At 42.5% G+C, this 518,834-nt stretch overlaps 7 protein-coding genes and 2 pseudogenes across 11 annotated transcripts; 4 read left to right on the forward strand and 5 right to left on the reverse strand.

Moving 5' to 3' along the window:
• Positions 1-509: 509 nt before the first annotated feature.
• On the forward strand, positions 510-40,037 carry TNKS2 (tankyrase 2). Of its 3 annotated transcripts, none has more exons than XM_066620256.1 (27): positions 510-845; positions 2,342-2,566; positions 3,882-3,977; positions 5,785-5,821; positions 6,912-6,987; positions 7,963-8,057; positions 9,321-9,387; positions 10,362-10,548; positions 11,764-11,885; positions 12,974-13,065; positions 13,156-13,234; positions 13,643-13,814; positions 14,535-14,614; positions 16,543-16,688; positions 17,523-17,688; positions 18,250-18,469; positions 19,046-19,155; positions 27,274-27,462; positions 28,878-29,121; positions 30,298-30,380; positions 31,544-31,664; positions 32,888-32,985; positions 33,426-33,500; positions 34,920-35,025; positions 39,062-39,248; positions 39,395-39,551; positions 39,817-40,037. In XM_066620256.1, exons 1-27 carry the CDS (start codon positions 614-616, stop codon positions 39,877-39,879), a joined length of 3,525 nt encoding a protein of 1,174 aa, XP_066476353.1. In that variant the 5' UTR covers positions 510-613; the 3' UTR covers positions 39,880-40,037. The 3 variants fall into 3 exon arrangements, with proteins under 3 accessions (XP_066476353.1, XP_066476354.1, XP_066476355.1); XM_066620257.1 differs by having other exon boundaries at positions 30,304-30,380; XM_066620258.1 differs by lacking the exons at positions 34,920-35,025; positions 39,395-39,551; positions 39,817-40,037 and having other exon boundaries at positions 39,062-39,151.
• Positions 40,038-56,152: 16,115 nt separating this feature from the next.
• FGFBP3 (fibroblast growth factor binding protein 3) lies at positions 56,153-56,935 on the reverse strand. Its single transcript, XM_066622661.1, has one exon. The coding sequence runs from the start codon at positions 56,933-56,935 to the stop codon at positions 56,153-56,155; it is 783 nt and encodes a 260-aa protein (XP_066478758.1).
• A 24,178-nt stretch (positions 56,936-81,113) lies between these two features.
• LOC136645184 (D(1) dopamine receptor-like) lies at positions 81,114-82,475 on the reverse strand. The gene has a single exon (XM_066621422.1). It carries the CDS (start codon positions 82,473-82,475, stop codon positions 81,114-81,116), a length of 1,362 nt encoding a protein of 453 aa, XP_066477519.1.
• A 26,845-nt stretch (positions 82,476-109,320) lies between these two features.
• Positions 109,321-170,433, forward strand: TBC1D12 (TBC1 domain family member 12). 2 transcript variants are annotated; one of them, XM_066619750.1, is made up of 14 exons: positions 109,321-110,136; positions 130,114-130,222; positions 139,973-140,029; positions 148,958-149,073; positions 150,769-150,851; positions 152,622-152,739; positions 154,889-154,995; positions 155,770-155,850; positions 162,503-162,597; positions 166,497-166,568; positions 167,684-167,812; positions 168,489-168,598; positions 169,165-169,423; positions 170,126-170,433. In XM_066619750.1, exons 1-14 carry the CDS (start codon positions 109,415-109,417, stop codon positions 170,192-170,194), a joined length of 2,127 nt encoding a protein of 708 aa, XP_066475847.1. In that variant the 5' UTR covers positions 109,321-109,414; the 3' UTR covers positions 170,195-170,433. The 2 variants fall into 2 exon arrangements, with proteins under 2 accessions (XP_066475847.1, XP_066475848.1); XM_066619751.1 differs by lacking the exon at positions 139,973-140,029.
• Positions 170,434-174,387: 3,954 nt separating this feature from the next.
• On the forward strand, positions 174,388-205,424 carry NOC3L (NOC3 like DNA replication regulator). 2 transcript variants are annotated; one of them, XM_066620493.1, is made up of 21 exons: positions 174,388-174,468; positions 176,037-176,244; positions 179,072-179,183; positions 180,521-180,678; positions 180,780-180,842; positions 181,378-181,508; positions 183,823-183,984; positions 184,602-184,695; positions 187,409-187,584; positions 188,563-188,691; positions 189,387-189,518; positions 191,049-191,129; positions 192,024-192,124; positions 193,076-193,148; positions 193,551-193,614; positions 193,836-193,907; positions 194,216-194,397; positions 196,024-196,152; positions 204,080-204,177; positions 204,728-204,812; positions 204,925-205,424. In XM_066620493.1, the coding sequence occupies exons 1-21, from the start codon at positions 174,460-174,462 to the stop codon at positions 205,054-205,056; spliced, it is 2,391 nt and encodes a 796-aa protein (XP_066476590.1). In that variant the 5' UTR covers positions 174,388-174,459; the 3' UTR covers positions 205,057-205,424. The 2 variants fall into 2 exon arrangements, with proteins under 2 accessions (XP_066476590.1, XP_066476591.1); XM_066620494.1 differs by having other exon boundaries at positions 181,381-181,508.
• A 2,693-nt stretch (positions 205,425-208,117) lies between these two features.
• On the reverse strand, positions 208,118-356,746 carry PLCE1 (phospholipase C epsilon 1). The gene is made up of 33 exons (XM_066619359.1): positions 355,799-356,746; positions 306,089-306,371; positions 286,367-286,683; positions 270,137-270,282; positions 266,872-267,130; positions 263,569-263,783; positions 254,391-255,084; positions 253,957-254,139; positions 252,129-252,246; positions 249,111-249,273; positions 245,982-246,104; positions 245,735-245,871; positions 244,884-245,122; positions 243,860-243,921; positions 243,599-243,764; positions 241,237-241,344; positions 240,351-240,467; positions 240,098-240,256; positions 236,656-236,785; positions 234,595-234,636; positions 233,692-233,816; positions 231,399-231,516; positions 230,001-230,132; positions 229,179-229,472; positions 224,880-225,043; positions 223,447-223,708; positions 221,990-222,108; positions 219,249-219,377; positions 215,770-215,979; positions 214,513-214,674; positions 213,964-214,182; positions 213,213-213,416; positions 208,118-209,457 (listed from the first exon to the last, which is right to left on the reverse strand). Exons 1-32 carry the CDS (start codon positions 356,744-356,746, stop codon positions 213,234-213,236), a joined length of 6,726 nt encoding a protein of 2,241 aa, XP_066475456.1. The 3' UTR covers positions 208,118-209,457; positions 213,213-213,233.
• Positions 220,242-220,358, forward strand: LOC136646715 (5S ribosomal RNA; annotated as a pseudogene).
• A 117,087-nt stretch (positions 356,747-473,833) lies between the features above and the next one.
• LGI1 (leucine rich glioma inactivated 1) lies at positions 473,834-488,561 on the reverse strand. Its single transcript, XM_066621120.1, has 8 exons — positions 488,374-488,561; positions 487,930-488,001; positions 480,790-480,861; positions 480,625-480,696; positions 478,183-478,254; positions 476,359-476,528; positions 474,739-474,903; positions 473,834-474,651 (listed from the first exon to the last, which is right to left on the reverse strand). The coding sequence occupies exons 1-8, from the start codon at positions 488,559-488,561 to the stop codon at positions 473,834-473,836; spliced, it is 1,629 nt and encodes a 542-aa protein (XP_066477217.1).
• A 7,889-nt stretch (positions 488,562-496,450) lies between these two features.
• On the reverse strand, positions 496,451-496,570 carry LOC136646568 (5S ribosomal RNA; annotated as a pseudogene).
• Positions 496,571-518,834: the final 22,264 nt, after the last annotated feature.

The raw sequence follows: 518,834 nt of genomic DNA on the forward strand, positions 1-518,834 counted from the left end.
GTGGCCACCGCGCTGTAGAGCACCCTGGTCTACCTGGCAGGTGGATCTGGGGTCCAGGTCCAGGTCTCCCTACCCAGCATACCTTGGCCCCAGTTCAACTGGAAGCCCAGATCTACCTGCCTGGAAGAGGCAGCTCCAGAGGGCAGTTGGAATGGGAGTCCAGGTCTACCTGGCAGGTAGCCCTGGGGCCCAAGTCAAGGCAGGAGCCCAGGTCTACTCCTGTGGTTGACCTGGGCTCTTCAGATAAGCCAGCGCTCCTCGCCCCTCCCAACGCAAACACTGGGCCCGCCCCTGACTGACGTCACCACCTGCAAGCGGAGTCGCCCAGCCCACTCGCCTGCCTCCCTCAGCCAGCTGATCTCAGAGCTGCCCAACAACCGCCAACCGCGAATGTCGAGCTGCGCGCCCGCTCCCCCCAGTGCGCATGCGCAGCGCTTCGCCTGCTTCCACTCTCACCAGTGCGCGCGCGCGCTGCGACCATTCAGAGCACCCTCCCTCCGTCGCTGGAGGGTTCGGCCAGAGCTGCCTCAGGAGGCGGCGGCCCTGCTGTGTCGCCTCCTTCCCTCCCCCTCCCGAGCCGACCAGGCCCAGCAGCCATGGCGGGCGTGGGGCTATGAGTGCAGGGGCTCCGGGCATGGCCGGGCGCCGGGGCGGCGGTGGGGAGGCGCTGCAGCCCTCGTCGTCGTCGTGCTGCGGCGGGGGAGGCGCGGCGGAGCCGGCCCGCGAGCTCTTCGAAGCCTGCAGGAACGGCGACGTGGAGCGCGTGAAGAGGCTGGTGCGGCCTGAGAACGTGAACGGCAGGGACACGGCCGGCAGGAAGTCCAGCCCCCTCCACTTCGCCGCAGGCAAGTCCCGAAGGCCGCTCCCCTCCACACTCCCCGGCCGGAGATGACGGGGGGGCGGAAGGGGGGGCTTTCCCGGAGGCCTCTGCGGTCTCAGGCTGCAGTCCCAGCCACACTTTCCTGGGAGTAAGCCCATTGACTCTCATGGAACTTCCTTCTGAGTAGACATGCATAGGATGGGCTCTCAGGCGGCAGATCTGACCACACTTGCCTGAGAGTAAGCCCCATTGATTCTAATGGGACTTTCTTCTGAGTAGACATGACTAGGATTGGGTTTCATTTGGGTTCATGCATGACTGGGTTAGCTGAACAGCTAATTCCCCCCCCCCCGTAGGAAAATAGGCTGTGTTTTTGTTTTAAATGGATGGACGGCCCACCATCACCAAGCAAAACAGGAACAAACAAGTGGTTCCAGGTTGGCTCTGGTATGGGCTGACACTCCTCTGAAAACCTTAAGTGCTCATCATGTGTGCGAAATATAGAGAATGCATCAGCGGTAAAAAATTTCAGCAATAAGCCACCATCAGTGGTAGACATATACTATACTTTTTTTTAAAAGGCAGAAAAGTGTTTGGTATTGAGGAGCTATAGGTTTTTAATATAGCAAATAATCTCTGGGTTTTTCACATTGTGTTTTATAGCAATTTTAAAAGTTGTACTATTTTGCAATATAATACAATACAAAAAATTCATAACACAATTTATTTTTGCTATACATGCACGTCTTTAATTTTTTGCACACACATTGGAAGTCTGTGACTGGTCACTTGGTTACATCGTATGTGTCATCGGTAGAATGCATACCTTTGCAATTATACAAAGGTTGTTTCCTATGCAGAAATAATGCAAATTCAAAATAATCTGTGGTGTTACTGCTTCATGTGAAAAGTGGGTGTAGGAGTTTAGAGTGCAGATTGGGAAACTTTCAGCACAAATTTCGATTGGTGATTTTAGGCACGCCAAAATCTCTCAGATTCTGTTCTTCTGTAAGGATTAACTTTTGTATAAGTCAAAAAAGTACAGTTCTTCAAGACATGTACCTGAGGCACTTCTGACAGCTAAAACGTTATAAATACTTAGAACTATTTCTCATCTATCTTGATTTACATTTTATTTTGATATGTAAGTTGTTTTGTTATAATTGCCCTAATTGTTGTAAGTCCCTTTGGTTTTCTCATGAAAAGCAGGATAAAATCTTGTACTATAAATAAGTAAATGGTTTGGTTTCACAATTTTTGTTTGTGATGATATTTATAAAGTGGCTAACATTTTTTAGACATAGTGCATAAATTAAAAAATGTTGCAGCCCCTTGCCACAGGTTTATTATCTAACAGACATTGGTCTTCATTTTGTTTGGTGAGCCAATAGCAGGCACCCGAGGCATCTTTAGTTACAGTGGTCTTGGCAATGCATCAGGAAGAGATAGCAAGTTGGATTTTGTCCACTGCTAGCCCCCTTCTTTTGATAACTGATGGATTATATAAAATGTTTGTTGCAGGGTTTGGTCGGAGGGATGTGGTTGAATATTTGCTTCAGAGTGGTGCTAATGTTCACGCACGAGATGATGGGGGCCTCATTCCACTTCATAATGCCTGTTCTTTTGGTCATGCTGAGGTTGTCAATCTTCTTTTGCGCCATGGTGCAGATCCTAATGCCCGAGATAATTGGAACTATACTCCTCTTCATGAAGCTGCCATTAAAGGCAAAATTGATGTCTGCATAGGTAAGAATCTAAAACTTTTTAATCCAGCAATTATTAAATTATTTTTTTCACTGTTCTACTTTTGTTTTTAGTTAGGAGGCAAGCTTTCAAACGAACCATGGTTTTTATGTAGAAATTACTTCTATAGTATTCTGTAGAAGCACAGTTTTCTTAATTGGAATGCATTCTGAAAGACAGAGTTCAAAATCCTGCACTCTATGTAAATGACAATTAATCCTCTTGTTTGGCTTCAATTAGTGGGATGTTACTTTGTGGTTGCTAATATGGACACTAATATAAAGCACTTTCGCGCCAACATAAAGGGAATTAGGCCAGCGCACTGACATGCACCAGCCTCCCCGGGCTGATGCAGGCCCCCAGGACAGGTGAGTTGTGTCAGCTGAACTCCGGCCAGTGCTGAGGTCTGGAGGGTGTGGAAAGGGTGGGGAAGAAGGGAGAAGGAGGCATTAGGGGGCAGAGGCTGCTTGAACTTGCGCCACCTCATCAGGTAGAGCAGATCAGAATAACTCCTTTGGGGCTGCTGTTGCTCTCCCCAAGGTAAGGGGAAAAGTTTCCCCTTGCCTCTGACTGACCCACAAACTGCCCAAAACTTGTGCTGGATACAGTGCAGGCCTGTTGGCCTGCCTATTCCAGTACAAGATAGGATTGAGCCCTAAAGGAAATCCACTTCTCTACATTATGCATACTGTAGTACATGAACCATCATCTAGGATGCTAGCGTACTTCTGGGTTTTCGTTCAGTTTTCTCTCTCTAATTCAGGATTCCTATCAGGAAGTAATTTTGAACTCAAATACATTCCTTACTAAAGTCCTGAATTTGAGAGGTATAGTTGGATTGGGGACCCAGGAAGCACACCTACCTCCTGTTCTAAGCATCTGTCAGTATTCTGCAGTGCATGTGCGCCTCAGAGCAAAAGAGGAGGCAGAGTGGCATTTAGCCTCATCTGTGTATTCGTGGGGACAGGTTTTATCTGTTATTGAGAAGCAGCACAAGGATTGTGGGCTCAACTGTTTCTCCTTAATAAAATGCTTTCCCATTCTGTTGTTTAAGTCTGTAGTTGTGTTTCTGGGATACTGCTCATCACAGCACTCCTTGTGAAAATGTGCCTATCAAGCAAATACTGACATCTTGCTCTGGTGTCTGATGTGGAAATAGTTATCAGGTTTCTTAGTGTTATGGTTATCAATGATAACTTTTGATTATGGAATTGTGACCTCCTCTTTTAAGATACTTTCTTGTCATCTGGACCTTTTCTACTGAAAGTCTAGATTTTGTCACAGGATTTGTAAAATGACCGTTCTTGTTCCTTTTTAGTCTTATTGCAACATGGTGCTGATCCTGCTATCCGTAATACAGATGGGAGAACAGCACTGGATTTAGCAGACCCATCTGCAAAAGCAGTCCTTTCAGGTAAGTGGTGTCTTTAGTAATGCAAATGATTTGAATTTACTGCTGTTTCCCTTCTGTCTTAGTGTAAGATTGACCATGTTGTAGCTGCAGGCATAGCTGCTAGAGGAGTCCCAAAATCTTTCTTATTAAAGACAGATACCCATGGTTGTGGCCGCGATTGATCGAAGACCACACGCTCCACAAATATGATCTTTATTCTGCTTCTGACAATAGCTAGGGGTGTTTGAAAACGGGTTTTTTCCTGCAGATTTATGATTTGAAAGACAGAATGTGGTGTATGTGTTTTTATTCCAAGTTCTCATTTTTATTAATTTTAAACACTTCAGAAGTGTACTAGGTAGGAGATACAGCATCAGCAGATGCAGCCTCAGTATTTCTAACTGGAAAAGTAATCTACTGTAATTTCTGGAAAATATTTTAAATGCCAAACTGTGGTGTTTTGTGTTTAACAGCAGCAGCAGCAGCAACAAAAACCCTCTAACAGTAGCAAACACTGATTGCCTGTGTGGATATTCCAGTTCTGTGTAACTAACACGACAGTTCGTGATACCATGGTGCATTATTGTTCTCTTGATGTTTGAAGAGAACAGTACTATTGTCCTTTGACTTGAGAGAGCATAGTGATTAAGAGGCTGAGCTATGAATCAAGAAATTCCTGGTTCAGATCTCATTTTTGCCATTGAATACCAAGGTGACTTGCCTAAATCCAACTAAGGCAGTGGTTTCCAACTTCTAAAGGGGAGTTGGGAACCTTGTAAGACTTGGTGGGGGAGTGGCAACAGCACTATGGTTATCATGCTACCTCTATGAAGAAGGAACTGTTTAATACCTGGGGATAGTGCCAGCCATCCAGAGGGTGTGGGGGGGCTTACAGCCCCCTTTATGGGCTTCTCCGCTGCTTAGAAAGGCTCTTATCTCCTATTGTGACACACTTCCAGGTGCAAACCCGCAAGTGGGTTGTGATAGGATATAAGAGCCTGTCTTAGCAGCAGGTAGGTCCTCAAGGGGGCAGCGAGCTCCCCAAGCTCTCTGGACGCCAGCGCTGCCCCCAGATACGTTAAGTCTCTTCATGGCAGAAGCATGTTTGCTGTGGTGCCGTTACTGCAGTTATTTCATGGCCATTTCCCTTAAGAGGGAATGACCTTCTTCTGGTTCCCCTGGTGGGTCCTGATCCACCAGTTTGGGAACCACTGACCTAAGGAGTTCATTTGAACTAGAAACTTAATGATAGGTAAGTTGGTCTCTTAGGTGCTTTGTCATACCAGGTCTTTAGTCTCAGCCCCCCCCCCCATCTTCAATATAGTTATAATAATAACTTTGAAGTTTATTTTTAAGATTACACCACAATAATTCATGTAAAGTGCTTTGAGCACTCTAATATTATATAAATACTAAAGTACTACTAAAGGAGATCTGTGAGAAAATGAAAATGTCTGCAACATTTCACAAAAAATACCTAAAATGCTGTGTTGTACTGGTCCAGAAAAAAACCCCATAATAATAATTAATTATCCTTGCCATAGTTATTTGTGCAAACACAGTAACTGCCTTTCAGAACTTTGCTTTTTTCATTTGAAGTTTAAGAAGTTTAAACTTTTAATGCCATCACTGCTGTTTTCACAGACATATTTGATGTCCAAGTAAGGAGTTTTTTATTCTCCATTTTTAATATGTAGCTATTTCTCACTTCATAAAATAGTATTCATGTTAGTTTTCTGACAATAAAATGAGTAAAAATATAAACTTCAGATATGTTTTACACATGAGTTTGACATAAGAAAACGTTAATCTTCACTTTAACTTTTAGGTGAATACAAGAAAGATGAACTCTTGGAAAGTGCCAGGTCTGTGTTATGTAACAGATGTACATTTCTATTATTGTACATATTCTCCTTTCTCTTTTGAAAATTCTGTACCTGAAACAGGGAAATGCAAAATAAGCAAGTTTGAGGTTATTCTTATGCAGTTCAGGGTTAGAAAGCTATTGTGATTCTGGAAGTAGGTGTTCTGTACAAGGTAGAAATGCATAGCAAAGAGAGGCCCAAGAATCATTTCCATGCCAGACTGTGATACATTTAATAAAACGTATATACTGTACTATATGAGTATAGTATACTATATGAGTATAGTATATACTGTAAAAGAGTATGTACTGCACGATATACTGTAGTATTTCCCTATAAATGTACTATGGAACTTCATTATGCATATAAGGCCCGAATCCTAACCCACTTTCCAGCACTGGCATAGGTGTGCCAATGGGACATGTGCTGCAGCCTGCAGTTGGGTGGCACTCACGGAGGCCTCCTCAAAGTAAGGGAATGTTTGTTCCCTTACCTTGGACCTGTATTGCCCTTACGTCAGTGCTAGAAAGTGGGTTAGATTGTGTCCTAAAATGCTACTCTGTAGTGTGTTCTGAACTTTTTTTAGTAAGTTGAACTTGAGAGGAAGATTCCATGCAGGGAATTCCACCTTGAGTTTTGTCCCATGATGAAGCCTGCCATTTTTGGTCAGAGCTTTGTAAGGCCTAGAATTGTTTGGTCGCTGCACGCAGCGATTATAGATGGCTTCAAGATTATAATTCTAGCATGAAAACTGCTTTGGAAATTTGATTTTTCAAATTAATTTAAATCAAGCAAAAGATATTTGAGACTAAAAATGAGAAGCTAAGTAGCCACTGGAAGCTAATTGTTTTTTAGGAATATTCTCACTCCTTCTGTAGTGAATCTAGCTTTTCTTACTATAAATTATGACTAGGCTGGTTGTTTGATACAGATTAGGCATGATAAATCATAACATGAAGTACAGTGAGTAGTTGATTAGTCTGATTACAAATTAAATCCAGCCTGAAGTTACGTTTTTAATAACTAAGCTTCATTTAGCCGTATTGGCATAGTGATATGCTTATAAATAAGAGTGTTAATTGCCTTTTAGGAGTGGGAATGAAGAAAAATTGATGGGTCTTCTCACGCCATTGAATGTCAACTGTCATGCAAGTGATGGCCGAAAGGTATCTTGGTTTGAAAATACAGATCTTTAATCAAACTTTTTGGCTGCTCCTTGAGATATGTTCGTGTAGGTAATGTATTTGAATTCACAGTGCAGTAATCTTTGTTCTTCTGTTTATGTATTGGTAGATGACATAGGGTTTTCATTCTTTCTCCAGTTCATAGTGCTGTCTTCAAATGTATCTTTTCATTTGATGGACCAAAATCCTTTATTCTGAACTAGTAATTCCTATTAAAATTTTGAGGAAAAAACATAACCATCAAAGGACTCAGCATCATCAGGAAGGAGGAGCAAAGTCCTCTAGAATTAAGACAGCTGTCCTGGGGCTGGGGCAAGCCCAGTGGAGGAGCCAAGAGACTGGTGGAGGAAGAGGATGAGTGAATCAATCCCCTCCTCACTGCTGAACTCTGAGGCCCTGTTGTTGGACCAGCAACCTTCAACAACCTAGGATTGCGGTGCTGCTGGGGAAAGGGGGAGAGTTCCTGACTTACCTGAAGCCAGCAACGGTGTTTGGGGGGGGGGTTGCAGGGAGACCCCCTGACACCTCCACAGGGCTCCCCAAGCCTTGAAAAAATTTTTTTAAAAAGCGATTGGAAGCCACTTCCAGTTTTGCAATTGGAAACTGGAAGTGGCTTCTGATTGAGTTTTTAAAAAAATTTTCAAGTGTTGGGGAGTCCTGCAAAGGTGTCCATGTGGCACCCCCAGACCCCATTGCTGGCTTCAGGTAAGCCAGAAACCCACCTCTTTCCCCAGCAGCAGTGCGATCCTGCATATTGCATTGGTGCAGTCCCCCTGCCCCTTAAGGGACTTAAGGAAGCACTTATGTGCTTTCCTGGCTGGTGGTTCATGACCCACCAGTTTGGGAACCACTGATATAGAGTGTTTTAATTGATTTTGTTAGTAAGATTTTAGCAGTTGCCTCCTAATTTTTCTTCATGTCATTAATTGTTAGATATAATGATTCTTCTCTTTGTAGTCTACTCCACTACACTTGGCAGCTGGCTATAACCGTGTTAAGATTGTTCAACTGTTGTTACAGCATGGAGCAGATGTACATGCTAAAGATAAGGGGTGAGTAGATAGGTGAAATGTTACAGAGTCTGTTAATGCAGTCTATATTTCATGTCAGAAATGGCATGTCTCCATTTGAAACATTACAAGAATAGGCATGTCTTCATAAACCTTGAATTCTTAACTGGATGACAAAGGGCCCACTCCTGTGCTCGGCGGCATGGCTCCATGCCACTGAGCACTGTCGCAAATGTGCCATAAGGCACGTTTGCCAGCCTCACTGCTAGGCTCCTGCAGGTGCTAACCCAGCGCTGGCCAGTGCTGGGCTAGCATGGGATGGTTGCCCAGTTTCTGCGGCTTGGCTGTCTCCCGAACTGCCGAGCTGCGGAACGGTAGGCGGGGATGGGGGATGGGGGGTGGGGAGGATGGGTTCCAGGGAGGGGGGAGGCTGGCAGGGATGAGGCGTGATGGGGATGAGGCGTGACAGGGAGGTGTGACGCGGGAAGGGGGCGGGTTGGAGGCTTGCCTGGGGGAGGGATGGGAGGCAGGCTCCGCGCCCTACACGAATGCCTTTACCTTACTGCCAACCTTTTGGTTGCCCCATTGAGTAGCCCCATTGAGGTGCTGCTTACCTTACTTGCAGGAAGGAGACAAAAGTCCCCTTATCCCGAGGTGCCTCCCGCGGCAGCCCTTCTTGGTGCCGCCGAGCCTGGGCACCCTGGGTAGCTCAGGATTGGGCTGCCCGTGAGGCACTCAGGTAAACAAAATGAAGGCATGTTTTAACATCAGTTTACATTACTGCTACTGAGATTCTTTCCTCAAACATATTGTCCTTTGTTTGATCAAAGGTTGTGGAACTGCTGCATTACAGCACCAATTTTACTCAGACTTCCATAGCTGATTCTGTGATGCTCTATTGCAAACTGATCTGTTGCTAATATTTAATTATTTTTACCATCTTCCAAAATGTTTACCGTACCATCTTTTAGTTTATTAACAGTTTCATTGATTAACTTTCCCAAGTCTAACTACTGAGCAACAGGTATCATTGATTGCTTAGTTGATCACCATATAAATGTGTTGCTGGCTTGATTCTAAATGTGAGTGTGTTTGACTCTAAAAATAAACGCCAATCTAGTTCTTATGCCCTGAGTGGTTATTGAGCCCTCAAGATGATGGAACTACCTGGAAAATGTTAGCATTTGGGTTTTCTGTTTGGTTCCAATTATGAATAATTACTGATCATTTTTAAATTTTATGAAAAAGTTTGTATCTGTTTGCAATGTATACCTGCTTGATTACTGTGATATTTTTATTTTTCAGAGACCTGGTGCCTCTTCATAATGCCTGTTCCTATGGTCACTATGAAGTAACAGAACTTCTAGTAAAGGTTAGTTGCTTAGTTGTGTTGCTGTTTTTTAGGGGCATTATTGTGGCTCTTGAAATGTTCTACTTGGTATTTTTTAAGGTGCTTAAAAGTTAGTTGCTATCTAGTCAAACATGTCTTTCAAAAATGTATGGAAGTATAAATTCTATTCAATATATGTTTCATTTCCAATTAGTATGATCATGCTTGGAGTAAAACAAATTTATTGAGGGAAATATTCAACAGATTTTGTTTAGGGCTTGTACGTGTGAAACTGCTAAAACAGGGTTGCATCCTAAAGGAATACATGTGGAAGAAACTTCACACAAGCAAAGTTCCTTACTCCTCTTGGCATAGAAGTCCTAAAGGGTTGGAAGGACTGCTCCTGAGGGTTGGAGGACTCTCTGGAACAGGTTTATATTGGGCATAAAGAACTCCAGGGGTAAGGGAAGTTGGGCAAAATTCCTTTCCCTGCACAAATGTACGTGCAGTACAGATAGTACAAGAGGTACTTGAGGAACAATCAATTGATCATGGGCTTCTGACCTTAGCAGTTCTAATATTACTTTTAAAAAGTTTCATGAGATCTGTTGCAAGCAGATATTGCAGTTGAAAGTGCAAAAGGCTTGATTTGATGTGGGATGCATTAGGAGATGGGTTTGGAGCGGTGATTGCAAAGAGTTCTGGTGTGATATTATGTCACAAGGTTCGTTGTAAGGATTCTCTGCCCCTATTTATTAGGTGGAGTGTTTGGTCTTGGTTGTTGTAACTTCCAGTTCAAAACTGCAGTGGGTGGCCTTGTGCAGATGTAAGCATCCCATGAAACTAAATTAGGCTATTCAAAGGAGAGGTGGAATACAAATATAATAATGAAAGGGGTTATTTGAGTGGATGTTCTGGAGGGATATAAAATGTATAATGCCCCTTCATCTGATTTTCATAGTAGTATTATCCTGGAGAAACTAAAAGAATGATGCATGATTCTTCCTCTTTCTTAGCATGGAGCGTCTGTAAATGCAATGGATCTGTGGCAGTTCACTCCTTTGCACGAAGCAGCTTCTAAGAACAGAGTGGAAGTGTGTTCTCTCTTGCTGAGCTATGGTGCTGATCCTACGTTGTTAAACTGCCATAATAAAAGTACAATTGACTTGGCTCCCACACCTCAGTTGAAAGAACGATTGGCATGTGAGTACACAGAAAATGACACTAAGTGGAAAAGATTGACTATTATTTTTTCATCTTTCATTGGGGGTATCAGAATTAATGTTGGTAGTCATAGTGGTGTTTGTAATTGCTACCAAGGATGTCCAACAATTGAAAGAAGCCATGCTTGACAGGGTAGCATGGAGAGCTCTTGCCTATAAAGTCTTCAGGAGCTGGACACAACTGAATGAATAAAACACACGTACCAGGGATGTGCGGTCAGGGAAAGTCAACACAATTACTGTGTTGATCCCTAACTTATACTGAGATCTTTCTAATTTTTTACGAACTTTATAAAGAGCAATGAGTTGGGCAGGGTTTGCTGCAGAATGTTTGTGCAATAATGATGACTAGAAATTCTGAATGCAATCCCGTACGTGTTTACCTGTGATGAAGTGGGACTTACTTTGAGCGGACACATGGAGTATTGTTCTGTATTATTTTAGCAAAGTTCATCTAAAGAAATAATAATTATTTTTACTTGTATAATTAACAGCTCAATCCTATTAAGATTGGGCTGTTGTGCGGAGCCATTATAACTGTAGAAGCAAGTTTCAATTTTGGAAAATGGCTCCAGCACTCCATCAGCAGCCATTTTGCACACAATGCTGGACCAGGTAAGATAGTGGTGTGGTGGGGGTGGGGAGGGAGTTGATCCAGCATCAGTGGTGCACGCTGGCTCCTATCCCTCCCATCTTCTCCTTGGATATGCGCCAGCTATAGAGCTAGTGCAGGTCTGAGGAGACCCTTTGGTAAATGGGAGGCTCATGGAGGGGTAAAAGGGAAACACCCCTTTTCCCCTTCCAGTCTGCCCCCTGCCCCCAATGCAGCATGTGCGTTTTTGGAATAGCAACATTGGCAGGGGGAAGGGGAGAATAGAATTGGAATTAAAGGCATAATGTTCATTTTTTGTTTTTATGTGTATGTGTGTGTTCTTGGAAAGAACAAAACTAGACATGCGACTGTCTGCCAAGAAGACTGACACTTTTGAAAATAGAAACGTCGTTAGATATATATTGTGTGACTTCTGAAATATAACTTCATGACTTCTGTAATATGTATGTTAATAGAAAACTGCACACAGGTTTGTTGGAGAGATTTTTATTGCCATTTGGAAGGAATGTTATCCAACAGAAGCAAAATGTTCTTGTGATAACACTTGCAAATTTATATGCCATAATCTGTTTTCTCTTCTAGATGAATTCAAAGGCCACTCACTGTTACAGGCTGCAAGGGAATCTGATGTAACTCGTGTGAAAAAGCACCTCTCTCTTGAGATTATAAACTTCAAACACCCCCAGACACATGAAACTGCCTTGGTAATAAATCAAACATGTATTTTCAGTCACTAACAGTTGTATTATGACTCAATAACGTACAAAGCTAGCTCAGCACTATATTGGAACAATAACTTATCTGAATCAGCAGGTGAATCACCTTATAGTCCCTTTCTATCTGAATTTTATTTGTTTAGAGAACATCTATGCCACCCTTCAGTGCAAGGCAGTCAGAGCAGCATACTTGACATTCAAAATTACTTATTAAACAGTTTAATACTGTCATGAAAATCTCAGTAGTCAATTGCATTGATGAAATTCAGCAAAATAAGCTTGAATAGTTGGTGTGAACTACCATGTGACCTTTCTTTATGCATAATGCATACAAGTGCATATGAGTGTTTCCTTCACTATTTCTCATGTGATAGATGATCCTCAAACTAATGACATTTGTTGTGATATGGTAAAGTTCTCATATAGTGACTTCTGTGCATTTTCCTTTAGCAAGATGCTTTACTGAAAAAAACACTTATGGGGGAAAGTATGAAGATTTCTGTGTTGTAGACATCACTTGAAATCAATCATTGGTAACCATTGGTCAATAAACATTGCTGCTTATTGGTCAGTCATCACTTGGTCAATATTAGAGACCTGTCCAAACAAAGAAGTCCTTGTTATCTTTCTGAATGTTGATAGAGAAGGGGCCAGAAAGGCCTCCCTGGGGAAATTCTTGACTATAGCTACCACTATTGCGAAGGCTCTGTCTCTCATAACCACCAGTGTAAATTCAGGAAGTGGGACTTGGCACAGAGAAATTTCTCTGACAATCTCAATAGCTGGTTAGGCTCATGTGGGAGTAAGTCTTTTAGACACCCTGTACCCAAAACATTATAGAACTATTATATTGTGTTTTTTTTCTTAATTTAACCAAGTATGTTTTATATGCTTTCTTTTCAAGTAATGTGTAGTGTTCAGTTTCTTGTGGCATTGCTGATCTATGCCCAAGTGTTGTGAATTTCACTAATGAACATACCTTGCAGTACAAAAGTCTGTTTTAATGTATCTTGAGATGGTTTGGTTTTCATTCTGAGCTGATCACTCAAGGTGAAATGATTTCATTATTTAAATAGCACTGTGCTGTTGCATCTCCATATCCAAAAAGAAAGCAAGTCTGTGAGCTGCTTCTAAGAAAAGGAGCCAACATCAATGAAAAGACAAAAGAGTGAGTTAACTCTTTTATGATCTAATTGTGGTTAACCTATCCAAGAACACTAAATGGAAACTGTATCATAATTTGCTTTTTTTTGTAAAGCTTCCTGACACCTCTCCATGTGGCATCAGAAAAAGCTCATAATGATATTGTTGAAGTGGTTGTGAAACATGAAGCAAAGGTATGTATTTGATTTTTCCATGCACAATAAAAAGGTGTATTTGATAATGTTCATAATAAAGTCTTCAAGTAAGCACTTTTGTGACTTTGACTCTCCCATGTTCTTGAAACTTTGTAAAGACCAAGATGAAGATTTTTGGCAACATTTAAATTATTCTGTGGAGTTTTGATAACTGGTGTGTTCTTCTAATGTTAATTGGAAGATAGATTATAGAAGCAGACATTCTGGAAACTAACGTTCTTCATCATAGTTCAGAAAGTTCCATAGTTTTGATAATTCCATTTTCTTGATTGCTACTGCATATTAATGATAGGTTATATTTTGGTTGAAGTTTCTTTTTTGGGGGGGGGGGTTGCTTGTTTGTCTGTTTTGGTGCACTGATTTCTCAAGGTTCTCTGCTTTCTTTAGGTTAATGCTTTGGATAATCTTGGCCAGACACCCCTACATAGAGCAGCACACTGTGGCCACCTGCAGACATGCAGGCTGTTGTTGAGCTCTGGCTGTGATCCATCAGTTGTGTCATTGCAAGGTTTTACAGCCTCTCAGATGGGAAATGAGAGTGTTCAGCAATTATTACAAGGTAATACCATTTTTATTCCAAGTCTTTCACTTTCTCTAGTATGGGCTGCATTGCCATTATTAAGGAATAACCCTTTTGGAGCTGCAAGAGAATTGGCTTGGATAATTTGCAACATCAGTGGCAGAACTGTAAAACAGTGCAAAACGGAAGGCTTAAAAACCTGATTGTGATTCATGAAGCCCACAAATTCTCCATCTGAAGAAAGTTCTGAAGTAACCTCAGAACAGAACAAAGACTTATAGTCAACTAATGTCAACCTTTCTTAGAATTAGTTGAGATTATTTCTGCTTTACTTCATCAGTCTGGGATTTTATCCTTTTAGCAGTGGTGTGTGCGACTTTCCTGTGCTCTCTTCTTTTCCCATTTGAGGGCTGAAACATAAAGGCCTGTCTGTCTCTTTTTTTCACCCTATCCTCTAAAATTATGTCTGTGCCATGAGTAGAGCATTTTAAGATACTGTATTAGTAATAGTTCTACAACTAATTGCTAGGCTCATATTTGCTAGTTTTAGCACATCTCACACATTGGTGTTTCAGATTGCTTTTGGATTTGGAATGTTTACTCCATTTGCAAGTATAACCATTTATTTAGGGTAGCTAAATCTTTTATGCTGTATGTAAACCTAAATTGGTGCTTATGGGTTAGGATTGCTAGCTCCTTCATTGCATGTTTTGCTCTATAAACTTGGTGAATTCGTTATTTTTGTCATTTCTTTTACAGAAGGTGTCCCTTTAGGCAATTCAGAAGCAGACCGACAGTTATTAGAAGCTGCAAAGGCAGGAGATGTAGACACAGTGAAAGTAAGTTATAAATTACTCGTGTGTTTACTGACTGACGAAAATAACACCTGTTCACTTTGTGGGCTCATTTCTGAAGAAGTGTATTCCAAAGTCTTTAGATAAGAAACTGTTGAAAACAGATGGTTTTGACAATTTCTGATTTGGGGGAAGTTTTAATTTTATAATTATTGAGGCTCTTGGCCAGCCCAGTTTCTTTATTACTTATCTGTTGGATGTGTCACTTTGACCAGCCAATAGAGACACACATTGGTGTGAAAATGCACATAAAATAGATACCATTTGTTAAGCAACTGTTTTACCATTAGGCAGAAATACAAGCTTACCATCTCTTTCCTGCCCTCCTCCACTTCCCAAATGGCTCTAAGTTTCACAATGGCAACTGGCCTCTTGAAAACATGCAGCTATGACACAGCAAAGTATAGTGTAGCTGTCTCTTCTGTACAGAACATTTACATTTGTGCACATGTGTAACTGCAAGAAATGGTGATATCATTTAGAGTATGTAACATGGAATAAAATGCTCAGTGTTTTATTATAACTTCTTTCCATTTACCATTGAAAAACGAGGTGGCACAATACAGTGGTTCCTAACCTTTATGTAAAGGTAAGAGGACCACTAAATGTGTGTAGGGAAGGTAAGGGGGTGGTGAGTCAGTGATGACGGCAGCATCACTTTCAGGATCACAATACTGCTGAGAAAAAGGGTTTTTTGTCACATACCTGTGGTCACTAGGCCCTTTGGAGGGTGTGGGGGGGCTGCAGGCCTCCTTGCACCTCAGAGCCATTCTGAGCCACAGAGGGTGGTGAAGGCCCCCTGCAGCCTCTAGAGCAGGAGTCTCCAAACCTTTTGGCTAGAGGGCCGCATCAAATATCTGGCATGGTGTTGAGGGCCGAAAAAAAATTAAATACAAAATTTATATAAATAAATTAGAGATGAAACTTAGATGAGTGAATAAATAAATGAATGGGCTCATTCATTCAATCTCTCTGGCCCTTAGAACACCCTCCAGACACAAGCAGAGCACAGCTCCAGTCATGTTCAGCCAAGTGGGCCAGTGGCTTTTGGGGGACAAGAGGCTGGTCACGGGCCAGATAGAGGCTCGCCTCGGGCCACATCTGGCCCCTGGGCTGGGGTTTGGAGACCCCTGCTCTAGAGGACATAGCGACCCCCAGGTATGTGACAAAAACACCTTTTGGTGGCCGCAGAATCTGGGAAGTGCCACCTCCATTGTGTCCCCGCCCATTACCATTCCCCTTAAGGGGGAAGTTAGTGTTTCCAGTAGCTGGGGGGGGGGGGTGTCATGAAAACGAAATTAGGATGTTTGGACAGGAAATAATACTAATGGAAAGTGGAAATTATGCTTTTTAATAAAATTAGTAAAGCAGTCCGTTTGCCACTTGTGGGCCCAGTACCCACTCTGAGTCGGACACAAATCATACTGATTTATAAATACGCTCAGCCATTTAGTATGTGACTAATTTCTGCAGAGGCCTTTGGTGAAGTAGGAGAGATTGGCAGCTCTTCATTGCATAATCTTCTGGAAAATGCAAAAAATTTCTGTATTCTTTTTCTCTTATTAGAAGATTACAAGAAAGCTATGTTGATAAAGAAGTGTAGTAACAACTTTATATATAGCCATAAGAGTAAAGCACTGAAACTTAGGAGTGAACTGATATTTTGGTAGTTGAGGTGAAAAAAACTGGTATCCTTCTTCCCCTCCCCAACTACATAAAGTTAAGGCCAATCCTTTAATGTCACCCAGAACCAGCTCTTTAGAGAAGATCTTAGTTGAAATGTCATATGCAAGTTAAACTGTGTTAAGAAAAACATTTTCCATATTCACCTTGTTTACACAGACAGTAATCATTGGTGGCCTTGCTCTTTGCTGCTTATACCTGTAATGTGTATATTTTCAACTGTTTCATAGAAGTTGTGTACCGTGCACAGTGTGAATTGCCGGGATATTGAAGGGCGTCAGTCCACACCACTCCATTTTGCAGCAGGATACAACAGAGTGTCTGTGGTTGAATATCTTCTGCAGCATGGTGCTGATGTTCATGCAAAAGACAAAGGGTAAATATATTCTTTTTAGGGACTTTAAGTTTTTTTTAACTGTATGGGATAGATATCTGAGTGTTGCTTAGTATAGTTTTATCTAAATATGTGTAGTGATCTCATGCAGTCTGGAGTGCTTGGGAGAAGAAGAATTTGTTTGATTCACATGTCTCCCAAGCATCTTCAGCTATTGAATGCTTCTATTGACTTCAGACACCATAGGGAGAACTGGAGAGCCATCTTACTCCCCACCCCTTCGGCAGATCTCTTCAAGCACTAAATGCAATCATTCTATATGTACTATATTAACTTGCTAACCGGGCAAAGAGATACATTTTCATGTGGTGCTCTATAGCAAGGGAAGAATAACTGTCCCTCTTCACCCCTGTACAGTGTCATTTCCTGTGGCCATTACTGGTGTTCTTCTGCATCTTTTTAGATTGTGAGCCTTTTGGGAACACGGTCCCTTTTAATTGGTTTTGTCTGTAAATTGTTTTGAACTTTTTTTGTTGAAAAGCAGTATAAATAGTAGTGTCACAGAAGAGTCGCAATAACCATATTTGCTTGACTGATATTTATTTAAATTACATAATATGACTAGAGGCTATTGTAATGCAAGTACCTGGAAGACCCGAGCATCAAATCCAGTCATGAACTAACATTTAATTCTTCATGCATTTAGCTAAGGTGTATTTTGTCACTTACTGTGTGACCAGGTCAGCTGTGTGTATATACAATATTTTTATTAAAAGTTTTTATTTTAAAAAGCTACAGAATTAAGATTTATTGTTGGCAGATGTTGCATGTATCAATTGTAGCTCTTATTGGTGGGTATTTTCTTAATATTTTCAGAGGCCTTGTCCCTTTACACAATGCTTGCTCTTATGGACACTATGAAGTGGCTGAACTACTTGTGAAGCATGGTGCAGTTGTCAATGTAGCTGATTTGTGGAAGTTCACTCCTTTACATGAAGCAGCTGCAAAGGGAAAATATGAGATTTGTAAACTTTTGCTTCAGGTACAGTGCATTTGAAGTTCATACTTCATCTGAAAGATTTTTAGTATGCATTTTTAAAACCTATTTTAATACTAGTCTTATTAAGTGTATCTTAAATATTTGTGAATTAAAAAGTAATCCTGTCATTAAGGAATGTGGCCTTTAAACAAAAAATGTATAAAAACTTCCCTTGGTGTGTGTCCCTAGCATGTGTCCTTGGTGTTTGGAGCCTTTATGGGCCTCAGAATGATTTGTCGAAGCCTCCAAAAACTAGTTCTGGTTTTTGGAAGCAAACAGGAAGTAGTTTTCCAAAAACCAGAAGTAGATTTGAAGGCTTTTGTGGATCATTCTGAGGCCCAAGGATGCCAACCAACAGATCACCAACACAAAGATAAGGTTTTCATCTACTGTACAGTAAACCAACAACGAACTGTCATATATTTGGTCTGTTGTTGGTTGGAATGTTGTTAAGCAACACACACTTGTAATCAGCAGGACAGTGATCCAGATGCCACATACATTTCTACCTTGTGTGTGTTTTGTGTGTTATGGAAGCTAGTGTGTGTATTTCTTTTAACACAGCATGGGGCTGACTCCACAAAGAAAAACAGAGATGGGAATACTCCGCTGGACCTTGTGAAAGATGGTGACACAGATATTCAGGATCTCCTTAGAGGAGATGCAGCTTTGCTAGATGCTGCAAAGAAGGGCTGTTTGGCTCGGGTAAAGAAATTGTGTTCTCCAGACAATGTAAATTGTCGTGATACACAAGGCCGACATTCAACTCCTCTGCACTTGGCAGGTTGGTATATTTAAACTTCTTGTTGATACATGATTATGGCAATTTTTTCTTTGAAAGTTATGGCCAGTTGTGATAGGTAATTGCTTCCAGCTAGAACTACAAGTTCTGTTGAGCACTTTGAAATGAAATTTAGTATACTTGTTGCTGAATTTGAGCACAATTACTCAAGTTCCATTTCTGATGTATCCCAGCCTTTTGTAAATGTCAAAAAACTTCATATTAGTATAGACCAGACAGTCAGATCTTCAGTCTATCTACCCAGTGCTCTCTATTCTGCACAAAGATATTTTCCCAGCCCTGTTTTCCCCTGAAGTTTTTTCTACTGTAAATGCTTGAAGTCAAACCTAGGACCTGCTCTGTACAATACATATGTGCTACTACTATGCTGTTGCTCCTCTGCCACAAAGCAGTCCTGGTTGCAGCTGTCCATACTCTGCACTTCATTTAAAATAGCGTGGAAGTGCATTGTTCAAGAACACTAGGAAGGCTGTGGGTAATAGCTTTTCTAGTATTTCTTTTTCAGATGCTTCCTGAAATTGAGTCTATTACAATTTTTGTTGTCTCATTATCTTCTAGCTGGTTACAATAATTTGGAAGTTGCTGAATACCTGCTACAGCATGGAGCTGATGTAAATGCTCAGGACAAGGGGGGTCTAATTCCTCTACACAATGCAGCATCCTATGGAGTAAGTAAAATCTTTGAGAATTATAGAGCTCTAATCCTATATATAGCTTGTTTAATATGATCCATGCAATGTTTTTAATGTTTATAAGAACATAAGAACAGCCCCGCTGGATCAGGCCATAGGCCCATCTGGTCCAGCTTCCTGTATCTTACAGCGGCCCACCAAATGCCCCAGGGAGCACACCAGACAACAAGAGACCTCATCCTGGTGCCCTTCCTTGCATCTGGCATTCTGACATAACCCATTTCTAAAATCAGGAGGTTGTGCATACACATCATGGCTTGTACCCTGTAATGGATTTTTCCTCCAGAAACTTGTCCAATCCCCTTTTAAAGGCGTCTAGGCTAGACGCCAGCACCACATCCTGTGGCAAGGAGTTCCACAGACCGACCACACACTGAGTAAAGAAATATTTCCTTTTGTCTGTCCTAACCCGCCCAACACTCAATTTGAGTGGATGTCCCCTGGTTCTGGTATTATGTGAGAGTGTAAGGAGCATCTCCCTATCCACTCTGTCCATCCCCTGCATAATTTTGTATGTCTCAATCATGTCCCCCCTCAGGCGTCTCTTTTCTAGGCTGAAGAGGCCCAAACGCCGTAGCCTTTCCTCATAAGGAAGGTGCCCCAGCCCCATAATCATCTTAGTCGCTCTCTTTTGCACCTTTTCCATTTCCACTATGTCTTTTTTGAGATGCGGCGACCAGAACTGGACACAATACTCCAGGTGTGGCCTTACCATAGATTTGTACAACGGCATTGTAATATTAGCCGTTTTGTTCTCAATACCCTTCCTAATGATCCCAAGCATAGAATTGGCCTTCTTCACTGCCGCCGCACATTGGGTCGACATTTTCATCGACCTGTCCACCACCACCCCAAGATCTCTCTCCTGATCTGTCACTGACAGCTCAGAACCCATCAGCCTATATCTAAAGTTTTGATTTTTTGCCCCAATGTGCATGACATTACACTTACTGGCACTGAAGCGCATCTGCCATTTTGCTGCCCATTCTGCCAGTCTGGAGAGATCCTTCTGGAGCTCCTCACAATCACTTCTGGTCTTCACCACTCGGAAAAGTTTGGTGTCGTCTGCAAACTTAGCCACCTCACTGCTCACCCCTGTCTCCAGGTCATTTATGAAGAGGTTGAAAAGCACCGGTCCCAGGAGAGATCCTTGGGGCACACACTTTTCACTTCTCTCCATTGTGAAAATTGCCCATTGACACCCACTCTCTGTTTCCTGGCCTCCAACCAGTTCTCAATCCATGAGAGGACCTGTCCTCTAATTCCCTGACTGTGGAGTTTTTTCAGTAGCCTTTGGTGAGGGGCCGTGTCGAATGCCTTCTGAAAGTCCAGATATATAATGTCCACGGGTTCTCCCACATCCACATGCCTGTTGACCTTTTCAAAAAATTCTATAAGGTTCGTGAGGCAAGACTTACCCTTACAGAAGCCATGCTGATTCTCCCTCAGCAAGGCCTGTTCATCTATGTGTTTTGAGATCCTATCTTTGATGATGCATTCCACCATCTTACCCGGTATGGATGTTAGGCTGACCGGCCTATAGTTAACCGGGTCCCTCCTCTTTCCCTTTTTAAAGATAGGCGTGACATTTGCTATCCTCCAATCTTCTGGCATCGTGGCCGTTTTGAGGGACAAGTTGCATACCTTAGTCAAGAGATCTGCAACTTCATTCTTCAATTCCTTAATAACTCTTGGGTGGATGCCATCAGGGCCCGGTGACTTATTGATCTTTAATTTATCAATGAGGTCTGAAACATCTTCTCTTTTAACCTCTATCTGACTTAACTCCTCGGACAGGAGGGGCCGTTCGGGCAGCGGTATCTGCCCAAGGTCTTCTGCTGTGAAGATAGATGCAAAGAACTCATTAAATTTCTCTGCCATCTCTAAGTCTCCTTTTATTTCCCCTTTTCCCTCCCTCTCCATCCAGTGGGCCAACCGCTTCTCTGGCGGGTTTCCTGCTTCTAACATATTTGAAGAAGCTTTTATTATTCCCCTTAATGTTGCTGGCCATGCGTTCTTCATAGTCTCGCTTGGCCTCCCATATCGCCTTCTTACATTTCTTTTGCCAAAGTTTATGTTCCTTTTTATTCTCTTCATTAGGGCAAGACTTCCATTTACGGAAGGAAGCTTCCTTGCCTTTCACAGCCTCTCTAACTTGGCTGGTTAGCCATGCGGGCACCCTCCTGGATTTAGTGGAACCCTTCTTCCTTTGCGGTATACACCTCTGCTGGGCCTCTATTACTGTTGTTTTAAGCAGCCTCCATGCACTCTGGAGAGATTGGAATCTTTTTACCCTCCCTTTCAACCTCCTTCTAACCAGCCTCCTCATTTGAGGGAAGGGAGACTACCTTTGAAACCCTTTTCATTTTTTTTTGGAATAAAAGTTTCATAACTTGCAGACTGAGGGCCCAATCCTATCCAATTTTCCAGTGCCAATGCGGTTCTTAGTGCTTCTGTGTCACAGAGGCCTCCTCAAGGTATGGGAACATTTGTTCCCTAATCTCGGGTCTGTATTGTGGCTGCACTGGTGCTGGAAAATTGAATAGGATTGTGCCGTGAGTTAGCTGCCAAATTAGGAGGTTAAATGCATGAAAACATAGAACTACTTTGTTGTGGTTCCTCACATGGTGTTGAGATTACAGGGTGGGGGTGTATTCGTAGATCTGAGATTTCAGGTATCTGTGGATCAAGTTCACTGGACTCCCTCTGCACCCATCTCTGGAGGCAAGGGGAGCTGGACTCCTCCAGAAAGTGTTCTGAGGCCCAGGCTGTGCGCGACCGCCCATAGCTGCTGCCAGCCTCAGAGTGACGGAAAATAGTGAAAAAATACTACTTCCCGTTTTCAATTGAAAATTTTCCTTCATTTTGAGGCCCATGGCAGTCATGTGCAGCCTCTGTGGGCCTCGCAACCCCTGTTGTCCGCAGTTTGATTTAACCACAAGGGGGTTCCAGAACGGAACCCTCATGAATACCAGGGCATGCCTGTACTTGAATGATGTCTCATGAAGTTTGTTTAGCCAATAACTTTTCTGGCACCAAAGGTTGAAGGTATTTGAGTCCTGATCAGGTGATACAAGTTCTCCCTTGGATTTTTTTTTGGGGTGGTGGTGAAACTCATGTGCCTTGCTTCATCCATTATGGAGGCTATTTCAGAATACCGGATGCAAGGGAGTGGCAACAGGATGCAGGAAACTTGTCTTGTATGCTCCTGAGGCATCTGATGGACCACTGTGAGATACAGGAAGCTGGACTAGATGGGCCTTTGACCTGAACCAGTGTAGCATTCTTATGTAGTGATGTGAATGACTTAACCAGGAGATCACACATTTATTTGAGCTCAGATCTTGTTAACAGTCCAGATAATTACAGTATTGGTGGTGATTCATTTTGCCTTGTTGTGAATGGAGAATTTGATGGATCTCATTTCTAGTCTTTTTCTGGGTACAGCTTGAGGAGGAGGACAGAAATGTTGTTTAAACAAGCTCTTGGATCTTCTATAATACACTTATGGAACAGAATTATTTTTCAGAGCTCAGCTTTGAATAAAAAGTTGGTAGAAAATGGCAAGCCTCCCTTGCTCCTACAAGTAATGTTGAATTACATGTTTGTTTTCAGTGAGTTCAAATTAGAAGACTTTTTATTGGTTTTCTCAATTATAAGAACATAACAGCATAAAAGCCTGGCTGGATCATGCCAAAAGCCTTATAGTTCAGTCTCCTGTGTCTCACAGTGGCCCACCAGATGCCTCAGGGAGCACACAAGGCAACAGGAGACCTGCATTCTGGTGCCCTCCCTTGCATCTGACATTCTGAGATAGCTTACTTCTAAAATCAGGAGATTGCACATACACATCATTGCTTGTAACCTGTGATGGACTTTTCCTCCAGAAATTTGTCCAAATCCCTTTTAAAGGCATCCAGGCCAGATGCCATCACCTCATCCTGTGCAAGGAGTTCCTCAGACTAATTACATGCTAGGTAAAGAAATATTTTCTTTCGTCTGTCCTAACTCTCCCAACTCTCAATTTTAGTGGATGTCCCCTGGTTCTGGTGTTGTGTGAAAGGGAAAAGAGCATCCTCTTATCCACTTTATCCATGCCCTGCATAATTGTATATGGCTCAGTTGTGTGTCCCCTCATGTGCCTTTTTTCTAGACTGAAGAGCCCCAAACACTGTAGCCTTTCCTCGTAATTAGTCTGAAACTATCGATTTATGCACTTATTCCAACCTTTGACCTTATAAACAGAATGTATTTTGTTGTCCTTGTGGGAACCTAGAGATTGTACTTCTTCAAGCAGTTGTCACTGTTTTGTTTTTATAAAGTATTCAATGAACTTTTGAGTAACGGCACAGTTGAACTCTAGTCAGAAAAGGTCTCAAAGCAGGAAATGTTGTGGAGAAGAAGAATTCAAAGACAAGATTAAAATCCATTTCTACCTAGCCCACAGGTGTATACATTTGATTCCTGTTGCTTATATACAATGTTAGGCAGAAATGTCTTAAACCCTTCACCTCTTTTCCTTCCGGTCCTCCTGCTCTCAGCTAGTTTGCTGCACTGCTAAGGGGACTTGGTTTAGGCTGATGGTATAGAGTGGGATATTATCTGTCAGAGAGATGTCCTTGTGTTTACAGTCTAGTCTAGAACTGAATTCTATGATTTTTGCAATTGTCTTGTTTTTAAAGGAGGTAGGTATAAGGTGCAGTTCAAACCTGTGACCCCAGCTTTTGGGTTGCTATTGGCTTCCAAAGGAATGACTCCAAAGGGTTTTTCATTGACACTTATATTACCCTAGAATGTCTTTCAACATATAAGCAGAATTACATTTTGATACACACTGTCTGCTTCAGTCAACTGGTAGACTGGTATACTCTGCTTGCAGAAGAGGTACTTCTTTGTTGCATGTTGGCTGTGTGTCATTAAACTCAGTAAAACCTGATTGGATAGTTGTTCTGGTACCATTATGCTAAGGAACCTTCTTAATCATCTTCTACTCAAGTGAAGCAAGCATGGCATTAATTATGTTGCTTGTTTTAAATCATGTGATATAAAGAATGCAAAGGATTTCATACAGGGGAAGCTAGGATTTAAAAGAATAAAGTGTGAGCTGGAAGTTTCTGGCTCAGTTCTGATCCTTGGGCAGAATGACTGTTAAATACTTAAAAGGCATTGAAAAAATTGAAACCTTATATAGCATTGAGCCACTCAAAAGTTAGGATATCTGAGAACATCTTGAGTCTCACTAGCTCTATAGTCTTTCACTCAGCTGTAAGGCCTAGTTTAATGGGACTTTAAAGGCTTACATAAATATTTACAGCCTTTGCTAAGATTTGAAAGAGCTACTTCAGGCAGAATTTTTGTGAGATTCTTACTCCCCTGTCCTGTCAGACACTTGAAGCAGCAAATAACAAACTGCTTTTGTAACTCCATTTGTAACTCCATTTTGTAAAAGCCACTTGTTATCTGGCTCAGGGTGTTACAGTTTTGAGGAATATAAGCCCAAGATGTTCTTAAATGCATAAAACCTGTTGCAAGTTCTTTGACTCCTAGTCATAATTACTGCTGAGCTGTCTAAAAAAAAACAACCCCTATATTTGCATGCTCTTCATGGAGAGAATCTGTTCTTTATCCTGTGTTCCTTATTTACATGTACAGGTGGGCCCACTTTATCCATGGATCTGGGCCCCATGGATTCCAATATCCGTGGGTCCCCAAACCCATGGGTCAGACCCACCTGGACCCTCTAGATGTGAGGGGACCTGTACTCACCTCTGGAAATTGTTCTGAGGGCCAGGGAAGCTGCACGCAGTCTCCCCGGCCCTCAGAATGCCTTCTAAGACCTCTGAGAAGCCTCCTCTGGGAGGCCTTAGAAGGTCACTTGTAAAAACCAGAAATACCTGGTTTTTAAGGCCTTCGGAAGACTGGGTGAGCTTTTGCAGCCCTCCGAAGGCTCTTTAAGGCCTTAAAAGGTCACTTCCGGTTTTTACAAAAAAAGGAAGTGACCTGCTAAGGTACTGGTTCCCAGTCTGTAGTCTGCGGACCACAGGTGCTTCGCAAGACCCTGAGAAGTGGTCCATGAAGTCCCAGGGGAAACAATCACCTTTGATCACTTCCAGTGTCTTACCAAGCAAGCACTCCCTCTTGGACCACCAGAGAGGGTGGAAAATGGACTGTTTGCAGCCTGCAAAGAAGTACCAGTTGCAGGCATTCCATTTTCCGCCCTCTCTGGTAGTCTGTGAAGGAGTGCTCGCTTGAAAGATGCTTCCCCATGGACACCCAGAGAGGGCGAAGACTGCCCACAGCTGGCATTGCATATGATCCACGACTATTCCAATTTTTCCTCAGTGGTTTGCGAGCTCCTAAAGGTTGGGAACCACTGTTCTAAGGCCTCTGGGAGAGCCATAGAAGGTCCTCAGAACATCCTCCAGGGGAGCTGTACTCCCCCTGCCTCCAGAAGATTACATGGCCCCAAAACCCGTGGATTTCATTATCAGCTAGTTTTCTTATTCACAGTCTGTTCTGGCATGCAACCCCCACAGATAATGACGCTAGCCCTGTACACTTATTTGTGTAAGTGATAAATTTAAAGTAATCCACTGAATTTGTCATTCCTTTGATCATAAGTAGGTCAAATGAGGCAGATTTCTATTTAAGGCACATTTGCTTCCTTATTTGCAAACTCTGACCACAGGATACCCTAGAAATAGCCAGGTGGCAGAGAAAGGCTTTGCTAGTTGTGTCATGTCATAACTCTAAGAAGCTCTGCTTATATGTGGTAATCAGAAAGTTTCACCTTCTAAATGATGGGAGGGAGGCTTTCCTAAAGTCTAGTGTAGCAGGAAAGCTGTGGACTGGGAAATGTAGAAGCATCCTTTGTTAATTGTTCTCCTAGCCCTTGTTCTCCAAACACTGGACAATAATTATGTAAATATTAACTATGTAAGATCAGTAATTGGCCCCTCTGAAAAGACTGCTACAGTTTGCTGAAGTCTCTTATACAAAGGCTAGTCTTGTCTTTCTGGGAAGAAATCTGTAGGCATCCACTTTTAAAGAGGCAACATGTGTGTGTGGTCATTGGTGTGCTCTGAAACAGCACCCGTGCATTTATTTCTACATGAACGTACATGACTGAACAGGGTAACTATTGCCCTAGGACAGTGATTCTCAAATTGGTGGGTTGCGACCCACCATTGGAACTTAAATGGATCACTTTCCTCTTAAGGGGAGTCACCCATAAATGGGTGCCCTGATTGCACTGAAGTGATTGCAGCGCCATGGACACCCAGGCACATTTACGCATACCTGAGGGGGCTGTGCAGCCTCCTGGAGGCTTGCAGCCCCCTCCACGAGCCTCACCTCCACTGCAGTGGGCCAATCTTCTGGTTTGCATTCGGAACTGTGCGTTGTGGAACTTCCAAAACTGGAAGTGGGCCCCAAATGCAGATTGGAGCCCACTGCAATGGAGGGGAGGGTCACAGAAAGGACTGCAAGCCTTCAGGACACTTCACAAAGTTGCACAGTCCCCCTAGGTATGTGTAAATGTACATGGGTGCCCACAGCCCCGTGATCACTGCTGCGCCGTTGAGACACCCCCCATCTCAGTTCCCAGCCCCGCAAATACTTACCCTGAGTTCTCAGACTCCCAGAGAGTTTGAGAACCACTGCCCTAGGAAGTTTGTTTACTCTTGCATATGACAGAGAATTAGAGTTCTTTCACTAATGATTTGCTTTCTCGACTTTGGTGGATGGGTAGATAATGTTTGCATTTTCTGCAATAATTCTTTATCCCTTGAGGATGGAAGAATAAACTTAGAAGGCAACAAGTGTTTGTAAGAATATTAAAGATAATGGTCTTTCTTTGTTCTTCTTCATGGGTTTTCCTTTTCGACAGGTTCAGCTGCTAGCCAGGATAATTCCTAGTGAAAAGTGTAATGTATAGCTAAAGACTGTCTACTACACTTTATTGCCCTGGGCTGCCTTGTTTGGTTTGATGAAGTGTATTTTGCAACATTCACTTCCTTAGGAAATCCAAAGAAAAATTATAGGTAGACCTTTTCTTCTGAGGGTTACACTACATAAATGTATTTTATTTTCCAGCATGTAGATGTAGCCGCTTTACTTATAAAGTATAATGCGTGTGTAAATGCTACGGACAAATGGGCTTTCACACCTTTGCATGAAGCAGCCCAGAAAGGAAGGACACAGCTTTGTGCCTTATTATTGGCACATGGAGCTGATCCTACTCTGAAAAACCAGGAAGGACAAACGCCATTAGACCTAGTTACCGTAAGTGATGGGATTTTTTGAGAAGTTTATATTAAGCTTTGGTTCCTAGCTGCTGGCTAGGAAATCAAATTGAAGAGTTTAAATCTTATGGTTAGTTTGGTGGGCTATAAGCATAAACCAAGTCAGCAGTTCTTCAAATCTTACTGAAGATTAACATAAGGAATTTAGTTTGAGTGTAGTTTTTAAAAACATGTTGTTCAGAGGGGGAACAAATAATTACCTGTGTTATGAAATCTGTGTTTATAAATGCAAGTTTATTTCCTAGGTTATAGAATGGCATCTCAAAATCTGATTAAAAATACTATTGAGAAAGTTTGATTTTTAAACCCTGGCCAACACGACTTGTGATCCAAAAAGTTCCCTTAAGCATACCAACTATATTTGATGGCCCACCAAGAATTAAGTGAAACATCCCATGCTTTCTTGCATGTGGTTGCAAAATCAGAGGCTTTCAAGCACTTGTCAGACTGGGTGGACTATATTTTGACTCTGTGGGTCATAAGTTATGTAAGCCTGATTGAAGTGAAATCAAACTTTTGGGTTTAATTTGACTGTTTAAAAATTTGGTTTAGATTGTGTGAGTACTATCAAATGCTGCATATTCTAAAGTAGAAATATCTTTTTAATTATTTCATACACTTGCATTTAATTTAAAATTTTTAAAAAATCTTTTCGTAGGCACTTCTGAAAGTATGAACCTGTTTCATCAAGTGCATATAATGCATTTGATCCAACAGGCTAACATGACTTTTCTGGAATGTGTTCGCAATAAATATAAATTACTGGTTGATAAAGTAAGTAGTTGGTCCAAAGTTCTAGAAACACTCCAACACAAACTTTCTTATTCAGAGTAATATTAAAGATTGTACAATTATGTGCTCTACACTGTCAAGGGAACTTGCAGATTAATGGCAGATAATTGCCAAAGTGAAAGAATTTGCAGCATACAAAATACTTTTTATCTTGTCTTTTCAACCAGAGGCAGTTTAGGCTGTAAGCAAGCAATTTTTGTGCAAGTCTGGCCCAAAGGTTCATTTGTAGACTGCTGTGTTTTTGTTTTGTTTCCAGCCTGGATTTCCCACTACCAAAAAAGTCAAAAGTCTAGCCACTATACTAAATTGCAACATGTAGCTATACAATGCAGAATGTAGCCAATCCTTGTGTTAGAATTATCATACTTGAGCAATCTCTGAATCAGGGCAATAATTATATTAGAAGATATTTTGTAAACAGCAAAATAAAATGTTGGCAGTATTTTACAATGTAAATTCTAGTTTCCATTTAGTACAAGTAGCTCAAGTAAAAGATTTGCTGACATCACCTTGTGTCCATATGTGTATCCATGTCAACTTATTTTTGGTGTGCTATGCTTGATGTGTGTGTGCTTTATCATGTAATTTGTTTCATATTTTCAGGCAGATGACGTTAGCGCGTTATTGACTGCTGCCATGCCTCCTTCTGCCTTGCCATCTTGTTACAAACCTCAGGTTATAAATGTATCTCAAAACACGGGATCTTCAGCCGATTCACTTTCTTCCGTTCCATCCAGCCCATCTAATCTATCTGCTGCTAGCAGTCTTGACAACTTGTCTGGTAGCTTTTCTGAACTTGCAGTTGTTGGAACAAATGCTGAGGGAGCTACTGGTTTGGAGAAGGAAGGTGAGGCCTATTTCAAATCATGAATCTCTTTTTTTGCAGATAGGTGGATAACTTACATAAGAACTTGAGAGATCACACTTCCATCAAGGTTACAAAATTCAGTCATTACATGCAAAAAATGGAATATCTGTCCATTTGCCTGTCCAAATGTGGGATGGTTCACACATTTAGCTGCAAGTCATTGAATAATGTAATGAATAATTCATAGGTGTATCCAAAAGTAATCTCTTCAGTACTGAATAACTTAAATTCAGGCCACTTGTATGATTTTTTCCTGGGTCATTTGATTGGCTGTATGATAGAAGGATGACTTGAAAATGAAGCGGACACAGCCATTCCCAGACTCTCATGTAGAGATACTTATTGTAGTAAGTGTGTGTGAGGGTGGGGGAATGGCAACAGAGCCATGATCCTGCTGCTGCTGGGGACAAAATGGCTTTAAAACCCCTGGGCCGCCAGAGGGTGTGGGGAGCCTGTGGACCCCTCTACAGGCCCCCCAAATTTCAGAAAAGCGAAAAAAGTGGTTGTGACTCACTTCTGGTTTGCTACCACAAAACCAGAAGTGCATCGTGACTGCTTTTTTTTGCTTTTCTGAGGCGCGGAGAGCCCTGCAGAGTGGTCTGTGGCCTCACCACACCCTCTGGCATGCTAACACTGCAAGTGGTAAGTTTAAAAAATCCCTTTTGTCTCTGGTGGTGGCACAATCCCGGCGATCACATCGCTGCCATACCCCTGCCCCGCCCCTTAAGGTGGCAGAGACCGGGGCCTCCCTGACTGGGAGTTTGCCCAGTTTGGGAACTTCTGGGCTGACATGTTAACCCAGACTGAAGGGTTTCTTCCACAGCACTCTATCCTTCCCTGCATCTTCTGCAAAGTGTGTAATTTTGGGGGGGGGGGGGGGTAGGCATTTCCTTGTTGGATTTATAGTCAGAGAAGTTTGATACAGACTAAAAATTCACGTTTATATATAAATTAACGTATTATATATAATTCAGTTTTGTTTATGTAGGAATTTAAGATCAACTTTGTATTTCAATCTTATTCTTGAAACATACTTTGTATGTTCTGGGTGTTGCTGGGCATACTTATTAGGGTGTTTCTAAGTTATTTGAAATTATGCTTACAACAAGGTAAAATACATGTTTCAGTTCAGGTGTGACTGTGTTTCATATTCAGTTTCAGGTGTAGATTTTAGCATAAATCAATTTGTGAGAAATCTTGGACTTGAACATTTGATTGACATATTTGAGAGAGAGCAGGTAAGTAACTGTATTGATTTGCAGTTTTTTGTTCTGGTTTTTTAAAGAAAACAAGTTGCAAACTTATAGAGAAAAGTTAGAATAAGTATATACAGCAAACTAATTAATTGCAGTCTTGTGTTCTTCTATTACTGTTGTAGTTAATGATACTACTATTATCTTGAGGACTTTGGCTTTATTCCTATACATGAATTTTATGGAAACCTTATTGTGAACAAAGTATACAGGTCCAGCCTATTTATACACGGATTTTTTATACACGAATTTGATTCAACGCAAATGGCCCCTGCAAATGAGAAGGAATGTGCTGATCCCTGGAGAAGGGGAAAAATGCATCCCTTTAAAATCAGTTTAAAAAACTGAACAGTCCTTTAACAATAGCCTGGCTGACAATCCATCAATCCTTCTCTTTCCAGGCAACCCCTCCTTTCCCCCTGAGCATGTGAAAGAAAGGTGATCACTTTGCATTGGTGAAGGGAGGGACTGAGTGAAGTGGAGGACTGATTGATTGTCTTCTTAATGACTCTTATCTTACATCACAAAGGTCAGCAAGGCTGTTTTTAAATCACCGGAGCAAAGAAACTTTGTTTTTTAAATTGATTAGCTATAGTGCGTTTTTTGCCATCCAAGTGAGCTCAACCTGTACTTCCATGCTGTAACTGTTTTACACCCTACAGAGTTCTAGAGAGAATTCAAAGACCCATGCAGAGATCTTCCACACTCTCACAAGCTTGACATGACATGTCAAACTGCTGCACAGCTTAATGTTTGATGTAATGAAAGACCTGCTTTTTCCCCCCATCAGGACTAGACATGCACATTTCTGAGTTATGCAACTTCTTAACTCTGAAACTTAGTGTGGTCTTTGTATTTTTGGGTGTGGGGAGAGGAGGGCCAATAAAGGCAAAATGGAGAGTTCTTGACAACTTAGCACTCCTGCACCTGTGCAGAAGCACCATTGAAAGGCATGCTGTGCTTATGCAAAACTAGTAACACCGCCTTCCGTAAGTCAAGACGTCTGTAAATCAGGAAGCTTGTGTGTGTGTTGATTCTCCAGGCTCAACCATAGCAGTTGTGGAGGCAAAACTGCAGGTTTAGAGGAAAGGATGGTGTGGTGAAGTAGTCTTGTGTAACACTGTATATATGTATTGGATTCTTTGTAGATAACGTTAGATGTATTGGTTGAAATGGGACACAGAGAGTTAAAGGAAATTGGAATTAATGCTTATGGACATAGACACAAAATAATTAAAGCAGTTGAAAGACTACTCTCAGGACAGCAAGGTATGTTGTAATAGCTCAAATTATTTAATTAATACAAAATTGCAGTTTTCCCCCTTACTATATCTTACTGTAGTTATTGCTTATATGTCTTGTCAGGTCTTTTTTGTCTTCCATCTCAAGTTTATCCAAGGGTAAATGAACTTAAATTACACATAGTAAAGTCTTTCATCCTGCCAATTTTTATCAGTTTGCTGGTTGATCAGAAAGGCATGTAAATCCTCTAAGTCAGTGTTTCCCAAACTATGGGTTGGGACAGAGAGAAAACAAGGAAAATTTATTGAGCCCTGTGGAAAGCAAAACAGAGCAGCATGTGTGCATTTATTTGCAAGTAGGCAACCATGCCTCAGTCCACTGCAAAGACCAGGCAGACAAGAATGCAGTACCACCAGAATAGTCCAGATTAAGTGAACACAGGCCCCAACAAACTCAAGGAGGAAGTCTGTCCCGCCCCGTCCCCCAGCTGACAAAGAAAATTTATTGAGACCTATTTTGTTCAGAATTTGAATTGTAACATGGTTGTCGTCACAGGAAGTGTTGTCTAATCACTTTCACAGAGATTGCAGTCAGCTGTTTATATGTGTGAGACGTTGCTCCTTGTCCTGTCAAGTAGCGCTTTCTAAGAGCATTGCAGATTTTATAAAACACTTTTTAATTTAACACGGATCAGAGGATCTTGTACTATACAGCCTATTTCTTCGCAGATTTTTCATCAGTGGATCTGTCTCAAAATTGCAGATTTGATTATCTGCGATTTTCAGTATCAGTGAGGGGTCAGAGAGCGAATGCCCCACGGATACTGAGGCCCCACCTGTATAGCATCATTGATAGGTTGCTTGATATTATCTGTTATGTTATTTTTATGAAACATGTTTCATTTTACATGAGCTCAGTAAAGTGTATTACTGAGTTACCTAAAGCAAAGAAAGCTTGAGATATGCAGATACTATTTTCTCTATAAGTGTGCTACTCAGACCTCTTGTGCTGGTTTTATAAGCTTATTCACTCTTATGTGAGAAATCTTTTTTTAGGAAGATTCTTTTATCTTCTAATTTAAACTTTTTATTTTGTTTATACTGTGTTTAGTTTTTAGATCATGGGGAAAAAAACTAAAAAGACATTGTTGCTTTTCTGTACTGAACTTAAATGTGCTTCTCATACTTGTGATATTTTTGGAATTTTGCTTGTAAGTTTTATATTAACTGACATGTTTTATTCTCTCATAGGTCTTAATCCCTATCTAACTTTGAATACATCTAGTAGTGGAACAATCCTCATAGATCTCTCTCCTGAAGATAAAGAGTTTCAGTCAGTGGAAGAAGAGGTATAGCTTTGATTTGCACTCCCTGAAAAATCAATTTTAGCTGCTTCTTTCACTCCTTTTCTGTGAAATGTAATATCCTTAGATCTTGTTTTGCTGCCTTGGTGGTTTCATGGTTAAACCTACCATGCTCTTCTGTCATTTGAATCTGTTTGTTTTGGGCAGAAGTAGTCTCCACCTAAAGAGACAGTGGCTCAGAACAGGGTAAGCAGTTTTTGTGATGCTTTCAAATTCAGTCAGTTCCCCATGTGGAGCAGTTTTTAAAAAGACATTGTTAGCTGCTTGCTGTTTGAATTTAGCTTATGATGCTGTGAGAAGAGAAAAATTATTGTGGGAGCATGGGTCAGATGAAGTTAATTACATTCAGAGATGCAAGTCTTATTTTTGTTCAGCAGAATGGAATCAAGTGTTGATGAGAGATCCTTTATGTGTGTTTCTTACAGATGCAGAGCACTGTTCGAGAACACAGAGATGGTGGGCATGCTGGTGGGGTTTTTAACAGATATAACATCTTAAAGGTAACACACAGATATCTCTGTTACTCAGGGTTCAGCGTTTGTGCTTCCAAGTAAAGCATTTGCCTTTGAATGTTCATACAGCCTTAAAATGAGAGGCATAGTCCATGGCTTTGCCTGTCGCATTCTGCCTGGGTTTTGGTGCAGTAACTCTTTTTTTAGTTATGGCTGCGCTGTCTAAGACTTTGTTCTCCCCCACACTTGCATGTAACCGTTTTCCAAAGCTTTTTGTGGCCATTGCTCACACATCTCTCCAGCCTTAGGTAACATATAGTGCATTAGAAAGCAAGTATAATGTCATGTGTAACAAAATAGTCATTACCCTGTCTACAGTACCTGTTAAGTACTGTGTATGTGCATTATATTTATATTTATCTGGAGATCTGCCTTGAAAGTCTCGCATCATTTAAAACACAAATATAATGGTGCAATTGTATTTAATACAGGGTTAATGTTGAGAAACATCACCATTGTACAATAATTCCAACCCCCCAAAAAACAAATCAAGAGACCAACTAAAAAGCTGGGAGACAAAAAAATTTGGGTATTTGTTGCAAGAGATGACATAAAAGTAGGAAATCTGTGCTGTAGTGTTTCTTGACAAGCTAGTATTGGATGAGATACCTTTTAATGTGTTTCTCTTTATACTAAATCAGAAGATTTGAAGGCTACTAGTGGTGTGATTCAGAGCATAGTCTAAATGCAGAGATGGTTTATGTTATGATGATGAAATGACAGTCTTAAATGTTATGTGACAATTGCAAAAGAAGTTGAAAGAATTGTATTGTACATTGTACATCAATTTTTTTATATAGCACTTGGTTGATCAGGAAGCTGACACTTTGGTCTTCAATTGCATCATTAAGAAAAGCTTGCTGAAGTAATTATTAGCATGATAGTTTCAAATGGAAAAGAACTAACAGTGTGACATTGTCACATTACATGAATAAGCTTATTACAGCATTGTGTAGTGTTAGTTGTTACGAAGCATGGTAAAAAAAAGTAATTTCTCTGGGAATGAAGAGGTGGCATTTCTACTACTGGGATACCCCTGCACCTGAGAGGCAGGATTGGAACCTCAAACAAATAGCCCTCCCTTGGTGGGGCGTTCCTTCTGTTCCCCAGTTTGGGTCCTGCCTTCCAGGAGATCGGACGGACCTCTGTCAAGCCCAGCACTCGCCTATGAATTGTTAGTTGTTACGAAGCATGGAAAAAAGTAATTTTTCCATCAGTTAGCCATCATTGTCCTTTCTGTTTTAATATGGCTGAGTGAATAACAGTTTTGGAATGTGTATATTAAAATGATTGCTGACTAGGCCTTTTAGTAGAATGTCGGTGTGGAATGTCAGCTGTACAATGCAGTTGTTGTCAGATAGTGAAGGACGACTGATTGTGAATTCTTGATGTTCCCCCACCTCCCAGATACAAAAAGTGTGTAACAAAAAACTCTGGGAAAGGTACGCTCACAGGCGGAAAGAAGTTTCTGAAGAGAATCATAATCATGCTAATGAAAGGATGTTGTTTCATGGTAGGCAATTCCAGTTTTCTTCTTGCTAATCCTGTTTTCCAAATTACTTGAATATTTCACTGTCATTTAGGAGTGATACACTCTTCATACACAGAGCAGCTTGTATTGACTCTTCATCAGAGCTGGTTTGTAGCTAACTCATAAAACCAGATCTTTGTGCAGGTCCATATGAGTTATATTGGTAGTCCCATATAGCTCTCTGCTCAAGTGTTCATTGATCGTCTGGTGTAACTATAATTAAATCCCTATGGGATGAGGATGGGGAGGTTAGAGAACAACAAGACAAAGGCAGAGTAGGAGAAGAAATTGGGAAAGGTAGGGTGATGGGATGTGATAGACGGTTTGGCACAATGAGAGGATGCGGGGACAAAGGAGCGAATAAGCAGCCCATCCTGGGGCATTCCGTGTATAAATGCTTTTATGCGAATGCCCGAAGTCTACGAGCAAAGGTGGGAGAACTGGAATGTCTGGTGACAAGGGAAAATATTGACATAGTGGGCGTAACGGAAACCTGGTGGAATGCGGAGAATCAGTGGGATACCGCAATCCCGGGCTATAAACTCTACAGGAGGGACAGGCAGGGGCGTGTTGGAGGTGGGGTGGCCCTCTATGTTAAGGAAGGGATAGAATCCAGCAAAGTAGAGATTGAAGGTGGGTCCGACTCCACCGTAGAATCTCTGTGGGTTAAATTACCAAGCTTGTGCAGCGATGTAATACTGGGGGCGTGCTATCGTCCTCCAGACCAGAAATCTGATGGGGACCTTGAAATGAGGAAACAGATCAGGGAGGTGACAAGGAAGGACAGGGTTGTAATCATGGGGGACTTCAATTATCCTCATATTGACTGGGTCAATTTGTGTTCTGGTCACGATAAGGAAACCGGATTTCTTGACGTGCTAAATGACTGTGGCTTAGATCAGCTAGTCACGGAGCCCACCAGAGGACAGGTGACTCTGGATTTAATTTTGTGCGGTACGCAGGACCTGGTTAGAGATGTAAACGTTACTGAGCCATTGGGGAACAGTGATCATGCTGCAATCCGTTTTGACGTGCACGTTGGGGGAAAAATACCAGGCAAATCTCTAACAAAAACCCTTGACTTCCGACGGGCGGACTTCCCTCAAATGAGGAGGCTGGTTAGAAGGAGGTTGAAAGGGAGGGTAAAAAGAGTCCAGTCTCTCCAGAGTGCATGGAGGCTGCTTAAAACAACAGTAATAGAGGCCCAGCAGAGGTGTATACCGCAAAGAAAGAAGGGTTCCACTAAATCCAGGAGAGTGCCCGCATGGCTAACCAGCCAAGTTAGAGAGGCTGTGAAGGGCAAGGAAGCTTCCTTCCGTAAATGGAAGTCTTGCCCTAATGAAGAGAATAAAAAGGAACATAAACTGTGGCAAAAGAAATGTAAGAAGGTGATAGGGGAGGCCAAGCGAGACTATGAGGAACACATGGCCAGCAACATTAAGGGGAATAATAAAAGCTTCTTCAAATATGTTAGAAGCAGGAAACCCACCAGAGAAGCGGTTGGCCCTCTGGATGGTGAGGGAGGGAAAGGGGAGATAAAAGGAGACTTAGAGATGGCAGAGAAATTAAATGAGTTCTTTGCATCTGTCTTCACGGCAGAAGACCTCGGGCAGATACCGCTGCCCAAACGGCCCCTCCTGACCGAGGAGTTAAGTCAGATAGAGGTTAAAAGAGAAGATGTTTCAGACCTCATTGATAAATTAAAGATCAATAAGTCACCGGGCCCTGATGGCATACACCCAAGGGTTATTAAGGAATTGAAGAATGAAGTTGCAGATCTCTTGACTAAGGTATGCAACTTGTCCCTCAAAACGGCCACGGTGCCAGTAGATTGGAGGATAGCAAATGTCACGCCTATTTTTAAAAAGGGAAAGAGGGGGGACCCGGGAAACTATAGGCCGGTCAGCCTAACATCCATACCGGGTAAGATGGTGGAATGCTTCATCAAAGATAGGATCTCAAAACACATAGACGAACAGGCCTTGCTGAGGGAGAGTCAGCATGGCTTCTGTAAGGGTAAGTCTTGCCTCACGAACCTTATAGAATTCTTTGAAAAGGTCAACAGGCATGTGGATGCGGGAGAACCCGTGGACATTATATATCTGGACTTTCAGAAGGCATTTGACACGGTCCCTCACCAAAGGCTACTGAAAAAACTCCACAGTCAGGGAATTAGAGGACAGGTCCTCTCGTGGATTGAGAACTGGTTGGAGGCCAGGAAGCAGAGAGTGGGTGTCAATGGGCAATTTTCACAATGGAGAGAGGTGAAAAGCGGTGTGCCCCAAGGATCTGTCCTGGGACCGGTGCTTTTCAACCTCTTCATAAATGACCTGGAGACAGGGTTGAGCAGTGAAGTGGCAAAGTTTGCAGACGACACCAAACTTTTCCGAGTGGTAAAGACCAGAAGTGATTGTGAGGAGCTCCAGAAGGATCTCTCCAGACTGGCAGAATGGGCAGCAAAATGGCAGATGCGCTTCAATGTCAGTAAGTGTAAAGTCATGCACATTGGGGCAAAAAATCAAAACTTTAGATATAGGCTGATGGGTTCTGAGCTGTCTGTGACAGATCAGGAGAGAGATCTTGGGGTGGTGGTGGACAGGTCGATGAAAGTGTCGACCCAATGTGCGGCGGCAGTGAAGAAGGCCAATTCTATGCTTGGGATCATTAGGAAGGGTATTGAGAACAAAACGGTTAGTATTATAATGCCGTTGTACAAATCTATGGTAAGGCCACACCTGGAGTATTGTGTCCAGTTCTGGTCGCCGCATCTCAAGAAAGACATAGTGGAAATGGAAAAGGTGCAAAAGAGAGCGACTAAGATGATTACGGGGCTGGGGCACCTTCCTTATGAGGAAAGGCTACGGCGTTTGGGCCTCTTCAGCCTAGAAAAGAGACGCTTGAGGGGGGACATGATTGAGACATACAAAATTATGCAGGGGATGGACAGAGTGGATAGGGAGATGCTCTTTACACTCTCACATAATACCAGAACCAGGGGACATCCACTAAAATTGAGTGTTGGGAGGGTTAGGACAGACAAAAGAAAATATTTCTTTACTCAGCGCGTGGTCGGTCTGTGGAACTCCTTGCCACAGGATGTGGTGCTGGCGTCTAGCCTAGATGCCTTTAAAAGGGGATTGGACGAGTTTCTGGAGGAAAAATCCATTATGGGGTACAAGCCATGATGTGTATGCGCAACCTCCTGATTTTAGAAATGGGTTAAGTCAGAATGCCAGATGTAGGGGAGGGCACCAGGATGAGGTCTCTTGTTATCTGGTGTGCTCCCTGGGGCATTTGGTGGGCCGCTGTGAGATACAGGAAGCTGGACTAGATGGGCCTATGGCCTGATCCAGTGGGGCTGTTCTTATGTTCTTATGTTCTTATGTTCTAAAACAAAATACAGATTCATGTTCAGCCCTAGCTCCGTCTGAGGTGAATAGGAATCCTTTACTTTTCTAGTAAACCCCTTGTCTGTGTTAAAATGGGGTTGGCCAGTATGGGAAGCTCCTTCATTCTGACCTTTGTAACCCTCTCATCCTCAGGAAGCTTCAACCCAGGATGTGTATGGTAAAACTAGTGTGGCTGTCACCTGTGAAACAGTAGGCCTGGAAGGATTCACTGGCATTCCACTGGGTTTGCATGTACCTGCCCATTGGTCAAGTCCATCCACCTAACCATGACTGGGGAGGGGAGTCCAAGGACTTGATCTAGTTAGTTACCCACCTTTACATTAGCCACTGGGAAAGACAGAATAATAACAAAAGTTGGTTGGTTTGAGAGGCTGCATGTTTTGTTCCAGCAGTTTCAAGGTTAATGGTGCTTGCTGATATTTCCTTCAGGGCCAGAAAGTGAACAAGTGAACCTTGTTCCTGCAGGTATTATAAGTGCATTCTGTACAAGGTCCTATTACAGACTTATGATACTGTGTGTTCTGGATGGGTAGTGAAGCTTTATTTACTCTAAAGTAAAATGTACAGTATTAAGAATGTCAATGCTTTCTATCTTAATGTACTTGCAGGCTCCCCTTTTGTGAATGCAATTATTCATAAAGGTTTTGATGAGAGACATGCCTATATAGGTGGAATGTTTGGAGCTGGAATTTATTTTGCTGAAAATTCTTCCAAAAGCAACCAGTATGTGTATGGGATTGGTGGTGGCACTGGTTGTCCAATTCACAAAGATAGGTCTTGTTATGTCTGCCATAGGTAAGTTGCAGTATTTGTATAAATTATACTAAAATTGGTAGAAACAACTTGATAAAATTAAAACTGCAGTTTCCTTTTTCATAGCTAAGAAGTTATTTTTTTTTACCTTCATACTTTTAGTAAAGGGTTTATTTTCTTTAATATAGGCAATTGCTGTTTTGCCGTGTTACATTGGGCAAGTCTTTTCTGCAGTTCAGTGCAATGAAAATGGCTCATTCTCCTCCAGGACACCATTCAGTCACTGGGCGGCCTAGTGTAAATGGACTAGCTTTAGCAGAATATGTCATTTACAGAGGAGAGCAGGTAGTATATTTTTGGTTTTACATTCCTGCACAATTTTTCTTTAAATTAGCAAGTTGCCATTCATAGCTCTCTTTGATTTTTATATATTGTCTTTCAAATTATATAATGAAGGAAATTTGTTTTTAAGGCTTCAGGATGATTCTTTACTTAAACTGGTATTCTGATACATTTTCTTTTATTAGAAGTAGGTACTTGCCATTCCATTCAAAAACCCAAAACATCTGTTTGGATATTGTATAGAATAATTAGCCGATTTATCTTTTAGGCCTATCCAGAGTATTTGATCACCTACCAGATTGTGAAACCTGAAGCTGCTGCAGAAGCTTGAAATTCCAAATGGATTTGCAGAGAGAGACTGAAGTGAAGAATACACTAAACTGCTGAAAAATTGTATCCTACCCCCACAGGCATTGTGGTAGAAAATGTGAACAAAATCAACATTTTGACTTGGTAAAGCTTTAATAAATGTATAGTAGGTTTTCTAAACATTTCAGAAACTTCCTTTTTCAGCACTTTAACAGATCTCATTCCAGGTGATACTGGGTTTGTCTGTACTAAATTATAAAGCAAATATTAACTTGAACTATGTTTTCTATAGGCCATTACAGTGAAATCTAGCAAACTGTTTTGCTGTACAGGAACTCATTTTACTAATGCTGTGTTCTTTAAAACACTACATTTACACAAAGTACAATGCATTTGTAAAACTGTAAATAAGAGCTTTTCTACTAGCCTTGTATTTATTTACATTGTTTTGTAATAAGTGTTTCAGAATTGCAACATACACAAACCTTCTTTGAAACATTGCATTACTCATCTGCAGTTCAGCACATGCAATAGTTTGGAGGATGCCATGTGATTCTTGTCATTCAAGGAGAAGCATATACTTGATTTTAGCCAAGTTAAAAATCATCCAACATTTGGAGGAAATATGTTCTAGTAAGTTGTTAATAAGTTGCACATTCCTGCCAAATCCAGCAGAACATTCCAGTTCCTCAACAAATTTTTAAGAAGTTAAATATCCACTGAAGGGGTTTAAATAGGTTGGATATGCACATAGTTCAGCTAAACTTTGGGCACACATTTTATACAAGGGCAAGAGATTTTGTAGTGAGCAAGTATATGCATCTCCGTCTTCTCTCTTTAGCACTGCAGAGCTTAAGCCATTTTTGCCCAACGTTGCATATCAACAGGGATCAAATGTGTACACCTGTGGGCTGGGCAGAAATGGGTTAAGCATAAAGAGGCTGAGAGATCAAAAATCAAATCTGTTTGCTACAGGGCTCTCTGAAGCCCATTTGAATTGCACCTTTCCACTTAGTTATGTACACATGTACTCAGCCTTCTGTGAATACTGTTCTACTTTATTGTGCATGGTGGTAGTGACTCCCCTATGAAAGTCAGTAGAGGGAAGAACAGAAAAGGAAGTAATTGCCACCTATTCAAGACATTGACAACTTTACCCCTTCTCCTAGTTCCTTATTTAGTTCCATCAAGGATAACATTATCACTTCATGTAAATATAAATCAAAGATTTTACTAGGTCAGTTTTAAATTAAAATTTTAATTGAGTTCAACATTTAGGACTATGACCCATACTATAATTTAATTGTGGCTCAGTAACACATTATGGTTTTAAAGAAAGATTGCCAAGACTGCTTGAACTGTCTGGCTCATATGGTGACTTCAGACTCGAGTGTTAAATATTTGCATTGCACGTGAAGTTGGTGCATGGATAATTATGAAATCATGTGGGAAATCTAGTAAGCATCATATTATGCTGTTATTGCTGCAAGCAATACAGGAAGTGCAGTGAATAAAAGGGGGTCAATTTGTATGGTACTTTATCACTGCATGTTTCCACTTACTAGTTTTGCTAAGTGCTGGAACTGGTGTTCTTGCAAACTCCAAGTATCATTTTCAGCATTATGGTTTTAGTTTCATTGCTGAAAATATTTCATTCTTTGTGAATGGTTATTTAATGTGGTGTAAATTATTGTGGCATGGTAGCATTTTAAATGGTACCACAAGGTTGGTTAGGATGTTGTTTTTTTGCATGACACATCTTGCTTTTTCAGAGGGCGGAAAACGTAATGGTTTTGATTGCATTGACTTGAGGTGAAATTCTAGCCTCCTGTGCAGTTAGTTCTTTTTTCATCTTGAAGTGTCTTACCTATATTGTACCACATTCCATATTGTTCAATCCTAAATAAACTCCTTTCACAGGCTTTTTTGGTAGCATGATGGCATTACTGCAAATTAATACAAGCATACTGACCAGTGTTGTAGGGAACAATAATTCACATAGTGCAGGGTAGTGTGTTTCTTACTCTACAGACAGTTGGGGCATTTCAGCAAAGCCAATTAGGTGATTGGCATTGCCCTGTTTTTCAGAAGTTCTTCTTAGTGAAGTTAAATTACAAGTGACTTCAGTTGAACCTACTCGCATGCCCTCAACATACTTGGAGTGAAATTGCTGTATCTTGGTGTGATAGTTATTGCTCTGCTTGTCACTTTCCTATTTAATGTGCTCTCCTAAAGAAAGAGGGTAGCATGATATCTTCATACATAAAACCACTTTTTAGTATTTCTGGGCAGGCATTTTTTTTTCTCCAACAAAGATTGAATCAAAGAACTGAGGGGACATTGAAATGCCATTTCTTAGCTGTGAAATGGCACAAGAATGGCATTTTTTGTGCCATTCTTAGTGGTGTCTCTTGCCATATTTAAATTCAAATATTGTGTTTGTACTGATGCTTCTAGGGCTAGAGAATTGGACTGTATCTCATGTCTAAATACTGATAATGGTGGATTGGTACTGCTGATGTCTTGGGGCATCTATGCACCCCCTGTCTTTTTCCTTCACAGTTATGAAAGAGATTTGGAAAAGTGCATTTCTGTTGGAGAAATTTCTGTGAGAAAACTGGCATGAACACTCACCATACCTAATAGTCTTTCATGAGCTGTAATTGTTATACTTACTCATTCCCAATGGAATTCCCAAGTACTCCTTTGCACCCAAAGCTTGAGTTTTTTCCCAGCTTCCATTGCACTAGGGGGCACTAGATATCAACATGTTAGCATCTGGGTGGTTCTTTGTGAAGAGATATTGCATTGGGTAGAGAAGTTGAACTTGTGTTGCCATTTTCAGTAAGCATGCATTCAAACCTCACCCACCTAAAAATGTATATAACTGAAGAATTATATCAGGAGGATCAGATCCTGCAGAAAGCATGGTTTTTAAAAAGTCACTATAATAGGGACTCTGATAAAACACACTGTGAATGTGAGAGAGCATACACATATCCAAAAAGATACCAATGTATTGTAATGTTTGGAGGCTATAAGCAAGGCAGCTTCCTTTAAGGAACTGGAAGTTTTGATCATTGGGTAAAGCACAAACTCTGGCAAAACAAATTATTTTCATTTAAAGTGATATTGCTAGCACTGGTGTTCAAGTGCTGCATTTGAAAGGACCTTAACCACGAAGAAGTGACATATTATGTTTGAGGTCTTAACAGATTCCCGTAATTCCCCAAGGATTGCCTGAGAGATGGTATGAAGCTATGTTATGTTAGTGCTACAATCCTGCACAACTATAGGAGTAAGTTCTACTGAATGGAATGTGATTGCTTCCAAGTAAGCAAGCAAGGCTAACACTCTACTGTGTCTCTTATTTATCTGGAGAAATTTTCATTCCACTTTTCAATTTTTATACATCTGTTTTAAACAATTGCAACTCCAAAAATTAGGTACTGGGCCCTGCATTGGATGGATACTGTCTGAAGCAAGGGAAGCGCTCCGGGCAGTGTTAAGGTCTGTTGGGGGAGGGGAGATGTGTCCCAGGGTGGGGCAGGGGGAGGGACTGGCCCAGTGGAGGGGGTGTGACCAGTGGAACCCTGCTTCACTTTAACCCAGTGGTTCTCAAACTGTCTGGGAGAGTTTGAGAGCCACTAAGTACTTGCGTGGGCGGGGGGGGAGGCGGTGGGGGGAAGGCAGCGGCGCGATCCCCAGGATTGCGCCGCCCAGGGGGGCTGCAGGGGTTTGGGTGCACTTACCCAAGCCTCCTGCACCCTCCCCAGGCTGCGGGGAGCCCGGCGCAACCTGCAGCAGGGCTCCCTGCAGCAGTGAAAGTAAATGTGGAGCGATTGCACCCTGCCTCCGCTAAAGCTATCCTCTGTGTCAGGATAGAAAGCAGCCAATGCAGACTTGAGTAGCCCCGTTGTGGAGTCTGGGACTTTCCCTGGGGGAAGGGGACAAAAGTTCCGTTCCCCGAGGAGACCTCCGGCAGTGCCACTGGGTGAAGCAGTAACTGTTTTGGCACTGCTACACCTGGCAGTGGTGCCGGGAATAGGATTGGGCTATAAATGAGCTAGATCTTTAAACTTTCAATAAGTTTCAAAGCAGGAAAAAATGGCAGGAGAACAAAGCACTCTAATGCAGAAATTTTGACTACCTGGCTTTGTATAGTTACTACAAGGGAGTCATGATGACCTCTTGCATTTCAAAATTTATTTCTACACTGCAGTTGGAGATTAAGAAATGACAAGAGTGTATCAGGCTTATGAAAAGTACCAGTAGCTATAGATGTGTGTGGTTGGTCATACTTCACAAAGTTGTTGAGCAAAGCGAATCCCCCCTGTGTACATGACAAGTTATAGACACTCATAAATCATATGAGTGCCAAGTAGTAAAATTGCATCATATTGCTCAATTAGTTAGGTTCTTCCTGATTGTACTCTTTAATTCCAGAGACTCGTTAATAGCTCAAAACCCAAACAAGACTTTGTATGAGGAAAATGCAATATCAAGTCCTTGTTTGAAAAGAGACGGGGCGCTCAAACACTGAGGCAGGAATAATTGAACTCATAACCTTACAGAAACAAGTTGCCTTGGGTTTAAATGTTAACATGAAGTGTTCAAGATCTACTTTCTGGCTGCTAGTGTTCTGTTCCAAAAGAGCATCAAAGGCCAAAGTAATCTTGTGTGGTGTTAACTGTTGAGAAGTAGACAAAATCATCTGCAGGCTAAATGAACAAGAAATACATAGCTCAGTATGCCAAAGGCAGCACAAGAGAGACCACCAGTTCTGACAATCAGTCATTCACGTTTCCCACTGTTCTGCTCTATTCAGGCAAAATGTGAGAAGCTGCTCCCCAGTCCACCCCACACAAAGCTCTTTATTAGTCTTTACTGAGGCGTGATCCAGGCAGCTCTGCTGATGTTGCCAGCCTGAAAGCAGCTCTCCTTGATGGCATTTGGCAGGCTGGCTTTGCAGTGGGGTAGATTTATGAGTTGTGAAGGATGGGCAAATTAACGTTCTGGGGATTCTTGTCAAGATTAGACTTTCTAGGGCATGTGGCTATTTGCATATGGCTCTGACTTACCACATAAGTATTGTCTTTCTGGTTCATTTTAATACGCTTCCCACCCTCGCTTCCCTGCCTGCTCACCCATTCCCCCACCCCTCCTCTTGTATCCTTCTGTCATTGGCCAAAACAGTAAATAACTGAGGGGCCACCTTAAAATCCCAAGCAAAAGTGTTTTGAGCCTGGCCTTTTCCAGTTTACATGGACCCTGAAATGCTAGTGCTGGCAGGAAGCCAATGTTCCAATAGTTTTCAGTCTTTTCAGGTGCAGGTCATGTTCCTACACCTCTTCATATTTTACAAATCTGTAATATAGGATAATTATCCTGGCCTACTTTGCAGGGTTGTTGTAAGGATTATGGAGACAATTTGTATGAAGTGCTGTGAACACACAGGGAAAAGCATCATATAAATGTTATTTAAAATGTATGTGGCTAGATCTCCTCTATGGAGAACTCGTGCAAGGAAAGCGCCCTACAGGTAGACCACAGCTGCGATACAAGGACATCTGCAAGAGGGATCTGAAGGCCTTAGGGATGGACCTCAACAAGTGGGAAACCCTGGCCTCTGAGCGGCCCGCTTGGAGGCAGGCTGTGCAGCATGGCCTTTCCCAGTTTGAAGAGACACTTGGCCAACAGTCTGAGGCTAAGAGGCAAAGAAGGAAGGCCCATAGCCAGGGAGACAGACCAGGGACAGACTGCACTTGCTCCCGGTGTGGAAGGGATTGTCACTCCCGGATTGGCCTTTTCAGCCACACTAGACGCTGTGCCAGAACCACCTTTCAGAGCGCGATACCATAGTCTTTCGAGACTGAAGGTTGCCAATACAATTCCAAGCTTGCTTCTTTGAAAATACCATATCTTCTCTGACCTGTCTTATATCAATAATGTCTCATTCAATTTTTTTGTCTCATTAATTTTAACTATGGTCCATCTCCATTCTCTGATTCAATGGTCTGTGGAACTCCATGCCACAGGAAATAGTGCTGGTATCTTGCCTAGATGCCTTTAAGAGGGAATTGGACAAATTTCTGGAGAAGAAGTTCATCGCAGATTACAAGTCATGGTAGGTATGTGCAAGCTACTGGTTTTAGAGGTAGGCTACCTCAGATTGCCAGATGCAGGAGAGGGCACCAGGATGCAGGTTGTATCTTGACTTGTATGCTCCCTGAAGCATTTGGTGGGCCACTGTGAGATACAGGAAGCTGGACTAGATGGGCCTTTGGCCTGATTCAGCAGGGTCTTCTAACTTCTAATACTGGAACTGAATACTGCAATATGTAAGGTACTGTAATGCATGTTTTCTAAGCATGTGGGCTTTTTCCGTCAGTGAGTGAGCAAGGCCATGTTCACACACAGATGCAGTTTGAGCAAAATGTCTAGGCTGAAGGTGAAATAATACTTAACGTTTGTATAGTTCATGTTGAGTGCTGAAAGCACTTCTGATAAATTAGCTTGAAATTGTCCTTGCAACAACTCTGTAAAAGTTTTGTGTGGTTCAAAGTTGGACTCTGCTGAAAGGGTATATGTTTGACATCTTGAGTCTAGAGGAGGGTGGAGTGGCCACCATTAGTAGAGTGATGGGTCATCCTGGAAGATATGGTGAAAGACGTTAGCCAGGCTGTTTCAGGAGAAAGATGGTCAGTTACAGACAGACTGTCCCTCTCTGGTCCCTCTCCCATCCCGCTGGCCACTGGCTCTCTTGGCAGTGATCATCTGGGTAGGAAGTGGCTGCTTTTGAATGCCAGGACAGTAAATCATAAAATCTGCTTAGTTCAGGATTTAATTCTGGATGAGGATGCTAACCAGGTATGTATCACAGAGACCTGGCTGGATGAATTGAGAGGTGTAAGTTGCTCCGAGATTTACCTGCCAGATTCCCAGGTATTGCAGCAACCACGACTACATGGGCTGAGTGATGCAGTTGCAATGGTCTATTGCAACTGTTGCCCTTGAACCCACAAAGGCAGCGTAAGGTTCTTTACCCGGAGTGCTAGATCCCAATTTAACACTCTGAGGAAAGGTATAGCAGAAAACAGCTTGTTTATTGCTGGTACCAAAGCAAGGCAGCAAGAAGGCCAGTTGCCTCAGATCATGCGCAAGTGTAGCAAGACGCAGCTAGCTTTTTATACTCATTTCAAACATAGACAAAGAGTCCAGTAAAATTCCATCCCTGGCACACTCAAACACCCCCTTTACCCTCCTATAAGTTGTTGCTTTGGCAAGGTAACACAGACCAGCTCTGTCTGGTCGTCAAGGACTGGGACACTAGACAGCCAGGCACTGGGTCAGGGGTGGCTCACAGCTTCTTGCTAACAATCATTTTAGGACCAGAGTCAGAACTGATGTTAAAATGGCGATACTTTGGTTTAGTGAGAGCTCTTCACTCATGGCATCACAAACGCTGGACTGCTATGCTAGAAAATACCCATCTCCATTATGAGTGGCACTTACTGTTCCGCCACACTGTGTCTTGCCAGCCAATCACAGCAGAAAGTTGATCTGAGCAGCTGCACCTGCCCAGGCGCAGAGTCTGCTAGGGCAATGGACAGTGGAAGTGGTTGCCCAGTGTGACTTTCTGTAGTGATCAGTTGGCAAGATAACATGCAGCATGATGGAATGATAAGTGCCACTCCCAGCAGGGACAGGTTTTTGCAGGGGTTCTAGGCACAATTCAAGGTGCTGGTTTTTACTTATAAAGCTCTTTACAGCTCAGGACAGGGATTTGAGAGACTGCCTCCTTTCATAAACTGACCCATCCTCTGAGGTTGACTACCGCAGACTGGGCCAGCTGTGCTGCCATTGATGGAGGTGAGGGGGATGGCAGTGGAACAAGATCTTCTCAGTGGTGGCACCCCAAAAATGGAATTTCCTCTCCTTGGAACAGCTCCTTCCTTGGAAACCTTTCGGTGGGGCCTTAGGGCCTTTTTTTAAGGATGGTATTTAACAGCTGGCATGGGCCAGCATTTTAATCAAATCTAATTTTATCTGTTTTATGTGAGTCATTGGGTTTTGACTTGTTCTTATTGTTTTAATTGTTTTTAATGTTCTATTATTGTTTTTAATTCTGTAAGCTGTCTTGATTGTCATTAATGGGAAAAGGGCAGGGTATACATTTTCTAAAATAAAGTACTATCCCCAAATACAAATGGAAAAGAGTGAGGAGTGGCTAAGACCATCTACAGTAAAACCTCACTATAGTGCACCTTGACATAACACAAGTTCAGATAAAATTCAATTGGTGATCAGCTCCCATCCATCACACCCATGTTCCTAACCCCTAACATAGTATTTAATACAATATTAACAAGAAAAATCTTAATATAGTACTGTACGTAACTGTGGACAGACTAGCAAAAGAAAGGCATTTAGTGTCCAAGAAAAAATTAAGTGCTCTGAATTAAAGAATGGAAAACAGATGGCCAGAGATCTCGGTGTTAATGAGTCTATTCTAAGAGAGCAGAAAAGATAAGAAAAGCTGTAAGGTTCACCTTGTGTTTTAGCTGAGGATAAATGAAAACATTTTCTCCAGTCCCTGGAAGATCAACTTTAAAAAGATTGCTTTTTATTAACCCCTCATTAAGCAACCCCTCATTTTATGCAATTGGATTTTTTGAACCCCACGTATTGTATTGTGGAAGGGTTTTATGGTATGTATTGTTCACAGATATTAATACTGAACAATATCAATATTGTTCACAGGTGGGCTTCCAGCTGAGCAAGCCCTGATTCACTGTTCCAGCTTTCAGCCATGACACTACTGCCACCTCTCAATCTTTCAGGCAGTGGGGAAAATATTTTCAGATTAGCAATATCATCCCATAGTTAGCTTTGTATGGTTAGTATTTCATTTAAAAAAAAAAAATTTAAAAGCTCTGATTCCTAAATTAGCCTGAATTGCAGAAGCAGCTGATTTAAATACCAATGTAGGCGAAACAGCTGCTGTCAATGTACACATCACTCTTTGTGAGGGGGCTGAAGCAGGGTCCTTATTGGTCTTTTTCTGGGTGGCATGACATCAGGTCTTATCTTCAATAGGTTCATCAGTTTGCCTAAATATCTGCCCATGGCTGCAGAAGAATAGAACCAAACAGGAAAAAAATGTTCCCACTGTGTGGTCTCAGATCCAATGAAAATGCAACCTGCCTCAGGATAAAAGCAATCCTTTTTCCTCTTAAAAAAAAAAGTTGCTTGTAGTCTTGGCACTACTGCTAATAAAAGGAGAGAATTGTAAGCTAGCATTTCAAGTCAAGGTACCTTAGAGAGAAGAATCACAAAGGGCTGTTAACCCTCAGTCAGAGCTGTCTAGGTGAAAGACCTTGGCTGTCAGGGCAGAATCCTGCATTGTTTTTTTAATTGATAATTTTTATACTGTTAATACTGTATAGAATAAATTTTATACTGTTAATTTGTTAATTTTTATACTGTTTATCCTTGGACAGGGACCAGTATACACTGCTAAATCCCTGACATCTTGACTCTACAAACATGAAGCAATATTCCTCTGTGTGGCTTCCTTGTTATCTTTTTCATTTCAGCAGAATGTAAATAGTAATTAAATTCATTAGTAGTTGTGGTATAAAATTATTAAATTTTTACATTATTACAAATATTTACAAAATTATTAAATGATTACAAGACCTTTCGTCTTAAAAATAAATGTGTAAACCAAAAGTCAGTTCTCATGTGTGCCACCGGATGCTCATCTATCTGTGCATACAGTATCTGTATCTATTCAAAGACATAAATAATTAAAGCATTCAGGGAGTCTTGTTGAAGCCTCCCCTTCCAAGGGCTGTCTAAGGGCTACTTCAAACAATACAATTTTCATGATTTTTCACATGTTTATACCGGCCTTCTTCCAAGGAGCTCAGGGTGGTGTACATAGTTACTTCCCTCTCTCACAGCAACCCTGTGAGAGGCAGTTTAAGCTGAGAGATGATGACTGGCCCAAGGTCACCCAGGAAGCTTTCATGGCTGAACAGGGATTTCAACCTGGATTTGAACCTGGATCTTCCAGGTCTAAGCCCAACTCCAGAACCACAACACCATCTTGGCTCGCAAGCATTGGACCAGTCAATGTCTCTCATACTCCCCAATCTCATTAAGAACCATATGTTCTTAATCTCTTAGAGTTTGGGGAGTTTGGAGAGTCTGAAAAGATACCCACCACCCCCATAATACATAATACTCTGTATTTGAACAACTGTCTGCTCTAGAAAAAAAGAACAGCCTGTAGCTTGCAAACTTTGCATTGCATTTCATGCACATAAGTAGAGGCACCTAGCCTTTTTTTCTGCCTGGGTGGCTACCTCCACATATTTTGCTCAGAAAAGTAGTCACCTAAATGCGTGTGCTTCATTTGCAACAGACACAAGGCAAATGTACAGTATTTTGTGCTCATGTAATGCACACCCAAGTACAGAATGTACAGTGAGAAATGTCCTTGAATAGAGCATTTACGTGAATAATGTTTATTTCTAGCTTCCAATGACTGCATGGCTTGCACTGCTGATGCAGCATTTGTGCTCTCCTCCAGGTTTCTAAAGCCCTGAGAATTCTCATGGCCTTTGTCAGCACTGAGAACTGTGTGCTGTGTGTCAAGTGGAATGTAATGTGACGGCAACAAGAGACTTGTTCTGTTTCAGAAGGGGAGGGTCCCCCTTTGTGGGAAGGCTGGCTCTTGTTGAGTAAAATCACGCCATTGGCATCAGACCACTTCCTCTATTCAGAAAGGTGGAAAGTGGGCTGAGTTAAGGATTGCCCAGCTTTCCCTCTCTTCCCCCCCCCCCTCCACCAAAGGTACATGCATAAGTAACCTTTTGAACACTTGACGCCAACAGAACAAAATCTTGGCCATGAACTGAAGGCAACTTGGGATGTACAGTGTTCAGTGTTAACCAAGTAAAGCACGTAAAGCGGTGGGTGGACCAGGAATGGCTAAGCTCTAAGACTCTTAAATTATTCCCAAAGCTGCTTAATAATGTATACAGGATATTGCTTTTAGAGATTCTTTTCTTTATTGAAATGATTGTGGGACAAGAGACTTAACTTGAAACCCTACACTTCCACTGAAAAGCCATATTTCAGACTTGCTGGTGTTGAAACATAAAAATCCTTAGAAATCTAAAATGAATGAAGTAACTTGTTCTATGTAACAGAGAAAGTTGGAAAGTCTACCCTAGAACATATTGCTTCCCCCCACCACCACACATATATGCACATCCCACCTTCCCATTCTATGTGTCTCAAAAGCAGTGACAGTGCAAGACAAAAGCAAATCAAAGGAGGAGCAATCCATTGCAAGTTTTACAATTCTGCCCTCTGGTTTGCTTTTGCAGTTGAATTTCCTCCATTCCTCTCTCCCTCCCTCATTTTCTTCAAGCATTTTAAGCATTTGATTCACCAAACTCACAGTTCTTTTCATGTTTATTGAAAAGATAAAATTCTGCCTCAGTAAATGTGTTAGGAGCCAATCCTATCTAACTTTCCAGCACCAATGCAGCTGCAATGCAGCCCCAAGGTAAGGGAACAAATGTTCCCATACCTCGAGGAAGCCTCTGTGACTGCCCTATGACAGGATGCAGCGCACACCCCATTGGAATGGCTATCCCAGCACTGGAAAATTGGATAGGATTGAACCTTTGGTCTTTAAGAAGCCACAAGAGTCCTTTTAATATTATTTCTGGTATTCGTTCCTGCTTTGGCTGGATTCTGGCATCCTTCCCTGATCCATTTTGGCTGCAATCCTAACCTCACTTTCCTGGGAGTAAATCCCATTGAACACAATAGGACTTATTCCTGAGTAGACCTGGTTAGGATTGTGCCCATATAGACTCCTTTCTTTACAGCATTCCTAGAGGCAACTGAGTTGCTGTCCTCAAACCATTTCACCCAAACAATTTTCAGAGTAAATTTGCAAGTTATACTTTTAGCTGGAAATACATGTGATAGCTGATGCATGTAGCAGACTTCATCTCTAAATCCTTTCTCCAGTCCCGTCCCCTCCCCCAAAGTTATCAATGGTAAGAAATCATTGTGCTATAACTTTATTTGCCTGTGGCAAGTGGCAACCAGTAAAGTGCAGCAGAGGTGGAGGAAGCATGTAGCAAAGTCACATTACACATTTTGCATTATAATTATAAAACTTTACAAGAGAAAGGGGGAAGGAGGAGATGTGATGGCACAAACTTGTGGGTTTTCCTGCCACCTGCAATAAAGTGCAGAGAGCATGTAATTGATGTCACAGCATGCGCTTCGCATAACAGAATGTTACAGGAGAGAGAGGGAGATGTGAGGCAACTGGTTTTGGCAATAGCCTTGCATCGGCTGTAACATCTTCCTCTGACACTAGGTGGGTGGCAGTTGGGGGGGGGGAACCTTTTTGGTGGTGACATCCCACCTATGGTATTACTTCCTCAGGCAGATTCACCTGGCACCCAATCTTGTATCATTCCAGTTCCAAGTACAAATATCCACCATATATAAAATGGAGCCTATTTTCCATTGGCTATTTACTTTTTATTTTCATCTTTTTAAGATTGTAAGCTCTCTGGGACAGGGAACCTTTCTTTTAATCTATTGCTATGAAAACTGATTTTAAAAGTGGTAAGTATGTATATACTAGGAAGCAGGCAAAAATCAGAATCGGAATACTTTCTTGTGGGTAAAAAAATGGAATTTGTTTCCATATAAATGCATTTAGAGGCAGGGCATCAGAAATAGATTTGTTAGCAGTGAGAAGCAGAAAGTCAAAAAGGTCCAACAGCCCAATACACTAAAACTGCTACTACATCTTTAGACTTATTTATTTATCCAGGTATTTATATCCCACCTCTCTATCTCTACCTTACAACATTTTAAAAAGTACCACACAGTTATAAAAGTCTGTAAGACTCTCACTCATCGTGAGAAAGGTGGTATAGAAATACTCAACAACTCCTCCTCCTCTCAGGTCAGTGTTGGTCAATATAGGCTGCAATCCTTACCACACTTTCCTGAGCGTAAGCTCCACTGAACAAAATAGGACTCACTTCTGAGTAGACCTGGTTAGGCTTGTGCCCGTAGAAGCTGGTGTTATAAGCTCCCTCTGGCCTGAGCATGTTGTCTTATGAATAATTTCCTGCTAAGGTCTCAAATTTGCTCACTAGTGTCATCCTAACAACTCTCTCACCACCAAAATTGTTATTCCTCCCTCTTTTGATTTTTTTCTAATTAGAACATTACAATGGTGGAGCCCTCAGTGTGGGGGCTTTGAAACCCATCTTTTCCATTGCGCTCTGTATGCGCAAGAACAAAGGATCAAATGGATTGAAGACTGGGGGACTGCTGCCCAAACTGTGATGTGATCATTTAGCTAGGGAGTTTGTAAGGGTCAAACTTGAAGCAGGCCAGAGTCTCCTTTGCTATTCATGTGGGGTTATGGGTTACCTAGCAACAGCTTTCAGCAGTCATTTACATTGTTTTATACATTTCATGGCCACTGCTGTTTCCTCCAGAGAGTTTCTGAATTTTGAGCTATTTCAGGCTTTTCTTTGGGTGCCTGCCTCCAGTGGCAGTCCTTTGAAGCAGCATAGTTTCCATTTTGTATCATCCTTCAAGGTTTCTGCATTCTTCATTCTTCAGCATTAACGGATCCCAGCACATAAGCACCCAGCACTTATAATCTGTACTGGTGTGAGTATACTGACATATTTGGAGCATGTTCCTTCATGCAGCAGGCAAATTGGGTGAAATGGTTACAGCATGTTATTCATGCTCGTGTTCCTATGAATGTCTGAAAAAATTAAGACTGATGGCCTTGTCCTGATTGTGAAGTTTTCCCCTTGTGTTTCCAAGGGGCAGCTACTCTACTATATCATTAAAAATGACTCAGGAAGTCCTCTTTGTGGTATCTAGGTCATTAAAAGCAATTCTGATTACTGGCTCATACTTTTATAAACAAAAAAACACTTCACATTTTGCCTCCCTTTAGATCATAAGCTCCTTAGAGATTTTTATTGAAATTCCACAAGCAGAATAAGGCAAATGTAGGTCTCCTTTATGACTTTCAACTCCCTATCTACAATAAAGATCAACTCCCTATCTACAAGATTTTTCAGACAATTGTTTACGGTAACTGTTCAATGTCCTTTCATAGTAACATTGGTTCTTCAGCATCCTCTTAGTTTAACATGCAAGCACTGGTACATATATGTGTGGACAGGCTAGGCTTACATCCTTCACCCTGACCTGCAAAAGAGCGTGGACTTTGAATGCAGATAGAGTGGGGAGCAGGCCTGTAGTTACTTAGTGTGGGCCCAATCCTATCCAACTTTCCAGCGCTGATGCAACCATACCAATGGGACACCCACTGCATCCTGCTGTGGACGGGGGGGGGGGGGGTCAGGGTCATGGAAGCCTCATAAATGTAAGGCAACATTGGTACCCTTACTTCGAGGCTGCATTGCAGCTGTATCAGTGCTGAAAAGTTGGATAGGATTGGGCCCTCTGTCTCCTTCACACATTCAGAGGAATGTCTGAACAAGCCTATCTGCATACAAACTGTTCATGCATATACACTCAATCCACAAGATTAGGGATGGTACATATTCAAGGGCTCCCAATTACACAGAACAGTCTACCCATGTAGTTAGTAGGCTGTTTCAAAATTCCTCCACATTTCTGTAAAGAGTAGATCTAGCAAGAGTGAATGGGTGTACCCCGCTCCTCATTCTATGTATATGCAGACAAATGGTCAGCACTAGGGAGTTGCTGAGATATTTAAACTTTCAAATATGTCCCCGACTGCATAGTCCCTGAAACTCTGTTTATTATTATTTATTTGCATCTGTCTATTATTCTTAAACCTTAACTCTGAAGGCAAATTCTGGGAGCAAAATCCCAAGACCCTTGGACTATGCTACAGTGTAAAAGCTTTTTGAAGAGAACATTTCAAATGTAGTTGTTGGCTTGCACATCAGCAAAACTAACACCGCTTGCACAAATTGAGTGAGGAATATGTGTTCTGTTCTTATGGTATGAGAAACAATAATAAATATGTGACATGTAGATGGTATGAAAACCTGGATGTGAAGTAGCAACAGAACTATAAGCCTAGATAAAAATTAGAATTGCCTGTAGATTAAAATATCATATGATATCCAGCAACAGTGAATCTTGTGCTTTGAGAACATTTTGTCTGGCTGTGTTTTTTTGGGGGGTGGGCAGGGAAGGAACATACTTAGTGAAAGAAGGGCTCCTTCATTAAGTATTTCTCAAAGGCTCCACAATGCAAGTGACATGGGACACAGAAAGCAATAGCTTATGGTGACACTTCTATTGGCCCATAAATACTGACTGTTACTTTTGTTGGCCAATAAATACGGACTCTTAAGTCTTTCAAGCATTAAACAATAGGCTGGCACATAAACTAAGTCAAGTCCATATCAATGCCTGGATTCATTAGCATGGAAGGCTACACAGTGAACTCAAACTGGAGGTTGGTGGGGAGAATTTTACTGTTGTCCCAGAAGTGGGTAGGCCCTGTGAGGATGTATGTGACCTAATCATGGTGCCTTTTACTGACATAATAGGAATAAAAATTGTGGTTTCATGTCATTGCCCTAGACAGACACAGAAACTATGACAGTTCAATGAAATGACATCACAGATTGTTGCAAAAGAGTTTCATTTATTATGCTGATGAGAAGTATGTCCAACAGCATCTATACTTGCTCATACTTTTACAAATACTGTATTAGATGTCTCCTATATATAGAAGGAATAAACTTATGAGTGTTTTAAACATAATCCCAAATATTTTTTAACACGGGTTTGCTACTTAATTACAGGTAGGGAAGAACCAGCTGGATGCAACAGAGCAGCTTACTCATAGCTGGAGCTTATCTAGCTTCAAAGAAAGGATATGTCATCCATGTGTTATCCAGAACCCCCAGTGCAAAGGAGATCTCTACTCTTGATTAGCATCTGCTGTAGGATTCTATGCTGTATGAATAAGTTATACACCCCATAAGGCCCCATTGTTGCCCCCCTTACTATCCCACTTCTTTGTCCACACTCTGTTGGCATTCAGTGTTTCCATTCCACCTGCCCTCTCCCTTCTTTCTTTTTGCCCTTACCCCAGACCCCAACATCTCCCATCCAACCTGCTAACTAGGCTCTCTGCTATACACTCCCTCCACCAGTCCTTCAGCCCCCACCCTGCTCCCCTTGCTTCCCCCAAGTCTCTATGTTCACCCATTCCAGAAATTCACAAAGAAGTTACACAGTGAATGCCACTTCTCTTCACAGTAGGCTTCAGCCACACTTGTGTTGAGCTCTGTGGGTGGTTCGTTGCCTTCCATGGCTGCTGTCGGCTGCTGACTGACTGGCTGTGCTGGAGCCACCGAGGAGCTGCTGGTGCCTTTCCTCTTCCCCGCTTTGCTCCTTTGTTTGTCTAGAGCACCTGCCTTTGCTGGGTTGCTTATCACCCTGTCCCTGGGTGCCTGAGGTGGTTTTTGCTGTTTGGGTGTATCCTTGATATGGCCCTTCCCTTTGGACCTGCCTTTAGCAGCGGTCTCAGTGGTCACCGGGGCTTCAGTGCTGGAAGCAGAGGGGACCAGGTGTAGCTGTGCTTCTAAGGCACCCTTCTTGCTACTACAAAGTCGGGATTGGAGTGGGCTTCTGTCCTGGCATGGGTGGCGCTTCCTGCGGAGCTTGCCCAGAATCTGCTTCCAAAATTGTCGGCCTTTGGAACCGTAGGCAGCACACAGCTCTGGCTGGCCCCGGTAGATACATTGCTGCTCCTTGTGGCGATCCCCTCCTGCCTGGTGACAACCGAGCTGCAGCAAAGTGGCGTCTTCCTCTGAGATCAGCTGCCAGCTGCACAAGTGTTTCTCACGGGTATAAAACTGTCCAGAGTGTGCCCAGGGGGAGGAGGGCTTCACTTGTTCCCTATTCTTGTCCTTCCTTCCAGTAGTACCTTCCAGGCAGCTTAGGAGCAGAAGAGTGAGTGGAAGTGTCTGGGGGAGCCTCATTTTCTGCAGTCAATAGGGCTGTTGCCTGATTTGGGTCATTCAAGAGCATCAGTGATAAAAGGCCAGGCAAGGGGCCCTGTGCTTCCCTGAGTCCTAAGGGGACAGATACTGATAAGCAGTGGACAGACGCACAGACATTCAGAAATAGCTACTTTCAGCCAATACGTTCTTCTTAACCAAATATTTGCTTCTCAGCAGAGGGCATTCCTTTCTCCTTGCAAAGGGAGCAATGTCCATGTCTAAAGGAAGCATCTATTCCTAACAAGATGCATGTTTATACTGACTTGGTGTTTGGAGTCATAACTACAGTCATTGATACCTGTTACTCTTCTACATTCACTTCAACAACATTTCATGGTTCTGTAGCTAATAAAATAACTCTCTGCTCCACAGAGAAGCTGTAATTTCTGCTTATGTGGCATTACCATTAGAGCCTACAACACAATTTCTGTTCACAAACATAGATACATTTGAGCTGTTGTTCTAGCACATTTGCTCTCAAAACACCAGAAAGGTTGCAGCAAAGTTTCTTGAAAATCTTTTTTACTACCACCACAGTTCCTTTCTCTTTCTCTCCTGCTGCCCAACCCCCTTCTTTTAACAAAGGCACTGCTAATTAGCAAATCTCTTCCCTGTTTTTCAAACTCTTCTTTCATTCATTTCCCAAATGCAAATCATCTCTCCAACTGGGTGCCACACTTAAAACATTTGCAAGCTGTTGGTATTCATGGTCACTGATGGTAACATGGGGTGTCAACATCAAAGAGACTGCATGACCAGAATTCCCAGTTTGTCCCCAGACCAAATTAAGCCTTCAGTGTTTAATTTTTTCCTCCCTCTTCCTTCCCTTTTTTCTGGATGCACTTACCGTTGACTGTGTGCAACAAGGAGCGCTGCAGGAAAATTGCAAGCCTGCATGTGGATTAGCCTCTGTTAGAGGGGTTTACTGAGCATGCATGTGTTATCAACAGCTCAGGAGGGGCCAGCCACAGTCTATGCCCCTCCCCACTCTTATGCCTGCAAACACACAAACACATATCCACCCACCCACCCACAGTGAGAGCAAGGGAAGAATCTTGGGGGGGAAAAAACCTCCTTTGAGGTTTGATACAGTGCTGTCTAGTTCTCCCTACGTTTCTCTGTATGTAACCATTATAGCAAGATATATCTTGCTATAGCTTATAGCTATAGTTAAGCTATAGCATGTTTAACAAGTGGTGGGATCACATTTGTTCAACTATTCAATATGTGGAACAAATGTGATGACACCACTTCTTAAGTATACTATACCTTATCTTGCTTCATTCATCTTGAAGATGCTAATCTTTGGTGTTATTCTCTTTTATTAAATTACATTAAATGACAAAAAGAATACCACATCACATTCGTTTCTTGCTCTTCTTCATGGAGTTTTCTCGCATACAAGAAATTGCCCTACGATATTCCTTTGTTTTGTTTTCCACATTTTTACACTGCCCTTCCTCCAAGTTGCTCAGGGTAGTGTCCAATATCCCACAATAACCCTGGTCGGCTGACTGATTTAATCTTCAGGGCTGAGTGAAGAGTTCAGCCCAAGTCTCCTCAGGTTAAATCCATTTCTGGATCCACCACACTGGTTTTCTTATGCAAATACTTCATACTAATGAGATGACTTTTGGGGTTACACTTTACTTTGCCATGGGTTTCTCTTGTTAAAGTACAGGTGTGCACCACTTGATGGAGATACATTTTCCTATACTTGTTGTTATGTGATAGGGTCATTAAGTGGACATTCAGTCCAATCTATTGCCTTTGTTGTGCAAACAGACACTTCCTGCCAGACACTAGCTGGCTGCAGTGGCTACTGGAGATAGACTGCCTCTTCTTTGCATTGAGAGCCTCTGTTGTGCAAACAGACACTCTGCTGCAGGCTATGGGAGATTGCCTCCTTAAGAGCATCTTAATTGTGCTTTGACCACCATCATATATGTGATCCATCATTAAGCAAATAGTTGTTAAGTGGCACACGCCTGTATTTGTTTGGTGCTGATGCCTCTTAACAGTTCATGAATATGAAGCCAGAATTTTAGAGAGTGATTTGGGTATGCACCTCCCTCCAGCCTGCCATGCATGCAGTCCACATTGATCTGCTTCCTGCTACTGGAGCAAGAAGTGGATCATCCTCCTCCTTACTGTTCTCTTCCTGTGGTTTTCTCAAACCCAGAAGTACAGGACTTCTGGTAAATAAAATGAAGAAGCTTCTTTGTTTGCAGAGTCCCTTTAAATAAAATTTTAAGCCTTGACCTCCTAGGTTTGAGAAAACCACATAAGGAGCATGGATGGTAAGAGAAATTTATTCCCCCTAGAGTGCCGCAGCAGAGGTGGGGTATTGGGGGGTACACCAGGTCATGCCAAACCTTACATGAAGCCAATATTTAGTTTTGGTTTCATGTAATGTCCCTTAGCTAGTATCCCAGTCTCAGATCATGGCTTGATTGCCAATTCTGTTTAGAAGAAGTCAGGATTTGCCTGGTTCATCATGACCATGGTCAATCCTTACTTGTTCTAAGCAAGGATATAAAGTATTTGTGTCTTTAAGAGATTTATTACCTGTTCTTCCGCCCAATAATGGGCACCAATGTAGGAATTATTATTATTATTATTTTATATTATATTATTATATTATTTTTATATTATTATATTATATAAAATATTATATTATTATATTATAATATTATATTATATTATATTATTATTAGGAATTATTATTATTATTATTATTATTAATAATAATAATAATAATAATAATAATTTGTATGAGCACGGGCTCACCTCTGGGCAAGTGAGAAAAGATCATTAGAATCTGCACATATACTCTGACGATATTTGTAACACAACATCATAAAGACTCGATAGGTGGATACAAACAAAATCCAGTCAAAAACAACATGACTGTGTGAACTAATAATAATAAATTAATTAATTAATTAATTAATTAATAAACCCTGGGAGCTGGGGGATAAGAATAGGCCCTCAGTTTGGCTGTACTTCTCGTAAGAGGCGACTAAACAGCCACCGGGTAGATGGGACTTGATAGCCTGGGAAGGCAGCTCATCTGAGAGAAGGAAAACTCTGATCCCAAACCTCCACTGCCTTGTAGCTACATTCAGTTATGGAAAAGGCTTCAGGAGTCAACCTCGAGGCAAAATCCGGAGCCGGAGTCCCTGAGGCAGTTCATGGCTGAACACAGTCACGTTCTGGCAATTCCTGCAACGCTGCTGGAACCAACCCTATTGGCTTCTGCCTTTCCATTGGACCATTTCAGCGACATGGAGGGGGGGATTTGCTGCATGGGTAACAGTCTGTCTTCCATATCTACTTTACCCAGGCTTCGCACACTGGAGAGGACACTCTGTTCCAGAACCACCATTCAGAGCATGATACCATAGTCTTCTGAGACCGAAGGATGCCAAGAAGTATTATTATTATTATTATTATTATTGTTGTTATTATTATTATTATTATTATTAGTTCACACAGTCATGTTGTTTTTGACTGGATTTTGTTTGTATCCACCTATCGAGTCTTTATGATGTTGTGTTACAAATATCCTCAGAGTATATGCGCAGATTCTAATGATCTTTTCTCACTTGCCCAGAGGTGAGCCCGTGCACGTTAATAAAAGCTTTGTCTGAAGTCCTCTGCTTCTCCTGTCTGTGTTGACTCTCCGAGAACCCAGGGGTACTCTGCTCCTTCGGGAACACCAGTTCAGTATCCCTAGAAGCTTCCATGAACTGTGAGATCCGAGAAGCGACTGATCAGTTTAGCTGAGCAATTCTACTTGCTTTTTGGTGAATGCAGTCTTGGCTGCCTTTTAGTGACAGAAAAAGGAGCTGTTTGTCAGTCAGCATGGGAGGCAACCACAGTCAGAATTTATAGTAGACTATGAAAGGTCCACCTGAAATGTCATTGTTCTTGAAAGATTAGAACTTCTCTATTATTGTAAAAAAAACCCTCGGGAGTTTAGAAAAAGCCTGCCTATGTGAACTGCCTTAAATTAAATCAAAAGTGTAATCCAAGGACCAAGAAAGGCGGTATATAAATACTGGCTGTTGTAGCACATGATCCAATCCTATGTCCCCTTTTGAGCCTGGACCTGCCCCCTCTCTGTCCTTGGACTTACACCAGCAAAAGAGCTGGTATAGGTCTAAGGAGACCCATTGATGACCATGCTGCCTATAGAAAGGTAAGTAAAAATATTTGTACGTACCTCTCCAGAGCTGTCTGGACACCCCTCAACACTGCAGGCAGCAGAAGCTCTGGCATCATGGGGCTGCATAACATAAACTGGTAAGAGGGTAGAATTGAGCCATTACTGTACATATTCCTCTCTAAATAACTTGAATTCAGGTCTCTGTGTACTTTCACCTATATTATTTGATTGAAACAAAATACCTGAGCAACAGTCTGTGTGGAACAGCTGAAGGCATAAGCCTGACTTTATCACACAACCTCCAATTAGAAAAGAAAGTAAAATACATGTACTGTATATAGTGGTCTCCTACCCTCTGAGTGCTTCTCTGAAGCCTCAAAATAGATAATCAACTCAAATGGTTGGCAACCTTCAGTCTCGAAAGACTATAGTATAAGCCTACAGCACCCGGTATTCCCGGAGCGATCTCCCATCCAAGTACTAACCAGGCCTGACCCAGCTTAGCTTCTGAGATCAGACGAGATCACAACTCAACTCAAATACTCCCTATGAAATGCACATTAGCCTTTTTCTACACTTTGGATTTTGTAAAATTCACATCTCAAATTGGTCCCTTTTACCGACTGATGTTTTTTTCCTATGTATCAGTTATATTGCATGGCTGAGCAAAAACTAAGTTTGTCTTTGTGGTGCCCTTGGAACCAAGTGTTCTATGCAAGGTGAATTAGTTCAAATGGTAATGTGTGCTTAGAACAACAGAATGGATGTCTGCATTCAGGGTCAGTGCCGGGATGGGCCATGCACATGGGCGTGCCCATGTTTGATGTCCATGTGTCCTTGAACACACTGCTTCACCCAGGCTTACTCCCCACTCCCACTGGCTTGTTCCCCTCCCCCCCCCAGCTTACCAGGTATCTGAGCAGACATCACAGAGGAGGCAGTAGCCCCATCATCTGTTGTCCAGCTAGCCCATGAATGAGAGAAGACAGCTGGGATGCTCCCAAGCAGTGTAGGTCCTGCCACTTGGGAAAATCTCAGTGTGGTCATTGGCATCTGGGGTGGCAGGAGAAAGTCTGTGCAAGCAATTTGTCCTCCCTTCTGTCTTCAGACATCAGCACTGCTGCTCCCAGGGTCCCTTTGCAGTCTTTGTTGAGAGCTGCCACATGACTCACAACAGCACTTAAAGGCTTCTCTGAAAAGCTCGACAGGCATTTTGACACTAGATTTTCATATGTCTATATGCAACCCACACCTACACTTACCAAGTCTTGTGTCAAACTTGACTAGCTGTTTAATGAGCTTTAGGCACTGCTGTATGTGTCAAAACAGCTCCCAAAGGGTGCAGATCTCCCAGAGTCAGGACCAGATTAAGCTAGTGCAGGGCCTGTAGCATATGCCATAAAGGAGCCCTAAATTTTAAAAAAATGCAAATAAATATTAAAACATAAATTATCTGCTTGCATAGCAAACTAATTCAATTTTTTTCATTTGCTATACATTTGCTAAATGGTAGACTTCAGAGTAGTTTGGTTGGCAACCTTCAGTCTCAAAAGACTACGGTATAAGCCTACAGCACCCGATATTCCCAGGCAGTCTCCCATCCAAGTACTAACCAGGCCTGACCCTGACATGAATAGGATTTCAGTAGATTTGCCTCACTCTACCTTAAGGGCAAAGCCCAGAAAAACAGACCAAAGAGGATGCATCTCATCATTTACTTGTAGAGAATTTGGACATTTCGGAGTGCAGGTATTGGTGCAAACGTCTCCATTTTAATAGGAAAAGGAATGGGGGTGTTAAGGGAGAAGAAAATGAGAAAAAGAATCTTGGGTAGCTTCTGCCTCTGGCAGCACCCTCTGTCATTTGCCCTGGGCCCCTGATGCCTGGAGTGGCAGTCCATCCCCTATTATTGATGCCACTGAGTGCAAGGCCTATGAAAATGTGGGGCATGTAGCATACTTTAGCTACTATGTAAATCCAGCCCTGCCCTGAGTGGGCCACCAGCCAGTGGCTTTTGCTCCCTGGATTAGAAAAGGAAGAGAGTGACAGAGCAAAAGAGGAAGCATGGCAGAGAGGAGTGTGGTGGGTTAGAACATCAGAGATGATTACATATCACTCAGGCGCCAATACGCTTTGGACCAGCACTGGTACTAAATATGAGAGCAGAACTCTATAACAAATAGCAGGACCATTCTAGCTGTAAAGATGATAGAATGACCTCCTGGAAGATGCATGCGTGCACATCCATCCTGGCTTTTGGAAGGAAATGTAAGGCCTACCCTTTTTCAGAAGGGCTGTCTTTTTGTAGACTTACTTTTTTTTACTCACTGTCTTTTTGCTACTTACTTTGATAACAAAGTAGAGTTTAAGTCATAACTTCCTCATCAGCTGTTGAAAGAGTCAACTAGGTTCTGAGGATCTTTTTTTCAGAACAAAGGAGACACCTAGTGGCAAGCTTGGGGCTTTGTTTTCACAGCAAGCACCCAAAGTCAAGGATATGCAGAGATACAGAAGAGTGGATTCTAATATTAATTTTACACATTACTATTATGCAGGGATGGGAAATTGACTTGTAAAGACTCAACTTGAGTTGCGAAAACACACATTTTCATGACTCATGTTAATTTGAGTCACAGATGTCACTGACTCAGACCAGTGACCACAGACTCAGACAGACTCACCAGTGGTAGACTTCCCCAGCCCCGTGCCTGGGGCAAAAGTTCATGATGGTGCCCCTGCAAGATGTTGCCCCCCACGCGTGAATCTGTCCCCCCACTCACCACCATGAAACGGAGCCTTCCATGGCTCCAGGCCAAACCAGGGAAGCCTAAGAAGGCTTCCCCGCAGTCTTAAACTGTGCTTCTGCAAACCGGAAGCACAGTTTCCAACTGCGTTGGGAGCCTCAGTAAGGCTTCCATATGGTCCTAGACATATGCGGGGCTTCATGCACGGGGCATTTGCCCCTTTCAGTTAATGGTAGGTCCGCTACTGCGACTCACAATGCAACAGACACAAAGAATGTGAGCAACAAGACAGAATGTCTAGACAGAATGCCTGATCAACAATGAGCTTCACTAAGGTTTAACAATAGATCTTTCATGTGGGGCAAACCCATACTGCAAGTGCAGTTGTGGCAGAGAGAAATGCAACTTGCTAAACTTGTAGCTGAGGTGACGTTAAAAGCAAGGCATCCTCAGCTTGCAGTCTGCCATTCTACACACACTTATTTGGGAGAAAATCCCTTTGAGATTCATGGAACTTTCTTTTGAGTAAGCATGTATAGCCTGGACTATATACCAGCTCTCTAGTTCATATGAAGTCACATGGGAGAAGCAGGTGCAACGACCAGAAGGCAGAACTAGAATCAATCCAAAATTTTGGACTGATTCAACATGGCAATTTCTATTCTGTTATGGAGACCAAACCTCTAGCCTGCCCTATGGGGCACCTCAGATCTGCACCAGCTATGTAGCTGGTGCAAATCTGTGCAGCCTGGTGTAACACCACAAGGCCCTGGAGGGAGGGTAGGAGACAGTGGAAGAAGTCTGCCATTCCTGCCCCCTCCTGGGCCTGTCCTACCCCCGTTGCACCCTCCCCACCCAAAAACACTCCTCCCCGCCTCTGAAATGACCTCCCATCATCCCTCCCACTGTGCTAATGCAAAACTCACCTCCACCAGTAACCTCGGGACCTGGTTGCAGTGCTGGTGGCTGGCACAGGCCATCCCACCAGCGCTGCTTGCTGTCAAGTGCTGTATGGCACTTTTACGGCAGCTTGCGCTAGTGTAGCGGCCACTGTACCAGCACTCCTGTGACACAGGATAGCACTCATAATGTGATTAGCTTAAATATTACTTAGAAGTTTTATTTTCATATGAAACCATGACTTTGAAAGAGCAAGCTTGTTCCTTTCCCCACTAGTTCCTTTAAAACAGAACAACCCAGTGGAGGAAGGCGAGGGAGCCAGTTTGCTGCGCTGTCAGGGACAGAATGCAGAGATCATATGCCTTCCTCCACATGGGCTCTTTACACAAAGCAGGCAATGCCTTAAGAGCAGATGGAGGAAGCAGATGCTTGGCTCATCCCCAAACTTCTCTTCCCCCCCCCCCGCCACCGCACAGGGTTAGATTTAGGGTTATGTGACCTAGACAGCCATCAGGATGCCAGGCTTCCAATAATGAAACTCTTAAAATGTCATTATTAAAAGTTAAAAGCTTGTGTAAAATTAGAGAAAATAAAATTGTTTTTGTTTGCTTATATATGGCATGAATAAAGACAAATGTACAGATCTAGGGGTGCACATTTATTGTCTTATAAGACAGGGAGAAACAAGGCATGCAGATCATGCATCAAAGGGACTACAAATGCAATCAAAAGAAGGTATTCATAATGTGAGCAAACTGAAGGGAGATCCAGAGACACTAATCTGGTCTATGGCTGGTCGTGACTACACGAACCATTCCAAATCCAGTTGGGGAAGTTGAACATGCATTCCTTGGAACTGCACTGTTCAGTTGTGTGTTTCCCAGTCCTGAATGGGTTCCAAGCCTGTTTCCAAGCAGGGATCACCATTGCTGTACAGCGCTCTTTACATTTGTCCATTAACCTATGAAGCACTACCCTGTCCCACTGGAAGTCCTGAACTAGTGATGTGGGATAAGCTTTGCATCACCACCCCAAGAAGGAACCTGCATTAGCAAGGATGCTGGTCTTTGTACTTAGAGACCAGAGTGAATCAGGTGGTACCACCTGACCTCTCCAAGCTGGCTTCAGGATCATGCTTGCTCCCTGATCTGAGCTGCTGAGAGGTTGTGCGGTTGCAGCTCCTTGTTTGTTAGAGATAGCTTTTGCCTTTATTCCCTCTGCCTCTGTGTTGCCCTCAACATAAAAGCAGCTGGCTCTGCCGTATTCCCGGATAGCATTTTTTATTTTTATTTTTTATAGCATTTCTGCTCTCTGCAGAGGCGAGTGTGGCCTCTGGGACACCAAGTGCCTCGGGAACAAAGTGCCAGGTAAGGCACCGCGAGTTTAGCCTCAGTGCAAAGAAAGGGAGAAGGCAAGTGGACCTCTGAGTTTTTGGAGAAGGAGAGGGAGGACTCTGAGTTGTGAAGAGGAGAGGAAGAGGAGGACGATGAGAAGGAGAAGGTAAGTGTACTCTTTCTAACTCTTTGTCTTTCTAACTCTTGTCTTCTAACCTTAAATCAACATTGAAATTTAGCTTACCTTTAGCTTAGCTTTACCTAAGCTTTACCTAAGTTAGCACCTAATCTAACCAGAGGGAGGGAGTTTAAGGTCCAGCAAGTTGGGGTATAGGAGCTAGGTGAGGGCAATAAAAATATATACGTGAGTGAGTACATAGGTCTATTCTGAGCAGGAGCAGAGTTCTACTGGTGAGTAAGGGTCCAAGGTACAGGTACTTGGAATAGTAAATAAAACATAGGAGGATAAAGTAGAAAGCAAGTTTTTCTACTTTGTTTAAATTAACCCAAGTTAAACTGAATTCAAGTTAGAACATAATCTAAAGGTTCAGTAAATTGGGACACAGGATCTAGGTAAGAGCAATAAATAAATAAATAAATAATTTAAATAAAGGTGCACACTTAATAAAAGCAGGAGGTATAATTTAGATAGGAAGCTAGAGCCCAAACTAAACAAAGAAGAGGGTAATAGGGGGAGAAAGTACACTTGGTGTCTATTTTATAAACAGGGCAAAATGGGATTTAAACCTTTAGTGTGTAAATTCTGCCAAGCCCAAAAAACTCTTAAACCAGTGCAGTTTAAACTCAAATAGAAAGCAGCTTGAGGTTAAAAAACAGTCCAGCCTAAGAGAACTGAATTAGGAGGGTAAGAACCTAGGAAGGGCCTGTTCCCAGCCAGCCAGGGCAATTTAGCTTAGCATAGTCATAAACTTAGCAATTTAGCAAATTAGCATAGTCATTGTCCTTTAGGAGGCGATAAGAGCCCCATTAGGCAAATCCAAGCACCCCATTCAGGAGCCTACAGAGTAGATTAGGCCCATCAGCAGCCTTTTCTCTTCCTAATCTTTTGTAATCTCACCTAGGAAGACTAGCCCCCTTTCAATCAGCAAGGAGGGAGGGAGGAGGAGCTAGCTAGGGGTATAAAGCTAGCGCCTGCCACCACATGAGCCTCTCTGCAGAAGCACTCGTGGCCTCTGGAAAACCCAGTGCCTTGGGAACAAAGTGCCAGGTAAGGCACCGCGAGTTTAGCCTCAGTGCGAGTTCAGCAGCAGGGCGAGGAGGCCAGGGCCCTAGACACTGTCCTCTTCCCTTGAGAAGAGGGCAGCAAACCAGTGAAGGGTTTTTAAGTACCCCTAAACAAACAAACAAACAAACTATGCAGTCAGACAGCCAGCAGCAGGGTGGGGGCTATCCAGTGTTTTGCATTGAGTGCAACATGTATGACTATATGCCTCTGGGGCATAAGTCATGGGTGTGTCCTCGGTGCAAGGAGCTCCAGGAACTCAGGGAACGTGACTGCTCCCTTGAAGCCTTGGTGACCTGGAGAAGCAGAGGCAGGCAGAGAAGGACCGTGGGGAGACTTCCGGGGACGATCAGGCTTCATCCCAATCTCAGGCGTGCAGCTCCTCAGCTGCCCAGGTGGGAAGTCTCGGGGCAGGAGGACATCATCCTGGAGAGGAGAGAAGCAATCCTCTAGGGGGGACCCCTTCTCCAGAGGACGGGCCCGTATCCAAATGCACTCAGGATACTCCTTGGCGGGAGGGGGGTCGGAAGCTTCTTGTAGTGGGGGATTTGATTATTAGAAACATAGAGAGGGGGGTTTGCGACGGAAGTGAGGACCGCATGGCGACTCGCCTGCCTGGTGTGAAGGTTGCGGACATCACTTCTTGTCTAGACAGGCTGGTAGACAGTGCTGGGGAGGAGGTAGCAGTTGTGGTGCATGTCGGCACCAATGATGTGGGCAAGTGTAGCCGGGAGGTCCTGGAGGCCAAATTTAGGCTATTAGGTAGGAAGCTGAAAGCCAGGACCTCAAAGGTAGCATTCTCAGAAGTGCAACCTGTTCCACATGCAGGGCCAGCTAGGCAGGCGGAGATCAGGGGTCTCAATGCATGGATGAGATGGTGGTGTAGGGAGGAGGGGTTTAGATTCGTTAGGCACTGGGGAACGTTTTGGGACAAGCGGGGCCTGCACAAGAGGGACGGCTTCATTTGAACCAGAAAGGAAGCAGACTGCAGGCGCATAACATTAAAAGGGTGGCAGAGCAGCTTTTAAACCAGTGATTTTCAAAATGGGCGCTAGCGCCCCCAGGGGGCGTTGGAAAGATCCAAGGGGGCATTGAAAGTAAAATGGGCGTTAGGGGGGCGATGGGGACAAAGTGGGCGATAGGGGGGCAGTGACAGGTCAGGCCAGGTGAAAAACGCTGGCTGCCACCAAAAAAAAGGGGTTCCAGGCGGCCAGCGTTTGAATTTGGCGCGCTTTGTCCTTGCGCGCCTCTGATTTGTTTTTCTCTGCCTGGAGTCAATGAGCGGGAGAAGGAGGCTCCTCCCCCCCTCACCGCTCAGTGCGCTCCAGACTTCTGAGGCAACAGCCTCGTGAGTGCTCTTCCCCTGCGCCGCTTTGCCGCCTGCCTCCCTGCTTGTGTGGCCACAGCCTCAACGATGGTTGTGGTGCCTGCCTGCTGCCTGTGTGGCCACAGCTGCTTGCCTGTGCCTTGTGTCTGCCATCGCCACCACAGCCTCTGCAGCGGCGTTGTGCTGCCTGCCTGGGACCAACACAGCTCAGCAGCAGCCTTCTCCATTGATATCCAGGTAAAAGAGAAGGAAGTATAAGTGTGCAATCCTGAGGCTGTCTACTCAGAAGTAAGTTCCATTATATTCAATGGGACTTACTCCCAAGAAAGTGTCTTAAGGATTGCAGCCTCAATACATTATGTTAAAAACATTACTCATCCTACTTGTGTCTACTCATAAGTAAGGTCCATTACTCAGTTGGGCTCATCCCCAGTCCAGCAATCTCCCCCTCCCAACCCCCCCTGCACCTGCAGCCTCTATCTCCCAGTCTGAGCCCCATCCCAGTTGTGTCTACTCAGAAGTAAGCCCCCTGAAATGAAGTGGCTTGGATTGCAGCTTAACTAGTCTTGCCCCCCCAACCCCTCTGGACCTGCCTGCACTGCCCCAAAGAAAATCCCGTCATGCATGCACCCCCCCCGCCCCAAGATAAAAAATATATGCAATATATTTATACATATTTATTTATACATTTATACATATACAAGATGGTTGATGCTGGATGCAAAAAGGTTGGTTGCAAAGTTTGCTGCAAGTAGTGGTGTGTGATTTGCACAGGTGTTTCTTGACTTGGCCTGCTGGAGACTTCTGCAGACTCTGCAGAAAAGGTTGGTTGCAAAGTTTGCTGCAAATAGTGAGTGCGTGCTTTGCAAAGAATTTGCATATTCTTCTTCCAGAATAAAATATGGCTCCAACACAGCAAACAAAAAAGAAGTGTAGGCAATACAGTGTGGAATATCTGAAATATGGATTTGTACCAGCACCAAATAACGAGCAGCAACCAATATGCCTACTGTGTGAGGGAGTTTTTTCAAATGAAGCCATGAAACCTTCCAGGCTCCTACAACATTTGAAGAAAATGCACTCTGATAAAGCAGACAAAAACTTAGCATATTTTCAGTCACTTCGGGAACAATTACAGAAAAGGAAAAATATTGTAAATATGTTTGCTAGCACTTCACAGCAATCCAGTGATGGTTTGCATGCATCATACAACATCTCATTGCTAATTGCTAGATCTGGTAAGCCTCATACAATTGGGGAACAGCTTATTCTGCCAGCAGTCAGTGAGGTTCTGCGCACAGTTCTACACAAGTCACCCAAACAAATTATTAAAGCTATTCCTCTCAGTGATAACTGTTCAAAGAAGAGTGGATGAAATGGCTGAAAATATTGAAGACACATTGTACAACAAGCTTAGAACAATAGAATTTGGTTTACAATTAGATGAGTCCATTCTTCCAGGCAATCAATCTTTGCTTCTTGCTTATGTTCGTTTTGTCAAAGATGAAAGTTTGGTTCAAGAGCTGTTATTTGCAAGACAACTAGAAACAGATACAAAAGGGGAGTCAGTATTTCGTGTTGTTGAGACTTTTTCAAGGAGAAAGATATCCCGCTTACCAACATTCTTGCTTGTGCAACAGATGGGGCACCTGTGATGACAGGTCGTTACCGTGGCTTCATCAGTTTCTTGAAAAAAGCTGTACCTGGTGTGTTGACGGTCCACTGTGTAATTCACAGGCAACATTTGGTCGCAAAAAACCTAAGCAGTCGACTTCACGAATTATTAAACACTATTATCAAAGCGATAAATAAAATCAAGGCACATGCTCTCAATTCTCGATTGTTTCGACAGCTCTGCATTGAGAACGATTAAGATTTTGAACATTTGTTGTTGCACACAGAAGTTAGATGGCTGTCAAAGGGAAACTGCCTGAGACATTTCTATTCAGTTTTTGGAACAGTTGTTGAATTCTTTCAAGACTCCAATCCTGTTCTCTCTGATGAACTAAGAAACATCAAGCATGATACTGCCTACTTGTCTGATGTATTCACAAAGTTTAACGAAGTTAATCTGCAACTGCAAGGAAATGAGATTAGCCTTATCAAAGTCAAATCTGTTCTCTCCATGTTTCGCTCGAAGTTACAGTTGTTCAGATGTAACATAGCCCGTTGTGAGCTCTTTCAGTTTCCGAGCCTCTCTGAATTGGAGAAGGAGAAGAGCATACCAGAGGATAACCTACAAGTGTATTGTGCACACCTGGATGAGTTGCACAGAGACATGTCTGATAGATTTCAGGATCTTTTTTTGCTTCAGATACCAGACTGGGTGATAAATCCATTCCTAGATATCGGCAATGATGAAACAGGAATGGTAGAGGAAGAACTTATTTCACTCCAAAATGACATTGAGCTCAGGCCAAACAGTCATATCAAGACTTTTGGTTACAAAAAAAATTTTTTGACCGATACCCTGCACTGTGGAACAAAGTTAAGATGTACTTCATTGCTTTCCCTACATCATATTTAGTGGAGCGAGGCTTCAGTGCAGTCGCCTACCTACTTTCCAAGCAAAGAAACAGACTGAACATTATTGAACATGGGGATCTAAGACTTTTCCTTAGTTCCTTCCAGCCAGATGTTGATAAGCTGATATCCCTACACCAGATACATCCATCCCATTAAACTTCTGAAGACAACGTAGTTGCAGAAGAGATGCAAATTTAGCTTTTTAAAAATGTTATTTATTAAAAATGTTAAATGTTATATATTTAACTTTAAATACTGTTTACTAGATTTATTTGTCAAATACATACACTTTTTTTTATAGTGTTGTATTACTTGTTTTGAATTTGCAGTAGACTATTAAGCAAAGAGGTGGGGGGCGTTAGGAATTTTTCCTGGGCCTCAAGGGGGTGTTAGCCCGAAAAGGTTTGGGAACCACTGTTTTAAACTGATCCCTGGGGGAAAGCCGACAGGAGCCAAGGGGTATCTGGTTCGGAACTCCTCATCCCTATGGGATGAGGATAGGGAGCTTAGAGAACAACAAGGTAAAAGCAGAGTAGGAGAAGAAATTGGGAATGGTAGCATGATGGGATGTGATAGACAGTTTGGCACAGTGAGAGGATGTGGGGATAAAGGAGCTAATAAGCAGCCCATCCTGGGGCATTCCATGTATAAATGCTTTTTGCAAATGCCTGAAGTCTCCGAGCAAATATGGGAGAACTGGAATGTCTGGTGACAAGGGAAAACATTGACATAGTGGGCATAACGGAAACCTGGTAGAATGCGGAAAATCAGTGGGATACCGCAATCCCGGGCTATAAACTCTACAGGAGGGACAGGCAGGGGCGTGTTGGAAGTGGGGTGGCCGGTCACGTTAAGGAAGGGATAGAATCCAGCAAAGTAGAGATTGAAGGCGGGTCTGACTCCACCATAGAATCTCTGTGGGTTAAATTACCAGGCCTCAGGAGCGATGTAATACTGGGGGCGTACTATCGTCCTCCAGACCAGAAACCGGAAGGGGACCTTGAAATGAGGAAACAGATCAGGGAGGTGACAAGGAGGGACAGGGTTGTAATCATGGGGGGACTTCAATTATCCTCATATAGACTGGGTCAATTTGTGTTCTGGTCACGAAAAGGAGACCGGATTACTTGAAATGTTAAATGACTGTGCCTTAGAGCAGCTAGTCATGGAGCCCACCAGAGGACAGGTGACTCTGGATTTAATATTGTGCGGTACTCAGGACCTGGTTAGAGATGTCAATGTTACGGAGCCATTGGGGAACAGTGATCATGCTGTGATCTGTTTCAACATGCACGTCGGGGGAAGAATATTGGGAAAATCTCTAACAAAAACCCTTGTCTTCCAACGAGCGGACTTCCCTCAAATGAGGAGGCTGGTTAGAAGGAGGTTGAAAGGGAGGTCTCTCCAGAGTGCATGGAGGCTGCTTAAAACAACAGTAATAGAGGCCCAGCGGAAGTGTATACCACAAAGGAAGAAGGGCTCCATTAAGTCCAGGAGGATACCCGCATGGCTAACAAGCCAAGTTAGAGAGGTCGTAAAGGGCAAGGAAGCTTCCTTCCATAAATGGAAGTCTTGCCCTAATGAAGAGAATAAAAAGGAACATAAATGGTGGCAAAAGAAATGTAAGAAGGTGATACAGGAGGCCAAGAGAGACTATGAGGAACGCATGGCCAGCAACATTAAAGGGAATAATAAAAGCTTCTTCAAATATGTTAGAAGCAGGAAACCCGCCAGAGAAGCGGTTGGCCCTCTGGATGGTGAGGAAGGGAAAGGGGAGATAAAAGGAGACTTAAAGACTTAGACCCTGCTCTTTAAACAAGCCTTCTGATTCCATGGCCTTTTTAACACTTTTATACATCTTTTAGTTTCTTTTGGACAGGCTGGATTCCTCTATGATTTGCTTTTTTATGCTCTTTTTATTCTGATTTTATTCTGACTACTGTTTTTATGGCTTCTGTTAATGTGTTTTTAATATGTTTTTATCTGTCTTAAATCATGCTTTTTAAAATTGTTTTTACATGTTGTAAGCCGCCCTGGGTCCCTTTCAGGGAGAAGGGCGGGATACAAATAAAGTTTATTATTATTATTATTAGAGATGGCAGAGAAATTAAATGAGTTCTTTGCATCTGTCTTCACGGCAGAAGACCTCAGGCAGATACTGCTGTCCGAACGGCCCCTCCTGACCAAGGAATTAAGTCAGATAGAGGTTGAAAGAGAAGATGTTTCAGACCTCATTGATAAATTAATGATCAATAAGTCACCGGGCCCGAATGGCATCCACCCAAGAGTTATTAAGGAATTGAAGAGTGAAGTTGCTGATCTCTTGACTAAAATATGCAACTTGTCCCTCAAAACGGCCACGGTGTCAGAGGATTGGAGGATAGCAAATGTCATACCTGTTGCAGTTTGGCACTGTTTGGGAAGTACACAAGGCTTGGACCTTGTGGCTTGATGGGAGAGTGCAAAAAGCAGAAGCACCCTGAGGGTTGAGAGTGGAGCTGAAACTGCGAGGGGCAGAGCAAATGAATGAGAGCCAGCAGACATTCAGAGGGTTGATGCAGGGAGGCTTGAAGCTGGAACACAGCCTTCTGCAAAGCCTTCTGCAAGCTTTATTCATATAAAGATACACTGCCAGGGAACCGGCTGTAACTTGCCGGCTCTCTAGCTTCACCGCAATACACATTCTTAGATAAGGCCACTTCTCTATAACATTCTGTTGTTTTCCAGCACTGGGCCCAAAGAGAGTGTCCGCATATTTCAAGGCTGAGAGTTTGCTCTCTGCGCAGGCGTGACTGTTGTTGCCAAATATGCCAAGGCATCTCAAAACCCAGTGCCTATGCATATATTTACCACAATACCAATCTTTAAAAAGGGAAAGAGGGGGGACCCAGGAAACTATAGGCCGGTCAGCCTAACATCTATACCAGGTTAGATGGTGGAATGCCTCATCAAAAATAGAAACTCAAAACACATAGACGAACAAGCCTTGCGGAGGAAGAATCAGCACGCCTTCTGTATGGGTAAGTCTCGCCTCACAAACCTATTAGAATTCTTTGAAAAGGTCAACAGGCATGTGGATGCGGGAGAACCCATGGTCATTATATATCTGAACTTTCAGAAGGCGTTCGACACGGTCCCTCACCAAAGGCTACTGAAAAAACTCCACAGTCAGGGAATTAGAGGGCAGGTCCTCTCCTGGATTGAGAACTGGTTGAAGGCCAGGAAACAGAGAGTGGGTGTCAATGGGCAGTTTTCACAATGGAGAGAGGTGAAAAGCGGTGTGCCCCAAGGATCTGTCCTGGGTGCTTTTCAACCTCTTCATAAATGACCTGGAGACAGGGGTGAGCAGTGAGGTGGCAAAGTTTGCACATGACACCAAACTTTTCCGAGTGGTGAAGACCAGAAGTGATTGTGAGGAGCTCCAGAAGGATCTCTCCAAACTGGCAGAATGGGCAGCAAAATGGCAGATGCATTTCAATGTCAGTAAGTGTAAAGTCATGCACACTGGGGCAAAAAATCAAAACTTCACATATAGGCTAATGGGTTCTGAGCTGTCTGTGACAGATCAGGAGAGAGATCTTGGGATGGTGGTGGACAGGTTGATGAAAGTGTCGACCCAATGTGCGGCAGCAGTAAAGAAGGCCAATTCTATGCTTGGGATCATTAGAAAAGGTATTGAGAACAAAACGGCTAATGTTATAATGCCATTGTACAAATCGATGGTAAGGCCACACCTGAAGTATTGTGTCCAGTTCTGGCTGCCACATCTCAAAAAGGACATAGTGGAAATGGAAAAGGTGCAAAAGAGAGCAACTAAGATGATTACTGGGCTGGGGCACCTTCCTTTTGAGGAAAGGCTACGGCAGAAAAGAGATGCCTGAGGGCAGAGATGATTAAGACATACAAAATTATGCATGGGAAAGTTAAAGTGGATAGAGAGATGCTCTTTACACTCTCACATAACACCAGAACCAGGGGACATCCACTAAAATTGAGTGTTGGGAGAGTTAGAACAGACAAGAGAAAATATTTCTTTACTCAGCATGTGGTTGGTCTGTGGAACTCCTTGCCGCAGGATGTGGTAACAGCATCTGGCCTGGACGCCTTTAAAAGGGGGTTGGACAAGTTTCCAGAGGAAAAATCCATTATGGGTTACAAGCCATGATGTGTATGCGCAACCTCCTGATTTTAGAAATGGCCTTTGTCAGAATGCCAATGCACTAGGATGCAGGTCTCTTGTTATCAGTTCAGATCAGTAAGACCTTTATTGGCATAAAATACAGAGAAAGAACAGAACAAGACAGGAATGTACAAAGACAACACAACATAAGCAAAAACATCAGTCACTGCCCAGAGTCCCAGGGCTCTGCCTGGCTATTACCCCAGATAAAAAGGAAGCAACATTATCCAGAATCTCAGGATCAGGAGTGGAAAGGAGAGACTGAAGCATGGTTGAATCCTCCCAGCCCTGCATCCTAGCTAGCAATGGACCTAGATATTTCTTGCGTGACACAACATGTAGCGGGCAATAAAAAAAGGTATGCATTAAAGTCTCAACGCAATCCCTACCACACTTGCATTTCCTCTCTAAGTAGGGGATACCGCTGAAGTCTCTTGTTATCTGGTGTGCTCCCTGGGGCATTTGGTGGGCCACTGTGAGATACAGGAAGCTGGACTAGATGGGCCTATGGCCTGCTCCAGTGGGGCTGTTCTTATGTTCTTATTGCATTGCCTTATGAATTCATTTCTGTTATCTTTTGAATCAGTTCTATGAAATTAGAGTTAACTCAGATGAGAAAATTATCCCTTGCTATTCATAAGGATGGCTGAGGTGAAAGGAGAAAAACAGTGTGCCCACTATACGTGGGCATATAATTATTCTGGATTCAAATGGAAAGAGGCTTAATTTAGGGAAAATCATACTGAGCTTTTAAAGATTTCCTTTTTAATAGCCAGCTCCATTTTTCCCCTGATGGAAATTCATATTTGCTAGAAGGGTTCATTTTCCAAGAAGCTAAACAGTCTCAGAAGAAAGTTGAAACAAAACATTTATATTTCCTGTATAATCATATCTTTGTGAGCACTAGTGTAGCCCCACTGACTTTACATTTCTTTGGACCAAAAGAATCACAATGCACAACTGTGGCTTATACAAGCTTCCATGCCAGTGCAACATATAATCATTTAAACACATACCATCCTTTGCTGATTACAAACACTGTGGCAAGGTGCTCATGTCCACATGATGCATTTTACGTGGCAAACAGTTATTTAATGCAGGTCTTGGAGTGCTTTACATATCAGAAAACAGGAGCAGGAAATATGAAGGCAAAAATAAATGGCACTTCCACTGTTCATATGAATATATTCAACAACTTTCAAAATTAAAGAGAGTTCAATTTTAGAAACGGATACATTGGAGAGCTCTGTCAACTTTTGTGCAGCATTGCAAGACATAAATCATTACTGTGCAATACCAGGACATCTGTATACAGGCTTATAACTGAAATAGTCACATTGGGTCCCTTTAGGGAGAAAAGCAGGATAAAAGTAGTGTAAATAAAATTAAATAAATACCAAAACCTCAAAACCCATACATATAGGGAAAAGAATATGATTGACTGACCTGGGTACCACCTAATGAAGAGGAGAGAGGCGTGAAATAAATATTTTAACTAACTGACAGCCCAATCCTATCCACACTTTCCTGGGAGTAAGCCCCATTGAATCTAATTGGACTTACTTCTGAGTAGACATGCATACTTTTAGCTTTTCAGCTGAAACCTTTCAGCACCGGTGCAGCCCCAAGGTAAGGCAACAAACATTCCCTTATCTTGAGGAGGCCTCTGTGACTGCCTTCCCACCAAAGGATGCAGTGCACACCCCACTGGCACAGCTGCACCGGCACTGGAAAATTGGATAGGATTGGTCTCTAAAGGCCCAATCCTATTAAGCCACTGTGTTGACAGAACTTAGATGACCTATCTATATAGCCAGGAGCCAATCACATGGGACATGTGTAAAACAACACACCTACTGTAGATACTCAAATTCGTCCCAACCGATAACTCCTGAATCTACCCTTCGCCTTATCTGCGGGGCCACTCGGGGTCAGGGCTGTTTCAGGCACACTGCAGAGCAGCTGTGGTGCTGCTGGGGAGGGTGTCGCACCACCTGCTCCCCCACCAAGTTTGGGGAACCTGACGGAGCTGCTCTGCTCGCCTGCTTCCCTCCCTCCTTGTTGCTGCTCCTGGGCATTGCAGTCCTGCCCGCTCAGGCTCCCCAGCCTGGTCTCCTTGCCTCTGACTTCCTCCTCCTCCACCCTGTTAGTCTTCCCAAGGACAGGAAAGGGGAGCAGGAGCCTGGATCGTGCCCCATTCGTGTTGTCAGTGGGGCTTACTCCCAGAAAAGTGCACATAGGATAGCAGCCTTTGAGCCCAAGCCTGTGCATGCCTACTCAGAAGTAAATTCCATTATTGTGAATGGGACATACTCCCAGGAAAGTGCACATAGGATGGCAGCCTTTGAGCCCAAGCCAGTGCATGCCTACTCAGAAGTAAGTTCCATTATTGTCAATGGGGCTTACTCCCAAGAAAATATTGTAGCTTGAAGATGGGGAGAGAAATGGGAGGGCTGCTTCTTCATGCAGTATACGGCTCTGCATCTGCTTCTTCCAAGCAAGAGGGAGGAGGGGAGCCTCCCACTCCTGCACTTCCTGCTTCTCTCTGCCCTTCAGCCCCTCTCTTCACCAGCCTTCACTCTGTTGTATTGTTTTCTCCCCCTTCTCTTCTCCCTTCCCCACTGTCTCTCTTTCTCTGCCCCCTATTTACAAGCCATGCAATCAGGGAAACTGACCAGGAAACCCCCTGACAGCCTTGATCCTGGTGTAAATCAAAAGGAGGAAACAGCCCTCAGACCAGGTGAGGGTGGGCTTGTTGCAGCTGCAGGATGCACCTCCCCTGAAAGTGGAAACACTCCCATCAAATGTCTCACAAACTACAATTCAGAACACCATTACTTAGGAATAACACCCAGGGAAAGCAATGGGTCTGCTTCTGAGTAAATAGGGTTTCAGCTATGTGCAGCTGCATTTGGTCACAGCCATTTGCTGTTGCTTGTCTCTGCTGTGAATTGAATTGCACACTCCCAGTTGTGTTCTCAGTTGTATGTTATATGTAGAGCTTCTGGTTTAAGAGCACAAGACTCTGCCTTTGCACTGTTTTGCATCAGAAGTGTCCTGAGAAATTCTGAGTGATAGATCACTTTTTTATGTTTTCGTTTTTTTCCTGTGCTGGTCTTCAATCACTGGTTCATACATTAATTGATCACCAAAAATTAGCTATCAGTGGGGCTTTCACAGTCAACTAGATACTTCCCTTCCTGCCTTGCTGGTCCTGCAAGGCATTCTGGATCACTGCCATTATTCCATTCTCTTTCAAGTACCCCTAAAGGTCCTGTTGAGTGCCCCTGGGGGTACATGAACTCCAGGTTGGGAACCACTGTTCTTTTAGTATGTTGTTTACAGTGCAGTTACTCTTTGATAGTGTTTACAAAAAGATGGTGAAGACCAGAATTTAAAAGTTTATGAATAAAAATGAATCTTATGATCTTTTACTATATTTTTAATAAATTAGAGACTGTCAGTTCTTCGGTAATAATTACTGGTAGGTTATTTTTCAGGATCTGGCCTAGGATAAAATCAGACAAAACTATAATCAGACACCCCCCCCCCCAGTTTATGACCCCGACTTATCCAAGGGTCATAGAAAATTCTGTGATTCTTGCCTCAAAACCTGCCCTCGGCTTATCTGTGAGATCGACTTATAGACGAGTGTCTGCGGTATATAGTTGGGCTGAAGGGTAGGACAACCCAGAATGCTGCTTGATACATCCTTTGCCTCTAAACTATTAAAAAGGAAAATATAGGTCGGGCCTCTGTACCCACAGAGCTGTGCTTCGGTCACCTCCAGCAGGCTTTCTGAAGCCTGCAGAGGCAACGCACATCTGCCCACTGCCTCTGCAGGCTGCAGAAGGGTCATTTTGGCAAAACAAAACGAAAGCTACTTTTTCAGTCGAAAGAACGCTGACATTTTTATGCCATATTAGGCATTATGAGGCCCGGGGCAGCCCCTGAAGGGAAACCAGAAGTTGCATTTTTTCATCTGAAATGACCGTTCTGAAGCCCCCAGAGGCACTGGGTGGAAACTTCTGCAGGTTTCAGAAAGCCTTCCGGAGGTGACTGGAGCACAGCTCTGGTCGCCTCTAGAGGACACTGGTGGGGCCAAGAGTGGCTCAACACGGGTCCAGGGGACCTGCGTTAAACCAGATCTGCAGATATACAATACAAGGATATGGAGGCCCCACCAGGTACTTTCAGTTGCAAAAATTCAGGACTTCCACTTTGATTTAAACTAGGACCACATGAATGAAGGAGCTCCTTCATTTGCTAAGTCCCTGTAAATCAAACCAGAAGTTTGGCATTTCCACATTTGAAGAAATTGCACCAGGATCAAGATAAGGGGGCAGATTATTCACTTCCTGCTTGCTTGCAGCAGGTGGAAATTGGATCAGTGTGGGTTGCAACTGCAGCAGGTTAGAGGGACATGGCAGTGGTGGCACACTCAGGATAAAGGTGTACCCAGAATCCACCATCTTCTTGCCACTTCTTGTAATATTTTAGGGGCCCCATGACAATGGCACAGAATACTGAGATTCCCCTTTCCTGATTGCATTAAAAAAAGAACAAGCTTCTGTCTCTTACCCTTGAAGAAGGTGTAAGAACAGTCCCTGTAAAAGACTACAGGACATGAGGTTTCAGCGTCCCTCTTTCATGGCCACTGGCCATAACCTATGGCCAATTGCTATAACCTTACTGTTAATTGCTTTCCCGTATATACCTGTGCCCATTCCACAAAGTTGCTCTTTGCCAAAATTTAAAATCCTAATTCTACAAAAGCTAAATAGTATTTTCAGTATAAAGTATTCCGCTGAAAGCATTTGCCAAATGTACATATTTATGCATGTTTGATTCAGATATTCCATGTAAATCTGTGCTGCTTAACTAGCACCGTTGTTTATGTCAATAAGCAGGCTCATCCACCTTGGTTGAAAAGAGTCTCTTAACTTTGGGCTGCTACCTAAAGAGCTGAATGCACATGTATAATGCATATTAAAGTCATGCACAACCAGGAAGGTTAGAAACAGAATATGCAGAATGTAATACTACTTTGCATTAATGTGGCTTATCAATGTAATTTCTGATGTGGAAATTCCTTGGACTGGTGCAGAATTTGGGGGTCTTCATACAACATACTGCTTGTCCTGTCAAAGGCCTAGTTTTCCCTAAAGTAGGTAGATCTGTGTCTGGGCTGTACCACTTCGGATTGCAATTGAGAGATCACATGACAGAGTGACAATGTTTTTCCTACCATATACAAAAGGGTCAGCAACTGTTACCCTGCACATGCCCAATCTCATCTGATGTCAGAAGCTAAGCAGGGTCAGGCCTGGTTAGTACTTGGATGGGAGAGCGCCTGGGAATACCGGGTGCTGTAGGCTTATACCATAGTCTTTCGAGACTGAAGGTTGCCAACCAACAAAAGGGTCATGCCAAAGAAAAAGCCACCTCAGAATCCTTTTCCTGACATCTAGTTCTCTCCATGGAAGGAAATGTTATAGGAAAGGGTATTCAGTCAGGTGAGCCCCATCCTGCAATCTGAAGTGGCACAGCCCAGACAAAACTTTACCATATCAGTAGGCCTGCAAAAGAACAGGACATATATAAATTGCCAGCTAATGGCAAGCATAATTTGGTAAGAGAAAAATGATTGGATTCCCAAGTGGCTGTCAGCCATTTTATGGACTCATCTGCATATGTGGATAGTGTACCTCTGAGATAGGGCTGTAGAGATTCTAAGGTGCTGTAATCCCTGTAAAAGGAGTGATCGTGTCCAAAGATATCTCTGCCTCACATTCAAAGGGGATAGAATGTGGCAGGTTAAGATTTTTGATGTTGCTTCTATGAGCAACTTGACCTGAGGAGGATGTCCCTTTCTCAAACAAGGGTTCCCCATGGCTCTCTTCCTCTCCTTGGGAGTGTACTGCATGGGACAGTGATGGACTCCAGGCAGTAATAACAGGTGGAGGCACCCGAACTGGGATGCCTCCATCCTTGTGGCGGGAGGAGTCGTGAGGATAGGAGATGAGGTCATTGCTCAAGTCGACCCTCTCCACGGCAGAACTGCTGGCAGCCCAGCATGGGAGGTGGTGGCAGCTTAGCAGGCTGCCGAATGCCTGCCTGAAGTCAGCATTGAAAGCATAGATCAGGGGATTGATGGAGGAGTTGGCCCAGCCAAGCCACATGAAGAAATTGAAAGTTGTTTGGCTGATGCAGAGGGGCTGCCCAGGAATGCTGCTGTTGGACCTCCATTCACAAAAGGGCAAAAGACAGTTGAGCAAGAAAAATGGCAGCCAGCAGCAGACGAAGACCCCCATTATGATGGACAATGTCTGAAGCACCTTGGTCTCCTTGCGCAGTGAGCTCCGCAGGAAAGAGGTGGGCTCTTTGCCTTGCACTGAGCACAGCCCCCCTGCTCTTTCCAGAGATGAGATACGGCGGATCTGAACTTGAGCAATATGGTAAATCCGTGTGTAGGTAACAATCATGATGGCCACAGGGATGTAGAAGCTGATCAGGGAGGAGGTGATGGCATATGCACGGTTGAGCCTAGTGTCACAGTGGGGCAGCTGCAGCTCAGGTACCCCCCATTCCTTGACTTTGTGCCAGTGCAGCTGGACAGGGATGAAAGAAATAAGAACAGAGAGAGTCCAGGCCACGGCAATCATGGTAGAGGCCAAACACCGGGTCATCCGCCGCTCGTAGCGGAAGGGGCTGGCGATGGCCCAGTAGCGATCCAGACTGATGATGCACAGGTGAAGGATGGAGGCTGTGGAGCACATGATGTCGAAGGCCACCCACAACTCACAGAAGTGGCTACCAAAGAGCCACAAGCCGCCTGTCACCTCAGTGACTGCCTTCCAGGGCATGACCAGCAACGCCACACACAGGTCAGACACGGCCAACGACAGCACAAACCAGTTGGTGACTTTGGAGTGCAGGTGATGAAACCGGATGACAGCCAGGCACACCAGGCTGTTGCCCATCAGGGTGCTCAGCACCAGCAAGGTGAGCGAGCAGCCTGCAAGCACCCTGAAGCCACGTCCAGTGTCACGGTGTTCCAAAGATCCCTGGCTGTTAGTGGAGCCGTTCTCCATGAGAGGGCGTCCAGGGATTCAAGGAGACGCACCTACCTCCCCATGCCCGCAGCTCGTTGCAGCCTCTCTGCGTTCATCAAGCTTGCCCAGGGCTGCCTCCTGCGTCCTTTGGAAGCTGCGGCTTGGATGCACCGGGCACTTCAGATGGATTTTGGTGCCTGGAGGCTGGCTGGGCCTCCACTTCTGCCTCCACTGCAAAAGTTTCCCAGGCGACTTGCCGACTCCCTTCCTCGAGCCAACTGGTGGCCAGCCCCTCCCTGGGCAGCGCGCTCTTCTGGGCTGGGAAAACTCAGGGCGTCTCCACGCCCTTTGCCTTGCAGTTGCTGGGGCAGATTCGCGCACAGCATCGCACGCGTGGACACTCCTGGGGAACAGCCGCGGGAGGCGGTGAGAGGAAAGCACGGGGGGAGGAAGCCAGCCAGCCCCTCCTCGCTGTGGTTATCCTGCAGGTGAGTTCTCTCTCCCCCCCCCCGCTTGGGGGCGATGAGATCTGCGCTCTCGTCTTGCGCTGCCCACTCTCAGAGCAGCTGTGTACGCGTCTACTCGAAAGTAACCCTATTGAGTTCAATGGGACTGATTCCCAAGAAAACCTGCGTAGTATTGTAGGCTTGGATCTGCTTAGCAAGGCTTAATTGGCGAAATAACTCAGAGCCCAATCCTATGCATGCCTACTCAGAAGTAAGTCTTATTATCGTCAGTGGGGCTTACTCCCAAGTAAGTGTGGATAGGATTGGGCCCTAATAGCGCACGCCTATCCGTGTTTACTCGAAAGTAAGTCCAGTTTCCTCAGTAGCCGTGAGACCCAGGTATGTGCGCTGCAAGAGGTTTGTGCTGCAAGAGGTTTTGTAGCTCAGGTGTAACTGCTCGTTTGCACAGTATACAGAGCCCCCCCCCACACACACACACCAGATGTCATAATCACAAAGGACGACCAGGCACTCCAAAATGTAGGACATCCAAGGAAAATGTAGGACATAAGTTGAAACACTCATTCACTGATTTCATATGGTTAATTTAAACATTGTATTACTTATTATTTAATTTAAAATTATATTACATGTAATTTATTACATATAATTTATTAATTATGAGAAGGCTGAGCCCTGCCTGCAGGGGCCCACTGACAGGGGAAAGGAGGACATTTACGTTCTTTTCCAGGACAGGAGGCTAAAAAAGAGGACATGTCCTGGTCACCCTACTTCCCTCCCACAACTGACAGTGCTCTGTCCCCTGCCTCACCCTCACTCTGCAACAGGATCACCTGCACCGCTATGGCCTGCAGCTCAGGTGCAGCTGTCCGCACCTGTCAATAGGGTAGCCACAATTTTTTCTGCTTCTCCATCTTCTGTAATAAAGAGGCAGGTAGAAATTCTGTGGATGCAGTTTTCCTAAGCATGGAAAAACTATGAGCAAGAAAGCTGTATCAGTTGAATTTTTGCCTGTTAGACCATTGGTTCCCTAACTTTTTAGCACCAGGACTCACTTTTTAAAACAACACTCTATTGGGACCCACCCAGGTTTTTCCAGACTTTCTAAAAAGATATAGAAAGAAATAATATTTTATTTTTTTATAAGTAATAATAACCAGAAAAAACCCTCAAACTTTATTTACACATGCTTGCAAACTATAGGAGCTCAGCTCCTTGCAGGGCAGTTAGCAGCTATCTTGCAAACTGCAGGAGCGGAGCTCTTTGCAGGGTAATTAACAGCTACAGTATCTGATTTTTCAATAGTCTCAGGGCTTGAGGCAATTAGATATCTGATCTTTCCATCACCCTTTGGTGACCCACCAAAAATCAGGTCGCAACCCATCAGTGGGTCCCAACCCACAGTTTTGGGACTCACTGGGTTAGACACATCTGTTAAATAAAGGGGCTGTCCTATCTGAAAGCCACTTTTAGCCCTAATTCAAGATACCTGAGGGTTGGTTGTTGTTACTCAATAGCAGAGAAAGAAAGACACTCTGTGTTCAGAGACAAAAGCAGATCATTGGTTTTTACACATTGCATGGCTATGTAACCATGTATTTTTCATGGTTTTATATTGTTACTGCCTTGAGCCTTGGAACTGGATCAGGTTATAAACTGAATGAACAAATAATAAACAAATGCCCCCTCCCTGTGTGTGATTGTGGGTGTACTGAAAGCATTCTGATGATTTTAAAGGATGCCGTGGTCATCTTTGAACCAAGGGGCACTAGTAATTTGGGGTTAGTGTGGCAAAACACATTGTATGATGTATGTATTATCACCAGAAGCATATGTCGTATATACCTGTGGAGGTGGGAGTAGAATCATGTGCACATGAAATAGACTGAAATATCAGAGGAGCAAAGTGCATTACTGGGGGAGGGGAGTAAAATTTGTCCCACTTATTAGATTTCTCAAAGAAAAATATGCTATGTTGGCAACCTTCAGTCTTGGAAGACTATGGTATCGCGCTCTGGATGGTGGTTCTGGCACAGCGTCTAGTGTGGCTGAAAAGGCCAATCCGGGAGTGACAATCCCTTCCACACTGGGAGCAAGTGCAGTCTGTCCCTGGTCTGTCTCCCTGGCTATGGGCCTTCCTTCTTTGCCTCTTTGCCTCAGACTGTTGGCCAAGTGTCTCTTCAAACTGGGAAAGGCCATGCTGCACAGCCTGCCTCCAAGCGGGCCGCTCAGAGGCCAGGGTTTCCCACTTTTTGAGGTCCACTCCTAAGGCCTTCAGATCCCTCTTGCAGATGTCCATGTATCGCAGCTGTGGTCTACCTGTAGGGCGCTTTCCTTGCACGAGTTCTCCATAGAGGAGATCCTTTGGGATCCGGCCATCATCCATTCTCACGACATGACCGAGCCAACGCAGGCGTCTCTGTTTCAGCAATGCATACATGCTAGGGATTCCAGCTCGTTCCAGGACTGTGTTGTTTGGAACTTTGTCCTGCCAGGTGATGCCGAGGATGCGTCAGAGGCAGCGCATGTGGAATGCGTTCAGTTTCCTCTCCTGTTGTGAGCGAAGAGTCCATGACTCGCTGCAGTACAGAAGTGTACTCAGGACGCAAGCTCTGTAGACCTGGATCTTGGTATGTTCCGTCAGCTTCTTGTTGGACCAGACTCTCTTTGTGAGTCTGGAAAACGTGGTAGCTGCTTTACCGATGCGTTTGTTTAGCTTGGTATCGAGAGAAAGAGTGTTGGAGATCGTTGAGCCAAGGAACACAAAGTCATGGACAACCTCCAGTTCATGTGCAGAGATTGTAATGCAGGGAGGTGAGTCCACATCCTGAACCATGACCTGTGTTTTCTTCAGGCTGATTGTCAGTCCAAAATCTTGGCAGGCCTTGCTAAAACGATCCATGAGCTGCTGGAGATCTTTGGCAGAGTGGGTAGTGACAGCTCCATCGTCGGCAAAGAGGAAGTCACGCAGCCATTTCAGCTGAACTTTGGACTTTGCTCTCAGTCTGGAGAGGTTGAAGAGCTTTCTGTCTGATCCGGTCCGGAGATAGATGCCTTCTGTTGCAGTTCCAAAGGCATGCTTCAGCAGGACAGCGAAGAAAATCCCAAACAAGGTTGGTGCAAGAACACAGCCCTGCTTCACTCCGTTTCGGATGTCAAAGGGGTCTGATGTGGAGCCATCGAAGACAGCAGTGCCTTTCACGTCCTTGTGGAAAGATCTGATGATGCTGAGGAGCCTGGGTGGACATCCGATCTTGGGGAGAATCTTGAAGAGGCCGTCTCTGCTGACCAGGTCGAAGGCCTTCGTGAGATCTATGAAGGCTATAAAGAGTAGCTGTCGTTGTTCCCTGCATTTCTCCTGCAGTTGTCTAAGGGAGAATACCATATCAGTGGTGGACCTGTTGGCTCGGAATCCGCACTGCGATTCTGGATAGATGCTCTCTGCAAGTACCTGGAGCCTCAAAGAAAAATAATGGTGTATTTTCATATTAGTGTTCTGGTCCTAAACATAAGAATAGAAGTGGGCACATAGGGAGCTGCCGTTTAGATAGATGGACATGTATTGGATGGATACCACACTTCCTCCCTTTCTCTCCTCTGGTGTTGTCTGTTATGTGAAAAGCTCCCATGTGCACTGTATCTATGGTAGCCCTTTCAGACCTTCTAATGAATGTATAGAGGTTGGATAAATGCAGTTCTGCTTCCTTTTTTACATGTTCGTATAACATCTGAAAGGAGGTTTAAAAGAGGTAGAGAAAAGCTAAGCAGCTTTCTGACCTCTCCCTCCATCCGTGGATGTGCTACATTAATAATTCTCACTGGTCTTTAACCTCAGGAGAAATCAGAAACATCTGCAAGAGGGATCTGAAGGCCTTAGGGATGGACCTCAACAAGTGGGAAACCCTGGCCTCTGAGCGGCCCACTTAGAGGCAGGCTGTGCAGCATGGCCTTTCCCAGTTTGAAGAGACACTTGGCCAACAGTCTGAGGCAAAGAGGCAAAGAAGGAAGGCCCATAGCCAGGGAGACAGACCAGGGACAGACTGCACTTGCTCCCGGTGTGGAAGGGATTGTCACTCCCGGATTGGCCTTTTCAGCCACACTAGACGCTGTGCCAGAACCACCTTTCAGAGCGCGATACCATAGTCTTTCGAGACTGAAGGTTGCCAATACAAAAATATGGCCAGAGAGGTCTTCCTGCACCCAGGGGCTACATGCATGTTGCTGTGTGGGAGAATTCTCCATGGATCAGGTGGGCAGAGCTAATCAGCTCTGGAGGAAGGGGGTGCTTGTAATCAGTCCCCCCCCTCCCATTTTTAAACAAGTTCTTGGTGTTAACAAAGCTGATAGCCAGACCTTCCATTAAGTGTTTATCAAGGCCATTCCTTAAGCCAGCAATTTTCAACCAGTGTGCCATGGCACATTAGTGTGCCGCAAAAGGTCCGCAGGTGTGCTGTGGAAGTTTGGGTGAAGGTCATTTATTACTAGGGCCATTGGGGGATGTGAGCACAAGCGGCATTGTGTGCCTCGTCATTTGTCAAAAAAAAACGGATGATGTGCCTTGACAATGCATCAAATATAACGCTTTTGTAAAAAAAAAAAAAAGCAACTTTTCTTAGAGAATCCCAGAGCACAATAACCAGCAAAGCTCTGTAAGGTAATCCTTTCATGAATAGTGGCTAAATTAAACAAATGGGAATAGAAAGAGGTAGTGCAAATGGTTGTCAAATCCAAATCTTGTTAGTGAAGGGGAAGGCAGTCTGAAGTTAGCAAGAATGCCTGACCTGAAAACATCTATAGAGTTAGGGAATAGCACCTACCGTTACAAGCCTATTGCGCCTATTGTTACAAGCAGACTCCCTAAGGCTGCAGTCCTATACTACGCACTTACCTGGGAGATCTATGGAACTCAATGGGGTTTACTTCTGAGTAGACATGCATGGTATTGTGCTGTTCATTCCTTAATTCTTCCCTCTGACTGGCACTGGATAGTGGTACGTAGGCTGAATCCTTGACTAAAAGAGGTTGGCAGCTCTTAAGAACATAAGAACAGCCCCACTGGATCAGGCCATAGGCCCATCTAGTCCAGCTTCCTGTATCTCACAGTGGCCCACCAAATGCCCCAGGGAGCACACCAAATAACGAGAGACCTCATTCTGGTTCCCTCCCTTGCATCTGGCATTCTGACATAGCCCATTTCTAAAATCAGGAGGTTGCGCATACACATCATGGCTTGTACCCCGTAATGGATTTTTCTTCCAGAAACGTGTCCAATCCCCTTTTACAGGCGTCTAGGCTAGACGCCAGCACCACATCCTGTGGCAAGGAGTTCCACAGACCGACCACACGCTGAGTAAAGAAATATTTTCTTTTGTCTGTCCTAACCCGCCCAACACTCAATTTTAGTGGATGTCCCCTGGTTCTGGTATTATGTGAGAGTGTAAAGAACCACTATCCCCTGGGGGCTGGGGATTAGAATAGGCCCTCAGTTTGGCTGTACTTGTCGTAAGAGGCGACTAAACAGCCACCGGGTAGATGGGACTCGTCAGCCTGGGAAGGCAGCTCATCTGAGAGAAGGAAAACTCTGATCCCAAACCTCCACTGCCTTGTGGCTACATCCAGTTATGGAAAAGGCTTCAGGAGTCAACCTCGAGGCAAAATCCGGAGCCGGAGTCCCTGAGGCAGTTCGTGGCTGAACACAATCACGTTCTGGCAACTCCTGCGACGCTGCTGGAACCAACCGTATTGGCCTCTGCCTTTCCATTGGACCATTTCAGTGATGTGGAGAGGGGGGATTTGCTGCATGGATAACAGCCTATCCTCCATACCTACTTTACCCAGGCTTCACGCACTGGAGAGGACACTCTGTTCTAGAACCACCATTCAGAGCGTGACACCATAGTCTTCCGAGACTGAAGGATGCCAACAAGAAAGAACCACTTTACACTTTCCAGCTCTTGAACCACTGCAGTCTTAATGCTGGGAACATGGATGCAGAAAACAGTGATAGTTAGAATAGTAAAAGATGGAAGACTTATCTCCTGCCATTTTTTTTTTTTTGCTGTAGCTCAGTTTTCCATCTGTGCCACAACAGATAGTGCTGATCTGTACCACCCACTGTCTGCTTTCTCTCACTTCCCAGGGCAACCCTTTTGATGGCTAAAACAGACAGCCACAGTCTATTTTTTGTGTTAGAGCTGTGAAACTGACATGTTGTTTTGTGAAAAGCATTGGCTTCAAAACAAGTCGCCAGGTGGCTTTCACTACCATGAAAGAGTTGTCAACATGAGTCCTTTTTTTTAAACTAGCAGTTTTGTGCTCTAATGGTAATGAACCTATACCTTGGTTCTAGAATGCAAAATACACTTGGAAGATCTGCCAAGTGGAAGCTCTGTTGAACCTCAGTGCTGCAAAATTCATTGTGATCTTGATATCTTTTGTCTTTCCTATGCCACAAAAACAATACTTCTGTTTCTCTCTCCTTCCCCCCCCTGCTAAATTTCTGATTTAATTTTTTTGAAAATAAAATGTATTTTTGACAGCAAAATATATTTCATTCAGGCCATTTTGGATAAATTTGTGCTTTGGAAAACTGCCCTTCAAACAATATTCCAAAACTTTGCAAAGTGGTGATTTCCGTACAACCTGGAAGCTGTCAGATAGAAAATAAATACTGTATCTAAAAAGCTATCTATTAAAGACTTCTGCAGAGTTGAAATATAAATCAGTCAACCTTGCTGTCATCCACGGTACTATCCATCTCTCTTCCTCACTTTGCCCATCTTGCCTACGTTCTTACTTGGGTAGAACTACTTGTACTTTTCTCATTGGATTTCTCATCCCTGCCTCAGGTTCTTTTCTAGAAATGATCATCTTCCCAGCAGGGCTAATCCATGAGGTCCATCCATGAGGCCAACTAAAGCAGTTGCTTCAAGCAACAGTTTGGAGGGGTGGGGCTCATCTCTGTCCATCTACTTGCCTCCACTGCTATTCCTCCTCCTTCCATTCTTTGGAGTTGAAAAAGAAGAGGGGGGACAGAGAGGAAGAGGAAACATGGAAGGAAGGAGCTGGGTTGAGTAAGAATACTGGAGAGTGGAAGGAGCAGAGACTGGCGCATCATCAAGAAAGCAGGACAGCATTTGGCATGTTGCCTCAAGTATTGGGAGGTCTTGGGCTTGCCTTGTCTCCTAGGATCTTTGGGCTAATTTTGTCCAATTAAAGACAATTGCATTGACATATTGGGTTTAGTTAAATATTTCTGCTCCTTTGGAAGTAAATTATTGTCCAGCTGCTGCAGTTGTTGTGGATACATTACAGAATTGAAATCCAATATATAATTTATCACAGCAGAGTCTAGACACATTTAGAAAAGGATGAGTCAGGGGTATAATGTATCTGCTAGCATGTAGAGATAGTAATCTGCACACCAAGATTCCCTTTGTGGGAGTTTATATTTTCAAATAATTTCATTTGAATATGACTCTTAGGGCACAATCCTAAGACTCCTGTGCTGGAATCAGGCAAGCCAAGAGGCTTGTGCTGTATCCAGCGCAGGATAGGGGCCATAACTGGCTCAACCAGAGGCAAGGGGAAACATTTCCCCTTACCTCCAGGTAAGGGCCACTGGCCCCTATGGGTCTCCTCAGACTTGCACCACCTCTTGAGGTGGCACAAGTTTGAGGAGAGCAGAGCGACTTGAAGCTGCTCCGTTCTCCCTGCCTCCCGCCCGCCCAGGAACACCTCCCCACCTCCCCCCACCTACCTTCTTGCATTGGCCCAGCCAGGCTGACGCAACCCGCGCAGAGGAAGCCAGCACGGAGGCTTTTGTTGGGCTCCACAGGCCAGCGCTTCTCTCCGTGCTGGCCTGGCTTCCTCCTGAGGAAGGGACTGGGCCGGCGCAAGGGACTTAAGGGCTGGATTGCACCTTTAAGCACTTACTAGTCACTCAGATCTTGAGACTTGAAAAATCTGATTAGCAGACAAGAAAAAGATGTAACACATGTTTGCTATAATTTCTGGGCAAAATTCCTAGCTTTTCTTCCAATTTCCTAAGCTAACAGTATCACACTAATTGAAGTGGCAAGGGGCATTAGAATGTCATTAGAATGAGTCAGGGTTTTCTATGTCTTTCACTGAGGTTTACATTCTGTTTGGGTAGAAATCAAGATTTTATAAAGTGGCATTGCTAAGGAAGGATTGGGCTGCATAGGATTGGGCTGCCAGAGTGAGTGTGAAATGGGAGAATGACAGCACAATCTTATGCAAACAAAACCCCTGAGACACCCCCCCCCCCGATGCAGCACAAGCTGTTTTTGGCATGCCTGCATGGGGGGGGGGGTTGGAAGCAGAGAATTGGGCGGAAAGACGATGATTTAGATCAGGGGTGCTCACACCTTTTTGGCTCAAGAGCTACTTTGAAACCCAGCAAGGCCCGGAGATCTACCAGGGGGGAAGGAAGCATCTGACAGACACCCCCTTTAATGTATGGAGCCCCTGCTGGAGTCTAGTCAGTTTCGTCAGTTTTGTTGCTGCATGCCTGAAGAGCAGCTAAAGTGTCAGTTTCAGTGTCAGTTTAGTGTCAGCTAAATATGTCAGTATTAAATATGTTAATATGACATATTAACAGTTTGGAGAGACAGGGCTCCGCGATCTACTCATTTTGCCTCGCGATCTACCGGTAGATCACGATCCACCTATTGAGCACCCCTGATTCAGATAATATTTTCAGCAAATGTTAACTTTCTGAAATATCAACCTAATGTATGATCACTGAATAAAATCAAGTGATTAGGTAGGTTCTGTTGTCTCATTCCATTCCTTCTCATGGAGTTCATGATAGGTTCATGATAGGAATACTAAAGTTTGTTTAAAAACAAGATAGCAAAAAATGAAGACTATACCATCTGCAGTGTTTCTTTCATGGTAAAAACAGAAGTTGACTTTTCTTCTAGAATATTAATTCCAGTTAAAAAAATTTCCTTCTTGAATATAACCTTCCCTTCACCTCTTGAACAAAGTGAAAGAGTAGGATCAAGATATTTGCTGACAGATCTTTGGCACAGTAAACGCTTTTCATGTTTACAGTTCCTATGCAAACTGAAAGCTGGCCCATTCGCGTGGGGTTTCAGCTTTCAAAATGCTGCATCCAAGTTAAGTATTTTTAAGTCTCATTTGTTGCAATGGAAGAGATATAAACTTACACTTAACTCTCTCATTAAATCAATGGAATTTAACTTTAGTAGGATTGGGCTCTGCATTTCTAAGGTGATAGCTTAGGAGTTCACTGAGAGAAACACAGTTGATCAAGTTTGCTAATTTATCATATTGTTTATGCATTCTTGTTCAAATCCTCCTCCTTAGTTTTGTATATTGAAGACTACTTACAGGCCAGTGGGCAGGTAGGACTGGAGAAAAATAACTGTGCAGGGACAGGAGATGGGCAGCCCAATCCTGAGCTTCTCAGCGCAGCAGTGCCAAAGCAGCTACTGCTGTATTCAGCGGGCACTGGGAAGCCACCAGGAGTCTCCTTGGGGGAAGACTGGAGAAAGCCCCAAGCCCTGCAATGGGGCTTCTTAAGCCTGCGCTGGCTGTTTTGCCAGCCCAGACTTGAGAGACTCCTTGTCAGGCCAGATGGCCTGACATAGAGTTCAGGATTCAGCAGAGCAGAGCTCCACCGGATCCACTCCTCCTGCCCTGGTTCCTCCCCTGCCCCCCCTCCCCTCGCCCTGTTCCACCCACTCCCCGCCTCTCCCCACCCCCAAAACTACTTACCGCTGGCTGGTGCTGCTGGAGCATCGGCTGGCCCTCCATGTGGCACTGAGTGCTAGCCCAGCATCAGCAGCCCCTCCTCTCCGGGTGCTGTAGATGTGCCTTACGGCACATTTGCAACACCCAGCACCAGTGCTGAAAGTGTTTAGGATTCGGCCCTTAGTGGAGGAGTGGGAAGTCATGGGCATTGTTGTCCAGTAATGCAAAGATGGGGGAAGTAAGGGAGGTGGTGCTTATTAAACCTTGGTTGGTAACCTTCAGTCTCGAAAGACTATGGTATAAGCCTACAGCACCTGGTATTCCTATTAAACCTTAGAATGATTTTAAATAGCCAGGCAAATAACTGATCATCATCACATTCTGCTTATGCTAATACTAAGTGCCTAGGGGCCCAATCCTATCCAATTTTCTAGTGCCAGTGCAGCCATGCCAGTGAGGTGTGCTCTGCATCCTGTGGTGGGGGGACAGTCACAGAGGCCTCCTCAAGGTATGGGAACATTTGTTCCCTTACCTCAGGGCTACATTGCAGTTACACCATTGCTAGAAAGTTGGACAGGATTGGGCCCTAGGTTGGAAGCGAAATGGGGCCACCCAAAAATGAACTATTGGTTTTTACATACTTGAGGGACTCCTTGTGTACACAGAAGTATACAAGTTTATAGATTAACAAAATAAAATTTTTTAAAACAACCTGACAGAGACCTGTGACTTCCAGGTCCTAGAGGATGTTGATGGCAGTTGAGCCACATAATATAGGAGAAATAACCTGGTGGAGGGATGTATGCCGTTCAGTTAAAAAAAATTCTCCTCCCTTCACTATATGAAGGAGAGGGGAAAAAAGATCCCCTTTCCTCCTTCTACCTTTCAGAAACTTCCTCCACTCCACTATATGGCAATAAAGAATTTAGATTTGGGACTAGCAACTAGCTCTTTAGTGCTATCTAGTATAGTGCGGGTTGGATTCAGGAGAGTGGGAAAGAATGTTCCTTTTTTGTCCCTTCATCTGAAGCTCCAAACAGTGCTACAAGGGTTTTAAGGTGGACCACGTACAACAGGGGTGTCCAACTCATTACATATATTGGGCCCAATAGCTTTCATGGAGCATGCTGAGGGACAGAAGTGACATTATTAAGCAGGAAGCGATGTCACTAAGCAGATGGTGGCCAGAAATAAGCACTTTGTTCTCACATAGAAACTCAGCTGCAGACGACAGAAGAAAAAAAATGTGCAAATCTTGATCATATTTTCTAGATATGGGAGAGCCTAATTATCCCGTGAGCCGCCCTTTCAGCAGCACCTGAGAGATGGTGTGTGAAGTATGATCCAGCAGAGGCAGTACCACTGAAAGGGCGGCCTATGTGATAAGCAGTTTGGCAGCATCTCCTCTCAGCCTTCTTGGTCCCTCCCTTCCCCCATAGTGTTCCTTGCCTTCTGAGGAACTCTTCTTCTGCCTCTCCCTCCCAGAGCCTCAGCAGAAGTTGCTGAAAGGGTGGCACTGGGAGAGCCCAATTATCTCAGGGGCAGGATAAAGAGCTTCTGGGGTCCGCATCCAGCCTGCAGGCCTCATGTAGGACACCCCTGGATTAGAATCCTAACCCCAAACTTTTCTTGCAGGTTTCCACTTGTCTTTAATAATTCCTTTACTTTGTATTTTAGTATTTTTTTTACATTCGTATTTTTGTTTTTATTTTAGCTGTTCTCAGGGTTAGCCCCTTCATGAGGCCAACTTAAGCCAACTTCAGGGAGGTGATGGGTGGGTGGCACCCATCTTTATTTCACCTTCTTGCCTCCAGTCCTCCTCCTCCTCCTCCTCCTACTTGCTGTAAGGCCCCAAGACTCCATGGATTCAAAAAGGAAGAGGGGGACAAAAAGGAAGAAGTTTGGAGGGGAAGAGAGTGCTAAGCTAGAACATTGGAGGATGGAAGGAGCAGAGACTGGCATCTCATCGGGTACAGAGGGCAGCATTTGGCATGCAGTCTTAGACATCAAGAGGTCTTGCGCCAGCCCTGGCTGTTGAAATCTCCTGTTCTGAACAGTATAAAAAGTGGTGATGAAATATTTTTGTAATATTGCAGCAAACAAATTTTAAAAAATTTAAGTGGTTCTTAAAATAGTCTGTTGTTGGGCAAGATTTATGTGTACTTGCCAACACATAAATGAAGCAAATTAACTTTACAGTAAAGAAGGTCTTACTGATAACAGCAATGTGTAACATGCGCTGCCACGCAGCCATGGGAAAATTTAATCACAACAAATTTATGTGCAAAGCGACTGTTTTTTGTAAAGGCCCAATTAAGCTTGTCTCCTAATTTTAGATTTAGGCTCTGCTATTTTAGTACCAACAAATGCAGGGAAAGCATTTTGGAAAAGTCCTGAGCATTCTTCTTCTCTGCAACAAGGTCATTTGCAAAGTGAACAGCTCAATAAAACTGAACAAATGACTAACTCAAAGAGGATGTAAGGTACAAAAAACATTGTGCTCAGATTCCATAGGTCTAAACTGGTGCAGGAAGAAGTTATTTTGATTGTTTTTACTGTTATTTATCAAGAGTAGGAATTTACCTTCAGTGATAAGTGAGTGTTTTGTTGAGTTTTTCTCCCATTTGTAGACTTTGAACATCCTTTAGTCATTGTGCCTCACAGTTTTTTGAGTAATGGTGTATTTGAGACAGAAGAATGTTAATATCCCAGTCATGAACATATCCCAGATTGTTCATGAACAGTCATGAACATATTCATTTACAAGTTCATCACACGTTCAGTAGAATTAACTTCCAAGTAGGAATTTTTAAGAGCCAAATTAAATAGAAGGTGTCAGAAATCTGTTCCTTTCTACAATTCCACCCTATTTACATATAAAACAGGGGTGAAATGGGGGTGGGGGTGTCTTACCTTAAAAGGTGTGCACAGGAGAAGGGTGCTGGGATTCTCACCTACTTTAAAAATCAGTTGTTACAGCCACTTTCTCCATTCCCAGTTCAATTCCAATATTGGAGCAGAAAATGGAGAAACGTGGCAGAAACAACAGATCATGAAGTGGAAAGATGCACAAGGAGTGAAGATTCAACATTCCTCTCCCATGCACGTCTTACTGTTCAAGAAAGAGAATCCCCACATGCTTATCATATGAATGATGACCTCTCTACATCTAGTTTGGCCCTACATTGCATGACACTGGCCTAATTCTCATTGAGGTGGTAAACATGTGTCTGGGCTGCACCACTCCAGATTAGACATGGGGCCTCACATGACTGAGTGCACCTCTATACAAAACCATTCCATGCACATGAAAAACATGCAGGGGGAATGCTGCATTATGAGTCTAATATTGAAATTTACATACAGGGCATTTTTTTTTTGTTTCTGTATGAGAGGGCATTCAAACATATGAGACTCTACCCACATCTGACCTGGTACACTCAAAGCCCAGAAACATGTTTGCCATTTCCATGAGAATTAGGTCACTGTCTCCACCTTTCTCTGTAACTACTTACCTTGTTCACCATCACTATCGGGTGATGCCTCTTCCATCAGTAATTGCAGTGCCTTCCATCAAGAAGTGAGCAGGGAGGAAGCTAAACTAGAAGGACATGTTGGGACATGGAGACAGGACTGTCACACCCACCCAGCAAATGGCCTGATTCTAACACTTGTAGATTGATCCAGCCAATACTTGCTTGGGACTGACTGAGTGTGGTGATTGCTACATCAGCCAACATCACAAATCATTATGTTAGGCCAACATTCCAAAGTAGCTGCACCAAAGCAAGTGTTCTAGTACAGATGTAGCAGAGTGCTATTATTCCAGATCAGTTTTACTGGGGCCCCAATCACTTGTGAAATTTGCACAATTTCGCCCTCCTAATCCTAACCCCCTTTCCCATACCTGATCCACCTTCACTGGTCAATGCAACATTACTGGCGCAGGTGTGAGATGCCCTATGGCAGCTGCAGGGGCTTACCCAGGGGGAAGGGAACACTACCTACCTTGAGGAGGCCTCAAGGTGCTGAAACTCCCCCAAGGGATACAATGGGCACACATTGGTGCCACTGAAACGCTGCGCAGGGAGTTATGGTGGATTGGACTGTTAATTAGTTTGTGGATCTTGCTGTAAGAGCCCCAAGACTGGAGAACTCTGCATTGCAGCTATTCTGAACAGCTATGCACAGCTGGTATATGCTGAGTAATTTTCACTGACTCATCCTGTATCATTTTGTTTAACTTTAGAGACATCTAGAACTCACAAGGAACAAATATACCTCATGGTACTTAGCTGATGTAGTAATCAATGTCATTATTACTAACGTGCTTATCTTTTTTGTACTAAATAAGAGCCTTGAGAGCACTGAGCTGCATGAGGATCATGGTGGGGACAAAGGGTTAAACCCCCTTTCCCATGCTGAAGTCCTGATCCAGTCTGGGCTCTCCTGCAGCTCTTTACAGCCTAATCTGATAGGGCCTATCTGCTGGCGGAACAAGCATTCCACCAGCAGAGACTACCTTTCGACAGTTGTAAAAGCTATGATGCACTAGCAGGGAGGCCACAGAGGCCTGTCGCCTGCTGGAGGACAATGGAGCATCCACCAGCACAGGTCCAAGGAGACCCATTGACGAGTGGAAGGCTTATAGGAAGGTTAGGGAATATGTTTCCTTCCCTTACCCAAGCCTCCTGATCTGCTCCCTCCCAGTAGGATGCAGCTTAAGTCTTTTTGGTGCGGCTGCATACATTGGGGGAGGTGCGTAGGATTAGGCTGATAGTCCCTAAAGTTGAGCACCTCAGCTCTAATGACATGTAGCATGCATTTGGCCCTTACTTTCAAATGAATTTCAGAATGACAGGCACCACCTTTATATTGTAATCAGATCAGTTGTTTTACTGGCAAATCTCTCTCATTTACTTTGGGTTTGTGCTTCTCTGGGAGCAACATTGTTGCAATGTGTCTAATTCTCAAACAAGTGTGATAATGATTACTGCCCATATCTATACGAGGAAATTAAACATACAGAATTTGAAAAGGTTACATATCTTTATTTCCACTAGTTGGGTAATGTTCCCAGCTAAATTCCAAAATAAGAGGCGAATGCAGAGCTGTGTTTTGTGGAACTGCGATACTAGTCTTCAAAAATACAGGAAAGCCTTTGAAACACAAAACTTCTTCAAAGAATGTCATCTGTAAATCAAGAGATAATGTTTGTGATCGAGAGGCAGATCAAGGAGATGACCATTCTGTTCAAACCAAACAATGATGGGAAAATGGGCGACAAGATATGGCTAATCACGAACACCTTCAAATTTAGTTGCCTTCTAGTTAGTGGTTTATTTATTCCTCTTTACAAAACTGAAGACCATTGAAAAGCCCTCAAACTCAAATGCTACCACTAGATGGCGCACACAGTTTATGGAAGATTGACACTGACCAGATGTTTTGAGTCCCTTGAAAACTACCTGCTTTCATACACCCTTTGTCCAGTTGTTCATATTATTGGTTATAGAGGTGGGATGGTGGTGGGGGGAGAGTTATCCTCCTGGTTTTAAGTGTCATAAGACAAATTGACAGCCCAATCCTACCTAAGTTTCCCCATGCTGGCATTGCTTCCTCTGCATCCCATGGGGGAGTTTTGATGCTGATGGTCTCCTCAAGGTAAGGGGACTTTTTTCATTGCCCCAGGGTAAGCCCCAGCAGGCATAGCAGGTTAACTCAGATCCGAGTCAGCTAAATAGTCTGTGTTGATCAGTGTTGGTGGATCAGTCCAGGAAGGGGGAAAAGTATTTTCCTGAGAGAACATAAGAACAGCCCCACTGGATCAGGCCATAGGCCCATCTAGTCCAGCTTCCTGTATCTCACAGCAGCCCACCAAATGCCCCAGGGAGCACACCAGATAACAAGAGACCTCATCCTGGTGCCCTCCCTTGCATCTGGCCTTCTGACATAGCCCATTTCTAAAATCAGGAGGTTGCGCATACACATCATGGCTTGTACCCCGTAATGGATTTTTCCTCCAGAAACTTGTCCAATCCCCTTTTAAAGGCGTCCAGGCCAGATGCCGTCACCACATCCTGTGGCAAGGAGTTCCACAGACCAACCACATGCTGAGTAAAGAAATATTTTCTCTTGTCTGTTCTAACTCTCCCAACACTCAATTTTAGTGGATGTCCCCTGGTTCTGGTGTTATGTGAGAGTGTAAAGAGCATCTCCCTATCCACTCTGTCCATCCCCTGCATAATTTTGTATGTCTCAATCATGTCCCCCCTCAGGCGTCTCTTTTCTAGACTGAAGAGGCCCAAACGCCGTAGCCTTTCCTTGTAAGGAAGGTGCCCCAGCCCCGTAATCATCTTAGTCACTCTCTTTTGCACCTTTTCCATTTCCACTATGTCTTTTATAGGCCTTTATAACAGCTAAAACTTTTATAGGCCTTTATAACAGCTAAAACTTTCCTTTTAGAGAGGAAGGGTGAAAGAAAATTATCCTAGAATGCCATCTGTATATCACTTTTCCTAAGTGTTCAAAGCAAACACATATTCTCTCAGTAATTCTTACTATAGTCATGGTAATTATTTAAATAAAACAAAAACAAAAAACCTATGGGAAACACAGAAAGAGAAAAAGTGCATTAGAAGGATGCACTTTATCCTACACATTAGGTTTCTGAAAAAGAAGTCGCAGTGGTTCCCAAATTATGATGGTCATGGCACCCTTCTTTCTTTCTTGCCTCAGGTCACCCACTGAAGCCATGACCAATCTTTGAAGCAGGATTGTACAATTCGCATGAGCTGCTCTCAGTCGCAGTGTTGCAAAGGAATCTTTCACATTCTCAGAGCCTTGAGCAGGCCTGTTTTCCAGCTGAGCTGTCCAGCTGTGTTTGGGAGTGGTTTGAATGGTCTGGACATGCACCCCACCCCCAGTTCTGCACAGCCAGGCAACTGCAGCTCCAGTTTCTCTACGACTGAAGTCTTCCATTGTGGAATAGTTCACTCTGTGCTAAGATACTTTGTGACTCCAGTCTGCAATTTTCTTTTTATTACTTGGCACAGGCAACAGAGCTGATATGAAAAAGGCTATATTCAACCAAAAGATAAAGGGAAAGGGATTGGCAAAGTGTAGTGAAAAATATTTCGCCAAATTATTGCTTGTCAAATATATATATGTCAAAGATGTATTGTTTGGTATATATGTTAATAACATATTTTCCTGATCTGAAGTTAAAACACACACACACCACTGAAGTGTATTCATCTGTCTCGGCACATTAAGAAGGCGTTTTATTATGCTTTGTAATGGAAAACTCCTGCAAAGACTGTTTGAGGGAAGCAGGCTGCAGACAAACAAATGGCCTTGACAGACAATAAATTTGAAAAATGAAGTTCTTATTTTCCTGTAACCCTTTGATTTCCAGGGATATACTAGATGCTGTCCCTCCAGGTAACATTTAATCTGCAGGAAATCATTCCTCATTGCCTTAGGATTGCTCATGCAGCGCAGTTCTTCCCTTGGTGGATGCCTTCATTTCCCTTGATGTGTACTGCAACATGGTTGTGTGCAGGTCACAGGGACTTTGACAGAGCCTGTGAGTCGCTGTTCACTGCCCTAATGCATGGGCACATCTGTAGCCCTTTCAAAGAAAAAAAGATATATCCACCCAGATCCAGCTAAAGGTAATTGTGACTTGGATGTGATGCTTGTTGGATCTGTTCTTTCTTCTGCCCCATGGTGAACAAGCATGGGAAAAGCAATGGTGGGAGGGGCTGCTTAATCCTTTCCCTTCCTGCCATTTGTCACCTCAAAATATACCTCTCCAGCTGCTTTCCCATGAGTGGCCTAAAGATAGAAGAATTGCACAACTGAGCATCATACCTAGTTTAGACCTAAATTCCATTGAAATTAGTGGGATGTCCTATGCAGTCCTATGCAGGACTGGGCTGCCAACTGGAGTGCTTTGTGACAGGACTCCAGCAACTTGGCACTGAAATTACTTGTGGTCTGTTTAAACAAAGACCAGAAAAGGAATGGTTTTGATGAATATTGGACAGTTTTCTGTGACTAACTGATTAACTATCAGTGATATGTGTAATTTCCTTTGCTGTATTGCAACGTTAAATTTCTGTATTGTCTGTTATTTCAATTAGAATCTTGCAAACTGAGTTCCTTCTTTAAAAAACAATAAAAGTTTATTAAGTGTATATTTCTACTAAGATTACAAAATAATCAAGCAAATGAAGAATTCTATTTCACAAGCTCAAAGAAGAAATCAAATGTAAATGCACCTTGAATTTCTGCGCCTTACTGACTTCCCTAGATGTTTCATTTCAGAACATTTCTCTTGTGATTGTTTAGGATATGAGTCTTAGCCAGCCTCAGTGTACCTGGATGTTCTTGGACATTCCTGGTAGAATCTCAGATAGGTGTGGGGTATAGCTTCTGTCCTGGAGGGTGTGCCTCCATTAGAATGAAGAATGGAAACAAAGTGGAATCCCAAAGAAACGCTTCCGTTCCATTGACCAGGAATGCACAGGAACACTCTTCCTCTTTCCCTCTGGCAAATTCTAAACTGGAAATTTCTGAAATTTCTCTCAGACAGCCTTTGAGAGAGGCAATGGCCATGATATCAACATATCAAGATTGTATCATTAGCCTTCTGTCATCACAGAGGCCTCTGGGGTCAAATTCCCATTTATGGATGAGGCAGACTGGAGAGGGGATGTGGTTCCAGTGTAGTGTGTAGGCTTGTGGGCATTTTCACAGGTGGTTAGGGAACAGCAGGGGGCTGTGCTAATGGCCTTGGCCCTCAATAGTTGCTGACCTCTAGTTGGAAGATGCTGACCTCTGACACCATCTCTGTTTCTTCATTCTCAAACTTGCAAGACCCCTCTGGTGATGGGTTGTGTGTGTATATCTTAAAACAGGTCTTCCAGTAGACAGTCTCTGGCATCTGTCTTCTGTCTCATATATGCCTGGCCCTTCAATAAGGCTGGAGGATGGTTACTCCATGGATTCTCATACATGCATATTTCTGCTGCTGCTGTAAAACATTTAAGCTTCCCTTCTTTTCTGCATGGACAGTTGCTCATTTAGGAAGTTGTGGAAACAGCTTTAATATAAATAGCAGCTGCAGCTATCCAGATATCACAGGCTTCCTTCTCAATCATTTTAAAAGGTGGATAAAGAGCTGGAAACCCTGTAGGAGAGCATTTGATGAGACAAGAAGAGAACAGAGTATTAAAATTCAAATGGGAACTTAATACTGTTTGCTGTACAAACCTTGAAATAAGAACTGTATGTGTTGTGATAGCATAGCACAGTATGAACTGGATCCTAGTTAGAGGCACTATTGTAATTAACACAATTAATAAGAAATGAATCAGTATCAGTGGTTGAAGTCTGACATCTAGAAACATCTCTGTGACTTTGCTGGAATGGTGTTCTGTAAATATTTAAAGGAACATGTCCAGTTTTACATATAAGTTGCTTTGGATAGAAAGAAGGTAAGAGCTTAGTGGAGGAATATTTGAGTGACAGAGCATGCAGCCCTTGGTTCAATTCTAGTTGTGGATAATCATGGGAAACAACTTGTGACTTGCCGCATATTTGATGTGGCATCAAAAGACATATCCTATCAGCTCTGTGGGGTTTGAATGACAATTATAATTTGGAAGAGCATCCATATCTGGGTCATCTGCATGAGAGGACTTCTACACATAGCTCTCCATGCTGAACTGGTATATGAGGGCGAGGGTGTTAAAGAGGGAGGGACAAAGAGTATGGACTTTTCTAGGTTGTATTTTTCTTGCACATGTGGAGTTATAACTGATTTGCTGCATCGCAGCCAGACATCTATTATAGGACTTATGCATTTTTCTAACACTTATAATATGCTGTCACTGGACAATATTATTTTTTAACCTCCCAGCTGGCAAGGCCATAGTGACCGTAAATGCTATAGAGTAGCCCATGGTGACACCACCATACTCTTCATTATGTTACAGAATATTATAGAAGATAGGAACACTCTTGTGTGCTTTTGGCATTCTCACACCAGTATTTGGCCTGAGTATTCCACTGCACCCACAGACGTTGCCTGCTATATACAGTGGTCACTTACTTTGCAATAGCTTCTCCTGCTTCTGAAGTATTGGGGATACAGAAGAACAAGTCTCACGGAGGAAGAATCTGTATGGCTGTTCCCAAAGGCAATTCATTCTCACCAAACAAAGAAACTGGAATTCTTTAAGAGTGTCAACAGGGATGCAAATAGGATGATCTCATAGATATTTTATACTTGTACTTCCAGGAAAAAAAAACCCTTGACAAAGGGCACAAGCCTAACCCTCTTTCCAGTACTGACATAAGGGCAATGCAGCTCCTGCGTAAGGGAACAAACATTCCCTTGCTTTGAGGAGACTTCCGTGAGTGCCACCCAACTGCAGGATGCAGCACACATCCCATTGGCACAGCTATGCCAGTGCTGGAAAGTGGGTTAGGATTTGGGCCAAAGTCTCTCACCAAGGACAATTGAGTGAACTTAGGAGTTAGGGAATATCACGATGGGTATATTCTTTTCTCATGTACTTTTCTGTTAGTGGCCCAGCCATGAGATCAACTGAACACTTTGGTAACAGCCCGTGGGCTGTGGGAAGTGACAACCTGGTAGGGGATGCCCTGCATCCACTACTTCTTGCGAGAACTGTGCATATATTCCTATCCTCTGTCCCGTTTTTAGTAAACCACCAGTCCATGAGGACCCATCGTGATATTCCCTAACTCCTATCACGATGGGTCCTCAATGGTACCACTGTACCAAAGTGTTCAGTTGGTCTCGTGGCTGGGCCACTAACAGAAAAGTACATGAGAAAAGAATGGCAAATAAAATATGTAAACTTGCAACAGATCTGGTTGTGCTAATTTCAAAAGTGCTGCCACACAAGCACAGGAAAAGACAGGCATTCTCTGGTAAGCAGCTGTGGACTGAGGGGAGAACATGGATGCTTGTACTTACGCGCACACATTATCATCAGTCTCTAATCTTAACTTCCTAGTCATCTTCACTAGGGGCTCAGGTCTTGGGCCTCACACTGGGCAGCCTGCCAGTCAGCCTAGGTGTGGCTGCCTTAGGTTTTATCTGGGGCATTGGAAGCGCCAGTCTGGGCATGCCTAGCCTGACAGCCAATGAGAGCCCTTGCCCATAGTTTCCCATAGTTAATGGGGAATTCCCCTGCACTATCCAGCTCCACCATCTTCCTTCCTGCCCTCTTTTCTAGCCTCTTGAATCTGTTTCTGTCCTGGCTTTGTTATTTACTAGTACCTTCCTTCTGTGTGACCCTTATGTCTTTGCCCCCATTGTTCCCCTTTCTATCCTGCTTCTTTCCTCCCCTCCCCCGTTCGGCTCTCCCATTTTTCATCATGCTATAACTTGCTGCAGCCTGCTCATAGTCTCTTCCTTTTCTCTTTATCTGCTTCTGCACATCTTTCCATTGTTGCCCTCTTCTTCCTCCTCACTCCCTTGGTCTCCTCCTCCAATTTCCACTCTCCTGCTTCCACCTTCCCCACTTCTGAGGCTTCTGATGCCCCCTCCTAATTTGCTAGCTAGGCCTGTTCTTCTCAGCCTCTGTCAGCTCCACAACGCCCCGCAATGACATCATTGCCAGTTATGTTGATCAGATGGATAAAACAGCCCCTCATGAGTCTTCAGCAATGTGGAGTGGAGTTGATTATCATAGCCCCTCCATGTTTAATATCTTCTAATTTTTAATTTAAAAATCCCACACCAAGTTATACAATTTCCACATTGCACTAAATTCCATATTTGAAAAAAGAATCAATTTAAGCACATATGTTTTATTTAATGAACCTGCCTTATGATTCTGTTCAGGCTTATGTACTCACGGAAAGCAGCAGAAGACATACTAAAATTTAATTTGCACTGAATTTGCAACATAAAAGATTTCATTCATTTGTCCAACAAATGCCCATTATGGAGAATACCCATGATGCACAGCTATTGCTAACAGGCGCTGACATTTCATACGGCACACTCTTGTACAGCTTTGAAACAGAGTTGGCGCCAAATTTTTTTGAACAGTAACTTTTGCCAGCAATTTTCACATGAATGTTCAGTTGTGACTAGCAAGGATAGCACTTTTTTGTTTTGAATAGCACTTTTGAATACAACAATCCCTGAAGGACATTTGTTTGACATTCCCCACTGCCAAGAGGTGACTGGCGCTGTGAGATGAGGGCTTCAGAGTCAAATTCTGAAATGGAGGAATTATTTCAGTGCGGATCAGCTGTGAAGAAGAGAAAGGGTCTCGTGCTCTTCCTTTGGACGGAGTGTGGATAGGATTTATCAGTGATTGTCCTTTGCCCAACAGCCCATTAAAAAGTGGCTTCCAGAGCTAAAAGGATTAGACAAATACATAGCAGAGAGTCCTTCAATGGCTTTTAGCTGAAATTGCAACATGAAATCTCCAAATCCAGATTTCAGTTCCTCCGAAACCAGATGGTGGACATAAACAATGGACATAAACAACTATTGCCTTTAAGTTCTCCTTGTGGGTTTCCCAGAGGTAACTACTACACAGAGAATGCCACTGTACCCTTAATTTGAACCAGCAGATTACTTTCTTTTTACTGTCTTTTACTTTTTACTTTCTAAACTTGCAGCCAGGACTGAAGAAGAGTTTGCAGAAGGAAGTGGATTGGTTTGAATAGTTTTTCCTCCTCCACCCGCTCATTTGATTAATTCAGCACTTGTGTTGACATTCCTTTTCTGCCTTTGACCACATATCTAAGCTCCCAGGTGTGATGTTGAACTTTGTTGGGTTCAGGCTTCCTCCAGGCAATGGTAACATAGGCTTATTGAATAGGATTAAATATAGCTCCCTGGCAGGATTCTAAACACAAGCCTGCTGAAGGGTTTCTCCTAGAGAAGAGAGGATAGTCAGGGGGTTGAACTGTAGCAAATCTGGGAGTCAGATAATTGGATTGGAGACAGCACATAATCAATTCACTGTGCCTAAATCCAACCTATCCAGCAGAGATAACAGCAGCAGAGGGGCATAGAAAAGTCCTTGTTCTCATTCCCTACCTGTTCTCTTCTTCACCAACCCCTAGACCAGGGATGTCAAACATAAGACCCATGGTCCAAATGCAGCCCTTGTAAACTCTTTACCTGGCCCCCCGGCTCTCCCAGCACCACTGTCAGCTGCTCTCAGCTGCTGAGGTATGTTAAAGTGTTATTACTGAACAGGGCAGTCTGCATGATAATTGGGCTCTCCCATATCTTGAAAAAAGAATCAAGATTTGTGTATTTTCTCTTCTGTCATTTGCAGCTAATGAGTTCCTAAGTGAGAAAAAAGTATTTATTTCTGGCCGCGACAACACTTCCTGCTTTATGACATCATTTCCGGCCCACAGTAGGCATCATGAATGCGATTTGGCCTGATGTATGAAATGAGTTTGACACTACTGCCTAGACTCTTTAAGTGGGATTGCCATCCCAAGAACTAGCCCAGTATGGATATGCTAGGGCCATATGCCAGAGAAGGTCTGAGTGGCCCTTACCAATCTAATCTTTTTGCCAGCCATTCTTGGATCTTTGAGTGTCTGGATCAAAGACTGCCTTTGAATGCTGGACAAAGCTCTTTAATTTCTGAACTTTCTGGTGAAAAATGGACAGATGGCAACCTTAGAACTGTGGGCTAGCTGGCCACATGAAAACCAGATGTGGAGAAAGCATCTTACAGACCAAGATCTCCAAAGTCACCTGAGTTTCCTAGGAAAATACTTTCTAGGCATTCGGAAGCAAGGGAGTCCTGCCTCTTTATATTCACTCCTGACCTTGAGTGAATTCCGAAATGGCATATTGTGTCCCAATTCCAGAAGTTGGTTGCACATCCCTTTTTTGCCTGCAGAGGGCTCTGGGGCCTCTGGACCTAAGCAGCTTGTTAGTCTACATCAGACCCCAAGTTTCCCAGGCCAACCTGGAATTTCCTAAGAGGAAAATGTGTCCAGGTGAACATTTATTCCTAAGCTTTCTTGAAAAACAAAAACTGAATGCTTCCACATGTTCCATGAAATAGTTAAGTTCCAGATGGAGATATTTTATGCCAAGTTTCACTCGGGAATGTACTTTTATGGTTCAGTTATAAACCTGTGGAAACATAACTTTGTAATATTGAAACCAAAGTGATCCAAATTGCAAAGTAAAAGATCCAATTCATGATAATAAAAAGCCCTTAGATGAAGTTTAAACAAAACAATAAGGGTGACATTGAGTTTGTCACACAAGATTGACTTAGGACAGGATAAACTTGTTTTGGGCTGTGCAATAGGATACTTCCTGCAGTGTAAAATTGGTTGGGGAATAGTTTCCCTTGGTCTGTGATCTTGAATAAAATATGCCTTTCTTCAAAGTACTTGGATTGATTTTATATACATATAAAAGCAATAAGTATAAGCAGTCTTTCAGAGAGCCATGTTTGGAAGGCCTAGAGTACATAAAGAATTCCTCTGGCAAATGAGTATTTTGTATTTCAAATTATTTTTAAGGAGGAACACTACACAGAAAATTGGGTTGGTTATATCAATATGTGAAACGCAGACCTCTTCTTCCCCTCCCTAAATTACAGCCCCATGCCTGTATAGGATTCTCTGCCAATCAACAGCACAAAGCCTGTCCTGTGTAGGATTGTTTACCCAGCCTTCCCTTTCTCATTGGTCCCTTCTGAACTGTTTCCCCACACCCCCCAGTGACTGTTGTCGCCTCAATTTATCTTTTCCTTGAGTCATTCCTGCTCAGCTGGCTACCTGCTCTTTCCTTCCATCACCCCACTGCCTTGGCCTCACTATCCCTCAGCAACCTTACCTCCTGCATCCTCTTTGCACTCAACATTCTTTCCTTAGCAGCATCCCTAAGGACAAAACTAGACATGATGCTGAGCGACATTTCTGTGGAGGAAATAAAGGCTGTGTTCATTTTTCAGATAGAAAATAGCCGGAAGTGACTAGCTTGCCTCTAGCATGCTAGAAGAGCACTTAATTAAAAAACGGAAGGAAAATGTTTTCAAACCTACTTCAGGGTGTTTTCACAACTTTAATCAAAGTCTTGTAGTTATTAATGCTACCCAATCGACATCAAAGGGACTGGAGGGCCAACATCCTTGAAGGGGGTTTATTTGTTTATTTATTTGAGATGATACAGAGTATACAGCTCTTTTCTGTCTCTATGGGATGGTGCCCAAATGCCTAGAGTCTGATCTTTTATTGACCTGCTCTTTCCACATGTAGTTTTTTTCAACTGGACTTTCTGTTTAAAAGGACCTTGCAAGGAAGGAGCAAGGTGAGTGGGCCTGCTCCTCCCCTCCCCCACCCTCCCCTTGCCCAGTACTGCCCCCTCCCTGCTCTCCTCCCTGCTAGGAGGGCCTGTACCAACTGGTGCTGGGCCCAGTGCCAGTGGTGCGCCAGCACCTCTGGCGCTAAAGTGCCTTATGGCACTTTTTGCAACCGTTGGCCAGTAGAGCTCTTGTGCTGGGCCCACCTAAGTCACCCTGAGCTCCTTGGAAAAGCAGCAGTGATAAATGTAATAAAGAAATAAAATAGATTTCCATAGGAAATGCATTGAATCTGGAGTCAAGGTGTGAGGCAGGTAGGAGGGGGTAGAACTGATACACCACTTCAGGAGGGGGAATCACTTTTTTAATGATCCCAAAAACAATTATCTGCAAGCAGAGAACTAGAATTTAGGAAGAGGGCTGCAGTAGAAGCTTTCTCCTGTCTATGCTAGTTTGTTGTTGTTAATAGGAGTAGTAGTAGTAGTAGTACTCCTACCAACAACAACAAACTAGCATACAAGTTTACTAGTAGTAGTTACTAGTACTACTTACTACTACTACTAGTAGTAAGGGATTTATTTGTTTGCTTAAGCATGGGAGGAGCATTCAAACATGGCAACCCCTCCATGTACTCCGAAGTGGTACAGTCCTCTGTGCCATCTCAGAGCCCAATCCTAGGCGGGTCTACTCAGAAGTCCCATTAGAGTCAATGGGGCTTACTCCCAGGAAAGTGTGGTGAGCAGGCATCCTCTGGGGGTGCAGCCTTCAGCATGTATCCCAATGGCACAGAATAATATGTGGTTCCTGCCATCAAACCAGTGGGGCTGGATCGAGGCACGTGCCAATTCTCAAAGCCGAAGAGGAAGCGGCTGGCCTGCAAAGCATGTCCTTCACTGCAACACACCTGTCGCCCGTAGCATCTGAGTGGTGAGAAGGAGAGTTCTTTTCTATGTGCGCGCATATCAGACGGAATTCGGGAACTGGGCGGGGCTGCGTCGCCAGGCGAAGCCGGAAGCACTGCGTGTGACGAGCGTTGTTAACGGCACAGTTCTCACGCGGGAGTCTTAGGTGGACTGCGGTAGAAGAGACTTCCGCCGCCCACCTCCGTGCCTCGGCGCACCGGATGTTTACAGGGACACACTTCCGCAGCAGTTCCGTCACCTCTATGGTCCGCGCCGCTGGGCCTCGCTGCGCGTGCGCGAGCCGGGCCCCCTTAGGCCGCTCCTGCCGCCTCTATCCCCGTCGTCAGATGCGCTGAGCGGAACCGGCTGGCGGAGCCAAGGAGCGCGGCAGTCGCGGGCGCCTCGCCCCCTTCGGTGGGCCCTGCCGCGCCGCCGTGAGGGGCCGCTGCGCAGCCGCCTCCTCCCCCGGCCCCGCCCCCGCCCGTGCCGCTGGCTCCCCCGGGGCTCCGCGTCGGCAAATGGTTGGGCCGGAGGATGCCGGAGCTCCGGGCGGCGCAGCCCTGCTTCCCTCGGGCCGGGAGGAGGAGGCGGCGCCGGCGGCGGAGGAGGAGGAGAGCGGCGCCGAAGCGGGCGGCGAGCGGGACGCGTCCCGGCTGCAGCGCTACCTGGCCGGCAAGAGACCCCCAAACGGCCACGCCTGCGGCGGAGGGAGGATGACCAACGGCGACGCCGGCTTCCTTCTACCGCCGCCCCAGCAGGGCCCGCCGGGCTCCGAGGAGCCGCCTCGGCCGCTGGCTCCGGAGCGCGGCGAAGAGAAGCTGCACAACGGCGGCTGCGCCTTCTTCCTGGCGGGGCCCGCCCGCGGCGGCGTGGCCCTCGAGGAACCGCTGAGGAGCTGCAGCCTGGCGGGCGCGTCCGCGGCTCCGGCCGCGTCGCCCTCCTCCTCGTCCCCGTCCTCCTCAGGGAGCCCCTCCCCGGGTTCGGAGGAGGCGGAGAGCCCTGCCGCCCTGGCCAGGACCCTGCCTTGTCTGGCTCCCCCGCTGGCCTTCATGGACATCAGCCTCCACTCCCGCAACACCTTCGAGGTCAGCCGCCGCCGCAGCGCCCCGGAGCACCTGCAGCCGCCGCCGCAGGCCCCGCAGCCGCCCGCCGCCGTAGCACCCGCCGGCCCGGAGCAGGGGGACCGTGCCAAGCGCCTGGGCGGTCTCGCCGGCTCCGGCTTCGCCGAGTTCTTCACCAGGTAAGTGACTCATCGTGCCGCTTCCCGACACTCCCAGGGAAGAAGCACTGGCGCTCCAGCGACGTCCTGGTCTGAACAAGCCGCTGATACGGAATAGAGGCGCGCCCCCCCCCCCGCATGTCTACTCTGAACTATTCCCTTTGTTTTCATGGGTCTTACTCCAGGGAAACTGTAGCAGTGTTTCTCAAACTTCTTCGCCCAGCACCCACTTCTTAGAGTGATAATCTGTCTGGACCCACCAGAAGTGATGTCATTAACATGCAAGTGATGTCATGGCTGGAAGTGACATTATCAAGCAGGAAAATTTTTTGACCATCCTAGGCTGCAATCCTATCCATGCTTGCCCAGGAGTAAGCCCCATTGGCTGTCATTGTTAAAAGCGTATGCTTTGTAGCCTGTTAAAAATACAGGGCTCCCCAAATGCAGTCGCATGCCACGGTGGCATCAAGTCGAATATACTAACAATAAAGTATTGAAATGAATGGGGGCCCAGCTGAAATTGGCTCGCGACCCACCTGGTGCGTCCTGACCCACAGTTTGAGAGACAGTGGTGTGTAGGATTGCAGCTCAAGGGTCACATGTGGCTGCAAACCTGAGTTTGCTGCAGAGAGTACACTCAACAGGAAGCCACAGCTAACCCTTATTAACTCTATGCCATTTACCATGTTATCTTGTAATGGTATGCTGTTTACCATGTTAGGTAATACAGACAATATCATGGTTCCCAGATGGTAGTACCTGGAGGTACTGAGTACTGAGGTACTGAGGAATCATGCATGTATGAGGCATGATTCCAAATCTGCATTTGCCTTATTTACGTACTATGCTTATAAGACTGCAACGCTATACGCACTTTCCGGAGAGTGAGCAGGCAGACCCTTTTTTTAAATCATTAAGGCCCTTACATGTGATCACTACCTCAGTGGTGCTATTGGTGATCTTGACAATGCATCCTGTGAAGATCCTTACCTGTATTGTGCTGTGTAGGTTTTGTTCTGAATAGCAGCAGCATTACTGTTTAGTATATCCTAGTCAAATTCTGTGGTAGTCTGGACTTTTTTTAAAAGGACTGTCATTCCAGTCCAGAAGAATTCTTTGTGGCAGAGAGGAAATAACTTGGTTGTTGCCATTATACTCCATTATGGCTCACTAATTTGTTGAGAAGGTTTTTTTAAGATGGTGATTCTTGCTTTTAAATATGGATGTGTAAATAACTTTCAGAGAGCTTTGAGTTTGTAAGTATCCTTAGGTGGAGGTAGCTTGTTTGTTGTAAACTACTGTAGTACTTCTCTTGTATTAGTAATATTTCTAGAGCAGTGATCTTCAACCCTTTTTGTCTCATGACACACTGACAAGGCACTAAAATTGTCAAGGTACACCATCAGTTTTTTGGCAATTGACAAGGCACACCATGCTGCTGGAGGAGGGCTCACATCCCTCAGTGGCCCTACTAATAAATTACCCTCTCCCAAACTCCTGAAGCATACCTTCTCCCGCACCAACACGGAAAAATCACTATGACAAAAGAAGAGAAACTCCTGAAGCATACCTGCAGACCATTTGTGGCACGCCAGTGTGCCTTGGCTCACTGGTTGAAAATCACTGCTCTGGAGTGATGTTTTCTCAGGTGATTTTGCTTTGGTCTTAGCTGACAGTTAGAGATATCTCTGCTTTGGGATGCAGACCTGAGGCTGCAGTAGACTTTCATACGTCAGACCTGCAATTTGTTTTCTGAAGGCTGCCATGAGAAAGGAAACTTAGCTGATCATCCTTTACAAAGCCCTAACTTCGTAACTTCAAGCACTACGTGTTTCACTGCTACACAAGCATCTTGAGAACCAAAGGGACAAATATATGAGACCAAGACCTATCAGGCTAAAAGATTCAGGCAAACATTTCATTAGCAGAGTACAGTAATGTGAAAGTTGTTATGCTGCTTTGTTCTTTCAGGAAAATAAAAATTTCAGATGTCACAAAACAGGCATGTGTTATCTCCTTGCTAAACATGGGGCTGCTCCTGGACAGTTTTGCGACGTCTGAAAAAGCACACCTTTTAATACATAAGTAGCTATTGTTTGAGCCTATCCAGTCACTCTGCATTTTTGTAGAGTTAATGTTCAAGGGCAGTTGAGGAGTCACTGGGAATGTAACTAGTTAAAATGCCACAATACTCTAATAGTATCCGGTGCTTTGATTGCTGCAGATTCTTTTTCTTTAATAATCTTTAGGTTCAGATTCTGAGCTTTAATAAGAATTTTTAGAATGAGGGGAAAGAAAATACTCCCATTGTTGTCAGTGTTGTACTTTTATGCTGTCTGGAGGTGGAGGTGTTTCACATTGGAATCAGCAGCATCTTATTTCTGTTTGGCTTCTCTGGTCATCGTTTTGGAAGACTTGATGAATAGTGGAGTGGAATGCAAATAATGTACCTTTTCCAATTATTAATTTTGCCCAAAGGGATTGTAGTTCCCTAACCAGCTAACATTCAAAAAAAGCATGATTTGCTTTATTTGAGCTACTGCTAGCTAACATGGCTAACCCTCTGGGAACTTGTTTCCCTGGTTATTGAAACTATATAATATCTTACTGCTGATTGAGAGTGAAGAAAATGCAGGATTTAGCACACATTATTTCACAGTGTAAAAATGCTGAGTCAGCCTCCCCCCCCCCCCCCCCCCCGGGAAAGAATATTGTGCATGTAGCATACCTGATGGGATGCACAACTTTTAACTGCCTCTGCTCCCAGTCCCAGCATGTTGGAATGAAGGAAGGGTGGGAAAGGAAGAGTGAATGGCAAAACCTGATAGAAATATTTGCAACAATCTTGCAAAAGTTAATTGTTCTCCTTGGGGAGGTTTTCTCATTCTGTGACTTTGTCTTGACTGATTCTAATAGGAAAGCATCATTTACCAGCATTCTTATATCTAGTATTTGTACTGTGGTTTTTTCTCCAAGGGGATTCAGGTGGCTAACAACACAATTTAAAAATACAAGGGGCATTCTTATTATAACTATAGATCAGGGCTGATCAGGGTCTGGGGTTCCGACAAATCCATCCACCTGGTGAGTGGGCCTTACTGTTCCGCCCGGGCACTGCATGTTCATGCATGTCCATGATCAGGGGGCAGAGTTGCTCTGGGCAGTCACGTCTGTCTGGATGTCCTCTTGTGTGGCCTTCTGGGATGCTGGGCAGCAGACACGACTTTCCAGAGTGTCCCTGTCCCCTGATCATGGAGAACTACATGCTGCACCTGGGCGGAACAGAAAGATGAGGTCTGAATAGGGACTGCTTTTCTGTTGAGCAGCTGCGGTGAGTTTGTCTACTGCTGTTATAGGTGATAATGTCAAATCAAAATAGTTTCAAGTCTTGTTTATAAGGCAGGAGGAGATACTGTCTTAGGTTCCTTATACATTTTCTTTTGATTCTGAGAGGAGATATATATAGTACTTTTGTGTAAGGAAACCATAGGGATTGTTCTACTTGGTGTGTAAATATGTGAACACTTAGGTCATGACTTGTTCCCCTATATTGATGATTATTCCAATTAGTTGTATTAGGCTGACAAGCAACAGGTGGAAGATTACTATGGGGTAAGGGTTCATGTGTCTACTGACAGCTGATACAGTGTCTCCTGAGAAACAACCATAAGCTTCTGTGCTCCTTATTGTAATAGGTGAATGGTGTAACTTTTCATTAGAAAAATCACATTCCCTATGGAGATTTTTAGTAATGTGAGAGCTCTGAGTTTGCCTTACAACTTATAGATAGTTGAATATGTAAACTAGACATGTTCTGCCCAGCCTAGTGAAGGATTAATTTGATTCATGGTTTACCTGCTGGGGATAAGTGGAGAATCCAAAATACTTGCTCTATTTATCACTTGCTAAAAATTTTGATGTTTTTTTATAGTGGTCTGTTGAAATCTAAAGGACAAATTACTTTTCCTAAGATGGTTTGTGTGGTGAAGTTATTTTCGCACCTAAGAATAACTTCAGTGCTTAACTTGTAGAAATCAGTCAAGAGAGCTGCGACATCCTCATTAAAAACCAGTTGCCCTATACAATGTATAGAATTGTAGCCCTAATGGGGAACTTCAGCCAGTGGCCCCTAGTACAGCAGAGGAGTTGTCAGTTGAAAAAGTTCGGGAACCACTGCCTTAGGCTGTTAAACTAGAGCTCAAGGAAACAATGCAAGTTTTATGAAATAACTACTATAGCTACTCACTGTTTCCTATTTGCCTTTTTATATAATACTCTTTGAAATCAAGTATTCTAATACATAACTGCATATACCTGTTGTATTTCTCACTTTAATTATCACACATTTTCTGTTTAATCTGTTTCTAAATTTGTTTGTCCATCACTGTCATACTGGTAGTACTATGTGAGGAAAATTTATAGAAATATATGCTAAAGAATATAACCAATGTAGGGCTGCTTTCCTGTTCAATTACAAATGCGTGGGGACAGTGGTGTAGCTAATGAAAATGTAGTCCAGTGCTGAGTACAAAATGATGCCCCAGAAGTGACGTCGATTTCAGAAGTGACATCACATCTAGCCTTTTATAAAAGTGAAAAATGCAGCAGTGGCATAGTTAAGGCATCTGCTTACCCAATTTTGTAGCCCCCCTCCATGACAGAATCAAATTTAATTTATTAAGTAAATAAATAAAACGTTTTCTGGTTAATTGACCATAATTTTTGATAGAATACAGATATTCCAGTGTGATTTGTTTCATTGCATTAAGCATTAAATTACATTTCCAATGATATATAATATGATGGTATTATTCATCCAGACCAAGGTTTTCCCAATTTTGGCCACTAGTGTCAAGCTCAGGTTGTTGCTTGGTGCAATTGCCACCCACTGCACCCCTTAACTATGCCACTGTGTGGGGATAATGCATAACATACCTCAGTTTTCTTGAAATAGTTTAATTGTGCAGTAACATGTCTTTCTGTGCTGTAGCTTGCAGTTGTCTGTGGTTTTTGAGAATTTAATTTTGTCCCACTTTAAACAAATTAAGCTAGCACAAATTATATACTAAGAGCAGTGATTTATCATCTTGGTGGTCTTGTGCCATTAGTGTAATTGTACTGGTAGTGCAGTTGAAGCCTAATATTTTAAAGATACAATTCATGCAGATTATAGCTTAAAGATGTTCTTCCTGGTGTTCCTCCATCTGGCCTGGATGCCTTTAAAAGGGGATTGGACAGGTTTTTGGAGGAAAAATCCATTATGGGTTATAAGCCATGATGTGTATGTGCAACCTCCTGTTGGGCTAATGGGCTATGTCAGAATGCCAGTGCATGGGAGGGCACCAGGATGTAGGTCTCTTGTTATCTGGTTTGCTCCCTGGGGCATTTGCTGTGAGATATAGGAAGCTGGACTAGATGGGCCTATGGCCTGATCCAGTGGGGCTGTTCTTATGTTCTTATGGTGTTAATGTTTCTGCCTGATATTTGTGTAGGCAGTTCTTATCTGTGTACTGAATGACTTTCACAGGTATCAGTTTCACCTTTGTCTCAGCTTGTTCCAGTGTGTTGGAAAATGCCCTGGCCTGTCAGAGTTCCATTTTGTGCATGTGACTGAGTAGGAACCCTGAATGTTTGGTTTCTCCCTCAAGTAAAATGCTAGTTTCTAGTTTACCTGTGTGTGCATACAACTCAGTCCTTGATAAACTTGGTTTTATTCTTTTTTTATCTTTAAAATCTTGTAATGGTAGGATTGTTTTGCTAGTTACAGAGCTGAAAGTTAGTTGCAGATATATACAGTTGTCAGATTGCAAACTTAAGTGGATCATAAGTGTTTTGGGTGAAGTATAAAATCTACTTCTGTTTACAGTTCAGTACAAAGGAGTGAATAACACTGTGCAGGACTGTAGCCAATGGCTGTGTTGTAGCCCATTGTTTGTCTATTAGATTCTTTCATCATTGTTTACAGTGCCTTAAATTAGCAAAGAAAAAGGTTCAAAGAAAATGGCACTAGGGTGGCATACTCTATTTTTCTTCTTGTTTGTAGTAATGCAGATCAGTGCTTACACTGCTTCCACAACTTGTGCAACTTGTAATTGAGAAATATTTTTACAAGGACTGGGCTGGTAGAAAAGAGTTTACTGTATTATATAAATATTTTAAATAAATATTTTTCAACTGAGTTTTTCGCCTACACAGCAAAAGGAATAAGGTCATGGTTCTTTGTCCTAAGGGGTTCAAGCACCAAAAGAAGAATGAGAGCGGCAGCAAAGGGAGAGATGTTGGACTGTGTTAAATAAGGATAGTTACTTTTCCCTGCTAAATATGAGAGTGCCACCACTTTTTAAAGGAGATGGTGGTCCTGTTTGTTTGGTAACAGGACACATTAGCTGTGGGGAAAATGTAGGAACCTTCAGCAGCTGTCAGAACCTCTGGCTAACTGGGAACCAGTCTTTCAAAATAGCAGGTTGTGGATTATTTTTGAGAGCTGGACTGGGCTCTACTGATGTTCAGTACTTGCTAACAGCAGGGATTGTGTTGTAGCTTTGCAGGTCAAGATGTGATTAGAAAATTATTCCACCTTTTACACACTGGGGAATGAAGCCCATTTCATGATGTAGTGCCTCCCTGATGATCTGGAATCCCTAAACACTGAAATGCAGTTTTTCAAATATGGTTGTCTCCGACCAGGCCCTTAATAGATGGAATATCCTGTGAAATGCTCTCGCTTTCCTAGGAACCAGGATCACTATTGTCATGGTCAAGCTCTGTACTAAATGGGTTGGTTCAGAGATCACATGGAACCATGATTTGCTTAATTTAAATATGGTTGATATGATCCTCTGACCTGGAACATTTATTTAACCATGATTTATTTTGGGTGAACAAACCAGGATTAACTTTTGGCTGAAGTCAAGATTTATTGTATCAGTCCTATATTAGGGTCAAATGTACCCCAAGAAAGCTGTAACAGTAATCCATGCTTCTCTGGATCAATCTCCCTAGCATTTGATTTTTTTTTCAAAGATCGCGCACTTCTGTGATAGGATCATGCGATTTTTGTTGTATTTGTGTTGGCCTTCGGTACTCCTGGTTCTTGAGCGATAGGTGGTAGTTATATTTTGTAAAGCAGCTCTCGTGATAAGGTCACATTTGTTTATCCATTCAATAACATGTAGATAAGCTTGCTGAGCAGTTGCATGTGACTAAATTATTATTATTATTATTAATTAACAGTGTTTATATACCGCTTTTCAACTAGAAGTTCACAAAGCGGTTTACAGAGAAAAATCAAATAACTAAATGGCTCCCTGTCCCAAAAGGGCTCACAATCTAAAAAGATGCAAATGAATACCAGCAGATAGCCATTAGAACAGACAGTGCTGGGGTGAGGTGGGCCAGTTACTCTCCCCCTGCTAAAAAAAGGAGCACCCACTTGAAAAGTGCCTCTTACCCAATTAGCAGGGGTAAATGCCAGGTAACTTTTGCAAAACTTGCAATTATGCCTATGCTAGACATGTTCAATTGTTTTTCTTTACATATTACAAACTTTTTTCAGGATAAAATGTGGAAATTGCAATAACTTAAAATACATGTGTTGCGATGTCAAGTGACTTGATTCACATACAAACAACTTATACACATCCAAAGCACGGATCATGCCACTTAGTGATAGGTACATGTACAGCAGGACTTCTGGCTCTGTCTTAAAGGTACATTATCTGAATAATGTAGTTTAAAATTGGTTGTTTTAAGCTGGAAGGATGTGGCTCTGCAGGCAGTTTAAGTATTCTGTGAGGTTTCAGGGGAGGAATTCTCTTCTACCATATTCCTACTTTTTAGGGTACCCTTTCTTCTCCCTTTACTAAATAGAAAATATGGAGAGCAACCATGTAAGTTGTTCTTTAGACAAGAAAAAATGAGCTTATAGTTTTTCCTGTCAACAACAGTAATGTTGATCCTGCAATATGTCATGTGTGATCAGAAAAGGTGCAGGAATCATCAGAGCAGCTGAGTTTTTAATTCTGCTTTAAAACTTTTTGCTGTTGTGTGTTAAGCTTCTATGAACAGTATGTGTCTTGGACTATGCATGTGTGAGTATTTAGTCATAGTTTTAAATTCAGTAATTAAAACTAATAATCCTTCCTTTTTACCTTTTGTTTCTTGTTCCTGCTTAAACAGTTATGATTTATAGTGTTTGATCTTGCTGCTTGTGATTATTGCAGCATAAGGTGGTTGTAATGATAATGGAAATGGACTAACTAGTATGTATTTCTATACCCTTGGATTATTTCTATACCCTTGGATGCTGGGCTATATGCTTCTAATTATTGTGAGGGAAGAGAAGAAGAAAGCTTATTTGCTGTCATACCACCTTGTACTGGGGTTGAACATTGTTTTGAATATACTAAAAGGGTTTCTCCCAGGTTGACATTTGGCACAGAGTTTATTGCCCTCATGAGTATAGCATAATGTGAGAACACACAGGCTCAGATTTCAGTGACTGTTAGATTTTTGTCTGAAAGCTTGTAGTTGCCAGGCATTCTTAGAAACTGAGAACCAGTAGAGCTAGTATACTGAGACTAAACTGTGAATCTGGACTTCCTCAGTTTAAGTCTTGACACTCTCATGAACTTACTAGGTAACCTTTAAGCAAGGCACCTCCTCTCAGCCTCAACTCCCCAGCTGTAATATGGGGATAATCCTTACTTTGAGGTTTTTGTTAATATGCGAGATTTTTTTAATACGTTAATATGCTTTGCATGCTCAAAGTGATATACAAATGTGTATAATAATGCAGTAAGTGAAACCAATTATTTCAAGCATATCAAGGCCACTATTGTGTTTTGCTGTGATTCTGCCAGGTTTAAGGTAAACAAGGCACGGAATGGAGTACAGATCAAGATTACTGTGCATGTGATATAGAATAAATGCATAAATTAGTTATTGACTTCCCTTAGAAATAATACTGTGTTGACTGCCAATTACTGGTATAGGAGTATTGTATATACACTTCAGGGGCAGCCCAATCCTACCTAACCCCCTGCATAGTAACGCAGTAGTGCTGGCGTAGCCACTGCTGCATCCTGCAGGGGTATTTTGTCTGCAGAATGTCTCCTTATGGGGACATTTTGGACCACTATGGGTCACCTTGTCAGCAATATTGCTGGTGCCAAGTCCTTGTTGATCTCTACAGGTGGATCAGGCCCAGGAAGAGGGTTTGGATTTGGCAGGTGCTGCCAAACCTGGCCCCTCATGGGCCCTGTCTCTTCCCTCTTCTACTCTATCCTTCTCTTCAGGTTCCATTCCGTTTTGGGCTTACCTTCTCCGGCAGGCTTCCCAATATCCACCGACATGCATGGGGAAGGCTCTGACCTTCCCACTGGTGCACCAGCTGCTTGTAGTGCTACAAAGTGCTTTACTACAGCTGCTTTGTTGCGTCTTGCATTGGTGAAACACAAGTTCTGCTGGCAGTACTGTTAGATAGGAGTGGGCTGTTAGTGTTACTTACTCTCCCTTTACCAAGGGTCCTGGATCAGAGGCATGCTAAATCTCTGTCAATACCACACGACAGTAGAAATGGAGAATAGGAGTCTAGTTCTCACTAATGTGATAACCCTGTGCCTGGGCTATACTACATCAGATTGCAGGTGTGAACTTAGATGATGGAATTTCATATAATGAGAGTTGAAAGGGGCCTTCAAGGCCATCTAATCCAACCGCCTTCTTGAAGCAGCAATATTCTCTCTAAAGCATCTTCAAAAGGTTCCTGTTGAGCTTCTGTCTGAAGATCTCCAGAATGGAAGAACTATTTCCCTCATTTGGTTTTGTGGTTTAATCACTCTTACTGTTAAGAAACTTCTCCCAATATTCAACTTAAATCTCTCTCCTGCAGCTTAAGCCCATTAAATCATTCTTACTCCCTGGAGCAGTGTTGAACAAATCTTTGTCCCTATAACAGCCTTTTCAGGTTTTGAAGTGTGCTGTCATACCCTCACTGAGCCTTCTGCAGACTTAAACATACTAAGTTCCCTCAACCTTTCTTTGTAGGAAGAGGTGTTCTTAAACATTTCAATTTTTTTGCTTTCTTTTTTGCCCAAGGGAAATGTGTAGAAAGCAATGTTGTGTGTTTTTTTATTCCAAGGGCACATTTTTAAAAATATAAACTATAATAGCTTTGCAAGTGTACTAGGAGTACCACCACTATATAGGTGGTATAGTGTCTGCAGATGCAGTCACAGTCATTAGAGTTTATCAGGTGTTAGAAAGTGTAGCACTTGGAATTTGACCTAGTACTTTAGATGAGTAGAGTGTAAACCAGTACAAAGTAAAGTGGAACCACTTCTTTTCCTGGCTTGGAAGCATCCTGAAATCGCATTAGCAGCCTTTGCCGCTACGTCACATTGCTATCTCATGTTCAACTTGTGATCCTGTGTAGCACCAAGATCCCTTTTGCATATTGTACTGCCAAGCCTGGTATTGCCCATTCAGTAGTTATACTTCTGATTTTTTTTAATCCAAGTTTACAATTTTGCATTAGTCTGTTAAATTTCAATTTGCTAATTTCAACCCAATTTTCTCAGGATCCTGAATGCTTGTACTGTCTTCTGTGATGTTAGATTTCCTCCCAGTTTACTGTCATCTACAAATTTGACAACGATTTTTCTCTATACAAAATAATTCCCTCTGTGGGGTAATTAGGCTTTGGGGAGTAGCTTATATTACAGATTCTGGTTGATGTCCTTGGTTTCTGTGTAGTTTGTGCAGAGCAACATACAGCTATGTCATTCCTCACTGGAAGTCTTTCCAGATCACAGATTTTACAACTGCTATAAGAACTAGGCCAGGGATGTGGGGAAAGAGAATCTGAACTGTACTTGCAGGTAATTCAGTGCTATCTTGTTTTAAACACAAAGTAGGACTCTAGTAGTTGAGCACACAGCTCTACTAGTTTTTAAAGCTACAGTAGCGTAGCACTGAGCTGGTAGGTGAGTACTTGAGATTGCCTTGAAGCATTCGGCATGTTGTCTGGTGTAACACAATGTAGTTTCTATTCATATGTCTACCAGGGAGCAGTTGTTAAGTTGTCAAAGCTACCACATAGCAGGTTAAATGTCAGCATTAACCTATTATTATCAATAGATGGAGTAGAAACTTCAACGAGGTGCACAAATTCCATATTTTGGTTTTATAGAATCTAGTTCTAATTTGTGAAAACTGTGTATTGCAATGTGTATAGGAAGCTTACAAATACTTGTACAGCCACCTTTGGAATCAGAATTCAGAGTTCAGTTTGAAGTTAGTGCATGAATTATTTTGCTGTTAAACTATTACCTATTATAAGAAAATGTCAAATACAAGGAAGACTGTCCCTTGTAAGCATTTATGTGGGGCCTGGGACTTGAGCCAAACATATCAGATTATTTTGAATCATTTGTGAAATTTGATCCCTTCGCTTGTTTCCTCCCCTTTCCACAAACAGCTTTTCCTTTCTCCTAGTGTTATCCAGGAACTTAAAATGTTGCTATCAATTATTTCCAAAGTGATACAAACAGTTTGTGCTGGAGGGCCTTAGAAGCTTTGTGTTGGGTAGGGATGAGATTGAACTGAAGCAGTGAACCTTACACTGCCATGGCACTGTCCAAATGCTAGCTCTTTAAAACCTGAATTGGCAGTTTCTGGATACCTCTGCAAGCACTGCTGTGCTTGGAAACTGAAGTACAACACTAGTTGCTGCTTCTACATGCTGTCTTTCCTGATGTTTTAAACAACCTCCCCCCCTGCAGAATGCTTTAATAATAAAATGGCAATAAGGGAAGACTTATGGGCAGGTATCATCAGTGATGAGAAAGGGAAAGGAAGGAAGAGAGGAGAAAAGGATCCATGAGTTTCAGGATCGTAGATTTTCCAGGAGCCCAGAATCTTCTTGCTTACCTCAAGGCAAGGGTGGCTTCGATAGACAACCAACTTCACTTTTCAAAGCATCCTATTTGCACCTGAAATAAGGCAGGTCTCTGAATACGATGTTAGTGACTAATATTCCTATGTAATGGTGGGAGTTTCTATTTCATACTGTGGGCTTTACAGATATTAATTATCCAGTATCTATTGAAGCAGGTCATTTGTAGAGCTGAAAGTTCCCCAGTGCCTTTGGCACCATGTTGGTGCAGTAGAATTGGCAGGCATGTACTTATTATTATTATTATTATTATTATTATTATATACCGCTTTTCAACAAAAAGTTCACAAGCGGTTTACAGAGAAAAATCAAATAACTAAACGGCTCCCTGTCCCAAAAGGGCTCACAATCTAAAAATACAAATATAAAGTGTTGGGTCCCCAGGAAGCAGTGCTGTAGTACAGGGGTCTCCAAACCCCGGCCTGGGGGGCCAGATGCAGCCCGCAGCAAGGCTCTTTCTGGCCTGCAGCCAACCTCTTGTCCCCTGAAAGCCTCTGGCTCACTCAACTGAGCATGACTAGATCTGTGCTCTGATTGTGTCTGGAGGATGTTCTGAGGGCCAGAGAGGTTGAATGAATGAGCCCATTCGTTCATTTATTCACTCATCTAAGTTCCATCTCTTATTTATTTAAATTTTATATTTACATTTTTTGGCCAAAAAGTTTGGAGACCCCTGCTGTAGCAGATGTTACTCTAAGCAGAAAAGCAGTGAGGCTGAGACTATGCAAAAAAATGCACCACTTATCACTTGTGCTCCGTGCGGGTGGTTTTTCTTCCTGTCAAAATTGAGAGCTTTTTGTTTATGGAAAGTCCTCTTCATGGTTTTGCTTTGTTGGCTTCTTCCCCATGGCTGCTCATATAAAATGTTTGCCATACCCCACAGAGCTGGAATATGTGTTCTCACTTTCCCTAAAGAGAATTATGGAAGAATCATCTATTTGGAGGCAAAATTGATATCCTTCTTGTTAGGGGTAATTCTAGCATTCTGCATACATTGTGCAATATTCTCCAACCAAAGTAAACAGAGATGATGAAATATCGTTTTATTCAAAAGGATCTGAATTCTTATTTTTAATAAAGAGAATTTCTCAGACTGCTAAAGCAGGAAGATAAACTTGGATATCAGCTATGGAGGAGCATTTTGTTATCTTTGCTGCTAAGATCATTGTCATCTTCAGTGGACTAAGAGACTTGCCATGCAGAAAGCTTTCATAGCATTTGTGCTAAATATGGTGCTGGACTATCTATATACAATATGTATGTATTTCTGTAGCATTAAGTATTCTGTAGCATTTTTGGTATTTGGAAGAGTGCCACACTGCTCTGTTCAGGGTGTCACTATGAAGGTTGAATGTCCGGCAATTCGTAGTTTTAGTGTTGACCAAGTAAAAGTTGCACAATATATCCCCAGAAATATATCCTTAAGAGAGGGCTCCAGCAGATGTTTGTCCTGCTTGTGGTTCTCAAATGATAACCTTCACTTCCCACCCCTCAAAGAACTGCCCACTGTTCAATATAAGGATTCAAACTCAGGGCTGGTTGCAAGCCCTTAGCCTGAGCACTTCATTGCTATATAACAGGAGAGGTAATTGTATTTAACCTCATAGCACTATACAGCCATCACCACCATCCTGCTCACCTTCAGGATACTGTGAACTCAAGCTGGCCAATTATTTCTTTATACCCTACTTCTGTCCTTCTGCAACGTTTCTGTTTCCATCTTCCTTCCCACCCATTCCCTGTAACCGGTGGCGTAGCTAAGTCATTTGACACCTGGGGCCCATAAATTTTTGTCACCCCACATTACATAATTAATTATTTAATTATTCATTCATTCATTCATTCACATTTTTATATAATCCTTCCTCTAAGCAGCTCAGGATTTGAAATGAATAATAACAATGACCAGAAAATAAATGCAGTGAATATTACCCCACAAGCAATGGATGAAATTCTGCATCAAATGGTATATAACATGATGGTATTATTTCTAAAAGCAGTGATTTCCAGGATTTTGATCACAAGGGTGTCACCCCCCCCCCCCCAAGAATGTCTAATTGACCTGTTTTGAGTTAAGGCAGTGGTTCTCAAACTTTTAACACTGGGACCCACTTTTTAGAATGACAATCTGTCCAGGACCCACTGGAAGTGATGTCATGGCTGGAAGTGACATCATCAAGCACAATAAAATAAATAATTATAAATAATTAAAGAAAAACAGATAATTAAGTAAGGGGACGCCAGCCCTATTCCACCAAGTGAATTTTCTCTTTAGCCTGCCTGCAAGAACACAAAAATATCAGTGAGATTTTCAGCCCTCCCCAGTGTCCAGTTCAGTGTAAATTCTTATATTTCCGGCATAGCGCTATCAGGACCCACCTGGTTTTACAAGTCTAAAAACAAACAAAATGGACCTTACCAGCTGAAGCCTCTGTTTTATTCTTTGGGGGAGGGAAGAGATGCCTTCTGGAGCATTTGTTGAGCTCCACTTTTATCAGATTGGAACCATGCAGCTAGCCTTGCATTCCCCTTTGCCTGACTTGACCAGGAATCAAATTTACTCATGAGTAAACGCAACTGTGTGACTTTTGCTTTCCATAGGGCTCAATACATTCGTCTGCTTGGAGTGAGGGACTTGCTTTTTGGGTGTTTTATGGGGGCTGCTTTCATTGGATAGGAACCATTCTGGTGTCATTGGATTCCTCTCGGCCTGCCCTTTCTGACGAACTATGGCAAGATCGCCTACTTGCCAGTAAACTCGCAATATGGCTCGGTTTCATTTTCCATAGGGTTCCATGTATTTTTTGTTTCCGGTGTTTTGGCCATAACTTTTGATGGAAAGGAGATATTTCAATCCAGTGTTTTGCACTGCATTCTGCTGGAAATTCCGCATCCAACAATATATAGCATGATGGAGTTACTCTGAACCTTCACGATGTTAGATGTTGGGGCATTTGTGGTGTCACCCCCCTAAGGGTGGTACTCGCGGCAGAGCACCCCCCGCTAGCTACACCACTGCCTGTAACTGACACATTCAACATTCCATGTCTCAGCTGCCCTCATGGACTAATGACCAAATCCTACCCAACTTTCCAGTGCTGGTGTAGTCTCAGTGCTGCTCCAAGGTAAGGAAATGTTAGTTTCCTTACCTTTAGGAGGCCTCTGTGACTCTTCCCCCCCTCCCCACTGCAGGATGCAGCATGTGCCCTGTTGGCACAACTGCATCAGTGCTGGAAAGTTGGATAGGATTGGACCCTTAATTGCTAGATTTTTAGTGCTGGACTTCAGTTTTTAGACTCCCACCCTTTTATTTTTCGTTGTTGGGGGCAGAAATGAGAGCTGTCCATTGGGAAATATTTTACGTAGATTTTAATGTAGTTATGATTATGATAGTTGGTATAATAGCATGTTCTTTTTTCCACCCCCCTGGTAGCAGTGAAGATAGGTGTTCTTGTCTTTAGTGTACAGTGCAAACCCAGAAGTTCTCCCTAAGCAAGGTGATATTGCTCTAGTATTGTTTTTATATCTCATTATCAACATTTTGTAGGTCCTAGAAGTTCACAGGGCTTGATTGTGACCTGGTTGAAGACCAGGAAACAGAGAATGGGTGTCAATGGGCAATTTTCACAATGGAGAGAGGTGAAAAGCTGTGTCCCCCAAGGATCTGTCCTGGGACCGGTGCTTTTCAACCTCTTCATAAATGACCTGGAGACAGGGATGAGCAGTGAGGTGGCAAAGTTTGCAGACCAGACGTGATTGTGAGGAGCTTCAGAAGGATCCCTCCAAACTGGCAGAATGGGCAGCAAAATGGCAGATACGTTTCAATGTAAGTAAGTGTAAAGACATGCACATTGGGGCAAAAAATCAAAACTTCACATATAGGCTAGTGGGTTCTGAGCTGTCTGTGACAGATCAGGAGAGAGATCTTGGGTTGGTGGTGGACAGGTCGATGGTCGACCCAATGTGTGGTGGCAGTAAAGAAGGCCAATTCTATGCTTGGGATCATTACGAAAGGTATTGAGAACAAAATGGCTAATATTATAATATTGTACAAATCGATGGTAAGGCCACACCTGGAGTATTGTGCCCAGTTCTGGTTGCCACATCTCAAAAAGGACATAGTGGAAATGGTGCCAAAGAGAGCGACTAAGATGATTACTGGGCTGGGGCACCTTCCTTTTGAGGAAAGGCTACGACGTTTGGGCCTCTTCAACCTAGAAAAGAAACACCTGAGGGGGGGACATGATTGAGACATACAAAATTATGCATGGGAAGGATAAAGTGGATAGAGAGATGCTCTTTACACTCTCACATAACACCAGAACCAGGAGACATCCACTAAAAGTGAATGTTGGAGGGTTAGGACAGACAAAAGAAAATATTTCTTTACTCAGCGTGTGGTTGGTCTGTGGAACTCTTTGCCACAGGATGTGGTGATGGCATCTGGCCTGGATGCCTTTAAAAGGGGATTGGACAAGTTTCTGGAGAAAAAATCCATTATGGGTTACAAGCCATGATGTGTATGTGCAACCTCCTGATTTTAGAAATGGGCTATGTCAGAATGCCAGTGCAAGGGAGGGCACTAGGATGCAGGTTTCTTGTTATCTGGTTTGCTCCCTGGGGCATTTGGTGGGCTGCTGTGAGATACAGGAAGCTGGACTAGATGGGCCTATGGCCTGATCCAGTGGGGCTGTTCTTATGTTCTTATGTTTAGGGCAGGGGTCGGCAACCTTAAACACTCAAAGAGCCATTTGGACCCATTTTCCAGAGGGAAAAAAAACCCCGAGAGCCACAAAACCCTTTTGACACCTAAAATGAAGATAACACTGCATATATAGTTCTTTTTTTAACTTTTATGCTCTTATAGGTCCCATTTTTATAAAGTAGCCCCTTCTTGTAGCTTTTAGTTAGTTTTGTCATACATTCTTGTCCTGTGTTTTCAGATGCCTGGTCCTCTATGGTGTTTTGCCTGATTCCAAGGCCATTCTCTGCCTGGAGAATTATGCCCACTTTAAGCAAATTAGCTCCCCTTTCCCCCAACAAATGACCCTGGTTCTGCCCTGCAGTCCTGCTGGACCCCACCTCCAGGGTAGCTCCCTGTTCAACCTGCAGAGGTCCTCTCTCCTGCCAGCAGTCTCCCACCACTACAGCAGACCCTGGATCGTCAGCAGGTCTTGGGCACAGCAGCCGCACTTCAAACTCCAGTGTCTCTAGCAGTCCCTTAGTCACAAAGTCAGTCAGAGTATCCAGGGCAGAGTCCAAAGTCAGTATAAGCCAAGTTACAGTCCAAGGTCAGATTCCAAAGTCAGTCAAATCAGTCAGAGTATCCAAGTCAAAGTCCAAAGTCAATAAGCCAGGTCAGATTCCAAAGTCAACCTGCATTCCTTCTACAACCCACAAACCTTTCCTGCCTCAGGTGCTCTTATATCCCTGAGGGCCCTATTGCCTTCAAGTGGCTGCAGCTGTGCAACACACTCTGCTGGATGCCCAGGCCTTACCCTCAAAGGGGCCACTGCTGACACCACATCTACCTACTCACCAGATCTTCCTAGATTCCAATACAAATGGGGGGGGGGAGCAGATCTCTATACAGACCAGTGCAAAAACTGGGAGAAGGTGCGGGGGAGGGAAGATCTCTATATAGATATCACAGCAAGACCATTGCAAAACCCCTTGCACTCAAAACCAACACATGGAAGTTGGGGGGGGGGGCAGATCTCCATACATACCAGTGCAAAAACAGGGGGAAAGGTAAGTCAGCCCCAGTAGAGTCAACGGGGCTCACTCTCAGGGGAGTATATATACACTGCATATATAGTTTGCGCTCTCCTCTTGTAGGTCACAGTTATATAATACACTTCCCTCTTCTAGGTCCCACTAAAAATCAGGTCCAGACCTACAGTTGGAGAACAACTGTTTTAGATTGTGCACAGGTGAACTGCTTGTGAAGGATACTGTCATTCTTTACTGTCATTTACTTCTGTACTTCTGTAAATGCCTTTCCACACAATACTACCTCTGAACAAGACCACTTAGTACTACTTAACACTGTTCACAAAGATGCTCCTGAACAAACAAGCTAAGAGTTCAAAACTGCATAAAATAAAAGGCATACTAACAGTGATTACTTCCCAACCATGAAATATGCTTTGGTGCTACATATACAGTATGTTACACATACAGTATACAAACATATACAGAATACCATCTGGTGCAGGGGTCTCCAAACCCCTTTCAAGTTTCCAAGTGAAGGAAATGGGGCAGTGAGAGTGTGAGTGAGTGACGGGGGGGATGCTGAGTGGGGAACTTGAAGGCTGTAATCCTGTGCACACTTTCCTGGGAGCAAGCACAATGGGACTTACATCTGAGGAGACGCACAGGATTGCCTGGGAGGAGGACAGAGCAGCTGCACTCAATTGCTTGATTTTGCCTTGGCTCCCTGGGGTCAGGTTCATTTATGCACCCTCCCCTACACGGGCAGGTGGCTGGGGCTGCGGCTCGGGCGGGAGGGAACGTGCAATGGCGGCGGCGGCGGCGCGAGCTCTTTGGGCAGGAGCTGCTCCGCCAGCTGTTCACGCCCTCTCCTATGGGGCGCAGCCGCAGGAGGTGAGGGAGCTGCGCCTGTGCGCTCGGGTTGGTGAGCAGCGGCTGCTTCACGGGAGGAGCGTGCCCCTCCCCCCACGGCTTGGCCCCGCAGGGAACCACAGGAGAAGGCTGAAAGAGCCGCTTGCGGCTCCAGAATGGCAGGTTGCCGACCCCAGGTTTAGGGTATTTAAATGTGTCTTAATTTGCAAAGTGCTGTGTATCTGGGAACAGCTGAGCTATGTCAAAATTGCTATCTTATTTTTAAGTAGGCCCATTTGCTTCCACCTGTAGGCACTTGATCACCTAAGTTTTCTATTGATAGGATAATTAGTGTCTCAATAGTAGAACAAAGCATTGTGAAAGCTGCACATAACACTGCAGTTCTCTATCTTCTAGTGTTTAAAGAATTAATATCTCAGCAGGATTTCCATCCCTAATACTGTTGGCCAGGGGTGGGTGCTTTTTGTTATAGATGTGCTCTGGGGCAGACAGTTTCTGCTGACTACAGAATAATGGCAAACTCTCACAGACCCACATAACCAGTAGTAGATATAATTGTATTCATTGATTGCACAAGTTCATGCTTGGTTTTCTCTTTCGGAAGCAACATGTTGGTGCAAGTATTAAATGGTAGATAGAATACTGGTTCTCCTTGGAACTTGAATTCTACGAGTTCTACACTCGTACTACACTGTATGTATTTAGTCTACTAGATCACATTTGGGACTCAAATCAAATTAAGGCGCTAGCCCTGTATAAATCAAAAAAGTATTTCATAACTGTAGCTAGTACAGTATAGAGTTGGCATGTCTTTATCCATACACATATAAAGCTAGAAATAAATACACTTATATCTCTCTATCTGATAAAGGAAGTCTTCACATTTGTTTCATTAAACGTACTTGACCATTGTGTGTAGTATTTGAGTCTAACCTCAGCCAAAGGTTTTGTTTTTTTAATGTCAGTGATAGCTGTGTTAATCTAACTGTTTTGAAGAAGACTTCTCAAACTATTAAAACAGGGAAATGGGTGTTCTGCAATCCACTCTAGTATTAATAGTTGAAAGTTCAGCAAAACACTGCCAAGCTGAAAAATTTGATATGGAAATTAATATATGATGCTTGCTACTAATAGGGGATCACTGAGGTTTATTTGATAATATGAATCTAAAGAATGAGAGTTAGGACCTTGCATAACTGTATAATAATGCTGTACTTGATACTACTTAAACACTGTCCTAAGAGGCAGTGGAAACGATTGCACTACTTAATAACGAACCTTGCCCATCTGGGGAAGTTATCAAGGATTAGTGTGAATCTGGTATATTCTCTTCCCACCTTAGACTTAAGCTGGAGAAAATTTGCTGAAGATACTCTCTTTAATCAAAAGGTTAAACATTAATCTGTGTGTAAAAAAGAAAACTGCAAATACAACTAATTTCTAAAATGTTTTTGCAGGAACTTCTTTACCAAAAGGACAAAGGAACTCAGTGCTCCTGGCTGGAAGCTGTTTGGAAAAGTTCCACTAAAGGAGAACCTACAGAAAGACTCCAAAATAATTCAACAGGTGAATATTTGTTATGGCTATGTTACTGTCTCCCATTTTATCCTTTGAATATCAAAACCAAATTTGTTAAATGGTGTATATGTGTGATCAAGTTAAATTGCTGGAAGCTCTAGTAAACAGTAATTTTAGCTATGTGTTTGCTTTAACAAGGTACTGGAAAAATAATTGAAAATTCTAATTTTTTGCAATAGGAAGTACTATGTGAAAATCACTTGTAATTGTTTCAGCATAGTGAAAGCTCTAGAAACCCTATAGTGTACCAACAGCTTATTGCTCTTATACCTGCTTCTTTATGGTGTTTACAAGAAAAATTAAGTAGAATGAAGCATATGATCATGTGGCAGAATTCAAATTATGACTTCAATTTAAGTTTAATTCTATAGATCATTTCACACTTATATGTGTATGTCATTAGGTTATCCTACACATTGTTGTATACCTGATTGGCAGCCAAATATGTGAACCGCCTCTACTGAAAAACACTGTGAGAGTTGATAATGAAAGGTCTAACTCTAGAGTGCCTTGATTTTAATTAAGGCAGTTTAAACGATCAAGAAAAAAGATTGACTTAAATGAAGTTTCTCATTTTGAAAGATACCTTTCATGAACAGATATGCACACAAATTAGTTGTTGAAACAAATGGAACATTGTTTTGTAACTATAACTTTTGTATAACTTGGGAGCTTAATCCAAAACCTTTAACTTTGCAGTTCATATTTTTCACTTCAGAACTATATTGGCTTAGAGCAGGGGCGCCTAAACCCCGGCCCGGGGGCCACTTGCGGCCCTCAGAGGCTCCCAATCAGGCCCTTGGGGAGTCCCCAGTCTCCAATGAGCCTCTGGCCCTCCGGAGACTTGCTGGAGCCTGTGCTGGCCCAACGTAACTGCTCTCAGCATGAGGGCAACTGTTCGACCTCTCATCTGAGCTGTAGGATGAGGGCTCCTTCCACTACACACTGTTTCATGTCTGTGATGTAGAAGTGGTAGTTAAGGAAAGGCTGGCCTTGCTTTGTGCAAGGCCTTTTATAGGCCTTGAGCTATTCCAAGACCTTCATTCATTCATATAAGTTCCATCTCTAATATATTCAGTCGTGTAAATTTATTCAAATTTTAAATTGTAAATTAATTATTTCTTTCCTGGCCCCTGACACAGTGTCAGAGAGATGATGTGGCCCTCCTGCCAAAATGTTTGGACACCCCTGGCTTAGAGAGAGATGTCTTAGTTCTCTTGGAACACATGCAGCAATGTTGGGCAAGGTCATGTAGTCAACATGCATAGGATCTTGAATTTTCTCAAAGGAAGTGTGGTGTAAGGGTAGAGAGACTAGTACCAGTGACTCCCTGCTTTGTCTTGATCTGCCTTCTGCTGGGCAGACTGTCAGCATGAGGACATTGTTACCATGAGGACAAAGTCAGGTGACAAGAGACTGTTTTTGGAAGCCTTTTTCTTAGTTTCATGGGTATTTTCCCATAAACCTTAACCAGCAGTGTGTAGCCAGGAATTGAGGAGGACTGGGGCAGGACTCAGATTCAAGCATCTACATGTAGGCAGGAGAAGTGTAGTGGATTAGAGTTTGCATGCATCTCCTTTGCATACAAAAGGTCCCAGGTTCAATCCCTGGCATCAACAGGACAGAGGAAAAAATTCCTGCTTGAAACCTTGGAGAGTTGCTGCCAGTCAGTGTTGACAATACTTACCTAGATTTGAATCAGGTATCAGACAAATGGTCTGATTCAGTATAAGACAGCTTCCTATGATGATTTCTTGAGGTAAAGAATTGAAATGTTGGAAAATTTACCAAAAATCATAATGGGTGAGAGGAATGAATAAGCAAGCAAACCTGGAAAATAACTTGAGCATTGGCAGTAACCAGGTGTGATTCTTAGCAAAAATGAGAGCAAGTGGTTACAGGCAAACTGAAAAGCAGAATGCTTTCCTATTCATCTTACCTCACTGATCTGCATGTGTATGTATTTATAGCTTTAGTTTTCTGGATACCATTACACTTCTCTGATCCCTGCAGAGGTAGTAAGAACTTGACCATACACAGATGTTTTCTCTGGACAAACTGGAACATATACTGCTATTCTTGAATTTGACTTTAAGATACCTAGATTCTCATTGTACTGTCCTACTGGATGTTTTATGACCCCTTCAGCCTGGTGGGTTTAGATGCCCAGTCATATGGTACATGCCAATCCCAGCAGGTGGACTGGTGATACTAGTTGATGGAACTAGATGAAGACACAAAATTACCTGTCTCCCTGGCCATGTGGTTGTTCTGCAATGCTGCTGATTTCAAAGTGTCCCAGGAAGCCTTTTTCCTAAGGAACCTTATGTTAAGGTTTTCCTTAAGGCAGGGATCTCCAAACTATGACCTGGTGGCCACATCTGACCCCCCACAAGATGTTATCTGGCTCGCAGCAACTTAAAATACTTTTTATTGCTAATTTTTTGCTAACGTTTGACATTTTTCTTATTATAAGTCACTTCTCAGTTTTAGCACTGCATTGTTTGTAATTGTCACTGTTGTCTTTTGTTTTGAATCATGCTGCTTACAAAAAAAATCCAAGTAAAACTTATGCATTCATTTAAATGTCATTCAAGGCACAATCCTAACTGTGCCCTGTGCTGGTGGAAGTTCCTTGTGCTGGCCCGGGAGGGTCGCAAACGTGCCTTAAAGCACATTTGTGCCTCCGTGGAAGTAAGCTGCACCGGCATATAGAGGTGCACCATCTTGCAATGGCCAAATCCAGCCTCTGCGGTGGCAGGTCTGTGCTGGCCGAGCTTGACTGGCGCAGGGGTTGGGGGTGGGTGGAGGTCAGGAAGGAGGCGGGGAGGATGTGTTTTGGGGCAGGGGGAGGGTTACGGGGGCAGGGAGCAGGACGCGGGGCCAGAACCCAGCAGTTATGCCGTATCCTAGCCTCCATTCCCAGGCAGCACGGAGCGACTCCTGTCTGCTCTATTCTGCCTGGATCTGTGCTACTTTGTCAGGTTGCACAGGTCTGAGTAGACCAATTGGGATTGCTGTGACTCTTCCCGGGGTAAGGGGAAAAGTTTCCTCTTGTCCCTGGCTGAGCAAGTCAGCCCCAAACTTGTGCTGGATACAGCGCAGTCCTGCTGGCCTGCCTATTCCAACACAAGTTAGGATTGTACTCCTATTCATTTATAAAACTGATTTTTTTTCAGCCCACAAAAATGTGTAAAATTTGATGTAGTCATTGTACTACAAAGTTTGGAGACCCCGCCATTAGGGAAGCATAAGGAGAAAAGAAGGGAGCAAGAGAGAAGAATGCTATTGTAAAACAGTGTTTCTTCCTGACACAAAGTAAATGTCCATGCTGTTAAGAATAAGAAATATACATCATTTGAACCCAATGCAGAGCTCATGTAGATTGAAGGCAAGATGCCTTTCATGTAGTTTGCCAGATGCAAGGGAGGGCACCAGGATGAGGTCTCTTGTTATCTAGTGTGCTCCCTGGGGCATTTGGTGGGCTGCTGTGAGATACAGGAAGCTGGACTAGATGGGCCTATGGCCTGATCCAGTGGGGCTGTTCTTATGTTCTTAAGGCATAAAATAAAAAAAAAATCATAATCTATATGGGTAATGATTCTTATGAGATAAAGGATGGAACCTCTTCGATCCTAGTGCCTATGATGACTTGCTCCCTGGGTCATATAGGATGCTGAAAACAAACGCAACGTAACATTATGGTCTACAGAGCTTAACCTCAGAAGTCAGACATATTTCCCAAGGGGTCTCTTGTACATAGAAAAGCTGCCTTCTGCTTGTTACAACCATACTATTTGTCTGGACTACACCAATGTTGTGTTAGTCATGATTCATTTTGCAAAGGGTTTGTTTGGTCTTTCAAAAAAAAAAATCTGATTTTTATCCATCTTATGTATCTGTGAGAGCCTACTTACGAATGCAGGTTGTGCATGGATCTGAACTGTACAGACTGTACAGTTGCATCTTTCATTGAAATAATGGAATATACTTTCAATATGTTGGGGAAACTTTAAGAAGAAATCTTCCTAGCCATATAAAGGACTTATTTAAAATTTGATGCTGACTTTAAAAAAAATTGCCTTTTGAAAAAGAACTTCAATTTTTCATTTGTACTGACACCAGCAATGCCATAAAAGTTTGTGCTCTTAATTAAACCACTGTTTCCTATGTAAAACACAAATGACCCATTGCACACCTGTCACATTGAAACAAATTGCTGAATTACTTCAAATAACTTGAAATTGATTGCAAATTATCAAGAAGATCTTGACTCTGTTCCAGGTTAAGGTATAAATGTCTTCCATGTATAACACAGGATATCTGATAAACTAGCTCAGAGAGACCTGTAATGCTAGATGTATCTCATGTTGACCAGCAGAGTTTGAAACAGGTGAGTAATTGCTGAGATGTGGAGGAGTCCGTATTCTAAACTGATATTAACTGCCTCTTAAAGTTAATATTCCTGTGTGCGGATGGTGTCTAATTTCCGATCCCAATGCTTGTAATACTAGTACAGGACTTTCCAAACTGTGACCTGCATATGGAACCAGTGTTTGGAGAAGGCCCTCACCTTTGTGAGCAGCACTTAGTTCTGCTGCATTGCTGCTGCTCCTGGAACAAAATCTCTACAGAGAGATGCTCTGGGCACTCACGTCAAACTGGAAATCTGGGTGCAGTGCCTGCTATGATGATAGGCAATAGACACAATTGCCTATAGCATCTCTCTGTACAGATTGGTAAGAAAGATAAGCAGAAGTGTGGCAGAATGGTAAGCACTTCTCCGAACAGGAAGGGCTTTTCTGGTGCGTAGTGATATCAAGTTTGGAGACATTGCATGAGTACATCAGTATATAATGTGTACCTTCTTCTGTGGAAAAACTGTGGGTGAGAAGCTCAAGCACATGGGTCTCCAAACCCCGGCCCGGGGGCCAGATGTGGCCCGCGGCAAGCCTCTGTCTGTCCTTCAGCCAGCCTCTTGTCCCCTGAAAGCCTCTGGCCCATTTGGCCAAACATGACTGGAACTGTGCTCTGGTTGCACCTGGAGGGTGTTCTAAGGGCCAGAGAGTTTGAAGGAATGAGCCCATTCATTAATTTATTCACTCATCTGAGTTCCATCTCTTATTTATATAAATTTTATATTTAAATTTTTTTCGGCCCTCAACACCATGCCAGATATTTGATGCGGCCCTCTGGCCAAAATGTTTGGAGATTGCTGCTCAAGCAGGAACAAATTCATGTAAGAGAATTTCCTTGCCTTCTCCTCCCACTGGCTTCATCAGCTTCATGTGCATCTAAAAGGCTGTTCCTGTGGGTTGAGGGACCCCCTGGAATGGTGTGGGATGTAGCAGAAATTGGCCAAGATCAGGCAGAGACTTACTTTCACCATTCCAGAGGGCTCTCTGACCTACTGGGCGTTGGAGTGGGGACGTGAGGCTGGGAAAACTCTCTTGCATGAGCTTGCATTTGCTGATGGTTTCTGGGATCAAACCCTGTATCACAAATGGTGATATGATGCTGGTAGTGCTGGTGTGTCCTGGATCAGTATTCCAGATTTCCACTTGCCAGGAATAAGTCATGTGCACTGAGAATCATCTTTAACCTTCTGGAGAATATATTTGTATATGCTTTCTGAAGGGAAGATGATCTGTTGCATGTTAGAGCAAAGCCTCTCACCTGTGCTTGCTGCATCAGTAATGAAGAGAATGGCATTCTTGCTTTTGCCCTCTAGTTTTGTGTGAGGCTGATTAAATGTTTTATAGCTTTATAGTTTTATAGCTGCCAATCATGGTTGAGGCTTTTAAATGAGCCTTACTGTGTTATCCTCCATACTTTTGTACAGCAAAACTGATGTTGGTCTGTTGGATGTGAAATATGCAATACGTTTTATGTAGCTCAGTTGCTAAAGTTAATTCATAAAATGATCATTTACCAGTTAACTGAAATATCATTTTACCAATGAAGCTGAAAGATTTTTCTTGATAGTTGTTTTGAATTCTAAGATGCATTTCTTTCAGCCAGTTTTCTGTAGCTGCACTGACCCTGTAAGTTCAATCAGACCATCATACTCTGGTTTCATTTTCCTGTGACTTAACAAGCCTTCTATTGTTACTAGTGGTGTTCTGCTCTTGAACCAGTTAGTAAGCACATTCAACTTCTGATTAACTCATTTGCCATATCATATGCTAAAATGATAAACTAATTCAATGTGAATATCATAAAATCATTATAAATGTAAATGATTATTAGTACCATTACTTGTATTATTTCAGATATTGAAGTTAGCCTGCTATTGAGAACCTATTCAAATAGACATATTTAATAATGTGGTGACAGATCTCGTTACTGGGTTTTTAAATCTTTTGTTCACTCTGTGTAGACTGTTACTGTCATTGATACAAAGATCACAACTGGTAGTACTATCACTTTTTCTTTCCATGTGTATAAAAGCTACTATTTTCAATTTGTGTAGTTATACAGCAACTTCATTTTTTTGTTTTGTGGAGCTTGACTTAAATATTGTTTTCTTTTGCACTGGTATTAATTGTTTTAAATGCATTTTGTCTGTTGGTTGCATGACTTTAAAAGGATTCTTTGTTTAGTTTATGTTTCAAGTAGTTGAAAAAATTTGCTATGAAGGCAGAATATGCAAATGACTTGCTTTTTGGAAGTAGTCAGGATGTTCATTTCTTGTCCAATTTCTCTCTCTGTCTCTTGACACAGGCTTATTGAGTCTCTTAAAGTTTCCGGAGGATGGGGCTTATTTTCAGCTGTCTTTTAGAAACAGTTTGCTGTTGGAAATAGTGAATTAGGAAGCAAGAAGCCCCTGGAATATGAATGATTTCCTGATAGAATAGTAGTCATCGAGAGAAATTCAGCTGCATTCCTCTCTGTTGATGAAATGTTATGACTCTGTCTATATCACTTTACTGTCAAAGCTGCCAAAATTCAGTTGTGCCAAAACGTTGAGCCATATTTTTCACACTTTGTTTCAGGACAATGACTGACTAGGATCCAAAGAATTATGAACTTCATTCAAGGAAGCTTTAGACATTCTTTTCTCAAACAGCAGCCCATTGTTCACCCTGTTCCACTCCCCACTGCCGCATGGAATCCTTTTAAAAAAAAAAAAAAGAGGGGAATTTCAAAAGCAGTTTGATATATTGTAGGAGGTATTCAAAGGGAGGAAACACCTAAATTTCAGTGGGGTAGCAATATTAAATATTTATTTTACTTCTAAAAAATAGAATGATTGTAATTTCAGTTTTGTCTGATCAGCACATATTGAAATATGTGTCCTAAGAATTGAGGTGAAAGAGTCCATTGCTTCAGAGCTTCTCTCTAGCAGTTTCCCTTTTGGGTGGGAGTAATAGCAATCCCTAAAATCAGCAATTCCATTTCCTCTTTTTTAAAATTAAAAAAAATCTGTGCTTTTTTGTTCACTGTTGCCTTTTTCCTCCCACTAAATCTACTTTTGGTCTTTCTGTAACTTTACATTTTAGTTGCTATGGTGCACTCTCTTTAGATGGTCTTTAGAGCTCCCCCTTAACACGAAACTTTTAAAAAGCAACTAAATAGTATTAGTCATAGAAACTGGACAGGATTATCCAGTTCCTGATTTCCACAGGCACTTAGGCTTGTATTTCTTGAACAGCAATTTGTCATGCTAAGTAAGAAGCAACTTCTCAAATTGAGAAATATGTGATATGGTACCATAGTCTTTTCATAAGAAAAAAGTAACAAAATTCCACTGTCCAATCTCAGTCAAATCAACCAATCAAATCAACCAGTCTCAAACAAATCAACCAAGGTGCAAGTGATATCTTCTTGTTTTACTTATTAAAAATGATAAATGCTTGAAGTCTAACTTGAGCAAGTTTCCATCTTTAATTTCTGATATCCTGGTTAACTTAAGATATCTCAAAGAATTTTCTGGTGTAATGTTGCCATAGTTGTGGCTGATTAACCTCTTCATTTGACCTCCTGGAACTTTCTCTGAAGGCAAATGGGACAAAGAGGAGAGAAACCAGTGGACTATACAAAATCTAGCCTGGCCTAGGCTGCCTCTTGGTTGCTTGCCTAGGCTGTTGTGTTTGGTACTGAGGAAATTGGCCCTCTCCACAACTGGAAACCTCTCTAGACTTGAAGCAGGCTCTCCACTTGTAGATGGTTCTTTACCTCACTGAATGTGTTGCAGGGTTTGTATCAACCTGTCAGGGTTATCTCCTCAGCATCAATACATCCTCTATGGTTCTTCCCCTCCCATTTGATGTGAAGATAGTCAGTTTGTACAGTCTGTTTGCAACTGCTTCTAGGATAGGTGAACTTACGTGCAAGACAATTCTTCTTCATCATTGCCTGTTTCTAACTCAGTATATTAGTCTCAACTGTTTCATATACAGGAAGCCTCTGTATCCACGGATCCTGTATCCATGGATTGGGTCTCCCCCCCCCCCGCACACACCTCCTCTGGAGGCGAGGGGAACTCCGATCCCCTCGCCTCTGGAGGGTCCTCTAAGCCTGACAATAAAGAAAAAGTTACTTCAGCTTTCTCTGTGAAGCCGGAAGTGACATTTTTAATGCCTTATAAGGTGTTAATTGCCTCCTAATGCCTTAAACAACACTTCAGTTTTATGGAAAAACCGGAAGTGACATTTTTTTCACTGTCAGGCTCAGAAGACCCTCTGGAGGCAAGGGGAGCAAAGCTTCCCTCGGCTCCTGTGGGGGGATGTTCACCTGTATTCACAGTTTCACTTAATTTTGGGGTGTGTGTGTTTGGAACGGAACCCCCATGGATTCAAGGGCACACCTGTAAGCAGAGTTTAGATAAAGCAATCCCCAGGTTAGAGAAGATCTGAAGCCAATTGACCAGAATAATGAGATGAAGGCCTGAATAGATTCTGGTCTTAGTTTTCCGTAATGGTTATTGTTCTTTTGAATAGCTTCTGAACAATAGCTTTTAATGTACAGAGTAAATGTGTTTAACAGTTTTATTTTGTAGATGTTAGACATCATTTGCATGCTTGGCAGTTTGTTTTGGCTATGTTGGTTTTGGTGAGAAAAGGTTAATGCAATTCTGAGGATGAGATTAGCAAGCAGAAGTAAAAACTCTGTAAGAATACAGGGTGAGACACAGGTGAAAAACATTTTTATTTTAATTTGAAAAAGTTCTGGCAACTAACATTGGAAATGCTCTGCTGGATCAGTCCAAGAACCCATCTAGCCCAGTATTGTCTTTCCCGCAATTGGCCAACCAGATGCCTCTGGGAAGCCCAGAAGTTTCCAGAGTTGAAGGCATATCCCTCTCCCACTGTTGCTCCACTGGTATTCATAGGTGCAGTTTTTTCTTATTTCATTTTTTCCAGTATACATACTCAAGTTCATGTATGTTCCATTGTGTGGATTCCAAAAGATATAGCTAGAACCTTTCTGTGAATGTCTTCAACAGCAAGAAAAAGAACTTTGTACAGTTTAACTGCTATATTTCCTGCATGCTTAATTTGCTTCCTATTGTGAGCTTTAGAATTTGGGCTGCTGAATTTCAGGGCTTTTGGAGGGAGAGGTTCTTTAATGAACCTTAACTAACTGAATTATACAAAAGTATGCTTGGAAAAAGCTAGTTGTGACACTGTTGCATATAGGTTGTAAAGGAGAATTTAAATGTTTGCATGCATGTTGCTGTATATTAATGACTGTCAAATGTTTCTCTAAGGATTTACTTTTGTTTTTCCTCATTAGGATGAAAGTTCTGGCAGTGTTGCATCAGTATCTACACTCAATCTATTAAACACAGGGGTATGAAATTTAATATTTTTCTCTCACGTTCTATGCCATGCATGGGATCTTTATAGCAATCATTGAATAAATGGCCCATCACATTTATTGTAGCATGAGTTAACTGAACTAACACATCCAGTCACTGAATATCATTACTGAAAAGTAAGTTCTACTCATTGCCCTCGCTCACAGTTTGAAAACTTGATATGGATTACCCAGCTTTATTTTTATATAAAATTTGTCCCAATTTATAGCTGTAGTCAAATGAAATATTCTTGAACCTGTTATGACAACCGCAAATCTTAATCTCTGATTTATGCATTCTCACCATGCATTGAGGTCTTTAACATACTGTGCAAATGTACAAAAACTCCAACTGCAACTTCCAAATAGTGGAAGGAGAACAACGGAAAGTCATTTTCAGTGTCAAGAACAGATGCTTTTTTACTTTAGTTAGAAGTAGTATGTGGTAGAATGCTGGAATTTGAATAGGGTAGGAGTTTTCATTTCTGATGTTGCTGAGTCTTTCCTCTCCGTACCAAATAAGCAACTAGATCAAACTGTTGGTGTCCCAATCCTGCTAGTAAGAATACTAGGAACATGTTGCATTGTTGCAGTTAGTTTTTATGTAATATATAAAAAAATAGTTGTCAGATGTAGGAAAGCTCAGTTTGCTGCACCTTTATTCTTTTTCTCTCCTTCCTTCCATTTATCTTGGCGGTGATGAAGTGGTTCTTCACCCCCGCCCCACATGTTCTTGCCTTTGTCTTCACTCTTTTTCTGTCTCAAGGAGTTGTGCAATCCAAGATGACTGGAAGAAGCAAGAGTGAGGTTTGATTAGCATTCTTCCTCCACGCCTTAGTATTTGGACACTGGGATCTCTTTGTACTTGATCATCAGCGGCACCCATTTATTTAGAGAAAGTAGGAAGTGCATATAGGTCTACTTCTGCTATCTTCATTATCTCCAAATGTTTTTTCTTGAGGCAACTGTATTTCTGTTATCCCTTGTGATAATCCGACTCTGCTGTATCCAGTTATTTTAACCCTTTCTATCAGGCTTTTAAAAATATCAGCTGAGTTGCCTTTGTTTCAGAAGCTTTTGTGTCTGATGCAAATTCCTGAATTTAAAAAACAATGAGGAATTAATCCAAGAGTTTGAGATTTTAATCTGTTTAGACCAGGTAGAATTGCCCTTCTAATCTGTTAATATCTTAGGAACAATGAAATTTCCTGAACAGAATACTTCATGACTTCAGCACTCCACATTTGCACCTGAATTGTTTCCTATCTCCCAGGCCTGAATGTCTCTTGTGTTCCTGTTTCTCAAGGAAGGAAACTGGAACTAGGGGCTTGAATTTTAGGAAATGACTGTGTCTACCATAGATGCCCCAAACTGTGATGTAAATAGTCTAACAGGAAACCAAGGTTTCTCTTCATCTGGTTTCTCCCACCACCCTCTCAAGATAAATTATGAATGGCAATAAACTGTATTTATTACAGAGAGAAGGGAAACTATGTGTGAATGGGCAGACCTGGGAACCTCTAGATGCCTGTTTGTCTGGGGGTCTAAAATCTGATTTATCCCCCCCCCCCGGCTAGGTGCATGTAGAACAGACATGTCAAAAGCTCTAATGAATAAAAATAATCAACCCAAGCAGGTCTTTTTGAATTTGGGGAGCATTAGGATGCTTTCAATCTCCTTTCAACTGAACACTTAGAGCAGCTCTACACTTTTCATAGCAGTTGTATTTGTCTTAGGTAACCTGTTATTACTTCAGTTAGTGTTTCTCCCAGAAAATACACTGAATTACCTTAGATGTTCTGTATTACTTTAGATGATCTGAGATGTGTACATGCCTTTGCACATGTGCCCAGGGAGGGCAGGGCAGAGGGAGAGAATCTGAAGCCCAAACCTGTGCAAGGAGTAGTAACAAGTTTACTGAAAGGTTTATCTGCAATGAGCAGGAATTGGGAAGAAAAGTATTTGAAATCTCACAACTCCCTGTAACTGTAACTAACCAGGAAGCTGGTGCTGCTCATGAAAATAAAAGGAAAAGGAGATGTATTAAGGAGATGCAAATGTAAAGTGCTGAATCTCTTGGGAACATACAGGGTTTCCGAGAGATGCAAAGCTCAAAGGTGAGAGAAGAAAAAGCAATGGAGTTGAACAGTGTGTGTCCCTAACCTCAGCAGCAGGACTTTGGCAGAGTAGCTATGAAATGGAAAAAAGTGACAGTGAATAGAGTTAGCTCTCTAGGGTCCAGAATGCTATACCTAACTCATGGTTTGATAGTTTACTCCCATAGTTTACTCCCAAACACCTGGTGCTTATAATTGGTACAATAAGTCTCTGAGATGGGACTAAAAGTACTAGGAGGGAGGATTATTTACACCTGAACCAAATATAAAACTAAAATGACCTTGAAATTCTTTTTGGAGCTGTCAAGAGGACTGAATCTATGGAGCCGGCAGTTGAGTCTTAAGGCTTCTGCCTTGTCTTCAAAGATAGAATGAGAGTATGGATGCTTAGCTCACAGGGTTTGGAGAGGCAGATCTTGTAATTGTGAAGAAAAAGGAAAGGAAACCGTGTAAAGTACTCCTGGCCTCATCTGCTGAGGAGGTTCTAGTGCAACCAAACAGTTGATGAATTCTAGGTATGAGGATTGTGTTTTTTGAGAGGCTTTGAAACTAAGCTGAAAGCAGACCCAAAGGGGCACTTGGGCTCCAGTCCAAGTAGGCATTTGTAAGGAGAGAAATGAGGGTGAAAATAGCCAGGGAATTCCAGGGATTCCGCATTACATGGAGATTCTGCTGCAAGAGGGTCTGAATGCAAATTGGGAGGGGCCAAGGCCCTCACCCAATTACACAGGGAGAACAAAAAATTTATTGTTCTGAATGGGCAGTTATCAGTTCAGAATGGTCTTGAGGTTACCGTTCTGCAAGGGAACCTAAGGATTTGAGTGGGATTGAGATGGGTCTCTGAGGTGTAATGAGTGCTGTGGCAAAGTGTAATGGAAGACCTTGGATGGGGGGGATGAGGTAAATTCATCTTTCTGGGTGGAAAACAAACGGATTGCTGGGCTGAAGTAGAAATTCCATGCTTAAGGTGGCACTTTGAGTGCGAGGAACTTGTTCAGATTTGTGGGCAAGGCAGTCAAGACCGGATCTGTATAATCTGAATAAAGGGCAGGTATTGAACTGAGGCAGACTGAAGCAGTTTTTATTCATGCTGGAGAGGGTTTTAATCCTTTCTTTATTAGTTCCTTGGGACATTATTGGTGGCTGCCTGTGGTCTTGCTTGTCCAGACTAGACTTGTAGCTCAGGCTGAAGCTAGAAATGGGTGGAGACTTGACCACAATACAAAATATGAAAGATAGACATGCAAACACAAATGCCCATGTTAAGAATGATAGTTTGATCATCATTGACCTCTAATGATATGGACATTATCTCTTTGTAACAAACTTGGTCTTCTCTGGAAATTCTTCAGCAAGCTATTGTCTGATGGCTCCTTAGTCCTGAAATGTCAAGCACTTCCACAGAGCATCCTTTTAGAGCATGGAGGCTGAGCCTTGTGGAACATACCACTTGACTAGAGATCCTGGCCAATGAAGTATTTTGTCAACAGCGTAGCCTCAACGATTACACTGTGAATCACACTTCATGACTTTTCCCCATCAATTCTTAGAAAAGCTCATAGCATATTATAGGTTATCCCTCATTATCTGCTGGGGTTCCATTCCAGAACCCCAGTAGATTAAAAAAAATCTGAACTATTAAAAAAACAACAGTGGAAAAGTAGATTTAAAGACCCACTTCCAGGTTTCTTTCTCCTCCATTGCTCCTAATAAGGTTGTGTCTTGACATTCACAGGGGTTTGATTCTGGGACTCTCTGCTGATACCATAAAATGTGTTAAATAAAAGCAATTTTTAAAAAGTTTACAATTGGGTTTAAAAACAGCTTTTCTTACTGTTGTAGTGAGGCTGTCAGCAATTAGAAACGCAAAGGATCCCTTGCCTTTGCCTGGCTTAGCTGAAGAATGGAATGATCACTTGCATGACTGCTTCTCTACAACAGTAAGAAAAGCAGATTTTTAAACTGATTTTAAAGAGATTCATTTTCCCCTTCTCCAGGGATCGGCACATTCCTTTTCATTTGCAGTGGCCATTTGTGTTGAGTCAAATCTGTGTGTGAAAAATCTGTTTATAACAAGGTTGGACCTGTACAGTGTTTTTTTTATAAACTTGTGCAATGTAACCATATAAAACAGGATATTATCTGATGGCACATGAGGTATCTTTGAAATCATGATACGTGTAAAACCTGCTTTCTGAAGATAAGCAGGATTAAGTCTGGTGAGTGCCTGAAAGGGTGACCACCCAGCAATTCCATTTATGCTTAAATTCCATTATGGCAGAAAGAAGAGATAAATCTGAGTTTTTAAAAAAATCCACCTGTAACTTTTCAAATATCCTAAGCATTATTTAAAAGTTTTGTAAAGAAACTGGATTGTCATGCTTGGATTTAAAGGGTTCTCTTCTTGTAAGGAAGTTTCATAGTATTTGGGTCACATACCACGGAGAAGGGCTTTTCTGCGTCTTAGCATATATAGAATGATGAGCAGGGAAGAAGAGACACCCCAAGAGTTGCTAGAGCCTCTAGGAACAGTCCTCATGTTTTTCTATCTCTTCATTAGATTCACTGAGTTCCTATTGATGTTTCTCTCCTGCTTCATAAAGTAGAATGTCAGATAGGGTCTGGTAATTCTCCTTTTTCTCTTACCTTTGATACATTTATTTCCATTCTTAGATTTCCATCTGAAGTCTTCAGCTAGAGAGACAAAGTTCCTCTCAGTCTGAAGGAATATAGTGTGTTCTATATTCTTCCGGCTGGTGTATGTAAGCTATATACATAACTTACCATCTTGAAATAAAGCTATACAGTACAAGGTGTTGAGTTCATGAACATTAGTCTTGCCTTCTGTGTTTTGGCTGCTATTAGTTAAAAGACAAACTACAAGTAATGGTATGAAATTAAAGCTTTACTTTGTACACAGAACTCAACTGCAAAGCGTTCAAACAGGCTTTCTTTCAATTTCTGTCACATGTACACAAAATAAACAAGGGGTTTGTGTTCAGTTTCACATCTCTCTCTTACCCTTTATATTTTCTCATACTGACACAGCGAAACAGTTTCCAAAACAGCATTCTAAATTGATTTTTCTATTTTTCAAGACAGTAGTAATTTCAAGAAATTGCTGAATATGAGAGTGCTGTCTCAGCTAGCTTTGGAGCACCTATTTAGTATTGTTACACTCAATGCTATTTGTAGTCTCGCTCCACTACTACAGAATTCAGCATTTTTTATTTTAACATCTTCTAATACTTGTGACTGTGAAGACAAATTTGAAAATGTTATAGGCAGTGCTTTGTAAAATCTCAGAAATCAGGAAGGGTCTGAAATGGATGTGGTGAGGCCCCATTGCAGTATGTAACACTCTTATTCATGGCTAACAGATAAATTAAATAGATTAGGGGCACAATCCTAACCCACTTTTGAGCACCAACATAAGGGCAATGCAGCTCCTAGGAAAGGAAACAGGCATTCCCTTACTTTGAGGAGGCCTCCATGAGTGTCCCCCAACTGCAGGACACAGTACATCTCCCATTGGCACAGCTATGTCAGTACTAGAAAGTGGGTTAGGATTTGGACCTCAGCCTACAGAATCTATGCAGCATACAGAATCTGGAATATCCTGACACAGAACTTTTTAAACATACAGGCACGCCTCATATCCATTGGGGATACATTCCTGGCCCTCCCCGCAGTTACCAAAACCACAGATAAAAGGGAACCCAGTACTTACTGTGGCACCAAGCCTTCTATCTCTGTCTTTTCAGCTTGTTATATATAATATAAAACATTATATAACCTTGGTTACAAGTAGTAAACCTGGCAAGCCTCTGTATCAATTGCTTCAAACACTTTCTTTGTTTTCATATCTTACTAATTTGACATTATGGAATTCTGCCTGTTTAGTTGTGTGTGTGTGTCCGTCCCCCCCCCCCCCCGAGGGCTGATGTTACTAGTGGATCTGATGTTACTAGTGGATCTACCAGGCTGCTGAATTTAAGTTTCATTGCAGACTACTTGCTTTGAAGTATTTGGATTATTAGTGTAGTGAAATTATTAACTTAGGTTTAAGTTGTAAGAATTCATAAAACTGTCTATTCCAGTGTATCTCAACCAATGTTATGGGTACCACCAGTGGTACTTGAGGTGGTGTCAGGTGTCACAGGAGCCCTGGATACCTACTGCCTGGCAGTGAGGTGACACAACGTGACACAACAAACAAAAGTAAGAGGCTTGGCTTGGTGGGCAGAGCTCCAGAGCATGCTTTTCTGTGCTTGAAAAAGCCCTCCCATCCACCCTGAGCCTCTTAGTGGTGTTTGTCACATCGCATTTGGCCTCCCAACACAGAAGTCATTGGTGGTGATGTCATTGTCAGTTACTTCCAGTGGTTCTTTAATTAGGTGGACCATGTGAAGTGGTACAATAGAGGACAAACCCTGAGAAACACTGGTCTGCTTCCAGTTCAAACATGCTTTGTAGAAACAATTTTTTTTATTTCTAGTCCTTTCCAAGTGATAACAAATGCTCAAATTTTTCAAATATGTAAAATATATTTTACATATTTCAGGCTTATATAACACAATCACAGTTTATAAATGGAGTATTGCATATTTTAGTATGCTAATAGGTTCTCCAATAAAATATGAAAGATGGTTCTAATATGGACCTTTCCATTTATGCTGTAACTGTTCAGCAGCCTTCTCTAAAACAGCAATGCTGTTATGGCTTACAGCCAAATAAGTGCTGCAGTCTCTATATCACTGTCATTGCAGAAGGCAGGAAACCTCTGTTCCAGCTAGCTGGCCAAATCATAACTGATGTTTGCTGCTATAATGGCATTCATTGAATAGATGAATTTAATGATGTATTCTCTACTTATTCCAGGATAAAAACACACCACTCCTTGTGTCAGAGAGAGATTCCCAGCTTACTAAGTCTTACTCTGACTCACAGAATGCTAGCAAACCACAAATTATATCTCTTAGGCTGAAAACCTTTTAAAAGGTGGCACTTGAGATTAATAATGCTTTGAGATATGCACCTTCTGTTAGCCCCTTTATTCCCTAGTAGAATTTTGGCAAAAAGTGTCTTATTTCTGAATTACAGGTGGAGCCTATTTATCTGCGTTAGTTTTGTTCCGATTAACAAAAAACTCGTTATGTTAAATTCCATAGAGTTATGCAAATACATTGCAGCCTGACACTTCTGGATGTAAGGAAACTAAGGCAGCTGTTATCAATCCCCTCCCCTCCTTACTCAGTGCTCCCCGTTGCCAGCTGCCTGGCTTCTTTCACATGGGATGCTGATCTTTTAAGAGTCCAGCCTTATGCTTTTCTACTCAGAAGTAAGCCCCATTGTAGTCAATGGGGCTTACACCCAGGAAAGTGTGGAGAGGATTGTAAGCTACATCTCATGTTTTGCTTGGTGGGAAGGCTTGCTTGTTTCGGTGATTGCTTGCACCATCTCAGTGGGGGGGGGGGAATTTGGCAAACACGCCCTGGGCTTTTTAAAGCAGTCCCCTCTGTTGCTACCACACCTGCCCCTGTGAGAGTGAGTGAGTGAGTGAGTGAGTGAGAGCGAGCGTGCTCCACCTTGCTACATGTGTTCTGGCTACAGAGATTTTCAGCCCCCCCTTCCCCTCTTCAGCCTCTTTGTTGGCTCAGGGGCTCCAGGAGTGTTAGTGTTCCTTTGGAAGGGGAACCTCTTCCAGGGTTCCAGGGCTATTTCCCTGCCTGGGTGAGGCAGAGCCTTTTTGCAGTGTTTTGGGCTTCCTGGAAATGGTGCGAGACGCCAGCACAGGGCAAAGGAGGCAAAGGTGTGACTTTCGGTTCCCCCACCCCATTCGCATTGAGACAAATCCGCAGATAAAAAATCCATGGATAAATAGGCTGCACCTGTACGGCAAAACATTCTTTGGATTTTTATACTTAAAAGTTTTTTAAGGTGAGAAGACAGTTTAATCCTGTTTGTGAAAGTGGCAGAATTAGTGTATTTGCTTTGCTCTTTTTTGGATGTCAGATTGTTTGGCTTGCTGTAGTTGCATAACCAGTCATTTAAATTGACTTGCTTTTCACTTATAAATTAGTTTCTTTTCAGAACTTAACATCTGATATGCCTGGGGAATTGAGTAATGCATATTAAGGTGTCCAAAGAAAGAAACCAAATTCAGTGCAGCAGTCATCAGTAATATCTCCTGATTAACTTTTATAATGAGACAGGTCAACCTTCTTGTGCAGAACTTAGTGCAAAACCACCAAGATGCAATTTCATACCTTTCAAACTGTGATCTTGGTCCACTGTTCAGAAACTCCCAGTTAATATTTAACTCATTTTATATGCATTCAGCTAGACAATGTGTGTGTGCATGTATACTTGAAGCTAAAACACTTAACTTGGAACTTAGATATTACAGAAAAGCCCAAGATTTGAACATGACAGTAGGATTTAGACACACATTTTTTGGATATTACAATGTTTGTGATGGTTGTGTTCTTAAAGTCAGCATCTCTTTCAATAAGTAAAATTTGGCTTATTAAACTTTTGCCATGGTATTGGTTTTTCACTTGCTCAAAATTACCCAGTGTTGTTCCTTTTCTGGTCACAAATGTGTGTGTATATCACATTCATACACACAATGATCAAATGAAACATGTTGCTTCTGAATCTCAAAAACTAGTACTATACCTTTGCTAACAATATTTACTGAAGCTTAACATAAATAGGTGGCTTCATCTTGTGACTGAATTGATAAGAACCTGAACTGCACTGGTGCAGATACATATTTAGTATATCTTTGCATTTTCTTTAGGAGTATGAAGCACGAACAGGAAAAGTATGTAAACCAGTGCCTCAAACAACAAGACGAAGACACTTTGAATTTGAGCCACTTTCAACTACTGCTCTTATTTTGGAGGATCGCCCATCGTAAGTCTTCATTGATTCTTTTAAAAGTAGCATAGAAATTGCATATCAGAAAGCATGCAATAGAACATGGTAGCTGGATTCCTAAATAAGTGATGCTTGAATTTTAACAAATTGAAAGTACAGCTTATCTCCCATTGTAGTCAGTAGTGAAACTAAATTTTATGGTTGGTACCCAAAAATATGAAAGAGAAAAGGTAGCTTAATACTTAGTTTACCTTATGGATGCACTTGTAAACCTCATACTTAAATTTAAAAAATGCATAAACACTCTGTGTCAGAAAACAGGAGCCTTTTCTAATATCTGTGATAAGATGAATCCATTTCGGTGAGAAAGCAAAGCTTAAAAAAAACAACTTACCAACTATAAATTTGCACTACCCTAGATCAGCTGCCCTCGACCTCCCAGGGAGCTTGAGAACTGATGTAAGTGGGTGCGGAGGATCGGGGAAGACATGGGGCAGGGGGAAGGCAGCAATGCAATCCCCATGATTGTGTTGCTAAAGGGGGGTGCAGGGGCTGGCATGCATTTACCAGTCCTTGCAGCAGCCTCCTGGGGGTGCGGGGAGCCCTGCGCGACCCTCCGCAGGGCTTCCCAATGTTCAGAAAACAAAAGTGGAGTGATCATGCCAAAGTGAGGTATGATTGCTCCACTTGCAATTTCTAAAGCTCAGGGAGCCCTGCAGAGGGTCATGCCGGGCTCCCCACACCCCCAGGAGGCTGCTACAGGGACTAGTAAGTGCATGCCAACCGCTGCCCCTCTTAGTGATGCAATCCTGGGGATTGTGTTGCTGCCTTCCCCGCCCTTTAAAGGGGCAGAGTCCAGGGCCCTCAGACTGGGGCGTTGCAACACCCCAGTTTGAGAGCCACTGCCCTAGATGCTCTACTCCAGTAGCTCCTATGCATTGATTGTAGAGGAGCTGCTTGTGGAATGTGTCTAAGCCTGGGGAATTCCGATCTCTGGAAGCCTCATATCCAAATACCCCACCTCTGGGAGACATTGACTGGTCCAATGCTTGTGAGCCAATACAGGTATAGTGATTCTTGCAGATCTGGGTTCAAATCCCCACTCAGCCATGACACTTCCTGGGTGACCTTGGGCTATTTCTCAGCCTCACCTACCTCACAGGGTTGTTGTAAGGACAAAAAGAGAGAAGGAACTATGTATACCACCCTAAGTTCCTTGAAGGGAGGGCGTTATGAAAAAAATGCAAATAATAAATAAAGCAGTAGTAGAAGAGAAACCAGCAAAGCAGCTGTTAACATTTGTTATGATATTTATCATAATGTAATCTGATGCTAACCAAATAAGGTCCCAACTAGGTGTCCCTGAAAAGCTAGTGCCACAACTGGACTGAGCCCAATCTCTGATCACCATCCACTTCAGAAGATGAGGGGACCTGGAGAAGAACCTCTGACATACACACTCAAACTAAATAGGTTCTTTTGGGAATAGGCAGTATTTAAATATCTTGGTCTTAAGATGTATATGACTTTTAGTGGTCAACTTCAGTGCCTTGAATTATACACAAAAACAAATTGGAAGGCTTCGTATAACTATATGCTAACTGTGTGTCTCGGGTCATTCCACTTGTCCTCTATACTTTCTGTTTCCTGAGAAGTTAGGAATAAAATTGTCTTTGCTGAACTAGTAATGGTGGCCTGCTACCTCAGTATTTACTTGCTATCTCTTTTCAGGAATCTTCCTGCTAAATCTGTAGAAGAGGCTTTGCGTCACAGACAAGAATATGACGAGATGGTGGCAGAAGCAAAAAAAAGAGGTATGGCTAGTCACAGCATCACTGTGTAAAAATTTGTGTTGCATTTCAGGCATATGGGGGAGAAGATAAATATGAAAATAAAGGTAAAATTGAGCCTTAATTACTCTGCAAATGTATACTACTTTAACATTTTAATGCAACTTCTCTGTGTGTTGAAAGGGAAAATGAGGAACTAGAAACTTGAAGTAACCCAGAAAGGGAATAGTTTTGTTCTTGGGGTTTGGATCTTGAGTACAACCATTCCTTAATGGCGTGTATAAGCACACACATTAAACTTGCAGATTTTGCTGCCAGAACTTGCCTTCTTTCCTGATGCCAGGAAAGGCAAAAATTTATGTATGTGCTGTTCATAAATGGCACTCTTCAAGGGTGTTTGTATTCTGGAGCAGGTGTGTGATGCAGTCTATGAATGTGGCAAGATAGGTGTTTACTTTCTTCTACTCTTCAATAGCCCTTGCCAGGATACCATTTCCGTTATCAACTTGGTAAATTAAAGTGTGTGTGTGTGTGTGTGTGTGTGTGTGTGTGTGTGTGTGTGTGTGTGTGTGTGTGTGAGAGAGAGAGAGAGAGAGAGAGAGGCATATACCATTTATTACCCTTGCAAATGCTCTGATATAGCAAAAACATACCAGTACAACTCCTTTCTGCTGCTTATTGTAGTTTGCCAACTAGGCTAAGTTTATTTTAATGAGCACCTATCAGCAGGACTGGTTTTCCTTCATGGATAGTAGAAACACTTGTGTGGGAAATGTAGATCATGTGTTGGTTGTTGGGTGTGGTTTGCATTTTTTCCTGTATCAAGTCTGTACAGTGCTCAACCCACCTACTAGCCATGTATCATGACATGTTAAGTGCCTGAAGGCTCCATGGTATGTTAATCTTCAGTAAAACAGGTTTATTGGGTCTCTAGCATGCTGTGTAAGGCTTGGTGAGTTACTAGTTATATGGGCCAGATCTACATTGAAGTTGTAATTGTGTACAAAATCAGTTACATTTGCAACAGTCCTAAAGCTGGATGGTAAAGAGTTTTCTGTAGAGACCAGAGATGGAATGGAAAAAATTCAGAAGACTAAAACTGACAGTAGCTATTGTGTTCCATCTTAAACCCTCCCCCCCCCCCCAATTATACTAGTTATTTAAATTGGAATCGGAAACTTAAATCTGCTGCTGCTGCTTTAAATCACTGACTATTTAATTTACTTAAAATTCACTTTGATTGAAGAGCTCCCCTCACATTCTGAGTTCTCTGAGATTTAGTTAATTCATTCAGTAACATTTAACCTGAGTTGGTGCCTGCTTTTGGAGCATTACCAAGCGGCCTTTTATGATGATCTTCCTCAGTGGCTTACTCAGAGGTTATTTTAAACTGTTGTGCTCTAGCATGTCTTCTGAAACTAGAAAAACCTAAGCTGAATCAGCAGAAGTTGAGAAATTAAGAAAACAATCCTGCGTGTGTAAAAAATGAAATTGAGATAGTTGATTTGATATTCACAGTTTCAAATATCCACTCTACTGTTTATAACCTGTTTTTTTTGGGGGGGGGGCGGAACTTGCGTTTGTTGTAATGCTATATCATCAATGTACGATATACATAAGGCAGAAAAATGGCTGTGATGAGAACCCTGTATTATGGCTGTTCTGCAAGCCTTCTTGCATCTCATCACCATGCAGATTAATTACATTTCAGGGATTCTCACTGTATAAATTAGATAATTTGTGTAATACAATATTTTTAAACATTGTATTGCATTTTAATTTTTGGGTTTAAAGAAATTAAGGAAGCTCACAGAAGAAAAAAGATAATGAAAGAACGCTTCAAGCAAGAGGAAAACATTGCTAATGCCATGGTGATTTGGGTCAATGAAATACTGCCTAACTGGGAGAGTATGTAAGTATAGAATACTTGATAATAAGATTGATACAAATCCCCCCAAAAGAAATAGTTTTTCTTTTCCTCTTCTCACCTATGTCTTTGGACTGATCTAGGTTTATAATTGTTATCTCTGGTATTTGCTATAACAGTGATTCTCAAACTCTTGTGTAGCGTTTGAGCACCACCAAGTCTTTGCGGGGATGGGGAACCATGAAGTCCTCAAGATCACATCGTTGCTGGGGACTGAGGGGCTTTTTTTAACATGTCCCCTTATGACGGCCTCCTGGGGGTGCGGGGAGCCCCACTGAGCTCTCTGCAGTGCTCTCTGCATCTCAGAACATTCCAAAAATGTATTTGCAACCCACCTGAGACTGTGTCAGACTTAATAGGAAATGCAATTGGCACATCTTCAGTGTGACCTTGCTTCTATTAGAGAAGACACTGATTTCCTATCACAGTGAATATCAACAAGCTATAGCTCCTTGTTTCCAGGGCAACCTAGAATGCTAAAAATGATGACAAGCAGGAGGATAGATGCTGGCCTTGATCACTTAAAGGTCAAGGTCAGAGGAGGAAAATAGACCATAAGTGACTTTTGGAGGCTGATCAGGAAACATGAGGCAACGTTGAGAAAGATATTGGGCTGAACTGCTTGAAACCAATAGGGCTATTCTGTGGTTAAAGTGTGAGCATGATATCTAACTCAAAAGTTATTGTGGAAACCTAGTTGTCAGTCATGGTCATAATAGAAGACTTTTCTTTCTATATCCAAGCAAGACCATGAATGTGCCAGGGAGAGTTGTTGGATAACAATCTGAAGTGTTCTGCCTTGGTTTCTTAGGATTGTTTCATACATATGGCAGCAACCCACTTATTCTTCTCTTGGTTTCTAGAAGAGTTTTAAAATGAGACTTGCAGCTAATCAGGTTCCCGTGACAGTTCTATTTGTATCTAAACCAACCAGGTTTTCAGTTGCCTTGTTTCCCATTATGATAGCAGTTCTTTTCCAGGTGATAAACTTAGAGCAGCGCTTTCCAAATGTACCACATTTCAGAATGCCAATGAAAGGGAGGACACCAGGATGCATGTCTCATGTCTTGTGTGTTCCCTGAGGCATCTGGTGGGCCTCTGAGAACCATGAAGCTGGACTAGATGGGCTTTTGGCTGGATCCAGCAGGGCTCTTTTGTTCTTATCACACCGGTGGCACTTTACTCCTGCTTCTGCCAGTTGCCTGACCAAGAAGTAAGTGCCAATGATGTGTGACGTCATTGGCACATTTCTGGGTTCACTTCTGGAAAAAGGTACGAAATCAGTGTAAAAGCGCCCAGAGAAATACCAGTCTCTCCATGGCACAAAACCTCTGCTTTGTGATCTGCCATGCTTGCACTGCCAAGCAGCTCAACCAGATGTGACTTGTAATGACCTAGGGGACTCGTCATGATGCCCTAGCACAGGGGTGCTCACACTTTTTTGGCTCGAGAGCTACTTTGAAACCCAGCAAGGCCCGGAGATCTACCGGGGGGAAGGAAGCGTCTGACAGACACCCCCTTTAATGTATGGAGCCCCTGCTGGAGTCTAGTCAGTTTTGTCAGTTTTGTTGCTGCATGCCTGAAGAGCAGCTAAAGTGTCAGTTTCAGTGTCAGTTTAGTGTTAGCTAAATATGTCAGTTTGGTCTAGTCACTAGATGAAACTGACATATTAACAGTTTGGAGAGACAGGGCTCCGCGATCTACTCATTTTGTCTCGCGATCTACCGGTAGATCGCGATCCACCTATTGAGCACCCCTGCCCTAGCATATCCAACACTGAATTTGGGAACCTCTGGCTTATATTGTCGTTTTGATATCCTAAGACCTGCTTGTGGAAGAAGCCCCTTCATGTGAGATGGGCCCAATTTTTGTTGATCTTGCCTTCTGTCTGCAGCACATTGCTCTCTAAAAATTTGTTCCTTAAAGTTGGAGGACTAGTGTAAAGATATTTGATGTATATGAAGCTGCAAAAGGAAGGAGAGATTGGCAAAAAAAATCAGGTGATCTTAGGATACATCTCTTTGTATCTGGTTTACTTCTAAGTAATAAGTTTGTTTTGTTAAAACTAAATGGTTGGGCTTCCAAAAGACTTACTCTTCCTCTTTTCTTCTTCCCCCTCCTCCCCCCTTTGCAGGCGTTCTACTAGGAGAGTTCGAGAATTGTGGTGGCAGGGGTTACCTCCAAGTGTCCGAGGGAAAGTTTGGAGTCTTGCTGTAGGAAATGAACTGAATATCACTCCTGGTATGTGTTAAAACATGCAGACCTGATCTTAGTAAAGTGGTGTTTTTGAATTCTGCCCAACTGAATTAGTTCGGTTCTGGTATTTCCCAGTAGGTGATCATACCTCATCAATGTAAGGACATTATTGTAAGAGTATTTATATGTGACTTTTCAACCAAAAAGTGTTCCTTTCAATTGACAGAGCATTTGTATTGCAAAATGTAACTAATTTCTAGTGCTTCATTTCTAAGAGGTAAAAAGATGGTGTGTCCAATACCAGTTTTAAAATTAAGGCATTCTAAACACGTTTTTAAAATTGACACATTATCTGAGAAGTACATCAACCTAAAGCTTAACCATTGCAGACTGTCTATAAACTGGCTGAAGATTTTAGTTGAAGAAATTTTTATATGTAAGTCAAGACCACTTTTAGTTAAGAGAATGGCAAGTTCCAAAACCCCTTGTATATTAGGGATTACTAAGCTAAAAGTTCTGTGTTTGAACTTCAGTGACATTGCTCCTACCTAAAGTGACTTGCAACAAATGAAAATTTTCAAGTTTCTGTATTGAAAATACAACAAGCCTTCATTAGAATGCATTCAGTATAGGTCTCTTCAGTGCTTTCTCTTGAAGAAAGTTGTATTCAAAGAAAGTTTGTCATGCCTAGCAGCATCAAAATCAATGTGACAAGTTACTCTTGACTAGTAAAATTCAGTGGGACTCCGTCATGACCAACTTTCTTTGGATTTGGTGCTCTGTAAATTTGTTGACCATAGTTTGCTAAATGTGTTGCAGAACTCTATGCAATCTTCTTATCAAGAGCCAAGGAACGATGGAAGAGTTTTGGAGAGGCAGGTGCTGAGAATGATGCTGAAGGTGTGTTAGAATTATTCCAATTACTGTTCATAGCAGAAAGGCGGTATATAAATACCTGTATTATTATATTGTACTGGCAAAAGTCAAGATCCGAATAATATGTACCACTCTCCCAGGACTGTGTTACCTCATAGGGAATTGCATGTGAAACTAGCATGTTGGCGGGAAAATGACACTTAGTCTTTTCCTTGATGTGCTAGCATACCATGTAAAGGAAATTGCATCTTAAGTGACTGTCAAAACATTATTCCTTCCTTTCAGCCTGAAGGCTGTGCAGCAAGTTATTTCTGAATGCATTAAGCTCTAGAGGTCCATTTCTGCATCCCTCTGTGGTGTGTGTGTGTGTGTGGGGGGGCAGATTCTGTAAAAGAAATTTCCATCAAGAGACATACCAGTTGCCCTCCTGGGAACCAATAAGTATTACAAGTTTATGAAAGTGTATGTGGTCCATACACTTTCATAAACTTGTAATACTTACTGGTTCCCAGGAGGGCAACTGGTATGTCTCTTGATCATACTTGTCTACTTGTCTCTTGATCATCATGTCTCTTGTCTACTGTGGTCCAGTAGAATTTAGGCATAGATAATAAAGCTAGTAGAACAATGCCTAAGATGCTTCTGCTAGCCAGCTAGTTTATTGTTGTAGGCTTAGTGGCCAATATTTCTACACTTTTAAAATGTTCATTTGTAGCCTAGTGAAGATAATTTCATTTTATTTTCTCCAGTGGCAGATCTGGGCAGATCAGTTCTCAGGCTGAAATTCTGTACATCCTTTCCTAGGGTTAAGGTCCACTGAACTCAGTAGAGCTTACTTCTGAATAGACATGTTTAGTGTTATACTGTCAGTCTTCTGAACTCTACAAATTTGGAAAAAGCATTGTTGCTACAGAAATTTCTTGTCTTTTTGAGATGGGGAAATTGTTCTTGCAGTGATACCTTAATTCTCTAGTGGGATCTCCATGTACGTCTTAGTACTTACAAGTGGGTAGCTCCTCCCTCTCAGGTAGGCAGGCCAGAGTCTTTTGGACTTCCTGAGGGGAGGGGCTGCCTGGACTTCCCCAGACTGGCCTAGCCTTTCGGTGAAGCAGAACAGAGCTGGGTTCAGCTCCGCTGAAACCCCCTACTGGGGAAGCTAAGAGGGTATTTTATTTTTTATTTTTACCTCTTCCCTAACTCTCCAGCCTTCCAGCAGGGAATACTGCTTGCTGTCCCTTTAAGAAATCTTTTCACTTTTCCTAACTCTCCAGCCTTCCACCAGGCAATACTGGCCACTGTCCCTTTAAGAAATTTTTCCTTTGTTTTACCAGCAGCCTGGCTGGAGGTGCAGCTGCCTGCTTTAGAGCAAGGCAGCCAAAATCTATTTTGAATTTCAATGCAGGCTGCAGTCCCTTTAAGAAATTCCCTCTTGTTTTACCAGCAGCCTGCCTGGAGGCTCCAGCATGGCTGCCTGCTTTAGAGTAAGGCAGCCAAATCTATTTTTGAATTTTGAGCCCTTCTGTGCCTGAGCTCTTTGCCTCTGCTGAGAGGCAGCAGCTAACCGGGCCGCTTTCTGGTCTGCCCTTACTTGACCCAGGGCAGCCGTTTAAGCGGCAGCAGCCGTGCAATGCAGGAGCACCTGGGCTGCCTTCATCTAACCTCAGGGCAGGCCCCCCCCCTTAGCTGACAACAACTGTTCAAGCGGTGGCAGCCACACACCCAGCAGGCACTCCCGCATCTCCAGCCACTCGCTCCCCCCCTGCACCTGGCAGGGGCAAGGCAGACTCGCCCGCGAGCGTTCCGCCCGCAGCCAGCCTCCGGAGCCACTTTCCCCCAGCAGCAGTGGGGGCGCGGAGCTTCCTCCTCATTGTTCCAGGGCGCCATGTGGTCGGCGGGTGCCATCTTGGATTAGCGCCCAAAGAGCGTGAAGACCAGCCCCCCCAAGCGGGGCAGAGGTGACAGAGGCAGGCTGGCGACGGCAGCCTCCAGCCACAGCAGGAGAGCAGCGGAGGAGAGGACCACGTGCGTGAGTACCATCTTGGCCATGTGCCAGCCCAGGACCGCACCGGACTTTGGAGAAGTGGTGAGCCCCCCCTGAACTGGCGGGCACTTCCTCACATATGGCCACCCCCAGCGAGGCCCCTGATGCACACACTTCCCACGCAGGGCTCAGCGCCTTAGACTGGGGAGAGCTCTCCATGGCCATCCAGGACATGGTCCAGGCCAGCGTCAGCGCTGCCATGGAGGCACACCAGCAACTGTGGGGGGGCACCCCAGAGCATCCACCCACAGGGCTCCCACCTTCCTCCCCGGAGGAGTAGGAAGAGGAGGATGAAGATGAACCCACACTCCCCCCCCTCCAAGAGGCGCCGGATGTCATCTGTGAGCAGTGCCACCCCCGAATACACCCACCTTCAGGATCAGGGTGAAGGGACTTCCCACGCCTCATCCGCGGAGGCAGGAGAAATATTGGGGGACGAGGTTGAGACACACAAGCCCCACCTCTTCTACGCTGAGCAGTTTAACAAGCTAGTCTCAGGGGTGGTTTAGGTGCTAGACCTGCAGCCTGAGCACCACGAGGATACAGGGCCCAAGACCAAGTGGGGGTCCCCAACAGTCTTCCCAAACCAGCAAGAAACCCCCCAATGGTTTCCCTTCCCTCCTTTCTTCCAACAACTGGTGGACAAGGAGTGGAATAACCCAAATAGGGGCAGGGACTCCAGCAAGCCTTCCACCAGGTTCTACAACCTGCCCCCAGAGGTCATGGCCCGCCTCAAGTCACCCCTGGTGGGCGCCCCAGTAGTAGCACTGGGATCTCCAGCCGTCCACCCCACAGATAGTGATGGTCTCCCAAGGGACCCCACAGACAAGAAAGTAAAGCTAGCCACCAGGAGGGGATTCGAGGCCTCCTCCAATGCGCTGCGGGCCTCCACCTCCACTTCCCTCTGCTCCAGAGCGTTGGTCCTTTGGCTTCAGCAGTTCAGTGAGACCCACAAGCTGCGCTCCAGGGCTAGCTTGGATAATAGAAAGATGGTCTCAGCTGCCACCTTCATAGCAGATGCCACAGCAGATGCCCTGCAGTTCTTGGCCAGGGCCAGGGCCGCAGGACCTGGCTGCGTAGCTGGGACGTGGATGCAACCTCACACGCCAGGGTCACCGGCCTCCCCTTTCAGGGAGCCAAGTTGTTCGGGGATGCCCTGGACCCACTACTGGTGGAGTCCAGGGGAAAAAAGAGGGCACTGCCCACCAGGGAGAAGAACCCAAGGCCCGCCCAGCAGTCCTAGCGCCAGCCCTTTTGGCCCTCAAGGAGCTCTCAACCCATTACCTCATCCTCTGTGGCCCCTTTCAGAAGTCAAAGGCCCGTCTGGCACCCAAGACGGCCAGCCCACAAGCCCCGAGGATAGCAGCCCGAGGGCTTTGGCACAGAGGGCCCAAATCTCAAGGACGACCAGCCATCCAGCCAACTGATTCCTACAGGTCCCCAGACCCAAGTGCCCGCTAAAGCACGGCGAGGCAATCCAACACCTCCTACAGGTCGGGGCCATCGAACCAGTTCCAAGGGAGCAGTGGGGGTCCGGGGTGTACTGTCACCTCTTCACCGTGCCCAAGAGATCCGGCGGCACCAGAGCCCTCCTCGACCTCAAGTGGCTCAACAGATGGATGCGCCAACAGAAATTCAAGATGGAGACCCTACGCTCCATCCTGTTGTCCATCAGAAGGCACAGCTACATGACACAGAGGGCACAGCTGAGATCTGCCTCAACAGAGGAGAGCGTCCTACACCTGCACCAGACCATCCAATGTCTCCGGAACCACGAGTTCCTCATCAACTTGGAGAAGAGTCACCTGACACCCTTGCATACCATAGAACACCTGGGAGCAATCATCAACACCTCCCAGTTCAAAGTTTTCCTGTCCCCAGAACGGCGAGCCAAGACTGCAGACCTGATCAGCGCTGCCCTCCGCTCCCCCAGACCGGACGTACTGATGTTGGCCCGTCTCCTGGGCATGCTGACCTCCTGCCAGGACATCATTCCCTGGGCAGGTACAGAGCACGGTCCCTCCAGCACCTGCTGCTGCCCTTCCAGGACTTCATCGTATCTCAAAGGAGCAAGCGTGTCAGGCTGGACCCCCTCACTCTCAAGGACCTTTGATGGTGGATGCGGCCACACAGGTTGGACCAGGGCTCGCCCATCCAGATACACCACAGAGCCGTTCTGTTCACAGACGCGAGTCTCCAGGGTTGGGGGGTCCACACCCCCGAGGATGTAACACAGGGCCGCTGGTCCCCAAGCGAGAGGACAGCTCCCATCAACCTGCTAGAGTTGAGGACCATTCGACTGGCTCTGCTGGCCCTCCTCCAGCTCAGGGGCCAAGACGTTCTAGTTTACACTGACAACATTGCGGCAAGGGCTACGTAAACCGGCAAGGGGGCACCAGGTCAGCAGTGCTGCAGATGGAGGCACGCAGGCTGATGCTGTGGATGGAGGAGAACCTCAGGTCCATCAGAGCTGAGCACTTCGCCAGACTGGAAAACACAGCAGCAGACTGGCTGAGTCGCCAGGACCTCGACCATTCAGAATGGAGGCTTCACCCACAGGTCTTTGCATGGATCAACCGTCAGTTCGGTCCAATGACCTTAGACCTGTTTCACCAGCAGCCACAACCACCAGCTGCCGAGGTTCTTCTCCCGAGGACACTGTTCGGAAGCAAAGGGGATGGACGCACTCCACCAATGGTGGCCCCAAGGGGTAATGTATGCCTTTCACCCCACAAAGCTCCTGCAGAAGTTCCTCACAAGGGTCAGGCTAGAGCAGGCCAAGGTCCTCTTCATAGCCCCAAACTGACCCCACTGGCCCTGGTACCCGAATACCCAGATCTAGCACCCAGGGCCTACCGTCACAGGGCCCAATCCCCCACCCACAGATAACCAAGCTCCATCTAGCTGCCTGGAGATTGAGCAGAAGAGGCTAGCCAAGCCCCCCCCCCGGCTGTACTGGCTACTCTTCTCTCTGACCAGAGAGGATTCACCAACCGAGTCTACAATGGAACCTGGAGGGTCCTAACCGAATTGTGCCAACCCCAGAACCTTGACCTAGAGAGAATCGGGCCTCAGCACGGCCACCCTTAAGAGGCAGGTCTCAGCAGTCACCTCCATCCTGGGGTTCCCCAAGGGAAGGGCCCCGGCGTCTCACCCCCATGTTAGAAAATTTCTCAGGGAAGTGAGCCTCCCCAGTCTGCCCCCTGTGACCAGGGCCCCCACATAGGACCTGACCCTGGTGCTGAGGGTGTTGACCAGCCTCCTTTTGAGCCTATGGTGACATGCTCGCTAAAGCTATTATCACAGAAGACAGCTTTCCTGGTGGACGTCACTTCTTCCAGAAGAGTATACAAGCTGGCAGCCCTCTCTGTAGCCAGGGAGCTCTGCCAGATCCAGGAGGACGAGATTGTCCTTCACACCGACCCTACCTTCCTTCCCAAGGTGAACTCCCTGTTTCACCGCTCACAGGAGGTGGTGCTGCCCACCTTCTGCCCCAATCCTTCTCATCCCAGGGAGTGGAATGGCATGCCCTTGACGTCCGTCAGGCAGTGAGCTTTTATTCCTCCAGGACCTCCGCCCACAGGCGCTCAGAGGCCTTGTTCGTATCATACAGACCCAGTGACCAAGAAAGGAAAGTGTCTCCCTCCACCGTTTCCAGATGGGTTAGAGAGGCCATAGCCAAGGCCTACAGGGCATCCAGCAAGGAACCCCCTAGGGGCATAGTGGCTCACTCTCTCAGGGGAGCCGCCACCTCAGCAGCATTCAGGGCTCATCCCTCCCTGGAAGCAGTGTGCAGGGCAGCTACCTGGCGCTCGCCTAACACCTTCATCAAGCACTACAAGATCGACGCCTTCGCCTCTGGGGACTCAGCCTTTGCAAGGCGCGTCCTCCAGAGCGTAGCACTATAGACTTACGGCAGCACCCACCCTTGAGGAGCACTGCTTGGGCACATCCCACTTGTAAGAACTAAGACGGACATGGAGATCCCACTGGAGAACGGGGAGATTTGTACTTACCTTGAATCCCCCTTCTCAGTGGTCTCCATGTCTGGATTAGTCCGCCCGCCCTTGCAGCCGTACAAAAAAGAAAGAGAAGTAGTCATAACTAAAGCAGTAGGGTCAGGGGGGTGTAGAGCAACGCAGAATAACAATGGAACCAGGATAGGGCCTCACGCTACCTGGACCCATTCCGTGCTCATCCCTGAAGCTGACATGCAATGCAGTACGCCACAGCAGACGACCTCCACTACAGTACCGTACGGAGGAACACGAGTCATCTGGCATCCGAATAAATCTCACTCAGGAGGGGCTCTTCAAGCTTGGACAGTCTGGGGAAGTCCAGGCAGTCCCTCCCCTCAGGAAGTCCAAAAGACTCTGGCCTGCCTACCTGAGAGGGAGGAGCTACCCACTTGTAAGGACTAATCCAGACATGGAGACCACTGAGAAGGGGAATTCACGGTAAGTACAAATCTTCCTGTTTTGTGCAGTAGTATACCAAATGCATTTTACTTTTCCCTTGGAATAGGATATGATTAGTCATAGATAATAGTCAAACTTGTAACTGGCATACTCTAGTATGTTTCATTAAATTAGTCTATAAAATCTCTAATTGTGCATGCTTTAATCATCTCTGTAGATGCTGGAGTATCAGTTGCTGACCGGGAAGCTAGTTTGGAACTAATAAAATTGGATATATCTCGCACATTTCCATCCCTGTATATTTTTCAGAAGGTAAATCATTTATGGCTTTGTTTGGAGATAAATATTCCAAATGTTGGTTCACTTCTTCATAACAATTATCTGGGAAAAAAGTCTATGAAAGCTTTTGCAGAAACAAGACTCTTCTGTCAATGTCATGCAGTTATATTCTGCCAAAGGCGGCTTTACGCAGCACTGCCAGTAGTGTGTTTTTGCAATAGTTTCAGGGCCTCTAGAATGAGGTAAGTGCCTGCAGAAAAAATTCAAGGTGTTTGCGCATACCTAAAGCAGCAGTGTTGCGTTACTGCATCCAACATACGCTAGATACAGTGTTTTCTTAGTACTGTCCATGGTGCTAACCTATAGATCCTTATGTAAATCATACTCAGATATTGATCTTACACAAGAAAATGTGTGAACTTTTTTGGCCTCACACATGAAATGTGTGAACATTTTTTTTTTTTACTGAGCACACAGGTCTAGCTCTTCCAGATCTTGCAAAGAAGGGATGCCTCTGACTTCTGAGTACCCTGTGAATGTTGGCTCACCCATGCAGTTAGCTGGCCACCTGTTCCTTCAGTGACACCAACCTCAAGGAGGGGGTGCCTCTTTGACCTCCGAGTACACTGTGCACAGCTTGAGGGGGTGGAACCTCCTATTTCATATTGATCTGCCTGCTGCAGCAGATATCTGCTTTGCAGAATCAGAACAGAAGCGGCAAAGAATCTATCATCACCATGTCACTTGCTGGAAAGACAAGTCTTCAGTAAGACAAATCTTGAGATAATCCCCTTACTTTGAGAAATCTGTTCATTGCTGGAAACATAAGTTTTAAATTAAAAGACATGGGCTGGATTCTTATGTACGCTCACATGGGAGTAAGTCCCAGTCAACTCAATGGGACTTACTTTTGAGTAGCCATGCAAAGTTTGTACTGTCAGTTTAGCAGTGGTGAGAAGGAAGGCTACCTGAATCTCTGTTTTTTTATCTGAATGACAGTAAGGTGGTAATCTCCAGCTTACTGACTCAATCTGATTCCTAAAACTTCAGTTAGGATTATGTTCCGTAGAGTAATATATGAATGCAACCCAACAGAATTTCCCCTCATCTGAGGAAGTTATGAAAAGTGACTGAATTTCTCACTTTACAAATTTTTTGTTCAGTTGCGTTGTTAGGTGCATAAGTGCAATGTGGTGTTTCATAGCTGATTACCTGTAACTGAGGAGCTGCAAAGCAAATGGATTCCAAAGTCTAGTCCCTCACCACAAACAAAAAATTTTGCAACTTTGGCATATTATCATTGTGGGGGGGGGGGGGCCTGCAAACACCTCCAGTATCTCAGTTTCCCTGAAACAGTAATCTTTGACCTCTGTGGGCATAAAATGGGTGACCCTAACACTCTGGAAACGGAAGAAAATTCCTTTCACCTCTCCACTTTCAACAGAAAAATTTTTTGGAAAAATTAGTGGGGGAGTTTTTTTGTGTTCCATATTTTACCAGCGTTACGCTAACACATTTACAGTAGAATACCACTTAATATGTGCTGTAAAATAGTTAGAAAAGACAGTTGTAAAGCTTATACAAATGATATTTCATCTGGTGCTTCTGTTCTTGGAGGCATTTGGCTAGCTATTTGTGTAGTTTAGCGCTGTATCAGCATTGGCATGGTGTGTTTAGGGTTGGCTGTTTCCTCTTTGAGGAGTTAACATTGAAAATATATCAGTACAGACCACAACACTGTATATTAGTTGGTTTGCTATCTGCCCCTTCTCTCTGTTCACCAAGGATCGCAAGGAGCAGCTCCTATTAAGGGCCCAATCGTATGCTTCCCTAGCCCCGAGGGCTACAGCAGTGCTGAAATGGCTTCGACTGTATCCTATGGGACCAGGGAAGTGACCAAAGTTCTCAGTAAGGGAACAAATGTTCCCTCACCCTGTTGAGCAATGGCAACCCCAAAGGGTCATTTCAGATCTGTGCTTACTGTTGAGTGGGTGCAAAACCAAGGAGACCTATGTTGGATTTTTCAGCTTGGGGTGGAGCATTGGAGTCAGTGACAGTTTGCCGCTGTTTCCACCCTCCCTCTGCCCTGTTCCACCCCCTCTCCGCCTTCCCCTCAGCCCTGTAAACCTTGCTGGTGGAGAACTTACCACTCAGCGCTCCAGCAGTGCATCATTCCAGTGCTGAAACCCAGTGCCAACTGGCTCTGGCCTCAGCACTGGAGTGCCCTACAACACATTTTGCAACACCCTGAGCCAGTGATAAGTCTGGAGCACATGGGGTAAGCCCAATAGGATTGGGCTATAAGTCACGTTACATTTTCCAAACTGGTGAATTCTGTGAGGGAGCCTTGATTATTTATATCTGCCTGCTACAAAGAGATAATATGCCTCAGCAAGGAATACAGTAAGCAAATCAACATGACTAGTACCTGGATCTTAGGGGGATCCTAGATGGGTGGGGGTGGAGCTGCATCCAGAGATCACCAAGTAAGCTGAAGGTGATATTTTTTTAAAAACTCAAGAGTCTACCAGGAAAGTAGATTTTTGCAAACTGATTTTAAGGCCTTTGAAATACAAGGTAAAACTGTCAGGAAGACATGTTTAACGCTTGTGTGTCTATGAATTCTGGCTCTTTAAAAGGAATTGTTGAACTCGAATTCATAATCAATGAACAAAATTCCAAAAATCATAACTCTACACAGATTATGAAAGCCTCTTTATTTCATAAGGCATTTTGTTACTAATGTCTGTAGTGATATCCTAACCAGGTGCACATAGAGCTCTTTCTAGGGAGGTCTTTGTTACGCAGGGGGGTTTGCCTAGCTTGTGCAGAAGTGGAAACTAATTTTTTAGCCTAGTTATTTGTTGTCTTTTGTTTGCTTGACTAACTTGTGATTATAAAGGAACAATATACAAACAAGTTAATTTTCAGTTTTTTGACTAATTGAAGCGTGAAATAGAAGGTTCTGGTCAAGTCTTCTTTGATTTATAGCAGTATTTTACAATAAGCAAACTGCAGAAGCATGAGTACTACTAACTTACAGCATGCTTCAGTAGCTTTATTTGGCATAATAGTGTTTCTATTTTCCTAGTAACTTCAGGGGGAAAAAACTGGTGTGCCCTGTCCAAAACTTTTTTCCAAAAAACTGCATACTCGGTAGAGGGGCTACTGAAAGACACCCCCCCCCCCGGGAAAAGGGGGGAAGCTGCTGGGAAAACCGGGGAAGCTGCTGTCAGTAGAAGTTGACAATGCTAAACTTAAATGGACAGTAGTCTGATTCATATAAATCTGTTTCATTTCAGCATATATGTGGTTCACCTTCATGCATCGGACTGCTTTTTAATGCTAGGGCCTTCCAAAGCAGTTTGAGGTGAGGGAGGAAGTGAGGTCCTTGCTGAGTATTTTCAGATGCCCAGCAGGACTTGCAAGTGCCTCCTGGATCACAGATCTGGAGTTTATTTATCATTGAAATTCTGGATTGGCAGTATGTGCATCCTAGACGATAGGAGAAGAAATCAGTGTGCCAGAAACCAATTTCACCCACTGTGGGTGATGCTGCTGAATTCCCTAAATGTTGATAATTCTCTCACATTCACTGGCCTGTGTTTACTTTGGAGCAAGTACAGTGCTGGTGCTACATATATAGCTAAGCATTTCTATACATACCTTTGTCTTGCACCTCGAGAATTCCTTTAAATGAAAGAAATAGTAATCAGGTTTATGGCCTCGCTGCAACCCACCTGACTGCATGAATTAAGGCATTATTTCTGTTCCTGTAATCTAGCATTCATATACTTTTGAAAGCGAAGTTGTCACATTATTTTGTGAGTGTTAGGAGTATGAGCAGTAAATAGATATGTATATAGGAATGTTCTGGCTGTAAAATTATTTTGTTTGACTCTTTGTTTTTCTGTTCACTGTTTCCATTTTAGGGGGGCCCTTATCATGATCTTTTGCACAGTGTACTGGGAGCTTATACATGCTACCGACCTGATGTAGGATATGTAAGTATTTGCACAATGTTGTAGTACTTTTCTTAAGGTAACCTGCGGGTATGGTGGTTCCATACATTTAGTATGGTCATAAAAGCTCCATGTTTAAGGACACTTTGAATCAAATGGCTTAAGTATATATTTGAGATGTGATGCTGTAGGAGAGGGAGAGGTATGCTGTTCTTGATTGAGTGATGGTAGCTCAGCTGCAGGTGTACTTAGATTTTCTAGGTAGGACGGGAACTTCACGCTGCAGGCCTATATCCGCTTAAGTGAGACTAAACTCCATTGAACTCAGTGGGACTTGCAAATGAATTATGCATAAGATTGCACCACAGGAGCTGTTTCACTATGAAGTTCTCCATAGACAAATGAAGGAGAGAGATCCTGAGTACTGCCATGTCTGAGGATTACACACTCTTATGTTTTGCTGTGCTATACTTCTTGGGAACTATAGGCTAATTATGGCCTCCTAATGAATAAGGGTGCAATCCATACTGCGCCTTGGGCTGGCAGCAAGTCCCTGGCTCTGGCCCAGGAGGGGCAACTCCTTGAGAGTTGGCTGGGGCAGCGCAAGGATGCACGGCGGCCAACAGAGGCTGAATCAGATGTGGCAGACAGGCTGGATCTTAGCCCCGTTCCCAAGCGGCTGCAAACTGCTCCACTCTTCTCGGACTTATGCCACCTCCCAAGGTGGCATAAGTTCAAGGAGACCCATTGGGGCTGCAGTAGCTTACCTGGGAGTAAGGGGAAGAGTTTCCCCTTACCTCTGGCTGAGCCACGTTGAGCCTCTGTCTTGCACTGGATACAGTGCAGGCAAGATAGGATTGCACTGTAAACGTGTTACAAATACACGTTGTCTTCACTCATGATTTTCCCCCCATATCCTGAATGAAGTTCTAAATTGTCTTTTCTTACTAGTTCAACTGCCTTGATTGTTTGAATGATACAAATGTACTCTGTACAGTATAGAATTTGGCATTTTCATAACTTTACCCACTTTTCTGTCACAACAGGTTTGTTTAATTGGTGATATGTCACCATATTTAAATATTTGCCTTAATTTTAAAATCAGAGAAAAAATCATTTTACTTGGTACACTTACTTGCTGATTTTGTTTTTTGAAGGTCCAGGGAATGTCCTTCATTGCTGCAGTCCTCATTCTCAATCTGGAAGAGGCAGATGCTTTCATTGCCTTTGCAAACCTTCTGAACAAGCCATGCCAGCTGGCCTTCTTCCGTGTAGATCACAGCATGGTACATACTTACACTGAAATGCTATACTTTTAAATATGTTAATATACTGGAAATATATTTTTAATGGGAAGTAAATGGCTTGTTTAGTCAGTGGAATTACTACTTTTCTAGAAAATGGTGGCTTTTCATTCATCTGTACTTGGGGACACTTGAATAGCTGGATTTCCATCAGCAGCAGTTTCTCCTGCCAGTAAAAATTCTTGACTTAGTTTTTAGATTTCTAATTTCAGCATGAAAATTCTGAAGATGACTTATTTTATTAAAAGCTCATCGTAATCACCCTTGCTTTTATTTCTGAATTTATGGCTCCTCAGTCTTTTTTTCTTCTTCAGGGAGAGATAAAAATTCAATCCAGGCAGTAAATAACTCTTGCTGCTGTCTATACACAAGGGAAGTTGAAAGCAGGAGTAACTAGTGCTAGATCTCATTAGCTAATCTAAAATAAAGTTGTTACCTTTTAAAAAAAATGCTGAGACAGCAGTGGTAAAAGCAATTCCACTGCAAATTTTTGCTACTTAAATAACACAATGTTCTGTGTTTACTGAAACCACCAGAATGTTTTATGTTGTCCATATGAGTATTCATGATGATGATGTACAGTTTCTCTAACAGCTTCAATCTTTGTAATTCTTTTTTCTCAGATTAGTTTTAGGCTTTTGTGTTTTTTTGTTCCCAGATGCTGAAGTACTTTGCAGCATTTGAAGTATTTTTTGAGGAAAATCTTCCCAAATTGTTTCATCATTTTAAATCTTACAATCTTACCCCTGATATCTACTTGATAGATTGGTAAGTTAAAAATAACTTATAATACAGTAATAGTATAATACAGTTCGACTAATGACTATATCATGCTAAATTGAGAAATTCACAGCTGAAGTTTGATAATACTAAAGGAACTCAATGAATTCTCATAAGTTTATTCTGTAGGGTTCTTGTTTTGAGGGTATTGGTGGAATAAGTTTAACCTATTTGTGTCTAAACAATACCAAAGGAGCATATATAACTTGAATTCAAGAGTGAAGTCAACAAGGATGATGCAGAGGATGGCAAGATGGTGCTGGAAGTCTGTTTGAAATGTGTTGCTTAATGTTTGTTAGAAAACATTACAAAAGAAAACCCAAGAGTGTTAAGCATACAGATTTGTAGGCTTCTGCAATAGTTGGAAATTTTATGTAAAGCTGTAGCTTATGTAAAGCCAACGTGTGTAGCCAGATTCAAAAGCAAAATGTTACTGCCATTCACTTCCCTGATCCAAAGCATGCTAGACTTTTAAAAGATCCCTGATAGATACGGGAAGTGCTCAAACCTCTTTTGTGCACCTGTGCCTTACACTTATAATTTTCAACCTTCAGGATCTTCACCCTGTACAGCAAATCTCTACCCCTTGATCTGGCCTGCCGAGTATGGGATGTCTTTTGTAGAGATGGAGAAGAATTTTTGTTCAGAACTGGGTTAGGAATTCTTAGATTATATGAAGATATCCTCCTGCAGATGGACTTCATTCATATAGCGCAGTTTCTAACAAAGCTACCTGAAGACATCACATCGGAGAAGCTCTTCACTTGTATTGCATCTATTCAGATGCAGAATAGTAACAAAAAATGGGCTCAGGTAAGTGATAATGCCTTATATTAAGCACCCTGTCTTTGGGAGTAGGGGAGGGCAAGAAATAGATCTTTTAAATAAGTCAGTGGAATTTTTGTTTTTTATAATTATATGGCTCACTGTATTAAAGACAAGTGAAGGAAGGGGCATTATGAACCATGATGTATGCCATATTAGACTCTTCTACATTCTTAGTTGGAGACTATCTGTATGTTGTTGCTTGTTTTTGAAACTTCTTCCATGGAATTCTATAACTGGCCATTTTCAAGAGTGGAGTAATTGGTTCCTTGCCATGTCAATTAATCATTTAGGAATTTATACTTGGAACACTGCAGTACTGAATAAGGAATAGCTGGAGGAACAGACTGGCCTTCGTTGATGAATGCAAAGAATCTTCAAGAGGTCAATGTATTGTATTCAAAGAATTAGTCATGACAGAGTCCTCCTGAAATTACTGGGTCTTGAGTTCAGTGCAATCCTATATATAGCTTCCTGGAAATAAACGCTACTGAACACATTGGGGCTCATTTCTGAGTAGACATGGATAGAATTAGTGGACACACATAGTCACAACTGAATCTTCATAGCTATCAATGGTGCTTAGTCATATGCTAGCTTTCTTTGGATACAACCATAATATGTACAATACATATTAATGAATGATTTTGTTGTGGCTAACTTTAACTCTGAACTTAAACTGATTTTCAGGTGTTTGCCTCGTTAATGAAGGATAGCAAAGAAGGAGACAAGAACCATAGTCCAGCACTAAAAAGTTAGCTTCAAGTTTAACTGGATTATAGAAAACCACTTGGATTGTTAAAGGATTGTGAACATTTTCCCAACGAAAACCACTAAGGAGAAGCAGCTTGGGATACCTAAGGAAAAGACAGTATTTGACTGAATGCAGTGGTGGAATTTGACTAAATCTTCACGCTGTTGCCAGTATTAAAGAGCTTTTTGTGGGAAGATAGCTTTTCACAGAAAGCAAAGAAATAAAAACTTGTGAAACTGAGAAAGTGGCTAATGAATATTTAATATTTAAAGTTAATGCAATAAAATTTGTAATAACTTTTGTTGGTACTTAAAATTTTGAGGGATACCTTTTTTATGATTACCACACAGGCACTTTGGGGAGGAGGGCAGGTGTTAAAAGTAAGGCCCAAAAACTGCTACCTGAACCAAATGTTTTGGTACAAATAACTTCAAAATTAACCAGTGAAATTCTTAGGACCAAATAAAGTTGTTTTGATGTACCTGCTTGCCAGATAATAAGAGGTTTGTGTATGTCTTAGCAAGGTCCTTTTAAAGCTGTAGCTTCACTCTTCAGTTAAGCAAAGGCATGTTGGCTGGAACTGAGGAGACTGCATCTACTCACTGGCAAATGGTCTTTTGGCCCAAAAGGGGCAATGATCAAGCCAGTGACTTGGACAAGCATGCTTGTGTAAGCAGTGATGCGTTCCTGGAATGTTGCTTTCTGAAGTAGTACTGGGTGAGCTGCTTGCTTACAGGAAAATTAGATTGCTGTTTCATAAAAAAAATCAGATGAATTGTTGATTTTTCTAATCAAAGTGACTTATACTTGACAAACACTAGTAAAATTAATGATCTAGTGGCAAGTCCTTTTGCACATTTTAAGGAATGTTAATGTTGAAAGTTTGAGTCCTGTATAATAAAACATTTTCTCACTTAAATACAGAATTTAATGGTTTTGAACTTCAGTGTGTACAATAATGAATTTCCCTAAAGCATACAGTCAGTCCAATATTTCCTCATTTGGCATCAACACCATACTGTAAAGGTAACATGTGGAAGCTTCAGCTTCCTTGACTTGACACTCCTAAAACATTTTGAAATGGCTTTTGAAGTGCAGGGGGGTGGAAAGGATACCTCTTAAACTCTCTGAGCAGCTAATGCTTGTTCTTTCTAAATCCATTTTGATAGTATTAATGTAAATAAAGTTGCATTAACTTTTTTTGTACCTGGTCCCTGTATATGGAAATGAAGTCAAAATTTATCATTGCATTTAAAAAGTGAGACTGCTTCAGTTGTCAAGTGTTAAAAGTTGCAGAATCTGTTCAAGATTTGAGTTACAGTATGTTGTAATATTTATGTTGCTATCAAATTTAAAACTACACTTAAATACTACTTACAACATACAATTTGAAGTTTAAAATGTCTGATTTTTTTAAATGTATTTACCTACTTGGTTCCAGTGTATGTCCTCTGTTTGGGTTCTCTTGTACAGTTTTCTTACTTTTCAGGTATTCACATGTGTATAAATTGTAAATAGAAGGGATTTAGCCTTCATTCAAGACCACTAGTAACTATGCCTATGTAAATAAAACTTGTAAGCAGAATTTGTACAGAGTCTTTATTTCTTTAGATAGCTAGCAACATCCATGTGCATGGCACTTTACATAAATGGAGAGTACATCTTTTTTCAAATATGAAGGAATACTGGTTGCAACACTACAAGTTCTAAGAATTTTTGCTTCAAGTGTTTGAAGTAGATTTGCTGGAGAGTTTTCACAAGATTTAAGTTCTCAGTAAAATATGTAAATGGTAAAATCTTCAGATAATTGCAATCACCATCAGAAACACAAACCCTTTTCACCAAATCTGTGCAAATATGTGTGTATCAAACTGAGCACGAATACCTAAACACTTGGTCAGTCTAAAGAAATGGCTTTGCAGAAAAGCAAACCCAGATTACATGGTTCCTCTGCTTCTCTTGCCCTGCAAATGTCTATCCTAATTAATGCCTTAAGGTGGTGCTTTTGCACATGACAGAGCACAAAGCATAAAGGCATTTATGGATAGACATAGTGGTTTATGGCTATATTATTCTGAAATGTTTCAGACAATTTTCACATGGTCTATGGAAAACATATGCTCTGCATTTTCATCTCATGGTTACTGCAGCTTGGCAGCCTCAGGTTTCTCAGACAGTGCTGACTCCAGGTTTCTGAAGGCTCTTGGGTAAGGCAATATTGATGTCTTCCACCTGGAAGAGGTAGGGCATACAAGTGAATTCTCCTTCCTCTGACCTTGCAAGGTCTATGCAAAATGAGAAGAGTGCTCTTGGGCTAGTGGATGAAGACTGAAGAGCTGTGTGGACAACTGGGCCTTTTAGTTTTTTGAAGTAGATGGTAACAAAGATCATGCCAGTTGCAAGTGTGGAACAAAGATGTGAGAAGTGTGTCTGACATCCTGTAGAGTGGGGTCAGAGTTTGGCAGGGGCATGGTGAATGCAGTTTAACAGTTCTTACTGTGCTAGAGCTACACCACCTTGAAATTTCTGATCTCATTTTTCTATTAACTATTGACAGAGGAGTTACAGACAAATGCACATCCAACTTAGTTTTGTGCTGTGACAGAAGTGGGCATAGTATTAACTGCCTGACGCCTGTAATAGACATTTGTTCCTGTATTGCTCTCAGAATAACAAATATGCAATGTGATACTTAACTGAACTCCTAGTGGTCCAGCTGTATAAGCTTTCAGTTCTATGCAATTATTCATGACTACACAGCATTCAGCTTTTGAAAAAGGGAAATCTAGTTTTTGTCTTACATAGACAGAGTTTACAGAGTGTTTACCCAGCTTGGCACCTGGTACTTTTAAGAAATGCAACACTTCTCTAATCAAGAACATTCACATTTAGGAACCAAATTTATAAACTTGTGTTTTAAATGTTTAGTATACGACAGCATACGTGAGGTCCCTTCCTTAGGCAAGTCAAGGTACAAGAAGAGGCAGGTTCCACTTATTACGGAGCACACAAGTACCACTGGAAACAATAATCAACACAAACAGCAAGATCCTAATTGTAAGAGAAGCTGTTCTGTGCCAGAGATGTTATCTTGATTTGAGTGTGGGACTTGGGAAGGCACCAGGATGCAGGTCTCTTGTTATCTGGTATGCTCCCTGGGGCATTTGGTGTGCGGCTGTGAGATACAGGAAACTGGACCAGATGGGCCTATGGCCTGATCCAGTGGGGCTGTTCTTATGACTTGGTTGTGCTTCATGGGTGTGCTCAGGATTCTGCAGTACCAAGTGATTCTCCCCCCTGCCCATCAGGCCTTAGTCAAAGCTTTCCTATCACCACAGCTAACTTACATGTGCGATCGGCAGAGTTGAGTTCCAGCAGTGTTTCTCAACCAGTGGTACGGTTACCACAAGTGGTACTTAAGGGGCTTGTCTGGTGGTACTCATGGGACCTGCTGGACTCCCATCACCCCACAGCAAGACCAGGAATGCAACACAACCAAGAGGAGTCTCCAAAGCAAGCACTTCCATGCTAGTGGAAGCTCTGAGCCTCTTACTGGTGTTTGTGAAGTTGCACCTGGTCTTCCACTCCAGAAGTAACTGGCAGGCATGTCCTCGGCAGTTATTCTGGTGCTGCCTCAAACAGGTGGCCGCTGCAAGGCGGAGCACAAGCACTGAGCTACAGGGAGTGTGTGTGGTGTGTGCCCGTGAATTGCAAAGGGACCAGGCACTCCTGCAGGTGCGGTGGCAGGCCCGGTCTGCCTCCTCAGGTGGGGCTGCCAGGCGACCTCAGTTGCCAGGAAGGGCACCAGGACGCAGGCCTCCTGTGGTCGGGGGTGCTCCCTGGGGGCCACTGTGAGGTCCACTGGCCTGAGCCAGCGGGCTGTCCTCATGCTCCCCCCAGTGGAAGAGGGGTGGGAGTCGAGAGGAGGGCGACGGCTCTTCTGCCAGTCCAGGGAGAGGAGAGGAGAAGGGCGGGCGCTGGTGCCTGCTGCCCCTTGAGGCGCTCCTTCGACCGGGGGCGCTCAAGCGGGCAGCGCCAGCGCCCTCAGGTGCCCGCAGCTCAGGGGAAGCGCGAGAGCGCGACGCCGCCCAGCGGCTGGCAAGTCCCGGCTGGCTGCAGCCGTCGCGGCGCCCTCCAGAGAGCGCTGCAGGCCCCGGAGCCCGGGCGGTTCTTCCGGCCGCGCCTGCCTGAGGAAGTCGTCCCGCCGCCTCGCGTGTCTGCGGCCTGTCGGGCTTCTCGTCGGAGCGAGACCGCTGCCTCGCCCGCAGCCATGAAGCCGGTGCGGACACGCGCGGGAGGGAAGGCCGGGCCGGGCGGGGTCTGCCCTGCCCGTATGGGGGGTCCCGGCGTAGCCTGCGGGCGGGGGACGGAGGGGCAGGCTGGGCGAGGCGGGCGGGTGCTTGCTTGAAGAGGGGAATTGGAGGCTGCTGAAAGGCGGCTGGTGTGGGAGACTCGTGGGCGCAGTTCAGGCACGTGTCGTGGTCTGTGGAACTCCCTGCCACGGGACGTGGTGATGGCATCTGGCCTGGGTGCTGTTCGAGGGGGGTTGGCCAGACTGCTGGAGGAAAAGCCCATCCCAGGTTACAGCTCCTGGCTTTAGAAGGAGGCTCTCTCAGAAGGCCAGGCGCGAGGGAGGGCACAGGATGCAGGTGTCTTGTTGTCCTGTGTGCACCTGAAGCATCTGTGGGCCAATGTGAGATGCAGGAGGCTGGGCCTGGTGGGCCTTTGGCTGATCCACTGGGGCGCTTCTTATGCTCTTGTGTAATGTGAATGGGGAATGTGCATGATGCCGCTTCCGAGGGGATAGCGAGGTTGGGGGGAAGATGTCAGGGCTGTAAGCGAAAGATTGATTTGTTGTCTTTCTGCCTTAGAGCTCACTCAAAATGACTTCCCTTAATTTCATTGGTGTAACCTACAGTAGTGGCTGACCCAGCTGTGGAGAGGGACTTCCTTGAACTTACCAGATGGCTATAGTAGTCTTTCTCAACAGGTGCCACCAGTATACTTGATGTGGTGTCTGGTGGTACCTCTAGATACCTGCCACCCGGCAACAAGACCAGGAACACAACACAAGAAACAGCAGTAGGAGGCTCAGCTCAGTGGACAGAGCTTCAAAGCATCCTTTTCTGCTCTCAGAAAAGCCCTCCTGTCCACCCTGAGTCTCTTATTGGTGTTTGCTGCATTACATCTGGCCTCCCAACTTTGAACTAACAGGCAATGATATCATCACCAGTTACTTCTGGTGCTATTTTGAATAAGTGGTTCATGTAAATGGTAAAGTAGAGGACTGGGCTTGAGGCAAGCGCTCCCAGCTGCACCATGGGGATCCTAGTACTTGCCTTACAAAGATTGTTGCACACTCAGAAATGCTGTTCAAATACAATGAATACTGAGGCACTAAATATTCAAGAATAAAATATCAAAGTGAAAGTGAGGAGGTACAGGAAATATACAGTACTAAAAGTTTTACTTACACACGCACACACAGTCTAATTGCATTTGTCAGCAGGGTAAATCATAAATGTTTTCTTTGCTAACCAGTATGAAATTTGACAGAATTCCTGGGCAAGGAATTCTGCAGTGAAGAAAGCCTTGTCCTATTATGAGATAATTGGAGAAAATAATGTCTAATCAAGGCCTTTGCTAATAGTGTATTCCCATCAATTCTGTTTCCCTGTGCAATGTTAACTTAATATCGCTGCGAATGTGTGTTTCAAGATGTCCTGCTTATTGTTTATAATTATTTAGATTTTTTCTTTTTTAATGTTAAAAGTTTTGAATCAGAAGTATCTATTGAATACCACGGTATTATGAAAGGTCTGCTAACTTAATACTCCTTATTTCCAGAGGAAAAGCACCAAACGCGTCCCAAGCTTCCGCAAGTTGTTGAAAACAAGTAAAATAAAACTTAACAACAAGTTGAAAAACAAACAGTTTAAGCAGCAAAGTACTGCTAAGAAATATCGAAAAGAACAAAGAAAGCTCAGACAAGCTGTCAAAGATGTTGTATCCAAGACACCTGTGCCTTTGGAAGTTTATAAGAAAAAGCCTTCAGGTGAGTCTTTGTGTGTGGCAGGGGTAGAATGAGGCACTAAGATGATCAGAGATGATCATTTTTTGGTATGGAAGAGTGAATCTTCTTGGGGTGTGTATGTGTGAACTAAATCGCTTAATAAAGTTGTAGACTGAGAAATATTTACGTATTAGATCATCAGCCTTCATGGCAGAAACTGTTTATCGTACTGCCAAATATAATTATCTGTTCAAGGCCTTGGGGAGAGGGGAGGCTAATATTAATAAATTATGTCACAATTTATATATAATGAGATTGTCTTTACAATTACTGCAACATTGGTTGTAGTAGGCACCAGTGTATTTCCCCCAGTTCTCCAGGCATTTTATTAAAGTGTTTTGATGCTGGCATAATTATATAATATCTGAGGGAAGAATTTCTCAAAAGTGAGGTTAATCTGCCTAAATCCTGGTCAGTTGGCTGTGATTGTCTGTAGGGTAAATGCCAGTAACATGCACGTTGACTTCAGCATATACATACGCACTCCTGGTATTGAGCATGTTGCCTCAGTTATTTGGGGTATGTATTTGCTGCCTTTATATATGACCTTTTTTTCTGTGGTGGTGCTCAAGGCAGTTTGCAATATTAAAACATGTATGTTACAGAACATTTGAACTGCCTCAGGCTGTTGATGATGGCTTTTCAGAAGCTAGTGACAGAATTTGTGGCCTGAACTTCTCCTTTCTCCCCCCCACCCCGGAAATATTTCATTAGCCCCTGAGAAGGTAGGTGAGGGGCAGTCCCAACAATCTTCTAAGACCTTCCTTGATGGTTCCTCAGGAACCATCCTCAGGAACTGGTGACAAGGACTACATGATCTGGCTATTATATCATAGTAATTGCTCTCTGTTGCAGCTTGAGACCAAGCTTGAGACCCGACCAAGACCAAGATTTGATCCTTGGTAAAAATTTGCCTATTCTCTTGATTGCCATTTATCATCCCTGAAAGTTAATTTTCTAGATCAGAGTTTTTCAGTGCAATTCTGTGTGTGTCAGATGTAAGCCCTTTTGAAGTGAGCGAGTATATATACCATGTAAGTATATATAACATTGCGGCCTCACTGTGTGATATATTTTTTTTATTTCTTTAACATAAGAAAAACCTGCTGGATCACACCAAAGATTCAACTATCCAACATTCTGTTTTGAATTAGCCAGATGTGTATGAATTGTTTTTAACTGAGCATAAATGCAATACCCCTCCCTTATTGTTTGACCCCTATACATGAAATTCAGAGGTACTTTCTAGTTGGCACAACAAACAAAATAATTATGATATCATGAACAACAAATGGTCCTGGTACCCAGCTGCACAAGGCATACAATGAAAGAGATTTGGTTATAGAAATTGCTATGTGTGATACAGAAGAAGTATTTGATAAGAGATACGAAATCACTTGATCATTATATAATACGAGAATGTATAATTCTCGTACATTAGAATACTTAAATTGGTATGTACAATTTTTAAAAATTGCATTAGTATAGCAGGAAAATCTGCTGCGCACCATTCAGACTTAAATGCATCACAGTGCAAAAGCACTGTTGACATGAAAATGATCCTTCTGCTAGCTAGTGGACCCATCATGATATGAATTGCTATATGGAATGAGGTTGTGGGTGTGTCAAAAGGGTAGTTAATATTGTCCTCAACATCTTTGATCGCAAATAGCAGAACTCCCTCTGCCTACAACAAGTTTTGACTAAGCAGTCATTTCAAGATGTGGACATCATATACAAGCTGAATTTCTAGGCAAATGCCCAGGGCAAGATTTTATCCCTTTCACATATCATCCTCCACCTTCTCACACTTCCCTGAGATGATGCTTTACAATTTCAAGAAGATTGGCTGCTGAATTTTTTTTTTTAAAAAGAGCTGTTCGGCTTCAGATTCTCCGTGATTCTCCTCTTTGCAGACTTAAGGGCCCAATCCTATCCAATTTTCCAGTGCCACCATGCCAATGGGGTGTACACTGCATCCTATGATAGGGGGGTAGTCACAGAGGCCTCCTCAAGGTATGGGAACATTTGTTCCCATACCTTAGGGCTGCACTGCAGCTGCACTGGTGCTGGAAAGTTGGATATTGGGTCCTAAGTATTCTCTCTCAAGCACAGGAAGTTGCATCATTCATCTTTTTTTCAGGCTAACTATATCAACCTTCCCATTTTTAACTGCTATAATAAATCTGAATGATCAATTATATGACTTCTAATATATTCCCCCCCCCCCATTTGTGAGTGGAGAATTCATCCCACGGCTAGATGAATGGGTTGGCTGTACTACTGTTACCTTAGAGCAGCATTTCTCAAAGTGCATTCCTATGAGCCCTGGGGTTGCATGAGCACACCACACATGGCTGACATCTGCTCAGTTCTGTACCACTTTGCGCATGCACTAACGCTCTGTGTGTCCCTGAGATTCTGCACATGCACTAGCAGGGCTCCTTGAAAATCTGTTCAGGAGTGTAATGGAGTTCCAAGTGTAAATTTTTCAAACCAAACAGTTTGGGTATTCAAACCTTTGTCCTAGAGGAATTAGGGATAGGAAAAATAGTTTGGTTCTAAATACAACTAAATATTTGTTTCCTAAACTTCTTAAAAAAGGTTTTCCTTTGTATTAATATTTTAATAATAATAATAATAATAATAATAATAATAATAATAATATTTAATATTTACCCTGCTAAATACAGCTCCTAAATTTGTGTAGCAGCTACTAAATTTTTTGGCCCCAATTGAAGAAACTGAATGGCAAAACAAAGTGGAGGAATCTTTCAATCAGCTATTTTGTGTTCCCTTGTCTTGGCAGAAAGTGAAGAAGAGGATGCTCTGCCACTTGATATGATGGACGAAGATGATCTGAAGTTAATGGAGGACCTGGCTCAAAAGGCATCGTTTGTTACAAGAGACCTGTCTTCCAGGTAGGTGTTGACAAAGCAGAGAGATATCTTTCAGCAGCTGCTTGTTTAGCTTATTCAGCTTTTATCCTAATAAAATTGTGTGTTGGTCTCTCCATGTCACATCTCAAATTCTAAGATGAAGGTTTGGGCTGAAGAGGAATTACTGGGCTGGGGCACCTTCCTTATGAGGAAAGGCTACGGCGTTTGGGCCTCTTCAGCTTAGAAAAGAGACGCCTGAGGGGGGACATGATTGAGTCATACAAAATTATGCATGGGAAGGATAAAGTGGATAGAGAGATGCTCTTTACGCTCTCGCATAACACCAGAACCAGGGGACATCCACTAAAATTGAGTGTTGGGAGGGTTAGGACAGACAAAAGAAAATATTTCTTTACTCAGCGTGTGGTCGGTCTGTGGAACTCCTTGCTGTAGGATGTGGTGACGACATCTGGCCTGGATGCCTTTAAAAGGAGATTGGACAAGTTTCTGGAGGAAAAATCCATTATGGGTTACAAGCCATGATGTGTATGTGCAACCTCCTGATTTTAGAAATGGGCTATGTCAGAATGCCATTGTAAGGAAGGGCACCAGGATGAGGTCTCTTGTTATCAGGTGTGCTCCTTGGGGCATTTGGTGGGCCGCTGTGAGATACAGGAAGCTGGACTAGAGGGGCCTATGGCCTGATCCAGTGGGGCTGTTCTTATGTCCTTTCTGGTCAAGTTAGTATGGCTTTCCCCTAATACCGTCTTGAGTCATGTTGGGCAATATCTCCATTCAATAAGGGGGAAAGGGTTGGTGTTTTTTAAAGAAGTGAGTGCAGCACCCACCCTCAGTGCTGCAGAGGGTGGGAGCACAGGCTTCAAAGGAAATATGGAAAGGGAGTAGAAGTTTCAAATTAGTGCTGCATTCACAAAGGTCCAGGAAGGTGTGAGTGTACTTTGCAGTGAGTGCAGGCATCTGTGTGCTAGTGGAACCTCTTTAACAATAATAATAATAATAATAAAACTTTATTTTTATCCCGCCCTTCTCCCCAAAGGGACCCAGGGCGGCTGGGTGGACTGCAATAGTTGGACTTGCTAGGGAAAGAATTTCAGGAAAATTTCAGTGGAAACATTTTGGTAAGTGCGATCTGGGTAGTTCAGTGACAGCTGCAATTGACGGCACTGGTAAACTGTAGCACCGTGGAATGCTAGCAGTGGCCTGCCCTTTTAATGTTTTAAAAGCCTAGCAGAGGAATTCTGGGCAGTGAACAAAATTAGAAATATGTTTTCAGTTAATCAACTCAATATTTTTTTTATGTAAGAGTTATAAAATTGCCCATATGTGAATGTGATATATTGATGAGTCTCACTCTGTAGTGAACCGGTCCATGCCAAGAAACGTAAAAATGAAAGTGTGATTGAGAAATATGAGAAGATACCAAGGCGCATGCAGGCTGAGCCTGCAAAGGAACTGATTCATCTGCTTCCCATTAAGGACAAATGTGGAATTATTCCACAGACTATGGAAAAACCAGGTGAGGCACAATTGGGATAGCCAAACAAGCTGTCATTTTGTTAAAGACCTGGAGCTGTTAGTGATGATAAATTTCTAAAGATCTGTCTGTGTCTTTCACAGTTGTCAAGGCTGAAGAAGACGAGAAAGAGGAAGATATTGAAGAAGAAACGGAGGTGGCACAAGGTGATACAGACTCCCTTCTCCATAATTTGGGGCAGTTAAGACATTAATTGAATTTTCATTCATGTAGTGTTTCTCTTGGGACATTCTAGTGCAAATTACTTAAGTTGTCTAGAGCACATTTTGAGGTTTGTGGTATTCTGTGAATTTCCAGTTAAGATGTAAAATAAATTTAATTTTGTTAAAGCAATGAATTGTTAAATTGTTTTATAGATGTTACATTTGGGAAAGCAAACTAAATCTGAAAAAAATCTTACCAAGCAGCTCCCAAAGTACAGCAGAATCCCAAACCAGTATTTAGAAGCTTCTGCTGAATACAATTGAATGGAGAACAAAAAAACCCAACCAGCTGAGAAAAACTCTTCAAATACTAGTTTAGAACAAGCGTTTGACAAAGAATTGGTGGAAGAACTAAGCAAAGGGTTGTCAATTATCTTTCAAATGGCCACCATTCCCAGTTTCCATGGGAGCACTTCCTACCCCACACACTCAGTTAAAAATGTTATCCATTAAACTAACTTAGTTTTCTTTCCATTAGCAGCCCTTGAAGAACCCTTACCTGTTCTCACTGCTGAAGAATTGTTAGTTTACAGGAAAAAGAAGCTGCAGGAGAAAAAGATACAAATAGCTGCCTTAGCATCTACCATCCTGTCGGATCCAGAAAATAATGTATGTGGCATTAAATCTGTTCTGAAACTGGCTAGCTTAAAAAAAGCAAACTTAACGTGTGCATTCACACCAAATGGACAGCCCAAAGTAGGAGGCGTGTCTTATTTACAGTAGGAAGTAGGAATATTGGAGTGTCTGATGTGGCTGGCTTGGGATGGTGAAGGTTGATAAAAGCTTATGTGCTGCTGTCCGTACTGTTGTGTATCTTAGATCAGCACTTCTCAAAATCTGCTTCTAGGAGCATTGGAGCTCCTTGAAATCCCTTCAGGAATTTCATAAACATACCATAAGTGCCACCATCTGTCCACTGACTGGTTTGCTGATCTGTCCCTCCCACCTCTCTTGTTCGTGGTTCTCATTCCCCCCTCCCCCGTTCTAGCTCTTTGCTGGTATTCAGTGTTGGGCTTGGCACTGTGCCATTCCATGTATGTGCCAGCACTGTAGGGCTCCTTCAGACTCCACGTATGTGTCAGTGGAACTCCTCGAGACACCTTTTAGGAGTGTAAAGGGCTCCGGAGACCAAAAAGTTTGAGGATTGCTTTAGACTATAATCACTTAGGCTTTGTTTCTAATAATAATAATAATAATAATAATACAGGTATTTATATACCGCCTTTCTTGGTCTTTATTCAAGACTTTATTCAAGGCGGTTTACATAGGCAGGCTTATTTAAATCCCCATAGGGATTTTTACAAATGAAAGAAGGTTCTTTCTTTCAAGAACCACAACAGTCCAGATGTTTCACTCTGATCTGGTTTCACATTCTGGCCTCCATCCTCCCACGCTCAGAGCAGATGGAATAGCTTGGCTTCAGCGTGTCAGCTGCTTCAAGGTCGCACGGTGCCCGTGGCCTCGAACTGGCGACCTTGTGGATGTTATCTTCAGGCAAATGGAGGCTCTACCCTCTAGACCAGACCTCCTGCCCTTAATTTGTAAATGTTTATTAGCTTTAGATCTGTTTACAGTTTTACTAGCAGATGTTCACCCAGAGGTTTGGGTTGAGGTGCCAGCAATATGCTGTTGATGCTCAGCTCTACCTCTTGCTTTCCATCTGATACTTTTGGGTGGTGGAAGTTCTGAACCTGTGTCCGAGCTCAGTGTGGGCTAATAAGCTGAAATGGAATCCAGGCAAGATGGAGATGTTGCTTTTTAGTAGGCGAGCCAGTTATTGGGTGTTCAGCCTGCTTTGAAGGAGCTAGTCCCTGAACTATCAGGTTCACAGTTTGGGAGTGTTCATTGGTCCAATCTTTTTCCTTGCTGATCAGATGGTGATTGTGACAAGGAGTGCTTTGTGAAGCTTTTACTGGTGTGTCAACTGTGTCCTTTTTTGAGAGATAAATCATATATCTTAGTCACAGCTGGATTGAACTTTTGCAAAGTGTTTTACATGGGGCTATGCTTGAAAAATATCTGAAAACTTCAGTTGGTGCAAAGTTGTGTAATGAGCCCATGCATGGGAGCATGCAATTCCCATTTCACATCATCTTTATTGGCTGCCAGTATTGTTTCTGGACTCAATTCAAGTTGTTGAGTATAAACTTTGAAAGAACAGACTGGGACTGCAATATTTTTAAGGTCTGTCTCTACATATGAATTTGCCTGTCCATTTCACTCAACATCAATAGTGTTGCTTTACATTCCCCTACTTCTGAAGCTTGATTTGGGAGGGACGTATGACAATCTTCTTGATTGCGGCTCTCAGACTCTGGAACTCTCTTCCCCTGGAGGCCCATTTGGCCTGCCTTACTGCTTTATTTTCATTGACTTGTAAAGACTTTTCTACTCAGGCCAGTATTTGGTTAAGTAATATCCTTATATGTAGTGCTTGCATCCCCATGTTTCCTTAGTTGATTTCGCTTAGCTTTTTAGTTGTTGAATTTAAGAGTTTTGTGTGTGGTTGGTGGCATGTTTATGATTTTTTGTTGTATTTGTATATTTTTTTAACCCATTGTGAGTTGCCTTAGGGTCTCTTTAAAGAGTGAAAGTCAGGGTAAATATTTCTAGAATGAATGTATGTTTAATGTCTAGACGCTAGAACTTGCTTTTCCATTTCATAAATAGAATTTCCCCCCAATTTTTTTGTTGTCTTGTTGGAGAAGTATAAAATAGTTGCAGCTATTTGAATACTTCTTGATTTTTGATAATACATAATCCTTGATTTTGATTGACTGTGGGTTCTGTATATGTGTTCTCCAAAGGTGGTAGACAACTTACTCACTTTTACTTGTAATAGTAGTTCATGTCTGTACTTTGTTTGGTTTATTTTATCTTCACCAGTGTGTATTTCATGCACATGTATGTTATCCTTGAACAGATAAAGAAGCTGAAAGAGTTGCGTGCATTGTTGACAGAACAGGACCCCAATGTGGCTGTGATTGTGCGGAAGCTAGTGATGATTTCTCTAATGGAAATATTCAAGGATATTACCCCATCTTATAAAATCAGACCTTTAACTGAAAAAGAGAAAAATACAAAGGTGAGAGTAACAGTAATGTAAAATGCAACTTTAATATTGGCTTTCTGAATGGGAAAATTCAGGCTCATTTTTTAATGAAGGAAACAACTGAAATTATTTAATGTTTCTAAAATAATTTTTGTTTTGTTTGGAACTCTTTGAAAACCGGTAATTTTTTCAGTTTTGTTGTATAAAGTTAGTATTTGTGTTAGTATAACAATAAAAATAGAACCACCTTGTCAAAACTGTTGCATGTTTCATACATTCCCCAAGGGCTTTCAACAAGGTGGAGGTGAGATGAATTCTAGCTTTGTGTTGCATTAGAGAGTGCTTTCATGAAAACTGTAAAATTATGGGGGTCATTCCTGTATGTTTACATGAGTTTGCAGAGATCTTTTCAATGTTTAGATCAGTTTTTAAAGATGTAATTTTGGGATTGTTCCAGCTGAGAGAAAAGGTGTGTCTTAGTGGACATCATATACACGATTACCTTCTAGTTTGTACAAGTTGGTTTTCTTGCACTATAAAGACCGCTTATAGTGCAAAGGGTAATGTCTTCTAAGATTTCAGATACCTTGCCATAAATCCTCCTTATGACAAATGTGAAGTATCTTCCCAACATCTTTCTTTGTCCGCAGGTTAGAAAAGAAACCCAGAAATTAAGAGAATTTGAGGAAGGCCTGGTGAGCCAGTACAAGTTTTACTTAGAAAATCTGGAACAATCTGTGAAAGGTACAGTATTGGCAGAGGATGGAAAGAAACGGCATACTCTTGTTTTACTTACAGAAATGCAGTAATGGAAATGGCTTGTGTTTGTCAGTGTGTGGGAGATGTCTTGTTGGAGCCAGTGAACAATCAGCAGGCATCATATATTTATGCAGAATGTGTGTGTGTGTGTGTGTGTGTGTGTGTGTGTGTGTGTGTGTGTGTGTGTGTGTGTGTGTACACACACACACACACACACCTTTGTTCTTCTAGACAGGTTTGAGTTTAACAGCCTTTCAACTCTGCTTTTGTGATTTATTTATTTTTAAGATTCTGTGACTTACAGTTCAGATTGCATTAATAACAGATAAAAGACATAAGACTAGACATTGCAAGAATGACACATTTGTTTTCTCAGAAAGTGAGTACAGTGATGCCTCGCAAGACGAAATTAATTCGTTCCGCGAGTTGTTTCGTATTGCGAAAATTTCGTCTTGCAAAGTGCGGTTTCCCATAGGAATGCATTGAAATTTAATTAATGCATTCCTATGGGCAAAAAAAGTCAGAACAAAGTCAAATTTGGTTTACAAAGTGTTTATTAAGTGCTCTTTAAAGGCATACATACTGTACAGAGGATTTCAAAAATTTCAAGCACAAAACTTCAACTTTTTAAACATCACAGAAAAACATTTAAAAATCAGCAAACATTTTGCTTCGCAAAAATTTGTCTTGCAAAGCACGGCCATAGAAAAATTCATCTTGCGAGTCACCAAAAAAATCGCAAAACGCTTTCGTCTTGCAAGTTTTTCGTTGCGTGAGGCATTCGTCTTGCGAGGCATCACTGTAGTAGTATTAGAGACTTTTCTGTATTGACATGTTCTGATAAGTCTTCCAAATTACATGATCTACTTCTTGAATAGGGGTTTTCTTCCCATCTCACTGGAATTTTAGTAAAAAAATTAAATTAACATAATTTTATGCGTATTACATTTCAGATATCCTATCAGATTTCAGTGAATGGGCAGCTTTGTTTTGTTTTCTGTGACTTGCATTTCCTGATCTTTAAGAGAATTTCTCTGCAACAGAGGAGTCATCTTTTTTGGTTAGGCTGTTTCCATGTATTTTCCCAATTTCTGTTTTATCTGTCTCTGGTCTGCTACATCTTATTTTATTCCTGCTTAAGCCGTTGATTATATTTATTGGTGGCAAATAAGGCTATATGTGGTAGGTTCTACTTTGGGATATCTGGTGATCTGAAATACCCCTGCTACTTCCTCCAAATTCATTTATTTAATCACATCTCTAAACCGCCCTTCCTCCAAAGGAGCTCAGGGCAGTGTACATGGTTCTTTCCCTCCTTTTGTCTTCACAACAATCCTGTGAGGTAGGTGAGACTGAGAGAAAGTGTCAACCTGGATGTTTCGTGACTGGGCAGGGATTTGAACCTGGATGTGCCAGGTCTAATTCCAACATTCAACTCACTACACGATGTAGTCAGCCTTGGCTAAAGTCCTTAAGTTTTTTTTTGGTGAGGGAGCATGGAAGAGATACTGTCCTTCCTCTGACGTTTCCCAGAAGAACGTAAAATTGCAATGAAATCAAAGGCAACTTTTGCATGCCAGGCTCAAATCAATTGTTGTATTACTGGGATAGATAAATCTCATGACAAAGCATGTTGACTGGAAGGTGCATGGGATTTAAAAAGGCTCTCTTGCATTAACAAGCATTTCACGAAGGATTTATTTGGACAAAATGGCATCCTTGATGTCAATTGAAAATACATGGTCTCCTGTCTACTCTGTGCTTCAGTGTCATTTTACAGTAGTCTGAATTTACTGTCTTATTCTTTTTTTATAATTAGTATTTAGATAATATTCCTGCAATCCAGTGTCTTTGGTAGGGTGGTGAATAATCTTGGAAATAGTCTTGTAAAGATAGTCTTGGAGTATTCAGAATTAAATGGAGCTAAATAAAGCAGGTGTTTGCCCACATTAAGTTGCCCTCTCAGTCATTCAGACCAAGGCAAATCCCAGACCACAGGGCAGGGTTTGGAAAAAGCCCCCTGCCCAGCAAGTGGTGCTTATCATTCCACCATGGTGCAGCTTCATTTCCAACCTGATCACTGCACAGGGAGGGATACTCCGGGTTGTTGTGTCCGTCCAGACAACCTGTCGCTCAGTTTGCTGGGACGCTGGGCAATAGACGCGACTGCTCAGAGTGTCCTGTGCAGCAATCAGGTTGGAAATGAAGCAGCGCCATGGCAGAACATTAAGCAGAACGGATAGGGCTCTTCCCAGACTCAGCTGTCTCCAGTTTGGAGACCACTGACTTGACATTTTTGGTTTATCAGAAAGGAAAGGAACTGATAAGGAACCAAGGAGTATTGAAAAGGATTTGATATATGTCTGTGTTAATTAAGGGTGCAATCCTATCCTGCACTGGAACAGGCAAGCCAGGAGGTAGCACAAGTCTGAGGTGAGCGGAGCGGCTTGAAGCCGTTATGTTAGGTAAGCTTAGGCTGCAGTCCTAACCACACTTTCCTGAGAGTAAGCCCCATTGAACAAATAGAACTTACTTCTGAGTAGACCTGGTTAGAATTGTGCCCTTAGTTAGGTAAAGTTAGGTAAACCACCCTTCTGTGTTGTTCCTCTGAAAGAAAATATGCAGTTAATAGTTTGTTTCAGAAACATGAGAGCCTGAAAGGGAAAAAAAATTGGACTCTGTGCAATGTTTCACTTAGATTGGAAGCAAAGGAAGCTGAAGAAAAGCAACGTGATTTCATTAAAGGCATATAAAGGCCTTGCGGAAATTGCGGTGAAGTGCTTGTGTGAGCTGCTGGTGGCCTTGCCTCACTTCAACTTCCACAACAACATAATTGTCCTGATTGTACCTCTCATGAATGATGCTTCCAAACGGGTAAGTCTCCCATCTTGACTGTGAGTCCCATGCTTCATTTTTATATTGAGTGGTTTGAAAGCTGGGCCAGTATGAATTGTCAGTGAAGAAAGCAAATTCCATGCTGTGTAGGTCTTAAGGAAAGGGATTGAGAATAAGACTGCTAATATTATGCCGCCTTGTATAATCTATTTGTGGCCACGTCTGGAGTAGTGCTCTAGTCATCACACTTCAAACAGCATACTGTAGAGCTGGAAAAGGTGTGCAAGGCAGCAACCAAAATAATTAGAGGGCTGAAACACTTTCCTTATGAAGTAGGGCTGTAGTGTTTGAAGCTTTTTAGCTTGGCAGGAAGGCAATGGGGGGCATGATTGAGACCTATACAATTATCCATGGTGTGGGGGATGAGAAGTTTTTCCTTCTCTCTCACAATACTAGAATCAGGGGATATCCAGTGAAACTGATTGGAAGGAGATTTAGAAAGAACAAAAGGAGGTACATCTTCACCCAGGACATAATTAGTCTGTGGAATTCACTGTCACAAGGTGTGGTGATGGCCACTAGATTGGATGGCTTTAAAAGAGGATTGGACAAATTCATGTAGGTCCGTCAGTAGCTACTAGTCATGATAGCTATGTGCTGCCTTTCAATCCAAAGGCCTTTAAATACTAGTTGTAGGGGACTGAAGGTGGAAGAGTAGTATGCCTTTTACTGCTTGTTAATTTGGCTTCCCAGAGGTAGCTGGTGGGTCACTATGGGAAACAGAATGCTAGATTAGATGGGCCTCTGGTCTAATCCAACAGGCCTTTTCTTAAGTAATCTGATCATGTCCTGTTCCAGGGTGGACGCAGCTCACTTATTGACAAGTTAGAAATGTACATTTATGGCATACTACCTGTCAGAGTAAGCTGTGTTTATTGAATAAACATTGAATAAACTGCATAAACACGAATGTAGTAAAAATCAAGAGCCCTAACCCAAACAATATTAAATTCCCAGATTTCTGAGATGTGCTGTGTTGCAGTTGAGAGCCTCTTCAAACAAGATAAGCTTGGTTTTGCCTCACTTGGTGTGGTGAAAGTAATTTCTGGTCTTGTGAAAAGTCGGAATTATGATGTTAGACCTGAGGTAAGTTTTGGGTTTTGGTGGTTGTTGTTGTTAAGAGTATTTATATACTGCTTTTCACCAAAAATGTTCACAAAGCGGTTTTATTGGAAAAAATCAATAACACCATGTCCCAAAATGGCTCACAGTCTAAAAAGATGCAGAAGAACACCAGCAAATGGCCACTAGAAAAGACACTGTGCTGGGCTGAAAAGGGACAGTTACTCTTCCCCTGCTAAATACAAGAGGAGCACCACTTGAAAAAAGTGTCTCTTTGCCCAGTTAGTAGGGATTGTTGTGTTTGGATCCCCTGAGATGGGTCAAGTAATAAAATTGGACTTTAAATGTTTATTGTTCCTTTTGAAGTGCGCTCATAAGCAGAAGCACTCATAAGCAAAACAAACATAAACGACACTGTTCAAATTCTTCATGAGTTATTGCCAAGGAGCAGCTTACACTTTCGACTGGGAAAGAGAGATGGTCTCAGGTGGTTGCTTTGAGAATGGATTCATAGCTCAGTGGTTATGTACTCAATCCCTGGCATTTCCAGATAAAGCTGTGAAAAACCACTCTTTGTAAATCTGTCGAACCACTGCCCATCAGTGAAGCCAGTCCTGAGCTAAATAGACCAATAGTCTGGTGTCCTGTGTTCAGGTGTTTTTGCAGACTGGAACAAGATTTATGTCTTATGGGAGATAAATGCTTCTGTGTTCTCTTAGGTGTTAATGACACTCCTTCACCTAAGGATTAAGGAAGTAGAAGTCAAAAAAGATGCAGAAGACATTGCACCAAAGAAGAAATTCATGTCCTATAAAGACAAGAGGAAGAATCTGTCAAGGATGCAGCGAAAGGTATTTTTTGGTGGTACACTGAGCAAACTTAACTGAAGTGCAATTAAAATGCAAATGGGACTTTTCTGTTTATATTCATCAGGATCCCAAAAAACTATGCAGCTAATTCCAATTCCGATGATACTTTGGGTTTGTGTTTCTTCCAACAGTGCGTCCCATGGCAAATTCCTTTTCAAATTCAGGGGATTTATAGAAGTGTTATGTTGTGTAGTTGCACTGTGGGGCTGTGTTTATGTTCTGCCTTTTCCAGAAGATTAGAACCACTGAGCCTGCTCAAGCTCTTAGTTGTGCTTAAAGTACATCTGTGGGTTCTTTCCATCATGGCTCTCAGCTGCATCACAAATTTATTTCTGTCAGTGTATCTAGCTAGAAATACAGTTTCTGTTGGCAGCCCAGAAATACTGGGGTTCTTCACTTACTGGAGAGTAAATGCAATAGTAAGGAATAAATGCTGGGGGGAAGGCTTTCTGTGAATCAGCAGCTCGTTCCAATAGCCGACATAGCAAAACACACACCTGAGCATCCTTGTACTTTATTTTAAGGAACCTAGGGTTAATGATATCATGACTTACTGATCAGATGAGAGGAAACCATCAGATCACTCTATCCTACCCCTTTACTTAAGTCAGGTGAGTTTGGCTGCCCAGTTAGTGGGTATATGTCCATCTCAGTAGGAAGGTTGGCTAAGTGTTGTTGTCTCTGGAGAAACGGAGACATAGAGAAGGACCTATACAGCCATATGGCTGCTTAGGAATGCCCTTCCCAAACAAAGGATAAATACTACTGCAGGAGAATGTCCCAGCAGCCAGCACAGAAGCCTCTGGTGGGTTAGAGGTGTCCAAAACAATAGAGTATTTATCACACCAGTTCTGCTTTGGAGCATGAGCATAAATAATACTTGCTAGTTTGTGTGTGTGAAACTCTATAATGTGCCCAACAAGGAAGTAGCACTGATTCTGAGTGCTCAAGGAGAGGTGAGATTGTGCAATTCCATGGCATGTGTGTGCATATAAAATCTCCACCCCACTTTTCCCGTGCCGGAGCAAATGCCCAAGGCGGCTTACAAAGCTTCATAATAAAGTACAAAGTATCACAACCAGTTAAAACATCAAACAAGGCATTAAAACATTAATTTTAACATTACATATTGAAACATAAATCAGAACAGAGCAAAATCTAACAAGTATCATTGGACCAATGGGGAGCAGTCCAGGGAAGCTGTCAAGTCTCAGCTGTATTTCAGAGCCACAGAGGGCAAATTATAAAGCTTGAAAATAGTTTATTTACCTTTTTATAGTAATTGTGATACAAAAAGGTGGCCAGCCATCATATTTCTGTGAGTTATGCATATGTCAAAGAGCCACATGTGATCCGCGAGCCATGGTTTGGCCACCGTTGCTGTAAAATAGTGAATTAACTCTGTGGTTGAAATTTGGTGTCTCAATATTATTAATATTAACAGTATTTATATACAGCTTTTCAATAATATGGTCATATTTGTTGCTTTATAAAGCATTTGTGTACTTTCAGTGGAAGAAAGCAGAAGAAAAACTAGAAAGAGAGCTCTTGGAAGCAGACGCCTTAGAAAGTACAGAGAGAAAACTAAAACTGGTAACTTTCTCATGTATATATTGTGTTTTCTGTATTTTGTGTTAAGCACAGGTAAATTAAGACCCCATAAAAATGAATCTCTGTTCCAAATTCTTGCTTTGGGAGGGGGAGGCAGCGGGGGCAGGGGAAGCAATCCTGGGGATTGCGCCGCTCCGGGGGCTGCAGGGGCTTGGGTGCACTTATCCAAGCCTCCTGCAGCCCCCCCACTGGGGGGATCATGCTGCTGCCCCCTCCCTGACTCTAGGCTGCCCCTGCCCCTTAAGGGGGAGAGGCCAGGGCCCACAGGCTGGGGCGTCATAATGCCCCAGTCTGAAAAGCCCTGATTTAACCATATAGTGCCGATGGTATCTAACTATTTTACCCAATAATTCTGTAAGTCAGTTATTAAGAATTACAGGTGGAGCCTGTTTATCCACTGAATTTTCATCTGTGGATCTGGCTCATCAAAGGTCCCCTGGACCTGTGTGAACCAGATTTGGCCCCACCTGAGCCTTCTGGGAGAGACTGGAGCTCTGTGAAACTGGAAGTTTTGGGAGAAAACTGGAAGTGCCCTTCTAGGTCCTCTGGAGGCCTTTCTACGGCCTGTGGGGGCTGCATGTGGCCTCCAGGGGCCTCAAAACAGCACCAGATGTGGAGCAGGGGCTTCGGTCGCCTTCAGAGTCCTGTGGACCCCAAAATTCTTGTGATTTAATTTTACACAGAATTTGGTGTCCATGAGGGGTCCAGGAAAGAAACCCTCATGGTTAACGAGGGTTTACTTGTATTGAATTGCTAGGAAGTCTTAAAAGTGTGTTTAGACTATTTCAAAACTCAGTTGAGCATGACAGGCAAGCTGAATTAAAATGAAGCCAGAAATTCCATGGATGTTCATTTGTATGTGGCTTTTCCCTACAGCACACAGAAACCTTGAATATTGTATTTTTAACTTACTTCCGAATACTGAAGAAAGCACAGAAGTCGCCCCTTTTGCCTGCTGTGCTGGAAGGTCTTGCAAAGTAAGAATTTCAAAGCGGTTTTGCGATATAATTCTTCAGTTCTTCAATAATTCTATAAGTACAAAGATACTGAGGGCAGTTCACCGTAATGTGAATGTTATGTGTGTCTGTGTGAGCAACAATATTTTGTCTAAAATATTTTAACCTGCTTTCCCTTAAAAAAAAAAAAAAAAAAAGGATATTTGAAAAACAATTTTATTAAAAAAATGCCGTTATAAAATTTCACTTACTAAAAAGGGGAATGTGTTTGCATGGATACATGCATGCCTCTGTATCCTTTGCTAGTATGAGCCTCCAGGTTAATCCTGTTTTGCTTTCAAAATAAAGACTGGTAAGTGAAATCATACATGGAACTTTACTGTAGTGGCAAGCAGAGTGTATGCCCTAATTGAGATGATGAGCTAAACTGGAGTTTAAAGCAGGTTGAGTTTGGTTCATTGTTGCAGGCCTGGTTTTAGATGATTGTGAGTGAACCACAAGCTCTTCACTTTTGTTCTCAAGAAAAAGAGAGTATAATTGTCTGCTTTTACTTTTGACTGGCTCACAGCCTTAGGTCACCCACAAACTTGCAGTGCTGTTGTTTGCTGTAACTGTTAAAAAAAAACCCAGGATATTAAACTGTGATGTGCTTCTGTTTTCTTGGCTAATTGGAGTTTGAATAACCACAGCTCTGAGTTTATCAACCCAAAAATGTTAAATCAGCAGTGAAAAAAAAACATCTTCACCCTCTCACATGAGCTGAAGGATTGTAGTGATTCATTCTTGTAGTGCTAAACCATGACATTGCATTCTGTCTTACAGGCATGCACATGCATGGATTTGTGTGTAAAAATCATGCCGCAAGAGAAGCAATTTTAAAATGTCTCATGAAATTTGCACTTGAAAATAGAATTGGTACTGAAATGTTTTGCCAATTTGTAAGAACATGAATTGAACTATTTGTGGTTTTAGGTTTTCCCACCTTATAAACCTGGAATTTTTTGATGACCTTCTGCTTGTTCTACATTCTCTTACTGAGTCTGGGGTAAGTTAATTTTCTTTCTAATAAGACAATTGAACCTAGTCTAGACCAGGGGTCTCCAAACCTTTTGGCCAGAGGGCCACATCAAATATCTGGCACGGTGTTGGGGGCTGGAAAAAAATTTAAATATAAAATTTATATAAATAAATTAGAGAAGGAACTTAGATGAGTGAATAAATGAATGAATGGGTTCATTCATTCAACCTCTCTGGCCCTTAGAAACACCCTCCAGACGCAGCCAGAGCATAACTCCTGTCATGTTTGGCCAAGTGGGCCAGAGGCTTTCAGGGGACAAGAGCTGGCTGCGGGCCAGATAGAAGCTCGCCGTGGGCCACATCTGGCCCCTGGGCTGGGGTTTGGAGACCCCTGGTTTAGACTATTGTGATTAATTTCTTGTATTTCCAGGTGTTAAGCCACAGAGAGAGCCTGCACTGTATTCTTTCTGCTTTTTACATTTTATCTGGTCAAGGTAAGTCTTCTAGATTTTGTGTTTCATATTGTTAAGTATCTATGTTGAATGTGTGGGTAAGGGTGCTACAGTTTTGCTTGACAATCTTGATTACCTGTTGCAAGAGTGTAGTGAGGAGGACTTGCATGGCCTTGAATTCCTAGCCACCTGAGGAAGTGGAGTGCATAGTGGTATTGTCATTTGAAGAAACAAACCTGCTTGCTTGATGTTGTTTTAAATAGGTGATGTCCTTAACATAGACCCTCTGAAGTTCTACACACATCTTTACAAGACACTCTTTACACTACATGCAGGTAATCCTTTATTTCAATATGTTGAATATGGTTGGCATTTTCTGATTTTTCCAAATGTGAAGTATTTCTTTCATCAGATGTGGGTCACTGAAGCAGCATTGCTGTAGGCTGCCACATGTATAATGGTATTCTTCTGATGACAAAAAATTTTGTTTAATGATGAGAAAATATTGAATGTACTGGCCTTTTCTATTTTCTTGATAGATTGGTAGAAAGGTGATGCCTTTCATTTTTCTGGTTACTTTTTTGCATATGTATTCTCATGTTCATAAAATGAATTTTGATTGGTTTATGTTGTGTATTTTAAGGTGCTTCAAATGAAGATGTGGCGATAGTGTTGCAGTGCCTGGAGGTGATGCTCACCAAGCGTCGGAAACAGGTGTCACAGCAGAGGGCTCTTGCTTTCATCAAGCGCCTCTCCATACTCGCTCTCCATGTCCTTCCAAATTCTAGCATTAGTATTTTGGCAACCAACAGAACCCTGATGCATGTAAGTAATGTAGCTGATATTCTGGCCAATCCACAGACTCGTGTTTAGAGTTCCTTTGGGAGCTGAAATGACTGTCATAAGTGCACATTGTACAAGTTATTGTAATGCTTGAAAAACTAAGGGTGCAATCCAAACCTGCACTGGAACAGGTAAGCCAGGAGGCTTGCGCTGCATCCAATGCAGGTTTGTGGGCAGCAGCAGCAGCTCAGCCAGAGGCAAGGTGAAACTCTTCCCCTTACCCCTGGGTAAGGGCTGCTGGCCCCAATGGGTCTCCTTGGACCTGCGCCACCTCTGGAGGTGGCACAAGTCCGAGGAGAGCGGAGCGGCTTGAAGCAGCTCCATTCTCTGTGGGGACGGGGGTTGGGATCCAGCATAACTGCTGGATCCCAGCCCCGCCTGTGGCTCCCTGCACACCCACCCCGGAGCTGCCCATCCCCTGCCCTCCCCCCACCCAGGAATGCCTCTCTTCCTCTCTGACCCCCCACTCCTACCTTTGTCGCTTATGTCAGCGCAGCTGCACCGGCACATGCGACTGTGGGGAAGCCGTCGCAGAGGCTTATGTTAGCCTCCGTGCATTGGCACATGTAGATGCGCTGACGTGGCTTCCACGTCAGGAGGCGCAAACATGCTTTATGGCACATTTGCGACCCTCCCAGCCTGGCCCAAGTCCTAGTTAGGATTGTGCCCTTAGGCATATTCTTTATTCTGTCTGTTATGTGACTCTTGTGGTTGAGCAGCTGTGACCATGGTGCCTTTTACTGCCTTAAGCTCCTATGGCAGTCTTAGAATGTGACAGCTTGGTCATTGTGACGCATGCTTTGATTACAACCTCTAGGCCAGGAGTTCCTCGACTGTAGGGTCTGCACTCCTAGGGTGTGTGTAAGATGCTCCCAGAATTAATAAAAATGTTTGTAAACCAATGGTCCTTTCTAATTAAAAACATGTGCATTAAACAATTTTTGAATTTGGCCGTGACTAGGCCAACAAAACCCAATATTGTCGTACTGTTCATAATACTTTTTAGCTGTCTTTAACTGAGATATTTGCCATCAGCTCCTCTCTGGCTGTGTTTCAAATCCTTTATTTGTCTATGGACAAAACCTTTCAGTGGCAGCTTCTGTTCTTTTCAGATTTTTTTGTATTGAAACAACAGTTTTGGAGGGATGGTTTCTTACTGCTGCAGTTTTAAAGTGCTGGTTTTAAAATTTGGATCCTGATTTTAAGTGATGTCAGGAATGTAGTTGGATTGTTTAAATTGGTATTGTATGGTGTTGATGGTTTTTTGTTCTGTTGTGAGCTGCCTTGAGGGTCCATTGGCTTATGATGTTGGAATACAAAAAAAAAATCCCTATAATGTAGTGAACAAAATCTATAATAAATATTCTTATGTATTGAAAATTGTTACTGCAGCCATGAGGGCTAGAATGTTGCCTTTTGAATTAAATGAAAGCCAAACCTCTTTTGATTCTATTAAGATTCAATAGGCCACATACCTCTTTTAGGGACCCCAGGTTTGCTACGGTAATGACAGTATTTGTTTTGGGAAGGGTGCTCTTATGGTAACAGATGTGTAATTCTATTTTATGTGGAACCCTTTCCTCTCCCTCCCATGTCATGGCATGAAAGACTTTTCCGAAGGCGGACCTCCTTCTGGACAATGAGTCTCAAGGGAGTGGACTTTACCTTCCTGAACTGGAAGAGCCGGAGTATTGTAATGCTCAGAATACAGCACTGTGGGAATTGCATACTCTACGGGTGAGTGTCAGTGGGTGTGCTTGTGCTGCAGTCGTAGTCTAGGCAATCTGTTGCTCTCCAAGTGACTTTTCTTCTTCTTTCAAAAGACTCTATGTCCAGGGTCGAAAGAGTACCGGATATTATCTTGAGTGTCAATAAATGTTTTATAGTTGCTGATTGACTTTTTAAAATATGCCTTTTTAAGCTCTGCATTATTGCTTTTATATACCCATATTCATTCCCTCTTCAGAAAATTCTAATTACTCAGAAAAAGTATATTTGAAATTTTCTCCGCTCTTTTTTCTGGTAGATAAATCCCCACCCCCACTCCATCTATCCTCTTTATAAACTTTTACAACATTCTTCAGCTCTCTGATGCCAAGAGAATGGAGATACGCATCTAATAGGTATGTATGTTATGAATTTATACCCCGCCTTTCCAGTTAAAACTGTATAAGGCAGCTTACAGTAGTTCAAACAAAACATTATTTAAAAAATTAACAGGCAATAAAATAGGAGCAATAAAACAGGCAATAAAATAACATTCCCCAGCAAATACCAAGAGCAGTAGCAAGAGAACAGCCCAGTTATCATGACAGCAGTGTGGCAACCCCCACCAAGCCCTCAAATGCTGGCTGGAATAGAAATGTGTTAAAGCCAGAACTGCTCCACAGAGCTGGCTTTAACAGAAGGGACTGATCATAGATCTTCTGGTAGCATGTTCCAGAAATGTGGTGCCATAACAGAGAAGGCAGGATTCTTGCTGCCATCCCTTGTGCCTTGGATGGCAGTGGAACGTTTAGCAGGGCTCTGCCAGATGACCTAAGTTAGGGGTCGGCAACCTTAAACATTCAAAGAGCCATTTGGACCCGTTTTCCGGAGAAAAGAAAACCTCGGGAGCCACAAAAGCCTCTTGACATCTAAAATGAAGATAACACTGCATATATAGTTTTTTTAAATCTTTACGCTATGTATAAAAAAACTATAGTGTGTTAAAATCAATGGGATTTCATTTGACTCCAAAGTGGAGTCAGGGGAGGGAAAAAAAACACGACAGATGCTGCTTTGCGCTGAATCGAAGCAATGGGAAGACTTATGCAGGCTTACTCAGAAGTAAGTGCCTCTCTGATTTCCATGAGGCTTCCTCCTTAGTCAGTGTGTGTAGTATTAGGATGGCATCCTCCACCCTCAGGCTACTGTAGGGAAGTCTGCCCTGTTGGTTTCAGAGGGACTGACTTCCATGCTCAGGCGCAATGACCAGGAGAGAAATTGCAGAGAGAAAGGCCAGAGGGGCTGATTCCGGAGTCAGCTCCCAATCCTAAGCATCCCTACTCAGAAGTAAGTCCCATTCAGTTCAATGGGGTTTACTCCCAGGAAAGTGTGCACTCCCTGCAGGCACACTCCAGGGAGCTCCAGGGTCGGTCACCCCATCTCTTCTGCAGTGGGAGGGGGGCAACATTAAGGCAAAGGGCGTAATGAAGCCTGCCAGACTCAGAGGGATGGAGCCGAAGGATCCCCCTGCCTGCTCTGTGCCGGGGGGGGCAGCGCCAGGGTGAGAAGAGCCCAGCCTGGGCCCAGGGGAGGTGCACGCACACCTCGGGCTGAGCACTCCAAGTTGCGGGGAGGGGTCAGAGGAGGCTTCGGAGTGCAGCTTATCTGCCTCAGAAATGCCTTTGTATTTTTACATAGTAATTAAAATACTATGTAGTATTTTAGCTAGATAGTAATTAGTTTAGCAAGGGGTGACAGAGAGGCGCTCTGTCACCCCCTTTGCTGCTTTCACCCGCCCTTCCCCACTGAGCCCATGCGCCACCAGCTCTCCCTGCTCAGCCACAGGCATCCCTGCAAAGCGCCCCCTGTGCCTGCCACCAGTGGCCCTGTCCCACGGTTCAGCCCCCTGCCGCTGCAGGGAGAAGGAAGGAAGGGTGCAGGGAAGAGGTGCCCGGCTGCTCCCCCCCGCGCCTGCTTGCAGTGGGGCGCCTGCGGGTGCCTGCTCGCAGTGGGGCGCGGAGAGCAGGTGCGGGAGAGCGCCGCTGCCCCTTTCTTGATGCCCTTCCCCGCTGAGCCCATGCGCGGCCGCGCCAGCGCTGCCAGCTCTCCCTGCCCGGCCACAGGGGTCCCTGCAAAGCACCCCCAATGCCCGCCACCAGTGGCCCTGTCCCGTAGCGCCTGCTCGCAGTGGGGCGCGGAGAGCAGGTGCGGGAGAGTGCCGCTGCCCCTGCCTGCTGAAGGAGCTGCTGTGGGCGAGGGTGGCGCCCCGACCCCGCACTCACCAGCCGCCAGTGCCTGCAGCACATCGCGCCGGAGAGAGGCTCCCTTGGGGCTGGGCGGCGGCCACGAGGAAGGCGCCCCCACTTCCAGCCCCCACTTGGGAGCTGCAGCAGACCGCTGAAAGAGCCGCATGCGGCTCTAAAAACACAGGTTGCAGACCCCAGACCTAAGGGAATGAGCTGGACTGTATGGGAGTAGGCAGTCCTGAAGGTACCCTAGTCCCAGGCTGTATATAGGTCAAAACTGGCACTTTAAATTGGGCCTGAAAACTAATCTGCAGCCAGTATAGTCGCTGGAGCAGTGGCTCAACAGAATTAAACAATCAAGTCCCAGGAACCACATGAGCTATTGCATTTTGATCCAGGTGCAGTTTCCAAACCATCTTCAGGGTGGCGCTCAGGAACAATACTAAGTGGACATTCTTGCATTAAAAGTTGAAGATATATATGGGGAGGAGCTACAGTCTGGGCAACAAGATGCAGCTTTTATGAGCTCTGTCTGACCTTCAGCTTTGGGTACCCCTTCAAGGCTTTGGAGGGGTTATTTCTGACTAGGAGAAGCCAGGAAAGTGCTTGAGACTTTAGGTTAGCAAACCCTTGGGGAGAGCAACCTCTAGGGTTGGACAGAACCTGTCGCTTCAGCAACAGAGTGAAGGAACTCACTTCCTAGTCAGCCATTAACTGGCGGAGGCAGCCTGGATTCCTCACCTCCCCCTATCGCTTGGACTGCAGCTCTAAGGAAGGAGCTGTTTTTCTAATTTACCATCAAGAGGAGTGAGTACAGCTTTCGAGACTTGGTGTCTTTGAAGAGGCAGCTGGGCAGACAGCAAGTAGTTGCTTAAAGATTCTGAGGGTATTTCATTAACGAGGAGAGGAGGAAGAGAAGAGGTGTTTGGATTCTGCATCCCCTCAGAAACCCACTTCAAAGACTGCGTGATTTGAGCTTATTTACAAATATAAAGACTAAATAAGACTAATCAAGAGAACAAGAGTCTTAGAAAAAACAGAGTGAACCACTCAGAATCTCCAGCTGCTCTGTTATGCACCAATCAATAACCAACAAAGAACAATTAACAGATAATTAAGGGATATTTGTAACACCTTATAAGGATACCATGGAGTAGGGAGACATCTAGTGGGGAAATTATATAAGAAATATTAATTTGTATTATTGATAATTGGTACTCTGGAACTAATTAGCTAAGCTACACAGCAAAAAGAACTGTAAGAGGAGTTAAGTTGATTTGAGTGGACTACTCTGTTAAATATTAAAGGATTATATTAGAAAGAAGAAATTTGCAATTTTGATACAGAATATTCCTCTCTCCCTTAAAAAGAAACGAAGTAAAGGGGGCTCTGAAGGAAGCTGAGTTGAAGAGATTTTCTATCTGTGTGGGTGATGAATGAGTATTAAGCTGAGAGATTAATACTGTAAACATTATTGAGATTTTGAATTATTGAACTGCTATAGTGGATACCTGTATAAGGTTGATAGATATTGTTTTGGGTACACACTGTCTTTGGTTTTTTGTTCAACTTCTTTCATTTTAATATACGATGGAGCACTCTAGGAGAGAGTCAATTTCCCAAGAGAAATAATGATGAAGTTTACACAGAAAAGGGTGAGAGAGATGGTCCAACACATGCTGTTGGGGGAAACTCTGTGGGAATTTTAAGGGAAACTCCATGGAGTATAAGACAAAAGAGACTTCAATATAGGACCCTCACATCATTTTTGAGAAGAGAGAATGTGAGATACAGATGGCTACTGCCAGAAGGTTTAGTCTTTACATATCAATTAAAAAGATATAGTATCGCTTCAATAATGAAAATGAGAGACTTCCTGGAGACTTTTAGAGAGGATCAAGAGGAACAAGACTCTCCAGAAGATGTAAGTAAAAATAACCATGGTCGAAGAAAAAACAAAGAAACCCTAGAGGACACAACGTATTTAGAGAAAGAATTAGAAGAAAGATCAGATCATAGTCTAGAAGATGAGGAAGAAGAAGAGGAAGAGGAGCAGGATGTTGAATTTGAAAAGAAAGAAGTTATTAAGAATAAACCACAAAGATTCCAACCAAAGAGTGAAGTGAAAATAAAAAATAAAAATATAGAATAATGATGCCAGATACCCAACTTGATATTTTATCTATAAATCTTAACAGATTAAACTCACCACAAAAGAGAGAGAGGATATTTTATCAGTTAGAGAAAGATCATAAAGATTTAATAGCAATTCAAGAAACGTATATATTGAAAAAAGATTGGAAGCTTTTACAAAATAAGAAATTAGGTGAACTTTTTTATATGGCAGAAAAAAAAAGAAGAAAAAAGGCTTATCCTTATATATTAAACCTTGGTTGAATCCAAGATTTATGCAGATGAAGACGCCAGAATATTGATGGTAGAAATCACGTATCTGGAGAAGAAATTATTAGTGGTAAATATATATGTTCCTAATGATTCACATGAAAAATTTTATGAAAAATTATGTAGAAAATTGGCTCCCTTGAATGAACATGATCTGATTTTGCTGGATGATTTTAATTCAATGTTTGACATGAATTTAGATAGATCAAGCAAGAGGAAAAAGAAAGGAGGAAATTTACCTAAATCTTTTTTACAATTGGCATAATTTAATTTGATTGATACATGGAGAGTCCAGAATCCAGGAAAAAAGCAATATACTCACTTTTCAACACGTCATAAAGTATGGTCCAGAATAGATATGTGTTGAATTACAGCAATGACAGATATATTCGAAGCAGAAATATTACCAAACACCTTTGCGGATCATAATCCAATTAGTTTAAAACTTAATAAATCCCGTAGGAAAGGGTTCTGGAGATTGAACATTATTGATATGAAAGAAAATAACTTTGTGAAATGAGTTGGTTTTTTAAAATAAATAATCACCCAGAAATAAGATCACAAATTATCTGGGATATAAGCAAAGCATATTTTAGAGGAATTATGATGAAATTTTCAGCAAGGAAAAAGAAGAGAGATAATCAACGTATAAAAGAAAAGAAATTAAAAGAGTTTTAATTGATAAAGGAGCAGGACTTCCAAGAAAATCCATCTAGAGAAGAATTAAATGCTAAAGTACAGAGACCAACACGAGATTAGAATTATACAAACGGAGGAAATTGAGAAAAAATTAAAACTAATTAAACAATTATTTCAAAAATGCAAATAAACCTGGAAGATGGCTAGTAGATAGACTGAAAAAAGAACGACAGAAGAACTTTATAAGCAGCTTGATAGATGAAAATGGAATTGAGAAACATAAATTTTCAGAAGTTAAACTTATAATAGAAAAGTTCTATCAGCAACTATATAGGAAGAATAATATAGACCCTAACTTGCAAAAGGATTACCTATTTAAAAATAATATGTTAAAATTGACATCAGAACAGAAACAAATTCTGGATCAAAAAATTTCCATGCAAGAATTTACAAGCAATTCAAAGGCAGAAAAATCAGAAATCTCCAGGACCAGATGCAATTCCAGCTGAATACTATATTTGAAGAGACTATACAATTACCATTTAAGAATTTGGTTCATGATATCTGGGAAACTGGAAATATACTGTACTCATGGAAAGAATATTAATTACGCTAATACACAAACAAGACGCAGAAAAGAAAGAAATTAGAAATTATAGACTGATTTCTCTTTTAAATACGGACTATAAGATCTTTGCATCAATATTAGCTGGACGATTAAAGAGAGTCCTGCTACAAATAATACATCAAGATCAAACGGGCTTCTTACCAAAACGACACCTAAAAAATAATGTGAGATTATTAATATAATAGAATATTTTGAGGCACACCCAGAGAAGAAATTAGGGTTAATTTTTGTAGATGCACATAAAGCATTTGACAGAGTAAACTGGAATTTTATGATACAACAGATGTATCAGTTGAATTTTGGACCAAAGTTTATAACGATAATAGAGAAGATATACACAAAACAGACAGCGAGAATAAAGATAAATGGTAATATAACAAGAAAGATAGAAATCCAACGGGGAACAAGACAAGACAAGACAATTCTCGATTATTATTCATTTTAACTTTGGAAGTATTGAATAATATTGTAAGAAGAGATGAAAGAATTGTTGGAGTGAAGGTCCAAAAAGAAGAACTTAAAATCCAGGCATACCCAGATGACCTTACTTTCATTCTTGAGGATCCAAAGCAGTCCTTAAAATATTTAATAGATAATCTGACATAATATGGTGAAATGGCAGGACTGAAGATAAATTATGATAAAACGAAACTACTAGTGAAAACATTAGAAAACAAGAGAAACAGCAAATACAATTTGGTATTAATATTGCAAATAAAGCTAAATATCTGGGTATTAACTTAACAGATAAACCCAGTGCATTGATGGAAAATAACTATTTAAAGTTAATGATGGAGATTAAGAATGACTTAAAAAGATGGAATAGATTGAACTTATCGTCGGTCTGTGGAACTCCTTGCCACAGGATGTGGTGCTGGCTTCTAGCCTAGACGCCTTTAAAACGGGATTGGACAAGCTTCTGGAGATAAAATCAATTATGGGGTACAAGCCATGATGTGTATGCACAACCTCCTGATTTTAGAAATGAGTTATGTCAGAATGCCAGATGCAAGGGAGGGCACCAGGATGAGGTCTCTTGTTATCTGGTGTGCTCCCTGGGGCATTTGGTGGGCCGCTGTGAGATACAGGAAGCTGGACTAGATGGGCCTATGGCCTGATCCAGTGGGGCTGTTCTTATGCTATGTTGGGGAGAATAGCAACAATAAAAATACTATTTTTATTCCAGACAATTCCTGTAATATTAAAGAAATTCTTTTTCCAAGAATTGAATAAAGTTATGACCAGCTTTATTTGGCAAGGAAAAAAAGCAAGAGTGAAGATGAAACTTCATATTAATCTATGCTCAGATGTGGAAGAGCTCAGAAATTCCCATTATAGATATGTGGATTAAGAAATTATATATTGAAATGGATGTCTTAACTGAAAGATTGAAGGATGGTAAAATAGAAACAATACAGCAATTATGGAATCCGTTTTACAGATGGATAGATAAATGATTAAGAGTTAATTAAGGAAAATTGAAATCGATAAAAGTAAACGTATCAATGTTTATGACAATAGACTGAATTTTTGTTAAATTGGTATTGACATTATAGAATGGAGGAAAGCAGTAATTAATTTTTTTTTGTTGGTGAGTTAAAATGGTAATAACTACAGTTCTGCGAATTCCTAATGTTTTTTCCCTTTGTATTACCGTCAACCCATGTATATTTGGTTCCTTTACCCATATCTTTACTCAATAAATAAATAAAAAAGTTGAAGATATATGAAATCCCAAGACAGATTTTCTAGTATGCATTAAAATTTTTAGTATGGGATGGCCATCTACCCTGTTGCAGTCAAATGGAGCTTATTGTTTATTCCTCTAGCTGTACTCCTCCCCAGATACTCCCAGAACAGTGGCAGCTAGATCTGGCATTCTCTTTCCATGATAGAAGTAGGACTAATGGCTGCTGCTACCTTCCTTCCTGCAAAGAGCTGCAGCCTCTTTGGCAAACTGCTCATATTTGGACAAATTGCCTCAGTTGTCCTGTATTGAAATTTCCCCTTTTTAAACTCTTAACCATACCCTTCTTTTCAGAGACATTATCATCCAGTAGTTCAGAAATTTGCAGCTCATCTTCTTGCTGGTGCTCCACTGGAAGGATCGGAAGCTCTTAGGCCGGAATTGAGCCGGAGGTGAGAGATGACTCTGTAGTTGTTTTGGGAAGTGCATGTAAAGCTTTGCCCAGAAAAAAAGCAAAGCAAAAAAATCCAGTAGTTGTGCTTAAAGGACTGTCTAGTCTAGCATCCTATTTCTCATAGTGGCCTGCTAGATACTTCTAGGAAAGCACCCATGAGCAAGGCATGAAGGCCTTACCCACTGTTGACTTCTAGCAGGTGGTATGTGGTGTCATCCTGCTTCTGTGCTGACAGATTCAGGAAAGACTAGTCCACTTCTGAAACCACCTAAGTTGTTCATGTTTTATGTGAGTATCTTTTACTATCTCTGAAGAGAAAATGAATGTTAAGGTTTCAAAAAATATTGCTAGAATTTTGTACAATTTTTAGTGTCAGCATGTCAAATGATTATCATAGGTGATTCTAGGTTTCGCAGTTAGCATTGTAAGAAATTGTCCATGTCTACACAGGATGAGGACTATCCTCACCCACCCCGTCCTTGCATAGGGGACAAGTTATTTTTTGCAAATAGTATGTTAAGGTGAAACCTCTTAACTGTCTACCATAGGTTGCCTACTGAGCTTTTTGAGGTCTACAGCATGAAAGGAATGACTTTTAACCCTTGTGTTGCTTCGGTGACTCCTAAAAAAAAGGTACACAACACTGTTCTTAAATGTTATCATGTTGCTTATAGTGTGAAGTCATATTAAAGTTGCTTACTGTAACTTCATAAATAAAGATTCATAACTCTGTGATTTATTTCAGGGCAAATGCTTACAAGGAGAGTCATTTCTGGATGAAGACTTGAACAAACTGTTTCAAATTCATCTTGGAAAGGCAGCAGTCCAAGGAGTCCTGGATTTTGCTAAGCACTTAAAGGCAGCGCCTGTCTCATAAATATATTGCAAGCCAGGTCAATCTATTTAAAAGCTTGAAATTCATGAAAGAACCAGTGACCTGTTTATACAATAATTCATATAAAGTCTTTAGTACTGATGCTATGTTTTTGGGGAATGAGGAAGTTGCAGCACAACCAACTGTTGCAGTTTTCAAAACACTTGGAATTAATTCATTGGAACTAGTTTTCAAAGGTTTGGCAACTGGTACCGATTTCATTCTGTATTGATTGGTAAAAGTGGAATGGTTTGGAAAGCTGTTCAGCTTTAAAATTGCTTAAGCTAATGTACATAATGTGAATATTTTTCTTAAAAAATGTGAATCCTAGAAAACCTTTACTTAACAAAAATACAGATTTTTTAGAAAAATGACTAGAATAACCATTTTTGGGTACCTGTGTTAGCCAAATTTCTCATGGCCCCATCACTTGCTGCTGAACTCAGCCCTAACAGTGAGGGCCACCTTTAAATGACCATGGGTGATAGAAAGGGACAGACACAAGGGTGAAGTTGAACAGGAACAAAGATTTTTGTTGAGAAAGATAAAATGTAAAGCTTCATTATATAAAACAAAGATCCCCAGAACATATACCTAGCTATTTCCTTCCTGAACCCTCTGCTTGGTAAGTTATGCCAAGGGAAAGGTAAGCATGGTTTTCCCCTTTGGGCTGGTAGTCGGCTGCTGAAAAGCTGGATCTTTGGACAAAACAGTCTCTGGTAGGTAACTGGGCCCACAGATGGAAGTTTGGGTCTTAGCTGGAGCTCAAAAGAATCCTAGAACTGGCCTTACAACAGCTACATGTGCAAACTTAGCCAAATCAGTGTGGAATATTTATTTATTTATTTATTATATTTAAATACATATTCCACACTGATTAATAGACACCTTTCAAGAAGCATGAAAATTAAACTTTTAAAGACCACAATTATTTCTGCTTTACTATATAGCTACGAGACCTGGCCTCTAAAGAAACCCGATCAACAGAAAATCTAAAGGGAAAACATTTGAAGCACTAGGTCTGTCCGCTCACCCTCATATTAAGAGATTTCTTAAGGGCATGTCTCAGTTGAGACTACGGCCAGTTCATAGGTTCCTGATATGGAAGCTCCGTAAGGTTCTGCGGGCTTTGTCTGTAACACCATTTGAACCTTTGGCTATGATGTCAATGAAACTACTGTTTCCTAAGGCAGTGTTCTTAGTGACAGTAACATTGGCAAGAAGGGTGACTGAGTTGGGAGCACAGGCAGTGAACCCTAAATTGTGTCTTCTGTAAGGACGAGGTAGTTGTGAAGCATTTGTACCAAAAGTTAACATCTTATTTCACAGACAGGAAGAATTAACAATTAAGAATTTCCTCTTTTTGTCCAAGCCCCAAGCATGCAAAAGAAAATTTGGCACATGCTGGATGGCAGGAGAGCTTTGTGTTTTTATCTTGAAATAACTAAGATGTTACTAAAACTGAGGCTCTGTTTGTGGCTGTAAAGGGAAGAAGACTAGGTGAAAAGGTGTCGTCTGCCTCATTGTCTAGATGACTTAAGAACTGTATACATAGAGCTTATCAGGTCGCTGGCCTGGATCTTCCCCAAGGAGTGCAGGCACACTCGCTCAGTGGAGTGGCAACAACAGCAGCCTTTGAAGCATCTGCCTCATTGCTAGTCATGTGTGTTGCCAAAATTACCCAGCCTTAGCTGTAATTTAGGCCAAAAGGCCCTTGCTGAAATCCAGACTGAAGACAACAGAAACAAAGTCTTAAAAGCTTTACTTAAATTAACACCGGTAACAGCTTAAACAGATTAAGAATCAGGTAAGTAAGGCATAAAACAATGCAGACAAATAACACAGCTTCCCAATTGACATTCCCTTTCAAGCTAAATCTATCCTACACCCTTAGGCCAGGCACATGTTACTAGCCAAAGTGCAGCCAAGAACTGTAGCTGAGGTTAAGGCTGACTACTTCAAGGGCAATAGAGTCAGACATCCTTCAGATGAAAGTTGGGGAGCTAAACAAAGATTGTGTTGGATTAAAAGGAAGTAGGAGCCACTCTCAACATTGATCAAGGAAATACTTGTAGTAGAAAGGTGCACATGTGCAAACAGCTCTTGTTAACTGAACTAGTTTTGAGTGTTGCTACACTTTTACCTATTCATGGGATTTTCAGTATGTTTCATATTAATGCAGCTGTTGAACATGTCCTCAGTGGAAGAGACTGAGGCATATACTTGCCTCATCAAACAACAAATCTGGCCACAATTCAGCCAAGAAGAAGTACTTTGTCATGAGTTAACAAAAACCAAATTTATTAGCTAATTTAAAGTTCAGCTGCAAAATATAAATCATCTTCAAACTATCACAACTTGAAATCAACCATTTGCTTAAGAAAAAACTCAGCTGTGAAGCTCTGGGATTCTCTCCCCCCCCCCCCCCCCGCCTTGCAACTCCCTATGCACTGGACTTTGAAAGAATTCTAATGACCTGATAACGTTACCTGCAGAGTGGTGGATTTGTATTTACTTGGCTAATAAACCAAGTAAGCAAATCCTGTGGGTGTGGAAGCAGATCAACAAGAATCCCTCAGTGTAGAATCCCTCCTCTAGAGGGCACTCTCTGCATATTCATTCTCTGTATATTCATAGTGTTTTTCTGTTGTATTTTCTTCTGGTAACACATTATTCCTCTACCAAATCCAAGGAATGAGCATAAACAGCAGTCTTTCCTGGATTTAAGTCTTGATCTCCCTTCTCCTTTAACTCAAAAAGGTTAGTTTATAATAATTAGGTAAACTTGTTTTCTTCTCTGCATAATAGTCTTCTGTTGCTTGCTCTTAATGTCAAGGGGCCTTTCTGTGCTAGAGCTGAACAGTACATTTTGTAGGCAGTGAGAATTAAGCTTTGTAGAACATCCAATCTGATTAGATTTACATTCCTTTCAGGTTCAAACTGTTTTCCAGCATTTGGTTTCTTTGAACCTAGTTAACTGAACAGGCCCCTTGCTTGATTTATTCACACAACATGATCATGGTGGATAGCAGGTGTGTTGCTATAGCTAAAGGTCCTACAAAGGCAGTTTTGAACAGCTTAATTCGTGCTATGGTCATTAAAATCAAGGGAACAGAAGTGACCATTTCAGTTGTCTCATGGGTAGTATTCAATCACTTTAATAGTTTATTCCCAAAAAGAAAAAAAATTACAGCCAGTGCTAACAGCCATATAAAAACACTGAAAGCCCATGATGTTGCAAACATATACAAATCTTTACAAGTACTTCTATGTAAACAAAAATGGCAAGATTTATACTGCAAATGAAACAGAATTAACTAGGGGCACAATCCTAACCAGGTCTACTCAGAAGTAAGTCCTATTTTGTTCAATGGGGCTTACTCAGGAAAGTGGTTCGGATTGCAGCCTAGGTCTTGTAGGTTTTCTAAAGGCATTATTTTAAAAATAAGACTGCTTAACTATAGTAATGGTGCAAATATTTTCAAAATAGGTTTTAACTTTGACAGTACATTGCTGAAGTTTAATAAGAATGCAGAAGTAAAACTTCAAGTGGTTAGATTTTTTTCTTTCAAAACACTTTTATAATATTGATCAGCAGATATTTTAACCATACAGATTCTGTTCTGAAACCCTTTTCAGTACAGTTAAACACTTATCTCCTCTAAAACAAGAGAGCTATGTAGAATTTTGTAAATCAAGGTATGATAAATACATTATACAATGGCACATACCTTGGAATATTAAAATAAATAATTTTTTTTAAAAACAGGAAAACCAGGATACACTGCACGACAAAATGTTGTTCCTACTCAGTATCACTAACAAAATATGTATACAGCTATTGTACACTGACATCATTAAGACAAGCCATAAATAATTGTGTATATTCACGTACAGAAATCTGCCTATAATCACCTATGAGTGTGTTCAGAAGAAACTTTTAAAAGTGCATTATTTTTATATAACACACCACAGCACATTCTCAGCCTTCATTTTCCCTTAAGATGCTAATTAAAATATTTTATTCTTAAAAGACAGGTTTCTACTTGCAGGACACAATTCAAGGTGCTTGGCTCATCCTCCTGCCCAAATGAAGATAAACTGAGTCTTATTTCCAAAGGTTGCCAGGACATCCTTCCAAAGCCCCAAATCATGGCTACTTATTCACAGAACTGACTTTATCATAATCAGCAGCTAGCAGCCTCTGAGGGCTGACCAGTCCCTCACTGCTGGCTTTATCCACTGCTTAAAACTTTGTGTCTTACTTAGAAGTAAGTTCCAGTTACCAAATAAATGAAAGGCCCCACTCAAAGAAGAGGGTGAAGACTGGCTCCATCTCCATCATTTTTTCTGCTACTCTGTTTCCATATGGTCTTGTCTTTGCATTTCATGCTTTGCCGGTCCCTGGAATCAGAAAACAGCAACAACAGGTTTAAGATCAATATGAAACTGCACAAGCAAAAGCAGAGTTCTTCAAAATATTTTTTTTAAAGTATGAGTAATTTTATAAAGAAAAAGTTTCATTCATTCATATATTCACACACAAATGCTACTGCTGTGGTAAGTGAATTGTTACGATTCAGCTAAAGTTGAGCATTTAACAACCCAATCCAAACAAAATATTCCACTGGTGGAATGTGTGCACTGCCAAGAGAGCTTTCCAGTTGCCCCAACATAAGATGCAGTATGCACCTCCTTGGTGTGGCTGCATTGGTAGTGGGGGGCAATTTCATTTTGGTGGGCTGTAGGTTGCATTACGTAACTTCACCAACAAAAATAAATCTGCTTAAAATTATTTTAACTTTGGCCAGATTACATCCTACTGAATACAGCACTGGCAAACCAAGGAGGATTCAAGGGGGTCAAATGCCCAAGACACCACACACCTGCTCCCTTCCTCACTCTCTACCTTCCTCATCCCTGTACAGAGGCTTTTGGGGGAGCACGGACGGGGCATGTGGCCTCTCTGCGAAGGCCTTTAGGGGGAACTTTAAACCCCACTTCTAGTTTTCAGATGAAAACCAGAAGTGATGTTTAAGGCCCTTAAAAGGCCTTTTGAGAGCAGAGAAATCCTCAAAAGGCCTTTTAAGGGCCTACCACCCCATTTCTAGTTTTCGGACAAGAACCAGAAGTAAGGTTTAAAGGCCCCCCTGGAGGTCTCAGAAGATGTTTAGAGGGCTAGAGGTGGCCGTACACAGCCTCCTCTAGCCCTCAAAAGGCCTTATTAGGGGGGAGCAAGGCAGCATTCTCATTGGGGGGGCATACTGTGGTCCTGCCTCTGGGCAGCACAGAGGCAGGGAACTTCAGTGGAACACAGTATAATGTGGGATCTCCTTATCTATGGGCTCAGCATCTGTGGATCTGAGTTGGTGGAGGCTGAGCCTATCGCTGGAGGGCCTCAGAACTTCCAGTTCACGCGACTTCCAGTCTAGTCCAGTGGTGTTAGGTGTAGGGAAGTAAGTAATTGCGGTGCTGTACCAGGTCCCCCCATGGATTTCATCATCTGTAGAATTCAATATCCACAGGGTGTGTGTGTGTCCTGGAAAGGATCCCCCTCCGTGGATACTGAGGGCCAACTGTATCGGGATTGGAGGATTTTCAAGAGGCATGCAAGAAAAATGATTAAGTTCAGAGAAAGATGGTGGCAACTGACAATATTAACAGAAGAAACATGCTATAGTTCATAGGCTGTTTTGCCTGTTAATTTTACCCATCACTTAGGGAAATCTTTTTCAGAACTGAACTTCAGATGCAGCACTGAACATGGAATTCACAGAATTTACAGATCAGTTTTGAAAACATTATTTCTTATTCTATACAGAGATGAAAGAGTATGTTCAGATGCTATTCACTTTACCTAATTTGAGGTAAAAGTACAAGACCCGAAGATTAAAAGTACGCAGTAAAATGATCAAATTAATGTGAAAGTGGTTTTGCAGTCCAGAACATTGGCCATTTGAATCCTTACTTTGCAAAATTACAGAGCCATTTTAAACAAAATTATACAGGTATATCTTGATCTACAAGTAGAAACAAGATCTCCCCTACAGTGCAAAGACAGGAATGACCTCTTAGGCAGGTCTATGTGGAGGATAAAGATGCAATAAATGTATAAATTCTCCCCCATAAAAGTAACTCATCAGAATTTACAGTGATAAATATATATCACCTTATGGAAGGAGTCATGCTGGGTGGGGATATTAGGCCTAATTCAGTGGTTCCCAAATTTGCCAGGGCTGTGACGCTCTTAGAACCAGGAAGTGAAAGACAAAGTGAAACATGTCACGCGGTGACATCACTGCCATTCACTTCCTGGTTCTGAGGCCAAGCACAAGTCTCTAAATAATGGAAGAGGAGGGTGAGGTTAAGCAGAAGGACTTTTAGCAGCAAGCATTTTTTGCACGCTGCAGCTCCTCCTCCCACACTGAGCCTCCTGCTACAGTCTGGAGGCTTGTGCAACTGTCTCGCTGCTGGACAGTCGGTGGCTCATGATGCCCTGACAAGTGCCTCACAATGCCCCAGATCACTGCTATGCACAGATTGGGAACTGCTGCTGTAATCCTATACAAACATACCTGGGAGTAAGTCTAATTGAATTCAATGGGGCTTACTTATGAATAGATGGGCCAAGGATTGAGCTGTAATATTAACAGTTGTTGGCACCCTTCAGTCTCGGAAGACTATGGTATCGCACTCTGAATGGTGGTTCCGGAACAGAATGTCCTCTCCAGTGCGCGAAGCCTGGGTAAAGTAGATATGGAGGATAGACTGTTTCCCATGCAGCAAATCTCCCCTCTCCACGTCACTGAAATGGTCCAGTGGGAAGGCAGAAGCCAATACGGTTGGTTCCAGCGGCGTCGCAGGAGTTGCCAGAACGTGACTGTTCAGCCATGAACTGCCTCAGGGACTCCGGCTCCGGATTTTGCCTCGAGGTTTTCTCCTGAAGCCTTTTCCATAACTGAATGTAGCTACAAGGCAGTGGAGGTTTGGGATCAGAGTTTTGTTTCTCTCAGGCTAAAGAGTCCCATCTACCCGGTGGCTGTTTAGTTGCCTCTTAGGACAAGTACAGCCAAACTGAGGGCCTATTCTTATCCCCCAGCCCCCAGGGGAAACAGTAGGGATGAGATAAATCCCCAGTAACAATCTATAGTTACTCAGGATTCTCTAGAATCAAAAATGGAAAACAAGGGCCAGGCTACATAGCACTAATCCTGAAAGTATGAATCATTTCAGACTATGTGTGTTCCAGCACACAGGTTGGGTACTCACAAAAGAATGGAGACTGACAACTCAAAAAGTATGGAAAAGCCCCTTGAAAATTTCTGCTCAGCACCCCTCAGGTCCAGCTAGATACTCCAGAAGGCAACTCTGACAGCAGACTTCACACTTTTTTTTTTCATTTTCAGTTCACACATAAGCCCTCCTCACTGCAAGCTGAAAGTCAGGTTCACAATATGGTACTATGATTTAACAGCAAATAATGTTAATCATCAATGATGCTGTGTGCATTAATTATGTTGTGTACCTGTAGCAATCACAAACACAATGAATAATGGTAATCCATAACATCGCTGAAAGAGAAGCACTTTCTTAAGAGGTCTCAATTTCCATTCAATAAACTCACTCCAAGTGCTCTGTATCCTCATTGACTGAAAAGGTCCTTATTGGGCACAACAGCCTTCAACTGGGAGCGTGAGAAGTTGCCATCTGAACATGTCCTAAATTTAACTCAATGGAAAGAATATTCTACCAGTTGCTCTTTTTCCTTCATCTCATTATAGAGCAGAAATTGGATCCACAAAAAATTAAAGGGCAACCCACCGTAATGCCGTACATGGAGATGCATTTTAGTACACTATTAGCAAAACTAGAACACTCATAATTTATCCTTGACTATAAAGTGTTATGAATTCACTACATTTTCAGTAAGGTTCTTCAGTGTTATGTTTCTGTGATTTCTTATTGGCCTTATTGCTCTGCATTCCGTTGCAACTTTGAAACATTTACGCATTTTATATGTTCATCTTTAAAAAGCCGTATGTATACAACATTTTAAATAATAACCATTGCAGCGTGTGATGTACATCTGCATGCAGCATACGCCCCTTGCAAAATCAAATGAACGTTCTTTAGAACATCACATCAGAAACATGTCATACCTGAATACCAGACTCAAAAGGTTATTCCATAATGTCACTGAAGATCAAACTGCATGCAGACTTTTCATCTTTACTGTGGGTAGTACCTTCTGGAGATGTCTGTAAAGGTGGGGTTATAAAGCCCCTGTACTGCTTGCTTGATTTGGTTAATTTCTTAAGTTCATTGGCCAATGAAATGCCTTTTCTTTTATCATCTCGACCTGACTGGGGGGGAAAAAGAGGAGCTGAATAATAAAAATTTTGCCAGTTTATTGTGCTATTTGTGGATTGTAATCATGTCAGGGCTAAATTCAAATGTCAATATTCCACCCCCCACCACCTCATACATCAAAAGACCCAACTGATAATAGATTATTCCAATATTATTTGGTACAGCAAATGAGGTTACATCAAAATGTAAGGCAAATTCAACATCACAGAGGTTAGGACAGCAACATTTTGCAGAACTTCATAAAAGAAACTTTTAAGCAGTTCCTTATTAAACTTCTGTTAGATCATTTATGACAGGTTATATGATCATTTAGGACAGGTGTCATATGGTGATTTTCCTCATCATTCTTTTGTAGTAAAGTTTTCTCATGAAGAATGATAAAAAATGAATGTTAAAAGCAAGCCAAGATTCCCTGTATTCCAACTTATGTCCTGGTAATCCAAAGCCATTAAATACTAATATATACTAATACTCATTTTATATAGTGCGACTGAGCAAAAAGCATAAAGCTTACAAAAAAATCTTCAATAATTTACTTACTTGGACTTGTTCTTTAAGTTTGAGGATAAATTTCCCAGGTCCCTTCCACTTGTTCTGAGCCTGAAACACAGACTCTTGATCAGAAAGAATCCTCTGGGATGTCTTAGGTGTCGAAGACTTCTTGTTTGCTGATTCTTTTGTAACTTCCTCTAAAAGTACATAGTCATTGGGATTGGGATTGTTCAGAATGCTGTAGGAATATTTGGCTTTGCATAAAGTCTATCACAGAAGAAAAAAAAGAGGAAAACCCAAAAGCTTATTAACTTCTTTTATTTGTAAGGAAAGGTTTGATCTTCAAACTGAAAATATACTTAATTTTTTCAATTATTTGTTGAATGAAACTTTTCCCTAATAAATCTACACAGTAATAGCTTAAATCTGGGGTGGAATACATAGGATTAAGCACCTGTAATGCAGCAATTAATGCAGCACCTGTAATGACAAACAATTCCCTTACAAAGTATGTTATGGGCTTCTCAGCCCCCTCCAGAGACCAGTGCAACTTTCAGCAAGTGATGACGAGAAAAAACATTGAGCAATACATCGTACCTGCTGGATGACATCCTGGGCTGTACTGAACCGAGGAGCTTTGATGACTGTTCGAGGTTGCTCTGGGGAAACATCATGAACTTGAACAAAAAAACTGTCATCCTCAGAGGTGGCGGCTGCTTCCTCTTTCTCTTCCTGAAAGAGATTTCTCCTATTCAGGCTCTACAGAAAAACATAAAGACATGAAAGGATAGGCCCTGGAAAAAGAGTCTTTTCCATTACTTCCTTTAAATATCTCTACTTCTGGCAAACTCAAATTGTGGTGTAAATTCATTGTTTTGGAGCTCAGTATACAGTGAAAAGAGGACAAACCCAAGACTGGAACCAGTCAAACATCAGTTTGCTTCAATTTGCATAATAAAAACAAACAAACAAATAAAAATGGCGGAACTTTTCTTCCCTTCTGCCCAGTATATTGTTACCACTTTAGGCACTACCAAAGTATCTGTGATTTGCATTATCTGCACTCTTAACACCTAGGAACTGGATAACCTTTTTGATTGAAATTGCACCTGGGGGCAGGGGAGACTTGAGAGTATGCTTAGCTTCTATGCCCCTGTGGATTCAACTTGCTTATACCATGGTGGAAGGGAGGGGTAAGGGTTCAAGAAGCTCTTCAACTAAGTAGAGAAGGAAAAATAAACAGAAAAAGGGCAACAAGCTAGTTCAGCATAGCACACTCAAAACTGTGCAACTGATCCATGAGGCAGGGCCGGTCTGGGTCAGAGAATGTCCTTTCCCAAATTTGCAAGGTGGACATGACTCTTGCTTTGTGGGAGGAGGAATCTTGAAGATGCAAGAGAAACCAAATTCTGTATGGATATTGCAGCTACTACAAAATAAAGTCTGGGACCACAATACAACACAAGGTTAAGCATCCTTAAGACACAGAAATTAATGAGTGAATGCTTAATCCTGTGTTGGATAGTGACCAAAGTATATCAACACAGGAAACATTGTAGTTATGAAAGTAGCCAACAAGGAGCAGGACAAAACGGATGGCTATGATTTATTATGGCTTTAACAACTGCCCTGAGGATGAATTCATGTATTCAATGTAAGTGATTAATCAAGAAATCTTTACAGTGGTGCACAAAAGCTTGGTCCATTAATACTGCTGGGCTGGACTGCATTGCTTCCTTTTTAATGCTCTGTGTCAACAAGAACAAGTTCCAGGACACCAAACAATTAACATGCTCTTTTTGTCACTTTCTGATTGTATTAGCAAGCAATATATGTCAAGACAAATACACTCACTTCCTCACGGGTTTTAAAGATAATTCTTCCAACATAGCCTTCTTCTGGGAACCAACTGTTCAAGAGCCGAACAAGCTCTTCTTCAGGACTCAGCACTCTTTGGAATGGTGGCTTCCTGTACTCATTTCTTTCTTTAGATATGAAGCATTTCTCCTCCATCAAAAAATAGTCTGTGGAATACTTTCCAATGCCTTTTGTTGCAGCCAAAATCTAAGGCAGAATCATGTTAATAATTAGAATGGTAGACAATTGCATGTTCAGTAGTTGCAGATGACAACAAAAACCCTTTGTTGATTTATCTTGCATAATGTAAACCACTCTTTTGCTGTATTACTGCTGCTGTATTCAGAGTGTCTTTCCTGAGGCAATGAACTATTTCAGAAAAGGCAAATGCAGTTTAATCTTATTTCTGCTGAATTTCACTTGCCAGACCATTTATTCAAAATCCCAAGACAGTAGAACATTTTCCCACTGCTGGAATAACAGCCTCTGTTGAGATAATGAACTGGAGGTTTTTCCACTCAAGAACTTTGCCCTTTTAACTTTATTCTGCATTTCACTGATGTGATGTTTGAGGAAAAAACTATGCAAAAAGCCTTGCTTTTGTAGCAACGACAAACAGCCTGGCTTCAGCAAGCGGCTCCAACAGGCACTATAATGCTAATACAGAACATATCATCCAAGTGAAACTTCGTAACAGCAATTTTTTCTATTACATGACAGTGTTGCCATAGTTCAGCTCCAGCTGGTACTTTGGACATCTAAATCATTCTTTTCTTATAACATTTTACCTGTTACATTTATATATTATAAAACACCTTTTGCCATTTTTTGCCTGCAATCTTTCAGTGGCATAGAAGGCAGTGTAGGGTAGAGTCTAGGTTTACTAGTTACCAGCCAATATAGCATTAGACTCTGTAAACTGGGTGGGCTATATGTAGCTGTGCAAGATAGAAAAAGGAGTGGGAAGGCATAGTAGGAGTTTTCCTATATAGGGTACGTAGCAAAATCCTGCTTTGGGGACTTCCTACAAACATAATTGAGAACAAGTTATGCACAAGTGCAGTGAACACTGACAGAAGAAGCAGCATGCAGGCATAGACCCAGAGCAGGAAATTTGGCTGAAAGGAAGGAGACACCTTGCCTGGGAACTAAAAGGGGGAGGAAATTGGTCTTGGAGGATGTTGCCCAATTTTCTCCCTGAAAGAAATAAATCACATGACAGGATCAGCCCAAGTTCAATTTCTCTCTCCCTAGAATATATGTTAAGTTGCCCCCTTTCAGGACCAGGGTGGAGACTGAAGAACTGGCATTCCTACTTCCTTCAAGAGCAGTTCCCTCCTCTCCCACTTACTTTCCTGCAGCAATCCCACCCCCTGCACATGGCTTTGGACACCAAAAGAACTGCAGTGGTGGCTATCCTGCAAACGTTTCTCCCTAAGAAACTGCCACACCCTGCCTCCTCTGTGAAAATCATGTAGCAATTAAGCAAGGATATTAATATGATTCTCTTTATTTAGTTCAAGAAATTGTTTTTTATTCTAGTCAAGACCAGTAGAGGCTTCAGAGGATTTTTTTTTTAAATCACTCTTCACTGTACAACAGGTACAGAAATATATTTTTAGTACAATATACCGTATTTTTCGCTCCATAAGACGCACCTGACCATAAGTCGCACCTAGTTTTTAGAGGAGGAAAACAGGAAAAAAAATATTCTGAACCAAATAGTGTAATAAAATACTTAATAAACTATAACAGAATAACATTTGAACCATGTAAAGTGAACAGCAGTCAACAGTGGCATTAAGAACCATTATCACTGTCATTAACAAATGGAGAGACTTAAAGGTTTGAGTACTCTAGTTTTCTGGAAACCCCAAGAACTCATCATCGCTAGAGTCAGAATTTATGAAGCTCACAAAAGCAGGTGCACACAAATAGGGGATCACATTATCTTTCTGCTACAATGATGTTCTGCCAAATTCCAATCCACTTGGCCTCGTGCCCGCTTAAGGCTGATCAGTCCCCCTTGTGCAACTCACCAGTGCAGCAAGCAAAAGTGAGTCCAGTTCCAGTCCACAGATGCCAAGTAAATCAGTCCCATCAATCAGAGCTGCCAAATCAGAGTCCAGAGCCAATAAGCCAAATTACAGTCCAAGGACAGGTTCCAGGTAGGTCAGTCAAATCCGTCAGGGTATCCAAGTCCAGTCACAATCCACAGTCAGATTCCAAATTCAATAAACCCAGTCAGTCTCCTCTCCTACCTCCAACCTGCACTCCTTCAAAACCCTTCCTGCCTCAGGTGCTCTTATATCCCTGAGGGTCCTATTGCCTTCCAGTGGCTGCAGCTGTGCAGCACACTCTGCTGGATGCCCAGGCCTTACCCTTAAAGGGGCCACTGCTGACACCACATCTACCTCCTCGCCAGTTCTTCCGTGATTCCAATACAAATGAACAAGTGGAAAGTCCAACCACAACTTGAATTCTCAAGACACAACAAACCTCTGGATTTATGGTGATTTACCTGGGGCTTGTGCAATAAACAAACACTGGCATTCTGACCAAGGAGACAGTTTTTTCTTTGTGATTGGGGGGGGGGGAGCTTACATTCAGATGCTGGATGAGGTGAGTGAAAGCGCCCCTCCCCTGCTGTGTGAGTGTGTGGGGGGGGCAGAGCATCTGTGTGTGTAAGAGAAGGGGGCAGCCTGTGTGTGTGAGAGAGGGGGGAAAGTGTTTGTGTTGCAGAGAAGCTGTGATGCTCCAGGCTTTGGGGGGGGGAAGAGTCTGTGATGCTCTAGGCTTGGGGGGGGGAAGAGAGAAGCTGTGATGCTCCAGGTTTTGGGGGGGGAGAGAGAGGCTGTGATGCTCCAGGCTTGGGGTGGGGGGAAAGAGAGGCTGTGATGCTCCAGGCTTGGGGGGGAGAGAGAGGCTTTCCTGGGAGTAAGCCCCCCTGACTCTAATGGGACTTACTTCAGAGTAGGCATGCACAGGATTGGGCAGTGAGACTGCCACCCCACCCACGCTTTCCTGGGAGTGAGCCCCACTGATTCTGAGACTTACTTCTGAGTAGACACGCAGGCTTGGGCTCCCTCCAGCGCTGCCACAGTCCGTGCAGGCGCTGAGGGAACGCAGGAGCCCCCCAGCCAGCTCAGCCTCTGACTGCCCGGGAAGCAGAGCAGAGCGAGCGGGCAGGGGGCGGGGCCAGGGCAGGGGCGGAGTTGTTTGTTTGTTTGTTTGTTTGTTTTTTGCAGTATTCATAAGACGCACACACTTTTCCCCCCACTTTTTGGGGCGGAAAAAGTGCGTCTTATGGAGCGAAAAATACGGTAATACTTACATGGTGCACAGCAATAACACATAAATCATTTCTGAAGGGTTAAGGTTGTCCAATGCCAACCAAAATAGGAAGGAGCAATATTAGGAGCACCTGGTTAGTTACTATAGATCAGAAATCTGAATAGATCAAATTTCGAACTCACTTGCTGCAGAAGCTGTCCTGCTGTGGTTCCTTCCCTTACAGTAAAAAGTGTAAACGGTTCTGGACCTGGAACTCCATGTATGGTGACTTTGTACATTGCAGTTGCTCTCCTGTCTGCTGTGCTGAACCGCTGTTTGAGACAAACACGTATTTTCATGATTTATTTAAATATCAATACTTGAAGTGCCTAATACTTGAAGGGCACATTCTGTATTCAGTAACAGATACTCCCCCAATGACAGCAGGAAAGCCTTCAGGGTAGGTTTCTATGCCAGGCTTCTGAAAGCAGGTGCTGGACACAATGTACCACAAGTGAATCCAGAGTGGATACCAGGAAGGCTGAAGCATTCAACAGCTACTTTGATTGCACAGGCAGGCCTACACACATTTTGCTGTTGTAAAAATTAGACCTATTCTTAGGTATATTAGGGATGCTGAATCCAAAAATGGCATTGGTTTTTCCCTGAATGGCTCTAGTTTTGGGAGTACAGCATAGCTAGCTCATATGCTGTTTCAAGCAGCTTCCTCATGAAGAAGCCCCAATGGTGTCAGCTTCTTCACAAGGAAGCTGCTTGAATCAGCATATAAGGTGGCTATGTCATATTCCCAAAACTAGAGCCAATAGGGCAAAATCAATGCCATTTTTGAATTCAGCACCCAAAAAAATATCCTAAATTTGTTCAAACATCCTTGGCAACTAAAAAAAAGTGTGGGGTTTTTTTTGTAGGTCTGTGTTGTCTTTACAATGAAGCTCTGACTCAGTAGATCTAACAACAATGAAGGAAGGAAGGAAGGAAGGAAGGAAGGAAGGAAGGAAGGAAGGAAAATCCAAATTAATTCAAATGAGGGGGACCTGTTGATGCAAAGGCATGACTGTAAGTAAGTACAGAACAAAGGTCAATTTTTCAATAAATAAATATAAATTGACAAAATATAAATACAGGTGTGCGCCACTTAACCACAGGGATATATTCTCCAATCCCTATTGTTACATGGCAGCAACCGTTACCCTGCACATGCCGGATCTTGTCTGATCTTGGAAGCTAAGCAGGGTCAGGCCTGGTTAGTACTTGGATGGGAGACCACCTGGGAATACCAGGTGCTGTAGGCTTATACCATAGACTTTCGAGACTGAAGGTTGCCAACCAACCAACCATTGTTATGTGATTAGGTCACAAAGTGAACATTCAGTCCAGTCTTATGTGTAAACAGACACTAGCTGGCTGCACAGGCTACTGTAGATAGATTGCCTCTTCTCTGCATTAAGAGCCTCTCTGTTGTGCAAACAGACACTCTGTTGCAGGCCATGGGAGACCTAACTGCCTCATTAAGAGCATCTTTATTCTGCTTTGACCACCATCATATATGCAGTCTGTTGTTAAGTGAATGGTTGTAATTAAAAAATTGGTACTTTTTCTCATCTCATAGCACAGCAATTTTTAACCTTTTCATCTCATGGCACTGTCAAGGCATTAAAATTGTCAAGTGCTGGCTGGTGCTGAGCTAGCGCCAGGCGAGCACCGAAGCGCCACTTCTCAGCGGTCATGTGGACCAAAGAGAGGTAGGTGGGGCGTGGGGGGAAGTGAGGAGGAGGTGTTCCTGGGCTGGGGGAGGCGGGTGGAGGATGGGGACAGGGCGGGGAGGTGAGTCAGGGGGAGGTGGGACAGGTGGAGCTTTGCTCCACCGGATCGAGCCTCCATTTCAGGCCGCCAGCCCGACACGGAGGCTAAAAATTCTACGCCGACCCTTGGGTCAACATAGAATTGAGTAGACCCATTGTGGGGCTACTTGGCATAACCGGGGGAAGGCGCTGCCTGCAATGCATGCAAGGATGCAGTAGCAGCCGTTTTCGGCGCCACTACAGCCCTGCATACCAGGAGCACAGGATTGGCCTGTGAGAAGGCACACTACACTGCCAGTGGGAGCTCACTTCCTCAATGGTCCTACTAATAAATGGCCCTCACAAACTCCTGTGGCACACCTGCAGACCATTCGTGGCACACCAATGTGCCACAGAACAGTGGCCAAAAATTGCTGCCCTAGCCAGAAACCACTTACAAGTAACACCTCCACCAACAGATACAACTCACAACTTTCTTGCAATAGAAAGGCTTTTTATTCTTTGTAACCATGTTGATATAGGGCTCATTTGTGCCAGACCACAATCCAAGAGGAATCTGCTTCCAATATAACAGCTAAAATGTTTGTTGGAAACAGTAGCTTGCAGCACAAGAAAAAAAAAAATCCACTTCAGATTTTTGTGCCAACTCTCATTTCCTACAGCAGCTCTGATGCAAATGCCTCCCTTGCTTTTCCTCACCTTTAATCAACTTTGAGAGAACAATACAGAGGAAGACAGAGTTGGTGTAAAGGTTTTCCCCATTTTTCTTCTTCACATTCTTTCTGAAGGGAAGATGAGCCTGCTATGCTTACGCTCTGCTGAAGGGGGTGCTTGCTAGGAGGAGAATGGGCTCTGGGAAAGGGAATGCAGGTGGAGACATAGCAGAAGGTAGTAAATGCTGAAAGGTATGCTCACAACTGAGAACAGCAAGAGAACTAATGGACACTTAAAAATGACATGCTACCACCTCCTACTCAGCTCAGTCTGTTAATCGAAATTGTGGGAAGAAACGGTGAACCAATTCATCACTAGAATGAAATTCTTGGTCACTATGGTGACTGTTTTTGTGGACTGTTTATTTTGACCCTTGATACAGGAACAAATCTATTTAGTTAAATTACCAAAGAAGCAGGTACAGCATTTCCAGAGGGATTTTCTTCCATCCTTCGGCTGTTAATAAACAAACTTGAGATTTCAAGGGGTTCATTGTGCAGGCTTCGTAGCTGGAGGTGTCTGTACCCTTAAAGAACACACAATTGGAGATGGGAGAGCCAATCAGTCAGATACACTATATTAGCATAGGTTCTACATGCGTTTGCAGTATACAGTGGAACAGTCAGTGTGAGAACTGTGTGACGTCCTCTTTCTTTCATAAAAGATGTACTGGCAGGAATCCAGAGAAACCCAGGAATCCTTTGTGAGTGGTGAAGGACTTATCAGCATGCAACAGAGCATCTGGCTTTTTTGTTTTTGAGCAGCAGCTCAACAAGCTGCACTGGAGCTTACTGTGGAAGTTCCTGTGAGAATAACTTTTCAGATAACAACACTGGATATATCTGCTGGAACTTCTTAGCGCCTGCCCTGCAACTCCCTGCTCTTTGAGGCTTGCCTGCATCTTTGGAATATGCTCTGGGACTTTGTTATCGCAATGATGATTACTCTTGGGCTTTGGTAATTGAGAGGGGGCTTGGGTGTGGAGATAGGATATGGTGGATGCTGTTGTTCCTTTCTCCACCCCCTCCTGCCATCCTCCCCATGACCCATTATATCCCCTCCTTGCCCCGGTTCTGCTATCCTGCAGAGCGCCTCCCTGCTCCTGTGGGCACTGGCCTCTGACTGCCAGTGCCCACAGCATAGGGCCAGCATAGCCCTTTCTGCTGGTGGGGCAGGCCTCTGTGCAGGTGCAACATGCCTTTCTGCACATTTGCGACAGTGTGTGTGCTCATTCCAGCACACACAGAGCATAGGATTCGGGTCAGCATAGGATTCAGCTGCAAGTAGTTTTTTCCTACCAAACAGACACTGCATACCTGCTAAAACTCTAACATCAGAAGAACTTAAGGTGCAATCCTAGATATACTTACAAGGAGGTAATTCCCATTTAAATCAATGGGGCTTCTCAGGAAAAATGTATAGGATTGTGCTGTGGTTTTTTTTTTTTTTTTGGTTTTTTTTAATTTTCAAAAACATTACTCCCGCGAGTCCAGCACTTATGGAGTCCAGTCCAGTGCTAGAAAGTACTGACATAAGGGGTTAGGATTGCACCCTTAGCTGCTATATTCATTTGTTGACCATATGTTATGAGGCCACAAACCCATGCTGCTGTTCTTTCCACTTCTTCTTGGCAACATGGCAAAAAAGAAACAGATTGTGAAATATCATCACATCCAATGTTTTCCCGCCCATTCAAGTAGCAGAGATAGCATTGGAGAAGGGATGAACATGATACCATGTCCTCCATTTCTTTGATCACTTTGGGAAAATTCATGGAAGGAGGGAAGTAGGACACGTGCAGCTTGCTCCCTCTGCAACACTGAGGAACTCCAGCTTCACAGCCCACACGCAAACCTCATTTTACCTCTTTTGAGAGCTTTCAATGGAATTACTCTTTGAGCCATCACAGCTGAGCTATTGTTTTCAACGACTGCAAAACGAAGGAAGACTAGGTCCTCAAAGTGAATTCGGAAAAGAAATTGTTCATTCCACATGGGATTGAGAGTATTGCGATGAATAGGCTTTGTGCGAAAATGGCAGCTATCCAGAGGCATCCCAAGCACATCCACTTCAATGCATGGGCTTCCTGTGCTGTTGCTAGGACAAACATTCTGTCCAGACACAATCTAAAATAAAATAACAAGTGCACAGTGAGATAACATGGAGATTTTTTATAAGTTCTGTTTCTCAAACTGAAGAATACTTATGCTTCCAAGAACAACAGAATTAATTAAGAGCTGGTTTCTGATATATCATAGCAACAAGAAAAAGATGTGTGTCAAGTAAAATTCAAATAGCAGCCTTGTAATTTGCTACGTACCCATTCTGCTGCATACAACACTGCCTCTGGGAAAGCACCCAACTGACAAAGTTAATCTGCCCCATCCTTTTGAAACCAGATGTTTCTCCCTAGCATCAGATCCAAAAAATACGTTTCTGAGAACTCTTTCCATACATGCATGGCAGAAACTGTAAACTTTATAACAGAGGATTGTATCTTAAGTTTAGTTACTCCTGACTAAGTTCAATGAGAACTACAGTGCAATCATATACATGTCTACTCAGAAGTAAGTCCTATTGTGTTCAGTGGGACTAACTCCCAGGGAAGAGTGTACAGGATTGCAGCCTCAGACAAGATAAACTAAATTCAGGATATGGCTCAAAAAATTCTTTCCTCACTGCTCCCATATTTAAATTTGATAATCTTATTAGTACAGGTATAACCTAATTATCCATGAATTTTGAGGTTTTATCTCAATGTGATGAAAAGGGCCATTTAAAGGAAAAAAAGTTGTTTAACAATAGCCTCGTTAATGCGAGAGAGGCCGGCTTGCTGACAATTCATCAATCATTCTCTCTCCAGGCACTTAGAACACCTTCACTCCAAGGCAAGTGACCCCTCTGAGCATGTGAAAGAATGCCAAATGTTAAGATTATCACCTCCTCCATTCTTTCCCCCATGCTATGGCTCCTGCTGAAGGGAGGGATTGCTGCCTCAGAGTAAAGCCTTTCTAAGCGCCTGGAGAAAGACTGATTGTCTGCCTGATGCATTACAAAAGTCAGCAAGGCTGTTTATAAATCAATGAGTAAAAGGACATTGTTTTGTAAATACAGTAGATTTGCTTTAATGCGATTTTTGCCATTCATGTGAGTTCTGGGAATGGAGCCCTTGCAAATAAAGAGACTCAACCTGTAACAGCAGTAATGATTAACAACATTTTAAACAAACAGTATCATGCAGAAGTATTCGTCTGGTATATTTCATCTTTAAAGTGTTTCTTAACAGATTGCACTTACTGTTAGTGAGTAAATAGCTGGTTCCATATTGTCCAAATCTCGTTCTAAAGGGCAAAAACGTTGATACATAGAACAGTTCTTATCCCACAAAACAGGTGGTTTTAGAACAAAGCCACAGCCGCCATTTGCTTCAAACATAGCTGTATTTAGATGTAGAGGAAGATCTACAGAAATAAAGTATTAAAAATGGTTTAACATTACTAAGAGTTCCTGGAAAGGCAACATACATAGAACAGAGTGTGGGTTTTATTTTGAAATTTGTAATTTCTTATCAGCTTTGGAGCCCAATCCTGAGCTCTTACTGCCGGTCCTCCACCGGTGCGGAGTGTTGCAAATGTGCCATAAGGCAGGTCTGCAGCTCTCAGCACCAGCACTGGGCTAGTGCTGGTGGACTGCCATTGCTCCACCGCTCTGCGGCCACCTGAACTGCTGGGCAACTGAGAAATAGGTGGAGGTGTGGGGGGAGGTGAGGAGGAGACATTTCAGGGTGGGGGGAGGTGGGCAGAGGGCGGGAGGAGGCATGCCAAGGAGAGTGAGTGGGACGGGAGGAAGGCGGGACGGGAGGAGCAGAGCTCCTCTACATTCAGAGCCTTAACCCGACACAGAGGCTCTTGATTCTATGGCAGCCCAAGGGTTGCCGCAGAATCAAGTAGCCTTACCTGGGGGAAGGGGACGAAAACCCCCGTCCCCGAGGAGTCACCAGTGGCTGTCCTGTTGTGTGCAGGATGCCGCAGCAGCCATTTCAGCGCCGCAGCAGTGCCGGTGCAATGGGCAGCTCAGTACTGGGCTGTCACACAGCTAATTTCATTAATTAGGAGACTTCTCATTAAAACTCTAATAGACCAAAGTGTAATATTTTAAAATAATGGTCAATTTCAGTACAACAAAATTAATGACCACCCAACAACACTGAAATCAATGACATGGATCCACATTTACTAGAAGTCCAGACAGAGGTATATTTATTGTACACATATTTCAACCATGTTACAGGAAAATTTCTTATTTAATGGCACAGAATCAGTGAAACCAGCTAATTAGTTGAAGGCAGCATACCTGCTTTTAATGCCAGTAGAGCTAAACTGGCTTAAATCCAAGTATAATGGTATTAAAGGTAGTTTCCTTCCTGTGGTAAAGATCAGGGCCACGAACCAACTTGGAACCATGGCAGGCATAAAGGGTTACATCCCCCATTTCTCCCACCACCACCACAGTCCCAATGGAGCCCTCCTCACACCTGCTATTTCGGAAGCAAAGACCAAGAAAGTAAGGGCCAGTGATATACCGAATGCAATGCACAGACTGGCCCCAACTTCAACTGTCTTATGGGCTCAGCTCTATCATAAAGGATACAATGGCACAGGTTGTGCAAAAACTGTAGCAGTATAGGTGAACGAATAGAAACCAGACATTCAAGGTAAGTGCACAAAGAGCAATTTGCAGAAGTTAAACATGTGAAGTTATTTTCTATTCAGACCATTGGTTCATCTAGCTCAATACAGTCTACTTTGACTAGTAGCCCTTCTTGAGGGTCTCAGGATGAAACTCTCTCAACACCTGCTATCTGACATTTTTAACAGGAGGTGCTAGGGACTGAACCTGAGACCTTGTGCATGCAAAGCATGGGCCCTACACCAGTGCTTCTCAAACTTTCTGATATGACAGACCAGCAATTTTTTCATACTGGGCCAGGGACCAATACAATATCTGTGCCATATTACTACTGTTTCTTACTTTCCTAGAAATTCACCAGGAACTGGCAACTGGAGGCTCATGGAGTGGCAGCAGTCCATGGACTGCCACTCTGAGTAGCAGCACTGCTCTACACCATAGCTAAAGCTCCAAAATAGAGATTTTGTACTGATTTAGTTCCAACAGTGAATATTATCCAGCACTTCTTTTTGCTCTCTTTTGGCCCTTTTTAGCTTCTTGGCGAGCAAGAAGCACTTACCCAAGTGGTACTGCACACACTCAGTGTATTCTTTAAACTAGATCTCCCACTGCTAAGCATGCAATGCTGTGGACTATGATTCAGATCATACTTTAAAATATCAGTTTGCTGCGCCAATAAGAATTTGTTCAAACAATTGCTCACATGCGAGGCTGCCAAAAAGCTACCATATATACTCGCCTATAAGGTGAGAAATTTCTGCCAATAAATCAAGCTTAGATATCTCCTCACCTTATCTGCAAGGTCGCGCCTGCTTCGCCCTCCTGCGTGCTGCAAACGGACCAGGAGGGGACAGCAAGGGCAGTGGGCTGAAGGTCAGAGGAAGTGTGGGGGGATCAGGGTGGCTGGCAAAGAGGCAGACCAGAGAGAAGTCTTGCCTGCCTCCCAGGTGAATGTCCCTTGTCCTCCGCCCTTCCCACAGTCAGCCAGACACCCCTCCTCCTGCCCTCTGCCTACCTCTCCCTCCTGAAAACCCTCCTGCCTCTGCTGAAATACAAGCTGGCTCCACCTGGGGAGTGAGTTCCAAGGAGGCAGACTCCTTGGTGCGCACAGAGGAGGGAGGTCACTCAGCAAGGGCTCTGTCCGGCATCTCTGGCTTTCCCATGCATACCTGTATCCCGGGCCAGTGCTGGGGGGGAGGGACTGCTTGGTGTCCCATCTTCCCAGCTGCTGGGCGCCCGCTTAAAAGGAGATGGCAGCAAAATGGCAGGCTGGGAAATCTGCTTGGAAAATCCTTGCACTTTAATTCACCCGTTTTTGGAGAGAATTGGAGTGCAAATGGGAAGGGGGAGCCCAGGACAGAGAATTTCCCCCTCACCATGCATCAACTCTAAGTGGGGGGGGGGGAGGAGGGAGCAAGCAAGCAAGAGAGCTCTGGTTGGCTTGCTTCATTATCTCCTTTACTGGTTCCCACCTCTCTCCCCAGCAGCATCACACCCCCTCCCTGATTTCTCTCTCTCTCTCTCTCTCTGTGCATCACCTTCCTCCACTTTTCCTCTCCTTCTCTCCCCTCCTCACATTCCCCCCTCTCCTTTTGCTATCCAAAGGATGCTCTGGTTAGCACCAGTACTGGAAACTGGTGTACATGCGCCTTCCCCAAGGGCTGTGATGCATCCCCATCGCATCATCCCAGTCTGGCAAGCAAGTCTAATCCTCCTGAGCCAGTCTGAGTCATTTTTTCTTGCTTGTCTCTCCACTGCGAATTGAATGGCACACTCCCAGTTATGTATTATAAGTTGTATGTTATATGTAGAGCCTCTTGCTTAACACACCAGGCACCTTAAAGAAGGATTTGATTAATGGTTCTACTGGTATGTTGTTTACAGTGCACTTACTCTGATAGTGTTTACAAAAAAGTTGTGAAGACCAGAATTTTAAAAGTTAATGAATAAAAATGTACCTTATGATCTTTTACTATATTTTTAATAAATTAAAGACTGTACAGTTCTTAGGTAACAATTACTAGTAGGTAATTTTTCAGGATCTGGCCTTGGGTAAAATCAGACAAAACTATAGTCAGACACTCCCCCCTAAGATTAACCTCCGACTTATCCAAGAGTAACAGAACATTCCATGATTTTGGCTCAAAGCCTGCCCTCGACTTATCTGTGAGATCGACTTATGCTGGGTGTCTGTGGTATTCTCTGAAAAGCTGCACAACTTGGAAGCAGTAATGTCTAAAACATATATAATTAAATGTAATTTTAAATGTTCTATGTGATCCACATAATTTTGCTTTGTATTTATTGTTTTGATATTTGTTATTGTTTTTAATATTGTAAGCTGCCTTGATTGCTCTTTTTGGGAGAATGGCAGGATATAAATTCTTTAAACAATCAATCAATCAATCAATCAATCAATCAATCAATCAAACACTAAACATTTTCCATCCTATTCATCTTCCCAAACGTAGAAGTATTTGCTTGGTGAAATGTTGCATGTTGATTTTATATGATTCAGACATTACTGATCCTAAATAAAGTGAGAGCCAGGGTGGTGCAGTGGTTTGGGAAGTGGACTTAGATCTCGAAGATCCAGGTTCAAATCCCTCCCTTAGCCATGAAGCTTCCTGGGTGACCTTGGGTCAGTCACTTTTTCTCAGCCTCACCTACCTCACAGGGTTGTTGTGAGGACAAAAGGAGGGGAGCAGCTAAGCCCTGAGCTCTTTGGAGGAAGGGCGGTATATAAATAAATAAATAAATAAATAAAGTGCTACCATAGAGAACAGGCTTTCAGTGGAACTTCCATGGAGACAGTAACATTTGACAAAAAAAAACCCACCTGATTATATTTTGAGATTTTTGAGGTGCACATATGGAAACACTACTAAGAAATTACTCTGCCCATACCATCAGTTTGGTAGTTCAGTGCCACGAGTTGTACCCCATGTAGCCAGAAGAGGAGAGGATGAGGATTGGATGAATCAATCCGTGTAGCAGCTGGGTATGTTCTCAATAGCTGACAGTTGGTGTGCTGAATCAGTTTCTGAGAAAATCGTCTGCACAAGCGCTTGGCAGCATTTTCATTCAGGGATGAGATATGATAGCACTTAGGTGTTCTTATGATAGAGCTCAGGGAAGTTGTAGAGCTAAAAGGCAGTGAACAAGGTTCTTCCCAGGTCTGCCGTGCACTATCAAAGGCACCTAGAAAATTAAGGATTTTTAAAGTTGTAGGTATATAGTCTTGTACTATTTACTCACCTATCTCTTATCCCTAAGAAGAATATATTAATAGAAAACAAATGCATGATATCAAGAAGCCACAACCCAAAGTAATTTAGAAATTAGTAAGGAACTCTTGAGTACTATCAGAGCTCTCATTTCTTTACGCACATTTACCACCAGAGGTTTCCATTCAAAAAGCATAGATATTTAACACATAAAGCACCTTTTATAAAGAATAAAACTTTTTGGCTTGAAATACAGCCTTCCAATTAGTACATTTTAAAATGATTACATTTATATTTCTCTAGCAATCAAATATTGTTCCAACAGTTCATTACTTTACTGTAAATCCTTTATTTGTAATGAAATCATTGTAATGGCTATATTGCTAATGGAAAATTATTCCAAACTCTGAGTGCTACATATGCAGAATTTTTGATTTTCACCTACTAAGAAGTCTGGTATATATGTTGGATCCATGTGATTGGTTAAAGTTACTGATTTTACCTTTTCCAGATGCTTTGGCAAGTACTGCTGGCTCCCCTGGGCTCAGCCTTCCAGGACTGTTGCCAAAAATGGACTTCCTGCTCTTTCTTTCCTTCCCTCTACTAGAGCCAGATGGATTTAGAGTTGACAGGCCTATTTCCATAAAAAAAAAAAATAAATGAACTGAAAAACATGAAGAAATGGGCATCATATTTTTGTTACTTTTATAGTATATTTTGAAGCTTTAAGTACTAAAACTCAGGTGTGTAGCAAATCCATAGTCAAAATGAAATACAAAATAGTTCACTCATACTATCCCCTTGAAGGCTCAGAAGCATCAATGCATACATTAACCCTCACTGTCAAGCGCTTCCTCATTCACTTTAATTTGTACATTGTGGGTCTGTGTTTTATTTAAAGATTTCTAGCATGTTAGAGTCACATAGGCCTGTAGATTACTGCAACAGGATCCTATACAAACAGCAGCTGTGTCAGATTTATTTCTGAACAAGATTAACCAGAAACTACAGACTGATTCTTGTGATTCCTTTTTCCCCCAGGTCAAGCAGCCTTGAACATCCTTGGCTGTAACTGTAGTCACAACTGCTTGGGGAAATGTTTGCATGAAACAGGCTGACCTTAAATATAGACATCGACAATACCTATTGATAAGAGGTGGGGGAATACACAACCGCTAAACGCTTCTTTTGTGATCAATTTCTCTCACAAAAAACAAACGGACAATTAAAAAATGTATACAGAAAGAGCATTTGTTACTTATAAGTCACAGTAATTGACATTTCAGTAAAACACAATAGCAAAGCAGCATAAAAATGTGAAAAATAAAAAAAAATACAATCTTTAATCCCTCTTCTCAACAAAATTAAGACTTTTTCTCCAATGCTACTATAAATCAGTGTTTCATTTTTGCAGAGATATGGGCCATATCTCTACACCCATTCTATCTTGGCTGATGGCTCATTTTCCACATCTTGTCTATTCTTACTCCATTCCAATTTCCTGTTTCTGTTCCTACTACAATGTAACCCCACTCATTCAGTTCCATTGCTGGATTATAGCCCAACATCTACTGAAAGGATTAGTTGTCTGTGTGTAAATGTGTGCATAAGAGAGTGTGTATGCGCTAGGCCAGAGAGTAGAGAAGGAAATGTCAGAAATGTATGCCTGGAAAGAATGTTTCTGGCAAGTGAGGAGACAGGATAAATAGGGAAAGAAATGAATCTGACCTGCCTAATTTCTCATAGACCGGGAATTCTTTCTTATTCCTAGCATTGTGGAGAAAACACTCAAAAACAAGGCTTGTTCCCGGCTGCCAAGCATTGGGAAATTGGTCAGTTTTTGGAACATCACTTGCTTCAAACCAAGTAACAGCCACCATAATCAGTACAAGGCACTTACCAGGGAATTTTACAGCTTGGCAGTAGATGACAAGATCTGACAGTTCTGGAGCTATTTGTCGACTTTCTTTTTTATTTTGAGAAAGATAAAACTCTTCACCCAACTCCATGTCATAAACCTGTTCAAGTAACAAAAATAAAAGATAACACCACACTTAATAAATATCAATGCTGCAGTTAATTATAATTAATCTATACTCATATATTTAAAGTACTTACCCATATAATATTTTAATACAGGCATTCCTTGGTATACATTCCTCCCCTCCCGTGGGATACATTGGTTTTTCTCTGTAAACTGCTTTGTGAACTTTCCATTGAAAAGCGGTATATAAATACTACTACTACTACTACTACTACTACTACATTCCTCCCCCCTCCTCCCCAATACTGGAAACTGCTGAGAAGGTGGAACCCTATGTCTGTGCTCTCCTGCACCCACTACCTTTGCTTATGTTCATTACAGTCACAAGAAATATCTCTTGCTTTAACCAAACAAGCAGACATGCTGCCTCTTGCAGTTACTGTATGTCTCTTGTTTAACACACAAGGAAGAAAGGTAAGCTAGAAGGAAGACAAGGAGTCTAGAAGAGAGAATGAATGTTAACAGGAAGCAGAAAATTAATGGTTACTCTCCCTTTCTAGCCTGCCTGCTTGTTTGATTAAGGCAAGAGACATTTTGAGTGACTGTAATGAACATAAATTACAGAGCAGAGGATATGGGGAACAGCGGAGTGGCAGATCTGCAGATCCTGGATCCATGAATGGGGGGGGGGGGGGAAATCACCTGTACTTTCTCTTCCTGATGTTTTTCTCTTCATCTTCAGTTCTTCTAAAACCTCTACATCTTCCAGACCAACAGTAAGAAATTGAGAACACCATTGTCTAGACCAGTGATGACAAACCTTTGGCATTAGTGTCAAAAGTGAAACGCCACATCATTTTGAGTGACATGCCAGCAACACCAATAAGGGACAACAACTGAATTTGTTTTACTTGTATTTCAATTATTTGATATTTCTTTATATAATACATAGCACCACACAAGATTGGACTATATTTTTTTAAATAAATGAATGTGTAAAGAATTGTTTCTCTTTTAAAACAATTTAGGGAGGGGGAGTGACATGCCTACAGAGTCAACTTAGGCATTTTCCGAATTTTTGACACGCTGAGCCGAAAAGGTTCACCATCACTGGTTTAGACCAGTGTTTCTCAAACTGTGGGTCAGGACCCACTAGGTGGGTCGCGAGCCAATTTCAGGTGGGTCCCCGTTCAGTTCAATATTTTTTTAATATATTAGACTTGATCTACCATGTCATGTGACTGCATTTGGGGAACTATTACAGACCTGTACTTTCAACAGGTGACTATGTACATGCTTTTAACAATGATAGTTAATGGGACTTATTCCTGGGTAAGTGTGGGTAGGATTGCAGCCTAGGATTGTTAAAAATTTTCCTGCTTGATGATGTCACTTCTGGTCATGACATTACTTCCAGTGGGTCCTGATAGATTTTCATTCTAAAAAGTGGGTCCCGGTGCTAAAAGTGTGAGAACCACTGGTTTAGACTATCTAAACTGCTAGAGATACAGTGGAACAAAACAGGACAATGCCAAACTGCCTGACTCTTTTCCCAAAACAACATGGTTACATTATCTTTTTCTTTTTTAATCAAACCCGTATACAATACAGTATAATATTGTACTAATAATGACATAGGTGCCAAAGCACTAAAGATACACAGTATGAGGTACAATCTCATTCAGCATGTGTTAAAATTAATTCAGTAGTATGTAACTGCCCCATTCCATTTTCTAATTTTATTTATATGCTCGCTTGCTCTTTCTGTCTCCCACCCCTCTCCCCCGCCCTCGCAACACTGGGCTTAACAGTGTAGAACACTTGCAGAAAAACATACATCTCATCAAAAAGTTAAATCTGCTTGTTCAAATGAATGGCTTATCCTGGCAGAAGGCCCACAGAACTACTGAAATCCTTCACTGGAAGAGGGTCTATGAATTCAATCGTTTGGATACTTGCATCAAAAAAATTCTTAAAACAGAATTCAATAATATCCACAAAGCATATTGCAAATATTCTAATTAAAATTCAGGAAATGTTGTGGATTTTATGCAGAATAGGAAAGTCTTCAGTCCTCATTATAAGGCTAATAGGGAGAGAGCAGTTCTTTATCCCACTGAGAGCGAGCTTCATAATAAAGGCACCATCATAGAAAAGGTACTGTAGAGAAGATATTTAAGTTTTGAGGAAAAAGATGAGTATATATTACCTTTCCTTTATTGTTGTATGTAGCGCCATCCATCTTCTTTATTCTCTTGGCAGTTTCTTCACTATATTCAAACTGAAGTTTATCAATGTTTAACTTATTCTCAGGTCGATCTTCCAGAATGTTATCTGGAAAGTAAGCATTAAAGCAACTGAAGAAAAGTAAAGACAAGTTCTGCTTCAACTGAATGTTTCTGGACAAGCATCCTGTACTATTTTGTGTAATCAGAAAGTTTTAGCTTATTTATTAGTCAAGTCATCTTCCAATGAAATTTCACCAATAATAATATTCTTTGAAATGTGAGTCAGCTTCTATTCTACCTTTTTATGCTCAGCAGAAGTGAAAACTATTAATTTATTCAATGAATTGTATCAATGAAAAAGCTTCCATATTTCCTTAAGAAAAGTAAATTTTTCACTTTAAGTATTTGTAAATGGATATATTATTTTTAAAAAAATGATTTAAATTATTTTAATTAAAACATTACAAATATGCCTCTGATAGTATTCAGCACTAAAACATACAGCATTCTTTGGTAGCTAAGGGGAAAGGGTTTGACAGGAATTGAAGTACTTAATAAAAAGCTATTGAAAGTCACAAGCTTACTTTCAATGATTCAGTAATTTTATAATCAGAAAGGACATTGTATCGTGCAACCTAAATTAAATGACATAATAGACACTAAGTGAACCAATAAACTATTGAAATATAAATATAGCCAAATTATCTAAATAAAAAGCAAGTGTTGCACATGCAAATGTTTGTGATCATCAAAAGTAATGGAAGATGTGAGAAATGCACAGTTATGTTTTTCTAATGTGAAATACAAAGTAGGCATTTTCAGTTGACCAGAAATGCAGTGCTGAAATCCATGCAGTTATGATGCTTGACCAAGTGGCCTTTTACCTTCCTGGCTGTTAGGAGCAGGAGAAGCATTAAGGACATCAGCTACAGGAAAATAGAGTCAGAAAGGGAATAAGAGTACAAGAAATCAAGGTGATCAGAGAAATGAAAATTGCATTCAGATTAACTAGACCTCCGATCCTGATACAAACATGGCAGAATTGCCTTGGGGAAATAACACTAGAAGTGCTAGCTCTTAGAAAACAGAGACTATAAAGATAAGTAAGATTTCATAATTTAATATAGTTGGCTTTACACTTGCCCAGAACAGAACTAATGTCATAGTATAAATATTCCACAAATGTTTGAAAAGATGGTAATGGCAGGAGATGACATTTTCCTATGTTTGGAAGATAATTTTGACATACATATAGATATATAGATTCAGATATCATAAAAAAAGCTCAGGAAAACTTCCAAATGGGACGGTTTAGTAGGTACTTACCACACTGCAATAAGGTGTCCAATAAAACATTAACAGCGCAATCCAAACTTATGCTGGAACAGGCAGGCTAGTGGGCCTGCGCTGTAACCAGCGAAAGTTTGGGGTTGGCTGAGGTTTGGCCCAAGGCAAGGGGAAATAATTTCCTTACCCCGGGGAGAGGCGCAGCGGCCCCAATGGGCCCCAATGAGTAGACCAATGGGTCTACTCAGATCTGGGCCACCTGAAAAGCTGCTCCACACCGCATGGGAACAGGGGCTAGGATCTGGCATAACTGCCCCCAGACCCTGTGCCGGCAAGCTTGGCCAGTGTGGCCCTACCTTCTCTTGCAACCATAGAAGCTGGATTTGGCCTCCATGAACCCATGCACCTCCATGTGCCGGTGCAGCTTACTTCCACAGAGGTACAAATGTGCTTGCGCTGGCCCAGGACGCAATTAGGATTGCACCCTAAATATTACATCTTTTTTGTCTTTGTTTGCATTGTGCATCTCCCAGCTTAATCACTTTCTAGCTAATATGATTTATCAGGTATGATATGTGCACTATTTTTTCAGACACTATTGTAGTGTTTCTGCAGAGGCACTCTTTGGCTTTAGTGAACATGGCAGCAGGCAAACCTCCCCCCCCCCCCCCCCACTCAGGCAAGCCAGAGTGAGCCAGTTCCTAAAGCTGAAGTCTGGGAACAAGCTGAGATAGCATTCTAAAGCAGCGTTCGTAGCTCTGAAATGCATTGTTATAGTACCGTTATCAAGTAACAAAGAGTAACTTATAAAATGTTGCAAAAGAGAATAAAAAGCAGCTGGGAAGCTTGTAAAAGTGGCCTTCCCTCTCTGCATTGATTCTGGAAAACTGCTTGTCGTCTCTTCATTGCTTCTCTGTCTCCTCACTGCTTCTGCTCTTGCACTACATCAAGCAGCTTGACTCTTGAGTCTTGCTTGCTTCCCAAGGCATCGCAAAGTCATTGCTACAAGTATGAACCAATACTTCCTAGAAAGTATGTTTACTTCCTGTACAGTATGTTTTAATCTGCATCACCAATTAACTTTCCAACAGCTTTTGTGTGGCTGCAACACAACAAAGCAGAACTTGTAAACCCATAAATCCAGGAGCATACTCATTAGTGGCTGGATCAAAGACTTTATTTGAGTGACCTTAACCAAAATCCTTACCAACTTTCCAGCACTGGCATAGCTGTGCCAATGGGACGTGTGCTGCATCCTGCAGTTGGGTGGCTCTTATGGCCTTCTCAAAGTAAGGGAATGTTTATTCCCTTACCTCTGAGCTTCATTGCCCTTATATAGGTGCTGGAAAGTGCATTAGGATTATACCCTGTAACTGAATAAGGTAAGTTCATAGAAATTGATAAAACAGTAGTTACTTGGTCTGTGTTCTAAAACATTATTTATTTTCCATTCAATTACATAAACAATATTGTTTTAATATTATTTAGAATGGATATTAACAAATGCTTGAAATTAATACAAATGGGAATGAGTTATACAATCAAATTTGTTAAACCCTTTTTTTTGGTTAAGCAATCATAAGTGATGTTATATTTGAAACTGTGCCTGTGCCAAAAAAATACAAAAGTGCAACATTATATAAAGTGCATTTGTTTACCATCAGACAGAGACTCATAGTCATAGTCATATTCATCTTCTTCATCCTCCTCCTCTTCGTTCGTACTGGAAAGATTTCCCACATTACTTCCATTGCTTGCCTGAGCTTGCATGCTTGCCAGCTGATGAGCCTAAAGTATTAACAAATATTAAAAGCAGAACAAGACTATCACTTAGAAAACACCATAAGCCTATCCATATTTTTCACACTGATGTAATTGTACTATATATACTGTATTTACTGTTCTTGTTATTTCGCTTAGTTTTTTTGGGGGAAAAAACAAATTGCTAAAGAAAAATATAAAAACATTAATCACTGGCATTTGGCAAGCAGTACTGTATGCAAGAGCATATTTATTATTTATTATTTATTTTTCACATTTTTGTACTGCCCTTCCTCCAAAGAGCTCAGGGCGGTGTACACAACTGCTCCCCTCCTTCTTGTCCTCACAACAACCCTGTGAGGTAGGTGAGGCTGAGAGAAAGTGACTGGCCCAAGGTCACCCAGGAATGTATGTTAACATTAGCCCAGTTTAGAAGAAAATCCCAGTGCAATCAGTGAGGCTGGAGGTCACCTCTGAGAAAGGGAATATTTGATACCCTTCGCCTGGGGGTTAGCCCCTGCCACCCAACTTCCTTGGACCTAGGAAGTTGGATTGAGGCCAAGAAAGGGGATAGGATATTGGTAGTGCCACTACCACCAATACTGCACCCTGTCCAGCATTGAACTGCTCTCTGCCTTGACCTGTTCCTCCCTCTCCCCACCCTGTTCCACCCATTCCCCTACCACTCACATGCAGACTTACCAGTGCTGGGGTCATAAGAACATAAGAACAGCCCCACTGGATCAGGCCTTAGGCCCATCTAGTCCAGCTTCCTGTATCACACAGCGGCCCACCAAATGCCCCAGGGAGCACACCAGATAACAAGAGACCTGCATCCTGGTGCCCTCCCTTGCATTGGCATTCTGACATAGCCCATTTCTAAAATCAGGAGCTTGCACATACACATCATGGCTTGTAACCCATAAAGGATTTTTTCTCCAGAAACTTGTCCAATCCCCTTTTAAAAGCATCCAGGCCAGACGCCATCACCACATCCTGTGGCAAGGAGTTCCACAGACCAACCACACGCTGAGTAAAGAAATATTTTCTTTTGTCTGTTCTAACTCTCCCAACACTCAATTTTAGCGGATGTCCCCTGGTTCTGGTGTTATGTGAGAGTGTAAAGAGCATCTCCCTATCCACTCTGTCCATCCCCTGCATAATTTTGTATGTCTCAATCATGTCCCCCCTCAGGCGCTTCTTTTCTAGGCTGAAGAGGCCCAAACACCGTAGCCTTTCCTCATAAGGAAGGCGCCCCAGCCCAGGTCGCTGCTTGTGGGGGTGGCCTGGCTGCACAAACTGGCATGTTGTCTTTTGCGACAGCCATAAAGGACCTTACATTCCTAGTTCTGGCAGTGTAAGGTCCCATTAGGATTGAGCCATAAGGGAACTTATTGTAAAACTGTAGAATATTTGGAATTTACCGTAGATACTCGCCTATAGTACGTGAAATTTTTGCCAAGTAATCAAGCTCAAATTATCACTTTGCCTTATCTCCAGGTCAATAAGAGGGCAAAGCCTTTCAACTCTGAACAGTTTCTTTTCTCAAGAGCAGACAAGCGACAAGTTTCTCAAGCAGCAGGCAAGCATAGCTCCTTAGAAGCAATTGGTTAACCTTTTATTCTCCTTCTGCTGCAGCCTGGCTCTGCTTGGCAAATGCTTGCAAAGCAGGTCTGTTTTTTGAAACACCAGGATGGGAATCCTCCTTTCCATTTGAAGCAGGCTACAATTCAATGCACCCTTACTTAAGAATAACACCCATGGAAAGCAGTGGGTCTACTTCTAAAAAGGGTTGCAAATATATGCAGCTGCATCTCTCTGCTGTGAATTGAATTGCACACTCCCAGTTATGTTATGGGTTGTATGTCGTACGTAGAGCTTCTGGCTTAACACACTAGACACCTTAAAGGTGGATTTGATTTCTGGTTCTCCTGCAGTGGTTCCCAACCTTTTTCACTTGCCTATCCCTTGGCAGCCCATTTACATAAATTGTACCCTTCATATTAGCAAAATGTTTGTAATTAATAACACAAGCCCTCATCTCCTCTATATGAAAGCCCAGACTTCATGTATTTATCACAGTGTTTTCTCTTTTTATCTGTTTGAAGAACAGAAGACTCTGCCTTTGCACTGTTTTGCACCAGAACTGTGCTGAGAAATTCTGGGTGATTGATCACTTTTCATATTATGTTTCAGCTTTTTTACTGTGCTGGTTTTCAATCACTGGTTCATACATGAATTGATGACCAAAAACTAGCTATTGGTGGGGCTTTCACAGCCAACTAGCTACCTCCCTTCCTGGTCCTTGCAAGGCATTCCTGTCTTGCAAGGCATTCTGGAGCATGACCTGCCTTTTTCTGCCATTATTCCATTCTTTTTCAAGTACCCCTAAAGTCCTGTTGAGTGTCCCTGGGAGTACATGAATACCAGGTTGGGAACCACTGTTTTACTGGTATGTTGTTTACAGTGCACTTACTCTGATAGCGCTTACAAAAAGGTGGTGAAGACCAGAATTTAAAAAATAATAAAAATGTATCTTATGATCTTTTACTATGTTTTAAATAAATTAGAGATTACAGTTCTTAGGTAACAATTAGTGGTGGGTTATTTTTCAGGATCTGGCCTCGAGTGAAATCAGACAAAACTACAGTCAGACACCCCCCTAAGTGTAACTCCCGACTTATCCGATTCCATGATTTATCCAAAATTCCATGATTGTTGGCTCAAAACCTGCCCTTGACTTATCTGTGGGATCAACTTATATGCGAGTATCTGCGGTAATTATTACTGCTGTGTTACCCAAAGTTTCAGAAAAATTGCTGCATTTTGCTAATTAAAGTCAGTTAAGCATTATTTTTAAATCAGCAAAAAACAGCTGGTGACTTAGGGTTTAATCCTTTCCAACTTTCCAGTGCTATGCCAATGGGTTGCGCACTGCATTTTGTGGTGGTGGAGCAGTCAAGAAGTCTTCCTCAAGGTAAGAGAATGTTTGTGCCCTTACCCCTGGACTGCATTGCGGCTGCTTCATGCAGGAAAGTTGGATAAGAATGGGCTCTTAATGTTCAAGTAAGTTAACAGCTGAATGCTGTAATAAAATTTCAAGTTTTCTCAAGTATGTGAAGTACTAATAGAAACTGGGACTCTTCAGGACTGCATAAAACCTAAGCATTCTAAGTATTCTATTCAGTGCTATTGCTTTTGCTTTCTTGCTTATGTACCACAATGCATCCCCGTTATTCTATCTAGCTACCACTAATTTTTTTAATGGGTTACTATTCTTTGTTTTTCTGTGAAAGAGCTTATGGCTCAAAGTTTGTTTTTTGCATGTAAATATCTTACCTTTTGTTTTAAGATATCCACAGGAGTCTGATGCGCTTTGAGTTTTTTGTTTTTAAGCAGAATCTTTCTTTTTAGTTGATGGGGAGAAGGGAGCATTGGGTCATCCGAAAAGTCACTCTCAAATAAAAATTTTGTTACCAGTTTATAGCCAAATGTATTCTGAAATATGAACAAGATGTCAGACATTATGAAAAACTAGATGAAATTCCAAAACAATACTGTTTGAATGGTACAATTGTCTCTTGTTACCCACTTTGAAAATGTCAGCCATCTTTCGTTGCTGGGGTAAGGAACAGTGATTCTCAATAGATATGATGACTGGCATGTCAGAGGTTATGAAGGCATTACGCTCAATAGCTTCCACGACTTCCTGTAATAACAAAAATTAGCCAGAATTGTATCAGTTTTCTATTGCATTTAGGACACATGATATTTTGCCCCACAAATTATAGAAGGAAATCTGGCTTCAAGCATACGAGCTCCAGAAAAAAAGGGTATAAGTTAGCAGTTCTCAAACTTTCAGGGAGTTTGAGCCCCACTGTAAGTTCTTGTGGGGGAGGGGGGAGGCAGCAATACGATTACCAGAATCACATCACTTTGGAGAGGTGCAGGGGCTTGCTTCCACTTACCAGAGGCTGCAGCAGGCTCCCGGGGTGGGGGGAGTCCTGCACCAGCCTCCGCAGGGCTCCCCAACATGTGGAGACACTCAAAATAACAATCGCAGTTTTGCATTGCTGCCTCCCCCCTCCCCGCCTCTTAAGGGGCGGAGGTCAGGGCATTCTGGCTGGGGCGTCGTGCCACCTCCGTTTGAGAACCACTGGTACGTAATACACTTTTTCCTTCAAAACTTCGCAATGGGGAAATGAAGTTTATTTGCAAGATCTGGATTCCTACATTAAGGAATGGAGGCACAAACAGTAGTTTATACATCTGAGCAACAAGCTTCAAAGCAAGTCAGTAATCTAACAAGCAATCTTGAAATCTATGGATAGCATCCAGAGTACCTCATTCTTGTCTTGATGCACAGACCCTTGTTCCGGAGGAACTCTGGATGCTACCCAATTATTTTTTCAGCAGCTGAAACTTTCCAGAACTACTTATTAATACCACAAAACATTATTCCAAAACTATTTATATACCTTAAAAGAGATCTTAGTGGTGAGCGTATGTCCATGATAAATGATAGGCATTCCATCATCACCATCCCAACAGTCCAATTCCACACTCCTACATCCTTGTAAGAGAACCTGAAACATAGTGCATAGTGTATTACTTCAATACTGCATTATTTCCGTAGAACTGAACATTACGTTAAGAGTTTACTGCGCCAAATCTAAGTGAATATGCCATTAAGTAAATTGACATACAAAGTAAAAAAAATACTCTAAAGTGCTATAAACATCTGACACATTATTAGACCTAACCTGTGTACCACAGATTTGGGTAACTGTTTCAAGAAATGACTTTCCATTACAACCACTGTGCACAAAATCCAATATCCTTACTTAGCTGCTATCTTAGTTGAATACTGATACTCCAAAATTCTGACAAACCAGTCAGAGCTTGTACTTACTATATGCAGCTACAGGAGGCAAAACTGCAGCCTTGTAGCTTCCTATACAACCACTCAGTGGAAAATTGCTGCACACATCTCACTTCCCCAAACATGTATAGTTTAAGGGGAAAAATGGAGATTTTCACTTAATGGAAATTACTGTTCACCAAGTACATAGGGGGGCAGTCATTATTCTTCAGAATTTGATAGAGCAGCTCTGATACAGACAAGCAGATGATTTGTAAATCTGCAGCCTTATAGTCTACAGGTTGATCCTTTTTATCTGTGAGTTCACAACTGTGAAGGGCTTCACTGTACCTTAAAAAAAATGGTCCCTAAACTAAACTAAAACAGTTTTTAAAAGTATGTTTCTTACCATTGCAGGGCTTCAGGCATGCAGGCAGGCACGCAGGCAGTCTCCAGTGATCAGAACGTCTATTTCCAGGTCACGCAGGGTTGCGGACCCCTCCCTTTGTCCTTTGTTACCCCGGAATGCAACACGGAAACATTTAACCACTTCTGCGTTGCATTCTTCAGCGCTCCCAGGTCAAGGGAAAGAGTTTCTTGCTTCAGCACAACCCAAAAATAGACATTTTAATCATTGGAGACTGACTGCCTAACACTCTGCAAAGGTAAAAAAACACAATTTTAAAACCACAATTTAAAAGTGATCCTTTTTTTTGTGGATTTGATTATCCACGGTTTTTTGCACCCACGAGGGATCTGGGAAAAGAATTCTCCACAGCTGCTGAGAGCTGAGTTTATAAAAGTGCTTGTAAAGCAGAACCTGACTGAAGACCTAAAGTTACCATGCCACACAACCATGAAGTGCCCATGTTGCATAAAGGTGAGAGTCACACATGCACCACTTTGAATGATGTGGATAAGGTAGAAGTGGCAGTGGAAGATCATGTGGATCTTTTCCTCATTCATTGTATATCCATTTGGATTTGTATATTCAGGTGCTTGTACTGCAGAAGGAGAACACTTCTCCCTGTATCAAGGATGTGCTTTAATTTTGTATTTACATACAAAATTGGTGTATGCTTGGTGTTTCCACAGCTTTTGATTGGAAACCAATGAAACACTGAGAGCTGGTGGTGATGCAATCTGGCCACCACCTTCTTCCTCCTCCAAAGGAGGAGGGACAGTGGCCAGATGAAGCCGTCGCTTCTCAGAGAACCCAGAAGCAAGGTCACTGCTTCAGGCTCCGGGACTCCTAACTGCACCTCTGCAGAGGACATTGAACCTAATCAAGCACAGGTATATCACAGGTATATCATCTAGTTTGGCTCTCAGAGTCAAAGTAAACTCTACATAATGTGTGAAAAGGACTCATAAGGTAAAACAATTGGTCACAATTAATGATGTGTGAATTAAATTTCCACTCACATGAAGTGTGATGATCCTTTAAACACTACTAATATTACGTAACTCCACTATGCACAAGTTGTAAAACTTATGATCTCAAGAGAACAGTGCTCATTTTCATGGGGAGGGGGTCACTACTTGGAAACAATGTCTAAAATATTGGATAATGTTCCTAGAAGAAATAATCTTGTGAGTAAGAATTTCACTACAAACTCATATTTTCAATACAACTTACATTGTTCTGAACGGTGCCTTGACATTTAAATGAACTAACATATTAGCTTAGTCTTTCCTGTGGGAAAATCTAATTTTAGCAGGTTAGGTCAGACTGAATAGTGTCTAAATGCTACAACTAAAATGAAGCAATTTTTTTTTTGCCCAACAACAAAGCTTAAAGTATAAAAAAGCATCTGAGTGAAACAGTGCACAAAGCTGTTTTCCCACACATCGTGCTTTTACAAGCAAGTACTTGGAACATTAAGGTTAGAAATGAGGAAAAGATCATGCTTCTGTGACTTTCCAAATAAACAAATAAATGTTTGTTGAAAAATGAGTAGCAGGCTGACTAGGCATACCTGACTGTAAAGCTCCACTGAAGATTCTCCCTTAAGCTGATGTCCTGTGAGGTATGTATTATGTGAAGATGAAATGTAATAATATGATAATGGGAGTAGCATGTCTTCTACATTCTCTTGAGATTCATTGTTCAAAGAGGCAAAATTGTCTTTATCCATCAAAAACCTAGAGATCAAGAAATTTAAAACCCATAGTGAATATTTGATAAACGACATGCAAAACAAGTTAAATAGATACCAAAATAATTCTGAAATAATTACCGTGCAAATCCTTCAAATGACATTAATCCCTGCTGACACATGTTGATGCTGGGTTCAAATTTCTGCAAAAGATAGTAAAAGAATATCAGCATACAAATGAAATCAAACAGGCATAAGAAAAAAATTTGTTTCCAAATTTATTTATTGACTTTGTAAAATTCGTAAAGAAGGATTTTTGATAAAATATTCTGAGCCTAAAGAAATGTAAGCATATTATCAACTCATATATGTGCTGATTTAAATATATAAGCATTCTGTATGTGGAAACTGGGGTAAATCTGTCCTTGTAGTTTCATGTCAGCTGCAATTCCAAATTACCAGATAAATTCCAAATGTTGGGAACACTGATGCAACACAGATGGCTCTGTATTCATGGGTGGTATGAGAAGCTGATGACAGAAGGTCAGTAGGAAAAAGAGACATAAAATGAGGGGTGCTGCCCTGCATATTCCTAGGTCCAACACAAAGCCAAAAAAGCCCAAGTTGGAGGAACAGAGGTTCACCTCTCACTTGGAATTCACCATTCATCATATAATCAAGTTCTGTGTTACAGAGACTTGAGAAAGGTTTGGAACTTCTCAGCCTACATTCTATCCCTTCCAAGTGCAAATAATTTGGTGATGCTCACAAGTCACTTTGTATTGGGCACTGGAAAAAGTCAGTAGAACTCTTGCACAGATGCCAATCTCCCATGACACAAAGCAACAGACCATTCTTCTTCTGATCTTCTCCTTTTAATAAGAAGTGGAAGACCCTTACAAGTTATTTTAATGTGCAGAGAAAACGTAAATTGTTGAGCATTTGGTGTGAAGTAAAAGAACAACCACACCTTACAGAGAAATAGAGTAATAAAAACTCTATAGAGTAAAAGAGAAAAACTAACAGCCCAATCCTATGCAGGTCTATTCACAAGCAAGTCCCAGTGTGTTCAGTGGGGCCTATTCCCAGGAAAGCGTGCATAGAATTGTAGCCTTATAGAACAAAATAAACAGTCAAGCAATAAGAATATGTGCCAAAAACAAACCTGGATCATACTGAGGATTTCATCATACGTGCAGTGTACTCCTTGGCAATTTACTAAGAAGTCATTGAGTTGCTGGATACCCACTCCAAATATTCCCAGAGACATGCTCTCAACTCCAGTGCCATTAGTAACAATGCTTGCTGCAGCAATAGCATCCGATATTTGTCTCTGGTTGTCCGATAGCTGTTGTCTACTCTTGATGAACAGTCCCAGATCTGATATGTTTCTAGTTAATAAATCTAAAAGATAAAAATGTGAACACAGATACTTTACAAAATATTCACCTCTACTAAAGCTAAGGTGCTTATTTTAACTTTGAAAGTTGTAGTGAATATAATGTTATTGGAAATGCTGTTTAGTTTTGAATGTTTCTTTTCTGTATTTTTCCCATTGTTTAAAATAACTCATAGTAGTTCCCCTCCCCCAAGGTACATTTCACAAAAGACTACACCCTACGTGCATTTCAGTGAACTCAGGTGGCAAGCCCATTCTTAGTCATGCATAACTAAACTGCACTGATATCAGTGGGAATTATATGCAAGTAGGTAGCTTTATTCTTTATATTATTATATATTATTTATACAGAATGTAAAGTTTGCCAAGCAAGTTATAACTTTAAATATTTTTGCTCTCAACATTCGCTCAGTAAGGTTGGTCATAATTGCTCTCATTTTACAGATGGAGAAATAAATTTGAAAGACGGTGACATGATTAGCCACAGAGTTATCCCATTGCGGTGACTGCAGTTAAACCTAGGTACCAAACCTAGGCTAATATCCAACCCACTACCCAATGGAACATATAGTTGAAAAGCGGTATATAAATACTGTTAATGATAATAGTTATCTTACCTAAATCAGGCTGGAGTCCATTTGTATTCTCGTCAATCTTCAGAGAGGTATACAGTGGAACAGAATCAGAACCCAGCCGATTACAGGGTACAGCATATATATCAAAAAGATCTTTCAGATCCTTGCGGCTTCGAACACTATGAAGTATGAATTATTTTTATTAATTATTATTTTCTAGTTTAAAAATATTTTCAACACACAGTTTTTTTTAGAAACTCAGGCTTGGAATCAGTAAAACAGATGTTACCTGAAAGATTTGAAGAGTTCTACAAATTCAACAAAACTCATGCTGCTATCAGAAACCATGAAGGTTTGGAAGCCCTTCAGTCCTCCTTTAACTCTTCCATGCCAGCTACTGCCGCTCCATGTGCTAAAAGAAAAGGAGTCTAATGTAATTTGCACTGGGCTTAGGTAAGGAATCAAAAAGAGCAGACATAAGTGAAAACTACAATTTGAATTGGGTTCAGATGTTCTGAATAACTTGATTCTGTATTTTAAATGCTGTATTTATTCTGTATTTTTAAGACAGTGTTTTTTTATTCTATATATTCCTTTTCATAAACCAGTTTGGATAAGAGAAAGTAAGCTATAAAGTTATTAATATTAATAATTAATATTAATTCAGCCTGTATTAATTCAGGCTGCCATTTGATGGCTTCACATTTGAACGCTTCCAGAAAGAGAAAACTCCCCTGTACATAGAAAATCAGCATATTAGGAAAGCAGGATCCAGCATAGCCTTTCACCTGATATGTTAGTCTTCTATACACTGGAAGGGCTTTTGCTCAATGGGGAAGCATTCATGCTCTCCAAATCCTACTTGCAGCCACTTCATTCAAATAATTGTAAAACTTTAAGAATAAAAGCTGATATATTGTTCCAAAATATTCTATACTCACAAAAAAAGGGAGGGAAAAGGAACTTTCAAGCAAAGGAAAAAAAAAACCTAGACTTTGATATTCTTATGCAGTTCCAACATTTAACTAGGGCCCAAATCCTAACGCACTTTCCAGCACCGGCATAACTGTGCCAATGGGACATGTGCTGCATCCTGCAGTTCTTGAACATGAATTCCGCTGCTAGAATTACACCAGCATTATATCAAATAACGGCAATTAACATTAACTCATTTGTGCCCGGCCCACAGCTGTATATAAGTTGAACATACAAAAAGGTATAAATTTCACAGCTCAATCCTAACTTGAGCTGGAACATGCAGGCCAGCGGGCCTGCACTGTATCCAGTGCAAGTTTCAGGCAGCTAAAGGCTCAGCTAAGGGCAAGGGGAAACTTTTCCCCTTACCCTGGAGAGAGCCACTGCCATACCAATGGGACTACTCAAATCTGCGCCAAACTCAGGAGCCTGGGCTGCCTGGGAACAGGGTTAGGATCCAGCATAAAGATCTGCCTCCCGCTCCCCACCTGCCAGCTCATGGTCCTGCTTGCTGCCCGCCCTCCACCCACCCCGAAACGCCTTCCTCCCACCTCCTCCCTGCCCTCCCCCGCCCCTCTGACCCCTGCGCCAGCTGAGCTTGGCCGCCACAACTCACCTTTCCCTGGGGCCTGTGTCGGTTCGGGGTGGTCGGTGCACCAGCCTATCTCCCGTATGTCAGTGCGAAAGTGCTTTATAGCACTTTTGCAACGATGTTGGGCCAACGCAAGGGACTTGCATTGGCCTAAGGGTGCCTCTGGATTGGCCCTCAGTTGGTCATAAAATCCAACAGAATTAACAAAATCATCACTTAAAAAGAGATTCAGTCACATGCTAAAGACCTAGGCAAATAAAAAGGTCTTCACGTGGTACTGAAGGGACATGAGATTTCACACTAGGTAATAAGCCTCTGAGGAGGGCATTCCACATATTGACAGTCACAATTAAGAAGGTGCAACCTCCAGACAACACCTTCTTAACTTCAGAAGGTGGAAAGCCCTTGCAGGAGAGCTTCTTATGATGTTTTTGAAGTTCAGACAGGTTCATGTGGGAGGAGATGGTTCTTCCTCCAACAGCTCACGGGGACATAAATGGAATTGTCTCATTTTACTCCTCATAACACCATATGAGATACAGTAGATTGAAAGACAGTGTCTTGCTCAAGACTTCATGGAATGACTAGGAATCTGAACCTTGATTTTTCACATTCAAATTCAACTTTCTAGGCAATGGGTGTGATCCCAACAAGTGCTCACAGAGGAAGCTACTGATAGCAAAAGCACTAGTTGGGATGCCACCCATTATGTTTATGTTGCTACAATTAAAACAGCATCCTGTCTTTGCAAGTTGCAAAACAATGCAGCAGGCTCAGAAATAATAAGATTTAAGTTTCTTTTGGACTTCTCCCATTTTGTTTAAACAATGGCCACAACACCAAGGTCTTCACACATATGGGTGTCAATCCAACTATTACAATGACACACACACTCACAGAAAAGCAATGGTTAAAGTTCAGTTTGGGTTGTAACTTAAGGTGTCACACAGTACTGCTCCATCACTGGAAGTTGCATTCCATTACCAGAAGGAACATTCTGCTCATGCAATCTCTTGTACAAGTGGAACATTACTTTCAAGAATAGAAAGCATTTCTGACAATGGAGCTCATCTCCATGAAGCCTTAAGATACAAGTATTTGTTGATAACAGAAGTCAGTAACTTTGGAGCTGCCAATATATGAGTCTGTAAAAAAAATCAAAATGGGTTGCAGATTCGGCAAGCTCCATTTTTCCAGTACTAGCAGTGGGCTAAGTACTGATCTCACAGTTTAGAATTACAGACCAAAATACGATTGTTTAGACCAGGGGTGCCCAAACCCCGGCCCTGGGGCCACTTGCGGCCCTCGAGGCCTCTCAATGCGGCCCTCAAGGAGCCCCCAGTCTCCAATGAGCCTCTGGCCCTCTGGAGATTTGTTGGAGCCCACACTGGCCCGACGCAACTGCTCTGAGCATGAGGGCGACTGTTTGACATCCCGCATGAGCTGTGGGATGAGGGCTCCCTCCACTACTGGTTGTTTCACGTCTGTGATGCAGTAGTGGCAGCAAAGGAAAGGCCAGCCTTGCTTTGTGCAAGGCCTTGAGCTATTGCAAGACCTTCATTCATTCATATAAGTTCATCTTTAATATATTCATTTATGTAAACTTATGTAAATTTATTCAAATTTTAAATATAAATTAATTCTTTTTTTCCCCTGGGCCCCCGACACAGTGTCAGAGAGACGATGTGGCCCTCCTGCCTAAAACTTTGGACACCCCTGGTTTAGACTGTAAGCGCTTTGGAATGGGAAACCGTTTATTTATTTAGCTATGTAAACTGCTTTTCAGACATTTTTTTGTTGAAAAGCAGTATATAAATATTCTTAATAAGTCAAACCATGCTTTCTCCTTACCTAGACTGACTTTTTATTGAAGATGACATCACAGGAGAAGATGTTGGCCTGACAGGTAAAGAGATCCCAGGTGTTACATTAGGTGGTACTGAGGTAGTCAGAGATTGTGCTCTTCTAGAAGGCAGGATGTTGGTACCAGAAACAGTAACTAGAAGATTTTGTTCTAAAAATAAAAGCAAATTTGAATCAGAGTAGCATGCTACTTTGGGGGAAGGCAACTCTAGCAGGGCTATGCCACCGGAAGTTCCATTCCATACAGGCTTATTTTCTCTCTTCAACTTACCTAGGAAGATGTAACTGCAAACAAGTTTGATGCTGCTTAAGTTTACAGACTTATTCCCTCCCTTCCACCCAGACTGGCGTAATTGCAACCAAGCTTGATGCTACTGCAATGGAATGGAAGATTCTATGTAGATACCCTCCATTCAACCTAACCAAGTTGCTGCAAACACATTCTATGCAGCTCAGAAAACGCAGGGGGGTGCCTGTATGATGGCTCTCACTCGCTCTCTGTCAGAGCCTCTCTCTGCCTCTCTTGCCTCCCTTTTTTAATTTAAACTTGGACTTGCTCTAAGAGGAAGTTTGTGACCAGATTTACCATATGCACTTGTATATTAGTCAACCCATGTTTTTAGGATCAATTTCCAGACCTAAATTTCTCAACTTGGAGCATATATGGTATCATATTAACTAGCAGTTTGCCGTTAGCACAGATTAACACTCTATTCCAGTGGTTCTTGGGTGTTTTAGACCGGGACCCACTTTTCATTACGACAATCTGTCCGGGACCCACCGGAAGTGATGTCATTAACCTGGAAGTGATGCCATGCCCGGAAGTGATGTCATCAAGCAGGAAGTGACATCGCTGTGATGCCAATGCTGGAAGTGATGTCATTAAGCAGCAAGGGACATCACTTCCAGGTTCTCACCTAGGAACTCATAAACTTCAAATGACAAGAGAAAACATTCCAGCACAGAAGCTTTTCCAATTCTCTGTCCCAAGCTACCATTGCTACCAAGCATTCCACCTATAAAATTCAATATGCTTCTTGTAATGAGGTGTGTGCGAAGGGTGTCCTTGCTTCCGGCTTGTGTTGAGCATGGCATTGATATATTCTGAATATGGCCATCATTGTTCATGGCACCTTGCAAACTAACTACCCTGAAGCCTCCTACAGATCCAGCAAAACCAGACTTGTCTGCACACTTACAAGATGGGAGTCTTCCATCTCACCTAGCCCTACAGATCACCCACATGGTAAGTCCACTCACCCCAGTTCCTCCCACCCCATCTCTCCTAGCCCTCTGATCACCCACATGCTCAGTCCAGTTCCGCCACCCCTCCCTCTCCTGGGTGTCTCAGCGCTTTAGTTTCTGTATTTGCTGCACATCAAAACTTTCACCAACTGAATCCTTCATGGGAGGAGGATCCTTTTCTGAGCCCTGAATTCTCCATCCCAGAAGCTTTCCAAAGGAGCCCATCCGAGGCAAGGGGGGGAAGGGGCAGCTTCAAACTCCCACCTGAAATTCAAGAGACAGGCTCTGCTCTGCTCTGCCAACACAGCCATGCTCACTGGAGAAATGGAACAGGTGCTGCCTCACTCCTTTGCACCTGTACATGCCACTCTTTTAGACCCCAAGGGAGAGAAGCTTCTCCCATACACGACTGATGCAGGCTTGGAAAATGGCAGCATCCACTGCCAGAATCCAAGATGGCATCACCCAGCTTTTTGCGACTCACCCAAAATCGGGCCATGACCCACCAAGTGGGTTGCGACCCACAGTTTGAGAACATCTGCTCTATTCAAAGGAAAAAGGATCTGTTATTTCAATGTTAATCTTTATCTAATGTTCATTAACATAACATAGTGTTTCTCAAACTGTGGGTTGGAACCCACAAGGTGGGACTTAAGCCAATTTCAGGTGGGTCCCCATTCATTTCAATATTTTATTTTTAATATATTAGACTTGATGCTACTATGGTATGTGATTGCATTTGGGGAAATGCTACAGAATTGTACTTTTAACAGGCTACTCTGTATATGCTTTTAACAATGATAGTTAATGGGACTTACTCCTGGGTAAGTGCAGGTAGGATTGTGGCCTTGGATTGTTAAAAATGGTCTTGCGTGATTATGTCACTTCCAATCATGACATCCTGGGCTGATCCCTCCCCTGTTTTGCCCTACCCCTGCTCCTGAACACCACCACATCACCCTGAAAAGCCGCACTACCACCCAGCAGTGCTACTTACCATTGGTGGCTCCTGTGCAATGTCCTCATGGTTCTGAGGACCAATGCCAGTGTGCCCTCCTTACCGGGTGCAGCAAAATGCTTTACGGCACGTTTGCAACACCCAGCGCTGGTGGTACCACTGGATTGGGCTCCAAGTGAGTTTATAGCACAGACACAATTCAAACCAGAACAGCTCAGCTCAGTCTCTTATCTGTACTAGCTTTTTATGACAAAGAAACTGTAATTGGATATAAACTATTCAACCTCATAACAAGTGAACCATCTTTGTAAGGTGAAGCATCATCATTCAGTCAGGATTTTAAAAGGCACAAAGAGTCTCTGTGTGCACATCAGAATTGTCAAACGTGCAAACATTTGCATGATCTTTACAATATATAAAAGCCATGATTGTTGAGAAATTGTATACAGGGGATTCGTGTGCGTTTTGGAGAGCTTCGTATGAATCAAAAGATGTGTGATATTTTAAAGTAATTTTATTGGCTTTTCATTGTTCACACGTTTTATTTGTTGTCTATGATGCCAATAAAGGTTTCTGATATTTGATCTGAGAATTGTCAAAACTCTTTGTGTTGTACTGCACAACATTCTTCCAAACGCTGCCCAGCAAGTCAATCCTAAACAAGGAGAACAGCTCGAGAAACTCAATTACACAAAAATGGAAGAGAAAACTCTCCATTGTTTTCTCCACTGTTTTCATTCAAACTGCTTGCAAACATCCAAAGGATTAATTTGACCCTTTGCCAAAATAAATGAAGATAGTACCTGCTTCTTCTTGCTCATCAATGTCTTGAGGGTCAGAACCACTTCTACTCCGATTTTCCTTATAAGGTCTAGCTTTTCGAGTTGCCATCTCATCATCAGTACCTTCTCCACTTTCACCCTTAAAAAAGAGAACTTGATAATAAAACTTAGAAATAATAATACATATTTTAACCACCATCCACTTTCTAAACATGCCAAAGCTATAACACTTGCATTGACTGATACAAAAAAGTCATTATTAGTTTTGTGAGCCAAGCAGAAGGCAAGCAGCACAAAGAAAGGAATTAGTAATAGGTTTTCTTTTGAGGGTCAAAATAGACATGGTATGGGAGAACTGTGAACTTCTGTAGTTGTTGGTTTTCTGTTTTTTAAAATTTAAGAGCAGATGCAGAGTAAGTGGAAGAAAAAGCAAAATTCTAATTGTGGCATAGGGAACAAATTCTCAAACCCCGCCCTCCCCAACAGTTCTATTTTCCCTGAATTAAAAAAGTCATTCTTCCCTCAAGGTACTATTTGATTGGAGGTAACAGGTAACAAAAGTATCATTCATTCATTCATTCATTCACAGCCCAATTCTACTGGGCTGACAGAGCTGGGTTGACAGAACAAGTGTTCCACCAGAATGGACTGCTGTAAAGAAGTCACAAAAGGTGCTCCAGCAGTGCACAGAGTAGCACACTGCAGGACTGCTTGCGGGTAGGCCAGAGTCTTCCGATGTACACCAGTGGACCGACAAAGACCCACCAAGGCAGAAAGGATGGTGAAGGAGGGGAACAGGGTGGGGGGGGGAGGGCAGATGAGGTGGCAATGGGGGCAGGAAGAGGGTGGAATGCGAAGGTGACGGGGCAGGAGATGGGCAGAGCAGGTTCGGGAAGGAGGCAGGTACAGCTGTAGTGGCAGCCCCCAAATCCTAACCCCCTTTCTGGGAGCTCGGGTTCATGCAGACTTGCAACCGCCATTTCACTGGTGCAGATCTGAGTAGATCCCCGTGCCACACATCTCTGTGTAAGGGAACACTTGTTTGCTTACCGAGAGGAGACCTACAAAAGTATCTGTCCCATTCCTCCTGCAGGATGCAGCAATAGTCTTTATGGTGCGGCTGCATCAGTGGGGTGTGCATGGATAGGAGTGGGCACTCTGCATTCTGCTTTTCAGACATCCATGAGATATACATGTTTTCCTATATGCAGGATAGATGGCTGTTTCAAGTGGGTAATTTTCATCAGGAAAAGATGGGGGGATAGGTAAAAAAATTCCTTTTCCAGTATTGTAATTATGATCCAAAACAAAAGATCCTGCAGCAACTGTTATCAATTACTACTGATTATATTATTGTTATTGTTATTATTAAAAGATCTTTTTCATGAATCTCAAACATTATTTACTTATTTATTTAAAAAATGTATATACAGTCTTTCCTATGTCTAGTTTGGCCCTGAGTAAACACAGAAAATGTACATTTCCGGAACCCCTTAGGTTGGTTCGGCTTGCTGTAGGCCATGAGCAAAAAGCTGAAAAGTTGTGTAACCATATGATAAGGGAGCTCTGGATCCCACAGATGCCACAGCTGCCAAGATCTGCTCTGTTCTGCCCCCTCAACCCAATCAACCCTTGCTGCCAACCTCTTTATGTCGGAGGCCAGTCTGTAGTCTGCTGCTGCCAGTGTAGGGCTTCCCAGCTGCTGTGCCACTGGTAGCAGGCCACAGACTGTTGGTGTAGCTAGAGCTATGGTGGAATGCATGATCTGCCAGCATATTGTGTAGGTAGGAGTGGACTATAAATAAACTTAAATTAGCAATACAATGATATTAAGTATTAAATACCCTACCCTTATGAGAACTTTCTTCTTTTTTTTAGCTGTGTTGATTCCCAGAGTGTTGTTTCTCTGCACACCTGGTTTTTCTACACTTTTGGTCAAATTTCCTGGGTTTGTATTTCTTGCAGTCCAGCGCCGCCCTCCAAACAATTCAACAGCTTGAGCCAAGGTTGGGCCTTCAAACCTGCCATCCTCCTAATAAAAGTAATCAATGTTATCGAAATGAGTAAGACTATTTAATATGAAATGTCGTTTTCTTTCTATTATGTGCACATACGTTATTATGAGAAAACAGGATAGCCTGGACCAAGGCTCCAGGATCTATCAGGAGCAGCAGAGAAAAGCATGAGGCATTGGGAGACAAAAAGGGATAGCCTCAATGGTTCTATGGGATAATAGGACACACATTCTGCTTGTTGGGGAATGAGAATCATATTTCACGTTACCTGGTAGAGGCTCACGTACTGTTTCCGCAACCACTGCAACCTCTGATCAGGGAATTTCTTCATCTTTCGTACAGCATTCATTAGTTCCAGCAATCCATCAAATAGCATTTTGGCAGTATATTTTGGAGCCACAAAGTGCAACAACTTATTTTCAGTAGTTTGAAGTCCATACAATAGTGTTACACCATTCTCTTCTAGGGTCATATTGCAAAGTTTATTTTGAATGCACACAGCATGCATATCAATGCCAGAATGCCCCATATACACAGCTTTTGCCGAAAACAGGTCTAAGTAACCTTCCACAAGTGCATTTGATCCAGTATTGAAAACAAAAGGAAATTTGCTAAGTTCCGCAGTGCTACCTTGCATGCTCAGCTTTGTTTTAGAATTTGCAGAAGAAGCAGTGGTGGGTTTCATCCAAGTCAACGTACTGTTGTCAGGCTGAAGCTGAAGGAAACAACGTGCTGAAAAGTGTGTCTCCTGGTCATAACGTATGACAGTTGCCCCTTGCAGCATGAACTGATGGACATCGGCTCTGATTGACAGCACATACCAGGGAATGAGTTCTATTCCATGACTAAAAGCTTGCTGCTGCTGCTGCTGCTGCTGCTGGTCTTCAGTTGCCTGTGCAATCCATTCCTTGGATTGCTCAAATATGTCACTTTCTGAATCTGACAGATCTCCAATGATAAGCCTGCATGGAAACAAAGTCACCTTAAGTTCTCAATTAGTACACATTACTGTGCAGGGTATCTTATCAGGCTGTTTTTGAGACTGAATGATTCAGGATTGAATCTGTTCACACACATGGTAAGTTGTTCAGGGTGACTTCAAAAAGAACAAACTACTCCAGTGATCACAAGCTAATACAGGAATGCCCCCATATCCGTGGGGGTTCCATTCCTGAGCCCCCTACAGATACAGGAAACCGCAGATACATGGAATGCACCCTCAACCCTCCAGACGCTCTTTTGAGCTCCGCAGAGCTGTGCACGTCCACCCGCGGCTTCTATGGGGCTCAGAATGGCAGTTTAGGTTAAAAAAATGTCATTTCTGGTTTTACAGCTTCCTTAGCTCTTATAATGCCTTTTAAAGCTCTTATAATGCCTTTTAAAACCAGACATCACTTCTGGTTTTGCCAAAAAAAAATAAAAATGGAAGTGACTTTTTTTGGTCTAAACAGCCATTCTGAGCCCTGCAGAGGTCACGGGTGCATCCACACAGCCTCTGCAGGGCTCAGCTCCAGATGGTACGTGGGGGGCCTGTATCCACAACTGAAACTGAAAGATATGGGAGCTGTAGATACGGGAGGCTCCCTGTACAAGCTTCATCAGAATTCAACGGCCTTGCCTGTTGCACCTTATCTGCAAGAATTATGACTAAACCTTTCAAATTTGTAGAGGCATTACTTCCAAGTGCTAAAGCTATAAGAACTGCTTCCTGTGTAGTTGTCTGACCAAAAGCACTGATCAGAAATGAAGGAAAGTACATTTAGACTTACAGAAGCATGATATACGAACATGTCAATGGAACTGTTCACTTATAGTATAAAAGTTCTTAAAGACTTTACTGTAAAAGTTATTAATGTCAGTGAAGAATTATACTGTTCAACAAATATTCTTTTTTTCTTTTTTTTCTACAAAAAACGAAGTTAGCCGTTCTTTATAGATTTTTGGTCACTGAACACGAAAATCACAGTTAAAATACTCTCCTAGCTCAAATCTCCGAGTAAATCAACCATTTCTCTTTCACATACATTTCAATGGGATGTTATAATAGCAACACTCATAAGTCCGCATGGCCAGCATGGTTAAATTCCGGCCAGGTGAGTTGGATCACGTGTCTTTGCTTTATGAATCACGTGATCATATCGAAGAAGCATTTGGAACCAGATCACCCAGTTGGGACATCCCATTGAAATATGTGATATCTATACAAAATATAAATGGACAAATTAATCTGGAACTGTAGGTAATAGAGGATTTTTAGTATTATTCTCGTATTCAGCACCCAAAAACCTATAAAGAAAAACTACTTCCATTCTTGTAAAAATGTCATTATTGAACAGTGTTATATATAGGCAGTTTACAAATAATACTTTCATGGAGCAAACAAACTCCAGTGTACAAGCAGCGATTGATTTACGGGGCTACGTAACTGGAAAATGGTGCATTTCTCAAAAATGTGTGAATGAAAACTGGCTTTTCTATTTTTGTTTTAATCAAAACATTTGCCAATTTAGTATCTGAACGAAGATATATTCAAGGTAAGCCATAAATTTGAGTTAAGAGTAAGTTATTTCTTATAGTGACAAGAATAAGTTATTTCTTATAGTGACAAGTTTTTAAAATAATGATATAAAAAGTCCATCTAAAGGCTTTTTCAGTGTCAAGAGGTGATATGAAAGGGCAGCAAAGGAAGTCAGACTCTCTTGACGTCAGATGTTGCTTAGCTGCCCAGAAAGAACTTATGCCAGATGACAATAATTCTATTAGAAACTATTTGGTCAGGAAGCAAAATTTAGTTCATGTACATATTAAGGGAATAAACACATTTAGAAAATGAAGCTAGTTATTTGTACGCAAATAGGCATTTATTGGATATTAATACAGTCTTACTAGTAAGATTTAGGATTGGGCTGGTAGAAAAATTACAGCACAGAAATGTTTCTTGTCAACTTCTCTTCTTTCCACCTTGTCAAGTGGGCATGTAAAATATGTCATGTAAAACAGGTATCAAAAATCAACAGGTCAAACTACCTGTTACATTGCATATGAAGGTGACATCCAGCTCTACCTATACTATTTAATGCTAGACAGGCTGTGGAGGTCCCAAATCTTTTTCAGGAGTCGAGAATGGGCTTGACATGGGCAATCCAGACTAGACAGTGGTGCTATTGTGGTTAGGAGACTTCCAAAACAAGTTATGAATTGTCAACCTGTTCTGTCGAGGGTTACGCTCCACTTGAAGGAGCGGGTTCATAGTTTAGGAGCACCTTGCCCCACCTCTGAACATGAATGTCTCAGACTGAGATTCTTTGCCCAGTTTAGCTTGGTGCAACCACTGAGCTTTCTTGGATCAGTTAGACCTAACCATGTCTGCCCGTGCATTACACTGTGTTTGAATTACTACATTGGAGCACCATTGAAGAAACTTAAGCTAGTGCAGAATTTCACTTCACAAATGTTAAGCAGAACACTATATTATGTCTCCGCTTTATTAACTGTATTGGTTGCTGGTATGTTTTGGGATACAATTCAAGGTGCTGGTTCTGACCTTAAAAGCACTAAATGGCTTGGAACCAGAATACCACTTCTGGTACAGGGGTAGGGCTAATCCATATGGAAGTGCTCCCTCCTTCAAGTCAACTGAGAGGGGTTCCATCACTGACAGAAGTGCATAAGATGATAATGATCAAGAAGTCCTTTTCCACAGTGTTACCCCATATCTATGAAACTCCTCATCCCAAGGACATGAGATTGTCTTCATCCTTGCCACTCTTCCAGTGATGGCTGAAGACTTTTCATTTTGTTCCATTTGAGGGGGCCTAATTTTTGTCACTGAATGTTATTGGCTTGCTTTGCTGTTTCTGTTAAGTTATATTAGTTATTACTACTGTGGGAAATTTTGGTTGGTGCCGCTTGCCATTGTTGTGATGTATAGTTGGAGTTTAATTCTAAGTTATTTCATTGCTTTTAATATGCTGCTAACTGCTTTGAGCACCTCCCTATTAGGAGGGGAAAAGGCAGGATATAAATACAAGCATTTCTCGATTTATGCAGGGGTGAGGTTCCTGAAAAATTCCACATATATCAAAACACACAAATGAAGAGAAGTTTTCCCATAGAGAATAATGGAATCGGCATGGGATAGGGAATGATCCATTAGCACTCACTTTAATGAATGGCAATTACGGATAGAGGCTACTGGGGACAAGGCTGCCGATGTTGATTGTTCATAGCTCAGGCAATCCGATTTGGTGCTGGGGAGGACCTTTTGGGGTGCATAGTTCTTAAACCCCAAGAATGGGTCTCCAATTCCCAGTTCCTCCTTCCCCTGGCCTCTCAACAAGGCTGTGAAACCTCCCACACTCCTACTTGGAGGAACCTGACTTGGGATCTCTGGCTGCTGGGGCTAGCTTCGCCACCGTGCCATTCTCTTTCTAGGAGTTTTTTTTTCCCCCATAGCTGGCAGGCAGGCAGGCAGGAATGGACTTCTTCTGCCTGGAATGGACTCTGCCTGTCTGTTTCAAGGCATTCCAGGCAGGCAGAATTCATTCCTGCCTGCCTGCTAGATGAATCTGTGGAAAAAACTAACAAGAGGCAGAGAGATATGGCACTGCAATCAGAGTTCAGAGAAATGAGTGAAGTTCCTCCAGGATTCAAGGAACGTGAGATGGTTCAAAGCTTGGAGGAAAGAAGACTCATTCTTGCAGTTAATGCTGCATACAAAAAGGCCACTCCTAGCACTAAACCGTATTATTTGAAAAATGAGCCCAAACGAATTGCAGTTGTGGTATTAATTTTTCAATTGTGCTATTTCAAAAACAGGTAAAACAAGACTATGCAAATCAAGGAGTACTAGTATTTATTTTTTAATGGGTGGCATTCTGACTAGTGCCTTCACTATTGGAAGCTCCCTCTGCAAACAGAAGAAGTGTATGATGATAATGTCAGAGCTCCACATAGGAAATTGGTCCACTGTGACTTGCCCACCTATTGTGCTTCACAGATAAACAAGACCTTGAGCCAATTCTTCCCAGACCAGGTCCAAAATGCAATCCAGCAGCTCACAGCTGTGAGTATCCTCTATGAAGAGCCACAAACCAAGATAGTAATTCTTCTGCAAGTATAAATCTGGCATCATACAACAAAGACTGCTCATGCTAATTGCCTTTCATAAATGTTCTTGATTACCACATAAGCCTTCTTTCCACTTTCAAATTATACAAAACACTGTTTCTCACCTTCTTAAAAATCCTAAGATAAATACTATAAGAGGTCTTGAACTTTCTATTATTCTTACATAACTTGTATTATTCTATAATCCTTACATAACTTGTATTTAAGTAAATGACACTCCACTGGTTTTCTCACTGCATAAAAAGAAATGGGAGATCTGAGGTCAGAGAACATGAGCTTTCTTATGTATCATAATTAAAAAAAACACCTGTGCTGAATTATTGGGTTGATCTACTGTGAATTTTCAAAGTGTTTATTAGCTCTGATAAGATTTCCTAAGATAATTTATGAACCTCAGATAACATGCCCTTAAAAGTAGTGGGATTAAGAACAATAATAAATAACCTTTATTTTGACTGGGTAAGAATGCTGCCCCAACAGGATATAATGTTCTGAGCTAAGATCAACAGAGATGCCATGGTGCTATTCCTGGCATCACTGATCAAGTCCGAGTTGTATCTGTAGGTTTCTAAAAATTTCATGCACAAGATGAAAAGGCTTTGCCTGGAAGTAATTACATCATGAGGGAACATAAAACTTAACGAGAAAGATTCCAAGCATCTGAGTGCCATGATTCCATGCATAGCTCTGAGAAAGAGTCTGGAACTGGAAGCAATCCAGCAAAACAGAAACTTGCATTCAAGTTATATGTTCTCACCATTAATAATTCTTGTAGAGCTGTACATTAAAATACAGAAAACACATGCAAAGGACTGTGAGCGGAAGAAATCTCACAGGGTTTCCCTCTCTTCTAATGCAGACTCCAGTAAAACTCAAAAAAGCTGCTCCTGAGAGTGGATGATCCACAGAAAAAGGATGGTATGGGGCATGGAGGCTACAGGCATGGAGGCTACCAGACTATCTACTAGGGCCTGCAGGAGGGAGAACATAAGGCTGTTCAAGGGGCTCTGAGGTGAAATAGGGAATGCAAATGTCTGCTTCCATGAGCTCTCTTGCTATAATAGTATTGTGGATGCAGCCAAAACAAAACTTTACAAAAATAATATAATTAATATAATATAACAAATATATACAATAATATAACAATTATTATTGTTGTTATATTATTATACAATAATATAACAAAAATAATATAATTTTACCATTAAATTTTAACCTTAATTGTAATTGAACTTTAACTAATTGAATCTTATTATTAAGGTTAGGAATGAACCTTATTACTAAGCAGTGCACAATTATATGAAAGAGATACAAGATAAAATACGGGCCACTCTTTTGTTTACATGTCTACAAGTTGAAAAGAAAATCACTACAAAGCATTACATAAATGGCATTTTACTCACGTTACAATAATCAAATTTAACAGTGAAGCATCAGATAATTGCTGGCAGCACACAAAATCAAAATACTTTTGTCACAGATATTAGCCCCAGGTGTGCCGTGGAAATTTGGGAGAGAGTCATTTATTAGTAACAAATCTCTAACAAAAACCCTTGACTTCCGACGGGCGGACTTCCCTCAGATGAGGAGGCTGGTTAGAAGTAGGTTGAAAGGGAGGGTAAAAAGAGTCCAGTCTCTCCAGAGTGCATGGAGGCTGCTTAAAACAACAGTAATAGAGGCCCAGCAGAGGTGTATACCGCAAAGAAAGAAGGGTTCCACTAAATCCAGGAGAGTGCCCGCATGGCTAACCAGCCAAGTTAGAGAGGCTGTGAAGGGCAAGGAAGCTTCCTTCCGTAAATGGAAGTCTTGCCCTAATGAAGAGAATAAAAAGGAACATAAACTGTGGCAAAAGAAATGTAAGAAGGTGATAGGGGAGGCCAAGCGAGACTATGAGGAACGCATGGCCAGCAACATTAAGGGGAATAATAAAAGCTTCTTCAAATATGTTAGAAGCAGGAAACCCGCCAGAGAAGCAGTTGGCCCTCTACATGGTGAGGGAGGGAAAGGGGAGATAAAAGGAGACTTAGAGATGGCAGAGAAATTAAATGAGTTCTTTGCATCTGTCTTCACGGCAGAAGACCTCGGGCAGATACCGCTGCCCGAACGGCCCCTCCTAACCGAGGAGTTAAGTCAGATAGAGGTTAAAAGAGAAGATGTTTCAGACCTCATTGATAAATTAAAGATCAATAAGTCACCGGGCCCTGATGGCATCCACCCAAGGGTTATTAAGGAATTGAAGAATGAAGTTGCAGATCTCTTGACTAAGGTATGCAACTTGTCCCTCAAAACGGCCACGGTGCCAGAAGATTGGAGGATAGTAAATGTCACGCCTATTTTTAAAAAGGGAAAGAGGGGGGACCCGGGAAACTATAGGCCGGTCAGCCTAACATCCATACCGGGTAAGATGGTGGAATGCCTCATCAAAGATAGGATCTCAAAACACATAGGCGAACAGGCCTTGCTGAGGGAGAGTCAGCATGGCTTCTGTAAGGGTAAGTCTTGCCTCACAAACCTTATAGAATTCTTTGAAAAGGTCAACAGGCATGTGGATGCGGGAGAACCCGTGGACATTATATATCTGGACTTTCAGAAGGCATTTGACACGGTCCCTCACCAAAGGCTACTGAAAAAACTCCACAGTCAGGGAATTAGAGGACAGGTCCTCTCGTGGATTGAGAACTGGTTGGAGGCCAGGAAGCAGAGAGTGGGTGTCAATGGGCAATTTTCACAATGGAGAGAGGTGAAAAGCGGTGTGCCCCAATGATCTGTCCTGGGACCGGTGCTTTTCAACCTCTTCATAAATGACCTGGAGACAGGGTTGAGCAGTGAAGTGGCTAAGTTTGCAGACGACACCAAACTTTTCCGAGTGGTAAAGACCAGAAGTGATTGTGAGGAGCTCCAGAAGGATCTCTCCAGACTGGCAGAATGGGCAGCAAAATGGCAGATGCGCTTCAATGTCAGTAAGTGTAAAGTCATGCACATTGGGGCAAAAAATCAAAACTTTAGATATAGGCTGATGGGTTCTGAGCTGTCTGTGACAGATCAGGAGAGAGATCTTGGGGTGGTGGTGGACAGGTCGATGAAAGTGTCAACCCAATGTGCGGCGGCAGTGAAGAAGGCCAATTCTATGCTTGGGATCATTAGGAAGGGTATTGAGAACAAAACGGTTAGTATTATAATGCCGTTGTACAAATCTATGGTAAGGCCACACCTGGAGTATTGTGTCCAGTTCTGGTCGCCGCATCTCAAAAAAGACATAGTGGAAATGGAAAAGGTGCAAAAGAGAGCGACTAAGATGATTACGGGGCTGGGGTACCTTCCTTATGAGGAAAGGCTACGGCGTTTGGGCCTCTTCAGCCTAGAAAAGAGACGCTTGAGGGGGGACATGATTGAGACATACAAAATTATGCAGGGGATGGACAGAGTGGATAGGGAGATGCTCTTTACACTCTCATATAATACCAGAACCAGGGGACATCCACTAAAATTGAGTGTTGGGCGGGTTAGGACAGACAAAAGAAAATATTTCTTTACTCAGCGCGTGGTCGGTCTGTGGAACTCCTTGCCACAGGATGTGGTGCTGGCATCTAGCCTAGACGCCTTTAAAAGGGGATTGGACGAGTTTCTGGAGGAAAAATCCATTATGGGGTACAAGCCATGATGTGTATGCGCAACCTCCTGATTTTAGGAATGGGTTAAGTCAGAATGCCAGATGTAGGGGAGAGCACCAGGATGAGGTCTCTTGTTATCTGGTGTGCTCCCTGGGGCATTTGGTGGGCCGCTGTGAGATACAGGAAGCTGGACTAGATGGGCCTATGGCCTGATCCAGTGGGGCTGTTCTTATGTTCTTATGTTCTTAGTAGGGCCATTGGAGGATGTGAGCCCCCGACTGGCAGTACAGTGTGCCTTGTCAATTGTCAAAAAACTGATGTTGTGCTTGACCATTTTAGTGCCTTGCCAGTGTGCCATGAGATGAAAAAGGTTGAAAATCACTGGTATAGAGGGTCCCTAGAAGAGTGCTTAAAGAGGATTTGGAACAATGCATGTGGTAAAACTCACACATTTACCAAGGTGTTGTGAGAGGAAAATGTTAACTAGTACAGAAATTATGTGGCTCTCTGAAATATGCTTAAAATAGTAAAACAAGCAATTTAATCAGAATGTTCCTTTGGAAATATTGTTATTTTGACTGTATTACTTGGTGTGTGCTTTCCATTTATTTTATATAAAAAGAATACTATAGATTTCTTTGATGTTTGTTTTGTAATTTTGAAACTTTAATACTTTCTTCTCAAAAAACATAATTAAAACCTTACTGATAGCGGTTTCTGTCTTTCAAGGAGTTTCTTCTGGAATTACCATCTTCATAGTCAATAAAATTGTCTTCTCCATCTTCAGATTCCAAGCTACGATTACAGCTCCGAATTGTCTGAAAGATGTAGTTAGCTGTTGATTCTTTTTCCATATTATGTAGGCCATCTTGGCCTATCCGCTGTAAATAATTGTCTTGTCCGCTGTATTCTGCAACAAACTACAAGAAAATTCATAAAATACTCAGAATTAACCATTGAATCATACTTACTTATGCAGCATTGTAAAATAAGTACAATACATGTTAAAAATGGGCACTCCATCCTACAGATTTCTGAATCAGCAATTCATGCACTGAATGTGCTACTGCAATGAAAAGATGCAACCAGTATGAGGCAAGTGGTACAAGTCAACATGTAATGCATCTTCCTGGCTGGAAGTCCCTTTGAGCCAGTTTACTACGTTTCAAGTACAGTGGGCCTTTGGTATCTGAGGGAAATCCATTTCAGGACCCTCCAAGGATTACTGATTCCACAGATAATAAAATCTGCACAGGGCACATGGCATCACCATTACTTATCTGGGGGCTGTGCCCAGCACTCCAGAGGTAGCATGTGGCCTCCTGGCCTCCTCAAAAGCCTCCCAGGTACAACTGGAAGGCACTTCCAGTGCATGCCAGCAAACCAGAAGCACCAGTTGTGACCAGGAAGCCTCACTGCAACTCCTCCAGACACGACTGCAAGTTGCCAGCCCAAACCAGAAGTGCCTTCCAGTCTTATTTGGGAGGTCCTCTGAGGTCCTCCAGCTGTGGGCTCTACATCTGCGGGATACTGATCCCACAGATAAGGAGGGCCCACTGTACATTCCTGTTCCATGTGGCTAGAATACTATCAGGGTGAGGCATATTTTAATTATCTGTGCACACACACACACACACACACACACACACACGTACGTACGTTATGGGTGGCCCTAGAGTTTCAGGTCCTAGATCAGGTTCAGAAAGGGGGTAGGTTTGGCAGCAGCAGTGGCTGCTGAATCCTAGCCTCCTTCCTGAACCCGATCCCACAGTCTGGATCAATACAGGCCTATGCCAGCAAATTCAGTAGTGCAGGTCCAAGTAGAACCCCATGCCCCATGCACACGCTGTGCAGTCTTACTCCCAGGTACAGGAACAAATGTTCCCTTACCCAGTGGAGACCTCCATAACTCCTCCCCCCCCCCCCCACATAATGCATTTTGGCATCTCAGTATAGATTAGGATTGGGTTGTTTGTCTCATAACGAGACTAGTCGTCAAAATTGTAATGTTGTACTGAATTGCTTATAGTTATTGCACTCACAGCACATTTACTCAGAAGTGCTTTAGTTATTAGTGGAGCTTACTCCCAGGAAAGTGTGTATTGGATTGCAGCTTCAATCTAATGCATATATTAACTAGTGCACAGTACATCATCAACTTATGTCAAAAATTTATTGACAAGGCCACTGGTATTTCTATTTGTGGTGGTTAACAGCTTGTTTCATATTCTTCAGCACATTTGAAGTTGTAATCCTCAACATACAAGCTTGGAAATAACATTGATTAACCATGATAGAGTTTCATTTCAATCATTTTCCTATGAATATGTCATTTCCATTAAGGTGACAATTCTAGTTTCAGATAATTCTAGCTTTATAATTTAGGGATTTATTAAAAAGACAATCAATGATAAAGACAAGAACATAAGTTCTTAATACAACATGATGCTCTCTAAGTACACATTTATTTTAAAGAAAAAGTGCATTATTTTAAGATGCAAGATGTGTTCTATATGCCAATTACTATGAAGATCAACCTGAGCATTTGTGAATCGTATACTACTATCTCAATCTTATCCTGGACTGTCAGCAGCAGATCTTGCAATCCAGTTACAGCAGCGCACAAGGAGTGTGCCATTTGTCACACCACAGTTGCCAAAGCAAATGACTAGAGCTTCCACGCACTCTCCAACAGCCCTCCCAGGCAGTAACTTATCTTCCAAGTAAAGTGGCATCGAAGGGTGGGTCACAGGCAGTTCAGGGGAATGTCAAAGCAGTTCAGAGAAGGGGAGGATCTTGATAGCAGCAGTGTGCATCGGATCCTATCCCCCCTTCCCAGCTCAGATGCACCCCGACTATCTTTGAACTTATGCCAGCAAAAGAACTGGTGTGGGTCCAAGGAGACCAATGCCAATCAAATGGTCTACAGAGAGGTAAGTACAAAATATTTTTACTTACCTCTTTCAGGCCATCTGATTGCTCCCCCACCATAGCATGTAGCATGTGCTTCATCAGAGGCTCTGCACGCCATGGACTGATGAGGGATAGGACTGGGCTGCCAATTTATTTTAGCCATTTCAGTTCTGCTCCGCTAACAACAGAGCAGTAGTTTCTGTTCCTGAACATTCTGGTGCTGCTGTATAAGGTGTAATAGAAGGGGCATCATTTATTAAGAAGATGCTACCAAATCTGAGTATCTCACTGAGATAACATGATCCATACTTAAATGAACGTTACTTATTCAGAAGATCAGGATCTGATGAACAATGAAATCAGTTCCTCAAAGGAGCTTTGGACTTCTTTTTTCACAAAGATCATTCCCTATTCTGCATTGCAAACTACTTTTGACACTGGGGGCGCAATCCTAATCCCTTATGTCAGTACTTTCCAGCACTGGCATAGTGGTGCCAATGGGACATGTGCTGCATCCTGCAGTTGGGTGTCACTCATGGAGGCCTCCTCAGAGTAAGGGAATGTTTGTTCCGTTACCTCAAAGCTGCATTGCCCTTATGTCAGTGCTGGAAAGCACTGACATAAGGGGTTAGGACTGCTCCCTAAAGGAGCTTCAAAAGCTGTTTGTGATACGGCATGCCAGTCAAAGAAAATTTTTTTTAAAAAAAATTGGTTGAGCTAGCAAAAGCCCCTTAGTGAATTTAAACAGCTCTTTGTATCCCATTCATCAACACGGGACTCTTACAAACTTGTTATACAACTAGATTATGATTATAATGGTGGTAATCTTATTAATGATGTGTAAAATGGCATTGAGAATTTACAGAGGTATTTTCAACCACAGAGAACAAAACTAAAGAAAATTGTAAATTAACATCTGCATTTCTCCAATCACCTAGCCCAGAATAGATCAACTCACCTACTAGTCTAAGGATGTATGAATTTTTTACATGATTGCATACTTACACTGCCATAGGAACCCAATTATTAACAAGTGCAAGGATTATATCACAATCTTTTTGGGATGTCAATACTCTCTTACACGCATTAGTTTACCTCCAGTGTTTCATCTTGAGAGTTGTACTGAGGACAAAGTCTTACAAGGTTCGCAGCACCATCCAAAACTTCACAAAGTTCTTTTAAAAATACACCACAGAAAGGAACCACTTTACAGCCTGGGATATTCCGAGCTCTGTTGACGACTTTTCTGTATTCAGATGATGATTCATGTTGTGCCATGGCATCTTTCAAACTCCGCATTGTTTCAATATCTGACTGATCCATGAATTGCCACATTTTTAGAACTTTTCTTGACCTTTATGGAAAAAAAGTAAACAAATTTGATACTGAAGCTAACCGTTCAAATAATCTTGTTAAATGCTAAAGGGCTTACATCCAAAGTTCATTACCACTGTTTAAAATAAAAATGAGATAAGGTTATCGGCCTATAACATTCACCTTACTAAAAAGCAAGTACTTTTAAAAAGTGTTTGCTAGAATCATCTAAATAAAAAACATATATGAAAGTTGTTAGTACAGTACTAGACCTGAGACTGTCAAAAGATTCATAAAGAAAATGTGAGCACCGATTTTATGTGATTGACTTAAAATTGCCAGCAAGCTGTGGCTTGCCTACTTGCAGAGGGGAGCTTCAGCAACAGTGGGGGAAAAAAAGAAATTTCTGGTTATGTGCACAATTCCCTTACTAACCACACAAAGCCTATGTTGCAGCCTAAAGATGTTTTGCCTAATAACAACAACAACAACTGGCTTTACAACAAGATTATTCACAAAGCGGTTTACACAGTATAATAAATCAATAAATGGTTCCCTGACCCCAATGGGCTGACAATCTTAAAAAAAGTACAGAAGAAACACCAGCAAGAGCCACTGAAAACAACTCCATGCTGGGGTGAAGAGGGGACAGTTGCTCTCTCCCTGCTACATATAAGAGGACACCACTTTAAAAAGGTGCCTCTTTGCCCAGTTAGCAGGGTGATTTCAATAGGATTTTATTAGAAGGTCTCTAGATGTTGAAAAATGTTTCACTGGAAAGCCCCTACATGCGCAATACTGAAAACTAGTCTTTTTTTTGTTTATTTTTAAACTTTTAACAGTAAAGATGAAATTTTTGCATGCTACTTGGAATGGATAGCAGGGACTGCCCATTATCCACAGAATTCTAGGCTGTAAATATAAGTCCTTTATACACTTTGGGAACATGTAGAGCCTGAAAACAAGGAAGGAAAGTGAACATGTATCCACAGTGTATATGCTTCTCACCTCTACATGTTTATTATTATTTTATTTTAGTATTTATAGGCCACTGTTCCACTGTTCCACTTCAAAAAGCCTTCAAAGCTGCTTCAATCTATATCTATATAAACATTTTAGAGCCCAATCCTGTGGTTCATGGCGTGGCTCCACGCCGCGGACCACAGTCGCCAATGTGCTGTAAGGCACATTTACGGGGCTTTCCAACCGGCTCCCTTCTGCGCTAGCCCAGCGCTGGTGCACAGCAGTCGCCTGGGTTCTGCGGCTCGGTGGTCTCCCAGACCGCTGGGCTGTGGAACAGAAGGTGGGGGCGTGGCTGGGGGAATGGGGGAGGCATGTTGGGGGAGAGGCAGATCCATGGAGCTGAACTCCGCAGGATCCAAAGCGCCTACACAAGCGCCTTTACTTTAGCAGCGACCAAAAGGTCGCCGCTAAAGTTAGTAGCCCCATTGTGGGGCTGCTTCCCTTACTCAGGGAAGGGGACGAATGTCCCCGTCTCCTGAGGAGCCTCCCGCGGTAGTGCAGGAGCCTGCCATGGAGCTGCCGGACCTGGGCGCCACAGGCAGCTCAGGATTGGGCTGCCAATCAGTGAAAGATCTCTGTGTTAGAGAATATGCATTAAAATACATGAATCAATAGAAAAATCAAGATAGTTACTTAGTACAACATTCATAAAAGATTGGCATGCAATCGTAAATTTTTGACTAGACTTAAATTTGGCTAGACTTAAATTTTGGTCAACTCTTCCTTGACAGATCAGTTCATGTAATTTCACTTATAGTGAAGTAATGAACTTAGCACAAAAATCTCTTCCAAGTATAGAGTACTGGATCACACGGGATTGTGGAACCTCACAATTAATGAACGTAAGAGTCACAATGAATATGAATAAAGATGGTTCCCTTTACTAAAGTGCTACACCTCACAAATCTTACGTGTCTCCTTTCCCCTTCCTCTTTTTTCCACTTTCTCATTCTTTTTTCTAGACAAGTTTAACCAACAAGTTTATGTGGGTACAGGGGACTGATGTGTGGGTGACTTGACAAGCAATGCCACATACATAACTGTTGTTATTCAAAATCATTAACAGTTCATTAAATAATGAAAAATGTAGCAAGGATTTTTAATGTACAGTGGTGAGACATGAAGTAATCTGTACTGAACGATGCAAAGTTTCATAACTTTCTTCACAAGTCTAACAAAGCTGGATTGGCCCTTTGGTAGTCTATCCCAGGGGTGCCCAAAGCCCGGCCCTGGGGCCACTTGCGGCCCTTGAGGACTCCCAGTGCGGCCCTCAGAGAGCCCCTAGTCTCCAATGAGCCTCTGCCCTCCAGAAATTTGTTGGAGCCCACACTGGCCCGATGCAATTGCTCTCAGCATGAGGGCGACTGTTTGACCTCTCCTGTGAGCTGTGGGATGAAGGCTCCCTCCACTGCTTGCTGTTTCACATCTGTGATGCAGTAGTGACAGCAAAGGAAAGGCCAGCCTTGGTTTATTCATTAACTTTTATAGGCCTTAAGTTATTGGAAGACCTTCATCCATTCATATAAGTTCATCTTTAATATACCCATTTATGTAAACTTATGTAAATTTATTCAAATTTTAAATGTAAATTAATTCTTTTTTTCCCTGGTCTCCGACACAATGTCAGAGAGACGATGTGGCCCTCCTGCCAAAAACTTTGGACACCCCTGGTCTATACTCTTTGAAAGTTGGCATTTTAAAAAAAGAATGTTAATGTTTTCAGTTAACGTGTTTATCATGTAAGAATATAAATGACACTGTCTCTAGAGAATTCTGAGAAAAGACCTGTCTTTCAGTAAATTTAACCTTCATCATCCATCCTATTCAATTTTCCCAAACCAGCAATCATAAACTCACTAGACAAGATAAATGATGCAACTTAGCAACAGAACACTATTTAGTACTGTGACTGTTTGAGTGCTAGTCACTGTTTACTTTTTAAAAGGACAGCTGTATGTAACAGAAGCTGCAATTTAATCTATGCCTGACTCTCCCTCATCTGAAGAATGAGCAGCAAGTATACCTGAGCCCTGCCAAGAACTCCATGACAGCATTGTAGTTGCCCATGTTCCAGCAGCATTTTGCCACATGTACCACATAAGAGAAAACTTCTCGTTTTTCCTCCATAGAACCAGCAGTCAAAATCAGCCATGTCACCCAAGAGCTCACCTTAGAAAACATAAAATATAATACAAAAAACCCAATCAGCAATATTTGTATTTTTTTTTAACCGACATATATCACAATTGATGAAATAAACTCAAAATTAAATTCTATTCCCTTGGGCAGTTTTGTTCTAAACATGAACTCAAGCACTTAAAAAATATTATTATTATATGTATACTGTTACATAACACTATACAAATGTTACAAAACAATATGCACTGGAACAATTGCTATTTGGATAGTTTTAAATCAATACTATCATTTTTTCCACAACCAAATCAGTTCTTTAAAGTTCAGTTTGAATACTTTGAAATGTCAGATGTGAATATTTGATTTAGCATATGAAAATGAAATGTGGCTCCCCCCCCCAAGAGAGATGGCAATATTTTGCTGACATCTGCAAACATCCTCTACAGCAGTAATTTACAGATTAGGCATTTACAGAGCCACATGCTGTACATTCTAATTCTGCATATACAAGCAAGGCTAAAAGTTTCAATGTTCTGAAACATAAAGTGCTACAAAATGCTTCAATATAGGGCTGTGCATTCCTTTAGGAAATAATTATGATCTGAAATTAATCATCCTGCTTCAGAGAGACCCCTAAACAAAGTGGGCTACCTCTGCTCTGAGTTGAAGCAAAGCCATCCAAGTTGCTTCAAATGACTGACAGCCTCATTCCCCCCCCCCTTTTGAATGTCTATCTCTAATTATCTGTAGCCTTCATATATGAAAGAAACTGTGGACAGGACAGGATTAGCAGAACATTTAAATAACCTCAAAACTCAATGGTCTCAACAACGAATAGCACAGCACCTACTTCCAGCTCAGAACAAAGACTCCGGGTGGCTCCAGCTGCTGCTGAGCCGCAGGTAAGCCTAGTGGCACCAGCACACTTGTTCATCTACCCAGCAGGGGTTGGATCTCTCAGGTTGCCAGCCTATCTCACACTGAGAGAGCATCTGTGTCTGAGGCACCAGCACCAACCAACCTAGCCCCCAGTGGGGAAGAGCCCCTGCCATTACTGGCAGTTATGGGGAGGCCCCATGATTGCTGAGGGAGGTGGGAAGTGCTCTGAAGAGGGAAAGCACTGGGGGAAACAGACAGCTACCCAAGCAAAAGCCCTTTAAGACCCATTGAATTACATAGGGGTTAGATAGATAGATTAGAATGGGAGGTAGGTTGAGTCTGAACCAAAAGCAGCTCAAGAAGCCAAGGATGAAGGCAGTATGGTGAGACTGAGAGGAGCAAGCTCCTGACACAGAGCAGCCAATCCTGAACTGAGGAAGAGACTCATCAACCCTGCCTGACCCAGAGGAGTAAAGGGGTGTCAACGTAACTCCTCCCGGAGGTCACTCTGTCCCAACTTGAGAGGAAGAGAAAGGTATTTTGTGGCTACAACTCAAAATGACATGGAGAGGCCAAAACAACCTCTCTGCGAGCCTGATCAATCCTGCAGGCCATTCCCTCCACCAGGGACAGGGCCAGTCAAGGAGATGCTCATTCTTCAATTTAATCCTCTTTTAAATCTATGGGAAAGGTTTCAAATTTTTTTTTTAAATTTTAAAGATTTATACCTCACCTTTCCAAAAGGTCAAGAAGGCCTACAATGCTTAATAAACCCAAAAATACAAAATTACAAGCAAATTTAAAAGTACACAAATTCAAAAAAAAAAAATAAAGTTTACAAATTTAAACCACAAAACATACTTACAGAGCCAGAGAAACAAATATGACTCAATGAAAAACAGCAACATTTCAATAATTACCCCTAAGGCAGTAATAGATATTAAGTAGCAGCACACACAAGCTAAATGTCAGACAGCGACAAAACTTGAGCAGAACCTGAGGGGCACATGCCCTGGGCATACTCCAGGGAGGCACATGACTGCCCCCAGGTTCTGCCCAGTCCCTCCAAGTTTTCCTCCAGGGAGAACCAAGGGCAGTGACATCATGACATTGCGTGACATCACAATATCATGTAACATTGTGACGTCACTGCCCCGGACGCTGGGGCAATTCGTTACATCCCTGCTAAAAGTACAGAGGCAGGAAAAAAGGCAGGCAGATTGGCAATAAAAGAAAATTTTAAATATAAAAATTTTATATATTAAGCTGAACTCAGATGCAATGGATGTAAGGAAAATGTGGCTTGTTATTTATTTAAATACATTTGTATCTTGCATCTCTGCAGAAAGACCCAAGGTGGTTAAAGAAGTAAGATCAATGAAGTAAAAACAGGTTACCATATTAAAATGTATAAAGACAAAAACAAAAATATAAGCACACCTTCAAAATTCAAACAAATCAAACCGTATCTTCCTTCATTGTCAGGCAACAAACTATTTTTTTTTCTAAAAGAAAAAGAACACTTAAAATATGAAGTCTTTCTCCCTGTTTTAACAGTCTGCACATCCCTCTAGAATTAATAATTTGGAATTTTGTTCCATGTCAGAATAGGTAAGTATAAACACATTCTAACCTACTGGTTGATCTCTCTGACTTGTACATATTTTTGCTAACATGAAAATGTACAGTTCACTTTGCTCTAAAATTCCACATTCCCAATGCAACTATAGAGGCAAGTACTTTCATAATGAACTAAAATCAGTGGAAGCAATAATCTATACATGATAGGTTTTGCACACCAACAAAATATTAAGATGCGTACTATGTATCACCCAGAAAATGCTTAGTTTACTTTCCCACAGCATTTATTAAAGAAAAGCAATATTTCACATGGAAATTTAATTCAAACCAACTGTTCTGTTTTACAGTGAGATTCCCAAGGGTCTGGTTTTTCCCATTGTATAAACAGTTATCAACATGAGATAATAAATGTGGTCTATTCTTTCCTACATTTAGTTTCCTCTTTCTTAGCTCCTGAAACATTAGGATGTTTACAGACATTTCTTCAGTGATGAGAGCACTCCATAAGAGATAAAAACATGTTTCCTTCAAAGAAAGAAACCTATATTTAATCTTCTAGAAACAGCTACAAATCAAACTTGCAAAGTCAATCTCAAAACTGTATAGAATCTACAACAGCATAGATCAGTGGTTCTCACACATTTAGTAACGGATCCACTTTTTAGAATGATAACACAGAATCTGCCAACACACATTTTGCTTTCTTAAACGTTACACCAATTCCTGGGTATATTTGGGGTACCGATTCAAAAAATGGCATCCATTTTGCCCTATCATGTCTAGTTTTGGAGATATAGTATAGCCTCATTAGTGAATGGTTCAAGCAGCTTCCTCATGAGGAAGCCTACACCATGGCTTCATGAGGAAGCTGCTTGAACCATTCACTAAGGAGGCTTTTCACCTTATATCTCCAAAACTGGACGTGATAGGGCAAAACGGATGCCATTTTTTGAATCGGCACCCCAAATTCATATCAAACCACCATAAAGTTTGGGAAAAACTTTTTTGACCCTCAATTTTGTAAGCCTGTGTAATCTGTCAGGAACCACCAGAAGTGATGTCATGACCGGAAGTAATATAATCAAGCAGGAAAATTTTTAACAATCCTAGGTTGCAAACCTACCCACCCTGACCCAGGAGTAAGTTCCATTTTCTATCATTGTTGAAAGGTTATACATAGTAGCTTATTAAAAGTGCAGGTCTGTAACATTTCCCCAAATGCAGTCACATACCATCATAACATCAAGTCTAATATATTAAAAATAAAATATGAAATTTTTGGATAGTGAGATTATTAACTCCTTTAGGTTACAATCCTATTCACATTTTTCTGGGAGTAAGTCCTACTGACTATAATGGGACTTACGATGGGCTCTCAGATAGCTTGCCACAGCCTCCTCTTATCAAAGGGTCAGCTGGCGAGGGGAGTTCCAAGCTTCTCTTTAGGCATGTCCTAGGTTCACAGATTTGTGAAAACTCCCAGTTTCTCTTTGATGTGCACTGCATCCAAGACGCTCTGTCTTCTGCTAAGGTTGATTGGTAAGGTAATAAAGTTGGCTTTCTCCCTTTTAGCTTCCTCTTGCTATCTGGTTTATCAGGGCTGGACCATTCTCCCATGCATTCCTGTCTAATTGCTACCTGTGAAACATTACCCCAAAATTCTTTGCAATTGTGAGCTTGAATGCAGCCATAATAAAAGAATAAGGTCCCTGGGCTGCACTGTGGGACATATGGCTATCTGCGACACACTGAAAAGAGTAAAAAGATGTACATAGCTTGTTCACAGTATCAACTGCATAGAATACCTTTTCACCTTTTAAACCTATAGCTAAGGGTATTTGAAAATGGTCTCTTTTTTTTTTTTTGCAGATTTCGTTATATGAAAAAATTGAAAAAGGTCAACAGTGGTTTTATGTGTTTTTATTTTCTCATTTTTATTAAACACTTCAAAAGTGTACTAGGTAAGTGATATAGGTGATATAGTGTCAGCAGATGCAGCTACAGTATTATTTCTAACTGGAAAAGCAATCTATTTTAATTTCTGGAAAACATCTTAAACACTAAAATGAAGTGTTTTGTGTTTTTATATCAACAAAAACAAACACCTCGCCTATAGCTCTATGAATTACTCATAAAATGAAAAGCAAAAGAAGTATAACTATTGAATGCATCCACAAATGAATGGATCTTTCAGAACTACAGCTTATTGTTAACTAACAAACAAATCTAATAGAACACATAAACAAGGACAGATAGATAATTATGCAATATAAAACTAGTATGTTCAAGAGAGAACCCCAGATAACCTGTACCACATTTCACCCATAGTAGAAAGGATACAAAACCCCAGTGGGAATTAATCACAGAGCTCCCTTTAAACTCTACACTAAGCACAGCATAACTTTTGCCAGTTGTCCTGGTAATGTAAACAGAAGCTTAGAAATATCTCAAGTACAGAAGAAAATATGGAACTATAAAAAGGAGTTTCAGATTTCTTTAGAAGTACCAGTGCTTAACTATTTAATCTGAAAACTGCATGGCAAGAAATGTTTTACACTTTCACATCTAAAGTTCTTTCACATCTAAAGGACTACCAATTAACAACTCTATTTACTTATCTATTGGATTTATGCCACAGTCTTCAGAAATACAGTCAAAACGGCTCACAAAATAAAAGGTAATATAAAAAATAAAAGCAATAAAATTGTTAAAACTCTAAAACAACATTCACACACTGAACATGGTAACAATCTAAAATCAAGTCAGGACTGAATTAAAAGCTCTCTGAAACAGGAATACTTTTAGTCAGTGTCTAAAAACTGGCAAGGAGAGAGTCATTTTGACACTTCTCAAGAGGCTGTTCCATCGATGAGGTGTTGCCACCAAAGCAACCCTCTTTCTCAGTGTAAAGAGCCATATCTCTTCCAATAATGATCTTGAGTAAAAGTTTCTTATGGCCCAATCCTATCCAGGGCCTGCTTGTGCAATGCAGCAGAGCCTAAATAGTGTCGACTAAGTCTTGCATCTGCCTCCCTGGACACCAATGGGCCTACTCAGATCAATGCAAGCTATTTTGCTCACATATATCCAGTAGGTTCAAAGGGGTAAGTCAAGGTAAGTCAGGCTGGGGCATTGGATCTTGTGGATATCGATGCCACTGAAAGTCACAGTTGGCCCAGCCTGGTCCCACCCCAATTCTCCCCCAGTATCCCTCTGCCAACCTACTTGCCCCAAAAGGTTTGGCAGCCCACTGCTGCCAGCATGGGGCTTCTTGGCTCCCACACCATTGATAGCAAGCCACCTGCTGTCAGAGCAGCTTATGGGATGGTGGGACCGCGTTACACTGACATTATGGGATCCATTAGTGTAAAGCCCTGATAGAATTGGGCCATTAAAGTCTTTCATTAAAAGGTTTAAAGCACAATGCAAAGGCACTCTTGGGCCAGCACAAGTACCTTGTGCCAGCCTCTAGATGCCACAAAAGTGCTGTAAGGCACTTCTGCAACACCAGGAGAGTTGGCAGCCTGGTACAGAGGTGTGCCAGCCTCCAGAGTCTGAATCCAGCCTCCACAGTGCTGACCTAAGTTACATTTGTGCTAGCAGCAGGCCGCCAGCATGGGAGTCTGGGAAGAGGGGCTCTCCAGACCAAGGAGAGAGCAGGGGAAGGGTGGGTAGGTCAGTGAGAGGACCAGGCTGGGGGGGGGGGTGTAGAACCAGGATCTGGCAGTTAGACCCTATCCTAGCCTGAGCAGCCCAGTCTTACTCTTGGCCACTCAGATCAGTGACACCGATTTAGGTGGTGCATATCCAAGTGGTCTCATAGAGGCAGCTGCTGCGCAACATGGGGTATCCAAGTTGCGCTGCAACCTGGTCCAGCCCTGCAGCCTGCTCCAGAGAAGGTTAGGATTGGGCTGCCCATGAATGAGCAGGTTCACATGAAAACAGGCAATCCTCAAGATAACTGGGTTCCAGGTCATTAAGGGTATTAAAGGTCAGAGTCTGCATTTGGCAGCCACTGTAGCTGTCTCTCCCCTTCAAATCATGTTGTCCATATGGATTTGTTAAAGAGCTTGTTTTCAATATTCTTCATCTGAATTTGGGATATGCAAAAGTAAAGATAAGACTTTAGAACAAAAGTTTTTTATTCTATTTTTAGAATAGCTCTTGTGGTACTACGCACCTATTTTTGTGCACCTATACTTCTGTGCACCTTATTTGCAAAGTCCTTTACCTTTATAAATATCCTACTGTACTACTCTGTAACCACTGGATACTACTGTATCCATTAGTAATGTATTACTATTACCTATTAGTATTACTAATGTAAGAGTTTCTAAGTCTAAAAAGATAAACCTAAACAACAGTCATATATATTAATACAATGTGACATGAGCTGGTTTGACAGTGAGTGTCACATCTGTTCATGAATTTACATTTTGCTACAGGGTTGACTGATTTCAGCTTGTCTATTAAAAATTGGTTCACCAAGACACAGTTTCAACAGTTTCCCTAATGAGAACAAAGTGATTCCTAGCAATGTTTATTTAGGCTTCTGCAAAGCAAACTCTTGTTAGATCAAATTTAGGAGTTCATCTGGGAGTATTCTTTATATAATTTGCTGTTTTAAAAGTTCCAGTTCTGTTAGTTACTTTGCTTTTTGTTTGACCTGAAAAGAGAAACAGTAATCACTGAAGAAGAAAAAAAATACTGTGTATATGACCTTACAATATCTTATTTTCATGTATAAAATATGAATTCATGGTGTATTTGCATTTCACTGTCCTTCCAAATCCAAGGCAACATGCATGGGAAAAACGAAATGCCACTTTTACAACAAGCCTCTGTGATAGATTAAACTAGGACATGTACTCTTTACCACCTGCTCTGGAGAAAACTGAACTGTTGCTCTGCATATCAATTTGGTCCACTACAGTGGGCCATTTGCAAACAAACTTCCTCTTACTATTAAGTCAGTGGTTCTCACTCTCTAGGTAAGTTTGAGCTGCAGTAAGTTCTTGCGGGCATGGGGGGGCAGCTACACGATCCTCAGGATTGCAACACCAAGGGGGCTGCAGGGACTGACATGTATTCACCAAGTCCCCACAGCAGCTTCCCAGGGGTGCAGGAGCCCTGCACAAGCATCTGCAGGGTTCCCCATGTCTTCAAAAGTGAAAGTGCAGCAATTGCACTCCATTTTTGGTTTTGTGGGGGTGGAGTGTGACTGCTGAGCTTCCACTTTTGAAGACATGGGGAGCCCTGCAGACACTCATGCACAGCTTCCCTGCACCCCCCAGGAGGCTGCTACAGGGACTGATAAGCACATGCCAGCCCCTGCGCCCCCCCTTAGCAACATGATCCTGGGGATCACATCGCTGCCTCCCCCCACCTCTAAAGGGGGCAGAGTCCAGTGCCCTCTGGCTGGGGCATCATGACACCCCAGTTTGAGAAGCCCTATATTAAGCAGAAGCATAGATTTGTACACAGCAGTTAGAGGGAGGGAAGACTGACCAAAGCAGTGAACCAAGCACTGCTTGCACACCACCCATAAAGACCACTTCTCACCTCCTTGGTCAACAGCATTGACGCAACTGTAATTTTGGGAGTGAAACTAGGGTGAACAGACAACACATAATATATAAAACACTGCCAAAGGCAAGTTGTTACAGATTAAGGGCATGATTAAAAGCAACCAAAGCCCAAGCTCAAGCCATAACAGCTTCAAAATGTTTCATTAAGCTCTATGATTATTGGAGTCACAGCTGATGTTATCTAACTAAATCAAATGACTACATATCTACTATATCTTAATACTAAGACTTACCAAAAGGTTTATAGTGTAATCTCTTTAGCTTCTGAGCAATGCAATCCTAACACTGCCCTGAGTTGGTACAAGTCCGTATGCCAGCTCCTGAGTGGCACGTTCGCGACTACTCAGGAACAGGCTAGGCCAGTGCACAGAAGTCCACTGGCCTAGTAGAGCCAGGCCATCACAGGGGCAGGGAGAGGGTAGCAGAAGGGAGGAACAGAGGCAGGGAGGAGGCATTTTAGGGCAGAGGAGGGAGGCCCAGGGGTCAGATCGGCCCCAGGAGGGACCGATCATGGCAGTGCAGGGACAAGCCACAGCAGTGCAGGCCAGATTCTAACCCTTGGTCCTGGCTTGAGCAGTGTTACATGGGTCACTTGGATTTGTGCCTGCAAAATCGCAGGTACAGAACCAAGTAGCTCCATAGGGCTACCTGTGGGCGTTTCTCAGGGTAAGGGGAATAAAATCCCCATAATCCGTTTTGCGCACCAGCCTGCACCAAACTTGCACTTGATACAGTGCAGGCTAGGATTATGCCCTAAAACGACTAAACTTGCCTGTAATTATACATGCCTTTTCTAATTAATTATGAACACACTGGAACAAATACTTATTTTTATATGCTTTGATAAAAATCAATTACTAGGAAAAATTTTAAAGCAGCTGTTTATGAACTGAGTGAGACATTCATAAAAGAAAACTCTCTTATCAGAGAAAGAATCTGGCATCAGAAGGAGGAAAAATTCTTTAGAGAGCCAAGATGACAGAGAAATATAGCTGTAAGCGTTCCAAACAGTGAATGAGATTAGGGACCCGCAAAGATTGATAAAATTAAAAGCATCTATCTCTCAAGATGTTTCAGCATAAACAGAAAAATAAAAACCTGAAATGGATGGGAACAAAGGCTTTGAAAAATGAAGCAACATGTTCCAGACATAAACATCCTAATCTTAGTCATGTCTACTCAGAAGTAAGTACCAATGAATTCAATGGAACCTTCTCCTGAGTAAGCATGCATAAAATTGCAGCTCGGAAGCCCAATACTATCCAGTGCTGGCACAGGAGGCCTGCACAGCCCACTCTGTATCCAGAGTGGATACACTCCCTTACCCCTTGCTGAACTCTAGCCTGCTCAATGGGGCTACTCAAATCTGTGCCAGCAAAATCAATGGTGCAAGTCTGAGAAATGCCATGTAGGGCTTTCAGACCCAGGAAGGAGGTTAGGATATGGCCCAGACCTCTGACCAGGCCTGATTCAACCCCCATTCTGCATTCCCCCTGCCTCATTACACCCCCTATTTTGCCCTACCCCTGACCTGCTCAGCACTGTACATACCAATGCCAGTGACTGCAGATCCAGCACCAGAAGATACTGCAGACTTTCCTGCTGGCACTCTTTACTTCCAAGTCGTTGAAAATGTTTATGACGGCTGGTAACAGCTTGGCCTTAGGATCAGGCTGTAAGACTGTAGTCCTAAGTATGCTTACCTGGGGGTAAGCCCCAATGAATATAACTTGACTTGCTTCTAAGCAAACATATATAGGAATTCTCACCTCACAGTATTAGATAAATACTGTTTATAACAATAATAATACTGCCAATTCTGCCTCCCTCCTGTTGCAACTGCTGCATACCATTCTTTATTTCTCTGGGGGACACTGACCTTCAAATAGGAGATTTCTCAGGGGCACTGGGAGCTGCAGGGAGGAAAAAGTGGTTAAAAGCTCTTTTGCAAAGGTCCCCCAACTTATCAGACATTCAAGGTATGAACATCCAACTTATGAACAAACTTGGCTGGCCCCTTGAGGCAGATGCAGCTCTGGAGACATCGGTAAAACAAAGAAGAGAAGCTGCTTAGAGACAACAGGAGAAGCTCATTGAGCAACTTTGAAAACAGCAAGCTCTTACTGCTGTAGCAACTAGGAAACACAACAGCTCAATAACACTGGATAACACTGAAAATCTGGTGATTCCTGAAAGCTGAAGGGAGGGAAAGGATGAAAGAAGCAGTCAGAGTGGCCAAGGCTGATTGGGCACAAAAACAGCTGAGATTCTGCAAGGCACAGGGGTGCATTAATACTGTCTGGGAAGAAGTGAGAAGAAGTGGGCCCTTAATGGAGGTGACTCCAACAACAGAATAACAAAACATGGCCACCATTTACCACTATCAAGTAGGAAAGGAAAGAGGGGAAGCCCCCCATAGCTATCATCTACTCTCTTTAGAAAGCAAAGAAAATCTAACAATCTATATCATGCTTTGCTTCAAATATGGAAAGCAGAGATTGTGGTTTATTCTGAGGAAAATGAGTTATGCTTGGCCAATGCAATGAATTCTGTGCTCTTGTGCAGAGTTAGTACCTGCTGCTCACAGTTCAGGATTCCCTATGGAGCTGCATTGCTTTTGCTCTTCACCTACTGTGTATTACTTTCTCTGTACGCACCAGTTTTGTTCTGGTTCTCTCTGAAATATCGCCATTGGTCTCTGACTTGACCTGGCTCCTGGTTGCTTTTCTCTTTTAAACACCCAGTTCTTAATGTGGCATACTTTCTTGATTCCTGCCTACGAGTTTATAACATGTAGATTTGATGCTTGATACTCAACACAGCTTCAAGTTGTGGCTTTCCTGTGGATTTTTTCCTACTATACCCCTAGCCCATGTCATCATGTTGTTACTTTACATTACAAAAGTGATGTAAAGCTACAGAAGAATTAAGATAATTTCACCAAGATGATAAATAACACATATCCAATACCAATTCTTGTTGTACCATAAAAATATTTCATTTTTTTGTACATAAATATTTAAAACACTATAATTGCCTCTTTATTATAATAGACCAGCATTTTGGTTTGAAAGAAAAGGAATATACTGACAAAGGAACTTCACAATGTAATCTGATTATATACACTGCCCCAAATACACTGTTCCAAACAAGGACTGGAAACAGTTTGATATTTGTGCAAGCATAATCTTTTCAAAGGTTTCTGCAAACCCAGTTTGGTGTTCTAAAAATTCTGTACTAGCACAGAGAAATATTTATTTACATTCCACTGTTGAACAAAATGATCTCTTTTTTATGACAAGAGATTAAATTTGTGTTGTAACTTACAATAAAGATTTTTTTGTGTGCTTTTTTTTTTAAGCAGAAGAAGCAGCTATAGTTGGTTCACCATAGCTCAGGGATAAATTTGTGGTAGCTTATGATATAACATAGCTGAAATACCATTAATGATTTTTAATTAAAAGATGTTGTCCTTCACAGGGCTCTCTCATATGCTCCACATATTGTAGTCAGAAGCTAAAAACAGCCAAGAAAAATACACTTGTATGCCTTTAACAAGAGTATATCCAATAAAATTATAATATACTATAAATGAAATAGGTTGCTGGAAAAAATTTCTTCATTGCAAAGAGAACCTAGTAAAACATCAAACTATGCAGCAAATATTTAAAGAACAGAAATATACTTCTCTGCTTTTCTTCATTTATTATAGCTTTTGCTATATTCAAAACTCTGACAAGAATAAAAACAAAGCAACAAACACCAGACAAACATTTTCAGTTACAATTATGTATTGGAAGGATTGTCTGGTTATTTAAAAAAAAAAAAATTAGCATATTTATATCCTGCCCTTACACTAGGCCAGCTAAAATGTTATTAATGTCTACAGTAAAATAGAATATAAAACAATAAAGAAAATGAAATTATCCTTGAATCTGCACTTGAAAAAGAATTTTATGTAATTTCCTAAAGGTGTTACTGATATTAGTAAGTTTCTTTTGAGACCTTTCCAACATTTGCATATTTCGGTATCCATGGGGATTCCTGGAACAGAACCCACATGGATAATAAGGGCGTCCCTGTATATGTAGTACAATAGAAGTGTTCTTTTCCAGTAAGATAGGATTACAGCCCAAGTCTTACTGAACACAATGGGCTTACTTCTGAGTAAAATAAGCAACACCATTTTCAAACACCTCTAGTACATGGTACACAAAGTCAATCTGTTTCCCACATGCTCATTTCACCTCATTCCTTAATGGCAAGGGAGGCCCTCGTGGGCCCCCTTGCTTTGCCGGTTCATCTCCAAATGTTTGTATACGGGCAAAAGGAAGCAGACTGTGTTTTCATAGGCAAGTGGGCTGAGAGCTGGCTCCAACAGGCTTTGCCACTGTTGTTAGGGGACACAGGGCCCAATCCTATCCAACTTGTCTCGGGGCAATGCAACTCGGGGCAATGCAGCCCCGAGGTAAAGGAAGAAATGTTCTTCCTCTATGATTGCCTCCCCATTGCAGGATGCGGTGCATGCCCCATCGTCATGATTGCACTGGTACTGGAAAATTAGATAGGGTTGTGCCCACAGTGGACTTACTTTTTTTTCCCCACACAAAAAGTGCGAAAGCACAGATTTTATAACAGGGCAATTTTAAATGATGCATTAAAAGAATTTTTAATTTCTTTTAATTTTTGTCAGGCATTCTTAAACCCTATTACTGAATGATTCCACAATAAAGTTATGTGATTCTACACAAGAGGCAGCTTGTGGAATCAATGGTAACTGCATTAAGCCAAAAGCTCCTTCATCAGGAAATAAGAATTATGAAATAGTATAAGTTTCCATATATACAACATTTATTAAAAAGAACACTTACACGCTGTGTCGTTTGCATGCAATAATTGCTCAGCAGAAAAAAAGGACAGTGATATGAAATAGTTGTCTTTCATAAGTAACAGGGGTCTGTCATCTAAAAATTCATTCTGGCTCCCACAATATAAATATAGTGAATTATTTTTGCAGGCAGTGCCAGGAAGCCAGCAAGCAGTTACTGTTTTTTGCCAACTAAAGTATGATTCTTTCTGTAGGAATTTTCTTTCAAATATATAAACAAAGATAGATAGAAAACCACTTGTTAATAAAGTATGACAGACATATTGAACATTCAGCTAATATTGTAAATAATGCAAGGAAATAATATAAACTCAATGTTTTCCAAACAGGCACTGTAAATTGCATTAAAGAAAATGCATTCATAACTTAGTATATATTTAGAATATCCCCAATACATATCCTCCACCCACCCTTCCCCCACACTGGAACACCTTCCTCTCGCTTCCTTCCCACCTCCTCCTGCCCATCCCAGAGCCTTGCATCGGGTCACCACACAAGCTGTCATGGAGGCTGGATACAGCTACCGTGTGCGGGCACACTTCCATGCGTTGGTGTGGCTTGCTCTAGAGAAGGTGCAAACATGCTTTATGGCACATTAGCGACCATCTTAGGCTGGCGCAAGGGACAGCCTAACTCATAGTTAGGATTGCACTGTAACTACAATAGTCTTACCATAGTCTTTCGAGACTGAAGGTTGCCTACATATATAACACATGTGAATGTGTGTGAAACCTAAATAAACAGAAATAAAAGAAAAAGAAACATAAGAATATAGACGAGCATCATGGAAGGCTGGGTGAAAATGGATGAAAGAGGAAAACACGTGGACAAAATTTGAAGTGTGGTTATAACTGAAAACAGCTGAAAGATGAAAGCGATAAAAGTCAAAGTATTGCTTTATATGCATTTCCTTATCATGATCCATTCTCCATATAATTTGATGTGTCACAACAGCTCTAAGCAGCACAGCTACACTACTTTACTAAAATAATATTAAAACTTTTAACAATTACAGAGTAGACAAGACCTTACCATGAGGGGGGAGGGTTTTCCCTTTTGTCTACCAACTAGAAGTGTGGGTGCTGGGAAGGGAATTTCACAATTATGGGGTTTCACTAAAAAGGCCTCATCTGTTTTGCCTACCAACTAGATCTCTGCCAGTGCCAGGTCAGAGAACACGTCCTTTGATGATCACCAGTTGATGCTGGGTCAGTTGATATGGGAAAATGCAGTCTTTCTTCAATCTGATCCTTTCTTTGTTTGGGTTTTAAAAGCCAATATCAACCCTTTGAAATGGGTTCAAAAGCAAATTGGCAGGAGCCACAGTGCCGAGTCTTGAGTCGAGTCGCCAACTCCTTGACTCAAGTAGCCCACAGGTCGTAACGGTGGCTGCTGTGACTTGTCCTGAGCCGTACTGACTCGAGTCTGAGTTTTTTCAAGAAACAAGTCAACATGCAGAAGCAGGGGAAAAACGCAAACAAGCACACCCCAAAAACAGAGTCGCAAGCACACACAAAAGCAAGCCTTGACTCGAGTCTATTGGAGTCTTTTCATTTTTAGGGTAAAACCCCCAAGTCCTAAGTCAGTGCCCAAGTTTTTGACATGCGTGATTTGAGTCCTTATGAGTCCTTATGGCCCATGTGATATTTGAGCTCTACCAGAGCCTCAGCAGTCTCTCACCATCTTGGTCTGCACCTTCTATCATAGCATTCCATGCCTTCAGAAGTTTCCTTTCCTGTCTCCCTCCCACAGCCATTTCTACCTTCCACAGCCTCAGAAGCAGCACTGCTGAAAGGGCAGTGCGGGGACAGCCCAATAATCACAGGGGCTGGATAAAGAGCTTCCAGGGACCTTATGCTTCACATCATTGGTGTAATGGTGCAAGACAGGTGCTTTATGCTTCCATTCCTTTCCCCCTGCCAGTAATCCTGCAGCTTCATTTGGACCAATAGATATTTCCAAACCACTGTCAAATGTACTACAACAGTGGTCAGACAATGACTAGGTTTCATTTATCCAGGTAGCACTGCATACGGTTAACCAGCTGAAGTTTAGAAAAATGCAATACAGCAGGTTATGCCAGTATAATGACATAAGCTGTCTTCTGTCACACTAACAGTGCAATCCTATCTTGCTCTGGGACAGGCAAGCCAAGAGGTCTGCGCTGTATCCAGTGCAAGATTGGGGCCAGAAGTGGCTCAGTTGGAGGCAAGGAGAAATTTTTCCCCTAAGCCCCGGGTAAGCCACCATGGCCCCATGGTTCTCCTCCTACTTCTGCCACCTCAGGAGGTGGCACAAGTCCAAGGAGAATGGAGCAGCTCTGCGCTGCTCCAGAAAAGGGGTTGGGATCTGGCATAGCTGGGTCCAAGTCCTGCCTTGCACTCCCTGTCCACTCACCCCCAGGACCACCTTCTGCCTGCCCTCCCTCGAATGCCTCCCTCCTGCCTTCTCCCTGCCCTCCCCAGACCCTTGTGTCAGCCAAGCTCACACAGAGTTGGCAGAGAGGCTGGATGCAGCCTCCGTGGGCCGGTGCGTGTCCCTGCGCCAGCCCAGCCATCTCCCAAGGAGGTGCAAACATGCTTTATGACACGTTTGCAACCCTCCTGGCCAGCACAAGGGACTTGCGCCAGCCTAAATGAAACTCAGGATTGCACCCTAAAAGCATTAAGACTAAGACCACGGGCGCAATCCTAACCAACTTTCCAGCACTGACACAGCTGTGCCAATGTGGCATACACTTCATCCTGTAGTGGGGAGGCAGTCAAGGGATCCTCCTCAAGGTAAGGCCAAGTTTATTATCTTACACCTTGGGGCTGCACTGAGGCTAGGTCAGTGCTAGAAAGTTTGTTATGATTGTGTCCTAAGACATTTAAGAGCTTTAGAGACTAATATTTGCCTCAATTCAAAAGTCTTCAGATAAACAATGTAGTTTCTTTAAGAAAAATCACAGCTTATGAAAATGCTTAATTTTTATGTGGATTATGGACAAATACATTTGAGCTGTTAATGGAATCTAGAAATGCTTATTTCATAATGCTTTGTACAAATTACCAGTATTACGAATGTCCCCATGCTACTAATGAAAGATAAAAGACAACAAACCATGTGCCCTGTATACCATCCTGAGCTCCTTGGAGGAAAAGTGGTATAAAAATGGGAAAAACAAACAACCTTGTCTTACCTCATTGAATCTTGTCACCAGATTCTCAACTGCATTCTGTTCCCCATTGGGGGCAGAAAGAAGAGTTGCAGAAATAGAAGCTTTAATAGTTGAAAGTTTGCTCTGGCATTCAGCATTTCCCAAATCTCTGGTTAAGAAGCAGAGGTAGTCAATGGGTAATACTTTTCTGTAGAGATCCTGTTCCTGCTCAGTCAGAATACTAGCAACCTCCTCTGGAAACTGAATGAGATGCTGAAGGTCTATAAGCTCTTTACTGATACCAGCTATGGCAGAAGGAAGGGCGTTTGATCCAGCCATAGATGAACTCAACTGTCGTTCTAAAAAGAAACACAAAATTAAAGTTGGCAAGCTTATCCTCCTTTATCATATTAGATTTGACAATAAGTTTATGAAACATAAATTTTTTGTACTGCACCTGCTTATATTTTTCCTTCATGCAAATAAACAGCACTTGAAGAAGTTCCTTTTTAATTTCTATAGATCACTTTTCTCCTACATAGTTGCAGTACAAAATCAAGGTTCACCTCTCCTCATTTCAGCTCAAGACTTATTTTAAGGCACTGTTGTTAACCTATCCAGAAATTTTGACTATTATTATTATCTAAATTTATCCAGTTAATGTAAGGGTAACTGAAGTCACCAAATAGCAAAACGTTTTCTGCTTTGGTTGTCTCCCTGATTCCAGTCTCAAAATACCACCATTCCAGTTCAAAAACGCAATCAAAGCTGTGGTGAGGGGTACAACGGTATGTCCCAAATAATATGCTTCTTTTTGACCTGGTATGTTTTACTCAATGTGTTATGGATATTGAATGTGCCTATCTGAATCTTCAGTTAGATTTCACTTAATAGTTGGTTACATTGAAACCTGCTTTTTTTCAACACACTGAGTCTACAATTCAATTATAGTTGTGCGTTGCTTAGTGACCTGCCAACTATCGACCAACTGGATATATCACAGTGGTCATTAGCTGGCAGTTGGTGGTTTTAAAAATCAATTTAGGGAAAAAAGCAATTTAGAAATTGCTTACCAAGTGCCAGGTTACCTTACAGAAGGCCCTGGACGTCTTCTCCGTATCACGCAGGCCTCTGCGGTTTGCAGAACAGCTTGCAGAAGCTTTTGGAAGCCACTTCCGATTTTCGGAAGCCACATCCAGTTTGCTTCCGAAAACTGGAAGTGCCTTCCAGAGGCTTCTACGGGCCATTCTGAGGCCTGCAGAGGCCCTATGTGAAGAAGATGAGGCCTCTGGAGCCTTCCAAGAGGCAGCATCCAGTAAATCATTTTCACTTAGCAACCAAGTCGCTTAATGACCAGGTCCATGGAATGTAACCCCATTGTCAAGCAACACACACCTGTATGTTGAATCTATAATTTTTTACATACAGTTTTACATAGTGTATTTGTTAATAAAATGCCAAGATATGACCCAGCCTTGTGTGTGTAACCTTAGGTTGTTTGCAAGATTTTAAGCAAATATCTTACACACTCTAATTCTGCAAAGGAGTTTGCACCATTAAACATGTTTCATTTAATACATTCAGTTGCCCTTGGAATATATAACATCACATCTCAAGTACAATGACTGTCCTTTCCATAGATTTTAATCTAGTGATAACTGTATCCCACTGATTTTCACTGTTCCACCAGGTTTCTGCTATCTGCACTACAGTAAATGTTTGTTCCCATCTAACTCCAAGCAGTGGCATAGCTAGGTCATTTGACACCCAAGGCCCATAAATTTTTGTCACCCCCATATGATAAAATTCATTCATTCATTCATATTTTTCACATTTTTATACCACCATTCCTCTAAGGAGCTCAAGGTGGTGTGCATGGTTCTTCCTGCTCTTTTACCACACAACAACCCTGTAAGGTCGGTGAGGCTGAGAGATAGTAATAGTCATGACATGAATAATAAGAATGGCCAGAAAATAAATGCAGTGAATATTTCCCCACAAGCAATGGATGAACATCAGTGCCCTCCCTTGCTGTTGCTCCCCTGCACACAGTAACATACTGCCCCTGCATCTGAAGGTTCAATGTAGTCATCATGGTTAATTACCACTGATAAGACTATAATCTACCATGAATGTTTAGAATCCACTTTAAAAGTCATCTACACCAGTGTACAACCACACCCAACCTTCCTACCAGAGGCATCACTAAGGTTGGTGTCACCCAGTTAGTCTGGTAACTCATGGTGTCACCCCCATTAACTTTATTTTACTATACAGCAGTACAGGTTATCCAACCAATCAGTAACCAAAAAAGTGGCCAACTTGATGACACTTGATGACAACTGTTTAGGAGTTTGAGTATTATCTCTGATACGAGGAAAAGGGAACGGACTCATAATAAAATCTTGTTGGTTCCATGCTCTGTCATAATAATAGCTCATTAACTCTAAGAACACTCAGACTCATTGGTCAGTTCTAAGAAAAACCACTTTTTGTGACATAAGACAGTAATGTTTTTCTTTTCTGGTTATTCGGCTATAGCTTTTGATAGAACACAGATATTTCAATACGGATTGTTTCATTACATTCTGCTTTAAATCACACATCGAATGATATATAACAAGATGGTATTATTCCTAAAAGCTACAATTTCCACAATTTTGGTCACTAATGGTGTCATCCCATCCCCCCCCCCCCCAGGATGTCACCTAACACCTTACTGGTTCCATGCTGTGCCATAACAACATCTCATTGGCTCTTCAAGCAATCAGTCTCATTGGCCCATTGAAGTTAAGGAAAAATATTTTATGTTATATAACATAACTGCATTTTTATTTTCTGGTTTTTTGGTCATAACATTTGATAGAATGGAGATATTTCACTGCTGTTTTTTAATTGCATTCTGCTGTAAATTACACATCAAATGGTATATAATATGAAATTCCTACAAACTGCAATTTTAGCGATTTTGGTCACTGGTGGTGTCACCACCCCTTGGGGTAACACCCTGAAAGCCCACCTCCCACCTCCACTAGCTACACCACTGACTCCAGGAACTCTAATTTAGCTATCTCAGAGCCCAATCCTGTGCTCGGCGTCACGGATCCATGCCGCCGAACACAGTCGCAAATGTGCTGTAAGGCATGTTCACAGGGCTCACCGCTGGGTTCCCGCCCGTGCTAGCCCAGCGCCAGGCAGTCGCCCAGCTCCTGCGGCTCGGCAGTCTCCTGGACCGCTGAGCTGTGGAATGGTAGGCAGGGGTGGGGAGGAGGCGTTCTGGGGAAGGGGCAAGCTGGTGAGGGCGAAGAGATGGCAGGGAGGAGGCGTGAAGGGAGGTGTGATGTGGGGAGGGGGGCAGGCTGGAGACGTGCCTGGGGGTGGGATGGGAGGCGGATCCGCAGAGCTCCGCTCTGCAGGATCCAGGGCACTCATGTAGGGCTGCGTGCCCTACACAAGCGCCTTTACCTTGCTGCTGACCTTTTGGTTGGCGGTAAAGTGAGTAGCCCCATTGCGGGGTTTCTTACCTTACTCGCGGGAAGGGGACGAATGCCCCCTTCTCCCAAGGTGCTGGATTCGGCGGCAGCCCTACTCTGTGCAGCCAAGCCTGGGCACCCCGGAAGGCTCAGGACTGGGCTGCCCGTCTCAGAACATCTAGGATGTGTATACAAACAAGTCCACCATGTTCTGCAGTTTTTGTCACAACCAATATCTCAAGATTCCAAGGACCACTGAGCAGAGTCTGCATCACGCTTTTCTTTTCTTACAAATGTATCTACTTCTGCATACTTAGAGAGTCACCTGAATACACAGAAACCAGTACACTGGTGGCCTTGTTTTTACATGCATACTAGAAAGCACTCCTGTGATTTGCTACATCTAGATCTATTATCTCCTTTAAACATTTTTTTTGCAAGTGATTTTTGCAGTAATATACAGTTGCAACTTCAGTATGCACGGATTTAACTCACCACGGATAGCAGGGTTGCCATTTTAAAAGCACCAAAACTGAATTTCTTACCTTTGCGCAATGAAATTGCACTACTTTCAATCTTCTCAGGACTAAAAATAACTCAAGAGACACACTTTCGGGTCTCCTAGTTTCAGTATATACCTCATTCAGCACTAGAGGTGCTGAATGGAATGCAATTATTCCATTACACTGCATTACATTCAGCACCTCTAGTGGCTGAATGAAATTATTTCACTACATTGCATTACATTCAGCACTTCTAGTGGCTGAATGTGGTATACGGGTCATACCTCATTATCCACTGATTTGGCATCCACTGTTTTGACTCACCACTGATACCTGGGTCCACCTTTAAATGCCTTGTAACAAGGAAAAAAGCACCAAAATCCCATTTCCTACTTGGGGTTAAAGATAGCTTTAGAAACCTGGGTTTCTTGCTCCACCATTATTGCCCCAGAATGCATCAGTATGGACACTATACTTCATTCAGCCATAATTTCATTCCATTCGATTACATTCCATCTAGTGGCTGAATGCAGAATAGCGCCTATACCAATGCATTCTGGACCAGAAACCTGGAAGAGGGTCTTTAAAGTTATTTTTCCACTGATTTTGTATCCTCTGATTTTTTTTATCAGTTCCAGAACCCTCAGTGGATAACGAGGCACAACCTGTATACTGAAGCTGGGAGAACCGGAAGTGCAACTTTTGAGTTATTTTTAGCCCCATGAGGCTTGGAAGTTGCGCAGTTTGACTGTTCAAAGTTAGAAATCAATTTTGGCACTTCCCTCCCCATTTTGAATGAATTTAAATGGTTGATCCCGGTATTCATGGATTATGGTATGAATACCGAGAATATTTGAATATCTCATTGCATCTCTGCATACTCATTATCAACTTCTATTCTGTCCTCAGTTTAGAGGCACAGAAAAATTTAGGATTAATTATTTAACAAACTGAATCCTTCTCAGCTCCTATGAGCTTTCCTCTAGAAGCTTTAAAAGTTACAATTTAAAATAAAAAGTAACCTTTTTATTTTAAATGTTATCAGTCTGGTTCCATTTCAGTTCAGGCAGAGTGAGTCCCTTTTGTACAGGTTAGATTTGTTCAAGATGTTCCCTAGTGACTAACAAATCAAAACTCTTTTCCTCAAGCAAGTCATTATCTCTCAACCTATCTTACCTCACATGTTGTGAAGATAAAACTCTAAACCCCCCAAAAAACAGACCAAAGAATTCTGAAGACCTTCAAAAACAATTTTTATCTTGCTCTCCACATGTTACTGTTTGTCCGTATAACTGCACCTTCAAGTCAAGTCATTTCTGTGATGAAATTCATAGCTTTGGAAGGAGTTCAGTCTCAGTCTCTGTCTCTGCAAGGTAAGAAGCAATAGCAAGCACAAGAGCTCACAGAAGCTAACTAGATGACTTCAGTAAAACTCAGAGGGGGGGCACTCTATCCACAAAACTGGTTCTTTCCTCATAAGTAGTGATAGCTGACTCCCTCCCCTAAAGTGGTACATTTCCTCTTGATTCACCTAATCCAAATTCCACCCATCTGGCAGCCCAATCCTAACAGAGTGTTCCAACATGGAACAACAGTTCTGCTGTGATAAACGGCCATATGGCAGCATGTATAGAATGCCACAGCAGCTATTCAATAACCTCTACAGCAAATGGTGGCAATGTTAGAGGTCCACAGCAGCTGCCAGCTACTGGCAGGATTGCAGGTGAGTCAGCACAAAGGAATGTGGTGGGTAGGGAGAAGAATGGAGGTGGAGGAGTATCTGCATGGGGAGGAGGGGTGGGGAGGAGACAGAAAGGGTAAGAAGGGTGTGGATTCCAGCAGAATCAGCATGTTCCAAGATCCTACCCACCTCCAAGCCGACAAGGAAAGTGTATTGAGCCCTATGGAAAGCAAAACTGAGCCACCAGTGTACATTTATTTGTGAGTGGGAAAATCAGCCTCAGCTCCTATTGAAGGCCAAGCAAAGAGGAATGCAAGGCTACCAGAGTGGTTCCTATTTGATTAACGTGGAGTTCAATAAATGCTCCATAAGGTGGCCCCCACCACAGTAAAAAGGATAAAAACAGAGGTTTGAGCAGTTGGTAAGGTGAAATTTTTTTTTTTAAAGTCTCGTACAGCTACACTAGGTGGGTCCCAATATAGTTTTAGAAAGTGGGTGAGTCCTGATGCTAAAAAGTTTGGGAACCACTTTTCTAAATAGTATGATTGTAAGCATGGCATGCTGTTCAAATAAGGCAGAGGTAACTTAAGGAAATTCTTCTTTATTTACAAAAGGTGTTCATTTTAGTTAAAAACTTCTGAACTTAAAACTACTGTTCTTAATCAGGTTGTAGGTTTCTAGTACAAATCACAGACATTAAAATATACGTAGACATTTGGGGATCAGGAATGGGATTTTCAAAAGAAGATATTTTGCTTATGAGAAAATAATTGTGTTGAATCTAAAGGTTCCCTTCCTTGGATTAAATTGGACCAAAAACATTTATTTTTCCATTCATTTTGAAGCTCCATCTTGGACATGAGACATCCTCAACTAGCAAGAAAGGCTGGCATTTAGAGCCAGGACAACAGCAGGCATCAGTCCTGCTGTGTAAGCCATGACTGCCCCCTCTTGATGCTATTAAGTGATGTTTAAGGGCACTACTGAGCCCAACAAGGATTGAAGAAAGAAACAGCTGTGTAAATGGTCTTGCAGCAAAGAAAGTTCTCTAAAAATAAATAAGTCTGACACAGTCCTGTGAATAGTAATGGGAAGGCGGATATACTGGCAAAGGACAAGTTGTCTGTGTCCCACTTCACAACTTAAGGTGCTGTTTGAGCCATGGTGACAAAAACCACTGTTTGCACTACTGTGACTAAAACTTACTTATAGCATAGAGCAGCTTCCCTCAGATAATTTTTTCTGTACAATTTCTCACAAATCAAAATAATCATAAATGCATTCTTCAAACCTGACCTCTCCTGACAAGTTCTGTGCTCTATCTGCTTTATCTATCAGCCCAATCCTATGCACATCTACTCAGAAGTAAGCCTCACTGAATTCAATCAGACATATTCTCAGGTAAGTGTGTAAACAACTGCATCCTTAACATTTCCAAGAAGAATCTTTATCTTTTTCTGTACTTTACAATCTTAAAATATTTAACACTATCAAATTACTATATTAATCTACTGCAAGCATAAGTCACATGCACTTCATTGCATTAATGTATCTGAGAAAACTACACTGACAGTTCATCATCTATTTTCAAGCTTTGAACCAAGTAATTGTAAAAGAACTATGATATAATAGCAAAAATAATTTTCACTTTGGTTTTGCAGTGATGAAAGACAAATCCTGAAAGAAATACAAGAATGATTTTTCTAAAAATAGCCTCTTTTTTCATTAAGCGTGCCAGCATTTTGAAAATCATCTAAAAAACAAAGAACATGTACCTCAGATATGCTGTGCCTTTGACTGTACTGAACCAGTTTGCCACCAAAGTTGCATTTAGTTCATACATTTCTTAATCCCCAGCAAAAAAGCAACAGTAAGTGTATTTGCTTTTTAGAGTTTCCATATAATTTATGCATTACTATGTTATCTGAGAAATCTCATAGGATGAATATGTCTCATATTTACCATTGTTAGTCACTGTAAAAAAAGACATAATGGCAAATTAAAACCCACTTTTGGCTGGCCTCATTCTCTTGTTCAGCTCTCTGTCATTTTTGTGGTTAGAGAATTTGTATGTAATTTATATACATATTCCTCAGTATGAAAGCCTGGGAATTTATTTCTTTAAAGAGAGCAAAAAAATGTGAGCCAAGATATTTTTAAAATGCAGAAAAAACAGCTAGGTTTTCCATACTGCCTATCTGTTCTTTCATTTCCACTCTTGGTTTACTTTTGCACTTTCTGCTAGGACAATGTAATGTTAGGTTTTCATTCCTATTCATTCCTAGTTTTCATTATTTACAGGAACTAACCCTTCTATTTATTATAGTTCTTAAATTAAAACAGGGATGCCCAAACCCCGGCTTGGGGGCCACTTGCGGCCCTTGGGGGCTCCCAATCCAGTGCGTGGGGAACCCCCAGTCTCCAATGAGACTCTGGCCCTCCGGAGAATTGCTGGAGCCCATGCTGGCCCAACGCAACTGTCCTCAGTGCGAGGACGACTGTTCAACCTCTCATCTGAGCTGTGGGACAAGGGCTCCCTCCACTACTTGGTGTTTCACATCTGTGATGCAGCAGTGGCAGCAAAGGAAAGGCTGGCCTCGCTTTGTGCCAGGCCTTTTATAGGCCTTGAGCTACTACAAGACCTTCATTCATTCATATATAAGTTCCATCTCTAATATATTTATTTATGTAAATTTATTCAAATCTTAAATGTAAATTAATTCTTTTTTCCCCCAGCTCCCAACACAGTGTCAGAGAGATGATGTGGCCCTCCTGCCAAAATATTTGGACACCCCTGCATTAAAACCATAGTTATTTACGGATCTTTTTGCCCTTATATCCTTCACGCATGCAAGTGTTACAGTGCTATGATCAGTTGTAAGAATATTATTTTCACTACTGACATTTTTTGGCAATACAAGTGTAAGGCATTTCTAGAAATCTTAAGGAATTCTCTAGGAGGTAATTTGGATCAAACTTTCGTTTCAGCTATTTTAAGTCTATTATAATAATGGCTGCAAGCTAGAAGTTCTTCATATTCTTCAACTTACTTCCCATGACATGACATTACACCAAAGCAGTGCAAATTAAGAGCCCAATTCTATTGTAGCTCAGCCCTGGCACTGGGTGTCACAAACGTCTGCGACACCCAGAGAGGAGTCAGTACTGGCCCAGCACCAATCAGTGCTGAGCCCAGCACCAGATGGATGCTGTCCCAAGCACAGTAAGAGCTCTGGGTGGCGGTGAGGACCTTGGTAAAGGGAGAGGTGTTCTGGGACAGTGGGAAGGCAGGGGGAGGAACCAACCTGGGACGGAGGGTGGGACCAGCAGATCCTGTTCTGTCATATTCTATTCTCCGTGTCATGAAGTCTCTCAAGTCTGCACCAGTAAAATAAGCAGCGCAGACTTCAGAAGTCCCACAGCAGGGCCTGGGGCTTTCTCCGGGGGAAGGGCGCTGCTACACCCGGTGGCAGCATGGGGATAGGATTAGGCTGCCTATGTGTAGAACTGTAACTTAGATTCAACAATTTTCAAAGTGGATACTACAAAAAAGATCACTGAAAAGATAATGAGGCACAGTAGCAATAGCAAATGCACGCTAAGAAAATTAGCATTGATAACAGTCAAGCTCTTCACATGGAGTTGAAAATTGCTTCGCCAAATTGTTTTGTGACCATATTTAATAAATGACATGTTGTGATAACTGTTATATTTGAACAAACTATCTTGGAAAATCTAAGCAGTATGATACAAAATCTGAAAGAAGGAAGATATTCCAGAACTTTCTTTGCTGTCTTGACATTTATTTGCTATCATAATTCACTGTTAGTCCAATCTTAACCAACTTTCCAGTGCTAATGCAGCTGCAATGCAGCCCCAAGGTAAGGGAACAAATGCTCCCTTCACTTGAGGCCTCCATGATTGCCCTTCCACCATAGAATGTAGCATGCACAGTTCAGACATAGAAAGCTGGTTAGGATTGTGTTGTGTGTTATGAATTTAAAAAGTGAGTATTGTTTTTAACATAAAAATTTGTAACAAAAAACCAAAAGAGAGAGGTCACTATTTAAACAACAATACTCTTCTTCAAGGAAACTACTCTGAATGGTAAAATTAACTACCAGGGCTAGAGCTCAAAATTCTGCCCTGCATTTTAAGCTTTCCCCTAAATGAAAATAGTGTGGTTTTTAAGCTTTAAGCATTTGCCCTAATGGCATATTACCTTTTAAGCATTTGCCCTAATGGCATATTACCCTGGTCATTCTATCATCACTACTTAGCTAAAATAGGCCCAGAAGTGTTTCATCTGTTCCAAGACCTTGACAGTACTTCAAATCCAAATTTAGGAAATCAGATCTTCTCCATGACCTATGCCTTCAGGTTCTCAATATGCAAAGTTTTGCTACCTTCTCTCCATTGCTTCCTATATCTGACACTGAAACTATTTCTGAGTCACCAAAATACATAAAAAGCCAAAAATTGTGGCTTCCTTGTAGCTGTATTAATTTTCTTCCTCTTAGTTGAGAAAACAGGGTTAACTCAAATCCAAATTAAGGAAGCTACTTAAAACACTGATATTTTCTTTCCTCCTCTTTCATTAGCCACATGACATACAATAAGAATGGGAGGAAAACCAATTCACCTGTTAGCTCAGCAATGAAACTACTCACAGTGATACCAAGGTTTATTCCCTGACTGGAATCTGAAACCACATTTTCATACTGAAGAATGCTAACTACCACACATTTTGAAACTTCAAGAAGAGAGAATTTAGAGTAAAAAAACAGAAGAGGAAGGTGGGAAGCTTTGCTCTTTTTCCCACCTGCCATTTTTTTTCCTAACCTCCTATCTCCCTGCAGGTTAGATGCAAGGGAGGGAACCAGGATGTCTCTTGTTGTCTTGTGTGCTCAGTGAGGCATTTGGTGGGCTGCTGTGAGATACAGGAAGCTGGACTAGATGGGCCTAAAGCCTGATCCAGAGGGGCTGTTCTTAGAAGCTTCCCACCTTCCTCTTCTGTTTTTTTACTCTAAATTCTCTCTTCTTGAAGTTGCTTTGCTTTTACCAAAAGAATGTGTTGGGGCACAACACAACATTTCCATGCTAGTAAATAAAATGGGATTATGGTGACAGTGGAGCTTTTCACTGGAAAACTAAATTGCTTTGTTTGAAAACGTTTCTAATGAAAGTAGGTTGCTATTTAGACCTATGTTGTGACATAAGAAAATAAACTATATTTACCTTTTGCATTTAATATAATTTATCTCATATACATTAATGAGAAAATGCAAGCAATATTTTATTATGATTAAAATCATTTTTACAATCTCCAAACCTATTAGCACCTGTTTGTGATAGTACATAAAGTATTACATCACTCTATCTGAATACTGTTGTCCAACAGTCAGTATTAGTCATCTTCTGGAATCATGAAAACAGTGCCAACATGTCTGTAAGAAATTAAGCTGTCTGTATGTCTGTATGTAATTAAGCTTGCACAGTGGCTCAATTCAAACATCATGTTCTTGATTTTTCAAACCATGATTTAGGGATTGAGAACATGCTACAGACATAAATATTTTCCCCTCCTCTCTTCTTCTATCTGGCTCCATTATGCATGGATTCAAATGGCTTATGCAACTAGTTTATCAGAACATTCAAACTGTGCAAACTATGGTTTTGCTAATCTGAAACTGTATAGAACCTGAGAGAGCACAAAGTAGTGAATAACTCTTTAGTACCTTCACAGTCCTCCAAAATGGAGTTTGGAAAATTGAGAACATCACATCTGAATTGAGTCAATGAGTTGTAGCATATCAAATACCTCCAGTGGTGCAATCCATTTTTATCATATGCAGTTTACCTATAAATATTGACAAATATTGACAAAATTGTGTACACACAATTCAGCACATCATAATCTTAAAGGAATTACTATTTTATCACTACGAAAGATAGCAGTGTGAAGCCAATGCAACTACAATTATTTAGACTGAGAGCAAATCTGCTCTTGTAGTCTTCAAGGTGAAATTTCTGGAAGTTATGATAAAATAATATTTACGGCGAGTTTACTCCAAGGGAAATAGTTCCCAAAGTGTGCACTGCTGCGCCTGAGGGCACCACAGTGAACTCACAGGGGTGGCACAGGATGTCTCCAGCAGTCTCTTCTTTTTGGCTCTCCTGGATGCTGTCATCTTGGATCATGTGTCATCCCTTGTGGTCCAAGATAGCAGCATCAGAGCTGGGAAGAAGAGGCTGCAGTGATCACAGTAAGTTTGGGAACAGATGTCCTAGGACAAAGACAGCATGTTCACTTTTCTCAACAGATCATCCAATAACCAGCTAGCTATATTCATAGAAAAGGATTGTGAAATATCACACTTATAATAATGTGTATATATATTCTGTTGTATGTATTCTACACAGAAAAGAAATCCAAGATTTCAGAAACTAGAATACAAGTGTGAATTCAGCTAATTTACATGTACAGCATAATTTATTCTTCTGTGATAAATGCAGTTTCCTTAGTATTACATTTTGTTTTATAAGGACCTAAGGATGGAAGGGATGGAAATTAAGAATTAATGGGTTTTAGAAGCAGGGAATGAAAGCCACATCATGAGGGAGACTATGCAAATATCAGCACCATATTCTGACCACTGGAAACCCAAGTCAAACTCCTTCCAGGTTCTGAGTTTTTACCACCCACACTATCATCAACTCTTTTTGAAAATTTCTTGAATGGGTATGAGCTTGGTTTTTTAATGGAAGTTGGAAGCTGAGAACCACAGGCTCCCATGAACATTCCTGAATTAGTCATCCAGACAAAGACATTTACCTTTAACACACCTGCTGCAGTGGAAGAAACAGCAGCTGTGCCTCCTGCTCATTGCTACCCTGACCCTAGCATCCACTCTAACCTTAATCCTTGGGAGTGGTTAAACTGCCTTTTGCTCCTGGAGGTGATTAAACTTGCTGGAGGCAACTGCAAAAAACAGAGCTGAGTGGACAATGTTAGAAAGAGACACCTGCCTATTCAGCAACTGTCTGCTAGCAGTTTTGCAAGCTCTGTTTGTAGCTCTCTCCAGCAGCTGAATGTAAAGACAGGGATTCCCCATTCACCTCAATTGCCTTGCAATGACAGGAAGCAATTTAGCCACCATGGGGATTTAGATAAGGTGGTAAAGTGGGATATCTGTCAGGACCAGGGCCAAGGTCTTAACTAGGAAGAACCACAGCTGCTTTTTCTTCTGCTACAATGGGTGTGTTAAAAGTTTTTCTGGTCAACAGATCTGGCACTCCTAAGTGTCATATCAATTCAAAGAACCGATTTGCTTTTAAAACACTAAGGGTGCAACCCTAACCCACTTTCCAGCACTGACAAAAGGGCAATACAGCTACAAAGGAAGGGAACGAACATTCCCTTAATTTGAGGAGGCCTCCACGAGTGCCACCCAATGGCAGGATGTAGCACACGTCCCATTGGCACAGCTATGCCAATGCTAGAAAGTTGGCCAGGATTTGGGCCTAAGTGGCCTAGGACAAGAATATCTGAAAGACCACCTTCTCCTAAATGAACCTACCCAACAGCTAAGATGATATTTTTTATTGAACCAAGTTATTGCACTTTAAACATACATAAACTAATGAGTTTAAGAAATACTTCTTTCATCTCTCTGTCTCCCTGTCAATACTTTTAGAGAGAGAAGAAAAATGCTAATAGGTGACATTGTGGTTATTAATTACTAATCCCATGTCACCCTGCGGCAATCACACACACAGCTGGGTACAAGAATAATTTGCACTGGTTTCTTATCTCAATGGGAGGTAACATTATTTTCCGGGGTAAAATTGCTAACACTCACTCTGTTCCGCTTGCAATTAAAGTGTAAAGCGCTACACTTATATGCTATAAATACATTATTATCATCAATGTGATGTTTTTATTTCTACTGGTTTTCAAAATTTTTAAAAAAATGCATTTATATTTAACATTTGATGACTAGAGAATAACACGTTAAAAAGTCAAAACCAACTCTGTATCCTGAAATAAACTGGGATCCAATGCAGATTTTTAAGCAAAGGTCAAAACCAGCTGAAATTTCCAGATGTTCTTTATAGGCAACTCCAGATATAACACACTGCAGTAACCTAACATGGAATTGTTTTACTGAGATCTGCGGATTCCTACTCAAGCAGACACTGTTTATTGGATCATTTTTCCTCCAGCAGATCTTTCCAACAAGCTCCCCAGTTGCTTTCTGTCCTCTTCAATGTTTCATATCCTACAATTATATAAAGTCCATTTTATGTTAAAAGTGGCAAATGTTTCAGTCAAAATTATCTAAGACTGCAATATTCGCAATAGAAACACACCTCCAAAACCCCACAGTATGAACAGCCGACGTACTTCAATTTAATTGAAACAGGACCATGAATGATGGAAATCAAGGTAAAAAGATTTCCACATAGAATTATAAGGACATGCATTATGCCCACAGAATAAGAGCACTAGCAGACAGAAGCTTTCCAAGCAGAAGCTGGAAAGTTTTCCAGGAAGCTTCCTTGTTGGAAGATTTTTCTAACACCAATAACTGAGATTGTCTTTTTAACTGAGTGTCTGTAAAAGGTTGAACAAAAGATTTCTGTATATGCATAATCTCACATTGCTCTTCAATATCTGCCTGAGTTCAAAATTTGCAAAGCTCTGCCCTTTGTGAAATCACAGCAGCTGAATGAATGAGCAGTGAAGATGAGACATGATACTACTGAAGGTCTTGCAGAGACTTGCAAGCCCTGCATTGCTGATTCATTAGCAATATAGAGCCAAGGGAGATCAACCACAAGAATCAAAAGGTGAAGGTAAGAAGACAGATCAGAAGAACCTCGCCCTGTGTGCACTATATATTTTATACAATGTTCTGGAAAACAGATATACAAGTGCAACCTATTTATCCACAGATTTTTTATCTGCAGATTTGTCTCAATTCTGCAGATAAATGGGGTGGGGAAACCAAAAGTCACACACACCTTTGCCTCCTTTGCCCTTCGATGATGTCTCACTCCGTTTCCAGGAAGCCCAAAACACTGCAAAAAGGCTCTGCCTCACCCAGGCAGGGAAATAGCCCTGGAGACATGGAAGAGGTTCCCCTTACCAAGGAACAGTAACACTCTTGGAGTCCCTGAGCCAGCAAAGAGGCTGAAGAGGGGAAGGGGGGGCGGAAAACCTCTGTAGCCAGAGCACGTGCAGCAAAGTGGAGCTTGATCTCCTGGTCTCTCTCTCACTCACACACAGGGGCAGGTGTGGTAGCAACAGAGGGGATTGCTTAAAAATACCCAGGGAGTGTTTGCTGAATCTCCCCCCATGGTGCAGGCTCTCCATGCTCCAGCCTACAGAAACAAAACAGCCCAGCAAGGCTATAATCCTCTCCACACTTTCCTGGGAGTAAGCCCCATTGACTGGAATACGACTTACTTCTGAGTAGAAATGCATGGGACAGGACTCTTAGGGAGCAATCCTATCCGGCACTTATGCCAGTATGGGAGCCCCTGAGGAGTCGCAAATGTGCCGTAAAGCATGTTTGCGCCTCCTTAGGCGGGAGCCGCATCGGCACATCCAGATGCGCCGACAGGCGGACGGAGGCAGAAGCCTCCGCCATGGCTCCCGTGCCACCGCTTGTGCCAGTGCTAGTGCGCTGGCAAAGGTAGGCATGGGGAGGGGGCGGGAGTTACTGGGCGGGGGGCCGTGGGCGGGAGCGTGGGGAACCAGAGGCAGGGCTGGGACCCGGCAGTTATGCCAGATCCCAACCCCCATCCCTGGGGCAAGCGGAGCGGCTTCGAGCTGCTCCGCTCTCCTCGGACTTGCGCCACCTCCGGAGGTGGAATGGGTCCAAGGAGACCCATAGGGGCATGCAGCCCTTACCCACAGCTCTTGCCTGTGGCTGAGCCGCTGCCCATTGCAATCCCACGTTGGCTTTTGGCTTGCCTGCTCCAGCCAGGTTAGGATTGTGCCCTTAAAAACATAGCATCCCACCTGTGAAAGAAGCAGGGACAGCTGGCAAGGGAGAGGGCTGAGTACAGAGGGGGAGGCAGGAGGGGGAGGAGAGGGGATTTCTTTAAAAAACCCAGGGAATGTTTGCCAAATACCCCCCGCCCGATGGTGCAGGCTCTCCTGCTCCAGCCGACACAAACAAAACGATCCACACATTTCTGGGAGTAAGCCCCATTGACTACAGTGGGGCTTACTTCTGAGTAGGCAGGCATAGGACTAGACTCTTTAAAGCTCAGCATCCCACCTGTGAAAGAAGTGGGACAGCTGGCAACGGGGAGGGCTGAGGGCTGAGTACAGAGGGGAGGGGATTGATAACAGCTGCCTTAGTTTCCTTCCATCAAGAAGTGTCAGGCTGGAGCGTATTTGCGTAACTCTATGGAATTTAGCACATTTAGTGTTTTTTGGAAATCACACCCAGACACGGAACCAAAGCGGATAAATAGGCTCTACCTGTACAGTACATGAAAAAATAAAATTATCAACTGCTGTAGAGACACATAATCAAAGATGCTTTTAAAACCATATTAAAATTATGTCACCTCATCTATCCGATACGGCTATTAGAATGCAAATTATTCCAGAGACTACTATTTAGAAAATATTTTAAGCGTAAAGCATGAAAGAAAATATATTGCACTAATGCATATCAATGCCAACCTATATTAATTGCAAGTAAAGTCACATAATATACTTAAGGTGAGAGGTGCCTTCATATTCAAGATGTTTCCACTTTATTTTTTAAGCTCAAAGCTGTGAACCAGAAGATCATAAGATGTGGGTTAACTCATAGTCTGCTACTGAAAGGCAAAGGTCCATGCTCACCCACCCATGAGGGTGTCCTTTCTCATGGCTAATAGTGCATCCCTGTACATGACAGTAAAAGTAACGTCACTATTTCCATTGAAACACACACATTTTTTCTCTCAGATTTAAAAGATATTAGATTTTAGCACATTGGCCACCAGCATATCATGCTTACAGTAAACGGTTTTTCTGATGATTTCCTTCTAAAATGCCAGAAGTGTAGATACCTCCAAAAGCAGAGAAACACTACACTTGTTTGCACTAGCTGTCAGGCAACACCTGTTCAGTCTGAAACTACAAACTGTCAAAATGTAAAACTAGAACGCTTTGTGTAAGCCACGATGACAACATGCAGAAAGGTCAGGTTACCCCTTCCCAGATAAAAGCTGAAACACTAGAACTCCAGTAAGAGGAATTTTACATTTAGAGGACTATCTGATGCTCTTACTAAGAGTGGCAATCCAATATACAACCATTTGAATAAAAATATTTATATATTTAACCTGATTTAGTTATGAGAAGAAGTTATGCATGCTTAGATCCCACAGAAATGAATGAGGCTTAAGCACACTTTGGAATATGCCCATTGTAGTCAAAATATAAGTAAACCTATATTCTAATTAACAGTATCTTTTTCTCTCTCTTTATTAACAGCTGCTTGTTATCAAACCACAGTAGTGACATATCTTTTAAATCCTAATGCAAGTTAATGAAAATATAGCGGACCCTGAATTTATACAAATTCAGTATAGTTGAAAACAAATATAAATAGTAGAGAGGTTTAGTTTTCATCATTTAAAGAGATGACAATGCCAATAGAAAAACAAACTATAGCCTTCTCTGATAACACCATTAGAAAATAGAACTGCAGATAAATATGTAACAATAAATATTTTAAGGTGTTTTAAGGTATCTCCTTCGTTATTTGATACACATGCAGCCCAATCCTACGGGCCCCGTAGTGCTGGCTGAACTACCGTTCAGCCTGAACTACCTGACTTATGGCAGTCATGAAAGTACTTCTGGTAGTGTACACACTCCTGTGCTGCTGGAGCACCTGCATGTCCTGCACATACCACAGCAAAAGAGATGATCCACTGATGAAGGTAAAGCAGTGAGGAAGGCAGATGAGGTGGGGGAGCAGTAGCCGCCAAATCCGAGCTCTTCTTCCTGAGCTCTATCCAGGTCAATGAAGACTTGTGCCAGCAATTTCATTGGCACAAGTCCAAGTAGACCCCCACCCCCGGTAGGATGCAGTGGCAGCCTTTTTGTGCCTCTGCATCAGCAGGGAAATGGATAGAAATGGATTCTTAAATATATAATAAAATAGAAAGTCAATTTATTACAATGCTGATATAGCAAGAAGTTCTAGAGTTCACTCTATATAAGCTCAGGAAAATAGAAGGGCAAACTAAGTTATTGAATAATTGACACATTATGCCACCAATCTGCACTGTATATTCCAAGTTGCTGCTTCAACAGTATCAGGAAGACACGATGTGCAAGAGAGAAAAGGTTGGAGGAGTCTCTTAATAATTCCTTTCCTACCAACGTTTTGCCCTGTAACTTCTCCACTGCCATAGTTCTAGATCTGTGTTTACCACAAACATGGGTTTGGAACATTAACTGGGGAAACCCACTGGGTAAAACAGAATTTGAAGGGAGAAAGTGACAAGTCAAATGTTAAGTACCCCTGCTCTTTCAGTGCACCACTTCTTTCCTTCCATGTTGTCTCTTTTCAGTGCTGCTTTGCAGTGGAGGAGCACAATCCAAGATTTGGAAATGTGACATAACTTCAAGCTACACATTACATGTCTTAGGACACAATCCTAACCCCTTATGTCAGTGCTTTCCAGCACTGGCATAGCGGTGCCAATGGGACGTGTGCTGCATCCTGCAGTTGGTTATCACTCATGGAGGCCTCCTCAAAGTAAGGGAATGTTTGTTCCCTTACCTCAGAGCTGCACTGCCCTTATGTCAGTGCTGGAAAGCACTGACAAAAGGGGTTAGGATTGCACCCTTAGTAATCTACATGTCTCCGTAATCTACGTATTATGTTCTCAGTACCAGTAGTAAAGAAACAGAATATATTATAGCATTTTACAAACTGATGAATTCAATCTCATACAACTGAGGTACCAAATAATATTAATTTTAATTTCTTGTTAAAAATTTGTGTTCTAAAAATAGGAAAAAGTATTTATTTCATCCTTGTTTTTATAAATCTTTTGATAAAAGACTTGTTAACTTTCAGGAACATAAACAATCTTGGTTATTTGATACAGAGACAGAAACGTATTTTGAATGTATCCAAAACAGTTCTGACCTGCATCGTTTCCTTAACTCCAACCTCATTAAGACCTACTTTATCACAGAACCCTACCACACTTCTTCATCTAATGTAAGCATAATGAAAACACAGTATATTTCTATAGTGCTTTGTTGACATTATAATCCAAAGTGTTTTACAATCTGTAAAACATTCTAGATACTCTCTGAAATAGCAGACCTACATAGTCATGTTTAAACGATTCAAAGAAGCTGGAGCACAGGCCTATAGAAATCAGCAGGGAGATTTCCTGTGAAACTTTCAGTGCATAAGAGATAGGTAGCGACTTAGGTGACCTGACTACAGAACAGAGGAACAACTGGTTCTTACAAAGCCTTGAGTATTAACTGCTGCTAAATGGCAATCCATGGACAGCACCTATTATGTAAAACCAGACAAAGCATGATTCACCTATGCTGGTGGTCTGAGCCTTTCAAGCAGTGGACAAAGTAACAAAGTAGCACCCATTAAAAGAGAATACAGATACAAGACACTGGAATATTTTTACCAAACAACAGTACTGGTTTATATATTTAAATGTTACCGTAACAGCCTTAATGGTAAGCAAATGTTATATGGGCATTCTGTGAATCCATGTTTTTGATATTATTTTAACAATAGCTATTTAACAATAGTTATATACAATAAAATTGATATTAATTTAACATTAATAAAGCATAGGTCTTGAAGCATAGGTCTTCAAGATGAAAAGATGGAACATTTTATTTTTAAGGATGTTTCAAGTTCCATGAGATTCTTTTTAAAACTTGAAATGTTAGCTTTAAATCTAAGAATTTGTTGAAAATAAATAACCACCACATCACTATTCAGTTCTATCAGTTATAACCCTGAGAAAAGTTGGCAGCCCTAGTAAATGCCACTGTCATACTGTCAAATACTATCAAATAACATTAACCTTGCTTTACCTTTTAGCATGGTCTTTCCAGTTGATCCTCCCAAGATATTTAGTATACCACTTCTTGCTCCCAATGATGTAGATGCTTCTAGTAGAGCACCACTGATAAAATCGGAAAGGGAAGTCCTTTGTAAAGTAGCACGGTATTCAGGGGCTCTTTGAATTGATGGTTTTATGCAAGAGTTGTCACCTTTGCACCAACAATATGCATGATGCTGTCGTGTTAGCGTTTCTCTTACAGGATGGGGAAAATATTCCAAAGTATCTTCTGCTCCTTCTGATGACATGAAGATCTGTCATATACAACAAGAAAAAAACAAACAAATTTGCTTTGAGGAATAAATGGAACCAATATGTGTAGCACATTTCAAACAGATGGGTAGACTATTTGCTCTTCTAGTCTGTTAAAGACCTGATCTCAAGTGTTGCATTAAAATATATTAAGGGCATAATCCTAACCAGGTCTACTCAGAAGTAAGTCCTATTTTGTTCAAGGGGCCTTACTCAGGAAAGTGTGGTTAGGATTGCAGCCTTAGAACCCAAAACTTATCTAAGGACCAGAGCGCCTGTTTGACTGGTGCAAGTCCTTGCACCAGCAGAAGAGTGCCACTCTCAGGGTAGACAGGCTGGCACACAGATGTGTGCTGGTCTCCCCACACCAAAACTGGCCCTGGAACTCAGTAAGGTTGCAACAGCTGAGCTCAGCCAGCATGGGGGTCAGGGGGGCATGGGGTGGGTGAAGAGGAGGCGGGAGGAAGGTGTTTCGAGGCTGGGGGAGGACAAACAGCGGGCATGCCCGGTAGTGGGGATAGGGAGTAGGAGGCGGGCCAAGATCCAGCACTTATGCCAGATCCTAGCCTCCGTCCTAAGCTGCTCTGATTTGACCCACTGATTTAGGTGGTGCAGAGTATCTACATTGGGGCTGCTATCCACATTGGAGCTGCTGCAGCTCTCCCCTGGGGTAAGGGAAAGGATTTCCTTTGCTTCAGGTAGAGCCTCAGACAACCCAAAACTTGTGCTGGATACAGGGCAGACCCTCCAGCCTGCCTGTTCCAGAGCAAGTTAGGATTGTGCTGTAAGGCTCTTAAAATGACTGTGTGTGTGTGTGTGTGTGTGTGTGTGTGTGTGCGCGTGCGTGCGTGCGCGCACATGCACATCAACTTGTTGGAAGACCAATGGCTTGAAATATTTTTATTATTATACTGAAAGGTAGTGTTTATTTAAGGAAGAAGTTGAAGAAAGAGAGATGGCACCACATTGGTGGTTCAAGGGGAGAGTTAAAGTAAGAGTTTGCAAAATCATTTATGGAAGCAGGAGGTCTTCAAGAGGATGAGAGTGGGGCAGGTGGTGAATAAATGTCATAGGTCATGATATATTGGGGGATAGGGTGAGACAAGCCTGCAGAGCACTTTAAGGAAAAGGAATAGGAGGTGCTTTTTAACAGAGAAAGAGATGCTTCTGGTTTACTTCTTATGCTAAGATAATCTCTTTATAACATACTTAAAGTGTAGTTTGACCCTATAAATTGCCATGTGTTTTAATTTATGTGGTCACATAATTTTCATTCTACCTTGTTTCCTTCTCCAGCTAGATGTTTTAATAGAGATAATGCTTATGCATATGATAATATGGGCTCTTCTCCAAGAAAGCTTACTGCAATAAATTTAAGTCTTTAAGGGGTCATAAGATACTTTGTTATTTGCAAAGTAAATTATTCAAAAGATCTTTCTGACGTCACCCATAGAATTCTACTACTTCATAAGTTGAAAGACAGCGTCTATGATTCATAATGCTGAGACAACCTGACCTTCAAAAATATTTTTTCTTCAGAGTAAAGTATACCAAGTGATATCTTTGATCAGTTAGCATCATGAATCATACTCAGCATTATTGCAAAATAGCAACAATACTATCTTAGGGATGTATTACCACATTGAAGACTTGATTTGGAAACCTTTATGTCACAGAATGCTTAAAAAAAAAAAACTCCACAACAACTTATCAGCTTTCTAAAATTTAAACCTTATTATTTATTTTCATGCTACTTGGTCATGTTTCACATTCATATCATGCATTTTAAAGAGTAGCTTGATTAATTTTAGAAAATGACTGCAAAATTTTAGAAAATTTTAGAAAAGTTATAGAGATACTTACAGCTGAAAGCAAACTGATGTACACTGTTTGGTGACTATGCAAAAAAAGATGTGGGTCAGCACAAAAAAAGGAACTTAACTCCACTGCAATGTTCCTTGAGATGTCCAAAGAGAAATCTCAAGAAACGGTGCCCCAGACCAACAGACAATGCTATATCCAAGAAGGTTAAAGTATGGTGCTTCAACATCAAGCTGCTATCTTTCCTCAAAAATGGATCAACATCAATCTATAGATGGAGATCTGCATCCTTTTCAAACTGCTGCTTCATACTGCAGGCTCTAGCCATTCTACAAAATGAGTACAGGTATAACCTAATTATCCACAGATTTTTCACCTGCAGTTTTATCTCAATGCTATGAGAAGGGCCCTTTTAAATTAAAGGAAAAAAGTTGTTTAACAATAGACTCGTTAACGAGAGAGGGCAGCTGGTTGACAATCCATCAATCATTCCCTCTCTGGACACTTAGAACAGCTTCACTCCAAGGTAAACAACTCCTCCCTTTCCCCTGAGCATGTGAAAGAAAGATAATCACTTTGTATTCTTTCTCAGCATGCACTCTGGGTGAAGGGAGGGGTCACTGGCTCAGAGAGAAGCCTTTCTAAGTACCTGGAGAGAGACTGATTGATAGATTGTCTGGCTAATGACTCTGTCTTACATCACAAAGGTAAGCAAGGCTGTTTTTAAATTGCCTAGCAAAGGGACATTGTTTTTTAAATGGATTTGCTTTAATGCAATTTTTGCCATCCATTTGAGTTCTGGGAACCGAACCCTCGAAAATAAGGAGACTCAACCTGTATAGTGCAGGAGGCAACTGTGAGGAAGACTCCTAACCTTCCTTGCATTAAAGTCTGTTCTCTTCCATTCACACCCCTGCCAGCATATCTGCTTTTAGGAAAGCACTGGGGACTATGTGATGCATTGAGGCTGTTCCTGGACTACATTTCATTACTGATTTTTATTAAATTTATATTTAATTAATCATCCCTGGAATACTTAAGTCATTAGCACATTATTTCTAGTGTTCACTGAAAACATTTGGCTAACACAAACCATTTCTAACTACTGCAAATAGTTACTTTACCAAATATTTTAATATTTTGCAACCCATGTAGTTGATGTCTGTTGCTTATGCTGCAATACATTTTTTCTTAACTGCCAAAGTAAAAAACAAAACAAAAAGAAACCCACCTTTGTTAACACAAGCAGGCGACAGTGGTTTGTTACAATGATGATATAAAGAATAATGATGTTAATCTCTATTGTGAAAACAATCTTTTGTTTCTGCCTTGGACTACAGCTTATTAAAAAAACACCCACCCACACACAGATATAAGAGAGCAGTGATTCGCCACCCACCAGTTCAAGTAAGGATGCCCCATTCCCTTTAAGGGACAAGTTCCTTTAGGTGGAAGTTCCGGTTTATTTGTGCTTGGAACTTTCACTGTTTAGAAGCCACAGGGAACCCTGAAAGCACTCCACAGGGCTCCCCACACCCCCGGGACCCTGGGAGCACATAAGGTTAGTTGAAAAATAGCCCCCCCTTCCCCTGCAGGGGCACGATCCTGGGGATCGCTTTACTGTCTCTGCCCCCGCCCCTGCAAAGACTTATCCCAGGAGTAAATCTCCCAGGAAGTTTGAGAAACAATGAGTTATAAGCAGGTAAATGAGGCACAGATCCATCTGGAATCTGGAGGCCAAAGAGAAGGGTATTTCTGTGCATCATTATAAGGCCAGTCCTGGCCTCATATGAGGCTGGGTTGATTTACAAGCAACGTTAAGAAATTCCCTTCAGGAGTAATTAATACTTTTGCCATTCCTGAAACTTCATTACTCTTTATACTAAAGTCATATAAAGCATCAGCTCCATCTGCTGACAGTTAAAGAAGTAACTGCACAATGTGCTTCACTGCACTTTGGTGATTCACCTTTAACTATATTCTTACTTAATTGACAGAGGGCACAATCTGGCCCTTTACTTGGACCTACGCAAGTCCCAGGTAGCCCCTGGGGTGGGCGGGTGGGAAGCGGGAGGCGGGGCTGGAATCCAGCACTTATGCTGGCGCAAGTCTGAGGAGACCCATAGGGACAAGGGCGCCTTACCCGGTGGCAAGGGGAAACTTTTCTGGCTGAGCTGCTTTGGGCCCCTATCCTGCGCTGGATACAGTGCAAGCCTCTTGGCTTGCCTGTTTCAGCGCAGGGTAGGATGGCAACCAGAGTGTTTGACCATGCACCACTCTTTACTACAAAGTATGAGGGGTTATCAAATATTTAGGGGGTTAGGATTTCTCCAGTCCTGCTTCAGCAAAGTAGAAAAATGGCTAAAATGGCTATTCTTGAGAGTCAAGAAGTGCTAAATAAATGCCAAGTACAGGTATCCCCAGTATTCATGGATTCAGTTATCTGCAGACCCTTGGATCTGGGGGGGGGGGAAGGGCACCCATTACAGTACCTATGTGTTTCTTTAATAGCACTTAAAAGTAGGGTTCGTGAAAGTAACTACTGGTTGCTTCCAGAGGCCTTCTCAGGCCTGTGGAGGCTCAGCATTGGAGAAGGAGATGGGTCACAACACCCTCCACCGCAGAACAGGTACATCGTGGCAGGGAAAAGTTTGAGAATCTCTGTACTAGGCAACCGTTTCTTCTGGTGATGACTGAAATAAGTGAGTAGGGTTGAACAAACGTGGAGTGTTTGTACATGGGAAAGAAAAAGAAGTTACAGAACAGAAATGGAAAACCTCCTGAGGCAGGGATGTAAAACATGTTTCATACAGTGGGCTGAACAGCAATGATGATGCCTGCTGAGTGCTGGAAGTGATGTCATGAGGCAGGAAGTGATGTCATTAAAGAGGTCAAAACCAGAAATAAGCATTTTTTCTCACTTAGGAACTCATTAGCTGCAAATGACAGAAGATAAAATATAGGTGTGCCCCCTTATCCAGAGATGCCAGATACTGCAACTTTTACTGTACTTCTGAAAATAGCTCTGCTCCTCTTACCTCTGGAGGGGTCTCTGAGCTCATCAGAGGCTAAGGATATCTGTCCCCAATCTCTGCCAAGCTTAGACCAAGCTCTAGGGCTAAAAAAAAGTGACTTAAGATTTCACAGAGAAACCAGAAATGACTTTTTCATGCCTTATAATGCATTGGGAGGCCCAGGAAAGCCCTCCAGGGCTTTTTAAAGATCCCGAGCTCAGTCTGAGCTCAGCAGAGGTCGGGGACGGATGTCCTCGGCCTCTGCTGAGCTCAGAAGCCCCTCTGGAGACAAGGGGTGGGGGTACATGCTAGGGTGCATGCGCTGGGGGGCTGGATCCAATCCGCAGATAAGTGAATCCGCAGATATGGGGGCCCCTTGTATGTAAATTTTGACCATATTTTCAAGATTTGGGAGAGCTCAATTATCATGTGGACTGCCCTTTCAACAGTGATACTTCAGCACTGCTCAGCAGCTTAGAGCCCAAGGGCCAGATAAAGAGCTTCTGTGGGTCACATCCGGCCCCCAGGCCTTATGTTCGATGCCCTTGTCCTGAGGGCTTAACTATATATTACATGAAAGCCCTTTACATACCCCAAGAGAGTTGCTTTGGGAGGAGGTAATTTAGATCAGAGATATAACGAAGGATGCGTAATCCTTTCTCGACCAATGCTTTTCCACTTCAGATCACCTCTGCAGTGCTGCTTCTCCATTACCCCAGGGGTTCCAGACACATGCTTATATTCTGTCTCTCCTTCTTCTCTCACTCACATATACCACATCTGTGTTTGCTAACACACATTTGCAAGCAACAAGCAGTCAGTTTTCATTTAAGTTAAAAGTACTACACTGATAAGTCACAGACTGAAAGATACAGCAAAACAAATATAGTATGAAAACGTGATGATTCAATGAAAATAGCAGTGATCACTAAAATCACTATTTTTGCAATGATTCGTTCTCAACAAAAGGCTCTCAAACAATAGCTGTCCTTGGCTCAACAAATACCTCAGTTGTAAAGGTAAACAGTTATAAATAACTTGTTGAAGAACAAGTCTGGTGATATATCTGGACTAAAATTCCATATAAACAGTCCATAACTCAAGGAGGTGTTGCAAATTATTCTTTAAAAAGCAATAAACACACAATTCAGCACAAAACTTTTATGTAACAAAATGTGCTATGGAAGTTTCAGTGTTCCGTTGCTTGAAGTTTCAACTCTGTTGCTTGAAAACAGAACTGACCTGAAAATGTAGCTGAAGGAGATATCCTATTTGAGAATTACAAGGCAATAGTCTTCTTGAATACAGTACTCAAAAGCAGCCTCATTACCAAACAACAACAAATACAGGGATTCGTGGATGCAGGGGGACTCCCATGCCTGACCCCCCAAGGCAAGGCGAGCTATGCTCCCATCGCCTCCCAAGAGACTTCAGAGCCTGGCAGAGGCCACATGCATTCACCTGTGGCCTCTACTGGGCTCAGAATGACTGAAAGAAGCAAAAACACGCTACTTCCAATTTTAAAGCGTGGTATGTCTGTAACATTCTAACATCTGGAAAATTATGGTATCTGGCAACCCTTTGGTCCCAGAGATGCCAGAATCTGCAACTTTTACTGTACTTCTGTTACTCTTATAACTAACAGTGGAGTTCTAGATAATGATATCAAATTGAATAATCTCTCGGGGGGGGGGCTCCCCTTTCATTAAAAATAAGTTACTCAGTTCCAATTCCTATTATATAATGAATAGCCTATAATTTCCACATCTGCAATATTAACCTTTTTACAAAGAACACTGAAATATTTCTAAAATAATATTTTGTTTAAATCCACAAATGTCAACCTAAAATATTATATCTTCAAGCAGCTGACAAGCCGAGCTGAGTTATTCCACCTGCTCTTTGGTGTGAGTGAAGAAGCGTCTTGGTTGCCCTTCATGTGGGCGATGAAGGAGCTGCTTGTCAGCCAGCGTGGGAGGCAACTGAGGGCCAGAAGTGATACCAGACCAGAAAGATCAATCTGAAATGTTGCGCAGTTCTTGCAAGACAGAACTTTTCTATGACTGTAAAAATCCCCTTGGGGATTTAGAAACAGCCTGCCTTGAATAAACCGCCTTGAATAAAGTCAGATGAGTAATTCAATGAACAGAAAGGCAGTATATAAATACCCAGTTATTAATTATTATTATTAAGGAACAGATGAGTTGTTGCTTCTTATAAAACTCAACTGTCTCACCGTCGTAATCACATAAAAGAAGTGAGGTTTTTCTAGTTAGGAGAACCTACTTCTATAAAAGCCTATGCGCCACAAACAGGCCCATTCGCATTTCAACATTCAAAGCAACTTTGTGACTTCTGCTGAATCAAAACTCTAATCCAGTGGTTCTCAAACTTTTTAGCACTCAGATCCACTTTTTTGAATGACATCGGGACACACCGGAAGTAATGTCATTAACCCAGGCATGATATTATGGCTAGAAGTGACATCATCAAGCAGGAAAATTTTTAACATCCCCCATAAGACAAAATCAATCAAGTAAATTAAATGTTTACAATAAGTTTAAAAATGTATTTAAAATAAAGAATCCTTCTAACCCTTCCAAGTAGTTGCTGATCTGCTTTTTTTTAACAATGATAGTCAATCAGGCTTACTCCTATGTAAGTATGGGTAGGACTGCAGCCTTTGGGTTGTTTGGGGAACTTTTTCTAAATATCCTGAAGGCTACAATCCTATCCACACTTACTCGGGAGTAAGAACCATTGACTATCATTGTTAAAAGTATATACATATCAGTCTGTTAAAAGTACAGATCTGCAACATTTCCTCAAATGCAGTCACATACCATAGTAGTATCAAGTCTAATATATTAAAAATAAAATAGACCTTGAAATGAATGGGGACCCACCTGAAATGGGCTTGCAACCCACCTAGTAGGTCCTGACCCACAGTTTGAGAAACACTGGTGTAGACAATCTGACCTAGGTGAACTCATAGGTTGACTCAGTAGAAGGCGTTCCCATTTACTGCTTCCCAGAGAATTGTCTTTCCCCCATACATTATCCATGGTACTTAAAGCCTTATTTTTTTTTTTTTAACAACTTAGAACACATTTTCATCTTCCATTCTAGACAAATGCTTCTTTTACACCACCTCACCAAAGAGATCTGAATAAATATATACAGGCACCCCCCACCCATGCCTTTCCAGGGTTCCCCATGAATTCGGAAACCATGGATATGGGAGAACCCTATATAAAGTACAATATTGAGCATCCCCTGCCCCATTACCTTCATTTTTCTTTATTAGCAGTGGAAGCATGCCGTTTGTTGCTTAACAGTTTCTTGATTAACTGAGGAAAGCAACAAGGAGAAAGGCAGTCTGCACACTAGTGGGAGGAGATTAACTAAACATTAACAGGAATCAGGAGCTGTCCTGCTTCCTGTTAACATTCTGGCTGTGTCCCTCCAGGCTGCTTGCTTGCATGTCCATGCAAGAAACCCTTGCAATTTGGGGGTGGGGGTGGGGTGTAAGTACACAAATTTCTAAAATAGGTACACATACGTCAGCAAGCAGGTTAATAACATTTTTTCTGGGTTAACAACTCCTCAAGCATACAAAAAGTCTTACTAGCCTATTGGGCGGCCCAATCCTAACCTGTGCTGGAATAGGCAGGCCATCTGGTCTGCGCCATATCCAACACAGGTTAGAAGGTCAAAGGAAAGCAATTCAAAGTAAGGGGACTTATGTCAGAGTAAGGGACTTACATCTTGCAAGTAAGGGACTTGCATCTCTTGCTCAGCGAAGAGTTGGGATTGTGCCCTTAGTCATTTGCCAAATTTACAATCAAGTCATTTGGACTTATTTGGAAGTCTGAAGCCACTAGCAGCAATAATGCTTCCTGAATTAGAGCATTTGATAACGGGGGGGGGGGGGGCTCTCAAAATACCCTCTTTGGGGAGTTCTCTGCCAAACCTGCCATTTAAACTAAAAGGAGCAATTAGTTATTTGCCAAGCTGGTGGACCCTTGCCTCAATCTCTAAACTAATTTGTTTGCCTTCTACTGGCTACAGCAAAAGATTTATCAACTGTCAAGTGAAAGTATCTGTGAAAAAATGCATGACTTCACATGCATTTGCAAGTTTACTGCTACTTATATAACCAATCTACAGAAACCCAACACAACGCCACACCACTAAACAAATGTGGATTAGAGCATATTAAGGTGCATGGTAGAGTGTGGCCTTATGGATTTAAGAGTGTCATCATACACTTCTAAGTTCTTTTCTCTCATTCAACAAGTATATTTTTATTTAACAAAGCAGATAGGCCTTCTGACAAAAAAAGAATAGAATGCTAAGACATGGTGTTAAATTCTACTAAAGCCAGAAAGATATTAGAGGCCTAGAATAAAGCTTTTCAGTCTTTTCCCACTGGAGTTCAATGTCATATGAGGCATCAGTTGCTGAATTTAAAACATCTGGCTGAGGACCAGGAGAACAAAAATACTTTATATTAACTTCTCTTATCCTCTGGAGACTATTACAGAGCCAGGAACTGCAGTTGAGGCATTCGTGAGATTTATTTTGCTTTATATGTGTTAGCTTCAACTGAAGCTCTGTATATATTATAGCTTGCCTGCAAAAATTCATAGACACTCGTGTTTCTTTAAACTATAACGATATTATTAGTGGTCTGTGCCACTACTCCTCAAAAACCTGAACTGATCTAGCTGAATTTCCAAGAGATCCAAAAAAAAAAAAGGTTTTTAACAGCCTTTTAGAAGCAATTTCTCAATCAAAATCTATGGGCTACCTTCAAGGACTGAAGGATTTAAAATTGAGTTTTCATATTTATACAAAGAGAAATTAATACATTAAGAGATCAGATTAAGGAATTCCAGATCTAACAAAATGCAGTAGGAACTTTATGGACACTGTATTACTTGTGAGAGAGAACCGAAAAACGCTCTTAACCCAAGCTATCTTCAATTTTCAAGAGCTATAACATTGAAGTCTGAAATAATTCTATCACATTCCAGATGAATTGAGCCTCAACTATCTGCAATGACAGGAGCACACGGTCTTTCATACAGGGCTTTCCACCAAGGGCTGCTACTGAATGCTTAACATTAGCTTCTCCCATTTTGTTTAAATTAGCATGATGGATAAGGCAAACTCTTTAACTTGCAAACATATTTTTAATAAGCTGTAGCACATGCAAAGGGACTTAAGATGGTAAGGAACTGGGAGGTGTAGGGAGCTGGTAAGTAGGGAACTTGTGCTGCTGTTAAAGATGACTAAGGGCAGCACACTTGTGAACAGAGCAAAATTATTATTTTGAGTCTGAGGATCACAATCTATACAACATACCCCATCTGCTATCACAGTCCTTAAATTATTTCCCTGAATTGTTGCACTTCTTACCCTCTGTTTTCTCCATTCCCACTTGCCAAAACCTGATCCTTTAGCCTTTCCTAAACAGTCTTATGGGAGTACCTCTCGTATGAGGTTTATCACTCATTACTGTCTCTAGTATTTGTACTTGATACACAAAGCCCCCTTTTCAATGTGGAAATCATCTTCTGCCTTTCACTTTTTGCCATGCTGCTGCCCCCAAACCACCCTAAGCACCTCCCAAATCTACCTAATGGCCCTGAGCAACCATCCCTGCTATTGAGACACAGAGATAGTAAAAAGTAATTGCTTTTGCAAATCTTAGGTTGCTCTTAATCTTCCCTATGAATATATATTAATGTTAGGTTCCTAGTCAGAGGCAATTCTTTTACTTTCTTTGCTGGGCAGCCCAATAGTACCTAACTCCCCTGACGCCATTGCAGCAGCACCAACAGAGTGCATGCTGCATCCTGCAGGGGAGTTTCAGGTACTGGAAGCCTCCTCAGAGTAAGGGAACATTTGTTGCCTTGCCCTGCGACAAGTCTCCCCAGGCCTACTTGGATCTGCATCAGCTTCCACACTGAAAACAGGGCTTTGTGTGTCAAGTACAAATGCTAGCTCAAGGCCGAGTGGATCCGGGTCGAGGGATAGAGGCTGGGAAGGAGGACTAGATGTCAACAGCACTGCTGCCACTGATACCAGACTCTTTCCGGCCTCGACCCACACCCCTATCCAGTCAAGTTTCTACCCCATTCCTCCCCCTCTCCCATTCCAACCATCACCCACACCAACTTACCAGCGCTGGGGTTTCTCTGCTGGCCACTGGCATATAGCCACCTGCCGTATGCAGCAGTGACCTGGCTGTGCAGACCCCTGGCTGGGTCACATGAAACCACCATAAAGCACAATGCACTGCCAGAACATGCATTCCAGTGATGCAGAGGTTCTGCAGGATTGGGCCTCAATCAGCAAAACACTGCAAAAGTTCAACATTTCAAGAATCATTCACCTAGACTTCTTCCTGAGATGCTAGTTTTCTGTGCTGAGGGAACAATCTGTATAGAAGAACATTCAACAAAATCAGTTTGCACTTGCAGTCTGAAATGGCACAGCTCAGACACAAATTCACCTCCTCCACAAGAAAGAGCTGTAAATAGCCTTAGAGGAGATTGTGGAGACAGAATTTTTGGAATGTTCTTGAGCATAAAACTAACACTGACAGAGAGGGAGGAATGGAGGGTTGGACATAAGCACTTGGGTGCTGGCACTGAGGCTTTATCTCTATCTTTCCTTCTGTTACTCATCTAATAGCTTATATACCTACCACTCGCACACAACCACTCCTCCCTCTTGATATGTAAAGGCTTGGGAAAAGCTGGCAAAGACCCAGGATCCTTGAGAGACCCCTAAGCCCTAGGGTAGAGAATGGAATTCACTGAATATGTGCTATAAAAACCAGCAGGCACACACACTCAGGAGCAACCTACTCACCTCTCTACACAATCATGGAATATGTTTGCCACTCCTCCCTGCTACCCTTTAAAATGGTATTTTGTCATTCATTTTACCAGTCTTTCATATAATTGAAGCTCCTGGTATCAGACTTTACAGTAAACACTGCCTCCTCATATGTGCACCAATAAAAATGTAAGTTCTGCATTCCAGCAGTCTTTGGAAATGTAGTAGTGAGAAACAAGTAAGTAAAAAAAAATGATAGAAATAAATGTGAAAATATTCCTGTGAAAACATTTTGTTCTACAATTACTTACATCTTTAAATTAATACATTTTTGTCTGGCCCACAGGTGCACACATTTGGTCCCTGTTGCATATATGCAACGTTGGGCAGAAATGGCTTAAAGAAATGGGGATGAAGCTTCAGAATAATGTAGAACTATCTACATTCTTAAAGCTATTATTAATAACACTATTAACACTTAGTAAGCGTGTTCTGTACAACTGTTATTCAAACTGACACAGGAGAGAAGATATGTGATATCAATCATTTCTTTACTATGAAGCAAGAATAAGAAAAATTGTTTTCACAGATACTTTGCATTCTTTAAGAATTTTCATAATACTGTTGAAGATAATAAGCAGTTTGACTTATCAGAACCAAGTAACTATGTCACTCTTGATTACTGCAATCCTATGCAACTTACCTGGAAGTAGATTCCATTAAGCAATGAGACTTACAGTACTTCTGAGTAGCAATGCATAGGACTGCACTGTCAGTTCCTAAAATACTGTACATTTTGTAAGACTGCACAAGTGCACCAACATTAAAATTTGAAAATAATTAATTACAATATTCTGCAAGTAATTATCTTTAGTAAGATTTTGAAAATGAATGTCACAGAAGACACTGTATCATTTTATATGAAACATACAAATGCCAGAGAGTGTAAATATAAACATTTCAAAGTATTGGAATAATAATTCCATAGAAATGCCTCTGCACAACTTCAAGATGAAACCCCAAATCATAAATAAGTATAGTTTTTGAACGATCTTCTAAGGTACATAGTCAGAAATGCATTCCTCTTCAAATAAATATAAGCATCTATTACTACAGGTGGTGTACTTAACATTATATTTTAATAAGTAGACTGGCTTTTTAAATTACTAACATTATAAACCTAGCTTCAGTAAAAGCATTCTGAAAAAAGAAGGTTAATTCACAATTGTACTAAAGTTATAGAGCCAAACTAAGAACTGGTAATCAGGCAAGTCTCAGCAAGCATTTTTAAAACTGGCAACAAATTGCACTGAAATTGTTACTAACAGAACAACAAGCTGGATTTTAAAGTCAGCAATAAACCAGGAAACTTACAGTACAAGCTTATGCATGCCTGTGCTGAAGTAAGCCCCACAGATTTTCATGTGTATAAGACTGCACCCTTATAAGACATTCTCTGTACAATTTAACAAATGAGCTAGGAAGGAATCTTTGTAGTGACTAATTTTTTCACCTTGTATGTATTAATAAATCCTGACTTAAAACTCAAAGCATGTTCAAATGAGGATATTATTCTGCTTAAAACTGCAAAATGTCTGTACAGAACATATTTTTCAATACTACATTGTGCTAGCTAAAGGGGAGTTCAACAATTCCTGGTGTTAACATAAAATCTTGTCAGTTCTCTTACAATGGATGAGCCATACCTTTTCAAGTTAAGATCCACAGTCTGCTTATCCAGATAACACCAACTTGTACCAAAAACTACATGACGATAGGGAATGCGGAAAAGGAAAGAAAAACACTAAGCAGCTCAAACAAGCCAACAGCATTCAGCTACAGGATGACAGTCTGTTCTCGTCTCCAGAGACTATGCCTAAGAGCCGGTACAAAAACGATGTGTGGTGCCAAATCCTAATCCCTTTGCTGAATTTCACATGGTGCAGCCTCACCTCTTTAGTTCCTGCAAAATGTATTTGTCCAACAACCCAGTTTAAAATACTCATGTGTGCACACCCCCCCACAATCCTGTGCATTCTTACAACTCATGCAGAAAATGTGATTGATACCACTTACTGAAATGTTTATGGACTTTGTGTGTGCTAATACTTATAAGTTAAATATGTTTTCATGTATTTTTCTTATCATACACCCTACACTTAACCTTAAGTGTTAAGTCCTACATTAAAACTCTTGTTTGACTAAAAGGTGTACAGGTGTCACCCCATATCTGCAGATCTATGGTTTCACTTATCCGCAGTTCTCCACCCTGTGGACTCATTACTTATCTGCCTTCCTTTGCAGTGCACTTTTTTTTGCAGTCCTTCCTGTTACAGAATGCTAGAGGAGGAACACAAAAAGCAGACAGCAAGAATGCTAGAGGAAGGAGACAGCTAGAACACTAACAGGAAGCTATCTACTTCCTGTTAGCATTCTGGCTGTCTCTCTGCTCTAGCATTCTGGCTGACTGCTTCTTGTGTTCTGTAACAGGAAAGGCTGCAAATGAAGTGCCAAAGAAAGGGAAACAGCACTCAGCACCATAGTATCGGGTTCACTTTTATCTGTAGTTTCAGTAGCTTCCTCAGGGAAAGCGGGAACATATCCCCTGCAGATATAGGGAGGATGCCTGTACTGTACTAATCGGGCATGAGAGTCAAGTATACTCCAAAGTAAGGCATAAAAACAACTACCTTGAGGAGTTACCTCAAGCATAATACCAGTTGCAAACAAAAATATCAAACCTTTATTAAATATTCCCCTTCAGCAGCACATGACTGGAAGAGTAGCAAAGATAATGGTGCTTTAATAGTGATAATTTCATAGAAAAATGAACAGATGCTGGTCAGTTTCAGTTTCACACTCAGTACAAGCTGGAGTAAGATGATCCCAGCAGCATCCCAGTACACTGCAATTGAACCATCCATAACCACAACATAATGAATTAGGACTGATCACAAGAACGGAGACAGCTCTGTGCTCATTACACAACAATGCAGGTTCAGGATCTTCTTTTTAAAGCTAGAGTAGGGGGGAAAACCCTACATCAGCCCATGATTCAAAGGACACAAGAACTATTTAAGGTCACCTTTACAATGCTCTCTTCTTTGTTTTCTTTCATCACTACCAACACAACTTTACCCCATTAAGGAAATATGGAGTGCAACCCTGTTCCAAATGATTTAGCATTATGCATTTACTTTGTTATAACTGACCTTGCAGTCAGTGTTTTTGGCTGGATTCACTGAAATGATGAAAACACAGAAAAATATGTGCATGAGTAATAATTACTTTATATCAAAAGTGACTAAGTACTGTTACAGAAAAAAGAAGTACAGATAAAGCAACCTGTACTATGTCCAATAGATAGGATTCTTTTCAGTATGTAATACATGGGGCAAAAGAAAAAAGGATGGTCTAAACTATCATTGTTATTGTGAACAAAAAAATGGAAACTATAATTATGCAGGATATGCAATAAAAAGGAGTTCTGTAAGGATACAAGAGACCACAAGCATCAAACATAACATACAAAGGTGTAAAACAGGGGTGCCCAAACCCTGGCCCGGGGGCAACTTGTGGCCCTCAGGGACCCCCAATCTGGCTCTTGGGGAGCCTCCAATGAGCCGCTGGCCCTCCGGAGACTTGCTGGAGCCCATACTGGCCCATACTGATGCAACTATTCTCAGCGTGAGGGCCAGCTGTTTGAACTCCCGCGCGAGCTGTGGGCCATGGGCTCCCTCCACCTCTTGCTGTTTCACATCTGTGAAGCAGCAGTGGCAGCAAAGGAAAGGCTGGACTTGCTTTGTGCAAGGTCTTTTATAGGCATTGAGCTATTGCAAGACCTTCACTCATTCATATAAGTTCCATCTCTAATATACTCATTTAGGTAAATTTATTCAAATTTTAAACATAAATTAATTCTTTTTTCCCCAGCCCGATACACAGTGTCAGAGAGATGATGTGGCCCTCTTGGACACCCCTGGCGTAAAAGAACAAAAGACTCTTAATCAAGATTAAAAGATTCCACAAAAAGAGCCACCCAGGAATGGTCTGTGAGCACTTAATACTAAGTGGACCTGAAAAGCACCTGTATGGGAGACTACTGGAAACCACATCTAAACGACTGTTAGCTTTCTAAAGTAAGGACGGCAGGATCTGAATACAGGAGTGCCCCAGTATCCTTGCAGGTTCTGTTCTGGACCTCCCTGCGGATACTTGAAACCACAGATACCTTTCCCCCAGCCCCCTTCCACACAATTTAAACTTACTAGTGAAAATTCTTCTTTACCTCCCAGCAGCCTGGTCACATGCAAATACTATAATCAGAGCAAGATTAACAGGAAGTGTTCCTTAAACGCTTCCTGTTAATCTCCATCTAATTTTTTTTTTTTCTTAAAGGACCACCCTACCACAAGGCAGTCTTCTCCTTTAAGGAACCTTGGCTGGGGTAAGACCTCAAACGAGATAATGAGCTCACAGGGGGGGGGGGGAAGCACGGGCTCTGTGCAACCTCCCCAAGCCCATTAGGACCTTTAAGGTCTTACCCCAGCCAAAAAGTCCTAGCAATTTTCTGCTTTAAAAGGACATTTTGACTTGGTAAGTTCCCTTTAAAGCAGGGATCTTTGGTGGGGGTTTTTGTTTGTTTTGCAAATTTCAGTAAATAAAAAACGGAAAAAGACAAAAAGCAGTATTATATGAAAGGTGGGAGCAACCTTTCACAACACAACCACAGCTTGTGTGCTTGCTTGCAACACCCAGCATTTCACCTTCCTGCAGTTTGATAATGGAGCAATGAGAATAAGACCCTGGGAGAGAAATGGTGCCTTCTGAAAAATACAAATGAAGCCATCTAGTAGTGGAAACCAGTACTGCACCAATAAGATGAATGAACTTATGATGCCTTAACTGGATCTTTCCAGCCATCAGAGGCCCTGGAGAGGCCTCTAATGCATTTGGAAAGAAAACAGGGCCATGAGGGGTGAAATTGGAATTATTTCATTTTATTAGTAAAATTTGTTTAATTTCAATTTTCTGATGCAAATTTTGTGTTATATCACATTATTCTGCATTTGCCATTTTCAAACACCTCCAGCAATTAGTCAAGAACAGTGTGGTATGTGGTACAGAAACATCATGCAGATGCACCTTCTTTGCAGTTTTGCAGCATTCCACTCTTCCACTGCACTCTTCCCATGTATCATTCCAAGGATTATCCCCCTCCCCCAAAAGGGCAGCTATTCCAGGAGGGCAGGGATGTGCCCTAGAAAGAAGGGGGCAAAAAGATGGCGTGCACACAGCAAAGCTGAAGGTAAGGAGGGTGCAGGTGGATACTTCTCTAACCTGCTCTAAATGGCTTGGCAAGCAAAGAGGTGGTGTTAGGGCATGTGTGTTGATATGCATATGATGCATATGTTGATATGCATATGATGCATATGCATATGATATGTGTGTTGATATGCATACACACACAACAGAAAAAGGGGAGCATTAAAAACGATGGAAATTAGGCAGTTGCTTTGTGTGCCACTTCAGTTTGGGCCAGGTATGCTTGGAAGTCTCTGAAAGTGGAAAGGTAACCAAGAGCCACTTGTCTGTAAGGTGCCAATGCTTTTTGTCTATTAATACACTAATTTTGCCCAGCCCACAGGTGTACACATTTGCTCCCTGTTGCATATATGCAACATTGGGCAGAAATGGCTTAAAATACACACACACATAAACCCACACATTTCATAAAACCCCTACATTTCATTGTATTAGCAGTTCTTAGAAGGGAACAGGGTAGATTTTACCTACAAGCCAAATACCATCATATGAAAGTTACATAAAAAAGACATAACTATGAATCATCATAATTCCAGCAACTAGAGAATGTTCATCCCATTCCCATCTCCAATGCCAAAAACATCAACTGCAAGAAAGAAGGGAAGTAGTAGTATTATTCTCATGTCATTGCCACCCCTTAGAAATCATCTAAGTGCTCAAGACTGGGAGAATTCATGAACATATTAGTTGAAGTGGATCAGAGCATGATGATAAACTGAAGAATATTTCTTAGTGGATTCATATTCCCACTTTCAAAGTGGCTTTTCTTGCAGAAGAAATTCCACAGCATTGCTCTCTCAGATTCAAAGGACTTTTCCTAATTATAGTTGCATATCCTTATTCTACATTCCTACACTTTGGAAGCTGTCCGAAGCATTTTCTTCCCTGGAGATGCAGAACTCTTTTCAATGTTTCAGAGGTCAAAGCAGGAAGTGCCAGTTTTTTCCTGAAAATGTTTTTGGAATGTCTTACTCTTTTGTCCATCTTGGGACCTGGCCCACCTCTCTGGGGGGCAGGGTATTGCTGATAGTGATCCTCACCACCACAGACTTACCCCTTGATCCACCTTGAGGGCTTGATCCACCTGCATGAAGCAACACAGATGTGCATCAGCAGTTGAGCTGGTGCAGGTCCAAGTTGATCCATAGCCACTGCAGGGACTTACCCTGGTGAAAGGGGACAAAAGTCCCCTTACCCTGTGGAGAACTCCACCAACCAAAATCCCGCCCACCACAGAATGCAATGGAAGCCGCACCAGCGCTACCATACAGGGATTTATGCAGTATTGGGCTGTTCATTAAAATTACAATAAACTAACCATATAATTAATTATACATAAAAACAAAACAGTAACAAAGAGAAAAATCAGAAGCAACTCAGCAATACAAACAACTTCAAAACAATGTAACATCCTATAAAACCAACCAACAGTGCAACCCCGTCAATTTAAGGAAATATACATAATAAAGCAAACAACAAAATTAGAGTGGGAAAACTAAATAAAAAGGAAACATTTTTAGTTCTCGCTGTAAAGCTAACAAGGAAGACATAGTCCTCAACTCCACCAAGAGGGAGTTCCATAGCAACTGCACCATCACAGAGAAGGTCTTGACCCTTGTTACTGCCAATCCAGTTTTTGCTCAAGAACACTTTGCAGGATTCCCTCCGATGACCTCTGGGAATGGGTTGGTACATATGGAAGAAGGAATTACTTTCATTTTGAGGTAATATAGCTAGTCCTTATAAGACCTACAAGAGCAGTGCTCTTTTCTGTGCCTTATGCTGAACAAAATGATTGTCTTGGAAATTATCTTAATTTTTTCTGTGTGACTGTAAGATAACAGGTATGTTGAATGGGGGTCCTAGGCCACAGGTCTCATATGTTCTATTATACAATGGTGGCTTATTGGTGAGGTAAGCAGCTGGTAGTATAGTAGCTTTGAGGTGAGAAGGGGCTAGGTGACATAAGGAACCAAAAAGATTCTACCTTGTCCAATAAAGCTGCAGGCTCTGGCCAGGGTCCTCAGACTAAGCAACTGTTGCTCAGGCACAGACTGAACATTCAGTCTCCTCAATCCTGCATATGTGTGACTTCAGCCTGTTCAGAAAACACCTCAACTTTCTCCCTCAGCATCAGAGGGCAGAGATCTGCTATATGCATATCCCAACAGGCCCACTATCCACATCCCTGGGTGTCAATGCTCTTGCCATTTATATGAAATGGGGAAGCTGTATTCATGCAGGGCTTATCCAGTTCAGGTTTCCACATCACATGGAAATGTTCTCCGTGGAAAACATGTGGTTCACAGGTGCATCAGTGTCTGGGAAACAATTTGGCTCTACTATTATGCTGCACCACTCAGTGCTCACATGCTGGTCAAGTCAGCCAAATTGCTGCCTTTCTCTCCCCCATCCTCCCAAAAAGAAAGACAGGCACCAACCCACCCCCACATGACTAAGGGGATGGAGGAAGCTGTGCACAGCAGAAGAGTCCCCCACCACCTTTCCTTCCTCTTCGGCTGCTCTGGGCATAGCCTCCTTGCACCATAGGTCCTGTCAAAAATGCCCCAGAAGAGTGGAAGATTTTGCATCGAGTTCAGGGAGGGGGCAATGAAATGACAAGGGGTCATTTCAGCTGCTGCTGCCCAGCTCCCCTTCAGCTAGCAGGAAGTGGATTGGATCACAGACTGGACCACCTCAGTCAGCAGTGGGCCAGAGGGGGGAGAGGGGGAAAGATACGGTGTGTGGAACACCCCTCATCATTTCATTTCATCTCACACACACACACACACACACACACACACACACACACACACACACCCTGAATGCAACAAAGATATATACTTCTGCAGAAGCAGCAGCTGGTGCCTTTCTTTTTTGTACATCCCTGGCAGTTAATTCACTGAACTTGAATACAATCAAGCGAACCCTTTACAATTTACAATCAAATCACTTTGCAATGGACTCTCAGTAGTAAAACAGTTCACTATTAAATAAGTTATTCATTTTACAGTGGGTTCATGATTGCTGTCAACAGGACCTCATGGGCTATAGATAAGCCATCAGGGATGCAAGTGTGTTCGGTAGCATCTCAGCCAACTGCAGTGCTTTACACATCATGGCTTTGCATACAGAGGGATGCATATAGCTACTGCAAACACTGATGCAAATACAAGCCTTGTAGAGAGCTTATCAGCCAGTAGCAATACTTTTAACAACATAGCTATGAGTATTGAGGGAAGCATGTACACTTGTAATTTAAATACTATAATTGTAACATTATATAAACTGATAACCATGTCTCCTAAAAGTGCAGGAGGTTTCTTTTAAAACATCTTTTACAGAGGGAAATAGCTTAGTTCTGTGGCAGAAACTTCAACTTTTGAGATCTTGTCACAAATTACCAAAACACAATGCATTGTGGAGTTTACACTGCAATATTTTCATAACACAATGGAGTCTCCAGATCAGATTACTACTGTAAAATGAGGGTCCACTGTACACTTCTGAAGACCTCTCAACTAGAATTTTAAACCAAGGGTTTTTGGTGCTTTAGGGCCCAATCCTATCCAACTTTCTAGCACTGATGAAGCCATGCCAATGGGATGTGCGCTGCATCTTGTGGCAGAGGGCAATCATGGAGACCTCTTTGAGATAAGAGAACATTTGTTCCCTTACCTCAGGGCTGCTTCAGCACTGGAAAGTTGGATAGGACTGGGCCTTTAGTCTCCTCAGGTTTTTTAGTTTTCAAAAAAACTACAAATCTAATAGTATGTGGAAAATTTAAAGTCTACGCACTACAACTTCAGAGAATAAACCATATCATGTAAAATGCATTTAGAAGATTCCATTATTTCTTTATTTTAATTTAAAATTCATTTACACTCAAATGCATTCATTTACACTCAAATATTCATTTACACTCAAATATTTCTTCATTCAATGTAGTGGAATAAGATTTATATTATTTCAAGTACAGTTTAGCACAGTATAGTTTAAATGCTTGGATATAACTCCACTACTATAAAAGACTGGCCTAAGACAACGCTGTTTGCCTGGGTAGAGAGAACCCTGATACCATCTAGCATACAAACTGCTTTAGTCCAATAAGCTTCTTTAGTATGCTGCAATCCACCTTATAATATAGCCAATCTGTTCTTGGCAGCCCCAAGCAAAACCAAAAGTATATTGGGTTTGTTCAAACACACTTTAAGTGCTTTTCTGGCATATAAACAATGACGTTCCCTTTCTTGTTTGTGAACTTACAGCTTGGGTAGAAGCACGGTAACAAGCTATTTAGACATTTATGAAATTTTATGTTTGTTCAGGGAGCGACCTCATGACTTGTATTCAAGATCATCTAGTCCCTTAAGATACAGTTCTGAACACGCTATTCTTTCAGTGAACCTGCCTGTCATCCTAATTAAATACAGGAGCCAAAGAATTCCACACCTAGTTGCATGTGCCAAGGGGGCTTTGGTGTTCTGTTTCTTCCAAGAGGATTTTCCAATACAGTTTTGAATATGCTCACTGGAGGGGAAGACTGTTATCCTGAAGTGAAAAAAAAAATCAATACCTTTAGAAAACAACAGATTTTAAAAAGTTTTCCCTAAATTTTCAGTTATAATATGTGTCTGTTAAAATATTTGGAGGGGGGGGGGGGAGGAAGCAGAGTCTTGCTCCTGTTTGTGCTTCCATGGGAGTTCCCTGCTCACTACTAAGTTTAGAGCTGGGGTGGGTGGGGAATTGTTTTTTCCCCATTTACTTTTTGGTTCCAGCCATCCTTTCATGACTGCATAATTCCAGCATAAATGCTGGACAGATTGCTGCCCACCTCCTCCCTGAAGAGGAAGAAGGAGGTTTGTTGCTTTAGTATTGGATTTCCAAGGCACTCCAGGTGTCTCCATAGTGTTTCACAACTATGGTGACAATTTCCAGCTCCAAGTTTAGGCAGAAAGCCAGGCTGAGTTCATTATGCTTGCAATGGATCAATCACCACAGTGAGTGTACAGAATGGGACTCTGGGCTCCTGTTCACAGATTTGATTCAACGCGGGTGCTGACGCATCTACAGGGCCTCAAAGATGTCCTGGGCATGACCAGAAGTGCCTCCCCATGTCTCAGAAGGCCTCCCAGATGCTTCAAAGAGGCACTTCCAGTTGCCAGCATCCCCCTCCCCCCCCCCACATATCCACAAATACCGGTATCTGCGGGGCTCTGGGAATGGACCCCCTCCAGATACTAAGGGCCCAGTGTATTTGCAAGAAAGACAATTTGGGTGTGTAAATCTGCTAAAGTGGTAACAAAACAACATGCAGAACTTTATAAGAAATCATACTGATAAATATGATAGGAGTAAAACTTAGATACTATCCCTGGTACTTAAATAGGGCAGATGTGAACAAACCACAGTAACTACACCAATCATATACAGTTTCCATTGGCAACCTTCAGTCTCGAAAGACTATGGTATCGCGCTCTGAATGGTGGTTCTGGAACAGCGTCTAGTGCGGCTGAAAAAGCCGATTCGGGAGTGACAATCCCTTCCACACCGGGAGCAAGTGCAGTCTGTCCCTGGTCTGTCTCCCTGGCTATGCCTCTTTGCCTCAGACTGTCTGGCCAAGTGTCTCTTCAAACTGGGAAAAGCCATGCTGCACAGCCTGCCTCCAAGCGGGCCGCTCAGAGGCCAGGGTTTCCCACTTGTTGAGGTCCACTCCTAAGGCCTTCAGATCCCTCTTGCAGATGCCCTTGTATCGCAGCTGTGGTCTACCTGTAGGGCACTTTCCTTGCACGAGTTCACCATAGAGGAGATCCTTTGGGATCCGCCCATCATCCATTCTCACAACATGACCAAGCCAATGCAGGCATCTCTGTTTCAGCAGTGAATACATGCTAGGGATTCCAGCTCGTTCCAGGACTGTGTTGTTTGGAACTTTGTCCTGCCAGGTGATGCTGAGGATGCATCAGAGGCAGCGCATGTGGAAAGCGTTCAGTTTCCTCTCCTGTTGTGAGCGAAAAGTCCATGACTCGCTGCAGTACAGAAGTGTACTCAGGACACAAGCTCTGTAGACCTGGATCTTGGTATGTTCCGTCAGCTTCTTGTTGGACCAGACTCTCTTTGTGAGTCTGGAAAACGTGGTAGCTGCTTTACCGATGTGCTTGTTTAGCTCGGTATCGAGAGAAAGAGTGTCGGAGATCGTAGAGCCAAGATACACAAAGTCATGGACAACCTCCAGTTCATGCGCAGAGATTGTAATGCAGGGAGGTGAGTCCACATCCTGAACCATGACCTGTGTTTTCTTCAGGCTGATTGTCAGTCCAAAATCTTGGCAGGCCTTGCTAAAACGATCCATGAGCTGCTGGAGATCTTTGGCAGAGTGGGTAGCGATAGCTGCATCGTCTGCAAAGATGAAGTCACGCAGGCATTTCAGCTGGACTTTGGACTTTGCTCTCAGTCTAGAGAGGTTGAAGAGCTTTCCGTCTGATCTGGTCCGGAGACAGATGCCTTCTGTTGCAGTTCCAAAGGCCTGCTTCAGCAGGACAGCGAAGAAAATCCCAAACAAGGCTGGCGCAAGAACACAGCCCTGCTTCACTCCACTTCAGATGTCAAAGGGGTCTGATGTAGAGCCATCGAAGACAACAGTGCCCTTCATGTCCTTGTGGAAGGATCTGATGATGCTGAGGAGCCTGGGTGGACATCTGATCTTGGGGAGAATCTTGAAGAGGCCGTCTCTGCTGACCAGTTCGAAAGCCTTCGTGAGATCTATGAAGGCTATAAAGAGTGGCTGATCTATGAAGATAGATCGTGAGATCTATGAAGGCTATACAGTTTAGCCTTCAGTATACCTCATATCAGCCTTGCAAATAGCTTGAAAAAATAATAATGCTCTGGACCTATAGCCCAATATCAACCTGTGTTGGAATAGGCAGGCCACCTCACCTGTGCCTATCCAGCGCAGGTTAGGAAGTGAAAGGAGTGCAACTCAGACTAAGGGGACACCGTATATACTCATGTATAAGTCAAAAATTTATGCCTTCATATTGGCCCTGAAAACCTGGCTTATACACTGGTCAATACAATAAATGAAGCAGGAGCTTCTGGGAAGCTTATGGGAGGCTTAGCAGCTGTCTGGTGAAGTGGAGGGTGGGTGGGACTGGACTGAGAAGCAGGACATGGGGGTGGAGGAAATAAAGAGTAATTTTACTTACCAGTAATTACAGTATTCAGAGGAAGCAAATTTAGCTTCTTCTCCAAACAGGAAGAGAAATGAAGGCACTTATGAGAACTGTAGTCTGTATGAGGGTTGCAGCTATGGAAGTACAGCACTGTACTCCACACAAAGCCTACAGCACCTTCTCCCTTCCTGTTTGGAGAAGAAGGTAAAATGCCTCCTTTTTTCCTTTTGGCTTTTTACTGCTGCCTCAGAACAGTTCCCGGCAAGTCATTTTCAAAGAATTTCACACCCCTCTCAGTTTAACCGCCACCCTGGGAAAAAGCCGGCCAGGGCTCAACACTTCCACTGAAATCAAGCACCTTGTTCTCTTTGGCAGGATCATACCCCACTCTTCTGCAGCCTCGTTCCACTTTGCAAATGTCCAGCAGACGTCTGGGTTTTAAAACATCAGGATGGAATCTTAATTTCCATCTCAAACATAGTCCGAAGCTACAGTTCAGGGCACCATCACTAAAGAATAACACCCATGAAAAGCAATGGGTCTACTTTTGAATAAATAGGGTTGCAACTATTTGTAGCTGTACTTGCTCACAGTCATTCCTCGTTGCTTGTCTGTCCACTGTGCACATTCCCAGTAATGTGTTATAAGTTGTATGTTATATGCAGAGCCTCTGGCTTAACACACCAGGTACCTTAAAAAAAGAATGTGATTAATGGTTCTATTGGTATGTTGTTTACAATGCACTTACTCTGATGTTTACAAAAAGGTTGTGAAGACCAGAATTTTAAAAGTTAATGAATAAAAATGTATCTTATGATCTTTTAGTATATTTTTTAATAAATTAAAGACTGTTTAGTTCTTAGGTAACAATTACTGGTAGGTTATTTTTCAGAATCTGGCCTTGGTTAAAATCAGACAAAACCCTAAGTTTATCATCAGACACCTCCCTAAGTTTAACCCCCAATTTATCCGAGGGTCATAGAAAATTCCATGATTTTTGGCTCAAAACCTGTTCTCAACTTATCTGCGAGATTGACATGGGCGAATGCCTGCAGTATACCCCCTCATCCTGAGTAATGCCCAGCCATCTCAGTGGGGCTACTTGAAACTGAGCCAGCAAAATCGCTGGTGCCGATCTGAGCAGCTCGGTGTAATGGTGGGTTGCTCAGGAGGGGGGGTTAGGATCCTGCCTAAGTGCCAGAGATCTGTCCCACCCGGGCTCTTCAGGGCCCGGTCCACCCATCAGCCCACCAGCCCTCCCTGGCCCCTAAACACACCGTAGTCTGCCCTCCCCCTGCCAAATGCCGCAACCTTGGCCACCCTCAGCCAGCACAACCCTATCTTGTCAGGGTTGTGGAGAGGCTGGATGCTGCCTCTGCAGGCCAGCATGTGTCCTCAGGCCAGCCCAGTCAACTCTTCAGGAGGCGCAAACATGCCTTACAGCACATTTGCAACACTCCTGGGCTGGCACAAGGGACTTGTGATGGCCCAATGGAGGGTTGGGATTGCGCCCCTATATACGAGGGTCGCCCAGAAAGTAATGCACCACATTTTTTTTCTTCAACAATTATTTATTGAACACAATGAAAGTTACACACAAGAAAGAATGATGTTTCTTCTACAGTCCCTATTTTTCCATGTAATCTCCATCCAGTTCTAAGGCCTTCCTCCAGCGAGACACAAGGGCATGTATGCCCTGTCGGTACCACTCCTTGTTCTGGTCACGAAGCCATTTCTGCACTGTGCGAATCACCTCTTTGTCATTCTCAAAATGTCTTCCGCGAATGGCATCCTTTAATGGCCCAAACAAGTGGAAGTCTGAGGGAGCTAGGTCAGGGCTGTAGGGTGGATGGGGTAACACAGTCCAACCCTGTTTAGTGATGTGTTCCGAAGTCCTCAAACTTGTGTGAGGCCGAGCGTTATCATGTTGAATCAAACATTCACCTGGGTTGTTATGGCGCCGAAGTCGCTGGAAGCACTTCTTGAGTTTGGTTAATGTCTTCACATAAGCTTCAGAATTAATGGTGCTGCCTCTTGGCATCACATCAATGAGTATGACGCCCTCACAGTCCCAAAACACAGGGATCATGACCTTACCGGCGGAAGCAGTTGCTTTGAATTTTTTCTTCTGTGGAGATTGAGGATGACGCCATTCCATCAACTGTCGTTTTGTTTCTGGCTCAAAATTGTGAACCCAGGTTTCATCACCTGTCACAATCCTGGACAAGAACGCTTCCCCCTCATCTTCAAAATGTTTCAGCAACTCAGAACAAATGTTTTTTCTGAGAGATTTGTGGTCCACCGTAAGACAGCGCGGAACCCATCGTGCACACACTTTTGAGTAATCAAGAGCACGGATGATTGCACCCACACTTCCTTTGCTGATTGACAGCTTCAGTGCCAACTGCCTAGTCGTTATGCGTCAGTCCTCGCGAATGAGCACATCAGCAAGCTGTGTCTTGTCAGGTGTGACAGCCGTGGATGGCCGCCCCAAACGCTGCAAATCTTGGAGCTCTGCCGAACCGCCTTCTAATGGCCTCACCCTTTGTGCCCAGTGACTAACTGTACTTCTGTCGACTGCAGATTCTCCATAAACTGTACACAAACGTTTGTGAATGTTCCCAACAGTTTCTTTCTCCGCAGTGAGAAATTCAATGACGACACGCTGCTTGTAACGTACATCACTTACAGACGCCATTTCGAAACACTGCTGCAGCTACGCTATCTGTCTAAGAAACCAAAAATTTGTGTGCACACTCCTGAAAATTCAAATAATGTATATCTAAAGTTTCGCATTCATACCATTACTGTAGGCTGAGAAAAAAAATGTGGTGCATTACTTTCTGGGCGACCCTCGTACATTAACAGCCTACAACTCAGAAGTAAGTCCAGTTGTGTTCAGTGGGGCCTACTCCCAGGAAAGTGTGCACAGAATTGTAGTGTAAGGGAATGTAAAAACCACTGGTGGGGGGTGGTTCCTAGTCAGAGAGAGTTTAGAGCACGGGTCTTAAACTAATTTCATACAGCGGGCTGAATAGCATTCATGATGCATGCTGAAGGCCAGAAGTTTCATCATTATGGCCAGAAATAAACCATAGAAACTCATTTGGTGTAAATGACAGAAAATATGCAAATCTTGATCATATTTTCAAAATATGGGAGAGACCAATAATCACACTGGTGAGCTCAATTATTATGTGGGCCACCCTTTCAGCAGAGCCACTTCTGCTGAGGTGTCACTTCACAGCTCAGTAGCTGAGAGGTGCTCTTTGAAGTAATGCAAAATGCAATGATGCTGAAAGGGTGATCTGCGTGATAATAGGGCTCTTTCAGCACCTCGACAGCTTCTCCCTCTCTTGCCCCCTTGGTCTGCCTCTACCCCCCCCCCGTAGCATTTCTTGCCTTCTGAGGTCTCCTTCCATTTCTCCTTCCCAAAACCCCAGAAGGAGCAGTGCGGCTAAAAAGGCAGCACAGGGAGAACCCAAATGAATGGGGATCCAGCTGAAATTGGTTCACAGCGCACCTAATCGTGACCCACAGTTTGAGAAACAATGGTCTAAACCAGGTAAGAAAATGATGCTGCCTTGTAAGGCTACCATCTGAAATGGATTAAGCCATACTATACTACTATACTATACTATACTATACTATACTATACTATAATATAGTATAGTAGTATAGTATGGCTTAATCCATTTCAGATGGTAGCCTTACAAGGCAGCATCATTTTCTTACCTGGTTTAGACCATTGTTTCTCAAACTGTGGGTCACGATTAGGTGCGCTGTGAACCAATTTCAGCTGGATCCCCATTCATATAATATAGTATAGTATATACTATATACTACTATATTTTTACTATTATAACTTGCAAACTCCAGCAATCTACAATTGCTTTCATTGCTCAGAACCAAATCAGCTGCAAAATAAGTGCTTGAAAGTTTTATTCAGTCTCCACCTACTGGTTAGAAATTCAAATTTCAACAAACCAAGAAGTTAAATATTAAAAAAAAAAATTCACAAGTATAGCAACTAGAAAGCAAGAAAAGAGAAATATAAATTGAGGATTTAAATTCCATGGTTCTTATTATAATGTGATCATTTTACATTCTAAATTACTAATGAAATAGCACTAAACAGATGCAGAAGAAGATGTCTTTTTAGGATATTTACAGCACACCTGGATATAAATACTGTTAATTAATATTTACAGCACACCTGCACACATCAAAAGTCCCACTGAGTTCAATGGGAGTTACTCCCAGGTAAGTGAGTATAAGGTCTATGCTTGGGATCATTAGGAAAGGTATTGAGAACAAAACAGCTAATATTATAATGCCGTTGCACAAATCTATGGTAAGGCCACACCTGGAGTATTGTGTCCAGTTCTGGTCGCCGCATCTCCAAAAAGACATAGTAGAAATGGAAAAGGTGCAAAAGAGAGCGACTAAGATGAATACGGGGCTGGGGCACCTTCCTTATGAGAAAAGGCTACGGCGTTTGGGCCTCTTCAGCCTAGAAAAGAGACGCCTGAGGGGGGACATGATTGAGACATACAAAATTATGCAGGGGATGGACAGAGTGGATAGGGAGATGCTCTTTACACTCTCACAGAACACCAGAACCAGGGGACATCCACTAAAATTGAGTGTTGGGAGAGTTAGAACAGACAAAAGAAAATATTTCTTTACTCAGTGTGTGGTTGGTCTGTGGAACTCTTTGCCACAGGATGTGGTGATGGCGACTGGCCTGGACGCCTTTAAAAGGGGATTGGACAAGTTTCTGGAGGAAAAATCCATTATGGGTTACAAGCCATGATGTGTATGTGTAACCTCCTGATTTTAGAAATGGGTTATGTCAGAATGCCAGATGCAAGGGAAGGCACCAGCATCTTGTTATCTGGTGTGCTCCCTGGGGCATTTGGTGTGCCGCTGTGAGATAAAGGAAGCTGGACTAGATGGGCCTATGGCCTGCTCCAGTGGGGCTGTTCTTATGTTAAGGTTGTAGCCTTAAGGCCTAATCCTATCCTTGAATTACTCCAGTGTATTTCCACGTACACTGGAGCAACAACCACCCTGCCCATAGAGAAGCTTGCCCACCAATAGGCACACCATGAACACTGATGAAATGTCGGAAAAACATTGCACCAACACAACTCAGACATCACTCAGAGGCCAGATTAACTCCACCAGAGGATAGGCCAAAACAGGGAGGAGACATGGAAGGGACAAGGAAGAGCCAATGTACACCATATCCTACCTCCTTTTCAAACAACAGACATGCTCCCCAATGCCACAAAAATGCTACACCAATGACAGAGCTGACCAAATGCTCAGCAGAACTCCTTTTGTCTTTCAGCACTGCATCATTGCCACGGGGGACTAAACAGTAGCCCTCTGTAGCCCCTTCTAAAGAGGGAAAGTTAAATGATCCAAGCCACTATCCTCACGCCCCCTACAGGGCACCACTCTCCCTCACAAGCACAAAGTATGCATCTCAAACCAAGGTACAGGTGTGACTGCTGTCTTCAAGTCTCTGTTACTGACTGCGAGTTTCACCTTGATCCCTACATGGAGCTATTCCACAGGCAAAGGATCCCAAGGGAAGCCGCTGATACAGTTTGATAAAACGTTTGGATGGATCACCCTTGTCTCTTTGTTAGCAGATAGGGATCCCTCTTACTGTTGTTCCTTACTCCAGTTGGTCTCAGGTTGAGGTTCAGCGGAGGGGGGGCCTTACCACTCCCAGAATTCACATCTCCACCTCATGATCTTTTGGGCTGGGGGTGACAGTTACCATAAGTCTACTGTATACTGCCACCCATGCTGGTGAGTGATGTAGCAAAGGGCATAGGCTATGTGTGAGTGTGGCTAGATAGGCAGGCAACTGCAGTAGGCATCTTGTGACACATACCTGCACAGAGATTAGTCCATGTACTATAGCCTCCTAGCCTGGTGTGCATGTTTGATGTGATGTAAGGTGTTAAATGCTAGATGGAGTGCTCTTTGCCTTTCTCCTGCTGTGGCTGGGTGGTTAGTGAGAAATTTTGCGGAGTGGCCAATGTGGGTTCTAGACTCATTTCTTCTTTTGTCCCTGCTATGTATGTTTCTGGCTAGTCATGCAAAAGGTAAGTGCCCTGCTGGTGAGGACAAGCACTTTGTCAGGGCTCATCCCAGTCTCACCTGGCTCCTAGCCTGTGCCTTTGGGAAGTAAGCCACAGCTCCCTGCTTTGTGAAAACACTCTCTTCCCCTTATGAATTGTCCCTTACTGGCAGAAGGGCTCCTTAGAGCTTCCAGATGTCCCCAGACTCAAAACCTTACCATGGAGGAACTTGCACATTTGTTTCATATGGATGTCCTCTTTCAGAAGAGCTATCTTTCTAATTGTACACTGCTCAAAAGATACCCCTTGGATGTATGTTTTATTCAATCTTATATGGGTGGGATGAGAGAACTTCGTGCAGCTGTCCCTAGCAGTTCTTTGCTTATGCCCCTTTGCTACTGACATCACTGTGACTCCATAGGGGTAGGAAGGATGCTGTGGCATTCTTATGTTTGTGAGTGGTGGGCTTAGGGCATCTTCCCATGGATGAGGTGTTGCCTGTGGCTGTGTCATTCATTCCTAGGGGCTGGAGGGGGGTGTCTCCCAGCACTGGCCGTTCACTGTATGTGTTTCCACTCCCTGTTCTGTTCACCCTTCTTGGGCTGCCAGAGTTGGGGCTGACTGGATGCAGCAATTGGCTTCTTGGACATCATACTGATATCACACAGATAATTTGCCAACTTCACATCATCAGCTCACACATGGATGTCACACAGATGACATGCTGATGTCACTGTGATAGCATGCTGATAAAGTGCTGCTGTCAGGACACCACTCCATAACTTGCAGGTTGTGACAATTCCATGGAGTATTCCTGGGAAGAGTCTGGACAGGGCTTGGCATTTAGCCTTGTTGCACCACCATTGGTACCCAGATGTTGTGGTGCTGCCAGGAGGGGCTAGGATATTTCAGACACTGCACCTGCATCCATGCAACATTGACGTGGCATCTGAATAGGACTAGGGCAGTTTGTGAGTAAATGTTTCAGTCACCCAATGAGAGAGAAAAAAAGGTGATATTTTAAATAATTAATATATGTAAAAATTTGTGTATGCAAGCACACACAACAGCCATTTGCATCACACCTCATGGAGAAGTGCAAATCCTTTGTCCATGAACAGGCACTTGTACACATTTCTGCATCAGACGTTGGAGAATGTGTATACATTGGTAGAATTGTGTACATTGGCCAGTCAATATGTACATTCTCCAGTCAATATGCATAGCCTCCAAGAAACATGACCTTGGTTTCTAGTTGCTGCAGTCTTTTCAAAGGGTCCAGGACTGGATGTAGGCAAGTCAGAAATCTTTCCAGCCAGAAAGAAGCTATATACGTAGTCCCCAAAGGGATACCAGATAACATAAAGTTATCTTCCAGTGAATATGAGATTTATAAAATTCCACAAACTTCCATTTCAAAACAGAAAAATATGGGCATCCATCAGTTTACACCCTTCAGGACAATGTACTGGCACCTCAAAATGTCACAGCAGCTGATCCTGTTGTAACAGCAACAACTCACCATGAAGTAAGATGTAGCAAAGGTGCTATTTTGATACCTTACTCATTCTATATTCAGTCAGTCATTTTATTCATAACAGTTAAAATTCAAAGTAGATACCATGTTGTACATCTTCATCTTAAGTCTAAGCAGCAACAATTTTTATAAACGGTCAGATATTTTATTATTCTGTTTCAAATTTGAAGTTATAGCTTATGAAATGTTCTCAATACCACTATTATCTGAAAAATCTTTTTTTGTTGTTTGTTTCATAATGAGTTTCAAAATGTCTTTTAACGATGTAGGCCCATGAGTATATTACCACACAGATAATGAACAGCACAACACACTGATAATGACAAATTCAGACACAGCGCATGATTTGCTATTACCAGCACAAACCACATCGAGGTTCACAGCCCAATCCAGTGCAAATTCCCCTGTACCAATGTAGCCGCGCTGGCATGGCTTGCACTGCATCACAAGGGAAATTAAGCAACTGGAAAATCTCAGGATAAAAGAAGACATTCATCCTCTTGCCCCAGGGAAAGCCCCAGTCTATGTAATAGGTCTACTTGGACCTACGCAAGCTCTGTAGCTGAGGCAAGTGCATGTCGACCTGAAACAGGCCCAGGAAGGGGGATAGGATGCCGCGCATGCTGGCACTGCCCCCTCCTAAGCCGGATCCACCAACCCCCCCCCCCCATCAGTTCAGTGGTTCCCAAAATGTGAGCTGGGCTCCCTGGGGAGCCACAGAAACCAGCCAGGGGGCTGCAGAATCATCACAAAAACCTCACTGCCCTATAAAATGTATAGGATAGCAGCCCTAATGGGGAGTTGCAGCCAATGGCCCAGTAGGTCAAGGGAGCCGCCAGTCAAAAAAGTTTGGGAACCACTGCTTAAATGTGTATAAGATTGTGGCCTAAATCTATCAAGATAACAATTTAGGATCAGATAACCTCAGGAATCTATTAAACAATTTATTGGCACAGAACAGCAACAAAGGTGCATTAATCATTTTCTCCACCAGATGGTATAACTATCTTGGTTTTAAATGAAACATTGACAAACAACATGTTTATTTGAATACAGACATTTTACACATTAGAGAGTTTAAACTTGTAAGAGAAACATTACTTTTTACTTACATTGTTATGGCAAAGGTTCACATCTATTTGTTTACTCTTAAAAACTATATACACAAGACCTCTTGCATAGTTGCCTGTGACAACTATGACTCACCTTCAAGAAAGCAGGCAGGACAGCTTTTGGAAGTTGAAACTGATAACAGAGTTGGCATTTCACTTTCGGGTTTATATTGTACCTCAAATACCTCATACAAACATGTATAGGCAGGTGAACTAAACAATTTTTTGGACTAGTAACCTTTGTGAACATACTTGCAACTTAAACCATTTCTGCCCAACATTGCATAAATGCAACAGGGATCAAACGTATACACCTGTGGGCTGGACAGAAATGGGTTAAGGCTTGCTGATACTGTAATGAGCTACACACTAGAACTGCTATGCTATGAAATCATGGATTAAAAATTCTATATAGGTCATATCCTAAGAAAATTAGCCATGACAAAGAACCACTGCTACCAACAAGATGAGTTTGTCATGAAGAAACATAACTGCCAGGGATTAGGAATCTTAACTTTCTCAGGTTAAAATCCTCTCACATTAGTAGGTACTACATTACCTGTTTTAGGGCAATATGACCACACAGAAGTTGCTACATGTTGCTATTATTAATTTCATTGATATCCCACTTTTCTACAATAAAAATGCATTCAGACAGCTGTACAATCAGAACAATCACATTAAGAAAAGACTAAAAGTAGATGAAAACCAGAATATAACACCCAATTTAAAACAGTCTGACCCATTTAAAAGCCTGGGAAAACAGAAGGAAGCACTCTTTGAAACATCCTTCTTTGGTCCAGGTAATAGCCCCAGAACACATCTACCGTCCCCTGTCCCTCAACCCTCAAAAGTGAGTCAGTTCATAGTTCACATGCCCCAGTCCCAAGCCAAAAATCAAGGCTCAAATCTTGATTGTATCCCTTTAATACCACCTCACACCCAATAATGCGTCCAGTAGGGACAGTGACTATATTCCAGTTTGAAGTATCATCACAACACACCAGTGGTACACTTCCGAGTTAAGGGTGAGCAACCATAATCATTTCAGTCACTCACTCAGCTTGATGTTACAAGCTGGTGTCCTCAAGTAGAGGCTGGTCTCCTCAGAGACCAGAGCAAGGAAGCAAATGACAAAACCTTTCATCCGAGTCTTTTGTTGTCTCTACCATTACTGGTACCTCCAGTAGTGTTTGTGATTTTAGAGGCCAGCACAGTTGCAGGAAAAAGTAAAAATAAAATAAAATTTAAACATTTGTATAAGTGTTGCTATAATCATTAAAATATATTCAGCAGAAAAACTACAATGGTGAGATTGCTGTCACAATATATTTTTAATGCTACATGTGGCTATCTGTGTATTGGTAAGAATGAATGAAGTGGAACAAACTCTGTATCCACATATCCTAAATTATTTATATACCATGGGTCAATGAGGAACCCAATACTATCTGGTTAACCAATGATGATGAACAGATCCAGTATCCAATTTCATACTGCAAATAGTGAGCAATTCCAGGTAGGCTTTGATCCAGTATCAATACTCTATTCAAAATAGAAACAGCTCTTCTTGATTGCTCTTGAAACACCACGTTCAAGAAAATCAGGTTAAAATGTTCAGATATGGATCCTAATATATATTTCATAAATATGAACCTGATTTTCATATTCACCTGAACCCAAATAAATTCATATTCAGATGATGCAAAAAAATTAATTTGAGCCAGCAGAAAGCTATTAATTGTTCCCAGAGCCTGAGTTTTTACATGTATTAATAATTATCAATGAAACATAAGTCCAATTGCTAAATCACCTCTGTACATGGCTACTATGTGAGTGTTCAATCACTGATATATGCTTCTGTATCATGCTGAACAAAATATTAAAGTGGGTGGAGTATATTTAGTAAGCATATGTTTCAAAACAGGTATTTATCTCCTGCCTTTCTCCTTTAAGTACAGCCAAGGCGACTCACAAAAACATTAAAATAATAAAAATATAAAATACATAAATATAATAAACCCCAACCCTTTCCCCTCAAAAATCTAAGTGACATAAAAAGCCTCGCTGGAACTGCTCCACAGAGGTAGGGGATTTAAGACCTTCTGGAAACACGTTCCAGAAGTGTGGTGCCAAAACAGAGAAGGCCCTGTTTCTCACCACCATCCCCGCCCCCCTGACAGGCTGCTGCGGGGACTGGTGAGTGCATCCCAGTCCCTGCAGCCCTCCTGAGCAGCGCAATCCTGGGGATCGCATTGCTGCCTTCCCCCTGCCCCCGCTGCCTCCCCCCGCCCCCACAAGGACTTACAGCGGTGCAAACTCTCCAAGAGAGTTTGAAAACTGCTAACCTAAGGGAACAAGCCAGACTATACAGGAATAGGTGATCCTGAAGGTACCCTTGCCCCAGGGTATATGGAGCATTTAGGTTAACAAGCACTTTGAATTGGGCCCAGAAATGAACTGGCAACCAGTGTAGTCACTGGAACAGCAGCCCAGTAACCATATGAGCCGCTCTATTCTGAACCAGCTGCGATTTCCAAACTGTGTTCAGGGATAGCTCCTCATAGAGTGCATTACAGTAGCCTAATATATCAGGCAGCCCAATCCAAATAGGCCGCTGTACTGACAAAGGCCACCTGTACCGGCTCCTACATACCACAAACCTGCCATCAAGCACATTTGCACCAACTCAGGAGCAGGCCACACCACATCTGTGCTGCTTGCCAGAGCTGGCTCCAATCCTCACACTACCTAGCACAGGTAAGTGTTACTACGAGCTATGAAGGGGGTGGGAGAGAGTGGCAGGAAGGCATACTGGAGGCGGGAAGGGGGTATTTGTAGGCAGAACAGGAAAGTGATGGCGTCTGGCCTGGACGCCTTTAAAAGGGGATTGGACAAGTTTCTGGAGGAAAAATCCATTACGGGTTACAAGCCATGATGTGAATTTGCAACCTCCTGATTTTAGAAATGGGCTATGTCAGATGTAAGGGAGGGCACCAGGATACAGGTCTCTTGTTATCTGGTGTGCTCCCTGGGGCATTTGGTGGGCCGCTGTGAGATTCAGGAAGCTGGACTAGATGGGCCTATGGCCTGATCCAGTGGGGCTGTTCTTATGGCAGCAGTGTACACCATATCCTAACCCCTATTCCTGGGCCTCAGAGCCTTCCACAGACTGCTTGAATTTGCACCAGCTAAATAGGGAAAAATATCCCCTTGTCCCAAAGTTACTTCCAGCAGCCTCCTAATCTGTGCTGGATACAGCACAGGCCACTGAAGCCTGGCTGTACCGGCACAATTATGGATTGTGCCCAATGGTGTGGACCACCATAGCCAGATCTGACTGACTGGTTGCAACTGAAGCTGGGTAAAACCCTCCCAACCCACCAGTACACCCTTAAAGATTACTGACTACCTTCCTCACTCACTAAGCCAGATCTCCCCTGGCAGCTCAAATAAGTCATGCCTGGTAAGGATCAAGAGGGCAGGCAAACATGCTCCAGAGAACTCTGTCCACATCCCAAGGTGGTATAAGCTGAAAATAATCTCACAACACATGATGGGCAGACGCCTAAGGGATATCCAAAGATACAGTTAACATGGAGTCTAAGTCTTGACAAATACAAGTGGATATCAGTGATTTTATCAGCAAAATGTTCTGCAAATATGTCACAGTGAGCAACAGAAAAATCCTCCTAACCACGAGAAGGTAGATGTAAAAAAAACCCTTGAAACCCCATGAAACAGTAAGATGGGTGACATTTGGCAGACACAATGGTGGCAGAGAAGTAAGCCTCCTTCATGGCCATAACCGCCACAGAGCAGGTTCTGAAAAGAGCTCTAGCCTGTGTCCAGAACGATTCATCTCGAGTCTTCCTCTGCCATTGCTCAAGATGTCTGATATAATGTAGACCAGTTTTTCTCAAACTGTGGGTCTGGAGTGGGTTGCAAGCTAATTTCAGGTGAATCCCCATTCATTTCAATATTTTATTTTTAATATATTAGACTTGATGCTACCATGGTTGTGACTGCATTTGGGGAAATGTTAGAACCTTTTTAAAAGGTTCCTGAATTGGGCACTACCCTTTCAGCAACATCAATTCTGCAGAGGCCCCTGGGTAGGAGAGATGGAGGGAGGCCTCAGAAGGCAAGGAAGAGTATGGGGGAAGGGGCAGACCAAGAGGGGTGAGAGAAGGAGAAGGAAAGCTGGAAAGAGTGGTGCTGGGAGAGCCCAATTGTCACACGGATCACCCTTTCAGCAGCACCACTTCTGCTGAGGCATCACATTGCAGACCATCTCTCATTTGCAGAGCTGCAAGTAACACTTTGGCAGAAACAGCACAGATGAAAGTTCGGCACACATGATAATTGGGCCTTCCCATATCTTGAAAATATGATCAAGATTTCCATCCCGCCTCTCATTTACAGCTAATGTTCCAAGGTGAGAAAAAAAAATGCTCATTTCTGATCATCACCTGCTTAATGAGGCTACTTCAACTAGCACCATGAATGCTGTTTCATTCCATGGAGCAATAGTTTGTCACCCCTGGCCTAAGAAGTATGGTCACCATCTTGATACTTCCCCAAGTCTGAAGCTCCCTTTTCAGCCTATGATGGTAGAACTGGTTTCTAATGCCTCACTATTTTTGTAAATTTTTTTTTCTATTATCTTCACTTTTAAAAAATTTAAGGAAATTTGTCAACTACCATTTTGTACTTAGCTTTAAGAGGAGACTTTAAAACAGTTCTTGTTTATCCACTGTACTATTACCTTCTTTTATTGGTAAAATTGGTAAAATTAACTTCTTGCTGCAAAATGAAATTCATTAGTTTACTCATTGAAAAGAGGGATGCTTCTCCTCCCCCCCCCCCGACACACCCTTTCTTGGATTCACTGAGTCACAATCATATGAGCATTTCCTCTAAAGCTGTGCTCATTTTGGCACTATTCTTCACAGTTTTTGGCAACTGGAGCTAGGAACAAGTCATATAAGTGCAGTGTTTAACTCCTGAGGTAGATGTTAAAAACATTATGGATGAATTGCAAATACACAGGGCAGCCAAATAGTGACCACAGGCATTCAGTTTGAATTTAAACAAAATAAATTGGTATTATAGAAATATGTAATCAACTGATGGCGGAACCTCTTAATTAAGCTACATGAAACATCAACAATTATGTACTGATAATTTATACACCCAAATAATTAGGTTTCTCCCTCCTTCGGGGAAACTGATCCTGAAAATTCCTGTTGAAAAGGGTGTGAAGCAGGGATGTATTCTTGCTCCACCACCACACCCCTCCCATTCTCACTCTTCCTTAATGATTTGGTTTCCTTTCTCTTGGAAGTAGACAGTCATCCCCCTAAGCTGGGCTCTAGGCATGTACCTCTGCTGCTTTATGCTGATGACGCTGTCTTGATGTCCTGCTCACGTATAGGTTTACTGCATCTTCTAAATAAATGTAATGATTACCTAGTTGCTAATAAATTAGAACTTAATTATGGGAAGACTAAAATCTTAGTATTCTCAAAGTTGTGGAAACCATATCCATGGTCTAGAAAAGGGAGGAAAATTGAACAAGTTAAGACCTTTAAATATTTGGGGGTGAATTTTTGTTACAATTTTACATAAACTGCCCATCAGAAGCTGACAGCTAACTAAGCCCACTAACTTAGCCCATTCAATCTATCACTCGTTTCTTCTTTAGCCAAGGCAATTGTTATATTCCATCCGCTCTTAAAGTTAATAGTGCCAAAGTAATACCGCAGCTCCTATATGGTTCTCCAGTATGGTTAAGCTCGATTAATCATTCGTTCAAGCGTCCTCAGGCTAAGTTCTTTAGGGGTATACTGGGTCTCCCTAGATGTGCACCTTATGCAGTTATTTGTTTAGAACTGGGGCAATCGTTGCTAGAGACTAGGGTGGGGCAGCTAATCTTTAAGTACTGGCTGTGTGTCCTTTTTCGCACTAGCTATACCTCATGATTTCTGAGCATGATACCCCCATGTGGCTCTGTAGAGTCTGGAAGACTCTGAAGGCCCATGTAGAGTCTGGAAGAAAATAGAATCTATGGGCCTTCTTTTCAACCATCTGGTCCTGTCTTCGGAAATAGAACTCCTTTCAAAAGTTAAACAGAGGCTTGTGGACATTAAATTTCAAAACCTTCTTAGCCAGGCCACACGAACTTGTTCCCCCTTAAATTTCCACATTCTGTTAGCTCACAACCAGATGGCTCCTTATCTGACTTTTCTGATCAATCCTAAGGAACATCGAGTAATTACACAAGTTAGATTTAATGTTGTTCCTCAGGAAGTTACCGTAAGGTCCCTCTTCTTGATCGGCTCTGCCCTTATTCTCTGCTTCAGGTTGAAACCCTCTCCCATATATTTTTCTGTTGTCCAAACCATTCAGCTATGCACTCTATTCATCTAGAATCTAATCTGGTGAAGAAGAATGGGCTCCCAGAGCTGATGAAACTTGCATACTTATTAAATGACGGCCCAGTACATGTGTTGCAGGGCACTGCTAATTTCCTTTTGTCAGTTGTAGAAAAGTATGGAAAGAGATTGGTGTAATGTTTATTTGTATGGTCCGTTTGCATTTTCACCTTAAAATTTGTGTGACCTTTATTTTATTTTTAATTCTTTATTTCTTTTTATTTTACATTTTGTTTTACTTTGATGACTCATTTGTTGGAACATGAATTAATGCCAATAAAGGTCCCTAAATCTAAATCTAAAAAAAATTAGGTTTCTCAACTAAGTTGCAGTCAGTTGGTTACACACTATGGCCCAAATCCTAACCCACTTTCCAGTACTGGCATAGCAGTGCCAATGGGACATGTGCTGCATCCTGCGGTTGGGTGTCGCTCATGGAGGCCTCCTCAAAGTAAGGGAGTGTTTGTTCCCTTACCTCAGAGTTGCTTTGCCCTTATGTCAGTGCTTGAGTTAGGATTGTGCCCTATGACAATTAAGTTTCTTGTCCACTTTTTTATTTAACATTTTATCAGAATATAGTCATTTGACTTTGCAAGGACATATACAAAAGGTGGCATATAAATAAGTCCTTACATATTGTACAGTATGTTTTGTGTTTTTAAATCTGATCAGTTTCACTCTGGTCAATATTTATCATATTTAAACCACAACTATTTTAATGGGAAATAGATTTAAGTACATGTTTATCCAGAGTACATCCCACTGGTATACAACTGGACAAAAACTGCAAAACTTTGGCTGGATTCTGCCAAACATTTTAAAAATTCATGAGTTTTATTAAACACCTTCAATTTTCTAGATACCTTTCTATGTCTCTCTGAATTTGCCTTTGAGCAGGTAAACTATTTACAGAGTATTTTCTTATCAATACTAAGGGTCCAATTTGATTCAACTTTCCAGTGCTGATTCAGCTGCAATACAACCCCAAGATAAGAGAACAGATATTCAGATCTCTGTAACTGCCTCCTCACCACAGGATACACTGCATGCCCTGTTGGCACAGCTGCATCAGAGTTGGAAAGTTGGATAGGATTGGGCCCTAGGAAAGACAATTAGCAATATTCTCACATCAATGGAGGGAGATCTGGATTCAGGCCACTGCACTAGGGAATATTGTTGTTGTTTTTTTTAACCTGTGGTATTTCCTGATAAATGTCAGGAAATGTCATCCCTTTGCAGGGCTCAGAAGAGCCTCTGAAGGCAGGAGGGCATGAGGGGCATCCATGGTGAAACCACAGATATGGGATCCATGGATACCGGGCCTCCCTATACATTGAATAAGCTGATCCAGCAGCATGGCTGGCTGGCTGCCTTCTTGTGTTCAGCAATGGGAGGCAGTTAGACACACCCCACAAAGCATCTTTTATATCTGAAAAGTACCTTTGGTTAAACTTCAAATCAATCCATTCTTCATGGATGCCCAGACTACCAAGCCCAGCCAACATTTATGGGCCCTTGACTTTGCACCATAAAATACAGAACTAGCTTCAAGAAATAAAATGGGTAATAGGGACCAAATTCTGATTTGAAAAGTATACAAATTTGTACATGAAAATTCATCAAGCAGGAGAGAAAGACAGAATATTGAAAATGAGAGCAAGATGTGTAAATGAAGATGTGTACTCTGGAGTGATAGTGATCTAATAACATAGCTTTCAACACATTGTACACATATGTGTTATACATTCTCTTGGGGGAATGAAAACTTGTGTTTATCCCCAGAGCAAAGGTCTCTGTTCAGTCCATTCTTCACTGTACATGGTTATTAACTTTTAATCCTTAGCATAATTTCTTTTTAAGCTTGTAATACATAAAGGAAAGGTCCCATTGTCCCCAGTGGGTGTTGGTTTATACCAATCTGTTCTTGTAGAAAAATAATACACACAAGAACCCATTCAAGTTTAGGAGATCATTAATTTCACCTACATACTTAATATTAGTACATCTGGAAAAACATTAAAAGGTACACTGCATGCTGTTAATGAAGGATCCAAGTGTGCAATTCATCACTGACTTCTAAAACAATATCAAAAACTTTTTTCTCTTATTTGACACCTGGGATTCTACGTACAGTAAGACTGGGAACAGGCTGTGGATTCATTGCTGCCTCCCCCACTCTCCTCATTACAGGTACACCTGGATATGAAGAACTGAAGACCTGATCCTATCCAACTTTCCAGCACCGAGACAGCCACAATGCTGCCCTGAGGTATGGGAACAAAGTTGGATTGGGCCCTGAAAATGACATATTCCTTAACACTGCCGGATACTCTTTCTATCACATTCTATTTTGCATGGAAAGGGAGACACTGAGGTTCATCTGGCAACTTCACCTTTGACAGGGTGGGGGGGCATACAAGTTTGCCATCCTCTGAGCCAAACTCACTGTTAAAATCATAGGGGCGAAGTACAGATGAACAGCCCTCAGATATTCAGCTAATATCAGAAAGGCTAAACGCACATATAGGTCAATTTACAGAAAAGATTCTTTCACCTGTCTCGATTGGATTCATACTCCAACTCCAGATTTTCTAGTTTGAGGTTCTTAACCTTTTTATGATTACAGGCACATACCGCCAATGGACTGCCCAACATGTCCCCATACCTCCTTCGCCAGACTGTCAAAATCATCATCACCACCAATTCTATTAGGTACTAGTATGACTTCCAAAGAGGTTAATAGCTTGGTTTTACTTTACATATGGATAGCTAGGAACAGAATACCTCAATCCATATTAAAAATGGTGATAGTTAATCTAACAATTTTTTTTAACTGTTCAGCGATCAAATCCCGTATCCCCATACTCCCAAGGGGAGTATACCTCCTGGTTAAGAATCCTTGTTCTACTGCTCTAGAACAAAGTTATGGGTCATGACCTACTATTGGGAGCCAAACCTGGGCCATTCCCCCTTAAAAAGAGTGGCCCAGAAATGGGTCCCCAACAGCACCACAGTGATCGCAGTGCTGTGGGAACCCAGGGACATTCCTACATACCTGGGGGCATCCTGCAGCCTCCCATGGGGTCCTGGAGGCTTGCACCAACCTCCTCGACCCTCTGTGCAGTTGCCAGTTGTCATGCAAACTGGAAGTTGGGGCAACCCCCCTGCTCCCGCCCAGCCCCCACAATAACTTAGAGTGGCCCCAACATCTGATTAGGACTTTGGGAACCGCTGTTCTAGACTGTTCAAGTTTATTAATGGAGTCCAGGCACATGGATGGATCAGTGAAGTATGCCACTAATTAGTGAATAGTTTTATTCACTTGGAAGATGGAATGATAGAGGACAAGACCCCAAACAAAACCCAATTCTATAGCCAACTACCAGTCCTACCGCACACTTTTATCTCCATATTGGAACAGAAGGATAATTTGTATTAGTTAAGAAAATGAATTTGGCCCTGAGACCTCTAGTAGCTGATCCCTAAATATATCTATATCAAATAAAACTGAATAAATTTCTTCAATGCTCTGTGTTACTGGTCATCACAGTGTCAGCAAATTCACAGTAACTGCATTGTAAGGCTGAAAAAAAAATCATTCATAATGTGTAATTCATAATCAGAACATAATGTGTTTACAAGAATCTTAAAATGCATACTAACAGAACTACTAACTCTGCATGCCCAGCACAGATTTTCATTTTATTTTTTCTATGGCACATAGCTGTATTGGAATCACGGAAGATCTGGCAAAGAGGTAGGATGTGGTGTCAGCAGTGGCCCCTTTAAGGTAAGGCCTAAGCAATCAGCAGAGGTGTGCTACACAGCTGCAGCCACTTGAAGGCACTAGGACCCTCAGGCATAAAATGACCTGATGAAGGGAGAGTTGGGTGCAGGTAGTAGAAGGAGGAAAGCTTGAGAAAGGGAGACTGGCTTAATGGCTAATGGACTACTGGAACTGCTGATGGACTGATTGGTTAAGGGACTTTGGAGACTGCTAGAGACACTGAGATTGGTGTTTGGCTGCAATGTCCAAGGCCTGCAGAGGACCAAAGTGCTGCTATAGTGACAGGAGGAGCTGCTGACAGGAGGGAGGAAGGAGGACCTCTGCAGGTTAAACAGGCGAGCTACCCTGGTGGTGGGGTCCAGCAGTGCTGCAAGGCCAAACTAGGGTCATTTTGGGGGAAAGAAGGGGAGCTAATTAGCTGAAAATGGGCATAATTCTCTAAGTGAAGTCTGGACTGGGAATCTGACAAAATAGCAAGCCAATTTTATATGCCACATAGCAAGCAGATTTTGAAATCTGGAGGATTAATGGAACATGGAGGAGGCTGTTCAAAAACACTAAGAAGGTCAAAGATCAGTGAGCGTATTAAAATGGAAGCCTAAACAAGCTCTCTGCCTTGGGTCTTGGTCCTATGCCAACCATTCTGCAAACAGCTATCAACAAATACAACCTAACTTTTATGGTTTATATTGTATCAACGACTCTGCACTCACACAGACGTATTTCTTTGCAGGGAGACTTGACATGAGCTGATTTTGGTGTGTTGAATTTTTCAGTCCACAAAAAATTGCCCAAAACTAAAAGACTACGTGACATTACAAAATATCTCTATTGGTATAATTCAGTGGTTCCCAAACTTTTTAGTACTGGGACCTGCTTTTTAAAATGACATTCAGTCAGAACCCACTTAGCTTCACGCGACGTCAAGTTTCACCTTAACAGCTGCTCAAGCCTCTGTCTTTATCCTTTTTACTATAGTGGGGGAGGGACCATTTGTTGAGCTCTATGTTCATCACATCATGACCATTCTGGTGGCCTTGCATTCCTCTTTGCCAGGCCTATGATAGGAGCAGTAGTATTCGGGGGGACAGGACAATGGTAAGTTTTGCAGATGTCTCAATGCACCATGTAAGCAGCTCTTCTCCCTCACCTTTGGAGAGTGGGTGTAAATGGGCAATTTTTACAATGCAGAGAGATAAAAAGCGGTGTGCCCCAGGGATCAGTCTTGGGACAGTTGCTTTTCAATTTATATATAAATGATCTGGAGCTTGGGATAAGTAGCAAGGTAGTCAAGTTTGCAGACTACGCTAAAGGTTTTGACAAGAATGGATTGTGAAGAGCTCCAGAAGGAGCTCTCTAAACTGCTCTGAACTGGGGAATGGGCAGCAAACTGGCAGGTGTGCTTCAATGTAAGTAAATGTCTGGTGGCTGTGAAAAAGGTCAATTCCATGCAATGGGTCATTAAAAAGAGGATGGAGAATAAAATATTATTGTGTCACTGTACAAATTAATGATGTGGCCACATCTGTAGTACTGTGCCCAGTTCTTATCACTGCATCTCAAATAGGGTACAGAGGAACTGAAAAAGGTGCAGAAGAAAGCAACCCAAATGATTAGTGGGCTGGGGTATAACCTTTACTAGGAAGGCTACAACATTTGGGATTCTTCAGTATAGAAAGAAGATGACCGAGAAGGGACATGATTGACAGCCCAATCCTAACCAGCACCAGCCTGCTAAATGGGGCTACTCTGATCTGCATTTGCCAAACAGCAGGCACAAATTCTGGAAGCCCCATGTCAGGCTTTCAAGTCGAGATGGGGGGATAGGATTCAACATGTTTCAGCGCCACTGATCCAACCCCCTTCCTAGGCCCAATCCACCTCCATTTCTGCCCTACCCCAACACATTACATCTGTCTCTGCAATAGTAGCCTGTGGAACTCCTTGTCCCAAGATGTGATGATGGCACTTGGCCTAGATGCCTTTAAATGGGATTAGACTGATTTATGGAGGAAAAATCCATCACAGGTTATAAGCCATGACTATATGCAACCTCCAGCTTTTAGAAGTGGCATCTCTCTGAATGCCAGGCTACAGGTATTCCCAGAGGCATCTGTTGGGTAACTGTGAGATACAGGAAGCTGGACTAGATGGGCCCTTGGTCTGATCCAGCAGGGCTCTTCTTATACTGTATTCTGATTATATACTGAACTAACAGTTCAATCCAATGCATGCTTACTTGGAAGGGTTTCAGACTACATTCTGTAAAGTGATAGCCACAGAAGGGGTTTTTAATTTTTTTTTTTTTTTAGTACTGACCTCCAATGTGCTTCAAAGGATAAATTAGTTAAGTGACATAAAAATACAGATGCAGATCACCAGTAATACAGCACAGGTCATCAGAGTTACTGATTGTGGGACAGGACTCCCTTCAGGCATTAATACGTGGAGCAACATACCAACAATGGTATTTAAAAGCGTATAGTGTGATATTCCTATTCAGGTTGAGTCTCATTATTTGTGAGGGTTCCATTCCCAGGACTCATGTGGATGGCAAAAAAATGCTCTAAAGCAAATCAATTTAAAGAGCAAAGGGCGCAATCCTAACCCCTTATGTCAATGCTTACCAGCACTGACATAAGGGCAATGCAGCTATGAGGTAAGGGAACAAACATTCCCTTACTTTGAGGAGACCTCCATGAGTGACACCCAACTGCAGGATGCAGCACATGTCCCATTGGCACCACTGTGCCAGTGCTGGAAAGCAATGACATAAGGGGTTAGGATTGCACCCAAAGTGTCTTTGCTCTGGTGATTTAAAAACAGCCTTGCTGACTTTTTGAAATACACACAGAGGCAATCACTCTCTTGGGGGGGGAGGGCTTAGGCTTCATTAGAAGGCAGCAATCCCTCCCTTCACCAGGAATCCCAGTGATAATCACTGCCATTTAGCCTTCTTTCACATGCTCAGGGGGAAGGGAGGAGTGAAGCCTGCAGACAGAATGATTGATGGATTGTCAGCCAGCTGCCCTCTCTTGCATTATTAAAGGACTGTTTTCCTTTAATTTAAAGGGCCCTTCTCATCAGCTTTGAGATAGAAAAATCTGTGGAATCTGTGGATAATTAGGTTATATCTGTAATCACTTGCATGACTGTCTCTCTGCAACAGTAAAAACCAGTTTTTTAAACTGTGATTTTAAAGGGGTGCATTTTTCCCCTTCTCCAGGGATCAGCACATTCCTTTTCATTTGGAGCAGCCATTCGTGTTGAGTCAAATTCGTGAATAACAAGGTTGGACCTGAACTACCAATATAAGTATAGTATGCCACATATCACCCTAGAATTGTCACGCTTGGTTGTAAAGTTTCAAAAAAAACAGCAATAACCACACATTATGCACAAATAGTAGTACAAACCACTATGAGAAAATAGCACGTATATTAGATGGGACATAGTATGGTTGTCTTCACTAGACAGGTCAGTCTGGAAGTTTTTTGTTTATAATCAAAAGCCATCCTTTGAATTCCAAGCGGCCTGTGCAATTCCAACACAGAGAAGAATAAGAAAGCATCAGCTCACTTGAGGGCCAAGTCGTCCCTGTTAACCAATTATCAAAACTAAGTGCAAGCACTTAATACTTGTAGAAGACATTCTGCAAATGCCTGCAACTGGTATGTTTCTGAAGAATGTCCAAAAAGAAACTAACTCTAGCATATGATACCATGGTGCCTGAAGCAATCTGCTATGCAGTAAACTGCAAAGTTACTTTCCTCTTGCCTTAATCAGGGACATCAGGGGATGTCTCCAGCTATTTGATGCACTAAGCAAAACTAATTCAGCAGGAGATAGGGGAAGTGCATCTTTTTATGCTGGGGGGGTAGGAGGGCTATTGTATTTCCTCTTCAGTGATTTTCTCTAATTTTCTCTGCTTTTTAACATAACAGAATGCTTTGCCTCTGGGAAAACTACAGGTAGGTCATACCTGCAAAATTCTTGTTATCCTAATGTTTAGAGTAAGGTGGAAGATCTATGTTTCGTCCACATAGTTTTCCCAATTGAAATGTATTGCCTATTGAGCTGGGCCAACTTTGGGGACATCACTTTAGTGTAATCAAAATCTGAAATAGCATAATGTCTACAATTTAAAGTCCCACTGTGGCTCACTTCGCTCAAGCAGAATTACACAACCCATGTCTGTTTTCAATACATAAGTATTACTTTTCAGCATGCATTTAGGGTAATTTGGCATCCAGAAGCAATATTGCCTTGTTGGAAAAATAGAAAGTTAAATGAGCAACCATGCAAAACTATACCTCAGGATTTGTCATCCTATCACAGGGACAACCAGTGTGGTATGGACACAGAGCACCAAGAGAGGTTTTTCTCCCATACTCATATCACTAGAACCCAGGGTCACCCCCAATGAAAAACACTAGAAGGAAATTCTGGACAGGCAAAAGGAAGTACTTCATCACACAGTGGGTGATTAATTTATGAATTAATGGCTGAAAATTTAGTGGTGACTACCTGTACTAGACAAGAAGTCTTTAAAAAGGGAATAAGACAAGTCCATGGAAGACAAAACCAATCATTGGCTGCAGATAGCTACATGTTGCCTCTAGGCCAGGGGTGCTCACACTTTTTTGGCTTGAGAGCTACTTTGAAACCCAGCAAGGCCCGGAGATCTACCAGAGTTTTTTTACAATGTTCATGCCATCATAACATATAACATTTATGTGTACAATGTATGTTTGTGTACCTTGCATAACCGCATGAGCCAATATTGCACAACACAACATAATTAACTATAAACATTTTTTGTAATTACTTGAGTTTACTTTGATGACTTGCACTGAAGTGAATCAGCCAAGGATGCATAGTCCGGACAGTAGCTGCTGACAGCCAGCCTCAAGCACATTTCCAAATGTTCATCAGTCATGGTGGACTTAATGATCTTCATGTAGGAAAAGGTTGACTCACATAAATAAGTGGAGCCCTTCCTGCCTCAGGTGCTCTTATATCCCTGAGGGCCCTATTGCCTTCAAGTGGCTGCAGCTGTGCAGCACACTCTGCTGGATGCCCAGGCCTTACCCTTAAAGGGGCCACTGCTGACACCACATCTACCTCCTCACCAGATCTTCCTCGATTCCAATACAAGTGGGTGGGGGAGCAGATCTCTATACAGACCAGTGCAAAAACAGGGGAAAGGTGTGGGGAAGGGAAGATCTCTATATAGACATCACAGCAAGACCAGTGCAAAACCCCTTGCACACAGAACCAACAGATGGAAGTTGGGGGGAGGGGCAGATCTCCATACATACCAGTGTAAGAACAGGGGAAAGGTAAGTCAGCCCCAGTAGAGTCAATGGGGCTCACTCCCAGGGATGCGTGGTCGGGAGAGAAGCCTGCCAGCGGCTCCTCTCCAGGACTACTCACGAGTCAGCCTCAGTAGAGTCAATGGGGCTCACTCCCAGGGATGCGTGGACAGAAGCTCAATCCCAGGGATGCGTCACTCCCAGGACGGGGCTCACTCCCAGGGATGCGTGGAAGGGAGAGAAGCCTGCGATCGACTCATTTTGCCTTCGGATCGACCAGTGGATCGCGATCGACGTATTGAGCACCCCTGCTCTAGACTCAGAAGCAGTCAAGGGAGGAAAAGCTGGAGAAAAGTATTTGGTTTTCTCCTACTTTTGTGGACTTTTCAGAGGCAGATGGTGGGCCAGTATGGGAGACAGGAAGCTGCACCTTCATTTTTTGACATTTGCAGAAGACAAGCTTGTAAACTTGCAGCAGTAAAGTTTGTTCATGTCATGCTTCTGCATATAATACCATTATCAGATATTATCTAACCCATCCAACAACTATGGCTAGTAAAACACCATTAACAACAAAGGACAGGAAAAAAATGTCTTGTTGACAATAACTCAGCACCATCAAACACCCGCAGCAGGAGTTATTGGTATTTGTGACCCTGAGACAGTAAAAGAGCAGTACATTTCATTATTATATTCAGCAATAGTGTTAAAAGACATAGTCTTAAGTACTTTTGAATCTGAAGCCTCCTGCACTCAGTAGCTGTTTCTGAGTGGGTTCAGAGCTTCAATAAGGAGGAACAGATGAGGAATGTTGCTTGTGCCAGCACAATGATCTTGATGCTACCTTAGGTAAATTAATGTATCTCTTCTACAAAGAATATTGACAATTCTGGATTTTCATCACCATGTTCAGAAATGTATCAGTCTTAAAGAAAATTATAAAATAGTCTTACCCCATGCCATATAGAATGAAGAAGGTACGAACATAATGCTTGGCTTATTGAAGCTCGAAATATTGTTAGCTGTTCTGATGCAACCTTACAGTGCCTTAACTCGTTTTGGGTTCTTCTTTGGTCAACACAATTCCAAGCAACAGCTCCTATGTGCCCTGATGGGATAGTCCTAACAATTGCTCTTGTCCCAGTATAGATTGATTTCTTAACCTCTCTATCATTTTTGCAGAATCTCCTGATTAATAAGGTGGAGCGCTCCTTCTTACTTCGATAAAAATCCTCTTCCATCTCTTCACCATAACTTTCACTGCAGTTTTCAAAATGGCTCAGAGAGGGCTTTGAAGGCATTCTTCCAGTAAAATTACCACTAGAGAAATTGTGACCTGTGCATGGTTCATTAAGCTTCTGGGTTGCTCCTTTAAAACACAGATAGCTATCCCTTGAAGTACTGCAATAAGTATTGCACAATTGTTGTCCAGTTTTATTCACACAAGTAGCTGGAAGTTCCATTAATTTACAAGTGCAGGTTCTGGAATCATTGGTGTAATCATTATAAGCCTGTACTGCCCGTAGACAGTCATGACAAATGAAGCTCTTGTGCAAAGCACACAACGTTTCTGAGATGTCATTTTCCTCTTTAGCATAATGAAAACCAGCACCCTCCATATCAGTTTTATTTACTGAGGACTGACTTCTTAATGGCTTCAACTCTACATTAGATCCATCCATTTTTAATTGAATTTCACCATACATGGCTTCTTCCAGCAAAGTCGGAATTCCAGTTTCTAAACATGTGTTCTTCTTTACAAAAGAATCATATGATTTATATAAGTGGTTCTGTACAGCATTGCTTTTGAAGTTTTTCTTAATGTCATATTTTATGTTAAGATACTCCACAGAAGCAGGAATACATGTACTCCTCTCCCAAGGTTTTGTGCATTCAGTCATTTCTCCATGTGTCAAAACAAAAATACTCAACAATGATCCCTTGAGGTGCTTTTCTTCCAAGTATTTATAAGACAGTTGTATACATCTGGGTTTTTTAGACTTTTCATAACAAGTATCTAGAATGCTTTATCTTCATATCCTCTCCAGGCGACAGACAATACTGCCAAAGACCACAGGCAAATAATGTTGTTTCTCCAAAGATCATCCTGACACACAAGCTTCAGACAGTGCCCTGCTTTTCCTCAAGAATCATTCATTACATCATTTGTTACACTGCCATAGCATCAGTGCAAGCTTGCAGCATAGAGCACAGTTGTATGACTCTGAAATTTTCTCTGCTATGGAATGTCATAGAATATAAACAACTGAAAGACATTTACTTTGAATAGTATGGCATTCAGAAGTGCTGTCTCTCCGCAAGTATCCACTTCTTTCATAGATTATATTTATATATTGCCTTGTCATTTATTACACATCTTAGAAGATTATGTTCTAAAAGGTAATGACTTCTTAGTCCTGAACATCCAGATAAACGGTGACCTGGAAGACAAAAGATGAAACAATACTTAACACAGTACCAGGTGTAAACCACACATTCATGACAAAGTAGCACAAGGTCTCTATACAGTCACTTAACAGAGCAATTTTAAAACATGTTTTACCCACTACTGCTTTACAACTGTTTTATTGTTTGGACTGTCTACACTATGTTTTTTTTATCATCATTTGGTTGTGTTCCAAGTAGCACAAGGACAAAAAAAGCTCACAGAAGCAGACTTTCCTACCCATCCCACTAAAGCTGCCAGTATCTCTGAAAAGTCTCTCTTGAGGGTCAGGGGACTCTCAGGAACAGAATAGTATGTGATGTGGCAGGCAGTAGCAGGAGGAGAGAATCCCCCACAAACAGAGAAGGGCAATCTTGCATTTTGGATGCAACCCATTGTTTTTAACTATTGCAAGCTGCTCTGCATATATATTAGTATGAACAAGCAAGGCATAAATGGCTGTCTTGATCTTGTCTGTACCGAAAACATCTGCTTCTTACCTTTCTGCTATGGACTTCCCTCTCTCTGATCATCAGCTTGTCTCCTACAAAGCTGCTCATTGTCCTCCCACCCCTTTCACATTCAGTCTCCTACTCATTTTATTACTTCTATTCTATTGTTCCGGCACCTTCTTTGAAGCTCTCTCCACTTGTAATTAAGGGCCCCAAACCTAGCCACCTGCAAAAATCCTTGATCTGCTGCAGAAGGGAGAAGGAGTTTACCTATGTTTTGGTCGCAGCAGTAGAACTTCTCTCCTTTAAAAAAATAACACTTTTGTTCTTGCTCAAGCAGCAGCAGCAGCAGCATTTTTAGAGCAACGTTTCATTTTTAGCAAGTAGTGCACAAAGGCTCACAAAAAAGTTAATTTTCTCATATCGATGATCATGGCTTTATCATAACTAAACAGATCTCTAACATGGAGATCCCTAATTAAGCAGGAGGACCAGTTAATATCTCATTCGGTCAGCAGAAGAATTTTAAAAATATGGAATACAGAACAGTGAAGAAACCAAGAAATTAGAGAAGTAGTTCCCAAACCTTTTAGTAACAGAAGCAACCAAAAAAAGTTTACCAGCCACTCAAACCTCTGTGGCTATATTGGTGATTAGGCAGCAATGTTCCCCCCAAGTACCCAAGTAGCAGGTTGCTTAACCCCTGATGCACATAGCCTAATCTGCCTTGTCAGTTTCACAACCAACCAAAAAAATGGCTAATAACCCACAGGTGGGTCCCGGACATACAGTTTGGCAACCGCTGAATGAGAGGAAAGTCTAGATCCAATAGCCCAGTTTACTCAGATTGACAACTAGTACAGAACAAGAGACAGGCAAAAACTGTTACATATATTTGTTGTTACAGGCAACAGCAAAGAAAGTTTCATCTCCACATAGGGCAGGGGTGGCCAAACCACAGCTTATGAACCACATGCAGCTCCTTGACCTATAATGCATGGACTGCAGAATTATGCTGGCTAAAGCTCCTTTTTGCATTACAATTAATATAAAAGGTAAATAAAAAATTTTCAAACTTTAGAATTATTTACTGGGTATAAACTGAGAGTCCATGGGATTAAAATGCAACTTGAAAGTTCATGGTGAGTAACCCCACCCCAGAACATCTCCCCCCCCCCACTCCCCCATGCCCACCTGCCTCTCTGCTGCTTGGTAGTCCGCATGACCACTGAGCGGCGGAACTCCAGTGCTCCGCCAGCCCTAGCCCAGCACCGGCTAGCACTGGGCTAGCACCAGCAGAACACTGGTGCTAGGGCCCACAAACATGCCTTATGGCACATTTGTGACAGTGTGCACCAGCAGTGAGCTGGCGCGCAAAGACAAGGATTGGGCCCTAGGACACTGAGCTACACATGAAGGCTTCCATGATTCAAATCTCGCCTCTACCACAACTTATTAGGGCTGTAACCCTATACCGGGAGCACACACCGGGAGCAAGTGCAGTCTGTCCCTTGCACTTGCTCCCGGTGTGGAAGGGATTGTCACTCCCGGATTGGCCTTTTCAGCCACACTAGACGCTGTGCCAGAACCACCTTTCAGAGCGCGATACCATAGTCTTTCGAGACTGAAGGTTGCCAATATACAACCCTATACATACTTACCTGGGGGAAGGCTTGTTGAACTCAGTGGAATATACTTCTGACCTGACATGTGCAGGATTGCACTGTTAGGGGCTTTAGGAAAGCCATTCCCAAAAGCATAAAAATGATGTCCAATAGAAATCCCAGATCTGTACAATAACGCTGTTTACATAAGTATAGATATGTGAAGATTTAAACTTACCTTCACATAAACAAACTTCTTTCACATTATATACACCTGCTGTAAACACTGGCTCAATCCAATTTATTATAGGTTGAGTCTCATTATTTGCCAGAGTTCTGTTCCAAGAACTCACATGGATGGTCAAAAAACGCACTATAGCAAATCAATTTAAAAAACAGTTTCTTTGCTCTGGTGATTTAAAAACAGCCTTGCTGACCTTTGTAATGCACACAGAGACAGTCAGTCTGTCTCCAGGAGCTTAGGCTTCACTAGCAGGCAGCAATCCCTCCCTTCACCAGGAGCCCCAGCAAGAGGGAAAGAATGGAAAAGGTGATAATCGCTGCCATTTAGCCTTCTTTCACCTGCTCAGGGGAAAGGGAGGAGTGAAGCCTGCAGAGAGAATGATTGATGGGTTGTCAGCTGGCTGCCCTCTCTGGCATTATTAAATGACTGTTTTCCTTTAATTTAAAGTGCCATTCTCATCAGCTTTGAGATATAAAAATCTGTGGATACGGGTAATCACTTGTATGACTGTCTCTCTGCAACAGTAAAAAGCAGTTTTTTAACTGCTTTAATCACAGATAAAACTGTGATTTTAAAGGGGTGCATTTTTTCCCTTCTCCAGGGATCAGCACATTCCCTTTCATTTGCAGGGGCCATTCAATTTGAGTCAAATCCATGTATAAAAAATTCATGTATAACAAGGCTAGCCCTGTATTGTTAACAGTATTTATATACCGCTTTTCAATGAGAAGTTCACAAAGCGGTTTACAGAGAAAATTAAATAACTAATGGCTCCCTGTCCCAAAAGGGCTCCCAATCTAAAAAGATGCAAAAGAACACCAGCAGTCAGCCACTAGAAAAGAAACTGCTGGGGTGAGGAGGACCAGTTAATTTCCCCTGCTAAATAAACCAGGAACACCCATTTTAAAAAGTGCCTCTTATCCAGTTAGCAAGGCTAAGAGAGATAAAATTTTACCAGAGTTTTACCAAAGATCAAAGTTTACCACCGATATCAAATGAAGAAGGAACATCATATGGCCCAACAAGGCCCATTTATAATTTTCCTTTGTGTGGTGCCCATGCACTTCTCATACAGAGAATGAGGGGCCTGTATGCACCCTCCTATATTCCCACCCAGGCTGGCCCTTCAACTCAACACGGAATATGGGCTTGGAGGCAACTCATGTCCTACAGCACAATCCTATTCATGTCTACTCAGAAGAAAGCCCTACCGAGTTCAACACCTAGTTAAGTGTGTACAGGACTGCAGCCCTAGTGTACTAACCTTTCCATAAATGTGCCCAGCAACCATGACAGTTCAGAAAAAGCCTTATTTACAATTACAGACTTTTATTAAATAAATTCAATTAATATGGATTTGAAACACCAGCACCCTGAACTACATACAAAATACGAGTGAAGCAATGTGCAACCAAAGGTTACTTTCATTGACTTCACCATTAATCTGGTAAATGACGAACAAAAAGTTTCATTTTGATACATCAGAAATATAATGTATTCCACCCATCAACACAGCAGAAGAAAACCAAGAGGAAACAGATTCATCACTGGTAAATCACACTGGATCAGAGGTCAGACAGCAGAGACATACTGAAAAAGTGAACCATCTTGGCAAATTCCCAATATTCACAGACACAAAATGTTTCAATTGACAATGAAAATATTTTCAATAATGTTGGTTGAGTATAGTTGTTGAATGCTGAGAACTCAGCAAACTTAAAATATCTGAAGAAACAAATTGCTAAAACAGAAAAAAGTCATTAAATATTTGGAATTAAAGATGCTGATAAAAAATATGACTGCACACAAAAAAAATTGCAAGACGCTTTTTGGCAGTATATATTTCAGTTCTTGCTCAAATGAGAGGAAAAACAGGAAAAGCCCTGGAAAGACTACAGCCAATGCCAGAGACACACAGCTGTGGTCTATACTGGCTGTTGATGAAATGATGCTGTGTATTGCAAGAACAATAGGTCTTCGTTACAGCAAAGTTATATCTCACATGGTGACAACACATGGCCCAACTGGCAATAATTGTTACGAAGTTCTCCAGACTTCAACATTATGTGTCATACAACATGCCCAGGCATTTGCTGAAAATGGACAGGTCTACTACTGTCAACACAGCCCTGCTCATTTAAGCAGACACTACACCAATGGCATAGTGAAGAACTACAGGAAGGGATTATTAGGAGGAGCAACAGATGGAAGTATTCAGCATCCACTTCACAGCTAGTTGTTCAACATAACTCACAGATGAAGATATGGTTCTGCTACTATCACATCTACCTACTTAAACCTAAAATACCTGGAAATCTTCTTAAATTAATTTTGGACCTCAATGGTTGATTGAGTTAGATCAGGGGTGCCCAAACCCTGGCCCTGGGGCCACTTGCGGCCACTGAGGGCTCCTAATTAGGCCCTCACAGAGCCTCCAATGAGCCTCTGGCCCTCTGGAGACTTGCTGGAGCCCACACTGGCCTGATGCAACTGCTCTCAGCATGACAGCAAATGTTCAGCCTCTCACGTGAGCTGTGGGACGAGGGCTCCCTCTACTGCTTGCGGTTTCACATCTGTGATGCAGCAGCAGCAGCAAAGGAAAGGCTGACCTTGCTTTGTGCAAGGTCTTTTATTGGCCTCGAGCTATTGCAAGACGTTCATTCATTCAAACAAGTTCCATCTCTAATATATTCATTTAAGTAAATTTATTCAAATTTGAAATGTAAATTAATTCTTTTTTTCTCCCCGGCCCGACACTGTGTCAGAGGGATGATGTGGCCCTCCTGCCAAAACGTTTGGACACCCCTGAGTTAGATCACTAACTGTCAACCCAATCTGGAAGATTTGCAATTCTTCAGGAAGATGCTCACCAACTGCAATATTAAGCTGTGAGACTTTCAGGGACAATGACCTATATTTAAAGCACCATGCACATGGATGGTATCACTGATAACACAGGCCTACAAAATTGAGGGTCAGGTCAGCAGGGAAGCATAGCCCTTGTTTTCCTGATGGCAGAGTGGCTCGGGAGCATAGGGAGATAGCAAAAGAAGCAGGCGATCCCAAACAGAGCCAAAGAAGCAGACACAGGCTTGTTTGTTGCAGAAGTAGGTATTGGTAAAGGAGCAGGCAGAAGAGTAGTCAGTTAAACGGTTCAGAAGTCAGGGATACAGCAGGTCACAGTCACGAGAAGGCAGTCCAAATCAGTACACAAACCAGCAGTACGGCACACAGAAACTCCACCACAACAACCCAGGAGTCTGTGCTTGCCCCATATATACTGGGGCCAGCTAATCAGAGTAGGGCAACCTCATAATCACAAGATAGTCTTGTGACCCACTCCGATTGGCTGTCCAGTGGTGCACTGCATCGCTCCACCATAGCCTACATGACTCTGCACACATCTCTCCCCAAGTCACATGACTCCCACCTGTAACAGCTGCAGCTGATTGCATCAGCATACATATACAGTACAGTGCTGCTGTTCCTTTAATTGACATTTCATACTGGGCCTGGCCATCAAGGTCCCTCCTGCCACATCCTGGCTAATAACAATCTCAAGCCTGGGATGCCAAAAACCTGACAAGTTTTTCCCAAACTGGGAAAACTGGGTGGTTTGATATGAATTTGGGGTGCTGATTCAAACTGGGTGGTTTGATATGAATTTGGGGTGCCGATTCCAAAAAAGGCATCTGTTTTGCCCTATCACGTCTAGTTTTGGAAACAATGCATAGCCTCTTTAGTGAATGGTTCAAGTAGCTTCCTCATGTTTTCCCATGGTGTAGGCTTCCTCATGAGGAAGTTGCCTGAACCATTCACTAAAGAGGCTATGCATCGTCTCCAAAACTAGGCGTGATAGGGCAAAACGGATACCATTTTTTGAAATGGCACCCCAAATATACCCAGGAATTGGTGTAACGTTTAAGGAAGCAAAATGTGTGTTGGCCTGCGTTATCAATCAAAAATTTTAATTTAAAAAAACCCTCATTAACATACTTTCAAAATATTTTGCTTATAATCTGTATACATACGTACATAAAATGGTAATATCTTTTACTGGATTACTCTCTCACACGCATGCGAATAGTCATTCTGTAGCTTTACCTCATTCCTATTTTTTAGCAGGTAAAACCAACTTTTGCTGTATGTCATAGGATGCTAACCTTTTCTGCATAATTAAAATATCACACCAGAAAAATCCACTGAAGTTACACTCCCCTTTGGGTATGTTGTGAAATAAGTGGTTAAAACTACAGCAATGCAAGTGTGATCAGCTGCCTAATACTGTGCATATCTATTCATTTCTAATGTCCCAACGACTATGCCAATAAGACAGTACCAAAATGAGATCACCTATAAACAATACAGAGAAGTGGTTCCCAAACTGGTGAACTGGTAGGTTCCCAAACCTACCAAGCTAGGGAAGCACTTGTCCCTGCCCCTTTTAGGGATGGCGAAAGGCAGTGACGCTGCTGCCGGATGGGAAGATTTTTTTTTACTACTTAACAGCAGCCAGTGCAGGAGGTCTGGGGGATCCAGGAAGCCCTCCACAGGGCTCCCATCTCCAAACATCTAAAAAAAAAGAATAAAAAGGAGCACTTCCAGTTTCCCTCATGTAACCAGAAGTGCCTGTTCTCTCTCTCTCTTTTTTTTTTACACACGTTTGGAGGTGCAGGGAGCCCTGCAGAGGGCTTTCATGACCACTTCCCTCACAGTATTCTGGCTGCTGCTAAGTAAAAAAAAAACCCCAGCCCCTGGCAGCAGAAGGACAGCCCATCCCCCACACACACTTACAGTGCTCCCAACTCCCATGTAGGAGTTTGGGAAGCACTGATATAGAGGCTACTGGGTCCTCTTTGAACTCCAGGGGTTCACAGAGTTAGGCAATCAAAGGCAACAAAATAAAACAAAAAAGGTAGCTTTGCTTGCAATGTAGCTGATGGTTAGAGAGAGATTCCTAGAAACACATCATTATGACATGGAACTTTCTCCAAGGCTAATGGAAGGAATGATTTTCAGTTTCAGCATTATTACAGCAAGAGCTGGAACTGTAGTTCATGGCTGAATGTGTGAAAAGCAGACAAAGAAAACAATAAAATATTTTGTTACTCAGCCTGTAGTTAGTCTGTGGAACTCTTTGCCACAGATGCGGTGATGGCATCTGATCTAGATGCCTTTCAAAGGGGATTGGACAAATTTCTGGAGGAAAAGTCCATCACGGGTTACAAGCCATGATGTGTATGTGCAACTTCCTGATTTTAGAAATGGGCTACATCAGAATGCCAGACGCAAGGGAGGACACCAGGATGCAGGTCTCTTGTTGTCTTGTGTGCTCCTGGAGGCATTTAGTGGGCCACTGTGAGATACAGGAAGCTGGACTTGATGGGTCTATGACCTGATCCAGCGGGGCTGTTCTTATGTTCTTAGGAGGGGAAGATAGGAAGAAAAATGGAAAGATTTGAAGCAGAGAGCAAGGTAGAGAAAAAAGTACGAGAAAGGTAATGCTGTCTGTTAGAACTGGATACTGCACCCCAGACTAGGCAAGCTAACATTGTAATTCAGGACATGCTGACTATTAAGTAAATTCCACTGAGTCCAGTGGGACTTACTCACAGGAACATGTGGATATTGCACATTTTGTTGCAGGATTCCCCCCACCCACTCCATACAGTGTACAAAGCTGTATGTAGACTTCCACACCCACAAAATATTCCCATTAGCTTTAATGTGGTCATCATTAGGTGCATTTTCAAGTATTGTAGTATTAATAGTAACTGTGCTTAGAAAACCACAAATATTTGGTCTGCAAACAAGAACAGTGCTTACTTTGGCTTTGCAAATTACATCAGATTCTGGGAGGAAGCCCACCCCAAACTCTGACTCATCCAGACTATAAAATCATTTGAGAGATCAATTACATTTAACAAGGAAAACACTTGAGTAAAACTGAAAATACAGTATTTTAGGATACAATCTTATGCCTGCTTACTTAGGAGTAAACCCCAATTTGTTGTCATTCTTATTGCTTGGTGCTTTATGGTCACTGATGAGAAGTGACGACTCATCTCTCCTCAATTTTTATTTTACTTGTTTTCAAGCATATTATCGTTCTTTTACCACAAAAAATTGCATAACGAAATGACAGTTTATAAAACTGAGGACACAATCCTAACTCCTTATGACAGTGATTCCAGCACTGGCATAGCAGTTCCAATGGGACATGCACTGCATCCTGCAGTTGGGTGTCACTCTGGAGGCCTCCTCAAAGTAAGGGAATGTTTGATCCCTTACCTCAGAGCTGCATTACCCTTATGTCAGTGCTAGAAAGCACTGACATAAGGGGTTAGGATTGCACCCTAAGTAATCTACTCCACTCTTTTGTATGCAAAATCAGTAACAAACTCAAGGAGTTGTAGCTATACTAATATGAATGTGCTGAAATATACACATCAATTAAAACAAACGTGGTTAAGTAAGAAGAATATATTTGCATCAAATCTTCCAATTTTCTAGTTTTTTGCCTAAGTTTTTGTAAATAAATCCACTCTGAGAAAGTTCCTGTTTTTACTAAAATATTTTGTACTATAAGAAGGAACTGATTCTGAGAATTATTTTACTAGTCAATCTTTTATTTAAAGGGATGCAGGAGGCACACATATACACATGTACCTGGTGTTGGATACCTACCAGGAGAGCATGAACTAGGCCAGTAATTTGACAGTTTTCCGATTAATAGCAAGAGACCTCAGAGTCACAAGTCAAAAAGGCTGTATTAAACACATACGTAATACTCCTAGCTCCCACTTTTTTGATCAAGTTAGATCTAACAACACTGTATCTGCTTGAAAATGCTAAATGAAGCTCTGCCTCCTGCAAAATACAAATGTTCTCCTAGACATTTATCCTTTTTATTATGTTAAACCACTATATTAAATCTACAGAACCACAAAGCTGTGCCATTGGCCACTACATAGGGTCCCTGCATACAAAATGATTACTCCATATTTCGCCTCATATAAAAATAGAGAACAGGAACAGCCTGACAGTATATCTAAAGCCATGCTACTAAGAAGGCAACTTGAACCTGATTAAATGACTGCAATTAGATCTCTGTAATTGTCCCCCAGCCCATTCATCAGTGGATGTTTCCATACTGATCAGCTTTCTAAGTGACAATCTACAGCTTGTCAGCTAACTACAGGATTGCTGCTTGAACATTTTTGATAGTAAGGGGGATTCCAAGCTGAGAAATACCCATTGTCCTACACACTATTACAGAATGTTCTCTCAGCCTCCCTGGAGTGCGGGGAGCCCTGTGCAGCCTTCTGCAGGGCTTCCCGCAGCTTCGAAAGCGAAAGCAGAGCAATTGCGCCCCGCCTCCTAACCCCTTATGTCAGTGCTTCCAGCACTGGCATAGTGGTGCCAATGGGACATGCACTGCATCCTGCACTGCATACTCCCCGCCTCAGGAAGCAATCAGGAGACAGGGCGCAATTGCTCCACTAAAGTGGAACTGGAGGGCAATAGCTCCACTTTCACTTTTGAAACTGTGGGGAGCCCTGCAGAAGGTCGTGGAGGGCTCCCCGCACCTCCAGGAGGCTGCAGGAGGCTCAGGTACATGTGGCCAAGCCCCTGCAGCCCCCCCAAGTGGTGCGATCCTGGGGATCATGCCACTGCCTTCTCCCTGCTCCCCGCCCCCCCGCAGGAACTTAGAGTGGCTCAAACTCTCCCCAGAGTTTGAAAACTGCAGCTGTAAGTCATAAAACATAAATAAAACAGAATTTCAATAATTAACCATATCCTAACCATATCCAAATTTTGGCCTCCCAGTCACTGAACACATGAAATTATGTTCTCGCTACAGGTCAAATAACCAAACAGAACAATTTCATCCTTTCCATACACAGTTTGATCCTTTGCCTGTTTACTAAGGAAGAAGTTATAGTATTATGTTCAGTGTGGTTTATTCCCAGGTAAGCATGTAGGATTGCATGTATAGTATTGTCTCTTTTTAATACATACACCTTACACCTGAACATTACCTGCCTGTAAAACTGTCACTCAATCCACTTCCGATTTATTTCTTCATCTTAAATACTGTGAACCCCCTTTCTGTTCATATTTTTGTTCTCTTCAGTACAGAGATAAAATTACTTTTAAGAATATCCACCAAAGTTGATATACAATGATTAAGGGCCCAATCCTATCAAACTTTCCAGCACCACTGCAGGGGTAATACAGCCCCGAGACAAGGGAACAAATGCTCCCTTACCTCTGCGGTTTTCAAACTTTCCCAGAGTTTGAAACCTGCAGTAAGTCCTTGTGGGGGCAGGGGGAAGGCAGCGATGTGATCCCCAGGATTGCGCTACTCCAGGGGTCTGCAGGGACTAGGGTGCACTCATCAGTCCCTGCAGCAGCGTACTGGGGGTGCGGGGAGCTGAACCAGAAGCAGAGCATGATCGCTCCACTTTAACTTCTGACGGAGCTGCAGGGACTGGGGTGCACTCACCAGAGCCCTCTGCGAGCATCTGCAGGGCTCTCTAGGTCAGCAGCAGTGAAAGTGAGCGATCATCCTCTGCAAAACCGGAAATGGAGCACAATCGCTCCACTTTCATTGCTGCTGACCTGGGGAGCCTGCAGATGCTCACGCAGGGCTCCCTGCACCCCAGGACAGCTGCTGCAGGGACTGGTGAGTGCACCCCAGTCCCTGCAGCCCCATCAGAAGTTAAAGTGGAGCGATTATGCTCCGCTTCCGGTTTATCGAAGGTGGGCACAATCACCCCACTTTCACTTTGGAAGCATCAAGGAGCCCTGCAGACAGTCGCACAGGGCTCCCTGCACCCCCAAAAGGCAGCAGGAGGCTCTGGTAAGTGCAGCCAAGCCCCTGCAGCCCCCTGAGCTGCGCGATCCTTGGGATCGTGCCGCTGCCTCCTCCCTGCCTCCTGGCTGACCCCATCCCTTAAGGCAGGGCTTTTTTTGTAATGGAATGCACCGGAACAGCGTTCCGGCACCTTTTTTCCCCCTCCTCTCTGCCTCCACCTTTTTTCCCCCCTGCCTGCACCACCCTGCCCCCTTTTTTTCCCCTCCTCCTTGCCCCCACCTTTTTTCTCCTGCCTGCACCACCCCGCTCTGCACTGCTGGCTAGGGAGGGAAAGTTCAGTCCCAGGCAGGCTCTTTTTTGACCTTTTTTTTTTTTTTTTAAGTTCCAGTTAGGACTTAACCCACAGTTAAGCTCCTGGAGTGAGCCCCTTGCTGGAGGCTGTGGGTTAAGTCCTACCTGGGACTTAAAAAAAAAAAGCCTGCCTGGGACTGAACTTTGAGGAGTTTTGCAGCCTCAACTGGCCCCCCTTTTGGCAACTAGCAACCAACCTTTATATTTTGCAGCCATGGAGCACCTTCCCACCTTAAAAAAAAAAAAAAATTATTCCTCCGTGGGATTTGAACCCCTACAGACCTACAGTTTAACCACTGAGCCACCAGAGCTCTTAGGCTCAAACTGTTTGGAACTAACACTTGAGGCACTGATGGCCACCAGCTGGGCTCAAGACCTTATATATTTGTTCTGAACACTTTAACTACTGTATAGGCTTTCCTATAGCCCAATGGAGAGAGTTTCCTATAGCCCAATGGAGCACCTCCCCAGCTAAAAAAAATGGGGTGTTTCACTCCAGCTGTGGCAGGAGTGCTTTTGCTATCAGGGAGCTCACATGGGATGGACGTGTGTGTGTGTGTGTGTGTGTGTGTGTGTGTGTGTGTGTGTGCGCGCGCGCGCGCATGTATAAAAAATGGTTTATAAATAAATAAAAAGTTGTGAGTTCCTGCACCTATTTTTTTTTTACAAAAAAAGCACAGCCTTAAGGGCAAAGAGGCCAGGAGCCACAGGCTAGGGTGTCGCATGAAAACCTCTGCTTTACCTTGCGGAGGCCTCCATAACTACTCTCCCACCACAGGTTGCAGCGCATACCCCATGGCATGGTTTCACCAGGACTGAAAATTTATATAGGATTTGGTCCCAATTCATCTTGGTGTTGCCACCAACCTTGAAGCAGGCAGTGGTTCACCCCTTCCTGAAGAAACCCTCCCTGGATACTACTAAATTGAACAACAGTCTCAAACATTCCATTTTGGGACAAAGTGACTGAACAGGTGGTGGCATCCCAACTTCAGAGTGTCCTGGAGAAAGCTGATTATTTGGATCCAGTCTGGCTTCAGGCCAAGGTCAGCCTTGGTTGATGACCTGCACCAGGGAATCGACACGGGGAGTGCATCTCTGTTAGTCCTGCTGAACCTGTCAGCAGCCTTTGACACCATCAACCATGGTCGGTTGGCTAAGTTTGGGCTTCTGGGTTGGTTGGCTAAGTTTGGGCTTGGAGGCACTGTTTTGCAGTGGTTCTGACAGATCCCAGAAGGTAGTGCTGTGGGGTGCTTGTTTGGCATCCTGGCCTCTTAGGTGTGGGTGCCCCAAGGCTCCATTCTATCCCCCATGCTGTTCAATATCTACATGAAGCCACTGGGAGAGGTTATCCAGAAGTTTGGGATAAGGTGCCAGCAGTATGCTGATGACGCCCAGCTCTCTCCCTCCTTTCCTCCTGATTCCGAAGAGGCAGTCAAAGTCCTGGATAGTTATCTGTAGGCAAACAGGAGCTGGATGTGAGCAAACAACCTGAAATTAAATCCTGATAAGACAGAGGTTCTCCTGGTCCAGAAGTCCATGACTCAGGTATTGGACTATCATCCTGCTCTGAACAGGATTGCACTCCCTCTGAAGCAACAGGTCTGCAGCTTGGGGGTGGCTCCTGGATCTGCACCTGCTCCTAGATTCCCAAGTGGCAGCTGTGGCCAGGGGAGCCTTTGCTCAGCTTCGGCTGATTCACCACCTGCAGCCATACCTGGGTCACTCAGAGCTGGCACACTGACCCATACCCTAGTGACATCCAGATTAGATTACTGAGATGCACTCTATGTGGGGCTGCCTCTCAAGACAGTTCAGAAACTGCAGTTAGTGCAGAACACAGCTGCCCATGTGGTTACTGCGGCTCAGCAGTTCGACTCAGTTGGGCCACCGCTTCAGCAATGACACTGGCTGCCAGTTTGTTTCCGGGCTCAATTCAAAGTGCTAGTTTTGACTTCTAAAACCCTTTATGGATCAGGTCCAGGGTGTTTGAGGGACCACCTCCTTCCATACAATCCAACCCGTCTTCTTGGGTCATCCAAGGGGCCCTTCTAACTGCTCCGCACCAGCGGAGGTGAGGTGGATGGTGGTAAGAAATAGGGCCTTCTCGGTTTTGGTACCTTGCCTTTCTTCCCCTGGAATTTAGAACAGCTCCCTCTCTGGAGTCCTTTCAGCCGGGTCTTAAGATCTTTTTATTCAGGGAAGCCTTTATGCTGACACCGGAGAAGAGGATCTGGTGCTTTTTAATGAATGTATTTTAAGTACAATTCAAGTTTATTGTGTTTTATAATAAAAAACAGTTAAAACAGCTAAAAGTTTTTTAGTATTGCTTTATCATTTTATTTATAAGCTGCCTTCAGTGCTCTTAGCAGGGATGAAAGGCAGGATGGTTATATGTCTTATAATTCTTATAATTCCTCTTTAAAATATATAAGACTTTAAAAGTCTGCTGGATTCTTTAAAAAGATGAGTTTATCAAGCTAATTTGAAGTACCACTTGTGAAATTTGCATTAGGCTGCAAGCCCATACATACTTACTCAGCAGGAGGCCTCTGAACTCAATAAGACTTACTTCTGAGTAGACATGCTTAGGCTTCCACTGTCAATAAATGAATTTCAGTGAGCTACTGAATTTCCGATCCAAGTCCTTATATTTTAAGTTAGCTTGTGCAATTTCAGTATTCCACAACTAGCATGGGCTAATGTGCTGGTGGGACAGCAATTAGTTATTACTCATCTCTGATAACATATTCTTCAAATACTAGAAAATTATGTGGGTAAAAGTATACATGAAGAACAGAAATACTTGGAATAAAGACAAATGCTTCCACTAATCAAGAAGATGCAAAGTCTGTCACAGGTATGCATCATGTGAATTTACAGCACTCCTTTAATGAACTTTGGATTCTCAAACAAGAGAATAGCTTTTACTGCTCCTCACTATGCATTTTATACCATGCATTTGTTATATCTAAATCCAAATCCCATAATGCTCAGGTTTACAGTTTGTTCAGTTAATATTTTGCAATGAAAATGTAATATATTTTGGCAGCAAGCTAAAACGTAATTATATCAGAAGTAACCGTTGTATTGATATTATATAGTGTCATTCCTTTTCAAGAGCAAATATCTGTTGCAAATTCATTATTCACAACTTTCTTAACACATTTTATTTTCTGTTCAGAGAAGCACAATCTGCTTCATAGTGGATATTGTAAAAGCTGAAAACCAACATTAGTTTCCCCAAAACTAGAATGAATATCCTTTTAGCTGTATATTCATTAACATTTGCTTTGAATTCCAGGATTTATGAGCTTATCTAAGAGGTCACATGCATCAGAGGAAGAGTGAAAACAAACTGGGTCTTCTGATTCAGACAGAGCACATTACTTTTGCTTAAAACCTCTATCACAATAATTCATATATTGACACATAATGACACATACCCATTACTTAACTAACAGAAACTATATACTTTGTCCATCATAGTAACATGATGGTCCTGGATAACATGGGGTCCTGGATCGCTGTCTGGAGGCGGTTGGGGGCTGGATGTGGGCGAACAAGCTGAAATTAAATCAGGATAAGACAGAGGTGCTCTTGGTTCGGAAATCCACAGCTCGGGTATTGGACTATCGCCCTGCTCTGAATGAGGTTGCACTCCCTCTGAAGGAGCAGGTCCGCAGCTTGGGGGTTCTCCTGGATCCACAGCTGCACCTGGAGTCCCAGGTGGCAGCAGTGGCCAGAGGAGCCTTTGCTCAGCTTCGGCTGATTCGTCAGCTGCGACCGTACCTGAGCTGCGCGGACCTGGCCACAGTAACCCATGCCCTAGTGACATCTAGATTAGATTATTGCAATGCGCTCTACGTGGGGCTGCCCTTGAAGACGGTCCAGAAATTACAACTAGTACAGAACGCGGCTGCTCGTGTGGTTGCTGGGGCATGTTGGTTTGATTCTGCTGAGCCGTTGCTTCGGCGACTACACTGGCTGCCAGTTCTGTTCCGGGCCCAATTCAAGGTGCTAGTTTTGACTTTTAAAGCCCTTTACAGCTCAGGCCTGGGGTATTTGAGGGACCGCCTCCTTCCTTATAATCTTGCCCGTGCTCTTAGATCATCTGGGGGGGCCCTTTTGCCGCCACCAAGAGAGGTGAGAGGGGCGGCGGCCAGGAAGAGGGCCTTCTCGGTGGTGGCCACCAAACTCTGGGATACCCTTCGCTTAGAATTGAGAACTGCTCCCTCTTTGTTAATATTTTGGGGTGGACTGAAGACCTTTTTATTTCAAAAAGCTTTTAATTGCTGACAGGCTGGCTGGCTTTCTTTTTTTTTCTCTTTTATATTAGAATCCACAGGGCTTGTTTTAGATTTTTTAATTATGTGCACCTGTTTTAATTATTGTTTTTAATTGCTATTTTTGTATTTTTATTGTTGTAAGCCGCCTTGTGTGTCCATGGGGCAAAAAGGCGGGATATAAATTAATAAAATAATAATAATAGTAACAAACTATAACAGAGCTGTTCAAACTGGGGCGTCGCAACAGCCCAGCCTGACAGCCCTGGCCTCTGCGCCCTTAAAGGGCACAGGCAGGGGGAAGGCAGCAACGCGATCCCCAGGATTATGTCGCTAAGGGGGGCTGCAGGGACTGGGATGCACCTTATTGGGGTGCGGGGGCCCTGTACGAGTGAATGCAGTGCTCCCCAGCCTTCTAAAAGTGAAAGCGGAGCGATCATGCAGAATACTGCAAAATACTGCCTGCTGCAGCCCTGCCTACATAACGTGAGTGCAAAGCACCCCTCTTGCCCCCCTTAGCGATGTGATCCTGGGGATCGCATCGCTGCCCTAGGCCCTCCCCGCAAGAACTTACTGAGGGAGTAAAGCTCCCTCAAAGTTTGAGAACATCTGCAATAGAATGTGCTGCCAATTAGCTTGCAAAATACTACAAAGGTATTATTGACTCATGTCAGTTTCTTTATAACTGCCTATTTCGCATGGAAGCAAGGGACACCAAAATGTGATAGGACTTTCAAGTTAATTAAATATTTTCACTCTTTACTTGGTCTGGCTTTTAACAGATTTATCTATTAAAATTAAAATACGCAATCATACTAAAATTCCTCAGCAAAAGTAGATTTTAGAGACTTCTAAAAGGAGATTGCTTTTATTTGTTAAAGTCTGTTATCCCTCATTGTTCAAGAGTTCAATATTTTTAATGTTTTCTTAAAATCAAATCTGTGACTATGAAATATTCCTTGTTACAACAAACAGTTCCTCCACATCTTAATAAAGACTTAGGACCCAATTCTATTCAATTTACTAGCATCAATGCAACATGAAGTAAGAGAACAACGTTCCCTTGAGAAGGCCTCTACAATTGCCACCACAGAATGCAGCGCATGCTCCATTGGCAAGACTGTATCAGTACTGGAAAGTTGGATAGGGTTGGGTCCTTAATAATTTCAGCCATATGACAATCAAAACTGATCAAATAACAGGTTTTAATTTCTTATAAAAGAAAGCAAAGATAAATTTTTCATAATTTATTAAGAAACTTTATTAAGAATATTTAAACAACAAATGTCAACAAAAAATGTTCACAAACACGTTTACAGAGAAAAATAAAAAAACTAAATAGCTCCGTGTCCCAAAAGAACTAAAAAAACTGTTTAATAGGCAAATGGAAGAAGGAATGATGAGAATTAGCACCACCTCACAGAATACCATATGCGTCACTAGTTATTCATAGGAATTTTAATCTGGGCATACATAAAGAGCCTTCTACTCTATAACATAACTTGATTCCCAAAATTGTAAGATGATATCAAAGAAGAAAATTATTTAAATGCCATCTGTTGATGCCCTATATTGGTATGGAGGAGGACTTGTTCAGTATTTTTTTGGTCTAAACACAATCCTAGAAGCATTTACTCAGAAGTAAGTCCCATTACGTTCAATGAGGCTTACTCTCTGGAAAGTACACATAGGATTATGCTAGTATAGATCAGCGTCCTGTAGTAAAAACCTGAATATTGCTATAAATCATTTCAATCACATTTTTGCTGTCCACATTAGCACTGATTATGGGAAATACTATTGGGAGAAAACATCCTACATCAGAGCACTGCTACTGTATGAAACAACAAACAGCAAAGTCCTACAATACTAAACAAGGTCACATGCAATTGGAGAGTCATCTGTTTAAAACCATGCTATTATTAGATGCAAGTTATGCAGCACTTGTGTGCACTAAGAGAAATAAATGCTTTATTTTAAAAGGGGGTATGTATGCACAAGTGCACATAAATGGGAGGTGTGCACATGTGTGTAAGAATCACATATATCTCATGCATATATACTTTCCTATGTTGATGAAACAGGTCAACTTTTAAAACCACAATAATTACCTGAACATTAAAATGATCCATTAAAACTTGGTGCTCCATTTAGATATTTTAACTACTTTAACACTATGAAAGTCAACAAAAAGCATAATCCAAATTCACTATCATTCATGAAAATATGGTGGATGAAAGGGCAGCTGCTGCTATTATAGTTGCTTTATGAAACAGTCAAACACCTGCTGGACATCTAATGGACAGCTACTGGATATTACATATGATGCACTGGCATACAAATGGGGGGCCTGAGGGGGCTGCAGGCCTCAGGTGCCAAGCTGCAGGGGGGCTGACACCACTAGTAACCAAAATCGCTAAAATCACGATTTGTAGGAATACCACCAAGATGTTATATACCATTCGATGCATATGCAGAACGCAATGAAAAAACAGCATTGAAATATTTATCAAAAGCTATAGCCAAATTACCAGAAAAGAAAAACACGACTGTCTTATGTCACAAAAAGTGGATTTTCTTAACTCAGAACTGATCAATGAGTCTGCGTGTTCTTAGAGCTAACAAGCTATCATTATGACACAGCATGGAACCAATAAGATATTACGAGTCAGCTCCCTTTTCCATGTATCAGAGCTAATACTCAAACTCCTATACAGTTGTCATCAAGTTGGCCATTTTTTTTTATTGGTTACTGATTGGTTGGGTAACCTCTACTGGTCTATAGTAAAATAAATAAAGTTAATGGGGGTGACACCATGAGTTACCAGACAGTCTGGGTGACATCAACCTTAGGGATGCCTCTGGTGGAAAGGTTGGGTGTTGTTGTACACTGGCTTAGATGACTTTTTACGTGGATTCTAAACACTGATGGTAGACTATAGTCTATCAGTGGTTATCAACCATTATAGCTACATTGAACCTCCAGATGCAGGGGCAGTATTTGACTGAGTCAGGGACAGATCCAGAGTGTGTGTTGAGGGGGATGAGCAATTAACTTCAGGGGTCAAGTCAACCAGGCGGGGCTCGCTGGGTTGAACTTGTGCCTCTGTGGTTGAGATCTGCTGGGTGGGTAGACATGGGCTCCTGCCTGGACTTGAAGCCCAGATCTACCTGCTGAGTAGACCCAGGTTCCCATTCTGACTGCCCCCTGGAGCTGCTTCTTCCAGGTGGGGTAGCCCTGGGCTCCAGTTGAACTTTGGTCTCCATGGCAAAGGTTTGCTGGGCAGGTAGAACTGGACTGCCACCTGGACTTGCAGCCCAGATTAATTTTGTCACATGAGGGGCCCCAGTTTAATGTAATGGGCCCCAGTTGCAAAATGACCTTTGTACACCACTGATATGATGTGAATAGCAGGGATTCACTCCCCAAGCCAACACAATTTTGCAAGTTTCAGCCCTGTTTTATCTTTATTACTGTATTGATGTTTTGGAAATTAAGCACTCTCCTGGTCCACCAGTCTAGCATGAAAATGTTTTTACTTAAAAAGGCTAATAATGACCCAATCCTCCCCTCGCCACTGGTGCAGCCATGCCAAAAAGGCACACACTGTATCTAGCGGGAAGGGGGGATAGCCTAGGAAGCTCTGAAGGAGAAAGGGAATTTAAATCCCCTTATCCCTCCATAAGACTCCCAATCAGCAATTCTTCAGACCTCTGCCAGACCTTTGGCTGGCTCAAATCTGAAGAGAAAAAAGGAGCAAGAAGGCTGCAAAGGAGAAGGATGATATCCAGTGTGTGCCATCACCACAAGATCCATCTCCTCCTTCAGACTCCCCACCCCTGTTCCTCCACCCCCACCCAGTTTCACCCCTATTTTACCTGATTCAGCAGGTCCAGGGAGATCTGCCAATGGCCTGGGAGTGCTGCACTTCTTGCAGAAGCACCCCCAAAATGGCCACCAACAGAGCTCTGCTTGTTCTGGCAGCAGGCATTTTACCACAGCAGAATTCTGGATAGAATTGGGCTGTAACTATTCTTCCCACAGCAATGCCACACAATTTCATTAAATCTACACTGCTTGGGTTTTTTTTTTTTAAAGAAGCAAGCAGTAATACAGCAAGATAATCCCACTCAAATTAATTACGTGTGTACTAGATATTACACTATTATCACTGAAGTGGGATTATTCCTCCAGATAAACCTTAAACCAGAATTAATCCAAGCGCCTTACGTACCTGAGTTGAGTCATAATAAGTTATTAAAAAGAGCAAAACCTCCACAGCACAGCAACATTTCATGCAGGGATTCCCAGTGGATTATCAGTTTCTACAGCTGAGCACTACTGCATGGGAGAGGGAGAATTTAACCAAATGGAATCTTGAGACAGTGGAGGCATAGTTCTGCAACATTCAAGTACACACCTGTTGAGCAGGTAGTTGTGCCCCAAGCAGGCCAAGACAGAAGTCCACCCTAGGCATTGCCACCTATTCAGAAGTCACACACCTGCATAGTGCTGAAGTAACAATCCCTATCTTGTAAGAACATTGGGTGCTCCTTCCCATTCAGTAGCACTCATCAGCAGAAGCTGACAGTCCACTAGCAAACTGCCACTGTGAAAGGAGAGATCAGAATCTTGGCCCCAATGCACATGCACATAGTGTTCCTACCACTAAAGCCTGGTCTCTATGCAGCAGAAGTGGACCATACCAGTTCAGACTGAGGGGCAGGGGGGTGTTCCATTCTTTTTATGTTTCCCAGGAGAAAAGATTCCTGCTACCATATCAGCACAAAGATTCTTTTAGTTCAGCTCTTTCCTGGCCATACAAGCTTTCAACATGCATTAACGTGGATTTTTTGTTGTTGTTTAATTAGGAGTGCTTTCAAACTGCAGTCTGAAGTAGAACAGTCTAGCATAGCATCTCAGTTGCTTTCACTGGCAATAAGATAAAAAGAAATTTTGTTCAAGAAAGAATACTGGAAACTACCCTGTGTTTGGCAATAAAGATTGTGAATGACCTACTTTGGAAGGATTTTCCGGGTTTTTCAAAACAAAACATTGTGCTACACCAACCTTAATGCCTTTTCATAATCAGTCCATTATACCCTCAAGCACACATGCAAAATGAAATTGAATTACACTGCAAGTGAAAGTAAAGTTTTTCTTGTTATAACAAGTGGTCCACATCCAAAGCAAAATACAGCAAAAACAAAAACTAATGAAAAGTATAATCTCACACAAATTAATCAGCCATCACAACAAATTAATCAGCCAAACACAAAACTTTGTGTTTTACGATCAAAATCTTAATACAACATCTATTCACAATGGTTGCTGCAATTCTGCAGTTACCTATTAATAAAATACCACTATATACAAGGATATAGTTATAGCTGAGAAATTGTGCAACATATATATATATAAACATTAATTGAATACCAATAATATTTATACAAAAGTCGTGACTAAGCACATGCCTCAGAACTTTGTTAATTTTTTTTCTCCAGAACAAGTAAGATGTCAAACAAATCGTGAAGGAAAAGAAACAAAAAACCTTGATGGTTTACAAGTGAAAGAGGTTAGCTTCTGGGCACATGTACTGTCCCAGCCTACATGCAGTCTGCCCACACTGCCCTGCTGAAGTCATTGCATCACTTGATACAACTGCAGCTCACATCGGGCAAACACTCCCTTCCCTGTTGTGTGATCCAATATAGCACAGTGCAGGAAGGTTAAAAAAATAGGATTGTCAAAAACTTACAATCTCACTGACTTTTAAAGATAGCCAAATGCCACTTTGACATATCAACACACAGCAGCACTAGGCAATTTTGCTTCTGGTACACCCATTAATTGCAGTTAAGTTAGGAGAGCAAGGTGTGGAGAGATTACAAGGAAGGAGGACAGAATCTTGTGGCTCATTCCCAGTCTCTTATGTACACACCAGCAGACAGAAATAAAAAAAATATAGGCAAAAAAAGGTTACTTGTGTAAAATATATTTATCTATACTTCTAATATCAAATTTTCAGGCTAGGAAAACTTTCCATTTTTGTCATCTTACTGTTATTGAAAACATTAAATTACTTAAAGAAATACAGGCCACTGTCTAGACAAAGTTCTCAATTGGATGTACATATGCTCAATTTTCTCAAACTGCAATCAAATAAGCAAAACATTAGCTCAGTGGTTCTCGAACTTTTCCGGTTGGCGCCTCCCCTGATCCTTGTAGCCATTGGCCACTGCTCCCCATTACACCTCCCCTCAGTTACCCCCAAAATGGGGATGAAGGTGCTATAATTATACACTAGAAACAAAAGAAAGCTGCCAGCACTCTGAGGCTGCAATCCTAACCACACTTACCTGAGAGTAAGCCCCATTGAACAAAATAGGACTTACTTCTGAGTAGACCTGGTTAGGATTGTGCCCTGAGTTTGTTAACAGCACACCTGGAGAGTTTTGGAAAGGGAGGGGGGAAGTGATGAATTTGCAGGAGGGGAAGACTTTGTTTTGTGTGTATCTGCTAATTGCAAACTGACGCAAACTGAGACCTAGAGACTGTTTAGCTGGAATCCTAACCCCACTATCCTGGGAGTAAGTCCCATTGAACACAATAGGGCTTACTTCTGCATAGACCTAGCTAGGATTGTGCCTTTTGTCTTACAGTAGCAGGCAACAGAGTACCCCGCCCCCCAAAGGAGGCAGGAGGAAAAAGGGATGGCTGAAAAGGAATGGGGATTTTTTATTTTTAATCAATTTTTGGAGACAAAGTCATAAAGAGTGGCTTTTATTCTTTTTTGAAGGAGGAAGAACAAGAGAAAGGTGAGGATCCTGGGTTAAGCTGACACAGACCCCAAGCCTATGTAGGTCTACTCAGAAGTAAGCCCCATTTGAGTCAATGGGGCTTACTCCCAGGAAAGTGTGGAAAGAATTGCAGCCACACCCAGCAGGACTACAACTCATCCCAAAGTAGATGGGAGCTGCTCTCACTCACACACCCAACATGCAGATGCCACCCCTGTTCCCCCCAGGCAAGATGGAGGGATGCAGGCTGGGGCATTTGGGCACCCTCCCCCCCACTAGGAGCAGGCTGGTTCCTTCTTTCCTTCCTGTGCAGCCTTGACCAATCCCAGGATGCCCAGGGTGAGGGGCACACTGGGAAATGTAGTCCTTGGAACAAGGTTGCACATGGAAAGAGATCCATGATGAGATGTGGCACCTCTGCCTGCCTGCCCAGCAAGCCTTCTCTCCCACCACCCCCCAGGATGTTTAACAGCCCTCCCAGCCTCACGCTGCCCCACCCACCTTGATCACAGCTGCAGAAAGGCAGCAAGTCAGCAGGTAACAAGTGCAGCTGAGCAGAGTAGAGCAGCCTCTCCCTGAGATGCCTGTCAACACCCCTAGAGCTTAGCCACGCCTCCCTAGTGAGGCGAGACGTGCAGATTGAATACCCCAGCATTAGCTGTTATGGACAAATGCCTTCTGGTGACATTCACCGCAGACACTCGCTCATAAGCCAATCCCACAGATAAGTTGAGGGCAGGTTTTGAGCCAACAATCATGGAATTTTCTATGACCCTCAGATAAGTCGGGGGTTAAACTTAGGGGGGTGTCTGACTATAGTTTTGTCTGATTTCACTCGTGGCCAGTTCCTGAAAAATAACCCACCACTAACTGTTACCTAAGAACTGTAGTCTCTAATTTATTAAAAACATAGTAAAAGATCATGATACATTTTTATTCTTTTTAAATTCTGGTCTTCATCATCTTTTTGTAAGCACTATCAGAGTAAGTGCACTGTAAACTACATACCAGTTAAACAGTGGTTCCCAACCTGGTATTCATGTACTCCCAGGGACACTCAACAGGACCTTTAGGGGTACTTGAAAAAGAATGGAATAATGGCAGAAAAGGGCAGGTCATGCTCCAGAATGCCTTGCAAGACAGGAATGCCTTGCAAGGACCAGCAAGGCAGGAAGGGAGGTAGCTAGTTGGCTGTGAAAGCCCCACCAATAGCTAGTTTTTGGTCATCAATTCATCTATGAACCAGCGATTGAAAACCAGCACAGTAAAAAAGCTGAAACAGCTGGAAAGTGATCAATCACCCAGAATTTCTCAGCACAGTTCTGGTGCAAAACAGTGCAAAGGCAGAGTCTTCTGTTCTTCAAACAGATAAAACAGATAAAAACAGAAAACACTGTGATGAATACATGAAGTCTGGGCTTTCATATAGAGGAGATGAGGGCTTGTATTATTAATTACAAACATTTTGCTAATATGAAGGGTACAATTTATGGAAATGGGCTGCCAAGGGATATGCAAGTGAAAAAGGTTGCGAACCACTAAAGGAAATCCATGAATCAAATCCACCTTTAAGGTGTCTAGTGTGTTAAGCCAGAAGCTCTACATATGACGGAAGGCGGGTCCCATCCTGGTGTTTCCAAAAACAGACCTGCTTTGCAAGCATTTGCCAAGCAGAACCAGAACTAGGCTGCAGCAGAAGGAAGGAAATTAAAAGGTGAACTTCGGCTGGAATTTCCCAGTTGCCGTAGAAATGATCTCTGCCCTACCTGCCTGGTGCCTGCCTGCTGCTTGAGAAACTTGGGCCTGTCTGCCCTTGAGAAATGAAACTTTTCAGAGTTGAAAGGCTCTGCCCTCTGACTGACCCAGAGAGAAGGCAAAGTGATAATTTGAACTTGCTTACTTGTCAAAAATTTCAGGTACTACAGGCCAGTATCTATGGTATATGGGTTTGACCTCTTTGTTGAGCAAAACAAGAATATATAGGCATCCTTCAGTCTTGGAAGACTATGGTGTCACGCTCTGAATGGTGGTTCTGGAACAGAGTGTCCTCCAGTGCGCGAAGCCTGGGTAAAGCAGGTATGGAGGATAGGCTGTTACCCATGCAGCAAATCCCCCCTCTCCACGTCGCTGAAATGCTCCAATGGAAAGGCAGAGGCCAATACGGTTGGTTCCAGCGGCATCGCAGGAGTTGCCAGAACGTGACTGTGTTCAGCCATGAACTGCCTCAGGGACTCCAGCTCCGGATTTTGCCTCAAGGTTGACTCCTGAAACCTTTTCCATAACTGGATGTAGCCACAAGGCAGTGGAGGTTTGGGATCAGAGTTTTCCTTCTCTCAGATGAGCTGCCTTCCCAGGCTGACTAGTCCCATCTACCCGGTGGCTGTTTAGTCGCCCCTTACGACAAGTACAGCCAAACTGAAGGCCTATTCTTATAAAATGGGCCAACACTAATGTCAAAAGCTAGCAGTACTGTATACCTTTATTAAGACTGAAACCCTATACACATTTACCCAAGAATAAGTCCCACTGAATTCAGTAGTACTTCCTTCAGAGTAGACGTGCATAGGGCTGTGCTCTGATTTCAGATATTTACAAAACAGTAATCACTCATGAATGTTCCAGGAACAATTGAATACAATCTTACTTGCATGTAATTATCTGCTCTCAAGCACTATTTACTTAATGGTTTTACAATAGCAAGTTGCCAAACAGGACATTTTTCATTTTAGAATAAGAAAAAAAATCTGCTATGAGAACCACAAGATAAAAGGACAGTGAAACTGAAGCAGTCCTCATCACCAAATAAAGGGGCTAACTGTCAAAACCACAAGGTTTATACAAGTTACACAAACATTTGTTTTCCATACTCAAGAACTCTTAAAACAAATGAGGCTGAAACTCTATCCTGTACACACTTTCCTGACAGTAAGCCCAATTGAACATAATGGGAATTACTTCTGAGCATACATAGGCTTATGCTGTTGGTCATTAACACTCTCACTACCCTTACATACTTATAATGGAGTTATTCTAAACTTTTGCATATGCCTTAAGTGGGGGTACTAATTATTGCAAGTACCGGTTGAGACTAACTATTCAGTGGATAACAAAAAACTGCACTATAGCAAATCAATTTAAAAAACAAAGTTTCTTTGCTCCAGTGATTGAAAAACAGCCTTGCTGACCTTCTGACTCTAAGATAAGAGTCATTAAGAAGACAATCCATCAGCACTTCACTCAACCCCTCCCTTCACCAATGCAAAATGATTACCTTTCTTTCTCATGCTGGGGAAAGGGAGGGGTCCACAGGGGAGAGAAGGATTGATGGATTGTCGCCAGCTTGCCCCCCCTCTCATTAAGGAGGCTATTGTTAAAGGACTGTTCAGTTTTTTAAACTTATTTTAAAGGGGTGCATTTTTCCCCTTCTCCAGGGATCAGCATATTCCTTCTCATTTGCAGGGGCCATTCGTGTTGAGTCAAATCCATGTATAAATAGGCTGGACCTGTATGAATCAGAGGGTAGGGATTAACTCAAAAGTACAAGAAACCTTGTGCGACATGATGCCAACCATTTTAATCATCATGTTTATACATGTGGGGCCTACAAAAAATGCTAAATCTTCCCAACTCTATGCCATCCTTTATTTATAAAATTTATATCCTGTCTTTGCTTTCCCATGCCGAAGCAAATGCCCAAGGCAGCTTACAAAAATTCATAACAAATGTACAATGTAGCAGAACAATAAGAGAAAAAAACATCAAAATAAAGCATTAAAACATTAATTTTAAACATTCTCATCCAGGATAAGAGTTCGATTCCCTTTTCCTTCCCTTTTCCCATTAGCTTTTCTATTTTCCTGTCTGTTGCCACCTCCAACAGATGGCTCCTTCAAATCAATGAACATGATCAGTATGTATCAGGCTTGTGGGAAGGCTACTTTGCTGTTTTCATTTATAAATCCCTCAAGTACCTAGCAATCAATTCCTTGTCTTGGGGTGGCCCCCTTTTGCATACAAACTGATAGACCCTAAACCTTCTAACTATAATATTAGTATATTACGGAACAGCAATTTGCAACAAAATGCTGCATTTTATCAACTTTTAATGCTTACTGCTGTCTGTTTTAGGCCAAAGCAGACCTGTTTTCATGCCCATGTTCCCCCCCCCCAAGTGCAGCCTCAACATTCCATGGTTCCCCGACACCACTTAACATGCTCAATCAGTCTGCACTTTTTTTTTGGAGGGGGGGGGGAGATTATATTTGTAATGGAAAGATACTGCATTGCATTTCTGCATACTAGGGAGGCTCCTGAGTACATGGAACCCACTACCTTACCTGTGGGTGACCCTGTTTCATTTACAAACTGAAAGTACTGAACCACCCAAGTCTGCCATTAGTAGAATATTATATTAGGTATGATGTGAGGTTGCCACACTTCCTCCAAAGCATTCAGGTAGTATAGGAGGAATTATTTCATTCTTGAAACAATGCTAGGAGGCAATTTAGGCTAAAGCAGTGATTTTCAACCTTTTTCATCTCAAGGCACACTGACAAGGCACTAAAATTGTCCAAAACCTGATGTGTGCCTTGACAATTGACAAGGCACACCATATTGCCAGTGTGGGGGCTTACATCCCCCATTGGCCCTACTAATAAATGATCTTCCCCCAAATTCCTGAGGCATACCTGTGGACCACTAAGGGCACACCAAAATGCCTCTGCAAAGTGGTTGAAAATGGCTAGGCTAAAGAATAAGGTCCTGTCCCCAAGACACCCAGTCATCTGCATGACCAAATGAGAATCTTAACCTGAGATCTGCAGAGCTTCATATTTCAACATTGTATTCATTACACCACACAGGGTCTTTAGTTTTCTTCATTATACCTGAAGACAAACCTTTATATGAAGTTTCTCTCCTCTGAGACCAAGAAGACTCTATACCAGTGGTTCCCAAACTTTTTAGCACTGGGACCCACTTTTTTAAAGGACTCTCTATCGGGACCTACCTAGGTATACAGACATTAAAAAAGGAAGTCTATAAAGAAATTTTATTTATTTATTTATAAGTACTAATAACCAGAAAAAAAAGACCCTCAAACATTTATCTCGCTATATTTACATATGCTTGCAAACTGCAGGGTAAGTAGCAGCTACACGCAGTGGTTCTCAAACGTTTAGCACTGGGACCTACTTTTCAGAATGAGAATGTGTCAGGACCCACCAGAACTGATGTTATTAACCTGGAAGTGATGTCATGACTGGAAGTGACATCATCAAGCAGGAACATTTCAAACAATCCAAGGCAATCCAACCCACACTTACCCAGGAGTAAGTCCCATTTACTATCAATGTTAAAAGCATATACATAGTAGCCTGTTAAAAGTACAGATCTGTAATATTTCCCCAAATGCAGTCACATACCCTGCTAGCATCAAATCTAATCTATTAAAAATAAAGCATTGAGATGAATTAGGACCCACCTGAAATTGGCTCAAGACCCACCTACTGGATCCAGACCCACAGTTTGAGAAACACTGAGCTACAGTATCTGATTTTTGAATAGCCTCAAGGCTCGAGGCAATTAGTTATTGATCTTTTCATCATCCACCAAAAAATCAGGTCACAACCCACCAGTGGGTCCTAACCCACAGTTTGGGAACCACTGCTCTATATAGTAGTGCACTTTCAACCAGAACCCCTCCTAAATGCCACTGTGAGGAAATCTATGGAAGATTTCAATCTGCAAGCCAGACAGCCCAGTTTGCATTTCAAAGAAGTAGACTTTCAACAACAGAAGCAGAGTTGCCACCTGTTTCAAAGGAGGGCTCCTATCCCTTAACATGGTATGCAGACATTCAACAGGTGCAGCTTTTCATCTCACTCCAACTCCGTGCATGTGAAAGCTGCTAGGGTTGCCAACTGACTGCTAGGGTTGCCAACTCCATGCCTGGGAAAGCTGCTAGGGTTGCCAACTCCATGCCTGGGAAAGCTGCTAGGGTTGCCAACTGACTGCTAGGGTTGCCAACTCCATGCCTGGGAAAGCTGCTAGGTTTGCCAACTGACTGCTAGGGTTGCCAACTTAAAGGCAGTTTGATATCCACAGCAATCAGAAGCCAAGAGCTATTCAAGGCACCAGAGCAAACGCCTGCAAAGAAAGAAAGGAGTGCAGGCAGACCTCGAAGGAGGCAGCTAAGAGCCCAACCCTTTGCATGTCTACTTGGAAGCAAGTCCCATTGCAGTGAGTGGGGCTTCCTCCCAGGTAAGTGTGGGTAGGGTTGCAGTCCAGGGCAAGGGGAAGACGGCGGTGCGGTGTGCGCGAGGAGCGCCCTCTTCTTGCCGCCTTCAACCCTCCAGGCTGCAGAGGGAGGGAGGGAAGGAGGGAGGGAGTGGGTTGGCCGCCTGGCTGGAAGCCGCCACCGCAGCCCTCGTTCATAAGCCGAGCCCAAGAAGCGGGAAAGCGTCTCACCCTCACCAAGACCTTTGCTTCGTCTTCTCTTCTCGGCACCGCCCTGCCTGTCCTGTCCCTCCCCCGCTCGGGAAGGCAGCGCCTGTGTTGCCCAAGGAACGACCACGCGTCAAGCATTCCCCAGCCTCTCCCCCGCCATGGGAATGAATGGCTTGAGAGGGGCAAGGAGCGCCCTCCGCTTCCTTCTGCTCTGCCGGAGAGGAGAGGAGAGGAGCCCGCCCCGCTGACCCGCCTGCACGGGCCGAGGAGGAGGTGATGGGGACTGGCCAGGCTCGCAACGCCCAGCTGGGCGGGAAGCTGCTCAGGAGCGCGTGTGAGGAGAGTGCATGTGGCTCAGGCCCTTTCCCAGCGCCAGCAGGTGAAATCCTCGCTGGGGCTGCAATCCTGTGCCTAGGGGTAAGCCCCACTGAACACAATGGGACTTCCATCTGAGTAGGCATGCATACTCTTACAGCCCAAGCCTATGCCTGTCTACTCAGAAGTCAGTCCCACTAGAGTCAATCGAGCTTACTCCCAGGAAAGTGTGGAGAGGATTGCAGCCTCAAAGCCCAATCCTATGCCCTTAGCATTGCAGCCTAAGGGCCCAATCCTATCCAATTTTCCAGTGCCAGTGCAGCTGTGCCAATGGGGTGTGCACTGCATCCTGTGGTGGGGAGGCAGCCACAGAAGCTGATGTTCCTCAACGTAAGGGAACATCTGATAACTGGCAGTAAAGAAGGCCAATTCTTGGGATTATTAGAAAAGGTATTGAGAACAAAACGGCTAATATTATAATGCCGTTGTATAAATTGATGGTAAGGCCACACCTGGAGTATTGTGCCCAGTTCTGGTCACCAAATCTCAAAAAGGACGTAGTGGAAATGGAAAAGGTGCAAAAGAGAGTGACTAGGGGCCCAATCCTATCCTAAAGTGTGGAGAGGATTGCAGCCTAAAAGCCCAATCCTATGCCCTTAGCATTGCAGCCTAAGGGCCCAATCCTATCCAATTTTCCACTGCCAGTGCAGCCATGCCAATGGGAAGTGCATTGCATCCTGTTGTGGGGAGGCAGTCACAGAAGCCTCCTCAAGGTTTGGAAGCATTTGTCCTCTTACCTTGGGGCTGCACTGTGGCTAGAAAGTTGGATAGGATTGGGCCCTAAAATGATTACTGGGCTGAGGCACCTTCCTTATGAGGAAAGGCTGCAATGTTTGGGCCTCTTCAGTCTAAAAAAGAGGTACTTGAGGGGGGGCATGATTGCATATTTCCCTCCACACAGGATAGTTCTGTTAGGAGTGGGGGAGAGGCACAATTCTTGGAAACTAGAAGCAAGTACACAGTCTAGTCCCACCATTTTTAAAAAAATACTTTACATGTGAAGTGGCAGATAAAATAAAGATGGGAAAAAAATAAACAGGAAAAAGAGCAAGAAGGTAACACCTATCTGGGTCCTTCAAGTAAGCAAATACAAGAACAAAAGAAAGATCAACATCTGTTTTCTATGCCAAAACCTTCTGTCCAAACATCAAATAGCCTCTTTGCTGTGACACATGTTGGGTGAATATCGCAATGACTTATGAAGGAAAATTATTCATCAAAGAATCTGTCTTCTTTTTTTTTTTTACTATTCTTTGAGAAACACTAAACTGAATTGTCTATTTGTCCATTAATGTGAGTTTCCACAGTCTCTGATCTGTCTCTGTTGAAAACTTGGCATGATAGACACTTTCCACAACAGAGAAATCTACATTTTGGCTATTGTAAAACACTGATGGATAAAGTCCATATAATGGGTTGATTATAAAAATCCTACAACCCAATCCTATGCCTGACTACTCAGAAGTAAGTCCCATTATATTCAGTGGGGCTCACTCCCAGGAAAGTGTGTTTAGGATTGCAGTCTTAGAGTTGAAGTTTAGCTCAGAATCATAGATAGATTAATCTATTTAATATACTTACCTCAGGAGAAAAAGACCAAAGGGATACCAAGTACAAGGTGATCAGATGTCATAACCACAAAAGAGGACCAGGCACCCCAAAATGCAGGACATTCAGGAAAAATGTAGGACATGACAAAAAGAAAGCTAAAAACACTCACAGATGGCTTTCTTGTGGTTAATTTAAACATTATATTATTATTACATTTAAAACTGTATTACATATAATTTATTAATCACAAGAAGGCTCTGTGCTGCCTTTTCTCAGGGAGAAGGGGGACATTTAAGTTATTTTCCAGGACATGAGGCTAAAAAAAGAGGACATGTCCTGGAAAAAGAGGATGTCTGTTCACATTGACCAAGTAGAACCAAGGGTTAAAAACCAGTTGGAGGATCTAACTGAAGACTGCAAAGTCCAGGTCCAAGAGCAGCCTCTTTCAAATAGGGAACGCACCCAGAATGCTCCACAGGAGGTGAACTATACATGCTATACAAGGAGCGTTGTGAGAGGAGAGTTCTGGTGTTGGTGTCTTCACTTTCAGAACCTTGGCAGAAGAACCACCTCTACGTCCAGGGCTGGCTTTAGGGTAATGTGGTCTACGTTGTATCACAAGAAACCGGTTTTTTCCTGCATTTTCATCTTTTGAACTTTAAAAAACTCATTTAAATGTTTCTACTTCCCTCTGCTTAAGCTCATCCTCTCCACATGCCAGGTGATTGGCTTGCTCAAGCCAGCAAGCATAGAATAGGTAGAGAAGCAATGGGGGGGGGGCAGTAGGATTGATTATTTAGAGATGTATGCCCTTTAGCACCTAAAAGGGCCCCTAAGCTCAAACAACAAAATACATACATTAAAAAACCTAGTTAATAAAACTATTACAATTTAATAATTAAAACAGGACAATGAGCATCTAGGAAATATAAACCAACTCAGCAGGGGTACATTTAGCATAACTGAAATACCTGGTGAGAAACAGGAAAAGATCTTCACCAGGTGCCAGACGATAAACTATCTGTGCATCCAAAGGCAAGCATTTCCACCACCTGGGGTTGCATTTAAACAGGCCATTTCTCACATTACCTCCCCCCACATCAGATTTCTGATGGTGAGTAAATGCCAAGCAGAACAATGGGCAGATTTGTATGGGAAGAGAGTTTCCTGAGGTAATCTGGTCCCAAGCTACTTAGGGCTTTAAAGATCAAAACCAACACCCAAAATCGAGCCTGCAAATGAACTGGTAGCCCATAGAGATCATGCAGAGTGAGAAGCATATACCCCATTCAGAACCCATTCTGCTGCATTCTGGGCCAGTGGAAACTTCTGAACACTTTTCAGAAGTGTAGCCCCATGTAGAGCATGTTACAGTAGTCTAATTTCAGTGTAATTAGATCATGTGCAACACTGACCCAATCTAGAAAGGGATTGTAACTGGCACAACAGCTAAAAAACTATGTGAAGCGCTCCTGGCCTCAACAGCTATCTGAGCATCCAGGAGCACCCTCAAACTGTTAACCTGGTCTCTGTGTGGAAGTGCTACCCCAGCTAGAACAGGCTGTACTCCCAACCAGAGATCAGCTCTCCAAATGGCCAGCAGCACCTTAGCAGAAGAGAAGCCTCCAAGGAATAATAAATTTCACAAAACTGGCAGACTGTTTTGCCCAATGCAGGTGTCAGTGAATGCATGTAGGAGAGGATCATTTCTGCATCTACTGATTCCTACCCCTCAGCACTTCCAATCTCCATGCACAGAGAAGAACAAGAAGCCCACATCTGCAAATGCAAATCATGTGATCTGTACACTACGCTTTGTACTAATCAAGCAAATTCACACCTACATGCCTAGGCCCTTGTGCAAATATTCTTCTCTACATGTAGAAAGTGAGCAAATTGAAGGTCTGGACCAAGCAGTTTCAATCACGAACACATCCATATTGAATGTCTCCCACTAATGTGGAGGTTAGCTTACTTTCTTCTGGTGAGAAAAGTGGTGGTTTTGCTGGTGTTATTAGGGCAGGAGAGACCTGGCCAGTCTCAAAACAATGTTGAAAAAGTACTGTGACTTCTTCCATTATTATCCTAAGACTAAAACCTGCAGGCAAACACCTTGCTCAGAATCATGTTTTTGTTTTTATTTTCTTGAGCATCCAGTTGGAGGAAGAACTCTGTGCAACTAAAAACAATTATATATTACATATTAAAACTTTGGCTTTAAACTTTATCATTTTGTTGTAGCAGAGAAATTAACTTTGAAAACTGAACAGCCTTGACATAGACAAGGAGGGACATGCTGTGCATCTCTCCTCAGTCACAGCATCACAGATATTATCCAGTAGGCATATGGAATACTTATGCAACTTCATGACCTACGCAGCATCCATCCCAAGAGGAATTAAGGCAACAAGTAAGAGAAGTATATGATTTTCTCAGGTGCAAGACATTGCCCTGTATAATGACCCCACAACAGAATTACAACTTGGAAGGAGACATCCAGGCTGCATGCAACCCCATAGAATCATAAATACGTTGTGCAAAGGCCTTCTTAAAACCTGCAATCCAAGGGCATCTGTCAATTCTCTCCCTTTTCACACCCTACTGTTATTTAGGGCTGGAGAAGGTAGCTGTAACCAAAGCAGCTGTTTCAAAGGAACTCTTCCCCTCCCCCTTAGCACAGCCACCACAGGCTGTAGGAAAAGATTAGCATCCTTGCTTTTAAGGCGTCAGGCCTGTCCCCTCCCTGCTTGTGCAGGCATTGATTCTACAGCTGCTAAAACAGTGGTTCCCAAACTGTAGGGTCAGGACCTGATTTTTGGTAGGTCAACAAAGGGTGAGGGAAAGATCAGATACTGTAGCTACTAGCTACCCTGCAAGGAGCTGAGCTCTTGCAATTTGCAAACATGTCTAAATATAAGGAGCTAAATGTTTGAGTGTCTTTTTTCTGGTTGTTATTACTTATAAATAAAATATTTCTTTCTAGATTTCCTTTTTTAAAGTCTGGTAAACCTAGGAGGGTCCCAATAAAATGTCTTTTTAAAAAGTGGGTCCAGGTGCTAAAAAGTTTGAGAACCACTGCACTAAAAGTATACTTGCCCACCCTTTCCCAGAGTGCCTGAGCCAGCCACTTCATTGTTCGTCGAGGACAATGCCTGAGCAGTCACGCATATTCATCGATTGTACTCTGAAAGAAATGGCTTGATTCTCTGTCTCTGACACAACCCTTGGGCTGCTATACTGGAGGTGGGGGGGGGAGAGATAAAAACATTCCCTTCCTTAGTTTTGGGGTCCTCAATGGGTAGCCTTTTCGATGGATCAAGCTACTCAAAGCAGATCCACTGCTCCCAGTTATTACACCTTGTAGGCAAAAAGGGAGGCGGTGTTTCCATCTTTTCCAAGCTCCGCCCCTGCAAGTTAGTAGTAAGGGGGTTAAGAGCGAGTGTACATCCCTAGAGTACATCAAAGCCAAGCTGTTATGTATCTGCTTCACTCTCCGTACATATATGCACATATTCATGCTGCCTCCCCTCCCAAGGCTGCAGTCCCCCCTATTTGGGATTCACACAGTGGGATTTTCTGTGGGAAACATACTGAAACTTCCACCTGCGTCGATTTGAGCTGCACATTTAGTAAGTAAGTGATCATTTCTGCCCCCCTCCCCATCTCAGGTTATTTCCACTGGCGTTAACCCGTAACTAGTTTACATTGCGGGGAATACCAGCGCCGTATATTTCCGTCCACCCATGTCTATAAAAATATACTCTTCTAAGGTTTCAAGCCCAGCTAGAAAAGAGCAGAGGGCAGATCTCTTAAAGGGCTCCACTCGGGACCTCCCTGCCACTTCCACTGGGATCTGCTCAGTAATTTTTTAGGGAGGCTACAAAGTTGACAAAGAAAATTTGTACTTGCCAAAACAGAAACATGCTCATCGCTTCCAAAGATCTACATGTAGTTTAGTTATTTTACTTTTGGGGGTTTAAAGTCGAGATCATCCCACCTGGAGAACGGGAAGGACCTGGTTAAAAAAGGCTGATTTCTCTCCAGTTGTCCTCCTCCCCTTACCTTAGCGGTGCAGAATGCTTGCTTCTCAGTGGTCATTCCCAACACCCTCGTCTCCAGGCGCCTTCACAGCTCTGCAGAGCAGGATCGGGTCTCCAGGCGCAGTCGTGTCCGTCCAACTCTCATCCACTCACCCCCAGTTCTGCATCAAAGCTGGGCGGCAGAGGGGATACTACCAATCGGCTTGGCTTGCTCCCATTCGACTGCGGAGTCCTGTAGAGTCCCTACTGCTGCTGCTGCCTCACTGCATTGGAATGTCTGAGCTAACTGTGTGCTTCCAGAGCTCAATAACTGAGCCCAGCAGCACTACAGACCTTGTGGAGCTTTTAATTCACTTCCAAGCCCTGCCAACAGTTTCACACAAGGTGCCTTTTTTACACCCTGCTTTCTCTGTCCAGTGAAAAAATGCAGGCTATCGCCGCGGGAACAATGGCTCGATTCAGGATTTTGTTCAGAAGTGCAGCACACAACCTCTGCTCTGTGCAGGGCTGCCAACCATTATCTATGGGAAGAAAGGCTGCTCACTCAAGAGCCCTTTTGGGGAGAGGGGGAATCTTGTGGACTTTCCATCTGCTTTATGGAAAAACTGCAATTTTCCCGAACTGGGCGTCTTTGCATGCAAACAGCTTCACTGAGCAAAGTCGGAGAAGAAAACGCTCTTGTAAATCTTTCTTGGAACATGAATTTCTCAAGTTGAGGAGAGGCAAAAGTTGGCCAAAGGCAGCAAGCAATTTTATTCTGGACTTTATACAAATATATAAAACACAGCAATTCTCATAATTATGGTATGTGGAGAACATATCCCACTATTGGGCTGTAAAACTTACAGTTAATTTACCACATTCCTTTCCAGTATCAAGAACAAATCATCACCAGAAAGAAGAAAAATCTGAACATTTGAAGTTCACTTTTACTGCCGTGAGTTACCCATTCACAGAAATAGATACCAAATGCACAATTCCTTGATTCAGAAACCATATTGCATCCCTCTCTATTATCATCAGAGGATAAACATTTTCTCTGAAGCCATCTCGTTTATGATTCTTGTTAGAGAAACTGTAATATCTTCCACAGATGGGATACAAATCACAGTTTAGTAGGGTTATATTAATGCAATAACAAGAACATTTACAAGCTAATATAATGTTTCAGAGAAAAAAAGATTAAATGGGTAGAATTCCTTTTTTAAAATAAGTTCAGTGGTTTTAAGTTTTGTTGATTTCATAATTCTCCCATTGCAATCAAGGGAATCTCTGATCTCCATATGGATTACTGATGTCACCATTCTGACTGACAGTCTCCTATGCCTTCTCTGAACACTTATGCATGCCTAGACTGTATAAGGAAACTTGTTGTTCACATGTCCTTTCAAAAGAACACTGCGACATTCCTTTTTTAGTTGCGCTTTATGTTTGTTAATGAGTTGTTGCTTGACTTTGAAACTGATTTTAGTCTTTTAATTGCTGATGATATTCTTTTGATCCTGACTACATAAATTTTTGCATACCACTGTGCTATTTCTAGTGGGGCTGCAGCTTTCCATTTCTGTACAATGGTCACTGGGCAGCTGTCAGCAAAATGATAGCTAGCATGCTATAAGAAAGCATTTCTTTTCTGTCTCCCCCCAAGCATCATAAGAGCATCAGAATGGGATCTCACACTCTTTGGCAACATGTGATCAGTCTTATTCAGTATGGTGTTTTGGAAATTTGAGTAACAGGGCAGTGGCACCATAGGTAGTTAAAATATTTGTCTCCCTGTGACTAGGCAAATGCTAGAACTTGATTTATTTGCTTAACTGAGGTCAAATACCAGTAAACAATAACTGTGGCTTCATTCCCACAATGGTAATTCAGCAAAACACTGCTGTCTGTAGAGCAATGATTTTCAGCCTTTTTCATCACCTGGCACACCAGCAAGGCACTAAAATGATTGAGACACACGATCAGTTTTTTGACAATTAACAAGGTACACTGTGCTGCCACATCCCCCAATGGCTCTACTAATAAATGACACTTTCCCAAAATCCCGTGGCACACTTGGGGACCATTCACGGCACACCAGCGTGCCACAGCCCAGTGAGTGAAAACAGCTGCTCTAGAGCGCTGTTCACATATTACACAAGCTGTTCACTTTGAACACAAGAACAGCCTTTTATACGTTTTGTGTGAATGAAACATGCGTTCGTTTTAAAACATGCATACACTTTTTTGTGTGACTGAGACGTGTTCATTTTAAAAGTGAGCCTCAATACCATCTTCCTCAAACAAAGTACAGATTGTGTGTACAATAGCTGAATATATACGCACAGGGTTATATACTGGTTGTTATAGATCTAGCACATAATGTGTGAATAACTGTATGTGCTTACAGATCAACATTGTGTGTAAATAGATCTTAGGTGTGCAACTTATCTTTAGCATTGGTTTTCAAATGGTGGGTCAGAATAAATGAGTGGATCGCAGCTGGGGCTAAAGTGGATTGCATTGCACTAACATGAAGGAATCAGGAAGAAAATGGGACAAAAACAGTTGTGGAGTTAGCAACTTTTGCTGCAACAGAACTCTTAAAGGACAACACGGGCTACAACTAAGCAGTGCTACCTACCATGCAATCCTATACTGTACATGTTTAGGCAGAAGTAAATCCCACTTGTTCAATGGGTTTTACTCACAGGTAAGTATATATAGGACTGCAGCCCAAATCTCTTTATCCTTCACATTGTGCACTCCACATATGTTTAGATACAGATGCATTTTCTCTTATAATAAGGAACTTGAAACTCAACTGACAGCCCAATCCTATGCATGTCTACTCAGAAGTAAGTCTTATCAGAGTCAATGGGGCTTACTCCCAGGAAAGTGTGGATAGGATTGGGCTGTGAGTTTCTTCAAGATTTTCACACTGGATGAGATGACATGCCTTGTTTTTTCCCCCAAGAGACTCTTCTTCATGTACTGAAACTCCTTTCCATTTCTGGCCATGTTAACAATGCACTATATAGTTGGATTAATTCAGATGCCATCCAAAATTATTGGTTTGTTTAAATGATTTATATGTTGTGTTTCCTTCCACATAATCAGCATGCTCAAGTTGCTAGATGAGCTTCTAGTATCATGCCTAATCTGAAGGAGGCAATGATATCTCCATATCCAATGACATATTCTAAGAATTTCAAACCCTGTTTCAAGTTCTGTCTCATAAATATTTGATCAACACTGGACAGAGAAAACACCCAATACCTTGGTCCCCATACCACTGAGGCAACTGAAAATATGTCCCTTGCAGGCAGCAGGAGAGCTGACTTTTCCCTAATTTTGTGAATTTATTTTAATTACACACCTGAGGAATTTTCAAAAAAATGAACCTATTTACTAACATGTTTTGTTCAAGCATTTTGTGTGCCTTTTTTCCTCTGGGAGCATGCTGAACTAATGTGTCATAAATGACCTGAATTAGTTAAGACAGTTGTGCTTATGTACAAGCCTATTTGTATACTGTAATTCCATTATTCACTTTACTAATCTTGTTGGACTGTATTTTAATGTTATTTTTAGGCCTGTGTTTCATGGTAAAAATGTCCAAAGAACACTTATTGATTGACAAGTTGGTCCAAATCTGTGATTCAACCTCTGTGAAAACTGTCTTCACTTTCAAGCCATTTTCTTTTTTTACTGTATCAGTTCAGTACTCGGGGGATTTTCTTCATAGGCATCCAGCATAAGGGGGAGACTTCCCTCAACTGCTGTGAGGCCATCTGTGAGCACAACAAAGGCATTGCTTCTTCTCATTTGGAGATGCAAACTCTGGGTATCTTTACTTGGAAGTAAGTACCACAAAGTTCAACAGAACTTATTTGTTGGCATCCTTCAGTCTCGCAAGACTATGGTATTGCGCTCTGAATAGTGGTTCTGGAACACAGTGTCCTCTCCAGTGCGCAAAGCTTGGGTACAGTAGATAAGGAGGATAGACTGTTACCCATGCAGCAAATCCCCCCTCTCCACGTCGCTGAAATGGTCCAATGGAAAGGCAGAGGCCAATACGGTTGGTTCCAGCAGTGTCGCAGGAGTTGCCAGAACGTGACTGTGTTCAGCCATGAACTGCCTCAGGGACTCTGACTCCGGATTTTGCCTCGAGGTTGACTTCTGAAGCCTTTTCCATAACTGGACGTAGCCACAAGGCAGTGGAGGTTTGGGATCAGAGTTTTCCTTCTCTCAGATGAGCTGCCTTCCCAGGCTGACTAGTCCCATCTACCCGGTGGCTGTTTAGTCGCCTCTTACGACAAGTACAGCCAAACAGAGCTTACCATTTAGAAAATGTGCTAGAAGCCTGATTTATTCTTAGATCAGTGGTTCCCAAAATGTTTAGTACTTGGACACACTTTTTAAAATGACACTCTGTTGGGACCCACCTAACTTTACAAGACTTACAAAAAATTTTCACTTCACCAGTCGTTCAAGCTTCTGTTTTTATTCTTTTTACTATGGTGGGGAGTGGAAGACTGCATTAAGCATTTGTTGAGCTCCAAGTTCATTGGATTGGGGCCATTCTGGTGGCCTTGCATTCCCTTTGGCCTGTCCTTCGAAGTGGACCAAGGAGTGTTTGCGAACTCATGAGTAAACATGCAAATGCTTGTTTACTCATTTGAACCCATTTGAACTCATGGGAACCCATTTCCATAGGGTTCAATTCATTTTACCTGTCAGCTATCAGCTTGTCAGTTTCGTGACCCACCAAAAATCAGGTCATGATCCACTGGTGGGTCCTAACCCACAGTTTGGAAACTTATGACTTAAATGATAGTCAAATGATAAAGTAGTTTGAAAATGAATGCAGAAAGGCAGGATTACACCCAATTTATAGGTGTGCATCTGAGTCTATCCACAAGGCACTATTTGTTAGCATCCAGGGTAAGCAAAGGGGGAGTGTCTTGTCCCACATTAGCTGGGAAGATGTGTGGTAACATTTAAATGGCAAAAACATAACCTATGAATGGCAAAAGCATAACCTATGCAGGGAAAGATTGCCAAGTGTAAGTAAAAGCACTTTAAAATACACATATGATTTTAGCCCAAATGCCTCATAGGTAGTCATAGTAGGAAAAACAGAACACAAATGTAAACTGTTGGTCCAACCCTGGCATCTGGCAAGTCTGCAAAGAACTGGGGAATGTATTCTCCAGAACATATTAAAGTTCTCACACAGGAAAGTGTTTGTCTATTAAAAATAATGTTGTTTTGAGGTAGGAATGTAAATTTACAGGTTTCAGTGTTTTTTTATTAGCCAATATAGCACCAAAACTCAGAAAGACCACTTCAGCTATGTTATCTTATTGTCAAGTGAGAACTTAGTATTTTACTTTTCTCATTAAAATGGCTGAACTAATGTAGCTTCCAAGATTTATTGAAACTAAGGGTTTATTACAACTGAGCAATAATAAAAAATGCAGGCTGTCTTTATTAAGGAAGTGCTTGATTGCCAATGCCATATCCCAGATAAAACCAAATGTGACCAGCTCTTGTTAATAAGCTAAATCTGGGGGGGGGGGGTTAACATTTTGCACAGAGGTGTACAACAAGCCCTAGTTCTGACAGACAGACAGACAGACAGAAAGCAAGCAAGCAAGCAAGCAACTGTGGGGGTGTAAAAATTTTGAGCAGACAGATGGCAGGGACTCCAATGCACCAACCAGAAATCCCAAATTCTAGTCATCCCTGGACTGCACCCCTGGACTGCACCAACCAAGCCATTGAGGTTTCACCCTTACAAAGAGAGTACAGTCCACCAAAGACACTGGCAATCTGCCTTGTCTGGCAGCAACCAATTCCAGTTCCATTAATAAAGGCATCCAAAGCCTTTACAGAACACATTTCTGTTACCCCACATTACCATATATGTCTCATACATCTTTGTGTAGAGAACTGAGATTCCAGTTCACAGGAGGTGTTTTCCAACAGAGACGTTGTTAGAAATTAAACAGCTATTTATAATGAATACAGTATATACTGAATATATCAGTGATCAAATAGTGAATAGTAAAATACATTTATTTAAATAATAGAATCACATATAGATTTCAAAGATTAAAAAAACATTTTGAAAGTGAAATATATCACTACTATTAGGTATAACATAGACAGGTATTAAATATCAGATGTAAAAAAGGAAATGTCAAAAACTGTAAGGTATCAAAATGAATAGTTTAACAGAAATTGTAATTCATCCAGTGCTAATCACTAGAGGCAGAAACCAATATGTTAAAAACATAATTTTAAAACTCACCTTTTCTACCACTCTGTTCCTGGCTACCAAAGTCAGCTGAAATGCAAACAGGCTTACTTCATTTTGAGAAGACTTAGGTTTTGGTGATTTTCCAAGGGAAAGACACAATACAGTTGGAGGTAGCTACTGAGATAACACTTCTGAGTATCCTGCAAATCCAACATGGCAATGTAGACAGCAAACCTTATTGCCAGCTAATGTTCCAAGTTTCTGATGTTGGGAGTTGACATCCAAGTGCAAACTTTTTCAAGTTTAATGGTTTTTGCATATCTGATGTGGGAAATCTGAATTCCATTACTCCAGATTACTTGGAAATCTATTAAATGACACCAGCCCCAGTACAGATCCTTAAAGGATCTCACTGTTATTTCTCTCTGCTGTGAAAACTGTCTGCTTATTCCTATTCTTTCTATACAGTTACTGACCTATAAGGACCCAAATCTACAATAACTATGTGCCTGATGATTAGGGCTGGCACACCTTACTTGTCCTGGGGACAGTCTGAAAACAGCCTCCTCAGTGGCACAGAGATTCTCCATGGGAAATAACAAAACAAACTATATGGTTATTAATTATTATTATTATTATTATTATTATTATTATTATTATTATTATTATTATTAACAGTATTTATATACCGCTTTTCAACTAAAAGTTCACAAAGCGGTTTACAGAGAAAAATCAAATAACTAAATGGCTCCCTGACCCAAAAGGGCTCACAATCTAAAAAGATGCAAAAGAATACCAGCAGACAGCCATTAGAACAGACAGTGCTGGGGTGAGGTGGGCCAGTTACTCTCCCCCTGCTAAAAAAAGGAGCACCCACTTGAAAAAGTGCCTCTTACCCAATTAGCAGGGGTTAATAAGCAGTTCTAAAAATTATGGCAAGATGGGGGTTACAGGGGAGCTGTTTTGAGTGGTATCCCCATGGTAAGAATAATATGATCAATCTTTATACACCCCCAAACTCCCATGTAAACAGTGATAGTCACTTTGATCTGAAAGTTCTGTCCTGATATGCAATTTGCTCTGGGTTTTTTGTTTTAATTCCCATAGGAAAAGAAAGTGAAGCATTTCTATATTGAACACAAAAACAGTGAGAGGTTGTTTTTAGTTTGTTTTCCAGTAGGCAGATGCTATCTTTATTTAGAGTCCAAAACATCATTATTATCATTATCATTATTATTTAAATTCAAGCTGTCTGGTTAGGTGTTTTGATGGTGTGAGTACTTTTATGGCTTAACATAAAACTTGCCAGCCAATCATGATGCAAAGAATGAAAATAATGTTTGCTATATTGAAATAGACTTGTGCAATCAAAACATGGTTAAACACCACATGTGTTATTTAATTATTAGGGAATTCAATGTATTTTACCTGTTTCATCATATTAGTCCTGTATAATTTGCCTGGGGCCAAAAACCAAAATTTAATGTTTTGAATAACATCACCTTGAGCGTAGCAAATGCAATATATAGAAGTTTTAAATAAATAAATGAACCTCTATATCAGCCATTTTCAACCACTGTGCCATGGTACACTGGTGTGCCATGGATGGTCCCCAGGTGTGCTGTGGGAATTTGGGAGAGGGTCATTTATTAATAGGGCTGTTGGGGTATGTGAACCCCCCATTAACAGCACAGTGTGCCTTGTCAATGGTCAAAAAACTGATGGTGTGCTTTGACCATTTTAGTGCCTTGTCAGTGTGCCATGAGATAAAAAAGGTTTTTAAACCACTGCTCTATGTCATCCTGATTAGTTTATGGATCATCTTAAATTGCTTTTCTCATCTTTCATTAGAAATATTGCATTTTATACAAACAACTTAAATTAAAGTACATTAATACTTAATATTGATTTTAAAAAAGTGGTATGTATAGAATTAAGAAAGAAAAGCAGAACAAGGCAATTATATAAAGGCATATTAAAGCCAATTTATTCTTAGTCCCTTTCATAATAATTCTCAGCATGGAATTTCTTTCACTGTTGAAGCATATTTTGCTCAACATTTTCATTGAGTCCCCCGCTGGGACCCCAGGCTATAACGGACAGGTTAGATCTCATTTGTGTATATATTAAATTAGACTTTTTTACCCTGGGAGCATCAATTTATACTCAAACACATTGATGGCCCAGTCCTATGAGGACATTGTAGAACTAGCATTCCGGTAGAGCAAAGTACTTTAGGGCAGTCACAAAACAAGACATGCCATTCAGTGTGGCTGGGGTGATGCTGCCATGCGCCAGCAGCATGGAACGGAGCCCCAGCACTGGTAAGTCAGCATTGGGGGGGGGAGGCAGACACAATGGGGCAGAAGAGGGAAGAACAGGGAGGAGGGCAGACTTTGGCTGGGAAGAATTGGAATTGATTATAGCAATGTCACCAATATCCCACCCCCCTTCCCAGCCTTGATCTGCCTTCCTAGGTCTTCTCAGACTTATGCCAACAATATAGCTGGTGCAGGTTCGAGTAGACCCAGCGGGGAAGCAAGAGCTTATCCCATGGCAAGGGAACAAATATTCCCTTACCCAGATGAGACCTTCAGGACTGCCCCTCCCCAGGATGCAGCACCTGCTGCTATGGTGCATCTGTGAGGGAGGGTGATAGGAATGGGCTGTGAATCTTACTTGCCATTTTGTTGCCCATTCCCTCAGTCTGGAGAAGTCTTTTAGGAACTATTCATAATGTGATTGAGTTTTTACCAGTTTTACAAATTTGTTATCATCTGCAACTTGTCTACCTCACTGTTCACTCGAAGTCCAGATTGTTTATGAATACATAACCAGTCCCAGTACAGATTCTGTGGAGTTCCTACTGCTTGCTTCCATCTGTTATGAAAAATTTCAGTCTATTTCTATTTCCTCTTTAAGCAGAGACCTTATCTTTTCTTACTTGCTCTTTTTGTTATGTTGTTTTACTGTTCTTTATCTACCTCGATTCCAAAGCATCAAACCTTTCAGAGAAAACCAGTGAAACTGGCCTCTTAAGGAACACCTAGAATGGAAGAAATTTTATTCAACGTATGGAGGGACAACAAAAATCAGGGACAATCATTATGGCAAATCTAACTTACAGCATTTTAACATCAGTTGGGGTCATTCTGAGACCCAAGGTACACTACCTGCCATGAATTGTAATTTTTTATTATTGTTTATTTATACATACAGCTCCATCAGCAATATATAGTTTGCTGCTTAAGTCGAACAGACAGGTCACTGCAGGTTTGCATGAAACTGACTTCAATCAAAGTGTTAGTCTCCATGCATGAGTACTACTAGAACTAATAGCCCAATCCTAACCTGCGCTGGAACAGGCAGGCCAAAAGTGCCTTAAATTATTTTTGTGACACCTCTGGGCCAGCACAAGGAATTTGTGCCAGCCCAAGGGCAGTTCAGGCTGCACCCTAAGTTTATATTTGAACAAATCTAGGGGTTACTTATTCATTAGATACACAACCAATTGCTGTGATCTGCATTGTGCTGGTGGTAAACATGAACTGATCTCCAAGCAAGTTTGCTCATGCAGTTGGTACCATGACCAATACGTACTGGCATTCTGTCTGGAACAGTGTTGGCATCGCATTTAAATAAACACATTTTGAAGCAGGATAATCCATTGTATGAATGTGGAAAAACTAAAGTTATATCCCAGCCTCACAGGATCTTTACCTAAAGTGGCAAGTGAAAGTCTGGAAGAGAACTTGATCATTTGTTTATACAAGATAAAGTAGTCATGTATCACATATAGATACTATCTATCCACTCTTTCCACCTGAGGCTTAATTTTGAGAAAGTTTCATCATCAGGAACATCTGACCATGAACAATTATGTGATTTAAGCATGGTTGAAAAGATTTACTACTAAAACACCACTGGGAAATTATCAGTATTTTCCACCAGTTTACAGCAGCAACATTAGGAGAATCAGAATGAATCATAGACAGTTAGACTGCACACCCCAAGACAGGACAACGCATACTGTACTTCGCCAAGGAAGCCTGAAGTATGCTGTATGCATGAAAGATTCAGATTAGGTTCTCAGAAAATGCTTTAATTGCTTCAAAATGACCACAAATGGACCAGATGAGTCATGAGGGCAGCTTATGACATCGTTAGTAAAAACAAATCTTTTAGAAACATGGTGAGGGCAGGAACAGTTAGGCAAAATTTATTCTGACAAAATAATTTTTATTCTATACTAATCATATAAGCCTGAACAAGGATGAAAAACAATGAGGTAAGGAGCATTAATCCATGACTGATATGTGGTTCCACCAATATGGGACAATAATAACGGTCAACTTATTAAACTCAAAAACCTATGGATCACAGGCAAAAAACTGTAAGCTTGTAATCTTCTGATGAAGTCTGGACAGTTTTTGCAAGCCAATAATAAAGTCCATTTATTATTGGCTTGCAAAAACTCCCGTCTCTAGAGGTTTTTGAAAATAGTGTTGTTTTATTCACAAGTAAGCCCATTGTGTTCAGTAACACTCAGGACCCAATCCTACCCTTGCCTGGTGCTATGGTACAGCGGCGCTAAAATGGCTGCTACTATATCCTGTAGGACCAGAGCAGCAGCCGGAGGCCTCCTTGGGGTAAAAGAACTTATGTTTTCTTACCCCATGTGGAATTCTGGCAGGTCCAATGGGTCTACTTGGATCCGCACCAGCTACTTAGCTGTTGCAGAATCAAGGAGACTCATGTCAGGCTCCTCCTGGGCCTGATCCTTTCTCTAGCCAGCCCTCCCTCTGCCCAGTTTCATCCCCTCCCCACCTTCTTTCCACTATCCGCCCTCAGAAACACCTCCCCACCAAGCAGCAGGGATACTTACTGCTGGGCACTGTTTCCTGGCATTCAGCCAGTGTGGAGGCCCAGCACTGACTGCTGCTGGCCCTTCCACCGGTGTCACATGTTGCCCACTGGCAGCAAAGTATCTTACGGCACTTTCACAACAGCCATTGCCGGGGTAGTGCATGGGCCGCCAGCACTGCCCCAGCATTGGATTGGGCTGCCCAGCTGTAATTCTATCTTACTCACTGGAAACAAACACCTCTACCCATCAGCTTTGATGACTAGAAATCTAAATGAATATGCTTGATTTCTTTGTTGAAACTCACTCAGAACCATCTGTTAAACAGGGACCATCTCATCCTTATATTAGGAAGGGAATGTCCTTCACACCATTCACAATAACTTTCATACTGGTGGTGCTCTGCCTTACAGCTTTGTGCTGGAGACAAACAAACCCTGTGAGCTAGTAGGGAGGGTCAAAGTTTAGTCAAACAAAAGCTGTTTCATGAATGAGATTCCTAATGAAAGAAAACAGAGAGTTGAGCCTTGAATTTCATTTATTCATTTCAAGAAAAACAAGTGAGGTCAAATAGAATACTTTGAATGAGAAGGAAAGCAAGAAAAACCTATACTTAGTTAAATAGTCTGAGTTCAAACGCCTTAACTAATTCAATTTTTCATTTATTCAGGTCTTCTTCATGGTAAATATGTTCAGTGGCTCCACTAGGGTTCGCGTCACCCGGTGTGGGATGCCAGCGCGTCACCCCCCATGCAGTGGGCGGGGCAACACCCCAAGTGTAGGCGTGGTGATGTACCATCACTCCGCCCCCACTGGTTTTTTGGCTGTACCTTTTGATAGGACAAAGATAGAACACATTCTGCATGAAATTACGCATTGACTGATATATAACATGATGGTATTATTCTTCCAAATTATGATTTTAGTGATTTTGGTCACCAGTGGTGTCACGCCCCCCCCCCCCGAGTGTCAACTTACTAACACCCTATTGCAGCAGTTCTCAAACTTTTAGCACTGGGACCCACTTTTTAGAATGATAATCTGTCCAAGACCCACCAGAAGTGATGCCATGGTGGAAGTAACATCATCAGGCAAATTAAAATAAATAAGTAGAAGCCAGCCCTGTTCAACCAAGTGAATTTCCTCTGTAGCCTGCCTACAATAACACCCCCCCTCCAAAACCAGTAAGGTTTTCAGCCCTATCCCAGTACCCTGTTCAATTTAAGAACTTATGTTTAAACCAGTTCACTGTCAAGATCCACCTGGCTTTGCAAGTCTCAAAGTTCACATCAGCTGAAGCCTCTGTTTTGATCCTTTTTAGTGGGGGGGGGGGGAACGGGACGATGCCTTCTGAAACACTTGTTTAGCTCCAGGTGCATAGGATCAGGACCATTCTGGTAGCCTTGCACTCTCCTTCACCTGATCTTCCACACCAGCCAAGGCACATTTGCTTACTTGCAAGTAAACTCGACCATGAGGCTTAGTTTTGCTTTCCATAGGGCTCAATACATTCATCTGCTTGGGGGGGAGGGACTTCCTTCTCAGGTGTTTTTGGGGGCTGCATTCATTGGATCAGGGCCATTTTGGTGTTGTTGGATTTCTCTCAACTTGCCCTTTCCAATGGACTAAGGCAAGCTCGCCTACGTGTGAGTAAATGCGCGATACAGCTCACTTTCACTTTCCATAGGGATCCATGCATTTTTTATTCTCCAGCGTTTTGGCCATAACTTTTGATAGAAAGGATATATTTCACTCTGGTGTTTTGCACTGCATTCTGCTGGACATTCCACATCCAATGGTATATAACATGATGGGGTTACTCCTAACTACCACAATTTTAGCATGCCACCCACCCAATGCGCATCACCCCCCCGTGTGTGTCACCTGGTGCAGCCTGCACCCCCCTAGCGACGCCACTGCATATGTTATCATTCAGAAAATATCCAGTATAATAACAGACATTTCTAAGAAAAACTCAAAACTACTTTAACTGCAGCTGTGCAGTCCAAATCTTGTCCTGCCCAATAAAGATAAACTATATATGATAAACTTCCTATGTAACAGGCAACTCCCCTAATGTGTGTTCCTCATGAGCTTGTTAGGCCAAAGTTTGCACTGGACTCCATAGCTCTTGTGGGAAAGGATAACATGAAGTAGCACTAAGTTTAGAGCAGTGTCTCTCAATGTTTGTTTGTCCTCCACTGTACCATTTCACATAGTCCACCTATCTGAAGTACCACCAGAAGTAACTGGTGATGACGCCATCACCAGTTACTTCTGGGTTGGGAGACCAGATACGACATGACATAACACCAGTAAGAGGCTCAGAGTGGACAGGAGGGCTTTTTTGAGCACAGAAAAGCATGCTTTGGAGGTCTTCCTGCCAAGCCAAGCCAAGCCACCTACCGTGGTTTGTTATATCGCGTTCCTGGTCTCGTTGCCAAGTGGTAGGTATCCAGGGGTTCCATGAGTACCACCAGACACCACCTCAAGTAGTGGTGGTGAAACACTGGTCTTATTCCTGCTGCACATGTTCTTTTACAAAGTACCTTTTGACCAAAAGAGGTATGGGTAAGCATTGATTCAATAGCCTCAGTGACTGAGGACCAGATGGGTCACACAGCCAAATACACAAAGACACCAATTGAGTCTTTGCATGCATTGAGAGTCAAGTCAAGACTCTTACTCTCAATCATGCATCAGGATAATTATCCTAAGCAATCACCACTTCATAGAATTGTTAAAGCCTCAATTTCTAGATTTAAAAGACTACAAAATTTTTGCAGAAAATTAGTGTTCTTCCACTCCACAGCTACATATCTACAATTGAATCGAGACACAGGAATGGGAGATTTCCACATCCCCATAAGAAATGAACCCAAACTTGTGTAACTGCACCTGTGGATATTCATTTCCTTATCCATCTCTTCCCCCTTCCCTTCATCTGTTGTCCCCCCTTCCCTTCATCTGTCCCTTCATCTCTATCAAACATTGTAAAGTCCTTGGGGCAGGGATTTGTTATCTTTTGATTATATTATTCTGTGGAGCACCATGTTAATAGATGGTGCTATGTAAAACAATATGAACATTATTCTTCCAGGAGATCTTGGGCTATGCCCCCCCAAGACCAACTAATTCCAGGGAATCCACAGGGACATCAATGTTTTGAAAACAGGTAGTTTTGTTTCTACAGAACTAAATAAGCTTATTATGTTGCATTTAATAGTGGTGGTTGAGAAATTGTATTACAATAAAATCAGACTAGTTGCACACATAGCCTAGAGGAAGGTTAATAAAGATTACAGAATAACTTTTATAACTGTCTGGATAAATCTGGTAAATTAATAAACGTGAATGAGAACATGCAAATAAAATGTATTGCAGAACAAACAGCCCTAAGTCAATCTAGACTTCTCAAAATGATTATGCCCTCCTCTTGGAAAGTAGAATCATCTTGTATCAGGATTTCTGTCTTTTGGAAATATTTCTGCAACTGAGCTCCTTGGACATTTTAGGATGTACTCTACAACTCCCCCCCCCCGCTTTTAACAGCTGCGCGACAGGCATAAATTTAGGAGGTGCTGCTTCTTTATCATTACATTTTCCTCCTAGAAAAAGAACAAGTTCAATTTTTAACTCTCATGCTACTATAAAAATTATACTACTGCATCCTAATGTATATTCATTCAATAGAATTAACATTTAGACATATCACTGAGATCACAGGACTCTGCAGATTTAACGATGATATACCTACACCTCTGTGGGGGCAATCCTAATCCCTTATGTTGTTGTTGTTGTTGTTATTAACTTTATTTCTACCCCACCTTTCTCCCCGGAGGGACTCAAGGCAGCTTACAACAAGGTTAAAACAAATTAAAAACATAATTTAAAAACAGATAAAAGCATATTAATAACATATCATAAAAACAGTAAGATAAAAAGTATCTTTCCAGCACTGACATAAGGGCAATGCAGTTCTGAGGTAAGGGAGCAAACATTCCCTTACTTTGAGGAGGCCTTCGTGAGTGCCACCCAACTGCAGGATGCAGCACATGACCCATTGGCACCGCTAGGCCAGTGCAGGAAAGCACTGACATAAGGGGTTAGGATTGCGCCCTGTGTGAAGTAAGATCAGTCACATGAAAGCTCACACCTAAAACATTCCTATATAAAGGTGCTTTCACTCTTCTCCTTTTTTTGAAATTAAGCAAGGTCCTTGGTAGCAAACAAAAGGCTATTCCCATTACAAAACCAAGGACACAGATGATTCTAACCAAAATGTAGACCCACAAATCTGATAGTTTGGAGGGACCATGAGTTCAAGAAAATAATACTGTAGTATTTTCAGAGGGTGTAAAGCACTTCCCATGTATTATCTTGATGTAATCCTTCCAACCATCCTCCTAGGTTAGTAAATAAACACTGCAATCCTATACACATAGCTCAGCCTCTTAGCCACTGTGCCACTAGCATAGGAAAGACAAGACTGTAGCAACAACAGATTTCAAATGGATTTAGAGAAATAAGCCATATTTTGAAATATCAGCCATAGAGTGGCTGAACATGGGTATTTCAAATATCATGAAAATACCCAAAGGCTATAAGTAGTTTTTCAATTAAGATGAAGCAGTCCTTGGATATGGGGCAAGATGAAAATAGGGTAGAATTGCTTTCTACAGTACTTCGTTTCTAAAATAATAGATGCAGGTTTCAAATTTGCCTGGAAATTGCATTCTCTTCACATAGACGCCTTTCCTAGATGGAGCAGAGAATTGTCTAAGCACACTGGAGCCAAGCTTGTTATATTGTTAATTCTTAGGAGTGCAGCAACGCAAACTATTTTTAGCTTCTCAGAAAGTCATATCTTACTACATTTATTGGTTTGATATCACTTTAATTGCTATGGTTATCATAAAAAAATAAGAGCCTTGCAAAGGACCCAGCTTCCTGTATCTCAGTACATAAGCCTCTCCCTTGTACCTGGCATTCAGAGACAGGATACATCTACACCTGGAGATTGCATAGTCATCATGGCTTGGAACCTGTAATGGACTTTATCTCCATAAATCTGTCCAAAAGACTAAAGATTTAAAAGATGCCCTTTTAAAGGCATCTAGGCCAAGCGCCATCACCACACCCTATGACAAGGAGTTCCACAGATTAATTACATGTGGGGTAAAGAAATATTTCCTTTTGTCTGTTCTAATTTTCCTGCTACTCAGTTTTATTAGATGTCTCCTGGTTTTGGTGTTGTGTGAGAGGGAAAAGAATTTCTTGCAATTCCACACATAATTTTCTTTGTCTCAGTCATGTCCCTCTTCAGGCACCTTCTTTCTAGACTGAAGAATCCTAATTGTTCTAGCTTTTCCTAGTAAAGGATGTGCCCCAGTCCACTAATCATTTGGGTCATTCTCTTCTGCACCTTTTCCAGTTCCACTATACCCTTTTTGAGATGTGGAAAAATAACTGGTCACAATACTCCAGATGTGGCCTCACCATTGATTTGTACAATGGCACAATAATACTGGTTGTTTTATTATCAGTTTCCCTTTTAATGGCCCATTGCATTGAATTGGCCTTTTTCACAGCTGCCCCACTCTGGGTTGACACTTTCATCAAACTGTCTACCAGCACCCCAAGATCTCTCTCCAGATTCATCACAGACAGCATAGAATCCATCAACATACAGTATATGTAAAATCTTGATTTCTTGCCCCAATGTGCATCACTTTGCTTACTTACATTGAAGTGCATCTGCCATTTGCTCAGTTTAGAGAGATTCTTCAGAAGTTTTTCATAAACCATTCTGGACCACCCAGAAAAGTTTACTGTCAACCACAAGCTTGTCCACCTAACTGCTTATCCCCAACTCCAGGTCACTTATGAATAAATTAAAAAGTGCCAGTTCCAAGACTGATCCTTTGGGGCACACTGCTTTTTATCTCTCCCCATTGTGAAAACTGTCCATTTACACCTACTCTGTTTACTGTTCCTAACTAATCCATAACAGAACCATAAGATTACTCTTACATAACCTACTTTCTTATTTCCTCACTGTTGAATTTTTTCAGGAGCATTTGATGAGGGACCATGTCAAACACCTTCTGAAAGTCCAGATACATAATATCAATGAGCATTGATACCTCTACATGCTACTGACCTTTCCAAATAATTCTAAAATATATGTGAGGCACTATCTTTACAGCAAGCAAGAGGATCTTCGGCTCTGAGATGTAGGGAAAAAAAATAGGGAGCAAACTTTACCATCAGTCTACTGTTTGATATTCTCCCACATTTTCAAATGTTCTGTATCACAAATATTGGCTCTCAATGGTCTGGAATGTATTTCAAGTGACTTGGTGGTGCTTCCTTTCATACCTTCCAACAGTTTTACTATAACTGTACAGAATGTGGTTTTTCTTGTGTTTCAGGCTGGACCTGATCCCGAAAAGAATAGCTACATTTCTTGGGACATAATGAGACCTAACTACAAAAAAAAAAAAAAAAAAAAAAAAAGGACTGGCAAACAGAAAAGAAAAATGTGGCCTTGGATGTTACCTAGACTTTAGGGACTTATGAAACCACTATCTCATTCCCTCAATTATAAAAGTTACTTGGTTTATGTATTTGCTAACCAAAGAAATTTTCTACCAAATGGTAGGTATTACTCGTGGTGTCTGTGTTTTTATATTATTGTTGTAGAATTATTGATTAACAAGAAAAAAATTAAGATCTTCCATAGGCATGTTATAGGAATCTGATCAATGCAAACTTAATTCTTGTACAAGGCCTTTGCTCTTAAGCTAATGAACACATAGAATTAATTCCAGTGAAGATTTTGAATACATTATTTCACTGATCACTATTTACTGAAAGGCAGAATAGAAATGAATGAAGAAAAAACAGCATCTACTATTTGTTTCTGGTACAATTCAAGAATTAAATTTAACAGCTTTGAAAAAACATGCATAATGGCTAAACATTCTTCTAGTTTAGAAAATATGTGGTATGTTATCTTGTATCCAGATCAGAATGTGGTTATGGCTGAACAGGTTTAGTTGTACTTTACCTGGAAGGTTTAGTTCTTCTTATCATTTATATGTGACAAAACATAAAACTAGTTAGACATTATGTGCTTCACTGAAAATATGCAGAACGAGAAAAAAACCCAAGTATTTTAATCATAGCAAATACATTTAATGCAAAATGGTCCTTCTACAGTTTGCAAGAGGTCTCATGTAGCATAATGATAAGCAACATCATCGAAACATAATTTGATTTATAGCCCACAATCAGGTTTTAGAACTTTGGAAAATGTAAGCATTGTTAATGAATGCCTCTGAGAGTGCACAGAGTGTATTTGCCATGCCAATGTGTAAATACAGCCATTCCTAAACAATCGGAATTATGACGACTCTGAGAACGCAGCTTTAGAAAGGAATCTCTATAACCCAGCGGTTAGATAATTTTCCATATTAGAGTGACATCTACTGGATACAACAAATAATAATCCTTTTGGCCTATACTGTATAAACCAATGGTTCTCACTCTTTTAGTACCAGGTCCCACTTTTTAGAATGAGAATCTGTCAGGACCCACCGGAAGTGACATCATCCAGCAGGAACATTTTAAACAATCCTAGGCTGCAATCCTACCCACACTAACCCAGGAATAAGTCTAATTGACTATCATTGTTAAAAAAGTATACATAGTAGCCTGTTATAAGTACAAATCTGTCACATTTCCTCAAATGCAGTCATAGACCATGGTAGCATCAAGTCTAATGTATTAAAAATAAAATATTGAAATAAATGGGAACCCACCTGAAATTGGCTCACGACCCATTCAGTGGGTCCTGACCCAAAGTTTGAGAAACACTGGTATAAACATTTTCAGATACAGCTCTTTTTGACTCCACATCACAAAATCAATAACTGATCATCCATCATCTGCCTCTAAACAACTTTCACTGGCAACAAAATCTATAAACTAGTTAAGTCAAAGAACTTGAATGTAAGTTTGTTTAAATCTATTGATGGATAGAACTGTTGAGATCATAAAGTAAAACAAACTCATACCTTTACTAATAAGAACTTTCAAAAGTATGGGAATCAGAAAAGCATGTAGGAACAATGTCCACAGCAATAGATTATATGATTTTGGTGAAATTATCATGTTTTTTGGAAGCTGTAGCCACAGATGAGGTATTCAAGGACATTCACTATATCACTTTTCCTATATCCAGATCATGGGAAGAAGCTAGGACTTCCTAACATTTTAACCATGCACACCTGGCAGAAAAAAAAAAAAGTATTTTGGCCACCAGGCAAGGTCCATCCTGCTCTTGTATATTTAAATATTTAAGATATTGGATACTTGGGTCAAGCCATACATGACATCAACCATACCATTTGACCCCGTGTGGGTTTTTTGTTAAATATCAGTGAGGGTGGGAGTAGTGTGGAGATCTGGTTCAGGACCACAGGTAGCTTTAACACTCTCTCTCCACAACAATCCTGATCTGGAAAGGAGCTTCCCCACAGCTGCCATTTTGCATGGAAAGGAAGTTCCCACTGGCACTAAAGGAAGCTTTATTCCTCTTGGAAATAGCTATAGAGGGCCCTGATCTCAATTATAGCAGATGAAAAGATTCTGGCATTCATTAGCATTGCTTACATTTTCCAAACTGGCCACAAAAGTTATATCTAAAACTGAATGCTGACAACAGAGTACAAAACACACTTGCAGGAGGACAGCAAAGGAATTTGGGGTTTTTTTAAAATAAGGCTTTGGGTGGAGGTTTTCCCCCCCCCCACACTGTTCATGAACAGATTTATTATGATTTACAGGTAATCCTAAAATCATAGTTGTGGTGCCTGGAGCTCCTTTGTGTTGTGGGAAACAGCTGCAAGTCAGAGATTTTGTGTCACCAGTTAACTCCTGATGTCACTGTTCAGGGACTGAGACTCACGAGACCCAGCCAGCACTTTATTTTGCTGTAATTTTGCTTATTAAGAATATGGCTGGGAGTGGGGAAACTTAAGGCAAGGGGAGAAGTGAAAGGAGAAGTGCGGGGGAAGGACAATGGGGGCCAGGGAGAAAGAGAAAAGAACAGGAGCCAGGGAGAAAGGAAGATGCGTAGTTGACATTAGAAACAAGCAGGGAGAACACAAGGCAAGGTAAGAAGCAGAGAAGTGGAAGGAGGCAGACAGCAGGCAGGAAGACCTGGAAGAAGACTATGAAAGAGTGGCAGGATTGGGGACAAGGTAGAGAAGACTGGAGGGGTCACAGAAAAAAGGGGAGGGAAGAAAGAGGGATTAGAATGGGGAAAGGTGAGAGCTTGAGATGTGCACCTTCCAGTGCAGTACCCCCTGGAACCTACCCCCCATCTAGGCTCCAGCCCCTCTGGGAGCCGTAACTGGGCAATGGCCCAGGATCTTAAAATGGCCACCTTCATGCACAAGAGGACCTCCCTGTAGACAGATAACTACATAGTCCCTGCATGGCAAGAAGATGAAACCTCTGTGGGTGTGAAGGGGCAGCAGAGGCTGTGGGGGGAGCTGGTGAAGAAACTGGAACAAGCAGCAAATCATCTGAACAATCTCTGATTATTTTTATAGCCAACCATGTTTTTTTCCAGTTTGCATGACACTGACCTGCCCCTTTGGGAAGATCAAGGGGCAGGCACAGGCATTAAAATCATCCATGATTTTACTATGTTATTTAAGATAACAGGACTGCCTGTGCCACAATACAAGTGCCACCAAAACAGCCACCACTGTATCCGGTGAAGGCAGGAGGCAGCTGGAGGTAGCCTTTTGGTAAGGAAACATTTGTTCTCTTACCCCGTGTTAAGCCCCAGCAGCCACTTTGGGTCTACTCGAATCTGCACCAGCTCAATCGCTGGCACAGAACCAAGTAGTTCTGTGTAGGGCTTTCAGGCCCGGGATGGAGGATAGGATCTGGTGGCAGCCTTTGTCATCCTGCCCCCCTTCTGGGCCTGAACTGCACTCCTCCTCACCCTTCCCCTGCCCTGTTTCCCCCCCCTCACCTGAATGCCCCCATGCCACTTGTTAGCACATTCACTGCCAATGGCTCCCGGGGCTTCTCCAACCAGCATGGAGTCCCAGTGTCCACCTGCGCCTCCCTCTTTCTCGCTACTGTGAAGTGCTTTACAGCACTTTCATGATGGCTGTCTCCCTGGCAGTGCACACAAGACTGGCACTGCAGGAGCCCAGGCCCTGAATCTTATTTTGTATTTCTTTTTTACATTATGTGGATTGAAAGAGAGGCCAAATTCTGTCACTGAAAAGAGAATTGCTGGACCTCCTTTTTAAGGAAACATGAACAAACCCAGCTCTGATTGACCTAAATGGTAACAAGAGACTTGAAAGAGATGATTTTTCTGGCATATTCATTTGTTCACTCATACTAGACAACACTTTTGATATTAATAAAATTAAATACACATTTGTTTATTCTTTACATTTATTAGATTTATTAAATACAAACTCCTTATGAAAATATCCTTTACATTTCTAGAAATAGGAATTTAAAATTTCCTCTTTCAAAAATATAACAGTATCTTCTATAAAATACAACTACAAACACAGCTCAACAAAGTGGAATAAAGTCTATTAAAGTAGTGCAAGGAGCGTCTGGTTTAACTCCCCAATATTTTGTGGAAAATGTAGCTTGGATACACAGACCACTTACACTGGGGCAGTGACAGTTCTTTGGCATCTATCATTATGTACTGAAATGGCAAGCATTAAAACTATCCACATTAATATATGAATGGCAATAGTGGCACATTAGCATTCAATATGGGAAACCATCCAAACACAACTCCTAAAGTTGTACAGAAGAGATGCCAAGCTTTGTGTTCTTGCTATGCTTATGAAAATTGTACAGCCTTATTGAAAAAGAAATTTCAGTCTAGGATGCTACTGAGACACTACTGCTTCACAACTAATGGCAAATAATCTGTTGCCACCTGTCATAATAAATTATGCCTTGACACATGCCTGAGGGGGCATGGCTTCTATCAAAAGCCAAATCCATCAGCCAATCCTGTTGTGAGCAAGCAAGCAAAGAGCGCTGAAAGTTTACTAGGGCCAATAAAAAAAAACTCCAAAGAATTTCTGACTACAGAACTATGGAAGAAAAAGAAAAATAACTGCTTGCTAGAGACAAAATTTTGCCTGGTATATAGTTCTTAAAAATAATGTTAGGCAAAAGAGAGAACCAAAAATGTAACTCCCTCAGGCACAAATGGCATGTAACAACCTTGTTTTAGAGAGGAATCAGTCTTTAGGTTTATAAAGATTCTAAAAATGTGTCTAAACAGATTAAAGAAATAGCACTTACTTCCAAGTTAAACAGTTTTTTATTTCCACATAAGGGACAAATTTCCAGGTTAACAGGCAAAAGATTCGGCTAAGGCTAGTAAGGACTAATAATTACCTGGAATATTATAAATGGCTGGAGTGCCACACATGAATATGCAACGTTAGGTTCAGGAGTCATTCCAAAATGGTGCCAAAACCCAAACCATTTTTTTTCTTCTCAGCTAGAACAGAACCTGGAATCTGAACGTAACTTTAGAATAAATTCAGGGTACTTGATCAAAATAAAGGTTGGACAGGCCTGATTCATGAGGACACTTCTTATGCAAGAGGATTTTTATACATCTTGGGCTTGTCTAGACTGCTGTCCTCTTAAAAGGCCTAGGAAGCAGTAGGTAGGATTGACTTTTGCTGTTTTAAGGATACAAATGGGCATGTTAAACATTTTCTATCAAGTGCTCCTCACTCACTCGAAAATTTTTTTATGCCATGTATGGATAATAACCAACATTTTGTTTCAACAACATCCTAATTCTATTGGGTTCTTCTGCTGGCAGAACTAGTGTTCTGCCAACAAAGAAAGTCACAAAATAACATCCAGTAGCATGTGAAGCCATGCACTCTTGGAGTGCCAGCTGGGAGGCTGCACCAGGCCTCATGCATAGTGGCAGCCTGGGACAAGCCCATCTACTCAAGTAAGTCAGCAGGGGAGGGTGGAACAGGGTGGCAACAGGGGAGGGCAGATTGGGTCCAGGAAGGGGCAGGTTTTGCTGCAGCAGCATCCGCCAAATCCTAAGTCCTTTCCTGGACCTGATTTCACTGGCGCAGGTCCAATTAGACCCCTGCACAGTGTGGATGGTTACCTCTTGGGACTGCCTCTGGGACAGCCCCCCACCCCCGCAGGATGCAGCATGTGCCATTTTGGAGCGGGAAGCAAAGGATAGGGCTATACCTCAGTTTGCTGCATTCCATGCACTGAAACCAGTTTTATTGGCTTGGACAGGAACGTCTGCCACAACTAAACCCAAACTGGAATGAAACCAAAATATCTGATGGTTTGAGACCACAGCCGGGTCACCCCCACTGCACTACTTACATATTTTACAGTGTCGAAGAGAGGTAGGTGAGAAGTGCTATATCTCATGGAAGGGTATTTTGACAAGAGAACCTATCTGTAAAGATAGCGCAATAGATTTCCTGAATGCCTGGTGCAGGGATATATTGTTACAAGGGATTTGTACAGTCTCCTGGTTACCATTTTGTTAAGACTCTTAGGGCGCAATCCTAACTCACTTTCCAGCACTGGCATAGCTGTGCCAATGGGACGTGTGTTGCATCCTGCAATTGAGTGTGGCACTCACAGTGGTCTCCTCAAAGTAAGGGAATGTTTGTTCCCGTACCTCAGAATAAGGGAATTGCCCTTATGTCAGTGCTGGAAAATGGGTTAAGATTGCAGCCATAATGTCCTTGTGTTCAAAGTGTCATTAACCCCATCTTGCTTCATTAGTTGCTCCATGCAGGACACAGGGCAACTCTTAAGCACAACATCATCACATCAGGCTTCTCTGTTAACTGTACATTACACAGACATGATTACACAGTGCGGATTCCGAGCCAACAGGTCCACCACTGATATGGTATTCTCCCTTAGACAACTGCAGGAGAAATGCAGGGAACAACGACAGCCACTCTTTATAGCCTTCATAGATCTCACGAAGGCTTTCGACCTGGTCAGCAGGGATGGCCTCTTCAAGATTCTCCCCAAGATTGGATGTCCACTCAGGCTCCTCAGCATCATCAGATCTTTCCACAAGGACATGAAGGGCACTGTTGTCTTTGATGGCTCCACATCAGACCCCTTTGACATCCGAAGCGGCGTGAAGCAGGGCTGTGTTCTTGCACCAACCTTGTTTGGGATCTTCTTCGCTGTCCTGCTGAAGCAGGCCTTTGGAACTGCAACAGAAGGCATCTATCTCCGGACCAGATCAGACGGAAAGCTCTTCAATCTCTCCAGACTGAGAGCAAAGTCCAAAGTCCAGCTGAAATGTCTGCATGACTTCCTCTTTGCCGACGATGCAGCTATCACTACCCACTCTGCCAAAGATCTCCAGCAGCTCATGGATCGTTTTAGCAAGGCCTGCCAAGATTTTGGACTGACAATCAGCCTGAAGAAAACACAGGTCATGGTTCAGGATGTGGACTCACCTCCCTGCATTACAATCTCTGCACATGACTTTGTGTACCTTGGCTCAACGATCTCCGACACTCTTTCTCTCGATACCGAGCTAAACAAACGCATCGGTAAAGCAGCTACCACGTTTTCCAGACTCACAAAGAGAGTCTGGTCCAACAAGAAGCTGACGGAACATACCAAGATCCAGGTCTATAGAGTTTGCATCCTGAGTACACTTCTGTACTGCAGCGAGTCATGGACTCTTCACTCACAACAGGAGAGGAAACTGAATGCTTTCCACATGCGCTGCCTCCGACGTATTCTCGGCATCACCTGGCAGGACAAAGTTCCAAACAACACAGTCCTGGAACGTGCTGGAATCCCTAGCATGTATGCACTACTGAAACAGAGACGCCTGCGTTGGCTCGGTCATGTCGTGAGAATGGATGGTGGGCGGATCCCAAAGGATCTCCTCTAAGGAGAACTCGTGCAAAGAAAGCGCCCTATAGGTAGACCACAGCTGCGATACAAGGACATCTGCAAGAGGGATCTGAAGGCCTTAGGAGTGGACCTCAAAAAGTGGGAAACCCTGGCCTCTGAGCGGCCCGCTTGGAGGCAGGCTGTGCAACATGGCCTTTCCCAGTTTGAAGAGACACTTGGCCAACAGTCTGAGGCTAAGAGGCAAAGAAGGAAGGCCCATAGCCAGGGAGACGGGCCAGGGACAGACTGCACTTGCTCCCAGTGTGGAAGGGATTGTCACTCCCGAATCGGCCTTTTCAGCCACACTAGACGCTGTTCCAGAACCACCTTTCAGAGCGCGATACCATAGTCTTTCGAGACTGAAGGTTGCCAACTACTACTACTACACAGACATGAAGAGGAAAAAAGAATCAGAGGTAAACATTCCCCATAATCTGTAGTTTGTAATTTCCTGAAATTAGGGTGGTCTGTTCTTCACTCACCACATTCAGCCTTCTCACCAGCATGCTTATTAGGCAGATAAATTTTGTGGTTGTGAAGGCTCATTCAAACTAGTTCAATTCACTTTAGCAATACAAAATGATAATGGTTCACTCTTTTCATTGACGAATACTGTTGAGGGTAGTGATAAAAAACCATTTCAACACTTTCAGCTGCACTTACTTCAGTACACTCCATTAGAATGTAGGCAAAAATTACCTTGGACCTAATGAAGTGTAGAGTTCTCAAGTCCCCTTGCTGTTCCTCAAGCCCCTCCACATAATAATAATATGAGTAGCTCTGCGGGAAAACTAATTAAAATTACTGGTAACATCCGTACTGAGACATTTCTGACTTTAAACACACATTTTTACCAGGCTTCACTTTCAAAAAAAAGTCTGTGTCAGATTTGGAAAGCATTTAACAATATTTCTTTTGGGATGTACTGTATGTTCTAATTTTATTAGAGATTGTGCCAGTACAACAGCATTTGGAATAGTGCAAAAGGGCCTCTAAGCTAATACGTATAATGCCACAGCTGATGCTTCTTGATCAGTCTTTGAATGCCATTCCCTAAGAAGACACTTGACAGTAGATGGTACTTCAGTGCCTTAGCTTGTCTGTAACATGGTAGTCGCTTTTAAAAAGTGTCTTAAAGGGTCTTCTAGACCTTTGGGTGCTAGATGAGTGGATTACAGATAAATGAGTATGTACCGTTAGAATAAAAAACAAAAACCTCTATTCAAAAATACAAGATAGTATTTACAAGATAGTAAATACAAGATAGTATGACACATACAGTTTACTCTGGGAAGGGAGAGTCCTTATGGTTAAAAACAAACAAAAGAAGGCTTTCTTAAAATAAGTGCAACTGATCCAGTATCTTATAACAATCTATTGATCCCCCACCATTTATGAACAAAAAAATAGCACCAGGCCTCAGTCAGCTGAGCCAATTTTACAAAATCATATTACTTTTATGTTAAAATAATTTGCAAGTTTGTCAACCAAAACAGAAGGAAAAAAGCTGCTTTAGCCAGAAGCAACACAAAAATATACAACAGTTTTATTTGAAAAGATACTTATATACACTTTTTCAAGAGATGTGCATAAGAGGTGAGATTAAACGCACTCTAAATATCACCTCTACAGTATGTTGATGGAGATCAAGTACCTGCAGGTTATCTGTATTACCTGTAGCTAGTAACTGTGACTTAGGGCACAATCCTAACCCCTTATGTCAATGCAGCACTGAGGGAAGGGAACTAACATTCCCTTACTTTGAGAAGACCTCTGTGAGTGACACCCAACTGCAGGATGCAGCACATGTCCCACTGGCGACACTATGCCAGTGCTGGAAAGCACTGACATAAGGGGTTAGGATTGTGCCCTCTCTGACTTTAAGATGAAAATGCAATAAATTTATCATCTTTCAGGGAAAATGGAACATATTAATTTTTTTAAAATTTCCAAAGCAAATTTTCAAGGGAATATAATAAACCCAAACCAAACCTCCATAAAGGCTTGATAGCTACAAAGAAGTTCAAAAAATTATAGCAATTTTTTGCCTACTTGTATAACTTGTGCTTTTAAGTATACCACCATTACAAACAGAATACAAAGGAGGGAGGAGGAGGAAAATGCTACTGCAATCCAAATACTTGGTTTTCAACCCAGTTTTTTGTTTTTAGTTAAAAAAAGAGAGAGAGAAATCTTTTAGGAAGTCACTTGCCTGATTACTGTGACTGGGTCTATCATTATGGTTTTATTTAAAAGGTGTTGCCTGATGACACTCAGGTGTTTGACAAAAGACCCTTGACTTCCTTTATTGATTTTGCCTTCAGAGTGCAACTGCCAGGGCTAGAGGGAATTGTGAAAAAGCACTTGGGATCTGGTTTTGCAGTTTGAGTCTGAGGGCCAAATTAGATGGTATGTAAAAGGCTATTAGTACCCATTATAAGCTTAACTTTTCTTTTACAATAGCAGCTGTATTGGGACCATAGTATGTGAGTAAGAGACTTTAATCCTACAACCATCATGGTCCCAATCTGGATTAGCCCCACCCCTGTTGCAATTATTTTGCAAGGAAAACCACTTATTTTGTTTTCTTGCCAGAAAGCAAGGAACCAATTGTGTCCTGTTGCTGGGGGCAACAGGACACAATCCAGATTAGGGCCATGGCAGGGGTTAGGTTAAAGCCCTCTGTCTCCACCAGTCCGTATCCACAGGGATAGGCTTGCAGCAGCTATTTTAAAAAGAAAAGTTGTGCTCATCAGTGCAAATGATGAGCTTAGTGTAACATGCACTTTGGTAGACAGGAACTGAACAGAGAATTTTAGAACTGGGAATTGCTAGAACTGGGATGCAGCAGCATTGGACTAAGCTGAGCTGGAAACAGAAGCTCTCTCTCTGAGAATCTGATGCAGAATCAGGTGACTGTGCTACTCAAATCAGGAGTCTCTTTGCTTCTTATATATTAAAGCATTGTAAAGTAAATAAAGCAAATGTCAGAGGCACCTCAGGCCCCAATCCTATCCAATTTTGCAGGGCTGGTGCTGCTGTGCCAATGGGGTATGCACTACAGCCTGTGCTGGTGAAGCAGTCTCAGAGGCTTCCTCAAGGTATGGGTACATTTGTTTCCTTACCTCGGGACTGCATTGAGGATGCATAGGATTGGGCCCTCAGTCTCCAGTGCTACGTCATTCAAAGAAACAAAATATTGGGAAAGAGCTGAATCTCAGTGCAGAGGATCTCTTTTGCATGCAGAAGGCTCCAGATTGAGTCCTTTGCATCTCCAAGCAGAACTAGGACAGACCCCTAAAACATAACTAGGAAAGACCTCCCCCCCATCTCAGACCCTGGAAAGCCACTGCCAGTCAGTGCAGACCAGCATTTCTCAACATTTGTCCCCTACTGTACCACTTCACATGGTTCACCTATTGGAAGTACCACTGGAAGTGACTGGAGACGATGTCATCACCAGTTACTTCTGGTTTATCCAAATTTTAGTTTGCATGTATATTTTATGACTGAGAGCCCAATCCTATGGGCTGTGAGTGCTGGTGCTGTGGCCGCAGCACTGGCACTGGGTGTCATAAAAGTGCCATAAAGCACTTTCTGGCACCCAGCAAGTAAGCAATGCCTGTGGGACGGCCTGCACCATCCTGTGTACACTGCATCCTGCCTGAAGCTGCCAATGAAGGCAAGATTTGTGCTGGGCAGCAGGAGGGTAGTCTGGAAGCGGGTAGGGATGTTTCTGGGTGGGGAAGGGTAGAATGGGGTGTGGATTGGGCCCAGGGATGGCAGAGCAGGTCTCTGCTGCTTCCTAAGGCCCCATCCCAGACCTGCCAGTGTTACATGGGGTACCTGGTTCTCCACCAGCTTAGTTGGTGCAGATCTGAGTAGCCCCATTGAGCAGGCTGGGACACTACATGGAGTAAGGAAATAAAAATTCCCTTGCCCAAGGAGACCTCTCACTCACTCAAATGCAGCACTGGATAAAATTCTGGTAAACCTAGATGGGTCCTGATAGTCATTTTAAAAAGTGGGTCCCAGTGCTAAAAAGTTTGGGAACCACTGAACTGGGCAGTTCTGCTGCTAAAAACACAGTTCTTTCATAACTATCATGATTGGCTAAGGGTCAGTACTGCCTACCTATTATGCCCAAATGCTTGCATTTGATGCAATAGACACAACAATCCCAATAATGTACACTGGCATATTTGCATGCAATAACATGTGGCAATGTTACTGCATTACCAGCAGCACATCTGACTTTGGGCTGAATCAACTTCAGATGCATACCACCTTTAGTATATACAGGATTAATCCTGTATCCTTAAATCCATAACTCCAGCGTAATTGAAAAATGTATGCCATTTTAATTGCATAGTTAAATAAATAAGCACTAAAAACATTTTGCATAGTATTGAGCTATAATATGTTCCATTGAAAGCCAATATGGCTTTTACTCAGACACAGCACATTAAAAACGGGGGGGGGGGGAGTACAAATGTTTCAATTTATGTAACTACAAACACATTTAGATTTGCTTTACCAAAAATAGTTTTTTCAATTATGCCAACAAGAGGTAAAAATAATTTGTTCTTTAGAGCCCCCATAGGGAAAAAAACAAATAATTCTTTTCCCTCTGCTTTCAAGCAGCAAGAAGTAGAAACACTGAGATTTTTTTTCTTGTTGAAATGAGTATTAAAGTAGATATGTACGTCATAAAGTGCAACCTCCATTTATATTTTAAAGACTTGCGTAGCTGTATTATACAGTACTTTTAAAATCATGGAAACTGACATTATCCTGTCACCTTGCATCTTGAGGAGACTGATGTTTGTATTGTATGTATAAATAAACGTGTGTGTGTGTAAGTAAACATGAACTGGGCACATTTCAGCTCTGTGTGTGCAAACGGAGACTCCCCTCTTTTGCAGAAAAGAATGGTCACGGAGTACCATCTGCCATGGCTGGCATGGAAGCACCACATACATGAATAGGGTCTTAATGCTAATATTGTTGAAAATGCAGGTTCATTTCATCTATTGCAGAAAAGTGGGAAACATGCTTCTTGTCCTGCTTCCATAATGAAAATGGACTTACAGATCTCTCCCAAGGTTCATCGGGATTCTGGATTACACAGACCTCACCTCACTGTAGGAGGGACTAAGAGTTACATTTCAAAATTACAACAAAACTGGAAGAAGGAAATACCTGTGTCATTTCCTATCCCATTTCGATGTCATATATAAACTGGTTTCTAGCAATCAAGTTTATGTCAGCATAAATGATAGAGGTGCATGGTATAGGAAAATATGGCTAGGATCCAAAGAGCTATTTAGATGCACTCAAGGACACAGGCATACCTAGTAGAACTTTTAAAGAACTTTAGGAACTGAAAGACCTCCATGTAATATTAACAGACTGCTTTTGAAGAGATCTTCGATTACTGAACAGTGTTGCTATCTGGAAGTGGGGGCACCATCACTAAAACATAAAAGTCAAAATCTTCCTTGGGCACATGAAACTAGCTTCACAATTCTTTGGCTCCAAACCTTAGTACAGAACTAAGTAACTGTGCGGGTTCTTGGAGAAAACATTTGACACAGAACACTAGGTACATGATTTAAAATAAGTATTTCTGATTGCTTTGCTCCATTTGAGGAATGAAATAGTAGCCAGCTTGTTAAAGGTCATTTTTTGCAGCTTTTTTTGAATTTTGGTACCATTTCTGAATGACTGTTCCAGAGCTACTAGCTACCACACAAAGGGCACCTCCCACTGTCCACCATGTTGGTAAGTGATTGAGAAAAAGAATTTGAAGTATAAAAGCAAAAACCACATCCATTGTTCTCATGATAGCAACAGGGCCTGCCCTCTCTATTTGTAAGGCCTTTGTAAGAAATATTTGACCACCCAGCCCCAACAGTCCAATTAATATTAAGAGAAACCTGTCTATACCACAGTTAGGTAAACTCCATTCATCTAATACAAAAAGTGCTATCACACATACTATTAAACCAATTACTGCATAATACCAGATGGACAAAAGAAAATGCACAGATTTCCCCATCTTTCTTAGTATTACAATAGTTGAAGCAGCAGCAACTGCGCTTGTAACAGCTGCTATTGTCCCTTTAAGATGATTTGTGTAGCTTCCTTCGATTCCAGTAACTTTGGATCCAAATATAAAAGGGGGTCTTGCAATAAGCACCACTCCAGTGATAGTAAACAGAGTGAAAAGAAGATCCCAGAGACTGTATTTCTCCTTGAGAAATAACCAAGCAAATAGTGATGTGAAAACTGGACTGCTGAAAGTAATGACTGTAGCATCAGCAAGAGGCATCACTTGGAAAGCGTAATAAAGAAGAATCATTGCTCCAGAGCCAAGAAGTCCTCGGAAGAAAAGAAATACTCGTTTGCCTTTTGGTCCCAGAAATCCAGTTCTAAAAAGGAAAGAGACAGGTAGCATTTTTGTCTCATGGCTTGGGGACTCATAATCAAGTATCAATGGGACTAACGACAGAGAACTTCAGATCACAGCACCAAACTACGATTCTTCTAGAAGCGCCAGAATGATACTATGGGACCCCTCCATGCAAGTTCTGCTCATATTCAGCATCTGTAAGCCTAGTTCCATTTATACGTACAATGCAAACAGTACTAAATCTAGTACTTAGATTTTGTACCAATTTTTAAACACATTTTCTTCAAAGCATGCTGTGGATCAAAATTATGCAACATGTTTTGTGTACTATTTTTGCATGCAAAGTGACCCCAAACGAAGTTCAAGTAGAGACACAAAATAACCGTTTTGAAAGCTTAATGAGTCTATCATATGTATTTTTGTAGCACATTTCTCCTCATGCAGCTCCACATCAAGAACCCCTATATTTCAGAATTCTGCAGGTAGGGAGTCCTGCCCCTTGGAAAAGACATTGCATCTTTTAAATACTTTTAAAATTTTAAATATTTTAATCTACAGGGTGTCTCCCTCCAAAAAAATATATACATACTTAATAGTGTCAAATTTATTATGCCATGATTCACACATGTACTGCATATGGTGCACAGAAGCAGCTGCTTGACCTAGTTAGTCAAACCAAGTTCTTGAAATGTTCCCCATTAGCATCTATACACCACTGACATAGGGCCAAATCCTATCCAATTTTCCATGGCCAGTGCAGTGATGCCAATAGGCGTGCACTGCATCCCTTGGTGGGGTGGCAGTCACAGAGGCCTCCTTAAGGTAAGGAAACATCTGTTCCCTTACCTCTGGGCTGCATTGTAGCTGCACTGGTGCTGGAAAGTTGGACAGGATTGGGCCCATAGTTGACTAAGGTTGATTAGCTGTGCTAATGGGGCATGCACTGCATTCTGTGGTGGAGAGACAGTCACTGAGGCCTCCTCAAGGTAACATTTGGTTCCTTACCTTGGGGCTACATTGCAGCTGCACCGGTGCTGGAAATTTGGATAGGATTGGGCCCATTATCAGACATCCGCCAATGTGCATATTAGGATGGTTCCACACATCTCCTTAGCTGCTTCCCTTAGATGTTCAAGTATATCAGTAACCCTTCTGAGTGCAAGGAGTGTGTCTATACCCTGGTCTATGGTCTATTCAGATTATTCTCCGTGAACCACACCCTGAGGGATGTGTACTCCCCACCATCCTGCCTGCATTTGCACTAGTTTATTATAAAGGTTACCTACCTCATTGGCTCAGTGCTTGGAACACCTGAGGGTTGTGTTGGATATGACCAAGTTAAAATGCATGTACATTTTTTTGAGATGTTCAATTTAGATCATATTTAAATTGTTCAATCTAAGCGTCAAAACTTCCACTCCTGCTGGCATTAACTGGCCACTGCATACCACTCCAAGAAAGGTCTTGCAATCCTCCTAAACCATGCTTCTTAAGGATTAGTTACATGAGCTAGCAGCACTACAAAAGTACCTCAGAAGTGCATGGGATGTTGCTGAGCTTTCAGCTGGGAGTTGCTCTCAAATAGGTGCCATTTGTATGAACTAGTGCTAATTTATCATCATTTCCATGATTGCTCTTTTCCATCTGCTGCCAATTCCCAAACTGTTCACAGCTACCAAAACTCATCCCTCTGGGGGCTGGGGGATAAGAATAGGCCCTCAGTTTGGCTGTACTTGTCGTAAGAGGCGACTAAACAGCCACCAGGTAGATGGGACTCGTCAGCCTGGGAAGGCAGCTCATCTGAGAGAAGGAAAACTCTGATCCCAAACCTCCACTGCCTTGTGGCTATATCTAGTTATGGAAAAGGCTTCAGGAGAAAACCTCAAGGCAAAATCAGGAGCCGGACTCCCTGAGACAGTTCACGGCTGTATACAGTCACGCTCTGGCAACTCCTGCGACGCCGCTGGAACCAACCGTATTGGCTTCTGCCTTTCCATTGGACCATTTCAGCGACGTGGAGAGGGGGGATTTGCTGCATGGGTAACAGTCTATCCTGCATACCTACTTTACCCAGACTTCGCGCACTGGAGAGGACACTCTGTTCCAGAACCACCATTCAGAGCGCGATACCATAGTCTTCTGAGACTGAAGGATGCCAACATGGACCACAATTCAGTTCCCTCTGCTGCATCAAAGCACTTCCCATTTTCAAGTTCCATGGCAACCACATGCGCCACTGAGGTACCTGCCTGAGGATCATGGGCTACTGTGAATCAGCTGCATTATTTATTACTCCTTATTAAAAGGTACTCTTTTGACTTTTGTTGTAGAAAAGCTTTATGTGGCATAGCTAGGGCACCTGACACCTGAGGGCACCTACATTTATGGCATCCCCATAAACCAAAAACCAGAAGTGCTTTTCCAAGGCCTTCAGCAGGCATTCTGAAGTTCAGTGCCTCAGAACACCTCCTGGATGTGACCAGAAGACAGTTCTGGTTGCGTCCAGGAGTTCTCTTGACAATCCTTCAGGCATGGTATCTAGGACCCTGTACCTCCTCCGTACCTTTATTTATACTAGTGTTACATATAGATGAGTTGTATAGTATTACATACAAACAGATGCAATGAGGTAAGGGTCAAACTGAATTAACTGACAATGTTAATGCTAGTGCCGACTTCTTATAAAATGAGGAGGGGGTAGAGATAAAAGCTGTGTTGGCAGGCAGAAGAGGGATATTAAGCCTTTCCTCTACTAACTATGCCTCTATCCCCTGAAATAACTTCTCTTTAGCCATTTTTCTCTCTGCACAATTCACAGCAAGGCTGCAGAAAAATGACGAGAAAGAGGAAGAACAGGGATGGAGGAAGGGTTCAACTCTTCTCCTGCCTACCTAAGTAATGCTTTAACTCCTGCCTTTTATAGGGACTAGCTGTAACCTGGCTAGACACCAATCTGTTGCCTTATTTACAGTTTGCCACACTTCCTCTATACCACTGTAAATTCCAGATAATAAATCAAGTCTGCAGGTAGGAAATGCTCAAGAATGACCAAACATTTTATTCTATTTTAAAGCTAATATTACATTAACTACTGTGCCATTTACCTGTCAACCTAACCACACTTTGTTGAAAAGCAGTATATAAATACTGTTAATAATAAGAATAATATAATCTTATACAATTTTAATGATATTCCAATAAAAGGAATATACATTTTTTTTCCTTGCCCAATCCTCATAGAGGAAACATAATACTCACTTGAAGTATATTAAACCAGGAAGAACAAATGACATTTGGAAAACACATCTAATGGCACTGATTTCCACTGCATGTACACCTTCAATTTTCTTTAGCAATAAAGATGCCACTGAGAAGAGAAAGGCAGACAACACTGTGTAGAATAGGCCAAGCCCTGGACAGACATTTTTCTTCTTTCCTCCTGAAACAGAATAATTGTAATTTCCAGTTAGTAATTAAGAATTCTTTAGTTTTTACAGAAGTCTGTATAAATTTCTGCATTTATAGTAGTTTATACATATGTTTAGATTTTGAACAAAATAACTTTGAGGAGTGAAAGAAACAAAAGCAATTTGTCACTTCGGTTAAAGGTACAAGGATATTTTGGAAAACAGCAATTTTTAACATGACTGCGGGGGCAGCCACTTCACCATTACAGAAATTACTATATTTAAACAAAAGTTACAAAAATATAAAGTGTTTGTTCCACAGAAAGAAGAACATGTGAGCATCTCTCTTTTGCGCCTGTACATTATAGACATTCATTCGGAGACTCCCATTCATTATAGAAATCACAGAACAATGTTTATAATTTTCCATACTCAGGAAACCCTGAGCTCAACTCATAAGGCTATGCTGAGGCTAGGTTTCTCTGCATAGCATTAGCATTCTTTGATCACTTCATTATTAGGGAAGCCTCTGCTTGTATGGAGCACTGGACACACTGGGGACACACTGGATTGCAGTATCTAGGACCACTAGGAAATCTGTGAATTAGTGGTTAACCACCAAGGTCAGTGACCTAATGAGCTTCATGGAAGAGCATCTGAATCCATGCCGCTCTTATAAAAGTCTAGAACTTCATCTACTACACCGAGTATTGGCTTTCTGCTGTCTTGTGATTTTTGATGCGATGGCACTGATTGCCTTCCTACCCCAAAAGTCTCTTTCAGCATCCCAAGGACTTAGCTACAGTAATTCTGCAGTACCCATAAAAAAGAAAGTAGAAAAGTCTAACGTAATTCCAGATAAAACTATCCTCTGGTCCCTAGATCTTAATTGGAAACGTGGAAATTCACTTTTTATTATTTGAATAATTTTTTTTCCCCAGTGTGTGTGTGTAAGGGAGGAGGGGAGTCAAGTCCTGCACCTTCTCTCAATACCTATTAGGAAGCTCACATAAGTTTTGCATTTCCTGATGAGTACTGGGGGTACCATGGGCTCATGTAGTCACTCCAATGTTTTTTCCAGGCATTAATACCCATTGGGAAAAAATGTTAATTGTAAGATGGATCTTATTTGTGTCAGAAAAACTTGGTTAGGTGTGTTTGTTTAAATATAAATTAAGTGCAAACTCAAACATTAAAAGTCCATTAGTTCATTCATCTACCTGAACAGTCAAGGTATAATTTATGCCCATGAAACATTTATTAATCCAAGCATTTATATCCCACCTTTCCACCTCTGAAAATATGGTTACTGCTACATGTTACAAGACATATACAGTGGGGGATATCTTCTATTGGTGAATAGTGAGCAGGCAAACTCACTTTTCCCATACCATCTGAATAAATTCCCAGAATCATAAAGGAGCAATGTTATCACAATATCCTTGATGTACTTGTACACAATCCAAAAAATGAGCCATGATTCCTGTTAACTGTGGCTGTGGTCAAGAAAAGATAATCTAAGATAATTAGACAAACACTAACGCTTTTGTGGAAGAAAGTAGTGGTTTGGCAGGGCACTGTCAGTTGCTAGGCAACAGAATTACAACCTGAAAGCTGAGAATCAATGTTTTCTGACATTCAACAGCTGTTACCAAGAAGGCAGAAAATATACAGATGTGTTTCAGCCCTCTCAGTTCCCAAGAGATCCGCCACTAAAATCAATTTCCAAGGAGCAGTAATCTCTCTCCCCCTCCTAAGGGCTGAATCCCACTGGGCACATTGAAGAAATTAGGATTAATGAGAGAATGCACTTGGCATGAAGAGCCGGGCATGGATTTTACTGCAGTTAACTAGACACTACACTTATGCCAACTGCATGCATGCAAAATAAAGCATCTTTTTATTCAGTGAAATAGAGTTTGGGGAATGAAATGTTTCAGAACTCTTTAATTCTTAGATTATCCAAATCTTATAACCATCTAGTTAAATGTTCCATTCACCACAGAACACATGTGCACATTTCTTATGCACACCTATTTTGCCTAGATTGCACAGGCATTTGTTTCTGGGTTTCTCTGGAAGCCCAGTATTAAAACAGGATGTTGAATTAGTTGCCCATTGCTCCAGCAGGCTCTGCACCTGGATTTCTGGGCAAACATGGCTGCCTGGGATGAAGTTTAGGGATGATTAGAGGCACAGATACAAGGCTACCCCATGGAACGGTAAACTCTGTTCTTACAAGCGAAGGGTTAGAGTTTCAGCAGTTTGGAGACTGCTGGATTAGATGGTCCTTTGGTTTGATCTGCCAGGTTATTTTTCAGTTCAGTGGTATATCTAAAATCCCAATTCTCAAAACTGACGTGAAAACCCACCTGGCAACTGGGCCACAAGAGGACAGCACTGGGCATGCCTTGCAGAGAATATCCCTGAAATCAGCTTACTGCAGTGGACAGAATTAAGACATGCTCAACCATACCATAAAGTCCACAGTCCAAGGCTGATGCAGACACTCAGGCTCATCTCATGAAATCTTGTCTCATTATGCCAATCTTGTCTCATGCCGATCTTGTCTCATTATGCCAAGATGCAATCTTGCATCTTTTTCCCATGTTTGTAATCCATTCTGAAAAATCTTCATCTCATTTGCTAGTCGTCTTCTTCCTATTTGTTTATGGCAACATTCTGCCTTCCCTTGTCTCTCAATCTGTACTCCTTCTTAAACCCATTTTTGCCCAGCCCACATTTTTGTCCTGTTGTGTATATGCAACATTGGGCAGAAATGGCTTAAACACCAGTTCTTGCTTGCCTTCACCATCCCTTTGTCTGTAGCCTATCCCTACAAATCTTGGTTGCTCTAGTCTGGTTCTAAACAAAGTTAGCAATGAATTTCTGCCTTTCTTTTCCTCCCACAAAATCTGGTCTACTTTAATTTCATGCTCTACTCCCATGGATGCATCCCTATTCTTTGGTTATCAATTTCCCCCTCATGAAGATTTTAAGCAGGTTTAAATATTCCCCCACCTCTAAACAATATCCTGAGCCAGTTCAGATGATGTATTTGCCTACTCAACTCACATAATAAAAGGCAGGGAATTCAAGGTACATGCACATCCTAGCCCCTCCCGTCATATCGGGGTGAATTTGAGTCTATTCCCTTAATCACAGGGGGCAATTAAGGGCCCAATCCAGAACCCTCCCAGTGTTACGCTCTACCTCTGATGCTGGGTGACATAAACGTGCCATAAAGCCCGTTGACAGCACCTTGAGAGTAGGGAATGCTGGCACTGGGCCCATACCAGGAGACTCATGTTTGCTTCCCGGCTCCCGTTAGATACAGCGGTAGCCACTTTGGCGCTGCTGCTCCAGCAGTTTCTGGAAGCATAGAATTGGGCTGGCAGTAGGCGAATCCAATCTTGTAAAGCAGATTTATCAGCACATGTAGAAGGATGGTTCAGATGAACCAGCATCCCCAACCTCTCCTGGAAGGGAGGAACTAGAACCAGCACACGTTTTGAGTGCACATGTCCTGTCATGTAGAGGCAGTAAGTGTATCATTGAAATGACTGTGTCTCAACCATGCTTCTACCTTCTTCCTTCTGTGTGATCTCTGTACCTCCAAAGCCCTTAGCCCTGTGGTTTGTGTACTTTTTGACATTATCTAATCAGGTTTATGCCGAGACCACGCTTCTGAAACTTTTGTCTTGATGATATAGCATCAAGCCTGTACACCATTTTTGTTCTAAATGTGCTCAAAGAAGCAGTCTATGCAACACAAACTTTTCCTTCCAATTTTTCAAACATTAGTTGGCATAATAGAGTTCCTAACACTTAAGTTTCATATTCTGGGAGATGAACACAAGTATTAAGACTCTTCTATGACTAACAGTGCAATCCTAACTCATGCTGGAAAAGGCAAGCCAGTGGGCCTGCACTGTATCCAACACAAGGTTTGGGCGCTTAGTGGCTCAGCCTGGGTCAAGAGGAATCGCTTCCCCTTACCCCGGGGAGAGCCACTGCAGCCCCAATAGGGCTACTTGAATTTGTTCCACCAAAATTGATGGCACAAATCCGAGCATAACTACCAGATCCTGCCCCCACCTCCTTCTCCCTGCCTGGCCGCCCCCAGGAATGCCCGCCGCCCTGAAATGCCTCCATCCCGCCTTTTTCCCACCCTCCTTAGACCCCCGCGTCGGCTGAGCTTGGCCAATGCAAACTCACTTTCCCCAGGGCCCACAACGGCCTCCAGAGTGCCGCAAAAGTGCTTTACTACACTTTCGCAACACTCCTGGGCTGGAGCAAGGGACTTGCGCCAGCCTGTTCTCACTATCTGCGCACTCTGTTCCCACAGATTTGCTTATCCACAGGAACAAGAGTGTAACTAGTGTTGTGCCATCCACTGTCTATTCTTGGCTAACTGCAGCAGCCATCCTGAAGCTATCCATGGTTTGCATTCTTGACCAGTTTAGCTACCTCTTCATCTAACTCCACTGATCACACAGGATTAATGATTCTGTATCCACTGATTTGGTATCTGCTGGGTTTTCCAAGAACCTAAAACCAGTGGATAATGAGAATTGACTATACCTTTTTCTGGCGAAATCCAAAGGCTCCTTTCTGTTAAGCTTTATTTCATTTTGACCTTCCTATCTTAGATGCTGTCAATCTTACCATTTTCCTTGACCCCCTCTACTGCTTGGAATGAACATACTCTTGGTATATCACAATACAAATTACTTGGAAGAGTAGATCTTCATTGCATACTTGCATTTTAACTATATCCACTTTCAGAAGTGACTGCTGCACAGAATAGTACAACTGAATCACTGCAAGTTGTAGCAGTATGCTAGACTCAACAACTTTTATCAACAAAACCTGCCAAGATTGTAAGATAAAATTGTGCAAGATATACTATGTACAGTTTCAGTTCCTACAGCACATGTGGTAGGGGCAACTCTCTCTACAAGTTGTCTGTTCCTACTCTTGCAGTGCAATCATAGCCATTGTTAGTCAGAAGTAAATCCCAGTGTATTCAATGGAACTTAACCCCAGGAAATTGTGCGTAGGATCGTAGTTCTTGAAAGAGACATTTCTTCCTACACACAAGTATCAGGGGTTTTCACAACCTCTCTCTTCCCATAAGATTACACTGGCTTTTTACTACTCCTTGCGTCACATTAAGCTTCTATCCCTCACTTTAAAAAAGAAAAAAAGTGTTTGTATATGATAGATTGTATTCATTTTGGTTGCACAGGCAACAAGTAAATTCTATAAGTAAGAGCTCCAAATTTCAGGTGGACCTAGTCTAATTCTTATCATCTCCCCTTAAGCCAGTGGTTCCCAAACTTTTCTGACTGGTGTCTCCCTTGACCTACTGGGCCACCATTGGCCACAGCTCCCCATTAGGGCTACAATCCTATACATTGTATAGGGCAGTGAGTTTTTTGGGAGGATTCTGTGGCTCTCCTGGCTGGTTTCCGAAGCTCCCTGGGGAACAGTTTGGGAACCACAGCCTTAAACTCTTGATCTCTCAATTGCAAATAGATTCATTACTTGGTCTCTTTTGTCTTTATTACACTCTATAACAGTCATTTTTCTACTGTGCTTCTTCCCTACACTTTGACCTCTTCATCTCTAGCAGTATCTGTGTTCATCACTTCCATGCTTCCTAACACACTGTTGGTACTAATACGTTGTTAAATTGGTTGGTATGAAAGTAAAATATAAAAATTAAAACAAGGATCCATTAGGCTGTAATATTAGGAAATTCCAATAGTAATGAGAATAAATTATAATCATAATATTGGCTAAACAATGATAGAAGATAAGAATACAAGTAAACCACTAAGAAAGGAGTATCATATGGGCACTAGAAAATGGTTGAAAGATGAAATTGCCAAAAATATGACCTATGCTCTTGAAGGTCTATTCACAGAAAGATAATCTGAGCATTAATTATTTTTTTCTTGCGCGCTTGCTTGCTTGTTTATTCAAAGTCATAAACAGTGTTGACCAAGGAACTGTTGGTATTTCTGTAACCATAGTTCTAAGCTGCAATCTTATACACACCTGGGAGTAAATTCCACTGAAATCATTAGGATTTACTTCTAAGTAGTCATGCATAGTCATGCACTCCTAGATAGACAAACACAGAGCCCTAACTCAAAAATCCAAAAAACATTTTTATTTCCATTAGCAGTTGTTGACTGGCCTTCTCTTCTGTCCTCTCTTAGGCTAACTATATATATCACATATATTTCAGGAAACCTTACACTAGTGTTTCCCACACCAGACAAACTGTGGTTGTCTCACATCTACACTAATGGATCTGGGAACCCTTTTTAGGTCAGAGTTTCCAAATGCATTACAGGGGTGTTTAAGGATACATGATGCAGAACACCCACACTTTACATATTTTACTGTAGGGGAAAACCAGCATTTCCTACAGCAACTGAAATGAGCAGAGTGGCCCCAAGTACTAAAAGTACACATGGTTAACATTAGACCTAAATCTTTAAACATGGGTATAGACCTCCATTAAATATAAAGCCATGGAGAGGGCATAATTTAAATGCAACAGAGGAACATGGAGGGGGAATGTTCCTAAACATTCTCACCACACTCCATCTCCCAACAAGACTCTAATAAGACTCTCCCAATAAGAGCCAGAAGTGAGTGTGGTTGGGAGAAAAGTCCAGGAAGCAGAGAGTGGGTGTCAATGGGCAATTTTCACAGTGGAGAGAGGTGGAAAGTGGAGTGCCCCAAGGATCTGTCCTGGGACCGGTGCTTTTCAACCTGTTCATAAACAACCTGGAGACAGAGTTAAGCAGCAAGGTGACCAAATTTTCAGATGACACCAAACTTTTCCAAGCGGTGAAGACCAGAAGAGATTGTGAAGAGCTCCAGAAGGATCTCTCCAAACTGGGAGACTGGGCAGCAAAATGGCAGATGCGTTTCAATGTAAGTAAGTGTAAAGTAATGCACATTGGGGCAAAGAATCAAAACTTTACATATAGGCTAATGGGTTCTGAGCTGTCTGTGACAGACACAACCTTTGGGTTCTTGTGGACAGCTCGATGAAAATGTTGACCCAATGTGTGGCAGCAGTGAAGGCTAATTTCATGCCTGGGATCATTAGGAAAGGCATTGAGAATAAGACAGCTAATATTGTAATGCCACTGTACAAATCGATGGTTAGGCCACACCTGGAGTATTGTGTCCAGTTCTGGTCGCCATATCTCAAAAAGGATATAATGGAGATGGAAAAGGTGCAAAAGAGAGCAACAAAAATGATTACTGGGCTGGGGAACCTCCCTTATGAGGAAAGGCTACAGCGTTTGGGACTCTTCAGTCTAGAAAAGAAGTGCGTGAGGCGGGAACATGATTGAGACATATAAAATTATGCAGGGTGGACAGAGTGGACAGAGAGACGCTCTTTTCCCCCTCGCATAACACCAGAACCAGGGGACATCCATGAAAGTTGAGTGTTGGGAGAGTTAGGACAGGCAGAAGAAAATATTTCTTTACCCAGTGTGTAATTAGTTTGTGGAACCCTTTGCCACAAGAAGTAGTTATGGCATCTTGTCTGGATGCCTTTAAGAGGGGATTGGACAAATTTCTGGAGGAGAAGTTCATTATGGGTTACAAGTCATAGTAGGTATGTGCAAGCTCTTGGTTTTAGAGGCAGGCTGCCTCTGATTGCCAGATGCAGGGGAGGGCACCAGGACAAAAGTTGTGTAACTGTCTTGTGTGCTCCCTGGGGCATTTGGTGGGTCACTGTGAGATACAGAAAGCTGGACTAGATGGGCCTTTGGCCTGATCCAGCAGGGTTCTTCTTATGTTCTTATGATAGTAGTGGTGAGGGATAAAAAAAACCTGCAGGGAGAAAAGCAGCTGATGGGGAAGGTTTAGACACCTCTCATGAGTATTTGCCTTTTAAAATGCATTCCCACACATATATACAGGTATCTCCATCTATGTTAAAAGTATGAGTCAGCTGACTGCACAACTTGGGCATTCTCCTTAATGCACATATACTCATGCATGCACAGAAACATACAACACTTATTTTTAGTACTTAGTAAATTTTTTTCTCCTAGCACAGAACCCCCAGTAAGAAAATATGTCTCTTAAAACATAAAGCTACCTACACCTTTTCAGAAACTTAAATAGGGAAATGAAAACTGCATCGTATTTGCATAGAAAAGGAAAAACAGTTTTCTGAGACTACTAAATCTCAAAATGTACTACAATTTAAGGTAATGTGCACACATCTGTTTAATCACAAGGGTTTGAGTCTTGTTATAAAAAAAAAGTTCCCCTTTCTCTCTTCTGACAGTGATTGGCAGAGCTCCATGACATTTAGCCACTTCAAACTTGTAGAGCTTTTGATCTCTAATAATATGATTGCCCCAATTTGTCCACGTTATACAATACAGACCCATACTAATGGGACCTTTTCATTTGAAATATTAGATTAAAATAAGGCAACTCCAAATGGACTGCAGCTGATGGAAAAAATCCAAACCCATGTTGATCTACAGAGTGAAGAACAAGAACAGAATATCAAGTTCTTATTTCCTGCATAGAAGTCTGATTATTCAAAGAATAAGTTGCCAAACTCAATGTTGGAATTATTAAAGTAGGTCAGAATTCAAAGAAATGCATGACTAGTGTTGCAAACCAAGGGCCCAATCCTATCCAACTTTCCAGTGCTGATGCAGCCGCAATGCATCAGCAAATGTTCCCTTACCTTGAGAAGGCCTCCGTGACTGCCCCGCCACCACAGGATTAAGCCTACGCCCCATTAGTAGAGTTGCATCAGCACTGGAAAGTTGGATAGGATTGGGCCCAAGAGTACACCCAAAACACCATCCCATAGAACAAAGCCCACTGAAACAAAAGACATTTCCAAAAGTATCTTCAAATATGGAACAGAGGAGAACTGTTGTAAAAAGAAAAAACTTTCCTTGAGTATCCCCAAAATAATGATTTGGGCTCCCAACAAATTTTTTGTTGGTTTGTTAATTAAAATCCAAGGATCCTGCAAATTTTACAGATGCATACATCAGAATTTATATACAGGTGAGGTCCTTGGTATCCGCAAAGAGTCCATTTTCAGACCCCTTGCTGATAATCGCAAGATAATCAAATCCACAATTTTTTGCCCCTTTCTCCTTTTGAAGGAGACTGAAGCTGCGCTCTAATCCCTTCCGGAGAGTTTTCTGAAGGCTGCAGAGGCAGCGCACATCCGCCCGCTGCCTCTGCAGGCTTCAGAATGGCCCAGAGAAGCAGAAAAAACACCACTTCCGGTTTCTCGAGGGAAACTGGAAGTGAGGATTTTTCACCATATAAGGCATTCTGAGGCCCGGGAGAGCGGGGGCAGCTCCAGTTCCCTTCGGAGGGCTCAGGTGAAACCGAGGCTGGCTCAGTGCAGGTCTGGGAGACTTGCCTAGAGCCAGATCTGTGGATTAAAAATCTACACATAAACAGGCTCCACCTGTACCACCTTTCTGTTTTTTAGGCACCATTCAAGATTATTTACATATGCAGGCTTAGTCAAAACTAACATTTTTGTAAAAACAATTGGGTTTTTACAATGTTATCTGGAAGACCCACAGAACCCTCAGTAATCAGATGTTGCCTTCATGGTGATAATCTCTTCTGGCTGTGTGCCATCAAGCTTCAGCAGGAATCGAAAATCATAAGTCTGGACAGGTCCTCAATATTTTTTCCTTTCTTGCTGGCTGGTCTTCACACACTCCCTTGCACTCTCACTGTAGCAGCTAATCAGCTCATTAGTGATTCTGTTCTGCCACAAAAGGTACAGCAGCTTCTCACAGCCCAGCATTCAGTCTTTCGTCCAGAAATGAGACCATGATATCTCCTGCATAGCTCTTGAGGCAGTACCGGAAGTTCTAACAACAGTCCATACCTTCTGCGTTCCCCCCACTTTAACATTAATAATTTATAATTTATTGTTGTTTTAAAAGGATACCCATAACTACATGGACTCTGTTCCAGAACCCCTGTGGATAGTCAAAACTTCAGATGTAAGCGAACACCCATCCCAGAAGGGGAGTCTGAGCCCAGCAGACGCCAAGGATGTCCGTTATAAGGCATTGAAAATGTCACTTCTGGTTTCTCAGTGAAACCAGAAGTCACGTTAATGGACGTCCAGGGAAGGACGTCCTTTGCCTCTGCTGGGCTCAGTCTCCTCTCTGGACCCAGGGAGCTGGGGGGGGGGCCTGGACCCGACCCATGGATAGGTGAATTCACAGAAACAGGATCTGCAGAAATGGGAGCTCCCCTGTATATGAAAAATCCCTGAAAGTAAATGCACCTCTGCATTACGAACTGATATTGACCTTTCAGATTATAAACAGAAGATATCCCTAACTTACCCTAATTCCTAACTGCCAAAGCAATACTTCGGAAATAAAAAGCCTTCCCATTGAACTGTAAACAAAGCAGCAAAATATAAGGCTACAACTACGCTACTTCTTAATTAGAAGCAAGACTCTCTGAAATCAGCGAGGCTTACTTCTGAGTCATCATGCTTCATAGCATCTGTACTTTCAATGTAAACTTTAAAAATGCAATAAGATATTTATTATTCTTCAAACATCAACCTCTTTCCAGAACATCTCTCAAACCCTTTAATTCTTACATTCAGCTCTGACAAAACATGAAGACAGAACAGTCTTGAATAGCACAGCAAAGCAAGCAGGGACTCCATGGTTTTAATGAGTAGTGTTGTTATGTCAGTATTCAATTTCTCCACCATGTATCTTCTGGCCAGCTCTACTTTCAATTTCTATTTCCTGCTTTTAGTCCTATATTGGGACTCTCTGTGCCACTTCTCCACCCTCTTAACTATGCTGCATAATAACTAAGAGGTAAAGTGGTGCCTATTTGAAAGCAAAGGGGCAGTAACTTGAAGATATTAACTGGGGAAATAAAGCAGTTTTCCTTAGCTATGTAGAAAAGAGGTTTTCTGTAAAAAAGAAACTTCCCTGGTTTGCACTTTATCTGACCTCAGGCAAGTCTTCCCTTCTTAGATGGAGACAATATTTACCTTACAGGTTGTTGGAAAGACAACAGCAATAGGAAGTATGTGATGTGCTTTGCACAGTCAGAAAGTGCGAGACAAATGCTATTCTATCTTAGAAATATGCAGAACTCTCATGACAAGGTATTTTCCTGTGTGCCTTCGAAAATACGCATCAAGTCCCTCCTCTAGTTACCTTCAGAAAAGTCATGACCAAGTTTCTATACCCGAAGAAGTAGTGCAGTTGTCTGGTTGAATAATACTAACAAAATTTCTTCAGGTTATTTTTTTTTAAACAATGACGCCTGATCATGGGCTTCTTCAAGTCTGAAGAACCATAACATAGCATCTGAGCAACAAGTAAGAAAGGGAAAACAGGTAACATCAGAAAAATCACCTCTATATAAGAGAACTCACTACTGTCCAACCACCATGCTAACTTTTGTAGCCTTAGTGTACATATCACCCCAAAAGCTTCCTGGCAGCAACATTCATTTGTAAGCAGTTTAATAGGCAGATATTTTTCTAACTAGACTCTTCACAAGATCAAGCCCAATTGCACCATGGTAAGTTTTCCTCCCATTTGGATGTTACAATACACATACTGTATATCAACATTTCTCAGCGTTTGTCCTCCACCATACAAAAGGCCACACGGTCCACCTATTCGAAGTACCTCTGGAAGTAACTGGCGATGACATCATTGCCAGTTACTTCTGGGTTGAGAGGCCAGATGCAATGCAAGAAACACCAGTAACATGCTCAGGGTGAATGGAAGGGCTTTTTTGAGCACAGAAAAGCATGCTTTGGAGCTCTTCCCACTGAGCTGAACCTCCTACTGCTGTTTGTTGTGCCACTTTCCTGGTCTCGCTGCCGAGCAGCAGGTGTCCAGGGGTCCCACAAACATCACCGGACACCACCTCAAGTACTACTGGTGGTACCCATACCACTGCTTGAGAAACACTGCTGTATATTATTCAGTATTGGAGCGGCTGGCTGGAGAAGTCTGACCTCTCAGAAAATTGTCAGGGTGCTGCCTGAAATTTCAGCTGTCATTTTAAAAAAAACTTATTTCTGGAAAAATAAGGTGAAGTATGCAGGCACTATTCAGTCAAATTGCTTATTGTGTGCATTCTGGAAAATAACAAGCAATTAAACGTTAACATATTAATGCTGTTCCTTACATTCTTACCTGGGAGCAATTCCCAGTGAATTCAATGGGGCTCACTTCAGAGTAGACATAAATAGGATTGTGCTGCAAGATACTGTATTAATGCTTGGATTGTCTTGCACTGATTCTCCCACTCTCCTCCCCATATTGCACCAGGGAAATCTAGTTTATTTCCGTTTTTCTCAATGTCTGCCCTCCACCGATCTAGTGTTTGTGTTTGGAGGGAGGGCCACGAGCACTACCAACTCCAGAGCCCAGGTCAACCAGGCAGGTAGACCTGAGCTCTGGGTTGAACTTAATGTCCTCTGTGGCTGAGGTTCACTGGGTGGTTAGACCTGGGTTCCTGCCTGGATTTGGAGCCCAGATCTACCTACTGGGTAGACCTGAGTTCCTGATTGAACTGGCCTCTGTGACTGGTTTGCTGGGTGGGTAGATCTGGACTCCGGCCAAGAGTTGGAGCCCAGATCTACCTGCCTGGTCTGACTTCAGTTGGGGGGGGTGCACCCATGCCCCCCCCCTTGGATCTGCCCCTGTATTCCACACCCTTAGAATTACTATCTCCAAGTTTCTGACTACAAGTTAGGGTAAACATTTGAACCAGCCCTATTTAATTACTACATTTAGATGCAAATGGACCACAGAATGGGAAAAGCAAACTCTGCAAACTGTTGCATATGAACACATCACAGAATACTATGCAAGCACAAATTCCTTCCATTTCTGTTCCACAGAGAACAGCACCACACCAGTTCCAGAAGAAGATGAAAAACAAGAGATGTGAATGCCAGAGAGGGAAATTGCCTTCTGTCATTCTGTACCTTTATAAGAGCACTGTATGAAGCACTCTTTCAAACTAGTTACAGTCAACTGTACTGAAGAAACTGGAGCCTAGTTCTCACCAAGGTAGACTGAAAGTAGGTAAAGATTCATATCATTTTAGTTTCTCTCTATATTAAAACAAAACACACACATACACACACACACACCCCAGAGCACAGAAGGCCATCCTCCTTGACATGTTCTTCTGTGTACAGGGAATTATAGTAATCAGATAAATCACATTCACAGTCTGAAGTGGTGTACATGTAACATTCTCCAGGAACCCAGAAAAGCCAGAGAAGTTATTTCAAATAGGATAAGATTTTACTGAGACAACTGAGATTGTGGTAGGCCTTTTACAGTAAGGCCTACCATAATCTTTTGTGGCTGCTAAATTCGGTCTAGCTTCTGTTGAAAAGACTTGAGCCCTGATTAAAACCCAAGTTGGAACTTCTCAAGATTCTGGCATGTTAGAACTCTTTGAAACACATGGAGGGGATGCCAAAACATTCCATGGCCAAGGCCTACCACCTCAGGGAGAATGAGGCCCAAACTATGGGATAATCTGGAAGCCCAATCAAAGGCACTCACATGATGCATAGAAACTGTGTATGCCTGAGCAGTGTCTTTGTCCCAGCAGCTGCATGTTCACTTGAAACACTAGGCACTAGATCTAAGAAACTTACTGATTTATCACTAGAAGGTTATAAGAATGGCTCCTTGAATTGAAAACAGGAGTAGCAGTAGGAAAGGAGACAATCATTTGCACGCTGTAAGAGCCTCAAGACTTTCTTTTGACATATAACTTTTCATCAACATTTGGATTAAAACTTCAACATAGAGGATTTTCCTGGGAGCTTAATTTTACACACTGTAATTACTTCTGCTGAAAGTACTGCCACCGGTAGCTCACAGAATGCTAAACTGGCAAATCACCACACTGAGACTAAAGGTACACCCTTTTTCTGCTTCCCTTGAGGTTCAAAGTGGTACCGATTAGATAATATTAATAAAGCGATTTGACATGTGGTACAACTCAAGGTTATTAGGTTGTTTTTCCACAGCACAGCTATTAGATATAACAACTTTTAGATACAGTACATTGTTTTAATCGTTGTTTGTATATGTTAGAGGACACTAGTGTACAGCTCTTTACGTCCTTTCTTTTAGAGACTTATGGTATATAATCATTAATATGAAATCTTTACCCTAAGACTGAACCATCCTTTGTACTAATAAGCAGACTTTGCATACACAAGAATACATCTGCACACACTATAAAAATTAACCTGGAATTAAACTGTAATAGCTTGTTTCCTTTCCTAAAAACCATAAATGTGAGTTAGAACTCTAATTTCATACACAAGCTGGAAAGAAAATGAAAATAGAAAAAAAAAACCAGATTATTAACAATCCTAAAATGCATTACAGCATAAATAACTTGCAGTGGAAGCAAGTGCTTTTGTGTTATAGTGGTTAAAGATTAGTAAAGGTGTGGGCTTCTTTTCATACTCTCAGTTGAAGAACATAAGAATATAACAATGCAATCCTATGCATGTCTACTCTGAAGTATGTCCCACTGAGTTCAGTGGAGCTTACTCCTAGGAACGTGCGTAAAGGACTACAGCCTATAAGCCCTGATGAATCAGACCAACTCTCACAACAGCCAACTAGATGCCTTTGGGAGCCTGCAAGCAGAATATGAGGAACTGAATACCCTGCAGTGATTGAACATGGTACAGTATTCCCAACATGGGGATTCCACATAGCGTCTACCAGTCTATCAACAGCAAATTCAGGTGGCTGTGGGTCTATCAGTTTGTAAGCAAAACAGGGCCACCCACAGACAAGGCTGTGGTTTCTACAAACTTAAAGGGGATTCCCTAGGTACACACAGATAAGGCCGCCCCTCCAACAGGCCAACTGAAGCAGTTGCCTTAGACAGCAGACTGGTAAAAGGTGCCCATCTCTGTTTGCCAGCTTGCTTCCACTGCCCCTCCTTCTCCTTCCACTCCCAGCTGGAAAAGGAAGAGGGGGCAGAGAGGAAGAGAAGGAAACATGAACATAAGAACATAAGAACAGCCCCACTGGATCAGGCCATAGGCCCATCTAGTCCAGCTTCCTGTATCTCACAGCGGCCCACCAAATGCCCCAGGGAGCACACCAGATAACAAGAGACCTCATCCTGGTGCCCTCCCCTACATCTGGCATTCTGACTTAACCCATTCCTAAAATCAGGAGGTTGCGCATACACATCATGGCTTGTACCCCATAATGGATTTTTCCTCCAGAAACACGTCCAATCCCCTTTTAAAGGCGTCTAGGCTAGACGCCAGCACCACATCCTGTGGCAAGGAGTTCCACAGACCGACCACGCACTGAGTAAAGAAATATTTTCTTTTGTCTGTCCTATGGAAGGACATGGAAGGAGGGAGAGCGTTAATACAAGAGAGCGGGCGGAGCAGAGGTTGGTACATCCACAGGTAAGGGAGGACAGCATTTGGCATGCTGCCTCACCTGTATGTCAAGAGACTTTGGCTGGCCCTGGATGCAGAAATACCTGTACGTAAATTTGTAAATAAAAATAAAGAGTAACAGCCAGGTGGGTGTAGTGGCTTGGGAACTGGACTTGGACCTGGAAGATCCCGCTTTAAATTCTTGCTCAGCCATGAAGCTTCCTGGGTGACCTTGGACCAGTCACTTTCTCTCAGTCTCACCTACATCACAGGGTTGTTGTGAGGACAAAAGGAGGGGAGGAACTATGTAAACCATCCTGAACTCCTCGCAGAAAAGGTGGAATAAAAATGTAAAAATAAACAAATAAAATGTTCTTAAAAGCCCAGACAATGCAAGACTCAGAAGCCACTACAGAATGTTGAGATGGCAGTGGGGGGAGGCAACAGAAGGAGGAGGAAGGGAAGAATACAGTACCTATATTGGCTGCTTGGACCAACTGGGCACGTTTGGGTTGGGGAGATGCAACACTTTGTCGCAAACCTCCCTTATGACTAAATTACAATCTCACATACCAAATAGGGATCCCAAAACATATTCACAGGGGCAGGCCCTCTGAGAGGAATTTTATCAGGGGGTACAAAGTTTCTTTTGGGCCCTTTTGTGAAGGAAGAGGAGTGAAACAGGCTGGGGGAGGGTGGTGATGGGTGAGCAGAATGGGGGCAGGGAGCGGCAAAACAGGGTGGGTGGAGGGTGGAGACAGCTGGAAAAGTCTTTGGAGCCCAGGTCTACCCACCCATGTGGCACTGGCAGCTAGATACAGTAATACAGAAAACCAAACACATTCCTAAGTCTCTCTACAGTTTTTTTAAAGATAGAAAATCAAGCAGAAAATTAGCATCATCATATTTAGGCTCACACTAGAATGGAAAGTGTCTTGTTTGCACCAAAACGTGCTTCTGCAGCAGCTGTAGTCTGGCAGCTGTGTCCCTGAGCTCCTCTACACTACTTTGTGGTAAGCAGATCCACAAGCCAAGGAGTTATTGTAGCAGTCCAGTTTCCTCCCAGATTTGACACTGTGTTAAGGAGTATCATGTATGCATTCCTCTGCTCAGTTTATATGGCTTGCCAGTGGCTGCGGTAGCTGCAGTCACATACTCGCGGTCGTGTCCTAAGCATCCCGTGTGGGCAACTGAGTAGATAGGAAAATGTAAGTTCCTAGGAAATTTCTGGGCCCCTTCCTTTGGCTCCTGGGCCCCCTTTTTGACCCTGAGCCTGGGTCCGAATTACCCCCTTTACCCCCCTCTCCTAGGCCCTGCACAGGGGTGCTGGTGATACTGAGTTATGAGCTCAGTAGACACCTGTTACAAGCGTGTCCCATCCAGGGTGACCAGATGTCATAACTGCAAAAGAGGATAAGGCACCCCAAAATGTAGGACATCCAAGAAAAATGTAGGACATGACAACATAAAAGCTAAAATCACTCATATATTGATTTCATGTGGCTAATTTAAACACTATTATTAAATTTAAAACTATATTACATAGAACGGATTCATTACAAGAGAGTGATGCACTTCTCCTGCTCACAGGGAGGAGGAGGACACTGAAGTTCGTTTCCAGGACATGAGACTACAAAAGAGGACATGTCCTGGGAAAAGAGGATCGCCCTGGTCCCAGCTGTTTCAAAATCCAGGAGTGCGATACTGGAAAAGGTGTGTTTCCAAGACTGAAAAGCACACCTCAGGAACTGTATATGGTTCCTACCTATAGCTGTAGACTGTACAGTTACACTGTATGGTTGCAACGGTATTGAGTAGTTCCATTGACAACAACAGTCCAATCAAAGTTTCGAGGCAAACCTGCAGCACTCAGTATGGAGGCTGAAGGCAGCAGCTCCAAGGCAGGGCTTGGGCACCTGGTCCTCGTGGGCCCCACCGGGAAGACCAGCCAGCGCGCCCCCGCACTCAGCCTTGCCTGGACAGCCCCATCCTGGGCGCGGCTGGGGAAGGTCAAGGACAGGCGCCCGGCCACGCGGTGCCCCGCCAGCCCCCGCGCCCAGCAGCCCCGCGGGCTCTCCTCCCCGTGACCCACCGGGCGTGCCGCGCCTCCAGGGGAAACTTCCACAGCAGCGGCGGGAACCGTTGCTCGGCGTGGCGGGCTCCGCCGCTTCCAGGTCGTGCACCTGGCACGGGCAGGGCTGCTGCTCTTGCTGCTGCCGCCCGGCATGCCGCTCCCCCTGCTGGGCCTCGGGGAGAGCCGGCTCCGGCTCCAGCTCCCGCCGCTCCTCTGCGGCGCCCTCACCGCCGCTCGGAGGCTGCACCATCAGGACCTCCGCCGCGCTCACTCCCAGGCGCCTGCCGGCTCCGTCCGGCGAAAAGCCGGCGACTTCGCTGCGCATGCGGCTCCCCCGCGCTGGCGCCGCCCCTGCCTGCTTCCATGCCAGGCTGAGGCGGCCAGTGATCTCTGGGGGATGCGCCTGTCCCGGCGCGAACTCCTCTCCCAGCGCGCCGGAGGGGCCTCCTGGGGACCCTCCTTCCCGCAGCGCTGGGCTGGGGCTAAGAACGCCCCGCAGAGGCTGCTTTGTGACTGCAGCCCTTCCTTTCCAGGTGTGCCCAGGGGCCACAGGCAGTCCTGAGGTTCATAGAGCCGCACTGTGCAGCGCAGCAAGAGCCCAAGCCTGTACATGTCTGCTCAGAAGTAAGTCCAGTTGTGTTCAGTGGGGCTTACTCTCTGGAAAGTGTGAGCACAAGAAGAGCCCTGCTGAATCAGGCCATAGGCCCATCTAGTCCAGCTTCCTGTATCTCACAGCGGCCTACCAAATGCACCAGGGAGCACACCAGATAACAAGAGACCTGCATCCTGGTGCCCTCCCTTGCATCTGACATAGCCCATTTCTAAAATCAGGAGGTTGCACATACACATCATGGTTTGTAACCCATTTTAGCGGAGGCAGGGCGCAATCGCTCGCATCTACTTTCACTGCTGTGGGGAGCCCTGCTGCAGGCTGCGCCAGGCTCCCCACACACCCCCAGGCTGTACGTGTACCCAAGCCCCTGCAGCCCCCCCAGCAGTGCAATCCTGCCTCCCCCCATCCACATACGAACTTAGTGGTTCTCAAACTCCCAGAGAGTTTGAGAACCACTGCCTTAGGGCCCAATCCTAGCCAACTTTCCAGCACTGGTGCAGGCAACTGCATGCAGCCCCAAGGCAAAGAAACACATGTCCCCTTATCTTGTGGAGGCCTCTGTAACTACCCTCCCACCACAGGTTATAGCGCACACCCCATTGGCACTGCTACACCAGGGCTGGAAAGTTGGATAGACTGGGCCCTTAGGCAGGACCTCTGAGAGGAATTTTATCAGGGGGTACAAAGTTCCTTTGGGGCCCCTTCCCAAAGGTGTTGGCAAAACAAGGGTAGAGTGGCAACAGCTGGAATAGTCTAGGTCTACTGGACTTCCCAATGAAGAGCCCAGGTATATCTGCCCATGTGGCAGCAGCAGCTTGATACAGTAATATGGAAAACCACAACACACTCCTAAGTCTCTCTAAAATCTTTTAAATCTAGAAAATCATTGCAAAAAATTAGCATCATAGTATTTAGGCTCACACTAGAATAGAAAGTGTCCTGTGCTTACCAACCCTGACTTCTGCAGCAGCTGTGGTGCTGCAGCTGTGTCCCTGAGCTCCACAAGCAGAGTACTGTAGCAGGCCAGTTTCGTCCCAGATTTGACATTGTGTTAAGGAGTATTATGTATGCATTTCTCACTCCAGTGCATATGGCTTGCAGCACAGCTACTACCATGTCCACAGCAGTGCATCGCAGCATTCCACATGGGTAGCAAATCCAGGTGAGATTGGAAAATGTAAGATCCCAGGAAATCTCTGGGCCTCTTTTGAAATCTGAGGTGCTTAACAGCCTAAACAGATTCACAATGGCAGGTGTATGGAAAAATCACATGGTTCAGGATATACAACACTTGCAGTTAATGAACACCTTGGTGCAAGGTGTTGATAAACAGAAAACAATCCAGAACATGAAGAGAGATATCCAGCAGGGCACCAGAGTGCTGCAGAGGACTCCAAATTAAGGGAGGATTTAGGTTTGCCACACCTCTAGCCTGGTTGGCAACCTTCAGTCTCAAAAGGCTATGGTATAAGCCTACAGCACCCGGTAGCCTACTTAGTTTTAGCTACTTAGTTTAGCTTTAAAGAGCTAAAGCCAGCTCTAAATCTGGGACTAGTGATCCCCAGATTGATCACTTGATAGTGATTTGGGGATCACTAGTCCCAGATTGAATCACACAGCATGCAGACAAAAAGCTCCAGGCTGGACATAAGGAGGTACCTGTAATGCATCTGCAAATTCACTCCCATGGGAAGGGACAGGGACTGGTGGCTTTAAAAGGAGATTAGATCAATGATTCCAAAACTTTTTAGTGCTGGAACCCACATTTTTAAACAACACTATCAGGACACACCTAGGCTTACCAGACTTCAAAAAAAGGAGATCTAGAAAGAAATATTAGTAGTTATCCTGCAAACTGCAGGAGCTGAGCTCTTTGCAGGGTAATTAGCAGCTACAGTTTCTGATTTTTGAATAGCTTGAGGCAGGGCCCAATCCTATCCAAATTTCCAGTGCCAATGCAGCCCCAGGGTAAGGGTGCAAACAATCCCTTACCTTGTGGAGGCCTCTGTGACTATCACACCACAACAGGATGAAGCACATGCCCTATTGGCATGGTTGTGCTGGCACTGGGATGTTGGATAGGATTGGGCCCACAATTAGTTATCTGATCTTTCCATCACCCTTTGGTGTCCAACACAAAATCAAATCATGACCTACCAGTGGGTCCCAACCCACTGAATTGGAACCACTGAATTAGAGAAAACTCATAAAGGATCTGTTTATTAAAGGTTATTGGTCAGAATGGATAAATGAAACCAGCTTTGGCCTGGTCTCTGTGGCCAAGAGATCACAGGACCACAAGAGACCCAGAGGTCTACCTCTGGGTGGGTAGACCTGGGCTCCTGACTGGACTTGGAGCCCTGATCTACCAGCTGGGTAGACCTGGTCTCCCATTCCAGCCAATGGCTCAAAGTCCATGTGGGAGCCCAGGTCTAATCAGCTGGTAGATCTGGGCTGGACTCCAAATCCATGCCGGAACCCAGGTCTACCTGCCTAGTGAACGTTGCCATGGAGGCCATATGTTAAATCAGAAGCCCAGGTCCACCCACCTGGTTGATCTGGGATCTGGAGTTGGTAGTGATCATGCCCCTCCCCAACACTGGATCAGCCCCTGCCATGAGGCCAACTGAAATAGTCGCCTCAGGTAGCAGGTTGTTGGGGAATGCTCGTCTCTGCTACTTGCCACCACTGCTTCTCCTTCCACTCCTTGGGTGGGGGGAGGGAGGGATGACTGAGTCATACCAGTGACTGAACCGCATCCCAGCCCAAACCCCCTCCCCGCAGGGGCCACGCGTGGTGCTGCTTTGCGAGGGTGAGCCTTTCTGGGGGAATCAGCCCCTGCCTGTGCGTGCTGCTGCCAGAGCGACTGCAGGGTCTGCTCGGTGCTGGCCCTGCTTCCCCCCCTCTGCGAACCGCCAGCCCCTGGACTAGGGGGAGACATGGGGGCAAAAGGGTCAGGGCGGGCGCTTCGGGGTCCCGGAGCTCGGCAACCCTTGCCCGGGAGACTGCTAGGAACGCCCGCAGCCTCCCCGGGCGGCGCCGGCAGCTAGCCAGGCTCACTCTGCGCTCTTGCCCGGCGCGCCCTCCGTCTGGGCGCCCACCAGACGGCACCGGCTCCCCACAGGAGGCACTCTCACAGACACGCAGCGGAACGCATCCCCACCAAGGACACACCCGCTGCTCCGGGCCGCCCCTTATCTCCGCTGTAGCGTCACGGGATTCCCTTGACGTCATTGCTGCACAGCTTCAGCCCCGCCCTCCGCCAGGTGCACCACTTGCGCTCCATCTGCCCAGGCTCTTCGGAACGCCCCCTTAGCTGGGGCCTGTGACGTCAGCAGGGGCGGAGGGGGTGCCCCACCTACCCCTGTCCAGCCCCTCGGTTCAGCCCCTCATCGCAGGCAGACAAGAGGGGAGGATACCCCTCTGCCCCCCACCTCCAGGGTGCTGCTGCTGCGTCTCCAATGGTTAAAGGTAAAGGCACTCTCTCCCACTTTGGTAACCCTAGATTGGGACCTTACTGACTCCCAGCCCAATCCTATCCACACTTTCCTGGGAGTAAGCCCGATTGACTGCAATGGGACTTACTTCTGAGTAGACATGCTTAGGATTGGGCTCTCCCTCATCTCACTGAAATATGGGGGTGATAACACTGATCTATCTTATAGGATTGTTGTGCACATTAACTGAGATAATACATATATGATGGGCTTTGAAGGCTCCATGGTGCTACATAAATAATAACGTTTATCTAGTATTATTGTTGTTGTTCTTCCCAGGGTGGATGAAAGAACAGGGGCTTGATCAGAACTGGCCCAGCCATAAGGTCAGCTGAAGCACATACTTCAAGTGGTGGGATGGAGAAGCTGGCAAACTTGCAGGGGGAGCACCCCATGTTCTGTGCCCACCCATCACAGCCCCTAGCCTCCGCCTGCCAGCTGCTGTTCCATCACTACTGTGATCCTGTTCCTGAGTGCTCTCAACTGGTCACTGCCTTTCCTTCCCCACCACATCTCCTAAAGTGAGCAGATGGAGAAGATGCTGGGAGTGGAGATATTCTGGTAGCTGTAACATGTGGGAGCCTGTCTTACTGGACTCTTCATGCCATTGTCAGCTGCCATCAGGAATATGTAGTACTGTCTGAGACTTTTGGTAGGATCAAGTTGATCCTTGTGGCAAGCTGTTTTCACATGTACCCTCTGCCATGAGAACTTCACATTGTAAAGCGACCATCTCTTGGGGCGTGCTTATTATTATTATTATTATTATTATTATTATTATTATTATTAACAGTATTTATATACCGCTTTTCAACTAAAAGTTCACAAAGCTGTTTACAGAGAAAAATCAAATAACTAAATGGCTCCCTGTCCCAAAAGGGCTCACAATCTAAAAAGATACAAATGAATACCAGCAGATAGCCACTAGAACAGACAGTGCTGGGGTGAGGTGGGCCAGTTACTCTCCCCCTGCTAAAAAAAGGAGCACCCACTTGAAAAAGTGCCTCTTACCCAATTAGCAGAGGTTGAATTAGCTTACATTCTTGTTTAGTCACTCTGACCTGGCACACTGTAAAGACTTCTCCATTGTAGAACAGCCTGGAATATAGCTGGTCATTTGTCATCTTAGGTTTGCAATGCAAGAACAAAAGTTCAAAGAAAAAAAAAGGAAAATGTAACAAGCAGTCATCTAACCTCAAAGGAAACAAAGGCTGCAATTCTATACACACTTTCCTGAAGGCAAGTTCCACTGAATGCAACAGGACTTACTTATGAATAGACATACATAGGCTTGTGCTGAAAAGTTCCTGTCTGAAGTCTGAGGCATTCACCTGTTTAACAAAATGTAATTATGATGTTTATGAAACAAGAAGTCTGATTGCTCAGTATGATGAGTTTACATAATAACTAATTTGATTTACAGCCCAATCCTGTTCTGGAACAGAGAGGCCACTGTGGCCTGCACTGTATCTACCGCAAGTTAGGAGCAGGGTAGAGGTCACCTTGGAGTAAGGGGATATTTTCCCCCTTACCCAATGTTGAGCTCCAGCTTGCCCTATGGGGCTACTTGAATCTGCACCATCTATTTAGCTGCAGCCCCTGTTAAGTTGCAAGGCCCAGGAGTGGGGGTTAGGATCCTGTGTGTGCTGCCGCTGGTGATCCCACCCCCCAGACTTGATCTACCTCCTGTTCGTCCCTCCCCAAAATGCCCCCTCTCCACCCTGGAACACCCTCCTGACAACCTGTTCCACCCCGTGCCACCCAGCACAAACTTATCCCTTCTGGCCAGAGCAGGCTGGATCTGGCCCTCCTGGCACATTGTGATACTCAGGAGCCAGTGCAGGAGGCCTATGCCAGTTCAGCAGCAAGTTTGGATTGCACCCTGTATTGGAATCACGGAAGATCTGGCGAAGAGCTAGGATGTGGTGTTTGCAGTGGCCCCTTTAAGAGTTAAGGCCTTGGGTTTCAGCTAATGATGTGCCTCACAGCTGCAGCCATGAGAGGCAATGAGGTCCCTAGGGATATAAGGAGCACCTGAGGCAGGAAGGGTTTGTGGGTTGTAGTGGAGAGAGAGTGGTGGGGGCTGGCTATGTGGTTAAGGAACTTGCTGGATTGTTGACTTATGGCTCTGCCTTATGGACTGACCTTCTGGCTAATTGACTGACTGGCTATTGACTCATGGACTGGCCCACAATTCTGCTAACTAATGACTTACTGGATTTTTGGACTGATTATCTGACTAATGGACTACTTGAACAGGCTGTGGAGTGCCAGGGAGCTGAGGTGTGCTGCTATACCTGGAAGGACTGCTGCCTTAGGAACTGGGAGGAGAAGTCCTTGCAGTTTAAACAGGCAAGCTACCTTGGTGGTGGAGTCCAGCAGTACTGCTGTAGAGAATTGGGGCCATTGTTGGGGGAGCAAAAGAGGAGCTAATTAGGTTAGAGTGGGTGTAAGTCCTCTAAATGGGGCTTGGATTGGGAATCTGGCAGAGCACACCCTTTTGTGGTTTAAGGAATATTGTCAAAGTAAAACTTCAATAATTAGCCTTAACCCATGAACCTAACACAAATGTTTGGTTGATTTTTTGTTACTATGGAAAAAGGAGAAACAGCTCCCCACATTTATAGTGTTATAAACCTTTATCAAATTCTCCTAATGCTTGCTTCTCTCCATGGTAAAAACTGTGCATTTATTCAAAGTGTTTCTGGTATTTGCCAGATTACCCCATCTGCATTAAAGATATTTCCAATGTAAGCCTATTCATGTCTACTCAAAACTAGGCCTGTTGAGTTCAATTAGACTTATTCCCAGTTAATGTGTACAGTACTGCATAGGATTATAGCTAAATGGCATAATCCTAAACATGTGTACCTTGAAGTCCCAGAGTGTTCAGTGGGGCTCACTCCTATGTTAAACACAGGCAGTCCAGTCCTAAACTGTACTGGCATAGCCAGGTCACATGGCCTGCAGTGCACCCAGTGCAGCTTAGGAGCAAATTAGACATCTCCTTGGGATAAGGGGATATATTTCCCCTTACCTTAGGTAAGGCCCCAGCCACCTCATGGGGCTTCTCAGAACTATGCCAGCTATATAGGTGACACAAATCTGGGAAGCCCCACGTAGGGCTGCATGGCCAGGAAAGGAGGTTAGGATATGGCATGCACTGCCTTCAATCCTAACCCCCAGGCTCAATTGTCCCCTGTTCTGCAGTCCCCCACCCCAACATGTCCCATCCCCACCTCCAAAACGGGCTCGTCCCACCCTCCTCACTCCCCTGCCAGGCAGCCTGGCACAAACGTATCAGTGCCAGCTGGTACACGGTTTGGATGTAGCTCTGCTAACTGAACACTTGTTAGTTTGTTGTTTGTCAGTTAGCCCTAGAATTTCATGTCTTGTAATTTCTATTTAATTTCAGATACTTTTCAGGCATGCATCAGCCCAACATTTTCCACTGTGAAGACCAATGCAAATAATTCATTTACAACCCTATGCATATCCATGCAGCAGTCCCATTATAGTCACTGGGGCTTAATCTCAGATAAGTATGTGCATAGGATTGGAGTCCTAGCTTTCTTAGAATCTCCTTGTCTTCCATTAGTTCCAGTTCCATCTTTGTTGGCTAATGGTCCACCAGTCTGTTTTACTGGTCTCCAGCTTTGACTGGTTTCCCCGTTTCTGTATCTTTAAATAAATTTGCATTGTTTATTTTTAACATTTTTTAGCAATGTGCTCCTCAAGATTTTTTTGCTTGACTCACTGCCAATTTATATTTCACTTCAGCTTGTAAAGTGATTTTAATTCTGTGCAACTTAATGAAATGGCATATAGCATGTATTTTCTTTACAACTGGGTAATTTACAGGACTGATTAGAAGTGCTACAATTGGCACCAATTGCTGTACTCTAGAGAAAGTGTCTGTTTCATAACCTTAGGTTAGTTTGAAAAGGCTGAGGCTTTTCAGGGCCATGCTTGTTTTTGCCAAGATATACAAAGCATCCTCTTTCCTGCAGATCAGGTTGCCAAGAAAACTGCAGATCAGGTTGCCAGGAAAACTGCCAAACATGGCTTGTGTCAGAAAGTTCAGGTATGTTAGTCCAATATGAGCCTATTTCCTGAAAAATATAGATGAACCTTAAGAAAACATACATCTAACTTGCTTAAACTGGAATATTTCCAACCATGGCCAAAGAACAAGAATGCTATTCAACCGGTTTTATTCCAGTTTAACTCTCAAGGTTTCCTACAAAGAATCCTTGGACTTGACATCTGGTAAGGTGCTGAGATGTCTAAGAGCCCTAGCTCTACTTGGAGAACTACAGTTTCCAAGGGTTCCTGAACATGTTTAGGACAGCACTGTAGATAAACTCTTTTGTGTCTTTCCAGAAATATTCTACTTTTTTGCATTTACTCATACAGTACTTCAATATTTCATCTGCTGCAGTGGCCCTAGGACAATGAGAATTAATACAGAGTGTTGATCGGAACAATTTTACTTTTTTGTTGCTTGCTTTGGTCTTTGTTCTGCACTAAGTTTCAGGCTTGAATCAATATTTTCAGGGTGTCTTTTATCCCTGGAATATGGCCAGGAATCGGCTCAAGCTTTGGACTTTGGACTTGAAATGCAAAGCTCAGATCACATTTAATAACCAGTTACGCTAGCAACATGCCTGCTTTCTGAAGTTGCCAAAGGATACCCCTCCCATAAAAATGTGAAAAACAAAATACACAATGTTGAAATGTTTGTAGTGTTGTCCATTTGTGGCATTCTTGGGAGGAGCAATTGCAATAATGCAACTGACATGAGAATATGGCCCCTGAACTCAGCTTCTTTCCTTCTTAACATCTTGACAAGGTGTGTGAATCAAAGGTTAAAAACTCTTTAAATACATTCAGTGACCCTTAGTCAGGATAGAGGTTCTTAACCTGCCTGTCTTTCAATGTCACATAACATGCTCACATAACCATATGGGTACCTATACATTTTCCCCTGGGGAGTAAAAGTAGGTTGGAGAAAGCAGTTTTCAGCAAGACAAGGGGAAATGGTTAAGAATTCTTTCCCATGCAGCAGACCTTTCCTCAGAATTACAGCCATACAGTGCCTGGCCTATACATGCCTACTCAGAAGTAAGACCCATTCAGTTCCTCTCCAGCTTTCCAGGACTGCTGCAGCTATGCCAATGGGGTGTGTGCTGCATCCTGCAGTGTGGGGTGACAGTCATGGAGACTTCCTCAAGGTATGAAAACATTTGTTTCTTTACTTCAGCACTGTGTTGCAGCTGCATTGGTGCTTGAAAGCTGGATAGGATTGGGCCCTCACACCCAGATAAGTGTGTATAGAACTGCAACCATAAGCTGCTACATCAGCAGTTCTCAAAGTGTGGGTCCAGGACCCACCAGTGGGTTGTGACCTAATTTTTGTTGGGTCATGAAACTGACAGGGCAGATTAGGCTATATGCATCAAGGTTAAACAAGCTGCTACTTGGGGGGAGTGCTGCTGCCCCATCACCATTGTTGCCACACCCAGGGCCTAGGAGAGGGGGTAAAGGGGGTACCCAGGCCTGGGTTCAGAAAGGGGACCTTGGAGCCAAAGAAGAAGGCCCAGAAATTTCCTGGGATCTTCCATTTTCCACTCTCACTCAGACTCACTGCCCACACAGGATGCATATGGCAGCAACTACTGTGAGAAGCCACACACACCAGGCCCAGGAATGCATACATTCCTTAACAGTGTCACATCTGGGCGGAAGCTGGCCTGCTCCAGGAGCTCTTTGGCTTATGGATCTGCTTACAATGGATGGGAGTTTAGAGACACAGCTGCAGGGCTACAGCTACTGCAAAAGTGGTGCCCACTCCCATTGCCCCCCACTCTGTTTCACCCCTTCTTTGGTAAGGGGCCCCAAAGAAACTTTGTACCCCTGATAGAATTCCTCTTGGAGGCCCTGGCCACACCTCTTAGCAATTATAAATTAGGCAGCAACCTAGGGCCTCTGAAAGGTTTGGGAACCACTGTACTCCATTATACTGATGGAAGGTGTAAAAGGACTGTCATTTATGTTATAAGTAGTTCAATAAGGGGATGCTCACCTGATGCTTTTGCAGCATCCTTCTGGTCCGTCTGTATGTTAAATTAGAGTTAAAAAAATGGTTTCGGTTTCAAAATCAAGCGTTTGGCTGGGACTGGGCAGCATGCCAAGATTTTGCTAAGGATACATTTGACCAAAGGCACTAGTGTAACAGGCTTCGTTTGCAACTTCTTAGAAGAAGGGAAAGAAAGGGGGGGGGGTTGGATTTTTAAACTCTGTATTTTTCCCATTCAAACACAGAACAGTGTTGCTGGAAAGCCTTGTATTCATATGGGCAAGTATTTATAGCAAATAGCATAGCTAGATAACGCTAGGCAGCTTAGTTATTGACTTTCCCTTCTATTCAGCATTTCAAACCCAGTTTTGGTGAGTTTTAGTGGTCTACCTGCATTAAAGGGTCTCAGAAGACATAACATCAAAACCATTTCCAGGTTAACATCAAAGTTCAGGTTCCCAGAGAAAATGCATAAGGCTGCAATTTTTTTAGCTGAGCCTGCAAACCCCATGGCAAGTAAGTTGCATTTCAAGGATTTTGTTGGCTACATGGAGATGGTGTCATGAGATAAAATCAGTTTTGAGCAAAATTGAAATTGCAGTACCACCTACTGACTTCTCAAAATCTGTAAATTGTATATGTCGAATGCAATCTGAACAATTGGTGATTTGTAACCCACCAATCACATGTCTGGAACTATCCCCAGCCAATGAGAATATGTCTCAAAGAGGGAACCCACAGTGTAATAAAAGTGAGCTGGAGAGGGCGCTTGGGCCTTTTCTTCTCACTTCTGACCCTCACACACACTCTCAATGCTTGGAAATGTATCCCTTGAGAGTCTGGTAGATGGATTTACAATAAAGGCCTGGATTTGATCACCACTGCCTGAGTTTGCTTTTGAACCTTGGAATATCTTGCAACATCTGGGATTACCCTGCAACAATACAAAACAGTGCGGGAAATAGGATGTAGCCTTTGGCCTGACCCAGCAAGGTTCTACAAAATAAAGTGTTTCTAAAAACTGTGGTGCTAAAATGTTCAATGTCTCCATTGTGGTCAATTATATTTTTTCTGCCCCACATGCAAACCTGGTTCCCTCAACAATTTCCTCTTGGGCAGCAAATACCTGGGATAGCATGTTTGGTAGCATCATGGAAATGTGCCTAGTTAAATTTTGCTTGGGATGATTTGGTAAATGTGATTTATGCTCAAAATCTGAGCAACTGCTGAGTGAGGAAGATGTTTCTCCATCAGGTCACGTTTACAACAACTCCTGTTTTTTTTTCTTGCTTCCCCTGCAGCATGCAGCTTGGATTACTGTGTGAGACATCTCAAACTGGTTAGGTGTATAAACACTACCTGCAGTATAGGTGAGCTCTGCTGGTAGCACATTGTGGTCTGGTGATACAGGTGCATAAATGGTCCTGCCTTGAAACAAAGGTTTTGATTAGATGACATTTGGGTAATTGGAAAGAGGAAAAAAAGAAAAGTGTACCTGCAGATCTGTTTTTCTTGCCATTTCTGCTGCAACAGTACAGTATTGACTATTGAAGAGACAAGCAGATTCTTAAGCTGAATGGCAGTTTGTCTCTTTAGCAGTGCCATTTTCTGCAATGGCAAAAAGAAGCTGCAAGCAACATCCCAGTTATGTGAGTAGTTTTCTCACACATCTCCTGTGGATTACAGCCAATTATGTTTTCAAGATGGTAGCCTCTTCATGATGGCTGACCAGGTTTTTTAGGCATCATTGTCTCAACTTTGAAATGCAAGATAAAAGATACATAATAGCAAACATTTTTAAAATCACCTGAAATTTTGAGTGTATGTCCATAGTTACATGAAATGACTCGAGTGTGAGTCACATTGGAATTGTGGAGAAGGGAGGTAATTCCTGATTGAACACTCTTCTCCAAATGAAGATAAGTATGACAAGAGGAGCTTCTGATGGATGAGCCATGTGTATGAGGGATTAGGAATTAAGCAGATGAAGTAAAGTGGTGCAAGGAGTATCCAGTTTTCATAAAGCTTGAGGCAAAACTTGAAAAAGGAATGACAAGGAACACAAGCAGGAAAAGAAAGCGCAATATTAAAGCAGACTAGTTCTATGCATGTTAATGTATAAGCAAGTCATGTAATTAATGTTCAAAGTATGTGTACATGGGATTGTTGGTAGTAATAGTAATAAATTGGTGTTTTTCTTTTTTAATTCTCGGATTTTGCAAAATTGCTGCTCCTCTGTTGTTGTGTGCAATAAGTAGAGGTGTGTGTTTCAGGTGAGTAAGATAGGTTTAGAGCCTGAGGGCGCAATCCTAACCCCTTATCTCAGTGTTTTCCAGCACTGACATAAGAGCAATGTAGCTCTGAGGTGAAGGAACAAACATTCCCTCACTTTGAGGAGGCCTCCTTGAGTGACACCCAACTGCAGGATGCAGCACATGTCCCATTGGCACCACTATGCCAGTGCTGGAAAGCACTGACATAAAGGGTTAGGATTGCGCCTAAGTCTTTCTGAACACAATGGGCTGCGTAAGGTAAATAACACTGTTTTCAAATCCACTGTTGGCAACCTTCAGTCTCGAAAGACTATGGTATCGTGCTCTGAAAGGTGGTTCTGGAACAGCGTCTAGTGTGGCTGAAAAGGCCAATTCGGGAGTGACAAGCCCTTCCACACTGGGAGCAAGTGCAGTCTGTCCCTGGCCCGTCTCCCTGGCTATGGGCCTTCCTTCTTTGCCTCTTAGCCTCAGACTGTTGGCCAAGTGTTTCTTCAAACTGGGAAAGGCCATGTTGCACAGCCTGCCTCCAAGCGGGCCGCTCAGAGGCCAGGGTTTCCCACTTGTTGAGGTCCACTCCTAAGGCCTTCAGATCCCTCTTGCAGATGTCCTTGTATCGCAGCTGTGGTCTACCCGTAGGACGCTTTCCTTGCACGAGTTCTCCATAGAGGAGATCCTTTGGGATCTGCCCATCATCCATTCTCACGACATGACCGAGCCAACGCAGGCGTCTCTGTTTCAGTAGTGCATACATGCTAGGGATTCCAGCACGTTCCAGGACTGTGTTGTTTGGAACTTTGTCCTGCCAGGTGATGCCGAGAATACGTTGGAGGCAGCGCATGTGGAAAGCATTCAGTTTCCTCTCCTGTTGTGAGTGAAGAGTCCATGACTCGCTGCAGTACAGAAGTGTACTCAGGATGCAAGCTCTGTAGACCTGGATCTTGGTATGTTCCGTCAGCTTCTTGTTGGACCAGACTCTCTCTGTGAGTCTGGAAAACGTGGTAGCTGCTTTACCGATGCGTTTGTTTAGCTCGGTATCGAGAGAAAGAGTGTCGGAGATCGTTGAGCCAAGGTACACAAAGTCATGGACAACCTCCAGTTCATGCTCAGAGATTGTAATGCAGGGAGGTGAGTCCACATCCTGAACCATGACCTGTGTTTTCTTCAGGCTGATTGTCAGTCCAAAATCTTGGCAGGCCTTGCTAAAACGATCCATGAGCTGCTGGAGATCTTTGGCAGAGTGGGTAGTGATAGCTGCATCGTCGGCAAAGAGGAAGTCACGCAGACATTTCAGCTGGACTTTGGACTTTGCTCTCAGTCTGGAGAGGTTGAAGAGCTTTCCGTCTGATCTGGTCCGGAGATAGATGCCTTCTGTTGTAGTTCCAAAGGCCTGCTTCAGCAGGACAGCGAAGAAGATCCCAAACAAGGTTGGTGCAAGAACACAGCCCTGCTTCACCTTTAGCAATAAGTGATGATCTACAAATGCATGGCCATGTTTAAGTCCCTTCTTGCTGTATGTTTCATCCTTCTATTCATAATTGTGCATGGGTATAATTTGCCCAGTCCCCATTGTGGAATCACAACTTCTGGAGAAAAGCTATCTATTACTACAAAGGAAAAAATAATATAGAGTTACATAAGTGGTGATGGACTGGTACTGTTTCACTTGTTAATGAATGCTGAAAAGTATGTATTTGCCAAATAGAAAATAGTACAGGTATAAAGTGATATAAATGACACGCAGTAATGGATAACATAAAAAAGATGTGTAGCAATTAACTTTTGTAAGTTATATATCTTTTCTTTTATCTTATATTACTGTGTGTCATTTATATAACTTTGTATCTGCACTATTTTCTATGAGTAAGGTTAGGAGGCATTTATTGTATCCAACTCTGCCTGCCCACTTGGTTTTTACAACACATTTAAGTGGATTTCCTGCTGTACCCTGGCACTGTCCCAGTCAGGTTGGTGGGCATGTCTGTACTTGAACATATTCTTGTACATATTTTTCTTGTTTAATCATGCTACACCTTTCAGAATCAATTTTTAATGCCATTACAAGTCTACTGTATTGAAACAGAAAGAACCAGTCAACCTTGGAATCATTTGTGCACATGAATGCATGCTAACAATGCGCATGCTTTAAGAAAACCAGAGTATGGTAATTTGCATAACTTTGCCTGTTCCAGCACAAGATAGGACAGTAAAGATGCTCTTAATGAGGCAGTCCTGTCTCCCATAGCCTGCAGCAGAGTGTCTGTTTGCACAACAGAGAGCCTCTTTAATGCAAAGAAGAGGCAGTCTATCTCCACTATCCTGTGCAGCCAGCTAGTGTCTGGCAGGGAGTGTCTGTTTACACAACAAAGGCACTAGATTGGTCTGAATGTTCACTTAATGATCCTAATCACATAACAGGGATGGGAGAAGATATTCCCATCTTAAGTGGTGTACATCTGTACATAGTTGTGATTATAAGATTGGATATTCTAAATTTCTGACTCAGCTTTCTGATCAAGACATTCAAGTCTTATGACTGAGATTTTGGGAAAAACTAGGTTCATGAGTCTCAAAACAATGAGATAATCCGAATTATTACAGCAGAAAGCTTCATTTAAAAAAAAAAAAGTTAAAGGTGCTTATGACTAAACAGGGGTAAACCAATTTATTCTGCACCAGAAGAACTAAAAAAAAAAAAAAAAAGGAGGCTATGGGTCCTGGAGAGGCTTTCACATGATGGATTCTGATGGTATTATACCAACAGTTCGGATGGAAGACCAACTTTCCTTGTGATCCTGCAATATTCTTAACATTTAATTTTTGAAGACAGATATGTAAAAATCCTGCAGGGACACAGCTACAGGATTACAGCTGCTGCAGAAGGAACTTTTGGTACACACAGGACTCCTAGTGTGAGCCTAAATATGGTGATACTAATTTTCTGCAACCATTTTCTCTATTTAAAAGATTTTAGAGAGACTTTGGAGTGTTTGTTTTTTCTGTATTACTATATCTAGCCGCCTCTGATGCATATGCAGGAAGACCTGGGCTCCAAAGACTGTTCTGGTTGTTGCCACTCTAAATCCACCCTATTTTGCCCCCTTCTCCTTTGGAAGCAGTTCCTAACAAAACTCAGTACCACCTGATAACATTTCTCTCAGAGGCTCTGCTGGGCTCATTGCTGCCACTTGTTCTGGGGAGTAGTGGAGCCGCTGGGGGTGAGGCCCCACAATATGGTTTTGCGTTGGGCCCCACAGCTTCTAAGGCTGGCCATGCCGGCAAATCATTCTCTGTCCTTGTTTAATTTTATAGAGACGACTTTAGCTGCTAACCACGCAAATCCTTCTAGTGTTTATGCTCATTTCCTGTACTCCTTGATGCATGTAATGCTAGTTATTGATTGGGACTCGATGACATTGTGAGATTAGTGATGTAATTAATGAGTTTAGTGTGCACTGTCCAATGAGTTGTTTGGTGTCCATTATCTGCAGTGTCCCAAAACACACAACTCTGATAAGAGAGTGGCTAAACACTGTAAAGAATGAACTGCACATAGGAATATAGGAAGAGTCCTGCTGGATCAGACATAGTTCCTTTTTCAGAACTGTTTCTAGCTGTGGCCAGTGAGATTCTTCTTGAAAGCTTACAAGTCAGGTAGCATGAAGGCAATAACCTTCCTCTGTTTGTCCCCAGCATTTGGTATTTGAAGTATGCAGTCTGTGAATATGGAGGTTCTATTTAGCTATCATAACTAATAGTTGATAATCCAGGTCATCGCACCAGAAACAGATTTTGGCACTCAACCCTACATTATTAATCTGTGTTCAGCCATTGCACCAGAAACAATTTAGTTTTTTTATGTGACTCTAAAAGCACCTCAGAGCATCTTGTGTTTTATTTATGTCCATGCATGAACATCGCTAGTCTGTGATACAAAGTGACTGTAAGCTTGAATGTGTTTTTACGCCAGTGTGGGCGCTGGATTCAACTTACAGATGTGGGGAAGAAATGGATTGGCATTGTTTATTTATTTAAAACATTTATGCCCCATTTTCCCAAAAGCTAAAGGCAGCTTACAGTACTTATGAGCACCTTACTCAGGGGGACATATCATGTTCCACATTTGGTGCCTTGCCACAACTGAATTGTGGAGAAAGTCCTCTGAAAATAATGGCATGCAATACAACTGAATGCTGATGTTATGCTTTGGGAAGGCAAGTTCTACTGACCCTGTGATTGTGCTGCACAAGCACGAGCTGGCTGATGGGTATCAGGCTTAAAGTTGAGATACAAATAACTTTGATAGTATACAAGAAAACTAAGATGTATGTGAAATTTTTGCCAAGTAATCTCCGGGTCAATCAGAGGGCAGAGCCTTTCCACTCTGAACAGTTTCCTTTCTCTGCTCAGCTCAGCAAAGCTCAGGCAGGCACCTTGCTATAGTGATTTTCCTGGGTCATTCCAGTTCACCTTTTAATCTCCTTCCTTCTGCTGCAGCCTGGTTCTGCTTGGCAAATGCTTGCAAAGCAGGTCTGTTTTTGGAAACACCAGGATGGGACCCTCCTTCCCAGGCTACAATTCAGTGCACCATTACTTAAGAATAACACCCATGGAAAGCAGTGAGTCTACTTCTGAATAAAAAGGGTTGCAAATATCTCATCTCTCTGCTGTGAATTGAATTGCACACTCCCAGTTATGTGTTATGGGTTGTATGTCATATGTAGAGCTTCTGGCTTAACATGCCAGACACCTTAAAGGTGGATTTGATTCCTGGTTCTCCTGCAGTGGTTCCCAACCTTTTTCACTTGCATAATACGTGGCAGCCCATTTCCATAAATTGTACCCTTCCTATTAGCAAAATGTTTGTAATAATACAAGCCCTCATCTCCTCTATATGAAAGCCCAGACTTCATGTATTCATCACAGTGTTTTCTCTTTTTATCTGTTTGAAGAACAGAAGACTCTGCCTTTACACTGTTTTGCACCAGAAGTGTGCGGAGAAATTCTGGGTGATTGATCACTTTCCATATTATGTTTCAGCTTTTATACTGTGCTGGGTTTCAAACACTGGTTCATACATGAATTGATGACCAAAAACTAGCTATTGGTGGGGCTTTCACTGCCAACTAGCTACCTCGCTTCCTGCCTTGCTGGTCCTTGCAAGGCATTCCTGTCTAGCAAGGCATTCTGGAGCATGACCTGCATTATGCCATTCTTTTCCAAGTACCCATAAAGGTCCTGTTGAGTGTCCCTGGGAGTACGTGAATACCAGGTTGGGAACTACTGTTTTACTGGCATGTAGTTTACAGTGCAGTTACTCTGATAGTGCTTACAAAAAGGTGGTGAAGACCAGAACTTAAAAAAGAATAAAAATGTATCTTATGATCTTTTGCTATGTTTTTAATAAATTAGAGACTGCAGTTCTTAGGTAACAATTAGTGGTGGCTTATTTTTCAGGATCTGACCTTGAGTAAAATCAGACAAAACTATAGTCAGACACCCCCCCCCCCCAAGTTTAACCCCCAATTTATCCGAGGGTCATAGAAAATTCCATGATTGTTGGCTCAAAACCTGCCCTCGACTTACCTGAGGGGTCGACTTATAGGCGAGTGTCTGCAGTACTTATCTTTTGAAAAATTATTATTTTTTAAAATTTTGGTAGAAAGTTTCATGGATTTTCTTTGGTAAGGTCCAGGAACTACACAGGAAATTTTAGGTACAGTGAGGCAGCTAAAGTGAACTTGTAAGATATGTGTTTGTTACAAAGAAATGAACAGTAGTTGTACTGGATATGAGAAAAGTGCAGTGTACCATGGAGATACTTTAATTGTGCTTTAAGAACAGATTGTGTCACTGACGCATGGTAATAATATGTACTGATAAGGAAGCCATAAATTGGCATTGGATTTAGCAATGTCTTTTACACAAACACCAATGCCATGAAGAAAGCTAAGAATTAGTGCCATCTGCTGTCAGCAAGTAGGAACTACAAATGGTAAGCAGGAATTGAAGAACAATCTGTTAAAAAGCATTTTCTCACACAGCTTTTACATTTTTTGTGTGTCACACAGATCTGATTAGCATTTATTCAAAATCCTTCATAAAAAGTGAAACATAGGTTTACCTTTTCATATGCTACCCTATAGTTATCTCAGAATGGGTACACTAGAATGGTACTTACTTACTTACACCACTAAAGAAAAACACACCCAAATTGTTCAACTGACAATCAAATATTGCTAAAATATGTTAAAGCAGTGGTTCTCACACACTTAGCACCAGGACCCACTTTTTAGCAGGACCCACCGGAAGTGATGTCATGATTGGAAATGACATTATCAAGCTGGAAAATTAAGAGTCCTAGGTTGCAATCCTACCCACACTTACCCAGGAGTCAGCCCCATTTACTATCATTGTTAAAAGCAAATACATAGTAGCCTATTAAAAGTACAGCTCTGTAACATTTCCCCTAATGCAGTCGCATACCAGGGTAGCATCAAGTCTGGTATATTAAAAATAAAATATTGAAATGAATGGGGACCCATCTGAAATTGGCTTGCTCGACCCACAGTTTGAGAAACTGTATTAAAGTATTTATTAGGACAATAATAGAGAAATCAATATTCAGTAGTATATTGAAGACTATTGCTAATTGCAATAAACAGACTAGTTGGGCTGACCAGATGTCATAACCGCAAAAGAGGACAAGGCACACCAAAATGTAGGACATCCAAGAAAAATGTAGGAAATGACAAAATAAAAGCTAAAAAACACTCAAATATTGATTTCATGTGGTTAATTTAAACACTATCATTAACTTTTAAACTATATTACATATCATTTATTTATAAGAAAGCTATGCATTGTCTGCAGGGGCCTGCTCTCAGGGAAAAGGAGGACTTATAAATTCTTATCTAGGACACTAGGCTAGAGAAGATGACATGTCCTGGAAAAAGAGGATGTCTGGTCACCCTGAGAGTAGTTATTGTGACACACAGATTTCCTATGAGTTGTAACAATTCCGATTTACCATAAAATGGATTGATAATATAAAATGAACAGTCCTTATTCTAAAATGCCAGGATCAAATGGAACTTCTCAAAAATTTAAAAATCAAATTAAATGGAACAAAAGCATATATAAGAGAGAGAAAAGATTGTATATTTAAGTAGAGAACTCCCTGAATACTGACTTCCTGTTGCTGCTTGAAGGTGCCAGATCTACAGGCCCACCCACTGTGCTTGGGCTCTATCAATACAGCCTGAAGAATACAAAAGAATGTAAAAAAAATTCCCTCACATAAAAAACTAGCCATCAGGGAAAAACCTCATATATGAGCTGCAGTTCTGTGCACACTTACTAGGGAGTAAGACCTCTTGAAATAAGTGGGACTTGTGTCTAAAAAAAACATGCATAGGATTGGTCTTGCGCATCGTTAGCCTGATCTTGTCTGATCTTGGAAGCTAAGCAGGGTCAGGTCTGGTTAGTATTTGGATGGGAGACCGCCTGGGAATACCTGGTGCTGTAGGCTTATACCATAGTCTTTCGAGACTGAAGGTTGCCAACCAGTCCTGTATCAGAAGTGGTGTCAGTTGTCAGCCAAGTTGGGAATTAACAGTGATGTCAGTTATCAGTCAAATTGGGGATCAGCAGAGGACCCACACCCATAGGGCCTTACTATGGTTTCCCAGTCCTTGATCAGCCTGGTGCAGGCTGATATTTCTCAGACATCCCAGAATACTGTGTTCTTTCTGTGAGCTTGGGAAGGGGTTGGAGGGGTTGTAGATTTGATAATTCCTATGCCTTTCCCACTTCTTCAATGAGTTACAATGGTGTCATGATCACACTTAATGATTTCCTTTGGAGCCACTGTGGCCATGCCTTAGCAGCTGAGAGTAATTTTCCACACTGAGTGTTGGTGCCAGGTTGCTGGAGGTCCTGGGGCAAAGTTCTATGTTGAGCCTCACAAGCTGACTGTTGACAAAGAGGGTGGTGGCTCCTTCTGTCTTCCCAGCTGACAGATGTGAGGGTGGGGACCGTTTGCTGCAACTGGCTAGTACTGGGTGATCAGGTGGGCCATCTAATAGGTGTGGGGCCTTGGTCGGTGCTGACAGGGTCCTGTCCACAGTTTCCATAATAAAATATAATTTACACATTTCTCCCCTGGGATCACTTGTCTGTCAAAACTTCTGCAGCTGAATCTAGCTGGTATTTTTGTCTAACTTGTTTGCAAGATATTTGGGCATGTTTTCAAAAATACTGAACTTGTTGGCACTCTTAAAAGAAGGCTCTAGCTTCTCTTAGACTCTGCGTGGTGTTTGTTGCGAAACTTGTAGCTGTTGCTGAAAACGACAAAGCTGTCGTTTGTCAAGTCACTGTGTTTGCGTACTTGACAAACACAAGTGGAGCAGCTGTATCTTTTATTTTCCAAGTATCACAGTATGAATTAAAACCAGGTATAGGCTCCGGAGCTCTACTCTTCTAGCAGCCTGATTGGTTACTGTGATAGTTGTGGAATGTATTCTTTGGTGTATTTTCACCTCCCTGAGACATTAAGAACACACTTGAGAATGGCTGTTCTGTGTGGTTTAAGATATGGCATATATACCCTCAGAGGCCAGCATAATGGTAGCACCAGTTCTGCCAACAGATGTGCCATGGATGCTGGCACAACATTACACTGACCTACCTTCAACGCTGGCACAACAATAGCCGCCATAAGCCCCCAAATGGGATGGTGGCATGAGAGGGCAAAGAGTGTGTGCATAGCTACATGAGCGGGCTGCTGCAATAGAGACCCAGTGTCACATGCGAGCCCAATGATTGGTCCATGCTGTACTCCTTCTGATTGGTCCATATGTGACAGTTTCCTAGACAGGTGTGCCCGTTTGTGGTGCTGTGGGATGCTAAATGTCCCATGAGGTGCTTTGCTCTTGCTGTGACAGAGGGGCAACAGAGTGGCTTTGTGGGTTCAAGTCCTATCTTTACTTCTCATTTTGTTCTTGCTATGGATGTGATTCATGCAAAGTGTGTTGTCTCAGGCTTCTTGCTGGGCTCAAACTTGTTTGCTGGACTCCAAGTACAGGGGGATACCAGCAATCTGTTGTTGTGGCTCCCCTTGTTGCTTGCTTCAGTTCCCCTCCTGGCGAAAATGTTTCTTCCAGCTAGTGAATTCCCCCACAGGGACTCAAACCCTCGCTGTGGAGAGACTTGCGTGTTTGTTTCATATGGCCATATTCTTCCAAGAGAGTTATCTTCCTTCTCTGCTGCAGTTGAAAATGTATTTTTCAGAAATGTGTGTTTGTGTAGCTGGCATAAGAGGACTTGAACAGCCCTCTTGCTCTTTGTGCCAAAGACATTCCTGAAGCGGAGAGATATTGTTAGGCATGGGAACATGGCACTGTGGGGAGACTTGAGTTGAGACCCGAAGTTCTGCCCTCTGCAACTTGGTTCGTGTGTGAGTCTTAATGGGTGTCTTTGCTGACTTGCCCCCTGAAATTCCTGAGTCATTTTGACTCGAGTCAGTGTCTTTTGGGTCCAGCATGCCGGGGTCAGGCACACCAGGGCACAGACCAAAAGGGACTGGGTGGCAACAGGTGGCATCAGAGCTCAACAAGGGGTGGAACAGACAGAAGGAGGGGACAGAAATGGCAAGTAGGAGAAGGGTTGCGTGGCAGCAACTGGGAGGCTTATGTTAAGAGTACGACCCAATCCTTCACGGCTTTTCTCAGAAGTAGTCCCATTGCCTCTCTTTCAATGAGGCAGCTTCTTCCTCCTAGGTCACAATGGCCGGAGCCATGAAGAACCGCTTCCTGGCTTCTCTGCCTCCTTTTTCACCCTCCAGCTAATCCTAAGGTAAGAACCCCTTCCTCTCCTTTATCCAGAGGGGGAAAAAACCACCACCCATCCTTCATCTAATAATTGGTTCCTTCAGAGATGGACAAGAGAATCTGCTCCTGCTGCTCTCCCTCTGCCTCCTGCTCAATGCAAAACATTAACCCTTCCCTGCCCCCTGGCTGGAACTTCCCTGCTACTGCTCACCAGGTCTGAATTATGGCCCCACGAGGTGTTTCACACACCAAAAAAAAGTAAGCAAGCACATCCAGACAGACAGCCTCGAGTCTGCACACATGGGGACTCATTTCCAAGTCAGTGGCTCAAACTCAAGTTAGTGCCCAAGTCAGTGACACAAGTCAGCAAAAAACACACATTTTTAGGATTTGGTCACCTGACTTGAGTTCCCATCCCTGGATTTTGTGGTGTGTGTGGTGTTATTGGGGCATCTCCCCATGGGTGGTGGCAGCAGCAGTGGTTGTTGCTGCGTTTTTCATTCTTGGGGTCTGCTGAGAGAGGTATCAGCCCAGTGGTGGCCTCTTACTGGATCTGCACCTGCCATCGCCCACTGCTTAGTTTACCTTGGTGGCATTTCTCTGGTCACTCATATCCCCTGGGGGCTGGGGATAAGAATAGGCCCTCCGTTTGGCTGTACTTGTCGTAAGAGGCAACTAAACAGCCACTGGGTAGATGGGACTCGTTAGCCTGGGAAGGCAGCTCATCTGAGAGAAGGAAAACTCTGATCCCAAACCTCCACTGCCTTGTGGCTACATCCAGTTATGGAAAAGGCTTCAGGAGAAAACCTCGAGGCAAAATCTGGAGCCGGAGTCCCTGAGGCAGTTCATGGCTGAACACAGTCACGTTCTGGCAACTGCTGCAACACCGTTGGAACCAACCCTCCTGGCTTCTGCCTTTCCATTGGACCATTTCAGTGATGTGGAGAGAGGGGATTTGCTGCATGGGTAGGAGTCTGTCCCCCATATCTACCTTACCCAGGCTTTGCGCACGAGAGAGGACACTGTTCCGGAACCACTATTCAGAGCATGATACCATAGTCTTCCAAGACTGAAGGATGCCAACTATAAAGGTGTTGGGACTGGGTAGGTTCCTCTGGCAGCTGGGTCCAATAGGCTTGGGCTGTAACTTTCTTAGAAGCACCAGCTGCCATTCTCCATTTTCTCACCCTGAGGGAATTGCATAAAGTCCATGCATGCACAATGAGCTAAAATATTGTTTGGCACAACTTCAGCAATATTTATAGTGTCCCACCAGGGATGAATTTGTTCAATTTTCCTTAATTTGTGCCTCAAGCATCAAATCTACCATAAATTACGATGGCTCAATGGGGCAAATCTCATTTGTCACAGTTAATTTAGGGAAAGTTCTTTCCTAAGCCACTTAACAATGATTGGATTGACAGACTAGAAAAACATATCTAAAAATGAAGATTGAAGCACCTTCCCTATGAGGAAAGGCTAAAAGTTTTGGGGGCTTATTAAAGGGAAATAAGATAATGGCTTATTTAAAAGTATCCATGATATGGAGAAAGTGAATAGCGTCAGCAGCTAGATACAGTAATATGGAAAATCAAATGCACTCTTAAGTCTCTCTAAAATCTTTTAAATATAGAAAATCATTGCAGAAAATTAGCGTCATTGTATTTAGGCTCACACCAGAATGGAAAGTGTCTTATTTGCACCAAAACATACTTCTGCACCAGCTGTAGCCCCACGGCTGTGTCCCTGAACACAATGCATCCCTATACAAGCCTTCATGGCAAGCAGATCTACATGCCAAAGAACTACTGTAGCAGGCCAATTTCCTCCCAGATTTGACACTGTGTTATGGAGTGTCATATATGCATTCCTCGGCCCAGTGTATATGGCTTTTGTTAGCAGCAGCAGCAGCTACATGCCCAGCATCCCATACAAGCAGTGAGTCCAGGTGGGATAGAAAAATATAACATCCCAAGAAATTCCTGGGCCCCTTTCTTTGGCTCCTGGGTCTGGGTACAAATTACCTCCTTTACCTTTCCCTCTTGGGCCCCAGCTGAGTGGAAGCCAGGAGGGCAAAGACTCTAGAATGACTGTTGGTCTTCATGCCCTGCTTATGGGCTTCTTGGATAGCATTTGATTATCCATTGTTGGAAAAAGGATGTTGGATTAGATGGGTCTTTAGTTTGATCCAGCAGGACTCTTGTTTTCTGTTCCTATGACTGAATATATGAATTGTGTAGCTGAAGAAAATAATGTGCTCGTAGGATCAATCAGCTAAGCTCACTTGCTGTAAATAGACAGCATGCGTGTCCAGAAAATGACATTTAGGAAACTGAACACTCCAAGGGCTTGGCATTACTGTAATGGGTCTTAGCCCTGAACTGGCAGGGTCATCTTAATTTGTGCTGAGATCAACAGCACCACAAATCATTACTGGAGCCCTAAATTCAGACCTCATCAAAAGAATGACACCAGTACACTCATGTAACCTTTGCTACATTTTACCCTCCTCTTCAGTCAGCACCGATGGCGTGAATAAGATCTGAGTGAGATCTACATTTCTGATTCTTGTTTCCTCAAAAAACAAAATAGGAAAGTATAGAGTTACTTGAGGTCTCTCTTTGCCAAGAGCACAAAAACACAGCTGATCCACAAGGCACTGTGCCTAGTTCTGTGCAATGCATACTGAGGCTTCAGTGCATTCTGGGAAATCCTTCATAATACTACACTAAGCTTTTGCCACCAAATGGAAAGCATGCCTGCCACAAAAAGGTGGAATTGCATTTCAAGCTGGGACTTGGGTTGCTAACGCAACTGAAGTTATTCTTGGAGAGAGGGAGAGAGAAAGTGTTTTCCAATATTAAGGCTGCAGTCCTACACACCAACCTGGGAGTAAGCCCACTGATCACAATGTCTACTTCTGAGTAGACATGTATAAGATTGCATTGTAAGCCAAAGAAGCCCTATTAAAATCTCCAAGTTTGCCTTCTGGAGGTCAATCCTGATTCTTGGAGACTAGCTCTCTTCAAACTCCTCCAGGTGATTCAGTCTCCTTCCAGGTTGATAACTTTGAAGGAAACTCAGTTCAATCTGCTGATTAGTCTGAAGATCTCTATCACACTTATGATCTCTGTGTTTTAAAGGAAAAACTAATGGGGAGTTTGGGGAGAGTACATGACACTTGCGGAAAACCAGTCAATCTACTTATTTCCCCTTTAACAGGTTGCTTTAGGCCCAGGCCAACTGTGCAGTATATCTGTGGAAATTAGCCCCGTGAATCACATTTGTGTCAACACATGTGGGATTTGCAACCATACATTCACTCCAAAACAGGGGTTATCTGTGGAAAATGTCATGCTAGTCTTCCTCCAGTGCTATCAATCATCCTTTGGCTCTCTTCCCATGTTTACATGCATCCAGCTGCATTTGCTTGCTGAAATCGTCAATTCAGAATCGTCCACATGGGTTTTGAACTCATAGTTGGAAAATTCACCTGGTTGACAATATCTGTAGGTTTGAGTCCTCAAGAGGAGGTGATACGGCATCCTAGACTATCTCCTGGGGCAGGTTTGAAGGATCAAGATGTTTACTGTCTCAGAAGGGCAAACTGTCGGGGTAAACATCTTGATCCATGTAGACGATTCTGAACTCACAGAATAAATAATGAAAAATGTACGTGCCTTATTCAGTAGATTAAAAAAAACGAATGGATTAGGAAACCTGTGTAGGTTTTGTATCTACATGTGTGCTGCATCTGTGGGAAATGCTGAATTCCATGTGGGTTTTTGCACATTGGTTTGGGTCTCATTTGTCTTACAAAGAATTCGGTCAGTAAAAACAATTTCTTTGAATTGTTGCCCACCTGCTCATTTTAAAAACAAGATGAGTGAATGGTTGTTCGTTTCCACGAACTGTTACATCACACACACGGTCCATTGTCATTGATGGAGTAAACCAAATTTTGTAGACTGTGCAGAATTTTATAAATGGACATCATTTAAAAATTAATATGGCAATATAGATAAGAGAGCTATTGGTACACAATAACACGCCATCAATAGGCCTCTTATAGTTAAGACATTAATGTGACTGAGGCATATCAAAGAGAAGTTGTTATAGAAGACAATTGATTTGTGATGGCAACCATTTATAAGTTCTGCATTCCTCTCCATCTCTGGAACATTAGGTACGTCTGTATTATCTATCAATCCAAACAAACCTCAAAAACTCTTTACTGCCTCAAAAAACTATCAGGGAAGGGGAAAATTAAAGGCAAAAAAGCTCTTGGATGCTGTGCCAGCTGGGAAAGATGTATATTTTTAGTATTAATTTGGAAGAAACCATGCGCATGCATAATAAATAATAAACATTAATGTTAATTCATAGTCCTTTGCCTAAAAGATCATTGATGGTTCCCTGGGAGGCACATGAAAGAAAAGGGTCTGTGTCTGTAAGCATTAGTTAATGTGTTATCTTTCACAACCTGGACAGCTGCCTATTCAACCTGTGCTCTTCTGCACTTTAAAGATTGCTTACCTCTCATGAATCCTGTGCTAAATATATCCCTCTCTTGTGCAGCTCACTGAAAAGCTATCTCTGCATGTTGTCTTCTGAACTCAGATTATATATAGAAATCTTCTATTAATACAATGGCTTTCAGTTTGAATTCCGCACTGCTGAAAAAATCTTAATTATTACACAGTCCCCAAGTGGTGGTTTCTGATTAGACCACTTTGTGACGGAGAAACCCATTTCTAGATGTATTTGTCTATCCATGAATTCAAACAGTGACCCCAAAGTTACCATGAAAGCATACTGGATTAGTGACAAATGTATAGGGGGAAAACAGCAAATGCATAGGGTGTATCCCACCACATTGCCCCAGCAATCCCAGTGCACTTCCTTCAAGACTTAAATGTCCTGTTAAATGGTGGTCATTAAGATACAGTACTTCACAATCCTGATAGGTAGTAATCTATGTCATATGCCTTTAGTAATTAATAGGACATCTGGAAAGACCAGCCTCAAAGCTAATTTCACTATTAGCTGGTCCAAAATGCACATTCCTCTCCCCTCCTGGACTTATGGTCCAATGCTATCCCTTCCCCCGCTGGCGTAACTAGCATTGTGCTGGTGGAGGCTGCTTTACAGGAGTCACAAAGCAACCTCTGCTAACTAATGCAGTTGACCCTCTGACAGGGAGGCTAGAGTGGCCTCTTACATGCTGGCAGACCCAAGGAGACCCACCAGAACAGGTAAGGTGGTGCAAAGGATTGGAGGGAAACAGAGAAGGGGTTGAATGGGGCAGGGGTTGGGTAGGGTTGGGTGGACTGGGGCAGTGGCAGGGGTGGGAAGAAGGGGTAGATCAGGCCTGGGAGGGGGCAGGAGCTATAGCGATGGCACACACCAAATTCTAACCCCCTCCAGCCCTGATCTGCCTCCCCAGGTCAATGTAGACTTGTGCAAGCCCAAGTTGACCCATAGCAGCTGTTGGGACTTACCCTAGGGCAAGGGGCCAAATGTCCCTTTACCCTGAGGAGACCTCAAATAGCCAAAAATTCCTAGTAGGATACAATGGTTGTTGTGCATCACTGTGTGGGGATTTAGATAGGATCGGGCTGCCCGTCAATCAACAGCACAATCCTATGCATGTCTATTCAGAAGTAAGCCACACTGAATTCAGTGGGCTTACTCTCAGGTTACTGTGTACAGGATTGTAGCCTTAGGACATTTTTCCCTTAAAGGTGTCCTTATCAAAACAATATCTTTTACCCATCATAGTTTATCCGAGGCATGTTGACTTAGAAATAAGACTGAGGCTTCATTGGCTTATTCCTAAATAAGTGTGCATAGGAGTCAGCCTCATTGAACACAGTGGGATTTAGTTACCATGCCCAAATTGTTATAAAAATTAAACACATGCACATAGCCATACATACATGCACACACTGATTAGTGCTATATATGGAATTAGTTGTTTGCCAAGCTTATACTTTAGAATTATATTTCTATTCTTTACCATGAGGATAATCACCTTAAACTCCATTTATTATTTTATTTTTTTGCCACAGGTATGTAAACAGTTACTGCAAGCGATACAAAAGAATACAGTCCAGCAGGATGTCCACTTGTGCAACTTCTAGAAGTGAGTACGAGCTCCACAAGAATACTTCCCTATTTTCATGAGGCCAAGGCAGAAGAACTTCCTGCTGGATTATGTTTAAAGGCATCTGCATCTAGAGTTTGTGAGCCATGCGCATTTCTTGGCTAGAAAAGTACGAGTAACACTACAATTGTGTGTCTATAGGTACAATATGACTCTGTGGCCCTCTCATTTTGGAAATTAGTCAGTTAGAGCAAAAAGGTGCACAACTACAAACAATTGCTTATAAATAATGCTATCTAAATATGAAAAAAATGTAAACATTTTATTTGGCAGTTGTTTGCAGAGAAGTGAATGATGGAAAATTACATCTGATGGTTTGTTTGTTTGTTCCCTCACCTAAAACAGATGCAGTTTCACTACATATTTATATACTGGTTGCAAAGAACAGTTAACAATTGAATTTCTTTCTTAAAAAATGCAGTTCCCAACAACACTAGACTTGACATTTATGGATGAACATACTTGTGGTACTTTATTCTAACAATCTTGGTTTAAAGGCATTCCGCAGACTGGAAGTAAAGAGAATCGTCATCATGCATTTAGTTCATTTGGTCTATATTATCAGACGAAAATGTCTTACAGCAAATTCCACATTCTCTGTGTTAGTGTCACGCACTTCGGTCAACTATGATATGTTTATAAATCATTGTATTCCCTTTAAAACTTGAAGCAAAGAGAAAATCTTGTGAGTAAACAGAAACATGCGTGAATGATCTGGGAGTTTGTATGTTTAACTCTTGAAACTGCACAAATTTGGCCTTGCTCGCTTCCCAGTAGTAGATTTGAGTAAAAGAGTAATCGCTTCCAAGAATTGCATATTGATAATTCTTTATCTGAAGTGGCTGGAATACCATTGATCCTCTTGATGGCATGCTTTGTAAATCCTGAAATTTTGAACCTCCCCATTTCATGACTTTGGAGTCACCAATGAATCTTGTTAGACAAACATATGTATCTTCTTTCACTGTGAAGTGCTTCACAGCGTAAACATCCTCCATGTCTGGGATATCAATTGGCTCAATGAACTTGTTGGTTCCTTTGTTCCACTGATAAATGACTGGGTGCTGAGAACTACTTGACAGAATCAAGTGAGGCTTGCCGGCTATTTCAAGGTACTCTACATCAGTATCTCGGTACCAATCGTGCAGAGACTGATCAGAATAAAATCCGTTCCCATTCCATTTGTAAACAGTGGTGATGCCGGCTTTTGAACTGTCAGCGATGGCAAAGTACCAGTCTTTGGCAATTGCGAACGTCTCAATGTCATTAGGTTTTCTGATTTTGAGAATCTCAATATCCTGAATTTTTATAAATTTGTTTGAATGGATGTCTCTCTTGTATATATGGGAGCCACCAAAGAGTTGGGCCACAATGACATACAGGTGATCCTCAAGAATGACAGGCTTGCATACAACCACAGAAGTCCCTGTACAAAGGAAGACAAAGGAAGAAATCAGCAAGTGGCTTTTGAATCAAATAGTATAACATTCATAGTGATGAATTATTCATATACCTGTAATGTTGTCATAATTCCTAAAAGTCCCCTCCACGTGGTCCCATTGAAGAAAGATGCATTTTCCAGTAAAAGGCTGGGCAATAACCACATATTCATCGTGCATGTATGAGTAAGTGTTGACGGACAGAGACTGATATGGCAGCTTTTGAAATACCACAAATTCTGAAAAAGTACATATCAAAAATGAGATGTATTCCTTTTAAAAAAAAACAAACACGTATATTTATTTTAACATATTGCTGAGTCCCAGACAATGATTGCTCCTGTTAAGTTAAAAATGGGGTGAGAGTTTTGCTTTAAAGCAAGTGGCAGGTATATTGCATAAACTTTAACCATTTCTTATTTATCCCCTTTCCCATCACCATCTTTGAAACATGTTTTACTTCAGGTTATGAATGCTGCAGTAACAATCCCCTCTTCAATGTGACTTAGCAAAATGTGGTTGTGGAAACCCCCATTTTGGGCAAGGTGCTTAAGTTCACAGTGACCTCTCACCTCTGGACTTTGTTGGATGACATGGATTATCTGAATCCATTTCATGTCAGTTGCAGGCCAGGTTTTGTGACTGAGAGTACTTTGGTCACCTTGGTTGAGGATCTATGCTAGGAACTAGACAGAAGTGCATCCCTATAGATTCTGCTGGCCCTCTCAGCAGCTCATGATGCCTTTGACTATGGTATCTATTCATTATGTGACAACTCATCAGGATGGGGTTGCGAACACTACTTTGTGGTGGCTCAAGTTCTTTCTGGTGGGGTAATATCAGAAGATGGTGCTGGACTACTCATGTTTAATGCTTAGGTTGTTGGCCTATGGTGTTCTGGAAGATTCTAACTTGTCCCCCAAGTTTTTCAACATCTATATGAAACTGAAAAGAGTGGTTGTCACGCTGCAAGAAAGAGCTTGAGCTATCCACATGCTGATGACGTCCAGCTCTATCTCTACTGTCCATTACATATCCAGGAAGCTGTTGAAATCATGACCCAGTGCCTAGCATCAATGATGGGCTAGAAGAGGGAAAGCAAACTGAAGATTAATCCAGAAAAGACTGAGGTGCTCCTTGTTAGCAGAGTCATCGTATTTGGGATTCAGTCTGTGCTGAATGGGCTGGCATCCCACAAATTTATAGTTTGGGGGTGCTCCTGCCCTCAGTTTTGAGCCTGGATGCCTAGGTCTGAGCAGTGGCACAAAGATTGCTTTTGTCCCATTCTTGGATAGGGTTGGATTTGTCCAGAGGAACACAAGTGCATTTCAGTTTCTGCAATTTGCTCTATGTGGGGCTGCCTTTGAAATCTGCTTATTTCTACAATCCAGATTTGAATTTAATTGGTGCCAGTGGGAGCTTCCTTCCTGGGACAAACAGCAAACACGGGGAGGGAATTGGGAACATGGCAGAGGCAGTGGGGTTAAAGCCATGTCACAGACCAGACTGGGTTCCCCCATGACTGCTATTTAGTAAATGAAAATTAAGCCCATGAAGTCAAATGACACATTTTATACTGTATTTTGTTTGTCCCTAAGAGTATTTTTTACTGACAGCTTCAAGAACTGGATTTTGGACTTGAAACTCTGCCACTAATGTTACTGAAATATCAAGGATGCATTTCAAAGACTTACTGGTAATAATGCAATCAAATTCATTGGGAGAGAGGCTGTTGATCTTACGATGCTTATACTCTGGTGGACTTTCACAATAAATGTCTTCTATTGTTGCGTTTGTTTTGCTCACCCACTCCACTAACCATTTCAGCTTGCAATCACAACTGAATGCATTTCCTCTAAGGTCTCTAGGGAAGAAAAGAGAAGTTTGTGTTGATACATGACAAATGCTTTAAAAGTGGTATAGCACAATCCTATACATATCCTGTACATATCAGAAGTAAATTCCCTTGAATTCAGTGGGGCTTATTCTTTGGTAAGTGTGCATAGGATTGTAACCTTACTTGGTGATTTTTCATTCCTGGGAAATTTATTTTCAAATTGTTTTGGTCGACATTTTCATGATGTAAGAGGAATAGCCAAAGCACATTTAAGTCCTAGTTATTTCAGTGAGAGAGATTTATGTATATGATTAGCTCTTCCATTAATGAACTATGCCCATTTTCTTCCTTTCAGTTCTTATATAGCTGGTACTCGGCAAGCAAAGATATGTTCCCGGCTGCCATGGAAAACACCCCTTTCCCTAATACAAGGCTGATTCATGAGTGTGAGCAGGAAAGAACTGTATTCTGTTGCACTGTACGTGTTGCTTGCTCTCTGCTAGAGCTGATCATGATTATATTGGTAAGGGACACTTCATATCACTCAATTGTCTCCATTTGTGATTGAGTACTCTAGGAGTCTTGGACTACAGCTGTACTAAATCTTCACTAGTTATTGCGGCCAGAAAAAGAAAAAAAATCACGTGGATCCTGAGTTAATAGATCCCAAGCACCTAAATACAGTGAACCTAGGAAATGGCTTTATACTGAGTCAGGCCATTGGCCTATCTACAACAGTACTGGCAGTGGCTTCTCCAGGGCCATGGGTAGAGGCTTTTCCCTACCTGGCGATGCCAGGGATTGACCCTTGGACATCCTACATGCAAAACAGTTGCTCTACCCATGAACTATATCTCCATGCAATCGATGGAAAGCAAAGAAGTAAGTTTCATGAATAGTAGGGCCTGCACCAAGAACAGTGTTGCTTCATGTATATGTGCACATATATCTAATTCAAATCTATCATGGAGCCCTAGTGGTTTTTTACTGTGGAGGAAACTGATCCTGGAAAGGCAACCTTGAACTTGTCACTTTTGCTGTGCTGGAAAGAAGGGATACCAAACATCCTACACTTTTGCATTTTGTTCTATGCATGTATATGGGCAGGATCTTTTTTTTAAGGATCTCGTGCATACAAGACAGAAACATGCATTCAGCTGGAGCATGAAGTATGGTTTTGCTGGAGCTGCTCCCATTGCTGAAGAGGCAGATTACAGTGCTACTTAGGGGAACATCATGTAGCCTTATTGGTGGTGGGAACTGCTGTAGCAAAAAAAAGCAAGTGAAACATAGCTATGCACTTAGTTCTTTCTGAAATGTGCATGTCTCTTCTTTGATTCTGGTCCCTAGATCAATTCCATACGGAGTGTTTAGTTTCCTGCACAGAAGATTGATCAGTTAGCAATAATCCTAACAGCATCCCCACTGCTGTTTAGTTTGTTTCTATTTTTAAAAATATATTTTAAAAGCATTTTTGTTTGGGTAGATGAGAAATCTTTCCTAAGTACAGTAAAACCAAAGTCTGGATAGTTGACAATAGTGATGTTAACGGGCAAGCAATCTGTCACATTCTAGCCACCACACGAGCAGGGAGGCCTATGCTTATTTTTGTAATAATTGTGACTGAGCAATTATCTCTAGTCTTTCAAATTACAGTGTTAAAATCAAGAAGGTTTCTTACACATTTGTTAAAGAATCCAAGCCTTTGAATATGTCTTTGGGGAGAGTTTTGAGATTATTGTTAGCAAGACTCCTGTAAAAGAAAATATTTCATTAAGAACATAAGAAAAACCCCACTGTATCAGGCCAAGGGCCCATCTAGTCCAGCTTCCTGTATCTCACAGTATCCACCAAATGCCTGAGGGAACACATTATTAGCTTTAGATCATCCTTTCGTTCATTTCCAGTCTGTTCAATGAAATCCTTTCACAGCATACAATAAAGGTATGCACCACAGTGATTTTTTAAGTTTTTTTCCAGAACACTTATTTACTACATGACACTGTTCAGAACCCACTGTTAAGCTATGACATACACACTTCCTTTTGCTCACTTTGCTCACACTTTCTTTTCCAGCATTTAGTGCCTTGTCGATATTTTAAGATAATCAGTCTTGACTGGACTGCTGCATGACCTTTTACTTTTTCGTAGTAGTTGTTAAGAATTTCAAAACTTGCTTCTTGCATAGAAGTATAACATTCCTGCAAAAATGAGTTGGCACTTTCCTCCTCTGGTGTTTAGCACATCAAAGCTGCCACACTTAAAAAAAAAAATTGCAGCTGGATATGAATTGTCTTAATTGTATTCAGCAATATATGCCTCTCTACTGTGAAGAGGTCACATTTTAATTAAAGGATTTTTAACGGCTGTTTAAGTCACTTCATTGCTATGTAAAGATTTGTTTGAATATAAGTGATGCGTGTGGTCTATCTTTAACATCATCTGCTGTAATTTTTAAGAAAGACTTTAATAGGCATCATAATGATGCCTATTTGAAATAATGTGTGTGGTCTATCTGAAACTGAAATAATAATCTGCTTAAATTTCATAGAATTCTTTAATAGGCATTTACTTGACATTATTATAGTTTCTGCTTTCCTGCATTGAAGAGAGCATTCCACCATTCATGAGCATGATAAATAGGGGTAGGTACACAACAACATATTTCTGGGATAAGACTGGTCTGGCCTAGATTTATTTTTTTTCTGCCTGCAATGTCCATTGTGTTCATAACTAGTTTTGGGTATCTTTTAAGAGTCAGGTGTGACATAACACAGAACACACAACTGCCGCTTTGTTCTGGGTTGTTCAGGGTATGAAACAGGGTGAATCCACAGCAAGGGGATAAGGGAGGCTTAGGACTGTTCCCTGATCAGGTTCTGATCCTGATTGTGTTCCACTACCAAAAGGATTTTTTAATTGGAAAAAAACCTTTCAGTGACTTTTGGTTTTGTCCTGAATAAAATAGTAGGGAGGGGGCATGATCAGGAGCAGAACCTAACACCACTTTACCTCTGTCATGGTTTTGTTCCATTTCAGCCCCCTCCAGCATACTATTTAACAATAAAAGCCCACAAAAAAGGGGGCACTTAAGCCTTCTGGGTCACATTTAGGACACAATCCTAACCTGTGCCAGTACAGTCAGGCCTCAGTGGCCTGTGCTGTATCCAGCCCAGTTTAGGAGCAGGCTAGAGGTCATCTCGGCGTAAGGGGATATTTTTTCTCCTTACTCCGTGTTAAGCCCCGACCAGCTTTATGGAGCACTTGGATCTGTGCCAGCTATTTAGCTGGTGTAAATCCAAGTAGCCCATATAAGGCTGCAAGACCCAGGAGTGGGAGTTAGGATGCAGCATGCACAGCATCTGGCACAAACATACCTCCTCCAGCTGGCGCAGGGGCTGGATCCAGCCTGGGCAAGCCAGTGTGGGCCTCCACGCTGGCTCAGCCAACTCCCTTATAGCATGTTTGCGACACTCGGGAGCTCGCGCAGGCGACCTGTGCCGGCTCAAGTCACTGTTAAGATTGGGTTGCCCACTTGAACCTTAAATGTGTTTTGGTTAAATCTGGATGAAGCACCTTGAATTATGCTAATAAAAACTATGTTCTTCCTTTTGGGACACATTTTTGCAGTGCTCACATATGAAGTAATCTTATTTTGAGAATAAAATGATTTAGAATAATATTCAAAGATAGATAAATATGATTCCCAGTAATCATAACCTAATGTTAAAGGGTCAGTAGGATTTCTCACATTAGAATATTTGGAAAGAGCCTGAAGGCCAGGATCTCCAAATCTACACATGATTTCCCTCAAAGGGTAAACCTGCATATCACATCATAAATTGCTTTTGAAACTTTCTTAAGTTTAAAAGTGACTTGCCAGGTGGTTGCTCTGCTAGATGTAAGCCCAGCACTCCCTTGGACTATTTCTTTGGTTTCAGGTTGCTGATACAGATGTTGTTTACAGTTCAGGGTTTAAATTATGAAGTACCACATTAGCCTGTTTAATTGCATAATCAATTGATTAGTGGCAAAACAGATAAAAGTCTTTAACTGGTTCACAGATTCAGAACAAAAGTGCCTGCAAATATGCTGGGCAATAAAGGTGACCACTTCTACTTACAGATGAATCAAAGATTTCAGTCCTCGGAAAGAGGTATTTGAAAGTGACTTGATGTAGTTGTTCTCTATGAATCTGCAAGGGATTAAAAATTCAGTTTGGTTAAAGCAATGTCTTGGTCTCAGGTACTCTATGAAGAATTTTTAGACTATCGGTTTTTCCACTCACAGATATTCTAGATGAGGAAGGCCTATGAAAGCATCACTGCTAATGTCATCAAAAGTATTTGCTGTAAATAATCTGTATAAAAAATATAAAATAAAGAACAAATCAATAGTAACATAGAACAGTTTAAAAACCTTTCCCAGTTCTTGGTTCCACTTAGAGATGAAGAATTAAGTGCCTCCAAGGGCACATTCCATGTACTGCTTAAAAACAACTACCCAAGAGAAAGACTGTTATTCAAAAGCAGACGAAGTGTAGATCTTCAGCTACTAAGCTGCATTAAATTGTTAAGACCCTTGGGACATAATTTAATAGTCATTTATAAATGTCTGGTCACTTAAAGGAACACAGTTTCATGATGGTACATTGCTCTTACTTGTGCAGTCAAAAATATCCATGAGTAATATGGTCATGTTCAAATCACTGTGATACATGAAATATGTATATAAAATTACACAAATGACCCCCACGTCAGAACTTGACCTGTATTCTTAAGACAAAGTAAAAGGAGCTCTTGCATGGGAGAGCTTCTCCAATCACTTCATATCTCCAATCACTACATATCTCAGTACACAGAACTGTTTCCTCCACTAATATGAGCAATCTCTTCCAGATGGGAGAGCTTTATATACAGGTGGCCCTTGATATTCGTGAGTTTGGTACCCATGGATTTGAATACCCACAGGTTCCGAACCCGTAGGGTGGGTCACCTGTAGCCCTCCAAACCCAACTTGTCAGGTCTGGAGGACCTTCTGAGGGCCTGCGAGGCTGTACGCAGCCGTCTGGCCCTTAGAAGGCATTGTAAGGCCTCCAGAAGGTCAAAAAGCATGACTTCCAGTTTTTGGCCAAAAACCAGAAATTGTGGCTTTCGGCCTTCTGATGCTTTCAGAGGGCCGTAAAACACAAGTTCTGGTTTTCAGCCCCAAACCGAAAGTCATGCTTTTCAGCCTCAGAAGGGCCTCTGGATCCAACCAGAGCACAGCTCTAGTAGGGTCTGGAGGGATTGGGGGCCCTGGAAACCCGCGTATTTCATTATCTGCTGGTTCCCTGATCCATGGGTATTCCTAGAATGGATTCCTGTACTGAGCTAGTAAGAAATCATGAGACCAGTGAAATATTTTAAATATTTTTCAATGGTACTACAATAACACAAGCCTACACACATTTTGCTGTCTTAAAAGTTAGATCTATTCTTTGGTCTTTTGGGGGGTGCTGAATCCAAAACGTGGCATTGGTTTTGTCTGATTGGCTCTAGTTTGGGAGGTACAGCATAGTCACCATAGCCAGCATAGCCAGCATAGTCACATATCTGCTGATTTAAGTAGCTTTCTCATGAGAAAACCAACGCCATGGCTTCTTCATGAGGAAGCTGCTTGAATCAGCATATAAGGTGGCTATGCTGTATCCGCCCCAAACAACAGCCAATCAGTTAAAACCAATGTCACTTTCTGGATTCAGCACCCCCAATATATTCAAAATTCATTCAAACATCCGTGGCAACTTTAAAAAAAAAAGGGTTTCTTTTTGTAGGCTTAATTAAGGTAGGCTTAATTAAGGAGATAACATTCATTCATTCATTCATTCATTCATTCATTCATTCATTCATTTTTTTACTCTTTTTTTCTTAAATGTGGAGTTGTTTCTACAGGTTGCATGTTGGCAACCTTCGATCTCGAAAGACTATGGTATCGCGCTCTGAAGTACCCATTATCTGGATTGCTGGGAATGGGAAGGTGTTTGGATTTTGAATTTGTCTGGATTTTGGAATTATTGCATAAGTACAATGAGAAATGCTTCCTCTTTCTCTTTTCACTGTTACCCTTAGCAAGTGTCTGCTGACCTCTTTGACATTTTTCAACAATGTCTGTATAGGTACACACCACAGAGCAGAGAATAGAACTTGCAGCCTGTGCCTGCATTGTATGTGGGAATGAGCACAAGACCTTCAAGTGTTTACCCTATAGAAAGTTAAAAAAAAAAAAAAAAAAGGTCTTGGACAAAAATGTCTGGATTTTGGATGTCCGGATAAGGGGAAATCTACCTGTATATACAAGCTGCCCTAGTAGTGAAGCTAAGGGGGTGCAGGGGAAAGCAATTGCACCAGGCAACAAGCTTTAGGGGCAGCAACCAGAGCTTGACACTAGTGGCCAAAATTGTGAAAATCTTGGTATTTTTGAATAATACCATCATGTTATATATTGTTTGATGCAGAATTTAATGCAAAATGCCATGAAACAAACTGTTAAAATATCTCTATTCTATCAAAAGTTATGGCCAGATAACCAGAAAATAAAAACAACTGCATTATGTAACAAAAACTGGATTTTCTTAGCTCAAAATTGACCAATGAGACTGAATATTCCAAGAGCCAATTTGGTGTTCTTATGATACAGCAGGGAACCAAAAAGGTGATACTATGCTGCAGAGAACACGGACGGTGAGCTGCTGTGGGCAGGAGGCAAATTTTGCCCCATTTTTACTTTTTTAAAAGCCTGGGTGTGACATAACTTCCTGAGCATCGAGCTTGGCACCAGGCTACACAATCATTAGCTATGCCACTCAGCTGCCCAGAGACTGAGGAGATAGATAGATAGTGTAGGCTGAGTTGTGCATGCATACTATACTTTCACAATAAGTCAGAAATATGCCACATGTGTGTAATTATTTGCCATAATAAATAGTCTGAGAAGTCTTTCAGAAATTACTACTACTACTATTGATTATAACAGTGGCGTTGCTGGATGATGCGCATGGGGGGATGATGCGCACTAGTGGCCAAACTTGCTAAAATTGCAAGTGACGCCATTGAATTATAATTATTATTTCATAGAAACAGGAAGAGAAAAAGAAGGGCTCAGAGCAATAAGTGTCTATTTAGGCAAGGAAGCAAAGAGAAATAGGTTACATGACAATGTCAGTTTTTAAACTCAGGTGATTTTATGTCTATGTCTTCTGAAGGTCTGACTCAACATTTTTACACCTGAAGATACTGACTGCGTATCCAAATCCATAATCAAGATAAGCTTGGCAAGGAGTTCAATGTGTGCCCCAGAACTTCCTCATTTTCTATTTGATTTGGAGGCCCTTGCTATGCATTGAACATTGGACCTGAGGACGTCCTACATTTCAAAATAGAAGCAGTTCATTGAGCAGCATGGCTTATCAGGCAGTGTTGCAGTTGGAGTTGGAGCCTGTAAAGCTCTACTGTGTACGTGTAAGCTCTCTGTATGTTTATATCTCTATCACAAATACTATTTACTCTTCTCTCTTTATTAGAATGATCGCTATAAGGATTTTACAGTGCATATTAAGATCATTTTGCTTTATCTATAACAAGATTTTTGATATAAGGTCTGGGAACAGTGGGGGGGGGGGGAGGACAAAGTCCCATGTGGAGGCAAGGTCTACCTCCCATTTTACTCAATGGGAGTAAACCTTTGCTCTGAGCTATGGCAAAAGAGAAGGGAACAAATTTGCCTTGAATGCCTGTGAAGGGGTTCTAGGAGATCAGATTAAATGTTGGGATTTTTTCTCTGGCAGGACAGAAGACAAGCAGCACTCCCTTTTTCAGGTTTACATAAGAACATAAGAACAGCCCCACTGGATCAGGCCATAGGCCCATCTAGTTCAGCTTCCTGTATCTCACAGCGGCCCACCAAATGCCCCAGGGAGCACACCAGATAACAAGAGACCTCATCCTGGTGCCCTCCCTTGCATCTGGCATTCTGACATAATCCATTTCTAAAATCAGGAGATTGTGCATACACATCATGGCTTGTACCCCATAATGGATTTTTCCTCCAGAAACTTGTCTAATCCCCTTTTAAAGGCGTCTAGGCTAGACACCAGCACCACATCCTGTGGCAAGGAGTTCCACAGACCGACCACACGCTGAGTAAAGAAATATTTTCTTTTGTCTGTCCTAACCTGCCCAACACTCAATTTTAGCGGATGTCCCCTGGTTCTGGTATTATGTGAGAGTATAAAGAGCATCTCCCTATTCACTCTGTCCATCCCCTGCATAATTTTGTATGTCCCAATCATGTCCCAATCATGTCTCAATCATGTCTCAATCATCCCCTGCATAATTTTGTACGTCTCAATCAGGTTTGCTCTTGGGGAAGTGTTCTTCATGGCCGGCTGAGGATGAAGCACGGTTCAAGAAAATGTGCCTTCATGTGAGAGGCACTGCTGCCTGATGTGTACTGCATTCTCATGCTTTGAAGGCTACTGCACTATGTGCTCCCTTGTATCTGTTTTTGTGCTGCTCATGGGAAAAGTGGGAAAATGGGTGAAACGTTGAGAGTTCCTCATAGTTTGCAGCTAAAATATGAGGTGCTAAACCTCATAATGTGAGGCTGGAACTTCTGAAAACAGGTTCGTTATTGATTTTAACACATTATTGTTGCATTCATGTTATTAATTTTTTTATTCTACTTTATCAAGCCACACAATGTTTTCCTTATGGCATTAAACATTTAGGGTGATTTTTGGGATTTTTGGGTAAACTTGGCATGGCTTTGGAACAAATTAAGAATTTTTCCTATGTAAATTAATGTGATCATTGTACTTAAAAGGATTTTCACTATAAGGGCTGTTTTCAGGAACAAAATTAGGTACCGATAACAAAGAAAGAGTGTATTGAGCATTTTGTGGGTGAACTAGTGTGATGTCTACTAATTCAGTTTGAGTGCAACCATGGCGGACTTGCTTGGGATAATCTTGGCATATATGTTTTGCAGGCCCCCTTTTATGATGCACCTGTTCTCTGATTGTGGCCCACTGTGGTCAAGGTTGTGTGGATTGATATATGCAGGTCTGGTATTCAGATCCTCACAACAGGAAGCTATTCCTGATAATCCTTTGGAATCCTTCCACTTCTGTGGTTGTAACTGTGGTTGGTGCTCTGTCAGAAGATACAAAATAATGCAGCTAAGTGTTCATCTTAACAGAGTTTCATGCATCTTATCAGAGCATGTTTTACAAGCTGCCCTCCCTGTCAAATCCTACATCTTACTTGGAAAAGACATGCCACTTTGCCTCCATGTTACATCAAGCCCTAGAATGTATAGGACTTCTTCTGTTTTGTTGTTACTTTCCCCCTGGGACAAGGTTGCAATTCAATAATGTAGAGAATAGTACGGAAGCAGCACTTTGACATTATCTGAAAAAGGAATTGCACCTATTTTCCTTTGACAATCTACAGCTACAATCCTACATATACTTACCTGAGAGTAAGACTTATTAAACGCAGTGGAATTTACTTTGAGTAAACATGTATAGGATTGTGCTGTTAGTCTTCAGAAGATCACAAGCAACTAGGATTCTGACTGAATAGAAGAGCAGTTCCCAACCTGGGATTGCAACCCCCAGGAACCACATTTTTAAAATCCTCTCCCATTGGGGGGGGGGGGGGTAGACTTGTAGGCGACTGCACCCATCACTTCCAGGTTATCCTAGCAGCCACTGACAGAGAGGTAAAAAAGAGGTTTTTACATGGCTTCCTACCTTCCTGTAGTCAGCGGTGGCGATGGTGGGGAGAACCTGGAAGTGACGTTGCCTACGGGTTCTTCGTCAGTTCCCAACCCTGTCTTACACAGGCAGCAGGTTGGGAACCACTGGAATAGAAGAGTATTATTCAGAAATAACACCAAAGAGTTATTTGGCATCTAGCTTTGAAAATACTGGATGAGGTTAAAAATGGGACATAGTTATTCTGCACTGCTCTAGCACATCTGTCGTTAACGTATACAGTAGAACAGACATCTGTACTTCTAAGTTTGCAATGGGGGTTCTAAAATGACAGTATTTCAGTAGCTTAAGGAATCATGCCGTGTTACTGAAATGCCAGCTTTGATGGGTCATCTTGCATGTTCTGTGCCCGCTGTAGCTGGGTGGCAGAGCAGGTTGCATGTCATAGCTAAAAGACAAACTCATGATGTCCTTTTCCCTTTATGGGTACACAAACAATGGAATTTTAAAAAATGCAATCATATCTTTTTCCCTGCACAGATGGGAAAGCATAGATGTGTGGATTTTGTCCTTTTTGTAATATGCTCCTCAGGAAAAGCTTGTCTGGGATAATGTGTACAGGGACAACATAAAGGTTTCCATGGCAACTATATTTACTCATTTGTCCTGGATTCAAAACCTTACTCTATGCACAGCTCCCATGACAGTAGAAGCAAAGAGTGAGGGTCATAGCATTGACTATCAAGGCATTAGTATTTTAACTGAATGGGCTGCATATTCTATCGAATGTCATGCTTGATGTTTGCAAAAAATTATGCACCAGACATCATCATATTGTGTATGCTGCAATCATGTACAAAAATCAAATTTTCTTTTCCAAAAACATTTCTGAAACAAATTTGTCATCTTTGTGGACCACACCTTTCTACAGGGCTCTTTTTCACAAGGAGTATAGATTTTCCTTTGAATCAAAACATGCTTACTGAAGATATATAACTGTGTTGCATAAACCCATTTCTATTGCATAAAAATGAACTGTCTTCCATTTTTTACACTGATCAATCTTTTAGCAGAAAAGAGAAGACAAGTACAACCCCTACCAAAAGAAATGTTTACTGGAAGCATCAAACTTCTACCCAAGTGAATGAGTGATATGAATTTTGCTTGCAAAATCCTCCCATTGACATTCTAGTCCTGAGTCTGAGTTAATCTTTTTTGTCAACAACTTGGAGACTTCAGCATCCACCAGTCGCAAATACTAAAAGTGTAGACAATTAATCATGATGCCTATTATGATTTTCAGTTATTTTAAGTACAAATCATGGGATTTCGGAATATGCTGTGGGAAAATAACATCGTCCCATTATAGAAATCAGGCATCATAATTTCATGTAACCAATTAACATTGCAATGTAATACACTGGTAATAATAATGATAATGGTGATAGTATTATATTAAGCATTAAAGAAGCAAAATCAATTTAAAAAATGACCCAGCAGGTATGACATATCTATAATTTCCTGTATTGGAAATACTCAATGTATTTTGTTATATAATAGATCTGCACTAGCATTTTTTTTTTTAAATAAAACAAGTATTAAAGACCATTATATTGTGGTGGTTTTTGAGAACACACGTTTCATAACAAATAATGATGACAGAAATCTCACAGAAGTTGCAGAGACGGTGAGAAGACAAAACTCCTTTCTGGGATTTTCGTAAACACAGATCTCACAAAGGATCTGGAAGGAAAGGAAAACAGACCCCAGGTTAATGTGAGCTCATGGAAGAGTAATCTACCATCCTGGTCTGTACCTTGAAGGACCATTTCTTGGTGTAGTCACTATGAATTACAGTGTGTGTATGGTTGTGAAGAAAGGAAATGGATGTTATGAGTTTCATATCACTCAGAAAAACTCAGATGTAAAGAGATAAAAAAGATGTAATAGCTGCATTTGGCGATATGATATATGATATATTTTCACGGTTGATTTTGAATGCTGGAGGAATTCACCACTGCAGGCATAATTCAGTTTGTATTGAAAACACTCCCCCCCCCCCGCTTGCTTATTTTAACAAGAAATTAAAGAGAACCAAATGCTTACAGCCCTTACAGTGAGGTAACATCAGGCGGAACGCTGCGAGGAATAGATCTGGCATTTTCACATAAAGCATTATCTTTGGTACAAGTACACGAAGCCGGACACGTCTTCCCTGGTTTGCTCCCCTCAGTCAGCAATAGTACCAAGAAAAGGCAGAGGAAAAAAGCAATTCTTCTAAAGGGTCTTCTGGCATTTCCCATTCTTTTGATCCACTCTGCTTCCAGACAGTTGAAAGGATAATATCCCAAAACATGAACAGGGTTTTCTTTTGCCTCCTTTATTCAGCGGTTGAATTCTTTCTTTAAAAGCATGCAATATTGCTCTCTTACTCTCATTCCCAGCCCTTTTCAGCCTCTTTCGCTCTGGATATATTTTTGTAGCTAGACACCTGCAGCTAATCAGTATGTTTCTTTTTCTCTCCAGTCCGGCAGCCGACTGCTCAGAGAAGGGACCTGCGAGGTGCTGTAAGACAGAGAAGAAAAATCCCCAGCCAGCTGTAGAAGGACTTGCATCACTGCAAAAAAAAAAAAAAAATACAGAGCACAACACAGCCCTGGATTGCAAAGTGACGCAACTAAGAAAATACACGGCTCTCTCTTTTCTTAGGGGAGGCCCTCTCCTGTTTCCAAAAATAGTACAACATTATGCTTGCCTGGTGGGTGGGTGCGTGGGTGTGAGGTGGAGTGTGCGTGTGTTGGAGAAGAGATCAATCATCTTTTTTTCTGGATCCCTCCATCCTCGCAAACCTTTGGGAACTGGGCTTTGAATATGACAAGTGACAGCAGAAGGAAAGAGAGCCACTTGATTGGGAAAGGAAATCAAAGGAAACCATCTAAACTGTCGCTGCAAAAATGGTCAGTCTATGTGTCGCCTTTGCTTTCATGATACAGGCTTGTGTCACTGCACAAAAAAAACAACCAGCACACATGGAACCTATTACTGAGAATTCTTATGACTGTCATTTGCAAAGAAAATATTCTTTTGCTCTCAGACCAAACACCAGCCCAGTGCCCTTTATCTTCCTTGCATCTTTGTGTTAATATACAACAGCCAGGCTTTGAAATGAAACTACGTGATATACGATTTATTTTAGAAACCTGTATATTCCGTATGCTATTTTGTCATTTTTAGAAACAAAGGAGCAGGGTGTAATCTGTGTAGAGACTCTGTTCTAACACTGTTTTTCAAAGTCAGGTTTAAGCCTGGAATACAGGACATAAAAATATAAAAAAATGCCCCCAAACATATTCAGAGTACGTATTTCAAATCACTGAATAAGCAGAAGGAGTCGTCATGCATCAGACAACAGGGAGAAGGATTTCCAGATCAGAATATTGTTTCCAAAAAGGTTTGACCCTGGCATCATTTTCTCTAGAAATTACAAAGGAGCAAACACCAAACAAAACTGGGGGGGGGGGGGAGAGAGAGAGAGAAAGAGAAACCACTGATTACAGCACAGGGGAAGAAATGGCAATGTGAGCCCACCAGGGCTGGGTCCTAAGTTATCATCACTATTATAATTAGGAGAGCCATAACTCTTCAACTGAATTTGCAACACTCTGTGTGATGGAGTTGCATTTGAAATATGTGTATGTACAGGAGGATGCCTGTGTCCACAGATCTAGTATCTACTGATTCAATTATCCACTGATCCAGGGGAACCCTCGTGTGTGCCCATTACGGTACCTTTCTATTTCCGTAGTAGCGCTTGCAGTGCGAGTATTTCTTGCTTAAACATTGTTGCTGAACTAAAGAACCAAATGTGCAGGTAACCAGCCTGAATGCTAGAGGGAGACTAACTGAAATGAAAGCAGGAACTCCTGCTTCCTGTTAGTCTTCCTCTAATGTGCAGGCTGGTTGTCTGCACATTTGGTTATTCAGTTCAGCAAGAATGTTTAAGCAAGAAACACTGGCGCTGCAAGTGCTACTACGGAAATAAAAAGGTACCGTAATGGGTATGCAGGGGCCACAATTTATATAGGGTTTCCCCATATCTGCCGGGGGAAAGGGGAGGAATGGAACCTCCATGATACAGGCACCTACCTGTACTTTCTATATTAACAGCCCTGAAATCTTTTAAAATTGAAATCGCAGGGTATCAGTCAATAATAATGGCACCTTTGAGGATACTTGTTTGCCTTGGTAGGTACAGCACATTTTATCATCACAGGTTCTTTGTTCTGCATATTAAGAAACTAATGAAGAACTAACTTTCTTAGGGCGCAGTCCTAACCAACTTTCCAGCACTGACTTAGCTGTGCCAATGTAGAGTGCACTGCATCCTGCAGCGGGGAGGCAATCAAGGGGGCCTCTGCAAGGTAAGGGCATGTTTGTTACCTTACCTTGGGGTTGTATTGTGTCTAGGTCAGTGCTGGAAAGTTGGTTAGGATTGCGTCCTTAGTCAGAGAGAGATGACAAGCCCAGTTCTGCCCCATGTGAAAATGGAACATGGATTCTTCTCCATCAGAGAGAGGGACAAATTGAGGATGGGGGAAAACACAACAGTTCTGTGATTTTTCTTTCTTCTTAGGTGTTTTTTTTAAAATGAAAAACAGCTGCAGGAGGATGAAATCAGTACTGGTAGTGGAAAGGCTACTTAACCCTTTCCCTTCTTTGTAACTTTGTAAAGGGTTGCTTTGAGCAAATAAATAGAAGAAAAAGGGTCCCACAGCAGCCCCTCATCCCTGCTTTGCTCCCAATTTCAGGCATCTTTCATTTAGAAATGAGTGCTGGTAGGAAGACTCATGAAACTGAAAGTCATGCGCAGTTTGGCCCAGAGGAACAACAGCTGAATGTGCCACAGAATTTCAGTATTTCCAGGAGTGGTCCAAGCTGATCTGCCTCCCAAACCCACCCCCATATTCCACCACCCACTCTCCTACTCCCACCAATGTGCAGCCCCCACCCTGTTGCTGCTTTTTGCAAAGTAGCTTGGCTGGAGTTCCAACAAGGTGTTGGAACTTCTCCACTCCCAGAAGTCTCTCTGCGAGCCACTTTACAGGAAGTAGTGGCAGAGCTAAAGCAGGAGGAACTTAGCCTGACCCATCCTTCTTTCGCACACTCCCTGGACGTGCAAGATTAGGGCAGCTGGATGGAGCTACCAGGCAGGTGGCGTGCTGGGGGAGGCAGCAAGTGCAAGGTGAGAGGCATTTTGTACCTCCCTCTCCCAGCCTGCCCCCTCAACTGTCCCTAAGGCTGGGTTACCCTCAGTATTCCTAATGGCACTAAGAGTCTCCTTTATGGTTTGGATTTCAGGTGTGTGACCATGACATGAAAATGAATAGATCAATTTTGTTTGCAGTGTAACTCCCTTATTCCAGATGCTGTGGGAAAGGATTCCCCTTTCCTCACAGAACACCATATTTGCCCAACAGGTGTCAATAGGCTCATTTCCCTTTGTACTCATTTGGACTGTAATTTGCAAAGTAATCTGGGTACACAAGTTAAGACAGGACATGAATTTTGAGAAGTATGTACATCACAGGCTACATTCAGGCTGTAATCCTATGCAGAAAAGGACAGAAATACATTCTTATGATTTTGAGCTCTATGCTACTGTTGGGCTGGGAAGCTATCTACCACATCACATTCATCTCTAGGGTCTGTAATGAATGCTTCTTTGATGGGAACAGGTCCTGAAATGACAAGTGGATGTAGCAGAGAAGCTTTTACACGTAGGAATTTGGGGGGGGGGGGTTCAGGGGGAACACATGCTGAGAACAGAGTTTTCTGATGAGAACTGGCCTGTCTTCATTCTCTTTGGTGGTTATGACAAGCTCTCATGCCTGAGATAGGCAAGTGCCTTCAGGCAGACAGGGAGCAGGCAAGGCAAGGCAAGGCAGTAGTCTGTGGTACAGAGAGGCAACCTGGTGATCTTCCACAGTAAAAGTTGCAACAGATCTGGACACTTAATACCTGATAGTGATCTGGGATTGGTTTCCTGAGACCTGATTCCCCAGACCAGGAGGATTCTGAGCTACTGAGCGAGTGTCCCAGCTTGAACTGAGCAACAGCAGGTGATGTAAGGAGCAGAAGATCAGGGCCTCATAGCTCCAACGCCATGGTGCCTGACAAGGAAGAGCTGTAGCAGCCAAATTCTTGTTTTCAAAATGAAACAATTTTTTGGCTCTTAAGGAGAGCCAATTTTTGTAGTAGTAATGAGTCGTTTTAAAAATCACTAACAGCAGTCAACTCCAAATGGCCCTTGATCTTCTTTCAGTCCATTCTCTGAGCAGACTCCAAGTCTTACAACCACTTTGAGAAGTTGAAGTTTTTTCCCATTTAACTTCCTCTCCCCTAATACTGATTTTCTGTACTTCTTCCTCTGTCAAGGCGTGATGCAACAAAACATAAGCCTACTTTCTTAGTTCACAGTTTTCATCCAAGGGCCACAAAGCTGAAAGACAGCTTCCCACAACCTGGTTTTAACCACAAGTATAACTGATTCAATTGTTTACTTTTATTATGACACTATAAAAGATGAGCTTATCTTTCCATTCCTGTCACGCTGCATTTCTGATTTGTTTTGTCATCAATCTGTTTATGAGATTATGTGGGTTGTATGGATTTTTATTGACTCACTCAAGCATTAGTTATGGAAATCTGGTTTCCCAATTGTCAGCTCAGAGACACCATAGCTGCCCTGACTCCTTGGGGAAAAACCAAACTTTTTATTGAGGCCAGTGTCACAATCTGTGGTTGGTTTCCTCTGGATCAGAACACTTACTTTCTAGCTTCAGCTGGTGATGAAACAAGATGGGGTGGCAGCCGCAGTTTCCTTGCTTTGGTGGTGCCACCCAACAATAACAATGATGATGGAAATTCTTGTTGTTTTCTAATACTTTTTATTTTGCTGTTGTCATCTGTCCTGGGTCCTGTGGAAAAAGGACAAGAGACAAGAGACTAGCATGTTACAACTTGTTTGAGCCCCCTTTTATCAAAGAGTTTGTCTATGTGGACTAGGGGTTATTGATGATATCTTTCATTATTTATTTAGTTGTCCCTTGTATGAACATCCTAGGAATCAATTTCTTGCTGGTATACTTAGACTATTGCATGATAGACCCTTGCCTGTTCAGCTATGCAGTTTGCTTGCGGGTACAGATGTTACTATCACCTATCAAGTAGCAAAGTTTGCTAAAGCCACAAAAAAGATCAGTGCAAAACTCCATAAATCTTAAGGATGAGTGCTTTTATTGGTTATTGTTATATATTTTGTTGTTTTTTCTTTTAATGTATTGCAACGACCTATGGTTTTAAGCAAATAAATTGAATTGAAATTGAAACTTGTTTGAGCAGCTATCTAAGGGTTGGATAACTGGGGCTTTAGAGTGTAAGCATAGTAATCCAAAAGGGTACAGTGATGCCTCGCAAGACGAATGCCTCGCGCAACGAAAAACTCGCAAGACGAAAGCGTTTTGTGATTTTTTTGGTGACTCGCAAGATGAATTTTTCTATGGCCGTGCTTCGCAAGACAAATTTTTTTGCATTTTTTTTGTTTTGGTTTGTTTTAAATCGCGCTTTGCAAGACGAAAATTTCGCAATACGAAGCGACTCGCGGAACGAATTAATTTTGTCTTGTGAGGCACCACTGTATTTGCACAAGGGTTGGTAGTCATTTACATCATGTCTTTAGGCTGGTAGAAGAGGGGTGTCCAAGAAGCACTGCAATCTTATAGTAGATCTTAGGAATGAGTCAAGCAGATCTTTTCAGCACTTTGGAAAGCTGTGACTTTTGTACTGTGGTAGTGCACCTTGACAATCAGGATTATCACTGAGTAGGCCTGCATTGCTTTATCAATCCCTAGTCTGATACTGTAGGTGGAAGCCAGGCCAAACCATCAGTTCGAGACCTTCAAACCCAGGTTAGGAAAAATGTTCCCACCTTGAATATGGTTCTCTAAAAGTCAGCCCGAGCTTCATACATCTGGTGAATTTGAATGTTGCTGTATTCATTTGGTGTTCAGTTGCTGTTACTGTTACTGTTACGGCTTGGTGGCTCCTGTAGCCTGGCAACAAGCAGAAGGCAGAAGTGCATGCTGCAAAAGCTATTAAGATTTAAGCTGGCGCCGCTCATCGTTAATCTGAGCATTCACCAAGTAGTCTTATTGAAGCACAAATCTCAGCGAGGCATACCTCAGTTATTTCTTTTCTTTTGCAGCAGGGTGGTCTGATGCAGCCCTCAGAAACAAAAATAAAAGGTGGAACGAATCCAAGCAGTTCCTCTGAGACAGGAACCTGCTCCTTTCAGTCTTCTGTGTCACCTCACCGTCTGGAAGAAAGGCAGGATCCCCCCACCTCCCAGTACGGAAAAATTTCTAGGCCTGGGGCAGGCTCACAATTTTCCACTCACTTCAGACCCTGCTCCATCTGGCCTTATGGGATATATTTGTGTATAACCCTTACATATACATGCTACATCCTAAATCAAGTATAAAACAGCACTCACCCCAGCACTGACCCATTTGGGAAGTGATTGGGAAATCCTGTAATGAGCCAATGGTAGTTGTACAATATACTCTTATGGGTACTGCTGATGAAATTTCTAGGTTTCACAGCCCAAGCAGGCTGCTCCTGCTGCTTACTACATTAAACCAAATCAGCTCAGAAGCGGTGTTATTAAATCATTGCTTATTAATTATTATTATTATTATTATTATTATTATTATAACAGTATTTATATACCTCTTTTCAACAAGAAGTTCAAAAAACGGTTTACAGGGAAAAAAAATCAAATAACTAATGGCTCCCTGTCCCAAAAGGGCTCACAATCTAAAAAGATGCAGCACCAGCAGGCAGCCACTAGAAAAGACACTGCTGGGGGGTGAGGTGGGCCAGTTACTCTCCCCCTGCTAAATAAAAGAGGAGCACCCACTTGAAAAAGTGCCTCTTAACCAGTTGTGTGGCTATCTAATCAAAAGTAGTTAAACAGGGCCTTATATCTCGAACTCTTTCCTCTCCTATCAACAGCATTCAAGGGCTGAATGTGCTTTACTGTGTGAGCCTGAGCACAGAGAATCAGCGAGGGTGCCACTCCACCAAACTTGCTACCTTCACTAAAAGTGGAAGCCCATGCACATTTCCTCCAAAGTTACTCCCATCCTGTTCAATGAGGTTTGCTCCCAGGAAAGTGTGCATGGGATCACACCCTAAGGCTGCAATCCCACTTTCCTGGGATTAAGTCCTATTGAATTTAATGGGGCTTACTTCTGAGTAGACATGCATAGGCTTGTGCTGTATGCCTCTCAGCAAGCTGAAAGACAGCTGTTACTGTTCATCTTGAGAATATATCCATATTGAAAAAAACCTGTCATTACATGAGAGCTATTTCATGGCACCGGACAGGTGCCCTTATCATTTGACTCTAGCTATGCCTCTGTTTAGATGAATCATCATTACATCTGCAACATTTTTGGCTGCTTTGGCTGGTTGTTTTGTTCGTTTCTATTTGTCAGATGTGTTGTAAATGACGAACGCCGTCTGGTAGATATTAGAAGATCCCGATTGATCATGCTTGTTAACATGACACTGGTTGGACTGTTGTGTGCTCTTTGGAATTAGTCTTTATGAGTTTATAAAACTGCATTTGGCAGCTGATTCTGAATATCTGCCAGTTGAACTGTTTGCAAGACTAGCGGACAAAATAAACACTTCGAGACAAGGAACTCTACTCAGCCAAACCTCACTCTCTGTAGTTAAGACTGTTTGGGTGCAATCCTAACCAACATTCCAGCACTGATATAGCTGTGCCAATGTGGTATGCACTACGTCCTGCAGTGGGGAGGTAGTCAAGGGGGCCTCCTCAAACTAAGGGCATGTCTGTTACCTTACCTTGGGGGCTGCATTGTGGCTAAATCAGTGCTGAAAAATTGGTTAGGATTGCACCCTTTGAGGGATCAGGACTCTTTGGGCACAATCCTAACCCACTTTCCAGCTCTGGCATAAGGGCAATGCATTTCCGAGGTAAGGGAACAAACATTCCCATGCTTTGAGAAGGCCTGTGTGAGTGCCACCCAACTGCAGGATGCAGCACACACCTCATTGGCACAGCTATGGTTGGCAACCTTCAGTCTCAAAAGACTATGGTATAAGCCTACAGCACCCAGTATTCCCAGGCGGTCTCCCATCCAAGTACTAACCAGGCCTGACCCTGCTTAGCTTCCGAGATCAGACGAGATCGGGCATGTGCAGGGTAACAGTTGCTGCCAGCTATGCTAGTGCTGAAAAGATGGCTAGGATTTGGGCCTTTTGCTCATAAATATACTAGGGCTTTCTATGAATTAACACTTTCCAGTTGACTACCCACTTGCCTTTTAAACAATGAATTTATAAACAGATTAAATTTAAATGCATTCATATATTCCCAAAATATTTGTTTGCTATTGAAGAAAGTGTAAAACCCTTGCTAATTGGGTAAGAGGCACTTTTTCAAGTGGGTACTCTTTTATTTAGCAGGGTGAGAGTAACTGGCCCTCCTCACCCCTGCAGTGTCTTTTGTAGTAGCTATCTGCTGGTGTTTTGCATCTTTTAGATTGTGAGCGCTTTTGGGACAGGGAGCCATTCGATAATGGTTTTTCTCTGTAAACCGCTTTGTGAACTTTTGTTGAAAAGCAGTATATAAATACTGTTAATAATAATAATAATAATAATTGTAAAGTTAATAAACATAGAAAATAGCTTAGAATAATGTGGTGGCATCTTTTTATTTCTGTCTTGTTACATTAGCCTACAGCTGAACAGGGGCTTCGGCAAAGAAAATTTCTCTGGGCAGCATGCAATAGCTGTGGTCATGATTAAGACCTGAGCTCTCTTAAAATTCTGTGTTTATGACACTATGTATTTTATATTCTGTTTTTGAATACTTTTTCGTGACTGCCTGAAATAGCGTTGAGAACCTTTATTTTTTCAAGTTCCTGGTATGTCAATATAATACCTAGACCAAACCAGCCTATAGGAGAAGATGTATTCTACTTATATGAAGCTTCACACATTTGGTTTCCTGTGCAGTTTAAGGCTAATCTAAAAACTGAAAGTGTGAAATCTTTATCAATAGGAGACAAACGGCAACATGTGTTAGCCTTAAAGGTGCCACATGCTTATTTTTGCCACAAGCAACAAATACACCTACCCTGCCATTATTAAGTTTAGCTTGCAAACCAACCTCCTGTGCACACAAAGAGCAGTGTATGGAACAGTTTCTGTGATCCTTCCATGTAACTCTCCTGTTTTCTACATCATTAGCCTCTTGCTTCTGCTGGGGCTAGCCTCTGTGTTGGGACCTTGGATAAAATCAGGTTCCAGAATGCTGGAAGATAAAACATGGACTTAGCTGGAGCTGAATGGGTGGCCGGAGTCACAGTGTACTTGAAATAGCAATGCTGCACCTCTGCATATAAGCTCTCTCTTCATGTTCCATCCATGCATTGACTGAGCATGTAGAGGGGAAATGGAATCCCACCATATTCAGTGGAAAAGGAAAATGTGTTGTACTGATGCAAGCTAAAGAAAAGCCATAACCCAAACACAAACAAATGTTATGCTTACAGACCAAATGTTCAATGAAAGCAAATGTAATGCCATGCTCACACATTATAGCAGCTTAATAGAGAAATGTTCAAATGCTTAAAAAACCTATATGTGTTTAGCATGCCCACAAGCCAGCTAAATCCATCTCTGAGTCTGAAGAAGTTTAAAAAAGCAAAGCTGAAGGCAAATCGTAAATCAGGGGATGTTTTATTGCTAAGTTGTCAAAAGCATCAGATAAGGAGGAGACTGGAATTTACCAGCTGTCAAGCTAATTGGTAGAAAGATGGATGAAGCTAGGCTGAACAGAGGAGTGTCTTTAAAATTACACTCTCAAACTTGAATGCCTGTTTCTGAATAAAGAGCAATTTAGGTTTTAAACAAGCTTTCTTTAGAACCAAAATGTGCACTAGATATTAGAAAGTTTCATGTCAAAAGAGTCTTGTATATACCAAAGCAGCATCATGATGTGTGACTGCATTTGGGAAAATGTTACAGATCTGTTCTAATGACAGGCTACTGTGTACTCTTAATGCCTAATGAGTAGTGCCTCTAAGGTTGTAAATTAACAAAAGAAGGTATCTGGAAACTGCCAAAGCCACACACCCAAGATTCATAGAAATGCCAAATGAATTACTCTTTACTGCCTTAATGGTTAAAGAACACAATTAACAAAATAAATGAAAGAGTGAATTTTAGCTGTTAAAAATAGTTAGATCAAAATGCACAGAAAGAGGAAAACTATTGAGGGGGGCTTGAAGTCACAAGTTTGAGAGTTGTAATTCAAAGATGCAACCTGGCAGAAGTTAATTAATCAAAAGTAATACAAACACCTAATTCTTATCTTAAGCAAAGGCATTTCAACTCTATATCATGCCTGTCAACTAGATAAGAAACAACATACAGAGAGCTAGGGAGTGACCAGAAAATTTATATCTTTCTCTTGGTACCAAGAGCAGATAGTTGAGGTCAGAAGCAGTTTAATGAAAGAACAATCTATCTTGTTTGACAGACAGAGATAGAACTTGGTAGATACAAACACCTACAAAACAGCTAAGACAAGAACAGATAAGCAAAGAGCATTCCTAAGAGGGTCTCCTGATCTGGAAAACATCATTAGAAGCTCTAAGTTAACAAAGAAAGCAGGATTTAACAAAGAGAAATCTCTTGAAAATCCTTGTTTGCAGGAAGAATTCAGTCTGTTTGGTATTAGATTAAGTTTATATACATACTGAGAATTATAGAAAACCAAAAGTTTAGTTTATAAAAAGTCTACATTGTTTGATAGAGAGAAATTCAAACTAGCTCTGCAATAAATGGGTAAACAGTGCCATCTAGTGGTTGTTGGAAACCATGTTTTCTATGTGCACCTAGCCTTATAAGGAAACTGAAATTTGAGACTGACCAATCGGATGCTTGTAAGATTGTAACCAATCCTAAGAAAGTCCCCATTTCTGATGTCATGATCCCCCAGCCAATGACAGTGAGATTTTTCAAACAAAGAAGCCAGAATCCTATATAAGCAAAGGGCTCATATTGGAACATTGGTATTCTCTGGAGGCACTGAGAGTTCTCGCGTAGCTCTCTTTGCTCCCCATTTTGGACAAGGAGTCTCTGAGAGGCCCACTGCTGGCAACGAAATAAAGCTTGCAGATGATCACCACTCTTGCCTTTTTGTTTGCTTTTTGAACTTTGCTGGGGACCTTGCAACAGTACATGCATATCGCTGTACATGCGTGCAGTCTGTATTCACAGACAGAAACCCTGATTATGCTAGAATTCTGATTGCACACAGAGGGGTGAGACAACCCTATGTGTAGTTTGCATGTGAGATTCGGAATCCTAATTGCATTTGTTTTCCTTTCTGTTTATGCAACCTGGAGCAGTGCTATGGATGCATGAAGGTCAGGGATGGGACCAGCAAAAGCAATCATACATCTCCGTGTTATCAGACAATGCCCCAACAGAACACAGGGAAAGGCTGCTGGTAATGGAGATTTATACTGATGCCCTATAAGGGCTGCTCCACTACCTCCACAAGGTTAGTTTCTGATTAGAAGCTGATGATCACCACTGCTATATTGCGGATACAGTTAAGAACATAAGAACAGCCCCACTGGATCAGGCCATAGGCCCATCTAGTCCAGCTTCCTGTATCTCACAGCGGCCCACCAAATGCCCCAGGGAGCACACCAGATAACAAGAGACCCCATCCTGGTGCCCTCCCTTGCATCTGGCATTCTGACATAGCCCATTTCTAAAATTAGGAGGTTGCGCATACACATCATGGCTTGTACCCCATAATGGATTTTTCCTCCAGAAACTTGTCCAATCCCCTTTTAAAGGCGTCTAGGCTAGACGCCAGCACCACATCCTGTGGCAAGGAGTTCCACAGATTGACCACACGCTGAGTAAAGTAATATTTTCTTTTGTCTGTCCTAACCCGCCCAACACTCAATTTTAGTGGATGTCCCCTGGTTCTGGTATTATGTGAGAGTGTAAAGAGCATCTCCCTATCCACTCTGTCCATCCCCTGCATAATTTTGTATGTCTCAATCATGTCCCCCCTCAGGCGTCTCTTTTCTAGGCTGAAGAGGCCCAAACGCCGTAGCCTTTCCTCATAAGGAAGGTGCCCCAGCCCCATAATCATCTTAGTCGCTCTCTTTTGCACCTTTTCCATTTCCACTATGTCTTTTTTGAGATGTTATAGAAAAAGGATTTTTTGATAGCAGAAATTCCTGTGACCCTCTGCTAAAGTTCTGACTTTATATCCCCAGTGGTCTTTTGGTAATGAATTCTGCAGCAAATGCCAAAGTCAAAGCAACTGCCATTCTCTTATACCTTTTCCACAATAAATGAAACAAACTCTTTTGAACTCTAACCAGTTTGGAAAGACTTGTATTCCTAGTGGGAGAATTGCCAAATCCAGTTCCAAAAAATCATTTCTACTTCTTGCCAGTTTAATGGGGGGGGGGGGGGAAAGAGTGCAGGACCACACAATTCTGAGCAATCCTCAGACTAATTAGGCATCACATTTTTACATTCCCACTACAGATAAGCTTTATTTGCCCTTCAATTTGTTCTGACCAAAGTCCTCAGTACTAGAAATTATTCTATATACTCTGCATCGTACATACTACCAACTACAGAACAGCTAGAACAATCTCTCTAACTTTGGCAGAACAAGGATGTGGGAAACTAACTTGTGAACTAACTGGATGGAAAATATGACATAGATCAGGCAGTAGATATCCCTCCATGGCCCCTGCCTTTGACAGCCTGGAAGAAGTACAAATTCCACAAAGATCTGGAGCAGAGAAACCTGGAGGCAGGCAAAAACAACTCAAGCTCAAGGCCACAATCATCACATATAATAAAATAATATTTATTTTAGCATATATTCTTTAGCATATATAAATTGACAGAATACATTTTGGGGGAGAAAGCATGGAAAACATTCACCCAGCATTTAGGTTACATTTGTTGTTTTCAGATTAACTTCCAGAGGAAGCATAACATTACAGCCTCTTTATAAGACTGACTTAAGAAGTCTAGTTCCCAGTCAACCATTTGTCCCACCAATGTATGAGTTTATTGGCTAGGCATTTATAGGATGCCTAAGAAGGATGCCACACTAAACTAAACACACTAAACATTAAAGCTGTTATTGTTAAAGAGCTCTCTGCATATTACTATGCTTGCACTGTTTCTAGTTTCATTTGCCATTTTACATAAGATATTCTTGAATAATTTTTATCTGGAAAATGAAAGATTAAACAGATCTTGGGAGAAAATTTCTATTTTTTGAAATGGTGCAACACGAAACCTGCAACTAATTCGCATGCTGTATGAAAGGAACTATGAGAAGCATTCCATACACAAGGAGACTGAAGCAACAACTTTCACACAGTGAAGAAACAGTTTAATTGGGCACACACTGTTGAACTTAAGAAAAAAAATATTATTTTAAAAATTAAAACTATTGTCTATCCATTCAAGATACCTGTTTGTTAATCATTATTTGGCAGCTGCAGAGAGCCAGGGGAGTACTGTAGTTTCAAGGTGGTTATGTTATTGAATGTTGCATCATCTTGGAGACTGCAGTACTATGTTTCTTGGTGGAATGTTTCTTCATGGAAAATGCACTTGAATTGGGAAGTGAAGAGCAGAAAATGATCTCCGGGGATACTTCTAGAAATTTTCAGGTTATTCAGCAAAAAAGCAGTTTGCCATTTTCTCTCTGAGCATAGCCATTACCATTCCCGCTTCCAAATACCACAATTTCTTATTTTCTTTCTTGCTTCTCTATCTGTTGAAGAAAAAGTCCTAACATGGTATAAGTAGAAAATGCAATCGCTTGCAGACATGGGTGTTTAGACCTGAAATCAGAGCCCTTGGCTGTATGTGTAGACTGTGTTTATTTTCTGAAGCCCATTGCTATAGTTCAAATACAGTTCCCCTACCCATAACTTTGGCCAGAAATGCCAGCCAAGCCAAACACAGCCAAGCCCTTTTTCCTAACTGTACCTGGTTGGGGGATGGACTAAAGTAATCCCTGCCAGTCTTTGTGGTCCCTACATACAATAGACTCTTCAGTACATATACTTTTGAGATTTGTGCCACTTCACCTAGAAATGAGACAAAGTACTGGATATGAAACATCACAATGAAGAACCAACGGCCAGCACACCTGCATAATCTCATGAGATCATGATGCCTGGTTGTTGACCCTCTGCATCTATCTCCCATCTTATTTCAACTGAATCCAACAGTCTTGCTTGTAAATCCTTCTGTCAAACGGCAGATCATTCCCAGTACTGGAAACAGTTCTAGAAAGACAAGCTTCTGCGTAATGCCTTCCCCTGCCCATTTGGCTGGTTTTGCAAACTGTAACTCCTTGAAACCCAAAGCAGTGTCTGATGCTACTATTCTAGACATTTCTACTCAGAAGCAGGGATGTGCCAGAGCCACAGCACCAAGTATGGGGTTGAGTCCTGAGTCTCTGCCCCCTTGACTCAAGTTGCCTACAAGTCATAATGGCGGCTGTCACAACTCATCCAGAGCCGTTTTTCAAGTCATTTTGACACAAGTTCAAGTCTTTTTGAGAAACAAGTTGAGTCATGGAAGTGGGGGGGAAAAAGGCAAAAAAGCACACATACAAAACAGAGTCGTAAGCACGCATAAAAGTGAGTCTTGACTCAAGTCTATTTGAGCCTTTTCATTTTTAGGGTAAAACGTCCAAGTTCTGAGTCAGTGCCCAAGTCAGTACCCTGTGTGACTCAAGTCTATACAAGTCGCAAAAAATGCATGTTTTTGCAACTCAAGCCCGAGTCATCAGAATTGCGGCCCATCCCTGCTCAGAAGTAAATCCAATTAAGGCTGCAATCGTAAGCACACTTTCCTGAGAGTAAGCCCCACTGAACAAAATAGACTTACTTCTGAGTAGACCTAGTTAGGATTGTGCCCTAAGTTACATTACTTACTCCCAGTTAAGTGCATACAGGATTTCAGCCTAAATTGATCTACAGTGCAATTTCTAGCTCTCTAAGGGTGACATATCAATATTACATATCAGACATGAGTTCATAACAAACAAGCAAATCTGTGGGTAGTTCTTTAACCATGGCCAAGGCCTAAAAGTCACATCAGAAGGCTCTGCATGTCTTAATCATGTGAGATAATGGAAGTGCTCTAATGAAGAAGGCAGTTTCCGCCTGCAATTTAGGGTAATAGTACTGGTCTGCCTTATAGGATTGTTGTAAGGGTAACTGAGAAAATTTATCTGAAGCATTTTAAATAATTAGTATGTGTGCTACATAAATGCTCATGTGCATACACACACACACACACACACACACACACACACACACACTATATATAGTTTGAAAAAATCCACTCTGTCTAGTAAAAAAGTCTCCTCCAGGAAGCTTTAGGGAAGTCACTTCTTTGTTTCATGTAGGCCATAAATGGGTATAGGCGCTCCTGGGCTTGAAAAAATGCAGGAACATAATTTTTGTGAATTTTATTTGCAAAATTACTTTACAATATAATTTTAAAGTATTGAGGCTGCAATTCCAAACACACTCAGTGAACAGTAAGCTCCCCTGAACACAATATCACTTGCTTCTGAGTAAACATGAATATGACTGGACTTTTATTATTATTATTATTATTATTATAGGTTCTTTTCATGACATTTTTGTTTATCCCCTTTTTGCTTAGATTCTGTGATAAGCATATTATAAAGTACCATAGGGCTGGCTGATAATTAATATGCAGTATCAGAAAGACACTGACCCTGGAGTAACACTAAATTGTATTTAATTTGAAATACAACCCATATTTTCATTATCTAGCAATCTGTATGACTCTTTTCCTAATACAAGATCAATTCTGGTCTGGCTTGCATTCAGTTCCCAGCATAGAACTGCTCAAGGTGCATACAAGTAGGTGAAAAATCGAACATCTGTATTCCTTTCACTTTACTGTATTGAGTAGACTTTAAAGCCAGTGGTTTCCAAACTGTGAGCTGTGGCTCCCTGGGAAGCCATGGAGACGAGCCAGAAGAGCCGCAGAATCCTTGCAAAAAAAAAAAAAAATCCACCGCCCTATACAATGTCTAGGACTGTAGCCCTAATTGGAAGCTCCAGCCAATGGCCCAGTAGGTCAAAAATGTTTGGGAACCACTGCTTTGAGCCCTTTTGTGTTCAGAAGTTGATCAGGAATTAATAAAACCACTATGGACCAAATCCCCTATCTATAATTGCACTTGCTTACGTGGTGAGTAGTGGGAGGGTGAAGGGAGGGCAATGAGAGGGCAGAATATGGAGAGGGAGAGGTGAGGCCCAGGAAGGGGGTGGGACCAGCAAAGTCTCTTCCACTGAATCCTATTCCCTGTGTCAGGCTTCAAAGCCCGACACAGGGCTTCTTGAGCCTGCACCAGTGAAATAGCTGGCACTGACTCAAGAAGCCCCATTGAGCAGGCTGAGGCTTCACTCAGAGGAAGAGAAGGAATGTCCTTTTCCCTCCAAGGAGATCTCTAGCCTGTTTTGATCCAGCACAGGATCAAGTGGTAGCTGTCTGGAACCTCTGTTTCTTTGCTGGATATGATTGGGTACTAAGTAAGAACACAAGGGGCTTGCTTTTGAGTAAAATAAATAGCACAATTTTCAAACACCTCTAGCAATAGATTCTGGACGCTCCATTCCACTATACCTTAATTAAGATTACTACATTGAAGTCTTTTTTAAAATTCTTGTATCAGTTTTTTAAAATGTTGCTATAAGTTGCCTTGGAAACTATGGTTGAGATGTAGGAGATAAATATTCTAAATAAATCAGTAACTGAACTGGAGTAACTTACCATTATGAATTCTGCTGCACTATCTTCAATGAAATAAAGATCACTCCTGTGTAATATGAACTACTTAAACATTTAAAAAATACAACATACAGAAGAAGGTATAATAGAAAAAGGTATAATGAAGAACATGTGGCCTGGATGTGGGTACAAGAGGAACGCCAGTATCTCCTCTCCTCCTCTTACTGAGGACAGATAAGTGGCAACTCAGGATATTCCAAATGTATTTAAATATAGCATCTCCCTGATCTTATAAATTAAAAACTGCTTTTTATGATTGTGCCAACTCCCCTCTTCTGCCTTGCATTAAAATGAAAGTTCAGCACTATCAAACACGCTGCTTTGGACTGTTTATCCAGCATTATGAATTATTATAATACAGAATACCTGAGAAGCTTCTGTTTTTGATGAACAACTTCAAAAAAATGAGACTTTTTTATTGATAGCAGGATTGAGAGCCTAGATAACTTCCCCTTCCCATTTAATCTAGTTTTATGCAATTACTTCCACATCTAATCAGATGGGTCCATACCATACCATACTATTTCTGTGATATATACAAAATGGTACATGCTCCCACAGCGCATGGCCTTCAACTACAGATAATTCCAGTGATGCTCTTGGAAAGGATTATGGATATATATATATACTACCTTGTCAGTAGGTGGCACTATTTCTAAGCCTTAGTAAAACAGCCCAACCATATTGCGCTGCTCCACTGGCTGCTGTAAAGCAGCTATAGAGCATGCTCCAGCAGCGCACTGAATAGTTGGAACCTTCCTGAGTGCATTGTGCATAACCTAAACAGGTCAGTAAATTGGGACACAGGATCTAGAGAGCAATAAATAATTAAACAAACCCAAATAAAAACTAGCTTGAGGTTACAAAAACAGTCCAGCCTAAGAGAACAGAACTAGGAGGGAAAGGACCTAGGAAGGGCCAATTCCCAACCCATTAAGAGCCCCATTAGGCTAATCCAAGCAGTCCATTCAGGAGCCTGCAGAGTAGGTCACGCCCATCAGCAGCCATTTGCCTTCCTGAGCTTTTGTAAACTCACCTGGGAAGACCAGCCCCCTTTCAATCAGGAAGGAAGGAGGGGGGAGGAGCCAGCCAGGAGTATAAAGCTAGGCAGGCCATCGCGTGAGGCTCTCTGCAGACGCGTGTGGCCTCTGGGAACCCAGTGCCTCTGGGAACTAAGTGCCAGGTAAGGCACAAGAGTTTAGCATCTGGGCGAGTTCAGCAGCAGGGCGAGGAGGCCAGGGCCCCATACACTGCCCTTCCTCTTCCCTTGAGAAGAGGGCTGCTATCCAGTGTACGGTTTTTAAAAGGACCCATAAATAAAACAACAACAACAACAACAACAAAAAAGCTATGCAGTCAGACAGCCAGCAGCAGGGTGGGGGCTATCCAGTGTTCTGCATCGAGTGCCACATGTATGATTATATGCCTCTGGGGCATAAGTCATGGGTGTGTCCTCGGTGCAAGGAGCTCCAGGCTCTCAGGGAACGCGTCCGCTCCCTTGAAGCCTTGGTGACCGACCTGGAGAAGCGCAGGCAGCCAGAGGAGGACCGTAGGGAGACTTCTGGGGACGATCAGGCTTCGTCCCAACCTCAGGCGTGCAGCTCCTCGGCTGCCCGGGTGGGAAGTCTCGGGACTGGAGGACGTCATCCTGGAGAGGAGGGAAACAATCCCCTAGGGGGGATCCCTTCTCCAGGGGATGGGCCCGTATCTGAACGCACTCGGGATACTCCTCGGCGGGAGGGGGGTCGGGGGCTTCTTGTAGTGGGGGATTCGATTATTAGAAATATAGAGAGGGGGGTTTGCGACGGATGTGAGGACCGCATGGTGACTTGCCTGCCTGGTGCGAAGGTTGCGGACATCACTTCTCGTCTAGACAGGCTAGTAGACAGTGCTGGGGGAGAGGTAGCGGCTGTGGTGCATGTCGGCACCAACGACGTGGGCAAGTGTAGCTGGGAGGTCCTGGAGGCCAAATTTAGGCTTTTAGGCAGGAAGCTGAAAGCCAGGACCTCAAAGGTAGCGTTCTCTGAAGTGCTACCTGTTCCACGCGCAGGGCCAGCTAGGCAGGTGGAGATCAGGGGTCTCAATGCGTGGATGAGACGGTGGTGTAGGGAGGAGGGGTTTAGATTCGTTAGGCACTGGGGAACGTTTTGGGACAAGCAGGGCCTGTACAAGAGGGACGGGCTCCATTTGAACCAGAATGGAACCAGACTGCTGGCGCATAACATTAAAAAGGTGGCAGAGCAGCTTTTAAACTGATCCCTGGGGGAAGGCCGACAGGAGCCGAGGGGCATCCGGTTCGGGACTCCTCATCCCTATGGGATGAGGATGGGGAGGTTAGAGAACAACAAGACAAAGGCAGGGTAGGAGAAGAAATTGGGAAAGGTAGGGTGATGGGATGTGATAGACGGTTTGGCACAATGAGAGGATGCGGGGACAAAGGAGCAAATAAGCAGCCCATCCTGGGGCATTCCGTGTATAAATGCTTTTATGCAAATGTCCGAAGTCTACGAGCAAAGGTGGGAGAACTGGAATGTCTGGTGACAAGGGAAAATATTGACATAGTGGGCATAACGGAAACCTGGTGGAATGCGGAGAATCAGTGGGATACCGCAATCCCGGGCTATAAACTCTACAGGAGGGACAGGCAGGGGCGTGTTGGAGGTGGGGTGGCCCTTTATGTTAAGGAAGGGATAGAATCCAGCAAAGTAGAGATTGAAGGTGGGTCCGACTCCACCGTAGAATCTCTGTGGGTTAAATTACCAGGCTTGTGCAGCAATGTAATACTGGGGGCGTGCTATCGTCCTCCAGACCAGAAATCTGATGGGGACCTTGAAATGAGGAAACAGATCAGGGAGGTGACAAGGAAGGACAGGGTTGTAATCATGGGGGACTTCAATTATCCTCATATTGACTGGGTCAATTTGTGTTCTGGTCACGATAAGGAAACCGGATTTCTTGACGTGCTAAATGACTGTGGCTTAGATCAGCTAGTCAAGGAGCCCACCAGAGGACAGGTGACTCTGGATTTAATTTTGTGCGGTACGCAGGACCTGGTTAGAGATGTAAACGTTACTGAGCCATTGGGGAACAGTGATCATGCTGCGATCCGTTTTGATGTGCACGTTGGGGGAAGAATACCAGGCAAATCTCTAACAAAAACCCTTGACTTCCGACGGGCGGACTTCCCTCAAATGAGGAGGCTGGTTAGAAGGAGGTTGAAAGGGAGGGTAAAAAGAGTCCAGTCTCTCCAGAGTGCATGGAGGCTGCTTAAAACAACAGTAATAGAGGCCCAGCAGAGGTGTATACCGCAAAGAAAGAAGGGTTCCACTAAATCCAGGAGAGTGCCCGCATGGCTAACCAGCCAAGTTAGAGAGGCTGTGAAGGGCAAGGAAGCTTCCTTCCGTAAATGGAAGTCTTGCCCTAATGAAGAGAATAAAAAGGAACATAAACTGTGGCAAAAGAAATGTAAGAAGGTGATAGGGGAGGCCAAGCGAGACTATGAGGAACGCATAGCCAGCAACATTAAGGGGAATAATAAAAGCTTCTTCAAATATGTTAGAAGCAGGAAACCCGCCAGAGAAGCGGTTGGCCCTCTGGATGGTGAGGGAGGGAAAGGGGAGATAAAAGGAGACTTAGAGATGGCAGAGAAATTAAATGAGTTCTTTGCATCTGTCTTCACGGCAGAAGACCTCGGGCAGATACCGCTGCCCGAACGGCCCCTCCTAACCGAGGAGTTAAGTCAGATAGAGGTTAAAAGAGAAGATGTTTCAGACCTCATTGATAAATTAAAGATCAATAAGTCACCGGGCCCTGATGGCATACACCCAAGGGTTATTAAGGAATTGAAGAATGAAGTTGCAGATCTCTTGACTAAGGTATGCAACTTGTCCCTCAAAACGGCCACGGTACCAGAAGATTGGAGGATAGCAAATGTCACGCCTATTTTTAAAAAGGGAAAGAGGGGGGACCCGGGAAACTATAGGCCGGTCAGCCTAACATCCATACCGGGTAAGATGGTGGAATGCCTCATCAAAGATAGGATCTCAAAACACATAGACGAACAGGCCTTGCTGAGGGAGAGTCAGCATGGCTTCTGTAAGGGTAAGTCTTGCCTCACAAACCTTATAGAATTCTTTGAAAAGGTCAACAGGCATGTGGATGCGGGAGAACCCGTGGACATTATATATCTGGACTTTCAGAAGGCGTTTGACACGGTCCCTCACCAAAGGCTACTGAAAAAACTCCATAGTCAGGGAATTAGAGGACAGGTCCTCTCGTGGATTGAGAACTGGTTGGAGGCCAGGAAGCAGAGAGTGGGTGTCAATGGGCAATTTTCACAATGGAGAGAGGTGAAAAGCGGTGTGCCCCAAGGATCTGTCCTGGGACCGGTGCTTTTCAACCTCTTCATAAATGACCTGGAGACAGGGTTGAGCAGTGAAGTGGCTAAGTTTGCAGACGACACCAAACTTTTCCGAGTGGTAAAGACCAGAAGTGATTGTGAGGAGCTCCAGAAGGATCTCTCCAGACTGGCAGAATGGGCAGCAAAATGGCAGATGCGCTTCAATGTCAGTAAGTGTAAAGTCATGCACATTGGGGCAAAAAATCAAAACTTTAGATATAGGCTGATGGGTTCTGAGCTGTCTGTGACAGATCAGGAGAGAGATCTTGGGGTGGTGGTGGACAGGTCGATGAAAGTGTCGACCCAATGTGCGGCGGCATTGAAGAAGGCCAATTCTATGCTTGGGATCATTAGGAAGGGTACTGAGAACAAAACGGCTAGTATTATAATGCCGTTGTACAAATCGATGGTAAGGCCACACCTGGAGTATTGTGTCCAGTTCTGGTCGCCGCATCTCAAAAAAGACATAGTGGAAATGGAAAAGGTGCAAAAGAGAGCGACTAAGCTGATTACAGGGCTGGGGCACCTTCCTTATGAGGAAAGGCTACAGCGTTTGGGCCTCTTCAGCCTAGAAAAGAGACGCCTCAGGGGGGACATGATTGAGACATACAAAATTATGCAGGGGATGGACAGAGTGGATAGGGAGATGCTCTTTACACTCTCACATAATACCAGAACCAGGGGACATCCACTAAAATTGAGTGTTGGGCGGGTTAGGACAGACAAAAGAAAATATTTCTTTACTCAGCGCGTGGTCAGTCTGTGGAACTCCTTGCCACAGGATGTGGTGCTGGCGTCTAGCCTAGACGCCTTTAAAAGGGGATTGGACGAGTTTCTGGAGGAAAAATCCATTATGGGGTACAAGCCATGATGTGTATGCGCAACCTCCTGATTTTAGGAATGGGTTAAGTCAGAATGCCAGATGTAGGGGAGAGCACCAGGATGAGGTCTCGTTATCTGGTGTGCTCCCTGGGGCATTTGGTGGGCCGCTGTGAGATACAGGAAGCTGGACTAGATGGGCCTATGGCCTGATCCAGTGGGGCTGTTCTTATGTTCTTATGTTCTTATTGTTGGAGCTCTGGCCACCTGCTGGAGCAGGTAAACCAACGTGGCAGACAAGAAGGGGTGGAGAAAGAGTGGAACAGGGTGGGATGGGGTGAAATGAGGCAGGGGGGAAGAACTGAGGGATGGGGAGGCTGCAGGTGGATTCAGTGGCCATGGCCTGAAGAATATAATTCTAACTTCTCAACTCAGTTTTGATGGTAGTTTGCTAAGGTGACTGTAGTCTTTCTTACCAGGCGAAATTCAAGAGATTTGTATCTGGACTGGAACTCTAACCAACAATAGGTGAATTATGGCCCATGCACATCACATGAGTAAAGTCTTGGGAGGGGGCTTATGTTTTGAGTCTTACAGCTGAATCCTATCTGAAGCTGTTTGCCAGTGGAACATGCCTGGATTCTGGATCGCTGTCATGAATATGTACAGTTTAGGCCTAGTAGTATGTAGAGCCTGAACCAAACTAACCAGTAACAGAGATCAGAAACATACAACCCTGCTATTATTCCTTCGTATACATGGGTTCAACACTTACAGACTTTTTTTATGATAAGAGCAAATCCCCAGACACCTACCCTGACTTCACCTCTGTGGATCTGCCTATCTGGCCTCCTGTGACCCCTGATGAAATTAAAGAGCTAATTATGCAATTGAAGCCAGGGAAGGCCGCAGGTCCAGATGAAATACCACCCAAGCTTTTAAAAGGTGACCCAGAATGGTAGGCCCAGTTACTTGCCCACATTTTTACAATGATCGACAGCTCTGGCCTATTGCCCAGTGCCTGGCTTACAGCAACAGTGGTGCCAATTCATAAAAAGGGTGACCCTACCATACCAGGAAACTTTCGGCCTGTCAGTTTGCTTTCTGTAATAGGTAAGATCTATGCTAAATATCTATGCAATAAACTTACTCTCTGGGTTACTTCACAAGGCATCTTAGGCCCCGAGCAATCTGGCTTCTGTCCGGGCAAATCAACTTTGGATAATTGCCTGATCCTGTCTCATTTGGCCTATAAACAGGTTAGGATATGGAAGGCTCATCTTTATGTAGCCTTCCTTGATTTGAAAGGTGCCTTTGATTCTGTGGATAGGGAGCTTCTTTGGGCCAAGTTGGAGGACATGGGGATTGATAAAAGATTACTGCTGCTGATTAGGTCCCTCCATTTAAATACCTCCTGCAGGGTTAGATGCTCCTGGAGGGGGAATCTAACTCACTCCATCATCACTAACAAAGGGGTCAAACAGGGCTGTGTCTTGGCCCCCATGCTTTTCAATCTATTTCTAAATGACCTTGCCCCTTCCCTGAAGGAAGTAGATGGCCATTGTCCAAAGCTTGGCGCAAGCCAAGTGCCGCTACTTCTGTACATGGATGATGCAGTACTGATATCTCATACTAGGATTGGCCTGAAACGTCTGCTCAGTTACGCCACAGAGTATTTTTTGACCAACAAATTGCAGATCAATTATGCTAAATCTAAGATAATGATATTTGCTAACAGATGGAAAGCTTTTAAGTGGTCTTGTAATGGCAACAAAATGGAACAGGTTAAGCATTTCAAGTACCTGGGTATCAACTTCCATTACAGGCTCACTTGGGCTTTTCATTGTAAGGCAGTGCAGAACGCATCCAAACTAGCTTCATCAGCTATTTCCCTTTTCTTTTTCACCTGCGGCAATGGTTATGTTCCAGCCGCTCTGGAGGCATTTAAGGGAAAGGTTCTTTATGGCTCTCCTGTCTGGTATAAGGTCATTAACCAGCCACTAGAACGCATCCAAGCCTCCTTTTTACGGAAGATTTTGGGCTTACCCAGGTGCGTTCCCTACTCAGTTCTATGTCTCAAGGTGGGGTTAATTCGATTAAGGACTACTGCTTGGTTAAGACTTCTGAAATTTTGGTTTAAGATTTTATTTAACCCTACCTCTTCTGATCTAATGCACCAATTATTATCGGATCCAGTCCTGCCTATAGAGATCACTGATCTTCTAACTAAAATTAAGTCAATAGGGCTGGACACTGCAGAGTTAGGTATGATTGGCTGTGATGCAGCTTACAGAATCGTCAAAGGAAGAATTCCTGATATTGAACAACAAGAGCTGTTTAGTGCCGCCAGAACCACATGTTCTCCACTCCATCTCCATATTCCAGTCAGTTTTGGGAAACCGGCCTCCTCCTTTTACCACCTGGTGTGCCCACAGGCCCGGAGAGCTTTCACACTTGCAAGGTGTAATGCTCTTCCATCTGCCTTGTTAACAGGCAGGTTCAGCGGTATTCCCTACTCAGAGAGGAAATGCAAGTGTGGTAGGGATTGCATTGAGACTTTAATGCATACCTTTTTTTACTGCCCACTACATGATGCGTTACGCAAGAAATATCTAGGCCCATTGTTAGCTAGGATGCAGGGCTGGGAGGATTCAATCATGCTTCAGTCTCTCCTTTCCACACCTGATTCTGAGACTCTGGATAATGTCACTTCCTTTTTATCTGAGGTAATAGCCAGGCAGAGCCCTGGGACTCTGGGCAGTGACTGATGTTTATGCTTATGTTGTGTTGTCTTTGCATATTTCTGTTTTGTTCTGTTCTTTCTCTGTATTTTATGCCAATAAAGGTCTTACTGAACTGAACAGTAACAGAGAAGTGGTTTGCAGTTTCTAGCTGCAAGGATGTGAGTAACAACAGCCAACAGAATTAACAACTCAATGGAAGGTGATAATGTAGCAGACAGAAAGGTGCCCATCAAGGAGGGAATGCAGCTGTGGACCTCCAGTGGGAATGGGAGAACTGAGAGGGCTAGCATCCAGCCCCACTTAAGGAAGATTCTGTCTCCAAGAGTTTCTGATTGGACAGTTTAAATAAGTACAAAGTCACCTGCATCCTGTTAGGATGCGAAGTATAAGAACAAAGCCCAAAGGGGGTGTTGGGCCTTTTTTGGTGGAAAAGGTTGTGGGTGCAACATCCTGCAGGGAGAGCCTGGTTCACCAGGGCCATGTGGCCTCAGAGGTAACTGGGAGCTAAAAGATCCACAACAGAAAGCTGACCCAGGTGAGAGTTGGGGAATAATAGAGATAGCCAGTTAGTTTTGTTATTTTAATGCTGAGATGTTTCCTAGAAGTTTTATGCCTCTAGCATTTGCTGCCTTTTATGTAACCCTTCTACTTAATAATGTAAAAATCCTTTTTCTAAGTTGTTTCATTGTCTGTTGGGGACAAAGGTTCAGAATCCTGCCTAGCCGTTCAGCAAGCTACCAAATACTCATTGAGGACTAGTAACTTGAGGACTGAGGCTTTAATTAAAGAAAGTGCTCAGTGCCTGCAAGGGATAGAATTAAGCCAAGAGGGTCTCAGTGTCCCTGGACTGAGACACTGGCACATACAGGGTGGTGGCAGTACTACCGAACAGGGGCCCTTGAGGGCTCTAGGGTTTGAGAACCAAGAACTCTGAGTGCCCCAAAACCCTGGCAGTGTATGACAATTGCTGATACTGCTGGTGAGCACAAGGAGGCAGTGAGATTGCTGCCCACAGGCACCAGATGAGTCAGCGCTAAGGGTGGGTAGTGAGAGGGATGGGGAGAATGGGGGTATTTCTGCATGAGGAGAGGGTGGTATTGGCAGCAGTCAGGTGCAGCTGTTTTCTTTCCCTCTTCCTTACTCTCCTCAGTTCTACACCAGTAAAATAGCTGGTGCAGAAGCAGGGAGATCCATAGGGAAAGCAGGAGCTTTCCCCAGGGTAAGGGAATAAAGTTTCCTTTACCCTGAGGAGATCTCTACAACTGCCTCCCCAATGTAGGATGCAGTGTTCGCTTCCATGATGGAACAAAGGTTCCCTTACCCTGAAGCCCCCTGCAACTGCCCTACCACCATAAGATGCAGAGCGTGTCTCATTGCTGTGCATGCGTAAGAGGGGATTTAGGGTACAATCCTATACATGTCTATTCAGAAGTAAGCCCTATTGTGTTCAGTGGGGCTTACTCCCAGGAAAGTGTTTATAGCAGAGGTTCTCAAACTTTAAGGGAGCTTTACTCCCTCAGTAAGTTCTTGTAGGGGAAGGGGCGAGGGAAGTGACAAGATCCCCAGGATTGTGTTGCTGGGGGGGGGGGGCGCGCGCGAGAGGGGTGCTTTGCACTCATGTTATGTAGGCAGGGCTGCAGCAGGCTGCAGAAGGTGTGGGGAACCCTGCGCAGCGCTCCCAAGGCTTGGAACATTCACTAAAAGCAGGCGCAAAGCACCTCCTGCAAAACGGAGTTGCCTCCCTCCCCTTCCCCTGCCCCTTAAAGGGATGGGGAAGCATTACATGAACTGGGGGGTTGCGACCCACCAGTTTGAGAACCACTGGTTTATAGGATTGCAGCCTTACACAGGAGTGGCCTGTTAGCTAATGAGTGGACATTCCACTAGCATGGGGGGGGGTCAGTGGAGGCAAGTGACCCTCGGTGGCATGCCTACGGGGGCGGCACTGCCATACACACTACCCCCCCCCCGGGAGCCCCATTAAGAGTTGGACTCTACCCTTTGGAGTAACTGGAGGTGTCCTTTGGTCATGTCCAGGTGTTCTGAGATGTGGGGAGATTGCATGCAGCCTCCCCACATCTCAGGGTGTCTATGGGAAGCATCTAAGATGCACATCTGGTTTTTAGAAAAACCGTAAATGCATCTTAAATGCCTTCCATGTAGCCTCCTCACATCTCAGAACACCCTTCAGATGTGACCAAAGGCCACCTCTGGTCACATTGTAGGTCCCCTGCCACCCAACCACAGATTTAATTATCTGTGGGTTTCAGCATCCATGGGGGTCCCAAGAAGGGATGCCGAGGCCTGACTGTAATTGCAGTGACATCATCATGCCACCACAATTGTACTTCCAGGTCAGAAGGCGGCATTTCAAGGAATGGCCCTGGAGTAGCACAAGCCCCAGGAATGCCTCTGGGACTTCCACTTGCAGATTTGGAGCCAACCAATGGGAAAAGCAAGCTTTGAAGCTCGCCTTTCCAAGTTTTGTGCTAATAATTCAAGACAAATGAGGCAGAAAAGGAATAACTGTCTGCCAAAGCAGGGGTGCTCCTTATCTGTCGCCTCTTCTGTGTATTTACAGCCTCCTGGAACATGACTGATGTTTCTTGAAAACAACTTATCAGCCTGATCTTCTGGAAATTGTTTAGACTGCTGGGGTCTCACCCTGTAAATGGTGGTGATGAATCACAGACCTTACAGGATGAAATGGTCACTGTAGAATTTCACTAGCTTAGGAATTACCTCTTACTTACATACAGCCTTGCAAAGTGTGAGCAGTGAGTATAATAAGAAACTGGAATCTTCTCTCCTCTGTTGCCTCCCATTGCTCCTGTATGCCACCATCATGTCAAGACCCATTCATAATAAAACAGACTGGTATGTCCTTGGGATTGGAACAGCAAAAAGGAGAGACCAGCTTTTATTGCTTGGTATGCATAAATAATATATTTTGAGTTATTTGAATAATTAATTGATATAATGCAATTTTTGCAAGCACAAAGATGGTTCCTTTAAAGGAAAATCATATTGTAAATGCAGGGAATGTAGAATGGTGAAGCTATGTGAAACTTCTATAATCCAACTTTGAAAACATTCTAAAACACTTAGCTGTGATCCTATACAACTTGGCTGTACAACCGCATTGGACACAGTCGTACTTACTTCTGACTATATATGCATAAGATTGCAGTGTTGCTTAAGTACAGACTTCAACAGGATTATGCTTGAGTAAAAATTTGTGGCTTTTTCTGGATACTACCTTTTGAAACAATTTATAACATATTAGTTATGAAGGAATTTTTCAGAATTAAACATGGAACTTACTAACAAAAATGGACAGGATTCTTTTTATATACTCCACATATATTCAAGTCATCAATTTTATTTTACATTTAAGAAAATGTGGAATAGGTCAAATAGATCAACTGAAGACCATCAAGAACAGAAGTTCTCATATTGTGTAGTTGCTGAAAATAACTGAAATGTCACAAGTTCACAGCCTTTGTTTTTCATCAGTTAAATTTCAGGAGATAAATGGTCTGCAAAGCTGCTTACTTCTGAACATATGGTGGCCAATCCTGGTGAAACTGGGAGCAATACAGCCAACACCAAATTTTGTGTAGATTTTTCTTAACCCCCTCAGTTTCCATTTCTTCTGGCTTCCAAGGCCCCAAAGAAGCTGTTGCAGCAAGTGTTCAAGGAAGGGTATTGCTTATATTGCTAAATTAAAAGGTGGTGACTTCTCTATCTCTGAAAATGTCTTTCACAAAACAGTATTGCCAAAATTATCTCTTGATAACTGAGTGAAGACATTATCCTTTAATGGGAGCTAAACTTCAAACATTTTACTATCTGACATTACTGTTCATGTGATACCAACTTCAACTGTTAATTTTTTGTTTAAATTACCATTAAAAAAGACTGCAACTGACTCAAGCAAGCATGTTAGACTAGGCCAATATTGTTTTCAAAATTGCTATCCCATTTACTATAAGTGAGAGCTCACTCAACTTCACAAGTTATTTTATACATATACTGTACTGCATTTATAAGACTGTATTATATACCTTTGGTTCATATTAATACATTTGAATCCATGCTGAAAAATCACAACCTATGCTAATGTACACAGCTGTAAGCCCTCTGCAAGGCAACAAGAACAACAGGACTCTCAAGAAGGCATAGGATTACAGCCAGGGGGTTATTCTGTACATGACTTTGGGGATTGGCAGAAAGTCATCTTCTGTCTGACAAATATTAAGCAGAATTCCTTTTTCTCTTTTAAGTTCTACTTTTAATTTAGGGAAATCCATCCCAATATGATTGATTAGGGCCAATACATTGAATTCTATTGATTTTGTACCTAGTGTGTATTGCAATTATCTTCCTGTTTGTTTTTATTTGTTGGACAAATATGACCGCCTGAACTCTTTACCCAATATGCATGTTGATAAAGGTAAGTTTTTTCTAAAAGGCAAGTGCCCTATTCGGTTTTAGAGCCACTTCATGCATAGTGAAATTTCTACCCTGAAGGCAGTTCCCACAAATTCTGCATATAAAGTGCAATATGAGATTATCATAACATGGGAACAATTTACTTCACACATATTTTCTATATAATTTACTATTGCACTCAGATTCTGTAATCCAGGGCATAAGTATGTAGTAGGGAGAAGGAAAAGAAACATAGGTTTTTTGTTTTTTTTAACTTTATAAGTCCCCATCCCAAGGGGCTTGTGGAGGGTAATTACATGCAAAAAAGTAATTCAAAAACCCACCACAGTAGAATAAAATAATTCAGTGAAATCATTTGCACAGCTCCTCAGAAGTAAACCCCACTGAGTTCAGTGGGGCTTGTACCCAGGTAACTACACAGATTTGCAGCCTTAGGTCCCAAAGCTATATATACACATTTTCCTGCAAAAGTCTTTTTTGTCTGTGGCTTCCAAGGTCAGCCCAAATGTTAATTCAAAGTTTCCAAAAGGTGTTCAGGGCTTTAAGGCCACAATCCTACATCAGAAGACCCCTGCTGGATCAGGCCAAAGACCCATCTAGTCCAGCTTCCTCTATCTCACAGTGGCCCACCAGATGCCTCAGGGAGCACACAAAACAAGAGACCTGCATCCCATTGCTACTCCAGAGCACCTGGCATTCTGCACTAGCCTACTTCTAAAATCTAGCCTACATACCCATGACCGCTTGTAACCTATGATGGACTTTTCCTCCAGAAATCTGTACAATTCCCTTTTAAAGGCACCCAGGTCAGATGCCATCACTGCATCCTGTGGCAAGGGGTTCCTCAGACTAATTACATGCTGGGTAAAGAAATACATGCTTTTGTCTGTCCTAACTCACAACACTCCATTTTAGCAAATGGCCCCTGGTTCTGGTGTTGTGTGAGAGGGAAAAGAACATCCTCTTATCCACTTTATCCATCCCCTGCATAATCCTATACACACTTACCTGGGAGCAAGTCTCATTGAATTCAATGGGACTTACCTCTGAGTAGATGGATATAGGTCTGTGAAAACAAGAGGGCAGTTTAATATCAACAACCCATTTGATGCAATCTTTCTGGCAACTTCAGGGAAAAGTGGCTGGCTGATAGA

Source organism: Tiliqua scincoides, chromosome 3 (genome assembly GCF_035046505.1).
Source record: "Tiliqua scincoides isolate rTilSci1 chromosome 3, rTilSci1.hap2, whole genome shotgun sequence".
NCBI lineage: Eukaryota > Metazoa > Chordata > Lepidosauria > Squamata > Scincidae > Tiliqua > Tiliqua scincoides.

Coding starts and splice junctions, on each gene's coding strand:
- TNKS2 (XM_066620256.1), top strand. CDS start 614: ATGAGTGCAGGGGCTCCGGGCATGGCCGGGCGCCGGGGCGGCGGTGGG. Junction 13,235..13,642: donor TTGTGAAACATGAAGCAAAG/GTATGTATTTGA, acceptor TGCTTTCTTTAG/GTTAATGCTTTGGATAATCT. Junction 31,665..32,887: donor ACTACTCTCAGGACAGCAAG/GTATGTTGTAAT, acceptor ATTCTCTCATAG/GTCTTAATCCCTATCTAACT.
- FGFBP3 (XM_066622661.1), bottom strand. CDS start 56,935: ATGAGGCTCCCCCAGACACTTCCACTCACTCTTCTGCTCCTAAGCTGC.
- LOC136645184 (XM_066621422.1), bottom strand. CDS start 82,475: ATGGAGAACGGCTCCACTAACAGCCAGGGATCTTTGGAACACCGTGAC.
- TBC1D12 (XM_066619750.1), top strand. CDS start 109,415: ATGGTTGGGCCGGAGGATGCCGGAGCTCCGGGCGGCGCAGCCCTGCTT. Junction 152,740..154,888: donor CTGCCTAACTGGGAGAGTAT/GTAAGTATAGAA, acceptor CCCCCTTTGCAG/GCGTTCTACTAGGAGAGTTC. Junction 162,598..166,496: donor CCCTGTATATTTTTCAGAAG/GTAAATCATTTA, acceptor TTTCCATTTTAG/GGGGGCCCTTATCATGATCT.
- NOC3L (XM_066620493.1), top strand. Junction 179,184..180,520: donor ACAAGAGACCTGTCTTCCAG/GTAGGTGTTGAC, acceptor CTCACTCTGTAG/TGAACCGGTCCATGCCAAGA. Junction 204,178..204,727: donor AGGCCGGAATTGAGCCGGAG/GTGAGAGATGAC, acceptor TGTCTACCATAG/GTTGCCTACTGAGCTTTTTG.
- PLCE1 (XM_066619359.1), bottom strand. CDS start 356,746: ATGACTGAATGCACAAAACCTTGGGAGAGGAGTACATGTATTCCTGCT. Junction 286,684..306,088: donor TGGAAAGACCATGCTAAAAG/GTAAAGCAAGGT, acceptor GTTTCTTTTTAG/AACGACAGTTGAGTTCATCT. Junction 236,786..240,097: donor TGGATATCTTAAAACAAAAG/GTAAGATATTTA, acceptor TTAATACTTTAG/GCTCATCAGCTGGCAAGCAT.
- LGI1 (XM_066621120.1), bottom strand. CDS start 488,561: ATGGGAAATGCCAGAAGACCCTTTAGAAGAATTGCTTTTTTCCTCTGC. Junction 476,529..478,182: donor TTGGATTCTTTAACAAATGT/GTAAGAAACCTT, acceptor TTTCTTCCCTAG/AGACCTTAGAGGAAATGCAT. Junction 474,652..474,738: donor GAATTATGACAACATTACAG/GTATATGAATAA, acceptor TCCTTTGTACAG/GGACTTCTGTGGTTGTATGC.